Here is a 493,939-nt window from a genome sequence, read left to right on the forward strand (position 1 = left end):
TAGGGTAGGGAGGTCGAGGGTAGGTACCAGGGCTAGAAGAGGCCGTCCGTGGAGGACTTGGTGGGGCTTCTGTGCTCTCCTACCTTTTTGGAATGGTCCTTCCTGCAAATAGCCAGTTTAGACAGTCTCTCTTTTTTTTTTTAGCATCATCCTGGTCCAGGGCACAGTGAATCGATGCAGGATGGAACACCAAATCCAAGAGGACGTGCATGACCTATATGAACTATTGCTAAGGCTTAGGCTCACCCAAGAACTGGACTGAGGGGCTGGATAAACTCTGGGCAGCTGAGCTGCAGGGGGATGATGATTTGAGTCCTGGCTGAGACCATGATGAGGGAAAAGCGTAAGGAAGTCAGAAGGGTTCTGAGAGAAGCCAGAGCTTGGCTGAACAAATTAGAGATGGGGTAGCTCAGCCTGGAGACTGGAGGGAGGGGCCTGGCTCTGGCTGCTGCCCTTTGACCCTGGCTAAAGGTTAGTAGTTCTTTACAGAAGTCTTATTACTCACCCGGCTCCAAAGTGGCACTGGCTAAGTCCCAGGCCCCGTGTACGGGAGGCCCAGCCCCACACACTACACCCAGGATGCCCTGCATGGTGAACAACACAAAAGAAGCGCCTGGCTAGATTTCTGGAGATCCATATAGGGTGTATGTAGCATACTATGGTGGGAACATTCTAGTCCCACTGCACTGTAGCCTCATGAAACTCCTGGGCTGGGACAGTATCAATTTTACAGCGAGGGACAGGGGTTTTGGAAAGGTCAGCCTCTCCCCCATGGGAGGCATCTGCTTCTCCTGCTACACGTACCACATCTTTGGTCCAATCTGATGAGGTAACTGAGTGACCTTGGGGTTGGAAAGGCTAAGTGGAAAGTATCTAGTTCAAGGCCTGGCACGTGTGGGTTGGAGAATCTTAAGACAGAATATTTATTAGTATGTCCGTATTTTTTTTTTTTTCCAGCACAGCTCTGAGTTACCACTCCCCACTCAGAAATCTTCCTTATCCTTTGAATTTACACAATACAGTGAAAGGGTCCAGGTCCAGCGCACAGGCTGTAAATCTAGGATCTAACACACCCCTATTTAGACCTGCTACTTCCTGAATTTCATAAAACTCCAGGCCAGTCTGTACCAAGGGTTCCTTGCCAACTTCGCCTCTGAGCACTGCTCTTCCCCTGGGCTCTTTCTCCCCGTTTGGCTACAGCCTGGAGTTCCCTCCCAGACCGCCTCTGTCCTCCCGGATTAGATACAGGGCTGCTTCTTGTGGCACACCTTTCCCTGTCCCTTAGCTGATAGAAGGGCACCTTCTGTCTTCCCCAGTCTTTGCCAGGCATTGCAATGTGCGTGGAAGCAGGTCCTTCTCCTGCTGGCCCACTGCACCCAGAGTCTATGGCTGAAGCCCAGCAGATGTATGGAGGCCAGTCTTGATGGATGGCCTGGGTATGGGGAGAGGCCTTGGGGCATCCTTTCTCTATCACCTGATCCCTACTTTCCTTCCTGGTCATGGCTAGTGGCCCAGACAGTACTGGGCTGGCAGGGAATTTGGGAGCAGATGCCAGGAGCTGTGAAGGGAGGCTTTTCTTAGGCTCAGCACCCTCCCCAGGGCTCAGGAGCTCAGATGGTAGAGGCTGGCATAGCGCCTGCGAGAAGAGGGACTCTAGGCAACAGGGACTTCGGCCTGCAGCAGCGGCTAGAACCTTCTTTCCCCTGAGCCAGTCTGCAGATGTGGGGGCCTCACCCTCAACATTCACTCATGCATGCCGTGCATGTGCGAGCGCGCACACGCACACACGTACACCCAGGTGCACATATGAACACATGCACATACACCCTGCAGCACATTGCCTGATGCCTCCATGTGACCTCGTAGCACGACTCTATCCACATCCAGGGCAGAGTGCAAGAAGCAGATGAGCTACAGGGTGAACACTCTCAGGAGACACTATGCAGCAATAAGGGGAGGGGTCGTTTTTTTCAGAACCGCTGCTTTCCCCTCCTACCCCCCCCCCCCGTTATCTCTACTTGAAGGCCATGAGGAGTTAGGGCTTCTTCCTCCTCTAAGTCCTCTCTTCCTGTTCAAGGAGATACAGGCTCCACTTAGAGGCTCCACTCTCTGTGGAAACACACTTTGCTCACCCCTTTGCCCCGATGGAAATGCTCCTATGAAGATCGGGATGATGACAGGGCTTTTCTTTCTCCGTCCCTGCTTGGAGACATTGCCTTTCGCAAAGAGCCCAGAGGCAGACATTCATTGCCCAGCCAGTCTCACCCAGGCTTACCATTCTCTCTGACCCCCTGCTTTCCTGGCCTTCCCAATGACCTCTGCCAGCCACCTGTCTTCCTGGCCATCCATCTACATCCTGTTCACAGCCCAGAACAGATGACATGGGCCTAGCCAGCATCTAACAGGAGTGACTTTCTGGCTTCCATGGTCTATTCACACAGCCTAGTTACACCCATGTGTCCCAAGCTTGCTTTTTATGGTGCCAAGAACTCCAACCCATGCAGCCCCGCCAGGACCAGACAGCCTCCCCAGGACCAGGCAGCCTCCCCAGGACCAGGCATCCTCCCCAGGACCAAGCATCCTCCCCAGGACCAGGCATCCTCCCCAGGACCAGGCAGCCTCCCCAGGACCAAGCATCCTCCCCAGAACCAGGCATCCTCCCCAGGACCAAGCATCCTCCCCAGAACCAGGCATCCTCCCCAGGACCAGGCATCCTCCCCAGAACCAGGCATCCTCTCCAGAACCAGGCATCCTCCCCATGACCAAGCATCCTCCCCAGAACCAGGCATCCTCCCCATGACCAGGCATCCTCCCCAGGACCAAGCATCCTCCCCAGGACCAGGCAGCCTCTCCAGAACTAGGCAGTCTTTCCAGGACCAGGCATCCTCCCCAGGACCAGGCAGTCTCCCCAGGACCAGGCATCCTCCCCAGAACCAGGCATCCTCTCCAGACCAGGCATCCTCCCCAGGACCAAGCATCCTCCCCAGGACCAAGCATCCTCTCCAGAACTAGGCATCCTCTCCAGGACCAAGCATCCTCCCCAGGACCAGGCATCCTCCCCAGGACCAGGCATCCTCCCCAGGACCAGGCATCCTCCCCAGGACCAAGCATCCTCCCCAGGACCAGGCATCCTCCCCAGGACCAGGCATCCTCCCCAGGACCAGGCATCCTCTCCAGAACTAGGCATCCTCTCCAGGACCAAGCATCCTCCCCAGGGCCAAGCATCCTCCCCAGGACCAGGCATCCTCCCCAGGACCAAGCATCCTCCCCAGGACCAAGCATCCTCCCCAGGACCAGGCATCCTCCCCAGGACCAGGCATCCTCCCCAGGACCAGGCATCCTCCCCAGGACCAAGCATCCTCCCCAGGACCAGGCATCCTCCCCAGGACCAAGCATCCTCTCCAGGACCAAGCATCCTCTCCAGAACTAGGCATCCTCCCCAGGACCAAGCATCCTCCCCAGGACCAAGCATCCTCCCCAGGACCAGGCATCCTCCCCAGGACCAGGCATCCTCCCCAGGACCAGGCATCCTCCCCAGGACCAAGCATCCTCCCCAGGACCAAGCATCCTCCCCAGGACCAGGCATCCTCCCCAGGACCAAGCATCCTCTCCAGGACCAAGCATCCTCTCCAGAACTAGGCATCCTCCCCAGGACCAGGCATCCTCTCCAGAACTAGGCATCCTCTCCAGAACTAGGCATCCTCTCCAGAACTAGGCATCCTCTCCAGAACTAGGCATCCTCCCCAGGACCAGGCATCCTCCCCAGGACCAGGCATCCTCCCCAGGACCAGGCCTTCTCTAACTGCTGCTTATAGTCTATCTAGCTCCTTCCTTCCCTCTCCTGAGTCCTAGGGTGGAATCCAGGCAAGCTGACTTTCTCTGCACTTGACTTTATTCAAATGATTAAATACATTTGTCACCATTTCTCCTCCCCAGTTCAAAACAATACTAGCTAACATTTATACAGCGCTTACTACGTGCCAGGCACTGCTCTGAGAAAGCTGATATATGTGCTTCATTTAATCTTCGAGCAATCCTATTCAGTAGGGACTATTATTATCCCCATTTAAAGATGTAGCAACTAAGCCACAGAGTGGTCAAATACTCACTCAAGGTCACACAGCAAGTGCATTGTGGAGCTGGACCCTCTCTTTATACTGTCTCCACTGTCTGGCAGTGGGGAATGAGAAGGAAAGTCTCTGAGCAGGTGGATGAGGGGAGTCCTGGAGCATACTCGTCCCGGGGGAAGGTACTGAGAGGGCTCTAATGGAAGTGTGGTGGGCAGCCAGCTCACATGGGAGTCAACCACTGCATCCCTCTTCGTTTGTGGATCACCCTGGAGTGTTTTGACAGCAAGTGAGATACCTGTCACTACCGCTCATCCCACTGAGAACCACGGAGGCTGAGCTCTGACGGCGATGCAGCTTGGTCAAGGTCACACTATGCCTGGCGTGGAAACTTCCCAGGGTCTGGTGCCTGCCTGCCTGCCTGCTTGCCTGCTGCTGCCCTAGGCTGGAGTCTAGGTTTTAATATAACAGAAACCATCCAAGGAGGGGTCAGATAACCCTGGCTCTCCGTGGGAGACTCGAGGGGAAGGGTCTCATCTTGCCTGACTCCATTCCTGGCCCAAATTGGCACAGGCACCTGGGAAGGGCAGCCGGCCAGCCACGTGCCAATGTTACTTTAAAAATAAACCCGGGAAGAACGAGACTTAAAATAACCCTGGGGATGTGTGAGCAGTTAATTACTACTACAGCCCCCTGTCAGGGATGCGGGGAGTGAGCTGGGCCTCTGTGATGTCTGGGTGCTGGGTCCCCCTCTGCTCATATCTTTTGGTTTGTGAATCAGGCCAGGCCTTACTAAAGCAGCCTGGGGCAGATGAGCACAGAATCCTGGAGGGTCAGGCATGGGTCACTTTCGGGATATTGTGGATGATGTCTCTTATTTCAGGGATCAGATCAGCATGTAGGATGTACCCAAACCTGGCACTCAGGGTTAGGGCGAAGGAGGGCACACGGCTCTAGCTGTGGCCAGGATCTCTCCCTTGATCCCACATTGTCTTTGGACGACACCTATGACTTTCAACTGGAAAGAGCTCTGCTGTCCTGAGCCTCTCCCTTCTCTGAGGTGGGTGCGGCAGTGGTGGATGGGCAGCCGGGCTTTACTAGTGACTCCCTATTCAGGACTTCTGATAACCATGTCTCATCTACTTCATTTTCCACCTCAGGGAAGAGTAGAGGGTCCTTCTGGCTGTCCAGTCCTGACCACCCCCAGAGACCACATCCTTGGGTCCCCAGTGCTGGCCTGGGGCTAGACTGAGTCCCAGCCAGGCTCTCTCTGTTGCAGCAGGCAATCCAGGCAGGGCCACACTCCTATCCTGCTGGGCGATATCTCCTAAGGCTCTGCAATCCTCTTCCAGCACCACACCCCTTCCAACTCCTGACAACCTGAGGTATAGGGTACAAGGACACCTTACAATAGCTCTGAGGGAAGGACATGGGGCCCAGTTGAAGATGCAGCTGACCAAAGATGACAGGCATGCAGGGATCAAAGAGGAAAAACAAAACAAAACAACCAGCTTTCTCAGAGGCAGGAGCCAGAGGCCTAGACTGCTGGGAGCTGACAGGAGGGGGTCAGAGGGCAGAAATGATGGAGGAGGCGGAAGAGTACAGAGCTTGCAGGGTTGTAAGGGAGGGAGGGAGCTATACAGGAAAAGCTGAGCTGCTAGCCCGTAAAGTTGTTGGGCGTTGGCATCATTTGCATAATAGATGTCATGGACCTAAAGATCCCTACCCCTGAACCGCGGCGGGAGGCTTTCAAAGCTTTGGCCTGCAAACAGGAGGGTTGCCATGCTGCTTCCTCTGTGCCCACCCTGCTTCTCTTCAGTTATAGCCCCTGTTCCAATTCAGCATCTACAAGCACAGAGGATCACAGTTCCCCCCTCCCCACCCCCCCCCCCAGCCCTTCCCTTCATTTGTGCCTGGAAGGAGCTGTAAAACATGACACTCCATGGCCAGTGTCCCTTTGACCACGATGGTGACAGATCCACTGACTCTTCCTTTCTAGTCTCCTGATTTGACCTTCCGGCAGCTGTGGACAAGATTGACGGCTCTCTCTATCAGAACGCTCCTCCTGGCCTTTGGGAAAACCACTGTACTGGAGTCCATCCTTCCCTTCCCCCAGCTCACAGCCAGGGCCTTGTCCACTCTAGGCAAGCCCTTTATCACCAAGCCACTTCCCTGGCCCGTGTAGTCCAGGCTGGACTCCAGCACTCAATCCTTCTGCCTCCACCTCCCGCTGCTGGAAGATTCCAGGCATGTGCACCACACACCCTCTGCCCTCTGGCCTTTCTTGCTTGATCTTCCACCGTCATAGGAAGGCTGGGGCATTCTGTGGTCCCCAGCTGGTCTCACACGCACTGGCACCTGGCTTTCAGTATTATTCCTATCTCCTGGGTTTCTGTCTTAGCTTTGATTTCTCCCTTTCGTGGCAGCCTTGCCTTCACAGGCTTGTCTCGAGATTAATCAGGATGTCTCCAGCAGGAGCCTTGAATCTCTTTCACAAAACCTGTTATGCTCCAGCTTCATTTTGCATCTGGTAAGTGATCAGCCTCTATCGTCACTCACATCAAAGACCCAGGGCCAGGCTTGCTTATTCCATTTCCCTCTAACTCCCACAGACTGCTCCCTTTCCCCAACACAGACATCCTTCCCATCAGCAAGTCCCATCCACTCTACTTTCCAAACTGCCTCAAAGCTGCCCATGACCACCACCTCACTGGAGGTCACCTGATCCAATCACAGTTCTTCCTTGTAAGTTATGGACTATAGTTGTATAACTCCTTTTTTGTACTGAGTGATTTATTTTTATTTACATTTTATTTTTCACACACACACACACACACACACACACACACACACACACGTGTGTGCGCACGCACATGCGTTTGTGCGAGCACACACTCGCATGTGCACATGAGTGCCTGTGTGCGTGCATTTGCATGCATGCAGCCACACGTTCACAGATGTGTATGGTTCATGTGTGGAGGTCAAAGGGCAACTTGTGGGAGTTGATTCTCTCCTATCATGCAGGTGGGTCATCAGGCTTTGAGGCGGTCACCTTCCCCTGCTGAGCCAGCCCGAGATTACACTTCTTTATTCACATGATTTAGTGTCCAGGCTCTGCTTCCCCTAATGAGTAGACATCAGGAGTCCAGGGGCCACCATTTTCTGTGCTGAGTCTCTGGGGTCCAGGACAGCGCCTGATGCACAGAAGATACATGTAACAGCCAGGCGGATGGGGAAATGACTATGTGGAGTGTGAGATGAGTGAGGGAGAGTCGGGGGGCCTGGCTTTGCACATCCATCCCCTCCTGGTCTCCAGCTCTGCCTTCTGTCGTCTGGAATAGGGAGCACTTGGGTGGTAATACCAGTTCTCAAGGAATCTGAAAGACCCCAGAGGTTTCTAGAATTTGCTATGTCTAATGCTCATCTGAGCCTTTATTCTTCAATAAAGTCAGAGTCAACCACTCCCATCCCTGTCTCAGCATGAGCTGGAGGAAGGTGTTAGGGCCGCTCCACAGGTCCTCAGGATGCTTTACAAGCATCATAAACCACCTGGAGGGCTCAAGGGACTGGGCTCTCTCGGTGGGAATGGCCTTGGAAGCCTTGGAGTCATCCCAGGGTCTGGACGGCAGGGGCAGCCTTTTGTGTACACCCTGGGTTGGCTGGGACTGAGAAGACCTGTCTGCAGCTTTCCTCCAGGCCACCTGGTCAGAAGGCACTAGCTGGGGTCAGCCGACTCCTGGCACCATACTGTCTCTTGAGCTCAGTGTCGGAGCTGACAGCCTAGAGATCCTCCCCTTCCCTTTCCGGTGGGAGGTGCCTGCATTCCAGTAGTCCCGCGGGCTGGAGCAGTGGCCTCACTCTGCTGATAAGCTGGACCTTGGCCACAACCAGAATCACTCTCTTTCCAGAAAGGGGTGACTTGGAGGTCCTGTATAGAACTCTATTCTTGGGACAGACTACAGAGAAAAATCCTTCCAGGGCCTGGGCCTCATGGGGTGAAGTGAGGACAAGGGCTTAATCCTGGAGGATGCTGGGAAGGAAGGCCAGGTACATTCAGCAAGACTGAACTCTTAAGACTCTTGAAGTTCTCCCAGCCCTAGGCTTCACAGACAAAGCTAGGATCACATGGGACTTGCTCCAAGTATGACAGTCAGCAAGAAGCAGAGACACAGGTCCCCCTCTGTCATTTGAGATGACCTTATTGTCCCATGGGTCCCTCCATGCCTTAGTTCTGCTGCCCTAAGCTAAATTCTTCCTCACAGTTCACAGAGGAGACACGCCTGCCTGTGTGCCCACTGAGTAACCCGTGGGGACAGGCAGGAGAGACATTGGGACAATGAGCACTTGGGACTCTGAGGGCATAGAGCCGAGGGAAGGAGGCCCACACCCGAGGTTTAGATATGTTCTCTCTGGCCTGGCCTGAAGGACGACCAGAAGAGGGGCTCCTGTTCCAGAGCCCTGGGTTTCCTCTGACCCTGGCAGTGGAAAGACCATGACTCAGGCTCAGCCATTTGTTCTCTGTTGAGGGGGCCGGTCCTGTGTTGTTTTAGATCAAGCTAAGAGCAATGACCATGAAGGGGTAGACACAGGCTGTCCCCAGGGGTCCTCTGAGACCCACTTAGTCCCCTTCTTCTCTGGGGAGGACGAACATGATATTTTCCACTCACTAACTCCTCCCATTCTGCCATCCAGCTCACCCTAGAAACATTGCCCTAGAGTTCAATGAGCTAAGAGTTACTTAGCTACTCTTCAGTGTTTCTTAGATGCTGAGGGAACCAAGAAAGCTAACTCCTGTGGCTGGTGGAGGTGCCCAGACACCCAGGGATAGAAGCTCGTTCTAAAAAGCTCTCTACTCTCCCCAGATGCAGCCTCTCATTACCTGGGAGTCTTTTTTTTTTTTTTTTTGAGCTGAGGATCGAACCCAGGACCTTGTGCTTGAGCTAAATCCCCAACCCTACCTGGGAATCTTAAAACATGAGCCTCACCCAGTTGGGTCATGCAGGCCTGTAATCCTAGGTACTTAGTGGGGTGAGGCAGGAACATCTTGAATTCAAAGCCTGGCTGGGCTACACAGTGAATCCAAGGCTAGCCTGGGCAATCTATTGAGATCCTGTCTGAAAAATCAAAAGCAGAACATAGGTTCAGCGTAAAACAAAAACAAGGTTGAGGATGGAGTGGAGTGATAGACTACTTGCCTAGCCCGTGTGTGCTTCTCGGTTCAGTCTACAATATGGCAGAATCCTAACAAAGCCACAGGAACAAAATATGAATGAACTCCCAGGATAGGAGCTAAACATCATGGCTCTGGCTCCAAGGACTGGAGCAGCTCTCCTAGCTAGCACAACAGAGTCAATGTCTTCTTCTCACAGAGGAGCAGGCGAGTTGCCCAAGCTGTCCTCAACAAGGCCCTCTTCTTCGGTGGCTCCTTTTAAGAAGTGTCCCCTGTTCAGTGGGCCAGCATCGACAAACGTGTGTCTGAGATAGCTCTCCACATCACAGTCCCTTTGTCCTCCACAGGCCAAAGTGCGTCTATGTGAGGTCCACACATCTGTACTGTGAGAATGACTCACCTCCAGCTATGGCCTGGGGCTGAGGGCACTTGTGTTCTTGGGGAAGGGGTCAGATTAGGGTTGGATTAAGGGTCTGGTCTTGGTGTTGGCCCCACTGTCACTGTGGAGCACATGAAATAGATTTCTCACGTCAAGTCCAGCCTCTCTGCTGGTGAAAGAAGAACAAGGATATCCACACCTTGGGTTGATGCGAACCCAAGAAACACCATACAAGTCCTGTTCATATAAAACATAGCCCCGTCTGCTGCTTGCCAGCCAGGGAGATTTTGGGTGCATCCCCTGCAACCTTCTGCCCCAGACCTCAGGACCCTCAGCTCTAAAGTAAAGTTTAGATAGTGCCCCTTCCTGGGGCAGCTGTGAGGTCTGGATGAGGTAGTATATACAAAGAACCCAATTTAGGCTAACAGCTGGAGGAGCAGCCACATATATAGCTGTGGAAACTGAGGCAGGCTCTGGTAGAGATGTTGAGGCTTGTCAGTTCTTAGATCTCTGTGGAATATCCCATAGCAGAATTATCTCCTGCATTGATAGGATGCTGGCTCTTGCCTGCGACTCTCTGTCCCTTGTCGCCACCTACACCCTAGAGAGCCTCTCTGAAGGGGCAAGAGGACTGGGCTTTGTCCTGAAGGAGGAGGCTGTCCCCATCTGGGGACCTGAAATGTCCCTCTGCAGGCTTTCCCATGGGGCTTGACAGTTCAGAGCCCTGAAGAAAGTACCTCTGGTGAACCTGTGACCTGCAGGCTGGAATGTGACTTTGGAGGTGTGTCTGAGATGGACATTTCAGAACTGGAGTCATGGCTGGGAGAGGCCCTGCCTGTTCATGAAAAAGGTCACTAAGGCCCAGGCCAAGCTTCAGAGCCCACAGCTGAAGTCAAGCAGGGAATACCTGGGGTCCAGAAATGTGGGTGAGGGAGGAGACACACAGGAGAGGAACGAGGAATCTCATAGCAGCCACCCGGGACCCTGCAGAAAATATCCACACCCTATTGGATGACATCAGGCCCTGTGGTTTAGTGCGTTCCCATGGGCTCCTGCACACCTCTGTGAGCCTGAGTCTGATCTCACCTCCAGAGTGGACTTTTGGTTGAGAAAAGGGAGTGTACAGGAGGAAGGGGTACAAGGGCTCTCCAGAGACAGGCTGAGGGCTTCTGGGTAACCAGGCTGAAGGGTTTGAACTCTCACCCACAGGTTTAGCTGGGGTCAATAAGCACCCACTGGTCAAGACCCAGGCAAGAGGTTAGCCATCCCCTCACCTGCGCTGCTTGTCACGTCAAGCCTACCCACCAGCCACTAGAGCAGTGGTTCTCAACCTGTGGGTCACGACCCCTTTGGGGGCACCAACCACCCTTTCACAGGGGTCGCCTAAGACCATTGGAAAACACAGATATTTACATCATGATTCCTAACAGTAGGAAGATTAGAGTTATAATGTAGTAATAAAAATAATTGTATGGTTGGGGGTCAGCACAACATGAGGAACTGTGTTAAAGGGTCTCAGCATTATGAAGGTTGAGAACCACTGTTTTAGGTCCTTGTGTGGCCTGTTCCTGGCCCTTCCATCTTGCTCTGTGAAGATCACTATCAGTCTTCACCCCCAAAGCCCTATTCAACATTTTTTTTTTTTTTTTTGAGACTGGATTTCTCTGTGTAGCTCTGGCTGTCCTGGATCTCACTCTGTGGACCAGGCTGGCCTCGAACTCACAGAGATCCGCCTGGCTCTGCCTTCTGAGTGCTGGGATTAAAAGTGTGCGTGACCGCTGCCACCTGGCCCTACTCAACATTTAATGTCCTGCCACTCCAGAAAACCTCAGACCTGTCTGAGGGGCTTGGTTTGCAGTCAGCATGCCTACCAGTCAACTTGGACTTCCCAGGACTCTACCAGACCCCAGCTCTTTGGGGAAGGTTCTGGGTTTTAGCTGTCTGATCTTGTGGTGCCTCACATGTAGCCTGGCACACAGACAACCTCAGAAGATTTCAATGGCTTTTGATAAACCAAAGAGGGAAAGATAAAGCCAGTTCTACTTGGAAGGGGCCTCTGACTTTGGGTACCCAAACTTCCCAGCCTCCCTCAAGAAGATCAAGGACACTCAAAACATTTCTGGGTAGGGATGAAGCTTAAAAGCTGGCCATTGTATCTACAAGTGCACCACATGCGCAGTGTGATGGTCCTATGGCCGGACTCCCTACTTGTTCTAATGACAATCTAGGGTTGCTAGGATGGCGTTTTGTAAATGGGACTACAGTTCATAGTCAGCTGACTTTGAGTGAAGGAGCGCAAGCTAGCCCTAGGTTATGACGCAGGACAATCTGTTCTCCTAGATAGACTGTCTGGGTCTGACATGATCACCTGAAAGTCCTTATGGATTAGCTGAAGAAGGAATTTGTCTCTGAAGATGAAATTCTACCTATGGACAGGAGCAACCACACAAATTGGGAACAGTTCCAGTCTGCCTTTTGTGATGGAATTTGGCTTTACCAGCCTGCCCTTCCATCCTGTGAGCTAATTCCCTGCAGTCTGCTTCTTTTTTTTTTTTTCCAGAGCTGAGGACTGAACCCAGGGCCTTTTGCTTGCTAGGCAAGCACTCTACCACTGAGCTAAATCCCCAACCCCATGCAGTCTGCCTCTTTAAACTTCATGTGTATCTTCTGTTGGTTCTTCTTCCCTGGCTGAAGCCTGATGGATATATGGTGGTTGGCGGCGGCGGGAGAGGGGGGATGGGGTGGAGTGGGTGGGTAGGGTGGGGGATGGGGCGGGCAGGTGAGTGGGTAGATGGGTAGGTAGGGTGGGGTGAGTAGGTGGGTGAGTGTGTAGGTAGGGTAGGGTGAGGATGGGGTGGGAGGAGAGGGTGAGTGTGTGGGTGGGTAAGTCACGGGGCGGGTGTGGGGGCTTCTACCATTATGCATTGTCTGCTTATCTGCTCCCTGGGATGGGAGCTCACCACTTCTTGATGCAGCACAAGCTGTCTTTGGCCAGCTTCAACTTTAACAAGACCTGCCTTACGTTGGACAGAATTATCTTCCTATGGCCTCTTCCTGTTGGTTCAACCCCCTGGATCTACTCAGAACAAGTCTGGTCCTTTCCTCTCACCATAGGGATCTGAAGGGGGATTTCTTTTCTCCATGACCCTCTGTAGGCTACATCCCTACCCCCCCTTTTTTTTCCATTAAAATGCCAGCTGGTATGCACATTTGGCTTTGGGAGAGGAGGGTTCTGTTCCTTCAGTGTGGGGGCTGCCCTTGGAGCAGACCCTCCTCTTTGGGCCCAGGATCTTCTTCAGTTGTAAATCCCTTCCAACTCGATTCAGTCGCTCTTATGCCTCCTGCTCTAAGACAAAAATGCCATTGGAAGGAGGAGATCTGACTCTGGTATGGGATTCTGATGACCTTCCTCATGATTTCAGAAACATGTTGTATTCAAAACCTTGAGGCTGAAGTGTGTCATTCCATGTCGGTGTGTATTTTTGGAATCTTTGTATGACTTACGATTAATTGAATTTTAAGCAGTGTGGCTCATAGATCTCTAGCATCGGTGTCCCTTGGGGCTTGTTTTGAATGCAGACTCTCAGGCTGTGTCTCACAGCTACTGATTCAGAATCCACATTTAAATCAGGGTACCCAGGGCCCGCCCTTCACGGGAGAAGCACTGAGTTAGGGAAGCCCTAGGTGAAGCCTGACTCAATGGAGATGGGAAGCTAGACAATCACTAACTCCTTAGGGAGACATCTGATCCTCTGTGGGCAGACGAGAAGGTGATGGTGGTGGTTGGGGATAGAGACAGAGACACACACACAGAGATGGATCTCTTGATCTGGGCACCAAGGCTATGTCCCTACTTTCCATTCCCTCTCCCCCCTCCCAGAGCTGAGGATCGAACCCAGGGCCTTGTGCTTGCTAGGCAAGCACTCTACCACTGAGCTAAATCCCCAACCCTAAATTTTTGGGTTTTTTTGTTGGTTTGTTTTTCAAGACAGGGTTTCTCTGTGTAGTTTTGGTGCCTGTCCTGGATCTCACTCTGTAACCCAGGCTGGCCTCGAACTCACAGAGATGCACCTGGCTCTGCCTCCCGAGTGCTGGGATCAAAGGCGTGCGCCACCACCGCCCGGCTCCATTCCCTTTTTAAGGGGCTCTGCTGTGTCACTAGAAGAAACTGAGTCGGATACAGGAGTGGTAAGAAACCTCTTTTGTGCCAGGTGTAGTGGAGCACTCCTTTAATATCTGTGAGTTCAAGGCCAGCCTGGTCTACATAGTGAGTTCCAGGACAGCCAAAGCTGCATAGTGAGACCCCGTGTCAAACAAACAAACAAACAAACAAACAAACAAACAAACAAACAGCAAGCAACCCTTTTGTGAAGAGTAAGAATAGAAGGCTGGCTTTGGCCTGGCTCCACTACCAAGAGGCCACCAGACCAGGAGGCGTTGCCTGCTCTCAGCCACGGCTAAGGCACACTAGCCAACGAGGAAGTGAAGAATTAGCTTTTGGCAGTTGCCAGGGCCTGGGCAGCTCCAGGTGAGGGGCAGGTCCCTTGAGACCCCTGGCAGCTGTCCAAGCACAGGCAGTTTCTGAACAGCCAGAGAGCATGCGTGACCTGGGCGGCAGCGGCGGCGGCGGTGGCAGCTGGGTGCTCAAACTGTTCTCTGTGCTGCCACCACGACGACAGGCATTTGTCATGTGGCTCTCTGAGGACCAGAGGCTATCAGAGGGGTCAGAGAACAGGGCTCCAAGCCCAGCTCTGTGTGACCTTTAGCAAGCCCCTTCTCAAGTCCTGTGGACACAGCGCAAGAGAGGTTTGAGCTCATTCTTCTTTGGGCAAACTGCTCTGTGCAATAGTCCCGCATTCACCCTGGCAACCCATTCTCTATCATACCCAGGGTCACACAGAAGAAACGAAGAGACTCCATGGGAAGACCATGCCCCATACACATACTGGCCTGGGAGGTGGGGAGGGGGAAGGGCGAGTCCTGGGGCTGACATTTATCTCTGTAGTATCTTAGGCAAATTTCCAAACCTCTCTGAGCGGGGCAGTGTGGGAACACTAGTGGTGACCAGCATGTAGGCAGGTGCCTGGCCTGCTGCAGACACATGTCCATTTCCTGAGCCCATGGGCCTGGATACAGGGTGGAAGGGGCGCTGGGTCCACCCGGGTAGTCCCAGCAGAGGTTGGCCTAGACTGGCAAGACCATGGCCTCGGTTAGAGTTTGCTCTCTCCCCTTGGATGTTGGCTGGCCAACAGGGAAATCATTTTTGGTTTTTAAAAATTATTATAAAACCGACTCGCGGACCCATGGTTGGCACTACCAGCTGAAAGCTGTTTATGGTGGGGACGCACGTTACAGTCATCTGTGCTTGTTTGTGTTTGCTTGGAAAATACTTATTGTGTTTGTCCTCTCCTCACTGTGACCAGTTGTGGGTCTAACTATTTCCGTCCTGTTCTCGCCTCAGCTCGCTCCGACACCTCCAGCTCCCCACTGGGATGCGTGGGAACTGGATGGGCAAGCAGGGGGACCTCTGGCCAAATCTACCCACTTCTGGGTAAGGAAACTGAGAGCCAGAGAGGACCAGTAACTGAACTGGGTGGAACTAGATTTTTTTTTGTTTTTTGTCTGCCTTGCTCCAAGACATAGCAAGTTCTTCCCAGCACCAGCACACGGTCTTCACTCTAAATTTTCTAAGGGTCTGCCTGCTCAGAAGAGGTGGTGCAGCCCTTGAACCTGCATGTTAGGTGGGCTCCAGGCATGCAGAAGGAAAAGGGGATACTGGGGTGGGATCTTGGGAGGGTAAGACAAAGGAATGTGGAAGCTTCCTGATCTTGTCCCCCCCTCACTCCCCCTCACCTCACTGGCCCTGTTCCTTAAGAAGGTAGCTCTGCCACCGTAACCCTGAACAGACAGAGTGGGCCCCTCCGTGGGGGACGGCGTACTCCATGAACGGTAACATTATTGATAGTAAACATTACAGATCCCATTAAACATCGACTCTACCAGGCGCGTCCTTTGCATGAAAGTATTATTTCCTGCTGATAATTTCATTCTCGTTTTATAACTGACAGAATGAGATCTGAGAGATTTAAAAGCTTGGGCAGGACATGGTGGGGGGTGGGTAGAAGGTGGGTTGAGATGAAGGCGAGGCCTCTGGTTTCCAAGTTAGGGCTTGGGGAGTCAAGGTAGAGGGGCCGGCCTGTAGGCAAAGAGCGGGATGATGCTGAGGGATGTACAGTGTGAAGGTAACAGCCGATCACGGGTTTCATCAAACGCTCAACTTACCTCGTAGCCTTGGGCAAGTTATTGACCTCTCTGAGTGGTTGGGTGTTCCCTAACATCACCTCTCATTCTCTTTATTACAGGGCTCTGTGATTTGGGAAGTGGCAGGTCACTTCTGGGAAAGATAGAAAAGGCACAGTTTCCCTCTTGGGCCACCTGCTTGAATACAGTCCCCGGGTCACTGCACAGCCAGCCACAGGAGGCTGTGCTCCGCGGGAGGTCGGGGCGAGGAGCCAGAGAGCAGCAGCCCAGGCTTCCTGCCTGGGCTCCATCAACAGATCCATCACCTGGTCTCTCGTTGCCTTAGAGCCGGAAAGATTCCCAGGCCTGCTGTGAGAGAACCAGCACCTGTGAGTCCCACACAGCCTCGGGGACAACCAGGTGCCAGGCAGAGATCTATCTGTTGGGCCATTAGGCGATGGGAGAACAGCAGGCTGGCTACAAGAGACTCCCTTCTTCCGGGCTAGGGATGAACCAGCTTGGTGCCTTGTAACCCAAGGGTCTGGGCTGGGTTTGAGAGGGAGGAAGAACCTGCCAGCGAGAGTCGGATAGGTCAGCTGAGGCTGAACAGGTGCTTTCCTCTCAAGCTCCGAGGCCATGGGTGCGTGGCTGACTTAAAGCCTTCCAATGCTTAGCTGAAAAATGGGGGTAATAAGGTCAGCGTTGGAGGACTGGCAGGTCTTAACAAGGGAATACAAATGAAGTGTCCGGACATAGCCTGCCAGAGCAGAGATAATAAAGGGAGGCTGCTATTACTATTGTGGCTACCGTGACAATCAAAATAGCAAGATGGGGCTCAGTTGGTAGAGCGCTCACCTAGCACCCTGGAGTTCCAGAGTTCCATCCCCAGCATCGCAAAACAAACAAATAAATAGAACTAAACAAGTAATAACAGGTTAAAGAGGCACGGGGTGGGGAGGGGGGGGGGGGGCGCGGCTGGGCTGGCTGCAAGTCAGATTTTGCACCCCCGCTATGTGACTCTTGTCTCTACCCCCACCCCACCCCCACCCGGTGCCTTCTCTGTAGGAGGAGGTGATGGCACCAGCTGATCCCCCAGGCCCCTTCCTCCTCTGACAGCATTAGGCTATGAATAGAGGGGCCTGGAGGAGTTTGAAGGCTCAACAGCGAGGGAGGGCGAGGTTTCCCAAGGAAAGAGTTGCCATTTGTGTCTGGTGAACTTGGGGAGCAGGGAAAGGAAGGGTTCCCTCACAGTGAGGCCAGGGATGAGGGGGTGGGAATGAACAAGGTGACTAACCAGGCGAATGACTAAGTCAGACCCCGCTGACCTTCAACCAATCAGGGCTCCTTGTGAGCATCCTGCAAGTTGGCATCACTGGGCACCTGGTAGTTCTGCCAGGCTGGGCCTGGGCTTCCTAGCATATGGAGGCGAAGGAAGCAGCCAAGAGGCCAGCAGGGACACAGCCCCAGGGTGGGTGTGGAGTCAGAAGCGCCAGCTGAACCCCCTTCTGAATCTGCTGCCCATCAGCCTGGTGGCTCTGGGCAGGAGATCCCTTCCCTTCCCTGACCTGGACCCACTGCTTGGAGTAACAGAGCTAATAATCCCACACTGAGTTGTGAGGGCTGAGAGATCCAACCAAGCGATAACACCGTTGTGGTCACTAGATGATGACTGAATGGGAGGCTCTGTCATTTATCCAGTCTTAGCCAGTGGGATTGGCCACAAGATGTTCCCAAGTAGGCAGATGGGTCGGGAACAGGCTAACGACATTCTCACATACAGCCCTTCCAGGCATCCCATCACTACCCCAAGGACAGCTTCCAGCTAGGTGGCAGAGGCAAAGTGAGAGGCGACAAAGAGTATGGTTGGGTGGGGTAGGGAGTAAGCATTGCCCGTCTAGGATGGTGACTTTTTGACCAGCCCTGTATAAATATCAGCCGTGTTCGGCTGCTAGCCCCAGCTTCTAGCATCTCTCTAGGTAAGAACCACGGGCAATTTGAAAAGCAACAGCAGGGTTGGAGGGGAAGGGTACCGCCTGTCATGTTTGCACACGTTAAACCCATCAATAGCGTTCTCCAGTGCCCATGGCTGTGGGGCCCCTTGCTAGCTCTCAAAATCCACAGAGATGGGCTTTGCCTTCACGGACATTGGACATTAGCAAGACTGTGTAGTCAAAAGACAAACACACTCCTTAGGATGTAAATAAGCATTTAAAAGAGCCCATACTGGGTCACCTAGGTCATCTTGCCAATAAATCCTGTTGCAGTTCTCAAGGACGGTGGCCCTGTGAGGCTTAGCATGGGTGCATGTGTGTGTGTGTGGGGGGGGGGGCTGTGTGTGTTAAACTGGACCTAGAGAGCAAAGGGAAGGCAGAAGAAACATGCTGTTGGCTAGCACATGTTAAGTTTTCTCTGAGGGACGATTTGGAGGCTATGAAGAGAAATCATCTAACTAACAAGTAAGAAGTAAAGTCAGGCATGGAGGTGGAGGCGGGGTAAGGAGCATGGGGCAGTGGGGAGCCAGGTGGGCTTTGGTGAAGCAGGCTAGCTGTGCTTTGGGAGTTTTCTCTGGAAGCATTTGTCCGGGGGATGCTGTTTGCTGTGGGGATGAAGCTGGAAGCAAGGAGGTCAGCTGGGAGGTTTCAGCGAAGCAGGAGGAAAGTTGTACTAATGGGGAACTCATGTGGGAAGAGGGAGAGAGGTGTACACAGGCCACACTGGTTTACAGACAGCTAACCTACTGTGAAACTCCGGGCTAGCATGCTGCAGTGAGATGTGGAGGGAAGGGAGCCTAGAGCAAACCTACTCTTTGGGTAGTGTCTAGGTGTTCCTTTTCCCACTGCTGGAGAGCAACAGAGCCCCAGAATGGAATTCTGCAGTGGGTAGACAGTGTCCAGCTCTGCCTTTAACCTGCTTCCACTCCTGTTGACTCCCAGGAAAACACTGCCATCTTCTTATAGGCTTTGCCAAATGGCAATGAGCCCCTGGGAGTTCAGCCAAGGCAGGGGGTGGGGGTCAGGATGAGAAGGAGTGGGGGAGATGGAGGAATCGGCTCCTGGAGGCATCCCAATGGCTTTGGGGGAAGGTGGGTTCCCAATCTCAGAGTCCAAGCACGTCAGGGCTGGGAAGAGCCCTTGACATCATTTTGGCCAACCTCTACATGTTGGGACATGAGCCCAAGATCCAGGCAAGAGAAGGGACTTGCCCAAGGTCGGTCATGGTTAGTGATGGAGCTGGGTTGCAATCACAGGGTCCTGGGAATGGTTAAGGTGTGTGATCCTGGCTGCACACTGACACTTCAACAGCTTGGTGAAGGGCCTGGCTGGAGATGCCTTTCCTGCCAGACATCTATTTGTCTTCTCTCCCCCCCCCCCCATGTGTGCCATGTTCTCAGAGGATCTGGGTGTGCGTGTGGCCTCCTACAGCGTGATCTGTCCTGGCCTTGGAAAAGAAGTGGAGTCATTCCTGTGAGGTGACTGTTTTGCTGGGACACTGGGAAAGAAGGCTAACAGGACCGAATCTGGCTGCCAGCCCCTGCTCTGCTGCCCTCAGAGAATTACAGGCCCTGTCTGGTGCAGCCCAAACTCATGGAGATGGACACACACTCACACACCCACACCCACACCCACGCGGACACACGCACCCCAACCCCCCCCTCCCCAGCAGCACTCAGTCGCAGTTAGAGAGTGGCCCGTGTGTCGCGCGGAGTGCAGCGTTCCGGCATTCACGGGCCTCCCCACAACCCAGCAGGTGTGGACACCCGGGTGCCCAAGCCCAACGTCAGGGACTCGGAGGAGTGGCACGCTCCCCGGGCAGCTCACTCCCGGGCACCCAGCCCCAGGGCCTAGCCGGGCCACACCCCTCCTCCGGAGCCTCAGCCGGGCTGCTCCTGTCCCTCGCACACACTTGAGTCCCCCTGGGGTCCTCGCACAACCCGGCAAGGCCAAGTTAGGGCTGGCCGGGCTGGAGACACAGATCGGAGTCAGCGGTCCCCCCACCCCACCCCTCCGCAGAACAGACACGCGGGGCTGAGCCCCGGCCGCTGGGAGCGCGCGGGTTCGGCGGCCCGCCCAGCTCCGCAGGGACCCCCGTCAGCGGCGGGCGGCTCCCCAGCATCCCAGGTCCCCGCCCCCGTCCCCTCCGGCGCGGCGAGTGTAGTTACCGATGGTGGTGATGACGGTGATGGCGAAGTAGAAGGAGCCGGCGAAGCGCCACTGCACGCCGGCCTTGTGCGGCTTGAGGCGCAGCACGACGCGCTCCAGCTCCTCGTAGCCGCCCTCGCTGAGGTTGTAGCGCGCCCGCAGCTCCAGCTGCCGCAGCTCCAGCCGCTGCCGCTCGATCATCTCCGGCTCCGACTCCAGCGCGTCGAACACGGCGGCGCCCACCAGCAGGTAGGTGAAGGTGCACACGATGAGCGCCAACGTGCGCACATTCTGCCGCTTCATCGTCCCTCCCCGGTTGTCGCCGGCCCTCCGGCGTCTCCGGCCCGCGCCCCGGCCCCGGCCGCCGCCGCTGCTGCTGCCCCGGAGGCGGCCTGGGGCATGGCTGCGCTCGCGGATCTCCACGCCGGGTACCAGCTCCGCACCCCCGGGGCCGCTGCCGCTGCCGCCGCCGCCGCCGCCGCCGCCGCCGCCGCTGCCGCTGCCGGCCGCCGCGGAGCTGTCCCTTCAGCACCACCCACCGCCCTCCTCCGCCCGCCCCCGCGCCCGCCCCCCGGCCGCCGGCCGCCACCTCCCGCCTGCCCTCCCGCCCAGCCAAATAAGGACTGGGGAGCCGCGCCGAGGGCGGGGAGGGAAGGGGGAGCGAGCGGGAGAACCCGGGCAGGACAGAGGCGGGAGAGAGAGAGAGAGAGAGAGGGAGAGCGAGAGCGGAGGGGGGTGGGGGGGGGAGCAAGATGGGAGAGGGAGGGAGAGAGAGAGAGAGAAGGAGACAGAGATCCAGCCCGCCAGCCCCAGAGAAAACTAGGCAGGGAAACAGATAACTACAGGGAAGGGAGAGAACTCAGGGCCGGCGGAGGAGGGGGGGTTCTCTCTCTGTGTGTGTGTGTGTGTGTGTGTGTGTGTGTGTGTGTGTGTGTGTGTGTGTGTGATGGAGGAGACAAGCCAGAGGTCCACACGGACCCAGGAAAAGGGGGATCTGGCATAAAAACAAATGTGGTGCAAAAGAGGCAGAGAGGGACAGACTGAGCCAGGGAAACTTGGAGAGCTGGAGAAAACACCAATGTCCCGAAAAGAGCAAGACAGAGAAATCCCCCTTCTCCAGCTACCCTTTGCTCTAGTCACGGATGGGGAAACTGAGGCACAGGACACACTCGGAGAGTTGGCGACTGGGCTCAGTCAACCCCTCCCCGCCCAGGTCACACTTCCTTGCCTGTCCTCCAGCCCCTGGCTTATCTTAGAACCTGGCAGGGATTTGCTGTGGCCCCTGGGGTACATTGTGAACCAATACTCCAGGGAAAGCCTTCTCTCCCGACACAGAGTTCCTTCCCAGGCACTGGTGACCGGCTGAGAAAGCCCAGGCTGGTAGCTGAGGCCACCTGCCACATCTTTATATCGATGGCTCTTGTCCCACACCAGCGTGACAAGCAGGACTTGGGCTGCGTAGAAAACACAGGATACTGCCGGGCGGTGGTGGCGCATGCCTGTAATCCCAGCACTCGGGAGGCAGAGGCAGGAGGATCTCTGTGAGTTCGAGGCCAGCCTGGGCTACAGAGTTAGTCCAGGAAAGGCTCCAAAGCTACAGAGAAACCCTGTCTTGAAAAACCAAAACCAACCAAACAAACAAAAAAACAACACAGGATACCACCTTGAGGCACAGACCAGGAATGGGTGGGGATCTAGCTGAAATCTGGGGTGGGGGTAGGAGGAGTCCAGTCCTAATGACTAACTGACAGACGGGAGAAACTGAAACAGGGGTCTCCCTGCCTCAGTTTCTTCATTTGTCAACATGTGGCGATGAAGCGGGAACCGGACGGGCAGTGGGAACTCAGGCAAAGTGTTAGGGCTCCTCTTGGAGCTTCATGTCCTTATCTATTCCGTGAGTTGTCATGGTAGATGATCCCCGGGGCCTTACTCAGCTCCAAACAGCTCTGGACGTGGATGGGCTGAGAGAGCAGAACGATCGGAAGGCAAATCCCAGTGCCAAGGAGGGTCAAACAGCCCTTCACGGGACCCTGGCATAGGCCACATAGAGAGACATGGAAGAGGCCCAAACCCCGTGGCTCGGGAGTTAGCAAGCAAGGGAGGGCACCATCTGCCACATTCTGGGCTGGGATGTCACTGCCAGACACCACTCTGTATCCAAAAGTGCCTCAGAAAGAGCTACCAGCCCATTCACTCCACCAGGACGCATCCACTCCACACTCACGATCTTAACCTTGACCTCGGTCCTCAAAGGTAAGTCTGCTCATACTTAGGACTGTATTATAGGTGGAGAAACTGAGGCTGAAGGAAATATAATCACCTAGGGTCCCTGAGCTGAGAGGAGACTTCTGCCTGTTTGCGTCTCAAGCCCACACTCTTCACCTTGAGCCGCATTTTTTTTCCCTTCTCTAAAATGGGTTTGACCATTATGCACTAGTGTCCTGAGCAGCTGGCTTCAAGGAACCAAAGGAAGCCATAGGTGTGTGAGGAAGGACATGAGACTCTCTGGTGACCATTTTACTCTCTTAAGACTTGGGTGTCTGGACCAAAGCCTGATGAGAGGACCTTGAATTCACGGCACCCGTGTCTCCTCACCCCACAAAGGAAGGTCTTTAACTTTTTGAAGAAACAAACTGTTTTCCCTCGGCCTTGCATGCAGCCTGTGGGTATTTCTGTCCCTGGCATTCTTAGGCTACAGGAAGAAGAGTCATGCCCTTCTGAGCTTCCCGTGGGTGGGGTCCAAGTTGGTCTCAGTGTGCTTCTGATGTGCTGGTTCCTGGTCAAAATCAGTCCAGAAGCCAGTTGTGCCACAGTCTGTCTGAATGCGCAAGTGGATTCCCTAGAGACGGGCTTTGGGGGGATGCTGTCAGGGTTTTCCCACTTCTGGCTGCCAACCCCAGACTGCTATACAAATGAAAGGCGATATTATTAAGTGAACGAGCTTTGGGAACGGGAAAAAGCTGTCTTTGGGGCAGAACATTTATTATTAATTTTGATGGAACTTGTTCTCGAAGCTCTTAAGAACTAGAAGGACTCTCAGAGACCATCTCGCTCAGCCTTCCTGTATTACAGATTCGGAAACTGAGGCTGGACAGTAAGGAGGAGAGTAATGAAGATCCTATACTGAGTATAATGGACACTTACACAGCATCCATTATAGATGGGACCAGAGCACCATTGCGTATTCTGAGTTCCAGAGGACAGCTTGGGTCTCCCCATCCATCCTATCCCCTGTGGTGGGAGGGTGGCAATGGAGGAGCATGCTGGCACAGTCAAGGTTTTTGATCAGCCCCTGGGACAGTGGCCATGATCTCATCCATCTTCTTCCTGGTGACCTGGGTTGGGCTGTGTCAAAAACTTAACAGCATTCCTTGGTTCCTTCTGTACAGGACCCTTGGACCTGTCTGTGCCCACCCAAAGTCAGCCTGTCTTTGTCTGTGTTTGCTGCAGCTTTTGAGGTCAGCCACTCCCTTGCCTGCTCCTTGAGTCCCACATCTCAAAGTGGAGGGCTTGGACCAGAAAACATCAACATGTCTTTTACTTATAACATCCCATGACCTTCCTGGCCTGATTGCATCTGTTTACTCCAGTCCTCTTGAGAACTAGGCAAAAAGGGAATAGCCACTTCTTTGAAGACTAGTTTGTGAGGAAAGACTCAGCAACAAGGTTAGGGTAAATTGTTTGCAATTTATCACTAGCTGCCATGCTTTACTATATACTAAACATTAGATACAGTCATTTCCAGTGCAACACACAGCTCCATCCATCCATCTGTAAGCCCTGGACACCTCTGTGCTCTCTCAAGTTTCACAAGACTCCAAGGGTTCCAGGGCTCCCATCAGTTGGGATGCTGGTACCTCCTTGCTTCTCCCAACTTCTTCTGCCAACCAACTCAGGCTTCAAGATCCAACTCAAAGGCTGCTGTCTCCATGAAACACCTCCCAGTTTCCGCCCCTCTCCCCGCCCTTGTGGCTCTATGGACATCTGAGCTTCAATTATTGCCAAGTAGATCATTTGCCCTTAGGACTACCCCGCTGGCTTGATACCTTTTCTTGGGTAGAGACCCTTTTACAATACTGTTCTCCCCATAATGCTTTGTATATCAAAGTCACACTACACATTTCCTTAGGTCCTTGGGACACAAGCCAAGGCCAGGAATGGTCCTGGTTCTGCTGGATTTTGCAACCAGGTTGAGTGATAAAGGGATTCAGACAGTTGAGCCTGGGGCAGACTCAGCATCCTGCTTCCATGCCTACAGACAATATACTTCTCAAACCGGAGCAGGTTCTGCCAGGGAGGAGAAAGGCAGAGACAGAGTCAAGTGTCTTAAGGGCTAAGAAAGCATGTTGTGCAGCATGAAGGCATTGAACTGATGGTCCAGAGGCTTGGGCTTCGGGGCTGATGCAGCTGGGTGAATTGGGGGAAGCTTTGTGGCCTCTCTGTCTCCGTTTCTATTTCTGAGAAATAAAGGCATCAGTCATGTTCCGATGATCCTCTTGTTCATTTTACAAATGTGTGAGCTTGAAGAATGGAGGCACAGAGATGCTCCATTCTGTTACTTCTGATCTCTGCTGCATGGACAGTTTGGTTGAAGACTAAAGGCAGGCTAGGGCAGGGCCAGTGAAGGAGTAGAGAAGCTGACCTGGAGTCAGACAAACCTGGTTCAAGGCCTGACACATCAGTTATGAGCTAGCACAGAGCCTCGGGGAAGTTGGGCAAGTTCTGGTCCATCTGTCTAGAGTAGACTATAAGTTCCCACAGGACAGAGACAAGCCTTTTTTTTTTTTTTTTTCTTTTTTTTAACCTCACTCATAGGCATGAGCTTTAGCACAACAGTCAAGACAGAGAACATAATTTCTAACCCTTCCTTGAGCCCTTCCTGCTGGTTCCAGCCACCTGGGTGGGTTGGTATGACTTGAGGCTTCAGAGAAGCAATCAGAGGCAGGGGAAGGGGTCCAGAGCCATCTTAGTATCAGCCAGGGAAGGCCTGAGCAGTCTTGGACCAGGGCTCAGGATAAAGGCAGAAAAATAGGGGTCAACGCCGCCGCTACAGGCCTCTGCGCCCAAGTCATAGCCCTGGACAGCAGGTTGTGGGGTGACTGAGGGGTTTCTTGGTGTATCTCTGGAGACAGTGAAGTTGGGGATTAGCTCGGCTTTCCAGAGCCTAACTGGTCCCACAGCAACAGCTTGCCGTTTGTCAAGAGCCGCTGTTTGTTTAACATCTCAAGCCCAAGCCAAACACAAAAGGCAACGGTTAGGAAAGCCAGGCTCTGTGGGCTCTTGGGGGAGAGCTGGGCTGGGAAGCTGGACACCTGGTCCTGCTCCAGTTGGGCTGTGTGGCCTAGGAAGGAAGGCTGTCCCCATCTGGGACAAATGAGGGCTCAGACTCAAAGGGTGCAAAATCCTAGCTCCTAATAAGAAGAGTGAGGACCAATTGGTCTCAGAAACACTGCCGGGGGAGCTCGGGTTTGCTCCTGACTACCATTTGCATAAACATAAAATCCTCACCCTCAACAGCCTGTCCCATGTCTGAATACACCCCCTCCTGCCCTCCACCCCCAACCCTGGCCAGACAGCCTTCCTTTCTCTGGCTGTAAATGCTACTTGCAGTGAGCATCCTCATCCATGGGAGCTTGAGGATGTGCTGGGAGCTGTGGCTAGGACCCATACCCAGAAGTGGCCACAGTGTATCTATTACACACCCCCCCCCACACCCCATGTGTTCCTAAATCCTGCTGCTTGTCCTCAGCAGGCTATCTTGGTTTTTATTCTCCTGGCAGTGTGGGAGAATGCCCACTTCCTCCCCAGCGCTGCTATTACTCACTTTCTGATTTCGATGTCGTTTCCAGGCCTCCCTATTTTCTCCGTAGCCTCCTCCTTCTCTCTCTTCTCCTCTCTTCTTTGGAACCTCTGCATCCTCACACTGGAAGCAGGGACAGAGGGTGGACTCAGCCATGACTGAGATCTCTTACAGACCAACAGGTAAGACCCAGAGAAAACCAGTAACTCTTCTCCAGCCTGTAATATGTGGGCATGAGCATGCTATGTGTGTATGTCTGTGTGTGCAGGAGCTTGTGAGCCTTCCTGTGTCAGCTTTTGTCTTGGTCTCCTCCCTATCCTCTGTCTTCTAAGCCTTCACATTTTCCACTTTACCCTTCTCTTTTCTGTCATTAAATTACATAATTAAAGCCAGAGAAATCCTTAGACCTCTAATACCTATGAAGAACCAGTCTTGACAAGGGGCATGACTACCTCCAGGCCTTGGAGCACACAGGGCCAGAGCTGGAATTCATGCCCAGCTCCCCTGCCTGCCCTATCTATAGCCACAAGATAAGTCCCTGTACTTGCCATTTTCATTGCAAGAATCAAGTTCCCAGATTGTCTTTTGGAGAGATTCTAGAGTGGCCATGGCCAATCTTTCCGGACAAACACACAGCCACTGAAGAAAAGAAAGGCCGGACGTGTCGTCAACAGCTCACAAATCTTGAAATCCTTCTTTGCAGGTTTATGGCTTCTGAGAAGCAGAGGCAGCCTGTTCTCAGCACCAAACACAATAATTATAATAGCACTCGCAATGATTAATCAGCCAGTATGTATTGAGTGGTGCTGGGCAGGCTCGGCAGGGCGTGTGTGTGTGTGTGTGTGTGTGTGTGTGTGTGTGTGTGTGTTTTGGGACAGGGAAACAGGCAAAAGTGGTAACTCCACTCCCACAAGCAGGTTGTGGATGTCTTTCTCCTTAATGGAAGAGGGTAAAGTGGCACCGTAGCCCTTCTTGGAAGTGCCATGTTTAGGGCATCTGGGGCTGTCTAAAACTGCGGACTTTCTGGCTCAGGAAGGATCCAGAGTTTTACAGGGCTAGCTGCCGAGCTCCAGACTGCATCAAAAGCAAAGCATTGACAAACAAGAACAGGTTCCAGGCCTGTCAACCAGATTAATGAGGGGCCTCACCAGGATGATGTTCATGGTACAAGTGAGAGAACTTGGGATGTTCAGCCTGGAGAAAGATACAGGGGTCATGTGAGCTGTCACCCAAGGAGGGATTAGCTTTGTCCTGTGGGGCTAAGCAGGGACCAGTGATCTGTGGAATGATGCAACCAGCATAAGATGGAGTGTTCTCCACGTCTCCCAGGAAGGCACAGACTGCTGGGCATGACAGTGACCTCATGGTTAAGAGGGCATGCAAGCATAGTCTAATTGATCCATTTTAGAAAGATTCTTGGAGCTAATCTCATGCCTGGCACATAGTATGTCTACAAGAAATGAGTGTATTGGGTTCAGGGGCTAGGCTAGATGCCCTCTATGATTCAAGTGGGCTCAGTCTAACATTTCTGGAGCAGTCTGTCTAAGTCAGGCACTTTATCCCTCCAGCCTGGAATGTTGCAACTCCCTGGCTCCCAGCCTCCAGAGGGGCTGCTCTGTGCATCTTGCTGCTGAATCTCCTCAGTGATGTTTTCTCTTGACTACCCCCAAACCAGCCCTAAAGCCCACCCACATCTACCCCACATGCTGCCCCCTGCAGAGGTCCAACATGCAATATGCCCAGTAGCCCTGGGGCTTCAGCAAAGGAAATGGGCCTGTGGCAGGCTAATTACTGGGAGTTGATTCTATTAAGTAGATAGCTCGCTCCCAGCAAAGCAATTACACCTAATCAGCCCCTTGCAGCAGCCCAATGGGACAGCCGTGTGAGCCAGATACACGTGTGAGCAGGGACACCAAAGCAGCCTGGGAACAGGCCTGTCAGGATCTTCTGAGGCCAGGGATGCTCCCAAAGTATTCTCAGGCTACCTTGAGGCCCCAGCACTATGGAAACAGCACCGTGGTGGTGGTGGTGGTGGTGGTGGTGGTGGTGGTGGTGGTGGTGGTGGTGACTCAAATCCCTGAGCCAAGACTGAGCTTTGGTATGGAGGAGCTGAACTTCACTGAAGAGAACATGTCTCAGACTAGAGAGGACCCATTCCAAGCCTGAATCGCTAGTCGGTTAGATTCTCATCTAGATTAAAGTTAGTCAAAAGAAACCCATTTGCTGAGCTAGAGAGACAGTTCAGTCTCTTGCTTTGCAGGTGCAAGGACCTGAGTTCAACCCCACAATCTACATTTACAAAAACCAGATAGGACAGTGCACATTTGCAACCCCAGTGCTGGGAAGGTGGAGACAAATGGATCCTTGGGCTTCCACTGTCCAGCTAATGTAGCCTACTTAGTGAGGTCCAGCCAGTGAGAGACCCTGTCTGAAACAAAAACAAAAAAATAAAATAAAATAAGATGGACAATGTTGTGAAAGTGAATAATAATAAAAGTTGTCTTCTGGCCTCTACATACACACACACACACACACACACACACACACACACACACACACACCTCACATACCCCACACACTTTTTTAAAATATCCAAACATGGGAATGCATATTCAAGATCAAGTTATTTAGGCTGTGTTTTAAGATTTTATTTATTTTTATTCTATGTGTTATGAGTGTTTCTCTACATGTATGTATGTACACCACATGTTTCTGTGCTGGATGCAGAATAAAGTGTTAGGTCCCGTTGAACTGGTGTTTAAATGGTTTTGAGATGCCGTGTGGGTGCTGGGAACCAAACCTGGGTATTCTTTAGGAGCAGTACATACTTTTAACTGAAGAGCCATTTCTCCAACTCCATCAGATCATATTATTTAAAAAGATATGGAATATTATATATTTAGAAGATATAGATATTCTATTTGTATTCATAGTTTTATCTAGAAATTTTAGAAGATGAGTTTTCCCCCCAAACACCCATGACTTTTTTTTTTTTTAAAGCCACAATTTGGTGACATCTGGGTCCCAGATTTATCAAGGAAGTAGGGTCAAGTTCAAGTATGAAGGAGTGTCGAGAGAGGGTTCTAGAAATGAAGGGTAAGCAGGATGGGGGCAGAGGAGATGCTGGCCAGCCAATGGCTATTGGTCCGCTGGCTCATACAATGCTTTCCTTTCCCTAAGGAAAAATTCCCTTTGAGAGAATTTAGATGTTATCAGGATGATGAGGAGGGTGTTTTTGAAACATCTGTCCCTTCTGGCATTGAAGCTCTGGGACTCAGGGCTGGTACCAAGTTATTGGTGTGACCCAAACTCAACAGATGGGCTGACCAGCAGAGACTGGGGGTGGGGCACAGGAGGCAAGCAATCTCTGTGGTGCGTCTATGGTGAAGACACTGTTAGCACTGGGGCCTGGGGCTGCTCTCCTGCATTATTTTCTCTGCCCTGACGGTCATAATTATGGCTTTGGGAGCAGGGTGGCCTTGCAGGAGCAGGCCATGGGGACACCTGGCTTCCTGTTTCTTCTGGCCTTGGTGATCTCAGATGACCGGTGCCCATGCAATTAGACAAGGGCCTTGGTCTGTCCTCTGAGAGGAACTCTCTGGCTTATCAGCAGCCAGTGTCCTTGTGAGGCCACAAGTGGCCCTTGAACATTTACAGCAGGGATAGTGGTGAAAGGCAACCATGGCCGGGGGACGGGCCTGGGGAAAGCTGGTTCTCTTGGGTGGGATTGAGGGGAGAAGGTGGCAGGCTGAATCAGGTTTGGGCTTCCTGCTCCTCAGCAGCTGCTCAGCACTTTCCAAGAGAGTGGCTGTGAAGAGGATCCCACTTTGTTCCCATCTGCTTCCACTGGTGACAGACATGAAGGCCAGCCCGGGAGGCGGGCGGTACCTCAAGTGCAGCTAGAGCATTCCTGACTGTTACCTGGAGGCCAGAGGGACAGAGAGAGGAGTATGCCAGGTACCTGACAGGGGTGTCACACATTGAGATCATGGCCTTCTTCGGCTCTGCCCCTTCCCCAGAGTGATCTCACACCTTACCCCATTCGCCTTACCCCATCTCTCTGAAGGCTATTTGCTCGGCCATGCATATTGTTTGCCGTTTTGCTGAATGTATGGGTCTATTTCTTGTCTTTATACCAGAAACACATGATACTAGGTACATTTATATAGGCATATGCTTAGTGCTCCTGACAATACAGGAATGGGACCACCCCTGCTCTGTAAAGGAGGACACGGAGGCTCCCACTGGAGCAACTTCTTAGTTCTTACAGGGAACCAGGGTTCAGTCCTTGATGAGTCTGGCTCCTGCTTTTCCTTCTCAGCCATGCTTCCTCACTAGAAAATGACTGAGGGCAGAGCCAGGCAACGACAGGGGAGTCAGAACAGAAGGTGCTGTTAACGCTGGGCTGGCATACAGCTAGAGCTCAGAAAAACTGCTGTCACATGAATGAATGAGGAGCTCTGAACGGAAGGCACCGGGCAGGTCCGGGGACTTAGCATCTGGGTTTACCATGGATGGACAGATGCTCAACTCCAGGTGGGAAACAGGTCCGAGATGGGAGCAAGGCCTGGTGACTCTAGCTCACACAGGGCCTTAGAGAGAAGACGATCAGGGAAGAGCCCTAGACCCATTGAAAGTAGAGACAAGAAAGGGAAGCAGAGCTACCCTGGCTCAGCGTTCGGGCACCCAGCCCAGGCAGGGACTCAGAAGGTCTCTGTATCTGTACACAAGCCAAAGGATATTGTTGGGGCTTTGAGCGGGTGCCTAGAGAAAGAGCAATGGATCCAGGGCCCTCGGTGACCTGCAGGAGATGGGATCATGCCACCCATATGGACCAAGGTTGCCACGGGGAGGGAGAGAGGCACGAGGTGGGGGTGGAAGATCCAGGCCATGAGTTGCATAGATCTCTGCTTGTCCGGAGATGGTGTGGTCCAGTGAGCCGTGGAAACCACAGTGTGTCAGGGAGATGGAGGTCAGCTGGGAGGCAGCGCTCAGGCAGAAGGGCACAACACCATCAGGGAGATGGAAAAAATGATGTCGTTAAGGAACAATGTGAGCCAAAGGAATGCGCTGTAACTGGCTGGATCTGAAGGGACAAGTGAGAACACTGCCAGACGCCCATGGGTGTCTGATGACGGCCTGCCACTACCTCAGGGACGGGACTGAGCCTCAGCCCCGAAGAGGCTTAGATGGAAGTTACCCAACAGGCCCCACGGTCCTTCTCTACCCCTAATACCATGCATGCCCTGTGCCTCGTGGTCTGTTAATCAATGCACGGTAAGGCAAGTGCCTTTCTCCTATCCAAAGTGCGTGGCCCTGATTCTCCAGAGAAGATCCAAGGAGGCAGCAGAAGGCTAACGGGTCTGAGTTCTTGGCTCTGCAAGGTGGTCTGAGTGCCTCTGCCTCAGCTTCCAAAAAGGGAATCCTTCCACAGAGAATGAGACAGGAAGCCACTGACTCCAGCCTCTGCTTTGATAAGATGTGCAAAAAACCGATCCAACCCCATAACCCCAAAGGGAAGCTAGCCCGAGGCTGAGGAGATCTGGTTGGGAAAGGGTCTCCTTGGATCTGTCCCGGGGTGGGTGCTGTCAAAGGCCTGAGTGGGAGCTTCATAGCGCTGAGAAGTTCAGACTCAATTATGAGTGATGAATGAAGGTGTGTGGTGAAGCTGATCCAAAGGCTTCCCTACCACATGATGAAGAAACAGGGGCCTAGAGAGGGCCGGGCCCGGGGCTGGGTTAATATGATCTCGGCATGTGGATTTCATTGAACTCAGGTCTCACTGTTGTTTTCTAGTAAGAAAAACCTTTGCATGGCAGAGAAAAGGGTTCCCATGATGGCCAGAATGCCCGGTTAGAGCCGAGACCTGTCTTGACTTCGGCAGTCTGGAGAAGCTAGAGCACACTTCTTTGTTGGAGACACGATTTCTGGGACTATGCTTACCATGGATTGGGGCTCCACCGATTCTCCCGGTGCCCTGCGAAGTTCAACATCTTCATAGGTGGGTTATCACCTGGCATTTGGGGGATAAAGGAGCCTGTAGGTTTGAGGCAGTGGGATTGCAAAAGGTAACTGACCTCCAATGGTTGATTAGGCTAGACAAATGGCTACACCGAGGCACCTGTCCATTTGCCAATGGGATTGATGGAAATGTGCAGACTTCTCCACAGAGGAAAGGCAGCTTACTCAGACAGTAGATGGGAGTGGCTGAGTACTTTGGCATAGGCCCTACAATACTCTGTGGTGTCTCTTCTCTCTGTACACCCCAGGGTCCCCATAAAAGGTTGTGGTTGTCTCTCAGCTGCCGGGACAGGTCCCCCCAAAGATTTCCTTGGTGTTTAAGCCCTTTGTCTCTTGAGTCAAGCCAGTATCTTTCCAACAGCAGGGAGAAGGACAGAAAGGGACATTTCTGGACGGAAGCTGAGACAGAGCAGGGAACTGAGGCATGGAGCTGGCCTGAGCCTAGGCCAGGTTCCAGGCATCCCCATCCTCAGGTCCGCAAGGGAACTAGCTCTAAAGCTGCAGGGGTAGGCAGCGGGCCGAGAATCATTGCTCTGTTTCTTAAGCTCCCAGCTGGAACTAGGAACACCAAATCCTCTTTGAATAAAACAGAAAAGGGATTAATAAAAATCAAGACATTAACCTTGTGAAACCAGACCCCCTCACCCCCACACAGAGATTAACTTCTTCCCCCGAGCTTTTTTTTTTCTTTTTTTCATTTCTATAAACATCTTAATTCATGCCGACATCACAGCCAGCCTGGATTACAGATGGAGGTAGAAGTGAATGAACTTGTCTCAGATACACACACACACACACACACACACACACACACACACACACACACACACACACACCTGGAGCAGGGGAAAAGAACAGTGCACAAGATGCTGAAGAGCCAGGATTTATTTCTGGAGTTCACTTTCCTCTTCTATATCAGGAGTAGTTAGCTGAGACTTCCATCTTGGCCTTTCTGAGAACGCTTGTGTCCTCTAATGGTCCCTTCTCCCAAGGTCCTCTATGCTGTCAGGGAGCTAGCCCCCACCCACACCCATGGGGACACACTACACCAACTAAGAGGTTCACTCCGTCCCCAGCACTGGATGCCACTCTCCTTTCTAGACCACAGGTTCCCGAAAGGTAGGGACAAGCTGCCAGGGTCCCCTGCATCTGCTTATGACAGGTGCTCTACAGGTATTTATGAGCAAAGGGGTGGATAGTTCTGGAGACTGCTCTTTAAGTACACCTGGGATGGGGCTCAGTGTCTTGCATGAAATCTGGGCCCAGATCTTGAAATAGGGTTACCCTCCTCTTGGGGTGAGGAATACCTGGCCTTTCTGGAAAGTTCTCCCCATTCCCTCCTGACTTCTGAGAGACTCTCAAAGCCTCATTTCTTTGGAGATCTTCCTTCAACTTGGCAGCAGTGTCACCCCAATCAAGCGGCAGATTTTCCATGCACGCTTTCAGCTTTCCTTCCCACCTTCATCCGAAAAGTCCAATCGTTCTCATCCCTTGATTATGTTTTGGTTGGAGGCTGCAGGCAGCTGTGGTTGTTCTCAACTCTGGGTGGCAGAGGAGAGGAGGGTCATTATGGGGGAGCCTTGCCTCGGTGGAGACGAGGAGACAGGCGCCGAGTTCCTCCATGGTTCCGGTTGGGTCAAAGGTCAGGGGGAATCCCACTTGGCTTTCCTTTTGGTCAGCATTCCTCAAAACATGCTCAGAGATGCAGAGTCTCTTGAAGTGTTCTGTGGAAGAAAAAAGCCCAGGCTTGGATTCATTTGGGGGAACTCAGATGCTCTCAGCCTTTGATTGCAAGCTGCAGAAGTCAACTCTCCTAATTTGAGCTCAGAAACGATTTTTTTTTCTCTCCAAAGACCATGGATAGTTGAAAGAACTTTCTGTAGGACCAGAAAGCCAAGGTCAGAAGGAAGTAGCTAGCGGCAACACTCAACGTCCCTCGGTAGGACTGATTCCAGGAAGGCCCCATTGCGGTATAGACACTTTAGCTTTGGGCCACCAGCTCTCCCAGTACCAGTACTGCCTCTATACCCTGTCTATACCCACCACTCCCGTCACCATTTCTGAAGATAGGCCATGCCCACTGCTGTACGATGCATTCTGCAGAGAGTCCCTTCTGGATTCTTTTGGGAGAATGCAACTAATTGGTGGAGAGAAGTCATGGACCTGCCCACTCCATGCAAGAGAAGCTGGGGCAATGAATTGATATTTTCAGCTCCCGTACCTGAAGGCAGCCTCTGCCTCCAAACATGGGAGACATCTTCAAGCATGAGTGTGGTGTTTTAAATGAGAATGGTTCACCTGGGCTCCTATGTGTGAATATTTGATTCCCAGCCGGTTGAACTGTTTGGGAGGGACGAGGAGGTGGGACCTGGTTGGAAGAGGTGTGTCACTGGGGTGGGTTTCAAAAGCCATGCGCTTGCTATACCGGTTGAACTCTCTGCTTCCTACTTGCAGATGGAGATGATCTCTCAGCTGTTGTTCCAGCTGCCTCCTTTCCTGCTGCCTCGGCTCTGCTGTCTTGGACTCGAACCCTCTGGAACTGTCTACCCCGAATAAACTCTTCCTTCTATAGTTTGCCTTGGCTGTGGTGTTTTATCATAGGAATAAAAAACCGACTATGTGGGCAATGAGAGCGTGTGCTGGGTGGTCTAAAAGGATGAGGAACAGGACTGGGGAAATGGCTCAGTTGGCAAAGCACTTGCCTTACAAGAATGAGGACCTGAGGTCAACCCCAGTTCCACGTAAGGCACAGTAGTACATGTTTGCAAACATACTCCTGGGGAGGTAGAAGCAGCGGGGGCCCCATGTATTTAAAAAAAAATGGGATGAAATCTGAAGAATGACATTTGAGGTTGTCCCCTTGGCCTCCACACACTCACACACACACAAAGAATACATATTCACTATGCTGGAACCCTAGACATCTTCTTTGGGAACTCACAGTGCTGTGGGACATGGCTTTTTGACCTCAGCACTGTTGCTGTTTCAGACTGGGCATTTCTGGGTTGTAGGCAGTCCTACACATGGTGAGGTTAGCAGTCCTCTACTAGCTAGGTACCAGTATCATAGCATCCCGCCAGTGTGACAGCTAAAATTGTCTAAACCCATCAACCAATTAGATTCCTGAGAGCTGCCATTTATGAAATCTGCAGGGAACTTGCAATGTATTTGAGGAACCAGGGTTGGTTTTCTCTGATTTTTTTTTCCTTTTTTCAACCTTTTTTTCCTCTAACGCTCTGACTTTGTTTCATAGAAGTTACTTTAGGAAACGCTGGCTGGCAGCTGGGGCCTTGGCTCTGGGTTTCATGGGAGTGGGAGGTTGCACATACCAAATGGCACCCCATGTCTTCCTGTCTCCACCTTCCCCACCTGCCCTCTCCCTGCATAGCTTGGAGTCTCCCAGGGAGTCCAGTTTTGTGAACACCCAAGCTCAAGGGAGCTGGTTATGATGGAGAGGCGTACCCAGGGACTGAAGGAGGAGGGCTATAGAATGCCATTCAGCTTGGAGGCTATTCTTTTCCCTTTGGTTGTGAACTTGCCCTGCAGGCACACACATTGCCCTGACTACCAAGAATGCAGCCCTGGAAACAAGCTGCCTTCTCACAGCTGTCCCCTGTGGGGCTACCCCCGGCCACAAAGATCCTACAAGGCTCACACCTCAGCCCCATTGGAAGGCCTGACCTCCTTGTCTATGTTTTACACTGGGCGAGGCTCTTATTACTACTCAAGGAGTACTCTAGTTCCAGGGTCAAGCGCATTTGCTCCAGCATAGAAAACATCCCTTCCACTGTGACGAGGGGTGTGCAGGCCTCGGAAGAGTGGGATACCCCCACAGGCCTTGCCTTTGAGAAGGAGCATTGGAGTTACCACTTTCAGCCCAGCATGGCATGAAGTACGTGTCCCCAAATGTTCTGGAGATTTCCGTGACTTGGACGTTTCCTTACATGGATGACTCAGCCCTTGCTTGTGTCTTTGGATGTCTTTGTGTGTCTCTCAGTCCTTAGCCTTGGAAACGGCCACTGTGAGGGTCGAGTTGCCTAAGAGTTAACCGAAGCTGCATTTGATCGACTTTGGACATGTTACTTTTCTCTCTGAACTTCACTTTCATTGTCTGTAGGTTGTTTTTTTTTTTTTTTTTTTTAAGCACCTCTTCTTTTCTACACTCTGGGATTCTGTATTGTAGGTTCTGGCAGGTGGTCCTTGGGCGGTAGAAAATGGGGGCTCCTGAGGCCTCCCTGAGGACCACAGGTCCTCATGCTCTGGGCCCTGGGGTGTATATCCACGAGGCAACTGGAGTGAAAAGGAAGAGGTGGTGGGGGTGGGGAATATGAAAATGCGTTGGATCCCAACCAGATAGAGGATGCGCCAATGGAAAATTCCTGCTGTGTGTCAGAGGCCCACCTGGCCCGGGTGACAGCCAGCCAGAGGCGCAGGCCCCAGGACGTGTTTAGATAGCACTTTCCTGCCCCAGCTAAAGTTCCCTCTGACCCTCACCAAGGTTTCTCTTGTGGGGTGGGCAAGGCTGGAGTACTTGTCTGGGTTCAGGGAAGTGACCTAAGGCTCAGGTTCTAGAGCTTGATCTGTGTGTGGGAGAGAGAGCGTTGATAGAAAGAGTTGGCAGTGGCAGGCTCAGGCCAGTCCCAGGTCTGCATGGAGCACCTTCTGTGACCCAGGAACGACCATATATAGGGTCCTTACCAGCCCAGTGTCCTGCTGGAATGAAGCTACAGTCTCTTGGGGGATTCTTCATCGGTGTTGGGAAAGGCCACGGTCTTTAACCAATAGGTATCAAGGGCAGTTTCCAGCTGAGATTCTCTGGGACTGGCAGGACTCTTGCATCTCAGGGTATAGTACTTTACCAAAAGCATTCCTAAATTCCATATCTTTGAGTCTACAAATGCTCCAGGGACCGAGCTGCATTCTGTGATGTGGGCTCGGCAAATCGCTGAGCCTGACACCAGGCAGGGTGGAGGGTCCTTTAGATTCTGCACAGTTCTTTTACACTCCTGGCTCTTTCTGTTTGGTGACCAGAGCTAAGCAGAGGTGGCCTAGGGGCAGCTAGGGAATTAGGAGACATCATTAACAGCCTGGGTGAATCAATGTGTTACAGGTTCATGGAGAGACCCCATCTCAAAAAAAAAAGGTAGAGGGTGATAGGAAAAGACATCTTCTGGCCTCCATATGCACACATTCACTTGTATGTATACTACACACACACACACACACACACACACACACACACACACACACACACACACACTGCATTGGGGCTGAACACATTGGTCAAGATGGACATATTTTTACACATGATGTCAATACTCATCTCTTATCAGTTTGACTAACCTGGGATTCTGACAAGGGCCAGTTTGCAACAATAGTTAATTCCCCATGCGTATGCATGTGGGGAGTCTCTTGATGAATCCAGGAACTGTCTGACTAGACTCCCACCCCATACCATTGGATCACCGGTTCTGAGGCCAGGTTTCCCTGTAGGGAGACTCTCAGAGACAATTAGCACCCAGCTTAATAGCAAGAAGACAAATCCCCCAGGCCACCAGGCTCCCAAACCCTTCTCCCTTAGGGGCTGGTACCTGTGTCTTTAGGTTGTTCAGAGCACTTCCCAGGAATATATTTAAGGAAAGCTCTGGACTTTGTCACATACAAAGGGCAAAGACAAACCCTAGCCCTAAGGCTCACTCTTGTTGGGTCTTCTGTGAACCCATTCATAGGGGTTTCCAGACTCTCTCAACCTCCCATACCTTCCTCCTTCAATGGTTAGATCTCTTTCTCACAGTCTCCCGGGCATTTGGAAGGAAAGACCCCCCTGTCAAACCCCAAGTCTGTACTTCCTAGCCCCAGGTCAAACACTCTGGAGATCCCCAGCTGTTCAGTGAGTGAACTCCAGACAAACTGCCCTCCTGAGGCCAGCATTCAACCCATCTCTTCTCTCTAGCTTCCAGTCTGTACTTTTTCTAGTGCCGTGTGCTTACAGGATTCTCCCAGGAGTTAAGACATCTAGACATCTTTCTTACCTCTCCTGAAAAAAACAGTCCATGTCACACTACATATCTTTGAGACCACAGGGTATCCCAGATGAATAAGGTGGAAGTGGAACACAATTGTGAGATTGTGTGTGTGTGTGTGTGTGTGTGTGTGTGTGTGCATGGGGTGGGGATCATGTGACTTAGGGACAGGCCCATCCTAGGAAAGCCCAGCATCTCTGTGATGCTTCACCTTCCTCATCCACTTGACCAGATTTGGAATCACCTAAGAGACACACTTCTGGCTATACCCAAGAGAATGTTTCCACAGAGATTTAGCAGAGGCAGGAGGACCCACCCTAAATATAAATGGCATCCATCCATCCATCCATCCATCCATCCATCCATCCCATTGGCTGGTTTTGAACTGCATGAAAAGGGAAAATGGGAAAGAGCCAGGCAAGCACCCCACGGTCATTTCTTTCTTCTTCCTGACTGTAGATGCAATATGACCATCAGCTTCCCACTCCTGCTGCCATAGTGAGAGCCATCCCCTCTCCCCTCTGTGCCTTCTCCCCGAGGTGATATACTGAACATTCAGACTGTAAGCCAAAAGAACACTTTCCTTTCCTGTGCTGGTTTTTTTGTTTGTTTGTTTTGGGTTTTTGTTTTAGTCAGATATTTTGTCACAGTAATAAGAAAAGGTGACTAAATGCAGTCTTCTTATAGAAGTCCTTAGAGATCCCTGGCCTTCCAGCAAAGCTACCTAGACAGAGTGGGTTAGGGTGCAAGCTATGTTGGAGAATGGGTCATGGCTTCCAGGAACCCTGGGCCGTGTGGGAGGGCCCTTCTCCCCATTGCTTCTTGAATATTAAGAAAGGGATGTTGATAATCCCAGTACTTGGGAGGTAGAGGCAGAAGGGTCAGGAGTTTAAGCCAAGCCTTGGCTACATAGCAAGTGTTAGGCCAGCCTGGGTTGCATGAAACCAGGTCTCTAAAAAGTCCCAAAGCAGTGGTTCTCAACCTGTGGATCTCAGCCCCTTTGAGAGGTTTCATAGTAGATATCCTGCATACCAGATATTTACATTACAATTCATTACAGTAGCAAAATTACAGTTATGAGGAAGCAATGGAATCATTTTATGGTGGGTGGTGGTGGTTACCATAGCATGAAGAACTATATTAAAGGGTCTCAGCATCAGAAAGGTTGAGAACCACTGCCCCAAAAGATAAAGAACCAAAAAGGAGACTGAGCCCTGAGAGTCTTGACTGAAGGCAGAATTGGAAGGCAGCTTAATCTCACAGATAGGCCTGGGCTCGGTGGAATGATGTTTAAAAACAATCATCTAATCATTGACTTTTCCAGGATGTTCCTTTGGTCTCACAGCTCAAGACAGAGTCTGCTTTATAGGGCACAAGACTCCAGCAGCTCCGAGAAGGGGTCTGTTTTTTTTTTTTTTTTCTTCAGTGCTGGAACTCATGGGAAAAGGCAGGAGGAAGGGACTATGCTGGAATGTTGGGAGTCAGGGGACAGGGCAGGGGTGGGGTCTGGTGCGAGAGGATGCTTCCATCTACCTTTGGCTACAGACCCTTCAGCAAAGGGTGGGTGGGATGGGAGTCCTGCTTTTTGTCACGAAGTTCAGCCCTGTTTGTCAGAGTCAGAGAGAGACACGTGTGCTGGTCACTCACTGTTGTTATTGAGCAGGCACACACACCGAGGAATACACCCAAGGGTCTTACAGCTAGAACGTGGTAGAGTCAGGCTTAAGACCCATTTCTTCTGTTGCGAAGTTTGCTCTCCCCAGGTCACAGCAAGCACAGCTCAGTTCCAAGGAGGGCATGGAGCCTGGAAGCAGGCAGGCTTTGTTCCAGGCCCTGTCACTGCTGGTATGAGCTGAGCGCATCTCAGTGTATTCATAAGTACAGTGGACACAGTCCGTGACGCTCTGGGGCTGGCTCCTGAAATCCAGCTCCTCAATCGCAGGAGGTGGCTAGCTCCAAAAGGGTTGGGGCAGCATGGCGGACCTTGGAAGTGGGTAAACCATACCAGCAGGACTTTTATCCCTGACAGGCTGGCTGTTAGGTGTTCACCAGCATAGCCCTGGGTATGGTTCTCACCCACTCTGACTGAGTACTAACAGGCAAAACACATGAAGTTCTCAGCATGTGGCTAGATTGGAGAACCTCACCAGTGGTTGTCATGAAGCCTTATCATGTTCTATCCCTTTATTCGCTGAAGAGATAGCTGGGCAGGGATTGCTTTCTTCCATCATATGGCTGTAAATGTCTAGGTCCTGAGGGGCCGTGTGAATAAGCATAGAGCTGGTCAGGAGGAGTCGGAATCTTTGTCCTCTTCATGGACTCTGCCCACTGCCTTGGAGTCTCAGACATCTGAGGAACCATGGAGAACCTCAGAGACCACAGCAACCATTTGAGCGGCCAGGAGAGGAAGATCCATGACCAAAGTGACTTAACCAGTGACGGCCAAGCTAGACTCAGGTTCCAGATCTCTGTGTTCCACATGGGCGTCTGTCCCCAGTGGACCACACGGCCTTCAGATCCTGAAATGGGGTAGGCTGTCCAACCCTGACAGCACAGCTCCTGCCCAGGGTGTAGGGAAGGGGATGTCTATGGGAGAAACCATGTGTATTTTTCCCAGGAGAAAGCATAAGAGATAAATAACATGACCCACCCTGCCTACATCATCGAATTATGTGCAATTGTCTTTGTCTACATGGAAACCTTTACACATTCAAGTCTCTGGCACCACTTCAGTTAGTAGATGCTGCAGAATGCAGTCTCCCCGGGCAAATCCTTGAGTCTCTGTGAATAATAGAGTTGCGGGGCTGATGGACCAGGGCTGGACCCAGGCTCATAACCACCACTCTGGTCCTGATCCTTTCTTTTTCCTCTCTGTGACTCATTTCCAGATACTCCTTCTTGGGCACTGGAGTCTGCTTTGGTGCAGGTATCAGAAACACCTGGGAATTTCCACCCATGGTGTTCTTTAGCCAGTAACAGGGGATATGGATGCATGGGGACATGTAGAAAGCTGGGTCACCTCCAGCATCCTGCAGGATTTGAAGCCTTCAGCTGTGACTTTATGTAAGAAGACCCTTGTTTGAGCCCCCTGCTCTCACTGCCACCTCTGTGGCTTCTGGGAAGCACTTCATTTACAGGTCCTCATTTCTGGGATGACTCCTAGGGAGCCCAAGCCCACACATGGGCTTTATTATTTTTCAGCCATTTACCATCACTTGAAATGATGGCGATGTCTCTGTTTTCTATGTGTCTCCACTGGAATACAAGCTCTCAAGGCAGCACCTCGATCTGCTTTACTCTCCCCTGCTCTCCCATGTCCAGAGAGGCTTCTGCATCTTCATAGTAGGTACTCAAAAAGGTATTTAATTGAAAGGACTTCCTCAGTCTCACCATGAGGCTGTGAAGAAAAATGGCCACCCCTATTTTATCTACAAAGAAGCCATGACGGTTAATCTCAACTGTCGACTGGGTGAGATCTGGAATCACCTGGGGGCAGGCCTCTAGGATGCCTGTCAGGGGTTATCTTGATTGGGTTAATTGAGGTGGAAAGACTCACCCTCTGTGGGTGGTACCATTCCCTGGGCTAAAGGAGAAGCTGGCTGAGTACAGGCATTCATTGCTCACTTCTTTCTTTCTTTCTTTCTTTCTTTCTTTCTTTCTTTCTTTCTTTCTTTCTTTCTTTCTTCCTTCCTTCCTTCCTTCCTTCCTTCCTTTCTTTCTTCCTCTAAAAAAAAAAACATTTATTATTTATTTATTATATGTATACAGTGTTTTGCCTGCATATATGCCTGCACACCATAAGAGGGCACTAGATCTCATGATAGATGGTTGTGAGCCACCATGTGGGTGCTGGGAATTGAACTCAGGACCTCTGGAAGAGCAGCCAGTGCTCTTAACCTCTGAGCCATGTCTCTGCCCCCCCACCCCCCCCATTGCTCATGTCTTCCTGACTGCAGATGCAGTGTGTCCATCTACCTCAAACTCTTGCTGACTTGACGTCTCCGTCCTGGGAGACTAGACCTCCAATGGGCCAAATAAAGCTCTCGAGCCTCAGTTGCTTTTGTCAGAGGGTTTTTGTCTCAGCAACAGAAAAGTAATTAAGACAGAATCATTTTCAAAGACATTTAACAATGTGTCCAGGGCGCCACAGACTGCATTTACCAGCATCCCTGTGTCTGCAAACCAAGCTCAGGCTTTAAAACCCAACCCCATGTTTCCAGTTTCCAGAACATTCCCCACCTCCTCCGTGCTTCTGAAGCGGCTTCTTTTGTGAAGTAAAACTACCAGTATTGATATAGTTTTGTGCTTAGAACGTTGTAAAGATTGGATGACTTAGTGTAGCACTTAAACTAGCCCCAGGACCCCATATTCTGTCTGTCAAATGAGTTCCCTTCTAGCCAAATCTATCTCCATTTCTGCACCTGCCCTTGTCACTCACGTTCTCTCATGCCTGGTTACCTTTGTCTACACTGTCCCTTCCTGGAATATATTCTCTTCACTGTTTTCTCTGGGAAATTTTAATTTTTATTTCCTTATCTATTTATTAATTTATTTAATTTTTAGACAGGGTTTCTCTGTGTTGTTTTGGTGCCAGTCCTGGATCTCACTCTGTAGACCAAGCTGGCCTCAAACTCACAGAGATCCACCTGGCTCTGCCTCCCGAGTGCTGGGATTAAAGGCGTGCACCACCACTGCTCGGCTTCTCTGGGAAATTTTTAATCATTCTTCAAGTCTCCTCTGAGGGCTGCATCTTTGTCCCTGCAGACTGGCGTTCTCCCAGAGTGCCCCGGGGCCCCTCTCCCACAGCCCCTGGATTGGTTATGGAAACAATCAATTCATACTGTGCTGGAGCTGCCTGCTGATGGGTCTATGTGGCTCCATGCTTCGGGCCTGCTCCCAAGTCATTTAGCTAACTCTCAGCACAAATGGATCCTGGTAAAGATCCAATATTATAGAGACATAAATTTTTCCAAAATTTATCTATAAATTCAGTAAAAAAAAACAATAAAAAACTTAACAAGAGTTCTAAAAATGTAATTTTATAAGCTAATACTAAAAGTCATCTAGAGGGGAAAAAATGGATAAGAATAGCCAAGCAAGTTTTGACACAGAACAATGAGGATGAAATGGCTCTTTTAAAACATTTACTATGAAGTGATTAATACAGATTAGTCTTTCTTTATGTAACAGGTGGTCTACTCAATGGGACCAAGAAAGAGACAGATCCATGGAAATGTGGTGTGTGCTAAAGGGACATTTTCATTTTATCTTGTTATTTTTGAGATAGGGTCTTGCTATGTGGCCCCAAATGACCTTGATCCAGCAAGGATCCAGTGAGGATTCTTCTGCCTCAGTCTCTTGAGTACTGGGATTACAGATGTGCACCACCACATCTGGACTAAGTCAGTAAGAAAACACTGTTCATGAAACATTCAGGGACAACCGAGTTCCCATTCGGGAAGAATCAAGTTATGAAGTTGGTGGTGCCTTTGCTTAATGCTTCTGCAAAGAAAATTCATTCTAGCTATTCCAACCAGCAAGGGATTTGTGGAAGGTATGTGCTATGGTTTGAATATCGTTTGTCCCCCCTGAAAGTCATACTGAAATATGACTGCCATTGTGGCAGAGGTTGAAGGTGAGGTTTTTGAAAGATGATGAGGTCATTAGGAGAGATTGATGGCTTGCTCAAGGGAGTGAGTTCTCACTCTCCAGGAACTGACTCAGCCACCCAGAGAGAGGGCTGTTACAAAGCAAGACTGTCCTGTGTGATTCTCCCAACCCCCCCTCCTACAACCCCCCCCCCACACCTAGGTACCTGCTTCTCTTTTTGAATTCTACTATAGAATGAAGTGTCATGGATGCTCCTCTGGTTGCTGGCACTATGATCTAGGACTTTCCAGTCTCCAGAACCTCAAACTAAAGAAACCTCTTCTTTTTGTACAAATCACCACTGCAGGTATTCTGTGATAGCAACAGGAAATGAAGATGCATGCAAGAATTATAGAGAGTTTTGAAAAGAATGTGTTTAGGTTGAGCTTACAGAACAATTTCCATAGCCATAGTACAGAGCCAAGCCACTACAGAAGACGATGTCTCTGCCATGGTCTGGAAACTTTCAGAAAGTAGGGAGTTTGGGTCATGGACTCTGTTCCATAATTGCACCGTCTCTTTGAGGATCCAGGCTAGGCAAATGGATGTTCTATTGCTTTCATTCCCACATAACTCAAAGTTTCAGGTTATGCATCTGCTGAGGGATGTAGGAAGCAGATATATGTATATGAGAGAGAGAGAGAGAGAGAGAGAGAGAGAGAGAGAGAGAGAGAGAGAGAGAGAGAGAGTGGGGCAAATGATTTTCAGGCTGAGGAGAAAAGGAAGCAGTAGCAACAGGGAACGCTTTCCAAGATTGATCAGGTTCTGACCGTGCAAAAAGAAAAAGGAGAAGGAAGAGAAGTTGCTAGAATAAAGCTGCAAACTGGTGAGGCTATGGAGAGAGTCTGGGCCAATGCGAAGGTTGCTCATAGAGGAACTCCATCCAGGAAGGAGTGGCCAAGCTCTAGCCCCCTCTGCATGCACAGTCATTGGCCCTAAAGCCATCCCAAAGCTGTTCATTTCTAGAAGAGGACATAGAGAAAAATCTAGGTAATCTTGGGTTTGACAATGACATTCTAGATACGACATTTCCAAAGATAATCCAGAAAAGGAAACGTTGCTAAGATGAACTTCATCAAAATCAAAATTGTCTACCCTGTGAAGGACACTGTTGTAAAAATGAAAATACAAGGCATGGGTAGGAGAAAAGGTGAAACTCATGCATGACTATAACAATGAAACACTTCCATCCAAAATACACAACTGAGTCTTGAAATCCAATTTAAAAATCGTCAATAGATCTAAGCAGACCTGTAACGAAAGGAAACACACAGGACAAGGAAGCGTGTGGAAAGTTAGGCAGTGACATCTCCATGGATGAATTACAAACCAGAGCAACTATGGGATGCCACTGCACATGTCATCGGGCAGGGCTGAAACCCTCAGCACTGACAGCATCAACTGCTGGCAAGGAAGTGGAACAAGAGCTCTCCTCCGTAGCCAGGGAGGATGTAAATGGGACAACCGCTTTCTAAGGCAGTTTGGTACTTTTCTTACAAACCTAAACACAGTCCCACCATATGCTCCAACAATTATGCTCTTAGGTATTTGCCAAAATGAGCTGAAAAACATTGTCCACACACACACACACACACACAAACCTGTATGCAAATGTTTGTAGCAACTTTGTTCATAATTGCTAGCAACTGGAAGCAACCAAGACATTCTTCAGTAGCTGAATGGCAAACTTTGAGATCTAAAAACAATGGGATATTTTCATCAATGGAAAAATAAAAGAGCTATCAAACCTCAAGAAGCCACAGAGGGAATTCAAGTGTATATTGTTCAGTTGAAGGAAGTCAATCTGAATGTCTATATTCTGACCATATATGACATTGTGGAAAGGGCAGAATTATAGATACGCTTAAAAAAAAAAAGATTGATGGGTTCTAATGGTTCAGGGGAGAATGGGAGAGATGAATAAAGAAATTCAGGGCATTTTTAAGGTGACAGAATGATTCCACATGATACTACAAGTTGTGGATAAGTATCATTATTTATTTGTCAACAGCCATAGAACTATACAACCCAGAGACAAAACCTTCATGTAATTTATGGATTTTACTTAAAAATGATGTTTCAGTACTTGATGATCAATTTGTAATAAATATACCATACTAATACAAGATATTACTGTAGAAAAAACTGAATGTTCAGGGCTGCGGGCTCAGGAGACATAGGGGAACTTCACTTTCTTTTGCAACTTTCCATATGCCATGTACTCTAATCTTTGATTTAAGATCAAAGTTTTTTGTTTTTGTTTTAGACAAGGTTTCTCTGTATATCCATGGCTGTCCTGGAACTCACTGTGTAGACCAGGCTAGCCTCAAACTCACAGAGATCTATCTGCCTGTGCTTGGAACCACACATATCTCCCAAGTGCTGAGATTAGAGGTGTGTGCTACCATGCTCAGCTGTCTACTGACATTTAAATAATTAATATATTTGAAGAAAGATTGGTAGCAAATGTAATAGGTAGTAGTGGTGTAACTTCCCAACTCTCTTAGGATACTTCTAGATTGGGCTTATTTTCTCAGTGTCCCATCTGGATTAGTATTTGTCACTCTTAAAGTATAGTAAGTGGATAATGATTTACATGGTCACCATAGACAAAGGGCTATCACTGAGAAATGATACCTGTAAAACAGTAGAAGAAATAATTCAGCAGAACAACAGCAGTTTACAGGAATAAGGTGCACTTTTAGACTATTTATAACTATATTTAAAGTGGATTTCTTGTAGGAAGTGTTTAGTTGGACCATGGTTTAAAGAAAATAAATTCCATCTTGACCATCCATACCTTTTAATTGGAGTGTTTAAATAATTCTGTGTTTAATTTTTGATTACAGTATTGGGAATGGTTCTATTACCATCATGTGAAGCAGATTCCAAGCAAGGAGTATTTTGAAGGATAAAGAAATTCATTTCTCAGAATCAGTTCAGGGGGACTGGGTGGCACCCAAGGCATGTGTGTCTAAGGAGGCTTCGAATTACATGAAGCCAAAAGAGAAATAGACAAAACTGGTGATCAGGGTTGAGACTTCAAATCATCTTGTCCTTAGGTCATAATTTTAGGTTCTTATTATGTGGCCTTTTCATTGACTTCTTTAAGTGCCTAATGAACCAATGGTTTCTTTAAGACTAGTCCTTCATCTCTAGTTTCTCTGATGTCTGTGTTGACACTGGACTTCACTTTTGTCTGTGAGCTCATCAGCAGCAGGAGTTTCTTTCCTTGGGAACCAGTAAGTGCCTTGAGTTATCAGGGCCTCCTTAGGTAATTTCACTACTGCCTACCTCGATTCTGTTTTTTTTTGTGGGGGGCCGGGGATTGGCTTTCTGACAGTTCCTGTATTTGCTTCATTTTTGCTACCTAGAAATGTTCTATTCCTTGCCTTTGAGCTTATGTTATATAACATTTTGCTGTTCGGGAACAGTCTGAGAGATTCCCATGTCTGATTTGATTTAGGTTTTGATTAGACATCTCAATAGGTCTCCCACAACACAACCTTGACGTCAACCTTCACCCTTTCTCTCTGCTTGTCCTGGAACTATAACATTATAATAAGTTGTTCTTTTTTTAACTGGGGGAAGAAACGGCGCTGCCTCCCTGGTGCGGTCTAAACTTTGCTTGCTGGAGATACCCTTTTGTTTTGTTTTGTTTTGTTTTGGAATTCACCACTTGACCCTCGTGTTCGTCAATAGGAAACAACCCCCATCCCCCAACCCCCAGTGCCAGTCTTGGTGAGTATGGGAAAACACCGAGGGAGCTCGAAAGAGATTTCTAACTCTGAGATGTGAATACCCTTTAGCAAAAGACGTTTGGAATGACTTAAATTATGCCTCTGGGGATGGTTTACTTAGAACACCACCAATGTCCTAATTTGGAGTCACATTATCTTATGCTTGTGGTTCATGTGTTATAGATAATACTCTGTGAACCAGAGTTGTTTGTACAAGATTGGGGGCTGGGGCGGGTGGGGCAGAATGTAGAAGGAAATAAATGTTCACTGTTTCAGATGAAGCGGAAGCTGCCCAGGGCTAGACTTGGGAGTAGGTGTCTCACCTTGAGGTGATCTTTTAACCTGACTCCGCAGCTTCGGGGGAATGCCCCATGGGTATCTTTTTGATGTGTCTATTATTGGTAATTCAGGGACCAGGCCATTTCTGGGACAGGTCTTGGATCTGAGAGGGGGAAAAACGGTTCTTGAGGCTGCCTCGAGGGTGGGCTCGCTTAGTCCTGGACTCTAGCGACAGGAGGCTGGGACAAGCCCAGTGGTAGGAGGAATAACACCCCTAAGGTAGGATAGGGCTTGGGAAGGACTTCGCAGTCAGCTCTAGGTCACCTCTGGGCGCAGCGGTTAGCGGTGCTGGAGGGGCACTTCCTCTGTTCCCGTGGGCTTTCAGGCAGTTATGTTGTTTCTGGCTGCGTTGCTGAGGATTAGGGGAAATCGGGCCCCTGCTTTGAAAGGAGGAAGTCGGGGACTGATCAGCTCTGGTGGAAAGGACTCGGGAGAGAGTGAGTGAGTAAGAATGGTGGTAAGGCTGAGCAGGGAGCAGGAGAGCACGGACTTCTATGTAGGGCATTGTATGGAACTAGCCCTTATCTCCAGGGCCATCGGCAGCTATGGAAAGATACCAAGAAGGAGGATAGTGTGATTAAACTTGCGCTACCCAGAAAGAAAACAACAGATTCTCTCAAGATTCGTAGATGGCTGTGGGGAGCATCTGCTGGTTTTGTCTGCCTGGCACTGCTTCTGCCCTCCCTGTGTTGACAGAACCTTCTAGAAGGAATCTAATGAATGTGCTATAGGTGGATCTTGACTGCAGTCTCCCCCAAATCAGGGAGTGTGCTCATACCCAATCCGGGCCAATGAGGCACCTGACTTGGCTGTGGGAGCTGCTTGGGAGACAGGACTGGGTTTCAAGTTTGAGTCAACTGATTGGTCCTACAACTCTCCCAACAGACGGGTTAGGGAAGACTATCTTTTTCTGATGGGGTCTCTAAATAGAATATGAATCCAGGGCTACTGATGACTAAGAAGGCTTCCTGCCACGTGAGGAGAAAATATTTGAGAGATGGTGTGAGTCAGAGCCCTGAGGATGTAGTTTGGGGTACAGCTATGGATCACGTAAGTGGAGGCAGGCCACTGGGGAAGGGAACTTTGATGATGTTGGTAAAATGCTGGATGCAGCCACTCTCCAGGCTAATTCAAGCCGCCCTTTAACCTGAGCCAATAACATTTTCCTTGTCTAATCTACTTTGTCTCATTTCCTCCTGTGTCAGCAAAAGTCCTCAGCAACAGTTGTGCTCATGTCTTCCTCTGCCCTTCTCCAGACTTGATAGCCCTGGTTCATCTTATATGTAAAGTGGTTTCTAGAACTTCTCTCTCCAGGCCATCCTCCTCTGGATATTCTGGCTTCCTGGGTAAACACTCCTCAGCATGGAGTATGAGGCAGAACGTGACGCCAAAGACTGTTAGCCCGGCAGTCTGCTGAAGGGCCTCCATCATGGTTTCTGTCCGAGCTAAAGTATTTACACTTCCGTAAGAGAACAAAACACTTTGATTTGGCCACAGGGGGCACTAAGGTCAGCACCTGGACCAGTCTCGGTTTCTAGGTGGGAGAGAAAGGAATGCGTCCTTCTTTATAGTCAAGAAGTTCCCAGGACTGCCCTGAAATACAGATGAAGCCACTCAGTCATCTTAACTGGCAGTTCATGAGCCAATCCATAATTTAAAAGTAGTTTTAAGAAAGAGCAGAGGGAAGTGGGGAACATGGAGCCGGGGCTATTTATATCATATAGGAAGAGGTGTGTGTTCACATATGTGGGCACATGTGCATGCATGCGTGTGTGTGTGTGTGTGTGTGTGTGTGTGTGTGTGTGTGTGTGTGTGTGTGTAACAGAGAAGGACGATCCCACTCCCCTCTCTATCCTTCAAAGGTTCCTATAGTCGTTTTGGGTAACATGACTATAGCAAAGGCCTTCCCAGCAGACCTGAATTTAGACCCCTAAAGGATGGACCTCCTCAAGGCCCCATGACGCCTGCAATGAGATTTTATGAGTTCTGCTTTGTCGGTCTTCTTCCTGGCCAGTCAGCAAGTTACACACAAAATTAAAACCTGAATGCCTGGCAGGACCATCCTGCCTTTCTGTATGTGAGAGAAAACCAGATCAAACCCTCAACCCACAGGAAATCTAGGGCTATCTGTCGTACCTCTGGGGATTTGATTTCAATCCCATCTTCTCTGATATCACACTTCCCCCTCCGTCCCCCCCTCCCTCCCTTCCCTTCTCCTCTCCTTCTCTTTGCTCTCTCCTTCCTGGGACTATTTTCTCTTCTTTGTTTTGTATCAAGACAAATGTAAAGCATAGATCTCTGTCATTGATTTCTTCAAAGTAGCAGCAGAAGGCATATGGAACACATTTTCTCCACACATAACTGCAGAAATTGTGTGGCATCTTAGCAGAAAAAAAAAAATACACCAAATACCAGAGATCCCTTGCATATAGGTCACGACTCCATCTCCTCACTAGCCATCTCACGTCTTGGAGCCCCAGCCTCCATTAGGTTTCTGTCTCCCCATCTACAAACTCCCTCGCCTCTCTGTGAGTCCCCCATGGGGTACTTCAGCCTTGCCCCAGCCTGCCTCTGGGCCGTGTTCAGAAACCCAGATAGGACCAGCTTTGAAATTACTTTTTCCTTGAATGTGATCATTATGATCATTAATCCCAGCTCCTTCCCCTACCAGTGTCTACATGCGTGTTGAGGTCAGTTGTCTCTTTGGTGTGAGTTACTTTCAGATGAGGGACAGAAGCCCAGATCGGGGGAGGGTCGCCCCTCACTTGTAATGAACTTAGAGTGCAGCCAGCTGCAGCTTCTTGGAGGGCAGAATTAACTACAACAGTCCTGACGGTTGCTTAAGTGGTACCTGTTTCTTGCTGCTCCATGTTGACTGTAGCCTAGAGCTACTTCCCCAGCCCCACCTGGCCAGGTGACACATTGTCCCACCCCGCCCCCATCTTCTCTCTTGTCAGCACACCCCTGGTCCCACTCTGCCTCTCCAGTTCCAGAGCCTTCCACAACAGCCATGTTCTCATCGCCCAGTTCCCGCCGCCTCCCAAGCTGAAGGAAGAGCCATGGCCGTTCACACAGCCACTTTTCTCCCTCCTCCAGATCTCAGAGTCCTCGACTCAGCTGGGTCAGTCTCACGTATACCATTCTGTGTGGCCAAGGGTGTCCCAGTCAGCAATCCAGACCCATGGTCATCAGCCTTAGCATCTGATGGAACACCAGCTCTTGGGAAGATCTGGAGAAACGTTCACTTCGTTTTCCCGGAGCTCTGTTATGTCCCGGGAAGGAGTCGGCCTGGAGTTTGGACTGCCAAGTGGTGTAGAGATGGAAGACTTGGTTCCTCTGCTTCTTATGCAGGTCCCTGACCAATGGGTGAGGCACCAGAAGCCCAATCCAGGCCTCTGTCCCTTTCCTGAGAAACAAGATAGTAGACTAGATGAGGGCCAGAGCTAACCCTGGTCCCAGGAATGAGATGATCCTAACCCTGACAGGAATGTACAAGGGGCCTGGAGCGCCAGGGATCCCGTGAGGACAAAGACGATCCTGAGCCACCTTCTTCTCTAACCTCCCAACTACGGAGGGGTCTGTTGCCCCAGGAACTTCAACATGCTGGAATTTGAGGAACTGGAAAGACTAGTGAAGCCAGGATGCAGTGAGTGAGGAAGAATTACTCAGGATGAGGCTGAAGAGATGTGCAGAGAGGCCTCAAAGGCCATTTTGAGACGTCAGTGTTTATTCTAAGTACGACAGAAATCATGAGGAGGTTTTCATGGCTGAGAAAAGCTTCTCGTTCACCCACCAACACTGCTTCAGGAACCTTCTTTCTTAGAAGTATTTCCCCACTCATCTCGACTGCTCCAACTCCCAGAGGCCTTTGGGCCAACTTGTGCTTTCAGGCTCTCCTGGCCAGGCCTGGCAGACAGGTACTTCCTTCAGTTGGCTTGCCTGGCTAGGGATTGGCATTCTTTGGAAAATGAGGCAGAGATGGGGTCATGAGAGACAGAGAAAAGGGTAGATTAACAATAAGAGCTTGGTGCAAGGGGGTTGAGGGGATATTTGCTAAACGAAATGTAAATCCTTGTTCTGGTGGCTGCCAAGAAGAGAGAGGTAGCTGATGAAAACCATATGTCCCTGAGTAAGTGACAAGGAGCTTGGTGCTCGCGCGTTTTGAAGATGTTGCTGTCGGTCTCCCATGCAATGGAAAAATCTCCTGTTTTGAAGAATACAGTGTTAAGAGGCACTCTGAGACAAATCACATTTCGCAATTAATTCGTTTACAAGGTCAGTAAAGGAAGGAGAAAATAAACCAGCCAAAAGGTCTTGCTCAACAAGAAAAAAAATGTTTGAAAGTTCAACATTACGGTTCCAAACCGTAACATGGGCTCTTTCTATAGTTTGTTTTAAAACAACAACAACAGAACCCCCCAAAAACAAATCTTTGCAGGGATGGAGAAAGTGACTGGAGTGGGTGAGGGCTGAAGAGACTGTGAGCTGCTTAAGAAGGCTTGCTGCTCTTGTTGCAGAGGAACCAGGTTTGGTCCCCAGACAAAAACACCTGTTAAAGCCAGTTTCGGGGACCCAGCTCTCTATTCCGGCCTCCATGGGCACCTTCATCCGTGTCCATGTGCATGTGGTCTCGTGTCCGCAAGTGCGTGTGTCTGTGTGTGTGTGCACACTCTCTCACACACAGACACACACATACAGAGACACACACACACAGACACGCACACTTAAAAATGCAAAAATAAATTCTAAAAATCTCTCTCTTAAAACCAAAAGTGACTGACCTACTTGAGAAGCTACTGCAGCTCCTGATATTTTAAAAGAGTTTTGATTTAAAAGAAAAAGAAAAAAAGAAAACTATCCGTTTGTAAAGTGTGCTTTAAGTAGACCTTGAAACAAGCTAAAACAAAGCAGAGAAACATCTCTGCTTTACACCCTTAGTCTGAGGAAGAAAATTCTGATCTCTTCGTCTGACATCCGAGTTCCAGCATGGCAGCGGATCTGCTGGGAGTTTTTGATACAAGATCCTGTCACTGGCCCTGCCTCCCCATCTGCCATCCATTCTGTCTGCAGGCTGGACCTGTTGGGCATCATAGCTACCTACTTTCTCCCTGGGGTACCCTTCCTCCTATCTACAGAGAAAAACTGTTAGCTTTTGTCGGGGTGGGGGGATGGGGTGCTGGGTATCGATCTCAGGACCTCATGCATGCTAGGCAAGCCCTCTGACATGGAGCCATACCCTCCGCCTTTGTTGGCCATTTTAAAAAGATACCAGTTTCCAAATTCTGTGTATTATATCATCATTTCCACCTGCTCCTTTTGATTCCAGTTCCCTGTGAAATTCTGCACCTCGTCATCTATTTTCTTAACTGTATTAATCACAGTTATTTTAAAGTCTAGATCAGAAAAGCCCAAGATCTGGATCCCCTGTGGGGTGTTTCTATTATGGAGATGCTCTGGGCTCTGACTGATGTTACCTCTCATCACAGAGGATTTATTTTTGCCTTCCTGAAGGCCGTCCGTGTCCGTCCGTCAGGAAAAGCGGAAGGTCACCCTAATCCAGCCTGGGATCGGGCTGCTATGATGCTGGCGGTCAGCCTGTGGGGGCTGTTCTATTTCTGGCTCACCCTTCCTCCCACAGCCTAACCTCTCTGGGGTTCTAGGTGCAAGCCTGCTTGTTTGTTAAGGCCCTTCCACTTAGGTGGGTTACCAAGTCCAAGAGTGTCTTCCGAGGCTCACACAGCTGTTAATGATTCTTCTTCCGGGTTCCCCACCTCTCAGTCTCGGGCCACTACATGCTAGGAGGCTGCCCCTGAGCATTGACTTTGGTGTGCTTTTCTCCCAGAGATCCTGGTCCTCAGACCTTTCATCTTGTAGTCTGACCTTCACACTGACTTCCCTATCTTAGGGGATAGCAGAACCCTCCCACCAGCCCCTCGATTTCTGCTTGCTCCGGGGCTCTGTAACTCCTTGATCTCTGGCTGCTCAAGAATGAACATGACTGAGCACCGCCTCTGCATGCTTCCCCTTTGGAAGACTGACCCCCTCCAGTACTGACAACCTTTAAGTAGTTTGGATGGCTTTGGATTTTGCTTGCAGTGGGAATGCTGGCCTTTGATGAGCTATTCTGCAATTCCAGAGAATAGGGTGCTTGACCTGTTCCCTTAGAACTACAGGTGAGCAGGAACCCTGTCTTTTTCTCCCTGGGATCCCTCGCTGGTCTTACCCATAACTTTCAATGTCACCTATGCCCAGACATTCCCTAATGTCTGTCTATAGCCTGGAGCTCCGTAATGACCTAAATCCTAATACCTCTTCTCCTCGCCACATATCCGCCCCATAGACACCTCAAACAATGCATTTAAAATCTCATTTTCCCGCCCAACTCTTCAGCATTTCCCTCCTTGCTGCTATCAGGGTCGGAATCCCGAGGGTCACGCGCAGTTCACTCTCCCATAGTCCATCCCTCTTGAGTTGTCATATGACGTCACCAGGTCCCCTCCGCTGTCGACAACCTTGTCCCAACCATGCTGTGGCTTCCTCAGTAGTCTCCTCACACTTCTCCCCAGCCTCATGGCCTTCTTCCAGCACAGGGGCCAGCCACCCTCTGAGGAAGCAAGCGAGCCCTTGACAACAGAAACAAGATGATGTCATTTCTCCCCGTGACTCCCTACAATGAGTTCCCAGAGCTTTTCACAGAAAGCACCGAGGGCAGCCCTTCCGCCCTTCTCTCCCGGCTCCTCCCTTGACTCATCAACTCCGCTGCCCTTGTTCTGCTAGCACCTGAGCTAGTGGGGGATCTTTCCACGTGCCCCTCTACCATCAGGGAGCTCTTTCCCACATGTCTGCCTCTGCTACTGTTCTCTCAGTTCTAGCTCAGTGTCCCCTCCTCACGACTGTATTTCTGCCATTCTGTTCCCTGCTCTCTGGCCACAGCGCGGTGTGTGACTCCATAGATAACTCAGTGATCGTTGATTCCATTTTCCCTCACCAAAGTCTAATTTCCCAAGGCCAACAACTGGCTCTGTCTTACCACTATCTCCAACACTAGTAAAGTACCTGGGACACCTTGAAAGAGTCGAAAATAACCTTATGAATAAATTTAAAACTAGGCAAGGACACGTACAAATTAATACTAGGCAAGGACTACCCCCTAGTCACTAACCCCAAGCCCGAGCCACCTAGCAGAAGTAGGGTAGTGAACACCCAGTGGAAAGGGTAACTGGGAAGATTTAAGCTAACAAGCATCAGAGTGTGAGCACACAGGGAGCTAGCTCAGTTGGTAATGATTTCTGAGGTTGTCCTCTGGCCTACACAGACACACATCGGTGATGGCAGTGGCGGGGGTGGAGGTGGGGGTGGGCAGGGCGGGGCGGGTGAAGGAGGGCCAGAGGTGAGGAACTCACTAGCTAAGACAGTCCTAATGTTGAGGATGCAGCATGGGACAGGCGTCCACAGCACAGACTCCCAGTCCCAGGCCTGGTACATATCATGACAAACAGCATTTTTTTTTATCGTGCTGCGTGGTTCACAAGGTATTCCCACAGATAGGATCATTTTCAGAACGATGCTGTGACATCATCCAGCAAGCCGCTTTTCAAGTACTATGGAAAAGGAGACACCGGACTTCAGGACCACTTGGGTTGTTTTTCCTGGGTCTTCGGGAAGCCCCACCTTGGGCCGCAGCCCGCTTCTCTGTAAAGCGTAAGTCCTCAAAGGCTGATGGCTAAGGGTTGTCTATGACATTTCCAAATCAAAAGCTCAAACTGTTCCGAAGAGAGAGCAGGTTTTTGGGGCCCCCTTTCTTGCGAAGTCGCTGTTCTCTGCTTTCTGGGCACCGACTAGTGTGGTGTCAAATGAAAGCAAACTCTGCTATAGGACTTTTTGTAGGTCTTTTGAGACTCGATCCCAGAATTGAGAGACAGGCAGGAGAGAGGACACCACTGTCAACCCAGGTATGCCCAGCCTCCCATCCCCACCCGGAAGAGCTTGGCCCTCCACCTAGACCTGCCAAAGCCATAGAACTGTCTCTACGAAGCTCCAGCCCCCACCGGCGGCAGGTCGCCCGGAACCATCAGACTTGAACTGTCAGCTGTGATTCTCTACACGCAGACCAAGGAGCTTAATTAATTAATTAACTAACTAATTAGAATGCATGTACGTGCCTGCATGTGTATCTGTGCTCCACGTGTGTACAGTGGTGTCAGATGCCCTGGAAATGGAGTCACGGACAGTTGTGAGCCGCCCGGTGGGTGCCAGGAATGGAACCCAGGTCCTCCACAAGAGCAGCGGGTGCCGTAACCAGCTGGGCCATCACTCTAAGCTCCTCGAGATTTCTTTTTTCACAGAAGGTTCCGGGGCAGAAATTGAACATTGAAGAGTTTGTGAGGCAACGTTCAGTCACTGGGAGATGGCTTGAGCTCACATGGACCTGTTCACTGTCACATGGACAGTGCCCGAAACCAGAGTGTGACGCGGGGCACCGGGGCATGTGATGCAAGTCGAAAAGGACAAGGTCACCCTTGCCCAGGGCCCAAGAACATGTCCCCCATCCCCTGTGCCCAGCCTTTCATGCGTTTTGAATGCCAAGGATACTCACTTGTTTTTTCTGAGGAGATTTTTCATATCCAGGGCCATGAAGACAGGGGTGTCTGTTATCCAGGCTAAGAAAAACATTGGGAAGCAAAGAGCTGTGGTTCTCTGGGCAGTTCCTGAGTGACAGCAAGCTGGATACTGGGATGGAGTGTCCTGCACCAGGCAAGGCAGTGGAAGTGTCTCTGTGTGGGAGACCCTTGCCAGCCTTTGTGGGGCGATTGGTCCATCTCCTCTGTCTTCATCTGCCCCATGTGTGTATACAATGTGTAGCGGGCTAGAGATTGGTAGATGTCGCGTCCTCTATTGCTATTTTTTCTTTTGAGTCAGAGGTCTCTCAATGAACCCAATGCTCAGAAGGAAACTACATTCTTCATTCATGACCCTCCCTGTGTGCTAGGGGCAGATGCACGCTCGTTACTACCACTAGCCTTTTTCCCCCCTGAACTCCTTAGATCCTGGGGATTAGAACTCAGGTCCTTGTGTCTTCATGGCAGGTACTCTGCTGACTGAGCCATATCCCCTGTCCCCTTCATTTCCCTTAAAAAATGTTTAAGTCTGCTTGCTTATGTGTGTGTGTGTCTCTCTGTGTGTGTGTACGTGTGTGTGTGTGTGTGTGTGTGCACACGCATGCATGCATGCGTGTGTGCATGTGCAATGTGTTGGAAGGCATGGGCTGCTGTACCAATGTGGAGGTCAGAGGACAACTTTGCGGAGTTGGTTCTCTGCTTCTGCCTTTATGTGAGTTCTGAGGATTGAACTCGTGTGCCCAGGCTTACAGAGCAAGTGCCTCTAGTCACCTTTTCATAACCTCTAGCCTCCGCTTCCCTTAGTCATCCCTTCTGATTGTCAAATGTCTGATTTATTTATTTTTTGAAAGGGAGGTGGGGACCCAAACATGGGCCACTTACCCCAGTCCCTGTCCCCTAGCAATTTTCTTTCCCCCAGACAATATGAATGGGAAAGGCTAATGGAAAAATAGTGTCCTAGAGCAATGTAAGTGGGGGAAAAATCCACCAAAGTTTAAATTTCAGATTATTATCTACTGCATTGTCCACGCTTAGCCTTCTGGGTAATGTGCTCAGTGCGCTGAGGCCTTGGGTTCCTCTTGGTTCCGGGAAAGCACGGTATCAGGTGCTAGACTGCTGAGCCCTCTACACTCTGTCTCCGGGGCATCAGGAAACTTCCAGATCCCTGCACAATGCCATCGGACTGCAGAAGCCATGAGCCCTGCTTTGGGCACCAGTCTCGTGGGCTGACCAGTGCTTAAGCAGATGATAGGGCGGGAGTCTAAATGTCTCCACCGTGGGAAAGCAGGGGCTCCAGCTTCAGATTCCCAGGGCTCTGGGGATGTTTCCAAGCATCTTGGTCTCCATCTTTGGGTACGTTTGTCCCCAAGACCAGCCCCTCTCCAGGATGGGTCCCCGCAAGCCTGCTTTTTGCCAGGGTGGCTGTGAGTGAAGCCCCTTGGGTTAGACTACTGGGCTGAGGAAATAGATCTGAATTATCTCACTTACACATTCTTCAATAATATTTACGGTGGCTTACTTACATTCCAGGCATTGAGTTAGCACTTAAACACACCTTGTCATTTTTAAAATAACAGCTTTAAGGTATAATTGACACACTATACAATTCACTCCGGTAAAGTATGTACTTCACAGTTTCCAGGCTATTCTGAGCTGAACCACCATTTAATTTTAGAACATATTCATCTACCCATAAAGAGAACTGGCCCTCATCTGCAGTCAGGCACTCTGATCTCCCTGCCCCTTAGCCTCTGTAAACAACCTGCCTACTTTCCGCCTGTACGGATTTGTCCACCCGAGATACTTTAAGCAGAGGGAGCCTTTGGTGACTGTGTTTAATGCATGCTGTTTCCTGAGACAATAGTTCATCCTTCATAGTGCCAAGTAATATTCTACTTTATAGGGATGCACGGTTAATGGGCTTTGGGCTTACCTTCACTTCCGGCTCTTGTGGATAATGCTGCTGTGAGCACAGTGATTCTTCTGTTTAAAGCAGCCGTCCTGGTGGGTGTGAAGAGGCGTCTCGGTGTAGTTTTGATTTGCAAGACTACCCTGATGGCTAATGATGTGGAGGCACTTTTCATGGATTGCCAAGCCATTCACTTATCTTCTTGGAGAAATGCCTATTCATATCCTTGGCCCATTTTACATTTAATTTAATTTTTTAAGGCTTACTTTATTTTAGAGTGTTTGTGTGTGTGTGTGTGTGTGTATGTGTGTGTGTGTGTGTGTGTGTGTGTGTGTGTGTGTGTGTGTGTACATAAATGCAGGTGCCCATGGCACCCAGAAGAGGACATCAACTCCCCTAAAAGCTGGGGTTACAGGCAGTTCTGAGCCACCTAACGTGGATGCTGGGAACAGAACTCAGTTCCTTTGCGAGAGCAGACAGTTCCCAGGTGCTGGCCAGCTCTCAAATCCCTCTCTTTGTTTCAGTTGGCTTATTTCTTTGTATTGTTAAGTTGTGAGCACCTTTTACGTAGTCTGGACACCAATCATTTTTCAAAAACTGGTGAGTTTGGCAAGGTAAGTAAAAATAAATTAAGTTCGGGCAGGGGTTGGAATTTTAAGAATCTGTGCCAGGTGACAGAAACCTACCTCAGGCAGACCCTAGAAAGGCAGGATGTGGAACTAACTGGCCTTCCTGGAGACTCTTCACCGCTCAATTACACACCTCTTCTGAAATCACTGTGGTACCACGGGCATCCAAGGAGCGCCGTGGATGGGGGAGGAGCGCAGGTTGGCTAACACATCGAAGGTGGAACCTCCTGTGAGGAATTATTTCTTTTTCTTTCTTTCTTTCTTTTCTTTGTAAATGCATGGTCTTTTATTCCTTGGGCAAATGAGATGGTACATATGAAAGCGTTTGGAATTGTAAAGGGATATGCAAATGTAAGGTGACATTCTTATTGCTACTATTGTTATTGGTGAGAACCAATAAAAGGCCTGTCTGGAATGAAGTCCCAGAGCTTTGGGGATGGGGTGGGGGAAGGAGTGGGCTAGGGACAGACGGGGGTGGGGAGGGGAGCAGGGCTGGCATACCCTGGCTTTGTGTGTGTGTGTGTGTGTGTGTGTGTGTGTGTGTGTGTGTGTGTGTGTGTACGAGGGAGGGAGAGGGAGCGCATGAGCACACGGAGCACCTCGTAATTTCTGGTGCATTCCTCTACCACCTGTAAAATGATTCACTTAATATTTTTCTTTAAAAGGGCTCCTATTTCTTTTCATTAAAGAGCTATATTTACAAAGGTAACTTTATACTCCAGTTGTAAATGACAAACCCGCATCGTTTTCACAAGGGAAGGTACCCCATAAAAACAAATTTGAAAATCCCTACAGTGTTATGCAGTTCTGGCTGGATTCCTTTGCCTCCAGGGCCTGGAGCACTGTCCCCAGCCATCTCAACCTGGCTCAGCTCTGTCACTCAGGCTGCTGCTGTTCCAATGGCTCTCCTTTGGAGGCTCCACAGCTCTGGTGTTGGCCTCCGGCCTGGTCCTTGTTATCTGTCTTGTATTGCACTGTAGCTTCCTGAGGGCTGTGGGTTCACATTCCTGGAGTGTGTCTGGGCAGGGTGTCGTCTGTCCGTGTTCTTCACCAGCCTCTCTGCCTAGCTCTATGGTGGCTGCATGAGGAGCCAAGAGCTCCGAGCTGCCTGGTGGTTCTCTCCTTCACGTTTGGCTGCTCTCCTTTAGCAAGGGTCAGCAGAGTGGAAAGGCACAACAGGCTGGTGCCAAGCTGCTGCACCTTGTATAATCAAGGCGTCTGAAAAAAAACAAAAACAAAAAACAAAACAAAAACAAAAAACAACAACAAAACTGGATTGGAGAAAGATACAGCCTGCCAGGGTAGCATCTCTAAGATCCCCAGGCTTCCCTGGGTGTCCCAGACCTACAACCCGCCTACCCCCAGAGCATCCCTTAACCTCACCAACTCTGCAGTCTCCAGAGTAAGGGGGCAAGAGTCCCATGAACAGCTCTGAGCATGGACCAAGCCAGCTTCTGGCAGGTGCACCTGGTAGTTAGAAGCGGTCGAGTCTGGATGGGGTTTAGTGAACTGCCGGCTTGCTGGATGCCTCCGCTTCCTCCCAGGAAGCCTCAACTTTTAAAGCAATATTGTTTCCCCTGTCCCAAGTACCCAGTTTAGACCAGACATCTTGATTATGAAACAGCATCAAAAGAAGCTACACCTTTGTCATGTTTTTTTAGCCTTGTAATTTTAGGACGTAGGAATTTACAAGTCCCAGTTTAGAGATGGGAACTGAGGCTTACAGTACTTTTATGATTTGCTTAAAGTGACAAAATCTAGCTTTTAACATTTCAAAGTCTAGGTTCTTGGTCATCACATGTAATAGCTATTAAACATCACTGTATACAAACAGGCAAGTCTGGCCTACAGCTCAAAGGCTACACGCACTCCAAGGCTCACAAAATTATGAACTTAAAACATGATGGGTGTTCTCTATCCCTCCCTTCCTCCCTTCCTCCCTCCCTCCCTCCCTCTCTCTCTCTCTTTCTCTCTCTCCCTCTCTCTCTCCATCTCTCTTGTAACTTGATTGCACAGTTTTCAAGCCTGAACTTCATGGATGATAAACTATCAAGGGGTTGGATGTGCCTGTCTTCTTGCTTAGCAGTTTTTATATATTCATGACCCTGTCATGGTACCTCTGGTGACATCGGCTTCCAACTCCAGGGATATGTGCTTACATGGTGTGTGTATTTGGGGCCAGGCGTGTGCATAGGGTATGTGCATAGGGTGTGTGCCTGGAGGGCAGATAATTCTTAGAACTTGTTTCTAACTGTAAGAGTTGTTCTTCTCCAGGGTCCTGTGACATGCCTGGTGTTGGTGCCTGTTCAGTAAGTGAAGGGACGAAGCTTAGGCTTCCTGACAGCCTCTACTTCTGTGGAGTAAACTAGGCAACAGCATGCAGTTTCGTTTCCAGAGAACGCACCACATCAGAGTCCCAGGCTCCTCCCAGGACAGTCTGTGGCCGGATGTGTTGCAGGCTGAAGGGACTCTCAGGTGTCCTATGAGGGTGGGTATGCAGAATACCCTGGAGGAAAGCAGGGAGAAGATTTCAGGGGGACCCCAGAACTTCAGCGTCAAGGCCGTTGCTGCTCATTGTCGTTTTTTGTTTGTTTGTTTGTTTTGTTTTGTTTTGCCTTGTTTTTCTGATCCATGGTCTGCCCATTCTACCCAACTTTCTGTCCCCCAGAAAAATCAGAGAGTGATGCTGGAGTGCTGCTCAGTCTGGTTCGTTTGCTCTTCTGTGATAGGAACCCTGACTTCTGCCCCATCTGGGTAGAAGCTTTTGACCTCATCTTTGTGTAGGGTCCCTTCGTGTTGTCCAAATTTGAATGAACCTTCTGTTCCTACGGGGACTCAGTCTGATGGTGTCAAGTACCCATCTGTATATTGTAGGCCATCCCCTGAAGCCAGAGTCTATGTTTCTCCACCTTCATATGTATCCCACACCCTGCACAGTGCTCAGGATCTGGCTCTGACATGTAGGGAGCACTTTCTACGTGTCAATTATCGCTACCTGCATCAACTCAGTGAACCCCCATGACAGTCCTGTATTTATTATCCCCTTGAAGAGGTAAGGGCACAAAGCATCACAGAGGTTGCGTAGCTTGCCCCGGGTCACACAGTCAGCACGTGGCAGGTCTGGGATTCCATCCCAGGCATCGTGACTCCCTGAGTCAACAGTCTTGAGACTGCTTCTTGGCCTGCCTTTCCATGTGTTGTTTTGGAGGTGATGTTTCTTAGCCAGGGCACCAAAAGAACCTGTTTGCCAACTCAGGGGCAGAAGGTGGAATGCTGGTCACCATGGTAACTGAATCAACGGGCCACACCAGCTGCTGATCCCTTGGGGCAGAAGTTTTGCTGCTGGCAGGAGGAGGCTGGGTTGGCATGGGGCAGTGTCTGAGGCACCAGATGCAGTGGGAGGATCTGGAAGAGTACCAGGTGGGTCGTCAGGTCACAGATTTGGGACAGAACTAGGGGCTTCCCGGGGCAAGTGGGACAAAGAGGAGACTCACTTGCCTAAAGCTCTGGAGCGTCCCAGGCTGGCAATGATGTTCCTTGCCTCTGCTGAAATTGTAGCCTTGTGATTCAGACCAGCATTATCAACCTCCTCACCCCCATCCCCTGCCCTAGAGCCTAGGGTTTTGCTTGGTTCTGATTGACTCTCCCAGTCTGGGCTACTTTGTCTTTTTCCCGTGACATGGCAAGGAGGGTATGGTTCCACTTTGCCCTTGGCTACCACCACGGGCCTGCTCCTGTGGCCGGCCTACAGTGCCTTCATTTCCTCAACAGTACGATGAGAGAATGTCTCCTCTCTCCTGAGGCTCCGTGCTCTTCCAGGGGCCAGGGTGGGATCGGATTGAGTGGCAGGTCGTCTCTCTGATTTGTTGCAGGCTCTGACCTTCCTGACAAGAAATGAGATTCTGTGGTGAGTAGAGAGGCCTGGGTCCTCAATCCCCTTTTCTTGAGGGGGTGGGGGTTCTTTTTCTGCTATGGTTTCCCTCTGGCCCTAGGGTGTGACCCCACCCCCCCTTGCTCAGAACCACACAGCCATTAGGCAGCATCTGGGATGGACAGGAAGTTGTGAGATTCCCCTGGAGTAGAAAGGCACACATACCAAATCTGGGCTGCAATGTTCCTGCCACCAAAGGCAGAGATTCTTCATAGCTTCTGGATTCCTTGGGTAGTGAGGAAAACGAAGAAAGGCCTAGACAGTGTAGGGTGGTTCGATGAACTTGGAAGCACCGTGGACACTCATTCTGCTACCTGTCCCCTCCCCCTCTCGCCCTCCACCCCCAAGACTCCTTCCAGGGCCCTCTCTGTGCCAGATACAATGGGAGAAGCAGTGTGTTCTCAAGGAGGACCCTGCCCGTGGGAAAGCTCTTGGCCAAAGACCTCATCATTCAGAATGGAGATGTGACAAATGGTTTCTTCATAGGGCATGGGTGGCGTGACCAGGGTGGTTAGAGCCAGGTGCTCAACAAACCTGTGTGGTGTGCAAACCTGTGTAGTGTGCAAATGAGCTTTCCAGGACACTTTCGGGGGAAGTCAGTGAAGATGGGGATGAGGAGACTGTTTAGACACTGTCCTGGACACACACAGAAACACCCCTTAACCTCATTGGCTCTTCTTGGACTGACCCTCCCTAAGCACCACACCCAGCCTGAAGGCCACAAACATTTAGACTCTCCAGGCACAACAGGGTAACTAAGTGAAGGAGAGCTATGGATGTCAGGAACAATCTTGAGGCTGTGTTACTTTTCCTTTTAAAAATACTATTTATTTACTTTTTTTTTCTATACTGGCAATCAAAGTCAGGGCTTGGTACATGCACGTCAAGGACTCACGACTGAGTCACTCTACGAATTCACTTTTTTACATAGAGAAAAAGAAAATGGCAAAACTCCAGATGAGCTGTATCCGACTACTCACCTAATCCCCATTGATATTTTCTAAGACGCGATGTATGCATAAAGACTAAAACAAGAGGAAATGAAACACCGTTTAAATATGGCTAGAAAATTCAAATAGGACCCAAGTTCTAAATGAGATGCGAATGTCTCCATTCTCTCCTGTGGGCCCTTCCTCTTGACTCAGCTCCTGTTCACTGTCAGTTTATCATCCAGACTCCCAAGAAAACTGTCCACGCACAGACCTTTGCGAATCTCTCAGCCATTCACATCATTGCTTCCTGTACCCGAATCATCCTCACCCCCTTTGCTCTGTACCTTTGTCTTTTTTTTTTTTTTTTTGAAGTTGTCTTCAAGTTGTTTTACAGAAAGCATATAGACCCACCCATCCTTCCTCCATGGCTCTGGGTCTTTCCCTTGCTTTGATGAACTGTAATTCAATACCAGACCCCCGTTATGGAGACTTAGCCTGTGGGGTGGTTGTGATGGTGGTGGTGAGGACTTGGGGAGAGAGAATATGGAGGGCACCTTTGTTTTTCCTCTTGAACATTCTTCCCCCTGTTTTCCTTTGTTCTTTGTTGGCCTCCTGCGAATGAGGTCCTTTGGAAGAAAGCCATCCTTAAGGGTCCCTTCCCATCTGACCTGACCACCCAGATCTTCAGGTGGCCCCTGCTCACATCCTCTTTCCAGCCTGCTCCCATCCCCATCAAAGGCAGCTATTACGGTTTGAATGTAAATGTGCCAGCAGGCTGGTGTGTTTGAACACTTCATCTCCCGCTGGTGGAACTATTTTGGGAGGTTATGGAACCTTTAGGATGCAGGGCCTGGCTGACAAATGTAGGGCTGTAGAAGCCAATCCTGAGGGTTATGGAAACTTCTCCTCCTAGACCATTTGCTTCTTGTTCCACTAGGATTTAATAGGCCAGCCCCAGTCCCTAAGTCCCCAGAGCTACAGACCCGGCATCCCAGCTGCCAGCCCCAGCCACCATACTTTTTCTGTACTCTGAAGGGCTGTATCCCTTTCAACCATGAACCAAATAAACCCCTATAAGTTATTTCTGTTAGGTATTCTATCAGAGCAACCAGAAAAGTATCGTGTCCTTATGTAACAGCCCTGGCAGAAATGAAGATATTCTAAGGAGACACTGTACCTCTCAATCTATCAGATTATTCCAACAATGGATCCCAAAGAAATGGGAATTTCCCCGGAATCTCACACTGGGACAAGAAAAAGGCGCCAGCCATAGGGGGAACTTGTTCCTCTGAAAGAGGTTTCATACGGTTCTACCCACTTGTCAATCCACCTTCCAGAATGAGAGACTGAAGCTCAGATAATGATAGGTCAGTTGTGGATGGGCCCACATCTCGACCTGTACCGAGTAGATGTGTTTATGTGCGCATCCTTGGCTCTCCATCTGAACTTTAACCTTGCTGAAGATGACTTGGAGAATCTCTGGCTCCCTCTGTCCCTCTTCCCAATGTGGCCACGTTGAATAAATCTTTTCTGCTTTCCGGTATTAATTTGGCTCTTTTAATTGGCTTATGAAGGACAGGTGGCCAAACCTAGCTTGGGACCCTCTCCCCCTCCAAGTCTGATAACACTTCTCCTGGAAAAGGAGCAGCTTTAACTGTCCAGATGTTGCTAGGGAAAGCTCTGCATCTGCTCCAACCTGCTCTGCAGACTTCTCCAGAAGCTCTTCCCAGCTCACGCTGGCTGATGGCTTCATTCTGGAGCACAAGGCACCCATGCCTCACTGGGTAGCTCTTGCAAGGAAGCTTCTACCTTTGGGGGCATGGAGCAGAGGCGTGGGTCAGTGTTGGGTAGGGGACATCCTGCCTAATGAAGATACAGTGGAGAATGTGGTGCTCGATTCCTCCTTTACATCTGTCTCCACCTTGCACACCTTCAAGTAAGATGGACAAGCGCAGGGGGACAGAAACTCCAAGATGGCGGGATGCTGCTGCAGAGAGTACTCCTTCCATGAAGGTGACACCCCAGCTCAAGGGTATCACAGCCTGCGGAGCAGTTGAAGATATGGACAAGGGCCTCAGCTGATCGAGGTGCTCAACTGCTGTGGGTCAGATTGAAAGAGAGTGGTATTCACACTTGCATCACCACAGCCCAGGAAACACTGGTGCCCATTCACCCACCAGTGCGATACTGTCTTGAGTGCTGAAACTTTCACGGAGAATCTTAGAAGTATAACGTTCAAGATGATAAGATTAAATTAGGAAAGCAAAGGGCATGGAACTTCCAGTTAATTTGGAAAACGGAGTATCACCCATGTCCGTTCCCTCTACCAAAGGGAGCGTGAAGGCTTGTTTTTAGAAGAGGGAATAAACCTGTAAGCACAAAAAGAAAAAGCATAGATGAGGAAGGCTAACAGAAATATGAGAAGTACCAAGTAGATAGCCCCCCAAACAGACTCAGCTGAAAGAAGCTGATCCGCAGGGCCTGGAGTAAGGGAATCGAATCCCAGAAAGACTGAGGGAGCTCGGAAAGCCATGGTGCAGAGTCAGGTGAAAGCGGGAAGGGAAACTGAAGGTATCAGGCCAGTCTACCTCTTGCTCTGTGATCCACTTTGGTAGTCCTGCCCCGCTGCAGTGGAGGACGGGCTCACCATCTGGATAAGAGCTGTAGCCAGGCTGGGGCCACTCAGAGCCGGGAAGAGCAAGAGGATCTTCCACTCAACCTTCAAAGCTTTGCTGGATGTCTGACTTGAAGGCCAAGGACCTCTACATGTCAAGAGCGAACAAAAGAGCCTACATGTAGCATCCTTCCACCATGACATTTCAGAATGCTGAGGTAACGGGGGAGGAAAAGAAAACGTCCATAACAGCGGGTATGGAATCAGAACAGCCTGGGGCTTGCATTGGAAGACACAAGTCCTTCAAAATTCTTAGGGGAAAACTTTCAATCTGGAATGAAGTTCCTAGATAAACTATCAATCAGAAATGAAAGTGGGATAACAATATTTTTTACATGCAATTAAAAAACTATTTGAGACAGCTTTTTGAGGATTTGCTTCACTAAAATTAGTCATCAAACTCAAAGGAAGATACAGGACGGACCCACGGAAGAAAGGATTTAATTACAAGGATGGAGACAAGGAGAGAAGCTAAGGCAGGATGATGGACACAGGCCTGGGAAGCAATCGGTTCTTTACAGCGCTCTCAGAAGTTTGGCAGATGAGCTCACGATCGGTACACTACGGTCTAAGAAAAAGAAAGCAAAGCCACCGTTAACTCCGGGAAAAACAAAAGGCATTGCAAGAAAGGAAATGTAATCATGCTACACAAGGGAAATCAACTGTGAGCAATGCTTGAATAATAAATAAAATATAATAGTAATACAGTAAATACAGAATATCGATTCAGGCAAATTGTTTTAAATTGGGACATCGGGAAAGGGACTTACATAGAGAAATAAATCCTCTTCTTAATAGGGGCCTGTCGCAAGATAATATCCATAATGAAACAGCACTGACAGCAGTAGTAGCATTAGTATAGAGCTTAGAAGTGTTATATAAATATTAAGAAAAAAAAGCCAAGAGAAACAGTAAGCTTTTTGTAAAATGCCTCTGGAGAACAGGGTAGATAAGTGTGGGGGTACAGAATATAAGTCATCTTGACTGTAGGCTTTATAGTGCTTATACTTTTAACCTCTTGCAGTGTATTGCTTTGGCAAACTAGACTGAGAGAGATGAGACACTACCAGTTTCTGAAGCGAGGAACGTTTCCACACACAAAGGCAGAAGGACACGCTGAAAACAGTCCAGCTCCTCAGAGACAACCAGGGACTTGAGCATGTCTGAGTTAGGGGTGCATCATGGGTAAAGGAAAGAAACAGCTTAGATACGGATGCATGGTGTGGGCTCAGAAAGTTCTTGGCTCACAATGTGCTGGGGAGAAAGGGTCATCACGAGCTGCTAAGGTCAAGTTGGACCAGACCAAGCCCCAGTCACTTTTGAACAGTTCTTCTTAAGTGGCCTCAATGACAGTCCAGTGGAACGGTGGTGATCCACTGATAAAAACCATGAAGACATCAATACCAGGTGGGAAGGCAGTGAGCAAGTCTGTGTAAGACGTCTTACCTTCTTATCCATATGAATAAGCACACGAAGGCCAAGTCACCAGATCCAAATGTACTGTGACTGGATCCGGGTCAGCCTAGCCCAGGCTGAGGCCTTTGGTTGAATCCGTGACACTCTGGAATCTCTGGGTTAAGATTGGATCTACTGAAGCATTTGTTCCTAGACCCTGCTCAGCCTGATCCTCCCTCCCTCCCTCCCTCCCTCCCTCCCTCCCTCCCTCCCTCCCTCTCTCCCTTCCTTCCTTCTTCTTCCTTCCTTCCATGTTGGGGACTGATCATAGAGTATCACACACGCTAAGCAAATGCTCTGCCAAGCCACTTAGGGAACCACTCTTTCTTCTTAGCATCTCAGAGACTCCCCAGATTTTCCAGTCTCCAGCCCATGTTCTACCTCTTAGCCCCCGGAGCTCCCTGGAGCAGCTGAAGCTTCAGTACATGGAATGTTACAAGTTTTCTTCCTGGGAGCCGGGGTTTGAGGTTCAGCTCTGCTGCTCACCAGCTATGTGAGTGGGCCTCAATTTTCATACTGTGAAACAACGTCAGGAGATTCGGCCCCCAACCTTACAAAGCCAGCATATGCCAAGGAGGTGACATGTCATTGTGTGAGCAATGCACACCCAGCTCAGGGCTGAGCACACCCAGCTGTTTGCTACCATGCTATTATTTCCCCTCAGCAAAGCAGGAGACTGGCCCAGAGAAAGACAGTGATTCTCCCAGGGTCACACAGCTTGGAAGTAAAAATCTCCATGTTTGAGCCCCTGAGCCCAGTCAGGGACTAGGGGCTCACATTAAATCTCTGAACTTGGTCTTGCAGTCTGGGAGAGGCACCCAGAAGCTTGTAGAACCTGCACATTGTTCTAGGTTTGAATAAGAACCCCAGGGCCTAGTGGAGTACAGACCCACTTACAATTCCCTACAGGGTTTAACAGAGCCCTGTTTGAGACCCACTGAACTAAAAAGTCTCCGAGGCAGCAATGGTAGGATGGCAGAGAGGGGTACAGACTTTCGGAGTTACAGATGCCTGACTAGGGGGGATCCAAGCAGGGGAGTCACCTTGACATTCATTTCTCATGAGAAACTGAGGCTATGAGAAAGCGGGGGATGGGAGCGGAGGGGAAAGGAGGGGGGAGGGGAGGGGATAGGCAGGTCCAAGGTCACTTGGAGAGGTACCTCCCAGCAAAGTAGATTCTGAGCCTTTCCCTCCTCTGGGAGCCAAGCATGGAAGCAAGCCCCACCCAGGCTGCCTGGCTGTTGGCAGGCTGAACGTGTGAGTTTCTCAAATGGCTTTGACTTTTGAGTCCATTAGTGATTAATTCAGAGCTCCATTTCGAGCTGGCTGATCCATATTTGGAGGAGGAGAACATTCTGTGGCAGCCGAGATGCAGCCGTGATTCATCTGTGGACAGCTGGTCCCTGTGGCCGTCTGGGGAGGCATGGAGTCTGGGCAGGGCTCCGTTCAACTGGGATTAGGCACGCAGGGTCTTTCACCTGGGGGCGGGGGTAGAGTGGAACCTTCAAGGGGAGAGAGAACAACTCAAATAAGTCATTTCAGGGTTCGGTCATCCACTCCTGTTTCTTCCCAGTGGCATGACCCCAAGACATACTAGATAAACTCCTCAAGCCTCAGTTCACCCATCCACAAAAGTGGTCACTTACACCTCTCCCACAGGCACTATTGGGGAGACGCTAGGAGGTGACGTGTCTGAGAATTCCCAGAACACAGTGTGTGGTCAGAAGAGGGGTCATAACAACTGCAGGGCCTTCCCAGCCTCCCCTCTCTGTGCTTCTGGGCAAGAGCCTTGGTGTCTGCGACTCACGCATTAACATCCACACCCACGTGACTTTGGGCAAGTCATCTACCTCCTGTTTTCTCTTCTGTAGAGGAGTGGTCCCTGCCTTGCTCGGTCCTCCCTATGGGGTGGACAGAGGGACAGTCACTCTAGGTACACAGCACAAGCATGTGTTTCCAAGAGGGCTTAAACCTAGTGAAGAGCTGGGAAAATGGCCCGGTTGGTAACATGCTCGCCGCACAAGCATTGCTTTTTGACTCAGAGGTGGGGAAGAGAGAGACAGAATCCCTGCAGCTCCCTGGCCAGTCGGCTAACTGAATTGGTGAGATCCTGCCCCCCGAAATAAGATGAACAGTGGTAGAATACTCGGTAGGCACACGTACATGTGTTCTTAGCGCGTGCACGCACACACACACACACACACACACACACACACACACACACACCAACACACACCTAGTGAAAGTCTGCCTTTGGTCTGGACATGATAGTTGGTGCACATCCTTAATTCCAACACTCTGGAGGCAGAGGCGGGCAGTTCTCTATGAGTTCAAGGCCGGTTTGATCTATGAAGTGAGTTCCAGGTTATCAAGGGCTACAGAGTGGGACCTGTTTGAAAAAAGAAAGAAAGAAGGGAGGGAGGGAGGGAGGAAGAGAGGGAGGGAGGGAGGGAGGGAGGAAGGAGGTTTGCAGCAATTTTGGCAATGACATAATGCTCCTTTTGCCTGTGACCACCCTTACCCCCTTAGAGATCAGCAGGGAACCTCCAAGCAGACCGGCTTTTATTTCTTCTTGCTGACCTGAGATGACCCTTCTCCCATCCCAACACCTTTTAGAATTCTCTCCTAACCCCCCTACACCCTGCTTTTTTCTCTCCGTCTTATACTTAACACAGAGCTTCTGGGGACAGTTCAAGGGCCCCTTGCTAGATTGGCAGGGTAGTGATCCTCTCCATGCATCTCCAAGCCCTGGTCCACCTCCCATTTGCCAGGCCTTCCCAAATCAGCACGGAGCCTGCCTGGAAAGGGTCTGCTTCCTACTGGACAAGCAGAAATCAAACCCACGTCTATGATCTCTGGTCACACATTCAGTAGGGAAGGAAAGGGATTCACATGGGTTTGTCTTCCTCCTTAGTCAGCATCCCAGGAGGACAAAGACAGCATCCTCAGCTGGGAGGTGATGGAGGATGGGGAAACTGCAGAGGCTGTGGGAGATGTCTGAACACTAAGCATCCCTGCCCAGGGCTTGAGGAGTCCAGGTGCCATTTGGAGCTGCTGCAGTTGAAGGACAAACTTGGCTAAGAGCTGTACTGAGGTTGTGAGGTCAGAGGAGAGGGACCCTAACTCTTCTCTCAGGGCTTCCACCTTCCTGCTGGGGCTTCCCCTGGGCCCAAACCATTTGGAAGGTTGAAGGCCAAGGAGCTGGTGGCCATGAGTGGAGACCAGCCTCTCAGAGTGCAGAACTCGGCAGCATGGTGGACGAACAGAATCTGGGTTTATTTTTTCCTCCACTTGTCCATGGCTGAGATGCACAGGATGCTTTCCTAGTCAGTGAGCCGTGACGAGATGAGTGGCTGAAAAGGGAGCCAAAGATGGCTCTACGTTCTCTGTTGTTGGGTACTGCCGCGGCCTCCTCCTCTACCCCCGATTCTCTGGTCCTAGAACCGTCCCTGAATGCCTCACTGGGTCACATGTCCCTAAATCCCCACTGACTCAAATTCATCTGAGTTTACCTGGGGAGGTCAACGGAGGGACTGTGGGTTATTTACTCCAGATTGTGAATTAGGTTGCTAGCTCCTGGCACTCGGCTGAGATGAGGGGTTTGATGCAAGAGAAAAGCAGACTAGCAAAGGAGTGGAGGGGAGAAGGATACGTTTGAAGGATTAAGGGGATCCAAAAAGAGGCTGGAGGGCTGGTAGCAAGAAGTACTTATTACCAAGCCTGGAAACCTGAGTTCGATAACTGGACACACATGGGAGAAGGAAAAATGAGCTTCCGAAAGTTGTCTTCTGACCTCCACATGCATGCAATGGTGTGTGCGAGTGTGTGTGTGTGTGTGTGTGTGTGTGTGTGTGTGTGTGTGCAGGTGTGCATACACAGGTACCTGCACACACACAATAAAGATGCAATAATAAAAATTTAAAAAACGAGGCTGGAAAGAAAGTCTGAGGTGAGAGGGCTTCATGTGCCAGATGCGCCAGAGGAGAACCCAGAGAGGAGATGGGGACTTAGGTCTATCTGGATATAAAAGACATATTTTAAAGCGTATTTACACCTTCACACACACACACACACACACACACACACACACACACACACACAGGCATGCACGCGCGCACACACACGTACACCCTTCCTTTCATTTACTTTGAACTTGCAACCTTGAGAGACCGATGGCTATCCACGGCTCTTTATTCAAACAATGAAACCAAGACTCAGAAGCATTAAGTAAGTTGCCCAAGGCCACACAGCTCTGCCCAGCCTGCTGCCTATCTTCTCTTCCATGGGCCACCACAGTCACTGGCCTTGTGGTCCCAAGAGCCTGCTAGTGGACCGAGCCTGCGGTCCAGGATGGGGAGACAGGAACAGAGGTTGAGAGAGCATCTTCTCTTGGTCTGGGGTAGGATTCCTTATTACTGTCTGCTCAATCACCATACAGCCTCGCCAGGCTCTGTCTGTCATTTACAAAGTTTCCCCGACTGCCTACAGATGGAGAGGGTCATGATAAAGGCGAGAGGTAGACTGTTCAGGTTGTCAGTCTGCGGGGACCGTTTGCTGCCAGCTGTCCAGCTTGGCTGTCAGGTTTACCAGCTGCCAGTACATGGATTTTTTAACCTGGCTCCTGTGTTCACCAAGTGACCTCTTTTTCTACATGCTGAGGGTGAGGGCATCTGGATGTCCAGGAGGGGATCTGGATGTCTCCACCTCTACCTACGGGACTGGACGGAGCCACGACAGAAATTCCTGCCAGCTCTGATAGTCAAGAATGAACACTGTGGAGTGTGGTCCGTGTGACAGAGCATGGCACAGCCCCTCCTCTTTCCTCCTTCCCTGTTCATTGTTATATTCCCACACGGAATGTGGGAGGATCGGGGGATGTTTCCTGTTCTGGGTCAGTCCACACTTAGTCCCCTTTTTTCCACTAAGACATCCCTACACACATGAGCAGGGGACTCCACGGCCCCCTTTCCTTCCCATGTGGCCATTATGCCTCTCTTCTTTCTCCTCAGTATCCACGACACCTTCCTGAAGCTCTGCCCCTCAGGCAAGCACTATAAGGAGGCCACACTGACCATGGAGCAGGTCAGCTCCCTTCCTGCTCTGAGGGTGAGTCCGGGATGGGGAGGGGCTGAAGGTATGGTAAGGGCAGAGCGGGCCTTCCATGTTCATGAGACTCTTCCATGAGTGTTGAAGAGTGTCAGCTGACATCGTCATCCCCAGGGGCTCTGGGATTTCCAGGCAGAGGGGCCTTCAGGACGAGGCCTTCAAGTACTCCTCACACCTATCTATCTTCGCTCCACCCCCCACCAGACCTGGTCAGACAGGTGTACTGACCATAGCCCTCTTGCAGGTGAGGACAACCCAGCCAGGGCCATGAGGGTCACGCCAGGTCTCCCTATTGGAAGGTGGTGGCCCAGCTGGGAGCTCTCACAGGCCCCATTCACAGGCCCCATTCCCAGGCCTCCTGTTCCCAGGCCTGTGGGTCCCTTCTGAGCCTCATCTTGTGATCCACGCTTTGGAGTTCACCGTTTACTCCACCCCTCCCTGACCCCAGAGACCCTTGCACCATCTCATTCCTTCTGTGTCCTTTATACCACAACTCGGGTGAGTAGAAAGGTGGGGGGTTCTCACAGGACCACCAGGGACCTTGAGGAAACCAAGGGCTCCTTCAGACCTCTGCCCAGCCTTCTTCTGCCCTTTCTGTCTTTTGCTCACACCTTCCTTGTCAGGAGACTAGGGCTCTATAGGGGGACTGAGAGTTCCCTCAGGTTCTCCTGTGAGAAGCCAGAGATGCGGGGAGCCTGGAGACTTCCTCTAGCCTGCCTTTGTCCATTCCCCTGTGTTTAATGAGAAGAGTACTCTGATTCCAGCTCTTCCATTAATTCCTCATCCATCCATCCATCCATCCATCCATCCATCCATCCATCCATCCACCCATCCATCCACCCAGCCAGCCAGCAATGTTGCCAACCTCCCCAAGCCTGGAACCCCCTCAGGCATATCCAGCCTGCAGCCTGCTGAGCCATCATGTGCAACCAATGATAGCTTTGAATGAAGTCCCTCACGAAACCCTCCTGAAACAGTATGAGTTTTGTTTTGTTGGTTGGTTTTGTTTGGTTTGTTTCCGTTTCGGTTTTGGAATTCACGCAGTCCTTGAGTACGAAGCTTGTAGATGCCTCTGCCGTTTCACACTATCAAAGGCTGGACACACCCACGGGAGGAACATCCCTCTGGCTTTCTCTACTGTCCCGAGGCTGGAGCCTACACTCCATTTTCCCAGGACAGGCAAACAGACAGACAGACAGGGTGTGCATGTGCATCAGCACACTCCGCTCTTGGGGTGCGTCTTCAGATTCCTCCTATGTAAATTGGGAGGGAGTGGTGAGGTGACTTGGAGGCTCCTGGCTCCCAGAAGTCTGCTGCTCTTAGCACCCCCCCACCCCCACCCCATATCTCTCAATTCCTTAGGGACAGAGGCTTGAGACTTCCTCTGTTAGGAAGAGGCCCTGCCCTTCCCCAGCGCAGCCTGACCAGGCCCAGATGTACACAAGGAAAGGACTCCCCAGTCACTCTGAGGTTTGAATTAAAATTTGTCCATGGTTTGGGGGAGGCGGTGTTGGGCTGACAAGTCACAACACTCAGACATCCTCATATGTCATCTGGGTCTTGGCGGAATAGTGATCTGAGCCGTCATTATGCAGTGAGGGCACATCTTCTCTCTGTCTGGAACAGGATGGGCTCTGAGGGTAAGGCTGCTTCCGAGATGAGGTCCAGGGACCTAGGAGGAGAAGCTGGCTACGGAGTGAGGAGTTTTGTAGTCATTCAACAAATGCTGAGTGATTCCTCCTACGAGGCAGCCGTGGCCCTCCGGTGCAGAGGTGGGTGGGGACCCAGCACCCAGATGGGTTTGAAATACAAGTGTGGAGAGGTCAAAGAATGAGAAAGTGTGAGCAGGAGTATAGCTGTCCATGGACTTTGTACATTTTCGACAGTACAAGGAAATACCTTCTAATAGTCAAGACTGCACAGGGAATGAGCTCCCCACCACCGAAAGGAGCCAAGCAGGGCATGCCAAGAGGCCCTTGGCAGGGGGTATTCTGGAATATACTCGGTATCAAAGGGAGCCTGGGCTAGATGCCTCCTTGGAGTCTGTAGTTCTGTCTCTGGGGTGGTTCTTATTCTCTGTGGGATCATCCTCCACAGTGTATCGCAGACGGTTTTTTTTTCCAAAACTGAAGTTTATTTTCAGCAGGGACTAGAGACACCAACCTCCAATTTTTTCCAAGTAAGGACATTAAAAAAAAATATGTCACCCATTATCACCACCAATTCACTTTTAAAATATGTTCATTTTAGCCAGACCTGATAGTGTATGCTGTAATCCCAGTACTTGGGAGCTAGAAGCAGGGGGATCAGGAGCTCAAGGCCAACCTGGGTTACATGAGACCCTGGCTCCAAACAACAACAGCAATACACCAAAAATCAATTAATTAAACACACACACACACACACACACACACACACACACACACACACACTCATCCCAGAAGCAAGAACTTTGGGGTATTTTTTTTTTTTTTTTTTTTTGCTGCTGCTGCTGCTACCATTGCCTGGCTATTTGTCTTTTGGCCCTTTGTCATAGGTGGTCAACCACTGTGTCACTGGCCTCAGACTGGACTTAAACCCAGACTCCTGTTTGTCACCTTCTGCACCTTCCCAATCTTGGGCAAGCCAAAGAACCATGCAACCCAGGGATGGGAGCCTTGTGACTCACACTACCCAAAATCTTTTCCAGGACAGGCTTGGAGAAGGTGGGAGGCGGGGCGGGGAGGGGGAGGAAATAGGGGGGCAGAGAACTTTAGGGATTGGTATAACTTGACTAGGGGACTTGGATAGTCTGAGAAGAATGAAGTTTTGTGTTCTTAACTGGGATTTCATCATGGAAAAAGCAGGCTGGTGGCTTAGAGAGCAAGTCACGAGAAGGTTCCGGGTAGCAGAGATAACCGGAAAAGCCTGTGGACAAAGACGCCTACTGGTTGGACACTGTGCCCCTTTTCCACGTGGGGTTTTATGTTCTGTTTGTCTGCTGTATTTGATGTCTTTAAAAGTCAATTAGCTCAATGTTTCTCTTCCTGTAAATAATGATCTTGCTTTCTGTAAACACTGTGAGTGTGGCATGGCGTGACTCGGGTTTCTGGTTTCCTGGCCTAGTGTCTTGAGTCCACCTGGCATGATGGTAGCTAGAGTGGTCTTAAGGGAAAGGGGTGGGAGAAAGCTTATATCAGGCCATCTGCAGCCTCTCCTTGCTTCCACAGGCCGGATCTCTAAAGAGAACATTGGATTACTCTTCTGAAATCTCAACCTTCGACTCTCCTGGGGGTAGGTGTTTTGGTCTCTGCCCTCCCCATGACATCCCATGTGTCATCCCGCTTCCCATGACTTCCCAGGATAGTGATCGGATCATTTGAAGTAAAGGGACATTTGGTGTTGCAGAGTCAGGTTTTTTTGTTGTTTGTTATTTTTAATAAAATACTTGCAGCAGGCTACTTCACAGAGAGTTCAAGAAGTTTATTTAGTTCAATTCTGGAAGCTGCAGGCTGCAAAGACAGACCTCCCCTTGGCTGTGACACACCATGCAGGAGCACATGGATGTCTCTGTCTGTGTGGTCTCTCTCCCTCTCCTTTTAAAGCCACTAGAATTCTCTCACAAGGGCCCCACCCAAATGATTTTATCTGACCTAATCACTTCCCCAATGCCTCACTTCTAGGCACTGCCCTAGGATTGGTGTTCTACCTCTCCCTCAATACCATTAACATAAATCTTCAGGGATTAAACTCCTTTGGTGAGCAGAGATGGGGGACAACCGTATCCAAACCATTAGCAGGTGTTTCTGTCACGATGGCCGTTTACCCTATTCGGAGCTGAGCTGAGAAATAAAATGTGCAGAGTTTTCTTTTCTGCATATTTTTGTTCTTCTTTAATTCTGGTTATAATAATTGTTTTTGCTTGGTTTTCTTTGTACATATCATTAACTCATCATCAAGGCTCTACCAATTGTCTAAATCTCCAAGAACATTCAAAAGGGAGGATTTTCTGTACATTTAATTTTCTTAGGGAAGTTGTTCTTGGCGCCTTATAATGGCTTTCGTTGGGAGAGGGTTGCCCTTTGAACACAGAACATGTCAGCATCCTAGACACCAGCCCTTCCCAATCCTTTCAGATCCCACCTCTCACTGGGATCTTGGACTTCTCCCTTTGCTCCTCTTGCTTTGGTGGGAGACATCCTTTATTAGCTTTCTGATGAAGAGTCACCGGGAGCTAAGTATTTTTGTGACCCCTTACACATCTGAAAATGTCCTTGTTTCCCCTTCACACTCGACTGAGCATTTAGATGGAATTGGATTATAGATTGGAAACCATTTTTCTTCAGGATTTGGGAAGTATCACTTGATGACATTTTAGTTTTCACTCTTGTTAATGAGAAATCCAAAGCCTTTCTGTTTCCTGATTGTGTGTGTGTGTGTGTCTCCTCCGTGTCCTGTTTTTTTTGTTTTTTTTTTTGTGTGTGTTTTTTTTTATTTGCTTCTTCGTTCATACTCACTTTTTTTCTGAAAACATGTCGCCCTCATTTGTCGGCCTTATGGTGTTGGGATTACAGGCACAGGCAGCCATGCCTGGCTTTTTAATCACAAGAGCTGGGGGTTCAAACTCAGGCCGACATGCTTGCAGAGCAAAAGACACTTGCCCACTGAGCCATCTCTGTGCTCTCACCGTGTTGTGTGTGATAGAGCTCTTCATTGGTCTGGGGCTCATCCCTAGGTCTAGGCTGCTGGTCCTGCAAGCAAGCTCCAGGAATCTGCCTGTCCCCACCTCCCCAGAGCTGGGATTACAAGCGCAGACCACCATGTCTGGCTTTTTGACAGGGACTCTGAGCTCAAACCGGAAGTCCTCATGCATGCATGACGGACACTTCCTGACCGTGCCGCTCACGATTCTTCCACGTTTGTCTTTCAGCCACAGTGAGTTTTTCACTCTCCCCTTAAGCATTTGGTCTCCAGGAGTCATTGTGTTCTCTGCTTCTCCCTTTCTTGAGTAATGCCCTCCCGTGTTTTCCTGAATGCTCTTATCTTCTCTGATCTTCCCTTGAGGCACTTTTTTTTTTCCATTTGCTGCTGTGAGCCCTTGCCTTTCATGCCAGAGGCCTTCCGTGGATATCTGGTCATCGTTTGCTCATAATGAAGACTGCAGAGGGTTGCCAAAAAAACTGTTTCAAAGCTTGAGCCCGTGGGTGGTGTCTGTCAACTCGAGTGCCAACGGCCAGTGAGCTGAAGGGGCCATGTTTTGAGGATTCCCTAGAAACACTGGAGTGTTCTGTGAGCCAGCATCCTAACGCCAAGTTGAGAAACAGGCTGGATGAGTCTGAGTTTAACATCCTCTTTTTTGTTCAATTCCCAGTCCGCAGTGGTGTCTGGTGTTGTGTGTCCCCCCCCCCCCCAGAAAGGCGCTAATCGGCTCTCACAAGAGACAAGCTTCCCTACCTTTGGTAAGGCTGGAGACAGGGCAAGTCCCTCACCACGCAGTGCAGAAGGTTCCAGAATTCTAGAAGCTCTAAAACCCCTGCCACCAGCCATCAAAACAGTTGCCTCTTTTCCAGCACAACCGGGGTGTGCAAACCCAGAGCCTAGAGACAGCAGGCTGCTGTCACCGTGTCACCGTTCCCGTTGTGGGCCCGGGTCCTGATTTCTTGTCTCTCTCTGCTGGTCACTCACGACTTGTGCATCTGTTCCCCACAGGCACACCTGTTACTGCTGTTCTCCTGTGTTCTGGGTTTGTTTGTAGCTCCAAGGAATAAAGTCCTTTATTCCCATTGCAGTGAGTGCCAGAGGGCGTGAGGTTAGGTGCAAGTGTTCACAGCTCCTGGGTAAAATAAAACGTCACACATGCCAGCCTTACTATCACCCCAGCATCCCCACACGTGGAAGCTGTCTCACCAACGTTTGTCTTCTCCTCCCAACCCCACACCTGCCACAGGCTCCACTAGCTCGGTGCCCTCGGAGCCCCATGCCTGTATGGTCCTCACATTCATCCTCAAACCAGATACCCAGCAGGCCACTAGGACCCTCCCTCACCTCCAGGAGGGCTCTGCCCAAGGACTCCTAGGGAATGTTGCTGCATTCTCTGCGTTCATTATCAGAGAGGAGGAAACATGACAGACTTTGTTTTTTCCTTTGTGGAGAATGCCTGGTGAGGGGGACTCTCCTGCACCCTTCTCACCCACCACAAGCAGGATATTACCGCCAACAGCTGGCCATGCACTGTGTGCAATCTCCAACCTTACAGAGCCTCTCTCTCGTTGGGGTGCTCTGGGCAAAGAGCAAGGGTGTCATCAACCACCTCCTCTTTGCAGAGCTCACTTTCCAGATCGTAAGTGCCCAAACTTGACGCCCTAATAGTCTTATACAGCTCCCCTTGCGGGTGTGGCCCCTCATAGACAGATCTAGCCAGGCACACCTTAGATATTCTCCATCTGTGTCCTTCCATACTTCTTAGGGCCAAAGGAAAGGCTTTCTGGGGGCCAGGCAGGTCTCAGGGCAACACACCCTCCCCTCCAGAGGAGCTTCTTAATATGTCTTACTATGTCCTGGGACTAGGCCAAGGCAATGGCTAGATACTCAGAGAACCTGCACATAGACTTCCCTAGTGCACCCTGCTCGGCTGGATGTCTACCCTGAGACAGGCTAGAATCCCTGGCTTAGTAGTGCAAAGTGGCAGTCTCATCTCATCCTGCTGAGTCCTGAGCTGGAAGGGGATCTTTGGATCTCTGGGCTCCTTTTCCATGGGAGAGGGCACAGGTATGAATGATTCCTTCAGTCCTCTGAGGAAAGGTGGGTGGGAGGGAGCCAGAACCAGGATGCCAAGGGTCTCCTTGAACACTGAGCAATCGGCTTGCTCACAACCATTGCACGGCTGCCACACTGCCCATGCACATCTTAAGGCAGAGGGGCCTTCACAAATAAAGAAGCCGAAGTTGGCAGATGGGAAGGGACACACAGGATGACAGCCGCTCCCACCCCTACCCGCTCCTCCCCAGCCTAGGGGCTGTGTCCACGGTCTGTCTTGCACATCCAGAGGAAACACATTATCAGAGGGTCCCCAGATGAAGAACTGACACAACTCCCCTAACACCCAGGGAGTGTTATTGTCATCCAGTGAACTCAGCAGCAGCAGGAGGGGACAGCTGGACCCGGTAATAATCCTTAGACTGTATTTAGGCCACTGTCCTGAGCCCCCCTCATCCTCGGCTATTTTTCCTGGCATGCTTTAAAAAAAATAAATTTAAAACAGCAACAGATTGGATGGGTGCAACAATCCCAGTGCCTAGCCCCGTATGCCTGCCCGCTGCCCCGGGTCATATGGCTGTGAGCTGTTTCATAGGCTGCCTTGCTTGAGTCTTACACTCTTTGAGGCCCTTGGGGGTCTCCCTAGCCTACAGACAAGGAAACTAAGTGGTCAAAAGCTCCAAATATACTTGAACACAAAAATTCCATTTGCTCTTCTCCATCTTCTAGAGAAAACGGTACCAAAGTGAGTGTGTGTGCACATGTATGTCAGGAGCAGGAAACTGGATGGGAATGAGTTATTATTGGCCTGAGTGGTTGATGGTTGACTATAGGATGCATCCTCAGGCAGAAGGTCACACTTGCGTATGTCTGTGTTGTTGGGGCTTCTTCTCCGTATGATGGCAGTCCCCCCTTCTCTAAGCACCCAGTCTCTCTGGCTCCTGGGGCAGGCCTGGGAATTGTCTGATTCCCAAGTCCCCAGACTGGGCTCCACCCCTAGTACCCAGACTCCTGGGTGGGACAAATGTTCCACTGAGAAAAAGAGAGAGAGAGAGAACAAAGAGCCTGCTGAACTCCCAGGCTCCCACCCTGAAGCGCCACCTCCAGGGGCCTGAGGTCACTTGGAGCTTTTCACCCATCCAAGACAAGCAGCTGGATCTCAGAGAGAAATAAATGCTAGGGGTCGATCAGAGACCCATTGCCTCGCCAAATGGAAGCGGCAATCTCCGTTTCTCTCCTCCCTCAAGGGCTGTAAGGCATCGGTCTACTAGGCAGAGCTCAGGCCAGCTGGCTGTTCCAGCCCAGCCCCTAGCTTGAAACTTGAGCTGTGCCCAGCAGGGTGTAACTCACACATCACCTCATTTCATCTACAAGGTAACTCGGAAGAAGTGGTACCCTCCTCCGCAGCAGAGATGATCAAAGGGGTTAACAGCTCATCAGCCCCTGAAATCAGTCGGCAACTCTTGCTCCCCAAGGCTCCCCAAGGCCCCTCCCGGCCCCAGTGGGAGGGTCCAGGCTCCCTGATGTCAAGTCAGAGCTGGGAGGGCAATTTGGCATCTGGCTCTCTCCCTGCCTTTTCAAGCATCATCAGATCTTTTTTTTTTTTTTTTTTTTTTTTTTTTCTGACAACTTCATCAGTTAGCAGGGCTTGGAATTGGCAAAAATCCTTATTTAGACATTCAGCCAAAGAATTAAGGGGTTTGTTTCAGAAAGAGCTCAGTACTGTGAGAGGCCATCTCTGTTCTGGGCTGAGCAGCGAGCGGCACAGGAACACAGCCTGACATCTAGGCTTGGCCTGCCGCTGGCACCTAGCCGTCTTGGGCACATCACTGGTTTTCTCCAGGTCCCCGTTTCCTCAACTTTCAAGTGGATTCCCCTCCCACCTCCTACCAAAGCTGGAGAAGGTGAAAGAAAGGTCTGGTTCTGGTCTGGGTTTTTCTCTTCTGATTTTCCTCAGCTGGAGAGGGGAGCCCACAAAAATGTCAAGGGCCACTTTTCCCTCATTCCCTCTGGGGGAGTTTTGTAGCCTGTAACCAGTGAGTGGAGTCAAGAGGGGGGTAATGGACAGAATTTCCCACAACCCACCTGGTGCGGCTGCTCTATCCATCTTTCATCCATCTTGGGGTAGGACTGGGGAGGCAAATGTTTTCATTCAGCCGTTTTCTGTCTCCTCACATGTTACATTTTAATGGAGTATCTCATCCACCCAGGGAAATTATCTGCCGTTACTGTGTCCATTGAGTAGGGGATTGGGGCATAAAGTTACTAAGTGTCCTGCCCACAGTCACCCAGCTAGAATCCAGCAAAGACCAGAATTCCAAGCAGGATATACGCCCAGGGTCTAACCATCCTTGCCTCTTACCACTCAGCATTCCCTGGATGTTTCCCGAAGCCAGGCCCTTAACTGATTCTCTAATGATTCATGATTCCTCAGTTCCCAAGGGCAGAACTGATTCTCCTGCCGTGAAGCTCTTAGAGGCATTTGGTGTTAAGGAAAAAAAGCTTCTGGGCAAAGCACTGGACTTCTTGGTGCCCTTGCCTTTAAGACGAGAGTGATGCATCCTCTCTTTCGGTTCATGTAAGGATCCTGTCACACTGCATATACATCGCCGCGCTTGCTGCTTCCCTGTGAGAGGTTCTGGAGTTAGGTTGGGATAAGTACCACGTGGGAAGGCTGATGGAACAGGAGGTCACATGGAGGAAGGGTCGTTCCAAGGGTATGAGGTGGCAGGGGCAGCCTGTGACCAGGTGCAAACAGGTTGTGTGTGTGTGTGTGTGTGTGTGTGTGTGTGTGTGTGTGTGTGTGTTGCCTGTATGTGCATGTGTGTATATGTTGCCTATGTGTATATGTGTGCATGTGCACATGAGTGCACACACATGTGCCTCTGTATGGGTGTCTGCATGCTTTGGTGTGATGTTGCCTGTGTATGTGAACTGTCTATGAACTGAGCAAAGCAGACCCCTCCTTCCCCAGTGCAGATGACACGCCGTTGAAACTCTCTTGACTCTGAGACTTGGGCCCACATTCCCAGCAATACTGAGGGAACAAGGAGTTGAGGGCCTGGGGAGGGGGCCCGTGGGCCTGGAACCTTGCTTGTCCAGCACCCCAGGCCCTGTCCTGCCCTCAGAATACAAGATAAATAAGCTCTCCTCAGCTTTTCAAGAGTGCTGGTCCCTAGGGCCTTCTCAACCCGCTGGCTGGAGGCTCTATTCCCCTTATGTCTTTGCTGATAACTTCATTTGTGCCCCCAGAGACCTTAGACTGGTTTAAAAATAGAAAAAAATAAACAACATTGTTCCTCATGCATCCCCCTTCCCCTTCAGGCTTCCTAACGAGGTGCTGGCTGGGCCCGCCAGGGCTCTGTTCCCAGGGTTTTTGACCCTCTGCCTGCTGCCGCCTCCACGGGGACTAGACACCCTGCAGCTTTGAAGGGCTTCCCAGTGGCCTGAGCATGATGCAAGCAAGGAAGGGCATACCACCTGCCTTGAGCTGTTGGTCACATCACCCTACATAGATGGAGGTGGGGACATCCCCCAGGTGTAGGGGGACAGGCTCGGCTATGAAGGGACCTTCTGGGAGCTTCTCCTACTGTTGGCTCTGGCTTCTGCTCCTTTCAGAAGGACCAGAGCCCTCTTTTGAGTACTGGCACCTCCTTTAGGCATCCTGACTTTTTGTTTGTTTGTTTGTTTTGGTTTTTCGAGACAGGGCTTCTCTGTGTAGCTTTGCGCCTTTTCCTGGAACTCACAGAGATCCGCCTGACTCTGCCTCCCCAGTGCTGGGATTACAGGCGTGCGCCGCCGCCGCCGCCACCACCACCACCGCCGCCACCACCACCACTGCAGCCGCCACCACCGCCCGGCCAGCATCCTGACTTTTAACGGCCAGCCTGTGTCACACCTCAGTTTGCTGCGTCTGAAAAACAGACCAAACGGTAGCACCTCCGCCCACCTCGGAGGGTTTTACTCTGACTGCTGAGAGGTGCTCCCAGGAAGTGAGTGGAACTCGGGGGTCAGTGGGCCTAGAGCAGTGGCAGAGGGGAAGGCATGATTGTGTTCTATGAATGGCAGATCCGCTGGGGGAGTCTCCCATCTCACACAGAAGGACTAGAGAGAAGGTATGTGTTCCCCAAAAAAGTCGAGGAGGGACTCAAGCCCTGCTAGTGGGAAGAGGTGACAGAAACATCATGGTATTCCACCAGAAGAAGGACTCGGGACCATAACCACACAAGCTGGCTGATGTCCTGCAGGCGACCAGGCTCCTGGCGGGCACCTTAAACTCGCCCTGGCAGTTGGTGGTGAGGGCGAAGGTGTTGAATGTCCTTTGATTTCTGAGAGTCCTGCACCCTTAGTCCAGCTAGGTTCTGGGAGAGAGGTCACCCTTTTCCTCACTCTGCCTGAGGCCAAGAGCCAGAAGTAGATGGCCTATCTAGTGTCAAGAGAACTGAACAAAGAGTCTGCGACTATAACACAGCTCCTTAGGTGGCAAAAACAAACAAACAAACAAAGAAAACAAAAACAAAAAAACCCTTCCCCGCTAGGTTACAAATGACTTCTTTCTGGAGATGGCTTAAGGCTTCTGCTTCACATTGTCCCCAACTGCTGTCCACACAAAATCTGTCTTTGCCCTGTCCTCTACCTCCCCTGAACTGCCACCCACAGGGGGTAGCTAGGGGAACAGCTGGCTAGCAACTTTGGGGCGTGGACTGGCTTCCTCTCTACAAAGCAGAGCCCTGCCCTGCCATCTGCCCTGGCCTCTTCCTCCCTGGCAAACTGCCTCTGGGACAGGAAGAGTTGCCCAGGCTCAGGACAGCAGGTGATGTGATCCATACTCTTCCCTTGAAAGTCCTCTTCCTTCAGAGTACCAGGGAGCCTTGGGGAAAATGGAGAGAGACTGCGTTTCCCTGGGTGGGGACCATGAGGAGGGGATCTGCGCAAGGCTCCTGGAACCCTATAGAAAACATCAGAACTACTAACGGGTCCCCTGCCTTTCGCCATTTGGAATGTCTCTGGAAAGGTAGAACACAGTTGCTCCAATACAAATGACAGAAATGGGTCATGTTCCAGTGACCTTCCCTTCTCACCAAGCTCTCTGCTCAGCAGGACCAGTTCCTCCTGCCACCCTGACAAGGCTACTAGAATGTTTAGGGTCAAAGGCTTCAGTTCCAGCAGCTCTCACAACCCAGGCTTCCCCACTCCGCCTCAATATACCAACTAAAGACACAAATCATAGTGGAAAATTGGGGGAAGGAGATTTCTTCAAGGCCGCCGCATTAGGAAGTGGGGACAAACAGGTTCAGTAACTCCTATGATTTAGGATTAAACAGAGCGAGAAGTGTGGATAACCAGGTAGCCTGGTCAAGGTGTGGACCTTGTTTCAGCTCCCGCATCCCTTCTGCAAGATGGTTGGTAAGTTGCCCAGGCTGTAAAACATCTGTCTAAAAGACAAGCTCCCCTCTGTATAGGACCGGGCTTTGGACTGCCCCTCCCCCACCAGCATGAGGTCTCTGGGGGAATTCTAATTTCTTGGGTTCTATTCCTCCAATAGTCTGATAGCCAAAGGGAGGGGAACAAGTGTCTCTCTTCAGAATACCTTTGCTCCCGCCAAGATGGGGGCCACCAACCTCTTACTGGGTCTGGAGGTGGGAAGGCCAGCCCTGCCTGAAACCAGCCTTCGCTTATGAGCAAACGAAGCTGATAAGCAGCCTGTGGGAAAGGTAACAGGTTCCCAACACACCTGTTGTTTTCTGGTTTGGTTTTTTTTTTTTTTTTTTAATTTTTAATTTTTTTATTTATTGTTAAGAGTAGTGTGTCAGTAAAACACAATTAAAAAAAAAAAATCAATTCCTTGGCACCCATTAACCACAACATAAGTTTTCATTTTCTATTTTTCTCTTGCCGTCTTTTTCCCTGGTCACGCTTTATTTTACAACATGGTAGATGTACCTGGACGCAATTTTATTTTGTGTTTTTTCTCCCCATTGGGCATAAATGCTTTTTTCATGTTGCTGAATAGCCCGCGTGATTGTGGTCTGATGGCTGCATAATTGCGTTGGGTTCTAATTGACCAAACAAAGCCTCCCCTCACGGCTGAGCAGTAGCGCTCTTTCAAGGGGTTAGTTATTTTTCTGCTACTATAAATAACATCACAGTAAACATCCTTGTGTATTATTTTCTTCATTTTTTGAAATTATTTTCTGAGTCTAGACATCCAGCTTCTCCTTGGAGGCGGTGAATAGACAGGGCTGTCCACTCCAGGAACCAGAACGAAGCAGCTATTAAAATGAAAATTGCATTGACTATGAAACAACATGGGAAAACATTTACGCCTTGTGGGGGGAGGGAAAAACACAAAATGAAGAACTGGGGTGTTTAAATATCCCCAACTTGAATCAATGTGAAGAGAGAGAGCTCTGCGGCACGTAGCTGGGGACATCTCTTTAAGCGGCCATCATCGCAAAGGGACACGGACAGGCACATGGACTTTTAACCCAGAGCTGTGTATTGATTGCCTCTGACCCACTTTCTCCATCCCTCGTGATGACGTCATGAGCCAGATGTGGCTGTGTTAACAGGGACCCCAGAACTGGGGCTGGGGCCCACAGCTTCAACATCTCTTGCCATGAGCGAGCCTGTGCCACTGTCCTAGAGAAAAGACGCAGGAACTGTATGTCTGTATGCGACTGATTAGTTCAACTGCCCACCGCACTCAACGCTGGCACCCATTGGACACTTGCTACTACTTCTTGCCTGGTGCCCCAGGAGCTGGTGCCAGCACTTGTTTTGGTGAGCTCAGCTTGACACCTCCACGTACCTTCCGGAACATGCTGGGAAAGTATGAGTCACATAGACCTGGGACCAGATTCCCGATTCTTCCTCTTGTCTGGTTCAGTTGCTCATCTCCTTCATGCCTTGATCTTCATAGTCAGTGTAAATTATGCACAGTGACTGACTGGGTTGTAGTAAAAGCAGTGATAAGGACGGGCACAGCAGCAGCACCTGGGAGGCAAACCTACTAAGAGTTAGAGTGTCTTCCTTTCCTCGTCTTCTTGGGCCAGCAGGAGTGTGGAAAAGGCAAGGCGTCTAGAGGTCTGAGTCCACAGCGGGTGCCAATAAATACCCAGGTAGTGATACCTCACGGCTGGCTAGGCCCTTAGTGTGCAGGCTGGTTTTCTGTTAACTGGACACAAGCTAGAGTTATCTGAGAAGGGAAACTCTCACTTAAGAACACGCCTTTGAAAGGTTGGCCCGTGGAACCTTTTATTGATTAGTGATTGATTTGGTAGGTCCACACCCTGGGCAGATGGTCCTGGCGTGTATAGAAAAGCAAACAGGGCAAGCCATGAGGAGCAAGCCAGTGAGCAGCACTCCCTCGTGGCCTCTGCATCAGCTCCAGCCTACAGGTTTCTGATTTCCTAGATGATGGGTAACCCACTGTATAATGACAACTAATCCCCCCACCCCCCATTCCAGTCGCTTTTGGTCATAGTGTTTTATCACAGCAATAGAAAACCAAGACACTAGTGATCAAAACGGCTTGGTGGGAGTGTGATAATGTCCCCAGGACGAGGAGAAAGGGGATAGGAAGTCAGGGCCTTCGAATGTTGGACTGAAAAAGTCCTTTGTTAGGTTCATACTTCACGGTGTTTAGAGAGGCAGGGCAGAGCAAGGACAGGTGTGGTGGCAGACGTCTATGACGCTGGCATTTGGGAGGTGCAGGCAAGATCAGGAAGATATCAAGACCATCTGAGGCGACATGCCTAGGCTCAAGACCAGCAAGGATTCATGAGACCTTGTCTCCAAACACCAAAAGCGGGGAGGCATCTGGAGCGGGTATTTTCCACCAAGGACTAGGGAGCAATTCTGTGGTTTTGATTTAAGTTTTGTTTTGTTTGAGGCAAGATTCACTCTGCAGGCCAGGCTAACCTCCTGTCTTCCTGCCCCCATCTCCCCAGGGGTTGGGATTACAGGTATGAGCAGCCTTGGCTAGCCCACTCCACAGTTATCATTGATTCACAATGAGGTCAAAACAGATCACATGTCTTTTTGCTTAGCTCTACCAACAAGAGGGGTTTATTGAGATACAGGGACCTACATCTTATAGAGCTGACAGGGGTCCCAGGGTGCCCTGGGCCAGGTGACCCCATACAGCCGCAAAGCAATATTGTTGCCATCTAGACTCTAACTGGGAGGTAGCGGGTAACGGCAGACTAGCCCAGACCAGCAACTCCCTGGGCAGCAAAACGCCTGTACTGGAAACTTCCTAAGAGTCCTATGTCCAGGCTGGCCTCGGGCAGCTGGCTTCCTCCCGTACTTTGGCTCCTGATTTGAATGAACTGCCTGTGGACTACAGGTGCAGTGTATCGTAAATGATTTTTATATTGGCCGTCCTGAGCTTGTGTTGTGTTTTCCCAGAAACCCGTAGAAACGGTCATTAAGCTCTCCTGCTGTGCCATAGGAACTGTCCCCATCTGCCTCACCGTGCAGCCGCTAGACCTTGCACCCAGAGTCCCACCTGGGGCACCAGGGGCCACCTGCTCTGTCTGAGTGAGAACTGGAGAGACATGGCCGGGCACCATGCAGTGGCTGTGAACCACCTTCCCACCAGTTCCTCACTTTGTGGGGTACACGGCATCTCTCCAATTAATTCCTCACTTTGGGGGGTGGGGCATGGCCCTCCCTCCTCCTTGCCTCCTGTGCTTCTTTTGAGGGGGGGACACGCATAAGGGACAGAGACCAGGGGCTCCTGCTTCTCCTTCTGTCCTTTCAGCCTCCACTTCACATTGACCCAAATAAACTCTTGGCCTCTCAACAGAAATTCACGGACGTTGCCCCAGACAAGCCCTCTAGTAACGGCCTGAGGGCTGAGGAGAGAGGGTGGGTGGCTGCAGAGAAGTATCCCATCTCAAAGGCTCCCTCTCTTTCCTCCATCAGGCCTTCCCCTCCCCTCCCCCACCTTCCTCTTGGGCAGTAGCTGTTCTTCCCCAGGCCCGTCCTCCAAGCAGAGGGTGGTCCCACCCACAGGACCCACCCTCCCAGGCCCAGTGGCTTCAGAATGTCAACAGCAATTGTTTGCCTACCGTCTTCCTAATGAGATGACATGGCGAAGCTATCACTTTGGACTAGAGGGTCCTTCCCACAATCCCGGCACTTTATGGGGTGTTCTGGCAAACGCGTCTTCGTCAGAAGGCAGCCAACAGAAATACATTTATGTATTTCTTAACTGACTGTCACACACACTGGAAAGCAGGAAGGAACGGTCACAGGGGATGTCTGAAGGAGAGCCAGTCTATCAGAGGCGGAGTGAAATTGCAAGCTAGGGTGCACCACAAGAGAAGCCATGGGGAGCAGGGTACCCGTGTGACAGGGCCAATGTCTTTGTAAGCCCTGATTGTAAAAAGGGGGCTGGGTAGGGTTTTCAGGCTGGATTTCTGCTCTCTGCCCAGAGTCACTCTCCCCTGTCCCCAGCTCTGTCCTTTCTTGTTGCATGCAAGGCTCTGCCCTTGTAGAGATAGGAACCACCAGTGTAGTCAACCCAAGGGTATCCTAGATCTCGCCTGCTATTTCCTGGTATTGTGATGGCCACTGGGGCCTTCTGTGTTGTCTGATCATTGGCCACATGGAGAATACCTGAACTTAAGAACCAGAAATGTGTGCCAATTGATGAAGGCTGACTGGGGAGGGCCACTGTGGTAGGGAATTGGGATTTCCGTTAAAGCTTCCTTTAAACTCAGACCTGTCTGCAGCAAGTGCATGCCTCTGTGGTCCTCTGCAGAGTGAAGCCATGCACAGGCAGGTATGAAACCCATGAGCTGCATCCTGGCATGCTTGGCTCAAGTCACAGGCCTGATTGGAGCTCACACCACATAGTTCTGACTGTGACAGGGTGGCCTTGATCCCGACAGGAGGCAATGTGGGCCGGGCATATAATGCTACAGAACATTTATCGAGGGTCTATCAGTACCAGATGCAAAGATGACCTCATTCAAACTGCACAAAAACCCATGGGCAAAGTTCTGATTCTGCCCCTTTTATAGATGGGGAAGTGGAGAGGCCCTGTGGTCTACTCGAGGTCAATGGCTTGTTGCTATGTTATTACCCAGCATCTTGAATATTGGTTAATATTTTGTGTGATACTGTGAGGTTGACTCATTAGAAATGCTAATAGAAGCCAGGTGTGGTAATGTACACCTATCCTAGGACTCAGGAGGCTGAGGCAAGAAGGCTGCAAGTTCCAGACTAGCCTGGGCTACATAGTGAGACCTGGTCTCTGAAAAAGATAATGTTGTACACAGACACTTAGCTATAGCATGTGGAAGGGCTTACTGGTCTTATTTTTGATAGATGTCGATAGTCAGGCTAGGTAAGGGACACTGGCTGCTTGATTTCTTTCTTTAATCCATTTGCCTGGTCAGGTTGTACAAATAAAACACCAAAACTATATAAGCTGGTCCAAAGCTGCAACATATCAAAATCTCGGAGACATCAAATTAAAAGTTATTATGGGGCTGGCGAGATGGCCCAGTGGGTAAAGGAACTGCTTGTTGCCAAGTCTAATGCCTTGAGTTTGATCTCTGTAATAGAAGAGGAATTGTTCTTTGCCCTTTATATGCGTTCAGTGGCGTGTGTGTGTGTGTGTGTGTGTGTGTGCGCGCGCGCGCGCACGTGCATACACACACACATGCATATAAAAGTAAATATAATAAAAAGTTATACTATGCTGGGCATGGTAGCATACCAACCCTTGGGAGACAAAGGCAAGAGGATCAAGAATTTTAGGTCATCCTTAGCCACACAGCGAGTTCAAGGCGCCTTGGCTACATAAAAAAATATATATCTATTATATCTATTATATATTGTATTACAATATAATCTATTTTAGCATTTTAGAGACTGTCTGCTTGGTTCACTGTGTCCCAAGCCTTCCACAACATAAGGCCCAACTCCTGTGGACAGCCTCTGAAGACTGAGGGTTCTTGACCTCCACCTTAGGGAAGGACAGATCTTCTGGAAGGTTCCTCAGGGAAGCGTGACATATCTATGGGCCTGGAATCTAGGAAGAGACTGGTCTGGTGGCTCTGAGCCAGGCTCCGGCCTCGTGAGCCCGTGGTTGTTTAATAATATTTAATGTTTGTACTGCCTCGCTCTCATATCTGTTCCACCAGGGATCTGCCTCCAGCGGCCGGCAGGACGTAGCCCCAGCATGTCCCTGCCAGCCCATCTGTTACCGAGAGACAGCGCTCACAGGACCTTTAAGAAGGGTGAACTTCTGTGGCAGAGACTAGTGGGAATGAGGCCCGGGGAGCCGGGGGGGGGGGGGGGGGGCAGGCCGTAGAATAAGGGCATCCACCTGCATCAGCTTCATCCTCCGAGTTCCCACCCCCACCCTCCTGGAAGTGCTGTTCCTACTCTCCATGTTCACGAACAGGGTGAAGCTCCCTGTTCCCATTCCCAGCCTCTGAAATGGGCCTGCGAGGTCATGCAGAACACCCAGGACCTCTAGGGGGCTTCCAGGTTCTTCTCTCTGTTCTTCTTTGGAGTTTCACTCATCAGGTGGAAGCTGGGCATCTGGGAGAAGGGGCCGCCCCGAGGGGCCTGAAGCAGGAGAGCACCCTTGGCCTCACTCTGTGTCCTCTTCTCCTTGCCATAGGGTCTCCGGGGACCTGACTGCATCTTCTCCCTGAACCTCCATCCTGTTCTAATCTGTTTCTTCCTGGTTTCCCCTTCCAGGCTGTTTGTCTGTCTGTCCTCCCTCTCAGGACACACGGCTTTGCCCTTGCTCATGCATTGCTGTATGTAGAGGTCCCAGCTCTGCCACCATTTCCCTTTCCACAGTTGCAATTATCCACAGCCAACTGTGGCCTACCAAGGGTGGTATTTCCTTGGTCTGGAAAGAAATAGTTGTTTTTGTTGTTGTTTTCTTTCTTTTTTTTTTAAATTTTGTGCCTGTGTGTGGATATGTGCACATGGGTACTGTTGTCCTCGGCGGCCAGAGTCATTGGATTTACCCCTGTCAATGGAGTTCCTGGCAGTTACAGGGGTTGAGAACCAAACTCAGACCCTCTGCAGAAGCTGTGCATGCTCTTAGCCCTTGAACCGTCTTCTCCAACCCCCCAGAAATAAATGGTTCTTTTCAAAGATTGTGCTGTTTCTGAGTAGCCTGATGGAATCTTGCTTTACAGCTGGAGACATGAACCCTCCCTATGTCCAGTGTGTCCACATGTGTATGCTACCCTCCTGCTGAAGACTCAGTAGCCATCTTGGTTATCTGAGCAACTTAGAGTTATCACAGAGCTGTGGGAGGCTTCAGTTCTATCTTAACTTTGCATGTCCCTTGAAGATGGGGGCGCGGTGCGGTGTTTGGTTTAGACCTTTCCCCCCACATTTCCAGTTTCTGGAGAGATTTCTGTAAGTGCCAGGAGCCTCATAGAAAAGGCAGAGGTAGCTTCCCTGTCGTGCTGGGACCTCCAGGATCTAGTTCCATGACTGATTCACACGTAATGCATTTGCTACAAGGACTTGAGTTCAGATTATGGGCTTTGCTCACACCCACAGATGAAGTGGCGTTTTCACTACCACTGGCCTATCTCTGGAGCCCCTGACAGCTGACCAGGTAATGCCTTGGGCCCACATACCTTGTTCGTAGGAACATGATTTTGAGAAAGTTTCTTGGGGAAGATATAGCTCCATACAAAGCAGCAGTCGAGAGGCTCCTCAGGGCAGCGGCACATAGCCAGGGGCCAGTTCTTCCTGTGAGCCCTGCTTTCTCACTGTCAAACGGAGTGGTAGAGTCTATCCTGCTACCTGTCTGCATACAACAGGTGCTCACTTGTGCTGGTTTTATGAACTGACCCTGTGGTTCTGACCTAACACCGCCACCTTCTGGTAGAACTGCTTTGGTGCTGAAGAGACTGTTCTGGGTTCAGCTCTGCAAGGTTGATGGAAGAGGAACCTCACACAGAAGGGTCACCTAGCTCCTCTGCTCTTGGGGAGCACAGAGCTCCATCAGCCTGTGGTCCCCATGCCACCGCTTCCAATAACAAGCTCTTCCATTCCTCCGGGACAGTTACATCCCAGGAAGCAGATAGCTCAGAAGCAATATGATGATGGGTTACACCATCCACTGGCTGGTAGACTCACCCCCCCACCCCACCCCAGTGACCCTCTCCCCAAACCAACGGGCAAAGGACCTTTCAAATGCTTACCTCAGTTACCCTTTTATTTTTTTACTATCAATGCTAATTTTCACTAAAACCCCACAACTTTGGATATTCATTTAGCTCAAAGTATTTTCTCATTTTTTTTTGAGGGTTTCCAAGATGTTTTCTCTGTTGTTGATTTCTAATTTAATTTAGTTATGGTCAAAGAACATAGTTTGTATGACTTATGTCCTCTTAAATTCAGTGACTTGCTTTTTAACCCAGAATTCGGTCTATTTTGGTCAATGTTCCAAATGCACTTGGGAAAAAAAAATGTCTATTTGCTGTGAGAGGTAGAGCTTTCTAGAAAGCATCCATTACATCCAGTTGTTTGACAGTCTTTTACATTCTTCATGACTTTGGGGACGATCTACTTGTTCTATCAATTATTGGCAGAGAAATGTTGGCATTTCCAATTGCAATTGTGGATTGTTTCTTTTCAAAAGAATTTTCTATTCACTCACATACATCTCATTTCTGGTGTCCTTTACTCCCTTGTGTAGATCCATGGTTCTTTCTGGTATTTTCTTTCTGCTTATTCTGTATTACTTCCTGGAATGCTTTTTCTAGCTCTGGTCTGTTGCTATCAAGATCTCTCAGCTTTGTTTGTTGGGAAGAAACAACTCTGTGTCTTCATGTCTGGAGGACATCTTTGCTAGGTATAGAATATAGCAGGATAGGAATCTTCCCTCTCCCTCCAGAAAATTAAACAATGATTTTGTTGTCATCTGATCTGCTCAGATAAGGAATCTGGTGTCATTTTATCTTTGTTCCTGTCTAGGTCTTCCTTATTGCTGTTTTTTTTTCCAGATCTTATTACTAGTTTCTATGCTTAATATTGCAAATTTTCTATTGTAAGTACCTAATACTGAAGTTATTCATCCATTCTTGAGCTTTATTTCTAAATGTGGTTTGCTTACTGCAACCATTTGCTCCTGGAATTTAGAAGGCAGGGTCTCTTTTCCTTCTATTCAGCCTCTCCGATGTCAGTGTCTCACAGAACCACGGCACACCTACCACAACCAAGAAATTTAGAGCTTGGGAGTTAGTTCAGTCAGCCAAGTGCCTGCTTTACACGAAGCTGAGTTCAATGCCCAGAGCACATATTAAAAAGAAAAACCAGGCACTCACTTGGACAGCACATATACTAAAATTGGAAAAACACAGAGAGGATTAGCATATGGCCCCTGGGCAAAGGGTGACACACAAATTTGTGAAGCATTCCATATTAACTTGTCATCCAGGGCTGGGGCAGTAGAGATTGGCAGACCCCTGGAGAGCCCAGCCTAAAGGCCACACCTGCTTGGCCTGTGAGAGACCCTGTTTCAGACAAACAAGGTTGATAGTATGTGGGAGCAACACCTGAGCTTGTCCTCTGACTTTCTCAGACAGGCACATGCATGTGTGAGCAGTGTGCACCTGCACATGCATGAATGGGTACACACATACACACACCCTGACGTCACCTATTAGCACTCAGCTTTTGTAATTCTCTGTTTACATATAGATGCCATGGAGTTCATGCTGATGTCCTGACAATGGAACCTCGCCCCTCTCCACCCCCAACTCCCTTGCTTATTTGTAACTTATCTGCCTCGTAACTCACCTACCTGTGATTTATCTTTTGAACTCTGGCGGATGATTGACTCACATACCCCTGTGAGAAACAAACTTCCCTGGACCTCAGACTACAGTGTGGATTTATTATTCTCTTTGCTCCTCCAGAACCCAACTGAAACCCTCTTTTCAAACACTTAATCAGTGTTTCTTTCTCTCTACCCTTTCAGTGACGTTTTGGCCACACTGCAATGGTTTCATCTGCTGGAGGCCTGGCTTCCCTCCCGAGCTCACTGCTGTCCTGCTGTTAACTGCTTTTAATTTGCACCCAGTGAGAGCTCGCTCCTGTGGTGGATGGTGCCCAGGCTTTGGGGAAAAAATGCATAGACTGAGCGGGGAGTTGGGAGTCAGCACTGCTCTTGCAGAGGCCCTGAGTTCAGTAGACCCAGCACCTACATTAGCCAGCTTATCTGTAACTGCAGGTTACAGGTAAGTCGTTCCGACCACTCCTACGGCCTGCACGCATATGCACATACCCACACACTGACAGACAAAAATGCATAGAGGCTGAATCCAACCCCTCCATCCTCCATGACCCCATCTGGAGTAGACCCATCACCCTGAAACTTTCCTTGTGAAGACCCTTAAAGTTAGCATCTCCTTCACCATCCAATAGCTACCACTCTTCTGTTTTCCCATCCCTCTAGCCCTGCATTTTCCTGAATAGATTCCTAACAATATCTAGCCTCTCTCCCTCCCTTCTTCCTTCCTCACCCCTTTGTCTGTCTGTCTGTCTGTTTGTTTGTTTGTTTGTTTGTTTTGGAGATAGGGTTTCACTTAGTAGGCGCAGACTAGCCTGGTTGAACACTTAATCCTCCTGCTTCCGCCTCCTGAGCACCAGCGTTACAGGCATTGTGCCAGCCTCAATATGTAGCCTTTTTAGTCTGATTGCCTTCACTCAGCAAAATCCATTGAAGGATCTTTGGCATTGTGGTGTTCATCAATGGCTTTCCCTTTCTCCGAGTCACATTCCATCTCCTAGCTGCGTTGCGGCTTGCTCATCCATTCATCTCTCGAAGCGGCTATTGATTGTTGTTGCCTGCCCTTTTATTCTCGTAATGATGTCTTTTGAACAATATAATTTTTCAATTTTAGTATGCTCAGATTTATGGCAGTGCCCCTATGGTTAGTGCTTTCGTCTATTGTTAAACAATCTTTGCCTCGCGGTTAAGAAGATTTTCTGAGTTAAAAAAAAAAAAGTGTTTCTGAAGTTTGACTACTAGTCCTCTAGATGAGACCATGGCTCAATCTGGGACTGCTTTTGAGTTTTGTGTGAGGTAGGGAACAACATCCATCATTCTCCCATGTCACTGTCCACCAACCCAGCACCAGGGCTTGCTGACTCCCCTTCTGGATGCATTATAGATAGAGCCTTCTACACCGTCAACTGTACACATCTGGTATTGGAGTCTCTATTCTGGCCCTGGATCATTTGTTCTTACATCACATCAATCTCACACAGTCTCAATCCCCAGGGCTCTGGCCACAGTCTTCCTACCTCACAGAATTGCCTTCGCTGTTCTGAACTCTTTTTTTCAAATCTCCACATAGAGAATTGGCTTGTCAGTTTTCACAAAAACAGCAGCTGGAAGACTTCAGCTAGAATTGCGGTGGCATTATGGATCAACTTGGGAAGAACTGGTCTCTTATTATTGAGCCTTTCAATCTGTGACTATGATACATATGAGAAAAAAAGCTTTAAAGGCACTGAGATGAGGTTTAGTTTCATCCTTCTTCGAGGACCTGAGATCCATCCACTCAAATGTCTGTGACCAGATAGGACCTTATAAGCGAAGCGTCCTCTTTTCCAGGTACACTGAGGCCTCTATTCAAAATTGAGGAGTGATGCTCTGTGCCCCTCCTTTCTTCAACAAATCCTTTTACATGTTTCAAATGTTTAAAAATATATTATCTGGACCTGGGAGTGTAGGTGCATAATCACGGTTACCTGAAGACGGAGGCAGGAGGATCTTAAGTTAAGGCCTGCCTGGCCTACAGTAAGTTCAAGGCTAACCTGGACCACTTATTGAAAACACGTCTCAAAATAAAAGTAAAAAAAGGGGGTGTCTCCCCCACTGGGATATGCCCTCAGAGGTAAAAGTACTTTTATGAGACCCTAGGTTCAACCGTCAATACTATGAGAAAAAGTGCTTATGCATTAATAATGCTTTTGTTTTACTTTTAACATTTGGGGTGTGTGTGTGTGTTTGTGTGCACTCAAGTGCTTGTGAAGATGTGCATGCACACGCACATGCCACAGCTTATCAATGGAGCTTAGAGGACACCTTTGGAGTCAGTGCTTTACTTCCACCATGTGGGCCCCAGAGACTGAAATCACATCCCCTGTCTCAGGACTGAACTCAGGTCATCCGGCTCAGCCACACCTCTGCCTGCTGAACCGACATGCAGCCTAATCCTATCATTTTAGTAAGAGTTGACGGCCATGATCAAAAAGAAAATAATATTCAAAACTAGGAGCAGAGGAGATGGCTCAGTTGCTCAAAGTACTCACCACAAAAGCATTGGGACCCGGGTTCGGATCCCAGGACCCGGGTCAAAGCAGGGCACAGTGTCAGGGGCACCTCTGTAACCCCAGCTGGGGCGGGCTGTGCAGAGACAGCAGATACCTAGAGTTCACTGGCGACCCAGTCTACCCGATTAGTGAGCTCCAGTGTCAGGGAGAGACTCTGTCTCAAAAACTAAGGTGGATGAAGAGGCTGGAGGTGGCTCAGCAGCTAAGAGTGTGCTGGCTGCAGTCGCAGGGGACCCAGGTTTGGCTCCCTGCACCCTCCCTGTAGCTCACAACCACCCACAGCTTCAGTCCCAGGGGATCCAATGCTCTCTTCTGGTCTCCCCAGATCATAATGTAGTGCACCCCATCAACAGGGAAGCACATGTGTGAGGCACATACACATTAAACAAATAAATAATACGTAATCTTTTAACAACAAGGTGGAAGGAAATGCCTGGTAAGAGGGCTGAAGAGATGGATTTTTGGTTAAGAGAATGTCTCCTGCAGAGACCATGAGATCCATCGCTAACATCCATGTTGAGCAGCTTATAACTGCTTATAACCCCAGTTCCAGGGGGGATCTGATACCACTGGCCCCAAAAGCTCCTGCACTCATGTGTACTACACACACACACACACACACACACACACACACACACACACACCACAATTCAAAATAAAAATAAATCTCAAATGTGTTTTAAGAAGAGAAAATGCCCACTGTTGACCTCTGACCTCCACATGTGTGTGCACATGTGTATACACCCACATGAACATGTACATGCACCACACATCACATACACACACAAAATAAAAGTAAACAAAATTTAAAGAGAGAATGTTTAACGATAGCCACCAGACATTAAGATTTAAATAGCAATGAGAAAATTTAAGTGAAATAATATTATTTGAGGTCTTTTTAAAAATATGAGGTCTTAAAAATCCAGGCTGTGGTGGCGCATGCCTTTAATCCCAGCACTCGGGAGGCAGAGCCAGGCAGATCTCTGAGTTCGAGGCCAGCCTGGGCTACAGAGTGAGATACAGGACAGTCAGGGCTACACAGAGAAACCCTGTCTTAAAGAAGAAGAAGAAAAAAAGGCCAAGTGTATCCATGATGTCATTATTGAGTCACTGACATATTTTTATGAGCATTTTTTTCCAGCAACTGTAGAAAACCTCTTTCTGACTAGGCATTAGTTGGAGAAATGGCAAGGAGATATTTTTAAGCTAAGTCCAAATATTCCCTCTGACTTTCATCTTAAAATCAAATCTCTCATTTAGCAGCTTTGAGAGGATCTTTTAGAAAACAACAACAAAACATTTAATGTGTGTGGGGTGGGGGGGGCAGGGACTGCAATCTTTTTAATCAACAAGCTGTAGTTTCCGTTTCAAAAAAAAAAAAAAAATCTGCCAGCATTGGGGTTTATCTCCATCTTTGTCGGTCTCATCATGGAAAAAGGGAGATGTCGCTGCTGAGTTACCTGTATAAATTTCTGCGCTGACATGTTTATGTTCCTGTTGCTCAAAACGCCTTCAAGCTCGGGTACACGCTCTTCCTGAAATGGAAGTACTGCTCTGTCAATTGTCACTGCCTTCCTCCCTTAGAGGATTGAGGGTTCTTAAATGGGTGTGAAATTGAACGCAGATGATAACTCTCTGGACGCATCCCAAATTTATGGGTTCAGATCTCAGATTGTTAGCGTTAATAGCATTTTTTAAAAAAATCTGGAACGTGGTAAACTAAACAGGACCTGGGGTGGCGAAAGTAGAAAGTATGGGGACCTGGGGTGGAGAAGATGTGGGGACCTGGGATGGTGAAGGTGTGGGGGCTTGGGGTGGTGAAAAGGAATCCCTTCTGCAATGCCTCTCTGACTGTTCTTCTGTCTCCCCAGAGGACTTGGGCTGGAGGGTCCCCAGCCTTCTGTCTTTCAGCTCACGGTAGAGAGCCAGCTGCATCCCCCGGGGACTTAGAAACCTCTCTGCAGGGCCATTTCCACCAGACTCCATCTGGAGCTGTGTAGATTCTAAGTGATACCTCATCACAGTGTCTGGCCATCCCTCTGGGAAACAGAAAGGCGGGGAGCCTGGGAGACAAGGAAGCTGCCTTGGGTTGGAATAGAAGCTGGCGTGGGACACTGCTGGTGGTCCTGGAGTTATTAGGGTCAGAGCCTGGGCCCTGGCCGCCTTAATGAGCTAGGCTCCACCACCTGTCCTCAGGAGGCCCGTGAAAGAGGCAGGTGACAGCAGAAAAGGGAGATTTATTCAATGTAGTCACATTGAGAAGAGCGACAGAGACATCCAGCACCCCGCCAGCACCCAGCTAATCTATCTTCTGGGTCCTGACCTGGGGTTCAGGTTCATAGCAAGAGGTACATATGCTAAACTGAGTAGTTCTAACAAAGGTGAGTTCCTGCCTGTCACTGACCATTTTGTCTGGACTCCAGGCGCTCCTTAAACGTGGTCTGACAAGTTGTCAGAACCAAAAATCTTAGCGTGGAGATTGCTTCCTCCTCTGGCTGGCATCCACCTTCAGCCTTTACTGTCTCTGGGCATGAGATTCTTGGGGAAATTCCAATGTCACGGGGGTCCGTTGCATCAATAGTCTGATAGCCAAAAGGAGGGGCTCTTGAATGTTTCTTTCCTATATCAGGCTTCAGGGGTGACTGGACTGGCAGCGTGATTCTTACAGGCTGCTCTGATGATATAATCCTACCTTGGCTTTGACTTAACATCTGCCTTGCCGTCCTCTAGAGAGCAGTGTCTCTTGCCCCATGCTCTGGTTCTCCTCCTCACCTGCCTGATGGGTTTATCGCTGCTGCGCTCTCTCCCAGTGTCTTCCTCTGCTGGCAATTCTCACCTTCACAGAGACAGTCCCCGTGGCCAGCCCCCAAGTGTTCACAAGCCACTCCATGTCAGTCCAGCCTCCATGTTTTCACTTCGTTGAGAAAATGATTTTATTAAAAGTAAGAAGTTTTGAGGCTGGAGAGATGGCTCAGCAGTTAAGAGCACTGGCTGCTTTTGCAGAGGACCTGAGTTCGGTTCCCAGCACCCACATGGCAAACTTACAACAGTCCGTAGGTAACTCAGGTTCTGGGTGATCCAGTGCCCTCTTCTGGCCTCTGAGGACAATGCACACATATGGAACACATACATACATGCAAGACTCTCACACACTAAAAATAATTTTAAAAACATTTATCCTGGGCTTGGGGATTTAGCTCAGTGGTAGAGCGCTTGCCTAGCAAGCACAAGGCCCAGGGTTCAGTCCTCAGCTCTGGCAAAAAAAAAACCCCAAAAAACAAAAAAACATTTATCCTGTATGCGTACGTGTGAGGGTGTGCATAAGGAGATCAAAAGACAATTTGTACTTCTCTCCTTCCACATGTGGGGCCTGGGAATCAAATCCAGGTCATGAAGCTTAGCAGCAAGCACTTTTATACACTGAGACATCTTACACACACACACACACACACACACACACACACACACACCAGCTTATTCTTTAAAACCTTATTTTGAAATAGCGCTGTGTATAGTTCGGTTGTTTTATTTTTTAATTGACACATAATGTGCATATTTATGGGGTACAGCTAGTTTGTTTTATTTTTAATAGCTGTCATAACTGATTCAAAGAGGAGAAGTGTATCATGGGATGCATGTATTAAATCACAGCCCTCCGTTTTCATCCCCATCTACCAATTAAAGGCCTTTTATTGAGCTGAGCTAGGAATCATGTCTCTTCCTTTGTGTCAGCCAGTGGTTTTACAAGCTAATTGGAAAGCTTTACCTTGTGATATTTTTTGAACAAGCAGGCTCAATATCTGCCTACATTATTTGGGCAAATTTCAAACAGGTTAGAAAAAAAATGTTTCTAATGTTTACAGGCATGTCCACATAAACACTTTTTATAGGTGATACCACAGTTTTAGCGACAGCAACAACAACAAAAAAGGCCCTTCAAAACAGTCTTTCCAAAATGCCAGCGACAATGGAAAAGCATTCCTGTTACAATGAGTCACCTAAGTTCTCTCGAGTAGTCAAATGAAGTTGCATTTCCTCCCGCTGAGCAATAGCCTCGTATACGTTACAAATAGTATGAAATATTATTAGCAAAATAATGGGTGGAAAATGTCAACCACCACTTGTCATCAAAACAGGCCAGCAAGTGTGAAACACTTGTTTGTGCAGGAAAAAATATGTAACTCATCTACGGGTGTACGGCTCTTTTGAGAGTGCTGTCTCAAGACGGCCAGCAAGCCTCCCTGTGGCTGGAAAGATGCCCAGTCACTTGTCTCTGATCCCAGATCCTTGTATATGTGTTGCTATAAAACTCTAAAAAGTAAACCTAATCAAATCAATGATTCCTGCTGCAATTTTTGAATGTCCAGACTTATTTTCCTGGTCACAGCATCCTGAAGAAAATCTCCAGGGAAATTAACATCAACCCACCTTTTTTTTCCCCCATCATAGACAGACTTTCCATCAGTGATACACTCAATTTCATTTATAAGTAGTGGTGCACTGTGTGTGTGTGTGTGTGTGTGTGTGTGTGTGTGTGTGTGTGGTGGGGTATATGTGTGTACATGTTCATGTGGGGTGGCAGGGGGTGGGTATATGTGTGTATATGTTTGTTTGGGGGTGTGTGTATGGGGGTGGGTATATATGTGTACATGTTTGTGTGTGTGTATGGGTGTGGGTATATGTGTGAACATGTTTGTGTGTATGTGTGTGTGTGTATGCATGGGGGTGGTTATATATGTGTACATGTTCGTGTGTATGTGTGTGCCCAAGTGTGTGTAGGTCAGAGGTCAATGTCAGGAGTCCTCTTCAATTACTCTCCATTCTAATTTTTTTGAGACACGGTCTCTTATTGAACTTGGAGCCCACCAAGTCAGCTAGGCGGGCTGGCTAGTGAGCTCCAGGGACCTTCCTGTCTCCAGCTCCCTAGATTACAAATGTGCTCTGCCATGCCTGACTTCTTATGTGGGATCTAGACTCGGGTTCTTGGAATAGCATGGCAAACACTTTACTAAGCCAGCTCCACACCCCTGCTTTTTTGTCTTTTAAGACTAGGTTTTGCTGTATAGTCTGGGTCAGCCTTGAACTCATGGTCCTCCTGCCTCAACCTCCCAAGTGCTGGAATCACAGGCCGGTACCACCACCTACAACTAGAAATGATGTCTTCATTATTTACTCTGTAACACTTCCTCTTTAGTGGATCCGAGACATATGGCTCTTCATGTAGTTCCTTATTAAATCGAAACCTAAGCATTTAATCCCAGTTAGAAACATCTGTACTTTTAACTACTTCGCAAAGCCTTGGCAGCGTGAGAACCATTTCTCCTCACCTTCAGAAATTCTCTGCGTTTTCCAAGGTTGTATTGTATATGTCATTATTCTTACTGTCATTAACTACTGACTTCTGGGTTTCCAGTCTAAGAAGCGTATGTATATTCCGAGAATTCCTTCTCTGGGAAGATATAAACATATGCATTAGCCTTATAAGGTCCCAACAACAAAAAGTCCACCTAAGGAACCAATGAGTTTAGTGGACATAAGGGTACGGGTGAGGGGATGCTTACAGGACCATGAGTGACCCTGCCATACCAAAAAGTCTTTACCCAGCATGGCTTCCCTATAGTCACGCAGATGGTGGTTCCTTTCATTAACCTCCCCCAACTTTTACATTCGAACACCCCAAGACCCCCCCCAGGGCATTTGCAATTAAGACAGAATTGCAGACAGAGGGCTGGGAAGAGTAGCTGGAGTCTCAGAAGAGGGATCATGCTTTTCCAAATTTCTCCTTCTCTGAGGAAACGTCAGTAGCCAACAGGCCCTATCACGACGGTCGCTTGAAAACAGGCACAGCTGGCCTAACGAAGATGGTGATTATTTTACCTAGACGATGGCACACTGCCACCCCTGCCCATCAACCCCCTCACTCCCAGCCAAGGCCTGCAGTAGAGGCCCCACGGGAAGGAAGACTCCGCGTCATTCCCTAGCTGGAAATGTGCGGTGGTGGAGAGCTCGCTGACCTGCCTTTGGCCTGGTTTAGCACAGGCTCAGAGACTTGAAGCAAGGACACATTGTTTTGTCTGTCTGGGTTCTCAAGCCTTCTTGGTATGGAGCAAAGCTGCATTTCAAACAGGAAGAGACCTCAGCGCTGGCACTTTCTTGCTGCTCCCTTTTATCTGCGTTACAAACGTTATCTTCAACTGTGGTTTCCTAGCGGGAGTCTTGTTAAGCCATATAGCCATTTTTGAGAAGGGTTAATGTAGTTAAAATTTGGTCACAATTGATAAAGCCACTTAGTTAGGTTCTTGGGACATAGGAGTTCAAGCTATCAGCGTCAGTTAGAGATAGGGAAAGAGGTATTTCTGGGCATGTTAAAAGAATGGGGGCTCCAGCCTGAAGTGAGCTTGGTTTTTTGAGTGGGTCATGGTCACTTCTGGGACATGTATATGATATATGTATATATTTCTCCATACTACATTATCTATGTTTGTATATGCCTATGATGCATGTGTCTCTGTATAAAACGGACCCCAGGAGCTCACAAAGCAGTTGCTTGGCGTGTGTATTTACTAAGTACCACATGCTCTGTGACTCCCACAATAGAAACATTGTCTCATAACTGCCAAGGCTAGAAGCCCAAGATCCGGGTGTAGACAGGGTTGGTTCTTTCTGAAGACCGGGCGAAGGGTCCGTTCCAGGCTCTCTCTCCCTTCTGCAGGGTTGCTGGCAATCTCTGCTGTCCTTTGACTTGTAGACGCTTCCTTGTGATTCTGCCTCTGTCTCCATGTGCCGGTCTCTGAGAACACATATCCACGTCCAGTTTCCCTTTCTCTAAGGACAACATCGTATGTTATGAGGATCCCTCCTCCGTGTGATGTCACTAGGGAATTACGCCTACAACTCTATTTCCAAATGAAGTCATATTCTGAGGTGGGGTGGTTGACTTTGACACAGGGATTTTGGAGGGGACACAATTTACCTATAGCACTGGCCCCCACTTTAGACCCCCTGACAGAAGACCTCTGAGGGTGAAAGCTTGTGTGAGATTTATGTAGCGTATACCACGCACACACCATAATGTGACCATCCCACTCTTCACAGTTTTCATTGTTCTTTGTTTTGTTCTGTTTTTGAGACAAGGTCTTGCTCTATATCCCTGGCTGGCCTGGTAACCCCTTATGTAGCCAAGGCTAGCCTCTGCCTCCCAAATTCTCCTCCCTCAGCTTCCCAAGGGCTAGGATTAGAGGTGTGCACCACTGCATTGAGCTTGAATCTTTAGAACACTTAGCATGAGCTCTGCCCGCTTCGATATTCCAGTGAACGGGACAAAACCAGGAACTCAAAGCATCATGTTGTTTAGCTGGTTCTTCATCCTGCATGGATGAAGCTCGTCAACTGTCCAACACGAATTCACGTGTTTAAGAACGACCCCAAGTGACCTGTATGCTGAGTAAAATCTGAGAGCTTCATAGCCACCTGGAGTGACACACAATGTCTCATCTCAACTACAATGATGGACAAAAGAAAAGCACGCATTTCAATGTGTGGCTGAGTTCTAGGAGAACAAAAGAAAAAAATATGTATATCCCAAATGTCAAAACTGGAGACCTGAAGCGAGAGAGCTAAGCATTGGCTGATCCAAGCAGGGCAGCTCTAGAGAGCGTGGGTCTGTATGGAGCAGGGGTTCTCAGCCTTTCTAACGCCTGGACCCTTTAATACAGTTCCTCTAGTTGTGACCCCCTCCCTACCACAAAATTATTTTGTTGCTACTTCGTAACTAATTTTGAATCCTAGCGTAAATGTCTGTGTTTTCCAATGGTTTTGGGCGACTGACTAAGGGTTCATAACCCACAGATTGAGAACCACTGGCGTGGATCCTTAGCAGCGGGCCCATGCCAGGTCATTTGCACAGCTGGAGCAGAGAGGCTGAGCCAAACCCCTCTGCATGAAACACACGCCTCTGAAGAGATGCCTTGTCATAGCAAAGGGAGCTAGAAAAAAAACAGAGATCCACTTCAACTGATTAGAACTTTGGGAACTGGGGCTCCACTGTACACTCACATCTGCTCTGCGGGTTTACAGGGTCAGGCGGCTTAGTCAGGGTACGTATAAGAACAGGGATTTAAGGGAGGTATGAGTTATTAGGATTTGTTTTGAAGTACAGGAGAGAGCTGGAGTGTGATAAGGTCTGCTGGGCGGGGACACTGAGCAGCTGGGGAAGGAAAGGCATCCCAGGGTGTGGGAATGGATCAGAGCCCCAGAGAGTGAGCCGAGGGTGTATCAAAGCTGAACTTGCTACTTTTAAAGGTTGCCAAGCATCCTTGCGTGTGGATCCCTACTGAGCTCTATGCTAATCAGCTGTTACTATAATAAAACACTGGAGGAGATCATGTTCGAAAGAGATTACAGCTTTACAGTTTCAGCCCTTGGTCAACTGTCCCCATCGGTTTGGGGCCTGTTGTGAGGCAAGGAAAGGCATTATGGAAAGAGGGTGTAGAGAAGGAAGGTGCCTACCCCGTGGTACCTGGGAAGCAAAAGTAATAAGAGCTGGAGTCCCATGATCCTCTTTGAGGACACATCTCACCAATGTCCTACGACCTTTCACTGGGACCTACCTTTTATAGCTTTTATTACTTCCTGGGGATGAAGCCTACAACATACAGGCTTTGGGGAAATAATTATAATCCGAACTATAGCACACTCTGATGAGCTCTGCCCCCAAAGCCCTCTCTCCACCTGCCTGTTCCTGGGACCCGGAGGGAGAGTCGCAAGCTGGAGTAGCAAGTTTATCTGAACTGGCAAATGGTGGCCGGGATGTCACAAGCCCACGTGGAGGAATGTCAGCCTAGGAGGGAGCTCACTCACCACGGCCAGGGCCAGTTTGAGGGAACCAGAGTTGCTTAGATATCATCATGGCCCTTGGTAATTTGGGACTCTAATTTGATTGTGTGTGTGTGTGTGTGTGTGTTTGTGTGTGTGTGTGTGTGTGCGTGCGCGTGTGTTTAGGAAGCTGTGTGGGGCTTTGGGAAGGGGTGGGGTGGGGCATCACACATGCTAGGCAAAGGCTCTACTCTACTGCTGAGTTTCATTTCCAGCCTGGGCACCTAATTTGAAAACTGCTCTGTTGATCGTGATATCTGTGGTGGTTAAATAACAACCACCAGCTCTCATTGGCTGAGTTGTCTATCAGGCACTCTCATTGGCTGAGTTACTTATCAGACGGTCTCATTGGCTGAGTTGTCTATCAGGCACTCTCATTGGCTGAGTTACTTATCAGACGGTCTCATTGGCTGAGTTGTCTATCAGGCACTCTCATTGGCTGAGTTACTTATCAGACGCTCTCATTGGCTGAGTTATTTATCTTAGTCTTTGTGGCAGTCCTACATGGTAGACATGATTATTATCTCTCTACTTTATACAAGTCTTTAACTCTGACGGATAGTTAATGAACGTATCTATATGGCAGTGGTTCCCTAACTCACAACACAGCATTAAACCTAGGTCTGCTGACGGCTACATCAACATGTTAATAGTTGTTAACTCTGGGGAGTCGATTATAGACGACTTTTGTTTTATCCTTTATCCATTGTTTTTTAAGTTTCCAAGTTATAAATGTAAAATGGAGGGAAATTTAATAGCCATAAAAACCTCAATAAGACGATGCACAAAAACACCCACAAGGCACTGGAATGTGTGCTCAGGAGGAGATGTGGATGAGCAGAGTGATGTCAAGCAGGGTCCCTTGTCCTGGGTCCCTCCATCACCCCCAGGGTCCTGCTTCACCCTACCTTGTTCTTTTTGTCTCAGCCCAGGACTCAGTGCTGATGGCAGGTGGAAGAGGCTAGGGGAGACAACACCCTGATAGACCTTGTCCCCCTCACCCCCATCACAGGTCAACCCTTTCCGAGACCGCATCTGCAAGGTGTTCTCACACAACAACGTGTTCTCCTTTGAAGATGTCCTGGGCATGGCGTCGGTGTTCAGTGAGCAGGCTTGCCCCAGCCTGAAGATAGAATATGCCTTTCGCATCTATGGTGGGTACCTTGGTTGGGGCAATGGTGCTGAATGGGAAGGAGGAGAGGGCCAAAGAGAACCTGCCACATCTGAAATCCAACAACATTAGCTCATTGATGGGATAGTGTAACTGGGATTTATTAGGTCTTGATGAATATATATATCGTATTTCTTAAGTACTGTGAAATAACAAAGCTGGTTGAGAATCTCAGCTATGATACAGAGGCCCTTCCCTTGATGTTATCTATAGAAGTGGCCTTTATTGTTGCTGTGACCAACATACCTGACAAGGAGTACCTCAGGGGAAGGAGAATTTATGGAGGCTCCGTTTGAAGGCATATAGTCCATCGTGGCAGGGACAGCAGGGTAACAAGCAGGCCACAGAGTGGGAATGTGTGGCTGAGACTTCTCACCTCCTTATATGTTGATGGAACAGAAGTCAGAAGCAACACAGGAGGCTGGGTGGTACTATAAGCCTCCAGTCCTGCTCCTTAAGAAATCAGTTCCCTCTCCAGCTAGGTTCCTCCTCCCAAAGGTCCCACGGACTCCCAAAACAGTTCCAGCAGCTGGGAAACAAATGTTCGAACCCATGATGAACCTGGGAGGGCTATTTCAGGTTCAAACCGTAATGCCACCCAAGGGCACTGGGGTCACCAAGGGCAGAGAGAAAGAGTCGACACATATGGGTATGAAGGACTCAGGCTTGTCTGGCAGGAAGAAGATTGGAGGGGAACTTGGGAGACATGAGGCACTGGAGCCAGCTCTGCGTGGTGACTGCGCAGTCTTGAACAAGTAATTTTCCTGTGAATCTGTTCTATCATCTTGAAAGCGAAGGACTTGAGAGAGATCATCTCTGAGGTCTTTGGTATCTGCCCTTCTCCTTGTATTGTCCCCATAGCATGGTGGGATACTCAGATCTCCCAAAAGCAACCGAAAGGGGAAAAAAATCAAAGAAATCTTGACACACCTTCCAACAGACCATGAACCTCTCTGAGTACTTCATGGTAACTCCTCTGCTTGCAGGGGCAGACTGGCATGGATGAGTGCCATCCTTTCTGTTTGAATAGGCCATCCAGCTCCTCCTGTTCTCAGACGTCAGTGAGCAGAATCCTGCAGGCTGAGGAAAACCTTGCTAGGTGTGGTGGCACACACTGGAAATCCTCATGCTCAGGAGGCTGAGGCAGAAGGCTCATAAATTTGAAGACAAAGTGAGCTACCTTGTGAGACCTTGTCTTAAAAAGTCAAGGGCTAGTGTTAGAGCTAGCTCAATGGTCGAATGCTTGAAGGACGTGCAAGGCTCCAGATTCGATTCTCAAAGTAAACAAACAGAACCCCAGAACCCTCTCTAATCTGGAGAACCTGGACAACAGGATTGCAGTCTGAATTAAACCAAACATGTCAGCACTGTTTTGGAGAACTATAACAGAACCCAACGTCTCGACACCGGAACATCTACAATACCCCAAATGAAATCTAAAAGTGACCTGATATGCAAGAAAATTCTTTTAAATCTTGCTGCCGTCTCCAGAAAGGAGACCGGCTCTGACATGACCCAGATACTGAAATTCACTGATAAAGAGTCCTAAAGCAGATTCTGTCACTGTCATCAGCTCCCCAAAGAAACAGAAGCAACGAGAAGGGGAAGGGGGGCGGGGCACAGGGATGGAGAGGGGAGGGGGAGGGAGAAAGAGGAAGACCAGACTGACCAAGAGAACCATTGACCAATGACAGAGCAGAAAGAGAAAAAGCCCCTCCATCCTCTGTCTTGTGCTCTATTGGGCCTTTGCTGGACCCGATGCTGCCCACCCACAATGATGAATGTGGTCTTGTTTTGCATTTTTATGAGTGTGGCCTTGTTTTAAATTTTCATTTGTTTTTTACATTCTTTAGAAAAATAGTGTGTGTGTGTGTGTGTGTGTGTGTGTGTGTGAGAGAGAGAGAGAGAGGGGGGGGGGGGGAGATCCATTGTATTTGACTGGGGTTGCTGACATGGGAATGGCTGAAGGGTATTGACTGGCCCATGGGCCCAGCGTCTACACTACTGAAGAAAATTACTCCCGCCCCTCACAACTGTCACTCACTCCTGACCCCAGAGTGAGGCCTCCTGTGGCCGCCCTCCCCCAGCCCTGAAGGGACTCTCTCTGGCAGTTCTGAATGTGACCTTCTTCTTTATTCAGTTTTCTGATTCACATGCTAATCTCTTCCAGAAATTCTCTCCCAGACACAGCAGGAAATAACTTTTTTTCCGCCTTTATCTGGGCGTTCCTCAGCCAAGTCAAACTGACACATAGGATTGACCATCACAGCCACCATCTCCAATAAAGTAAAAGGAATTCTGCTCACACACACACAGAAATGAAAGGATATGAAAGCTCATCAGAAAAATACAACCAACCATGAGAAGAAGTTAAATGGGCTGGGCCTCGCAGCGTTGACCTGTAATTCCAGCTGCTCCACAGGCCGAAGCAGGAGGATCACATGGTCAAAGTCTGCCTGGGCTACAGAGTGAGTTCAAGGCTAACCTGGGACACTTAGCAAGTCTATATTATAAAATTAAAAAAAAAGGGTTGGAGATTTAGCTCAGTGGTAGAGCGCTTGCCTAGCAAGAGCAAGGCCCTGGGTTCGATCCTCAGCTCAAAAAAAAAAATTAATTTTAAAAAATGAGAGTGCTGGAGTGTAGCTAAATGACGGAACACTCAAGTAGCATGAAACAGCCCTTAGGTTCAAACACACTGCCAAACAGCCGAGCAAACAGAAAATCCCATAGGAAATCAAAACTCACTGCTGGGCTTAACAGGAGAATTGAGATAATGAAGGAAAAGGTAAATCTGAAGACAGATGCAGGGGAAAATCTGAGTAACAGAGAAAGCAAATATCAAGAGAATTAAAGAACAGGGCCTCTGGGACACACGGAGTTAGAAAGGTTGAATATACAACCAGGTGGTCCAATTGGAGTCTCAAAAGCAAAGGGTAGGAAAGATATTTGAAGAACCAACCGTCCTAAAAGTCTTAAATTTGGTACAAGACACAAATTTATAGTGAATCCCAATCCAAAATGAAATCACACACCCGTATATAGTCAGCTCAGCAGTCCTGCCTGGTGTGTGTGTGTGTGTGTGTGTGTGTGTGTGTGTGTGTGTGTGTGTGTATGCGTGTGTTTCTCCTACAGCTTCCTCCTTTTCCCAAGCAGTCCCAAGCGTCCCCAGGGAGTATATCCTGGATCCCCAGCGTCCTAGCTCGCCAGTCACCGCCACAGTTCTGTCAGATGTGGCAGCCGGGCTGACTGAAGTCCTTGTCACAGTCTCTAGGACAAGACACGCCTCTAGCAGAGCGCTGGCCCAGCTCAGCCCTTTCATCTCAGCCATCAGTACAGAGTTGCAAGTCACAGAAACTTAGCTCATGAAGCAATAGATAGGGACAGTGGTTCTTTGTCTGCCTGGGCTGGGTAAAAAAAAAAAAATCCCCCAAAGTTCAGTGGCTTCAGGTGCCACACTTTATGGTTTCAGGGTGTCTGCCAGTTAAGAGTCCAGGCTTGGCTTAATTGGATCCCCCCCTCTTCCCCTCTCCTCTCCTACCTCTGCCTGCCGCCTCCTCCTCTTCCTCCTCCTCCTCCTCCTCCTCCTCTTCCTCCTCCTCCTCCTCTTCTGCTTTCTTTCTATTCTTTTGTGGCAGCCTCTCACGATGTAGTCCTGGCTGACCTGGAACTCACAGACATCGATCTGCCCCTGCCTCCCCAGTGCTGGAATGAAAATGAGCACCACCACTTCCAGAGATCCCCTCTCTTAAAGTCTCACAAAACTCCAGCCAAAGTTCTGGCCAAGCTGCTTCCCATCTGGAGAATGGCTGGCTGGGGGAGACCCTTCAAGCCGCTGGCAGAACACAGTTCTTGTGTTCATGGACCTTCAGCCCCTGGCTTTGCTCTGGCTAGGAGCTGAAGGCCACCCTCGGCCCCTGGCCACACAACCTTCCCAACATGGCCACTTGTCTTCAAAGATAACAAGGAGGGAATAACCCTCGACCCATCTCCTGTTAGAATGGAGTCTTCCATGGCATAACCTGACCATGAAAGTGACATCCATCCCATCACACTTGCCAAATTATGTTGGCTGGAAGCAGGTTATAGGCCCCACTCACACCAAACAGCACCAAGGTTATACAGAAGCATAAACAGCAAGAGGTATGGATTATTCCAGGGGGTAAAAGGGGAGGCATGAGACAGGTGTTCACATAGCCCAGGCTAGCCCCAAACTCACTGCATAGCTGAGGATACCTTGAACTCCTGATCTTCCTGATTCCTCTATCTCCAGAGTACTGGGATTATAGGCAAATACCACCAAACCCAGCTCCAGACATCTGTCTCTGGGAGGTTTCTCCGTTCACAAGTATGGAGTATGTCTACCAACAGAAGTACGGACCCCAAGAGAGAAGGGAAGGGCTGGGATAGCGTTAGGAAATTGTCAGAAAAGCCAAGCCTCTGCATGGCTGCTGATGAAATCTCTTCTTTCCCAGATCTAAGGTTTATTCATCTGTGCCCATGGACTAAAGATGACTACCCTCGTACCTACCTGCATGGCCTATAGAGCCTACTCTGAGCATCTGGCCACAGGCAGCTGCTTCTCCCTTGCAGTTTCTTAGCAGGTCCTAAATGGCTTCTCAAAGCCAGTGATCTGATACCTTGGTTGTATCATCAGCTTTGCCCAACCACCTACAGTCAAGAAAAACAAGAGTCGCTTGAATAAACATGGTCCCAGAGGTTAAGCACTTGGGAGTGAAGACACTTCTCAGACAGAAAAAGCTGGGTGGTGTGGCACTTGCCTGTAATCTAATCTCTGCTCTAAGTCAAGAAAACTGGAAGAAACAGGAGTTCAAGGTTATTCTCCCATACATAGTGAGTTCAAGGCCAGCCTGAGATACATGAGGCCTTGTCTTGATGGAAAGGAGGGAGGGAGGAAGGGAGAGAGGGAGGAAGGAAGGAAGGAAGGATGGAAGGAAGGAAGGAAGGAAGGAAGGAAGGAAGGAAGGAAGGAAGGAAGCTTTGCTGTCTTCCCATGGTTTCCAGAACCCAATAAACAAAATCCCATCAGGGGAGTAGATGCTCACAGCATCTTCCAGACACAGGGCCAACTTTGCTTAGCTTTAGAAATGGGAATGTTCAGTCCTCAGAGGTCAGACTGAGTGGATGGGGCCAAGCGAGAGACAAGACACTCCATCCCAGCCCAGTGTCCACCCCTCTCCAAGTCCCTAAAGCACAGTCAGTTCCCTTCCCCAAGGACCCCAAGCAAAAGACCTTTCAAAAGCTCAATTAAATCATCATCATAAATAGATGCCTGGGACCCGGTGCCCCAGCCAGCATCCAGGATACCCAAACCAATCAGAATTCTTTTTGGGTTCTGAAGATTTGTGACTGTAGGCAGCTGTGAGCTCATTGTGAGACAGAACTCCAGGATCCTTGAATCTAGTACCTGGTATGCGGAAGCTGCTCCACAAGTCTGAAGGTGATGACCCATAAGGAAGGGAAAAGGAGAATTAAAAAGAAGGGCAAAGAGATGGACAGAGAAGACGAATGTGTAGGTAATGCTCATGGTAGTGAATCTTGCAGAAGTCTGAAGACCTCTAGATGCTCTTGAACTGATGACTCCAAGTGAGGTTCAGGGACCAGATACATCAGCTCCCTGCAAGGGAGGGTACCAAAGATGCGGACCCTCTGGCCTCACTTACACCTCCGAATCAAATCTACACCTTAGCAAGACCCACCCTCCACCCCCCACCAATCTCTGCCCCTGAAAAGTCTAGAAAGCCATGCCTTAGCCCCCTGCCTCCCAAACCTGACTGCATCTTCAAATCACCTGGGAGTTGAAGCAAAACAAAAAACCAACCTGATGGAATGGTGGCTCTGGCTGGCGGGCTTTTGCAAAGCCTCCTGGGTATTTCTAACATGCAGTAGGTTTGGAGGCTCTTGATCCAGCTTGCTGTATCAGTTAGGATTCCATCCAGCTACATGTAGCATTGTCCCTGATTTAAAAAAAAAAAAAAAAAGTCTGGAGTCAGGCAGTCCAGAGCTCCAGAAAGTAAACAAGAGCCCAGAGTCCTTTGTGCTTCCCCTACTGTAAAGTCTTGGTATGAGACTGTTGTCCTACTGTCCTCATGGTCACAAAATGGCTTTTGTACCCACAGACTTCTCATCTTTATTCTAGACAGGGAAAGTGGTTCAGAGGGGGATGGGAGAAGGGACAGAGGTGAAATTCACATCCAGAGACACACAAATAAGTCAGCTCTTCCCAAGCTTTCTTGGAACGTCACCAAGACACTTGAGTTTATATTTTCAGGGGCCAGAATGACGTCATACAGCTACCCATGGCTGCCGCAGAGACAGGAAAGCCATGTATTTTCATCTTGAACAAGAACTGTTTGGAGAATGGCTTCTGGTTAAGAATCCAGCAGGGTTAGATCTCCTTGAGGCCTGGAACTCACCTTCTGGGCACCAGTTTCTGCCTTGAGGGACATTCTGGCCTCCGTGTGATCAATGTAACATCTCTCCATACCTCCAGGAAGATTAATCACTTGTCAGAGACCAACATCTCAGCCACACCTTCCTGGTCCAGTCGGCACCAGCTACGGATTCTCAGGCAGAAAGCAAATAGCAGATCTTGCCACACCTTCCTGAAACCAACCACAGAGATGCCAGTGGCTAGGTGAGGCCATGGAGCAAGCCTAGGGAGACTGTTGAAGGCTTACCCTTGGTCTGTAAGCAATAAGCTTTAGCTTAGAGTGGTGCTTTGTGGGAAGCGTGTTTTGGAGGGACTTGGAGGTTAAACATTAACCAATCCAGTTCTCTAAGTTCACGGGGTTGAGAAACATGTGAGAGCAAGCCCCCACACCCACCCCTGAGTGGTCAGTCACAGGCTGTGAGTTCTAAGACTGCTGGGTCAGCCTAGACTGGAACCCAGCCAACGCGCAGACTGCCTGCCTGGCCCTAGCCCTTTCCCAGACTGCTCTGCCCTTGCATCCCCAAAGGACAGGAACCACCCAGGACTACATTTACTCTAGCAAATTATTCTGTTTTCAGATGGCTTGGGACCAAAGCCATGTCATTTTCTGTAGTCTCCGCATATGGGAGCTAGGCCAGCAGGATGCCTGGAGACACTGCAGGGGCTTGGGGAGAGGCTGGGGAGCTTCTTACCGGCAGTGTGGCCTCACTGCAGCTTCTCTGCTCTGTGCCTCCTCCCATGCCTCCGCCCCTTTCACCTGCTCCTCTGATTCACTTCCTATGGTGCTCAGGGGTTATGCAGGGAGAGCACCCAAGAGCAGCTCGGACTAGGGCTCCAGTCACGGACTGAGAAACACAGTCAGGGATATACTGTACCTTCCATATGCCCAGTCTGCTTCTGGGGACAGATATTTCTTGGCTCTGCCATAAAAAGACTGACTCTGTGGTACTGGCAGACTCTGGGCCTCAGTTTCCCTAATAGTCCATTAGCTCTAGCTGCCATTGTTGAAGGTGGGGTGTTATAGCTGCTCAGATTTTCATTTTTAGTACTTAACAATGAGCACCTGGTGGAGCACTAAGCCCTGGCTACAGCTAACAGGAGTCTTCTGTATTCCAGACTAATGCCAAGGGATGGCTACGTATTTCCTATTTAACCTTCACATTGTAGAGGTACAATTATTATTCCCATTTTACACACAGGGAAACTGAGGCTCAAAGAATGAACTGGGATTAAATATATATATTGTGGAGAAGCCAAAAGCAGTTGTCCACAATGGTTCTAAGGCTCTAACACTGGGGATCCAGGCTCCTCTGACTTGTTGCTTTGCCTTCTGTTCCCATGGTTACCTCATGGTCTCAAAGACCTTCCCATAAGTCACTTGCCCTCTTCTGCTAATACGTCATTGGGCAGAGCATAGCCATTTGGCCACCTCTGGCAGCAAGGGAAGCTGGGAAACATAGTGTTCTGTTTGGATGATCCTCTGCCCAGCTAAACATTGGTGGCTTTCTGTAATGATGACAGTCATGAGTGGTAAAGGGCACAGATTTCCTGTAATGTCTAAATGGCGGAGCTTAGTCACGTCCCATCACTTACCAAGTTGAAGTGGACGTTCAGCCGTCCATTTATTCTCTGAGACTTGGCTTTGTGCTGGGCACAGAATTAGGATTCTGCCAAGCTGTAGAGAGTTTGCTCCAGTCTGACTCTTTGAGGAAACAGCTGGAGTTCTTGAAGCCAACCCATTACTAGAACAAGTGGCAAGAACCACTGTCCCACTTCCCTGAGAAGCTAGAACACATGTCCAGCAGCTACTCTCCAGGGCCAGAAGCATCAGATGATACCCAAGGCTTTTGGTCCCAAACCCAGCCCACCCTTCACTCCTTTAGTCTGTCTGGCTCCCGGCCACCAAACCACAGTCTGGCTTCTGAGTTCTGAAATGGACATCCCTTAGCATGGACTTTGACGTGGGGCCGGGTCAGCCTAGGCGGGCTTGAACTTTGCCCTCCCGGTTCCTGGCCTTTCGGACAAGCTACATCACACCTGAACCTTGGTGTCCTCTTGACAAAAATAAGACGATAAAAAGGTGGATGGTGAGGATTCGATGATTTAAAAGAGGACTCGTCTGAGCACACAGTAGGTGCACAGTCAATGCTTATTGCTATGATTGTTGCCTTACTTAGTATTGTCTACAGCTGGCCCTGATGCTGCATGCTCCGCCAGCTACCCATGTGCCATGCCCCAGATTCTAGACCTACTTGGGGCAAGTGGACCCTATGTGGCCTCCCAGATGAGAGTTGGTCCCATGAGCCAGGGACTCAGCCTCTGTTTCCTCTCTGCAGATTTTAACGAGAATGGCTTCATTGACGAGGAAGACCTTCAGAAAATCGTGCTTAGACTGCTGAACAGTGATGATGTGTCTGAGGACCTGCTGATGGACGTCACGCACCACGTGTGTATCCAGAAGTGGAAGGGTGGGGCCTGAGGGTCCAGGTGGCCAACCAAAGCTCCTGGATATCAGGCCATCTCCTTGGGAAGGGATCCAGAGTCAAGCCTGGAGCAGGTGGCACATATCTCCCCCCCACCCCCGCAGCTGCCATGGGGATGGGCAGCACGTGGTGCCCTGAGCAGTGGGCACAGAGTGGAGAGAACTATATCTCAGCTGTCTGTTCTTCCAATAAGAATCTTCTATTCCCCTCCCTCCTGAGAGCCTCCCATCTACATGGGTCACTGAGGGCAGCTGAGCCTATAACAGCTTAGCATCAGATGAACACATCACAACGTTCCCCTGCCCATGTTATTCACTAGGAGCACAGTGCCCAGATGTTCTGATGACAAGGCATGGACACAGCTCTAAAACCTAAGATGGGGCACAGGCTCATGAGCTCTCAGGCTGTGAGATCCCGAGGATCTCAGGGCTGGATGGTAGCACCTCCCACCTGACTCAGGCTTCTTACAATGCGGGGCTCATGCCTATGTCTGGCTAGTGGGGTGAATGGGGTCTACTGTCCTCGCTGCCAGATTGGTGCTGGGGGCTGCTGGGGAGAATCCTTCCAAAAGAAGGCCAGCCTGTGGCTGGGCAGTGGCAGTGCACGTCTTTAATCCCAACACTTGGGAAGCAGAGGCAGGTAGAGCTCAGTGAGTTTGAGGCCAGACTGGTCTACAAAGTGAGATCCAGGACAGCCAAGACTGTTACACAGACAAACCCTGTCTCAAAAAAAAAAAAAAAAAAAAGAAAGAAAGAAAGAAAGAAAGAAAGAAAAGAAAAAGAAAAAGAAGAAAAGAAAGCCAGCCCGTGATGCCTTCTCCACCCCACCTTAGCGCACACACCTTCGCCTCTCTGGGGCAGGGGCCCTAAGACACCCTGCCATAGTTCCTCTACACTGTCTGTCTCCATCTTGAGACCCATCTCCTGTTGGACCCCAGGTTCCTCTCAGCCTTCTTCCTTCTACCAGGTCCTGAGCGAGTCAGATCTGGACAATGACAACATGCTGTCCTTCTCCGAGTTCGAACACGCAATGGCCAAATCTCCAGACTTCATGAAGTAAGACATCCTTGAAGGTCGGGGCTGTCCAACAAGGTTGGAGGCAGGGAAGGCTCCCGAGTCTCCCCTGGACCGATGACATATCTCAGTCTTACCATGGAGGTCATGAGTTTCCTGGGCTCTGCTGAGTCTTTCAGAAGTCATAAAACTGGAGCATCTGAGAAATCAGCTCCTCGGGGAACCAAGACAGGGGACGGCAGGATTCCAGGCTTTGCAAACCATGTGTGAGGGTGGTGAAACCTCAGAGACATTACCCCTGATGGCCAGGACATCTATGCCATCTCCCAGTACCTCCTGGGCCTCACATCTGACCTGTGTATTGCCCACTGTTACCCAGCTACACTGGGAGCTGGGGTGGGGGCGGCAGGGGACATTTTTCAGCAGTGTAAGGGGAAAGCTGGCAAAAGAAATGTCACAGGAGAAGTGACTAATTCTACCTGAGAGCAGAAGGGGCCTCAGTGATCTCTGCTCCAGACTCCCTCCAGATGACAGCCCTCTGTATTTCCAAGGCCATAATTGCCAGTGTTCTGGTTCCTTCCAATTCAAAGCAAAGGCATCATCCTCTCTGGAGGTGGTCCCTCCCGTGACTGGAGTCCCATGAGAAGAGAGATTTCCTCGTGCTGAGTTGCCATCTGCTGTCTTGCACACTCGCCTCTAATGCTGCCCCTTGATCTCATAGGCAAGATGATTTCGAGGAGGAGGATGACTCTTGAGACGTTTATAAACCAACTCACAAAAGTTCAGGGCAGGGTTTAGCAGGGAACTCGGCAGGAGCCCAGGCAGCTGTGTGTTCTCGTCTCTGCCTCTCCCTTTCCCTAACCCATCTCTACCTTCATTCGCTCTACTTCTCTACTCATCCCACACTTACCTTCCATTGCACACCAGCAACCCCTGGGCAGTGAGACATGGGGTCATTGTGTGTCACACACGGGGTCGTTGCGTGTCACGGCCTCCCAATAGGTTTGATTTCTATTGAGTGTTAGTGACTCTTAAGGGATGTCTCAGCTCAACTCTGAGGGATCAGTCCTATCAGAGGAAATCCCTCTTCCTCCACCACAGCCCCGCACAACATCGGCGCTGGAATCCTGTTTGCCTTGTACCTGTGTCTAAATCACCCATTTCTTCCCCCTGGCTCCAGCACCCCAAAATTCAGAAACCTTTTGTATTCTGGTCAATGCTGAGAGAAGCTTTGAAACGGTTTAGGAACCGGAGAAATAGCTTAGCTGGGAAACAGCTCCCCATGATGCAATCATGAGGACTTGAATTTGATCCCTGGCATCCATGTTCAAAGCTGAGTATGGTGGTACCCGCTTGTCATACCAAGGCTGGGGAGCCTGAGACAGCGTGGTCACTGGTGCCAGCAAGAGACTTTGTCCAAAACCAAAAACAAGGTAGACGGTTCCTGAGGGACCATACTGGAGGTTGCTCTTTGGTCTCCATACATGTGCGTATGTGCACATGCACCCTCACTGACACTCATACACACACACACACACACACACACACACACACACACACACACACACACACGAAAGTTTGAGTTGGCTGGGACCATTACTCACAGAAACGGGCCTGATGGGACAAGGTGGGGACCTCAGTTAGCTCTGGAATTTTTTCTTTCAGTTCCTTCCGGATCCATTTCTGGGGATGTTGATACGGAAGCAGCCTTCCAGTTCTGCAGCCTCAAGGGAGACCCCTGGAGCCCACCTGTGCCCAGGCACAGTGAGAGCTGATTGGAAGTATGATTTGTCTGTCCCTCCTTCACCTCCAGAATACTGTTTACTAAATAAAAATAAATGTGTTTCCCTCAGCCCATCCCTACCCACTGCTTTTTGAAAGCAGGGTTCTACATAGGGCGTTGGAATTGAGAACTGCTCGTTCTAGAAGTCAGGTTTGCCAAAAACTCCAGGCAAGCCGGGATGGCAATCCTTTTGAGGACAGAGTTCAAGCCTCAACCCGTGTCAGAGGAGGGGACCGAGCCAAATGGAACGAAGTTCAGAAGGGAAATATTCGACCTTCCCTCCTCTGGAACCTACCCTTGACCCCTCGTCTCCCAGAGCAGGGTCAGGGATGTGCACATAGCTGTCATTCCAGCTGGCGCCTGGCTTCTCTGTCTTACTCCCACGGAGAAGACATCTCGGCCCTGCTTGCCACCCTTGGGCTCTGGGGATGGGACCATGTGTGGCCAGCATTTAGGGCTTATTTGCTTTGCTCTTCAGCCAAGCCCTGCAATGAATTTGGCCACTCCAGGGACACTTTGGGGTCCAGCTGGCCAGAGACTCTGGGACACGAGAAGCTCATCATGGGAACTTGCGGGAGCTGCCAGATGGCTACCTGCTGGGCACGTGATTTTCCTCAGCTATGTGGGCCTGAGGGAGGCAGCTACTCACTGATGACACAGGAAAGGGTCATTTTGTCATAGTGTGCATTTGAATCTCATCTCTAGGTCCTGGCTCACCTGTTCTAGGGGCCAGAGGCACCCAATGCTCAACAAAGTCCCCTTGATCTAATCCAGGAGGGGCTGGAACGTTGGAGGAGCCCAATGGTGTAGTCCACTCCTGAGCCGAGATCTCCTCCCCAGCACCACCCATGGGGCTGTTCTGTCCTATCCCCTGCCTGTCAAAGTCCCAGGAGGTCGTAAGCAGTCATGTTGTGCGAGCAGACTTTGACCCTCAAAGGTCACCTAGCCTTGTGACCTTGACACCCACTCCCTGTGGCCTTGTTGTCAAGAGTAGTTTAATCCCAGCTCACCACCTCAAGCTCTTCAACAAATAAGCCCCCTGGGCGGTGGTGGCACATGCCTTTAGTTCCAGTACTTTATAGGCAAAGGCAGGTAGATCTCTGAGTTCCAGGCCAGCCTGGTCTACAGAGTGAGTTTCAGGACACTCAGGGCTATGTAGAGAAACTGTGTCTCAAAAAACCTTTTAAAAAAAGAAAAAGAAAAAAGGAAAGAAAAGAAAAAGGAAGGAAGGAAGGAAGGAAGAAAGGAAGGAAGGAAGGAAGGAAGGGAGGAAAGAAGGAAGGAAGGAAGGAAGGGAGGAAGGAAGGGAGGAAGGGAGGAAAAGGAAGACATTCGCTCAAGGGTAGATACTCAGCCAGCTCCTGCCACTCCGTGCTGAATACATGATGTTCAAAATGGCTTCTTCCCTCAAGAGCCGCCCCACCCCACTGCCAGGCCTCTCAGGATCATAAAGACCCCTTCTGTCTCCACATGGGTGTGTGAGAAGCCAGAACTGGGGAGCCCAAAGGATCTGGTTCAAATCTTGTCTGTGCCATTTCCTTACTGTGTGTGCCTGGGCAACTTTCTCAGCATCCTGGAAGTTCCACATCTTCAGTGAAGCGGGAGGGTGATGCGGTCCTCACAAGTTATCGTACGACAAGGCTCCAGGGAGAATTCCTTCCCGTGTGGGAGGGTCAATTTGATTGGACTAAGAAACACCTAGGGAGTTAGTGCCACACACTTTTGCATGCATCCATGAGGGTGTTTGCAGAGACAATTAACTGAGGGTGGAAATCTCACTCCGAATGTGAGCAGCACCATCCCACGGGCTGGGAGTCCCAGACTGAGTCAAGGGAAAAAGAAGAAGTCAGCTGAGCATCGACACCCAGGGCAATTGTTGGGGTGTCATGACACCCACTTCGAGACAAGGGCGGGTGTTCTCAGTTATACTAGTGAAAACAGATGTGAGGTCTCCATACCTGAGTGACCTGCCTGGGTGGACCTGCGAGCTGGACCCTTGTCAGATCCACTGGCCCCACCTGGCTCAACCTGGGAGCAGCTAGGTGGCCCACAGCAGCTGGACTCTGTGTCTTAGTTTGAATCTCTCAGGCTTAGCCCTCCCCAGGCGCTCAGGATACCTTCATGCGTGGCTACAGGACCCAAAAGAGAGGCACATGGGAAGGTTGTGGCTGAAGATTTTATTGCAAGCCAGCCAGCCTGGTCAAGCCAAGGCTCCCTGGCGTCAGCCACCTGGCTTCAGGCTCTGAACTCGAAATAGAGATCCCTCCTCCGCCGCTCCTGTGAGGAGACTCTCTTCCCCGACGGGAAAGTCTGAGAGTGCTTCAGGTAGTCAGGGGACACTCTTAAAAGGTGCCACTTATTCTTCGGGGTGAGAGGAGGCCTGGGGGTGAGGACGGGGCCATTGTCAGGCAGAGTGCCTAGTGGGGAGGGTAAAGAGTGTTCCCCATAGCTGCATGTACCCACAATAGCTTTGGGTCCCTGTAGTCACATCTGCTAAGTCACACGGACTTGGGTATGGTGTCTGGTCCCATCTCCGGCTGGGAAGAAAGCCATGTAACAATGCACGGCTGTTACTATTACCCTTTTGGCTTTGTTCTCAATGAAACTCTGCATCCAGAGCACTTAACGTAATGCAAGGCAAGGAGTAAACCCTCGGCAGTTACAGGAGATGATGGCTGAGGATGATGGAACGGTAAAGATGATGGTGGTGGTGATAGATGGTGAAGGTGATAATGATGAGTGGAAGGTAACAGGGGTAATGATGGTGATGGTAGTGATGGTAGTTATGAAGATAGGTAAGGTGAGGATGGTGATGATAAGGATGATGATGATGGTGGTGAAGGTGATGGTTGTGATGGTGGTGATAGTGGTACTGATAGTGGTGATGATGATATGTTGATGATGGTGGTGAAGGTGATGGTTGTGATATGTTGATGATGGTGGTGAAGGTGATGGTGATAGTGATAATGATAGTGGTGATGATGATATGGTGATGATGATATGGTGATGATGATATGGTGATGATGGTGATGGTAGTGATGGAATTCCAAAAACAAGCTGAGACTCTCCAGGCTACAGAACTGATTGCTGACCTTCCCTAGGCATTTAGGATTAACTGTCTGTGTCAGGCACTGTCAACAGAACAGCCTACCGGGTGATTTGGTGAAGAAAGAGATATAAGGACTCCAAAGATTCAAGAAGAACACATCTGGCAAGATCTCGGGAGACCTGTCCCCAAGGACACTCTGACTGAGAACTGCATCATTAGAGAGCTGCTCAACGCAAAGGCTGAGTTGACTGCAGCAGACATGGATTTCCTCCCCAGATGCGTCTCCAACTACCAGGCCACCTGGCCCACTTACCAACAGACCCATCTATCTTACCGAGACGCTTCTGGAGGCAGTGAGACAATGTCTGCAAACTATGTGGGAACAGTTGCTTTACCTGAATGCTGAGGCCAGGGCTCTTGAGGTGAGCAGGGGTTAGTATGGGTTAGAAACCCCAAAACCTGTCCACTGACCTCCTAAGAGCCCCTCCCCAGACAAGGAGGTGGATTGTAAGAGTGGGGTGAGGAATGGGCTTGGAGTCTTGCTGGTCTCTAGCCCAGGCACAAGTCACCATGGCCCCCCAGCCACAGGCACCAGGAATAAGCTTTCGATCCCTTGGGTGGCAGGAGGGAATGACATTGCCTGACTCACCTTGCAGCAAAGGAGGTCTTCCCTGGAGGTGGGCCAAGGAAGTCTCCCAGATAGCCCCAGGAGTGGGGGCTAGAATGTAACATGCTTTCTTACATTTTTTTTAAACTTGGCTAGTTAGGTTTTTAAGGTATTTTCAAGTCCTTGGTGCGTGACTAGGTTCTTCTAGAACATCACAGACTGGGTTCCACAGGAGGGGACGAGACGGTGGGGGGTGGCAAGCTGGTGGCCCGTCTCTAGTCAATGTAGTGTCCTATTCAACCACCAGAGGGCAGCAGCAGCTCCAGGTTTGAACTGGTGCAGCTTTAAGGAAGGGGGCCATTGCCGAGGAAGCTGTGGGCAGGTTCCCACTAGCAAAAGCTGTGGAGCATGCATCAGGTCAGGAAAATACTTTCTGATTCTGCCCACGCAGGTGCCTGGCATTCTCCCTCCATAAATTGCTGGGCCTGGGACACCCCCCACCCCCCCCCCCCCCCCCCCCGCAGTGCAACTACCTGCCTCTGCAAGTCAGGCACCACAGGTTAGGTTGTTAATTGGTTCCGAGGGTCAGGGCTCTAGGGCTGGATAAGGAATGTGTGTGTGTTCACAGTAGAGAGGGAGACAGGGACACTCACAGGTCGGTGGGTAGTGGGTACCGGTCCCGCTCCTTCACAGGCAGCACGAAGTAGGGAACACGGGGCACTGTGCCAGTCTTGTCTTGGTAGTAGTTCCGCTGCTGCTGGACTGCCTACAGCTCAGCCAAAGAACACACAACAGGTTGTTGCTATGTCACCTGTTCCCAGCGATACCCTGGCAGGAGTGAAAAGAATCCTCCCAGGTTCCTGAGAGAGTCCCCAGGGGTCCTGAGGACTCATCAACTGCTAACCAGTTGTTCTCTATGCCTTAGTTCTTCCTCTGCCCATCAGGTATATGGATACCCACACGGCAGTTTTGCTACGGTGAATAAAAGAGACCAAGTAACTATGAGAAGTGCTGAAATCCCAGCTTAACATGTGCATGCCTAGCCACTGTCCACGCAAGCAAGCATGCCCTCAGCACACCTACTACCCATGTCCACACAGGCATGCCCTCAGCACACCTACTACCCATGTCCACACAGGCATGCCCTCAGCACACCTACTACCCATGTCCACACAGGCATGCCCTCAGCACACCTACTACCCATGTTCACACAGGCATGCCCTCAGCACACCTACTACCCATGTCCACACAGGCATGCCCTCAGCACACCTACTACCCATGTCCACACAGGCATGCCCTCAGCACACCTACCCATGTCCACACAGGCATGCCCTCAGCACACCTACCCATGTCCACACAGGCATGCCCTCAGCACACCTACTACCCATGTCCACACAGGCATGCCCTCAGCACACCTACTACCCATGTCCACACAGGCATGCCCTCAGCACACCTACCCATGTCCACACAGGCATGCCCTCAGCACACCTACCCATGTCCACACAGGCATGCCCTCAGCACACCTACTACCCATGTCCACACAGGCATGCCCTCAGCACACCTACTACCCATGTCCACACAGGCATGCCCTCAGCACACCTACCCATGTCCACACAGGCATGCCCTCAGCACACCTACCCATGTCCACACAGGCATGCCCTCAGCACACCTACCCATGTCCACACAGGCATGCCCTCAGCACACCTACTACCCATGTCCATATAAGCATGTTCTAAGCACACCTACCCATGTCCACACAAGCATGCTCTAAGCACACCACTGTCCACACAATCATTGCCCTAAGCACACCACTGTCCACACAGCGCAGCTTTTCCTTCACTCCTGGAGCAGGTGTGTCTGTGTGAGTCAAAATGGAGAGAAAGGCTGCCACTGTCACACTGAGATGGTCCCGTGGCTTCTCAAAGCCTGCGATTGTCTACTCATCCTGCCCCCCTGGGGAACTTCCCTTCTGGCATCAGACAATGGCTGCATCCTTCCTACCAGGCAGGGGTCTGGGGGGGGGGGGGGGGCTGGGGTGTGGGGTGTGTGAGGGAAGATGCTGTGAAGAGCAGGGCTCCTAGAGCTAGCATGAACCGAACCCTCTTTCCAACCAAGGGAACAGGTCTGTGTAGCACTGGGATCAACACTTGATGAGCCAGAGAAGCGGAAGTACCAGGGGGTGTGGCTAGGTCTCCTTCATCTCCAGCTCTTCACCAGACAATTTGGTACAATCTGGGCTGAGAATGACCTGGGACACACCCTTAAGGGAATGGGTACTATGGAAGGTTGGCAGGTATCGGGAAATTTCAGTGGACCCTTTGATTGTGTATGATGTTCCCTGGGGTTTGTTGGGGGCCTTTTCTTCAGGTAAGAAGTAAGCAAGTACCCTCATGCTGGTCCATTTCATGTCAACTTGATACACACTAGAGTCATTTTGGGAAAGGGGGAACCTCAATTGAGGAAATGCCCCCACCAGTTAGTTTGGTCTGTAGCCAAGCCTTGTGGGGGCATTTTCTTGATTGATGATGGATGTAGGAGGACCCAGGACACTGGGGGGGGGGGGGTTGCTACCTCTGGTAGGTAGTCCTGAGCAGCCATAGGGAGCAAGCCAGTAAGCAACATTTCCCCTGTAGCTTCTTGCTCTGGTTCCTGTCTCTAGGTTCCTGTCCTGACTTCCTTCGATAATGGAGTACAGCATGGAAGTGTAAATGGTGTTTTATAACATCAATAGAAACTAAGAGCCATAGAGTCAAAAAATTAGAGGGAGCAGAAGAAAGGGGCAGGGGCATCCCTGAAGGCTCCCCAACTACACTGGCTGTGGACTGAGCAAGACAGAGCCGTAGACACCTCTCGAATATGGGAGATCTCCCCTGGCCCTGAAACTCTGAAAAGGGCAAACCCGTCTCCCCAGCCACCCAGGCCTTCCCGGGCTGGGGCTGCAACCCCGGCAGGCAGCTCACCTGATAAAAGTTAGTGATCTCGAAGTTGCGGCTGCTGTCCAGGTTGGATCGGGTGTAGGTGGGCAGATGCAGCCAGCGATCCCAGTCCTGGGCCTGGTTGGTCAGCACCAGGGTGGGGTTAGGGGAGAAGATGGTGGGAAAGCGGCCTCCACTGAGGAGTGCGTAGCTCTTCTCTAAGGCTGCGTTGCGGAGGTCCTGGAAGTACTTGAAGGTGGTGTTGCCGTAAGAGGAGCCGAAGGAGGAAGCCACACTGGGGACGTGGCCTTTATACCTGTAGTAATAGCACGGAGGGGCTGGGTGGAGGAAGATACACGACATCCACAGCTAGTTCCCAGGCAGGCCCATGGCAAGTGAGGGTTCCCGCGTCCCTCTGGCTATGAAAGGGTTCCTAAAGAGCACTAGCCTGCTCAGGGCTTTGGGGGAAGATCACGTCAACACTTCCTTGGCACAGAGGGGTTGACTGGGTGGCTGTCCTCCAGACCATAGACCTCTGAACCTCTCGGGGAGCTTACAGGCAAATCACCCACGCACAGATCCCTCAGCTCTTCAGGGGCCAGCCAGAAGATTCTGGGCTCTGCCTAGCCCCGATTTTCCGCAGTCATCTCGTGATAGGGAAGAGAGAAGAAGTTGGTGGAACTCAGCAGTGAAATCCCGTGGGTGTTTGGTTTTCTATAGGACAGGCCCACCCGCCCTGGCCTTGTTCCTCCAAACAGAAGTCCCCTAAAGGAGTTGCACCTTCAACTAAACTTTTTTTTTCCCCCCAAGGCTGAGTAGCTGATGAAAACTTCAATGTTTTAACTGAAGAGGTTGGGATTGGAGAGGTTGGAATGTTGCAGGTCCAGAGTCTATTCACGTTCTGTCTTGAGCTATCTGTGGCCCACGAAACGGCCATTCTTTGCCCACTTTTGTGCCTGACCTAATATCCAGTGACTAATAGGTAAAAACCCTTTGAGTGGATTAACTTAAAACCCTATTTTCTACCAACCAAAAAGCTAAGGCTAAGTAAGAATGCCATCAGATAGCACGTGGGGACTATAACAGGAAACTGCCTGGAGCACCTACTCAGTGGTTCCACTAATGTATTTTTTTTATATAATTTATTTAATTTTATTTTATGTGCATTGGTGTGAGGGTATCAGATCTCCTGGAACTGAAGTTACAGACAGTTGTGAGGTGCCATGTGGGTGCTGGGAATTGAACCAGGGTCCTCTGGAATAGCAGCCAGTGCTCTTAACCACTGAGCCATCTCTCCAGCACCCCACTCCGATGTATTTGTAAAGTGTCTCTTGGTTCTGTTACTATACAAGCTTCATCCAACTGTTACCACGTTGGAATGCAGAATTCATGGTAACTGAACTCTGAGTTCTGGCCTCTGGACACCCCTCTTTGGCTCTAGAATAAACTCTTCTCTCCTTTGAGGTGAGAGTTGTTCTTTTTGAAAATGGCATACACGAGTACTGGATTTCCATCATTTCCATCCTTCCCTCTTCCAACTCCTCACACTCCTTCTCAAGATAATTGTGGTTTTCAGGTTGACATTCCCATGGCTTCTCAAGATGCTTAGTCAAGTGACCTGGGGGCCTTGACCGGGGCTCTGTGGTGCTAAACACCCTTGAACAACTCTTTTGATGCCAAGGAGGCCCAGAAAGAGGAACAGAAGATGTGAAAGACTTAGGGACCCTTCTGAGAGGGGAGAGCCTTGGCTACATGAGGCTCACAGAGCAAGGCTGCCCAGCACATGTCGGATGCGGACCAACGCTTTCCAGTCCCCACAGTCACTGTTGCTCTCCATCCCTCATCCTCCAACATCTGACTCTACTTCATGCTGCTGTTGACAGTGCTGCTGCTGACCTACCTGCTGTTAGTGCGGAGCACACCTCCCCTCCACCTGGAAATGTCGCTATTGCTTACCCTGTTCTTTGTACCCACTTCCCTGATCATTCTTTTGAGTCTCTTCAGCATTTTCCATTCTTCTTCTGAGAGAGAGAGAGAGAGAGAGAGAGAGAGAGAGAACTCCATAGATAGATAGATAGATGATAGATAGATATAGATGATAGATAGATAGATAGATAGATAGATAGATAGATAGATGATAGATAGATGATTGATAGACAGATGGGTGGATGGATAGAAAGACAGATAGATAGATGGGTGGATGGATAGATAGACAGATAGATGGGTGGATGGATGGATAGATAGATGATAGATGATAGATAGATAGATGATAGATGGGTGGATGGATAAATAGATACATGATAGATAGATAGATAGATAGATAGATAGATAGATAGATAGATAGATAGACAGAAGATAGATAGACAGACAGATGGGTGGCTGGATAGATGGGTGGCTGGATAGATAGATAGATAGATAGATAGATAGATAGATAGATAGATGGGTGGATGGATGGATGGATGGATGGATGGATAGATAGATAGATAGATAGATAGATAGATAGATAGATAGATAGATAGATGATAGATAGATAAATGATAGATAGATAGTAGATAGATAGATGGGTGGCTGGATAGATGGGTGGCTGGAGACAGATAGATGATAGATAGATAGATAGATAGATAGATAGATAGATAGATAGATAGATAGACAGGAGATAGATAGATGATAGATAGATGATAGACAGATAGATAGATAGATAGATAGATAGATAGATAGATAGAAGGCATACATAAATGGAGGTCAGAGGTTGATGTTGGGTGGTTCTTCCATTGCTCTCCACCTGAGTTTTTGAGACAGAGTCTCCAACTGAATCCAGAGCTTACCTGGTTGGACTGGCTCACTAGTGAGCACTGTGACCCCTCCAGACTCCCAGTGCTCAAGTTACTGATGTGTTCTGCCACACTTGAATTTTAAACTTTTATGTAGGTGCTAGGCAGCTGGACTCAGGCCCTCAATCCACCCCTGTCTTAGTCTTGTTCTACTGCTGTGAAAAGATGCCATGAACGAGGCATCTCTTATAAAAGGAAACACTTAATTGGGAGCTTGCTTAGAGTTTCAGAGGTTTAGTCCATCATCTTCATGGTGGAAAGCATAGCCCTGGAGCGGTAGCTGCAAGTTGCATCCTGATCCATAGGCGGAGAGGAAGAGAGAAACACTGGGCTTTTGAAACCTCAAAGCCCACCCCCAGTGGTGCACTTCCTTCAACAAGGCCACACCTCCTCTAACAAGGCCACACCTCCTGATCCTTCTAATCTTTTCAAACAGTTCCACTCCCTGGTATCTGAGCATTCAGATAGATGAACCATTCTTTTCCAAGCCACCACATTCCACTGTGGCCACCATAGACTTGTAGCCACACCATAATGTAAAATGCATTTAATCCAGCTTCAAAAGTCCCTATAGACTTCCACAGTCTCCACACCATTTAAAAGTCCAAAGTCCAAATCTCTTCTGAGACTAAGGCAATTGCTTAACTGTAACCTCCTGTAAAATTAAAATCAAAAAGCAGATCACATACTCCCATCATACAATGGCACAGGATAAACATTACCATTCCAAAAGGGAGGAAAGGGGGCACAGTGAGGAAATACTGGATCAAAAAGCAAGACCTAAAACCAGCTAGGCAAACTCCAAATCCCCCATCTCCGTGTCTGATGTCAAAGTGTTCTCCAGATCTCCAACCCCTTTCAGCTTTTTTGACTGCAACACACTTTTTCTTTTGCGCTGGTTCCACACAAGTTGGTGGCTCGGCAGACATCTCACACCTCTGGCATCTCCAACATCTTGAGATCTCCAACAAAATCTAGGCTTTACTTTCACAGCTTCACACAATGGCCTCTCTGGACCTCCATGCACAAACCCTGATGTGTATCTGGCCTCAGCAGCTTTCCTTAGCTGCAGAGGGAGATTCCACAACCCCTTTCCTGTATATTTCCTGGTAAAGCTAGAACCACACAATCAAAGATGCCAAGTTCTTTTGCTTGTAGGCCTGGAACTTGGTCCCTTTGTTCAATTACATATATATCAGCTTTCTGTTGTTGATGGAATCATTGCTTAAACTTTCAGAGTTTGAGGCCAGCTTAGTCTATATAGTAAGACTTCATGTGCTCCACCAGATGGTGAGCTTCTCAGATGCGGGATGGGATTGTGTTCTACATATTTGTGTCTCTGGTTCTTCATACTTGGTCTGACACATGGTATGTGGGGGGAAACCAAACTGTTTATTAAACAGATAGAATGACAAGCAGATAGAGTATCTACAGTAGTAGTGATGGGCACAGTTGAACCTAGATTAACCAACACCAGAAGGTCAGTGACCATGTTCTAGGGACTTCCAATACATGCCCTAAGAAGATGACCACTGTCCATGAGAACTGAGGTCCAGCCACACACCAGGGCAATCCCAGTTAAGCCCTGGTGGTACAAGGAACTGCAGCTTGTCTACTTCTACATTCCAGACACCCATCCTGCCTCAAGGGTTCTGTGTCTCCAGAGGCCCCCCTTGGGCTGCTGCCTCCTTACCAACAGGTGGAGGCCTAGAATGCATGATTTCCTTCCCTGCATCTTCAGAAAAAAATGGCAAGAAAATATGTAGAGTGGCAAGTAGACCTGTTGGCTGCTTTCCATTGTGATCAAAATATTTCAAATCCTTCCAGTTTCTGGTCCTGTTGTTTCCACCAGTGGGCCTGCCTGGGATCTAGTAGCAAGGATGTGCCTGGGTCAGTCAGGGCAGTGTGTAAAGTGAGCCACAGAGGTGGCCAAGCTAGGAGACTCCATTCCTGGCTCCATGGGTCTCTCTCCAGCCCCTTTCTCTATTCTTTTACTTCATATGATCTTGATGCTTTCCCATTCACTTCAGAGCCCTTTCTTCTGATCCTCCTGGACTTCCTGCCAACAGCCTCCTCTGACATAGAAATTGAGGGCTCAGGAGTCTTTGGTGCCCTCTCTGTGAGCCTGTGTGGTCACCTTGGCCACCTCCAGAAGACAGAGTCCTCCTTTCTACCATGGCTCACCTCCTGGGCCTGGAGTCTATCTTGCTCAACTTCCTGGTAGGTCTCTTCTGTTTCTCTCAGCCTCTGCCCTTCCTCCCTGCCATTTTTAATTTCCTCCTTTTCTCCTCACTTTTGCCCTCTGCCTAAGGATGTGCCCTAGTCTTCTCTGGACTGTGAAGCTCTATAGGACTTTGCTGCCTCTCACATCCCACCTTCCTCTTTCTTTATGTCTCTCTCTAAGGAAGGCCACAGAACTTCTGCCTTTGTTCCCTCAACCCTACTCTTTCCTGACCTCTCCTGGCCCCACTTCTGTCCCCACCACTGAACCATAAACCAAGGTTTATCCAATGTCATGAATCCAGGGCCATCCAATGTCTTCAGTTCACATTGCTCCTCTGCTACATTTGTACCAATGATGATCCCTGTTTGGAAGGAAGCAACTCTGAGAAGCAGAAGCAGAGTTCCTGAGAAGTCTCATGCTATAGAGGAAACCTCCTTAAAATATAGCTTCAATAAGCTGCAAAGTCATAAAAAAAAAAAAACCAGGTATGAGAGGGAGGTATTGCTTCACCTTTCCTTAGTCCTAATTGGACTGGAGCTCCATGACTCTCTTGCAGCTATGTTGGGGGGCACCTGAGGGTGAGTTGACTGGGAATGTTGGACTGCTTGTAGTTTTCTCTCCTCCTTTTCTTTGTAAGGAGAGATGCATGTTTTGCCTCTCCATGCCAGAAATCCCTATTAAATGTTTTCCTTATAAGAATTGTCATGGTCATGGTGTCTCTTCACAGCAGTAGAAATCCTAAGATACCACACCAATTTAAAAAAGAAAAGAATGGAGATGGGAAGAAATGTGGGTTGTAGAGAACGTTCTACAGGAAGCATGACCTGAGACTATCACACTAGCCAAGAGGCCAGTCAGTCCTTTCCCAGCATGAAGATGTAGAAAATAAAATCCTCACAGGCTCTCCCTAAAAGAAGTGTTCAGTGACAAAACCCTGCCAAACAAGGGGTGATTCAAAGGAAAAATTAAATTCAGTCAAGCAGAGCCTCTGTGACAATGAAGGCTGGTGATCTTCCAACCTATTCAAGAGCAGGACTAGGAATAGCAGCCAGGTGAGCACTGCTTGCAGAACAGGGGTGAATGTTATAAAACCTGTCAAGGTAAAAATAACCTGAGCAACCAAAATTGAAAGGTGGGTGGAGGGGAGATGGGAGCATACTAAGAATGTCTCCGAACAGTCAACCCATGCCATCGAAAATGGAAATGCCATCACAAGTACACGACATAATGACTCTCTCAGCCTTTGTTGGCTTTTAGCTCTTCTTCCTGCCCACCCCCACCCCCACGCACCCAAGGATCTTGGAGGGATATCTTTTTCTGATGAGTTGACATTTATCTAAAGTCTGCCTAGTCTTCCCTTTTATTTCAGTTTCTTTCTCTTCTATTGTAGTGAGATTAAATTTCACACTTTCATTTTGAAGTAGCAAATAAGGTCTGATTGTATTTTTTTACAAAATCGATTTTATGTGACTTCACATCTGTCCTTCATCTGGCCCTTTTTTTAAACCTAAGGTAGGGTTCACCAAATGGGTGTTGGACTTGGGAAGAACTACTGCTTCCATTTCTTTGTATATGCATCTGAGAGAGACAGACAGACAGAAGATAGACAGACAGAGACAGAGCTAGACAGGCAGAGAGAGGTTAAAAAGTGCCTTTCTGGGAACCCACTGTGTGGTGGCACAATGCTACAGCACGGAGACATAAGCTCCGACTCTCAGGCAGAAGTCATGGTGTCACGAGGTTGTGTCCTGTCTGCCATGCCATGTAGGCAACCAGCAAGGACCAGCTCCAAACCAAGCTGGACCATGGTCAGGGTTTTCATGAAAAGCCAGGAGGGAGGCCCACTCTGTGGGTGGGTACCGGCAGAGTTTCCTTTGGGAGATAGAGAAGTGGGTTGGAGAGGTCTGGTGGAAGGTCAGTTCAAGTCATGAGTCATTTCGGTATTACATCCATTGTTCTCTCTTCAAAGATTGGCTTCCTTGGGGAAACCTCACCATGAAAGACTTCCATCTCCTATGCACTAATGATGCCTGGCTCCATCTCCAGCCCCAGCTATTCTGCTTACAGATGCTCATACTCTGCTCGCTCACTTCCCCTTCTGCCCAGTATTATTGTAGTGGGTAGCCATTCCAGCCTTAGCCTGGAAGTTCCAAACTCCAATGAGGCTTTGGTAATGGTTACACCTACAAGGCAGGGCTGAGAGAGCACGCTGAAGACCCAGGATCCAAATAGGAGGGAGCTCTTGGTGCCCGGACCCTGGATGCTGGAGGTAGATGGAGCAGAGTTCTCCAGAGAACACCGCCGGACTGTGCCAGACTCTACAACCTACCTATCCCTTCATTTGTAAGTTACCCCACAAAATAAACCTCCCTTTTAACTATGTGGAGTGGCCTTAATAATTTCACCAATATATTATAATGCTACCCTTGCTAACACTGCCCCATCCAGCAAACAGTGGTCAGCCATTTCTTCTCCAGTATCCTGCACACAGACCTCCCTCTCTCCTGTTCATATATTCCCCAAATCTCTCTCTGCCTTCCTCTCTCCCACAACTATGCTGACCAGGACAACCTCAATTCTCCTAGAGTCTTTCCTCAACTAAGTCCCACCCCCTTCTCATCCCAACCATCCCTCCCCCCAACATCACTGTACCCTGTGTCTTCCTCACCATTGCCCACTTCCTTCTAGACACCCAGGTCTAGCAGAGGCATACACAGTGTCGTGCCCTAAGCCTCTGATGCCATCAGTAGCTCCTCTGTCTGGAGGGCTGATCTTCTGCCCTCAGGGGACTTGCCTTCTACTCACTTGGGAAGAGCTGGTCCTCTGAGTTGCCTCCCTGACCTCACCCTGGACCTCATTGCCATTTTCACGCTTACATTCAGACCCAAGTCCACACACATCCTGGGTAGTATTTTGTTTTGTCAACTTGACACAGAGTCATCTGGGGAGAGGGAACTTCAGCTGAGAAAACGCCTCCATCAGATTGCCTGCAGGCAAGTCCACGGGGGGGGGGGGGGTGTATTTTTTTTTAATGAGTGATATAGGAGGTGCCACTCAGGACAGGTCATCCTGGGTCATATGAGAAAGCAGGCTGAGCAAACTATAGGGAGCAAACCAGTAAGCAGCACCCCTCCATGGTCCTTGCTTCAGCCCCTGCCTCCAGGCTCCTGCCCTGCTTGAGCTCCCACCTTGGGGTGATTAGATCTGTAAGGCAAATAAACCCTTTTCTCCTCAAGCTGGTTCTGGTCAGTGTCTTACCGCAGCAACGGAAAGTGAGCTAAGACAGCCTTGGCCTACTCTGTGTTCTTCCCAAGCCCCAGAGCCAGCACTTAACACATGCTCACGGGAGGAGCGAGAAGTCCAGATCGCTGGCGGCACAGTCTCTCTGGCCTGTTCTAAAGGGAGTTCAGATTTCTAAAGCGCATGCAGCATCCCACCCACAAGGCATTGGGGCCTCTTCCCAAGAAAAGAGCTGTGGAGATGAGACTTGCCCTTGGGAGTCTTCTCTTCACCACCCCCAAGCTCCCTGCCACGCTCCTCCTCTGCTCCCTGCCTCCTACCCTCTCTGAATGCCAAGGTATTTGCATCCCAATAGAATAGAACCCCCCTCCTCCGCAGCGCTCTTCAGTTCTGCCTGGCTTCCCTTCTGAATCCGCAGCTCTGCCAGGTGTGTGTATGTGTGTGTGTGTGTGTGTGTGCACGCATTCTCATTATTTAGCACTCAGAGGACTCATCAAGAAGCTAGGCGCAGGTCCCTTGGCTGCACCCGGATGTGTGGGCCTTCAGCGGACCCCATAGGGCTCCATATTAGAACCTTCTGCTGCCGTTTTCATTGGCCCTGTGACAGGGGAATGGCAGGTTTTATAACTGAGCGTTGAACGGTGGCACAAGCTCATCCCCTCCCCACCCCTTCTTTCTGTCCTTGCCTGTTCATCTGCCCCCATGTTTCTCCATCTACCTGCACACACAAGCCGGGAGATGCTGAGCCGGGCTCCTGGGCCAAGACCACAAATGGATTCTAAGGCCCATTGTGGATCACTGTGTGTGCAGGGAGCAATCCCATCCCTGCCTCTTAAGAGCACTGGCTGGCCCCATAGCTGACATTAAAATTAATTACCATGAGCATCAGGGATCCCTTGAGCAGCCTTATTAACTAATTAACTTGCTACATTCGCCGTGTTCCCATTCTGTGCACAGACTCTTCTCTGCTCTACCTTCCACCGAGGACAGAGCGAGCTGATGGCATCCTCCTACCCTACCCCAGCCCTTGGCAGACCCTGTGAGGGCTCCCCACTGCCTATGGCGAGCTTTTGGGGAAGGGTGTCCCTACCTGTGGGGCTGTGTGAGGGATCTTACCAACCTTGTTCTTAACTTTCCTATTGAAGCTTCCCCGCTCCAGCCAACTAGACTGCTGCTTTGAAAATACAGATCCTCCAGCCCTTGCTTCTGCTCAAGCCCTTCCCTCCACCCAGAAGGCTCCCTCCCTCCTTTGTGATCCTGCCTGCCATTCCAGGTGTTGTTAAGAGTACTCTTTTTCTTAAACAGTGCTGTGTATTGAACCTAGGGCCTCATGCATGCTAGGCAAGTAAACTAAATTCCTAACCCAAGTACTCTCCTTCACAGGAAGCCTCTACTGATGAATTCCGAGGCCCTGCTCACCCCCTGTTGTCTCTTTGACCTGTTCACATTCTGTTGTATTTGAAATGGTCTGAACCCTTGGAATATTCTTCCTACTGCTTCTATCTGTGCTCCTACCGTACCCACCCAGCAGATGCTCTGTAAGTGTTTATCTCTAGGAAAGGAGGAGAAGAACCTCTGATATGTAGCCCGGGTTTCCAGGCTCCCGACGCTCTGTTCCCAGGGGCTTCTTAATGCCCCAGCTTGTGTGAGAGGCACCGGTTACCTAAGAACCACCCCAACTCAGTTTAGGGCTGAAATCTGAGAGATAGCCCTGGGGCAGAGGTTCGGGAACCACACTGGGAAGAAAGGTAAACAGCTTGCCAGAGGACCCCAGCAAATGAGAACAGGTATCCACTGAGGAGGAGAGCACTACTAGATGGGACTTCCTGAAGGGCAGAGTCTAGAGGAGGAGAGGGGGGCTCTGGAGTCTAATGTCTGCTTGAATGCCCCCTGCTCAGGCAGCTGGGATGAGACTCACGGAAGGTAGCTCCCTGCTGGCCTTCGTCAGACCCTGCAGCCTAAGGCTGAGCTGTCAGAAGTACACACAGGAAGGTTGCACCCTGGGAGAATCCTTTTAAAGGATGCTTAGTCTGGTGCCTGCTCCGTCACAAAGGTCCTCCACACTGGAATCACCTGGGAGGCCTGAAAAACCTCATCCTCATGCTTAGCCCAACCAATAGCATCAGAACCTCTAGGTGTGGCCCACAGAGGGGCACAAACCAAAGCTCTCAGATCGAACAGCCATGTCTACATCAGTAGAGACAGCCTTTGGGTCATACTCCACGATGGACTGGCCCATCTTGGAGGCTGCACCTCGATGTGCTAGGCCTGCCCTGAGCCCTGGCCAACCCCATCCCCTTTGTCCCACCTCCTCAGATGAGGGAATGGTTTGCTGGTGGTACTTGCTTGATCTGGCCTCAAAAGAGTGGTTACTAAAACTTCAGAAATCTGTCTGGTGTTTAAAAGGCTAGTATTAAAAAACAAATGAATAAATAGCTAGTGTAAAAAAATTGAGTTATTTAAAGTTGTAATTAAACAAATGGTATGAAAAACTAAGATAATAAGTGTGCAAATAATCACCAGGTATTCAACTCTGTCTACTCACATTCTTCCTATACATATGTATTTACGATAAAGTTTAACTTATAAATTGTGTACAACTATAGATTAGCAATAACTAATGGTATAATGGGACAATTACAATAATATACTAATAAAATTATTTAAAGCTTATGAATTATTTGCCTCTGGAAGTTTCTATTCTTATTTGCAGACTGAGATTGACTTTGGGTAACTGAATTGCTGAAATTAATAACCTATGTAGTGATGTATCACCACACCTCTTCTTAGCTTTAGGGCCGCCATTCTGACATCTCAAAACTAAGCTACCTCTGGAGGGTTTCTGACACAGATCCAGGTGAATGCTACAACTCCATGCTTTCTCCTCTGGAGTGAGCTTCAAGAAGCAGGCTGGGCATGCATGAATGTAAAGAGAAAGCTAAATGTGAATGGAGGTAGAGAGCCAGGGAAGGCGTCACCCACACCCGATCTGCAGGCAGAGGGCAGACTCTCACAGGAGCTAGTCTTATCCCTTAAAAAGGCTTATGATCCCAGGGCCTTGGGCCCAAGAGTTCTTTCTTTACACAGTAGAGTGTGGCACCTAAGCCAGGTATGTACAGATAGTATCTACAATCTATAGACGTTGTCTGGACAATGTGCCACTTAGGAACAGCAAGAAACAAAACAGGCCATTTTGACAGCCATTTGAACACTGTCATCACCACCATCATTGTAATCATCATCATCATCACGATCACTATCATCCTTCTCATCTGGTGCTACCCTCTGCAGCTTGAGGCTTTGAGCACAGTAGTATTCTAACAGTAATAGATAACATCTACCAAGTGGGTGGCTTTGTGTATATTGGCTGATTTACTTTCTTTCACCTTGCATGCATTGTCTTCATTTAATAGATAAGCTAAGTAGAACAGAGTGGGGCTAAAGAGCTTCCCCAAGGTAATGAAATGATGAGACCCTTATTCAAATCCAGGCAGGCTGACTCCAGCATCTGTCTACTCTGTTCCTCTCCCTGCCCAATAAAATGGGACCTGTGATGGGCTCCATGAAGGTTCAGGGTAGATACTGGGATAAAGCAGAATATTAAAGCCATGAGGGCATGTGGAGTGGGCCTGGGAAAGGTTCTCATTCCTCCTCTTGGTTGGTATGAAGACCTTTGTATTTATTAATTTTGGGGGAGGGGGGACGGTGCCATAATGTGCCATGCCCGGTGTGGGGAGGTCAGAGGACACCTTTCAGAAGTGGGTTCTCTTCTCCTTCCACCATGCGGGTCCAGGTATTGAACTTGGGTCATCAAGTTCCTTTACCTGCTGAGCCATCACACTGGGCCATAGAGACCTTTTTACAGAGGGGGCTTGAAAAGGACATATCACAGTGTGGACATGGCACATACTTGGGGAGTTATGGTGTTACTGCCAGGCACCAGAGACCTGGCTCCATCCCAGCTCTTACAGTCACCAGCAGATCATGCACAGACCCCTGTGGCCTCCATGCCCATATCTGAAACAGCAAGGAGGTGGGCTGTGAGAGCAGTGTGGTCCTAACTAACCCAGTATTCTCTGCCTGTGGATAAAACTACAAAGGAGGTGGTTTGAGTGTCAGGAGAGACTGGCTGTTCTTTAGAATCTGTGATTAACGTTTGAAAAAGAACAGAAAAAAATAATAATTATCCAAGCGAGGTAGGGAATCCTGGATTCTTTCATTAAGTTAGCGGAATTGCCAGGGAGGTGTAGAAACACCAGATGTCTTGATTCATTCCTTGTTGATGGGGACCTTTAAGGAAAGCATCTCTCTCCCAGAAAGATCTCAACAAGGAAGCAGCAGACATGGGCTCAGCTGCCCAGCCGAATCCAGGCCAGTAAAGCCTCCTTTATGGCCCATTCGTCATTACTATTCCTAAAGGCATCATGGGGTAGGATGCGGCATTCAATGGAACTGTAGACAAGTGGTAGGTTTAGAAAGACGCTGGGGGCGCTACCCTGAGATCACAGCTCCCATAGCTTCCAGAGTGAGGGAATTGTGGGATTGGGCTGCAGACACACCAGGCCTTGCTCTGTAGGCAGTAAGGGACCAAGGGTTCTGACAGCAGAAGCTTTTCCAATAAAAGCCTGTGGAGGCTTCAGAAAAATAAAATATCAATGTATCATGACAGACACCCAGACTATGGCAAAAGCACTGCTAGCCGTGGCCACAAAGATGAATATGTAACAAATCTTAAGTATTGACATGAGACCCAAGCCTGGTGCCATAGACTTCTAATGCCAGCACTTGGGGGGGGGGGGAGGCTGAGGCATGAACAGTCCAAGGACAGCTTAGCCTACCACAGAGTTCAAGGTCAGCCTAGGTACCTTAGACCCTGTCTCAAAATCTAAAGAAAAGAACATCTAAATAGAAGGCTGGGGCCCCTCAAGGGCAATCTCCCCCCATTTGTCTCTATTTCCCCAGGGTCCCCTAACACCTGGCAATGCCCCATGAGCACTCAGCATCTTTTCCAAGTGAAGAATGAGTGAATAGACAAGCCCCCAGGCAAGCTGATCCCACACTCCTGGCTTGCTTTTGGGAAGCCTTTGTATAGCCAGCTTTGTCTGGTGGCAACCAAAGCAGCTTCCCAGCTGACTGGACACCAGAGAAAGGTCCTGTCCACAGACAGGCAGGATGGAAACTGAAGCCCCAGACTCGGGTTGCAGCTACTTCAGTGTTTCTGACAAGGATGGCAACACAATGGACCCTCCAAGCCTTGCTGCTTCTGCTGGGGGAAAAAAACCAAACCCTCAAATGTTAGGCAAACTCTACTGTGTTCTGTTGAGGCTGGTGGTTTTCATTTTGCAGTCTGTTCAGTGTGCAGAAGAGAGTATGTGTAAAAATCAGGTGGAAAGTGTACTCTACCAACTGTCAAATACTGCCCTGCCAGATTCTGCCAGCCGTGCCCACCCAGCCCCAGTTCCTCCTTCAATCCATAAATACTCATATTCCTGGAAAATCCGGCGTGCTCCCCCTCACATTGTTGCTCTGTGAGCGAGGCTGCTGCTTCAAACACACACACTTTTCATCTCCTCTTTCTCCCTCACTCTGGCCCCATCCATAGCAAATGGCATCATCCTGGGCTAATTCTCAACCATCAACTTCTCCAGCTCTATCACCTGCCATTGCCTGTTGTTGAAACCCAAGGAGGAAAAACTGGCCGGGTGGGTTTCCTTGAAGTCTCCCCCAAACTGGGAGGGCGGAGCCTCGGCATCCCGGGCCCCGACCCGCAGGTTCAGGTGTGCCAGGGTGCCTGGTAGCTTACCCGGGCATGAGAGCGGGGGGCACAAAGGCGGCATTGAATTCGGTCATTAGTGTGCCCGCGCTACGGGAGGCCATGGTGGGGGCGCTGTGGCTTGGCTCAGCCCTATGGTAAACAGCCAGCTGGTCACCCGGCAACCACATGCCTGGCAACCCGAGTTCGTTCTGGGACAGTGAGTCCACTTTGCAGTGTGCTCCCTAGACCGCCTCCCTTGCGGGCCTGAGAGGATGCCCCCTACCCCTATTCCCACCCCCACCAATGTACCGTGTGGCTCCGCCGAGTCTCCCTGGTATCCAGCCTAGGTGTTCATATTTATGGAGCTCACAGATGGTACGGAAGTAGCTCTCGGTGATCCACTTTGGACCACTAGGACGCCCAGAGCTCCCTTCACCCTTGCAGCTCCGGAACTGGGTCCATGGTGGGCCTCACTTGATGTGTGGTTTCCCAGCCCTGTCGTTTGGGTGTTCCTCCTTCATGTCTTCATTACCCTCTCCTCTCTCACGTTCCTCAGAAAGAGTGAGCTGTGTTTGACGATTTGCACTTGTAAGCCCATCTTCAGAGGCTGAGGCAGGAGGATTGCTAGTTTTGAGGATAGCCTGGGCAACTTGGTGAGAACTTCCAGGAGCAGAGGGGCAGGGGGAGGGTGTGCATGTTATTGTTTGAGTCTAGAATATCCCTCACAGGCTCCTGTTTTGAGCCTTGTTCCCAGGGTGGGTGTGACTTTTGAGACATAGAATCCTGTAGGAGACGGTACCTGGCTGGAGCAAGTGGGTTACTAGGGGCCACCCTTGGAAAGTTATGCCTTGGCCCCTGGTTCTGGCCTCACTCTGTTTTCTGATGGCTGAGATGAACGGGGCTGTTCTTCCATGCCTCTCCACTGCGCTAGATTGAAACCGTTGTCTAAAATAGAGCCTGGCTCCGTTAAGTCGTTTTAGTCCATTATTTTATTAGGGTGATGTGGAAGTAGGTAATGAAGTGTGTGGTTTAGATTTGTCTCAAGTGCCACAGTTCATTCTCTACAGGAGTCTTCAGGAGTGGGTTTTCCCTCCAGCCATCAAAGCCCTAAAGTCTGCATAAGATTTGCTTTACATAAACCGTCTACCCTCCATGAGGCTTTTTCCAGGTCTTATCAAGTAGCCTGTCAATATGAACCACCACGATGTTGGTCTCTTCTTCCATATCAGCCTGGAAGAAGTGTCTCCTGTACAACTGGACTCTGTAAATGGCAGCTGATGAAGACCACAGACACTAATGAACTCATAGGATGTCGCTACAACCAGAAAGCTCCAGAGATACCATCTAATAGATGCCAACAAGTCTGGGAGGTGGGGAGCCCATGCTTGAAGAGGGGTGCGTGTACTCACGCGCACGCACGCACGCACGCACGCACGCACACACAATCAGAACTGAAACCTAGTGTGGCAGAGAAGCCAAAGGTGGGTGAGTGGTTGTTAAGTCAGTGGATGAAATGCCATCCAGTTACATCCAGTTATAGCCACAGTTTACCAAGCCTCCTGGGGAGACATATGCTGCACTAAGGAAAATATTCAGTTAAGTTTCGGTTTTGTTTTTTTAAGACAGAGTTTCTCTGGGTAACAGTCCTGGCTGTCCTGAAACTCGCTCTGTAGACCAGGCTGGTCTCACTGAGATCCACCTGCCTTTTCCTCCCCAGTGCTAGTATTAAAGGCGTGCGCCGCTGCCACCGCCACCACCACCACCACCACCGCCTGGCCAAGAAAGTTGTTTTTAAAAGGCGGCCTGTAGCTCTGATGTGACATCCACCAGGAAGACTTTCCGATGACCCCAGCTCTACAAGGTGACACACTCACTTCCTGCCCATTAATGGCATCCCAGTTGGCCCAGCTCACGGACACATCCCCCTCCTGTGCTGCTCTGGATCACTAAGGCCTGTTTTTTCTCATGGACTCTGACTTGTGTATTGGGGGCAGCTTTTGGAATAGTCAGCTGGTGGAGAAAAAGATATGCTCTTTGGGACTGCTGTCTTCTTACAGACGGGGAAACTGAGGTTCGGTGACGGTGCCTCGGGCTGCTCTGTAGGATTTTCCCTCAACGTACACAGGTCTGCAAAGGCTCCGTAAAATTCACCCTTTACAGCAAAACGCAACCAGGGGGCCCTCAGGAAGGGGACTGCTAAGTACCACCGAGCCTTACCAACAAAGACGAATCTGTATAATTTTAAAGGGCATTAAACTTGGTCTTTTAAATTTTTAGATATTTGCTCGCATTCAATGTATGCATTTTCTAAGAATTTTCTAACTTGGTGTAACTAAATATATGTGGGAAAGGCGAGCAGAAATTGGGGAGGGAGAAGAAAATAAGCATACAGAAAAATAGGGTCAAGAACAAGGAGTGGTTAGAGTGTGGAGGCTGAACCATTGAGGCGGTAACTTTGTTAGTGAGCTGAGAAAGTTTAGCACTTCTCTCCTGAAACCTTCAAACCCTTTTATTACATTTATTTATTTATTTATTTATTTATTTATTTATTTATTTATTATCATCTATGTGGAGAGGGCACATGGTTGCTGTGGACATCGCTCTGTATAAATAAAATGCTGTTTTGTCAGTGGCCAGGCAGGAAGTATAGGCAGGACAAGAGAGAAGAGAATTCTGGGAGGTGGAAGGCTGGGGCAGAAGAGACGCGGCCAGCCACCGCCATGACAAGAAAGAGATAAGCTCCCATCTGGAAGGCAGAAGACCAGCTGATCCTCTCCTACCATACAGGACTCAGGTCATCAGGTTGGGCAGCAAGAGTCCTCACCTGCTGACCCATTCTGCACATTCTGCAGCCCAAAGCCTGTAGACGCCTTTTGACAGGCCACTGAGCTTCCAAGCCCTGTTCATATTAATTGGACATCTGACTCTTACCCTGTGAAGTTTTCAGGTATGGGGATTTCCCTGGGGTCAGCAGGGGAGGTGTGAGGACAGGCAGCAACCCTGTGGCAGCGAGAGATACCCGGATCAGTAGCCACACAAAGGGGGTCCCAAAACCCATCTGAGTGCAGGTGCAGAGTTAGCCCTGGGAATGGGCCTGTGCTAAGCCAGGCCAGGAGGCAGGGACAAGATGGGGGACATCCCACCAAGAGTGAGCAACATGAGCAAGGGTGTACAGGCTCCAGGGTCAGGGGATCCAGTCCCCCTGGGCTCCTTTCTCTACAAGCCCTTCCTGGAAGAGGGGGTGGACAGTCTTCTGATGTCCCTTGGGTTCCTCTATAGATGTCCATCCTGTCACCTCTAGCAGCTGATTAGGAGTCGTGAGGTAGCTCTCTGCCCACTGGAAACCCCCCATCAACTGCATCACCTCCCCCAGTTCGTGGTCCCCAGCCAGGGATGGGGAGGTTGGGGTGTTGTAGAATATTATTTTAAGGTGTGTTACTTTTGTTTATGTTGCATTTGTTTAACTCTGTGAAGCTGTGTCGCTGTGCCTGTCTAACACACCTGATGGTCTAATAAAGAACTGAACGGCCAATGGCGAGGCAGGAGAAAGGATAGTCGGGGCTGGCAGGCAGAGAGAATAAATAGTAGAAGAAATCTGGGAGGAGAGAACTAGCAACCAGAGAAGGAGGAGGACTCCAGGGGCCAGCCACCCAGCTACACAACCAGCAAGCCATGGAGTAAGAGTAAGATTTACAGAAGTAAGAGAATGGAAAAAGCCCAGAGGCAAAAGATAGATGGGATAATTTAAGTTAAGAAAAGATAGCTAGAAACTAAGCCAAGCTAAGGCTGGGCATTCATAAGTGAGAATTCATCTCCGCATGATTTGGGGAGCTGGGTGGTGGGCCCCCAAAAAGAGAAACAACATTGGTGTCCTGAGTCTTACACACTACCCCACACAGAAGAAGCCCTGTGGCTTCCCAGAAGGGTATCTCTGGTGATGATCCCCATTTCAGGTTCAGCTGCCTGAAATTCAAACCCATCCCAGGACAGAGCACCAGAACCTAGCATGCCAGGAGCACAAACATAACGTCCCAGGGGCAGTGCCAGGTGGTCACTACATTGCTACTTCTAATGTTTGTATTTCATAAGGACAAGCCCTTGGGTGTATCCTCTAAGCTGCCCTATAGAAGCTGCTTTCTAGACTCTAGGTGAGTGTGTGGTATGTGTGTCTAGACTCTAGGTGAGTGGTGTGTGTGTGTGTGTGTGTGTGTGTGTGTGTGTGTGTGTGTGTGTTATGTATGTATCCATATAGGTATATTCATGTGTTTATGTGTGGAAGCCTGAGGTCAACCTCCACTGTCTTCCTTAGTCACTATTTATTCAAAAACAGGTCTCTTTCCTGAACCTGGAGCTTATCCATTCAGATAAGGCTGGGTGGTCATTAAACTCCAGGAATTCTGTCTCCACCCTTCCCTCACCCCAGAGCTGGGTTAGAAGCCCATGCCACTGCACCAATCTTTAACACAGATGCAAGAATCCAAACTCAGGTCCTTATGCTTCTGTGGCAGATTCTCTACCCACTGAGACATCTCCATCTGAGTGAGGCTTTCTACGTGACTCAGCACGATCCATCCAGAGCTGTTGGGCCTGGCCTGCCCATGTTCCCCAAGCCCTCTGAGCATCCACAACCCTTGTGATCAGCAAGAGAGAACAGGAGCCATCGTGGATAACCCCTCAAGACACCAGCACTCCAATCCAAACTCAGATCATGAACTTCCTGATCCCCAGGAGAAGAGGTGCCCTGACCCCACACCCACCCCATCCTCACGCCTTCTGCGGTCTGTTGGCCCTCAGTGGAACAGACCTTCTATCTTCCAAGTGGCAGGGGCTTCCATTCAAGGAGCTGAGAGAAGACACCTGAAGCTGGACAGAGCTTTATCTAGGGGCTGGTGCTGCTGAATAATGAATTCAGCGTACATTCCCGACGCTGGGTGAACAACACACACACACACACACACACACACACACACACACACACACCACAACCCAACACACATGCTGGGCTAACAACTCAGAGGGGCGGGGCTGGCAGGGCTGCTCGGCTCTGCTGAGCTGAAGGAGCAGCTCACTTTGGTTGCCTTGGTCTCTGTGGGCAGCATCAGGAGGAGGCGGCAGCAGCCAGAGAAGGAGGAGGTGTGTGAGCCGCGCTCAACCAGCTAGCTCCTTCCTGCTGCTCTGCCTGGCACTGCCCAGGCTCTCCCACCAGCATGGCCCTGATCGTCCACCTCAAGACGGTCTCGGAGCTGCGAGGCAGAAGTGACCGGATCGCCAAAGTGACTTTCCGAGGTAGGGAAGCCCCTGTCTCAGGGGGACCCCAGGAAACTGACCCAGCCCACATTCTGTGAGTTGGTAGAGACGGGAAAGGGCGGGGAGGAGGGCTGGCAAAGTTCTAGCCGGCATCGTGGCTCTAGGCTTTTTAAGAGTGGCCACATGCCCCCAGCCTGACTAGTCTTGAGGTTTCCTATGATTCCCCCCCCCCCGCCCCAGTGTCCTGGCAGGGGCAGTGCCAGGCAGAAGTGGGGGTCCATTGCTGGGACCCCACAGGTCCAGGACAAGGGCTCCAGCAAAGCTTTCCTGGGACCCCTTTCTTCTCTGCCCCTGGTTTCTGTCTGCTGAATAGGAGTCTATGCCTGAAAATCCCAGAGTGGCTGGTAGAAACTGGCAGCCAGGGGCACTCTGCCCTCCAGTGTGATGACAGAACTATTGGCCTTTCTCGGACCTTTGGTGTCCCTAGACATGACTCCAGCCTCTCTTCTGTGGACTCCTCCTAGCCCCCTTCAGCTCATGGATTGTGACCTACTGTGTACCAAATCTGGGGTCTAGAAATGTGACGCTGAGCACGAGGCTGGTCCCGGTCTAAAGAGCTACATCTGGTGGCTCATGGGAAGGAGTTTGCAGGCAGGCATGACAAGTGTGTGATGCAGACAGGTGGGGGATGTAAGTACCATAACCGAGGTGGGGAAGGCTTCCAGGAGGAGGCACCGCTCAACTGAATGAGGGAATGAGATAAGGGGGACGGTGTGCCCCGAGGCCGGGAGCAGAGCTGGAGAAGAGAGAGGGGTGGGGGTGGGGGCTGCATGAACCAAGGAGCAAAAACCGGGCTTCATCCAGGGTGTCTGGCAGCACCCTGAAGAGTCAAGTAGAGAAAGACAGGATCAGGCTTATCTCTGGGCCCACTCACCTCTGCAAAATACAGCTCAACCTGCCTAGCCACAGTAAGACCCTCTGGTCCAGGGGTGTCTCAGCAGCCTTTGGCCAAAGCCAGTGTCCTCTCCAGTGTGGCGTCTTCTCTCCAGAGAGGTCACAGAGGGGCTCAGGATGCACACTGACTCTACAGGTCTTCCAGGAAGGAGATATGAGATGTGGGGAGTCACTTGACTTTCCAGTTGGAGCCTCTGGGCACCATCACCCACATAGGCATTCTTTCCACCTGCTGTTGATAGAGCTGGGCCGAGGCGGAAGTCCAGCCATGTCTACTGGGGTAGAGAGGCAGGCAGAAGGGACCAGAGAGTGGGCTGGACCACCTACTGCTTTGTGGGCCACCCTAGTGGTTGCTTTCTCTGCAGTGACCTGGCTTTCCAGGTGCCACCTGCCGGCTCACACTGGCTTTAGAAAAACAAGTACATCTTTTAGTCTTTGGGACCTGGACTGCACTCCATACACACAGCCCTGCGCTTGGCTTCTTAGCCCTAGGTTTTTTGGTGGTTACAGTTGTGACAGGCTTGTCTTCCTCTCAGAAAAAGAAACCAGGGTCTAGAGAGACTTTTAGGGAATTAGTGGAGAGGTAGGGACAGTGGCCCAAATTGTCAGGTCCTCATCCTGTCTACTCAATCTTGTAATCTTTTAGCTCTTCCAGGCCCCACAAGGAGTGGGCATCCTGTCCATCAGAGACTTTGGGGGCAGGGACAGTGTTGGGAAGTTGAACCCAGGACCTTCCACATGCTAACTAGATAAGCTCTCTACTACTGAACCACACACCCCCTCCCCCTTTTCTAGCATTGAACTCAACTCTACAGCCTAGGCAGGCCTTGAACATACATTTTCCTGCCTCAGCCTCCTCCATAGCTAAGATTACAGGCTTGCCTCCACCAGGCCAGGTTTCCACCTCTTCCTTTTGAGCTGCAAGGCCAAACACCCAGGGATGAGGCTGGCTGTAGCCCACACCTCCTCATTTGCAGGTAGTCAGAGGTAGAGCTCGTGGAGCAAGAGGTGAGGGGTGGGCTGTATGGAAGTATACAGCCAGACAGCCCAATTATGAGCACCCCAAAACACCAGCCTACACTGCCGTTTCTGAGGAAATTGACCAGCACATTCCTCTCCTGACATCTAAAACCAATGTCCAAGCCACACTGTGTAGGGGAGGAATGAGAATATGAAGTAGCTTCAGGGCCGGGCTTATTGGCAGCCCCTCCCCCCAACCTCCACAAACCTCTCAAAGCGGCAGAAGGATGGGCCGGCATGGGGGCCTAAGGGTGAAGGAGAGAAAGGCCCTACCCTGAGGAGTGGCAAGGAAACAGGGGGGCATGGACTCCACGCTGCCTCACCGGCCATGGCTGGCCTGGGCCGCCCAGCCAACAGGATACGGCAGCACCGTTTGCACTGAGAGGCCTCCAGGCTGCTGGAGCCTTCTCCAGTACAGGTCAGCAGGAGGATGCTTGTCAGCTTCCGGTTTCTCTGCTCTTACTTCAACTTGAGTAATCTCCAGAGCCACGAAACACGGGGTGGGAGCTGTCTGTCTGTCTGTCCACCTTTCTGCCTTGTGCTCGGTCCCTGCGATCCCCCAGCTGCCAAGATCCTAGTGGTAGGCTGCCATCTCTACACTTCTCCCCGGAGCCTTCTTGCCAAAACGCAAGGTCGAGAATTTTCCATACTTACACATATTCACCTGGACTGCTTGCTACTACGAAGGTTCTCTGCAGCAAGGCTTCCCATAGGGGTTCATCTTTACACCCTCTCCCCACACCCCCAACTTCTGTCCTACCACATGGAATGTTTGGCGGGTTCCTAAGATGCCAAGGGCTTTCCTGCCTGACATTGCGTACTTCTTTGTCATAGAATGACCCCGTCTTCTGCCTTGCAAGTGTTCATCTTAATGCATACTTTAAGGCCCAGCTCATGTGCCACCTCCTCCAGGAAGTCCTTCTCCTTCCCTTCCACACCCGATACATCCTCCTGTAGCCCCGGTTGGGCCTTGAACTCACTATGTAGCTGAGCCATGACAGGCTTACAAAGACGCAGCACTACGTACCACTCTTTTCACTGTTGGATGGGTTTAAAGTCTCCCACGGTGGCCCTGTCAGTCCCCGGCTCAGCACAGCTGTGAATGTCACCAGAATTTGATGCTACAGGGAACACCAAACTGAAAAGAGGTCTCCAGAGCCAAGAGCCCTGGCTCACCCTCCTTCTATCAGCCTGTAGCTCAGAGAACCCTCAGGATCCCAGAGGAAGGCTGACCTCATCCATCCACCAAACGTCAGGGAGGTCCAGCCTAGGAATCATGTCACTCAGTGTTTCAGCAGTCAAGGAGCACTTCCTGTAAGGGGAGGCAAGGCTGACTGGGAGAAGCAGTTCCTAGCTGGGTCTTGAAATGAATTTATAAGTAGACATCCAGGAGAGCTGAGGATGGGCTGTTGGAGGCAAAGCCATTCTAGATGAGGGGCTCTCTGCACCAGAGGCAGCAGAGTGGACTCCCAGCCAGAAAAACAGCTAGTCCTTTGGTTAGAGGCTCTGTGTGTGTCTGTGTGTGTGTGTGTGTGTCTGTGTGTGTGTGTGTGTGTGTGTGTGTGTGTGTGTGTGTGTGTGAGAGACAGAGAGAGAGAGAGAGAGAGAGAGAGAGAGAGAGAGAGAGAGAGAGACAGAGAGAGAGAGACAGAGAGAGAGAGAGACAGAGAGACAGACAGACAGACAGAGACAGACAGACAGACAGAGACAGAGACAGACACTGTGACCTGAGGACAAGACTGCCCCTAGACTTTTTTCTGGAAACTTCTCTGCCATTCCCAATAAGGAAAGCAGACTATCCAGGGCCCCTATCCTCAGTATTGCCCTGGATGCCTAGGCCATTCTGACACTCTGCTCTTGGATGGGGCAGGTGTTCTTTATGTGGGCAGCAGACAGAGGGGCTCCCCAAGAATAGCAGCTGCAGCCTGTGGCAGGTATGGGCACAGCTCTGTGCTTTGATATGGACACAAGGCATGTGCCCACAGCACCCTCCCACTCCCCCAGCACACAAAGACTCCTTCCTGACCCAGGGGGACTCCTTCTTGCCAGGGTAGTGAGAGTTCGTCTTTCTCCTCTTCCTCCCTTGAGCAAGCCCAAGCAAACACAGCCCTAGCAGGGGGCAGATAGTGCACCCAGAACATTCCCTCAGCCTTCCTGCTTTGACAGGAGAAGGTATTTTCATGCTATGAAAATGACTGTAAAATTGTCTTCTGCTACAAAAGCACTCAGAGAAAGCTGCTGGAAATGTACAGAGGGGGAGAGAGCTGATGACTTGAAAATGATCCCCCAGAGTGTGAAGGCTTGCTTATCATGTCCATCTTTACTGGCTTTAAAAAAAAAAAAGCTTTCTCCCACCTATACCCATTCCTGGGTCAGGAAAAAAAAAGGTATTAATAAAAAGCTTCAAATATAAAGAGGGAGAATAATCCCAGTTTCAACACCCTCAGCTCATGGCCAATCTTGTAATTCTTTCATGCCAATTATGTTGAAAAACACATGTATTATTTCATCTAGAAATATTCAAGTCATAGCTATAAGAGAGGAGGGTTACAAAAAAAAACCCACACATTTTACGGTTCCTTAAAAATGAACAGTTCTCTAATACTGCCAAGTACTCGGTCCGTGTCAATTTCCTTTGTCTCCATGTTGTAAATTGTTTTCCAGCTCACTAAAAGCTTCATTTTAATGTGTCTTGTAAATCAAGTAATTAATCATTTATTCACTCATTCTTTCATTCATCCACAAATGGTATTTGAGAACCCACCCATGTGCCAAGTGCGTTGCTCTAGACCCTGGGAGGGCAGCAAGGGGGCCTTCAGGTGGAAGGGCAGTCCTGGCGTGCCATTGCTGTGGATGTGCAGAGGATTGCAGGAAGGGAGGCAGAGGGGCCAGAGCAGAGCCTGGCCAGGGCAGTGCAGTGGGAGCAGGAGCTAGTCAGCCTGAAAGGGAGACAGAGGCAAGAGTTAGCACCAAACCATCTGCAGGCCACGAGAAGTTCCAAAGTGGGTGGGGTCTGGGAAGGATACGCTGCTAGAGAGCTGTCCTCGAGGGGGATCAGAGAATCTTGGCAGGGACCAGCCTACAAGAATGGACTGGTATGGGACTGGGAAGGTGGCTCAGTGGTTAAGGACTCTGCCACACAATTGTGAGAACAAGTTTGGCGTTCCAGAACCCACATAAATACAAGGTGGGCACAGTGGCTTGCCTGTAATTCCACCCTAGGACAGCAGAGACAGGGATCCCCAGAGCAAGCTAGACAAGGAGAGTAGCCATGTGGGTGAGTGAGCTCTGGGCTTGATGGAGAGCCTGTCTCGATGAGTAAGGTGGGCGAGTGGTACAGGATGAACCCTGACATCCACCTTGGGCCTTCATTCACAAGCAGGCACACATGTGTGCCCACACACATGCAAAATATACATACCCATGTGAAAATGGAATAAAAGATTGGTGCAATGTAGAGATGTGGAGGTGAACCAGGGGTCTAGCAGCTGGGAATGGGGCCGAGAGTCTGGAAAACAAACAGTGGGTGCAGGAGGTCTTGGTAGCACCATGAAGCCTGAGCTCAGTTTGCTAAGTGGATGTGGCGAATGGGAAGCTAAGATCTGGTTCAGGAAAGAACGTTCCATTTGGTTCCAAGACTGGATAGAGGAAGCCAGGGCAGGGTGCAGCGAGGGCTGTGGGGTCCACCGGAAGGGAGGCCTGGCATTCAGAAGACAGTGATCGTGGGGTTGGAAAAGATGCCTCTCAGAAGGGGGCAGATGTGGCTTGTGGACCCAGGGATTTGGATTTGGAGAAGCAGGATCAATAGGCTCCGATAGGTTTTCCTATTTGACTTCCCTGTCCTTGGCCCTCAGATGCCCCAGGAATCCGCAGCAGGATTCCTGGGGAGGATGGGGAAATCACAGGAGGAAAACGGTACTTGAAACAGATTGGCTGCTTCGGGTGGTCCTCCTGTTCTCCTGACTGGTGCGGTCAGCATCCATGTGGGCATCGCCAGAGCTGGAGCCTTGACCACTTCCAAAGACAGCTGGTCTGTCAGCAGCAGGGGTCACTGTGCAGCCTGAGTGCAGGTAATGACCCCACCCCAAGAGACTACAATGCCTCCCCAACACTTTAACTGTTTTCAAGGTGTCCCTATACTCCATTCATCACAAAGGTTCGCCACTCCCTACGGCATAGAGAAAGATAGATGCCTTAGATTCCCGAGGATGGTCCATTCTCAGACAATCACCCTTGGTCGAATGCCAAGTCAATCTCAGGAAGCAGTAACCATCACTATAGCAAGGAGGCGCGTCACATACTCTACAAGGGAAGACAGCCATATTGCCCTCAGGAACATGCAATTCTCACACGGATCTGTGTTTCACAGTTCCAGAAAAGTCTAAGACAGAATACCCTGTGATACTCTCAACCCATTAACTACTTTCTGCCTGACAGATCCCAGGTGCTTTCTTTTTTAGAAGTTTTCATTCATTTGCTTTTTAAAACAAATTTTAATTTTCTTGGTGTGTGTGTGTGTGTGTGTGTGTGTGTGTGTGTGTGTGTGTGTGTGTGTGTATGGGTATTTTGTTTGTGTGTAAGTCTGTGTACCACGTGTGTACATGGTACCCACTGAGGCCAAAAGAGGGTTTCAGATCTCATAGAAGTGGATGATTGTAAGCCACCGTGTGAGTGTTGAACTCCAGTCCTCTGGAAGAGCAGCAGCTGGTGATCTTAACCACTGAGCCATCTCTCCAGCCCCTGCTCTTTTTTTTTTTTTTTTTTTAAATGTGAAAGTTTAGGATAAAAATCAGCATTGTGCTTGTAACAATATTTCTGCTCCACTTGGGAATGTAAAAGCAGCCATTCTCCCATCATGCCTCACTATATTCCCAGCTCCTGCACAGAAGGAGTTCTCTACCCAGCTTGTGGAGGATCACTGGGGTCACAAACTCCTCCATCCATCTCTGGGTTGGGAGAACCTAGCGCCCAGCATCTGCTAGCCCTGTCCCAGGCTCCAAGGCAGCACCTCCTCCTCCTCTGCCTCCATGATCCTGTCTGAAAAGTGGGAACTGGTGATATCAGCACCTGGAAGGAGGATTGAGCTGAGTTAGAGAAACTGGGGTCAATAAGTTCAAATACGGCTTAAGATCCTCGCGCTCTCCCTGCCTCTCAGATGAACCCTGCTCCAGTCTGACTTTCCTAGTGTTAGCAGGGCGAGGAAGGAGAAACAAATGGGTGAGAACAGGATACTTGAGTAAGAGTATAGAGAAGTAAGGAATAGTGCCTGAGGGGCCTTTGCTTAGCGGAGAGCTGGAGAGGCAGGGAGTCTCCAGTCTCTCAGGCCTGGCTCTGAGAGTTTTCAGCCAGTTTTCAGAGAGGACACTATTTAAGGAGATTGAGGAGTAAGCTTGGGCAGGTGGCAGGGGCGGGGGATGGGGGAGCTTATTTTGAGTTGAATTTCTTTATCATACTGTGCCATCACCTGTCAATAAAAAAGCAAAGAGCTCTGTGTAGAAAAAAAAAAAATGATGGGTTGTTTCCAGAGAAAATTACCAATAAGCAGACAAAATCATTAGGGAGATGGAAGGTCTGACAGACACATCCCTCGGCCAATGTCATGCTAACAGGGTTTTCTGAGATATTAAGCCTCAAAACTGAAGACTGCACATTTGTCTGAAGTATTGCTGGCATGTTTGTTATGACAAGCAGTATGCTGAGGAACTCGGGGGTCATCACTACATTTCCGAAGACTGACTTCTGGGTCTGTGAGTTGGCTCAGCAAGTTTGGCAACCTGAGTTTGGTCCACAGAACCCACAACACAGAGGTGGAAGGAGAGAACCAACTCTATAATGTCCTCTGACCTCCACACATGTGCCATGGCATGTGTAACCACACACACATACCATACATTCACACTAATAAGGGGGAAAATGAGAAAGACTGACATCCTGTATACTCCCAGGGAAGTCAAACTTTTTGACAGTGGGATATTGTTATCTACAAATGTGTCGGACTGTATTCATAACTACTGTGGAACACAGATAGCCCAGGGGCCTCAGGTTGGACACATCCACACAAAGTATGTTCTTTGGCCATAATGAAATTAATTATAAAATCAATAGCAATAGGATATCTTTTAAAGCCCCAGATATTTGAGAATTAAATAGTAGCCTTCTTTCTGTGGTCAAGAAAAAAAGAGCACAAATTAGCAATTAGGAAACATGAATGGGTGGGGCTGTCACTCAGTGGAGGAGCACCTGCCCAGCATGCACGTGGCTCCAGGTTTGATCCTTACCTCTTCCCCCACAGGTTCTAATTTTGTGGAGGCAGAGAAGGGGCTGGAGAAGTGACTCACCGAAGGCTACCCAAGTGTGAGGACAGGAGTTCAGATCCCCAGCACCCACAGAAAAGCCAGGCAGCCTTGGATACCACCTGTAATCTCAACACTCAGGAAGCAGAAACCGGGAATCCCCATAGGAAGTAAGCAGGGTAGCCAATTGGGATCAGCAAGCTCAGGTTTAGGAACAGAGCCCAAATCCTTAGTAGAGAGCAACTGAGGAAGCTGCCAATCTCTGGGGTGTGTGTGTGTGTGTGTGTGTGTGTGTGTGTGTGTGTGTGTGTGTGTGTATTCCCATAATGGCTCCCAAAAGCACAGACATAAAACCCCTTAAAATATTAGCCAACAGAACAGTAATATAGAAGGATAGCACATCATGACAAATGAGTTTTACCCTAGGAAAGCAAAGTCCTCTTTAAAATTACAAAATCAAAGCATTTCACCATGTAAGTAGAATAAACAAGAAAAGCTGCCATGGTTCTACCCACCATCACATAAAGTCATTTGGCAACATTCAATAGCCACTCACAATGAGATCTCTCAGCAAAGCAAGAAGAGAGAAACTTCTTCAATCAGATAAAGAACCGCCCCCATAACTATCCGGCTAACACCATACCTACTCCACAAACCCTGAACGTGAAGGTCATGGGCAAGGCAAAGTGGTCTTCCATCACCACGCTGCTCCTTACAAATTGGTGCTCTAGCCAATGCAACAAGACAAGAAAAACAAAACTCCCGTAGGTTAGGAAAGAAGATGTGAAAGTGCCTTGTTTCACAGGAAACCTTACTTGTGTGTGTGTGTGTGTGTGTGTGTGTGTGTGTGTGTGTGTGTGAGGAAAATCCCAAGGAACCTATGTGAAAACTACCACAATGAGTGGAACTAGCAACATTTCAGGGTATAGGATAGATACACAAATATTTCTATAGAAACAACCAGCAGAAATGAATAAATTAAAAAGTTATTACATTTATAATTTCATAAAATGTAATGTAAGATATTCAGAAATGAGTTTAGTCAAAGACCTTGACGTGAAATATAAAACATCAAGAGAAATGGAAAAACACCAAATACAGAAAGAAATGTCTGTGGGAGGAAAGTTCATAATGGTAAAGGCACCTGGTCCCCATAAATTGCTATATAGAGTAAGCACAGTCCTAGCAGGAGCCACAACAGGTGTTTTGTAGACAGGCTGTTAAAATTGTGTGGGCATGCAGAGGATCTAGAGTAGCCAAAACCACCTTGAAAACAGAAAAGTTTGGGAGTCTCACTATTTGAGTAAAAGCCTATAAAGTCACAGGAACCGAGTTGGTGGACCAGCCTGAGAATAGACAGTGGGGTAGAAGACAGTGTCTGCAAGCAGATTTCACGGGCAGACAATTGATTTGAAGTCGGGGTATCAGGTACCTCAAAGAGCTATATCCCTATTTGGGTAAAAATAAACTTCAAGCTTCTACATCATTTTACCCACAAAGATGAATTGAAGATGGGTCACTAAAGCCAAATATTAAAAGGGGCTGGAGAGCTGGGTGTGGTGGTACAGAACCAAGAGGATCTCTGTGTGTTTGAGGCTAGCCTGGTCTACACAGCGAGTGAGACCCTGTTTCAAAAGAGGGGGTAGGGGAACTGGAGGGATGTTCAGAAGTTGAGTGCTGGATGTGTAAACATGGGGACCAGAGTTCAGACCCTCCTCCCCCCAGCTGTGTGATAAGATGAAGGTGGTTGTACAAGCACCTGTAAGCCCAGGACAGGGAGGAACAGAGACAGGAAGATTGTTGGAACTTGCTGTCAATCAAGAGAAAAAGAAAAAGGATTTCCAGGTTCATTGAGAGACCCTGCTTCAAAGGAGTGATGTGAAAAAGTGATGGGGGGCAGGGGGAGACACTATGCTCTTCTCTGGCCTCTGTACATTATCACAGGCATGTGAATATACCACACACATACGTATAAACATTAAAGTTGGAAACAAAGCTAAACAAAAAAACTATAAACTTCTAGAAGAAATTTTAACTTTATAATATTTATATTTTTATGTATAACTTTGTTATATTTTGGATTACACAAAAATTTTTAAAGGAAATAAAAAAATCCACATTGTAAAATATAAACCTCCCCAAACTAATGAATTAAGTTTTCTTTCTTGTTTTTTTCTTTTTCTTTTTTTTTCCTTTTTTTTTTCTTTTTTCTTTGGTTTTTCGAGACAGGGTTTCTCTGTGTAGCCCTGGCTGTCCTGGATCTCACTCTGTAGACCAGGCTGGCCTCAAACTCACAGAGCTCCATCTGCCCCTGCTCCCGCTCCCCCAAGTTTAAAGGCATGTGCCACTACCATGGGCATGAATTAGATTTTCCAATAATTAAAAATTCCTATTTATCACAAAATATATTTAAAAATACAGGAAGGCAAGGTACACGCAAGATGAAAATATTCACATCGATGCAAATCAATAGCAAATAGACAAATGAGCAAACTTTCTAAAGCAATCAGACTTGAGCAGATGTCTCATAGAATAAGGCCCACAACCATAAATGTGATCGGCATCATTAAAGAGACAAACATCAAAGTTACAAGAGATACAATTTCACGGACACTACAATAACTAGGAAAGTGAAAGTCTCACAGTCAGCAGATATTTATGGACTGCGAAACAGCTGCATTTTTTACATTGCTGATTTACATTGAGCCATCACTTTGGAAACTCCTTGGCAGTTTCTGATAAACTTACACAGATATCTGTCCACTGTGCCTGCAAGCCTGCTCTTACGCATTTCCACAAGAAAAGTGAAATTGCATGCCTGCACAAGGAGTTGTTTTGTTTTAATTTACAGCAGATTTACTCATAACAACTGTTCCAGTTTGTCTTCGTGTACACCTTTAATCCCAGCACTCGGGAGGCAGAGGCAGGAGGATCTCTGTGAGTTCAAGGCCAGCCTGGTCTGCAGAGCGAGATCCAGGAAAGGCACAAAGCTACACACAGAAACCCTGTCTCGAAAAACACAAAACAAAAACACGGACCGACAGCAGCAGGTGAAGGGAAAGCTCCTTTGGCTTATCGATTGCAGTCCATCATTGAGGAAGCCAAGGCAGGAACCAGGAGGCAGGAGCTGAAGCAGAGGCCATGGAGGATGCTGCTTTCTAGCTTACTCTTCATGACTTGCTCGGACTGCTTTCTTATACACATCAGGACCACCAGCGGGGGGGGGGGGGAGCGGGGGGGGAGAGGGGGGAGCGGGGGGGGGGAACGGGGGAGAGGGGGAGAGGGGGAGGGGGGGAGCGGGGGGAGAGGGGAGCGGGGGGGGGGGGGCAGGCGCCATCCACAGTGGGCTGGACTCTCCCATAGCAATCGTCCATCAAGAAAATGCCGCCCCACAGCCATTCCCTTGGGCAAATTTGATGGAGGTAATTCTTCAGTTGAGGGTCCCTCTCCCCAGGTAACTTAAGTTGACAAAACAAAGATAACTAGCACAATAACACAATATCAGAAGCAACCAAAAAGACTATGAGCAGAACAGGCTAACACGTTGAGTTCTAGCCATGCACCAGAATACTACAGTGGAAATGAATAGATGTCCCCGCCATATGGGTGAGATCTATGCGTGAGGATTGGAAGCAGTGAGGGGGAAATGCATCTCTATTGAACATGCACTTTTCTCTGGTCAGAATTTTCTAAGTAAAACACTATTTACATTTGTAAGCATTGACATGAGTGGGTATTATATGTAGTCTAGCGATGGTTTGAAGTATATGGGAAGATGTGTGTGGATTCAATGCAAATTTATAGGAGTTTGTACAAGGGCTGTAGCACCCACAGGTTTAGATATCCATGGGGAGTTGGTTCCAGGCCCCTCAGACTCTGAGAACAGCTATACTGATGTACGCAACAATATGAATGAATCAGAAAGACGTGACTAAGAGAACCGTTAACATTGACACACACACACACACAGCACATCTGGGGGCTGCACTGGCTCAGTTGGTAAAGCACTAGCCCTGGGTTTAATTCCTAGAACCCACCAGGCATGTACTTAGAATTCCAGTGCTGGGAGGCAAAGACAGGCGATCCTGGGGTTCTAGGCCAGCCAGAGGAGCCTACTTGTCTAGTCCCAATGAATGGCACTTGAGGAACAACTCCCAAGGATGTCTTCTGACTTCTACATGCATGCATGCATGCGCCTGCACATACATAAACATGTACACACATGCACCTTCACATGAACATGTGCACACATGCACCTGCATGCACACACATGAACATGTGCATACACAGGCACACACACATATACACAAAAGTACCTTCTATAAGGTATCATATAAATGATGTTCAAGATGTGTACCAAGCTCTTTCTTTTAGGCCTCCAACCAGCTCCCAAATCATACACAGAGACTTATTATTAGTTTTGAATGCTCAGCCTAGCTTACGCACATTTCTGGCTAGCTCTTTTAACTTAACTTGTTTCCCTTTATCCACCTTTTTGCCCTGGGGCTTATTACTTTGTGTGTGTGTGTGTGTGTGTGTGTGTGTGTGTGTGTGTGTGTGTAGCTGAGGATCAAACCCAGGGCCTTATGCTTGCTAGGCAAGCGCTCTACCACTGAGCTAAATCCCCAACCTATTACTTTTATTTCCTTCTGTATATCTTTCACTGCTTCTCTGTGTCTAGCTGGCTTCTTGCCCCGGGGTGGGCATGCCCTCCCTTCTCTCATCCTTCTCTCTTTCTTCTTTTTCTTTGTGAGCCTAGATTTCTCCTCCTATTTATTCTCTCTGCCTGGCCAGCCCCATCTATCCTTTCTCTGCCTAGCTATTGGCCGTTCAGCTCTTTATTAGACCAATCAAGTGCCTTAGGCAGGCAAGGGGAAACAGGTGCAACACATCTTTACACAGTTAAACAAATGCAGCATAAACAAAAGTCACAAAGTCATATTCCACAGCGAAAGCAAATGTAACACATCTTTGCCTAGTTAAAATATTCCACAACACAGGTGGGGAAAGACTGGGGCCTGGAGAGATGGTTCAGTGGTTAGGAGTGCTTGTTGCTCTTGCAGAGGACCTGGGTTTGGTTCCCAGCACCCACATGGTGGTTCACACCCATCTCTAACTCCAGTTCCAGAGGATATGGTGTTATCCTTTGATCTCCATGGGCATCGGGCATGCATGTGGCGGGCACACATACATGCAGGCCAAACACTCACCCAAACACTCATAACATGAAATAAAAATAAACTTTAAAAGATTAAGATGGGATAAAAGCAATCTTTGATGATAGAAATTGGAGCAGCCGTTAGGGGCTGTCTGTGGCAGGTAGAAATTAACTGGGAAGGGGTCCGGGGAATATTTTGAAGAACTGAAAATGTTCTGTATCTTGACTGTGTGGTAATTAAACAAGTATGTGCATTTATTAAGACTCATTAAAATATACCCTTAAGATCTGTAAATGTAAATTTTACCTAGTTAAAAAAAAAGAGTCATCATCACACTTAAAATACCTAAAACTTGAATAATATTACAGGTGAGTGAAAAATTGTTTCTAATTATATGCTGCTAAAATTACACTATAAATGTGATTCATAGTAGAGACAACTTTTATATTTAGCCTATAACTTAAAGGCCTAAAGCAAAGGACTGTTCCATGGAATAGTGGCTATATTGTGTGTAGTAATAAAATTTTCACGCATGCTGTTCTAAACACGCCCCCCCCTTTTCCCCATTTCACGGATGAGGAGACTAAGGCAAAGAGAAGGGATTTGGTGGGAAGGCACGAGCTAGCAACCGGTAGAGCTGGCCCAGGAGCCATATCATCTACCAAATTCAGGACCAGAGAGACAGCTCAGCAGGTGAAGGCTTTCTGCTGCAAGCCTGGAGATGTGAGATTGGTTCCCAGTACCCCAGGAGGAGAGAACTCACTCCACCGAGGTGTCTTCTGACCTCCACATATACTCATGGGGCACACCACCCCCCCACATGCTTTCATGCACAGTAATCATAAACAAAAACTTTGAACTATCTCCACAATGGCCCTGTGCTCATGGAGACTTGATTTTATGCCCAGACTTGCTTTAAAGCAATCTCTTGCTGACTGTCCCGAGGTCCTAAGACATTAAACTGGTCCAACATGACCATTCCCAGGTTACAGGTGATGATTTGGAGACCCCATGCGTAGGACCACCAGCTTCAGGCACTAAGGCCTAAGGGGCAGCACCACGCCCACCCCTGCCAAAGTCGGGCCTCTCCCTTGCACTTAGAGCCTGCTTCCTGGTGCTTGTGGGGGTAGCTGGCCTTGCAAGGAAGCAGGCTGGCATGAAGCAGAGAGATCGAGAAAGCAGCAGGTCCTTCTCAGAGAGCTCCTGTGGGGTGACCAAGGAAACACACAGCATCAGGGCACAGGAAGGGCCTGGAGGAACTCACTGGACCCTTCTCAGGAAATGCACAGTGATTTGCTGGCTTTACATAAGCCAAGGAAAGAATTAGGACAGGGCTGAGTGGCCAAGAGTGTTATGTTCTATCTCAGCTTGCGTGGAGCAAACAATGGCTACTCAACATTTCTACTGTCTGAGGACAGACCTCTCCCTCTCCCATCAGCATCAGGATTCAGTGCGCCACACTCCCAGCTCCACCAGGACCCCTTCCTCAGCTCGGGCATTCTTTGAAAATTTGCATACATTCCCACCCAGAATTCCCAGCTCAGTGCCCAAGACCTCTGGAGATCTGGACTCTGTTATTCTTCTGGTGTCTGCATTCATGCCTGGGTGACTCTTGCCTTGACCTGCTAGGCAAAGGCTCATTTCCTCTTCTTCTGTGCTCTCGCTCCAAACCAGCAGTAATTCTACCTTACATAAAAGCTTCTCCTTGGCGGTGGCTGACACATCTCTCCCTGTGGCTTGTAATAAGGCAGCATCCAGATGCTAATTATCTCCGTTCAGCTTCCCTCTGTGAGGGCTGACTGGTAGGATTGACACAGGCCAGGGGAAGCCAAGACCTCTTGCTGCCTTGGAAATGAAGGAACTTATGGGGCAAGCAGCCCTGGGTGCCTGCCTTGTTGCAAAGGTCTGTGTCTCTGGCAGGGCCAACGGGAAAAGAGAACTTAGCCTGTGCAGGTGGCATATTTTATGCTGTGCAATCACGTCCCGTGAGACGCTAGGACACATCACCCAGCACATAATACAAGCACACGGCACACGGCTCACCTGCATATAGGAAGCGGGCTGCCGGGTGGGTGTTTTTAAATGGCAAATGACATAAAGGTTCTCATTCTATTAAGATCCTGAGCCCTCCGAGTCGTGATGGGAATTTCAGATGGTGTGGTACTCACGACTCTCTGAGCTCAGCTCTGCACTGACTGGCTGGGGGGGGGGGTTCATTTCAAACCGAACAGCTCAGCCCTCAGAGGGGAGGGTGCTGCTATTCAATTTTCCATCTAACCTCCTTCTCACCTGACCCCTCTCCACGCAAGGAAGAGGTGATTTTCTTTCCAGCTTTATTCTCAATCATCCCTGTGGCGAGAAAGGGGATTGGGTATTACGACTTTTAATGGTTTTGTCCGAGGCCATTTAAAAGGAAGTTGAAATGTCACTATCTAAGACGGGTGGTAGATGAAGTGGATGGTAAGTGGAAATGAACTTGAGGCTTCCCAGTCCTCAGTGATAAGCTGGAATGGTAAAGGGCCTTTGGGCTCTCCCCAGAGAAGACAGGACTGACTGCTCATTAAAGCCTCCCCAAATGTGGCTCTTCCAAAGTGTTCCAGCATGTTCTGTTTCCTTAAAACATTGCTCTTTCCACTGTTTCTGCATGATCTGTTTGAGCAAATATTTATATTTGTATGAATATATTACTTGTTTATGGAAGGAGAGAGAGAGTTCAGCTCCCCCATTTGGACTGTTCTTCCCAGCTTCCTCTCCAGTGCCCAAGACATGGAGGTTTTTAGTTCATCTCCAGGTAGAGCTGAGCGGTGCTGTGCATAGTCTACGGTAACTAATTTCACTGTAGTTTACCTCCCGTCCCCCAGGGCTGTGGGACACAACAGAGGAGTGCTTTATGCAATTCAAACCCACCACCACCTTCCAGGACCCCACCTGCCCTCCCACAGCTGAGTTCCCCAGCTTTTCATTCCTGGAGACCCCTGAGCCATAGCCAAGGCTCATTAAGACCTTATAGGATGAAAAGGCCTTTGATTATTCAGAGCTGTGGGTCCTTGGGGGAAGCCCAATACACAACAGCGCTCACCTGATTCTCGAGTTATAGTGTGTGTGTGGCCTGAGGGAAAAATTAACAGAGGCACAAAGCTCAGGTGGCATTGCTCACGCATCCTCCGCCTCTGCTGGCTGCCTTCAAATGCATGGAGGAGCTTTTTCTTTCCCATTTTTTCCCCTTTTGTTTTGTCCCTGGCTAGTGCTAAAGACTCTTTCCCATCTCATCTATTTCCCATCCATTTTCTGTGTGTGTATATGACTCCTCTGCTTTATAGCATTATCTCAGATGCAACCAGGCAGCCATTTCTATCATTTCTATGTGTACCTGCCACACACACACACACACACACACACACAGTTGCATGCCCACTTACTTGTTTCTGTGAACCCAACATCAAACCCCTAGCTTCCTGGTCAGGGGCCAGCTCTACCTCCTGTCATAAAAACCATTCAGGCCCCAGAAATCTCTTATTAAACGGAATTGAATGGCTAAGCTGGCCAGGCAGGGTGGCTCACACCTGGAAGACAGCTGCGAGTTCAAAGCCAGGCTGGGCTACAGTGTGAGACTGTTTCAAAAACAACAGATGAGGCTGGGCGGTGGTGTCGCATGCCTTTAGTCCCAGCACTTGGGAGGCAGAGGCAGGCGGATCTCTGTGAGTTCGAGGCCAGCCTGGTCTACCGAGTGAGTTCCAGGAAAGGCACAAAGCTACACAGAGAAACCCTGTCTCGAAAAACAAAACAAAACAAACAAACAACAAAAACAAACAAACAAACAAAACAGATGAGGCCACTGAGGCCCAGAAAATCTGAGTCAGTTCCTAAAGGGAAGAAGCCTGGCCAAGCCTCTATGCTCACCTGCATCATCCCTGACACAGCGGGGAGAGGAAACCAGTGGGGCTCATTCTATCCTCCCTTGGCCCACTGCAAGCCAAGTAGGGTCTTCAGGTCTCCTGGAAGAAGAGCATGTTTGCCTAATACCAAATCACCTGGTCACCCAGCCATGGCCACCAGTGACAACCCACACTAACCCCAGACAGGATTGAGTTCAAGTTGGGAAAAGCCTTCCAAGAGATAGACCCCTGGTTTAAGTTGGTAAGGATTTAGACTTATTTCCCCTTTGATTGCAAAAGTATAATCTGTAAGAAAAAAATCATATACACACACACACACACACACACACACACACACACACACACACACAAACACATCAGGGATACACATCAGACACAGAGTGTCTAGTATATATAAGGCCCTTATTTGAGCTCTAGTAACACACACACACACACACACACAAAACCAAATGAGATGCACCAGCCTAGCATCCCAGTACTTGGAAGACTAAGTCTTGAGAGTTAAAGGCTAGCCTGGGCTACATATCGAAGGCTGTCTCCAAGAAACAGACAAAACGAGCAAATAAAAAGACTAAACACTTTTTAAAAATCATATATAATGTACATAATGTGTAGTAAAAACGTGAAGCATGTATCTGCTTGCGGTATGTGCTCTTTGCTCCACAGGGATGAGCACTTAGTGACTGCAGACTTTCCATGTGGATGTAGAAATACGTGTGTACAACTGGGGAGTTGTTTTGGCTGAAGAAAGAGTCTCCTATCATAATGCAACCTTTTTCTTTTTAGTATGGAACTGACAGAGCATGGTAAGTTGTACATTGTAAATCATGATTTTTAACTTCATCTACTTGGTTTCTTCCTGATAGGAATCCCAGTGCTACCCTCCTCATGGGACTGCATCTCCTTCTCCAACAGACTGCGCTCACCCTTCTCTGTCTCATTTCTAGATCTCACACTCACTTGCATCTCGGGCATGTTTTATATGACACTGAGGGAAGTCTGTTCCAACCCCTGGCTTCCGCTTTTCTGGTCCCCTGAGGTGGGATCCTGTAGAAATCGTTCATCTTTTCATCTAGAATCCCGTGGCCCTGTACATCAAGAGCGAATGTTTCTCAAAGAGGTTTGGACTAGTAGGTGCCTTCTCCCACCCCCATTAGCCTGCCCCACTCTCTAATTTGATTCTTCCAGCAGCTTGGCCCAGACTGGAGAGGTCTGAAAAGATGACTTTACCCTTCCCACTCAACAATCCCCATGTGAGGTGTGTAGATGGCAGGGTCAGATATGGAGGATGGTGTGAGACATTCATGTTCATCCAAACCCTCTATAGCCTGTGCCAGCAGGCAGGGAGAGGCCAGGCACAGGGAAGAATCCAGCTGAGCCTGTACTCTCTTTGAGAGGGAGACACAGAGGTGGGAAGAGAGACAATAGAGAAATGAAAGACCATTGGCCCTGGGTCAGGAGAACCACCACCTAAGGGCTGGCTGGCTGCTGGGTGATGATGGCGCACGCCTTTAATCTCAGCACTTGGGAAGCAGAGGCAGGTGGATCTCTGTGAGTTCGAGGCCAGCCTGGTCTATCTATCTACACAGGAAGTTCCAGGGCTATACAGAGAAACCCTGCCTGGAAAGTAAACAAAACAATGAGCTGGCTGATTGTGTTACTAGTTGGTTGAAGGTTCTTTTGCTCAATTCAGACGGAAGTCATGAGCAGGCAAAGTGATGGCTTCCCTGGTGTTGGCTGCTCTGTGTCTTCAACATGAGCAGTTCCCAGCTCCCAAAGTCAGTTTCTACCCCCCTCTTATTCCACCACCCCCCCCCCACCATATCCCACCTCCCCATTGCTCTCCACTGTGCTGAGGTCCTCCAGCTAGCCAACCGCTAGCCACCCTCAGAGTTACCAGCCCCGGCTACTGGCCACTCTCAGTACCCCTGGTCTTCAGTGCCACCAGCTGTTGATGCCAAGAGCGAGCTCAACATGCCAATAGAAATCACTGACATGCAAAGTAGAGAAACTTCATTAGGCCAGGTGTGGTGGCACATGACTTTCATCGGGAGTTAGGGGCAGGTGGATCTCTGTGAGTTCAAGGCCAGCCTGGAGGTCTACGTATTGAGTTCCAGGCCTGTCAGAACTAAGCAGTGAGACCAAGTCTCAGATTAAAAAAAGAAAGAAAGAAAGAAATTGTATTAGGACTTCCTCAGGGAATAAGGGGAGCAGTACATAGGCCACCCCAATTTAGGGTGAGGGGGTGCTGCTTAGACAAAAGGGCTGACGCGGTTGGGGATTCAGCTCAGTGGTAGAGCACTTGCCTAGCAAGCACAAGGCCCTGGGTTTGGTCCTCAGCTCAAACAAACAAACAAACAAACAAACAAACAAACAAACACAAAAGGGCTGACGCATGCTCAGAGTCCTGTTGGCTAACTGCGGACTTTTACATAATTAGGCCAGTCTGTTCAGGCATAGTGGGCCTACTTGCTCTGGCTGGGCAGCTTTGAGGACCCAAATGAGGACACCAGAGGAGCAGGTCACCTAAGAAGCTGGACGGTCCGTCACCTGGACTCCACAGGGCATTTAAGCAAATTCTCCCAGAGCAGTCCACAGTCATCTCTTGACTTAAGGGAAGTTGGGCCCTAAATCTTGGCCCAGGTTTTATGTGGGCAGGAGGATATCCTGGGCTTGTGGGTGTGGTCACAGAAGGAGGCCAGACTCTTTCTGCAAAGCCCCACTAGTATGCAGATGCTCACTACCCTATCAACCAGGCCTCTGCGGAGGCAGAAGACCAAGGGGGCCACCAGGTACGTGGTAAGACAACCAAAGAGCCTCTGGGGTCCACTCTTCTACTCCGACTAGCCTGGGACTTCCTAGGTTTTAGTGTTCCATTTATAAAATTGAGTTAAGGGTTGGGGATTTAGCTCAGTGGTAGAGCACTTGCTTAGCAAGCGCCAGGCCCTGGGTTCGATCCTCAGCTCAAAAAAAAAAATTGAGTTAACGACATTTGCTGCAAGAAGGTCTGATGAGCGGCCATGCCTGGGGACTCCATTCTGGAGAGACTTGCATAATCATGGAGTCAGAGGCTGTTCTGACACTCTCAAGAGAGGTGTGTCCCCAGCCCTCTGTCTAGACAAGTCTGACTTGAAGTTCTCCTCTGTCCACAGGGCAGTCTTTCTACTCCCGGGTCCTGGAGAACTGTGAGGATGTGGCTGACTTCGATGAGGTAGGACATCTGGGGCCCTGTCCCCAAGCCTTTCCAGCAAGTACTCCTCTCTGCCCTCAGGGTATGAGTGGCCCTAAACCCTGGGTGGCTTGTTTGCAACATGCCTCATCTGAGTGACTTCTTGAGAGGTGGTGGTGGGTGGGTGTGGAGGCCTCCACACAGCTGAAAGCCACGCAGTAAGTAACAGCTGAGCAACCAGATCCAATTTCAGAGCTGCTGCCAGATCTGGGCCCCTTGGCTCCCTGAAGAGAAAATGCCCACCAGAGTTCTAAACTCCGTGCAAGCCTCTCCAGAGGTCAGTGAGGTTGCCATTTGTCACTCCTCGGTGTCTCGGGGTGTCCTTGGAGTAACCAGGCCACAGGGCTTCAAGGATGCCTATCTCACATAGGAGTCACCCTCTCTAAGAGCATCAGGGTACTTACTTCTGCTCCCTAAGTTCTGAGAGCTTCCTGGGTGGGAACCTCAAAGGACATACACACAGTGGTTCCCCCAAAAGTTCATTTTTCTTTAGAACTATGGACTCAGGATCATTGAATGTCTAAATGATTTACTTCAGTTGGTGGTATATCATCTTATTAGCCCCCGTAAGGCCTCACTTAGGTCTTTTGGTGACGTGTGTTTTGGTAGTACATGTGTTTTCTCCCTGGATCCCATTCTTTTTCTCAGACAGCACCATTCTAACGCAGGCAATGAATACCTTTTGGTGTCTTACACCTTCTTGCGAGATTTGGACTGCTGTAAGCATATGTTTGTTTACTTAAATGACAACGTGTTAAATGTTTTCTTTTCTATTTTTTCACTATATACTGTTTCTAAGTTCCATCTGTGTTACAAAGCGCTGCTTGGGACACAGCCAAGGCAGGGTGACCAACCATCTCAGTCAGCCTGGGATGGAGAAGATTCCAGAGAAACAGACTTTCAGCGCTAAAATGGGGAGGTCCTGGGCAAGCCAGGAGGAGTTGGTCACCTGCTCTCTCTACCGGGGAGGGTCTCTATCTCGTGGCACCAGAGACACAGAAAACAGTCTCTGTGTCTCTCCTGCATCTGTGTGAGTGTCTCCCCAAGATGAGCACCAGAATCAGGAACCTGTGGCTCATGGTGCTTTCATATACTTCAAGGGACCCAGTGCAGCCACAGCCTATACAACAGAGAGCGATTCTTCCTGTGGCCACATCCCCATCTACAGTGGGGTTTCCCAGGTCCCTGATTTTCAACAGCCCAACAGGGCTCTCTCATTTACTCTGCCGATCCCTGATTACTCTTGGATCTGAACGTCTCTTGACAACACCTTTAGTTTTTTAGCTCCCTCTTTTGCAAATTGTCATATTCCTTGCCTTTTTGCCAGTTACGACGTCTGGTTTTGTTTCGGTTTTTTTTTTTTTTTTTTTTTTTTTTCCTTACTGATCTTCTCAGTATATTCTGGGTGTCAGTCTCTGGTGGTTTTAGATGTTTAAAATACCTGCTGGGGATGTAACTCAACTGGTAGAGCACTTGCCTAGGATACACAAAGCCCTGGGGTCGGTGCCCGGCCCTGTGTAAACCGGACATGGTGGCACCCAAGACGTAGATGGGGAGGACCAAGAAGTTCAGGTTGTTCTCAGCTACATATGGAGTTCAAGGCCAGCCTCAGCCAGATAGGATCCTGTCTAGAATGAAAGAGACAGTGGGCGGGGAGGGGGAGGAAGAGGGGGAGGGGGAGGGGATGATATCGCTTCCCAGTCTATCAACTCTGTGAACTGGGTCCAAGGTCCAATTGTTGACTTGCTGATTTCTTCCTGCTGCTCTGCTAGCTGTGGCTGACTGTTTTGAAGGTGTGCTATTGGTTACTATATAATGGCTTCTTCTGCTCGTCTCTCTTCTCATTTGCTTGCATAAGGTTTTTCTTCTTGTCCCCCAGGATGTTTTTTGCATTGATGTCTATCGTATTGGATACTAAGGTTGCTACCTAGGTATCTGTGGGACATGACTGTAATCGAGTATTTGAGAGGCTGAGGCAGGAGGATTACAAGTTTGAAGCCAGTATGGACTTCCTTTTCACACACACCACACACTCAACACATACTGCAAATCTCAGGTTATTTTTCTAGACTCTTTTTTCAGTTTCTTTATTTTCAATCTGTCCATTTTTTACATTTAGATGGATCTTCTTAGGATAAAATTTTTTACATCTCATTTTTAACCCATCTGTGTGTTTCTGGTTTTTTAAAGATTTTTTTATATGTGTATAAATGTTGGTCTGTATACAACATTTATATATATATTGCTTACCATATGTGTACAAGTGCCCACAGATACCAGAAGAGGGCATCGGGTCCCCTGGAAGTGCAGTTACAGGTGTTGCAAGCTCCATATGGGTGCTGGGACTAGAACCTGGGTTCTCTGCAAGAGCAACAAGTGCTTCCAATCACTGAACCAGCTCTCCAGTCCTGGTGTTTCTGTTTATAAACCAATGATGTTACCCATTTCCACTTACTGATATGACCATCAGGTTTATATCCATCAGCATCTTGTTTTCTATCTCCCACCCCTGTTGTTTGCTCCTTTTCAGTTCATCGTGACTTGAGAAGGTTTAAGTGAAAGGTCGTATCTATACAGTTACCCTTATAAAATCAAAGTCCCTGCTGATAACTTGTAGAAATCACTTAGAGTAGTTTATCATTGGTGTGAGTACTGGAATAGTTTCTCTGACTTCTCCACCTCACTCCACGTCTCATGCTGATACTGTCTACATCAGCCATTCTTTAACTGTGTCCACTGTAGTTGTGGGGTTTTTTTTTTTTTTTTTGTTGTTGTTGTTGTTGTTGTTGTTGTTGTTGCTTTTTATTCTTTGGGGGCCCACCACCCAGCTCCCGAATAAATACATAAAGACATATTCTTACTTATGAATGCCTGGCCTTAGCTTGGCTTGTTTCTAGCCAGCTTTGCTAACTTAAAATATCCTGTCTACTACTTGCCTCTGGGCTTTTATCTTTCTTTATTCTATATCCCTTTCTTTCCCTTTTACTCCGTGGCTGACCGGGTGGCTGGCCCCTCGTATCCTCCTCTCCTTCTCCTCTTCTTGCTCCTCCTCCTCTCCTATTTCCTCTCTCTGCCTGTCAGCCCTGCCTGTTTGTCTCTCCTTCCTTACTATTGGCTCTCATCTTTATTAGACCATCAGTTGTTTTAGGCAGGCAAAGTAACACAGCTTCACAAAGTTAAATGCAACACAAAAGAATGCAACATATCTTTGCATCATTAAACAAATATTCCACAGCATAAACAAAAGTAACACATCTTCAACTAATATTCCACAACAGTCCACTCTACACCACTTCCACTCAGGAAATTTTTTATGCAACCTCATGCACATACTTACCTAAAACAGGACAGTTGTACAATAAAAAATGCACCAATAATCACAAAGAACTTTATTTTAAAATAAGTCTTTGTTTTCCATATAGTTTTACTATTTATTAAAGCAAGCTTACATACTAACAAGGTGGATGTGTTTGTTGCTCTAACACAGCACCATCTAAAATCATGCTAACTTGATATATCTTGAGGAATGACCTGAGGAAAATACTAAAAGTCTTTGCTTCTATAACTAAAACATTGTTTCTCTAAGAGCAGAAAATCTTGTATCTACAGGAAAAACATTACAATTCATAATGTACAAGAATCTTAGTCTGAAAGACAATGTTTCAGTGTTCCTAGGTGTTGTGCAATGTGATGAATGTGCAGCACAAAGTTTGTGTGGTGTGTTCAGAGCCAGGGCTGCAGTGAAGTTGTGGGGCGCAGCACAGATGAGCACTGCCAGGAATGCCTCACATTCATTTCATGTTTGGTTTTAAAGTGGCTTTTGGTCACAGCATGCTTAGAAATCTTTACTGATGCCAAATTGTTGGCCACTACCACATTCGACTGACTGTGACACCCACATAGGGTCCCAACCCCCACTTTGGGAGTTAGGTTGGATTCTGGGTTCTATCTTTGAGGATGTGAAGTCTCTGTGGCTTTTGTTTGCCTAGACTCTTTTTTTCTTTTAAAAGACAGTTAGAGCCGGGTGGTGGTGGCACAAACCTTTAATCCCAGCGCCGGGAGGCAGAGGCAGGCAGATCTCTGTGAGTTCGAGGCCAGCCTGGTCTCCAAAGCGAGTTCCAGGAAAGGTGCAAAGCTACACAGAGAAACCCTGTCTCAAAAAACAAAACAAAACAAAACAAAAGAAAAAAAAAGACAGTTAGCCTTAATAAAAATCCCTGATTAAGCTGGAGAGATGGCTCAGTGGTTAAGAGCACTGGCTGCTCTTCCAGAGGTCCTGGGTTCAATTCCCAGCACCCACATGGCAGTTCACAACTGTCTGTAACTCTAGCTCCAGGGGATCTGACACCCTCTTTCAGCCTCTGTGGGCATTGTATGCATGTGGTACACAGACATACAGGCAGGCAAAATACCCATATACATAAAATTTTAAAATAACACAATGAAAGTGCCTGGTCATTTTTACTTCTCAGATCTCTTGAAGGACCCCTTGGATCCTCTTCTTTGAGTAATCTGTCCACAGGAGTCACTGGTCTTTTTATAGTCCACCTTGCCAAGCTCTGTACACCAGAGAATACCTTTCTTTTGGGTATTCTGCTAGATAGAAACGTCTAAGTTTAAGATTTTCCCCCCACACTTGAAAAGGTATAAATCTATGCTACAGTTAAAAAGCCTGGCAGCCACAGATTAGAACTCTGAAGGCAATCTTCTCTTCTCTCTTGAAAACACACACACACACACACACACACACACATACACACACATACACACACACACATACACACACATACACACACACACACACACATACACACACACACAAACAAAACAAAAAAAACCCATGAATCTCATCTCTCATATATATGCTGTGTTTTCTTGTCTTTGAGATAAATACATCATATATATTTGATACAATATATATTTGATATATATATGGGGTGTGTGTGTGTGTGTGTGTGTGTGTGTGTGTGTGTGTCCTGGGAATTGAACCTAGAGCCCTGCACACATTACATAAGTGTTCCCTCACTAAGCTACACTCCAGCCTGTACTGGATATTCTTTGTTTATTTCATTTAGTTAGTTAGTTGGTGGGGGCATCACACACCAACACACCAAGAACCATATGTGGAGATCCAGGAATGACGTGTGAGAGCCAGCTCCTCCTTTGTACTGTGTGGGCTTCACCAGTCACCTGTCTCGACTGCAAGCCCCGTTATCCACTGAGCCATCTCACCAGCCCTCTGTCCCAGTCATTCTTCAATTTTATTATGATGGGTCTGGTTGTAGATTTTCCTTAGTGGCTCCCATGTTTCAGGGTTTTGTGAGCCTTTACAAATCTACACCTTTTTCACCTTTGTTTACTATTTTAAAAAAACACTCCCATCCTCTTCCCCAATTCCTTATTAAAAATATTGTTCTCTCTTCTGCAACCTGAAATGTCAGCTGCCGCATCCTGGGCTTTTCCCTTGTTTGAACTGATCCCTTTTCGATGAATCCCAAGGAGACGATGTCTGTTCTTTGTTACGGTTCCTTGTCCTCCCTCCAGATTGCTAATACATTTCTAGATGGTCCATGCGCTGTGCTAACTCTGCTATAGTAGTAACGGAGTCAGTGAACTGCCTTTTTTTCTCAGAAGATGTACTACCCAAGTGCCTTTGCTTCCCTCTGGGCAAGGTCCCTGTATGGGCCACACTGGTTTCGGGCCGGTTGAGAGAGAGATACTTTGGGCTGAAAGAAGTGAGCACAGAAATGTGCAGACCCCTTCCTGGAGTCTGGGCTTCCTCCTGGAACCTCTGAGGAGCAATGCCATTGGCAGTCACTCTGAACATCCAACAAGAGTCATGAGCTGCTGGCCTCTCTGTCAACGCCTACTCACATTATTGCCCACCTCAGCAAGGCTCTTGTCACAGTTTTGTCAGAGATACAGATGGCCACGGCAAGCTTTTCCTCAGCCTTAGGTCTCATTCTTGCCCGGCTCCTCCCCTCCCCTCTGACCCCACACTGGCAGCCTCCTCCGACGGCCACCAGCTTAAACACCTCGAGATATATTCAGGTGTCTGTGTCCTTTTGTCTGTCTGCTTGGAATCCATCTCTCCCTCCTGCCACTGTAGTTCTCCGGAGTTGACTTTGGAGGTGAGAACCAGCAGTCTGAAGTCACCATCTTAGCCTAAACCAAAAGCTCAGTGTGATATCCCTCCTCCATAACAGCATGTCCTTTTTCGTGTGTGGCTCTCATATCTGACTTTGTGCTGAGAAGGACCTTCACGGCAGACTTGAGGTCCAAATGAACCATCAGGCTGAGGGGCCACCCAAACCAGTCACTTTTCCTCCTCCTGGGCCAATGCCTCTGGCCCAGGTATGGTATAGTTGAAAGTTCGGCCCCAGAGCCTCAAGTCCCCTGCCGCCCCGCTGGGCATGTCCCTCTGCCCCTGGGACAGCTGGACTCATCACCATTACTGTGGGGAGGGAGGGATCTGTTCTTGTTTTCTCTGTCTCCTCACCGAGCGGCTTTCGACTCCAGCTAGCCTCAGTTGCCACATTTGTGAAGTCGTGCTGGAGATGGATCTGCCGTCTCTCTGGGAGACAGTGAGCAAAATGAGGGGCAGTTGTGACACAGAGACCCTGAGGCGTACGAAGCTATCATGAGGCTGCAGCCTAGCCCCATTGCCCAGCCTGCTGGCTCCCTTCCCACCTCCTCTCTTAAGTCAGGGGCTCTGGATCATTTCCTCACAGGCCTGCCTTCCCTGGCCTATAGCAAGCATCTAACTACCCCCCTTCCAAGACTCCCAGGGGCCCTATCGGCCCAGGTCCCAGGCAGTGAGCAACCTGATGCCCCTTCCAAGGACAATGCCACCCTTTCCATGCACTGCACCCGGGACACCTGAGCCACAGATAATACACGACATTCAAAGTTAATCACCGTGTCCTTCCTCTTTCCAGAACAGCCCATCACGGATCAGGTAAAGGATGTCCTCGATGCCCCTGGACATCTACAAGGGGCATATTCTGAGTGTCAGAAGGGTGCCTGAGCTAGTAGGAGAGACAAGGATATTGCATACAGGAACTTAACATTGGGCTGCCTCTGGGGCAGTGTCCAGTGACCACAGGGAAGAGACAGAAGCCAGGGAGCTACAGCAGACACTGTGACAGGATCCAAGATGGAGAGAAGCTTGCTTATATGCTCCCTGGCCTTTGGGATTAGGGGTGCTGACCAGAAAATTCCTGGTTATCACAGAATGGAGACCCACTGGTAACTGTGGGTGTGAGGGCAGGGATGGTACAATATTCTCTGAGCCATCCCCTTCCATCTAGTCCCCATATTAACCCATAGATGATGACACGCAGGCCCAGAGAACGTCCCTTACAAAGTAACAGAATAGAAGAGGCCAAGCCAGGATTCTAAGTGGACATCACCAACACAAGATTTGAGGATCTCTCTGGGTGCAACAATTAAAAAGCCATCCTCACATTTTAAGACTCTGGCTGGCTTGTCCACGTGAGCCAGCCTTCCCCTCCTACCTCTGATAACTGGCCCATTAGCCTGGCTACTCCTAGTGCATATACCCCAAGGCAGGAGAGGCAGCTCCCCAACCCTCAAAGAGATCATGGAGATACACTCCTGCCCCAGGTGGACAAGGCCTACATTCCTCTGGCTATCCCTGATCGAACCAACTGGAGGTCCCTGAACAAGCCTGGGAAAGAAACCCTTGTGGATTTGCAAAAGTTCTAGCTCCTCTGTCCTAATATGTTCTGCCTAAGGCCTTCCAGAACTGGGAGAGAGAGAGAGAGAGAGAGAGAGAGAGAGAGAGAGAGAGAGAGAGAGAGAGAGAGATCCATAGCTCGGGGAGCCTGGGAGTCAGGAGACTTGGCCTCTAACCCCTCATGAGACAGTGTTTCTGGGTCTTGGACTCTTCCATAAACAGCAGGGGGGTCTTCCTTGCATGCTGAGACAGTTACAAGGCCAAGAAAATGAAATGACTCCACTGTTTAGGCAAAAAAGGTAAACGTGCTTCTACTAGGGTAAGGAGTCCAAGCAAGGGAGGGGCCCCTGCTTGATTCAGACACACACAAGTAGATGAACTGCTTTGGACTGAGCAACCTGAGTGGACAGGAGGTAGCCGGGAAGAAAAACAATGCTCCTCCAAAGCAATGGAAACAGAGCCTGGAGGTGTCCCCTTTCCTAGGCGCTGGAACCCGAGATCCCTCATTGAGCTGGTAGCTCTGAAGGAGACAGGAGGCAATGGTGGGGAGAGCAGGGTGGGGGTGGGGCACACCGAGTCTGTCTCAATCCCAGCTGGGTTAGGCTTTAACACAGGCACTGTGTGGGCCCTGCCACCCCCAAGTAACCATACTGCTTTAACAATGCTAAGGGGAGAAAGCTTTGCCTGAGCGTCTGCTCAGTGCAACTGGCTGAGCAGCCATCATCCCATGTCACAAGAAGCCATGCCAAGATTTAAACGCTAGTCTGTCTGATTCCAGGGCCCCGGGGTTACTTGCAAGAGAGATAAACAATTCAGTCCTGCCCTTGGCTGCTCAGTACACACAAAGCTAGACTGTGGGCCTTCTGGGCTCAGGTAATGGAACCGTCTTCAGCCTGGGAATGGCTGAGTCAGACAATCTGCCTACTTCTGCTTACATCTGGAAGCCACGGGCTACGTGTTCCAATGTGACTGTCTTTTCTGCATTGGTCTAACACACAGTACTGAAGACATGAAAAAAGTTGGGAAGGGGGGCATCTGCTAGTCCGGCACCTGTAACTGCAGGCAAGCCTGTGTCCAGCTCTGGAGTGCTCAACAGAGCTAGTGGTGTGCACAGGCCCTCAGCTTGGCCTTTAGGATAAGCGTTAGGCAAGGCACAGATAAAACTACTTAAAAGTGCCTTGGAGGTCAGTTAGTCGAGCCTCACTATTTTACAGTTGTAGGAGAGGGTCTGAGGGGGAAGGGGCTCCAGAGAAACACAAGGGTAGAACTAGAACCCAGGTCTTTCAGCTCCCAGAACTGTTTCTATTAGACTCCAAGTATTTACGGAAAATCTCAACTCTCAATCCCCCCCACACACACATACAGCTTGGGGGACTGTGCCTTGAGGATGCTAGCCTGCTGTTAGGACATTCCGCATCCAGTCAGTGGGCAAGCTGGGGCTAATCCAGGTCATCTTCCTATATATAACAGGGAGCTCTGTGGAGTCCCAGATCCCTGAGACTGACAGGTACAGAACACTGCACCCTGGCCACTACTAGCCAGGCTAGCCTAAGCCTGGAGCTAGTGAACTGGGTCACAACTAGACACTCAAGGGGCTCCCAAGACACCTCCAGATGGAGATCATCTTTCCTTCCTCCACCACTAGTACTCACCCAACCCCAGCTCCTGTAAACCCATGCATGCTACTGTTTCAGGTCAGTTTGTTTTCAGAGCTATCTAGGTAAATCCCCAGGACTGGGAAACAGCCCACATCCTGTACCCCTGCACCCCTGCACCTATGCATTCCTGCACCCCTGCACCCCTGCATCCCTACACCTATGCATTCCTGCATCCCTGTATCCCTACACCCCTGCACCCCTGCTTCCTACGTGGAGCCAGCTGCTCACAGATCTGGTACACAGAAGATGCTCAGCAAACTTGTGCCCCTGAATGAGGTGTGATGACTCGTGACATCTGAGGTAGCAATGTTTGGCTCAGCTGCTACCTTAACAGGGTCAGGGTCCTGCGTTTGGGATTGAATGGAGCAGGGTGTTATTAGATGGTGAGTTGGATGTTATTGGCCCAGTCTCCAGGCAACCACTTCTTCTGGGCACTTCCAGAAATAAAGGCCACTGCTCTCAGCCGCAATGGCCACAAGAAGAGACTTATGTTAGTGCTGCCCAGGCTGGAGAAGTGCCCTGCGTCCCCCAGAAGCCTCTGCATCCCTGAAGTGTCTGTCATCATGAAGCCAAGTCTTGCCCAGCTCCTGGAACAAACAGCACCATAATAACACTTATAATAAATGAACTCCATTAACTGAAACACTTCCTGTGTTCTGGCTCTATGCCAAAACCCTGGCCAGCCTCCTAGTTACCCCCCAAGAACACACGCCCACTCCCACCTGATGGGTACCTGTGCTATACATAGTCCCTTCTATTGTTTGAGGATTGTTGGCTGAGCACCTACTGTGTACCAGACCCTGTAAAGGATGCAGGGAAGCCCCAGCAAACCAGACAGACACCCTGACATGCCTCAGCTCTGCTCCTGCTCTGAACGCCCTGAGAAAGGTCATCATGACATTCTGGGAACCAATAGGGAGAGAAAGAGCAAGAGAACTAGTGAATGTGGAGACTGAGGCAGGGGCATGGACCCCAGCCCTGCTGCTGGTGTGATGCGATCTTCATACAGACCTGACAGGGAGAACCCGAGGCAGCATGGGATAATGTCACGGTTGTCTACTGCTGTGTAACAAACCACCCAGGAACTGACAGAATCTGCACTAGGCTTCTGGTTCTGAGGCTGGCCACCTGCTGGGCGGCTGTGATAGCGTCATGACATCATCTGGGTCCTTTCTGTCTCCTCCTCTGGGCCTCACATCCTCCAGGGTCTCTCTCTTCCAGCCCGATGGCCTGGACTTCTTTTGTGCCACTGATGTCTAAGACAGTGAAGAACGGAAGCTTCCAGGTCTAGGTGCCGCTCGGCGTCACATCTGCCACCTTCTATTGTAAAAGGCAGCCATAAGGCAGCCTAAGCACAGGGAGAGGCAGCACAAGTTCCATCTTGTAATGAGAGGAAGTCTCAGAGCAAAAGGAGATGTGGGTACCAGGAGCCACAGAGGTAACAGTCACCCCTAGATAACAGTGAAATCACAGCTTCTCCAGTGTCTACCTTGTACCTGAGCCAAGGTTAGGTGGTATAACCTCCTCTCTACACATAAGAGAACTGGGAAGTGAGGTAACTCCTCCAAGGTCTCATAGTTGTTAAATATCAGCACCAAGGTTCGAATCTGAACAGTCTACCTCTTAGTTAATAAGCTCCATTGCTGGCGAAGCAGGGCAAATCCTGGATCTCAGTTTCCTTCTCTGTGAGGCGGGGTTAAATTGTAGACTGTGGGACAAGTGGTAGCTGGTGCCTGAATGGTGGTCCACGGTCAATAAATAATAAGTGATTTCACAGCTGACAACCTGGACTGATAATCAGAACCACAGCCCTCCCCCGACCCCTGAAACTCAAGAGACAGCCCAGAGCCAGGGAGTCAATCTTGAGCTAAGCTTAGAGACTAGAGTTTCAGTCCCGCCTCAGCCACAAATGAGCGTGTGCCCTCGGACACTTCTCTCTCAACCCCTTCAGCAGATGAGCATCCTGGCCATGTTGCCAGAGCCTTGTCTGTTGCTAGAGAGCAGTTCCCTGGAAATGACTACAGTGATAGAAACGTCTCCTCAGAATTCCCTCCAGGCAGACACTTCAGGAGTTAAGTAGCATCATCTGGTCAGGGAGAGTATGGTGAGCGATTGCACCTTATCTGGCTCTGTTCTTGGTAAATGTGTGTATCGCAGCATCTGGTTTAAAAAAAAAAAATGATGGCCAAAATGGGACAAGGAACAGTGAAATCAGGGTGAGAAGAAGCGAAAAAGAGACGTGAGGCATGGAAAGGCCCAGGCAGATGAAGTGTGAGGGAGGCAGAGGCAGGGCAGAGAAAGGTCAGGGAGACATATTGGCTACAACATGTACAAAGAGCCCCTACAGGAGAAAGAGAAGCAGGAACAAATCATGGCTTTCATTCCTGCAGCTCTATGTTCTCTTTCCATATCGCATCCTGCCACGTGTCACATGATTTCATTTGGTTCCTACAACAGCCCTGTGAGGTAGATATCTGTCTTAGTCTGTCTTCTGTGTCTATAACAAAATAGCCAAGACAAGGTCATTGCTAAAGCATAGAAGTTTGTTTGGCTTGCTGTTCTGAAGGTTGAGAAGTCTGAGAATATGGCACCCACATCTGCTTGGCATCTGCTTAGGCCTTACTGCATCACAATGTGTCAGAGGGTGTCACATGGTAAGGAGAAGCAGGCGCCACACCTGGCTTAGATCTCACCTAAGGTTCTAGCTCCGTCAGTATGGAAGCTGGGGACCAGGGGCTGTAGATGGAAGTTTTTGTCCCACTTGGTCCCACAGCCATTCAGTCCCAAATAAACACACAGAGACTTATATTAATTATAAATTGTGTGGCCTATTGCTCAGACTTGTGTGTTTAGCCACATGGCTGGGTACCTTTTCTCAGTCCAACATACTCATCTTACTTCCTCTGCATCTGGCTGGTGACTCCATCTCTGCCTTTCCTCTTCCCAGCCTTCTCCTCATCTGGTCACCCAGCCTACACTTCCTGCCTGGCTACTGGCCAATCAGCCTTTTATTAAACCAACAGGAGTGACAGATCTTTATAGTGTACAAGAGCATTATCCCACAGCATCCCCCCTTTTCTTTTTAAAACAAAAACCCTGAATCTAATCTCCTTTGTTTAGCTTTTTTAACCAACAAAGAAACATCCATAATCCACTTCTTGAGGAATGTAGGCATAATTTTCTAGGCTACTTCCTGCTGATTGGGGACATTGGTAATCTTTAGGGATCCTGAGAAAATTTAAAATTATAGTTAAATCTTGGTTGTAGTAGTCTGTGAGGCTGGATCGTCTCAGCCAGTTGCCTTGAAGCTGTTCCAGATGTTGAATCATCTGGGTCATGGCTGTCATCAGAGACCTTTCAGGGAGTCTTGGTCAATCAAACTACATTAGCCTGGAAGCAATCCACAGGTTCTCATCTTCTGTGGACACAAAAGCAGAACCTCTTTTCCCAAGCAACATATCCTTAGACCCAAGTCTAAGATATCTTTAAAATATATATGCTGATTTAACTTAGCAGCCCCCACAATCAAATATCTCTCTGCAGTTAAAAAAAAAAATCCCAAAGATGACACAATAATATACAGTATCCAGATTCCCTGTGTATTTTCCATTTTTACATGGTTTATTGTATTTTTATTACTCTATTTCTTTTTTAAAGACTTTATCTCTTTTTTCCCCCAGGCCTCCATATTTTTATACACACTGTAACCTGTTTAGAGTTTTTTTTACCATCTGAACCTGTCTTTATTATGTATCTGTAATCCTTTTCTGACCAGGAGAGTTTTTAAACCGTTAAACTGAGTGACTAGGATAGAAGTGTGGCTTTGGCTGCTAGTTCTGTCCCACTCGGGCTTTCCATCATGGCATAGGTACCAAGGAGTCACGCTTACCTCCCCAATTCTGGGAAGCAGCATTAAGTATCGAGAGCTGTGTTTTTAAGCCCGAGGCTGTGCTCTCAAGCCTGCAGGCAGCGGCTGGGAGAATCCTCTCTGTACTGAGGCCTGTGGGAGAGACTGTAGGAGCCTGCCATGCCCCTCAGCTCGCAGCTGCTGGTGGCCAGCTCCATCTTGTCTCTGTGCGGCTGATGACATGAGACTGTGAGGCTAGGAAACCCAATGTGGCTCTGTTTCTATGTGTTTAGAATCTTTTAAAAGCTTTTTCAGGTCTATGTGGATCAATGCCCAATGGTGGGCACCAAATGTAGACAGAAGTTTCTGTCCTGTCTGGTCCCGCAACTGTTCAGTCCCAAATAAACACACAGAGGCTTATATTAATTATAAACTGTTTGGCCTATTGCTCAGGCTTATAACTAACTGGCTCTTACACTTAACCCATAATTCTTGTCTGTGTTAGCCATGTGGCTGGGTACCTTGTCTCAGTCCAACATTCTCATCTTACTTCCTCTGCATCTGGCTGGCTTCCTCTTCCCAGAATTTTCCTAGCCTGGTCGCCCCACCTATACTTCCTGCCTGGCTGCTGGCCAATCAGTGTTTTTTGTTTGTTTGTTTGTTTTTTGTTAGATTTATGTATTTATTATGGACACAGAAGAGGGCGCCAGATCTCATTACAGGTGGTTGTGAGCCACCACGTGGTTGCTGGGAATTGAACTCAGGACCTCTGGAAGAGCAGTCGGTGCTCTTAACCTCTGAGCCATCTTTCCAGCCCAAATCAGCACTTTATTAAACAAACAGGAGTAACAAATCTTTACAGTGTATAAGAGCATTAACCCACAGCAAGGGGCCTCAAAAAGTTTCCAGAAATCAGGTTAATGGGCAACAAGGAGTGAGAACCAGTGAGGAAGACAGACAAAAACAGAGAAATAGGGAGTCAGAAGCAGAGAAAGACAAAGGAAAGCAGATGGGTGGAGAGCCAGAAACAAGGGAAAGCAAAAACAGAGAGAAGGGCACAGACAGACAGACAGACACGACAAAGAGGCAGAGACAGAGAGGCGGCCCTTTATGTCCCGTCTGCCCTTGTGACCCACTGAGCTACACCCCAGTGGAGGACAAGCAGAAGCCAGCAGTTTCTCTCTGTGGTTCCCCCGTCTCAGCTTATCACTCCCTCCAAGGGACACTGCTGTTACCATTGTGTCCACCTAAAATACTTCCTCTCCAAGGGGGCCACTTCTAGGGTGTTTCTCCTGCTCCTTCTCATGTATCAGTGCCAGGAGCCACCCACAATCCACCCACGGAACCAGTGCCCTTCCTTCTTCATCCCAGGAAACCCAGGCTCAGTGGGCCCTCCATACAATCCCCTCAGCTAGTGAGTCAGGCCTTGTGGAACATCTTTATTTCCCTGTGGTCTCATCTAAGCAACTTCGTTAAGAAAACTACATACTCTGTGGAGCTGAGCCGAGCTAAGCTGAGCTGCTGCAGGCATCAGAGAGCAGGAGCCGAGCCATGGTGAAACATGGCCCATGGGCTACTAGGACCCCCACCAACCTCTGGACTCTCCCCTCTGATGCTCACCTCAGGGTTTCTAAGTCAGAGGTACCATCACTGTGACGAAATGCCATGACTAAAGCAACTTTGAGAGGACAGGGTTGATTTGGCTTACACTTCCATATCTCTGTCCATCACTGAAGGAAGTCAGGGCAGGAACTCAAACACGGCAGGAACCTGGAGGCAGGAGCTGATGCAAAGGCGATGGAGGGGTGCTGCTTACTGTCTTGCTCCTTGTGGCTTGCTCAACCTGCTTTTTTATTGAACCCAGGACTGGGCCCACCCCCCATCAATCACTGATGGAGAAAATGCCTTACAGGCTTGCCTAAAGCCACATTTTCTGGAGGCATTTTCTCAACCGAGGCTCCCTCTTCTCAGATGACTGTAGCTTGTGTCAAGTTGACATAAAACTAGCCAGCACAGTTTCCCTGGGACCTGGCTAGTCCTAAGAAGAGATGACATGAAGGGAAGTAATACTGAGCAGGATAGCCCTGGAAGCCCCAGCCCTTAAAGTCCCCAGTCTGGGAGAAGGAAGTCCAACCATGGAATAGCAGGCTTGCAGGCCCAGCTCTCAGAAGCCTCCATCCAGCAGGGTCCACTCACCCATCAGTAGAACTCTGCCTCATCCCATTGCTCAGAGCTGTGGCTCCCCTATCCATGAAACAGAGCAGCTTCCTGGAATGTTGGAAAGAATAAATGAATTAATATACATATAGACTTTAGCCTCCTGCATACTGTAAAGCTTTCTGCAAACAGCAAAAATTATTACTATCACTGTTATTATTTATTCCTGAACTGTCCACTGGTCTGAAGTTGGTAGGAAAAATAGAGGACATTTAAAGCTAAAGTCACCACTTTCTATCTAGTCTGTCAGAATCCCTGGTTATCATCTCTCAACAACTCTGAGCAGCCCTTAAAGCCTGCTGGTCACTTACTAACCCAAAGTCCAGCCTCACTGGAGGTGTGGCTTAGTAGGTAGGTGCTCACCTAGCATGTACGACAGTGGGTTCAATCCCCAGTCCCAAATAAAACAGACGGGATGGTGCAAGCCTATAGCCCAGCACTTGGAAGGTGGAAGCAAGAGGATGCTCAAGTTCGAGGCCAACCTAGGATACAAAGCAAACATCAAGCCCAGAAGGGTATTGAGCACCTATAAAGAACAGCACCTGATTCAGTCTGCCCCTTTCCTCTGTCCCCATGCTTGACGCACCAGGCCTGGGATGGGCATTGGTCTCACTCAGGTTCTCTTAGCCCCCTCCCACTCTACCAGGGCATGGGGACATAGTCTCTACTATGGGCGTGACTTGTCCTTGTGGTGAGACGGCTTTCCTGAGGAGTTCTGACCTGTTCCAGGTGCCATCGGCATGTGGTGTCTGCAAACATGGGCTGCCTAGCAGGCATTGTACAGTGGGATCTAGGAGGGACCTGAGTGGCCTGTGTCATGGTATACACCTTGAGCCCTGGCTCTAACTCATCCTTTCTCCTGTTACTGAGGGGTCAGCCCAACCCTGGTGGGCAGCCATTGGAGGGTGTCCTCTTGTTGGCTCTGCCCAACTTGGCCCACAAAGGATAAACTCCAGGTCTACCAACAGAGACATGCCAGATCTCTCTCGGCTCAGAGGGCAGGGTCTCTGGGGATCAGGGAGCAGAACAGGCCATCTACTCACTGCCAGGCAGGTGTCCCTAGGAACTTGTGTATTCTTAAAGGTGATGGCTGCAGGCTATTTCTCTAGGGAGTACCACAAATGTTATACACAGGATGGAATTCTATCTTCTTTATTCCCACCCCCACCCCCACCCCACCCCGTTGCCTTTGTTGTCCTTAAAATGAAGAGAGCTAGGTGAGAACAGGAATGACAGAGCCTGGAGGGTGGGGGGAGCCTGGCTCCGTCCACCATTGGCTTTCCCTAAGGATGACTTCTTTTATGAGCTGCATTGGGTCCTAGTTGCCACTTTTAGGGCATTAAAAAAAAAACCCACTGAATTTCTAATTCATCCTTATTATTGATGTAGAGACATCTCCAGGGGTGTGACTGGAGGAACAGTAAGTTGGGCACAGACTATATATAGGTCTAACCCTCATGACATGAAAGAGCTTCAAAATGAGGCCCTGTTGTTCACACTACCACCATGGGAGGATGGCCAGGGCAGAGCCTGGACTGGTCCAAGCGACTTATGAGAGAGCTAGGAAGTCAGGACTCCAATCAGCTCATGCTGAACCCAGCTCCCATCCCACTGGCTGGGTTTGCCCTGGAGTCCACCCACACCCTGGCTGCACCCCCGTTCTCAGCTCTCACAGGAGCTGGGAGGCAGTGGATGCAGCATGCAGTTGAGGGTCAAAAGTCCTTCTTAGACCTGGGGTCCCCCTCCCACTTACCCTGTGACCTTGGCAGCCTGCTAGACATCTCTGAGCTATGGTAACAGAGAGGATGTGTGGATGCTTTGTACCCGGGGAGCCTGGCCCATGTGAGGGGGTCACTCTGGCTGCTAGGAGGCCCCATCTTATCACTTCTCTGCTATTTGCACCCAAGGCCACAGCTGTCCCTCTCTCCCCAGATGTTCCGGTGGCCGGTGGCCAGCAGTATTGACAGAAATGAAATGTTGGAGATTCAGATTTTCAACTACAGCAAAGTCTTCAGCAACAAGTAAGTATGGGGTGGGCTGGGGCCCGGCCTGATTCGTGGACTCCTTCAGGCTTACAAGAGAGCCCTGCCCTTTGAACCCATCTTTAAAGGCCTAAGAGCTGTCTATCTTGCTTCTTGTGGGATCCTCAAAATACCCTGGCTATTGTCAACCATTGTTAACCAAGACCAGCTCACCCTCCTGTCCAGCCCTCAACCCGGCATCTTTAAAGCCACATGCCCCTCTCTTTGAGCTCCTCCTCACTCATCCTGGAGGGTGCAGCCCATCAGAGAAGCTAAAAGCTGAATGGCTCTTGCATCCTGCGGCCTTGAGGGCGGAGCTGTCCACCAGAGACCGTTTGGCACTGTGGCGTAGGAGGCAAACGTGATCTCAGACCCTTGGGCAGTGATTTAAGGTGTGGCCCTGAGTGGACTAAGTAACCCCTCTGAGGTCACTGTCCCTATGTGTGAGAAAGATAAGAACTTGTCTCAAAACAGCTGTGGGAACGAAATGAGATAGATCTGTTCATTCATTCACTCGACAAACATCTATGAAGCGCAAACTGTATGTCGTGAACTAAACTAGATAAGAGAGAGGTCTCTGCCCTCATAGAGCTTCCGTTCTGTAAGTGAAATAAATGCACCTGCCACATGAACATTACCCTACAAGCTGATCAATCGAAGTAGCCCCCTTCCTGCTCTGTGGGTGACACGCAGGTTTTGGAAGGTGCTAGAATGTTAGCTAAACGCAAGGAAACTGAGACACTCTGCCTTGGTGTAAAACATCCGTTGCTCTTGTGTGACCTACAGGAGACCATGGCTGAACTGCCAGGTGTCCAAACAGGTGTGGCAATGCTGGCCCAGTGAAGGCTCTAAGTGTCTCAGCGGTGAGAAGGGGGTGTAGACAAGGAAGCTAACCTAACCCTTTGTTAGAAGGAATAGGATCTCGAAAGGGTGGCCAGAGTCCACTCTCCTGGTATCAGCTGTAAAGAATGTTAATAGGCAGCACCTGTGGTTGTCTGGGGTGGGGATTCTAATGCTTACCTTATGGCAAGTAGATGCAAGCTTCAAGAGGAAGCCCTAGGGTCATTTAGCTTCTCACCAACCTGTCTATTCATCCAACAATCCATTTTTCATTCATCCATTCAAACTACCCCATTCGTGCACCCTACCTATTTATGAACCCTGCCCATCCATTCATCTCATTCATCCATTCAACCCATCCATCCATTCACCTATTTATCCACTCATCCACTCACCTACCCACCTACTCCTCCACTGTGTGAGTCATGACGGTTGCTAAAATGGGGGATCAAGGCACAGTCCCTGTCCTCGGGAAGTTCTCTGTCATGTGAAGAGGAGAGACACATGAGGAACAGGCTGCTTTATTAGGGGAGCAAACAGCTGGAAGAGTACTCTCCAACATCTGTGCTATCTCAGGAAGTAGTGAGTGCCTATTGCTGCAAGAAGTGAGCTGAACAGATCCCTTGTAGAGGGGGGTCTCCAGCCTGCTGGCACGACTGTGGAAAATACGTTTGATGCACAGAGGCCTTCCCTCTGTCTCCAGGGGATCACATCACTCAGTCAACTTCCTCTAGTACCACAATAAAAACTTTTGGAAAAGCATCCCACTAGAGACCCCCAAAGATAGAGCATGACCTTATCTGATGTGAGATACCCCTGTGATTAATAAGGCTGGGAGAAGCAGGAACAAGAGAAAGGCCCAATGCAGACCGAGTGACTATGGAGGAGAGACAGAATCAGAATCCAGGGAGGGTACCAAAGAACTCCACCCAGAGCCTGTCCACAGAAGTCAGAGCCTCCAGGAGCCTTGGCGCTCGGCAGTAAAACCTTTACTGTGCAGAACGGGAAACCGAGGCTCAGAGGCCCATGGAGGTCATATGAGAAGACTCTGGAAGAGCTAGGATAGGACATATGTCTTCTCAACCTCTGTCACTCCCAGCAGCCAGAGCATATTATGTGATGGAGGAAACGGAGGAAGAGGTTGCTGAATCACTTACAATGCAGGGTTCCAGAGCAGACACAGAAATACAGAGGGCCCCCATCACGACTCCTGCTAGAGACAAATCAAAGGATTTAGATATTTTAGGGGGCAATGGATAACCACACAGTGAATCTACCAAACATTAATGCTCATTTCAGGTGTTCTTAAATGCCAAGAAGAGGGAAGACAGAGGAAGTGTGACCCCCTCGCCTAACTGTGCCCTCCTTCTCCCACCAAAGAGAAGACAGGAAAGTCACATGGTGCCCAGGCCTAGCGAAGGAGGACTTAGAGACTGTCCAGGCCACTGTTGACCAAGACCTAGGATGGAAAAAGAGACAAGGGCCATCCCGATACAGGCCAACTTTGGGAGTAAGGTGCCTGGAGTTGAGTGGGACTCGGGGCTTCCCCCCTTTAGAGTTAGGGTCAAAGGAGAGGCCGACCTGGTTCTACCCAGTGGTGTTAGGGGCTGCCAGGAAGTTGAGATGTGGTGGAAAGGAGGAAACTGCCTGGTAGGGACCATAAGGTCCCTAAGTGTGCTTGGCCACTCAGAACCAGGGCTTCCTCCAAGAAACCTGGGGCTTCCATGAAAACAGGACATTAGGATGAGATGTTATGCATCCCACATAGCCTCAACAGGACTTTAAGGGGCAATGGCTCCTTCCACCAAGGATGCCAGAGATCCTGAATAATTCAGAAACCAGGAGTACAGTGGAAGCCGGACTGAGCCCGGGGCATTTGACACCAGCTCCCAGGGGAAGATGGTAAATTATTGACAGGATTCTGGTGCCTGATTGCCGCTCTGATGTGGTCAGTCTCTGGACCCATCAGCACCTGCAGCCTCCTTCCCACTGTCTACCTGAGAGCCCTGGATTCTCCCGGGCTCCTCTGTGGGTCCTTCTTTTTAAAGGGTGAGCTGCTCAGGCCGCATAAAAGATGTGGAGTCAGCCTGGGAAACTGAGGCCCCAATAGTAGGTTCAGAACATTCTTTACAGTCCATTTCAAAAGTTATTATTTCTATGTTGTATTTATGTTTATCATTTGAGGAAAGGGGAGCTGTTAGTTACACACATACACACCACCAGCACCAGCACCACCATCATTCTTTGGGAATGTGTTAATTTCTTTGAGAGTGCAAGCTCCTAGTGTCCTGGCCCCACCTCACTCCACTCACTAACAGGCTCTGGTTCTAGGCAGAACTTTAAGGATCGGGAACAACCTGGATCTGTTCCCAGAGCCCCGCTTACAGAGAGGACCAGCCCTGGCCGAACCCTCCAAAGGCAGGCCACACACACAACAGCAGGGGGACAAGCCAGTGATGCCGAGGACTGCAGCATCATAGAGCTGTATCTCTCTAATGGCATCCCAGGAACTGGGTGGCATCGATACCTTTGGGAGAAGGAAAAAAATCCCAAGACTTACAGAGTTTGCAGAACTAGACAGAATCCTATAGCTGCCGGGTGCTGGAATCCCCGAGGGACTGCTAGGTGAAGTTACATCTGTCTGATTCCGAGAGCCGAGCTCGTCCACTGTCTATACCTCCTCCCTTAGGGAAGGACAGTTTGCCTGTCCACAGAGCTTGGCCCGGGAAGTAAGGAAATGGTGAGGGGTTGCCAGAAGGTCAGTTTGCTATGTGTTGTCAGCAGGGGTGAATGGGCTAGCAGTGGCAACAGATTACAGTACTGACATCACTGGCACCCTTGTGTCTGAAAGAGGCTTGAGAACCAGGTAGAGAGGTCATTTCGGGGATTTGTGAGGGCCAAGCTCTCCTCTCAAGCCTAGGATCTCAGACTGTAATGCACAAGAAATCTAGAAGACATCAGAGGCTCTCTGAACAACTGCGGGGGAATGGCTCCCTCCTGCCCCCTGGGGGGCGTTTTGTCACATTGCAGCACCCAGGTAGATTCTACCAAGGGACCTTTCTTGACTATTCTTGGGCATCTAAGATTGAGAACAAATGTGCTCAAGTCCCAGCACTCGGCAGTTGCCTGGTGAGGCTTAGTGGGGGTGACGGTGGCTTGAAGAGCCTGACAGAAAGGCTCAGAGTAGGGCAGAGATGCTGTCTGCCCAAACCGTAGCAACAGCATCCCTTGGATGCTTAGAAGTGCACATGCCCAGGGGCTCCCACCACCACCTCCAGCCAGCAGGTGCTCTAGGACTCTGCAGATCCCTCTAGGGACTACACCATTAGACTATTGGGACTGGGTGTTCTATGAGCATTTGCACTTTGGAAATTGGTAAATGCTGCACACTGGCAGTGACAGTGGGTCTGTGAGGAGTTAGGGGTTCCAAGATCATGCCACTGATTTAGAACCATAACAGTTGAGGCTTTTACAAAGCCAGAGCATTATTACTTGTCCACTGCTGACTGTTGTGATGTCCCCAAGGTCAGTGCCCTGCCCCTTCTCTTTATAAAGGGAGAACTGAAACTGCCCAGCAATGGCTTGGCATCTCCTGGGTCCCAGCCCAGCATTCGGGCCTTCCATGTGCCTCTGCAAGCTGAGGAGAAGCCGAGATGGAGCTAGGCTCTTCTACAGAGCTTCTCTGGGAAGAAGCTAAAAGTCCAATTCAGCTTTGGCATGGTGGACAGTTTGCCCTCGAGATATGGGAAACTCAACGAGTCTCTGAGCTTAGGAGGCAAACAGTTCATGTTTATCCGTCTTATGGCTGAATCTACCATGTGCTCAACACAGCTGTGTGTGTGTGTGCATACATACATATTTATGTGTATATGTGCACATGGGTATACAAATGTATGCCCTCCCTGCTGTGTGTGTGTGTGTGTGTGTGTGTGTGTGTGTGTGTGTGTGTGTGTATTGTGGGCCAAAAGCTAACATTGATTTCTTGAGACAGGATTTATCACTAAACTTGGGGCTCACTGGTTCCTCAGATTGGTTGGTCAGCAATGAGCTCTGGGGACTCATTTATCTCCACTGTCCTCACTGCTGGAATTAGAGACCCGCACCACAGCTCCTGACTGTCTTTTAAAAGACAGATACTGGGGATCTAAACTCAAGTCCTCATGCATGTGAGGCAAACATTTCACTCACCGAAGCATCTCCCTAGCTCCAGAATTTAAAATTAAAAAAAAATCAATGTGCCACCTCCGCATCCCATAGTATATTATAGGCAGCCAGTCTATGTCAGAGTTCATTTGATAACTCATCTCACTCATATTCGTCATTCATTGGTTATGTCCCTGTTCCCTTTCTTGCCCACCTCCCTCCTCTGCAAACTCCCAGCAGCACGTGTCCCCCAGATCCCTTCCAGGCTTCACATACTGTGTGTGCCTAGAAGCCTTTTTCACTTCTGTAGAAATGGTGTATGTTTCTCCGTGGGTCCAGGTCAGTACTGTGAGAGGCATCTTTCTGACGCCCTGCTCTCCACCAGCAACAGCCTTCCAGGCTGAGATGGGATCCAACTCAGCATTTATCAGACACCCGCTGCTGCTCACTCATAAATGCAATAGACGCGGGGGGACTCTGGTGTACAGGAAACACCAAATGGAGGCTAGACATAGAACGTGCAGACTGCTCTGAGGCTCCACAAGCAATGATGGGAACATAAGGTGGAGCCATTGTGTGTTCGGGATGAGCGTGGCACTCGTGAAGCTGAAATCATTAGCTTAGCTTAGAACAAAACCAAGACCGAGAAAGCTTAGGTGAGTTTCCCAGGGCAGATAGCACCCATGTAAGCATCAGAGCTGCGTTTCTGAGGCCAAGACTGTGCCTCTCACCCAATTCTGTATGCTTGTCCCTACTGTGCAGCCAAATTAAGGGGATTCAGAGGTCACAAGGAGCTTACCAGTTGCAAATGTGGGATGGATGGAGGATTGGTGTTGATCAGAGTAGAGGCCTCTACCTCAGTCAGGAAATGGAGGGAAGGGGTGCTTATGTAGCCAGGAGGCTGGGCTATATAGTTCAGAGGCTGTAGCTCACTTAACTAGCATGACCCAGGGTGCAGTCTCCAAAACACACACACACACACACACACACACACACACACACGCACGCACGCACGCACGCACGCACGCACGCACGCACGCACGCACTGCCATCATCATCAGGAGTCTGGGTGTCTCCCTACCACCATTATGGGTTCTGGAAGCCTCCATACTGCAGGGGACCAGCTGCAATCCCAATGCTAAATTCCCTGTCTCTATCTGTGGACATCATTTAGAGTTCTTTCTTCTTCCAAGTTTTCTAGGGGGAGCCAACCACATATATCCAACCATCCACACTTGTAAGGGGTCAGGGACCCTCACAGACATGCTGGCCTGGCCAGGCCAGCCATGGTTTCCGGGCTACTCCAATCCCAGCCCAGGGTCCTCACAATTGCCCGTGTCTCCTTGCCAGCCAGACACTGACATCAGCCTTGCTCCTCATTCTGGCAACATCCTGTCCCCTCTACAATTCACAGACTAGTCGGGACCTTCCGCATGGTGCTGCAGAAGGTGGTGGAGGAGAATCGTGTCGAAGTGACTGATACACTGATTGATGACAATAACGCTATCATCAAGGTAGGGATGCCAAGGAGTCCTTGGAGTCTCCCGTCACCCAGGCACCCGAGGGCCTGCTGCATATCTAGACCACAGAAGATGGCCTAGAGCATCCTTTCCCATCCTTCCTCATGCTGCGACCCTTTAATACAGTTCCTCATGCTGTGCTGACCCCCAACTATAAAATTGTATTGCTACTCCATAACTGTAGTTTTGCTAGTGACGAATCATAATGCAAATAGCTGTGTTTTCCGATGGTCTTAGTTAGGCCAGCCCTGTGAGTCATTCAACAGCTGCCCCCCCCCAAGGGGTCACAACCCACAGGTTGAGAACCACTGGTCTAGAGACTGCTCCATGATTGACAAGGCAGCAGGAGGACATCAGGGAGATTCTGCCAGAGCCGTTTGGTAGGATGGCTGGTGATAGAGTTCCTGTAGTATGGCTGGGTCTCTCCCACATGGATACCCAGTCTTTCCCACGGGGATAGTGCTAGGTAAGGTAAGGAGGATGCCATCTCCTCCCCACTGATACGTTTTTTCTATTCAGGAATGAATTCGGGGTGCCTCTTATCATCGAATGGCCGGATTGATCCTTGCTAGCCCTCCCAAGGCGGTAGCCTCCATTGTACATATGATGTGGCTCCTCCCTGGCCAGTGGTCCAGCTAGGATCAGTATCTCATTTTTCTGCTCTGTTTGTCCATTTCTGCTCAAGTCAGTGAGGGCATGCATGAACTACTCAGTCCACCCTTCAATATCTGTCCCAACAAAAGGAGATGGGGAGAGCCCTTGTTGCCCAGCCCCCAGGCTCTGCTCTGTCTCCTGCCTCCAGCTCCTCTGGAGCCACTCACAGGCAGCTGGCATGGGGGTAAGGAGCCTGACCCTTGGGTATGACTCTTGGTTAGGCCTACATAACATCTGCAAAGTGCACAAAAGCATATTGGCCTCACTGGATTGCTCTAAGGGGTCAAAGGGCATAGAAAGTAAGTGCTTAGACTGCTGAATGGTGTATAAATAGCTTTTATCTCCTACCTCAGTTTTACGCCACACAAATTAGGGCTGTACCTTCCAGACATGGTCCCTCCACCCAGGTTCTGTGTAGCATCTGGACCCAGATGGGGCACTCCACTTTCTCCAGAAGAAAAGCCCAAGGCAATTCCCCCAGACCCCCTTCTTCTCTAGCTGGCAGGGGAGGAGTCAGAGGAGTTGGAAGAAATGCTGTCTGTGCCAGGCTGAGGGAAACCCAGGACTGGGTCTTCTTCTCTGAGAAGACAGGCTCACCTGGTTTCGTCACTTTGCCAAGAAGAGCCCCCCCTCCTTGTGCCTATACACAGCCCACGTTCAGAGGATGAGGAAGTGACCTATTTTGGGGGGAGACACTGAATGATTCTGTACTGAGGACGCAAAGACCTCACACCCAGGCTTAGGCCTAGAGATCAAGGACAGCCACTTGACATGGGACACCTGGGAAGAGGAGGGCCAAGGACAAGAGGACCTCGTGTATCAGTCTTACTTAGCTTTTTTTTCCTCATCTACAAACTGAGGCAGGAAGGTCCTCACCTAGTCTTCCTTGAGGGGGAGCGTGCCTCCCAGACGCCACAGGTACCAGGGGACTGCTAACCATCAACCTGGCTGTTCACGGTCCCTCTCCCTTCAGACCAGCCTCAGCATGGAGGTCCGGTATCAGGCCGCAGATGGCTCAGTGGGCTCCTGGGATGATGGAGACTTCCTGGGAGACGAATCTCTTCAGGAGGAGAAGGACAGCCAGGAGACCGATGGACTGCTACCTAGCTCCCGGCCCAGCCCCAGAACACCCGGCGAGAAGAGTTTTCGCAGGTAAGCGGTGGACCCCTCTGGCTGCTCACTGTCCCCAAAAGGCCTGGGAAGCGGGCACCAGGAGCTGGTGCTCTGGAAGGCCCTCCAGGCCTGGCTGGGCTCAGAGCGTGGGGCTGAGTAGTTATAGAGATATTTAAGGGTTGGGAAGATGTCCACACCATCTCTCACCCAGCTCCCCACCCAAGAGCATGCAGGAGGCTCTAGTCAGGATGAGAGAGGTCAGGCCTGCTTCAGCCTGAGGGAAGCAAAGGTCTGAGATACCGAGTTCCTTCCTTCATCGGAGAAATGGGAAAAGGAGGCAGGGGAAGCCTTGGTTTCTCTGGTCTAAGACCCAACAGTGCCAACCAGACCCAGGCAGCCTGACCCCTTCCTTGGCCCAGTGAAAAGGTCACAAAGAGAGAGGCCTTCTGTTGCCAGAGTGAGGCTAACAGTCCTGGTCAGGATCTAGCCACCCTCTGTTGAGAAAAATTTGTCTAAAGCGAGAAATCCACGGGAGTCTGCTTACGGAATATTAGGGAATTTGTTAGGATATAAATTGAGGAAATACACTCAAGAATACAGAACGGAGTAGACAGCTGAAGTCATCCTCTGATCTGACCAGGAGCAAATTCACCTGGCAGTTCGATCACGCCAGGAAGCAGGCAACATGGAGAAGGAGCCTTGTGACGCCTCTCCTTTTCCTTTTAAGATGTCAGATAACGGCAAGACGCATTGTCTCCTTCAGGCCCTATAGCCCAAGGTCATAGGCAGAGCAAATACTACATTTGCTGGACACTACATTTGTCCAGGTTTTTCTGTGTCTAAGATTCATGTCTCAAAAATGCCCTGCCACTTACAAATGACGGAGGGCTTTGACCAGGCCTCACCTCCCCACACATAGTACTTTTACCAAATAGAAAATGCAATTATGTTACTCAAATCTCAGGGGGCAAAATTGAAGCTAGCAAAATATCCCTAGACACCTAGGATGCTGAGAGCACCATGTAAGATGCTTGAGACCTGTGCCTAGAGGTCTGGGGTGTGTTTTGAGAAAAAGGGTCCCCCATGTCACTACAAGCTTCTCCCCCGACTCTCCTTCCCAGGTGAGGTATATCAGCCTGTGATGGAAACCACACAGGCTCCCAGTTAGTGAAATGGAATTAAAGGGCTTCTGTCCGACCGCCTCCCATCACCAGCTCACAAACACAAGTTTAAATAAACACCCAGGACTACGTGCTTCAGGCCAGCCACATCCCCCGCCACACAAATATCAGGTCCTTTAGCATAAATAAGCCCAAGACTGAGTGCCAGAAAGTCATGTAACTTCCCTCATCTTATCTACACATCTGTAAAATGGGAGCCGTAGCCACAAGCCCTGCTCCAACCACCATCCTGATGATGATCCACAGGGCTATCAGAGGTTATCAATGAAGAGGCATTGCATGTGGAAGGGCTGATGACAAGTTCTTCACCCGGGACAGGGCCAAATGTCAGGGATAGGTTTAGAAATGTAAGAGGAAAATCAGAGACTGGATAGTACACGAGGGACCTGACACAATGGCCACCACCTGTCACCAATACTACATGAAGAAGCCAGTGGTGGTGGCACACGCCTTTAATCCCAGCACTTGGGAGGCAGAGGCAGGCGGATCTTTGTGAGTTCGAGGCCAGCCTGGTCTACCGAGTGAGTTCCAGGAAAGGCGCAAAGCTACACAGAGAAACCCTGTCTCGAAAAACAAAAACAAATAAACAAACAAAAAAATACTACATGAAGAAGACTTGTGGAGGGCTGGTTCAGGGAGAGTTCTGAGAAGCAGGGCCACCCACTGTAGAGAAAGGAATGGTAATCTGAGTCAGGAAAGCTAGCTCCTTCGGGTTGACCCCGACTGCCCTCATCAGCTGGGTGACTCTGACCTGTCACCCACCTTCTCTGGGTCAGCAACAAATAAATGAGTTCAGAAAGTAGACATGCTGACTCCCCTCCTTTCTGGCCTCCAGCGGGGCTCAGGAGACTCAGGGGCAGCCATGAAAACATCTCCCCCTGGAGTCCTTGGTGGCTGAGGGGCCGCCTGCCCCAAAGAGGCAGCAGAGGATGGATAGCATGATGTGACTCTGATAAAACAAGATGTGAAGGGCATTTCTCAGACCCTCAGAGAGTCCTGTATTGGTGAAATTATTAAGGCCACTCCACGTAGTTAAAAGGGAGGTTTATTTTGTGGGGTAACTTACAAATGAAGGGATAGGTTGCAGGGTCTGGCAAAGGTATGGCGCAGTCCGGCAGTGTTCTCTGGAGAACTCTGCTTGGTCTACCTCTAGCGTCCAGGGTCCCGGAACCAAGTGAGACCTCTCCTCTGGATCCTGGGTCTTCAGCGTCCTCCCTCAGCCCCGCCTTGTGGGAGTGACCATTACCGAAGCCTCAGTGGGGTAGGAACTTCCAGGCCAAGGCTGGGATGGCTACCTACTACAGTCCTGGTCCAGGAAGGTGGAGCTGAAAGAACTCCCCGAAGCCTCACTGCACAGCATCCTGGGGTTCTCTCCTCTCCCCACCTTTCCCAGGCCAGGAGAGTTGGGAGGAAGGGTTTCATCTTAGGGACTGGGAATTGGGCAAGAGCACCAGAGCTCCTAGCTTTCAGTGGGTGCCACCACCCTGGTTGAAGGAACATGTGAGGGCACACGATTTCCCCCGCTGCCACCTGGAGCTGCCAGCCTAGGCATGACATCACCTTTGAGATGGATGTTACCACCTTCCCCTCTCCTCTGGACCTAGCCTTGGAGCTGGCAGGACTCCTTCTGTTCATGTCGTAAGCTCTCCTGGGCCCCGATCCATCACACGCTGCCCTCTGAGTTTCTCCTCCCGCCAGGCTCTCAGCCAGAGTTGTCTCTTCAGACTCCATGCTACCTTGACTCCACCTGTTTCTCTTCTAAGCACTACCTGACCTGGTCCGGGCTTTGTTACCAGTCTGGTTCTCGTCCCACCCTGTACTAAGGGCTCTCTCTCCCAGTGCTGCCCACTGGAGGTTCAGCTTTCCTGAGCAAGAACAGAAATATCCATCCGCCCACCCACCCAAGCCACGCCCCCACATTTGCATACATTTGCATGCACACATTCTCTGCCTGGTACCAGGGAGTTCCGAGCCACCAGACATCAGCCTCTGCAGCTGAACTGTCTCTAGGAGTCACATCTTACCAAGGAGCATCAACTTCAATTGTGTGGCTATATAACACAGCCTTTTGCTTTCTCCAAGATCTTCCGTGCTCTGAGGCTATCTCATCTTCTCTGTCTTCTAGCCTCACCAGCTTCCACACACACCCCACCCTCTGCTCCCCAGGCCCCTCTGGTGTCCCTGGGGATGTCTAGGTAATTATTATGTCATTTCTTTAGGGCTAGTTTGTGATGGACATCATTATTCTTGTCCCGCCTATGGGCATCCTTCCACTCCAGTGGAAACCTGTAGAACCAGGAAGCCGCTTCCTGTGTCTGGAGCAGAGAGGAGCTGGCCAGGTGTGCACAGTAGGGGCTCTGAGAAAGAGGGACATGTGTGCGCTAAGGGGTGTGCAGAAGTGTGTGCATGGTGCAGTACACACTGCCTCATCCTCAGATGCTACTTCATTGGTTCTCATGGGCCCCAAAGAGCTAGGCAACCCTTCCCTGCCTCCCTTCACCAGGCTGGGATTCAGTGCTACCATGACTGCCAAAGAGCGGGAAGACCAGTCACAGCCATGCTGAGATTTAAGAGTGAATCGATCCTTAGGATACTCCTGTCCTATCCAGACCCTCTACCTGAAGTTAGGGCTCCCCCACCCCATCAGCCCAAGGCGGAGTAACCAAGTGAGGCCTAGTGCCTAGATCTCCACAGGCCTTCGTGATCCCAAGAGGGCACTATTGTTTTTCCTCCTGTCTGTGGATGCTTTTATCAGCTCAGGGAGCAGTGGGGACGCAGCTAAGGATGAGGAATGGTTCAATGAGGCTGGAAGCACCCACAGAAGAGAATGCTGGCTAAGGAGCGGGGCTTCTGTAACCGACAGGAAGAACCAAAAGTATCACGTGGGCACTAGGAGGAAACCCAGACTTATCTAGGACTTCCCGGGAGGTGCTGTGGTAATGCAGGTGAGGTCGCTGCTTGCCAGCTGAGTGACAGAGGGCAGCCTGAGCCTTCACAGCTTCCCATAAGAAGCAGTTGACGGTGAGGATGGCCACTGTCGTGGGATGACACCTCGATCCCATGGGTGCCTGCTGAAGGGCTAAGCTCTGGCTTTGCAGCGATTGTTTCTAAGGATGGGCCCAGCAGTAGCAGTGGATATAGTAAAATCACGATGGAATTCTTTCTCCATCTAAACAGTCTTTTCCTCACTCTGTTTCCACTCAGAGAGTGCAGGCCTGTGATAGCCTTGAGGTCTGGAGTATGGAAGGAGGGGAGAAAGCAGAAGTGTCCCTATATCCTAGTAGACAGGACACCCCTTGACTTCAGAACAAAGTTCAGGGGAGGAGGGAAAGAGCACACACATCCCAGTTCCCAGTTACTGTTCAGTACACCAGTTACACACACCTGTTGACCCTTGCCCAACCCCAGGCCACACACACCTCTCTTTTGCAGTCCATAGCAGTGACTGACATATTTCTCAGGGTCACAGAATGAAAACAGAAAGAAAACGCTTCCCTCATAACCTGGATTGTCCAGTCGGGAGTTGGGGAGAAACAACTCTCCTAAGACAAACGTGAGAATGGAAACCAGAAACCTTGAATGGAGTCATAGTTCCCAAATAGCCCGCAGGAACCCTTGCTCCATGGGAGCAGCCCCCAGTAGCCCTTGGGGGTTCCTAACAGTGGCCCTAAGATCAACTGAGCTGGCCTGGAGCAGGGCAAATGAAAGATTCTCTCCACCTCTTTCCCTTCCTGCTCAGCGGTCCTGGCTGATCTGGGCAGCCAGAAACCTGGCAATTGTGGGTCTCTTAGAATTCTAAACTAAATACTTGCCTAACACAAAAGCTAGCCAGCTGAATCTGGATTTCAGCTGTGAGTATGTATGGAGGCTTCCAGGCCTGAGTATCAGGGTATGGCCTCACCTGGGCAAGGTCTGAGCCAGGAGTGTGTGTGAGCAGCGGGGAGACGGGGAGAATCATAATGCTTAGTCTCTTCCTTTTCTTCATTCTCATTCACTCAGCACTGGAGAGGTTTTGAGGGAACATTCCAGTTTCTGGAAACCTCTCTAAAGGAAGGCGGGAATACGTCTCTCCTGCTCTGAGCCCTTTAGTGGTGGCTAGGTTACAGCACATTCCCCCACTTCCCCGGATGTCTTCTCAGTGGCTGGATGCCTCATCTTGTTGCCGTACGGCCCCTCCTCTCAAACAGGCTCTGCCCACTGTGTCCCTGGACCACCCCACAGCATGGCCACTACACAGTCCTTGGAGGGGACCAAGGGAGGAAGTGGGGGAGGAAGAGATGTTGGGGACCCTCCAACTCTGGAATCACCAGACCTCACTCCTGGGATAGAGGAGATCGGTCAAGCCTGGGGCCTGGCACTCCTATACGATGACTTATAGGGGTCCTCGGGATAGGGAAACCCCTGGGGAGGAAGACGGGGGTCAGCAGGACCAGGGGCAAAGGCTGTGAGTATCTCTGGTCCACACCCTCTCATTCGAATCCCCTTGTCTCCTCATTTCTCCCCTCAACTCAGCAAAGGCAGAGAGAAGACCAAGGGAGGCAGAGATGGCGAGCTCAAGTAGGTGTCCCAGGCCAGGGCAAAACCAGTGGTGCTGTCACTGTGCCAGGGGACTTTGGGGGGCGGGGATGGGCTGAGAGGACCTAGGAGGAGCTGTCCTGGTGGAGCGGCAGGGGACATGTAGGGGGAGGGAGGTCTTTCCACCAGACTACTCGGGAGAGAAGGGGAGAGGGTGGTCAGAGCCAGGGAAGTGGCCGGACCTTTTCTTTCCACTCTGGGTTCTTGGAGGTGTCGCTCCCTCCTTTTAGTGCCTTGTTCCTCCTCTACTTCACTGACCAGTTCTCTGTACCTATAGATCAGGCCCTTAAGCATCCTGACGAGGGAAGATATAGCTAAAGTGTGGGGAACACGAGAAGCCACCCTCCAGCCTAGGCAGGACTGGGCAGTTGGAGGTCCCAGGAAGACAATCTCTAGGCACCATGTGGTTGCAGGGTGTAGGCAAAGCACAAAAATCACAGAGAGCCAAAGAGAGATTGCCATTCTCTATGACCCTCGAAATCTTAGGCATTCCACAGCAGAAAGGCATAGGGCTGTTTGATGGGCTGACCACAAGGGCCTACAAAGATCGGCAGCCTAAGGCGACAGGCTCATAGGTACCCCAAAAGCCACAATGTCACCTGGAAACTCAAGTGTCACAGAAATTACAGTAGTTTAGGTCTCCAGGGCAGTACAAGGAGCCTCTGACCTTTCTGTATAGTGACAAGTGTCAGTTCCAGAGAACAAGGCAGAGCTGGGCAAAAACATGAAATCTAACTTCCTACCCAGAGTTCACAGCGGCCCCAGGAAGTTGGAAGACCCTGATTGTACTCAAAGCCAGTTAATTCTTCAAATGCGCCTGTGAATCTGCAAACCCAGAGATGTAGTCTTTGTTCCCACATATAGAAACTGAACTCGAGATGCCAAGAGATTTGCTCAAAACTGTGGTCCCAATCGATACTTTAAACATCAGTTTACAGTTGCATCTATAACAGTCTGAGCTGCTCCTCATGGACATGTCTGCGTATGTAAAGATCCTGGGGACCTTGGAGCCTCATCCACTCTCTTGACGAAGTCATACTGAGTTCTAGTCATGCTTGTAATAATTGCGTGAGTAATAACCGTGACGTCAGAGCAACAGACGCAAGATGCTGTAGGGGGAGAGTGCCACACAGAGAGATGGGGAGCTTCTAAGAAGGGTAGGGCACATTGCAGGGCTGAGAGAGAGAGAGAGAGAGAGAGACAGAGAGAGAGAGAGAGAGAGACAGAGAGACAGAGAGAGAGACAGAGACAGAGAGAGACAGAGACAGAGACAGAGACAGAGACAGAGAGACAGAGAGAGACAGAGAGCATGCCAGGGATCCAAATCCTTGTGTGGGTAACAGGTGATGGGGGCATTGAGCTGGGAACCTTTCTTAGTGAGAAGGCTCATGGCTCTAGGTTTCTCTGTGGCCACTGAAATGTTTCTCTGTGGCTTCCCTAGGAGGCACAAGCCACCTACATGCTCTCCCTCAGGCACTCTTTCTGAGATCGCCAGGCTCCAGACCCCCTCCAGCTCTCCACCCAGTCACACTGACTAGATCCCTGTGACTATAGCTGGGGCAGCCGGGCCTCACAATGCAGGCATGGGGCAGATCCCTAGGACACGCTGCCTCCCTTGCCCTACTCCATCTTGTTTCTCGATGAAATTAAGTAAGCCAGGATGCAGTATTATTTTAATGTGTACTGGAATTGGGGAATCTCTAGGATGCGATTAAGCAAATTGAAACTCTTTAGCTCGAGAAAAGAACACCGTGAGAAGAACTTGCAGACTGACAAGTGTGCTGCCAAGACGGCTGGTTTATCCTTGTGCTGGAGGGAGATCAGAGGAAATACATGGAAGATGTGAGAGGAAATGTAAGGTCTGACCCGGGAAAGAACGAAGGTGCTCTCCAGGAGCATGTGGGACTGGGGTATAGCTGCCATGGGGAGATGGTAAATCTACTCTCAAGATACTGTTTGCTGGGGCTTTGCAACAGAATTGGCAACCAGAAAGAAAGGAGGAGCCAGATTCCAGGCATTCCTATGGTCAGGAGGAACAGTGGAGGATTTGACATTCCCTCTGGGTCGGTCTGGGCCAGCCATGTAACTTAGTAGTAGAGTGCTTGCCCAGCCTGTGTGAGGTCTGGGATTGATTCTCAGCTCTAAAAGAAATAAATTAATTAAGGACTGGAGAACAGCTCAAAGGTTAAGAGCACTGGCTGCTCTTCCAGAGGGCCTAGGTTCAATTCCCAGCACCCACATGGCGGCTCACAACTATTGCAACTCCAGTTCACAGGGATCCAACACCCTCACACAGACATACGTGCAGGCAAAACACCAATGCACACAAAATAATTTTAAAAGAATAAATAATAAGTTAATAAATGCACACATGCATACACACAAAAAAAATTTAAATCAGCCTGTCTTCACCCATACAGGAAGCTATTCAAGACAAACTGAAAGTCAAAACAGTTGAAAGCAGGAAGATTAGGAGTTCAAGGCCAGCTTGATATTGAGTTAGAGGCTGTCCAAGCAAGGACTGATGAGAAAATCTGTCTGTGTAAACAGTGCAAAGAAACAGTATAGACCCTGCCTCTCATGGATAGTTCATGTATCCTGACTGCCTGAGACATGAGTGGATGAACCTTGACATTTCCAGATGAAGGTGCTTGTGGAGTAGAAGCCCTGGATGGACCGTGAGAGCTATGGTCTGTAGTTCATTTGTAGCCACACCCTTCTAAGTCACAGCTTCCAGAATAATCCATAGAGCAAACCAATGGAGCACTCAGGCCGCTCGACTTCCCTCATTGAATGTCCCCAGGTCATAATGACTACGTAGCTTCCACCCTTGGGTCCTGTGTACGCGGCACAGTCATAGTGACAGACTTCTGAGTTGAACCATGGAACAAGATGAGGGAATTGCTAGATACATAAAGGAAGGGGTTATAATGAACACACCGATTTAAAAATCTTCTCTCTAGAGACCTGTCAGTCCAGATATAACATTCTGACCGCGGTGAACCCAGCCACTGATTCTCTACCTCTCCCACGCTCCTAATTATCAAGCTTTTCTGTCTGTATTTTTGTATATTCTGGTTTTTGTTGCTGATATTTTTGTTTCATTACATTTGTTGGTTGGTTGGTTGTTTTATGTGTGCATGTGCACCTGCTACAGCATGCATCTGGAAGTCAGAGGACAGTCTGTGGTCCTCAGTTCTCTCCCTCCACCATGAGGGTCCCAGGGATTGAACTCGGGTCATCAGGCTTGGTGGCAAGCTCTCTTACCCACTGTGCCAGCTCACCAGCTCTTTTTTTGCTATTGTTTGTTCATTTTTTTTGTTAATAGGTCTCACTCAGCCCAGGCAATTGCAGGCATGGATGGATATGGTCCAGGTGCCAGGGTCATTTGTAGAATGGGGTGTCATTTAGGAAGAGTCCCTTGGAAAAGGCGCTCATTCTCATATTTCTCTAGTACACTGTGTCCATGAGTACAGACTCGCTTGGTTGAAGGTTTCTCCTCACAGACCTGACTACTGGCTTGCTTCAGGTCTGGCTTCTGACTCCATCCCATCTTCTCTGGTTGCAGAACCCCATTAGAAGAGATGCAGAATTTTAACTTCTAAAAGAGAAACTGAGACCACAAGTTAAAAATCTGTCTCCAGTATAAGTTGATAATCTTTAACGTGCCCTGATGAAACTACCTTTATTTTTTAATTCGTCCTTTTGCCTGGAGAAGTCGTGTGCTGCTTTCCACGGACCAGCACAGTAGAAAAGGCCTTTTTTTGTTTGTTTGTTTTTCGAGACAGGGTTTCTCTGTGTAGCTTTGCGCCTTTCCTGGAACTCACTCTGTAGACCAGGCTGGCCTTGAACTCACAGAGATCCGCCTGCCTCTGCCTCCCGAGTGCTGGGATTAAAGACGTGCACCACCACTGCACCCAGCAAAAAGGCCTTTTCTAGTGACCTCCTGATGTGTCAATTGGGGAATCACAAAGTACAGTGGTCGTGGCAATGACCACACTGTAGACCGACCAAAGATCAGTGTAGAAGGTACCAGAGGTGTGGAGCCTGGGCCGAGAACAGCGGGGACGGTGCCCATCATTGTGTACATCTGTGCTTTCCATCAAGAAACAAACATGCCATTTTGAGACAGCCCCAGGCATGTGGTGCTGCCAGCGAGCCTGCTTGCCTCAGTGGTCACATGATGCAAGTCTTAGGAGGGGGGGTAAAGTAGAGGTGACTGGGTTTAAGTATAGTATGGTCATTAAAAGTCTCAATTTTTACTCCCCAAAATGTGCATCCTAAAGAATAAAGTGGCCCTTTAATTAAAAGGATCACAACTGTCTAAGAGTACCCCCAGGTCTTGAACTTAAGTGGCTATCCGGGACAAGCTTTAGAAAGTCATGCAGTCCCTTCTGGGCTTCTGGCAGCCGCCCAGATTCCAGCCCCAGATGCAGAGCAGCTGGCCTCTCTAAGCAGGACCTCTTCTGACCCACATAGCACTCGGCTCTGCCATCTCAGAACCCTCCTCCCCCCGGGGGGTGGGGAGAGTCTAGCTAGAGCAGGCTGCCATGGTGATGGCATCATGTAGGTCACACGGCACAAGATTCGAACTCTAGGAATAGCCACTCTGCCCTTTAAGCCATTTGTTGGGGAGAAAGCCCCCCCCCCCAGGGTGTTTCAGGCTAAGCCAGGCAGGATGACCCCTTTCCCACCTCCAAACAACCGATTCTAATGAACTCACTGATCTGCTCGATGGCATGTCACCAGCAATTTAACACTCATCACAGTCTCTTGCAAAATATGGTGAGGCTTGGGCCATTTTTGAATGAAGGACTTTTTCTCAATGACATCCCATTCTGCAAATGACGCCGGTACCTAAGCCACAGCTGCAATGGCCCTGCTGCCTTTCCCTGGTGTTCCTTTTGGTCCCAGTGGATTCATGCTCAGAGAGGTCCTGATCACAGAGGCAGAGCAGCCAGGACAGTGGAACTCCCGCAGGCCTGGGAGCCATGAACTTCATTCAGGCATCAGCCTCTACTGCTCCACTTACTGCGAGACACTGAGATGATTTTCTCCTCTCTGAGCTGCAGCTCTGCACTGGCGGAGTGAAGAGATACATATGCACGCCCTTCACAGTTGCTAACCGGGTACAATGAGGAAACATGAGGAAAGCCACTGGCCCACAATTCTTGTTCAAGAATTAGATCTCTTTATGGCCATTTCATAGTGTGTGTGTGTGTGTGTGTGTGTGTGTGTGTGTGTGTGTGTGTGTATACGTGTACACACACGTACATGTGACAGAGAGAGAGAGAGAGAGAGAGAGAGAGAGAGAGAGAGAGAGATTGATTTCCCTTTAATGTAGCTCAGTGATAGAGTCCTTGACCATCATGCAAGGCCCAGGTTTAATTCCTACCAGTGGAGTATGATGGTGCACGCCTTTAATCCCAGCATTGGGAGGCCATGGCAGAAAGATCAGGAGTTCAAGGCCAGCCTAGGCTATACAGCAAGTTTCAAGCCAGCCTGGTTTATATGAGACCCTGTCTCAAATTTTTAAAAAAAAGGGGGGTGAGGGGTTGGGGTACATATAAGGAGGAAAAGAAGCCACCAGAGCTGACAACCTTGGTTCCATCTCTAGGCCCCACACAGTAGAAGAGAGTCAATGCCCGAAGGCTGTCCTCTGACCTCCATCCATGAGCCATGGAACATGCATGTCTCCACACACTCTCTCTAAATACATTAATAAGTAAATAAATGTAATTTTAAAATTTTCTTAAATACTTTTAACAAAAACATAATCTAAAAAGGAAACAAATAAAAAGCAGACAGGCTAAGCCTGGATCATCTTCATATCTATTTTGTGCTTAGAGTCCATAGTTAAGACTACAGAAATGGTGCTGGAAGTTGAGAGGCATAGGGATATAACTCAGTGGACAATATGTCATGCCTGGCAACCTACCTGCTGGGACACTCTGGAGAAGACAGCAGGTAGTACTGAGCAAGCTGGCCAACTAGACTAGCCTGGTCATTGAGCTCTAGGTTCAGCGAGAGACCCTGTCTTGGTAAAGTGGACAGCAATTGAGAAGACAGCCAGTATCGACCTCTGGCCGCGTGTGGATGTGCACACCTGTGATTCATACAGAGGTGAACGTGTGTACCACACGTGACCAAGAGATTGCTGGTTGAGAGAATAGGGAACAAAGAAGAGAACTTTGAGCCAAATGATAAGTCCAGAGACAGCAGCTTTTCTTCACAGGGTCCCTTCCTTCATTTTAAAACCCACAATACCAGGGGAAATGGACAAATCCCGGTTGCCCACCTCTTTCTTTCATCTGTTTTTAGCCTATCAGTGAACATATCCATGAGCTGACAACACATGAGAGGTCCCTGTCCACCCATCCACCACAGGACACAGACCTGGCTCACTCTGTGTCTGGGTTTAAGATAGGGCCGGATTTGGGGGATGAGACTGATCCCCCCAATCCCAGGTGGAGGGGTTCAAGGTGTCTAGGCCATTGTAGAGACAGAAAGGTTTTCTCCAACCTCACACTGTACAAGCCTGTGGAGCAAAAATCTGGGGATCTTAGATACCGTTCCCAGGCCTGTCAGCCAAGGCTGACTCAATGTCAGGGGGCTTTGCTGGAAGCAGGTTAGGAATGGGACTGTGCCTACCCCCGTGGGAGCCTGCAGCGTGGCAGCCACACCCAGGAGGAGGAGAATGGGAAATGCAGGGAGTCAGGTGTCCCTCTTATACAATATGGATGGGGTAATGGAATACTACACTTACCCCCCACGGATCCTACTCCTGGTCTTTCCTGGCTCGGGGGACCTCAGGCTCGGCTGCAGGGACATCACTGAAGGGCTGTGGGGACCCCTAACCCCTTCCCTCAGCCCCACTGACGGCAAGGCCTCAGCACACGGGCATACCACACCAGAGGAAGAGGTAGGAACTGTGGGGTCTGCCATGGTTTCTAGGGGTTAGGTAAGAGGTGGTGGTCGGCAGTAGAAAGGCATAGGCAGGGGGCAACCGGGATCAGAGAAAGGCCCTTTTCCCTGGGAACTAAGGAAACTCTAGAGCGAATAGAATAAGACAAAGCAGTCTGCTGTCCCAAAGCCCCCTGAGACCTGAATAGCTGGCTTCCATGGCTCCCACCTTATCTTCAGCCTCAGTCTGTCCCTCCGAGTCACCCAGACCTCTCTCTATATCTGTTCTGATGCTGTCTCTGGGCACCTGGCCTCTTTCCCGGTTAGCTCTAGTTGGGGTGCATGGACAGGAAGAACGCTTAGGGACCTTGCGGATCTTCAGAGCTCTGAGGAGACTGGGCCGAGGTCAGGCTGGGAAGCTTAAGACCCAGCCACAGTCCAGGCCACTTCCCTGGTCAGCTGGGATTCCCACCTGCTCCTCATTAACCTGAAGAAGGTGCCAGGGAGAAGTGTCCTGTGTTCCATGTCCTCCAGGGCTCCTGGCCCCTAATTTGGAAGGTTAACTCGGGAAAAGTTAGGCCCGGGGCTTCTACCTCCTTTTTCTCCGAGTTCCCCGGGGACTGTCTCTTGTGTGTTTGTGCTTTTCCTGCATGCATGATCTCTCCCCACCCCACCCCCACCTCACTCTGGGGTCCCCCTTTTACAGAGCGGGAAGGAGTGTGTTCTCGGCCATGAAACTTGGCAAGACTCGGTCCCACAAAGAGGAGCCCCAAAGACAAGGTAGGCATCGGGCTCCTGCCCACCGTCCACACAACTCCATCAGCCACTGTAATCATCTTTTAAAGCCGCCCTAGGCTGGTCCCAAAGGGCCCTCCTTCCCCACCTCCCATTGGCCACTCCCACAGCCATTTGGGCAGGACTTGGATTCCCATTGGCTGGCCTGGAAAAAGGAAGCATAGGCTGTGGAACTTCTGCCGGGGGATCGGCTCCTCCCTACATTGAGTGTTGAACTTCACAGGAGCCCAGAGACTTTAATTAGAAGAGAGAGTGGCGAGGACGCATGCACCTGGCAGCTGCCACCAGGCTTGTCCCTAGAGAGAGGGCGCTGGGTCTATAGAGCTATAGTAGTGAGCCTCGGTGCTTGGTCTCTCCTAAGAAAGGAGGCTGGAAGGGTCTCAGACAACTGTTTGGGAGGGGACAAGGACAGGTGGAAGATAAGGGGTACATGGGGCGGAGAGGGAGCTCTGTGTAGCCAATATCGAGGCTTTTCTGTGTGGCCCATTGGCCCTAGAATGCTCTTTCCTAGCAGAGGGTACAGCTGCCTGCCGAAGCCCAAACCTGCCATCTCTGGATGGCTTTTCCAAATCGTTACTTCATCCCACTGGATTCATACCCAGGAGGGCAGGCCTCTGTATTAACGGTTAGCCCTTTGTCCTGAGATGGATGTAGTAAGCTCAGGGTAATTTTCTACTTTCTTCCACAAAGGATATTCAGAGCTTTGGAAAATGGACGTGAATAAGAGAATTACATTCGGATAAGACTAGACGTAATGACAATGAAAACATCTTAAGAAATAATGTTAGATAGAGCCTGGCATGGCCGTGCACATCTTCAATTCCCAGACTCGGGAGGCAAGGGCAGCTGGGTCTCTGTGAGTTTGAAGCTAGCCTGGTCTACACAGAGGTCCAGCCTGGGCTACAGAGTGAGACTCTGCTGTAAATAAATAAATAAGTAAACAAACAAACCGAGAACAAGAATTGTATGGGCAGCAGCATTCCAAGCAAGTGCCATCAAATAAACCTGGAATTTGGTTCTCCTTCCTAGGAGACCGTCCTTCCCTAACCCTTCCCTAGCCCTGCATCCACCCACTTACCCTTCTTCTTCCCCAGATGAGCCAGCCGTGCTGGAGATGGAGGACCTGGACCACTTGGCCATTCGGCTGGGGGATGGGCTGGATCCCGACTCAGTGTCTCTAGCCTCGGTCACCGCTCTCACCAGCAATGTCTCCAACAAGCGGTGAGTGGACCACAGCCCTGCCAGGCAGGACCGACTTGTCAGGCTTGAGATTTGGGGGCAGAGACATCAGGGCCCATGAGCAGCTTCTCCCAAGCCTTGCCCTTTCCTGCTGTCCTTGGATGGCCTCTCACCTGTCATCCAGCCTGTGGGGGAAGAATCCTCGACCCCCTGTGGGTGGAGGGAAAACATAGAGCCGACGAGTCCACATGTGGCTCTGTTCACCCAATGGCCATCTCTCTGTCACACCTGCCTCTGCTTAGTTCTCTTGTTAGCGCCAATGAGGACATCCACCCCCACCCCCAATTCTGTTGGCAGAATTGAGTGTATGAAGACCACGATCTTGTCCCTCTGGCTTTTCCATCTCTCACATAGACCCTGACAGTACATTCTCCTCCTCAGGTCTAAGCCAGACATTAAGATGGAGCCAAGTGCTGGGAGGCCCATGGATTACCAGGTAGGTGACACCCGGATGTCTGGGTCTCACGGATTCTGCTGGGGTGGGGTGTTCCTGCCAGGTGTGAATGGTAGACTCAGAGGTAAGAACCAGGGGGTCAGAGAGCATCACAAGCCGACTCTCAAAGTCGGCTCCTGCCTGGCTTTCTTAGACGCATCAAGGCAGGTGCAAACGTGGGGAACAGTTTGAGTTCTCTGGACTGCTCCAAGCTTCTTGAAGATTCTAAGGAAAGGGGAGCCTGGGAAGAACAAAAAGAAATACACACTCACTCAGATAGTTCAGGGATGAGCTGTTGAAGAATGGTGGGTATATTTTTAAGTTGTTCCAGTTTATTTTAATGCTGGAAGTAATTATCTCCAGACAGTAAGAATAGGAGTGATTTCCCCACTTCTTCTGTGTCTTTATACTTAGGTTAGTAGTTACTTGTTTCTAATTCTAACTTTTAAAAGGTCTGACCGGGAGGGCTGTGGGTGTAGCCACAGCACAGGCAGAACATGGGCTAAGCGTCACTGGGGTGGGGGGTAGGAAGCTGCCAACAGAGGCCTCAGTGGCCTCCACTTTGCAGGCCCGGACCCTCAGTCCTGGCTCTTCTCCCAGCCTGAGATACAGAGTTTAATAGAATGGCTCACAATAGACAGGTGTACAAGCCGGAAACACCTAGACCTTATGTACAAAATGAGGAGAAAGGCACAAGGAAGCGTCTCTCAAGACAGGCCCAGGGACCCACCATGACCATTTCCCAAGCCCCGTGCACACTACCCTTATGCATAGACAACCCCCCCTCACCTCCCTCAAGTAATGAGACAAGGGGATAAATGGCACTGCCTACTTCTCATATGCCCAGTCATGTTTCCCAAGAATTTGCCTTGACTCCCTTAATGCCCTGCTTTGGTTTATTTCTATCCAGTAACCATTTTCTCTGGTGTTTAAAAAATAGCTCCACATGGCATGTCACATGGTGCCACCCTGAGAGTATAGACAACCTCAAGCCTTTAGAGTCCCTTGGAGGCTTGGGAACGTGGTCCCCTGACCTATCAAAACCCAAACACAATGTCCTGAGGCATTAGTGGATTTCTCCAGGAGACTGAAACCTGGGGGATTGCTTCTGTGTGCTGAGGTCAGGAAAATCCACGTAGATACCATGCTGCTGGCCTGCTGTGCAAAAGCATGTGAACTCATTGTTCATACAATTTATTATTGTAAAGGCTTATTCTAAACCAGGCACTGTGGTAGGGGCTGAACGTGGGTTTCCATGGAGATGATGCCCTTCTTACAACCATCCGAATGTAATTTTTTTACTGCATTTTTACAGTAAGAACTGGAACTAAGAAAGTTGGGGGGCCATGGGTCCCAGGTAAATCAAGGCTGGAGCCAGGGTTCAGACTGACAGCAGCCGGAGTCTCTTGTTCTCTGGAGTGGGGCTTCTGGAGAGTGCTCCCTTCTGGTCTCTCTTAGCTCAACACTTACTATTTCTTCCCAAGCTGCTTCTTGCCAGGGACTTTTATGTCCAAAGTCTTTTAGACCTGAATTGAACCAGTTACCCCATTTCACCCGGCAGCACCGTGTCTCCCGACAGGTCCATTCACAGCTCACCTGTGCGTATTTATCCACTGTGCAAGAGGGAGCGAGCAGGATTCAAATGCAAAATATTTTTACTCCCGATAAATACCATGTACAAACCAAATCAACCTGACAGCGACTTGTCTCCTCTGGGGAACTTGGCTGCCATTAATCAGTAAGACCTCAAAGAGCTCAGGGTGCTGGAGAGATGAGAGGGGAACCTGGCAGAACTCAGTCCAGGTGGGATCTTGAGAGTCAGAACCATTGTGAAGGATAAATACCAATAGAAGGAGGCTTGTGGGAAGAAATGCCAGTGTGCTGTGTATACTGTGGATAATTTAGACAGGTGAAACATTCAAATCCTTTCCTAATTATTAGTGTCTAAAAAGACACAAACTATTGGTGAAATTATTAAGGCCACTGCACGTAGTTCAAAGGGAGGTTTATTTTGTGGGGTAACTTACAAGTGAAGGGATAGGTTACAGGGTCTGGGAAAGGTGTGGCGCAGTCCGGCGGTGTTCTCTGGAGAACTCTGCTCGGTCCACCTCCAGCATCCAGGGTCCAGGAACCAATAGAGCTGGCACATCCGAATCTCCAGTCTTAAGGGCTCCCATCTCGGTCCCACCTCGTAGGCGTGACAGTTACCAGAAGCCTCAATGGGGGTAGTACTTCCAGGTCAAAGCTGGAACAGCTACCCACTACAACGAACCATTGTCACCTCCCAGGGAATGTGCACTTTGCCCAGTAAAGAGGGCAGCTGTCCTCATAGCATAGATGCTCATGAGCCCAGAGTCTGTCCCCTGGTCTCTCTTCCTGACACTCAGGCTTCTGTTTCCGGCGTCTTTCCATCTCCCAGGCCAGACCCAAGCCCCCAGCCTCTGCTGTACTTCTCCCTTCCCCTTCCCCTTCCCCTTCCCCTTGGGCTCCATGTCTTCATATTACCCCTCCACTCTAGCATCCCGGCCACCACAGCATGACCTGCCTACCTGGTCATGGCATACCTCTCTGGCCATGGAAACCAGGGGACACAAAGAATGCTGGGTGGGTATCCCTGTCACCTCTTCCCTCTAACCTCCCCTGACATTCTTGATGCATGCATGAACAGAAGTCCCCAAAGCAGGTCATTATTCTTGGGGTCCTGCAGGACATTTGAGTAGACTTTTTTTTTTTAAACTCAACCCAGCCTTGTTCCTTGTGATCACTTGGAGAAGGCTCTTGGGAACTCTAGCCCTTACCTCAACAGAAGATGGTGGGGCAGCCAAAGGCACCAGCTGGTCATGTGGTCCCCCAGTGGTTCCCTTTGCTCCCTGGTTTTTCCTGGAAAGGCTATATGTGAAATAGAAGTTTCTGTGTTTCCCTCCATCTTCTTCTTTTTTTCCCATTGGCATCCTGGTTTTGGTTTTCTTAACATTCTGATGAGTGGGTGGCCCATCCCCTCCTGACAAATTCAGAAGATGGCCGCATTGTTGCTTTTCATTGCAAGTGTTAGACACACACACACACACACACACACACACACACACACACACACACACACACACACACAAACTGAAGCAGAGATTGGGGAGGCTATGGGAGTGGGCTTCCCTTCTGCCCCAGTACCGGGCCCCTCACCTCTAGCTCACACTCCCAGGCTTCCCCTGGGACCATCCTCATCCAGTAACATCCCTTCCCCCATCTCTTCATCCCTTTCAACCATCTGCTCTCCTCCAAACTTTACCCGCCATGTCGACTGTCAGCTTCTGACCTGGGTCACTGTTGCTGGCTAAGCTCTGCTGCAGAATATAGAAAAATGAATCCCAAAACGGGGAAAGGGTCCAAACAGAGGAGGGGACAAAAGATGGAATACACACATGAAAACCAACCACCCTCTTGGAATGGGACAGTTAATCTCAGCTGGCACATCTGGCCAAAACCCCATACTTGTCTGTTTCCCGGTCCTCAATTACAGAAAACCTTTTCCTTTGGTGGCGGGGGGAAGGGGAGGTGCTAGCTGTAGATTAATAGAATTTCTAAACCTTTTGCATAAAAAGGTTTCTGGAAGTTAAAACTCCATGCACCACTGTGCAAAGAATATTCCAGAAGGACTCTGAGTGTCACTTCATAGTCAACTTCTTGGAGCTAAGTTAATTAGCCTTGTTTCCTTTTTGGTTCCCTGAAGAAATGGTAACTGTTGCGACTCTTTCAAGCGTGGATTCTAAAGCCTTCAAACCTCAGCCCCTCCGGCCTCTCAAGCCCCAGAATAGAAGCGGCTCACACAGTTCAAATATTCCTTCAGCGCACATCGCTTCTGCATTTCTGTACTTTCCTGGCAGTGGTCTTATTGGTGTTAGGGTTTCTATTTCCCTAGCATCGTTTCTGATGTGTGGATTTTTCTCGGTCTTGGAGCTATTTATAAGACCTTGAAGAGCACAGTGGATGGTAATTTTAGTAAGGATTCTTTTTATCTAAAAACGGAAAATAATCCTCCTGAGTAAAATCGTATTTAGAAGTTGCAGCAAAAGCATAACAACTAAAGTGCCAGGGACCCAGATGAGCGACCCAAGCAGCTGTTCTTACAGTCGAAAAGGCTAGCGGGGAGATGCTGACAACGACCCGAGGCTTTGAGTTGAAATGCAAGTTCAAGTCTCCTGTGCAGCAATCTGAAGCATCCCACCAATGCTACCAGACATACCTTCTGTCTGAGAGGCCACTTATGCTGCTGGCTCTCTATTCATGGAGTGTTCGGTACTGTGATGCTTCCAGGTGTGCGTCCTCTTATTTAACCCTCTCCAGCTAGGGTCTCTGCTCGGAGCTGAGAATATGCAGCTCAGTGAGCTCACGGGGGTCCTCTGCATCCATTCCTGGCCGTATGTCAGGTTGAGGCTCAGCGCCAAGACCAGCCACCCAAAATCTGTACCTGTTTCTATTTTGCCATAGCAACCCTAATGGTAACTGGCCCCCGCCAAATCCAAGGCCGGAGCTAATGGCTTGAAATGAAGACTCAGAAAAAATAGCAGTTGCCATCAAAAATCACATTCCTTCCTCTCCCTTCCTCCCTTCTCCCCTCCCTTCCTTCCTTCTCCCCTCCCTTCCCCTTCCCTTTCTATCTCTCTCTATATATGTCTCATTTTTTCAGTTTTATATATGTACATATAAATGCATCTTTTCACATACATGTATCTTTATATGCATCCTTTAGCTATGAATATCTTTATACGTATGAGCACATAAAGATATAAGGGATCTCTTATGTATATTCTAAACTAAAATATGTATGTGCTAGTTTAAAATTTATAAGCCAGTATTCCTTTATAGTAAGATCCCTGAGGAGTAGGAGTTTATTCCAGCCTCACCGGAGCCTGGCCCCAGCAGGTGTCCCCTAAATAGTTATTGACAGAACAGACAGAAGCACCAGGGTTTCCCAGGACAAAAGATTCCCAGGGAGTTAGAGGCTGCAGAAGGGCACAATCGAATGCTCACCACATACTCTAACCAAGCCAGAAAGTGAGGGTCCAGCCACTCAAGGAAATTCCACCAAGGGGAGGGGGCTGGGACATTGGGAAGGGGCCAGCTTTCAGAAAGCCAAGGGTATGTCAGAGGTCTGCAGTGTAAACAAGAAATCCTGGACAGGACCCAAAGCAAGTTTGGGGAGACTCAAGCAGCAGTGTGGCCTGTCTCTGAGGGTGGGAAACTGGTGAGGCAGGCTTGGCAGCCCTCCTCCAGCAGAGCCAGGGCACTAGGGAGAACTTGGAGCCCAGGAATCAACGGGAACTTTTAGTGGGTACAACTTTTTAACTTTGAGACACCATGTTGTCAACTCCTAAGTTTATAAAGAAACAATCATGTTACAAAAAAAGTTCATAATGTTTCAGTAGAATTTACTGTTTGCATCCATGGCTTCCTGGGGTGGGCTGGGCATGCCTGACCGGCTTTAGGAAAACCGATGCCTGACCTTTCTTCTACATGGGTAGACTGATTGATTGGCCTGGAACCAGAATTTGGTAATGCTTCTCCCTTACACTGACCTAGAGGCTACCAGTCCCCACACCTCTCTCAGTACAGACATCCCAGGATCACCCAGCGAATCAGGGGCCATAGTCAACCCAGAGCCCGGGGTCTGACTGCAAAATTCCTCACCCTGCTGCTTGATCCCATGCTCTGGTGAGACTCAACCCTAATAAGATGCCTACAGTACTTCATGTAGCCCTCTCTCTTCCTTCTGCAGGTCAGCATCACAGTGATCGAGGCTCGGCAGCTGGTGGGCTTGAACATGGACCCTGTGGTGTGTGTGGAAGTGGGTGATGAGAAAAAATACACATCGATGAAGGAGTCCACAAACTGCCCTTACTACAATGAGGTCAGTGACCCCAATGGCCTCCAGGTGGGAAAGCTACTGACATGGGAACAGGAGCAGCTGGGAGTTGGAAGCACAGAGCCACCAGCCCCAAGGTCTTGGCCCACCCTCTTATAACCCAGCACACTGGCATGCAATGCCACACCCTCTGTACCACACACACACACACACACACACACACACACACACACACACACACACACCGTCTAGCCCTGCTGTGGCTACAAGCCAACCATGCCCACCTTAGGGTAGGGCAGCTCACACCAGCCTAGCCGGGGTACCACTGACACCATGAATGAGTCCTTCCAGGTACCATGTCTCTCCTACATCCATAGGTACATCAATACCCATCATACATGGATACTGTTGCCCACTGCACATGCAGGGACACTCATGAGTCTCAGAGCCTTAACAGTTTGATTTCCCCATCTTACAGAGGAGATACGTGAGGCCTCAGGTCAGGAAGAGCCTTCCCAACACCCCTAGGGAGCTATTGATTGGATAAAGCCCACATTGACTCCAGATAGGACCCCATCATGATTGGGTTTGGAGAAGGTGGCCAGGGCCTTCTTCTAATGCCTGAGCACATTTCAAGTGTCTAGAAGTCTGGGTGTCCCAGACTCCCTGTCTTGGAGGGAATACTGGGTCTGTCTACCCCAGTGACTTTAGTTAGCAAGGGGTGCCAGGCTAGCTCAAATGACGTATCCATGTCCCAGACGTGTGTGGGGAGAGCTGAGGGTATCCTTGGGTAGCTGTGGGGTCTCCAGCAACAGAGTGCAGGACCCAGGAACATTTCTGCATTTCAGCTCAAGCTTGACCAAACTCATGTGTGTCCATGGGTTGCAATGTTCCAAGCTGGTGTCCCACTGCTCCCCACCCCCGACCTCCCCAACCAGGGCAGGCCATCATTGCTCAAGGGCCCTCCAGCCCTGGGTGGAATCAGGATATCCAAGCTGGACATCTCTGATCTGACACCAAGAGACATTTCTGACTGGAAAGCTTCCGCTCTAGATAAGGGTCCACTTTCCTGTGACGCCTATGGAGAGGAGTCCCAGTGGCTCTCGGGTTATTTGATAGTAGTGAAGCCACATGTGGCCGACTTGGAGGCTCACCTTGCATCAGACCCACGTACCTCATGTTTCAGTCAACTTGCTTGCTCCTCCCAACGTGGCTTCCCAGCTCTACGGGCCCCTAGCAAACTCGTATTGTCTCTGCAGGGACCTAGCTCCAATGACCTTGCCATTGAGCAGCCCACCCTGCCTTCTGAGTCAGAGGTCAGCACTTCTCTGTGAGCACTAATGTGCCTCAGCTGTGGTGGCTCTTTGGCGTTTTTATCCCCTTGTGGATGAGGGGCTGCAGGTCTCCTGCATTGCCCTCCCAGCTCAGAACCTGCAGGTTCATGGAAGGCTCATAACACTGCTGAGTGGACCCTCACTGAAATGAGGGAGCATTTGCTAAGTGCCAGACCATGGTGCATGGGGCAGCATGGGAACTTCCAGGTTGGCCAGGGCACGGCTTCTACCTTCACGTGTCACTTCCTGGCCACAGCTAGAACCCATCCCATCCCCTCCCCTCGGCTCATCTCTGACCATCTTCGGCCTCATCCTGGTCACGGGTGTGCTCTTCTGCACAAAGCCAAGTAGCTCTGGTTTTGTTCCCATCTCCTCTAAACTAGGGTTTCTTAAACTCAGCCATTTGGATATTTTGGAGTGGAAAATTCTGGATTGAAAGTTCTGGGTACTGAGGCTACAAAATGCCAATAGCAAGCCTCGTAGCCGTAGCAACTAAATATTTGCAGGTGTTGGCAAATGCCCATGGGAATTACACTCACCCTCTCTACACTATGTTGCTGAGACTCTTTGCAGCCCCAGGAATGGTCTCTTGCCTTTCTTTTCCCATTCAGTGAAAAGCACTATCATAGGGTTTCTATTGCTGTGAAGACACCATGAACAAGATAGAGCACCTCTTATGAAGGAAAACATTTCATTGAGGATGGCTTACAGTTCAGAGGTTTGGGCCATTATCATCATGGCGGGAAGCATGGCAGAGTGCAGGCAGGCGTGGTGCTGGAGAAGGAGCTGAGAGTTCTACATCTGAATCAACAGAAGGGAGGAGGGAGGGAGGGAGGGAGGGAGAGAGAGAGAGAGAGAGAGAGAGAGAGAGAGAGAGAGAGACTGAGCCTGGCTGAGGCTTTTGAAACCCCAAAGCCCACACACTTCCTCCAAGACCACACCCTACTCCAATAAGATCACATGCCCTAATTCTTTCAAACGATGCCACTCCCTATGAACCTATGAGAATCATTCCATTCAGACCACCACAAACACCCTTCTAGCCATAGGGATGCATTGCTTCTAGAAAGTTCTCTAGGAAATAGGAATCTTCCTTTGGCTCCACCAGAACAGCAGAGGCTGGTAGGAACCCTCAACTGACTTAGCAGATCACTAAGCAATCCCAGGAAAGAATCATGCTGAGAAAATACGAGGATTATGATTCCAGCCAGCTCAGAGCACAAGGAGTCTGGTTCCAGCTTAGCCAGCTCCTTCCATGGGCCTGGTCCAGTTCTTATGGCCTGGCAGCTCATCAGCATAGCTTTAAGCCTGCCTGGGAAGGGAGGCTGGTGACTTTTGTCCTCCCATACTAGCCTGGCCACACGTGGACCAACACAAAGCCTCTTCCCTATGTGCACATGTGGTCTACCTGGCCAGCCTGTGGCCACTGTTCCTCCTGTCTCCCAACACCCACCTATCTATCACCTTTGCCCTGGACCCTCCCATTTCTTCAACCCAAAGGACCCAGCATTGTACCAAGACCTCAACCCCGTCTTTGCCTTTCTTCTGGCTCTTTTCTTCTCTCTTGCCCACGTGACACTCTACAGCAGGATGTTGTAAGCACAGCCAGGACACCTCATGGATACCCAAGGACAGGAACCTGGAGTCTGTCACCCACCACCTAAATGTGGCTTTTCTCCACTTCCAGCTGGACCTCCAGCCATCTGCTATGAGCTCCTCCATTTACAGTAGATGCGGAAGCTGTCCCCACCCTCTCACTCGGTCACATTCTTCATCTCGTTCCTCCTTCCCAGGAGTTCTCATCACACCCTCCTGCTCCGTGGTCTCTCCAGAACCTTCTCCCCAGCTTCCTAACTTGCCATGGCATTCTCAACTCACCGAGAAAGTCTGTCGCCTCCTAGAGCCCTGAGCCCTCTTCTGGGCAGGATTCTCTGGTGATTCTCTCAGGTGTCCCCTCCATTCCCACAGCTCTGTCACCATCCTTACGCTGACGGTTCATTCCCAAATCCGACTCCAGAGCTGCAGACCCTCACCCCAGCCAGCACCCCAAGACTTACCAGCCATGCACACCAGTTAACGTTTATTGTGCCGTTACCAAGAGCACAACTGAGTGGAATGGTATTTGCTCTGCCCATGACCTTGGGCTATAGGGCCCGAAAGAGATGGTGCTTCCTGCTTCCTTTTTTTTCTTTTTTAATTTCTTTTTTAAATATTTATTTATTTATTATGTATCAGTGTTCTGCCTGCACACCAGAAGAGGGCGCCAGATCTCATTGTAGATGGTTGTGAACCACCATATTGCTGGGAATTGAACTCAGGACCTCAGGAAGAGCAGCCAGTGCTCTTAACCACTGAGCCATCGCTCCAACCCCTTAAGTTTATTTTTATCCTGGTATGACCAATCCATGTGAGTCTATTTAATGGGTAATAGGGATTTATTAAGATATAACTTGAGGAAATATACTCACGAATACAGAACTGAGTAAATAGCTGAAGTCACCCTCTGTTCTGACTTGTGACCCCTCTCCCTTACCTTTTGAGAGGTCACAAACAACAGCAGGAAGCACCTCCTCCTTCGGACTCCATAGCCCAAGGTCATGGGCAGAGCAAATGGCACTACCACTAAGACCTGTCATTTTGATTTTATAACCACACCTGTCTCTGTGTGATCATGCGCCTGGACAGCATGGTCATTGTCCCCACAGCACAAGGGTAAACACAAGGAAGCGATGGGTCCAGCAGAAACAGCTGTTGTCACTGCCTTTATAGACAGCCCTTCTGTCCACAGTGCTTAAGTTAGCTGTCAGATCGGGGTATCATCAGCAGGCTATTGACCAGGACCATTGACTACAGCGAAAAATACCTGCTCTTAGGACATTTGCTCTAACCAAAGCCCTCTGGTAATATTGCCTTCTTTGCCCCGCCCACAAGTCCATCAAAGCAGTAGTCACTGTGCTCACTGCCTATACTCTTACCTCATCCCAATGCACCCAAGGTCAAGGATGGGGACTGTGAGCCTGGAGGCTCACAGCCGAAGAGAACAGTTGACAGTGTTTCTCTCTTTTTTTTTTTTGAGCTGAGGATCAAACCCAGGACTTTGCACTTGCTAGGCAAGCACTCTACCACTGAGCTAAATCCCCAACCCCTAAATTTTTAAATTTTTTCTGGTTTTTTTTCTTTTCTTTTCTTTGAGCTGAGGATCGAACCCAGGGCGTTGTGCTTAACCCGAGTGCATCGTTCTGAAACTCCCTGTTTTTTACCTTTTAACACTTCTTAGGTTGGGGTGCATCTCCCAGGCAGCGCTGAGGTTTTCTGGTTATTCATACGGCCTTCACCTCATAGTGTACCTCATGGTTAATAACCTGCTTGATTCTGTGGCATGGCAGTCGATGTCCATACCCCTATTTTACAGCTCTCTGGGGAACAAGCCAAAGCACACGTGTGTAAGTCTATACAACTAGAAGGGGCAACATGGCTGAGAGCCCAGGTTTCCTGGCCCCTCAGTCAGGACTCTTCCGCACACAGCACATAATCAGGGCTCAGGTTTTTTGTTGTTGTTGTTGTTGTTGTTGTTTACTTTGGAGCGTGATATCATCTACAAATGCAGGCAGCCTGCAGCATGAACATGGGTAGAGAGTGAGTACTCCCAGTACATCCCCTGGGAGTAAGGGGCCCAACCTAGGAGATGGGGCTCTACTTCCCACCCATTCAGACCCTCAGAACCCAGTGGGTCCGCACTACTGCTCATGCGAGCTTTGAGACTCATGGAGGAAATGGTGGGACATAGGCAGGCACTGCTCGGAGGGAGGGGCCGGCAGTGACATCACTCTGGGTCCTTCCTCCCTCTAGTATTTCGTCTTCGACTTCCATGTCTCTCCTGACGTCATGTTTGACAAGATCATCAAGATCTCGGTGAGTGGAGAACAGCTGCCGCCCGCAGGACTTACGCTGGATCTCTGCTCAGCCCCGTAACATGCTGTTCATAACACAGCAGTCCTGTGCCTGGGCGCACAGCTGGACGCACAGCTGGACGCACACCTGGACAAAGGGTAGCAGGGAATGGATATTGGCCTCCTCTTGCCAGAGCATAAAACCTACTCACCCATACATGACAGCAGTTAGGAGAGGGGCTGATGCTGTTATGAACAAACCAGCCTGGCCCCTGCCAAATACCTTCCCACTTTACTATGAAACGTGGGTCCTGAGAAAGACAGCGTTAACATTATCACTAGTGGGCCCCACCCCTACCCCTACCCCCGCCCCTACCCCTACCCCTACCCCTACCCCCGCCCCCGCCCCCACAAAGACTTCTCACCCAGCCTGACTGGCTGCTGGTGGTTCTGCCCGGAAGGTGATCCATTCTAAGAACCTGCTTCGAAGCGGCACCCTGGTGGGCTCCTTCAAAATGGATGTGGGGACCGTGTACTCCCAGCCTGGTGAGTAACCCCCCTAAGAATGGACTGGTGCATGCATTTCCAGAAGCAACATATGAAGTCCTTTCCGCTATATTGGCTCCTCGCTCATCCATCAAGGAGCATAGAGCACTGGCCATTAGTATGCAGCCATGGGGGTGGCAGGGAAGTGGTGTCTCTCCTGTACCATGTACACATGTACCATGTACACATGTACCATGTCTGATAGTTGCTTGGTCATCACGGGGACAAGGGATCTGGGAATAGTAGTACGAGAGCATCACTTCTGTGTCATATGAGAACAGTTATCCCGAGGATAATGAGAGGCCTAGGAGGGACCATGGCCACCCACTGCCTCTGGCTGGTACCTGTGGAGCAGAAAAACAAAACAAAACAAAACAACCCTGCCATCCTTACAAAATCCCTGGCACCCCTCTGGTAGTCAAGAAGCCTGAAGTTCACAGATGTGCCAGGGTTTGACCCAGCCAATCAGCTAGTTAGAGGGTACCAGGGCACCCATAAAGTCACACCATCCAATCTAAATATGGCAGTCGATGGCAAGGGTAATACAGCAACTTTGGGGGACTCTGGGCTCTGAAAACACTTTTCACAAGGGACCCAGGCCCCCTGAGGAGGGAGGGGGGCTGTGTCTGACGTATCACTCCACAGGTACCTATGGCCAGCACTGTGTGGAGTTGGCAAGGGCACCTGAAGTGGTGGTCTAAGAGACTTGTCACTACACGGCCAAGTTGGGGATATCCATGTCCCTGAAACGAAACCGCTCAGAAGAAACCCTCTGATTGTGACAATACCATCTCACTCTACCACGTCACATTTGACCACACTAGTAGATGGACACACACTAACATCCCTTCCCACTTTACAGACGCCAATGAGCAAGAAGAAATGGGGGAGGGGGCGCCTTGGGAGGTGATGCTAACAAGTAGGTGAAAGAATCAGCTCTTTCTTATAGCCTAATAACACTCAGCTGGTACCCAATGTGACAGTGGCTTCCATCAGGAAATGTGAATCTAGTATCTGAGACTGTGCACGTGAACTCACAGATCAAAACATTCCAGATGTGTGAGGTCGTCAAGCATCTGTTAAGGCAGACAGGTAGACTGGGGGTGTAAGTCAGTCAATGGAGTACTTGCCTGACATGCCCAAAGGAGTGAGTTAAGTCCTCAGCACTATATAAACCAGGTGTGGTGGCGCACAACTATAATTCCAGCCTTTGGGAGGTAGAGGCCGGAGAATCAGAAGTTCAAGGTCATCCTTAGCTATATGGCAAGTTCTCTAACTGGGATTCATGGGAAGAAAGGTATGTTGACAGGCCCAAAGTGCTGATGGAACTTACCCCATGTAAGAGGGAGTGCTTGGTCCCCTGGTACCCAGGCTCTCCACTGCCCCACACAGGCTTAGGGCCTCCAGGTAAGGACTACATTGCTTCCCAGGAAACATGCCCAGCCATGGTTCCTAGGTTTGAGTGCTGATGCCAGCATCTCTGGAGATGAGCTCTTCTCGAGGCTGAGCATCAGCAGGCCCTCAGGCAAGATAAAGGGGGAGGGTGGAAAGCTGGTGGAGATCTTAATATGCACCCCTGGTGACTGAGTTCTGGTTGAGAAAATGCTGCTGTTACAGAGGAGGTTGGTAGGTTCAGACACCGGGCCAGACACATTCCAGTGGGTCTAACTTCCCCATCCATATAGACACCGTTATTCCCATCTAACAATAAAGAAACAGACTCTCCAAGCTTAAATTGCTGGTTCAAAACTACCAGGGGTGGCAGATAGAACTTGAGCTCAGGCCTTCATGGGCCTTCAGCACAGCCTTTCCGTCAGGATAACCCATTCCCAGACTTGCTGCTCCTGCGGAGTCTGCCTCTGAGCCTGGTGCCCTCACAGAGGCATGGCTTGTCTTGTAAAAGGCTCTCCAAAGTTGCAGGAACTTGCTCGCTGCTGCCCTCTGCCGGAGATGGGTTGTGGTCACAGAGGCTGGCCTTTTTATAGCCTTTCTCCTCAACCACAGACGTGAGAGCCAGGCAGATGCAAAGCCTGGAGCTGGGTCTACTGGTTTTCTTACATCTCCAGCTGGAGATTGCAACATCCAATCTGAGAAGAACCTCAGAGGCCATAAATCCAGTGTGTACCCCAACATGCCCCTCAGCTGCTCCCCTGATGGTCATCAGGCCAGAAGTGGAATCCTCGCCACCTGTATTTTAGACAACTGTTCTATGTATGTCAGACCCAAACCTGTCATCTGTATTTATCGCCTATAATCTTCACCCATGTTTTCAAGTTCGTTTTCCAATCTCTATTAAAGAATAAGAATCTTATTCTTTCCGTATTAAATCGCCCCTTCCCCATTGCACTCAACTTCATACATGCCCGCCAATTTACCCATCCATGCAAACATCCACTCCTTCGTCCACAGCATAGCAGCTCCTGCTACTCATGTTTCCACATACCATCTACCCAGACATCCCCAAGGCCAGCAGGCACCCACACTCAGCTCTGTCCATCTCACCAGCCATAGGGTTACCCTTCCTACCTATATCTGCTCAGAACCAGGAGTTTCTGGGGATATACGGCACCCTCTTCCTGAGGCCACCAGCTGGAAGTCCCCAGCAGAAGGACTCCAGAGACTCCAAGCACGAAGGCTTCCTGGCCTCTCATCAACCTTGAACCTCACCCGACACTACCATGGCTGTAGCTCTCTTGGCAGCCGGGCCAGCTGACACACACAGCCTGGATTCTGCTCCCTGCCTCAACCTCACCTCAAGGGTCCTACTGGGGTCAGAACCTTGGAGGATGCAAGTGACAAAGGAAGGAAGTGGGGTGACAGTTCCGAGCCCTTGGAGGTTTCATTATCTGCAGGAAACTATTAAGAAGGTACCCCCTTGGGGTTGGGGATTTAGCTCAGTGGTAGAGCGCTTGCCTAGCAAGCACAAGGCCCTGGGTTCAATCCTCAGCTCTGAAAAAAAGAAAAAAGAAAAAAAAAAAGAAGGTACCCCCACCTGGTACCTGTTCACTAGGTTGAAAATGAACCCAGTGGTGCAGATCTTTCTAAATGCCTCCTTTGTTGACACTTGTCCTGTGTCCTGGGGACACTGGGGAGGCACACTACTAATCTCTGTTTCCGTCTAAACATGGAGACAGGCAGTGTATAGATAGATGTACAGTGAGGTGGGGGGCATGGACATGGGGCCTTGAGAGCACCAAGAGGTCAGAGCCCATCCTCTGAAGTAGCCCGAGGAGGCTACATGGAAGAGGAGACCCTTGGACAAAATGAGTAGTTTTCCAGCTAAACGAGGAGAAAGAAGGTGAGGACATTTGGAACAGACACAGCGACCTAGAGTCTGGCTGGATTTGAGCTCAAGAGCTCAAAGGGCTGGGAGCCCTTTGCCTAGACAGCCCTGGGGTGGTGGAGCCTAGAGGGAGGAGAGTATCAGGACTCCCTTGCCAAACCTCTGCGCTTCACCTCAAGACACGGCAGAACTCAGAAGGGCCGGAACGGGGGGACATGATAAGGAGCCTCTGTTTTAATAAAACCTGTCTGGCAGCTATGTGAGACCAACTGTAGCTGGGAGCATGGGGGAGGCCCCAAAGGCAGAAACGACTCGGAAGCAATCTGGAGTCCTGAACTATGCTCCTGGGTGGGGGTGTTGCCCAGCCCTCTAGCTGCAGAGGCCCCCTGTCTCCATCGGGTGGATGCAAGGAGAGCTGAGGCCCCACGTCTCCTGGGCCCGCAGCCTTGAACTTGCAAGATCTAGCAAGCATGTCCCATGGCCTGGCTTGGGATGGGGATGACAGGTGTGACGCCCCCTCCTCACCACTGCAGAACACCAGTTCCATCACAAGTGGGCAATCCTGTCGGACCCCGATGACATCTCTGCTGGGCTGAAGGGCTATGTAAAGTGTGATGTTGCTGTGGTGGGCAAGGGAGACAACATCAAGACACCCCACAAGGCCAACGAGACAGACGAGGATGACATTGAGGGGTGAGGCCCCCATCTCCCCTACAGAACCTTTCTCCCCCCCCAAAAAAAAAAACTCCTGAAGTGGCCCGATGGCCCCTTTATTTCCATGATCTCCCCTGTCCCGCCAGTCTCCCCTCCAGGGCCCAGGGCGGTGTGGCCACTGGGGTTAATAGAGGGCAGTGCGTTGACATCCAGACTCCCAGTAGAAAAAGCTGCTGCTGGAAGCAGGCGATGCTGGCAACTAGGAGGTTCTTCCACTGCCAGGGCCCAAGGGTTCCAGTACCATGGACACGGGACAGCAGTGAGATGGCATGTAGTGTGCCAATCTCAGGCAGCAGATGGTGGCTAAGACACACTCCAGGACATTGTCTGGACTCTCAAAATGTGCTGGGAGCCCGTGAGCCTGGTCTCCCATGGGCAGGGGGAGGAGAACATCTCCAGGGAGGTGTTTTTGGCTCGGGGAGAAAGGCAGCACAAAGATTTGAAAGTTGATGCCATGATGAGCATCCTCTACAACAGTTTACAAAGCGCTCACACACTGTAGCCTATGTGTTGCTTTTCTGAGAAGTGGCTATTAATAGTATTGCCACCTTAATGCGGAAGAAACCGAATCTGGATGAGATGGGAAGGCTTCCCCAGAATCCTAAAAGTGGATAGGCACCATGAATTAGTGTCTTTAACCTGAGTCTGGGTCCTCTAAAGCTGTCCTTCACAGATTATGCCCCAGGGGGATATCACTGCTAAGATGGGGTGTGTGCGCATGCATGTGTGTGTGTGTGTGTGTGTGTGTGTGTGTGTGTGTGTGTGAGAGAGAGAGAGAGAGAGAGAGAGAGAGAGATGTGCAAGCATGCCCTTGCTTTGTCTCATCTCCCTGACCCCCATCCTTTCCACCTCTCCACCTGTCATACCCCTTGCATAACTCTCGGGCTAAGGACCTAAGATGCAAAGAGGCTTCTCTAAGCCTGGTCCCAAGGTGGATATGATGTGCTGCCTATGCTCACAGGAACTTGCTGCTCCCTGAAGGCGTGCCCGCAGAACGTCAGTGGGCCCGGTTCTATGTGAAAATTTACCGAGCAGAGGGACTGCCCCGGATGAACACAAGCCTCATGGCCAACGTGAAGAAGGCTTTCATTGGTGAGAACAAGGATCTGGTAGACCCCTACGTGCAAGTCTTCTTTGCTGGCCAGAAGGTACTGAGGATGGAAATGCTGAAGGATGGGATGATGGGCCTCAGGTACAGGTGGTGGGTGGGAAGAAGGGGCAAAGCAGGAGCAATCTGGAACCTCCAGCCGGGACCACATACACCAACTAGCCATGACTTCATCTCACCAGGGCAAAACATCGGTGCAGAAGAGCAGCTATGAGCCGCTGTGGAACGAGCAGGTTGTCTTTACAGACCTGTTCCCCCCACTCTGCAAACGCATGAAGGTGCAGATCCGAGACTCGGACAAGGTCAATGATGTGGCCATCGGCACCCACTTCATTGACCTGCGCAAGATTTCCAACGATGGAGACAAAGGTCAGCAGCAGAGCATGGATGTATGGGGGGGGGGGTGAGAATGGACCTCAGCCAGACAGGGCTTTTAGGGGTCTTCTCTATAGACCCTCCCTCAAGGAAAGAGAGGACACACTACTAACTCAAGACTGTTCGGAGCTGACTGGATTTAGCAATTAGCTGTGTTGCCTTTCCACCTGTTTTCCCACTGGCCAAATAAAATTAAGAACCATCACACGTTACAGTGCCCACGTGCTGCATATGTAATCTCCGAGTTTTCACTAGTAACTGGTGAGAACACTGATGCCTGTGGGAACAAACCGTACCCCAGGATCCAGGAACACTGCCAGGCACAAGGACACAGTGAGACAAGATGCCATTCTGTATCTTCTCATGTCCCCAGGGGAATTAGAGAGACAGACATGATAGCAAATGACCAGAACACCAGGCAGAGGAAACAGAAGGACACAGTGCAGTTCCACATGCAGGGCATACCCAGAAGGGTGGCCAGGAACACCTGCTCAGAGATGTGAGGCTTCTTCAGGATGGGCAGGAGTATAATAGACCATGACCAAGGGTGAACCACCTACTGAACATACACTATAGCCACCCAAACGTGCACTTTAAATGGCAAATTTTATACATGAATTGTATCTCAATTCTTTAATGCCGTGTTTACAAAACAAAGAAAAATTAAATACAAGAGCTGTGGAGATGGTTCATGAGGATCTGAGTTCAATCCTCAGAATCTATTGTTAAGAGGGAAAAAGAAAGGCAGGGCATGAGGCGTGTGCTTGTAATCCCAGCACTGAGGAGGCAGACACGGGTGGATCTCTGGAGCTCCCTGAATCCCAGCCAGCCTAGCCAGCTTGCCAAGTTCCAGGTCACTGAGAAACCCTGTCTCAAAAACAAGAAAGAAAAAAAAACAGTGCTTGAGGAATGGCATCAGAGACTGGCCTCCATGTGCACACCCATACACACACACACACACACACACACACACACACACACAAGTTTTGTTTGTTCGTTTGTCTTATATAGACCAGGCTGACCTTGAACTTAACAGATATCTGCCTGCTAGGATAAAGGTGTGTGTCCACATTCAGATTCTGGGGAGAGAGAGAGAGAGAGAGAGAGAGAGAGAGAGAGAGAGAGAGAAAGAGGGGGGGAGAGGGAGAGGAGAGGGAGAGGAGAGAGGAGAGAAAGGGAGGGAAGGAAGGAAGGAAGGAAGGAAGGAAGGAAGGAAGGAAGGAAGGAAGGAAGGAAGGAAGGAAGGAAGGCAGACAGGCAAGACAAGACAAGACAAGACAAGACAAAACATAAGGATGAATTAGAGTCACATAAGGCAAGATTTGTCGGATGAAGCCAAACAAATCCTAAGCCTCAGAGAAGTAGCTGGTGATAGAGAAGGAGGCTGCCCTCCAGCCCCGGGTCCTGCTCAACCCACCATGATCACAGCCCAGATGCTTCTCCCTGAAGGAGCTGAGGGTCCGTGAATAACCAGGAGAACACAGAGAGGAGGGAAGGTCTCCTAAGCAGGAGGGGCAGGATAGATGTACATCCTACATCCAGAAACGAAACAAGAACAGAGGATCCGTGCCATGGAGTGCAGAAGTGGTGCCTGTCCAAAGGTGGTGCCTACAGCCGTGGGAAAAGGAGTCTGGCTTTCTCTCCCACACACCTCGCCAAGGCCCCTGCACAGAATAAGACACCAGAAGGCACACTGTATAGGCAAGAAAGAGAAAGCTGCCCCATACCTGCCTGGGACCCAATAGCCTTAAGCTCAGTACCCAGCAGTCCACAAAGATCCCTGCATCCTGAGTGAGCCTTGGATGCAACAAGGTCTTTCTACCTCCCCTCACGTCCACAGGCTTCCTGCCCACACTCGGCCCAGCCTGGGTGAACATGTATGGCTCCACACGCAACTACACACTGCTGGACGAACACCAGGACCTGAACGAGGGCCTGGGGGAGGGTGTGTCCTTCCGCGCCCGCCTCATGCTGGGACTGGCTGTGGAGATCCTGGACACCTCCAACCCAGAGCTCACCAGCTCCACGGAAGTGCAGGTGGAACAGGCCACGCCTGTCTCGGAGGTAAGGGCAAGGCTGTGCTGTGACACGATCCCCGTCTACTCAGAGGCCCTCATCTGGCCCTTTTGCAACACCTCAGTCCTCACCTACTGTTGACCTGTGCTCTACCCAGAGATCTTGTTATAGCCACCAGCAACCAAGATGGTGCCCCCATGGCCATCCTTGTGTCTATAGAGCTATCCATCCTCTCAAGGACAACTAGGCTGGGGGCTTGAGTCCAGACTTCCTACCCCCAAAGCTGAATAGGACCCCAACTGTCAGCCAAGAGCCTTTCTGTGACATTAGGAGCCTGACCCAGGCCTTTTGCCCCACTAAAGCTCAATGTAGGTTTTAACTGCCCCACCCCTACCCCCCACCCCTGACGCAGAGCTGCACAGGAAGAATGGAAGAATTTTTTCTATTTGGAGCCTTCCTGGAAGCCTCGATGATTGACCGGAAAAATGGGGACAAACCAATTACCTTTGAAGTGACCATTGGTAAGTGCTGCTGGGATCACACGGAGGATTTCAGGTTCTGGGTTGTCACTGTTGACCCTGTGCCCAGGCTACAAAGAGTGGGTGTCTTAGGGTTTCTTTTGCTGTGACAAAATACCATGACCATAATAAAGCAGGCCGGTGAGGAAAGGGTTTATTAGGCTTATACTTCCACATTGCTGTTCATATTGAAGGAAGTCAGGACAGGAACTCAGACAGGACAGGAACCTGGAGGCAGGAGCTGAGGCAGAGGCCATGGAGGGATGCTGCTTACTGGCTTGTTCCTCTTGGCTTGCTCAGTCTGCTTTCTTATAGAACCCAGGACCACCATCCCAGGAATGGCACCACCCACCATGGGCTGGGCCCTCCCCCATTGATCACTAAATGAGAAAATGCCTTACAGCTGCATCTCAAGGTAGCATTTTGTCAGCTGCGGCTCCTTCCTCTGATGACTCTACCTTCTGTCAAGTTGACACATAAAACGAACCACCCAGTACAGTGGACAACACTGATGTGTTTCTCCGACTGTCCTCAAATGCCCATGAAGCATATCTGGTTCTTGAAAGTGTACTTGACTATAAGAGAGGTCAACCATCACTCCACCAAAGAGCCAGACTGGGACTAGAACATTAAAAGAAAGAAGGGGGAGCCCCCCACCCCCATAGTAGAGGAGAAGAGAAATCCAGTCTATGTTCTGAGTTAGGCACAGTTATCATCAGATGTCTCCCTTAGGGGTGACATGAGATCTTTACCTCTCCAAGAGACATACGTGGACTGGATGGAGCGTGGGATGTAGGCCTCTTACAAGCCACTCTTTGTCTAGGAAACTATGGCAACGAAGTCGATGGCATGTCACGGCCCCAGCGGCCTCGGCCCAGGAAGGAGCCTGGGGATGAAGAAGAAGTAGATCTGATTCAGAACTCCAGTGACGATGAGGGTGATGAAGGCGGGGACCTGGCCTCAGTGTCTTCCACCCCACCTATGCGGCCCCAGATCACAGACAGGTGGGCTGGTCACTCACTCAGCCTCTAGCGGCCTTGGCCCTCACCTCCCAGGGCCCTAGACTTCAACATTCCTGAACTTCCCTCTGCATCCCACACCAGGAACTACTTTCACCTGCCCTACCTGGAACGCAAACCCTGCATCTACATCAAGAGCTGGTGGCCTGACCAGCGTCGACGCCTCTACAATTCGAACATCATGGACCACATAGCTGATAAGCTGGTCAGGGCCAGGCGGGAAGTGGTGGGATCTGGAAGTATGGGCATGTGTGTGAGGGCCTCACCTGTAAAACACAGGCTGTCTATCCAGAGGCTGTCTTGAAACAGAGAAAGGGGACCCCCAACAGGGTCCCAGAGCTCTGAAGTAGAGTCTAAGGGTCTGCCCCTCTAGATCTGGGCTCTCAGAGGCAGCTGGGCAGGCTTCAGGTCTGCACAAGGCCTCTCTCCAGCCCGGAGTCCTGCTCAGCCCACCATGGTCACAGCCCAGGGTACTTCTTCCTGGAGGAGCTGAGGACCCATGAGTAACCAAGAGTGCCTGATGTCTAAAACAGGCCCTGGGAACTTGGTTCCTTCATAATATATATGGAACGGCCCCCATTACTAGGTTCCTCTTTCCTGGGGTGAATGGGACAGACATCTGGGATGAGGAGGGCTGAGGCCCAGAGTGCACTTGAAACCCCCGTTCACAGGAAGAAGGCCTGAATGACGTGCAGGAGATGATCAAAACAGAGAAGTCCTACCCAGAGCGCCGCCTGAGGGGCGTTCTAGAGGAACTGAGCTGTGGCTGCCAGTGAGAGAATGGGTGGGGAGGACAGGGTGGGACCGTGGACACCCTAGCCACGTCAGGGCAGAGGAGACTAAGCCCTGGGTCTTCCCTACCCGGTCCCTCTACAGCCGCTTCCTCTCCCTCTCGGACAAGGACCAGGGCCACTTGTCCCGCACCAAGCTGGACCGGGAGCGCCTCAAGTCCTGTATGAGGGAGCTGGTGAGTGACCGCTGGACCCCGGGATCAAGAAAGCCAATGAACAGGGACATCTGTTCCTGATGTCGTGGCTCAAGCCGTCACTGAAAGCTGAGTGCGCCTCCTACACTCTTCCCACCAGGAAAGCATGGGACAACAGGCCAAGAACCTGAGGGCTCAGGTTAAGCGACACACTGTCCGGGACAAGCTGAGGCTATGCCAGAACTTCCTACAGAAGCTACGCTTCCTGGCAGATGAGGTGGGTGGCCCAGAGGGCAGGGATGGCCTAGAAAAGGGCTGGCCGGAAAGTCCAGCCCTGGGTGGATACTGATGCTCAGAGAGCCACTCTGGACAAGATAGAGCAAGTTCAGTGGGAGAAAACCCAAGAATGACAGTCTTTCCCCTGCAAGCCCCAGTGTCTCCTCAGCCAGGCTCCAGCTCTCCGGAGTGTGGGGCATCAGGCTCAGGGTACCACTATACTGAGGCTGGGTCCCCCTGGCGCATGCCCTTGGCTTTCGACTGCAGCCCCAGCACAGTATTCCAGATGTGTTCATCTGGATGATGAGCAACAACAAACGCATCGCCTATGCCCGGGTGCCCTCCAAAGACCTGCTCTTCTCCATTGTGGAAGAAGAACTGGGGAAGGACTGTGCCAAAGTCAAGACCCTCTTCCTCAAGGTGCTGCAGGGGATGGGACTGGGGTGGGGGTGGGGTGGGTTCCTGTAGAGGCTCCACCCAGTCTGGCAAGCCTACGAGAAGGAGGTAGAACCCTTCATTAGCAGGTGTTCAGAGGTCTGGAGCCCAGCCGGCCCCATCTGTCCATTCCTCTTAGTCTTTCACCCCCGTATCACCCCCATACAGTGAAGGGGTAAGCCCGACGTGGCCTCACTCTGCCTGAGGCTTTACCCTGGGCCTCCCGCCCCTTAGCCTGTGAGCCCAGGAAGTTATCAGGCTCTTGGTGACCCCAAGCCTGCCCCTAGCTGCCAGGGAAGAGGGGCTTCGGCTCAGCAGGCTGGACGGTACAGGCCAAGCTGGAGCTCTACCTGTGGCTGGGCCTCAGTAAGCAACGAAAGGACTTCCTGTGTGGCCTGCCCTGTGGCTTCGAGGAGGTCAAGGCTGCCCAAGGCCTGGGGCTGCACTCCTTTCCACCCATCAGCCTGGTCTACACCAGTGAGTGAGGGCTCCTCATCCTGGGTGGGCCACTCTCCCAGTGTGAACCCCCGGAGGACCATGGGGGGGGGGGGGGAGTGGGCATATGGCGTGGCTCAACCTGCTCTTCCCCACAGAGAAGCAGGCCTTCCAGCTCCGAGCCCACATGTATCAGGCCCGAAGCCTCTTCGCTGCTGACAGCAGTGGGCTCTCTGATCCCTTTGCCCGTGTCTTCTTCATCAACCAGAGCCAGTGCACGGAGGTAAGGACCTGAGCGGGAGGGGGCGCTGGCTGTGGCAGTACCAGGAAGCAGTACAACTGGTCTGCTGCTTCCCCGGATCCTCAGAGGGAAGCCCTTTAAATAACTGGCTAGGCTAGTCAAAGCCGCCGCCGGCTTAGACTAGGGCAACGCCCACAAGGCAAGATGACTTTGGTAGGGTACTAGGAACAGACTTCCTAGGAACCTTGACTTTCAGATTGCTGGGAAAGTAGGGGAGTCCAACACTCCTGCCTGCAGGGCGCCCTGCCGCCCACAACAACGATGATGATGATGATGATGATGACGACGACAACGATGATGATGATGATGATGACGACAACGATGACTATGATGATGATGATGATGATGATGATGATGATGATGATGATGACAACAATGAATAGCGTTTACCATTTGTCCTCCATCTTCTCTCCACGACGCAGGTTCTGAATGAGACATTGTGTCCCACGTGGGACCAAATGCTGGTATTCGACAGCCTGGAGCTGTACGGTGAAGCTCATGAGTTGCGTGACGATCCCCCCATCATTGTCATTGAGATCTACGACCAGGACACCATGGTAAGGTGGACACTGGCACCAGTGACCTCTAGCAGCCCCACCCCCCCCCCACACCCCCCTGTTGCATGCACGAAAGCCCTGTGCTGCCCCTGCTCCTTAGCTGGATTTGTTGGGAAGCAGGGCTGGTGACCCAGCTTTCCAGGTGTCTCCTGCCCATCCACAACCTGATCCTTTTCCAGTACCATGAGCCTCTCAGAGCCTGGGAGCAAACCATGGTGTTTCCCACTTTCTGGATAAACACACTGAGGCCAGTGTCTTCCAGAGATGTACCAGGGAGTCCTGTAGTCACAGTCCCACCCCCCACTCCAGGGCTCTGATCCCTACCTAGATTTATCACAATCTGTAGCAGCCTCGCGTGGACGTTCTAGGGTGGGGAGGAAAGATCCATCAGGATAATACCCTTTCCAAGAGGGGCTAACTCTGTCTACAAGCCAACTTAACTGGTGGGGTGCCCAATAGAGCTTTGTTGTGCTAGGGCAAAGCTGACTTCATGGGCCGGACCTTCGCCAAGCCCCTGGTGAAGATGGCAGATGAGGCATACTGCCCGCCCCGCTTCCCACCTCAGCTTGAGTACTACCAGATCTACCGAGGTAATGCCACCGCCGGAGACCTACTGGCTGCCTTTGAGCTGCTGCAGGTAGGTGGCAGGCAAGGGGTGGGGCTTGAAAGCCAGGGCTGGGAGAAAGGTCTCGGGGCCCCTGGGCTCTCTGGCCTGCCTGTCCCTTCTGATCTCATGACACCAACTCAGTGGGGAAATGGCCCCTCTCCCTGGCCGGCCATTGTGATTTATGACCGCATTCCTCAGATTGGGCCATCAGGGAAGGCTGACCTGCCACCCATCAACGGCCCGGTGGACATGGACAGAGGACCCATCATGCCTGTGCCTGTGGGAATCCGGCCAGTGCTCAGCAAGTATCGAGTGGAGGTGTGTACCAGGCTTTTTCTTTTGGGCCACCAACCAGCTCCCAAATCATGACGGGAAGACTTCTTAGTTATGGATGCCTGGCCTAGCTTAGGCATGTTTCTGGCTAGCTCTTTTAACTTAAATTAAGCTGTTTCTCTTCATCTACCTTTGGCCTTGAGGCTTTTTACTTTTCCTGGCTTCTATCCCCCAGGCATGTCTCCCCCCCCATTTCCCTCCCCCGTCCCTCCCTCTTCTCTCTCCTCATTCTTCTGTAGCCTAGATATCTCCTATTTTATTCTCTCTGCCCATCAGCCCCACCTATCCCTCTCCTGCCTAGCTATTGGCCGTTCAGCTCTTTATTAGACCAATCAGATGCCTTAGGCAGGCAAGGTGGAAACAGATGCAACACAGCTTTACACAATTAAACACACATCCTTACATCATTAAACAAATGCAGCATAAACAACTGTAACACACCTTCACACAGTTAAAGTAATTTCCACAGCAGAGGTGTGTGAGGGCACTGCACACCTCCCTGCCCTGCCTGTGACCTTGGTCCAAAGCCCCTTGAGACTCTGGCTGCATGAAGCAGCTTGAGTGCACAGTCCATGCTTGCTGTCAAACTCTAAGTTCTCTGGCCACACTTCTCCGTTTCAGAAAGGGCAGTGCACACTCAAGAGTGGAGGGGACCTGTCCAAGATCACTCCCTGGAGCCGCCATCGAGGCACAGGCCCCCGGCCCAGGCTCTGATCCACACCTCTGTGCCCAGAGCCATTCTCAGCCTGTTTTCTATAGTGACCCCAAAGGCCCTTACCTCAGTCCTCTGAGGACACTCGCCACGTGCAGCCTCCTGCTTTTCACCTCCCACCCTGTTACTGATTCTCTCAGGTGGCCTTTCCCAGCCACCCCTGGCTCCCTTTACAAAGCCACCCCCCCCCCTGCTCCCAGGTGCTGTTCTGGGGCCTGAGGGACTTGAAGAGGGTGAACCTGGCCCAGGTAGACCGGCCACGGGTGGACATCGAGTGTGCAGGGAAGGGGGTACAATCATCCCTGATCCACAATTATAAGAAGAACCCCAATTTCAACACCCTGGTCAAGTGGTTTGAAGTGGTGAGTGTGAAGCGGGCAGAGCCGGGCAGGGCTAGGTCTGACCGGTGTGGCTTGCCTTAGCCAGCCTCCTCGGCCCCTTTTTCTGAGGCAGAGGTTGTAACACGTTACCATCATCTCTCAGGACCTCCCAGAGAATGAGCTACTGCACCCACCTTTGAACATCCGCGTGGTAGACTGCCGGGCTTTTGGACGATACACCCTGGTGGGCTCCCATGCTGTCAGCTCACTGCGGCGCTTCATCTACCGACCCCCGGACCGCTCAGCCCCCAACTGGAACACCACAGGTATACCACCTAAAGACTAGGCCTGGCTTTAGTCAGCTCCTAGAAGGACCCCATCTCACAGTGCAGTTCACGTATCCATCAGGGTTGACTCTAGGCCATCTCTATGGGGCAGCATGGCAGTGTAGTGGGCGGGGGCAGGGTGGGTAGACATCCTTGGGGCCAGAGAAGGCTGCACACAGGCCTGCCCTTCACTCTGAGGCCCACAGCCAGTACTGGACAGGCCCTCAAAAGGCTGAGAGCAGATGACCTCTTCTACCAAGTGATAGAGGAGACCCGGGCCCTCCCTTGGGCATAGCCTCCAGGCCTCACCTCAGTTCTGCTGTCTGGATGCACAATGATCCATCCTTCTCTCCAGATCATTTCCCTTCCTCATGCCCATCTTGTTCTTAAATCTGCCCTGTCACCTCCTCTGCCCTGAGAAAGCTCCAGAATCTGCTGTACTCCGTTCTTCCTACTTTCCTGCTCACTGTGACTCTACTCCTTCTCTGTCGTCTGTCTGTCTCTCTGTCCAGTCAGGCTTCTCCGGGGCTACCACATGCTGTGCAATGGGGGCCCCACTTCTCGCCCCACAGGGGAGGTTGTAGTGAGCATGGAGCCCGAGGTGCCAGTCAAGAAGCTGGAGACCATGGTGAAGCTGGATGCGGTAAGGCGAGCGGCCACCACCACCACCACCACCACCACCACCACCGCCACTGGCCGGGGACACACAAGCACAGGTGGCACATTGGAGAGCCAGGCAGACCTGCCCAGAGCACGCAACCCTGACTTAACTAAGTGTAGTTGTCAAGAGCCAACCTCGATTCACAGGGCACTGTCTGGAAGGGAGCATTGCACACATGTGCATGAACAGATAGCATGTACAGGAGAAATAGTAACAGAGGTGATGACCTGCAGCATTTCATACTTCAGACATGACCCCCTAGGCACTGGACTGTTTATGAGAGAGGTGTGTCTGTCCTGTACGGGGCCATTTTCCATGCCAAGTGATTGCCCTGGAGCCTGGGCTAGGGAAGGATTTCCACAGGGAAGGGCCTATTCCTCTGGCTTTAGGACCAGGAGGGGGTGTCTACCTAGCAGAGGAAGGCCTGTAGGAGAGGGAAGGGTGGGTCAGCCTGCAACCAGCCTCCCTGAGGCCTGGTCTCTGCTCCGAGCCATGAAGGAGCTCCCTCGCAGCCCATTTTCAGCCTCCTGTTCTCTACCTCACTCGATTCACACAGCCTGGGGTATTCCCTCGCTTCTGAGGCCTGGTCTAAAATGCTCTTGCCCTGACCTGGCCAGTGAGTAGAGTCAGGGCTGCCAATGGTCTCTAGAAAGGACAGTGGAAGGCAGCGGGGTCCTGCAGCTCTGGGTGATGCTGCCTGAAGAGCTTGCTGCCCAGGTGCTCAGTTTTGAATATTCTGCTGCCCAGCTCCCCAGCCCTTCCCCATACAGACTCATCATTATTCATAAAAAGCCCCCAGGTGATTCCAAGGTACAGGGATCTAGCAAGCCAGAGGAAATGGCAGAAGCAGCCTCAAGTAGGCCCTTAGTCACCTTAGCAGGCAGCCTGCTCTTGGGAATGGGAAGCGTGCCTTGTGCTCAAAGCAGGGGGCTCCCAGCAGAGAGTAAGCATTGGTCATTGTGTGCACCCACCCTTGTGGCTCCCGGCTTTTCTCACTTCCTGGGCTGGCCTTCTGCCTGCCCCTTCAGTTCTTGGTGGCCAATCCTGTCCTGTCTCCTTGGTTCCTTCCCCCTACAGACTTCTGATGCTGTGGTCAAGGTGGATGTGGTAAGTGTGGGAGCTGTGTGAGGGCCCTAGGGCAAGAGAACCATTCACTGACCCCAGTGCCAGGTCAGAAGGCCAACTTCATGGACCTAGCCATCCTTCCCTGAGTGCCACCCTGCCTTGACCTGCGGCTCACAATGGCAGGCTGTGGTTCTTGTGGGGCTACGGTATCCTCCTCACCACAGCCTTGCCTCCATGGCATTGGTAGCCCCACAGTACTGTGGCTTTCTAGGATCAGATGGCCAGAGTGGGAAGAGATCAGTCAGGGTGCTGGGAAAGGGTGGAAAGCAGGAGAGCCTATGGGATGGTCGCCCTGGCCAACCCCCAGGCTGAAGAGGAGAAGGAGAGGAAGAAGAAGAAAAAGAAAGGCACATCGGACGAGGCAGAGGAAGAGGAACCGGATGAGAGCATGCTGGATTGGTGGTCCAAGTACTTTGCCTCCATCGACACAATGAAGGAGGTGAGGCCTGGGCATGGGCTGGGAGGAGGAACGGGGCAGCAGGTGCCCCAGCTAGAAATCACATCCACCTCTCCAGCTCCTACCCTAACCCAAAGAACCAGCTCCTTCAAGTCTCCCTTCAGAACCCTCCCCTCCTTGGGCTGGGAGACGGTTCATCTTCCTGGCTTTGTCCCCTCTCGTCAGCCGTGTGTCCCACAGAGATCTCTGGCATCTGCATGATGAGCCAGACATCATACTAGATGCTGTGGGGAGTCAAAGATAGGGTGCCATGAACGCCCTGAGCAGCCCCAGGCCTGGGGACCGAATGCACAAGTCAACAGAAGGTGAAGATGCCATTGGCTACGGGGACAATAAATGGAGAGTCAGAGATGCCCCTTCATGTTTTGGCAGCAACATCGACAACATGAGGGCTCTGGAAATGATTTGGAAGAGAAGGAAGAAATGGATACCACTGAGGGTGAGCCCTGGACCCCTGGCATCCAGAACTCTGGATCCCTGCATCCACAACAATGTCTGCTGCTTCCCAGTCCTGGCCTGGGCTCCAAGGATCAAGCCAAGGACCTCTTGTACTGTGGTTTCCACTCTGGTCCATTCAGCAACCATAGCAGCAGGCAGACACATAGAACCATAGAGTATCTGAGCTGGAAGGGACCTCCTCACTGGTTCCACCCATGGTTTTCAATAATCTTTTCCATGGAACAACAGTAGTGCTATTCTGGAGGAGAAAGGGGTTTCTGTGATCAGGTCTGTTTAGGAAATGCTGGTTTAAGCAGGTTCCTTTGTGTGCAAGACGTCTCAGAGCCTTTATGTTAGTATTGATTACATGGGTGTGCGTGCAAGTGTGTATGAGTGTGTGTGTATTGCATGTGAACATAAGAGCCCATGTACCACAACATGCATGTGGAGCTCTGAGGATAACCTCATATGTAACTCCTCACCTCCTATCTTGTTTGAAACAGGCTTTCCCTGCCTCTGTGTATGCCAGGCTAGCTTCCAGGAATTCTCCAGTCTCTACCTCCCATTTCCCCACAGAAGCTCTGGGTTGATAGACACTTGTGCTGTGCATCCAGTCTTTACATGAATTCCTGGGGTTCAAACTTAGGTCCTCACACTTGCAAAGCTTTTTTTTTTTTTTTTTTTTTTTTTTTTTTTTTTTTTTTTTTACCCTCTGATCCATCCCCTTAAGCACTGGTATCATCAATTTTTCAAAGGAAGATACTATCTAAATGATTTCCTCTTCTTCTAAGCATGCCAATGGCACTTATGCCTGGAACCCCACTGGATGCAGCTTGGGAAATGCTAATAGGAAACAATCTTGTTAATATATACCTAGAAAATGATGCCAGATGTGGTGGTGAATATCATTAATCCCAGCACTCAGGAGGCAGAGGCAGGTGGATTTCTGTGAGTTCAAGGCCAGCCTGGTCTACAAAGTGAGTTCCAGGACATATGTACACACACACACACACACACACACACACACACACACACACACACACACAAAGGGAGCAGGCACAGGACCGCACACAAGCCCCTGACTCCAGATCCAACTCCTTCCCCACTCACCGTGCCAAGAGCAGGCAACAGTCTGTGTCCCTATCCCAGGTATGACCTGCTATCTGCATCTCCTCATGGAATGCATTGAGACTGTAACGTTGTCAGGCAGTGGTGGTGCACACTTTTAATCCCAGCACTCAGGAGGCAGAGGCAGGGGGATCTCTGAGTTCAAGGCTAGCCTGGTCTACAGAGTGAGTTCCAGGACATCCAGGGACACACAGAGAAACCCTGTCTCAAACCAAGAGAGGAGAGAGAGAGAGAGACTCCAAAGTTAAATGAAGAAGTAGTGAAGCCGGGTCAGGCTGCCTGCCCTGGCCTGTTCCACACCACACTCCGCTAACTAGAGCCCTCCTTTCTACTTTGGGCCAGGCCTAAAGGGGCCAATGAAGGGCAAGGAGAAGTCCAGGGCTGCAAAGGAGGAGAAAAAGAAGAAAAACCAGAGCCCTGGCCAGGGATCTGAGGCTCCCGAGAAGAAGAAAGCCAAGATTGACGAGCTTAAGGTGAATGTCTGGGAGCAGATCCTGCCCGGGGGAGGAACAGCAGATGGGGCAGGCTGCTGGCATGAGGCCTGACCCCCTGGCCTGTCCAGGTGTACCCTAAGGAGCTAGAGTCAGAGTTTGACAACTTTGAAGACTGGCTGCACACCTTCAACCTACTGCGCGGCAAGACGGGGGATGATGAAGACGGCTCCACAGAGGAGGAACGCATCGTGGGTCGGTTCAAGGTCAGGCGAGGAGCATGGCCCAGCTGTTGATCCCCCCCACACACACAACCCCATTTCTCTACATCTCTACCACTGCCCTCTAAACTGGGCGTTAAGGCCTTGCCATGGTGTGGACCTATACTACTGGCTAGTTGGCCCTGTCCAGGGCAACCTGCAGCCAGCCTTATACCCCCGCCCTATGCCTTGCTCCAGGGTTCCCTCTGTGTGTACAAAGTGCCACTTCCAGAGGATGTATCTCGAGAAGCTGGCTATGACCCCACCTATGGAATGTTTCAGGGCATCCCAAGCAATGACCCCATTAATGTGCTGGTTCGAGTCTATGTGGTCCGGGTAAGACTCCCTTCACATCCCCTCCCTATGAGCGCGCGCACACACACACACACACACACACACACACACACACACACACACACACCCCGGGCCTCCTGCTGGAGGGACTGAGGTAGCTTCGAGACATCAGAAGGACCCCACCGGTCTAGTCCTCATCTTTCTAGAGAGGAAGTGCAGTCCCAGGGACCAGAAGCAGCAACTTCCCTACAACCACACAGTGAGACTTCTGTCTCTAACCCGATGCCTCTGTCCCCACTTTTCAACATCATGGGACCCTCAGGAACAGGGCGAGGGTACCCAAGATTCCACTTAGGCAACACTTACCCTGCCCAGGCCACAGACCTGCATCCGGCTGACATCAATGGCAAAGCAGACCCCTATATCGCCATCAAGCTAGGCAAGACTGACATCCGAGACAAGGAGAACTACATCTCCAAGCAGCTCAACCCCGTCTTTGGGAAGTAAGGCCTTGTGGTAACCTCTCTGCCCACCGTAACCCTCAGTCCTGTCCCCACCCTTTACCAATCTCAGCCTGCAACCCCCTTCCTCACCCCCGCCTGGCAGGTCCTTTGACATCGAGGCCTCCTTCCCAATGGAGTCCATGCTGACAGTGGCCGTGTATGACTGGGATCTGGTGGGCACCGATGATCTCATCGGAGAAACCAAGATTGACTTGGAAAACCGCTTCTACAGCAAGCACCGGGCCACCTGTGGCATTGCGCAGACCTATTCCATGTGCGTGGACAGAGAGGGACCGGTCGCTGGGAGGGGCTGGGGACCAGGCTGAAGGCAGGGAGTGGGGAAGGGGCAGGATGTCCACTGCTTGGGAGTGTTAATTTGGGAAGGTGAACATTCGAGGATTTCTGTTCTGGGTTATGCCTTCACCCCACATACTCTGAGCACAGCCTTAGGGACTGGGTCTGAATATTCCAAGACAGGGTAGGAAGGGGATTCCAAGACAAAGGAGACAGAATGGGGAAAGCAGAAGGGAAGACAGAACAATGTCTCCTGAGCATCTGGGAAGGCCTCTGTTACTTACAGAGCGACCTGGTCAAGTCCCTTCCCTCTCTGGTTATCTGATGCCTCACAAGAGTCCTTGAGGGATGATGGGGTGGTGGATGTCAGGGCCAAAGACAACCAGAAGAGTCAGCCTCCAGCAGCACCGGTGTCCTGGAGCCTCAGGAGGGCCATTGCTGATGGAGGCCATGGCCAGCTGCAGAGAACTGGCCAGAAAGAGCTGCCGCCTGAGATGACCCAGCGTCACATCTGTGTGTCTCCTCCCACAGACATGGCTACAATATCTGGAGGGACCCCATGAAGCCCAGCCAGATCCTAACTCGTCTCTGCAAAGAAGGCAAAGTGGACGGCCCCCACTTTGGTCCCCATGGGAGAGTGAAGGTCTCCAATCGTGTCTTCACGGGGCCTTCAGAGATAGAGGATGAGAACGGTAAGCGGCGTCGAAAGCAGCTGGCAGGCCCCCACTCCAGGGGCTTCAGAGGTCACCAGTGAGCCACACTTCTCTATGGACGACTTCCAGACCTAGTGCACATGTCCCTAAGTGACCCTCTGCTCCATACAGAGCTCCCTCTATTCAGCCTAGCCACTGCCCTGACACCCTCTTCTATACCACTTACCCACACAATGCCGTCTGTCTGTCTGTCTGTCTGTCTCTCTCTCTCTCTCTCATTCATCTCCACGAGCCAGGAAAATATCCCATTCTCCAAATAAGCAAACTGAGACCCAACAAGTTCCAGTTTGGTGACTTGCCCAAGGTCATGCATCTCTCCTGAGGCTGAGTAATGGTGTGGGCCTAGGTCTCCTTGGCTCAAAGCCCCACCCCCTGCTCGCCCCCACTCCTTTCCCAAAGCCTAGTAAACCCAATTCATTAGGTCTCTCTGGGCCCTGTGATGCAACTGAGCCCTTGGCCTTTCTCTCCTGTACCTGTCTCCCTAGCAATAAGATGTAGGTGAGGTAGACAGGTCAAGACTCAAGACTTAGGGTTTTGTGCTCCTAAGCTCCTGGCCCCAGCATAGGTCCCCCGGTTCTGAAGAGGCCCTGTGGATGCACCGACCCATTGCATCCACAGGTCAGAAGAAGCCCACAGATGAGCACGTGGCACTGTCTGCTCTGAGACACTGGGAGGACATCCCCCGAGTGGGCTGCCGCCTTGTACCGGAACACGTGGAGACTAGGCCGCTGCTCAACCCTGACAAGCCAGGCATCGAGCAGGTGATGCGCACATGGCTGGGATCTGGGGTTAGAGATCCTCAACCCGGGATCGTAAGGGTAGAAACAGGGCCCGTGATATTCCCTGTGTCCCCACTGTATTCCCACATGCCTCCCCACCAAGGCCAACTTGAATGGCAAGTGTGTGTTCTGAGAATCACATCAGGGAGCTGGCTCCCCCAGAAGCTGTCACTGGCTATGGGTGACATTATAAGACATCCTTGCATCCGATGGATGGCATGCAGCTTTGGATAGGCCTGGAGAGTGGAGCTCCTTGCGCAGAGGGAATAAGTCACTCAGACATCTGCCACACCCCTCTCTTCCTCAGGGTCGCCTGGAGCTGTGGGTGGATATGTTCCCCATGGACATGCCAGCCCCTGGGACGCCTCTAGACATCTCCCCCAGGAAACCCAAGAAGTGAGATGTCTGGGATGGGCACTACCCCCTTACCCCACCTCGTCTACTTCCCTAGACTCCCCCGAGGATGGAAAGTAGGCCTCACTCCGTCAGTCACTGTCTCTAGGGCCTCAGGTGTGGCCAGTCCCGTCTAGGAGAGACACAAACCAACCTATGAGTTTTGGGGCCTGTTCTAGGTGGGGCAACACCTGCTCTGACCACAGTGAATGAGATGACCCACACCCCAGCACCCTCCTGCACTTGCTGACCCCTCACAAAGACATGTCCTCTCCCCACACCTGCCTGCGCTCACAGCCCTTGGCCATATGTGTTCCTAGAGGCACACATCAGAGCCTGTTCCGTACCGCCATCACTACATTTTACCAGCCTTTCTTCCGGGCGACTGTGTCAGTGTAAGCGGAGTGAATGCCTGGAAAAGGCCAGAGGTGGTGGGTGGAAGGGGGTCCCATCTGGAGCTAAGCCACCTGCCTCCCCTAGGTGGTCTTGGTCCTGGAACTCAGTGTCCCCCAATAAGGTGGCAGGACGGTCACTGTAGCTTGGACATCGTCAGCTCTTAGATTTGGGGTCAACTGTCTGGGCATACAAAGCTGTCTGTTTTCTTGTTTTCAAGCCCTGATGGGGCCATCTTTAATTTCTTCATTGATTTTTCTTTTCTGGCAATCCTGGGGATTGAACCCAGGGCCTCTACCACTGAGCCACAGCCCTAGCCCTTGTTTCTTGACGATCTTTAACCGGGGGTGGGGCTTGTATTTCCATCTTGGTCCGGCCACAGCAAATAGTGCAGCCAGCTCCACCTGAAAACAACCTTCCAGACCTGTGCCTGGTAGCCTGCTATTCCAGGCTTTACCACAAGGGGGTAACCCAACCCAACACAGAGACACTCTGGTGTCCCGCTGTTCCAGAGAGCCACATTCCCACCCATGTTTAAGTGGGTGACTCAGCCTCACTCCTACAGTTGAAATGTAACGACCTCATTTGTAATTACAAGCAAAACGCACAGGGGACGTCCTCTTTGAGGACAAGGATGGAAAGGAACCCAGAGTCCATGGGCTTCCACCTCAGGCCACTGCGCTTAACTAGGGACTTCTTAGAAATAGGGCAAAACCCTGGCCCCCCAGAGATGCACAGACAGCATATGTTACCTGCTCCACTGCAGCCGCCCCAGGAGCCCACATGCCTCTCCCTACTCCCCATCCCTAGCTTTACTTCCCAACAGTGTGCTTGAGTGTCTGCTCCGGACTGACTGCTGCTCCCGTCTCAGCCTGTGTTGAGATCTAGCCCACCAGGGCCCTACTGGACAGAAACTCCTTCTAGTCTCCTCCACCGCTCTCCCAGCCTACTCAAGTCCCCAGGGCTTCTCATACCAACATATCAAGAGCCCCCCACCCTGACCCTGACCCGGCCCCGGGACCTGGGACAAGCCCTACCCCAGGTTGCTGATGGGCCTCCCTTTTCCTGTCCAGGTACGAGCTGCGGGTCATCGTGTGGAACACAGATGAGGTGGTCTTAGAGGATGACGATTTCTTCACGGGAGAGAAGTCCAGTGACATTTTCGTGCGGGGGTGGGTGACTGTCACGGCCCTGGGAGAGGCTGAGTTGGGCATACCCACTTTCCCTGGAGAATGGATAAGGGGGTTCTGGGGTGGGGTGAGGCCCCAGGGGTGTGGCCACAGAGCTGGAGCAGGTGACTCCCAGCAGGTGGCTGAAGGGCCAGCAGGAGGACAAGCAGGACACAGATGTCCACTACCACTCCCTCACTGGTGAGGGCAACTTCAACTGGAGATACCTGTTCCCCTTCGACTATCTGGCAGCTGAAGAGAAGATTGTTATGTCTAAGAAGGAGTCAATGTTCTCCTGGGATGAGACGGAATATAAGATCCCTGCACGGCTCACCCTACAGATCTGGGATGCTGACCACTTCTCTGCTGATGACTTCCTGGGTACCAAGCCGAGCAAGGCCTAGGGCCCAGACCATAGCGGCAGGGGTGGGCAGGCTGAGTCCATGGGAGAGGGAGTCCACCTAGTCCCCAGAGTGAGAGATAGCACACGGGGAATCTTGCCTCTTCAAGAATCTGCCCAGTTACTTCTTTTCGGTTTTTGTTTTGTTTTTTTGGAGACAGGGTTTCTCTGTGTAGTTTTGGTGACTGTCCTGGATTTTGCTCTGTAGACCAGGCTGGCCTCGAACTCACAGAGATCCGCCTGGCTCTGCCTCCCAAATGCTGGGATTAAAGGCATGCACCACCACCACCCAGCCCCAGTTACTTCTCAGGGTCATAACTGGAGCAACCAGGAACTCTGGGTATACTAGGGAGGCAGGATAAATACTGGTGGAAGCCAGCAAGGATCCCTAAGGAGGCAGATTTCCCTGAGCCTCAGGGTACCAAACTCTACCTGCATCTGCAAGCCTGGATTTGGTACAGTGTGGTCAGTAGATGGACAACAGCCGGGATGAAGGTGGCAGATGCTTAGAGACACTCTTACGCTAAGAGCCCCAGCAATGGAGTAGGGGTAGAAAGGAAGGAGGCAGGGTAGTCCCCGCCCACCTAAAACTGACTCTGATGTTGCCACAGGGGCCATTGAGCTGGACCTGAACCGGTTCCCGAGGGGCGCTAAGACAGCCAAGCAGTGCACCATGGAGATGGCCACTGGGGAGGTGGATGTACCCCTGGTTTCCATCTTTAAACAGAAGCGTGTCAAAGGCTGGTGGCCCCTCCTTGCCCGAAATGAGAATGATGAGTTTGAGCTCACGGTGGGTACTGCTTCCTGCTAGGGTGTAGACCTATGTGGGCCAGGCTGGGATACTGAGGGTCTAGCACCATGGCCTAGACACTGGAACTCTTCTGTCCTTTCCTTCAGGGCAAAGTGGAGGCGGAGCTACACTTACTAACAGCAGAGGAGGCTGAGAAGAATCCGGTGGGCCTGGCCCGCAATGAACCTGACCCCCTAGAAAAACCCAAGTGAGTGTCCTGCCTGCCTAGACTCCCAGACACACTACGTCATGGGGGGAGGGGGCAGAAAAGAGGGCCCAGACCCTTCTGTCTTCTTGCCCCGACTCCACGGGGCCCACTTTGCCCCTTCCCTCAACCCTGAAGTCTACCTCCCCTCTCTGAACCAAAGGAAGAGCTGACCGCAAAAGAAAGCTGTTCCTTTCCGGGGAAGCCTCCCCTGACCACGTGGTCCCGAACCCCCAGTCCCGTGATATCGGTTCTTCCTAGTTTTTGACAAGGACGAGCACTCCAATGGTGGCCAGATTCGGTGGCCCAAAACTCAGCTTGGTGCTGGTGGGGCGTCCTCAGCGGAGGCCCCTTGTCAAGCCCGTTCCCACCCCTGACTTTTCTCTATGCTCATCTGCTCTTCCCAATGCCCCAGTCGGCCCGACACGAGCTTCATCTGGTTCTTGAACCCTCTCAAGTCTGCCCGCTACTTCCTGTGGCACACCTATCGCTGGCTGCTCCTCAAGCTCCTGCTCCTGCTCCTCCTCTTGCTGCTGCTCGCTCTGTTCCTCTACTCTCTGCCTGGCTACCTAGCCAAGAAGATCCTCGGGGCCTGAGCCCCGCAGCCTCCTACACCCGGTACTTCCTCCTTCCGCCTCTGGACAAGGGCTGGGTCAACATGCGGGACACACTCAAAACACACACAGACACGCGTTTAAGTTCGGATGTGTGCACACAGTGCACACACATACAGAAGCACACTCGTGCACATAAGCATACACGGATGATCACAAGCACATATGGGCATCCACGTAAACATGCACTGCGACTTTCAAACCTTCGAAACCTAATACTCTCAGAACCAGAAATATATCCTGTGTTTCTGGGGCCAAACACAGGAGGATTTCTTCGGCTTGTTAGCTGCCAAGTTCAGAGGGACCCTTGCTTAAGGAGAGAGATACAGCACTAGGGTCCCCTCTGGCCTCCATGCACGTACAGAGGTGTGCCCAATGGTGCACACACATGTATATCCAACACGTTGATTTTATACTGTGACATTTTATGGAGCCTGCTGATCTTGTGGCACACGTGGCAGACAGTAGAGGTTGACAAGGGGACCTTGGCAAGGAAACTGCAGAAGGCAGGGCCTGTTAGCACCCTGATGGTGGGCAGGCCAGAAAGGCTTAGGCACAGCACTCAAGCTGCTTGAATGCTTGCTATAGACATTCTCTGTTGGCTTATCAGAGAGGGAGAGTTTGAGAGCTAGGGATGGGATGTAGCTCAGCTGGTGGAATGTTTGCCCAGCACTGCAGAAAGCCTTGGGTTCAATGCCCAGCAATACATAAACCACAGGTAGCGATGCAGGCCTGTTATCCCAGCCCTCAGTTAGTAGAGGCAGGCAGATAAGTCAAAAGTCATCTGTGGCTACATAGTACAAGGCCAGCCTAGGATAATTGAGACCTTGTCCCAAAAGGAAGGAAGGAAGGAAGGCAGGCAGGCTGAGCAATTCTGAGTTCCTGAGACTCTGGGGAGACAGGCGCCGGCATGATGGAATGAATGCTAAGTACAAGAGCTTAAGAACACCATGCATGGCCTGCAATACCCATTACTCGGCATCAGTTCATGACTGCAAGCAATCAGGTTGAGGCTGGGTGGGCTGTCCCTGACAAAACTGCCTCCTAGGCTCAGGGCAGAGCTGGGGCAGCAGAGGCCTCACAGAGAGGACATAGCTTAAAAGCTGGCAAGCTGATACTAGCTATGGGCTCCGCCCTGGCTCCAGCCCTCACTCTGCCTGCAGAAGAACAGAGAGAGGAGCCCTGCGTGGGTGGCTCATGCCTGCTGTCTGACAGGCCCCTCCCACCTTCTCCCCACCCTAGCCGGCCTGACACAGCCTTCGTCTGGTTCCTGAACCCACTCAAGTCTATCAAGTACCTCATCTGCACCCGGTACAAGTGGCTGATCATCAAGATTGTGCTGGCGTTGCTGGGGCTGCTGATGCTGGGCCTCTTCCTCTACAGCCTCCCAGGCTACATGGTCAAGAAGCTCCTAGGAGCATGAAGCATCCCCTGCCCCCCCCCCATCCCTCTAGGGGATGCTTCATTTGCCTTCCCCTGGCCTGGACTCTCTCCCAACTCCCTGAGGAGCCCTACCACCCCTGCCAGCCTTGAACAAGACACCTGCTTGCTGGGCTTGCCGTCCCCACCCCACACCCAAACTGCCGCTTGCCTGGTCTTGCCCCAGTCCTGCCTGGGGTTTGGAGCAGCTGGAATTGGTGGCGTCCAAAAAGCAGATACCCTCTTGCCCCACCTTCTAAGGCGTCATGCTCCCTCTGCCCAACTCCAAGAGTGGCAGGGGCCCAACCCTCCCTTGGGCGTTTCAAATCTTGGGTTAAGGCTCCAGGGAAATTAACCAAGGAACATGGGGCAGTGCTCAAAGCTTTGAAATGTAGGAACAAGTGGGAAGCACCAGAAACGCCAGCAGAAGCGATGATGTCGACGCACCTCTCTTCAAAGAAGCCAGCTAGCTGCTCCTGCGCATGCTCTCCCCTTGGCTCCTCCACCTTCCCACAGGCTGCAGCCTAGCCTGAGGCTTCCCATTCCTCGGGGCCAGTGTGTGCTAGCCAGTATGCAAGCTCCAAGAGTGAACCCGGTGCCCTAGGCAGCCCTGTGAAGCTTGATGGCAGCCACAGCCAGGAATCTACACTACGAATGCTACCCCTCTGCCTCTGCCAGTCTGCTGCTTGCTTTTCCTTTCTTGAGTGTGATTTTTTTTCTCTTAATAAAATAAACCCTGAGGCCGAAGTGGAGGATGGGTTTGGGAGGGGATGGTAGAACTGGGGGAGCAGCATTTCAGGTAGGCTTCAGGCCCAGCTGCCGATAGAAGAGCCTCCCTCCACAGCCCATAGGGCACACACCATGGTGGACCCAGAGGCCCCCAAAGGATGGAGAACATTCTTCAGCTAGGAGATAATCTGAAGGCATACAACTCCAAAGCCCCAGAGAAGCCAGCAATTTCCCCAAGAGCAGAAAGGCAGCCGAGTGCTAGTCTCGTCTCCTTAAAGGCATTAGGCCTAAGCTTTCAAAGATTTTATTAGAACTGTGGGGACTGTTGCTGCCTTATTTTGGCAGGCAGATACAGCTCTGGAAAACCCAGGGTGGGCCCAGGCTCTCGGGTGACAGGTGGGAACTCTAGACACCAGGCGTGCAGACACATCTTTATTTTGCGGGCATCCGGAAGCTTTGGGTTGGAGGAATCTGCAGTTCAGTATTTACCTGGAAATTAGAGGATGGAGGTCGTTCTCTCGCTTTCTGGGACGGCTCAGGTGCGGATGCTGGCTCTCCCATCGTCCCACCCCTGCAAGCATTGCTTCTCCAAAGCAGAGAGGCCTCAGGTCCCGGAGGGTGCCAGGGCTTCCTGTTTGACTTCAGGGAGCGACTTCCAGGAGCGTCCTTTCTCCACCCATCCCCTTAAACTTCTCCTCTCCCCTCTCTATTGTTTCCTCAGTCTATCCGTGCCCCCCCCATCTCCATCCTCTTGTACACAGAAACAGCCATGGAAACAGGGCCATTTGTCTCCAAACATCTTGAGTCCTGGCATGGGCCAAGAAGCCGCCATGATGCCAAGATTCACCCCACCTACCTTCCAGGTGTGGCCTGGGACCTGAGACCAGGTTGGAGCCATATATCCCCTACACTTGGACAAGGGACTGGAGATTGTCATGGCCCTCTTGGCCTGGGACTCAGCACCACCCTGAAAGTATCCCTCCACAGCCACAGAGTATGTGCAGCCAGGCCACAGGACTTCCCCTTCCTCCCCTGGCCAGTCCATGGGAACGAGTTACAGTTATCACTGGAGGGGGACACCCTAACAGCACAGAATCTGCTCCCCCACTCACCGAGAACCTCAGTCATAGCCTAGGGAGCTGGTCTGGCAGAGGGGGAGAAACTCAATGCTCCTGGGAGCTTCACCAAATCTCCAGGCTGGCTTTTCTTTTTGAACCGGGGAGGACAGTTTCTACCTAGCTCCCTGGCAGGTTGTTAGGACTTTACAACCCCTGGGGGGTTCTGGAACCTGGAAGCTACTTCTGGACTTGGTATGGTTCTTTAAGGAGTAATTATGGCCGGGCATGGTGGAACACGCCTTTGGTCCCAGCACTTGGGAAGCAGAGGTAGATGGATCTCTGAGTTTGAGGCCAGCCTGGTCTACAGAGCGAGTTCCAGGACAGCCGGGGCTATTTAGAGAGATGATCCTGAGTCAGTGAGATGGCTCAGCAGGAAAGGCACTTCCTGCCAAGCCTGACTTCCTAGTCCTATCCCTGGGACCCACATGGTGGAAGGAGAAAATTGATTCCCCAATGCTGTCCTCTGATCTCCACATGTGTGCCATGGTATGCAGACAGACAGACAGAGAGAGACAGAGAGAGAGAGACAGAGAGAGATTAAGAATGAGTCTATGATTGGGAGGCTGAGACAGACAAATTGCCATGAGTTCAAGGCAAGCCTGAACTACAACATGCAAGCTAAGAGAAGGGGAGGGAGCAGACGTAGCTCAGTTTGTAGAGCGCCAGCCTAACATTCACGAGAGGCCTAGGCTTGATCTGTACTGCACACACAGGGTGCAGTGCCTCATGCCTGTAACCCCAGCTCCCCAAGATGAAAGCAGGATATTGGAACTTCAGGGTCATCCTTGGCTACATATGGAGTTTGAGGGCAGCCTAGGCTACCTGACACATGGCATCAAAAAATTAAGACAAAATTAAAAATCGAAAGAGCAGTCACAACAGAGTGGTACCATGACATCAAAGGGACAGAGTTACAGGCTTTCTGGCCTTAGACAGCACTTGCTGGCAACTGTCCCCTCCTGGGGTATGGTTCCTGATCTTGCTCCAGCCCCCCACATCCTGCCACTCACCTTGGCCTGGAGATACTGCTGCAGCAGAGACTGCATCTCGGCGTTCTGCTGCTCCAGAGACTCATTCTCCATCAGCATCTTGGCCCTGTCGGTCAGCACAAGGCTGTGGGGGGTGGGGATGGGGCAGAAGCAGCAGGTCAGACAGAGGCCAGCTCGGTCTTCCGTCCTCTACGGATTCGAAGCCAGGCCCTGGGTGTTTCTGCTCTGGCTGCAAGTAGAGGGAGAACTGGACACTTCCCTTTCTCCCGGGCTAGCAGGGACAGACGAGGAGATGGGGACTAGAGATGCTGCCACCTGCCACCACCTACCACCTCAAACTGTACGAGCCTGGGAGACACAGCCGTGGCTCCGGACAGAATCGTCCCCATAGACCACCCCGGCTCCCAGCCCTTCCAAGCTCTGATACTGACTGATATTTCTCCAAGGCCTTGTAGAGCGCATCCCAGAGGCTCTGCTTGGAGAAAGGGATGACAGTGGCCAGGGATCCCCAGTACTCGGTGTCCTTGGAGTTATTTTGGATCTCTTTCTTCATTCTCAGTACTGGCCGGGTGTCCCTGAAAGTCAAAACCAGGTGGTGGGTGCCACAGTCGCCATCTGACACCCTAGTCTCCCAAGCAATGCCAGTCATGGTACCGAAGTCAGTCACGTAATTGCTGATGTTTAAAAAAGTGTGTGTGTGTGTGTGTGTGTGTGTGTGTGTGCGCACACAAGTGTGCATGCACATATTCACCACCCATTTTCCACTAACTCGCCACTGATTGCCTCCCAGTCTCCTAGCCCCTGGGTCTCAGGCAAGTCCTCCATCACTACCGTGCTGCTGCATACTTGGGCTTCTTCAGCCCCATGACGAAGGCCTCCAGAATCTTGAGAACATCATTGGGGTGGATGAGCCTGGGGGAAGATAGGTCTTCCTTCTCTTTCAACATCCTGTCCACAAGGCTCTCATTGTCGCCTCCATGGACCCCCTGCTCTGTGAACTCCAGCTCCGATTTGGACACCATGCTCTTCCTGTCTGCCTGGGACATCATGCTCAAACGCTCCAGCTGGGACATCAGGCTTGTGCGCGCTGTGTTAGTTTGAATGGAGGTGCTGTACTGGAAGAGAGGGACATGGTTGGCTGAGTGGAGGTGCTGTACTGGAGAGAGAGAGACATGGTTGGCTGAGTGGAGGTGCTGTACTGGAGAGAGAGAGACATGGTTGGCTGTGCGCTGGTGATTCCCAAACACGGCGTGACAAGAAACAGGAGAAGAAACCAAAGCAAGCTTCCAGAAAACTTGAGATGGACACACTTACATAAAGACAGAAGGCAGGCAGGTGAGTAAAGGGGTACACAGGGCCCTGAAATGAGCGCTGCATTCTGTCTCTGAATCCAGGTCACCGGTGTTCACTGTATTGATAGTCATGTGATCCAATGCTATAAATACCCTTTGACTCATAATACAGAATCAACTCTGGTATAACTTTTAAATTTAAATAGTCTTTCTTTTACAGTCTCCCAATCCCATTGCATTCAGTTTACCTTTGCACAGGCACACTGATGATAGCAAGCTTCTTATGCAGCAAGTGTGTCCCCTGGGGGCGGGGAATAAAAGCTATTTTTGAGACACGATCTTGTTACACAGAGGTCAGGCTGGTCTCAAACTCATGACCCCCCTGCCTCAGCTGGGGATTCCAAGTGCACACCACTGTACTCGCCAAAAAAAAAAAAAAAAAAAAAAAGCATGTCTCTGACCAAACCCATACATACCTTCCCTTCTTGCTTTTAATTATATTTATTTGTGAGGGAGGGGCACATGTGTGGAGATCAGAGGACAACATGTGGGAATCTGCTGTCTTCATTCACCACGCAGGTCCCAGAAACTCAGTCCAGGCTGTTGGGCGTGGTGACATGTGCCTCTACCTACCCAGCCATAGTTCTGGCTTCCTTGCTGTCTTTATATAGATCTTTGTACATGTTCTGTACTTTGCTTTTTTCACAGGCCAACCAACCTTATGGATTTTTCATATAATCATAAAAGAACTTCCTTGGTCTTTGTTTTGTAGTTGAGTACTGTCCCATTGTGTGAGCACACCGTGAGTTATTAAATACATTCCTTAAGCATGAAACTCAAATAATGCTGCAATTTAAAAAAAAAAAACACTATAATATATGGGCTGGAGAGATGGCTCAGTGATTAAGAACACTGGCTGCCCTTCCAGAGAACTGGGATTCAGTTCCCACAGGGCAGCTCATAACTGCCTGTAAATCCAGTTTCAGGAGATCTGACACCTTCACAGAGACATACATATAAGCAAAACACAAAAGCACATGAAATAAATTATTTTTAGAAAACTAGAATCTACATATAGTTCCAACTGCATTAAGCAGTGTATCCAGGAGTATGCCTTTATCTCACACCACTTGAAAGGTAGAGGTAGGAGAGTTTTAAATTCAAGGTCATCCTCTGATACACAGAGACCAGCCTGGGCTACATAAGACTTTGTCTTAAAAAAAAAAAAAAAAAAAAAAGAATGAAAAGAAAAAGTCAAGATTATTTCTATATTAAGATATAAGATACATATTCTGTATTAAGATCTATCTATAGAACAAAATCCTAGGAGATTTGTGAAGTATATAGTTTGATGCCGTCAAGCCGTCCTCAGGAAGGTGAGAGCCCTCACACTCCCACCAGGTTTTAAGTGTGCCAGCATGCAGAGCATCGGTTATATGTTCGCAGAGGTCAAGCTCTGCTGTTAATCCGACAGGCAGAAAGAAGCTGGGCAGTTCTCGCTTGTGCGGCCCTTCTTACAAGGAAAGCCGATCGCGTGTTAGAAGCTGCGGGTCCTGGTCCAGGGGTGGTAATAATTCACACCTGTCATCCCAGACTTCAGATGGTGATGGAGGACAGCCTGAGCTAGATGATGAGACTGTCCCACTCCCGCCGCCTCCTCCTCCATGTACTGAGAAAATAGGCCTGCATCGCCATGCATGGTTGATGTAGTGCTATGGAGCAAACCCAGGGCTCCATGCATGCTAGGCAAGTACCTTCCAAATAAGCTACATTCCCCAGCCCTTGGGCACTCTCTTTCTGAAGGCTGTCAGGAAACTCACCCTGGTGCTAACACCACTAAAAACATTTTTAAATTAAAAGCTTGTAACTTTTAATAATTTATTTACTTGTACTTTATTTGCATTGGTGCATTACCTGCACATATGTCTATATGAGGGTGTTAGATGTATGTCTATGTGAGGGTGTCAGATCTTGGGAGTTATAAACAGTTGTGAGCTGCTATGTGGGTGCTGGGAATTGAACTCAGGTCCTCTGGAAGAGCCCTTAACCGCTGAGCCATCTCTCCAGCCCCTAAAAGCTTGTAACTTTTAACATGACTCTCCAGAATAGTTGCTCTTTGCATCTCATACTGAAATTATTTACAGCGTAATATTCACAGTGCTACACATGAGCCCTGCTTCATAGGAGAGTGTGATAGATCAAATATGTAGAGTGTGACGCATTCAGATTTCACAGTGGTTAAAGTCTGGTTTTGAAGAAAGCCCTTGGGCCTCAATATAGAGCAACATCCCATCCCTCCCCCAGGCACTCTGCCCTTTGTAAATAGGAAAAGCAGTAGTTAAACTAATGCTATTAGCCATTCCTGGCACAGACACCCCCAATGCCCCCCAGACCCAGTGCCAGTGCTCACTCTACCATATTCCCTCAAATAGCTACCAGAGAAGACGACACAGTGGAGGGATGTGCCTTGTCAAAACACAGGGCACACGTCACAGACAGAGGCTGAGTGAAAAGACAGCCAGGAGCCCGTGGGGAAGCAAAACCTCTGGAGAAATGAAGCGCTTCCCTCAGCTGCACCCTGTCCAACCTGAGCAGAGGATAATCGATGGGCTCGGTATTGAAGGAAGAAGTTCACCAGCTTGTACAGGTCATCCTCACTTTCAATTCCCAGGGCCTGAGGAGAAAAAGAAAAAAAAAAAAAGATGGCCGCTCAGAGGCCTCACCAAACAGGCCTTGAACTCGGGGTGCTCATAGACCCTCTGCTCCTCTGAACCAGAGTCAGTGGCTCTCCTCAGCATCCCTGGAGCCCAAATAGAGGTCCAGGGTGAGAACTGGAAGATGGAGTGAACTGGAACCATCGGAACACTGGAGCAAAGCCCAGAGTCAGGAGGGGGCTCCATACGTCATGACCCCAAGAGGGGAGGGGGCTCCACACATCATGACCCCAAGAGGGGAGGGGAGTCTACACATCATGACCCCAAGAGGGGAGGGGGCTCCACACATCATGACCCCAAGAGGGGAGGGGGGTCCACACATCATGACCCCAAGAGGGGAGGGGGCTCCACATGTCATGACCCCAAGAGGGGAGGGGGGTCCACACATCATGATTCCAAGGAGGCCAGGGAAGGGAGGCTCCACACATCATAACACCAAGGGAGAGAGGGAGGACTCAACATATCATAACACACCAAGGTGGCGGGGGGGGGGGGGGGGGGGGGGGGCTCCACACATCATGACACCAACGCCAAACTGAAGTTGAAGGAAGGCAGTGATAGTGAGCCCAGAAAGGCCTGGGGGACTCTGGTGTAATCTTGGGGTTGCAGCAATACTGAGAAATCAGGTTCTGACCCCCACCTCATGTCCTCTCCACCCAGTGGGACTCACAGAGAAGATGGCATCCAACCTCAGCAGATAGCATTCACTCTTCTCCAGGGGGAGGAGCAGGCTCAGCAGTTTGCTCTCTATGAGGAAACCCTGAGGAGAAAACGTCCCCTCATTAGAGCTAGGTTTCAGGAACAAGGCATCTGCAATGTGACTCTCCAGGGACAATGCCACAGAGCAGAACCTCTAACCGTGAGTCTTGGGGCAGTGGGGTCCTCAGTGAAGGCCCTCTGGGGATGCCTAAGCCAGTCTCAGGAGGCAAGGACAAAGTCAGTTCCCATCTTGGGTTTAGACTGCCTTCCACCTCACCCACAAGCCACTGGACAAACACCCGAGTCTCCACAGCACTTTAAACAAGACTAATCCTCAGTGCCCGTGCCTCACCCATTTTCCTCCAAATCACTACAGAACCCAGAAGCAAGCATTAAAAAGAGGAGAACATGGGGTTGGGGATTTAGCTCAGTGGTAGACAAGCGCAAGGCCCTGGGTTTGGTCCTCAGCTCCAGTTTAAAAAAAAAAAAAAAAAAGAAGAGAACAGGGTGTGGAGAAGGAGTGAGCCACATTGGAACACACAGCATCTAACACAGATGGGGTGGGGTAAGGAGAAGCCAAGTGCCACACTGAGCTGAAGAGGTCATGCTATCCGGCTGCATATGACAGAGGGGACCTGCCAGCTGACTCCTTCAGCAGGAGTGGCTTCAGTGGCACCAAAGAAAACTGCCCTGACTGCCCTGGGACCACTGAGGCTGAGCTACCACCTCATCTAAGAAACACCCAGGAGATGTTGCAACAACTTAGCTCCAGCTGAGCCAGCTCCAACATGCCCTTCCTCCAAGTCCAATCTTCATTGCCAACTCAGTGCAAATATTTTAGACCTGACAGAGTTGGAGAAAGGCCACCGTCGGAGCAGCCGCAGGAGTGGCAGACCTGGCAGGCGGATTAGTGGAAGGGAAAACGTTATTGTCAAACAGCCGTTGGCCCGCTGCGGGAGCAGTTGTTGCCTCTCACTAGACCTCTCAAAGCACCACCTTTCAAGTTCACTGCCCGGGTCCCTCTCTGGGCAAGACTGCCACTCTTGGCTCCAGGCCGCAGGGGCTCGGAGGCCTTACCGACTCGTCACACAGGAGCATCAAGATCCTTTTGGTAGTTTTTGGTGAAACTTGCTGGGGCAGGTCCATGTAAGACTCATCTTCTGACATGTCGTCATCTACAAGTGGGTCAAAGAAAGGAATGGGGGGGTGGGGGGGCTTCTTGGCCTTGTGGACTTTGAGAAGCAGACAGGAGGCTTTCCCTGATCAAATGGGCCTCTTACTGCTTTTCTGTGGCCAATCACATCTGAGTGCTGGAAAAACCCTACAAGGTGAGGACGGGAATTAGAGATGGCTCAGGGCCTGACTAGAGAATCGGGGCTGTCCCAGCCAGCCCGGAACGATGCATTTCCCCAAACTGCACCTGCCTGGGGGCTTCATGCTTAGAGTCCAGTCAGGAGCCAAGAAGTGAGATGAGAGTTTGAACTTTTTGGAGACAGTCCCGGAAGCAAGTTACATGATTTCAAAACCCACAGAGATCGGGAGCAGTCGATTCAAAGAACAAAATGGCGACCTCACAGAGAAACCCTGTCAACTGAGGACTGACAGCCGACAGCAGGAGCCAAAACTTCTCTTAAAATGAGAAGAAAGGGGCTGGAGAGACGGTCCGGAGGTTAGGAGCGCTTAGTGCTCTTGTACAGGACCCGAGTTCAGATCCCAGCACCCACAACATCGGTCTACAACCACCTGGAACTCCAGCTCTAAGAGATCCAATGCCACCGTCTGGCTTCCTAAGGCATACACATGTAGCATACACTCACACGTCATTTTTTTTTTGTAACTCAAGGAGGAAAAAACACAGAGAAAAACACACCAAAAATAGAGATAGAGAAACTACAATTTAAAAAATAAAAAATGCTTTACCCCACTTTTACCCTATTAATTCTTCATCAGAAAATTGGAGATAAAATCCTGGTATAATGGCTGGTGGGGTGGTTCAGTGAGTACAGGTGTTTGCCCCAAGTCTGACAACCTAAGATTGATTCCTGGGACCCCACATGATGGATGGAGAGAACCAGTTCCTGCAAGTTGTCCTATGATCCACATATGTGCTGTGGATCTCACACACACACACACACACACACACACACACACACACACACACACAATTATGCTTTTTCAAGATAGGGTATAACAGCCCTGGCTGTCCTGGAACTCATTTTGTAGACCAAGCTGTGTGGTGATATTTATAATCTAAAAAAAATAAAGCTTGCCTGAAGATCAGAGGATTTTTTTTTTTTTTTTTTTTTTTTACATAGAGGTCAGGCAGTGATGGCACACACACCTTTAATCCTAACACTCAGGAGGCAGAGATCTGTCTGGATCTCTGTGAGTTCAAGGCCACCCTGGGCTACATGAGATTGATCCAGTCTAGGAGAGAAACAGAGCCAGGCAGTGGTGGCACACGCCTTCAGTCCCAGTATTTGGGAAGCACACATGCTATTAATCCCAGCAGTGGGAAGGTTGAGATAGGAAGTGAAATGGCTGGGCAGAGAAAGGCATATAAGGTGTGAGGAGACAGGAACTAGAGCACTTTCGGCTGAGGACTCGGGGGCATTCAGATTGAGGCTCTGTGGAGACAGGCTCAGCTCAGGAGTTGGCGAGGTGAGAAGTGGCTGTGTGGCTTGTTTCCTCTGATCTTTCAGCATTTACCCCAATATCTGGCTCCGGATTTTTATTATAAGACCATTTAGAATTCGTGCAACAAGGCTGGCCTCGAACTCACAGAGATCTACCTGCCTTTGCCTCCCGAGCGTTGGGATTCAAGGCATGTGCCACCATGCCTGGCTATAAATTAGTATTTTTTTGAAAATGACCAATCACCTAAGACTTACTGGTTATTCAAGAACTGGTAATCCTAGAACTTGGAAGGGAGAGGCAAGAGCATCAGGAGTTCAAGGCCAGCCTTGGCTACACAGAGTTTGAGGCCAGCTTGGGCCACATGACTCTCTCTCAAAAGGAAAAAACAATGCACGATTCTGAGTCTCAGAGAGCATACATGTTGAGACTATGGACTTGAAAACATCTCCGTAGTGATTTCCAACAAGACAACAAAGGCATTTGCCCACTAACCCAGCGAACGCAGTTGTGGGGATCTGTCCCAACTGTTTTCCAACAAAGAAAACAAAAAGGCAAATGAACGGGGCCATTCACTCAGCAACAGGTGTAGTCCCCAAAGCCAGCAGGCCTGTGATGATCAGAGGGCTATTTGAGTGAATTCAGGCACAGTCAACACGGTTCCTACCATGTGGAGAAAGAAGGGAGTTTTTACTACAACCAGATCATCTCCAGTGGTATAGAAAATAAACAGTGACTTTGGAGCATGCCTAACATGTGTGAGGTGCTGGGCACCACAAATGAAAAATGAAAGGAAGTATGTGTTTTTATTTATTGTATGTGGGGGCACACATGTGTGGAGGTCAGAGGTCAACTCTGGGAGTCGGTCCTCTCCTTCTATGATGTGGGTTCTAGGGTTTGAACTCAAGATGTCAAGCTTGAGCCGGGCGTGGTGGTGCACGCCTTTTATCCCAGCACTCAGGAGGCAGAGGCAGGTGGATCTCTGTGAGTTCGAGGCCAGCCTGGTCTACAGAGTGAGATCCAGGACAGGCTCCAAAGCTACAGAGAGAAACCCCGTCTCGAAAAACAAAACAAAAAAATGCCTAGCTTGGCGGCAAGCTCCTTTACTCTGGGGACCCTCTCCCTAGCTCCCTGCTGAGCATCCCTCTTGCTTTCCCCATGTCAGATGGGTGCACTAGCCTATGCCCCTCAGGCGCAGTGGCTGTTTCCAGTCACCTGTCTGCAGCAGCAGTTCTTCCAGTATTTGTGTGACCGACTTCCGCTGCTGCAGGGAAATCGGCCCCACGTTCTTCAGGAACCAGTAGTCGGGCATCTTCCAGGGCAGCCCCAGGTGCTGGGCACTGATGATGCGGTCCACATTGAAGGCTCTCTGAGCCAACGCCTTCGCCTCTTCTTCATTCATCAGCCAAATCTCCCGGAACTTCTCCGCATCGATGACGGCGAAGTGTCTGTGAAGCAGGGTCACTGAGCACAGCCACAGCTGTCCTCAAGGCCTGGGCCCTGGGCCCCTCCCCACAACTGTCCATAGGACAAGAACCTGAGGAAGAATTTCAAATCCCCAACACCAGGACCCTGCGTGGCATAAAATGCAGCTGTCCCAACAAGAAATGCAAGGCACAGAGGAACCCGCAGCATGAGGGAGTCTGCAGAACCCCGGGCTGGCTGCAGAAGAACTGGTGATCTCAAGTCTAATGGAATCTCTGCTCCTGCGCCCCTGCCAACTCTTCCCGCACCCCGCCATCGCCCCCACTCCAGGACAGGTCCCCCAGGACACCTCATGGCTCTCTGTAGCTCCTTGAACTGCCCCACAAGCCGTTTGTAGTCGGAGGCCAGGGTCTGGTTCTCCTCCTGGAACTGCTTTATCTGCTTGGCATATTTTGCTCTCAGGTTGTTAAGGACGTCGTGCAGGCTGATTGAGAGGAGGGGGTAGCTAAGTGGGTGGGACGAAGGTGGCCCCCTCTCACCCACCTGACTTTGTCTACCCCTTCAGGAGAAAGAAGTACTTACTCATCCCTGGGGACAGCAGAGAAGCCGAGCTCCCTCCTGCCAAAGCAAGCTGTTCTACCCACTGGCACGCTGGCACGCTGGCACGCTGGCACACTCACCGGTTCAGCTTCCTCTTCTGCTGGGATTTGATCACGGTACTTTCTTCATCCCTCTTCTTCAGCACTTGGAAGTTGTACTCTAGCTTCTCTTGGTTTAGCTGGTAAGTTGCTTTCATCTGCTGAAGCTGTTGCTCGAGAATCTGGTGTACATTTTAAAAGTAAATACGCACGTGCGTACCGAGTTGGAATCTTAATGGTTTGTCCAAGTCACTCTCTAGAGGGACCTCAGGGGCAGGGGCATGCACCTCAGCCTAAACTAGAAATTCTACCTATCAACATAGGGCTGGATTGCCGATGGCTCAGTGGTTAGGAGCACGTGTTGCCATTACTGAGGACCGGAGTCTGGCTTCCAGCACATATGTTGGGGGATCCAGTGCACTCTTCTGGCTTCTGCAGGCACCTGCACACACATGTGCATACACACAGAGACACACAAACAAACAAGAATAAAAACAAACTATTTCTAGAAAAATAAGAAAGTGTCGATAGAGGTGAAATAAAGGATGAATGGATAAAATATAAATCAATCATCCTGCAGCTAACCCTTCATGCTCAAAGAGGAAAGAGTGCATCGAGAATTTCCCAGTGCAGCTAACCTTGGTGCTTTGCTCCAGACCCTTCAATGGTACGAAAAAGCTGCCTTTAAAAACACTAGAAAATAATTAGCACAAAATTTGAATTTCCCTCAGTTTTGTTTTCCAGAGTAGCGGTATCAGTGGAAAGCATCCTAGGTTCATGTAAGCGGACAGACATCGTTATTTTTCTCAAGGGAGAAAGGATACAGCCCTTCGTGATGGAAGGCATGTTGGTGGGTAGCTCCCTGGTGGTGGTCATATGGGCAGAGATCAGGGCAGAGATCAGTGTTAGCATTCAGGCATCTACACCGGTCTGCCCTTAGGGTCAGGATAGCATAGACCTCAGCTGCAGCCACTAAGAGCATCCCCACCTGTGCACATTAGCTGTGTTTCCTTATAAAAGGTAGGCCTTGTACACCCCATGTCTCTCTCTCTTCCTTTGCTCTCGACCCCAGGGACTGGTTTCTGCCCCCTTCTCTCCCCTCCCCTCAATAAACCGCCCACGTGGGCCCTTTCATATGGTATGGCTCCTTCCCGCTGCTTTTAAGATACCACAATCAGGGAGCAGAGGAAGGGGACAGGCATCTGACAGGTCAGTTTCTATCTACTGTGTGACTAATATACGTCACACGTTTTTCTAGATGCTTCTGGGAAACCACTGCTGAAAAGTCATAGTTCCCATCTAGGTCTGAAACAGTAAGTACACACCCATGTTAAGACATTCAAGCCAGGTGGTGGCGGCACATGCCTTTTAATCCCAGCGTTTGGGAGGCAGAGACAGGTGGATCTCTGTGAGTTCGAGGCCAGCCTGGTCTACAGAGCAAGTTCCAGGACAGCTAGAACTGTTACACAAAGAAACCCATCTCAAAAAAATAAAAAAATAAAAAAATTTTTTAAAAAAAAGGCATTCAAAGTACGCAGAGGGGAATACTTTCCTTCCTCAGTCAGAAGCCCTTGACCTCAAGAGACCAGGAAACAGCCCTGAGGAGATGGCACCCTCATGTCTGCTGAGACCTGGATGGGTAGGGCTCAGTGAGGTGACACAGTGAACCCCAGGCTCTGGGGAGAGGAAATGGCGCCCAAGACACAGAAGCAAGGAAGAGAGGTGAGATGCCGGAAGAGACCATGAGCACTTTAGGATGCAAGGCACCAGGCAAAGCCGATGAGAGAGGAAGAGGGCTGTGCAGCTGAGCCGCGCCAAGCTAAGGATTCAGAATATCATCAAGTCAAGGAGGGGTCGCTCAGGCTGCTGAGCAGCAGAGTCCCAACCATGCAGGAAGGTCACTGTCAGCTTGTAGAAACCTGAGTAGGGAGGCTGGAATACTCGGAGCCAGCCAGAGGCCAAGGCAGAGGGACTGTGAGTTCCAGGCCAGCCTGGTCTACATGCTGAAATCTTCAATTCATTACTTTGTTTGCAAGTATGTGGTATCTATGTGTGCTCACATGTGTATGTGTGTGTGCAGGAGTGCATGACCGTGTGGAGCACAGAGGTTGACATCAAGTTTTTTCCTCAATCACTCTCCACCTTTTTTTTTTTTTTTTAAGACACTGAACTTGGAACTCGGTGATTCTGATTTTTCAAGGCAAGGTTTCTCTGTGTAGCCCTGGCTGTCTTCATGGTTTTTGTAAATAACTTATTTTTATTTTATGTGCATTGGTGTTTTGCCTGCATGTACATCTGTATGAGGGTGTCCGAGTTAGAGACAGTTGTGAACTGCCATGTGGGTGCTGGGAATTGCACCCAGGTTCTCTAGAAGAACAGCCAGTGCTCTTAACCACTGAGTCATCTCTCTAGCCCCAAAAGTGTCTTTTTTGTTTGGTTGGTTTTTTGGTTTTTTGAGACAGGGTTTCTCTGTGTAGTTTTGGTGCCTGTCCTGGAACTCGCTCTGTAGACCAGGCTGGCCTCGAACTCACAGAGATCCACCTGGCTCTGCCTCCCAAGTGCTGGGATTAAGGGCATGCACCACCATCACCCAGCAAAAATGTCATTCTTAAAGGAAGATTATATCAGAAAAATGTATTTTCCTACATACATTTTAAAATATTTTTGCCTTTTTTTAGAAAATGGTACTGGGGATCAAATCCAGGGCCTTGTACATACTAGGTGATCATTCCAACAGTAAGTCATACTTTAAAATATATTTAAGGCTTTGGGGGACAGGGGCAAGAGAGTATTTCTGGAAGTCATTTCTGATCCTACAAGTCCTCTGACTTCTATGTCTATCCCATGGTATATGCACACGAGTGCATGTGCATGCATGCATGCATGCATACACACACACACACACACACACACACACACACACACACACACACACAAGGGAACATCTCTAGCACCATCTTTTTTTTAATGTGTATGTGTGAGCACCTGCATATATATGTGTGTGTGTGTGTGTGTGTGTGTGTGTGTGTGTGTGTGTGTGTGTTCTATGTGCAGGTGAAGGCCAGAGACTGAGTTCCAGGCAGTTGAGAGTCACCCCGTGGATGCTGGGAACCGAGCCCAATCCTCTACAAGAGCAAGTACATTTAACCCCTGAGCCATCTCTGCAGCCCTTGGTAGCACATTGCTAGCTTTGTGAACCACTGTCACTGGACACCACAAAGAAATCTTAGAGCGGAAGGACAAGTCAGTTTTCCCCTTTGTAATCTGGAAGAATTTAACTATGCTGATTTTATAAGCAAAACTCCAAAGCAACCAGACCCAGGCGACCAAACCGCAGCAACCGTAGTCCGATTGTTTCGATTTGCATCTCTGCTTGCACACATTTGACTATTTGTTGGCCATTTTTGCTTCCTCATGCTTCTTCCAAACATGTGCTCCTGGTTTTGCTGGAGAGCAATTCCAGGGACCAACATCTTGGGCACCGCCAGTGTGCTGAGTGCCCAGCACCAGCCCCGAGCCCTTCAGGCTCCACCACGTTGCAAGGCAGCTCCCAGTGGGGTCCCAGAGGCGATGGCACACGGGGGTTGTTGGTAGTGTAGCCAAGGAACCCTCACAATTCACAGAAACCTTTGTCTCCCACAGTCCACCTCTGCAGGGCACAGTGACGTAATTGGCATAGCTGGTCATTAGTGTTCTCTCTCTGTGTTTAACATAGTTTCCACACCAATGCCCTACTGTCAATCATGTCCAGTTTTGGTCTCAACACAGCCATCCTTGGTTGCTATATATTAAGCATAGGTTATTGGTGCTTGTTTGCTGGGTTTTTGATAAGGTTCTCATGTAGCCTAGGCTGCCCTCCACCTCACTATGCAGCCAAAGATAACCTGCTGATCCTTCCGGATGGATGGATGGATGGATGGATGGATGGATGGATGGATGGATGGATAGATAGATAGATAGATAGATAGATAGATAGATGATATAGATAGATGAAAGATATGATAGAAGGTGGATAGATAGATGATAGAGATGGATGGATGGATGGATGGATGGATAGATAGATGGATGATATAGATAGATGAAAGATATGATAGAAGGTGGATAGATAGATGATAGAGATGGATGGATGATGGATGAATGGATAGATAGATAGATAGATAGATAGGTGGGTAGATGGGTGGGTAGATGATGGGTAGATGGGTAGATGGGTAGATAGGTAGATAAGTAGATAGAGATGGATGGATAGATGGATGGATAGATGATAGAGCATGAAGGGCCTAAAATAAAAGCATTTGCTTCCTTCATTAAGAGTTAAACTAAGGGGCTGTTAGGAACACTGTCTGCTCTTGCAGAGGACTTGTGTCCTATTCCTAACCCTCACACAGTGGCTCACAACCATCTGTAACTCCCAACACTTAGAAGATAGAAATAAGAAGATCTGGGGGTTGGGGATTTAGCTCAGTGGTGGAGTGCTTGCCTAGCAAGCACAAGGCCCTGGGTTCGGGCCTCAGCTGGGGAGGGGGTGGAGGAAGACCAGGAGTTCAAGACTAGCCTAGGCTACATTAGACCCTATCCAGAAGAAGAAAGAAAAAGAAGAATGAGGAGGAGGAAAAATAAATACTACACAGTAAGTCGATGCCTCTGAGACAACATGGGTAGCAGCTGAGACACTCAGAGGTGACGATTCCGAGCTGGGAGGTGCCTCTCACCTGCACATCCCGCTCTAGCTTGATCTTGATGGTGTTGTACTCCTCACAGTCCCAGGCCCGCTGCTTGTTGAGCTGCTTCTCATAGTCCTCCACCTTCTTCATGCGGTTGATGAGGTACTCCAGCTAAGGGAGGGCGGACGGTCAGATCAAGGAGCCTCCCTCCTGCCTCAACCCTGCAGAGAGCCCAACAGACGGGGCACAGTGCCAGGCCTGGGAGTCTCACGGACCGGGATGTCCGCTGGCGCTCCAAGGCCCAAGTTCCAAGGCTCTGAGTTCTCAGAGTCCTGGCTGGGTTTTTATTGTAGTAACTATAGAAAGGCACCCCGGGAAGATGTCGAATGGGCCAGAGTGACGGCTCAGCTGTTGAGAGAGTAATGTTCCTGCCTAGGACCCGAGTTCGGTTCCCAGCACCCACATGACTCCACATTACTGTAGCTCCAGGAGATCTAATGACCTCTTCTGGCTCTGAGGTCCTACACACAGTCACATACGCTCACACACCTACTCATTTAAAAACAAAAGCAAAAGATCCTTTTAAAAAATAATTTTTGAAAAGAAGTTAAATACACCCTATAACCTATAACCTAGTCTTTACAGTGCAATATGATAATAATGCACCTTACTCCTGTTGTTTATTTGTTCTGTGTACCTATGAAATAAAGTGATACAATATTCCTACACTATTTTTTAAATGTGTCTTAAAATTGGATTGTACAGACAGGTGGTAGTGGCTCATGCCTTTAATCCCAGTACTCGGGAGGCAGAGGCAGGCAAATCTCTGAGTTCGAGGCCAGCCTGGTCTACAGAGTGAGATCCAGGAAAGGCACAAAGCAACACAGAGAAACCCTGTCCCGAAAAACAAAAAACAAACAAAAAAATTGAATTGTACACACCTGCAATCCCAACAATCAGACTTAAGCATGTTCACAAATTCAAGGCCAGCCTGTTCTATATATTGAGTTCCAGGCAACCCAGGACTACAGAGACAACTTGAGATTGTCTCAAAAAAATTAATAACAAAAATTAAGTAAAGTACGTCTTCAAGTTTCCTGAGCTGGGGAGATAACTCAGTTGAAAGGGTGCTTGCTTAGCATGCACAAAGGAAAGCCTGGGTTGGACTCCTCTACTTCACAGACTGGACATAACATTGCATACATATGATCCCAGCACTCGGGGGATGGAGGCAGAGGATCAAGGCCACTGGCCATATAGAGAGTTTGTGGCCATCCTGAGCTACATGAGACCCTCTCTTAAAAAAATTAAAAAATTTTTAAAAAAGCCAGGCGGTGGTGGCGGCACACACCTTTAATCCCAGCACTCAGGAGGCAGAGGCAGGCGGATCTCTGTGAGTTCAAGGCCAGCCTGGTCTCCAAACAGAGTTCTAGGAAAGGCCAAAGCTACACAGAGAAACCCTGTCTCAAAAAAATAAAAAAAGGGTTGGGGATTTAGCTCAGTGGTAGAGCGCTTGCCTCGCAAGTGCAAGGCCCTGGGTTGGATCCTCAGCTAAAAAAAAATAAAAATAAAAATAAAGGAAAAATAAAACCACTTTCTTGGGCCACAACTACTACGCCCGGAGTGGCTCCCTGAGAAGCCAGTGACGAGATGGTAGACACCCACCGGACACACTCAGCCCTAAGCCACACTGACTAATGATAAAGCAGGGAGACACTTGAGCCACACAAGTCCTACCCCAGGGTCTTGAGGCTGGAGGCTCGGCCCTACCCGGTACTGCCCACGGGTCAACAGGTCCCCTGGACGCCCCCTCCACTCCCCAACCCCTTTACCTCCTTGGCGTTGTGAGCCTGTAGCGCTCGCTCCCATTTCTTCTTGTTATTGGACAGTAGCTCTTGCCGTTCTTGCTCGAAGGCTTTCTACAGCCAAGACGGGAAAAGACCCTGGTGTCTGTGCCCGCTGCAGGGGAGGGGGCGCCCCACCAGTGCCAAGCAACTTTCGGGGCACCACGCAAGTGCCTGCCTCGTCATACGGATGCAGTCACATACAAACGTGGACTTGACCAATTTCATGGGGCCAAAATGGCTGCTGGAAGAGCTGAATGGGAGCCAGCACATGTGTACTTCTCATAAATTCTGAAAGGAAGCTTGCCCAGAATCCCACAGCCTGGTCTACCAGAGGCCTCCTGGTACTAGAGGCAAAAGAGGTGCTCTGGTTGACTAGCATTGCCATGGCTACAAAGACCTGCCCACTGCGGAAGTGACGATCGATCGGGGAGGGACCCAGCCCTCCTGTCTCTCTTCCATTTTTGGAGGACCTAAAACCCCACCTCAGTCTTGGACGTGTCATTCAAATCCAAGGATAATGACCTGGAGTGGGTAGCCATCCCAGCCTTGGCCTGGAAGTTCCAACCCCCATTGAGGCTTCGGTAATGGTCACGCCCACAAGGCGGGGCTGAGGGAGGACGCTGAAGACCCAGGATCCAGAGGAGAGGTCTTGCTTTGTTCTGGGACCCTGGACGCTAGAGGTAGACCAAGCAGAGTTCTCCAGAGAACACTGCCGGACTGTGCCATACCTTTGCCAGACCCTGCAACCTACCCCTTCATTTGTAAGTTACCCCACAAAATAAACCTCCCTTTGAACTACGTGGAGTGGCCTTAATAATTTCACCAATAATGACCTTTGGTTCCTACTTGTCACTTCCTGTCCCTATCCCCTCACCTCACCGGCCAGACATCCCTCACTCCCTGTGGTTCATCTCTACTGTCAGCTTGAACTGAGAGGCTCCTGGGAGACAGCTTCCAGCACACCTCTTGGAGAATCTGAGACGGACTTAGGAAAAGAGCCGTCCAGCATATGGGCGGTAAGTTAGCTTAGGACCCTGAGTAAATAGGCTGGGGGGGGTGGTCTGGGGGGGAGAAAGGGAGCCGAGGCTACTCTTCAGCCCAGGCTTACTCCTCTCTGCTTCCCACCTTCATGGGAACTGATCAGTGCCACGCCCTCTCCAGCAGGACAAACTGAGTCCTCTGAACCCACCAGCCAAAGCAAGACCTTCCCCCTTAAGTTGTTCGGGTACTGGTCACAGTGATGGAAAACTGACCGCCACACATGCTCCAACCCTGTCACAGTACTTATTAGCACCAGCCCAATGAAATGCCTAGGAATTGGCATGTTTAGCAGGAGCCGTCTCCCGTGAGAACACGGGCTCCAGTGGGGCCTCTGTTTGGTTCAGGGCTGTCTCGTCTGCCCCTAGAATACTGCCTGCCATACAGGAAACGCTTGACTATTACTTGTTGAATAAATGAATGAGTGAGCAAACAAACCCTAACATCAGAGGTCAGAGCTATTGGGGCCCCGCCTTGGACTGCCAGGACAAGTGTGGCTGTCCTCCAGGTGTCCCCACAAGCCCTCACCTCGATTTGAAAGAGCTCCTGACGGAAGTTCTTCATCATATTCTTCACCTGCTCCTCCATCCTCTCCAAAAGCAGGCTGATGTCGTCCGACTGTCTCTTCAAGTCCTTCACATACTGGTCATCCTTTATTTTTAACTCCTTGAGAAGGCACAGGCAGAAGCTGGTCAGAAACGGAAGCAAGAGCTTCCAGGCATACCCACCCACCGCCTCCCATTCGAATCTGTAAACGGTAGGAATGAAGGCAAGCATGATCACATGGCCTAGAGACGGGAGGGTTGTGAGTGTGACTCAGCCTTGGCTACTATAAGTGAGTTTGAAGCCACACTTAGTTTCATAGTGGGCTCAAGGCTGGCCCAGCCTAAATAGAAAGACTTGGTTAAAAAAAACAACAACAACAAAAATCCAGGTGTGGTGGCCTGTTGTGGAATATTATTTTAACTAGGCAAAGATGTGTTACATTTGTTGATGCTGCAGAATATGACTTTAACTGTGTAAAGATGTGTTTCTTTTGTTTATGCTGCATTTGTTTAAGGATGTGTGTTGAATTATGTGAAGCTGTGTTGCACCTGTTTCGCCTTGCCTGCCTAAGGCATCTGATTGGTCTAATAAAGAGCTGAACGGCCAATAGCAAGGCAGGAGAGAGGATGGGCGGAGCTGCCGAGCAGAGAGAATAAACAGGAGGAAAACTCTTAGGCGCTAGGAAGGGGAAGAGGGGGAAGAGGGAAGAGGCAGGAGAGAGGAGGGGGAAGTGGGAGGGGGAGGGGAAATAGAACGAGAGGCCAGGAGAGAATGGGGGAGACAAATGGTGCCGGAAGTCAGGAAGCCACCACCACCAGCCAGCAGACACAAGAAGTGGTAAAAGTAAGATACACAGAAAGAGGGGCTGGAGAGACGGCTCAGTGGTTAAGAGCGCTGGTTGCTCTTCCAGAGGACCCGGGTTCAGTTCCCAGCACCCACATGGCAGTTCACTGCTGTCTTTAACTATAGTACCATTGGGGATCCAATGCACTCTTCTGGTGTGCAGACACAGAGGCCGATACATCACCCATACACATTAAATAAAATAAATAAATAAGGGCTGGAGGGATAGCTCAGCCGTCAAAGGCTAGGCTCACAACCAAAAGAGAAAATAAATCTTTTTTTTTCTCCCCCCCCACCCCACAGCAGCCTCCCACGTGCCGGGATTACAGGTGCACATCACCACTCCGGGCTTGAATTAGTTCCCAGGCTAGACGATAAAGCAAGGCAGGAAAAGCCAAGGACCCCCCAGGCCACGCCCCTCTCAGCCAGGATGGAGGCCCAGCCCCTTGCCTGCTGCAGCTCGCTGATCAGCTTGTTCTTGTCTTCCACCAGGCCAGCACAGTGCACCTGCTGGGTGTTGAGCATCTCCCACAGTTCCTGGGGGATCCGCTTCCGTCTGCCCTCCTCCCACTTCGCCGTAATTTCGTCAAATTTGTCCTGGCTGGTCTTAAGTTCATTCTCCAGCTTCTCGAGTCTGCAAACAGAAGCATGCTGGGAGCCCTAGGTCCTGCCTTCCAGAGGAGCAGGCAGCTTCTCCTGAGAGCATTAGACAGGCTCCATGGTCCAGGCCCTTCCCGCAGACGCTCACCCACCCAAAGAAAAACCAAAGTCTGGGGGAACTACTTTCAGCTTAATTTTGTACTGCATGTTTATTTATGTATTGTGTTTTTGTATGTGTGTGTACATGCACATATGTGTGTGGGCAGACATGTGTGCAGAGGACACAGGACAACTTGAAGAAGTCAGTTTTCTACTTTCGCCATGTGGGTCCCAGAGATGAACTCAACCCTTACCCCACCTTAACCCACCGGGCCATCTCCACACCCTTTCTCTTAGTTTTTAATGCTTCACCCCAAGTAACTTATATCAAGCCCCTGTCAAGACAGACATCCACGACAACCCATCCACGAAAGCACGGACCCTTCCATGTCTCTGTCCCTGTCTCTTCACGCCCATGCTCAAATCGCTATTGAAATCTGTGGTGGTTAATATTGTTTGTCAGCATGATGGGGTTTAGAATCACCATAGACACAAACCTTGGGGCGTGTCTGTGAGGGCATGTCACGATTAGGTTAACCGAGGTGGGGAACCAGCTCTAAATATGGGCAGCACCCATGCATAGGCTAAAGGGTTGACGTCCGGGGCTGAGTCAGAAGGAGAAGCTGAGCTGAGCCCCAGCATTCATGTCCCTCAAGCTGCAGTGTGAGAGGCTGCTGCCTGGGGCGCCTGCTGACATGACACCCTTGTGAAGATGGACTGTGACCCCCAAACTGTGAGCCCAAAGAAGCCCTCCCTTCTCTGAGCTGATCCTGTCGGGCATCCTGTCAAAGCATCAGGACAAGTGACCCAGAGAAAACCGCTTCTTCATAAACGCCAACCCTGATTTTAAAAACAAGGCAATGTTCAAGCACCTCCACGCATTTGCATGAAGCCAGCTGGGCTGGGCAAGGTGGTGACATATTTAGGATCATTACATCTTAGCTTCAAACCCTGACCTTACTGTGAGTAGACTCAAGACAAATCACGGAACCTCCACACGCCTCCCTTTCCTCCTCTGTACCATGCAGAGGATGAAACACCTACCCTGGCAACCTTGTGGACCTGTTGTTAGGACACTGTTTGGGGGCTCAGTGTCTGGCAACCGCTTCACAAGCTTTACCTAGATTCTTTTTGTTGGGAGTCCAGGCTGGCCTGCAACTCAGTAGGTACCCCTGAGTGGCTTCAAAAATTGAGGTTATTCTCGGACCTCAACTTTCCAGTACTGAGATGAATACAACCATGACTTCCACACCCAGCTCTTAAATTCTTATATATGCTGTCATTAACAGCATAGCCTCGGGTGTCCCCTTCCAACATCAGTAACAAAGTCAGGAGTGCCTCTTGGAGATTCCAAAGAGACCCACGCTAAGGATGAGGTAGAGGGGTTGGGGATTTAGCTCAGTGTTAGAGCACTCGCCTAGCAAGTACAAGGCCCTGGGTTCGGTCCTCAGCTCCAAAGAAAAAAGAAAAAAGAAAAGGATGAGGTAGAGAAGACACCATCAGAGCTGAGGCCGGAGCACTTCTGAAAATGGGAGCTAGGACCACATCAATGAATGCCTATAACTCTATAAAACTGTCACCAAAAAAGGGCACAAATCTCTTTAATGACAGGAGCCACAACATAAATATCCTATGATCACATCCCCTACCTCCAACTGTCCAAGGTAGGTCAGGGTACCCATTACAATTTTTCTTTTCTTTTCTAAAACACGCTGCCATATATGTACATAACACCGGGCTACCTGTGGGTCTGGTCATTTAATTGATTCAAATATAGAGCTTCTTGGTTGATTTTTCCCCTCTCCTCCGCCCTCCAAATCTTCACAGAGCTCTAAATGCCAGCCACAGTGACGTCTTCTTTCAGCATGACTTCAGGTAACAACAGTCCTGTATGCCAGACTGCAGGAAGCAAGCCACACTGTTTTCCAAGGTGTTTAGCAGGATCAGAGAAGCCTGGATAAGAAGAAGGAACCCCAGTGCACAAGAACACTTCGTATCTATGCCATGCCTCCTCTGATCCCGTCGTCGCTTCTGCAGATGCAACACTAGGGGGCACTCCAAGCCCAGGTTTCTATCAATTCTGCGGCAGCTCCAGCGCCATAAAAAAAGAAGTTTGCTGGCAGAGGCGGGTGTTGACTTCAGGTGAATGAATGTACACCCCCGTGGTCACCCCGGGCTTCGTCAGCAACTCCTACTCAACAAGCTGCACCTGCAAGAGTCATTCTCTACCGCTGGCTGCATCTGGGCCACGCCTGCCACTCCCGGGCCCGTGCTGAGATTGCAAACCTCTGCCTGAAACGCCTTCTCAACAGCCAGAAACCCTACTTGGCCTTTGCAGCCCAACCTAAAAGCCTGCTGAGTTTCCTCTGACCGCCGCAGAGAAACCCTATACGCCTCCTTGCGTGACTTCCTACGGTTCTTTACACGCATCTCAATTCCAGAACAAAATCCGTGTTGCTCAAGGGAGTGAGTGGTGTGCCCCTTTCAGCACCCCCACACAGCTTGAGCCACTTGAGGAAGGAAGAAGACAGCGAGGTGGGGAAAGAAGGAAGGTGGAGTCGTGGGAAGCGGGTAGGAGATTTCATGAGAGACTAAGTTGGACAGATTTTCCTTCCGAGGACTCAAAAGAACCTCAGGGCCGGCACGTCGGCAGTGCGCAAGCGCGGTCGATGCCTCACCTCTGACGCTTAATCTCCTCTTCTTCCACCCTCCTGTGGATCTCTCGGATGTCCGTAGCCACCTGGATATTTGTCACCAACTCAGTACCACAGAGCAGCAGTTTCGTCAGTTTCTGAAAAACGAAGAGATGAGAATCTGTAAAGCAAGAACATTCTGTAAAGAATTTAAGAGGGCCGATGGCATGGCTCACTGGGCTAAGGGGCCTTGCTGCCAAAAACCAGATTAACCTGAGTTCAACCCACAAGACCTGCACTGTAGAACCGACTCCCACAAACTGTCCTCTGACTGCACATACACCCCAGGCACATAAAATAAGTAAAATGTAATTATATGTTTAAAAAAATTAAAAGCCGGGCGGTGGTGGCATATGCCTTTAATCCCAGCACTCGGGAGGCAGAGGCAGGTGGATCTTTGTGAGTTCGAGGCCAGCCTGGTCTACAGAGTGAGTTTCAGGAAAGGCACAAAGCTACACAGAGAAGCCCTGTCTCGAAAAACCAAAAATTAATTAATTAAGGCTGGGTGTGGTAGTGCACGCCTTTATTCCTAGAACTCAGGAGGTTGAGACAGGTATCTTTTTTTTTTTAAGGCCAACCAGTTCTACACAGCAAATTCCAAGCCAGCTTGCTTTGGGGTCGCTTGTCTCTGCTGCCCCACCCACTCAGTATTTACACGGGTTCTGGAGATCTGAAGCTTTCTCTGTTTTTGAGACAGGCTCACACTGTATTCTAGGCCAGTCTTTAACACATAGCAATCTCCTGCCCCAGTGTCCTGGATGCTGGTGGTACTACAGACATGTGCCACCTTTCCTGACAAGAACCCACAATCTGAAAGCTCACTCCTAGGGGGTGGGGACCAACCCTCCCCACAGGGCAGACTCCAGATCTGCCCCGGCAGCAACACAGAAGGTGTAGTTGCCTCCTGCCAAGGGACTCGGCTGTCGCCAGCTCTTACCAGTCTGCTCTCTTCTTTCTGCTTGTAGCTCTTGCTCTGCTCCTCCTCACTCTCCTTCTTCCCATCTAGATACTCTCCCAAGGCTTCCCTGCAGACAAAGACACCAAAGCAGGAGGGTGCTGTTACCGTGAGTGTTCGCTCTGTCTTTAAACGCTTCATAGAACCCAAGACAGCCCACTTGGATTTTTTTTTTCGTTTCTTTTTCTTTTCTTTCTTTTCTTTCTTTTCTTTTCTTTTTTTTGGACACCGGGTCTCATTTTGTAACCCCTAGCTGGCCTGAAACTCCATATGTAAACCAGGCTGGCCTTGAACTTTAAGAGATCCACCTGTCTCTGATCCCAAATGCTGGGGTTGCAGACATGAGTTATCACACCAGACTTAGATATATTTTTAAATAATAAGACTAGAGATGTGGCTCAGTGGTAAAAGCTTGCCTAACAAGAGCAGAGCCCTGGGTTCGATCACTAGCCCCAGAATCTCAGAAAAAAATAAGTCACCATACATACAATGATAATAAAAACAGTGGGAGCATTTACATACTGAGTTCTAAGACAGCCAGGGTTATGTAGAGAGACTGTCTCAAAACAACAGGCGGTGGTGACGAAGGCCTTTGATCCCAGCACTTGGGAGGCAGAGGCAGGCAGATCTCTTAAGTTCGAGGCCAGCCTGGTCTACACAGTGAAACCCTGTCTCAAAAAACAAAAAGCAAAAACAACAAAAAACCCCACACTAGAAGCAAATGTAAGAGAGTGGAGAACCTTAGTATACCAAGCCCATCTTTGAATAAACCCAGTCAGATGAAAAAGACTTGAGGGCTATCAATGGCCTTGATGGGGGGAGCTGTCAGTTTATGGAATCTGGAATCACCTGGGAGATGGGAGTCTGGACTGTACATGGAGTTTGTCTTGACAGAATAGTTGAAATGGGAAGACTCACCACCCATCAACCCTGACCAGGCCCCTTCCCTGCTGTGAACCATGAGCTGAAATAAACTCCCCGGAGAGTTGCCTTTGACACAGCAGCAGGAAAAGTGACCAAGACGGTGCCTGGTGGCTGGCACATCTCTGTACCATTTGTCTACATGATGACCGGCAGGTGTGGATTTCAGCTAATGCCACTTTTCACCGTTCTGACCTTCCTGTTCTCTGAATCGGTCCCTAAAGCTTTGCCTTGGAAGGGGTTGGGGATTTAGCTCAGTGGTAGAGTGCTTGCCTAGCAAGTGCTGGGGGAGAGGGAGGCCGCTTACTTTGGGTTCCAGGAGGGAACAGATCTGCATGGTAAACAGCCTTTGACGAGAATTAAAACCAGCCCAGGGCAGCGAAGACTTCCTTATCTCTGGCAAGCTCTGCCTCACAGGTCCTGAGATATGGTCAACCAGGAAAACCATAGCCTGAGAGCTAGGCCAGGGACAGATTTCTCATTGGCATTCACTCTCCAGTGCGGCCACATTAAGAGTGAATTCCTTTCCTGCCTTTAGTTGGCCTTTCCAATGGGTAGCTGGACCTGGACCTTTGGGACCCCTCAGCCTAGACCCCTAGGAATCCAGTTACATCCTGTCTTAGTTGGGTTTTCTATTGCTGGGATGAAACACTGTAACCAAAAAGCAAATTGGGGGAGGAAAGGGTTTACATGGCTTGAACTTCTGTGTCACTGTCCATCATCAAAGGGAGTCAGGACAGGAACTCATGCAGAGCAGGAACCTGGAGGCAGGAGCTGATGCAGAGGTCCTGGAGAAATGCTGCTTACTGACTTGCTCTTCATATTCAGCCTGCTTCCTTATAGAACCCAGGACCACCAGTCCAGGGGTGGCCCCACCCACAATGGAATCCTTAATTAAGAAAATGCCCTACAGGTTTGCCTACAGCCCAATCTTAAGGAGATATTTTTTTCCCTTTTCCTTTTCTTTTTCTTTTCTTTTTTTTTTTTTTTTTTTTTTTTTTTTTTTTTTTTTTTTTTTTTTTTTTTGGTTTTTCGAGACAGGTTTTCTCTGTGTATAGTTTTGGTGCCTGTCCTGGATCTCACTCTGTAGCCCAGGCTGGCCTTGAACTCACAGAGATACACCTGCCTCTGCCTCCGGAGTTCTGGGATTAAAGGGGTGTGCCACCACCGCCCGGCTTATTTTTATTTTTTAATGATGTATATGTGTATGTGTTGGGGGAGGGGGTATGTGCAGGTGCAGATGTAGGTGCCCATGGCGTCCAGAAGAGGGCGGTGAATCCCCTGGAGCTGGCATTTCAGGCCATCAGGAGACACCCAATGTGGATGAGGGATGCTGGGAGCCAACCGCTGGTCCTGTGCAAGGGCAGTATGCGTGCACTCTCAGCCACTGGGCTGTCTCTCCAGTCCCAACAGCTTACTTAAGTAACTCACACAACAGTGATCTAAGGAGCTGCGCAGCCCTCGAGTGTATGAGAGCAGAGCATGGTGGCTCTGGCCTGTAATCCAGTGCTCTACAGGCCAAGGCAGAGAGGGTTGTGAGTTTAAGGCCAGCCACCTGGGCTACATAGTGGGGCTCCATCTCAAAAAAGGAAGAAAAAAATTTAAAACGCCAGCTGAGGTAGGCACTGTGACCAACACCTATGATTCCTGCTATCTGGAAGATGCAGAATGGGGGGGGGGGGGGGGGAAGCCGGAAGGGCCTCCCTCACTCCCAAGTCACAAGTAATCATAAGGGCTCCTGAGTGGCTTTAGGAAGGAAGCTGTCAGGGTTCCAGCATTCATTAGGAAACAAGGAGATCCCTTCACTGGCCTCAGCTCCACCCACTCTGTTCAAAGTCTGCTGCAGCCCATTTTTGAGATCAGAGAGCTGAGAGCCCCCCCCCTCCCAGAGTCTTACCCAAATCCTTCTCATCCTCTCGCTCAGTTTCCTGATCTGAATTTACCCTTTGCTAATTGTTCCCTTCTGCTAGGACGCTGCCAGGCTAACTTACCTGTCTGTATCCCCAGCCCCATCTCAAACTTCCTACACTGGCCATCAATCAATTAATTAATAACCAACTCTGTCTAAATACTTCCAGCTCATCCCTGGAACAAAGATCAGGGGTTCAGAAAGGAAAGTGACCGATATAAAGTGTCACCACGTTTCTGTTTCAATCCTTTTCGGCTTTAATCCATCCGTTTTGACCTCTGGGGCATTGTGCTGGCCAATACGGTGGTCACTGGCCACACACCACTAATAGGCCCTTGAAATGAGGTGAGACTAAAATGTGCCCTGAGTTTAACACACTACAGGGCTGGAGAGATGGCTCAGTGGCTAAGAACACTTGTTCTGGCTGAGGGCTTGGGTTCAGATCTCAGTACCCACAGGCCTCGAAATCAGTCACGAGTCTAGTCCCAGGGATCTGATGCCCTGATCTTACCAGGCACAAGGCATGCACGTGGTACACATGCATTCATGCAGGCAAAACCATCGTGCTGTGGAGTAATCCTCTTGCACACTGTAAAGATTTGTCACTCGAATTGGTTTAATAAAACACAGCTGCAGGAAGTATAGGCTGGCGACCAAACTAAGGATGATGGTAAGGAGAAGGGCAGAGTCAGGAGTTGCCAGCCAGATGCAGAGGGAGCGGGAGATGAATGTGCCATGCTAATAAAGGTACTGCCACGTGGCAGAGCGTAAATAAGGAACATGGGTTAACTTAAAACATAAGAGTTAGTTCGTAATAAGCCTGAACTATTGGCCGAGCATTTATAATTTGTACTAAGCCTGAGTCAATTATTTGGGGAGCAGCAGGTATATGGGAACAGGCAAGGGGAGGGGAATGGACCAGGAAACATCCATTTACACCATCATATAACATAACATAAAATAAAGAAATCTGAAAACAAAAACCATCCACCAGAGGCTGGGAAAATAGAAACTTTGAACCTCCGGCCTCCAGCCCCCACAGGAAGCTGGGCATGGCCATCCTCTGATGTCCCATTTTGTTGTGTTGTTTTCTTTGGGATAGGCCCTCCTTATGTAGCTCAGGATGGCCTGGAACTCTTGATCCATCTGCTTCAGTTTCCTGAGTCATGGAGTTACTGGCATGGACCACAGCACCTGGCTCATCTTCTTCACCCTGGGAGCTTGTGGGCACTTCTCTCCTTTGGAATGCCCTTCCCTCCCTCCGTCTCTCCGTCCCTCCCTTCTTCTTCTTCTTTTCTTTCCCTTCCCCTCCTCTCCCCTCCACTCCGGTTCTTCCTTTCTGTGCTGGGAATTGGCACATGATTGGTCACTAAGCTACACCCTCTCCTTACCTGGAGTAGACCTATTTCCTCCATCGTGCTGAACGGTTTCTTTATGATCATGGTTTTATTTTATGTTAAAGGGTGTTTTGCCTGCATGTATGTCTGTGTACCAGGGGCCTGCACAGTACCCACAGAATCCAGAAGAGGGCATTGGATGCCCTGGACCTGGAGTTAGAGACAGTTGTGACCCGCCATGGGGGTTAAAAATCAAACCCAGGTCCTCGGAAAGAACAGTCACTGCTCTTAACTGCTGAGCCATTTCTCTAGGCTTCTGTAGTGTTTTGTTTTGTCTTGTTTTGACACAGGATCTCACTATGTAGCCCTGGCTGGCCTAGAACTCCCTGATTTGACAGAACTGGCCCTGAACTCAGAGATACCCGCCTGTCTCTGCCTCCTGAGTGCTGGGGTTGTAGGCATGCGCCACCACACTGCTGACAACTATTTTTGTTTGTTTGTTTTTTATGTTTTTTGAGACAGGGTTTCTCTGTGTAGCCCTGATTGTCCTGGAACTCGCTTTGTAGCCCAGGCTGGCCTTGAACTCACAGAGATCCACCTGCCTCTGCCTCCTGAGTGCTGAGATTAAAGGCGTGCGCCACCACATGGGGCTGACAACTATCTTTTTAATAAAATCTTATTTATCTATTCATTTGTGTGTGTGTGTGTGTGTGTGTGTGTGTGTGTGCTCAAACTATGGCACACTTCTGGAGGTCAGAGGACAACTCTCAAAAGTTGGCTCCTGCCTTCTACTTTAATTGAGACAAGGGAAAATAAAGCTAGATTCTCCAAAGGGGTGTGTGGAGGGTCATGTTAGTTATACACACATACAAGGATGTGATTATACAAATTCTCCCAATTCAGGGACAATAAAGAGCATTTAGAATTATTTCACTCTGAATACCCATCACTCAGAAACTTGAAATATGCTGCTACCATAAAGTAGAAAAAAATTAATTTTAATATTATGACAAATATGCCAGATGTGCTAGCATCCAGTGTCTGCAGCACTTGGGAGGCTGAGACAGGAGAATTTCAGGGACTTCATTATCATTACCTAGAACAGACTCCCCTACCTCAAAGGTATTACCAATGCATTATGTATCCACTAACAAAGAGAACTGGGACAAGGGTGGGCCTTGACCATGAACCTCTGCCTAATGGTCCACATGGGCCACTTCTGTGGGCTGATTCTTTGGCTACTCAAGATTACTAAAAGATTCCGGGCGGTGATGGCGCACACCTTTAATCCCAGCACTCGGGAGGCAGAGCCAGGCGGATCTCTGTGAGTTGGAGGCCAGCCTGGGATACCAAGCGGGTTCCAGGAAAGGTGCAAAGCTACACAGAGAAACCCTGTCTCAAAAAACCAAAAAAAAAAAAAAAAAAAAAAAATTACTAAAAGACAATTCTCTCCTCAACCTGAGACCCACTTCCAAATGCCTACAGGACTTCTCAGTGTTAATATCTTACAATGTTCAACTTCACCTAACTTCAAAACCCAGTCTCTGATGTCTGGCCTGGCTGTCCCACCAGCGTCTCGCCATCACCCTAGGAACAGACGCCGCCACGGGCTGCCCCCTACGCTTCACCATCTTCCTCTCAAACAGCCAATCCGGAACGTCCATCAGTCTCAGCTCTGTCCTGAGTCCAGTGCTCCTCTCTAAACCACCACCATGAAGAGTCCAGGTCGATCCAGAGCCTCCCCAGAACCAGAGCCCCTGCCTCCTGCCCTGTCTCCTCAGTGATACCTTTGACCCCTCACCCCAGTCCCCAAGAAGCAAGTAGAGCCATTAGGAGGCAAAAGTACCACTCTTCCCATGGAGAAAGCAGCCTTTATTTTGTTGAGACACTATCGTACACCGTTACCATAGCCAATAAATGTCTTCATATATCCTAGCTAGTTCTTTCTGGGGCTTCAGGCCGCCCTGTCTAGCGGCCTGTCTTTAGGTCCCACACCCATTACTCGTATCCTCTCCTCCTCACTGTCCTTGTCACAGCTCCCAAAGTGGCACTCACTCCCTTTGTTCACTCTACGTGTCCTCTCTCCCCCATTAGGGCCTAAACTTCCTGTGGGAATTTTGTCTTGTATGTCACCGAATCCCCAGTATCAATGTCAAGGCCAGAGTGACAGCCAAAAGCATGATCCACAGACAGCTTTGGAGACGGTTAAATTCAGCACTATTTGGAGCCCAACCGAAGGGCAGACGAGAGTCCAGTTCATCTGTTGGCCAAAAAAAGCAGCCACAGACACACTGGGAATGCTCCTGCCTTGCCCCGTTCCTGAACCAATACCAGTTCTCACCCCAGAACCTATTAACTAATGAGGTGGCCGGGTTCCCAGGAGGAAGAACCTGGAAGACAGTGGTAAACACACACTGTACTGATGCCTGTACCCCCCCCCCCACCCCCCACCCAGGACTGGTGGATCTCAGGGAACTGACAGGAAGCAAAGAGGTCTACCCAGACAGTTTTAGGACAATTAAAACAAGATCTGAGTTATCACCGATACCTAGCGACCCAAACCCTCATCATGGCCTTACCCAGCTAGGATGAAGGCACACGGGCACCAACATCGTATGCTTCTGCCGGATCTGTACACTCAGCCAATGGTCATTTTTCTGCTCACCCAAAGTAAAAATGGAATGGACTACTTAGCAGTTGAACAGCTGCCACATTAAGTCTAGGTAAGAGTTGTCACAGCGTGGGAGCCAAACGGTTGTCCCTTCTGATAAAGACTTCGGAGCCAAGGGGGCTCCCCTCACACCTCCTAACTCACGGGTCTGGCCCTCGAAATACCGGGATGGATTCTAGAAAATGATGATCAATTTCTGCAAGCACAAACAAGTAGCTATCCTGATCTTTGCTACACTACATCAGCATGATGTAGGGGCCCGCCAGTGTGGCCACTAATCGAAATGAAAACGTTTACTTTCTTTTGAGGTGACAAGGCCTTACTATGTAGACCAGGCCTCCAAAAAGGTCTGCCTGTCTCTGCCTCCTTAATCCTCTGGGATTAAAGGCATGAGCCACTACACCTAGCTGGCCCAAAACTCACTGCTTGAATGTTCTGGAAGAAAAAGGTTCCTGCTCACACTTAGAGCACACCCACCCTTCACTGCAGGGCCTCCATCCAGCCCGCACTGTGGTCAAGGTTCCCCGCCACCCCTGCTCACCGCCACCCTGCTCACCGCCTCCCCTGCTCACCGCCACCCTGCTCACCGCCTCCGGGCTTCCTGGCGAGCAGCGATGCGCAGGCGCCTGGCCTGGATGCGCTCCTGCGGGTTATCCGAATGCACCGAGGGCCCGTGAATCGGGGCAGCTAAGTTTTCTTCCCCATTCTGCTCTATGACCCCAAGGTTTCCTGACGGATTCATGGCAGCGGCCTCCCGCCCACTGGCAGCTCCGCCTGGACCCGCAGCCGCTCGGTTGCTAGGAACAAGCCGTTGCCAGGGGAAGGCAGTCACCTGACCCCACAGCTGGAGTTAACAGTGCGTGCGCTGCTGGCGCAGCCCTTCCGGTCCTCACCAAGTTTTGTACGTTTGTATCCCAGCTATTCAACCCTTGCCTGAAATTAGTTTGCATCAGGCTGGCTTGTCTTGTCCCCACGATGGCAGCTGGCACCTCATCACTTCCTGACTCGAATGACCAAAAGTCATCATCCACTGACTAAATGAATATTTCTAAAATGCACATTCCTCCAATGTAACTGAGTACCTGCTGCATGAAAAGCATTGTGCTCTAGCTAAGGATAGTGCGTCCTTTCCTCCAGCAGAGTGTAGAGGCCCCTGCGTTTTTTCGGAAGTGTGAACCCAGTGCGAACATCCGTCACCTGCCGTCAGGAGCAGGAGAATGGTTTGACAGAGAAAAAAAAAAAAACCAAGACACCACAGCTCTCCCAAAGCAGCAGTCTGCAGAAAAACATTATTGCTTAGTCACAGCGTGTCCCCTTGCCAACAAAAATAATGTTCCCGGGCCGCAGAGATGGCTCAGCAGGTGATGTCTCTTGCCAAGGAGACTGACCACCTGAGTTCAATCCTTCGGACCCACACTGTGGAAAAAGAACCAGTTCTGACAAGCTGTCCTGTGACCTTCCTTCACAGGCTGCACTGGCACTGGAGCACGCAAACATACGTGTAAAATTTTTCTTTAAATGTTCTCATTAAGAATTAAAACCATGCATGTGGGCTTGTGATCCAGAACAGTGGTAAAGGGCTTGTCCACTTTACCAGCAAGTGAGTAGATAGGTTGGAGCCCCGGGGATAGGACGCACAAAACAAAATAAAACCGCCACCCCTGTAATTGCAGCACTCAGAAGACTACATACTGAGTTCCGAGCCATCCTGGGCTACAGAATGAGACCCTATCTCTAAATTTTTATTAAGCCCCCCCCAGAGAGAGAGAGAGAGAGAGAGAGAGAGAGAGAGAGAGAGAGAGAATGAATGAATGAATTAAAACTCCTTTTACCTAGACATGGTGGTTCACAATCAGCCCTCTGGGAGGCTGAGGCAGGTCAGCCAGGGCTACATTGCAAGACACTACCCCAAAAGCAAACCAGCCAAAGAAAGTTTTATTTTTATAGCGGTGGAGATTGAACCGAGGGGCTCACACACGCTACACGAGGGCTGTGGCTGCAATGATGTCCCCACTCCTTACAGCCTCTTATGCTAAACTACCAGTGTCGTTTTGACTGGGCCTCTCACCCCATCAGCCCACGGACAGCAAAAGAAAGTTAGTAGAACGCAGACGTTAATCCTGGACCTGCCCTGCCGCCTTGGATGAATCGCAATTCTTTGAAGGCTATTTCCTCAGCTACCAAGGAAGTATGTAGGGTCTTGTCTACATTACGTAAAGGTCAAGCCATGGAGATAGGTCCTCGGTGAACAAGCCCCGCCGAGAGGCAAGCTGGGACATTTTTTTTTCTATTAATGCATTTTAAGTATCAGTTTTTCCAAATCTGGAAGTGGTGAGAACAGGGGCAGCTGCTTCTGTGATTTAGGGCCATCTACTAAAGCTTTCTCCTTTGTTGTAAGCTCAGGCATTAAACTCTCCTAGGGGCCGAGGCTCCATCGGGTTCTGGTTCGTGCTTCCGACATTCATGATGTAATGTGTCTGTGTGTGTTTGTACATGTATTTGGTTAGCTGGGGCTGTGAGTAGAACACCACGAGACAGTCAATGGGAATGAGCTGCTAGCCAAGAGGCAATCGAGGACAAAGGCACCATAAAATTCCAAGACGTGGGAGACAGAGGGAGGACAATCAGAAGTTCAAGGTCATTCTCAGCAATATAGTATAGGGGACCAGCCTGGGCTACAAGAGACCCTGTCTCAAAACAAAAACAAACAAACAAAAAACAGGTGTAGTGGTGCATGTCTTTAATCTGTATAGTGGGGAAAAAAGAAAAAAAAAAGCCCATGACAGGTAAGCATGATGGGTGATGGACAGCCCTGATGACGTCCAGGTATCAGACTAGTTTCTTGTGTGGGAAAGCACTGACTCCATTTTTCTGTTGTGTGGCTACTGTCCGCTCTTAGAGCTCACTCCTTTCTTCTTCATAGCTGGGACAACTGTTTAAAAAGGGAAGTTGAACGTAGTTTAGTGATATTACACTTGCCTAGTATGGGCGAGGCTCTGGGCTCGACCCCAGCATCTCAAACAAGCAAAACGCCACCATGCAGCCCGAGAGACTGCTCAGCTATGGAGAACACTCGCTCTTCCAGAGGACCCGAGTTTAGTTACACCCAACTGCCTGTAACTCTAGCTCCACAGGTCCTGACACCTCCTTCTGGCTTCCTCTGGCATCCTCCCTCTTACACACACACACACACACACACACACACACACACACACACAGACACACACGCACGCACGCACGCACGCACGCGCATACGCACACATCTTCAAAACAAAAACAAGCAAATGCCTAAACGTTCTTTGCAGGCAGGTGATTCCCAGCATCTGCTAGAGACTCCCATCTAGAGGGACCCATAACCACAGCAAAGGCTACGGGGCTAGTCTTTCTTGGCTCAGTCCACTCCCTGACCAGCTGTTCTTGGCTAATCTCAATTATGTAATAAGCCTTGTTGTTTGTTTGGGGTGGTTTTGTTGCCTTCAGACACATATCACTTTGCAGCCCAGGCTAGCCTGGAGCTCACTGTGTGGCAACCTCCCCAAGTACTAGGATTACAGAGTAAAAGCCACGATGTCTGTGCTGCTTTTCATGGGTGTGAGGAACAAATGTCACAAATGACACTGGGAAGGCCTGTTACAGGACAGTCTGCCAGGTTTATCAACATCTCAAATTAACATATACGGTGCCAAGGTCTTCTTAAAATACCTATCCTAGGGAATAAGGGGTTCTTTGAGGAGACTGATCAGTTTTATTCAGCATTGTACACTAAAGCATCTACCATACCTGCTACATGGTAAGAGTTTAGTGTTCACATGTAGAGTGAAAAATGCAGATGGATCTGTATGCTTATTCTGATTACTTATCTTTTAAAAGCTGGTATGGCACAAGAGGCATCAAAAAACAGCTAAAGCTGGGGCTGGAGAGATGGCTCAGTGGTTGAGAGCACTCGCTGCCCTTCCAGAGGACCTGGGTGTTGGGGTTTCTTAGTGAGATCTGAGCTTACTCTACCCAGCAGGGCTGCATAAGGGCATGGATTGACCACATGTGTGGTTACCAGGTGTTTGGAGGGTCTGCACTTGGCTGTGCTGGGGGGAGGCCTTTTGCTCCACCCCTTGGCATCTCTATAAATAGCCCTTTAGAAGAGACAGAAGGGGCTGGTGGGATTTGACCCAGGCCCTCCCGAGGCTATCCTGTGTTCCTATCTGTCTCTCCTCTATATTTTTATCTAAATATTTCCCACTTCTCCCTGCTCAAGAGTACCCTGGGGGAAAAAGTGGGGGCAGGTCCCCCACACCTGGGTCCAATTCCCAGCACCCACATGGCAGCTCAAAACCGTAACTCCACTTCTGGGGAACTTCACATCAATGCACATAAAGTAGAATTAAATAAACATTTTCTTTTAATTCCCAAAGCATTTAAGTGGAGTGATACAGATTTAAGAATTTATGTGACCTAGAACGACACTCAAGATTTATTAAAGGTAAAAATAAATAAAAAGAAGCAAACAAGTCTCTTAGAGAAGTCCACCATACCCATGCTTTCAGGTGTCTTTTCTGAGTGCTTTTTCTCTTAACCTCTAAGCTTGTGTGTGTGTGTGTGTGTGTGTGTGTGTGTGTGTGTGTGTGTGTGTGTGTGATTAAACCCCAACTCTACTTCATACAAAAAGGAAGATACGGTTCCTAGAAAGCATCACCCAATTTGACTTAAAAACCCATCATGGTACAGAGGACCATGTACCTACCTGCACGTGGGCCCAGTGCCTTAGCCTGGGTGGGCAGCCGGCTACCAGAAGTATCTGAGCCCCTAAGTCCACAGCTGCAGACCCCACTACAGAGAGAAGGGTGGCTTTGCATTTTGTCTGTTGATACAGGCAGTGTCTTACAGTGTAGCTCTGCCTATACTGGTGCCTACTCACATTGTACCAGGCTAACCTTGAAACTCCAGGCAATTTTCCTCAGTCCCCCAGCCCTGGGGTTATAGGTATGCATCACCACACCCAGCTGCTTAGTTTTCTGGGGGAGGGGGGCATGGGGACACACAACACATTGATCATATTTCACAAGTCAAGTCACAATTCTACATCTGTGTGTTCATACTAAATTACCTTACCTGGACTGTAGAGATGGCAGAAAGCCCATCACACCCTTTAGAAATGTCTTGGTTAATTTGTATATCCCAATCTGTGTAAAATTCACCAATTCAGTTGCCAGAAGGAAATCTTTATCCAATTTTAATACATTTTAAAAACCTTTTTAGTATCTAGTGTTTGAAGGTAGAGGCTGGGATGATGGCTGCTTGCTTCCCACCAAGCCCAACCACTCCATGGGACCCCCATAGTGGAGAGAAACAAACCCCACAAATTGTCCTGACATCCAGGCGTGGGCAGTGGCATACCCTTCCGCCAATATGTACATCCTTAAAATGTACGTATGAGGAAAGGAACAGAGGAAGCAGAGGAGCCAGGAGCTGTGTTAGAGCTTGGACAACAGCTGAAAGGTTTTTAAAACTTAACCTAGAGGGTACAGATACAAGATCAGTTGGTGGAGAGCTTGCCTAGCATACATGAAATCCTGGGTTCAATTCCCAGCACAGAAATTAAATGGGCTATGGCGGCCCATGACTGTAACCTCAGCACTCAGGAGGTAAGGCAAGAGAGTCAAAAGTTCAAAGTCATCTTCAGCTACACAATATCTGAGGCCACCCTGGGCTACATGAGACCCCATCTTTTAAAAGTTCATAAAGAGTGTAAAATAGTTAGAAACAAAAATCAAGTTTGTGTTTATACTTCCACTCTCCTGGAGGAATCAAGGAGGAACGTTGCTGTCACTGGTCATACCCAGGATGGCCTTTGAAAGCAAGCTGGTCTTCTTATACCCCAAACAAGCAATAACCAGAAGGAGAGCAACAATCCCCTTTCCAGGGCTAGCAATGTAGTTCAGCTGGAACCCCAGCACAAGGTAAACCAGGCCAGATGGTACACACGCCTGTAATCCCAGTAATGAGTGAACAAGATCAGAAATCCAAGGTCATCTTGGGTACATTCTTGACTACATATCAAGTTTGGGGCCAATGAAGGCTAAGTAAGACTCATCTACCTACCTATCTATCTATCTATCTATCTATCTATCTATCTATCTATCTGATGTATGTATGTGTGTATACACACATACACACACAAAATCAAACCTTTACTATTGTGCTTTACATTGACCAATGGTTCTGAATCAAGCAGTTGGGACTGCTTCCCATTACAGAGCCTTCCCTTTTACACCTACCAAAGAAGGACCCCCCACCCCAAAAAAAGAGAGACAACCTGAAACCAATTAAAAGGATTTAAAAATTATTTTTATTACAATAAATATTTATCAATAAAAGAATTAAACAGTTTAAAACTAAACCCTACTGCTTTACTTTTGGAGTTCACAGCAGCAGACATGACCATAAATCCAGTTGAGAGGTCAAGGCTTCTAGAATCAGGTGACAAGAAACAGGTCTTGATTATCTGGACTAGCAGCAGGGAACAGTAACACAGATAATGAAAAAAAAAAAAAATCACATTCAAACACCTCAGGGTATTCTACTACACATCACATCACAAGACTTGGAACATTCCAGTAAAGTTAAGCAAGCTGCAGAGCTCTGCTTTGGCAAGGGCAAGTATTTCCCTGAAGGAGTTCACAGGCACACTGCTCCCAAAGCTGCCTCCTAGTCAAAAAGGGCCCAGCAGACCCAGAAACTTCAACCCAGCAGCCAGTACTCTCAAAACCAGTCTTTCTGGATCACCAGTTCCCTGATGAAAAGGAAGTGGAAAGTGATATACCTAGAGGGCTTTCTCAAGGCCTGAGATGGCTCCAAGTGGGTAAGTGGCTTTCCATGTGGACCATGGGCACACCGAGTCCACACAAAGCAACAGTCTAGTGAGGGTTACCACCTGGCTGATAATCAAGAGTAAACACCATGTAGATACCATATCATATGTACAGACAGAGAATAGGTGTACATATTAAACGTGTATATACACAGAGCACATGGAAGCAGATTAAAGACATGCTACAGATTTCCTATTAGCACAGCAAGTCCTATTAGGCCAGCTACAATGAAAAGTATTTGAAAGTGGGAAGATGTTATGTCCTTGTTATCTTTATCACTGATACAATTTCCATTCTTTGCAGGGAACACATCCTGCGTGCTCCAGTGTGGTTTGTAGGTGCGGAGGGAAGGGATGGGATTGTACTCTTGCTTGCGAAGACAACAGAAAACCTACTGGTAATGGCACCAAATTAAACTCCCAGCCATGATTCCTGCCACACATTCCTAGCATAGGACATGAAACCTTACTCAAAACAGTAACCACATCTCTTTTTTACCCACCATCATTTAGCTCACTGCTGGGTGGGAAAGGAAAGCGCAGGTGGCCTGCTTTGGTCACTGGTCACTGTGGTCTTCCACTCTGCCCCCAAAGAATTCGGAGTTCAATACTGACATCTGCTTTCTTGGGACATTCTGAAACGAGCTAATCATTAGCTCATGATGAATAACAGTAATTGCAATAGATCAGTGATGCAGCCAAGTTAAAACAGGCCACTTCCAGAACCTGCTTAGTTACCTCAAGTAGAAACTACACAAGTTCCAGGCCATGAGTTTTTTCTCTAGATATGAAAAAAAGTGCTTACCAGGTATATACCACAATCAAGACTGCATCAAGAATTATTTTTGTTTATGAAAAATCCAAGTGTACACTTACTTTGATTGTTAACCAAAGAAACTGCTTTAAGAGATCTTGTAGCCAATGTGATAGAAAACGCCCACAGTGCTGGTCCCTTCCTGGATAGTCAAAGCACTCTTTGATTTCTGTTTTAGAGCTGAAGTAGGCACTGGCCTCGCTTTCTATTGGAGACTTTCAATGGCCACGATCCAACTGCCATAAACATAGCCAGACTGACCTAGTCCGGCTTTCGAAGAATGATTCTCTGAAAGGGAGACAAGAGGAACAGCCCAACAGCCCAGAACAGCCTTCCTTGTTCTGCCCAAAGGTATTTTCCTAGAGAGACAAGCAATACTCTCAAATCAGTCCGTGTGGCACTTCCAATCCTGGGAACCCAGCCTTCCTCACTAAATGAACAAGACCTTGTTCAGGCTGCCTGTGGGAGATCTCCAAATGGCAAACTCCTCCTGCTACCCTAAATGTGAGCTTGTTCCATGTCTATAAAAAGAACAGATCCCCGCTGAAAAGACAGAGACAATAGCCAGCTGCTGTACTATCTCTTGAGGGTCTGTTTATTAATAGAGCAAAGCACACTACTAACATGCAGGCTGGAGAGTAAGTTACATTTAGTTTGTACTGTAAAAACCCTGGAAATGAATCAGCCAGCAAAGCCAATTCCCGAGGCTCCATGCAAGAAAAACAAAAAACAGAAAACAAAACATCACCACTTTCTCTGGGAAAGTTGGATCAGCATGATTTACCACGGACCCTGAAGCCACTGTCTGCTCTGACGTCAGTCACTTGTACCACTGTTGAAGAGGATTATAAAACAAAAAATCCAAAATATACACATCACACGGGTTACATAATAATAAAAGAAAAGCAGAAATGTATGCTAGCTTTTAAAAATTCCTAGAGCCTCACACATTCAAGTTTCAGTGATTAATTCAATACCACTTTCCTGCTAGGAATGTCCCTTTCAATGCAGTACACTAGTTACTGTTCTTTCTGAAAGGCTGGAGCAGGGGCAGCTAACTATAATAAGATTACTCACCCACGGGATGCTCAAGACAGGGCATGCTGCCTTCAAATGACACTTCACAGGACAAAAATAAAAATTCTGGTCTGATGTCACAAATTTCTGACAGACAGAGGGCTTGACCAGAAGTGAGTCAAGATAAGGCCACTCTGAACAGAGGCATCACCACAAACAATACTTCTCTGCTTCTGGCTTTGGGAGACTCAAAACTCAAAAGCTGCAACCCACAGGTTTTACTTCCTCTCTGGGGTAGTTCCCAGTCCTTCACCAGCCAAGAGATAAAATGCCTTCACCATCTGAATGTGGCAAGGTCTGGAGGCAACCAAGCCTGGGCTCAATGAGCTGTTTCTGCCCTATGTGGTGGCTACAAATAGGTTTCAAGTTCTAATAAAAAGGGGGAAAGTAGTCCGGCGGTGGTGGCACACGCCTTTAATCACAGCACACAAGAGGGCAGGCGGATCTCTGAGTTCAGGGCCAGCCTGGTCTACAGAGTGAGTTCTACGACAGCTAGGGTGTCCTTTCTGGAAACCTACCTCCAAAAAGGGGGGGGGGGGGGGCAGGGAGCAGTACTGGACTTAAATACCTCCAATTTTAAAAAATTATCTTCATGGAGTTGAAGTCTGCTTCGGGAAGCAAGGTGCCGCCCACACATCTTCTGACTACAACATATTCCTTTAATGTTCAGGTTCCAAGTCACAAGCAACATTCTTGGCATGTACTTAGCATGTGCTAACCGCAGACATACATCTCCCTCCCCAGTGCCTGAGCCAAGAACAAATGGCAGTATTAGAGGCAGTTTGTAACATCCTAAATCATGTTCAACGTTTTCTTCTTAAAAGTGGAATTAAAAGTATGTCATTCGTAATAGTGAAATGCCAAGGAAGAATGGTTATATTTTTACTTCAAAGTTACTCTACAGCATTAAAACCTATCAACTATTACTATTTCTCAAGACAGTGATTGTGGCAATTTCAAGATCATAAGTATTATCGAAAGATCAGAGGTGGTAGCCTCTATCCAAGTATTGTTAACATCGTTCTATCCCACACCCTCTCAGATACAGGGAGATTATTTTCTGACAAGCTTGAAAGGGCTTTTTCATCCCAAACCCAAAGAGAAGGCTCTGAAGGTGTCTGTGGTATGCAAAGCCCTAGACTGGCTAAGGCACTCTATTCCCCACGCACAGAAAGCATGAGCACTCCCCCAAACACTGGGAAAAGCTGAGGGGTCAACTCACCCAAATAGTGTGCATAAGCGTTCAGTACATTTTACATCTGGGAAGTGCAGAGGAAGGGGCGTGACGGAGACGCACAGAGCTCGTGAGGACCCAGTCCCTCATCCCCTCTTGTACCGCTACAACAAATGGGTCTTTTAAGATGCACCATCAAGACAGAGGACATGAGCAGGCTAGGAAGGAGTCCCAAGTCCACAGGATTCTGAACCACTGACTGCCAGTTCCGCTTCCTTGTCAGTAGCCTTCCACTCAACAGTGTCAACAAAATTATCTAAACTAGAATTCTTTACCATCACAGAGACATGTTAAACACAAAACAAAAGGCACAAATGTATTTTCAAATCCACTTGATGCAATAAAGAGGACAGATACATTTAAAGGGAAAAAAAGGGCATTAAATTATAGGACAGGATTCTTCAGTATACTGCATAAGGTGAAGAAAGTCTGTGGTCCAAATTCATTATTTTATAAATATTTATGTTATTTTCTTTTATACAAATGATTATTCTTGTGTACAAGGCCAAGAAAAGAGTGAAATCATCAACCAAAAACCTTATCACAAAGCTCTTTCCCGACTCCGAGTTGCCCAATTCAGTTCTACAGAGCTTGAGTACACAGGACCGTTATCTTCATGTAACTGGCTTGTTTTCTGACCTCCATGACGGCAATTTATTAACGAACACAGAATCACTACCCACTTTCCACATCAATTTCTGCTTTCATATTTTTGTCTCAGAGAAAGTCCCCAGACACACATAAGCCTTACAAACAATTAACACTGAGCCCAGAACTGTGGGGTAGCTCCTGGATCACTCAACAGCCTACACAACAATGATTAGGATTTAAAAAACGTTCAGGCGGAGTATCAAGCAGTTACTTTTACAAAGCAGCAGACAGAACCTCAACAAAGGAATGAGCTACAATATTTAAAGATGGTCACATTAGAGGTGATAACAGTTATGAACTTAATTACATATCAACACAATGGTGCCTATCTTATCCAAGTGCAACCTACCCAAAAAAAAAGGGGTTTAAGACACACTCTTCATTTAAGCACAAACCTCATTCAGTGGAAATTAAAACCAGCAAGAAATTTCACCACCAAACTAAATAAAGACAAAGCCCAAAGAAAGAAAGCATCCACATTCATAAAAAGGTGAGATTTATAACAGTACAGCCAAAGGGGTCTTTGTGTTGTCAGTAAACCTCAAAAATTAGTGAGTCGAATTAAGGGAGGAAATACTCAGAAAGGCAGACATATCCAAAGTTTTCTTTAAATAGGGAGGTGGGAGAGTTAGGGGAGAGAGAGTCTCTCTGCCTTATTGGTGTGAGATTAAAAACCACAGCACCTCACCCCCAGGAGAGAAAATGAAAGCAAGCCAAGACAGGTGGACAGGCAGTGCCAGGGTCTGATCTGGTCACCAGGCAGTTCTGAGATTCCTGACTCCAGTTTAACTCCTCTCTCACAAGGTACTGTGTCTGCAGCCTGGTGAGGATGGGACTGCCACGCACAACCTTAAGAATCAGAGCTCACAGGCACCTACCCAATCCTGACAGGAAGAGGTACCACAGGTAAACAATGAACTGCACCACAGTGGTCAGCTGCACTTAGAATCCCTTCTCTACAGAGTAACCACACTTCTCTCTAAAAGAAAATGAAACCATTTATTGGCATCTAGCCACAGTAAGAGCCAGGACCCCAGACACCTTCTAGAAGTTTCCTGGGAGAGCCACAATGATTTGGCAAATAAGCACTGTTGTGCAGTTTGGTATCTCTGCCCAAAGAGATTTTTCTGACGCTTTTCTACATTAGATTTGGGCTGTCTACCATTTCCGTAGCTAAAGACCTTCTATAAAGCATCAAATATTAAGACATGTTGTGGCTATCTGAACATTATTAGTGTTCCGGAATCAATCTGGGGGCTTTAGACATAAAAGTAAAGCATCCTTAACTCTGTATGAGTCGAAACATTATGGACTCATGAAGCTAGGAACATTTAGCTGGTTTAATGTACACTGTGCTTAACCAAAATGTTTCATGGTTTTATAAAAAAAATAAAGTTGGAAGTTAGAAAATCCAAAATTCCACAGCTCAGATCATGTTCATTCCTGCTGTCCACATGCCTGCCACACACTGCGATCCCACATCAGTCAAGCAGACCAGTTTAGTCCAATGGTGATGGAGGAGATATTTACAAGCATCTATTTACAGGACTTCCTGAAGACTACAGGCCGACGTTCTTTTCTTCCATTCCTAGTCAATCGGAGTTTGGTTTCCTCAGTGAAAAAGGGTAGATCTGAAAATGGCCGCTCAGCTGCTTCACCTACAGAAAACCAAACACAAGACGGTTACAACCCGGACCGGATTCTTCTGGGAGCATACTCAGAACTCACCCTCTCGGACAGGGCCTTACTGACACAGGAAAACTACCAGGAACAAAACAGTTCTGCTGAACCAAGTTCTAGTCACTCTAGTGGAGCCTTCTAGAGCAGACAAATACACACGCAAACCTATTGAGGAACTACATGATTATCAGCCCTCCAACAGCCTGCAAAGAAAACAATTACCTTGATAAGTTAGACTCGGTAGTTAGCTTCTTATAAAACTCTGCTAGGAAATGCTTCCTAGCCTGGATAAAACAGTGAAAAATCAGTCTGTGAATCTGAAGGCCGTGCTGGCTGGGGTATCCCCGGCAAGAGACAATTCTTCGATACTTTTCATTTATGTGTAAGTCAAGACTTTGTGGTTTCTGGTTAGAAGCAGTAAATTGCACAAAGATGGACAGGAAGGATGTTCTTCCTGTTAGCATGTTTATTCTCTAGATTACTTAAAATTATCCTTTATTTTTTAAGTTTGATTATTTTTGTCTGTGGGTATTGCTTACATGTATGTTTGCTCACCATTTGTGTTCAGTGCCCAAGAAGTCCGGAAGAAGGCATATATATGGTCCCCTGGAACCGGAGTTATAGATGGCTGAGCCTTCACGTGGATGCTGGGAACTGACCCCAGGTCATCTGGTCCACTGAGCCATCTCTCCGGCTCCCCATTTTCTTTTTAGATTTACGTGGGGAGAGGGGCACATGTGTGTCACCGTGTGCATGTGAGGTCAGATGACCGGGTGCAGGGACCGGCTCTCTCCTTCCACCAGGAGGTTTGGAGGCTTGGGAACAAGCAGCCACTTTACTGACTCCATGAGAATTTCGTTTTTATTTATTAGTACTGGATATGTGCATAGTACATGTGTGCTATGTCACACATGTGGACATGTAGAGGTCAGACGACAACCCTGTGGAGTCAGTTCTCTCCATCCATCTTTATGGGGGTTCCAGGATCAAATGCATGTTACCAGGCTTGCAGGCCTCACCTGCTGAGCATCTCACAGGCCCTAGTGTCCAGATTTTACTAATAAATGTGCACTACTTTTTTTTTTTTTTTTTTTTTTTTGAGCTGAGGAGCGAACCCAGGGGCGTTCTACCACTGAGCTAAATCCCCAACCCAGGATACCACTTTTATAATGTAAAAAGACTGAAGGCTGCAGTGGGATCAGTGAGTAAAATGCTCACGTAGCACGTGTAAGACACTTGGTTCAATCCTCAGCACTGGAAAAAATATTGGTACTGGGGCTGGAGAGAGGGCACAGTGGTTAAGAACGTGTACTATGCTTACAGAAGACCAGAGTTCAGTTCCCAGACCCACACTGGCAGCTCATAACTGCCGGTAACTCAACCCCACAGACCCACAGCACCTGATTCCCTCCTCTGGCTTCCACAGGCCCTACACTCACATTACAACTCCACACACACAAAAGGGATGTGTTTTGGTGGAAATGCAGTTTCTAAAGAGACGATTCTAGCCAGGTGTGGTGGCACACCTTCACGCCAGCTCTCAGGAGACAGAGGCACGTGAGGCAGAGCTCCGTGCCTCCCGGCCTGTCTGGTCTCCAGCCAGTTCTAGACCAACTAAGACCACACTACATAGCGAGACTTTGTTTTGAAATAACAAGACACTGGCAATAGCATTCTATCACCCATATGATCAATGAAAGAGCAAGCTAATGGCCAAGAAAATTGGCCGAAAGCATATAATGAATCTTTAAAAATAAATATAAACAATTATCTGACACCAGTTCATCAGGTTTCTTTCTCACAACACTAATCCAGAAATGAGGATGTTTTGTCGTCAAACTGACCCTCAGCAGGGCTCCTTTCAGACCAAACTCAGGGAGCAGGCGCTAGAGCAGCAGTGTGGATGCCCAGGACACACCCATCCCTGCGGTTATCCAATCACAGACAAGTGTCTCCACTCCTTCACACTAAGGGTGTAAAAACTCAGTCACTAGGGAAACAAGATCAACCCATGAGGACTAGTAAACTGGGTACTACTGGTGCGCTCCCTGGTCGACTACTATGCAGCAATGACGGAAATATGTAAAAATAACTAGAAAACTAAAAAGCTGTTGGGGTGCGAGGGAGAGAGGCACACGGTCTGACATCGTCGTCCACTCATCCTGACGAGACTCTTACTCGGGAGGAGAGCAGTGGGCATACAAAGTACTTGTTTATGCTTGTGGTTTCTGGAGACGGGGTTCTGCCACGAAGCCCAGGTTAGCCTCAGCTATCTCCCGGCTTCTTCGTCCTTAGTACTGACAGTGGTGCTCTGCCACTCCTGAAAATACTAATACATTATACAAATACATTATTCGCTGATAAATGTAAAGGCTCCTGAGATAAAAACTGAAATATTGCAAATGACTTCCTCCAGTCTAAAATTCTAGTCTGCCCGAGCTGGCCAGCGGCTGTTTTGTTTTCGAAAGCTGACACAAGGGAGAGTCATCTGGGAAGAGGAACCTCAACCGAGAAAACGCCCCCATCAGACTGGCCTGTGGGCAAGCCCGCGGTTCCCTTTCTTGATTAATGACGTGGGAGGTTCCAGCCTATAGAGGGTGGTGCCACCCACGGACAGATAGGCAGTCCTGGGTGCTATAAGAAAGCAGACTGAGCAAACCACGGGGAACGAACCAGTGACCAGTGTTCCTCCATGGCCTCTGCTTCGGCTCTTGCTCCAGGCTCCTGCCCTGACTTCCTTTGATGATGGACTGTGATATAAAACTGTAGGCGGAAATAAACCCTTTCTTTCCTGCTTTTGGTGATAGTGTTTATCACGGCCACAGAAACCCTACTCCATTTCTCACAGGATTAGGAACAGACCGGAGAGGACTATAAACCAATGTTTTCCCCAAATTAAATTAGTAAGCAATAAAAATGTCCTAGGACTAAAGAAACAGAAACTAACCGGATTACCTGGTCTCATATAGTGAAAAGCACAGACAGTGTTTCCTCAACAAGAAAATGGCTTATATAACGATTTAAAATAAGATATACCAATCTGCAGTTGGTATAATCATTAGAAAAGCGTCTGAAATTACACACTTACATGTCACCCAAACCTGTCTCCGCCACATTCCTAGCTGTCACACTAAGCCAGCCTCCTCTGCAGCTGCCCCCCAGTCTATATTCCTGTTCCGCTCTCCAGTACTCACCACTTGTATTCCGTAGTGGATGTGAGCCAGAGTGAAGGCTGCCGTGAGCCCGTGAAGGAGAAGACTCTCCAGGTGGGAGGCTGCCGCACCCATGCTCACTGTGCTCACAACCAGGAAGAGAGGAAGCAGCAACCAGTTCAAAGTCGGGCACCGTGTGCTGCTCATTTGGCAAACGATTAGCTTACACTTGGGAGAAGCAAAGAGGGGAAGGAAAGAGGGGCATTGGTTAGAAAGCACTTCCCAAACTGGCCACACTTACAAAGCTTTCAAGACTGTTGTCAATAGCTCTCAATGGCTCAGGGCCCCAGCTGGCCCGACCCCACCCTTGAAGCACTGATCTGGGGACGTGTAAGGCTGTCATGCTGGTTAATCTCCACTAGGAGCTGGACTAGATTTAGAATGGTCTCGGAAACACACCTCTGGGCATGTCTGTGGAGGAGTTTCCAGAGAGGTTTAAAGGAGGAGGGAGGACCCACTCTCTATGTGGGCAGCACTATCCATGCGCTGGAGTCCTGGACTGAATAGAAAGAAAGAGGTGAGCCGAGCACAGTCCCTAGCTGCTTCCTCACGGCAGCTGCAACTGACCCACACTGTGACCTGACGCCATTCTCTCCCTTCTGACAGCAAACGGACCCTTCCTTAAGTGGCCGTCAGGTTCCCTGCTACGGGCTGAGAAAGGAACGGACCTAGATGCCACGGAAGGTATTTCCTCACAGTGACAGCTGAGAAAAGAGAAGGCGCTCCCAATTTTAAAACTATGCCATGTGAAGAACAAATTTCCAAACAGCCTCCTAAGCCTTGACACAGGAGAACTTCTTCATGGAATGACAACCTCTGACCTCCGACTTCCAATCAGCAATAAGCACCTTTCAAAGCTGCTTTGATTCTTTTTTTGTTCTGTTATTTTGGTTTTGTGAGTTGTGGTCTCATGTAGCCCAGGCTGGACTTGAATTATAGGCATAAGCTACCACATCAGGCTTATCTGATTTTTTAAAAAGAAAAAGTCTTACTGTAATATTGGCAAAAGCTGTTCCAACCATGAAGTAGAATATTCTAGGATGGATTTCTAAAATATCTGAAGGAGAGCGGAGGATCCACACTGTAGACAAAATGAAGAGCAAACCCGGGGAGAAGAGAGGGACCATGGCTTCGTAGACGGAACTGTGCTTCAGGGTGTTGCTTTTATAACTTCTGCAAGATCAATACAGACACCATTACATCTAAGACACACACCTAGCACTTACCGTCTCCAAACTCCTTTCACATGTATCCCTAATGTACACCTACAGTCCTACAGCACACAGAACCAACACCATTAGCCCCACTTTAAAGACAGCCTGAGTTAAGATGAAATGCTCTAAATTTACTCATTGCTACCAGGGCCAGGATTACAACTGAGGTTCTGCTTGATCAATCCCGCTCTGTCCTCCGTTTCTCTATTTTAGACAGGGTCTCACTAGGTAGCCCTGGCTGGCCTAGGACTCACTATGTAGATCCACCTGCCGCCGTCTCCAGGGTGCTGGGATTAAAGTAATGTACTACCATGCCTGGCCCCTTTCTTACTTTTTAAACCAAACAGTCAACAGCTAAAGTAAGAATGGAAAGAACGGGGTTAGAGAGATGGCTTAGAGCAGTGGTTCTCAACTTGTAGGTCACGACCCCTTTGTGGGGGGTGACCCCTTCACAGAGGTCACCTACCAGATATTTACATGATGATTCCTAACAGCAGCAAAATTACAGATATGAAGTAGCAAAGAAAACAATTTTATGTTTGGGGGTCACCAAAACATGAGGAACTGTACTAAAGGGTCTCGGCATTAGAAAGGTTGAGAAACTACTGGCTTGGAGATTAAAAGTCCTGACTATTCATCCAGGGGACTGAGTTTGGTTCCCAGTACCTACATGGAGGCTCACAACCATCTGTAACTCCAGTTCCAGGGGATCTAATACCCTCGTCTGGTCTCCCTGGGCAACAGGAATGCATGTGGTACAAAGTCATACATGCAAGCAAAATCCATACATATAAAAAAAAATTTAAAGGGATACGGACAGGGCAGATATATTTCACACAAAAGACCCTGAAGAGAGGGGCTGGAGAGATGGCTCAGAGGTTAAGAGCACTGGCTGCTCTCCCAAAGGTCCTGAGTTCAATTCCCAGCAACCACATGGTGGCTCACAACCACCTGTAATGAGATCTGGTGCCCTCTTCTGGCCTGCAGACATACATGCAGACAGAACACTGTATGCACAATAAACAAACAAACAAATAAATAAAATGAATGAATAAAACAAATAGAATACACAAATGAATCTTAAAAAAAAAAAATAAAAAGACCCTGAAGAGAGACAGCCAGCACCTCTTGAAGTCTCTAAGTACACTGGGAGTAATCCAGCATGCTTGCTCATGTGAACAGGGTTCCTGTTCTAGTCTTGGTTTAGTTATTGATCACATTACCTTGGACAGTGTATGGCCAATCAAAGCCTCATCTATAAGAGGAGGAAATGACTCCAATGATCAGTATGGCTTGCCAATTGTAAATGCTATCACTTTTTATTTTTATTCATTCATTCATTCATCTATTTATTTTGGTTTTTTGAGACAGGGTTTCTCTGTAGCTTAGGAGGCTGTCCTGGAACTCGCTTTGTAGACCAGGCTGTCATTGAACTCACAGAGATCCACCTGCCTCTGCCTCCCGAGTTTTTTTTTTTTTTTAAAGATGGGGTCTTATTGTGTACTGTTGGCAGACCTGGTACTCAGTACATAGCCCAGGCTGGCTAGCCTCAGCCTCCGAAGTGCTTCGACTATGAGTGTGGCCCACATCTGACTTAAAATGTACCAGTTCTATAGATGACATCATCACGACAGAAGCTATACAGAGCTTGTCTGGACATGGAGAAGAAGCCGTAGACAGACCTGAGCACTAAGGGACTAAGTAGGAAGAACAAGGTAAAATAACAGGAGCAGAGGAAACAGCCAGTCACAATTACTAAGATGTGAAAGAACAAGGGCAAAACAAGGCAAGGCAGGCCAGCCAGCAAAGATGGGGTATGGACAAATCGGAATAGGAAGTCCACCTCCATCCTACCTCAGAAACAATTCCCCAAAGGCAGGAACAGCTGCCCAACCTCTTATGTGAGGACGGCAGCATGAAGTTCGTTCCTAACCCAGACACACTCAGAAGTGTTACCTCATTATCTACCCTGTGATTCTCCGTAACAAGAATGTGAACAAGTCAATACTTCACAAGAAAATACCCACTCCTTATAGGGCGATTCACTCACAAAAGTGACAAGCTTGAAGACGGCCGAGCCCAAAACCTTCACAAAAGACCTGACCGTTTTATAGTACAGCTGAGCTGACTACATTAGCCAACAGAGACAACCTCAATTATCCCTTGCCCACTCTAGATCTGAAAGAGGCTTTTAAACCTTTTCAAATAGTCCAAATCACAAAAGTAAACACTTAGCCGGGACTGATGGTGCACCTTTAATCCCAGAACTCAGGAGGCAGAGGCAGGTAGATCTCTGTGAGTTCAAAGCCAGCCTGGTCCACAGAGTGAGTTCCAGGACAGCCAGGGCTACACAGAGAAACCCTGTCCAAAAAAACAAAACAAACAACAAAAAAATTAAACAGTTCCTTAAATTCTATCAATACGACTGTTAAAGATTGCCTTTTTCCCCCCGTAACTTAAAAAGAAAAAAAAATACTTACCTAAAAAAGTTTAATAAACTCATTGGAAGAGTCACACATAATGCACAGCCTAAAAAGAAGAATATTAAATTATTATGAATTTCAAGAATGATTATTTTACAGTAACTGTGTCCATGAAAAAGTCTGGTATTTTAGGGCCAGTAGTCTTCATGTTCAAGCTTATTACTAAAGCAAAACTCCTTGTCTAAAGAGCAGTTACAGGTGAGAGAGGGGCAGTACAGTCTGTGACAGTCTGAGTGACCAGCCTGGTCTTCACTTCGGTTTGCCATCAACTGCTCACAGAAACAGGACACTCTGGGCAACTCGGCCTTCATTTTTGGAAAATAGTAGTACCAACCGCACAGAGCTTGAAAACTGCATGGACTGTTACATACAGACACCGGAGCAGCGCCCCAGCAGAGCAGACTGGAAATCTATGTGAGCTACTCCAAGGGGGGAGGGGGGCAGACACCACTCGGGATCTGCTGCTTCCTGTTTATCTTTATTCTTCCTAGAATCTTCCGTTTCTCTCTTCCCCACCCTATCCATGCAACGTTTATTTACCTCAAACCTAAAGACAATGTGTGGAATGCTGAGAAAGCCCACCGACTGGGGCCCTACGGCACAGCCACCCTGTCACACCCCATCATTTGCTAAGTTCTAGAGCTGCTTTTCAGAGCTTAACATTCTCTGCCCCCAGGAACTAGTCTCTTGAAATCTAAGCACATCAAGCATGTAGACAGTCTGTGTTCTACGTAAGTTACCAAAGGAAAAAAAACCACCTTTATTTATTCTCAAAGTGGAATTGATTCTGTGTTCTCTAAAGAACACTTAACTGGCCAGGCGGTGGTGGCACACACCTTTAATCCCAGCACTCCAGAGGCAGGTGGATCTCTGAGTTCGAGGCCAGCCTGGTCTACAGAGTGAGATTCAGGAAAGATGCAAAGCTACACAGAGAAACCCTGACTCAAAACAAACAAACAAAAAAAAAAAACCCCAAACAAACAAACAAACAAAAAAACCACTTAACTGTCAAAGACTTATCTCTTAAACTGTAAATTTCAAGTACACAATGGAGGTGGAACCCATATATGCAAACCTGCTTTTCATATTGCCATAATTTAAGGCCAGACTTAAGGCCAGATAATGCAACTGCTACAGAAAAATCAGATAACTCATTTTTTTTAAAGATTTATTTATTTATTATGTATCAGCCTGTATGACTGCAAGCCAGAAGAGGGCACCAGATCTTGTTACAGATGGTTGTGAGCCACCATGTGGGTGCTGGGAATTGAACTCAGGACCTCTGGAAGAGAGCAGCCAGTGCTCTTAACCTCTGAGCCATCTCTCCAGTCCCAGATAACTCATTTTAAAAAAGTGAAATGAGATATAATTTTGTGGCCACAAAAAGTATCCTTTATTTTTGGAGGGGGTGGTGTTTCGAGACAGGGTTTCTCTGTGTAGCTTTGCGCATTTCCTGGAACTCGCTTTGTAGACCAGGCTGGGCTCGAACTCAGAGATCCTCCTGCCTCTACCTCCCAAGTGCTAGGATTAAAGGCATGCGCCACTGCTGCCGCCGCCGCCGCTGCCACCACCATCACCCAGCAACACAAAAAATATCAGGAATCTCTATCACACTAGCCTGGCCAAAAATATGAAAAGGCACATGCATAAAACTATTCACTACAGCAATGTGTGCAAGATCAAAATCCTGGAGACGATCCACACACTGACTGAAACACGCCAGTCTATCTATACACTAAAGAATCAGGAAGCTGGAAGAAGAAATGAGGAAACCCCTTAGACACTATCATGGATGTACTAACAAGTGTGAATGTGTGTGTGTGTGGTGGGGGAGACAGGACACCCACAGAGGGGGAGCTACAAACAAGGTGATAAAATGATGCATGCTTTTCTAAGCCATAAATTAAAGCTAAGAATAAGGCTGGAGAGATGGCTTAGTGGGTAAAGATATTTGCCAAGCCCCACAACCAGAGTTCTATCATGGTGAAGGAGAGTTGTCCTCTCTCTCTCTCACACACACACACACACACACATAAATATATAACAAACAAAAACTAACAATGGCTAAGGGAAAAGGAGAATATCTAGAATAAAAGTTATACTTCTGAGCTGGAGAGATGGCTCAGAGGTTAAGGGCACTGGCTGCTCTTCCAGAGGTCCTGAGTTCAATTCCCAGCACCCACATGATGGCTCAGAACCATCTACAGTGAGATCTGGCGCCCTCTTCTGGCCTGCAGGCAGAACACTGTATACGTATTAAATAAATAATTTGTAAACCTATTCTTCTTTATTATCAGACCCCATCTGCAGTCATCATTTTGACTTCACATGGTATTTTCATCGTCACCTTTGACCCTCTACCTGCCTGCTGAACGAACGGCTAAACAAAGATCAGCAATGTCTGAGCACACTAGGTGGAGAGCAAACACTGACTGACATACAATACGTGAACCCTTTCGGCATCACTGTAGCAGGGACAGCCGGACGCTGTACGCTTCCTGACGGGCTCGCATTCCCTCTTGACTTAGCCCGGGGAGGTGTGGGAGGGCAGTGGACTGTGCACAGGACCTCACTAGCAGTTTGGAAAGCAGAAAAAGGCAAGGGTGCTAGGAAAGACACTCACGGTCTATGAACATACAATGCACACACAGGCTATTGAGCTGTGGCGCTATCTAAACACAGTCCTGCCTGTTCTTGCTGGTGAACCTCGGTAAAGGATAGCAACTACATAAGGCTTAGGAACTGCTGATAGGCACAGACCTTTCCGTGGTCTGGGCCACACTCAGAAAGCACTACTTTGCCTACCAAATGTTTATCTGTATAAAGTGGCTTATTTGAAAGTCACTTTTCCTCTCCTACCATTTAGTGACTCTCAGCCAAGCAGCTTGTCCCATGGAGGTTTGCTACATTTTATATTTAAATGTTAAATTTAAAGAATACAGAAACATCTACCGTCTGAGGTATTTTTAAACGTTAACCTTGTGCTTTAATGGACACTTAAGCCAGGCGTGGGAACACACATCTCTAATCCCAGCACTTGGGAGGCGGAGGCAGGAGGATCAGGAGTTCAAGGCCTTGGTTACATAAAATCCTGCCTCAAAGAAACAGAAAGAAAAAAAAAATGGGGCTGAAGTGATGGGGTGGACAGGAGCCCCTGCGAACAGAGGGACGGGACAGGGTGGAGTAGGTAGGTGTGGTGGCTTCTGTTTACCGTGAAGATTGCCTTCTTAGGAGTAACAGACAGGGCGCAAGAGTGGTAACCATACCCCAAACTCCCAGTGTTCAGGGCACCAAGGTACCCACGGGGAAGAGAGGCTTCATTTGTCATGAAAGTCTCCATATTTCATCTACTCTTTCAAATGAACAATTTTCAACTTGAAATCCACTAAATGTAGGTCCTCCGATACAGTCCAGACTACACGGGAGAGCAACTTTACAAAGCTCGTGTGCTGATCTACTCTGGCATTTCTGTCCGATTAGGAAAAGCCTTCTGCTCAACAACAAACCCCCCTTGTTTTGGTGGAAACCCTGTAGGGCTGTAGGGCTGGTCTGCCTGCTGGAGAACAAGGAAAGAGTGTTATCACTTGCTATGGTCAAACACTGGCTTTTGGTAGGTAACAAAGTGATGGTTAAAACAGGCTTCGACATGGAGCTCCTTACCAATAATCATTGCAGTGAATAGGTCTCTATATAAGAAATTAAACAGGAAAGGTTCATACCAGGCCTCAACTCCCACCACTGCAGTCACTATGTAGACAAAAGAAATAGTCTGGAAGGAAACACAGACAGAACAAGGCGGCATCAACAGCTGAACAATAAGGAAGCCAGCAGCGCGTTACGCATCATTAAGTCTAATCAAAATGATTACAAAAAAGTGCTTCAATCTGCTCTGCGGAAAATCTTCTCCCCCTCTAATACTGCCATTAAACAGCTGCCATGTAGGCAGTGCAGGCAAGTGGTCACCCTCTGGAGCCCTGTAAAGGCAGCTCACAAACTGGTGACATCATAGGAGGACTCGGTTTGCCCACCTAACCAACTCCATCAGCAAACACACGCAGCTTCCGGTTTCTTTACTGGCTTCTTATGGCAGACGGAGAAAGGGCAGCACAAGAGGCTGAGAGGTCAAGGCAGAGAATTAACACAGGTCTATGCAACGAGACAAAGCTCTCTGCTCAATGAAGTCAGCAAGGAGGACAAAGGGCCAACAATCCAGTCCTATGTGCACTTTCTCCAGAACATAAAATAAAAATCAACATGTCTAACTAAGCCATATTTAAGAACATTAAGTTATTGAATTTGAACATAAATAATGGCATTGTAATTATAACATTTTTAAAGAATTTATCATTTAGAGATACACTACAAAATACTTAACCACATTTCCTGTAAAAGAAGGCCATGTGTGGATAACTTCTAAAGCTAAGGACTGACTAAGTCCATTAAAGGTTCACTGTCACGTTTTACTTTGTATGTTTGAAACCAATGATGTCCGGGGTGGTGGCGGCCCAGTCTTTTGTCCCAGCCTTCAGGAGGCAGAGGCAGACAGATCTCTGTGAGATCAAGGCCAGTCTGGTCTACAGAGTGAGTTCCATAACAGCCAGGACTACACAGAGAAACACTATCTCAAAAAACAAAAACACAAACAAAAAACAAGAAAAAAAAAAGAATCCAATGGTGCTAGGAACAGATCTTACGGACTTTTACATGTTGGGCAATTACTCCAGCACATGTCACATCTCCATCCCAGGAAAAGAAAATGTTAGAACATCAATTCTCTTTCTTTTTTAATCTTTATTTTTTAAAAAAAAATTTTTAATTTTATGTGTGATTTGCCTATCTGTATGTCTCTATACCACGACTGCCTGGTGCCCAGGGAGGCCAAAAGAGGGCATCAGAGCCCCTAGAACTGGAATTACAGACAGTTGTAAGCTGCCATGTAGGTGCTGGCATTGAACCTGGGGCCTCTGAAAAAAGAGCCAATGATTTTAACTCTCCCAAGCCACCTCTCCCACATCAGTTCTGACTTGCTAATGCCTAACAGAGTGAGAGATTAAGTAAACACTCCAAAACATGCAGAGCATTCAGGGCAGAACGTGTACTTACCACTTGGCTAATGTCATAGCCCCATGGCAGGAAAAGAATGCCTGTGTTATACTTTTCCCAGTGAGACAGGATGAAAGAAAACAGAACTACCCAGAGCAGGAGGTAAAGGACGAAAACACTGACGCCGGTCGGTCCGCGTCCGAAGATGGAGTACACAGTCACAACAAAGTAAACACATGACCAACTATCCAGGCCATGGTCAAAAAGCTCCCCTAAAGGGGTGCTGGAATTGGTTCTGCGTGCCTGTTTTCCATCCACTCCATCTGCAACGGAACACAGAGCACAGACAGGTCAACAGCTGGCCAGCACGGAGAAAGTCAGCTTCAGGAAACTGCTGGAAAGACACAAAACCTGTCATCGAATGCTGTGCTGCTCCAAAGTACTCCAGAGTCTACTCTAGAGTTCCTGCAATCCAAACACCTCAGTTCCTTCTTAAAAGATTGTTTGTTTGCGCTCTCACGCACACAGTTGAGCCACAGATGTGTAAAAGGTGCCGAAGGCCGGAAGAGGGCACTGAATCCCCAGGGGCTGCGATTACAGGCTGCTGTGAGCCACCTGCTCCGGGGGCTGGGAACAGCGCTCTTACCCACGGAGCCATCTCTCCTCCAGCCCTACAATTTCTCAAGGTAGGGTCTAAAACTCACATCGTATGACACTGACTGGCGTCATTTTAGATGTAAGAAGGAAGCGTTCTAGCTGGACTCCAGACTCCTCCACACAGGGCACAAACTCTCAAGTTCTCACAGCTGCTCCTTACCGCTCTCTAACCACTCCCTGCTCCAGGAGTCAAAGGACCTTAGTCAGCACACTCTTCTCATCTGTGAGCTAAGGGCCGTTCTTCACAGCTCTGCTCTTTCCCTCACTTAAAGCGCTTTCAGAATGCGCCTATAATAAGGCAGTCAGCAAATATTATGACTCAACTGGTTGAACCTGTATATCGCACTCACTATTCTTGGTGCTATAAAAATGACAAGAAGGGGCAGGAGAGACAGACAGCTCCGCAGTTAGGAACACGGGTTCATCTTCCAGAGGACTCAGGTTTGAGTCCCAGCCCCCACGTGGTGACTCACAACCATCTGTAATTCTAGCTCCAGGGGATCTGACAGCCTCTTCTGGTCTCGGCAGGCACCAGGCACACATGGAATACAGTCATATGCACAAGCGAAACACCCCACATATGTAAAATTAAAATAAATACATAAAAATGATGAGACTCTTACAGTTGAGTTTGCCCTTTGAGTGTTTACAACTGAGGAAGGGACAGAAGACAATCACTAAAGGCATAGTGTGTCACAAACCATGAAAGAGGCCGAAAAAGGCAAAGGTTCCCTTCAGATAATCTACACTGGCCTTTAGAACAAGGTGAAATGTGAGTGGGGACATGAGGACTGAATTGGATTTCAGCAGGTAAGGGATACAGGAGTATGCCCTTTCAAGAGGAGAGACGTGCTATCAGCAACATGCGCTGGGGTGGAAAACCACAGTGCAGATTCAGAAGCCCTGAGATGTCAGCACATCTCATACTCGGAAAGTGCGAGCAGTGGAGTCTGATTAGGAGCCAGTAGGTGGAGGCAGTATCAGAAGGCTAGAAGAGGGCTGGAGAGCTGGCTGAGCATCTGCTGCTCTTGAGAGGACCCAGGTGCGGTTCCTAGCACCCACATGGCAGCTCACGACCACCCTTAACTCCTGTTCTAGGAGATCTGATGCCTTCATCTGGCCTCCTCAGACACTTGACATGCACGTGGTGCACATATGTACATGCAGGTAAAACATTCATACACTAAAAAATGGGGGAAAAAGTAACCCACCACACTTGGTTCTCTATTAAAGACAAACAAAACAGAACAAAACCTCTAACAAGAGACTTGAGCCACTCCAAACACTTTAGGGGTTAGAGGGAGCTACTAAGAGGTGTGACTAGAGAGGGACAAGAGACACGTTTTAGCTCGGTTCCCTCAAACAGTGTGACTGATAACAGGCTGGAAACGGGGGCCTAGTCGGTTAGCCCAGCCAGAGGGGGAGCACAGGAACGGTAACAAAGAAGTGTAGCACGAATCTTAACAGGTCTGATTAATAAAATCAAACCTGGGGCCAGGTATTGGGGTGAACGCTGGAAGATCAGAGAGGCAGAACAAGCCTTCACGCCTTATATATCTTTCTCGTTTTGCCATCACTTCCTGGGATTAAAGGCATGAGTCACCATGCCTGGCTGTTTCCAATGTGGCCTTGAACTCACAGAGATCTAGGGGGATCTCTGCCTCTGGAATGCTAGGATTAAAGGCGTGAGTGCCACCATTTTCTAGCCTCTGTATCTAGTGGCTGTTCTGTTCTCTGACCCCAGATAAGTTTATTAGGGTGCACAATATTTTGGAGAACACAATACCACCACAAAGGACTAAAACTGGGGTGTAGGGGTGCAGACTTCCACTCAGATGACAGAGAAAGGAGGGTCTCAACTGGGCCAGGCTGAGCCACAAGCGAAACTCTCAGAGAAGACCAAGCAAGTAAAACTGAGAGACTACGCAAAGGTGAGATGCACAAGAGACCCGGGAAGACAAGCGCACGAGTTTCCAGCCTGGGTACCAGGAGAGCAGCAGTGTTCTCACAGAGAGGGAAGTGGGAGAGGAAGGGGGTGGGGGACACACGGGGTTGGGATTCTTTTCTGATCCTATGTAGCTGAAACAGCTTTTAAAAAAAATCTTTCTCTTATTCACTGGCTTAACAATTTTCTAATTTCTGTGCAACTCATATGGTTAAACCATCAAAACACAAAATACATATTAATTAGATGTTGTGCATTTTTTTCAGCAATTTCAGCTCCCTACGTTAGGTCTGAGTATATTTCAGAATGTAATTTTTGCTCAGAATGGTGGTGATTTGTAAGATCCATTATATATTCCATCATTATAATATTCCATTATTATAAAGACATGCTCAACCCTAACAAAACTACTACAGTGCCAAATACTTGATGTAATACTCGCACAGTCATACTTAATAAAGACTATAAACTGCCCCATGTTAGTTCAGGACTAGTTCTGCATGCAACAAATTGCTTGTGTCAAGTGAGGTTCTTTGCAGAACTGCGGACCTGAAATAACCGGAACATGGAGCCTTAGCAGGCTCGTATGAAATGCTGTGGATGGCAAGAGCTCGCGGGTCACCCCATCTTTCCCTAGTCCTCAGGCAGCCCTTGGCAACGAACTGCAATAGCAGCACTTCAAAGCCTGCTCACCTTCTCTAACAAGTGTATAAAGCCTCTATTCAAGCATGTGACCTTCAGCTAAGGTTTCCCTGGCTCTTAGAGACCTCACTGATCTCTTCTCTCTTACGGCTCTCAACCCCAACCACATCAACACTAACGCGCCACATTATACTGACTCTGCGAGAACAAATTGTTTTTATTTGAAAAGACGTAAACAACTTGAACTTCAGGTCTGCTATTTTACATGTATTTGAAAGCCAAATATTGACCTGCTTCTGTGTGCCAGGCAATGTTCTAGAAACTTAGGATGTAATAGTAAGCAAGAATAAACTCAGTCTTAATATCCGTGTCAGGATTCCTTGACAAACTTAAGGCAAAAATAGTGTCTTACTCCAGGAGCTGGTAAAGCTGTGGTAAAGACTCAATAACGGGTACTCTCACGGTCATACTTCATGGTGAGACTCGGCTGCAACTCCTCAACAGACCTTGACTGCAGGGAGGCAGCCACAGAGAACACATAAGGAAAGGCACACCCCTGTGCTCCAGTAAAGCTGTGCTAAGGGAAGAGTCCACTCTCGTCAGGGGTGTGCTCCTTGGGAGGCCGCCCGGATGGCGCTGACTCCACCCAGGCACAGATGGCAGCACTAACTGGGCTCAGTGGGTTAAAGAAGCAAAGAAAACATGAAGTTGGGAAGAGGATGCGGAAGGGACTCCAAGAAAGTTGAGGAGTGGGGGTTGATACAACCTAAACATACAATATGTATGTAAGAAATTACTAAAGAGCTCTTGAAAACTTCCTGAACAACAAAAATAAACCACACAACAAAAAACATCAACAAAAGCCTTACTTCCAAAAATAGAAGTTATCCAGATTTGGCGTGCAAGCAGTCGCCTGCCAATTCCTATTTTATTCTGAATCCCTAGCAATGACGCTGCTTTTCATAGATTCAAAAATAGAAATGATCAATTTGAACAAGACATTAACAGACCCTAGTTAAAATGAGTAAAGCATAGAATGATATTTTAATGAGTGTAGTCTTGCTGATGAGCATTTGCCAGTGTCTTACCTAGAGTGTAGGCTACAAAGTTGAGGACGCCCACGACAATCCAAACCCAATCAGGTACATGCTTGTGACCTGGTGCTGTAAAGGGAAGCAACCAAGATTTTAATAGTCTAACTACAATAGCTCTCCCCACCCCACCTGCCGCCAGTGAGAAATGGGGCTACTTGGTAATGAGAGCTTAAGTTACTTCACAACATATTCTGATGCAGAACTTAAATAGTCAAAAAGTTAGCAGGTCCCAGGTTAGTAGGACTCAGGACTATAGTTCCAGCTACTCAAGAGGCTAAGGTAGAGGGACTGAAAGTTGGAAGCCAGCCTGGGCAACTTAGTAAGACCCTGTCTCATAATAAAATTTGAAAAATTCGGCTGGATTTAAAGCTTAGTGGTACAGTACATGCCTGGCATGTGTAAGGCCCTGAGTTTAATCCCTATTACACACACAAAAAAAAGACAACAAAAAACCTAGGAAGGCCCAACTGAGGACCATTTTCAGAGGAAACCAGGAGTCATGTAAAGAAAAGAAATGAACAGATGGAAGGCGACACTGTGTTCCCTCAAGAAGAGAGGCGATTTTTCTTCTAGGACTGGAGATAGGAGAGGGTCATGGGGCATTGTAGGCATGGTGGGCCCTACTTAGTACTGATTCTTAGACAGTCTGACAGCCCTAACTAAAGTCCTGTCTACGTGTGAATCTTTTTCTAATATCTGTGAACTTACGCTACATGCTAAAGCTCGCCCCGAAATCCTGACTCTCTTGCCCCCACATACAAAGTGCTGGGATTACAAGCATGCACCACGACACCCAGCTTCTAATTATTCATTATTTGCCAGAGCCTCGCTGCTCTTTAGACGGTACATCTAAATGTAATGGGTAAGTTGCTACTGTATTTCTTCTCTTTCTTTCTTTCCTTTTTTTGTTTGTTTGTTTTGTTTTCAAGACAGGATTCCACTGTGTAGCTGACCTGGAACTCACTGTGTAGATCAGGCTGGCCTCGAACTCACAGAGATCCACTTGCCTCTGCCTCCCAAGTGCTGGGATTATAGGTGTGCACCACTACGGCCTAGCACTACTATATCTCTAAACTTTAACGGAATATACATAATATAAAAACAACTTAGTTTTATATACAATTCTAGCATCTTAATATAACATTTTAACACCCAAAACTTTCAGAAACATAAGCATCTTAGATTCAGAAATTAACTAACCACACCTTATTTTTTGCTACTCAAAACATTTAAAATTATGTATTAAGATAATACAATTCTTACCTGAAGCATAAAAGTCAGGATCGAAGTATGTCAGAAGTAAGAAATTGAATACAACCAGCAGAAAGCCAGAGAAGGTTATAAGATTGGGAGCCAGCCAAGTAGGAAATACCTGTTGTTGTTTTCAAAATAGTTGTAAAATAAGTAAAGAAAGCTCTGCTCAATAAACATCACAACATACAAAATTAGGTCACAAAAAGCTATCAGTTTGAAAGATCACATGCAGGTGTTATATATATATTAAAATATAAACAATAACTCCAGCTGGTAGATGAACATTTCTTTCTTCTCCTGTCCCTATCTTTAAATGATTCTTTAATGCACAAACTTCTATAATGATAGCATTCAGCTAATTTTAGAAGGTTTCAAAGTCCTTTTATAAAAATGATTGAGGGCTGGGGGTTTAGCTCAGTGGTAGAGAGAACACCTGCCTAGCAAGTGCAGGGCCCTGGATTCGATCCTCAGCTCAAAAAGGAAAAATAAATAAATAAATAAAAATGATCAATTACAGTGTATTTATTTAGATTTCAACAGGGAGATATCCCAAAAGGGAGAGTTGACTGGGGAGGGGTGAGAGGGTGGTACCTCTGTTACAGCTTACTAAGAACACTGTTGGCTGGGCCTGCAAGCACAGTCTGTAATCTAAGCTACTCAAGACAGTGAAGCAGGAGGATGCCAAGTCCAAATCAACTCAGCAAGTCCCTGTTTTAAAAGTAAAAAGGGGCTGGAGAGATGGCTCAGTGGTTAAGAGCACTTGTTCTTCCAGAGGACCTGAGTTCAATTCCCAGGACCCACATGGTGGCTCACAACCATCTCTAACTCCAGGTCCAGGGCATCTGATGCCCTCTTCTTACCTGCAAGGGCACTAGGCATGCACATGGTACAGAAATGCATGTAGGTAAAACACTCACATATAAAATAATAAATAAATTTAAAAGCAAAATTTTCCAAAAGTAAAAAGAAGGCTGAGGATACAGTTCTGTGTGGTCCACCGGGACAGCATGGATTAGACCCTAGTTCAATAACTAGAACTGCAAAGAATAAACTGAGGGTGGCAGCGATAAGATTCTGTGAGATGGGTTAAAACACTCAAAACTTGTTCAAACAAGAAAGGACGCCATTAATAATCTTACCTTCACTATAGCGTTCCAAAATGGATGCATGACATACAGAGAGAGCGGGTTGGTGTCCAGAGCACTGTACTGTTAAGAAATGAAACATTTCAGAGTTAACCCTTTTACTAAAACATACACTAGTATTTATTAAATGAAAACAATAGTGCAAAACAGTCCCGGAGAGCACACCTATTGGTTTCCTATCCCCTCTGGACACCACCACTAGAGTAGAAATACCAATAGAACAAAACTGTTAAGCAGTCGGGTATCACTTTATGGCAAGAGGGAAGGTCACAGAGGAAGTATACAGACCAGCCCAAAGCATGGAGTTAATCCTACTGTGGCTGTTTCAGTCACATACACCAAGTCCAAACTGCCAGGATCATCACTAACTCATCCTTGCCTCTCAATCAACTTTATATAATGCTTCGGTGTTTCAGTAAAGACATTCACACCACTGACCAGGGACAGAGCTGAGTGGTGGAGCTTAGGCACTGGTACTGAGGGAACACTTTGAAGAGAAGAAAAGAAAAGGATGTGTGTGTGTGTGTGTGTGTGTGTGTGTGTGTGTGTGTGTGTATACACGTTTTCAGTTGTTACAGTTATTATACTGGATACGTATGTAATATGCATACAGGGTACATTAAACACAGACCAGGCACTTTCTCAATCTCCTACATACCTCTTAATCTACAGGGGTCCAGCTGTTCCCCCTCACACACACCATTATTAAGACTCTTAGTGGACAACTCTGAGTGACCTTTCTTTTCTTTTTGGTTTTTTGAGACAGGGTCTCTCTGTGTAGCTTTGCACCTTTCCTGGATCTCACTCTGTAGCCCAGGCTGGACTCGAACTCATAGAGATCCACCTGGCTCTGCCTCCTGAGTGCTGGGATTAAAGGCGTGCGCCACCACTGCCTGGCTCTGAGTGACCTTTCTATCCTATTCACCTGTGAACTGAATGTGACAGCCCTTATCTCAGAGGGCTATCACAGGATGTGGTAAGTTAATAATACATGCCAAAAACCTAGAATAGTACATAGTAAGTGCAATGTAAGAATTAGCTATTGGGGTTGAGGATTTAGCTCAGTGGTTGAGCGCTTGCCTAGCAAGTACAAGGCCCTGAGTTCGATCCTCAGCTCCACATTAAAAAAAAAAAAGGAAGAGTTAGCTATTATTACTATAGGTGCTGGGCACCAAAGGGGTGACAAACCTTTCCCGGTAGAAAAGCAGAATGTATAAATGAATGAACGAACACAAGAGTTAGGGCTGTATGGCAAGTGAGTTATATTATACCCCAAGTACAACTGAAATATTTAGTAAGAAATGGGGCAGGGAGAATTACAAAGAAATTTTAGCAGATAAATTATATGTAAATATGTACAAGTTATACTAATAATTTATACATATACACACACAATGCAAGATGACATTTCCTAGGAAGAGGGAAGAAGAGATATAAAACTAGAAATTATGAGCCAGATGGAGTGATGCAAGCTTTAATCCCATCACTGATACTGAAGCAGGATGATGAGCTTCAGGTCAGCCTGGGCTACATAGTGATACCATGCATCAAAAGAACCCAAAAATGGCAACAAGATGGCTCCGCAGGAAAAGGCATTTGCAGCCAAGACTGATAAGCCAAGGTCATCCAAGGGACCACACGGCGGAAGGAGGGAACCAGCTCCAGAGGTTGTCCTCCTCCTCCACACATTCCATGACAAGCACATGCACACACAGACGCACACAGTGCATCACGGTCGTCACCACATGGGAGCTCCACAGAAAGGAGGCACCCGCACTGACAGCTCTCCTGACCCTCCAGACCTGGGTACCTGGACTCCACAGCACAGATGACTCAGTGGGAGTGCCCTGGCCTCCACTTACACAGTGTGCCCAGACCATGGGATGGAGTCACGGGGCAGGAAAACTGGAAAAACACCCATTTCAAGCCCATCTGCTGCAAAGGACCAGAGCTGGAAGAAGTTCAAGTGAGGAGGAAACAGCGTAAGGCACAGTGTGAGTATCTAATGAGCACCATGTCCAAAGCTCCATTTACTCAAAGAGCCTCGTTCATCAAGTCTCCATAATTTTGAATTAAATAAAAAAGTTTTTGTTGTGTTTTGTTTGTTTGTTGTTGTTGTTATTTTGAGACAGGGTTTCACTATGTAGCCCTGGCCGTCCTGGAACTCAGTCTACAGGCCAGGCTGGCCTCAAACTCAAAGATCTGCCTGCCTCTGCCACCAGAGTGCTGGGATTAAGACATGCACCACCACTGCCATGCCAAAAGAAAATCTTTAATAGATGGCATTTCAGTGTGAAAAAAATCTTTCTTTATGTCTGACACTTTAAACCTCTACTTCAGAAGCCCAGAATAAGTTAAGAGTAATGTAAAATAAATACAAAAGGGCCATTTTACCCTCTGGGATCCTAATCCTACATTCAACAGTAGTCAGTGAGCTCAAGTACACTACAGCAAGATCAGTGCGCTTCAGCAAACGAAAGCCATAACCAACAGGGAGGCTCTCGACCTTCAGCCATGCTTTATGAGGGCCACACACCCTGTAAACCCATCTTCACCGTCCCGTGAGTCTCGAGGAGTGACAAGGACAACTTCACTATGCGGAGAAAGCCAGTCCACACGACCAAAGGTGGTAACTAAACCCGACAGAGGTGTCCGCTCACGTCTGTTAAGTACACTTGGACTTTGCACCGGGATGTTTTGGTCCGCCCCAGAGAATGTGGCCCTGGCAGCTCATCCAGGTAAGGTCTAGCACGGCTCGCTTTGGCTTCACAGTCTACGGGGCATGTCTGATCTACAACTGAGCAGTCTGAATGCCCTGGCTCCTTAAGTACTTCCGGTTACCAAGAACAAAAACCCTCGCCCTTCCCGAAAGAAGACAGTCTGAGGCTAAGCAACTTTCCCATACACTAAAAAATCCTCCACCCCAGTATTTCAACCCTGTGTTTCAATTTGCTCTGCGAAGTTGAGCAGAGGAGGGACTAACCAGCAAGCAGACCTTTCAACACCTGGCAATAAACAGCCTTCCTTATCACAGCAACTTGTCCCTACATCTGTTCCCACCCATATGGCTTTTGTGGCTCCTCAGTGGTTGACCAGGGCAAAAGGAAACTCAAGTGGTGCTGAGAAGAAGGGAACAGGACCAGAAGCCTCCGGTCCTCAACAAGGAAGGCAGGCTCCTCAGACAGTTGACGGCCAGTTGACACCACAGGCTTCAGACACCTTCAGTCACCTCGCCCCTCAGGACCATCCCACACAGGCCACTGGGCCACCCTGCTCTCTCCTGGTAAGAGGCTAGCTGTCACAGGCAAAGCATAAGACTACACTGGCCATTAGCACTTGATCTTGCTAGAGTCAACTCACTGGCTACACTTCCCAGATAGCTTTATTTTTAAAATCTAGATGAAATTGCCCTAGAAGGTTAAGGGTGCCTCCAAAACTCTCAGCATGTAATTCCAGTCATGCTAATAACACCATTATTCCACAGGTCTTATAAAAATGCCAATTGAGGTAAAATTTCTAGGCCACTTCCTCAGGATGGCTACTGCATTACATCTTATCATTTTTATTTGGATACAGAACTCTGTAATGTCATCTAAAGCAATTATGTCAGAGACTTTCATAGTCTGGGTGAAATCCACAGTTACTCTAAGCAATATCTGGCCAAATAACCTAAGCCAAAAGCCGTTTTAGTCTTTCGATTTGAGTCGGAAAACAAAACAGAATACACTCTTCCCCATCCATAGGCTACAATGTTTACAAATACCTGGGCTCTCTGATAGAGGCCATGCTACCTCACTGGCAGGAGAATGGCAAATAAACCAGTGTTTGGTGAGCTCATTGAGTCTGTAGTCTAACGTGAGCTAGGTCCTAAGGGAGAGCACAGTACACATCACAAGGCAAGATGAGACAAGCTATGAGTGACGTAAACTGTGCTGTGGGAGAGAGCAGGCAGGCAGACAGAAGGGAGGCACAATGGGGAGAAGAGCCAAGCCTGGAAAGGCTGCCACACACCAAAAATACCACGAGCCACCGGAGACTAAGGCAGAGGGATTTTCCCCTAGCATTTTTAGAGGAGAGAGTGTGGCCCTACCAGGACTTGATTTTTCTAGCCTCTAGAACTATGAGAAAATACATTTATGTTAAGGCCACCTACTGCATAACAATTCCTATGGCATCTCTGGGAAACCAAAGAAGATGTGACCTACCCCCCCATTACCTAGTCAGAGTGGACAGACCAACTGTGCCCCTGAAGGTGAGAAGGTAGTCAATGTACACAATGTATCAAGCAAAAGAAGCTAGACCTAAAAGAGTGTTTCTACAGGGTCCACAACATGTATGAGGCTCAAAAGAGAAGCCATGGGCTAGAGAGATGACTCACTGGTTAAGAGCATGTACTGCTCTTGCAGAGGACAAGAGTCTGGGTCCCAACACCCAGGTCAGGTGCTTCAGGGTGTGTGTGTGTGTGTGTGTGTGTGTGTGTGTGTGTGTGTGTGTGTGTGCGCGCACACCACATGGTGCAGGTGCTGGCAGAGGCGAATGAGGGCAAGGGACCCCCTGGAACTGGAGTTACATGTGGGTGCTGGGAACTGAACCTGGGTCCTCTGCCCTTAACCACTGAGCCATCTTTCCAGTCCCCCTCCACAGCAATGTTTTAACATCATCACGGGAGGCTGCCCTAACCGGTCTCCTGTTAATAGTACCATATTGTACCTGTCTTACGATTTGTGTTCAAAGGACAATTTTATCCGTTCCCTCACTTAATAGTATAAAGTCTATATGAGAGTATTAATTGCCATTTGACAGACACTAGAATCACCTGGGAGATAGGTCTCTCGAGCATGTGCAGGATTATGCTAACTAAGGTGGGAAAGAGCATCCCTGGCCCCCTGGGCAGGGGACCCTGGACCCCAGAACGGAGAGCAGCAGCTGAGCAGCAACAGCATCCACCCCTCTTCTCCTGGCGGTGGATCCGATGTGAGCAGCTGCTGCCAACCCCAGCTGCCTTGGCTTCCCTGACATCAGCTGTGAGGGAAAATAAATCCTTTGTCCTGTAAGTTGCTTTGGTCAAGAGTGTTTTATCCTAGCAACAGGAAAAGAGACTAAGGTAATGACTATCTGTCCCCATCGTACAGATAAAGAGGCTATAAAATCCGACTAGCACAGCTAATAAATGGGAAGGTCTAAGGTATACATCCTGAGTCCAGTAAGATGAAGTCATCTTAGAACACTCCAGTGAAACTGATTGCTTTGTTGTGAGCCAGACTATCTTGTCTTGACACAACCATAAACTCCTAAATCAGTAGTTCTCAACCTGTAGTTACAATCCCTTTGGAGCGGACAATCCTTTCACTAGGGTCGCACATCAGACATCTTGCATATCAGAGACTTACATTATAATTCATAACAGTAGAAAAATCACCGTTATGAAGTGGTAATTTTATGGTTGGGGGTCACCACATGAGGAACTGTATTAAAAGGTCACAGCATTAGGGAGGTTGAGAACCACTGTCCTAGATTCACTACACTATAATTACAAGCTCTCCCAGAGATTTTTCTCTCCCAGTGTATGGTACATGCATCTCACGGTGATTCCCAGTGAGTCACACCCTTGTATCTCCTTGATGGCTCATTCTGCTTCCCTGAAGGTAGGTAGAACCTGTGGCTTGCTTCTAACCAACAGAACACAGCCAAGGATGATGGATGTCACTCTTTTCTAAGATGTACTATAAAGCAGAAATGTGAAGGCCAGAGGTCACCCTCTGGCACTCTGTCTTTGTTTTGAGAGAGAATGGTGTTCTCTTACAGGAACCTGGCTCACTGACTAGGCCAAGATGGCTAGCTAGTGAGCCCCAGGGACCCATCTATCTCTGCCTCTTCAATACTGGGTTTACAAGCATGTGCCAGCATGCCTAGCCTTCTTAGATGAGAGCTAGGACTCCGAACTCAGGTCTTCATGCATTTATCAACTATCTTCCCAGCCTGAGAACAGACATGCTGGAGCATGGCAGCACATTCTCAGTACTTGGGAAGAAAGAAGAGGAAGAAACATCTCTAGTAAACGGCCAGCCAGGACTACACAGCAAAAAAAAAAAAAAGACTTAGGGATATAGCTCAGCAGCAGAGCACTTGCCTAGTGTGGACAAATCTCTGGATTTGACCTTCAGTACCACAAAAGAAAAAGAAAAAAGAAAAACCACAGCTACTTGATGTTTGAGAGCTAATATATACATATTACAGTAAGATAACTTCTTCACATCCTTTTCTTGTGATACAATTAATATTTCTTTGATGCAGGGCAGTTCTCAAAGTGTGGGTCTCAAACTGAACACAAATTATTGGCCCTAACCAGATCCACAGCATCAAGGCCCCCAAGAGTGGGGCCATGCAATCTGCCCTTTTTATTTAGTTGTTTGTTTGTCTGTTTACTTGTTTTTGAAGAAAGGATTCCTCTGTGTATCCATGGCTGTCTGGAACTCTGTAGACCAGGCTGGCCTTGAACTCAAGAGATCGGCCTGCCTTTGCCCCTGGAGTATGTGGGGAGGGGGGGGGGGGGTGGGGGCTGGGCTAAAGGTGTGCACTAGAATCTGCCTTTTTAACAAACCTTTTTGAAGGGAAACTAAGCACATACTTGACTCCTCAAAGAAGGAAAAACTACTAGTAAGAGCTTAGTGGCGAACACAGACACTTCCTGGGGGTGATGCCAAACATCACATTGCAAGCAAAAGGCAAACACAGTTTTAATAAACATCAAATATCCATTTAAAGCCTGCTAAATGCAACAAAGCACTGTGCCACAACAAACATTCGAAAATACTAAGTCTAAACTTCAAATGCATTTGAGGGGAAGGGTATGAACCCTGAATAGAAACCAAGTTTCTTACAGTGTCTTCATGACTATGAGGCTCTGAGAAGGACACCCACAGACAACATGACTCCAAGAGTATTGAGATCTCATTTCAATGAGCACTGCCATTTATATCTGCTAACAAGTCAGAGCAGACTGGAGAATTACAGCCAGGAGAGTGATGGACAAGCCATGATGACAAGCAGGTCCATCTCAGTAAGGGAACGGAAATAATTGTTGAGAATCTGGACATCAGGCATATGATAGATGCATACGGTCCCTGCAGATTCTTACATAGGAGAGTTGTATTTGAGGAAAAATACTTATTCTGCCTGTTGTGTTATGTATAGAAAAACAGGAAGAAATGTGAGAAAGACTACCCAACCAGAGGATGCTTTGACACATGCCTATAATTCTAGCACTTAGAGGAGATGGGCTGGGCCCTTGCATATCTATCATTAATCAAGAAACTGCCCCAGAGATTTTTGCCTACAGGCCAATCAGATGGCGCCATTTTCCCAACTGAGGCTCCCTCTTCATAGATGACTCTAGTTTTGGGTCAAGTTGACCCAAAAAAAAAAAAAAAAAAAAAAACCAAGGTTTGTGTGTAGCTTGGTACTTGGGACCCTGGGTTTTTGAGAAAAGGTGGCATGAACCCCAAGCTGGGCTCTTAACTGAGACCCTCATGCTTCAATATATCTGTCCTGGTGTGGGGAAGATACTTCCATTTATAAAGCACACAAGGACCTGAGTTAGATTCCCAGCACCCATATAAGAAAGCTAGGCATGGTAGTACATACATGTTACTTGGTATAACCTCAGGGTGAGATTAGTGGGATGTGTGTGTATGTTATATACTACTTAATGTTACAAGCAGGGAAACGTGAACAGCAGGTTTCAGTTCGCATACACTTCACACTAAGCACTCTATGCCAGGCACTTGGCAAATATTAACTCATTCAACTTTGAAAATGGTCCTGTGAAGTAAGAACTATCAAATTTCACAGATGACACTGTATGTCATGTGAGCACAGGAAGTGTGATCTAGAGTGAGCATTTGGACAGAGATCAAGAGAAACCATGGTAATGGAATTTTTATTAAGAGTATACTGTTACTGTTATTAACCTCTTGCTGTGCCTAAATTTGGCCATAGGTTTGCATGTCTCTGTAGCAAAATTACATGACAAAGTTCTGTGTTACCTCAGGGCTCAGGCATCCATTGAATGTCCTGGAATACAGCCTCGCAGGTAAGAGGACTACATGAGTCAACTAAATGCACACTAGCACTATAAGCCCACCTACGGCACTTTTGGTTCCACTCTACATTTTCTCATCTGCAGACCACTAGACACGTGTCCGATTATGCATTATTACTAAAGGTTAGTATTCCTACCTTATATAGCTTGTACCAACAAGGAATAGCTTACACTTCACTCCCAGCTTGAAGAGGCAGCATGAACACAAACTCTAGATCCAGCTGCCTGGCGTCAGATCTCAGTCCACTGCACTGTAAGTGGAAGGGCGGGCCTTGGGTGTTTCCTCCACAGCACCTGCAGGAGGGTGGCTTTCACCCTGTCCTATTGAACCTCTCCCTGAACCAGGCAGAACTCCCCCATCCACCTGCCTTTTGTCCTTCAGGATACAATTCTTCAGGAGATGTAGAAAGGGAAAGAAGGAAGGAGAAGCAGAGGAAGGAAGAAAAGGAAGCAGTGAATTTGAGATATGGTCTTGCTTTGTTGCCCGGGTGGCTCTGAATTCCAGCCTCAGGCTCCCCAGTGTTGGAATTACATGTATGCACCGTCACACCTGGCAACTGTCTACCTTTACCTAAAATCCCTAGAGTATTTCCAAGGCTTATTAATGTACGTGCTAGGAATAATCTCATCAAGGCAACTAAGGTACCACTGATGATGGGCTGTTCTTGAGTAACAGTTGACATCTAGGCATTGCCATATTTACATGTAAGATAACACCCACAGGCAGTTTGCAGTTCGATTGAAATACAATCAAAACATCAATAATTCCTCATACTATTTCTACGAGACTTGGGAAGCATCCTCGTCTTTGAAATTACAGAAACTGTCTCTAACAGAGGACAACTCAGTCACAAACGATTGTTGGTGCTTTGTTTCCTTTTGATCTTTTGAGACAAGGTCTTGCTATGTAGCCTAGGCTGGCCTCAAATTCTTGGTATTCCACCTGTTTCAGCCTCAGAGTGCTGAGATTATAGCCATGTGCTACGATGCCCATCTTGAGAGTTCTTTAGAACAATTAGTTTTAATTCTAAACCCACAGACTATACTGTGGTGATATATTGTGCACCCCAAAGCTTACCTGGGGATCAGAGGACAGAGCCAGTCACTAAACTAGACATAGAGGTCAGGCAGTGGTGGCACATACCTTTAATCTTATCATTCAGGAGGCAGAGATCCATCTGGATCTCTGTGAGTTCAAGGCCACACTGGGCAACATGAGAGAAACAGAACCAGGCAGTGGTGGTGCATGCCTTTAAGCCCAGGAAGTAATATGGCAGGACCCAGAAAGGTATATAAGGCGTCAGGAAACAGGGACTCGCTCTCTTGAGGCTGAGGATTTCATAGAGGTAAGCTAGTGGCTGGCTGTTCTGCTTCTCTGACATCTCAGCTTTCACCCCGATATCTGGCTCTGAGTTTTCTCTTAATAAGACCATTTAGCAATTCGCGTTAAACTATACTTATTCATGTGTCCCCATCCAACAAAGTATGCCCCACCTTAAAGTTTACTATAAAGTCATAGAGCCTGTCATCACAGCACTTGGGAGGGACAGGGAGGAAGACCCGGTGTTCTGGGGCATCCACAGCTACATAAGACTTTGAAACCAGATTGGTCTACAAGAGACCCCATTACACACAAAAATAATAACAAGGGCATTTTTAAAAAGAATCTGAAAGCATTACAATACAGTGCTTCACAAAGCCCTGCCTCACATGACAGCGACCCCCCTCCACCATCCACCTACCCCCCAGATCCTGAATCATCCCCGGCTCCTCCTTACCTTTTATCTGCCCCCTCCCCTCCCCCCAAGACCACCCCCAGCTACCCGCTGGGTTACCATGTTCTGTCAGTCTTGAAGCAGGGATGGGAAGGTCAAATGAAAAGGAAGACCTACATGAGCTAGGTGGACCAGTGGGGAAACGGCAAACGGGAGAGCGCGTGCTCTATTACTCATTCATGATTTCTGGAGGGTTTTCCATTGTGTTGTTGGAAATCTGCCTCACAGTGCCCAGGATGGCCTGGAACTTGCTGTGCGTCTGAAGCTGCCCTTGATATTCTGTCAGAGATGCCAGGCTCACAGAAGCATGTACCTCCTCACCCAGTCATATTTCCCCTCCACCCCCGGTTTCGAGATAGAGTCTCACTGTGTATCCTTGGCTGGCCTCTAACTCTCCTGCCTCTGCCTCGCTGGTGCTGGGATTACAGGCGTGCGCAATCACGCCCAGCCATATACCTTTTTAAAAGAAGTTAGGCACGAGGTCTGAGCCAAAAGAGGAAGTTCAAGGGCAGTGTTGCCCAAGATTCTGATTTTTCAAGAGCATCTGGAAATCTCAACTTTTATGGGAAAGATTAATTTTTTAAAACAAAGTAAGGGCCAAATTAAATGTATCTGCTGGATAAATTCAGTATGGGCTTACCAGTTGTGAGCTCTATTTTTAGAATTTCCTTGCCCTTACTAGGTGTGGTAGCTCATGCCCGCAATCCCAGAACTAGGCAGGCTGAGGCAGGGAGATCAGCTGTTGGAGGTCAGCTGGGCTACAGATCAAGAGAACAAAAAAGGGAAGGAAGGAAGGCGGGGTTCTGCTCTCTTGGGGAACATGGTGATGCAGGCCTGTCATCTCAGCACTCTAGATACTGAGGCAAGAGATCAGGAGCTTAAGGCACACTGGGACACTGACACACACAGACAATCTCTAATCCCTCTTTTCGGTCCCCACTGCCGTAATATTCAGGCCTTCAACATTTCTTAGGTAGGGATGTATTTATTTATTGGCATCAGAGTCACCCCCACACCAAGTGATTCTGATACCAATAAATGTGGGCCACAGGCACTAACCAACAGAACAATATTACTCCCACACTGCCAGGAGCCTGCCTTCCTCTCCAGGTTCACCTGCCACGCCGCCATTAGACTCAAACACCTTATTTTGTGGTTCTCAGAAAATCTCTCAGGCCCATCTCCCATCGCCTGGCTCTCATCCGATAGGATGCCTTTTCCCTTCTGCGTTTTCTCCACCCAGTTTTCATCTTTCTAGACCGGCCTTGCCTCCACCTCCATCACCTCTGAAGTCTTCCTCAGGTCTAACATCGGCTCTCATCCCTACTGGTGTGTGGTGCCCCCTGTCCTTTTCCACCTAGAACGCACGATCCCTACTCACTGTGTATAAAGGCTTGTTTACCCATCCCTGTGCCACCCAACTGGGCTCTTTGAAGTCAGGAATTTCAACTTAGCTTAATTTTGCAACCCCAGTGCTGTGCCTGATAAGCAGATCTCCCATAAACGCTTGCCAAATAAATAAAATTACACTGTAGGGCCCACTGTAAGACCTAAGGCCAGTTTGGATTCTGGTTCTCTGGCTTTGCTATCAAGATGTAAACACCGTTTCTCTTGAGAACTTCTCAATTGTGATAGTAACAGATTCACAGCAACTACGGTCCCTGTACCAGGTAGCTGCCATCAGTCATATAAATTAACTACCCCACAGCAGAAACCAATTCCTGAAATTCTACTCTGGAAACTAAATGGTACTTAGCCCATTTCCCCTGGAAAGCAAAAGGATACAATGTGACACTAGGGGCAGCACGATCCATTAAAACTGTGCCGTCCCAGGGGTCTGACTAAGCAAACCACAGCAGTTCAACCCAGGAAAGCACAGTGTCCCTCAACAGTAAGTATCTGTGTGATAGGAACAAGAGGAAAAGGGGGAAACAGTGAGTAGAGGAAAGGAATGAAACATCTCCTGAAGGTGGACTACTTCAACACAACTGTCTGAGGTCGCTAGGAAGCAAGGGAACAGAACAGCACTTCTACGCTGGTACCCTCATATTCAAAGCGAAAATTCAAAAGAAGCCTTCCAGTACCCACATGTACATGTACCGCTCCGTTTACCATACTTAAAATACCCTCTATTCTTTCCATTTTCTTCATTCCTTCAGTATTTACTGGGCATCTCTTTGGCTCAGGATGCTGTGCAGACACCGATCGTGTTGAACCTGACAGGTACCAGCTCTGCCTACCTAGAGCTCCCGTCCTAACACAGAAGGCACACATTCAGCTAATTCTCAAACTAAGTACTGAACAGGGCTGTGTTAAACACTCCACCAGGGGACACGAGTATTAAGAGAGCATATAAAACAGAATCCAGCCCCGGCTTTCTTCTGTACTGACAACCATCCCTCTCTTACTACAGAAACCTAACTACCGTTCTCGGCGGCTATGCTGTGCACATGCCAGGTTTCCACAAGTCGCTCTCAGATGTACCTCCGGAGACAACAAAGAAATTAAACTGGTTCAAAAGTAATTTTTTCCACCAGCTGTTCTGGGAGTATCCTTTTTTTCCCTCTGTATCTTTTTGCTGTGTTATAAAAGGTCACACTGGAGAATAAAAACCTCTTTAAGTGTGTTGACTGCACATTTGGGGGTGGTGTTTCAATTCATGAAGCCATAAAGCACTCGCTCTCTGAAGACCACACAATGAGAAAGAAAAGATCTCTGTGTATAATTCACAAGCCAACAAAACTGACCACACAGATTCTTTTCCTTTGGACACCTCTTTCTTTAGATAGGAATGTGGTATAGTACTGAGCAAAGAACCTTCTTCTACTACAAGAATGTTAAGGTAATAAATTTGTATTTGATTTTGGGTGTGTTTCCCCCCACCCTAAAAAAAAAGCCTCATTGTAATTAAAATAACATAAACAAGCTATTTTAGTGAATTAACACTGGGGCACTAGCTAAACTGACCTTTGTTTTCCAGGATGATAGGAAACCTGCTGTCAGACACAGGAACTGAATCAGATAAGGGCGGAGAGAGATCACCACAGAAAACCACACTGAAATGTCTGATAAAAAGTAGGACTCTGGGTTGGGGATTTAGCTCAGTGGTAGAGCGCTTGCCTGGCAAGCACAAGGCCCTGGGTTCGATCATCAGCGCTAAAAAAAAAAAAAAAAAAAAAGTAGGACTCCTGTCTAGTGACATATAAACCTAGAGAAGGCTGTAAGGAAAACAAGGTTCACTAAATACAACTGCTCTTTTATAAAAACTTGCTCTAAATGTCAGGCTCTAGGAAAAAGAAAATATTCTAGCTGTCAATCTTTATAGAGTGCAGCATATATATGGGGGGGGGGGGGGGCTGACGACACAACAAAGGTATTAATAGCCTCCTCGAACACAAGTTATAAGGCCCTGACCCACGTTAGGCTCTGGAACTTCTTCCCAGTTACAGTGTTAAGACAAGTCACCACCTCAATTCAGAACGGTCTGGTCCAAATCTGCTTCAAAGAGGGATATCCTAAGGCCTTCTAGAGGCCCTCGGGGGGTTTTTTATATCCTAGTTAAACAAAAATAAGACACCCTCCCCTAGATATTCATTCATTGCACAAATGTTTGCTGGATGCCAACTGTGCAGTATAGCACTATGCTTCAGTCATGCCTCATTCGGACATTCTATTATATTCGACAGGCACATTAATTTCATAAAGGAACAGACTGCTCTCAGGAAAGGCTTACCAAAGATAAAACACTAAAGGCCCATTATTTCAGGCTAAGATGACTAGACGGCCAGTAGCTCCCTGGTGGGAGTACTAAATCTGGGTGAAAACCATCATTTCCTGGGGGATCGCTACGTGCCAGACTCTTCCCAACCCTTAACAACCCACTAAGCATGACAGAAACTCACACTTGAGCTAAGAACCTAATAGAGAGGCTGAGTGGGGGTTTTCAACGACTCGCCCAAAGCCAAACAGAAACTTGACTTTGGCATCGGGTTTCGATATACTCGAAAGCCCGCGCGCTCCTTGCACACTACACAGTTCCTTCTCGTGCACAATGTGTCTCAACCAGCAGCGCCAGCGCCACTGAGCCACAGGGGAAGCCTCATTCCAGAGGCAGGGTGGAGCGCATCTGCAGGAAGGCCTGGAGAAGTCACTTAGCATCCACCCCAGGACCACCCGCCCTCCCGAAGTTGTTAAGCCCTGACAGGCAGATGGGAAGTTCATTCAAACGAAGACCCATGGAAAGGACACAGAAGGGAGCGACACCGTCTCTGGAGGAGGCTGAAGCCGCACAGCAGTGACAAGTAATAGGGAAAAGGGGAGAAAGGAATCCTCTCCTTCTCTTCTTCGGGTGCTCCAAGGAAAAGGCATTCTCCCGCGGGGTGCGGAGACCCGGCGGCGGGCCTAGGATGATCCCACGCTCCCCGACCGCGAGCCCCTCTAGGATCCCCGCAACAACGCCCGCCGGGCGCGCCACGCGGCAGGCACAAGGTGACACGGACCGCGCCGGCCCCTCAGCCGCCAGGGCGCGGCCAGGGTGAGGGAGAGGGGCGGCCGCCCGCACGCCCGCCCGCCCGCACGCCGGCCCGCTCGCTCTACCTTGTACTTGTCAAAGCCGGCCAGCTGCTCCGGGCTCACGTATTCGTAGCCAGCCATGACGGCCCGAAAACCGAACGCCCACTCCGCAGCGGCAGCGACCCTCTGCGACCGGGCGATGAAATACGAGCAGCGCACGGCACTGTGCAGGGACGGGGAAAGCCTGGGCTGGTAAAGAAGGCAGAGGCGCGCTCCGCCCAGCGCGCACGCGTAGCCGGCCCAGCGCGCAAGCGCAGACCCCCGCGGCTCCCGCCCACTCGGGTAGGGACACCACCCTTCGCACGGCCCGCCCCCAGCGCCGCCGCCATCCAATCGGCACGGGCTGGCCAACGCCAAGTCCCGCCCTCCCGCTGTCTGCGTCGATTCATTTGCTAGAGTCAAACTAGGTGAACTGAAGTCAGAGGAGAGGTGAAAGGTCAACTTCCCAGCAGCCTCTGCTCCTGTCTCTGGTCTAGGACCCGCGGGGGTACGGTGTGAGGTTCCCTTATAATCTTGTGGTCCCGGTGAGTGTGTACGCGGGAGTTCGGGAGCAAGGGCGGAGCCAGGTTCCTGCCGCGGCGGGCTTCGAGTTCCTGGAGCCTCGGGAGCCTGAATTGATGACGCCGGGAAAACGGGAGACTGGGAGCGGTCCAATAAAGGGACTTGAAAAGCCATCGGAGTCCGTCCCCCTCAGATCGGTGTGGCTTACGAACCTTGGACTGCGTCGTCAGATTCCACTAGTTCAATCCGGTGCAAATTCCAATTGCTTAAATCTCCTCGATCTCCCATAAAACCATTGATCGCTCAATCTCGACGAGGCCTTAACTGTTTGCAAGGAGTGTTTTCACACAACTAGATCCCAGTGCATTGTAGAAAGGACGGGTCATCAGTGGTTACTATGTATCTAATAGTAGGGAATGTTTAATCATAATTGCTACTTTTTATTAAGTGCCTTACCTGCCGACAACGTGCATATATTATCGCCAACCCATTAACATTGAGATGAGAGGTGTTTTCCCCACTTCCCCTAGCACAAAGCCAGGAGTTGTGTATCCCCAGTACGAGCAAAAAGAAATTCAGATTACTTTACCTCTCCAGAGACACTTCTTTGGTTGGAAATGGTCAACCCAATTAGAAATATCGTCCTATTGCTGGGCGGTGGTGGCACACATCTTTTAATCCCAGCCCTTGAGAGGCAGAAGCAGGCAAATCTCTGTGAGTTGGAGGCCAGCCTGGTCTTCCAGAACAGCCATGACTGTTTCACAGAGAAACCCTGTCTTAGGGGGAAAAAAAAGAAGAAGTATAGTCCTATTAAAATCACTACCTCAGTGAGTTTGCCTGCCTCCCTAGTTCCTGGAATAAGGGCAATTAATTTGAAGTTTCCTTTTATATACCTTAGAGTCATTCACTTAACAAATACTTATTAGCACCTAAGATATGCCAAGCCCAATATTTGGTTGCATCCTCCTTTCTAAAGTCTAGGGGGGTGTGAATGGGTGGGGTTGTTGTTTTTGAGACAGCATCTCATAAAGTAGTCCCAGCTAGCTGGGAACTCACATACAGCCCAGACTAACCTCAAATATTATCAGTCTCTTAAGTGCTAGGATTGTAGGTGTGAGCCGCCACACCCAGCTCTAAAGTGTACAATTCTTAATGAGCTGATGCATATAAAGTTGTTAAGCCAAGATAAAATCTTTTCTATATATTTTTTCTAGTAAATATAAATAAGACAAAAAGAAAAGGATCTTGCCATCAAATGGTTTTTAAATATAAGCCTTGTACTATTCCACCAGAAATACAAACTTCATACTTAACATCTTTCAATTACTTGTGGAAACCATTGAAAAGTGACATGATAGGGCTGGAGAGATGGCTCGGCATTTAAAAGCATTGGCTATTCTTCCAGAGGAGCTGGTTGAATTCCCAGCACCCACATGGTGACTCCAATTCCAGAGAATCTGATGCCCTCTTCAGGCCTCCAAGAGCACTGCATGCACATGGTACACAGGCATGCATACAGGCAAACACCCACTAGTACACATAAAATAAAAATTAACTTTTTGTTGGGGATTTAGCTCAGTGGTAGAGCGCTTGCCTAGCAAGCACAAGGCCCTGGGTTCGGTCCTCAGCTCTGGGGAAAAAAAGACAAAAAAAAAGGAGGGTAAAAAATTAATTTTTAAAAAAGTAGCATGGGTGCAAGCTAATATTACTACATAAACTGCATTTGTTACTTACTTCATAAGGAAACAAATTCAATGTGGCTTGGGGGGGGGGGGTTGTTTTTGAGACAGGGTTTCTCTGTGTTGTCCTGGCTGTCCTGGATCTCGCTCTGTAGACCAGGCTGGCCTTGAACTCACAGAGCTCCACCTGCCTCTGCCTCCTGAGTGCTGGGATTAAAGTGTGCCACCATGGCCCTTATTTTCCCCCAGAGCTGAATGTGGTGATACACACATACAGTTCCAGCTTGCTGGAAAGCTGAGGCAGGAGAATCACTTTAGCCAAGGTTGACCTTAAACTCATGATCCTCCTGCCTCAAAAGCAATTTAGTAACTATGGTTTAAAGAGCAACTTTGAATTTTTTTTTTTTTTTTTTTTAGCTGAGGATTGAACCAACAACAACAGCTTGGTCTGCACTTTGACATCTTGTCGTCTGTTCCATTTTACTTGGCCCCAGTTTTCTGCTTTTTTGTCTTTTGTTTTTGTGGAGCTGAGGCTCAAACCCATGGTTTTGGTTTTTGGTTTTTGGTTTTAATAATGTTTTGTTGGGAGCAGTGGGCCTGGGGAAGTCAGAGGACAACTTTCCACAGTTGGGTTCCTCTTCCCACCATGTGAGTCCCAAGGAATCTAACTTAGGTTGGCAGCCTTGGCAGCAAGTGCCTTTCCCCTTTGAACCATCTTGCTAGACCTTCCGTTCGCCATTTATAAAAGAAGGCGTTAGACTGATGCTAAAATCCTATTCACCTCTGAAATCCAATAAACTACGTCATTTAACGTCTCCAATGAGACCAACTCATCTGGGAAAAGTCTCTCTTTGGTTATTACACCAGTCATGTGAAATGATGTGGCTTAAGGTGGTTACATTAAAACCAGGCACACGTAAGATAGGACTTCCTGAGTCCTGTGAATCATAGGGTTGGGTCAGCTTCCTACGCACATAGACAATGCCTAGAAAGAGAAAAGTGTTCAACAAAATTGCCTTTGGAAGTAGCCACTCTCCTGTCTCCTCTTTTCTGAATCTCACTCAAGGAGGCTTTTATGATCAAATCTCACTCTCCTGTCTTCTGGCCTGGCTGTTCCTCTTCCCAGGGTGCCACAGCAGTGAGTGTGGTTTATTATTGCTTCCTGTGCCTGCCACCTGGGCCATTGAACTTTACCTCTTCGACCTTCCTGCCCCTGTCTCTCTCTTCTCCCCCATCCCCCTCTACCAGGATGGAGACTGAGCCTAGAGCCTCACTCCCACCAGGCAAACATCTGCATCTCGAGCCCTCAGAATCAAACATATTACCCTCAAGAATGGTAATCTTAGAAAATATCAATTCATGCTTTAAAAAAAAATGTTATCTTTGTAATATCACCTGAAAAGAACTTAATTCTTGGAGTTTCTCTTTTATTTAGTCAGAAGGAAGAATGTGTCATTAATCAAAGTAAAAATAGTTAGGGAGTTAAAGAACTTAGATAATTAATAACATCAATAAAAGTTATCGAAGTCATAAAAATGAACAGACTCTTTCCATGGAAGTTTGTAATGGCTTTATTCTGTTTTTAAATAAAAATAAGGCCAGATGTTGTGGCTCCTACTTGCAATCCCAGCATTTGGGAAACCAACACAGAAGAATTGCTGTAAGTTTGGGGTCAGCCTGAGCTACAGTGTGAGCCCTTATTTAAAAAAAATTTAAAAAGTTCATTTAAATAAACGAACTAAAATTAGGGCCTAAGGTCTAAGCCAGTGGTGAAGCATGAGTGTTTCATATGCTTGAAGCCCTGGGTTTAACATTAACCCCAGCACCAAAATAATAATACAGTAATAAAAAATAATGACTCATAAGTTTTATAGTGGTTGACTGGACTATAGCATTTGCTTCAAATGCAAGAGGCTCTGGGTTCAGTCCTGGTACCTACCCTGCCACCACCAATTCTCTCTCTCTCTTTTTTTTTTTTTTTGGTTTTTTCAAGACAGGGTTTTTCTGTGTAGCTTTGCGCCTTTTCCTGGATCTTGCTTTGTAGCCCAGGCTGGCCTCGAACTCACAGAGATCTACCTGCCTCTGCCTCCCAAGTGCTGGGATTACAGGCATGTGCTACCACCGCCCGGCCACCAATTCTCAAAACAATTGGGCATCACTAGTTCCCCCAACAACTCTGAACCGGGGCCACAGTGTCGTTCCCATCGTACAGAACAGAACAAAAGAAAAGTCATATATTTTGCCTCCAAATTACTCAATTTGTAGTAAACCTTCCGCTTTGAGTTGAATAATTTTTCCATACAAGTTACTATGATAAGGTGTTAGAAAAAAGAATAGGTCTAATTGTTTTACACCCAGGGCCTCTCACAGATTAGGCAAGCACTCTATCACCAAATACCATTGCCAAACCCTGTAAACCAGCTCCTAATCAAGGCTAAGGCATGTAGAAGAGATTAGGAAAGCGTGGAACAGACATTAAGCTTTTTTTTTTTTTTTTTTTTTTTTAAGCTGAGGACCGAACCCAGGGCCTTGCACTTGCTAGGCAAGTGCTCTACCACTGAGCTAAATCCCCAACCCTTGTTCCTTAAAAATGAAATTTGGGCCAGGTGGTGGTGGTGCACACCTTTTATCCCAGCACTCGGGAGGCAGAGTCAGGCGGATCTCTGAGTTTGAGGCCAGCCTGGTCTACCAAGTGAGTTCCAGGACAGGCACAAAGCTACACAGAGAAACCCTGTCTCAAAAACCAAAAAAAAAAGAAAGAAAGAAAGAAATCTGGTGGCTCACGCCTTTAATTCTAGCACTCAGGAAGCAGAGGTATGTGAATCTGAGTTCAAGGCCAGCCTACTCTACATAGCAAGTTCCAGAACAGCCAGGGCTACACAGAGAAACACTGTTTTGGGGGAGGAAAAAAAGTGAAAGTCCTTGGCTATACGAAACCTCAAGTAGGATTTTGCCTATTTGTTTTTCCCACTTTGCTTTTAGTTTTCAATAGTCCTCCTACATAAGAGGCAGAGCCAGGCGGATCTCTGTGAGTTCGAGGCCAGCCTGCGCTACCAAGTGAGTTCCAGGAAAAGGTGAAAAGCTACACGGAGAAACCCTGTCTCGAAAAACAAAAAACAAAACAAAAAGAATGTCTAGGGCAGCTGGAGAGATGGCGCAGAGGTTAAGAGCACTGACTGCTCTTCCAAAGGTCCTGAGTTCAATTCCCAGCAACTACATGGTGGCTCACAACTATCTGTAATGAGATCTGGTGCCCTCTTCTGGCCTGCAGTCATACATGCTGTATACATAATAAATAAATAAATCTTTAAAAAAAAAATAAAAAAAAAAAAAAGAATGTCTAGGAACCCCTGAGTGGGTGGTTACACCCGCTGTTCCATAGTGTGTTCATACCAAGAGTCGACATCGACTAGCACCTGCTACTTTTCATGTTGATGGAGGAGATGGGAACTGTGTTCTCCATGGCCTTGTCCACTGGCTTCCCAATGATGTTAGGACCAGCTTTGTTTTCCCAGACATTGAACAGTACTGTGAGTAATTATTTGAATCAAAGCCAGGCAATGTGACAGTTCAGAGGGCGGCAGAGGCCCAGGTTGATATTGTTAGCAATCAACTGGTTGAGGCCCCTTCACCCAGGTGAGATTCCCAGGCAAGTGAGGAGAAGCCTGTGCAGAGGTCACACTCGGCGCATGCTCAGCAGCAGTGAGCCCTAGTAGATGTCTGTGAGCAACAGAAGGTGATCATCTTTGTTACTGCTTTCATGAAGGGAACCCTAGGTACTGTGACCTTTTAGCCTTACAATAACAGATGTTGAGCCTTGGTGCAGGTCTAAGAAGTTGGGGTTCCTAGCTATTAATACCCTCCCTTTTTAAAATAGTTTTCAGGTTTAAGGTATTGAGATTTCCCCAGCCCTGAACAAGGTTGGGCATTTTAGCTTTTGGAGCCCATAATATCTGAGTCCTTTGGCCTTTAATCTCTGATAGCTCTCTGGAACTTTCCCGGGGACCAGGGCCGGCAGTTTGTCCTCTGTGGCTATTTATAGCTGTGTGTGTGTGTGTGTGTGTGTGTGTGTGTGTGTGTGTGTGTGTGGTGGTTTCACCATGTAGCTTAGGCCAGCCTGGGGTCTTATTATGTGGCCTCACACTCACAGTACTGCCCCAGATTCCTGAGTGCTGGGATTGTAAGTGTGCACACACGCCCAGCGAGGCTTCCCATCTCCCTCAGCTCTCGCCTTTCAAGCCTGCTTACTTCAGCTATTGCTGCCTGTTTCCAACCTAACTGTCCTCTGACACTCTTCAGCTCCCTTTTCTCTCCATTACCACTACCTCAGCTACCACCAGTGTGGCTGTCTCCACAGCCAGAGGTAGGCCAGAAAAGACAGCATGGGAGGACCTCATGTTGGAACAGCAGTGTGGTAGCACAGAACTGACTACTCCCAGCAGACTCCCAAAGGGAACTGGACAGCTAGAAGAGTGAGTGGTATTTGTACCAGTGAAATAGACCTTCGTGTCAATGGAGGACTGGGATCACACTAGCCACGGCATTGTCCTGGCACCAGTCACAGAGGTCCCTCTGCTAGGCCACAAGGGGAGATGCTCCTCCCGTCCTGGGTGGTGGTTAAAGGATCATCTAGATTTCACCAACACTTGAGAGGACAGAAAAACCCAACAGGAACTGTTTGAAACAGTTGTGCCTGGGTTCTGCCTTCAGGAGGGAAAAGCTGTACTTAACAGCAAGCAGCTAGGTTGCCATGTGGCTTCTTCAAGGGCTAGTCTGAGGGCAGTCAGCTGGCCACCCAGCTGTCTGTCCTTCCCTGAAGCATCTAGGGTACCAGGCAGGCATCTAATAGTTCTCAGTCAGGAGGTCAAGCTGCCCTATCCTGTAAAATTCTAGCTTATTAAACACCAGGAACACTTGTAATAAGGGCATTTTAGGGGTTGGGGATTTAGCTCAGTGGTAGAGCGCTTACCTAGCAAGCACAATGCCCTGGGTTTGATCCTCAGCTCCACATACAAAAAAAAGAGGGGGGCCGTTTTAACATTGATAATGGTTCTTTATGGTTTATAATGATCTTAACACCTGCCCAGAGCCCCAAATCAGTCTCAGTGTGAAAGCCACAGATACAGGAACTTATTTAGACCCACATACTCACCATTTTGTTTCAAAGGGGAGCGATTGTTTCTGAGAAGCATTACTGATGAGGCTGGCCGTTAAATAAAAGGAGTGTTCAAAGTGATATCAGGCAGACAGAGGGCTCAGCTGGTACATTTACCATACAAGCCTGATGACCTGAACCCACATGGGAGAAGGAGAGAATCCACTCCCAAAAGTTATCCTGACCTCATACATGCACGTACCCGCCCACCCGCGCCATACATATACACAATAATAAGCAGATGGAATTTTAACAACGATCTCAAAGTTGTTACAGTTTGGTTTTCAGCTTTTTTTGAAGCGCTGAGAGCAACTGAGCAGCTGCATGTTATGAACAAAGAAGTAATTGATGCCCATCCTCCCACGCCTTCCTCCCCATTTTAGCTGCACCCAAATGGAGTCCAAGCCACAGATCTTCCAGAGGATGAGCCATCAGCCCTGGGGTGACTTTTCTTATTGCCGACTCCAAGCCCTAATCTCATCTGTAGCCACTACCATTCACCTTACTTTTCTGTGTTCATTTTAAACCTCATGAACCCTTGAGATGGTTGGCTCAGTGGTCCTTTGGTTTGGATGGAAGTCAATGGTGCCAGTAAAGACAAAAGTCAGTGGAGCAGGAGGGCAGGACACTTTGCTACTTTCCTCTGGGATTCCTGGAAAAGCCAGGGCGGTCATTGAAGCCCCGAGATTACCAACACAAATGGCTACAAAGTAAAGCTCTGAAATGTTCTTGCTGGGACCAAGGCTATTTAGCTTGCTTAATCAGAATGCAAGTTTGGACTGACTTTACTCTTAGAAAATAAGACTGAAACAATGTGTAAAGGTAAAGATTTCATAATTGGTTTGCGTATCCTCGAGTAGTAACCTTGTGCCAGCTACAAACAGCACCAAGACTGTAGAGAGAAAGTACTTGGTCCCAGCAGTGAGTTACTACCCGGTCCTGTGAAGAGCCAGCACAGTCTCTCCATCCTCATCCTCGCTCCACTCCCAGTAAGTGTGAGACACACTTTCTACGTCAGAGAACCGCCTTAAAGACAGGAATTGGGACCATAATTGGAAAAGACTTCGAATTACTACTCTGACATCCTCCAGGTGTTAACTTTAGCATTTTGATGAGGGATCTAGAATATGGGATACAAAGATAACTTTTTAAATTATGAATGAGGGTTGGAGAGATTGCTCAGTGGTTAAGAGCATGTACTGCTCTTGCAGAGGACCTAAGTTCAATTACCAGCACCTACTTCAGAAGGCTCACAACCTTCTAGAGCCCCAGTTTCAGGGGATCTGTACTTCTAGCCTCTGCAGGTACCTACACTCATGTATACACACACACACACACACACACACACACACACACACACTCAATTAAAAATAAAATCTTAAATTTTTTATAAATTTATTAATGATCCTTTGCCCTTCATACTGCCATATCAGTAGATACAAATGCAAGAAAATACACTGTAAGTCTGGTGCAGTAGTACATACCTATAATTCCAACAGTCAGTAGGCTGAAACAGAAAGATTACATATACAAGGGCAGCTGGGGCTACATAGAGAGACCCTGTCTCAATAAAACACGGTGAACACACACACACACACACACACACACACACACACACACACACCAAAACAAAACACCTCACTTTAAAAGGTAAGCAAATGACAGCTGAGCGTGGTGGCTTATTCCTGTACTAAGAAAAGCTACAACAGGAGGATCACCATAAGTTAAAGACCATCCTGAGCTACGTAGCTCCAGGCTACCCAGGCCACAGCATTAGACTCGAAGAAGAAGAAGAAGAAGAAGAAGAAGAAGAAGAAGAAGAAGAAGAAGAAGAAGAAGAAGAAGGAGGAGGAAAAGGAGAAAAAGAAAGAAAAGGAAGAGAGAAAGAAAGGAAGGAAGGAAGGAAGAGAAAGGAATGAAAGGGTTTTATAACGATAAAATGAATCCCTCAAAACTTAATAACCTAAAATCCCTCCCTGGCACCTGTTTCATTTGCTTGTAAGCCTGTGGGTCAGCCATTTGAACTGGACTAAATGGAACAGCTCTTCCGGTCTTATTTGATAAATCATAATCATTTCACGAGGATGCATCATGTTACACACTTTAAATGTACACATTGTTATCTGTCAGTCACATCGCAATGGGTATGACTTTGAAAACTTCCACTTGGAAGTCAGGGCCGGGCATTAGCTCAGCACCAAGCACCTCCGTGGCGAGTCCAAGGTCCTGGGTTGACTCCCCAGCACTGAAATAATTAATTATGAGAAAAGGACTATACAACATTGCCTCTGTGTCATTTCTAGGGCAAAACAGACCACAAAGCCAGCCCTGGGGAGGAGGAAGAGATCCCAGAACCCTTTTCCTTTATAATCTTGGTTTGTTTGTTTGGTTTTTAATGTTTACTTTTTTTCCTTTCTTTTTTTTGGGGGGGGGTTTCAAGACAGGGTTTCTCTGTGTAGCTTTGCGCCTTTCCTGGAACTCACTCTGTGGCCCAGGCTGGCCTCAGATTCACAGAGATCCGCCTGGCTCTGCCTCCCAAGTGCTGGGATTAAAGGTGTGTGCCACCACCACCCAGCTCATCTTTTTATTATATGTCTGTGTGTCTGTCTGCAGAGGCCAGAGGGGACAGCTCTACCTGGAGCTGAACATACCCTTAACCACTGAGACATCTCTCTGGCTCCTGATCTTGATTTTTCTTATAGACAGGGTCTCACTCTGTAGCCCAGGATGGCCTGGAACTCTTAGAATTGAGTGCTGGGATTACAGCCATGAGCCCCAATGCCTGGCTAGAATCTACCTCTGAGGGGAGGGAATAGTGGAATCACGTGGCAGTGGGCGTTGTAAACGATCTATCACTTTATTTGTAAAGCTAAAAAAACAAGAGAGTGCCGGGCAATGGTGGCACACGCCTTTAGTCCCAGCACTTAGGAGGCAGAGCCAGGCGGATCTCTGTGAGTTCGAGGCCAGGCTGGTCTACAGAACGAGATCCAGGACAGGCACCAAAACTACACAGAGAAACCCTGTCTCAAAAAACAAAAACAAACAAACAAACAAAAGAAGAAGAAAAAACAAGAGAGCAAGCTCACTTCGTTAAGAAGAGATTTGGAAAGCCAGAGATGTTGGTTTGTTCCTGTAATCCTAATGCCCATGAGGTTGAGACAGGAGGATTGCCATGAGCTTGAGGCCAGTCTAGGCTACACAGTAAGATTGCTGGGAGGAATGAGGGTGGAGAGAAACCTGACTTGTTCCTGAATTGTTAGATGGTTGCTGTTCTGAGACAGGGTCTTGGTCTGTGGCTCCAGCTGGTTTGGAAAGGGCCATCCTCCTGCTTCGCCACCCCACAGCCCTAGCTGGGATTATTTTTAAATTGTTATCAGACGTGTAGGAAAAGGATGACAAAGCCAAACTAAAGTGCTCATGGCTCTTGTCGAGGCGCCTCCCGCCCGCTTTTCAGTCCCCCATCCGGTTACCAACCCAGAACTCCAGGGAAAGCTGCTCCCCGGTTCCTCAGTTGTCCCAAAATCTGACTGTCACTTTCCGATGCAGCTGGCTCCGCCCACTCCTGCTGGCTTCCTCCGCTACCTGCAGTTCCCCCTGCTCTTAGGAGGTTTTCCTTCTCACACACACACACACACACACACACGCACACGCACACGTACACGCACACGCACACGCACACGCACACACACACTCCCAGTCTCCCTGGAATACAGGGTTATTCGCTGTTCCCAGACGGCACTGCCTATATGTCCAATGCATTCATTTGTTTATGCTCGGTTACCTCTGTCTGAGCCTTCCAAATTACAAGACCTATCTTGTTCCTTTTCCTCCACAGAACTTTGTCGTTCTTTGAAATAAGGTTTCTCTGTGTAGTTCTGACTGTCCTGGTACTCTCTTTATTCTCTCTGTAGCCCAGGCTGGCCTTGAACTCAGAGATCCACCTGCCTCTGCCTCCCGAGGGCTGAGATTAAAGGCATGGGTCACCACACGTAGCCCAAATTTGAAGAAAAATAAATAAAATCAACATGGTTCGCTATATATCCCTGACTAACCTGAAACTTAACCGTCCCATCTCAGCTTCTCAAGAACTCCAAGAAAACATGTGTGTCTCAGTTCCCACTGCACATCACCTAGATCTGTCCCACTGTGCTCCCACATGCCTCTTATGCATGCCTCATTTGCCCTTCTTATCTGTGGGAGAGCCACATCTGGATACACCTGGACCTTGCACAGTGTCTGGTATTCAAGAGGCCCTCGGCAAGCGTTCATTAAGACGAATCACAAGAGAATAAAGAAACACATATTGCCGACAATCAGCAAGCCTAAAGCAGTATTCATACTCATTCACACTCACTTTGGAATGATATGGTATTAGGAAATAACCCGGGGAGTCAGGGGAACATGTTGCAAAAGTGAAAGGGACCTGTGACATTGTGAGATGTTTCTCTGATATGCAGATGGGAAATCTGGTAGCTGAGGAACCCCAGATAGCATCAGGATAAGGGCTGGTCACCAGAAGGATGAAGACATGGTAGAGAGGTGGGCCTTTTAGCTTCTGCCCTCAACCTCCAGGAAAGGGAGGCAGTACAGCTTCATCACTGATGGCCAAAGATTCAATCAATTATGTCTACTTCATGAAATTGCCTTTAAAGCCCCAAAGGGCTGGGTTTGGGGAGCTTCTAGATTGCCCTGAAGTTGGTATGGTCAAGGGAAGAGGGGAGCCCCGAACGCCTTCCCCATTGCTTGCCTCCAGTGTCTCTTTATTGTACAAACCGCTAACACATGGATAAAAGGAGATCAAATGCTTCTCTGAGCTGTTTGAACATCTCCAGCAAATTAATTGAATCCAAGGAAGATATCATGGGAATCTTGGATAGCTCGTTGGTCAAAGACATGAGCAAAACAACCTTGGGCCTGAGATTGGCACCAGGAGTGGGCAGCAGCCTTGTAGGGTGAGCCCTGGGGGTCCAAAGGTATCTTCAGGCGGATAGGGTCAGAAGTGAATGGATTTAGAAAACACTCCACCAGTGTCTGCTACAGAATCTGTTGCAGAAATGAATGCCTGTTGATGTGGGGGCGGGGAAGAGGGGAGAACATCCTGTCCTTCTGATGTCAGAAGTGGTGACTGTTGAGAGGGTAGGAAAAACAGGTTTTTTTTCTACAGCATAGCAGCGAACCACTTTTATAACTACGGAAGACAGAAGCAATCAAATGCCCAGTTAAACGAAAACTCAAAACTATAATGTAAGAAAGTATACAGTCCCTTTAAAAAGGTAAATAAATTAGGGGCAGGGGCAGGTAATAAACAGTTTTGTGTATTACCTGGGGAAATGTCTGCCTCCAAATTGGGGTGATGCCAGCAACCCAAAGAATGGCATATGCAAGCCTGACGTGATGAGAATGAGTTCATTCAGGGTTGCCGACAGAGTGGCAGACAACTACCCATTTTCCTGGAGTCCACACCTACCACCCATCACATTTTTTTTTCTTTTTTGGTTTTTTGAGACAGGGTTTCTCTGTGTAACAGTCCTGGCTGTCCTGGAGCTCACTTTGTAGACCAGGCTGGCTTCGAACTCACAGAGATCTGCCTGCCTCTGCCTCTTGAGTGCTGGGTTTAAAGACATGCACTACCACCACCACCTGGCAAATTTCCTTCTTTTTCTTTCTTTCTTTCTTGTTTTTTTAACTTTAAAATTTTTGTTTCCTTTCTAGAACTTTATTGGGAGAGAAAGGGAGAGAGGGGGGGGAGAGGGAGAAGGAGAGAGAGACTCCTTCCTTCCTTCTTTCCTTCCTTTCTTCCTTCCTTCCTTCCTTCCTTCCTCCCTCCCTCCCTCCCTCCCTCCCTTCCTCCCTTCCTTCCTTCCTTCCTTTTCTCTTCCTCCCTCCCTCCCTCCCTCCCTCCCTCCCTCCCTCCCTCCCTTCCTTCCTTCCTTCCTTCCTTCCTTCCTTCCTTTTCTCTCCCTCCCTCCCTCTCTCCCTCCTTCCTTCTTTCTGGATCCAAGGATACAGCAAAATTGGTACAAACCTGGGTTTGGAGCGCCACCTAGTGTTAGAACAGCATACATGACTACGTGCTCAGATAAGCATAGAACAAAACCACATAGATCAGGCTGGCCTGGAACTCACAGAGATCCCCTGCCTTTGCCTCCCGAGTGCTGGGATAAAAGAGGTGCACCACCATCTCCCAATAGATGATAAATCTGAATGCCTTGTCTCCTGTATAATCTGCCAGTTTGTCGTGGGGAGCCTTCAGAAGGTAGAGGGAAGCCAGACATGGTGGTGCATTCCTGTAACCCCAGAATTTGGGAAGATGAAACAGGAGGCTCAGTCACAAGTTCAAGGTCAGCCTGGGCTACGGAGTGAGCTCCTGCCTCAAAAACAAATGAACAAAATAGCAAGCAAAGGAATCAACACAAAAAGCTACTGGGAAATCAAGTCCAGTCAAGCACTGATTGGAAAAGTTGATTTCTAAGTTCTCTCGAACTTTAAAATGTGTGGCCTGGCAGTCAAGACTTTCCCTTTAGAAAATCAAGCCTGGTTAGGAATAATCTTTTTTTTAAAAAAAGGCATTTGAAGTCAGTGCCTCATAGCTAGCTCTAACTACCACTACTTCCCTGTCTCTGGGATGCCCTTGGCCTAGAAATATTGCTCCCTGTAACATCACACACACACACACACACACACACACACACACACACACACACACACACATGCTCTTTATTGGTATCTACCTAGTTCTCTGGTATATAGCCCCTAAAACCCTAGCATCCCCATAGTGGTGCACGTCCTTTTATATAGCTCCTGCCCTCAATGTGATGAGCAGGTCACGGGGGAATGAGCCCTATAATTAGAAGCTTGGAAATGTCAACCCTCCTCTCCACCCAACTGGGAGAGCAGAGAAGAGTTGGAGATTCATGAATAATAATCAACCCTACCTGGCCAGAAGGTGGTGGCTCATGCCTTTAATCCCAGCACTCAGGGGGCAGAAGCAGGCGGATCTCTGTGTTCAAGGCCAACGTGGTCTACAGAGTGAGTTCCAGGACAGCCAGAGATACACAGAGGAAACCCTCTCTCAAACAAACAAAAATAGTCAATCGTGTATATACGGTGGAGCTTCCATAGACATTTCAAAGCTGAGAAGTCCAGAGTGCTTCTGGATTGGTGTCCATGTGGAGGCAGAGGGAGCGTGGCATGCCCAGACAAGGCACTGAAACAAGCCCATTTTCACATGCCTTTTGCTATACATAAAACATACATGTCTTCCATCTGGATGGCCTTCAGTTATATGTAACATTTCATAATAGACCAGAAATCCAGGGAGCTGGTCTCATCCTCATGGTAATCCTCTATCCTCTTCCTCCCAAGTGCTGAGATTACAAGCACATACCACTGGGCCCAGCTGGAATTCTTTATAGATTCTAGGGGTTGATCTCCAGTCTAGTGTACAACTGACCAAGATATCCCCCCACGCTCCACTGTCTCGTTACTCTGATCGTCTCTTTTCAAGTGCCTGCAGTGAGTCAGTTCTCAACCTGTGGGGTGCCACCACTTGGGGTTGACTGACCCTTTCTCAAGGGTCACCTAAGGCCATCTGAAAACACAGATATTTACATTACGATTCATAACAGTGGCAAAAATTACAGTTATGAAGTAGTGACAAAAATAATGTTATGGTTGGGGGGGTCACCGCAATATGAGGAATTGTATTAAAGGGTTGCAGCATTAGGAAGGTTGAGAACCACTGCTTTAGATCATCTGCCATCTTGAATACTCATACCTGAAAGATTCTGTGTCAGCATACCATAGGGAAACTTGCATGCCTCTGTTTATTGCTGCATTATTTACTGTAGCTTAAAAAACAGAACCAGCTTACAAGACCATCTAGGACAAATAAAATGTGATACACATACAGAATGAAATCATGGCACATGAAAAGTAGATGGAGCTGCGGGGCCACACTGCAACATCAGCCAGACTTGGAATGACAAATAGTGTATGTTTTTCTCTCGTGTGCAGAATCTAGATGTGTGTGTGTGTGTGTGTGTGTAGGACATGAAATTAAAAAGAGGATATGAAAGAAGAAGAAGGGAGCTTTAGAGAGGATAAAAAACCCCACATGCATCATGTCATACTGTGCATGGTGGAGTAATCCCTTTACTCAGGAGGCAGAGACAGGCTATCTCCATGAGTTCAAAGACAGCCTGATCCATGTAGGTAATTCTAGGCTAGTCAGGCTATCCAGTAGGACCCTGTCTCAAAAAAAAAAAAAAAATCAGGATATATGTGACATGAAATAAGAAGGGGGACTACTTGTGAGGAAGGGGGTTACTAGCAAGGAGGTGAGGGGTGGGACAGTGGAGGGTAGGGATGAACAGGAACAAAATGTCAGGATAAATATGTATGAAAACACCATCATGAAACAAACCCATCACATCACTCTGTCTGTGTCCTAAATATATATATATATATATATATATATATATATATATATATATACCACTTACCTTTTAGGGGGAAAAAAATCAAAGGATGATTCAGATCTGTGAATTCGAACTGTAAATAGAGAGGCTCCTCACCTCTCTTTATCATCCTCCATATTAGCTATAGCCTATAGCGTGCGGTCAGATACTCAACATCCAGATATCCAGCACCAGGAGTTAATGGTGTCATCCATCTGCCATATGTCGTTCAGCAAAGCTTGTAGCCTGTTCACTACAGCTGTTTGCCGTCTCTTCTTCCCCTTCCGTGCCCAGGGCTGTTCTCCACTGCAGTCACTAGTGAGTCAATTGGTATTTCTTATGTTGTTGGGTGTATGGGAATACAGCTTCAGCACTTGCAGAGTACAGACTTGGGTGCATACCATAACCAGAAGGAACTAGAAGTACTTTCAGTCTCTAAACCACACATTGCTCAAATGTTTTAATTTTTTAAAGATTTCTTCATTTTTCATCGTATGTGTGTATGTGTGGTTTGACTGTACACCACATGCTTGTAGTGCCTGAAAAGGCCAGAAGAGGGCATCAGACCTTCTGGGACAAGAGTTAAGGATGATTGTGAGCTGCCATGTGGGATACTGGGCACACACCCCAGAGCCTCCTGAAGAGCCCCACCCCCCCCCCCCCCCCACCCCACCCCCACCCCACCCCCACCCCCACCCCGGTGATCCTCACCACTGAGCCGTCTCCCCAGCCCCAAATGTTTTAATTTTTTTGTCAACAGCCTTTAATTGCAGCACCAGGAGGCAGATGCACGTAGATATCTGTGAGTCGGAAACCGGTATGGTCTGTGAGTTCAAGGACAGCCTGGTCCATATAGTGAGGTCCAGGACAGCCAGAGCTAGCTACATAGTAAGACTGTATCTCAAAAAGATTTTGGCCTTCTGGCTCTCCGGCCTCTCAGGATGCCCTCTTATAACACCCCATGCCCTGCCATATTCGAAAGCCGGTCCAAAGATGCACTCCCTCAGTCTTGGACTTCCCAGGACCCAGAACAGTGGGCTGTATAGATTTCTGTTTGCTACGAATTACCCAGCCTGAAGTATTCTGACGCACCAGCACAGGGGACCGAGGCAGGGTCTTTGATGGAACAGGAGTTGGTTCTCTCTTTCTATCATGTGGGTTCCAGGGACCAATTCAGGGTGTTGAGCTTGGCAGCAAGCACCTTTACCCTGAGCCATCTCACTGTGCTCCCCTCTCCCCCATTTTCCAGACAGGGTTTCTCCGTGTAGCCCTGGCTGTCTTGGTACTCATTCTGTAGACCAGGCTGGCCTCAAACTCACAGAGATCCACCTGCCTCTGCCTTCCAACTGCTGGAATTAAAGGCATGCGCCACCACTGCCCATCACTGCCCCCTTTTATCTTCTTTTCTAACCTTGGCTTTTGGATCAATGATCCAGCTTCCAGGAGGAATTCCAAAACGATCTAAGTGTCCTAGCCCCCATGGACCAATGCCTGAACCTGGCTCCATGACCCACTGTTTCTTGTGACCTGGCATCTGTATTCCCTCCTCCTTGGTCTAGAGCCCAGGGGAATCCAGGCACGCTCCTCTCACAGAGCCATGTGGGGTCCAGGGGGCCCCAGTGACTGGAAACATATTTGACTGAATCGCAGGCTGTGGCAATTGCTCTGTCAATTCAGCCTGGATCTTTCTACCCTTTCCTCTCCTTCCTTCTGTGCCAGCCCTGCCAGCTCTGGGGGGGGGGGGGGAATTTGCATCATGGGACAGCTGGAGGGTTTTTAGGGACTGCTCCATCAAGCCATGGCCTCTCTAGCTCTCTCCCAGCTGCTCCTGGCCATGACTCTTCTCCGGCTGGAGTTGGAGTCAACATTTGTCCCCACAGTCCAGTCAGTAAGTACTTGGATGAGGACCCCAGGGACATCTGCAGAGGCCACAACCAGAGCCTCAGATTGGGAGGGCCCTCAAGGTGTGGGATGAGAGGACAGGTGGAGGGAAGGAACCAGCTTGCAAGACCCCCTGAGAAGCCAGTCTTCCTGCCCAGGGTGAGGGACACTCCCATGTCTTCATCTGAGACCCTCCAAAGTCCCGTGGCACCTGTTGCACTTTGGACAAAGGCTCTTCTGGCCAGACTGGCAATTTATAATGAAGAGAAAAGAAAACCTTTGCAGGCTGGAAGCTTATTGGCATAGAGGACGGGAGAAAGTCTGGGAGGCAGTGGTAGAGCCTGGGCTTGTATTCTATAATCTGTTTCCCCCCAGGAAGGTATGGATATCATTCTTTACTTACCTACATCAATTCTCAGATCTAAATTCCTATCTGTAGCTTTCTGAGTCTTATCTATACCTGATCCTTATTTACATCTGTTTATGTTATATCCATATCTATGGATCTACCAAGTTTTCTTTACTTTCTTGGTTTTTTTTTTTTTGTATGTGTGTGTGTGTGTGTGTGTGTGTGTGTGTGTGTGTGTGTGTGTGTGTGTGTTTTGTTGCCTAGGCTGGTCTTGAACTCTTAAGCTTAGGGGATGCCTCATTATCTTAAGTACTGGGATTTCAGGCATGAGCCACCATACCTGGTCTCCTTCTGGTTTTATTATTTATATTTTGGGAGTGGTTGTTGTTGGTTTTTTTTTTTTTTTTGAGATAAAAGTTCACTCTGTAGCCCAAGCTGGTCTGGAACACACTATGTAGCCCAGGCTGATCTTGAACTTGCTACAAGTCCTGCTTCAGCCTCCTGGGTGCTGGGATTGCAAATGTGTGCTGCCATCTGGTTTAGAGACGCATTGGGCACATGAGATTTTGAGAGGAAAGAGTGGGTTAATTCACAGGCCCCTTGCCTCCCTGTCGGAGCTCTGGACCCAGCCATTTCAATTAGCCTAGAGGCCCAGGGACAGGTAAATTCAGGAAGGAGCTAAGCAAAGCATGTTGACTCCCAGGGTGTGCCTGGTTCCTGGTTTCAGATGGGACTGCTGGTCTTGTCAGGGTCCCTGGGATTGTGTCTTTGCCCCCATCTTCTGAAGGCCTTTTCTCCCTCCAGACGTTTACAGTTGGCCTCTAGCCTAAAAAAGCTTCTAAGAGACTAAGTCATAGCAGCAGAGCCAGGCTGTCCCTGGGGGGCCCTCGGGACCAGCCTGTCCCCAGATCTCTCTCCTCTTGTCTCTTTCCAGGAACTCAAACCGTCAGCAGGGAATTCTGGGCAGCAACTGAACCAGAACAATGGAGTAGGGGGTGAGTGGAGGGACTGGTGGGGAGTGCGGGTAAGGAAGAGGAAAGGAAGAAACAGGAGGGGGCACAGCGAGGTGGGCAGAGAGGGGGCAGGCTCTGGTGGGGGGAAGACAGGTCCTACACCAGCTCTTTAGGTGGGAGGCCTGGGGACACATGTGCACCTTTGCGATGATGACATAGACCAGAATGCACCTCTGCTAAAGCAGGAGTTACAGCTGTCCTGCATCCTGTGTGTACCTAGGCAGGCTCTGGGAAACGACATCTGCTTGTGTCCCCAGAAACGTCCAGCTGAGTATGTAAAGGCAAAAGGGGGCCTCACTTGGGGCCTCACTGCCTCTTCCCTGCTGCCCCTTTGTGTCTATAGAATTAGCACTGGTCTCCAGCTACGTCCAGCTGGAATTTCCAAACAGGACCCTACCACAGCAACTCCCTGAGAACTTGACTCTTCCAGCTGCCTGGACATCCCTTCGCCCAAGAATGCTTATTGCTCTTGGCCTTACAACAGGTAACAGTTAGATGGTAGAGGGGCTCCGTGGGAACAGTACACAGACTCCCAGCTCGCTAGCTAACCAGCCTGCCTAAGATGCAGCCAGCTCTCCCTATTTCCCCGAGGGTTGCAGCTGGATTAATTCTTCTCCCTGGCCCAGTTCCTTCCTCATCTCCTTTCCTGACAGACCCCTCCCCGCTTCCTGTTCATGCCTCAGTGTTCTAACTTGAGCAGAGGGTACAAGGGGCAGGCAGAGTGTGGGGGAACTTCGCCGGGGTGTCCTTGTCCAGCATGGTCTGCTGCTCTGAGTCCTGGTTGCAAAGGAAGTCCCCTTGGATGGATGGCTGGGTGGGACTGATCTCTAGGGACTTGGAGACCTCCCAGGAGTCAGTCACTGGCTGGTCCCACGGCCTCACTTTCTCAGCCTGTCTGCCTCCGTCACAGAGTGTCGAGACAAACATGATGGGATTCAGTTCTGCTTTTGCCGCCCTGGCTACCTGTGGAACGCTGCGCTTTGCTCCCTATATCCGACCTGCCACAGCGACGTCAGATCGGAGAGCGATCTCTGTAGATGCCTCAGTTTCCACGGTCCTGTTTCTGGCTACTGCCAGTTGCTGCCACCTGGTAAGGAGAGTTGGGAACTTGGGAACTAGTATCTCCAAGTTGTTCTGGGTTGTTGGGGTTTTTTGTTTGTGCTTTTTCTTTGGACCTATGTTTCTGGCAGCTGGTCCAAGCCCAGCTACTCCTCTGACTGGGCAAAAAAAGAAAGGAAGGAAGGGAGGGAGGGAGGGAGGAAGGAAGGAAGGAAGGAAGGAAGGAAGGAAGGCAGGCAGGCAGGCCAGTTGTTACACCAAGACACTAGACCTGAGCTTGGGACTTGAAAAATGAGACTAAAGAAAGTAGCTCTGGGCTGGGCAGCAGTGGCGCACGCCTTTAATCCCAGCACTCAGGAGGTAGAGCCAGGTGGATCTCTGTGAGTTCGAGGCCAGCCTGGTCTACAGAGTGAGTTCCAGGACAGCCAGGGCTGTTACACAGAGAAACCCTATCTTGGGGGGGAAAAGTGTGGTGATATATTGTGTACCCCAATAAAGTTTACCTGGGGATCAGAGGACAGAGCCAGCCACTAAATTAGATATACAGGCCAGGCAGTGGTGACACATAACTTTAATCCTATCACTCGGGAGGCAGAGATTCATATAGATTTCTGTGAGTTCAAGGCCACACTGGGCTACATGAGAGAAACAGAACCAGGCAGTGGTGGTGCACACCTTTAATCCAGGAAGTAATATGGCAGGACACAGAAAGGTATATAAAGCATGAGGAAACAGGAACTCGCTCTCTTGAGGTTGAGGATTTCGTAGAGGTAAGCTAGTGGCTGGCTGTTCTGCTTCTCTGGCATTTCAGCTTTCACCCTGATATCTGGCTCTGGGTTTTTTTTTCTTTTTTTATTATAAGACCTTTTTAAATTCATATTACAAGAAGGAAAAGAAAAAGAAAGCAGCTCTGAAGACATATGGTGGGTGGGGCTTGCCCGAAGCAGCTTCAGCAGCCCCAAATCTCTGGAAAATGAAAAGTTATGAGCCAGAGAGCTTGGCATTTTAGTTCTCAGCGGGAGGGTCCGCTAGGCCGAGGTGGAGCAGTCACCCTGGCATGGCCAGGAAGGAAGATGTACAGGGAGGGATGTGGAGAGGCAGGCTTCAGGAGATGAAGAAGAGGAATTGCTAGCCAAGACCCTGTCTCTTACTTCCCCGCAGTTCCTGCAAACCTAACCCTGGACTCCCAGCTGCCTAGCGACACCCTGAACCTCATTCTCAAGACAGCGGAGGCCACCAACCTGAAGTGGTACTTGCAGCATCCAGACAACCACAAACGCATCTACCTACGGCCAGGGACAAATGTGTTCCAGATGTCCACTCAGGGCCAGTCTGGCCTTCACATCGCCAGCTTATCCCGTTACTGGACAGGTAGCCCTCAACTGTCTCTCCTCTCCTTTCTGCCCACAGGTTTTTTGAGACAGAGTCTCACTCTGTAGCCCAGACTGTAACCTCAACCTCACAGCAACCCTCCTGCCTCGGCCTCCTGAGAGCTGAGGTTACAGGCATGTGCCACCCACTTCTTTCTCTGCTTCTCTTCACCTCTCCCTTGAGCACCTCCTTCCTCTTTCTTCCTCTTCTTCCCGCTCACCTCTTCTGAACCTTTTTTCCATCTTTCCATTTGCTGAGGAAGCAAAGGCAGAGAGACTCTCATAGTGCGGAAACATTCTGTACAACAGCTAACTGTTTGCATTGTAGTCTGGGGTTTCTAAGACCTTTTCTCAGCTTTACATACACCCAGTGTTGTCCTGATATACAAAGAGATAAAAACATAAACAAAAAAAGGGGGTGATGGGATAATGATGTCACTTGCTTCTTGGAAATGCTGTGCTGCAGGCACTGTACTCTGTGGGGGCTGGCCACCCAGCTCCCAAATAAATACATAGAGACTTATTACTTATGAATGCCCGGCCTTAGCTTGGCTTGTTTCTAGCCAGCTTTTCTAACTTAAATTATCCCATTTCTCTTTAACTTTGTTTTGCCTCTGGGCTTTTTACCTTTCTTCATTCTGTCTGTCTTTCTTCCCTTCTTACTCGTGGCTGGGTGGCTGGGTGGCTGGGTGGCTGGGTGGCTGGGTGGCTGGGTGGCTGGCCCCTGGCATCCTCCTCTCCTTTTTCTTTTTCTTGCTTGCTCCTCCTCTTCTCTCAAGCCTAGATTTCTCCTCCTATGTATTCTCTCTGCCTGCCAGGCCTACCTCGTTCTCTCTCCTGCCTCACTATTGACTGTTCAGCCCTTTATTAATAAGACCAATCACGTGTTTTGGACAGGCACAGTAACACAGCTTCACAGAGTTAAACAAATGCAACATAAGGGCCGAAGAGATGGCTCAGGGGTTAGGAGCACTGGCGGCTCTTCCAGAGGACCGGACTTCAATTCCCAGTATCCACATGGTGGCTCACAACCATCTACAGTGGGATCTGATGCCCTCTTCTGGCATAAAGGTGTATATGCAGAAAGGCATACATGCAGACAGAGCACTCATACATTAAATAAATAAATAAATTTTTAAAATCTTGCTAAAGATTCATAATCTGAGGGGAAGTTAAAAACTGAGACCACTCAGTTCCAGCTGAGAAAAGACTGGTGCTTGTCTAGAGCAGCGGTTCTCTGCCTTCCTAACGCTGCGACCCTCTAATATGGTTCCTCATGTTATGGTGACCCCTCCAACCATAAAATTATTTTCGGCGCTACTTCATCACTGAAATTTTGTCACGAATCATAATGTAAATCTCTGTGTTTTCTGATGGTCTTAGGTGACCCCTGTGAAAAGAGTCATTCAATTCCCAGAGGGGTCGTGACCCATAGGTTGAGAATCACTGCTGTAGATACTAACTGACAGGGTAGCAGTGTGGGGACTCACCTGGGAGTTCATCAGCGCTGGCCAAGATGGACAGGCCAAGAGCCTTGTCTTGTAGATCTCTTTCTCCTCGGGAAGGGAATATTCTCCCAAAGGGCTGTCCCAGGACCTTCTGGCTGGGAGTAAGCTCCCGGTGCTGAGCAGAGGAGGGAGAGATGGAGCTCCTGGGCTGTGACTTAGGAAGAAGAGGTGGAGAGCTGGCTTGCAGGCAGACCTGGGCGAGCCACCAGGTAGAGTGGGTATATCTCTGCAGGTACGTATATGAGCATCTTTGAGGCCCAGGGATTCAGGTGGAGGCTGCATCGGGTGGTGCAGGTGCCCTTGAAGAAGGAAGAAGTGGTTCAACTCCCAGACAAGCTGTCCGTCTCCTGCGCTGCCTCCACTGGCTTCCAGCTGAGCTGCTGCATACCGCACACAAAATTGAACTACACTGCTCTCTGGAGTCCCAGGGAGGGCAGCCAAGGTAGGAGACCGTCTAAGATGAACGACATGACCGGTCCCTCTGGGCAGCACAGGGTAAAGTTTAGGATAGGAGTTGGTGTCCACAGTATTTTCTCTCCATCAGAGCAATCACTGTTCTGTGGATAAGAACCCTTCCATCACACGCTCCCATTTCACTCTTGCAGTAAACTCCGTGAGGTTAGTTTAATAGTATCCTGTTTTTGAAAAAAGGAGGAAACTGGGGTGCTAGAGAGATGGCTCAGTGGGTAAAAGCACACCACTGCTTTTTCAGAGGTCCCGAGTTCGATTCCCAGCAACCACATGGTGGTTCACAATGATCTGTAATGGGATCTGGTGCCCTCTGCTGGTGTGCATGAAGACAGAGCACTCATATACATAAGATACATGAATAAATAAATCTTTTTAAAAGGGGGGGGGCACACTGGGGCTAGAGAGATGGCTTAGCAGCTAAAAGCACTTGCGGCTCTTCCAGAGGACCCGAGATCAGTTCCCAGTGCCCGTACCAGGTGGCTCACCACAAGTAACCCCAGCTCCAGCAGATTTTAAGCCCCACTTCTGGACTCTGTGGGCACTGATGCTCATGCACATATCCACACAAAGATATATATATATATATATATATATATATATATATATATATATATATATATATATATATATATATATATGTATGTATGTATTATTCAAACTAAAATGAATCTTTTTAGCAAGAGTAACTATTTTAAACTATGTTGAAACCGAGTCCCAGCGCTAGAGACCCAATAGGGCACACCTCAGCGAAACCCAAATTCTGTACAGAGTAGTTGGATGCTGGCATAACACCATTCAGCTCTTTCTCACAGCTTTGTCCTCCAAGACCACTCTGAAGTGGCGTTTCAGGACCTGCTTCCACCAGTGATGGTTCATTCTTCCCGTCTTCCCTTCCCTCAGCCTCCTTGTATAACACATCAGATTCCCAGTGCCTGGTGCTGACTGTTCAGCGCTGCCCAGCAGCTGATACCACATATACGTGTACCCTCCACAGTCCGAACCTGCTTCCTCTCGTGGCTCCTGTCTCCATCACCATCATCCAGGGTATGTGGGCCTTGGGTCCCGTCGGCTGACCTCTAAGTGGCTTGTCCTTGGAACACAGGGTCTCTTCTTTGTTGTTCCTTGTCTTGGGCCACTAAGTCAGGTATAGAGGCCTGTGTAGGTTCTGGTCAAAACCAAGGCTCTGGCTACACTGTGGCTGCTGAGGCCTCACTGATTGATCCTTGTTCAGATGGAGACACTACCTGCCCTGAGGACTTCTCAGTGGTTGCCTGGAATGTCACCAAGGCTGGCTTCGTGGCACAGGCCCCGTGTCCTGTGAATAAGAGGGGCGTGGTGAAGAGGCTCTGTGGGTCTGATGGCATCTGGGGGCCCATCCAGAACAGCTGCACAGAGGCAAAGATTCTAAGCTTGTGTCTTGAAGCCCAGGTAAAGCTGCTACCTCCATGACTGTCCCAATAAACCACACCTACCTGCCCACCCTGGCCCACCTAACTGCCTGCCTGCCTGCCCACCTACGTGCCTACCTGCCTTCCCTCCCTCCCTCCCTCCCTCCATGCCTCTCCTTCTCCTTCTCTTAGAATTCAGTTTCAGGAAACTTGGCTGATGTCGGCTTACCTGTTATTCAGCCTCTCTCTTATCTGGACCCCTTGCAGACCTAGGAAGAAGGAGTGGGTCCTCCAGGGACTGGGGTGGGTGGGTGATTGTCTCAAACAGTCCCACCAATTAATGTCTGTCCTCTTCACGTCTGCATCACCGGCTCCTTCTACCTGCCCATTCCTTCTTCTCCGAGGGCTCTGGAGCAGAGGGATGAGGAGCTGACTGAGTTGGGGGAAGATGTGGCTCCTCCCTGGAAAGGATTTCCCACTGTCTTTTCTGTCAGCTGCTGCTGGAAGGCCAGGGAACACCGGATGAGGAGGTGCCACGTATCCTGAAAGAGCTGCAAGAGCAGGTGGGGGTGGCCAGCACCCCCTCTGACTTACGAGAAATGCTGCACACTGTGACCTTCCTGGCCAATGTGGTAGCAGAGACAAGAACAGAGCTTACAGACAGTGCCCTGAAGGTGAGGTGGTTGTTGTTTGTTTCTGCTCTTTTGGGGGCCCATCACTCAGCTCCCATATAAATCACACACGGAAGTTTATTCTTAGTTATGAATGCTCAGCCTTAGCTTGGCTTGTTTCTAGCCAGCTTTTCTTAACTTAAAATGATCCCATCTATCTTTGGCTTCAGGGCTTTTGCCTTTCTCTATTCCTGTATACCTTTTCTTTCCTTACTCTGTGTCTGGCTGTGAGGCTATGAGGCTGTGTGGCTGTGTGGCTGTGTGGCTGTGAGGCTTGGTGGCTGTGTGGCTGTGAGGCTGTGTGGCTGTGTGGCTGTGTGGCTGTGAGGCTGTGTGGCTGTGAGGCTGGGTGGCTGTGTGGCTGTGAGGCTGGGTGGCTGTGTGGCTGTGAGGCTGGGTGGCTGTGAGGCTTGGTGGCTGTGTGGCTGTGTGGCTGTGAGGCTTGGTGGCTGTGTGGCTGTGAGGCTGTGTGGCTGTGTGGCTGTGAGGCTGTGTGGCTGTGAGGCTGTGTGGCTGTGTGGCTGTGAGGCTGTGTGGCTGTGAGGCTGTGTGGCTGTGAGGCTGTGTGGCTGTGAGGCTGGGTGGCTGTGTGGCTGTGAGGCTGTGTGGCTGTGAGGCTGTGAGGCTGTGTGGCTGTGAGGCTGTGTGGCTGTGAGGCTGTGAGGCTGTGTGGCTGTGTGGCTGTGTGGCTGTGAGGCTGTGTGGCTGTGAGGCTGTGTGGCTGTGAGGCTGTGTGGCTGTGAGGCTGGGTGGCTGTGAGGCTGTGTGGCTGTGAGGCTGTGTGGCTGTGAGGCTGGGTGGCTGTGAGGCTGTGTGGCTGTGAGGCTGTGTGGCTATGAGGCTGGGTGGCTGTGTGGCTGTGAGGCTGTGAGGCTGTGTGGCTGTGTGGCTGTGAGGCTGTGAGACTGTGAGGCTATGTGGCTGTGAGGCTGGGTGGCTGGAGCCTGAAACCCTCCTTCTTCCCTCATTCCTTCTCCCGCCTCTTCCAGATTTTTCCTTCTATGTATTCTCTCTGCCTGCCAGCCCCATCTATCCTTTCTTCTACCTCGCCATTGGCCATTCAGCTCTTTATTAGACCATCAGGTGTTTAGACAGGCTCAGTAACACAGCTTCACAGAGTTAAGCAAATGCAACATAAACAAAAGTAACACACCTTAAAATAATATTCTACAACACAAGATCTCGGAGTCACACTGGGAGCCGACTGGGGGCTGGGGGCGGCTCCTTTATCCCTTGCTCTTCTGGTATCATGTAGGTAGCCTAACAGGGAACTTTTTGGAGTCCAGGTGTTGGCTCTTGCTTCTGTTCTTAAAGACCTGGACTCCAAAGCCGTGGAGAGTAAAGAAAGCCTGATATTGGAAGGCAGGGAAGGATGGGGAGGCATGAGTTTCAGAGACATGCACGGGCACACAGCATGGGAACATCACATACACACGCCATACATGATAACCCAGTAGCCACAAAGACACTCAGGCACCTTTGGTATTGCCAGACAACCAGGTGGCGGTAGCACACGCCTTTAATCCCAGCACTTGGGAGGCAGAGGCAAGCAGATCTCTGGGAGATGGAGACCAACTTGGTGTACAGAGTGAGTTCCAGGACAGTCAAGGCTACACAGAGAAACCCAGTCTCAAGATACCACGCACCCTTCCTGCCGCCCACTAAACTGCAGGGATGGCCACATAGACCTCCTGTGGCTCTCAGCTTCAAATTAGTATCCTCCCTTGCCACTGGCCACCATTCCTAGCTTTACACAACTGAACAGGTTATGGAGTTGAAGGAGGGATCTTTGTAGGACTTGGGAGGTTCCAAGGGATGCAAGTGGGAGAAGATGCATTAGGCAAAGGATCTGGGTGTGATTTGGAGACCGTGAACCCGAGAGGCCCCAGTAGCTGCTGACAGTGACCCCTTCCTCTGCTCTAGATGGTCTCCTCACAGACCCGTCTTCCTGTAACCTTCTTCTCTCCAGCCTGGGGTCTTGCCATGGAGGGACGGGGTGGGGTCTATAGGTGCGAGGGCCCCTGGAGACTGGCAAATCACATGCCTCTTACTGTTGGTCACTCCAGGATCTCCTGACAACCACAGACAAGATCCTAGATGGGAACATCAGCTCTCTGTGGACTCTGGCCCAGGCCCAGGAGCCCTCGATGGGCTCAGATTTCCTGGCGGCTGTGGAGACCCTGGTCCACAGCTTGGACCCACAGCAGCATCCTTTTTTCTTCAGCTCATCTAATGTGTTCCTGCAGAGCCAGCTCCTCCGACACACCTCTCCTTCTGGCTACCAAATGTCCTTCTCTGCCTGGCCCCTCCTGCAGGCACGGATTCCATGGCATTCACTGGCCCCACTGGTCCATAACGGAACTAATGTCAGCATTACTAGCCTAGTACTGCAGAAACTGGACCACCGTCTGCCCTCAAACTATATACAAGGGCTGTGGAACACGCCGTATACCACTCCTGGGCTGATCCTGGTGGTCTCCATCACAGCAGACGGCCAGGCCTTCACAAAGGCAGAGCTTCTCATAGACTTTGAAGACATGAATGGAACCCGGCACTGTGTCTTCTGGAACCACAGTCTCCACCAGGGTCAGGGGGCGTGGTCAGATAAAGGGTGCCAGGTACACGAGGCCAACGCGAGCACCGCCACTCAATGCCTTTGCCGGCATCTCACTGCCTTTTCCATCCTCATGTCCCAACACACCGTCCCGGAAAACCCTACCCTGGACCTGCTGAGCCAAGTGGGTGTTGGGGCTTCCATCTTGGCACTGCTCGTGTGCCTGGTCATTTACAGGCTGGTGTGGGGAGTGGTGGTTCGGAACAAAGTCGCCTTCTTCCGCCACGTGGCCCTGTACAACATGGTGATCTGCCTGCTGGTGGCAGACACATGCTTCCTGGGAAGCCCGTTGGTTCCTTCAGGGCACCACAGCCTTTTCTGCCTAGTCACCGCTTTCCTGTGTCACTTTTTCTACCTGGCCACTTTTTTCTGGATGCTGGCACAGGCCCTGGTGCTGGCTCACCAGCTGCTCTTTGTTTTCCATCAGCTGTCCAAGTACTTGGTCCTCTCCCTGATGGTGATCCTGGGCTACCTGTGCCCACTGGGGCTTGCAGGTGTCACCCTGGGCCTCTACTTGCCCCCGAGGAAATACCTGTGGGAGGGGAAATGCTTGCTGAGTGGAGACGGAGTCATGCTGCACACCTTCAGCGAGCCAGTGCTGGCCATCGTCACTGTAAATGCACTGGTCCTGGTCATAGTTGTGCTGAAGCTCCTGAGACGGTCCCCGTCAGAGGGACCCCCCTCGGAGAAGCGCCACGCTCTTGTGGGGGTGTTTAAGGCCCTGCTTATTCTCACGCCCATCTTCGGCCTCACCTGGGGCCTGGGTGTGGCCGTTATATTTGATCCAGACTCTCTCGTCTCTCAGTACGCCTTCACCATTCTCAACAGCTTCCAGGTAAGCGGCAAGGGTGGGTGGGTGCCATATGATGGTCTAAGTCGCTGCCAATCACCGGGCCCCAAGAATTTTAGAAGGGGATTGAATCTAGATCGCATTCCTTCACTGCCTTGCTGGATAACTCTGGGCAAACTATATAACCTCTCTGCACTCTGGTTTTCTTATGGTTGTGTCAAAGCCGAGAATCTTAACCCGATCTTAAGAAAGGCCAGCCAGATGGCTCAGCAGGTAAAGGTGCCTGCTGCCAAGCCTGACAATCTGAGTTTGATCCCTGGGCCCTAGATGGTGGAAGGAGAGAACCGAACCCCTCACATTGCCCTCCGACCTCCACGTACACACTGTAGCATGCAGACAGCACATGCATGCACACGTGCACACACAATACCACAGGATGCCGACGGGGGGCAGAAGCTGAGGAGGTGACTTGGGATATGGATCAGAAAAAGGGGCTGAGAATAGCAGGTGGGGAGAGGAAGCAAGAAGTGAGCCTCCCCCACCCACCCCCACACTAACCAGCTTCCCAACCCCCCTCTCCTCAGGGTGTCTTCATCTTAGTGTTTGGCTGCCTCACAGACAAGAAGGTGAGTACCCAGTCAGCTCCCCGCACTCCTGACCCAGAGGCCTAAATTCCATCAACACAAGTGGTGTTTACCATCCCTTCAGGTACTGGAGGCCTTGCGCAAACGCTTCCGCTTCCGGGGCACCCAGTCCTCCAGCTGTGCCCTCTCCCTGGTGAGTTGCTCCGAGCCTCAGCTGTCTGCAGGAATTGGCCAGCCATTCTCCAGCCCTCCCCGGGGAGAGATGGGCCCAGCTAGGAGAGGAGAGTTAGCACGTCTTTCTACAGCAAGCCGCTTTCAGGCTTAATTTCTCCAGCTATGGAAGGGAGTGAGGAGGGGGGGGGGGTGGGGGTGGGCAGACCAGCCTGCATAGTCAGAATGGTATTTTGGCGTTCCGATGACCACCTCAATGCCTGGTGACACTCCTTTCCACAGTCTCCCACATCTAATACTCTGCTCCATGTTAACCATGGAGGGAAAAGAGAGCGGGGGCACACGGGATCTATGTAGCTGATACCAAAGTTCCCGGAAGGGCTGTTGAGAATGTCAGAATGGTTACACCCTCTTCACAGGTGGGTAGGCTCTAATAAAGATCACCCCAACTGGGCCTCTCTACTTCTCCCTAGGCCACAAATGAAACCCACACCTCCGGACACAGCAAAGAAAGAAGTGAGCATGCCAGGTGAGGGGCAGCTTTCTCGCGAGCAGAGTGTGTAATGGAGGTGAAAGAGGCTGTAGAGGGGGGCCTCCAGGCCAAGTCTCCCCCACCCCCCCCTGATGCTGTAGGGTTAGATCCAGAACCTGGACACCTGAGCCTGATGCCCCAGATCTTAAGTTTTCATTTTGAGAAAGGGTCTGGCTAAGTTACCAAGGCTGGCCTTGAACTCACTCTAATCCATAGGATGTGAACTTGTGATCTCCCTGCCTCAGCCTCCCAGGTGCTTGGATAACAGGCATGTGAAATCATACCTAGCTCTGGCCACTTTCTTGGCAAGCAACTCCCCAGCCAAGCCTTACCCCAGCGGGTGTGGCCATCCCTGAGTGAGCGGCCATGCAGAGACAAAGCATCAATAAACTAGGATCATCCCAGAGATTCCTCTTTCCAGGATACCAACTTTTAAATTATCTGGAAAAAGCCTCGTCTCAGCCAGGTGTGGCGTGTATGGCTGTAAGCAGGAGAAGGGAGAGTTCAAGTCCAACCTAGGCTACATAGTGAGAGTCTGTCCAAACAACGAAACTCTATCTAGACCTGTATCTATATCACATTGTGTGTGTGTGTGTGTGTGTGAGTGTGTGTGTGTGTGAGTGTGTGTGTGTGTGTGTGTGTGTGTGTGTTAAACTAACCAACCGATCCTGCCTTAAATGACTTGCCCTTGTGGGTCTGGAGAAGAGAGCCATTTGCACAAGTAAGGGAAAGTATCCTGTCCCCTAGCCCCAAGCTTCAGGGTGACCCTTTCTAACAGGAAAGGAGCCATTCCAGGGTGAACCACATGTGAGCTCATGTTCCTGTTGAGGGAGGTGAGGGTGTGTGCTGGAATCCACCGCATGAGTCCCAAGCCATATTCTGAGCACTCTCTCTGCTCTTTGCTCAGGAAAGGCAGATTTCCGTTTCCATCCATTGTAGGCATTCCTCCTGCAGCTCAGCTGTCCAGAGCCCCTGAAGCATGCAAGCAGGATGCATGAAAAGAAGTAGCTAAGGCTACCTAGGGACCCGAGGAAAAGGCCTGCCTTTGCTGGAAAAACAAAACAAAAACAAAAACAAACAAAAAAACAAAAAAAAAAAAAAGAAAAAACACAAACAGATGCCAATGTTCTAAAGAACTACAAGAAAAACAGTTTTCATCAATGGTGTATATGGTACTCAATCAACAGCACATGTTACAAAGCAAGGAAAATGTCTTTAATGTCACTACTGACTGATTTCTTTGCTGTTTCTTCTTGGTAGTTATGAAGAAAGGATGGCTGATTGACAGGAGGAACCTGCGATCTTCTGGACATTGAAGATGAAGGGCAGAATTCAGTTTCTTTGGGGACAGTATTTAGTTACAAAGTCCTTACTAATATAACTGCTTTAAAAATACATCAAAAGAGGTCATTTACTAACCTATGAAATGGCACATACATGAAAAAAAATCTGGAGTGATTGTGAATTTACCTGTTAAAGCAGATGATTGAAAATTAAGCAACAATGAACCTTTTGACAGTGCTCTCTTAACAGAGAGGAAATAAAAATACATTTGTTTAGGCTGACAAGGAAGGAATCTGACTATTTTGTATTACTAACTATAAAAAGTTTTACTATTGTAAAAGGTAATGTCAGACTTTGGGAAGTGCTTTACAATAAATTTCTAAGTTTACATTTACTTATATAACCATAATAAAAAGCTAACAACACATGGACCTGTGTGTTTCATAGAGAATATGAGCAGTCAGTTTCCTCAAGATCAGGTCCTAAAATGTCTCTGAAGTAGCCATAAGTTTTACCGATCTTTACATCTTGCTTTCGCAACATATACAATGTTCTGTAACAGCCAGGTGTGGTAGTGCAAATTCTTAATCCCAGTACTGGAAAGGCAGAGGCAGGCAGATCTCTGAATTCAAGGCTAGCCTGGTCTACAGAGTGAGTTCCAGGAGAGCCAGGGTTACACGAGAGAACCTGTCTCAAAAAAGCCAAACCAACCAAACCAACCAAACAAAAACCAATGTCCTGCAATCTTTCTTTCCTTGTTCTTTTCTCATTTTTCTATGTTTCTGGGTGCTTTGCCTGCATGTCTGTCTACGCACCACAGTCATGAAGTGCCGAAGAGGCCAGAAGAAGGTGTCAGCTCCTCTGGAGTTACCCACGGTTGTGAGCCATCAAGAGAGGGCTGGGAATCAAACCCAGGTTCCTGGAAGAGCAGCCAGAGCTCTTAAGCAATGAGCACTCTCCGGCCCTTGTTTGCTTCTTTTTAAGGGTTAGGAAAAGGTGAAGTCCTTCTGTCTTTAACTTTATAAAATATCTGTATCAGGGAAATCTGTATAGAAACAAGGAGGCACATTTGAGTGACACCTGAAAGTGACAGGATTAAGGGAAGACAGAAGAGTAAGATGCAAGAAGACAGGACAAGACATCTGGCCAAATGAATGGAGTCTGAAGGGGAGTGACAGGCTTTTGAGAAAATGCCTAAGAGTGGTGAGAAGTTCTGCTGAGTCCATCTCTCTTGTACCTGGAAGTTTTCCTGTGTCCTGCCCAGTCTGCAGCTGCAGTAAACACACAGAGGCTTATATTATTTTTAAACGGTGGCATGGCAGGCTTCCTGCTAGCTAGCTCTTTTATTTTAAATTAACCCACTTCTATTAGTCTACGTTTTGCCACGTTTTCTGTGGCTTTCCCTGCATCCCATTACATGTTGCCCCTTGGGCAGCTGGTTGGCTGGCATCTCTCTCTGCCTTCTTCCTGTTTCTCTAGTTAGAATGTCCCACCTAACCTTATTCTGCCTCACCATTGGCCAAACAGCTTTATTTATCAACCAATCAGAGCAACACATCCCCATCACTTTCTAGTTTACATCATCTATGGATATTTTTATAAAACGAGGTGGAAAACCTTACTGTTAAAATAAAACAGGAGGGTCAGTGAGATGGTTCAACAAATTCAAATACTTGCCAGGTGAGCCTGACAACCCGAGCTTGACCATCAGAACCCACAAATAGTGGAAGGGGAAAACTGACTCCCAAAAGTTGTCCTCTGACCTCCACTTGGGTGTCCTGGAATGCACATGCCCACTCCCACCCCACCCCACCCACATACACACAAATAAATAAATGTAACAAAAAGTTCAGAGAGAGAAATTCCACGAATACACTTTCCCTTTAGAAGCAGAGGAGACTCCCTTCCTGAGTGTGCTTTGGAGGGCAGGGATTTCTCTGTCCTTTCCAAGTGATCACACACTCTCAATGCACATTCAACCAAGCACACAAAATATTAAGCCTTCATTAGGCTCTCAACATTAAGAAGACAAAAAAAAAGTCCATAAAAGAAGTCTCTAGAGACAAAGAAAAGAAAACACATTTCGAAGCAATTCCATTTCTAAGATGACTTAAAAAGTAAATGGACAAGTGAGCAGATAAATATCCAAAGGCTGCACTCCAGCCTCAGTAATCATGTCTGGCTCCTCAAAGAGGCAGCTGTGAAGAGCAGTTAGGGTAAATCCATATGCAGGGGGCTGTGTGGTCAGTAAGGTGGGGAAGTGGTCAGGCTACAGAGTTAGGCAAAGAGCTTCCAGGCAGCATCACACTATGGGATTTTGGATTGTACAAATATGCCCTAAAGTGGAGAGAGATCTGGTTTGTGAGCCTAGTCTTAATAAAAACCCAGAGTCAGATATCGAGGGTGAAAGCTGAAAGATCAGAGAAGCAGAGCAGCTAGCCACCAGACATTTTTTTTTTTTTAAGCTGAGGACCGAACCCAGGGCCTTGTGCTTGCTAGGCAAGCACTCTACCACTGAGCTAAATCCCCAACCCACAAAGTTGTTTGTTTGTTTGTTTGTTTTTGAGACAGGGTTTCTCTGTGTAGTTTTGGTGCCTGTACTGGAAATCGCTCTGTAGCCCAGGGTGGCCTTGAACTCACAGAGATCCACCTGCCTCTGCCTCCCAAGTGCTGAGATTAAAGGTGTGCACCACCACCACCCAGCTGAGACTTCTTACCTCTACAAAATCTCAGACCAAATGGGTGAGATCCTGTCTCTACCAATCCTCAGACTGAATGGAGGATTGAGATCCTATCTCCACTGGCCTTATATTCCTATCTCCACATCCTGATGCTGGGATTAAAGACATGATCCTCCAAGTGCTGGGATTAAAGGCATGATCTTCTCATGTGCTGGGATTAAAGGCGTGATCTTCCCATGTGCTGGGATCAAAGGCATGATCTTCCCATGTGCTGGGATCAAAGGCATGAGCTATCACTGCCCAGCTCTGTTTCTCTTTTAGACCAGTTCAATCTCATGTAGCTCAGGGTGTCCTTGAACTCCTGATCTTCCTGCTTCCTTCTCCCAAGTGCTAGAGTTAAAGGTGTGAGCCACCACTGCCTGGCCTCTATGGTTAACTAATGGCTAGCTCTGCACTCTGATCTCCAGGCAAGCTTTATTTGTCAGAACACAAACAAAATATCATACAACAGAGATCAGTGTTAACAACGGCTCCAAGGCACAGTTTTATTTTTATTTTTGTTGTTGTTCAATCTGTCACTAGTTTATTTGGGACTTTTTTCTTTTCTTTCTTCCCCTTCCCCCCAGGGTTTCTCTGTGTAGCTTTGGCTGGAACTCACTCTGTAAACCAGGCTGGCCTTGAACTCAGAGATCCACCTGCCTCTGCCTCCTGAGTGCTGGGATTAAAGGCGTGTGCCACCACTGCCCAGCCTTATTTGGGACTCTTTCTCTCTCTTTCATTTTTTGTTTGTTTTTGGACAGGGTTTCTCGGTGTAGCCCTGGCTATTCTGGAACTTGCTCTGTAGACCAGGCTGGTCTTGAACTCAGAGATCCTCCTGCCCATCTTAGGACTTTTCAATGAAGAAGAACCACTGGCTGGAGGGCCTGGGAGGATGTTGGAATGGGGTGATGCCAATGCTGGCAGTGGCGCTGTCCTTACAGGGAATGCATTATGAAAGGGAAGAGGCTCCTGGACTTGTCGTTGGCAATATCTGGAGCTGTACTGGATTCTGCTAAATTCTCTTCCTTTTGTACAGAGGACTGTCAGCTCAAACAGCTGATTACCAAAGCAGAACACCACATGACAATTAAAACTTCCTTAGCTGCAGGAAGAGTACAAGTTTCAGGCCAGCCTGGGCTACACACAGAGCCCCACCCAAGCCACTCTGGTCTACACAGTAGTTAGACTTCCTCAGAAGCCAAGCTTTCCTAGTTGTCCAGTTTATGTGTTTAAATATGTAAAAGATTCTGTACGTTGCCAAAGTAATCATTTCTAGTATAAAAAGACACATTTCAGTTCTGTAGGAGGAGTAAGTCCAGAGAGCTGATGTGAAAATTGTAGTTGATAATATAATGTATCCTGTGCGCGTGCACATACATGCACATACACACACATACATGAGCCATGTGAGATGATGAATTGGCTTGATTAGTAATCATTTACACACACACACATACACACACCTATCAAAACATGTTGTAAACTATAAATATAGGGCTGGAGAGATGGCTCAGAGGATAAGAACACAGGCTGCTCTTTGAGAGGTCCTGAGTTCAATTCCCAGCAACCACATGTTGGCTCACAACCATCTGTAATGAGATCTGGCGCCCTCTTCTGGTGCATAGGGACATAGGCAGATGGAACACTGTATAAATAATAAATCTTTAAAAAACTATAAATATATGTAACAAAAATATTAACTATAACAAATTCAGGGGTTGGAGAGATGGCTCAGAGGCAAGAGCACTGTCTGCTCTTCCAGAGGTCCTGAGTTCAATTCTCAGGAACCACATGGTGGCTCACAGCCATCTATAGTGGGATCTGATGCCCTCTTCTGGCATGCAAGTAGAACACTGTATACATAATAAGTAAAGAAAAAAGAAAACGTTCAAACAGTAAAGAGAAGAAAATCAAAAATCAAGTACAAACACCCATTATTAATACTGTGATGTTTGAAGTTTTCAGGGAGACACTGAGAACCCAGCGACTGCAGAAGTTGAGGATGGGCAAGTGTTGAAGTGTGTCCCTATAAAATCAGCACTCAAGAATCTGAGGCAGGAGGATTAGGCATTTGAGGACAGCCCGGGCTACATAACGAAACTGTCTCAGAGGAAGAAAATGTACCAACTGAGAAAAGGTTAGGAGCAGAAGGGCTGAGAATTAGGATTTTCTTTGGGGACAAGACAGGAATTTTCACCTGTTTTAGTGGGTACTGCAGCCTAGAGTGCCTGACATAGTGAGCAGTTATTGATGGATGAACTATGTAGATCACTGGAGAAGCGTGAGCTTCTCCATATGGTCAGATGGTAACAGCTGGAGAGACGGGGTCAGGATTTTTAAAGTCTGAATGAGAAGTCAGGGCCAATGAAGGGTTGCACCCCCAAATGGCTATTTGGTAGGACATAGAGAAGCAGAGTTTTTTGTACAGCATCCTAGTGTGTGTGGTGTTATTGTGGCTGTGATTTGTATTTCCGGTGGTATTTGGTCCTTTTTTTTTGTTTTGTTTTGAGTCTGGGTCTATGTAGCCTTGACTGATCTGGAACTCACTTTGTAGACCAGGCTAGCCTCGAATTCTCTGAGATTACCCCTGTGTCTGCCTCCCAAGTGCTGAGATTAAAGATACGTGGGTCATACTGAGTATGTTTTGGGACATTTGAATAACTTCTTTGGAGAGATATTTATTTTTATGATTTGGCGATTCTCACCTAGACTGTTTTCTCTGGTTTTGAACTATGGGAATCTTTATTCTACACATCCTTAGGCAGTGGTTCTCAACCTTCCTAACTCTGTGACCTTCTCATACAGTTCCTACTCATGCTGTGGTGACCCTCAACCATAAAATTATTTTTGTTGCTTCTGTTATGAATAGTAAATGTCTGTGTTTTCGGATGGTCACTGGGGGTCACGACCCACAGGTTGAGACCTGCTGCCGTAGAGGCTGTGATTTGCAGATATTCTCCCCACCCCAATCTTCCTTTCACTCTCGATGCAGAGAAATCCAATCGAATGTTTCTCGTCGCTCCTGCTTTGGTGTCGTACCTAAGAAATCATGACCACGGCCACTGCCATCTGCCCCTATGTATGCAGGTTTCATTTCTGGTTGCCCCTTCCTTGCCTAGCTGAGGTTCCTTCCCGGACCTCAGACATAGGAGGCGAGCACTCTCCTGATGAATTGTACCCTGTATTTTTTTTTTTTAATTTTTTCTTTCTTTTCTTTTTTTTTTTTTTTTTTTTGGTTTTGTTTTGTTTTGTTTTTTGTTTTTCGAGACAAGGTTTCTCTGTGTAGCTTTGCGCCTTTCCTGGAACTCACTTGGTAGCCCAGGCTGGCCTTGAACTCACAGAGATGCGTCTGCCTCTGCCTCCCGAGTGCTGGGATTACAGGCGTGCGCCACCACCGCCTGGCCTTTTTTTTTTTTTTTTTTTTTTTTTTACTTTTTAAAGACAGAATCTCACTACATAGCCCTGGCTAGCCTAGAACTCTACAGAGACCAGGCTGGCCTTGAACTCACAGAGCTCTAATTATCTCTGCCTCCTCAGCACTGTGATTAAAGGGTGTGCCACCAGGCCCAGTTTTTGTTTTTGTTTTTTTTTAAACTGTTAACTCCAGACTTCATTCAGATTTCACCAGTTTTTCCACTAATGCCCCCATCCCATTTTCTGTCCCAGAATCCAATCCTGTTGTTACTGACTCTTCAGTCTCTTCTCTGTGGCTGTTTCTCATGACCTTGGCAGTTCTTAAGGACTGGTCAAGTTCCTTGTAGACCTTCCCTTAATTTTAGTTTGCCTGATGTTGTCTTGTGCTTCCACTAATTATGGGTGTCTGAGGTTAATCTTGCATCAAGCTGGTATAAGGCTGCCTTTGGGGAAAGACAAACTTCCATGCACTACTCACTGGGGTCACAAAGACCAGCCCAGCCAAGGGGGAGGGGCTTGTTCCAACTTCTGGACTGATACACTTACATGTATTGTTATTTTTCTGTAAAAACAAAATCCTGTCTTCCCCTTATTTTATAAGTTATCTTTTAACTCTCCTGTAGGCATATTAGAAATCAGTTCTATTTCTAAACTTTTCCATCAGTTAACGGGAGCTCTTTACTGTCTCTTCATCTGAAGAGCAATGCTGCTGTGAGCGACCTGGTGCCTGATTCCTGGAATCATGAGCACATTTCTTCAGGGCAGACTCCTAATAGAATGTGGAATTACAGACTTTGTGCCATGTTCAAATGCACAAGACAACACCAGGCTCTATTTCAAAAGTGACTGTCAATCTGTACTCTCACAATTCGTGCTGAGCTTACGGAGGACTGAAGTTCAGTTGCAGTATTCACACGATGGCTCACAACCCTCCAACTCCAGCTCTGCTGTGATTCTCCATCTCTGGCCCCCAGGGGCAAGTGCACTCCCATGTACATACCCACAGGCTAAAACATATACACACAGGTAAAAATAAATCTTAAAAAGTAAGCTCTTGCGGGCTGGCGGTGGTCCACGTCTTTACTTGGGAGGCCTAGACAGTGGGCTCACTGTGAGTTCCTGGCCAGCCTGGTCTATGTAATGAGTTCTAGGTTAGCCAGACCTACAGAGTGAGACCATGCCTTAAAAAGGAACAAAAGACGGGAGGGAGGGAGGGAGGGAGGGAGGGAGGAAGGAAGGAAGGAAGGAAGGAAGGAAGGAAGGAAGGAAAAAGAGAAAGAAAGGTTAGTTCTGTTTTACATTTTCACCAATACTTAGTATTCTCAGTCTGGTTGATCTTTGTCAGTCTGGTAGGTAGACAGTAAGTTCTCATTATGGTTTTAGGTTTTTCTCTGAATCTTAGTTTCCCGTTTACTTATCATTTGAAAAAAGTCTGTGACTCTTTGTCAATTTTTCTACACATTTTCTATCTTCTGGCTCTATAGCAATTCTTTATATGGCTTGGAATCATTGATAAATGTGTCCACTATATTTCTGCTTACTTGTGGCTTATCTCCTTAAAGCATTCTAAGCACATGGAAAACAAAAGTTCTTATTTCAACACAGGAAAAACTGAATTTGTAATTAGATTTTGTGTGGGTAGATGGGTGCACATGTCATGGCACACATGTGGAGGGCGGAGATTATGTGGGAATTGGTTCTCTCAGTTTACAATGTGAATTCCAGGTCAGCCGGCTTAGTGAGCTTTACCTAATGAGCTATCTTGCCAGCCCAATATTGGCAAATTTATAGAACCTTAATGGCTAGTATTGTAGATGTCTTCTCCGACAAATTCCCCTCTACCTTCAATCTAAGAACACACTGGAATTATTTTCCTAAATTTTAAGAAAAAAAATTACTCCACATATTTAACTTCATTTGGACTTTTTGTTTTTTTGGTGGTGTGTGTACATAACAGGTTGAGGGGTACATGTGCCAAGAACATGCCTGTAATCCCAGTGTTGGGGAGACTGAGGAAAGAGGATCTGAGTTTGAGCCCAGCTCATGCTACATTGTAAGAAGACCTGGTCAGTCGTAAACCTCAGCAAAGTATATAGCTTTTAAACAAATGGTTACTGTGGTGGTCTGAATAGGTTCCACAGGCTCATGTTTGAATACTTGGTCCCCAGTTAGTGGAACTGTCTGGGAAGGATCAGGGGGTGTGGCCTTGTTGGAGGTGTGTCATTGGGGGTGGGCTCTGAAACCCAGGCCTCCTGCCCATCACAGATCAGCTCTCAGCTACCACTTCAGCTTCATGCCTGCCTGCCCGCTGACATACACTTTGCCCTGAAACTGTAAACAAGTCCCCAATGAAATGCTTTTTTTCCTATAAGTTGCCCTGATCATAATGTTTTTTCACAGCAATAGAACAATGACTAAGGCAATTACCTCATATTTTAAAACAGAGTCAGTGGAAGCATAACATTAGTGCTTACATATTTGTTCTGATTACTGTAAAACTTACCTCATTTGTTAGGCTGGCCATTAGGAAATATATTAGACAGTTAGCCTTTTTACATATGACACACCTGTAAAAATTCCTTGTTTTATCTCTATTGATGGGTTTTTGATTTTCTTATTATAAAAATTTACTTATTTATTCTGTGTGTGGTGTCCACATACATGCACACATTTCATGGCACAGGTGTAGTGGTCAAAGGACAACTTATATTTTCTCCTTCCACCATGTGGGTCTGCTGTGAAATAACCCTTCTGTACACTGTGAAGACTTGTCACTTGGATTGGTTTAATAAAAAGCTGATTGGCCAGTGGTGTGGCAAGAAGCAGAGGTGGGGGCAACCAAACTAAGGATGCTGGGATGAAGAAGGGCAGAGTCAGAGGAGCTGCCAGCCAGATGCACAACTAGTAGGACACACAAAGTGGGATAGAAGTAAAAGCCACGTGGCAGAATGTAGATTAACAGAAATTTTGGGTTGATTTAAGTTGTAAGAGCTAGCTAGTAATAAGCCTGAGCTATTGGCCAAGCATTTATACTTCATATTAAGTCTCTGTGTCAGTTATGTGGGACTCATGCGTCCCAGAGATCAAGCTCAGGTTTTCAGGCTTGGTGGCAAGCACCTTCACCTGCTGAGCCATGTGGCCAGCCCAAGGAAGTGCTTTTGATTAATGCCATTTTCCCCAACCCAAGAGCTTTTCTAACACACAAAGTCAACTTTCGCTTGCTAACTATTGTATTTAAATAACTGGGAAAATTAAAGCATTTCTGAAGTGTGATTAGTGGCACTGATGTAATGGCTGATTTTGTGTCAACTTGACACAAGCTAGAGTCATCAGAAAGGGAGGAGCCTCAGTTGAGGAAACACCTCCATGAGATTCATCTGTAAGGCATTTTCTTAATTAGTGATTGATGGGGGAGGCCCCAGCCCATTGTGGGTGGGGTCATCCCTGGGCTGGTGGTCCTGAGTTCTATAAGAAAGCAGACTGAGCAAGCCATGGGGAGCAAGCCAGTAAGCAGCACCTCTCCATGACCTCTGCATCAGCTCCTGCTTCCAGGTTCCTGCCTTGTTTGAGTTCCTGCCCTGACTTCCTTCAATATGAACAAGAATATGGAAGTGTAAGCCAAATAAATAAACCCTTTCCTCCTCAACTTGCTTTTGGTCATGGTGTTTCATCACAGCAATAGAGACCCTAACTAAGACAACTGCCATTGGTCCCTTGAGTCTAGGACTCCCCAAAGCATTCCTGGAGACTACAGGGATACTGAGAAGTCCTTTTCACTCGGATGGGCTGGTTATCTTCAAAGCCTGTTTCTCCAGCATAATATGTGGTAACTACAAACAAAATAGATCAGCGCAACATTACACCAGCTAGCCTCTTGTGAAAAACTACTTATTGCTATTTCTAGCAATGTTTTCTTTTTCCTTTTTTTCTTTCTGTTTTTCTGAGACAGGGTTTCTCTGTGCAGCCTTGGCTGTCCTAAAACTCACTCTGTAGACCACCAGGCTGGCCTCAAACTCAGAGATCCGCCTGCTCTGCCTCCCTGAGATCTGGGACCAAAGGTGTGCATATGCTCAACCCTAGGTTTTGTTTTCTTTTCTTTCTTTTTTTTTTTTTTAAAGATTTATTTATTAATTATGTATACAGTACTTTGTCTGCATGTATCCCTGCAGGCCAAAGAGGGCACCAGATCTCATGATAGATGGTTGTGAGCCACCATGTGGGTGCTGGGTATTGAACTCAGGACCTTTGGAAGAGCAGCCAGTGCTCTTAACCTCTGAGCCATCGCTCCAGCCCAAGGTTTTCATTTTCTAAGTGATGAGGATTCTGTCATTCTTGCAAATGAACTTAAAACAACACCTTTTGGGGAAAATTTCATTAAATATCAAAACACAAAATGTAACTAAGAAAATTTAGATCAAACATCTAAAAATAAAAGTTTGGGGGGTTGGGGATTTAGCTCAGTGGTAGAGCGCTTGCCTAGCAAGCCCAAGGCCCTGGGTTCGGTACTCAGCTCTGGCAAAAAAATAAAAAAATAAGTTTGGACTCAAAAGAAACTTAAAAAAACAAATACATATCACTCACATTATGGGCTCAAGCTCAGTGGCAGAATACTTGCCTAGTATTCATTCATGAGGCCCTGACTTAAATTCCAGCACCACACAAAATCCCATACATACATACATACACACACACACACACATACATACATACATACACACATACACACATACACACATAGATACATACATACACACACACATACATACATACATACATACCTTTTAATTTACCAAGAAAACTCTCAAGTATTTTTCAGAGGTCAACACTTTGTTCCTTGCCCAAAAGCCCCCACACTGCCCAGGGTGAGTCTGATAGCAACTTCCACACATTTGAGCATCATTCAAACAAACGTCCACAACTGAAGCCAGGAGTTTTCACAACAGCATAAATGTGATTTGTGCAGCACAGCTGTCAAGATTGTGAGAGGGTTGATAATAGTCAAAGTAAGTTTTTACAGGTGACATCAACCCTGACAAACAGGATCGTCTCCGGTGAAATCAATTTGCTTCAATTAAGCAATGGGAAGCGTATTATTATAAGACGGGGTATCACTTACATTCCTGAAATAGTTATAGTTCCAATGAGTAACTAAAGGTAAAACTGCCCTTAAGTCAGAAAGGCCACCTTCTCTCACTAACAAAGAGATGACAAACACTCCTCTCATACATTCCTACTTTATTAAGGTCAACCAACATGGCATTTATATATCTAAGCATTTCAGTTTTCAGAGATGTTTAGGTTTATTTTTTCCATAGTAAGTTAATTTAGGCACATCGGTTTGTATTTTAGAAAAAAATAATTATCTCTATAACACAGACAGGAACAAGGGGAATCTGCAAATGTTACAAGATGATTCTAAACCTCAGCTAATGTCTCTCTATGTGACAAGAGATAACAAGAACTGTGTACACATCTGTGATAGTCTGGAACTTGGAGAGCAGCAGCTGTGATTACTGGAAAGCTCGGAACACTGGCAAGGCTTGATCGCAAAGTATTTAAGAGAAGGCCACGAATGTTGTTTTCCTAAGAAGAGCTAGGAACTACAGGTGTCACTTGGTAGTGCATTGAAATGGCATTGCCCAGTGAGTGCTGCCCAGAAACCAGTCACCTCCTCTAGAGCGATCACTTTGGATAAGCTTCCACTATCATAGCATGACCCTGCAAAAGACAAAAAGTCCAGTCAGAGTAACGAAAGCAATGGAAGGTAGCAATCAGCCAGTATGGAGGCAAGCAAACAGTGTCAACACCTTTCAACGACTGTGTGATCATCATTCTGAGCCCCAATTTCCTCTATACAGTGGAGCTCGTGGTGTCTACTTTAGATTTTTATAAAGGTTAAATCAGACAGAACACCTTATATAGACACACATGTATTTATATAATCGCAACTGACTATACGTATATACACACACACACAGCTATACATCCCAGACGCATTCTAATATAGAGTGTGAGTCCTGGTAAATGTAACAAATGGTTGCTTTTTAGTTTCTGTATTCTGGGGATTGATCCCAGGGCATCAGGCATGCTAGGCAAGCACTCGACCACTAGGCCACATCTTCAACCCAATAGGATTTGAAAGTTTAAGTGACTTAGTCAGACCACAAAGCTACTGTTAAGTAAGACCAGATCTAAGAACAGGTGTGAGGATTCTGAAGCCTGGGCTCTGCTCTTCACTATTCTCTGGCTAAGATGATGAAATGAGCATAGGAAGGAACAATGTCCCTTCTCCAACTCTCTGCACAGCTCTGAGTACTAGTTAGGACCCAAGTTTAAGCCTTACATAAACAGTTAGGACTTCCTATCTGATAAACACAGGCATCCTAACTCCTGGACTCCCATCAAACCAGTAAACAGCCTAATGAAATGCCCAGCTTCCAGGTTCAATTCAATTCCCATTAGTATGCATTATTATTTATAGGGGATTTAGCTCAATGGTAGCGCACTTGCCTAGCAAGTGCAAGGCCCTGGGTTCGATCCTCAGCCCTGGCCAAAAAAAAAAAAAAAGAAACTTTATAAAGTACCAAGCTCAATACTATGTAAGGTTAAAGTTCTGATACAAGATCTTCATCTGGAATTTAGCTTATACATTAGTTCAAAACTTTGACAATGCATAAGCAAGCAAACACAAAAAGAGCAGAGATCGGAAGGTTTGACTAACCCGAGAGTTCTCCAGAGGTCTTAGGAGGCTGAACACTTCCAGTTTACTTATAATGCACTGTTTTCATGTTCCAACAGGATCAGTGGTTATCAACTAGGAGAAGTGTCTCCCACTCTCTCCAGAGGGCATGTAGCAATGTCTGGAGGTATTGCTACTTGTTTCAACTATGTGCCTGCATAAGGGCCAGGGTAGGACTGGCAAAAATGTGTTGCTATTGGAATCTCATGGGTGGAGGCTATGTTAAAACACCCCAGAGTACACAGCCCACAGAATAACTGGTCCAGAACATTGACTATGCCAAAGATGAAAACCACGGCTCTAGGGCTGGAGAGATGGCTCAGTGATAAGAACACTGGCTGTTCTTCCAGAGGACCCGGGTTCAATTCCCAGCAACCACATGGCAGCTCACACCTGTCTGTAACTCCAGTTCCAGGGTTTCTGACACCTCACACAGATGTACATGTAAGCAAAAAAATAAATAAACTATTTAAAAAAGAAAGAGTATGGCGATTTTTCAGAAAATAGGGAATTGATCTACCTCAAGACCCAGCCATACCATTCTTGGGCATATTCCTAAGGAATGCTCAATCACACCACACAGATACATGCTCAACTATGTTCAAAGCAGCATTATTTGTGATAGCCAGAACCTGGAAACAACCTAGATGCCCATCAACTGAAGAATGGGTTAAGAAAATGTGGTACATATACACAATGGAGTACTACTCAGCAGAGAAAAACAATGACAGCATGAAACTTGCAGGGAAATAGATGGAACTAGAAAATATCATCCTGAGTGAAGTAGCTCAGACTCAGAAGGACAAACATGGTATGTACTCACTCATAAGTGGATACTAGATATAAAGCAAAGGACAATCAGACTGCAAGCCACAGATCCAGGAAGGCTACCTAGCAGGGGGGACCCTAGGATGACTGTGGCTTATAATAAGTTTTGGTTTTGCCCAATCACTGGGCAAGCTTCAGTGAAACATTTCACTATTAGGATAAGAATTTGTACCGTATCAAGCTGATGAAAGAATATGCTGGCTGTACTTTCAGGAGGGGAGGCTAAAATCTTTTTAGATTATGGATTAGCCTATAGAAAAATGTTGGCTGGGCGGTGGTGGTGCACGCCTTTGATCCCAGCACTCTGGAGGCAGAGGCAGGTGGATCTCTGTGAGTTCAAGGCCAACTTGGTCTACAGAGCGAGATCCAGGAAAGGCACCAAAGCTACAGAGAAACCCTGTCTTGAAAAACCAAAAAAAAAAAAAAAGGACAAATACTATAGAATTGTATCACATGAAATATATAGAATATACAAATTCATAGAGACAGAGAGATTAGATGTTATCTCAAGATGGAGAAGAAAGGAATATAGAACAATGATTATTTCCTAAGTACAGACTCTCTGTTTTGTGTGATGGAAAAGCCCCCAAAACAGACAGTAGTATCAGGGCATAATGTCATGACTGTAATAAATCAATACAATTGGTGTAATTAATGAATATCATAAATATAGTTATTGAATGAATACTGCAAATGTAATCAATGAATAACACAAATGTAATTAATATTCTGAGTGTAATTAATATCTGCTGTGGGATGTTCTGTACGTCAAATGTATTGCTCTGATTGGTTAAAATAAATAAAGTGCTGATTGGCCAGTAGCCAGGCAGGAAGGATAGGGTAGGTGGGACAAGGAGGAGAATTCTGGGAAGTGAAGGCTGGGGCAGAGAGACACTGCCAGCCGCTGCCATGACAAGAAAGATGTAAGGTACTGGTAAGGCAGGACAAGGAGGAGGAGAATTCTGGGAAGTGAAGGCTGGGGCAGAGAGACACTGCCAGCCGCTGCCATGACAAGAAAGATGAAAGGTACTGGTAAGCCACGAGCCACATGACAAAATATAGATTTATAAAAATGGGCTAAATATAAGACTAAGAGCTAGACAATGGTAGGCCTGAGCTAATGGCCAAGCAGTTTAAGCAATATAAGTTTCTGTGTGTTTACTTGGTTGGGTCTGAGTGTCTATGGGCCTGGTGGGTGAGAGAGATTTGTCCTGACTGTGGGCCAGGCAGGAAAACTCTAACTACAAATATCTTTAATGTAACTCATGCCACTGAACTGTGAACTTAAAAATGGTTATAATTGCAAATGTCCATTTAAAAAAATAAGGTGGAATATAATCACCATACATTATATGTATATATGAAATTGAAGACAGTGATGTTCTAGAATAAAAAAATAAATAAGTAAAGAAAGAAAGAAAGGAAGGAAGGAAGAAAGAAAAAAAAAACCCACTGCTCTAGAGCCACAAAGGTGAATTTTTGCTCTAATTTCCTAACCATGTCGGTACCACTCTATTGGCTCAATGAAACAAATCAATCAATCAAACAAACAAATTTGGCAAGTTTAAAACTTCCAAAAGAAAGACATTGAACATTCTTCTTCAATCATCCACAAAATCATCTAATGTTATTTATATTCTGTGCAATAGAGATAAAGTTGCACCTGAAAGGAAGGGAATCTGTGTGGACATGTGACACACAGTCTCTCAGACCTCAAGGGAGCAGGCAGAGATAAGAAGCAGGCTCTTGCCTAAATCTGCAATTAGGGGAGTCCCAAGGATTATAAAACATTTCTGAGTTAGGGGACTATCTCCAGCAGAGCACTGTCCAATACACGTGGAGCCCTGGGTCTAATATCTAGACCAAAAAGTTTCAGGCCACGAAGCAACAATGTTTCAACGTCTTGTTGTTGTTTCCAGACAGGGTTTCTCTGTGGAGTCCTGGCTGTCCTTGAACTCACAGAGATCCACCTGCCTCTGCCTCTCAGTGCTGGGATTAAAGGTGTATGCTGCCACACTTGGCTCAATTTATAAATAAAATAAATTAACTTACTTTCTTCAAAGTCTCTAGGGAAAAGCTATCTATAAAGTCTTTGAAATGATTTTATACTTTGAGAGATCAGGTATATTCAGGGTGGTATGCTATGGACAGAATTTTATGCTCTTCTATAGCTTATTTGTCTTGATTAGTAACAGTGTCTAAAATATGCAAGAAAACAAAAATCTGTTCATAACAGAATAGAAAAAAAAAAAAAAAAAAAAGACTACATGGTGGTGCCGGTGGTGGCCTTTAATCACAGTACCCAGGAGGTAGCAGAGGCAGGTAATCTCTGAGTTTGAGTCCAGCCTGGTCAACAAAACAAGTTCCAGAACAGCCAGGACTACACAGAGTAACCAACCCTCCCTTGAAAAACCAATAAAAGGCTATAGTTAATCTTCTTTTTGGATTTTATTCCCAGTGGAATATTGGAGTACGTAGAACGCTGACTATAATGGAGCGAGGGAGACAGGAAAACGTCTCTCAAAGCAATATACTCCCTGGCTGAATGGCAGCCAAACGTCTAGGACAGTTAACTCCCTACAGAATAATCTCGTTCTTGAGGAGGACGGTTTTGTTGTTGTGGCGCTGAGGACTGAACCCAGGACTTCGTCACTGCGTTAACAGCCACAGAGACTGTTCCCCCTTGGAGTTCCCACATAAGGTGTCATGATCAGTAGGTAAATGAATAGAAGTGCATCATTAAAGAAGAAAATACACTGAGATGCTTCTAATGCTAGTGCCTGGCAAAGAAGATTATAAATGATTTTTTCTATATATTTTTATATTTTACAGTTCCCATAAATGGTCCTATATTAATTTTGTAAACAAGAGAAGTAAACATTTTAAAAAAGAAAAACAGCTTGGACTTAAAGAGCACTTTCCTTTCAATGAAATATTAGAATCAAAATCAATAGTCTCCCCATTTCCCAGAAATAGAGCGTCATGAACACGTCAAACAAAGCGTCCTTGGGACCCTGCTGTGACAACGTACCTGTCCTCCAGCTGCACAGGCAGCCACTAAAGCATACTGGCCTCCATCCTTGCTCAGTCTGTTGGCAGCTGCCATGACCAACCGACAGCCTGTGGCTCCAAAAGGGTGTCCCAGAGACAGTGATCCGCCCCAGATATTAAACTTCTCCAGCGGAGGTGATCCAACCTGGCTCCCACAAAAACAAAGACCAATTGAAAGGCGAGTTTACAAGACAATCAAATCAGGCTCTTCCTAAGTGGAAGCAAGCAACCTGAGGGAAGTAACTAATGCTGACTACCTTACGAATTACACGCACGCACGCACGCACGCACGCACGCACGCACGCACGCGACAGAGACAGGCAGAAGACAACATAAAGGCTTACTCTTTTCACCAGGAAATTCAAGCATATTCTTTACTAGAAACTTACCTTGCTTTTCCTGCCCATGTAGTTTTGTGCAAACCAGTCAGAATCCATGGCTTTAAAGTTAGCCAAAATCTGGCCCTAGGAGGGAAAATAATTCAAGTCTTTTTATCAATGCTCTTCTGGGCTTTATCTAAGACACAGACTTGTGTAACTTGAAGCAAATCTTTACATCAGTTCTCAGTGAGTGTCCTAAAGAAATAATTGAACCTTTCTTAATGAGCCTCTAAGAAACAGCCTCCAAAGGGAAATTTTCAAAACCTTAAGTGTAACCCAATCCTCTGACCTAGCCCTCCCTTCAAAGTAGTAAAGTTTGACATACAAAGCCCCGTTCCCTACAAGCATGGGCTTCATTTTTCAGTTATACTCATTTCAGGTGTGTCTTCTAAACGACTTACTGAGAAGGCTTCATGAAATTCAAAAGCATCAATATCGTTCATGGTTAATCCTGCTTTTTCTAGAACTTTTGGAGTAGCATATGTTGGTCTGAAAAAGAAAACAAACAAAAGGTAGAAACCTAAAACTTTCCATTTTAACTTAAGCATTTCTTTGTATACTCCAGATTGATTCTATACGTATTCACTGGTTCTACTACAAATCCTAATTCTATACAAATCCTAATCAAATGTTAAGGATACAAAAAGACATGCCCTTCATCTTTACTATACTGTAGGACTGGAGAAACGGATAATCGACAGGCAAACAGTAAAGGATAAGTTAAAACTAAAGAAAAAGGAACAGAATTCAAAGAGGCAAAGCAGGGGAAAGAGCTTGGCTAGTCTCAGGGTTATAAAGAAGCCAATGGAGAAGGGAGAGACAACCAGAGGCTTTTATGAAGGATCCTGTGGGCTAGGGATGAAGCTCAGTGTTGGGAGTGCTTGTCTATATAAGTAGACCTTTGGTTTCAATACTCCCAAACACATAAACACACATGCACCACAGAGCGGAGGTGTTGGCAAATTATATAGCACAGTGGATAGTAATATGAAAGAAAATGCTTGCCGGGCGGTGGTGGCGCACGCCTTTAATCCCAGCACTTGGGAGGCAGAGGCAGGCGGATCTTTGTGAGTTCGAGGCCAGCCTGGTCTACAAAGCGAGTTCCAGGAAAGGCACAAAGCTACACAGAGAAACCCTGTCTCGAAAAACCAAAAAAAAAAAAAAAAAAAAAGAAAAGAAAATAAAATGCTTATTATGCCAATTTAGAGCTTAGCATACTTTCAAACCTGTATAAACATGTGAGCAATTGATCCCTGGGCCCCATATGGTAGAAGGGAGAAAATCAACTACTGTAAACTATACTCCAGCCCCTCCATACACACTAAATAAATGTAATAAAAATTCAAATACTTTTTATTGAGATCCAGAGAGATACACGCTGCTACTTACCCAAGTAAAAGCTGGTCTTTTGGATCCTGGGACACATAAATAAAATCCCTAGACAAAAAACAGAGAGGTTAACTCCAGTAATAAAGAAGTCACAGGCAATGCGCCAGAACATTTACTTACCTCAAATATGCCTTTGGCTTATAACCCATGGCAAGAGCTTTTTCCTCTGACATGATTAGCATTGCAGAAGCGCCATCAGTCTGAAATGGTAACAGAACAATAACATCATCTGGAGGTCTCCTGGCAGCAACAGGGACTGTTCATAAGGCATCATAATTTATCAAATTACATTGGGAGGGGCAACTTTAGAAATAAGGACCAGTTTTTGCTTCTGGCACAGAAAATAATTTTTTTTATGAATTAGAACAGTATTTTATTTACTTTAATTATTTATTTTTACATTTTCTATGCTGTTTCTTAGCTGCACTTGCCTACAGCTTTGAGATTTTATTCTAAAGGGAAAACACTGAGAGAAGATACAGGTGGGTAGGTGACAACATTAAAGCCATGGTTTTAGAACACTCTAACACATCTCGTAGGTTTTTATTCCAAATAATAATCAAGATGTTACAGGACAAAGAGGTGCAGCTGGGGTTTTGTTTCTTGTTTTTAAAAAGCCCTTTGCCATTACTTCAGAAAGGAAAGAATGGCCAGGTGGTGGTATATTCCTTTAAACCAGCTTTCAGGAGGCAGAGAGAGGCAGGTGGATCTCTGAGTTCAAGGCCAACCTGGTCTACACAGTGAGTTTCAGGACAGCCAGGCCAGGGATACACAGAGAAACCCTGCCTCAAACAAACAAACCAAGAAACAAAAAAAAAAAAATGAAAGAATGTCCTCCACAATTCCAAAGAAAATGAAACCCAAATAGTATGCAAAAATCAAAACAAGTTGTCATATTTAATTATACATCTTTTTTTAAAAACTCTGAATCGTAAAAAGAGCATTTAGCCACTAGTAGGGTGGCCATAAAGTCTGGGAACACAGATGTCTATACATAAAAAAGTTGGGCTGGAGAGATGGCTCAGAGGTTAAGAGCACCTACTGCTCTTCCAGAGGTCGTGTGTTCAATTCTCAGCACCCACATGGCAGCTCACAACCATCTGTAATGAGATCTGGCGCCCTCTTCTGTGTACATAATAAATAAATAAATGAATGAATGAATGAATGAATGAATGAATAAATAAATCTTTTTAAAAAATGGTTTATGGATACTACATTAATAGTTTGTTCACTGCTGGGTACTGTGGTAGAAGCTGATCAGTTATACTGTCAAAGAAACACTTAGGGCTGGAGAGAAAGCTCAGTGGTTCAGAGAATTTGTTCTTCCAGAGGACCCAGGTTCGGTTCCCAGCACCCGCATGGTAGCTAAGAACTACCTGTAACTCTAGTTCCAGAATAGCAACGTCTCTCTGGCCTCTATGGGCACTGCACATACATGGTGCACAGACACACATCAGATTCACTTGCTACCTCTCTTGAGCAGTCTCTCTGGTATCCTCAGTGGCTAATCTACAGCCACCATAGTGCTTCTCACTACATCACAACTGTCCTTTCCGTCTCCAGTGCCTAGCATAAATAAGCAGTACAAGTTTGGTGAATGGCCAAGTGCACACAAAGAACAGCTTCTGTATCAGTATAGTGAGAGACCTGAGACCTTAAAACTATTAGTTTAAACTTGGTGTTTAAACATGATGCATGCCTCTAATTCCAGCACTAGGGAGGCCGAGGCAGAAGGATTGTAACTTGGAGGGCAACCTAGGCTACATAAGGAAATCCTATCTCAAAGCAAAGCTCTATTTGTTGGATTTTTAGACAGGTCTTGCATTCCTAGGCTGGCTGCACACTCTTGATCCTCCAGCTTCTACATCCTGAATGCTGGGGTTTTGGGTTTGTATCACCAATACCCAGTTTGTGTTTGTTTTTTGAAATGATTTTCCTTTAACATTTTCTTTACAGTGAATAGCTTTACTTTAAGCCTCCAAACACACACAAGCAAATTTGTTGCAGGCTCTTCTATTGAGAATACAGAAAAGCCACTATTAAACACAAATAGCATTGACAATTACCAGGAAAGAAGAATTTGCAGCTGTCACGGTGCCATAGGGTTTGATGAACGCGGGTTTTAGTTTGGCCATTTGCTCCAGTGAGGAAGGACGGATCCCATTATCTTTGGTAACTGTGTCCTTTCCTATAACAACATGAATGTTTTAACTCTAAGGAACTGCAAGCATTATATATCTTCTCTATAGCAATATGCTTTTAAAATGATAAGGGGGGTTGCTAGAAAGATGCCTCAGTCATTAACACTTGCTGTTCTTCCTGAGGATCCAAGTTCAGCACCTAGAACATATGTTGGGCAACTCGAAACTGCCTGTAACTCCAGCTCCAAGGGAACCAATGCCCTCTTCTAGCCTCTAAAGAACCCCATGCATGTGCATATATCCCCGCACATACACGTAACTACAAGCTTAAGAGCAAATGCAATGTGAATATTATTTGTCAACTATGAAGAAAGCCTTTTTATTACTAGGGATCAACCCTCCCCCCACTCAGGGCCTTGACTGCCCTGAGCAAGCACTATACTACTGAGCTGTATACACCCTCATCTTTAAAAGAAAGCCTTTTATGGTTACTAAGACGTGATCAAATTTTATTTTGTTTCCACTTATTCAGTTTGACACACACACAAAGAGACCATGCCAAGCATATCTAGTACTTTGGAGGCTGAGACAGGAAGACCATCGTGAGTTTGAGGATACCATAGGCTACATAGCATGTATCAGGCCAGCCAGGATTACACAGTAAAATCCTTTCTCAAAAACAAACAAACAATCATCCACCATCTTGTTTTCTTAAAACATCCACTCAAATTTAGCTGTTTTATACAGAAATCAAATGAATCAGGAATTTTAAACAGGCTTGAAGGAGGCATGGCGACTCATACCTGTAGTTCAAGCACCTGGGAGGTTGAGGCCAGAGGATTGCTACAAACAAGGGGTCAGTTAGAGCTACATGGTAACACCCTATAAAAAGACAAGGCCGGTGAGCTGGCTCAGCAGGTAAAGGCACTGATCCCCCAAATCCACAGGGCTGAAGGAGAAAACTGACTCCTGTTAAACTGTCCTCCGGCCCCCATGCATGGAATATGAACAGGCAGGCAGGCACACAGAGAAAGAGAGAGAGTTGCCCCTGGAGTATCTGAAAGGAGGCACTTACAAAAACTTTAAAAAGTTGGGCAAGGAAGCACACACACACACAATTCTACCACTTAGGTAGCAGCAGAAGATCAGGAGTTCAAGGTCAGCCTCAGCAACAGAATATGAGGCTAACCAGGTTTATTATTAGACCTTGTTTTAAAAAACAACAAAACCTTTTTTTAAGTGTACCTGTGTTACAACAACATAAGCCTAAAGTTGAGTCCATGTTTAAGAATAAAAGCTGAGTATTTTGGAAACAATCATTCTACTTATTAAAAAGTAAATTAATCATAACACTAGGGAGGCAAAAAGCAGGCCTTTCTGTGAGCTCAAGCCTAGCCAGGGCCACACAGTAAGATCCTGTCTTTAAGAAATTATCACTCAAGGTTTTTAAGTTTAGGGTTGAAGAGATGGCTCAGTCATTAAGAGCACTTGCTGCCCTTGTGGAGGATCCAGATTCAGTTCCCAGCCCCCACATCAGTGGGCTCACAATCACCTCTAACCTTGGTTCCAGGAGCTCCAATGCTTCTTATGGCCTGTGTGGACACCTACATGCACATGATGCACATACATACACTAACATATACACATAAAAACATAAAATAAAAATAAATAAATCCTTTTTAAAAAACAGATTTTGATGTTTTTTGAGCAACTAAAACAATTAGGAACACCTCAATAAGTATCACTATTTACCTGGTACTTTGAAGGGTACAATATCAGAAAGATGTCCTTCATCCTGTGCCTTCTTGGCCAAACTATGAGAACGCAGTGCATATTCATCCTGTTCCATTCTAGAAACAGCAAAGGCAGCGGCCAGGCGGTCTGCAGAGTGGCCCATGGTCTCATTAGTGGAGAACTCAGCCACTGCAGGGAGCTAGCAAAGGAGACATTGAGAACAGTTACATTCTTCAGAGGTGTTAGAGCATGCATAGGACTGGTCAGTGCTATTTAGAAAAGTTGAAATCTATTCACTGGCTGGATCTAGGGACACATGCCTCTAATCCAGGAGGTTGAGGAAGGGGGATTTTGAATTTGAGGCCACTTCAGCAAGACTCTAGTTCAAAAAAACAAAAACAAAACAAAACACCAAAGAAGTAATGAAAGAAATCCAGAAATCTCTTTGTGAGCAAACATATTTCTAAAGAGGACTAAGAGATACATTTTTGGAGATGATCTCATTATGTAAATCAGGCTGGCCTTGAACTCATACAGATTCACTTGTCTCTGCTTCTGGAGTACTAGGATTAAAGGTATGTGCTATCATGCCCAGATTACAAATACAATTTTATAACTACTCCCCACCCCCATCTTGACCAAATACACTGCCCTGTAATCATGAGAATATATAACAATTAGAATAGGCATTCTATCTAACTGTAATCTAGCTCAGGATGCTCCGGAAACTCATCTTTATTTACACTAAACTCATAAGTCTTACCTCAGGAGATAGGAAATTCAATCTGAATTTAGAGAGCAAGGACAGGCGCTGGCCCAGAGTCTTGGCTTTGTTGAGGTCAAGCATCATTTTCCTCATTTTTCTTGAATGACGAATAGGGACATCAGACATTAACTCAACACCACCAGCCACGACGACGTCACACTGGCCAGAAGCTATCAGACCAACAGCTACCGCGTACAAAGGATATGTGCATGAATTACTTTGCAGGAATAACAAACCACTGAAATGTAAGCTTCTTGATTAAAAAGCGCTATAAAAATGGGCAAGTGAGATGGCTCAGCAGGTGAAGGCTCCTGCAGCCAAGCCAGAGGACCTCAGTTCCATCCCTAGAGCCGATATGGCCGAAGGAGAGGATCAACTTCCACAAGTCACCCTTTGACCTCTACACATGCAGCATGACTTGCATGCATGCAAAATAAACACATGACAGAATCTTTGTAACAGTTATCAGTTTTGTATAACAGTAATTGGTTTTAACTTTTCTTTCTTTCTTTCTTTCTTTCTTTCTTTCTTTCTTTCTTTCTCCTTCTCCTTTTCTCCTTCTCCTTCTCCTTCTCCTTCTCCTCCTCCTTCTTCTTTTCTGGATACAGGATCTCATTGTGTAGCTTTGGTTGTCCTGGAACTCACTATCTAAACCAAGCTGGCTTCAAACTCACAGATATCCACTTGCCTCCTTACTGCTGCCACTATGCCTGGCTAGTTTTTAACTTTTCTTCTTTCTTTGTATTTTTTTTTAAAGACAGGGTTTCTCTGTGCAATCTTGGCTGTCCTAGAGCCCACTCCATAGGCCAGGCTGGCCTCGAACTTAGAGATCTGACTGCCTCCGCCTCCCAAGTGCTGAGATTACAGGTGTGCAACACCACTGTTTGGCCTGACATCAACTTCTAAATTAATTGATATTCTTTTAATTTATTTATTTTATTCTGTGTGCATGTGTGTTTTGCCTGTATATATGTATGTACACCACATTTGTGCCTAGTGCCTACAGAGGCCACAAGGGCATTAGATCTGGAATGGAGTTAATAGTTGTGAATTGCCATGTTGGTGCTGGGAGTCATGCCCGCATCCTCTGGAAGAACAACCAGTACTGAGCCATCTCTCCAGCCCCACTCAAACAATGTTCTAAACCTAAACATCTTTCATAGTTTATATGCTCCCAGCCTAAGTTTTTAGAAAGGCTTTTTCCCACCCCTGCCCACACAGAGAATATGAATTTCCACTACATGAGGTATCTGACTTCTCAGATCTAGATTTTCCTGTATGGCAACTGGCAGCAATATTCTGTTGCTTTAACTGGGAGTCAGTCACATGCTGCTCAGTAGAGAAGTCTCCAACCACTGCCTCTGGCATCAATCCCTGACATCCATGAACTGACCTACCCAATCTGGCCTTGATATTATAATAATAACATTAAGTACTGAGCCTGTCAAGTTTCATTAAATAGAAGTAGTTATTTAATGCCCCACAATTTTAGAAAGATTGTTAGAAGCTGAAATACCATACAGATTGCCAAGGACGTGGGTACGAAGTGAAGAAAAAATTGAAAGCATTTTTGCGTGTATGAGTGTGTGCTCTCATGTTGGGGCACAGATGGGGAGATGTGTGTGCATGTGATGTGTATGTGTGTACAGGCCAGAGGCTGGTATCTGATGTCTTCAACTGTTCCCCTCTCACTTGAACAGACCTCACCAATTCAGACTGTCCAGCAGCCAGCCAGTTTGCTTTGGGACCCTATCTCTGCTTTCTGAATCCTGGGATCACAGCAGGCTGCCACACCTACACACTCGTGTAGGGCTAGGGATGTATCTGCTCCTGTCCTCATGCTTACTCAACAAGTGCTCCCAGCGAAGCCATCTTCCCACCCCATGACTTGGACCATCTAGGCAGGACTGACACCTATGCTGATGCTTGAGGCTGCGGGACTCTGTCCTGGCGGGAAAATGTCCAATCAGAATACACTATGCCCCTCCTCCCACGACAGTCCCAGCCGCAGCCAGCCCAGGACTAGGAAGAATGCAACTGTCCCCACAGGGCAGGGGAGCTGCTCGGAAAACCCCAACTTTCAAAAACACAACACTTTTATAAAACACAAATGAAGAGCTCCGTGCTAACTGCTTACTTCTGTTAAGATTAATTAAAAGGATTCCATTTACACATACCTGTAGTCATAGCTTGGTTTGAAGAGATACAAGCCATGGTGACAGTGTGAGCAGGAGTCTTGTCAGAGAAGCCAGCTCCAAGGGCAGCCTCGAGGGAACAGTGAAGGAAAGAAAATACACACGAGTGAGGCTCTGAGCCCTACTCTGTCTGGTGAATTATGAAAAAGGTTTATTTTAATAGTCTACAAAGCAAGGTTTAAAATAAGATTAAGCCCATCCCAAAATGGCTTATTAGTTTTTTCTTCTAGACACTGAAACATACTGTCTTAAATTCCTGGTAACAAGTTTCTTTTTTCTTTTAAAATTTTTATTACATTATGTATACATGTGTAGGTACATGCGTATCAGGGCATGCATGTGAAGGACATTGTGGGAATTGGTCCTCTCCTTCCATCATGTGAGTTCAAGGGACTAAACTCGGGTCAGCAAGCTTGACAGCACATCCCCTGCCAGCTAAGTCATCCTACCATCCTCTTTGATTTCTTTTCTTTCTGTAGCACTGGGGGTTAAACCTGAAGCCTTGCACACACTCAACAAGCTCTCACCGTGAAGATAGACCCCTAGCCCTCCTTACTTTTTACTTTGAAACAGGATTTCGGAAGATGGCCTTGAATTCACTCTGTAGCCCAGGCAGGCCATGAAGTTGTATTTCTCCTGCCTCAGCCTCCCCAGTATTCAGGCATGCAGTCTGGGGGCTACTAAGTCCAATGGCCTGGAAGCTATTGTTGAGTGTGGTACAAAAGGCTACAGTATTATTCAACCTCACCTAATAATTAACAATGCTTTCCTTCAAGCCTTCAAGGATATCCTGTAACTTTATCTTACTTAAAATTTAATATACAGTGAAGAGAGTGATGAAACCACATCCTCGGGTGGGATTTTCACATATCTGTTGCTGTGGAATAATCTTCTTGTACACTGTAAAGACCTGTCACTCAAATTGGTTTAATAAAATGTTGATTGGCCAGTAGCCAGGCAGGATGTATAGGTGGGGTGACCAAACTAAGGACGATGGGAAGGAGAAGTTCAGAGTTAGAGAATCACTGACAAACGCAGAGAAGCAAGATGAGAATGTCATACTGAGAAGTCACATGGCTAAACATAGATAAGAATTATGGGTTAATTTAAGTGTAAGAGCTAACTAGTAACAAGCCTGAGCTATTGACCGAGCGTTTATAATTCATATTCAGCCTCTGAGTCTGTTATTTGGGACTGGGTGGTTGGGACAGGAAATGTCCATTTACACTCTGAAGCTAGAAGCTTAACAGCAGAGCAAAAGCATGAAATGTTTCTACAGAACTGACCATTAAAACCACAACAAAACCCTAATCATTCATAAAGATCCTATTCAGGTCCCCACCTGCTTTACACTCAGCTCTCTCGGACAGACATACAACTGACATAAAGGCAAAGTAAAACTGGAAAAGTTGCCAAATATAAAGATGTTCAACTCAATAAAAGAAACTCTGGAGAACTGCCTGACTCATAAGCAGAGCTCTGATGAATAAGGTTCAGGCCAGTCCATGACTACAAAAGAAACTGTCCAGAACAATGACATAGAAATCAGTGTAGCTTTAGGGCCCTGAGAAAATTTGAGGGCCTCCTAATTAATCTAATGAAAAGTGGCCTCTAATTTCATGACTCAGCCAAAGTCAAACATAAAACATGGACATCTATAATTGTTTTACACTGTTTGTTGGGAAAATTTATGTTGCCAAAACATCTCATTTTTGCTAATGTAAGGAATTTAGTAAGTACACTTAGAAAAAAACCTTTTTAATACTAAAGTTTTACTTTAGTGAAAAATGTTCCCAACTCCTCCCACCCTTATTATGAAATTACAAGGAATTATTCTTAGTAGTCTTTTTTAGAAAGTATTTAATTATCATCAGAATACAAACTGTATTCCAATATGGATGTTGCAAATTCTAGGTTAAAAAGGCTCTGTGTCTCTTAGCTGATCTCTGCCTTTATATTTACACTGTGATTGATACTACTTGCCATCTGTAGGAGCAGAAAGCTGCTACTTCTGTGTAACCAGTATGACCTTATTCTGCTGTCTCCAGGCAGGCCTGGTACTAAGTGCCTAAATGACTGTGCTAAGAACTACTTCCTGGTAACTACAGGTCAACTTCTCAACCTAAACCAGTTGGAAAGGAAATCAGAAGCAGGTGTCAGGGCAAAAGAAAAGACTCCACAGTGGGACAAGGGTAAGGGCACTCAGGTTGGAACAGCATGATCCTCACAAGAGCCATTGTAGCACATTACCCTTGGCCCCAGCTGACCCAAAAGACTGATGGAGCTTTAAATAGAACTGGTAGCTGGTGACCCTTGTCCACATACTTCTATTTAAAGATGGGCTCACTTTCAACACACCAAGGAGAAAGGAAGAAGTTGAAGGAGAAATACATTGAGGTCTTTCAGCAAAGTGAGGTTTGATAGGGGTACAAGGCCTTTTAGGATTTCATATTAATATTAGCACAGGTCCTAATGAAACTCTTTAGCTGGGTTTAGTTGGATTTTAAGTTCTACTATTTATTTTCACAACTGTCCCATCAACTCTGTCTTTCTCCTTTGCCACAAAAGTTACCTGGAGAGTCAGGCATGGTGGCTCACAATTTCAATCCCAGCACTCTGGAGGCAGAAGCAGGTAGATCTCTGTAAGCTTAAGGCCAGCCTGGTCTACATTGTAGTTTCAGGCTAGCCAGGACTTCATAAGTGAGACACTGTCTCAAAAAAGGAAATTATGTGGAGTACAACATGACTGATATTAATATGAGGTTGAGGGAGAAACTTCCTCATGTCAACCAACAGGTGGGATATGCATACACATGCAACACTTTCAGGAGAATTCATCATGGTTTCGGTTTGAGAAAAGAATATAAATATAGAAAAAATTCAAACAGATTTAACATTTACTTTTTCAGTCTTATGAAAGTCACTTCATAGTTGTGATACAGAAGTTGAAAACATATGGTGAGCAGCTTGATGGCTTTACGCACCCATGAAATTCTTTTTTATAAATTTTATAACATGGTTTTTAATGGACTAATAATACTTCATCATTCTGTTGAGTTATAATTTATTCAATCATTCTACAGTTGAACAAGGTAAGTGGTTCTTCCCAGATTCACCCCTGTATTTCTATCCCACAAACTCGTCTTTTCTTAACCCACTGGAACTCTCATGAGGTCTGGAAAACAATGTGAAGGTGCAGAGGGAAGCAAGTCCTCCAGGAGGACAGGAGCCTCTCCTGCACTCGGTTCTCCTCTGCCCCACAACAGCACAGCTGCTCACTTCGTGAGCTTGTGCACAGCTGGGACTTGAGCTCTTGTAATATTTGTACAAGTGTGACGGAAACAAATGATTTTGATCTGCACATCCGCCCTCCTATGTTGGCTGACAACAGAAGTTATTATCCTCACAACTATGATGGACACAGAAGCACAGACAAGGAATAAGACAAATATGCTTGGAAGCCAACTTTATCCAAATAATTGAAACAGAGCCCAGAAGACCAGTTTAAACTGTTCATTGTCAAATGCCTGTGGGATACTCAGACTAGTTCCAAGGCTGTCATTATCTCCATTGCCCAATAAACACTAGATGGGTGTGTGCCAACTAGGGTAAAGGGAAACTTGTATGAAATAGCTACATAAAAAAAAAAAAAAAAAAAAAACCTGCCTACGTGTCATCTAGTCAAAGGTAATAAGTCATAGGCAAGGCTGCCTCTAACTACAAAAACCAAATTATGAAATTGGCTACAAGACGTTAAAGTTTAATTAAAAGCCATGATGGCTAACAGTACAAAGAGGAACATCAGCCACACACTGCTATATTATTTCTCTAACACAAGACGCAGATAAATTAACATTTTCTAAACCCACTCATAATTTATCTGACTTATATCAAAATGTGAATACATAATAATAGTACACATCATCTGATTTTTAGTTAAATACACATTTAGTGGATTTTAAGAGTTTAATGACTTTAAAATGGTAGATTCTAGGTTGGGGACAGAACACTTGTCTATCAAGTGCAAAGCCTTGGGTCTGATCTCTAGTGCCACACTTGTGCACACACACACACACAAAGAAATAAATTAAAAAAATATTACTTCAAATTTAAATTGATTTTTTTGGCCTCTTTTTTGGGGGGGGGATAGGGGAGGAGACGGGGTCTCACTATATAGCTCTGGATGGCCTGAAACTCACAGATCTACTTGTTCTGCCTTCTGAGTGCTGATATTAAAGGTGTATGCCACCAAGCCTGGATCTGTTGCTATTGTTTTGGAGACAAGGTCCTACTACAGCCAGACTGATCTGGAACTTACTATGTAGTTCAGTAGGTCTTAGACTCCATGGCAATCCTCCTGCCTCAGCCTCCCAAGAATAAATTACAAGCGTCAGCTGCTATGTCCAGCTTTATCAATCTCTTTAAACAATATAAATTTTGCTTTACTTACCTCTCTAGCCACATTGCTTGTTTTCACTTCCTGAATAACTGTACCAAAGATGATATAATCAACAACATCCCTTGGAACATTAGACCGGTGCAACAGACCCCTAAAAGCAGAAATCCAAAGAAAAGAAACAGGTCATACATGAAGACAGTGCCAGAGAACATCACATAAAACACTGCACATTTTTAAACAGGAAAGCCCTGGGTTGGAGTAGAGGTCAGAGGGAGAGTGTTCGCCTAGTACCTACAAGGCCCCAGGTTTGATCCTAATCACCACAAAAATACAAAGATAATCCCCTTTCTTTAAAAAGGCCAGACACAAACATCTGGCAGCCTATCAAAGAGGAAATGAGTGGCGAGTGATGTAAAGTCAGTATTTGATGGTCACTTGGTGGTGAGACATTAGAAGGTGCAATCAGAAGTAACTTTGGGGAGTTCAGAATTAGCTCAGTGATAGAATACTTGCCTAGGAAGCACAAGACCCTGGGTTCAGTCCTCAGCTATGGTGGGGTTGGGGAGTAGTGGTGGGATAATTCAGGAAGCTAGGCATGGTAATGCATGTCTTTAATCCCAGAACTCAGGAGAAAGAAGAAGGCAGAGCTCTGCAAGTCTAAGTCCATTCTGGTCTACAAATGGAGTTATAGGCCAGCCAGGGATACATATCAAGGTCTGGCCTCAATAAACAAACAAACAAACATATAAATAAATAACTTGGGCCCCGAAAGTAGGCTTAGTAGGTAAAGCACTTGGTGCATAATCTGGGATGATCCTAACTTGATAAAGGTAGCAAGGAGAGAAGTGACTGCTAAAAAGTTACCCTCTGACCTCTATGTGCACACTGTGGCAACGTGCCTGTCTGAGCAAGCGAAACATATACACAAACAATAAACTAAAAATTAAAAAAGATTTTTAATAACAATAATTTTAGCTAATATCACCAGAAATCAGTACAAGAAGAGAAATAGATATAAAAGATCAAGTATAATTGTGGAAATGCTAGATTTTAAATATTAATATAACAGCATAATTGAAATAATCTACATACATTTACTTCTGACCAGGATAACAACAAGCACAGTAGCAATGAGTATATCATAAATGCAGACTTGGTAGTTAATTGCCCTTGCCTTGGAACAGGCATACTGACAACAGGCCTATAATCCCAGCACTCAAGATGCTGAGGCAAAAGGACTGCCATAAGTTTGAGGATAACTGGTGATATACAGCAAAAGCCTGTCTGAAAACACACAAAAAATAAATACCATTTCCCATTATAAAGATGAGAATTTACAGAGCCACATCAAAAATAGGAACGCAAGCACACATTTGCCAAAACTCAAAAGGGAGTTATATAAAATCTGTATGGAGTTAAAGGTGTAGTTCACTGGTAGAACATTTGCCTAGTATTTGAAAATCCTTTGGATTAACATCCCATCACTGAAATAAAGAAAATAGGGGAGGGCAGGGGAGGGGAGGGGGAGGGGAGAAGAGGGGAGCAGAATAAAGAAGCAGGAGATGGAAGAAAATCATAAAGCTGCACTACAAGAACTCATAGGAAAGGGTTGGGGATTTAGCTCAGTGGTAGAGCACTTGCCTAGCAAGCACAAGGCCCTGGGTTCGATCCTCAGCTTTGGTAAACCAAAAAAAAAAAAAAAAAAAAAAGAACTCATAGGAAGACAGGTCCAAGTACAGTTCACGGTGTCAAATGCAGAACACAGAAAGGCCAAGAAAAGAATGCTGTATTTATGATCATCAAGTCCCCAAAGAGAAACTTCCAAAGTCACCACACGGAGATTTGGGAATGGAAATGATTATTACGTAATCAGGGAGAGTAAACAGTAAACAGAGAACAATGCTGTGGCAGGAAGACAAGAAAACTGAATGAGTGACAATGAGCACAAATGAACTAGGAAAAGACCTTGGGCTGTGTGGAGACACTAAAGCAAAACACCATTGGACATTTAGACAGAGAGTGTCTCACATAGACACAGCCACACATTTTATGACCACACCAAAGTATTCATCCATCTCAATTCCATTTCATTACATCTAATTTAAAATTTTTACTTAGTTTACACATAAACCTTCAAGTTTGGGGGCTTTTTAAAAAAAATTCATCTTATGTATATGAGTATTATTTGTGTATGAGTATTATTTGCCTCCATGTATGTAGATGAAGCAGGAGGATTGCCATGAATTTGAAGCCAGCTTGGCCTACATAATGAGTTCCAGGCCAGCCTGAGAATACTATAATAAACACCATCCACATCACCACCAAAACCTTGTCTTGAAAAACCAAAAGAGGAAAAAAAAATTGCTTCTTGCCATATAAGGTTAAGATATCCTAGACATGAAAGTTCTACAGAACATGCTACTTCAAATGCAAAAACCAGAAAAACATTTTCAATGAAAGAAGAGGAAACTTCATTTACTTACGAAAGTGCAGCTCTAGCCAAGTCATGTGGCATTAGGTCTTTATAGCTGGGAAAAGCAAACAAATAATTCAAACCAAAAGCCTAGAGTTTCAATAAATTTTAAGTTATTTTTGAAATACATACAGATTATCTACTATACACTACTGAAAATGCAACTAATTTTACTATCCAAGTCAGTCCATCTGTTCCAGTGAAGAAATAGTGTGATTGTCCTCTTAAAACCTGACAAGCCCTAGCTCCTACAGAGCTTGCTGAGTCGCTGCCAAATACATGTTGTAGCTAATGCATGGTGCTCCAGCCTACAACCCCAGCACCTGGGAGGCCAAGGCTGGAGGAGGAACGCTCACAAATTCCAGGCCAGCTACAGCAGGAGACCCTGTCTCAAAACACCAAACAGCTGGCATGTGTTAAAACTCCTTAAAACTAACCTCCTTTTGAGAGCTTTGGGGGAGGGGGGGGAGGTAGGGAATGACTACATCTTTTTTTCCCCCCCCCCTCGAGACAGAGTTTCTTCTCTGTGTGTAGTCCTGGCTGTCCTGGAACTCACTCTGTAGCCCAGGCTGGCCTCGAACTCACAGAGATCCGCCTGCCTCTGCCTCCCGAGTGCTGGGATTAAAGGTGTGTGCCACCACTGCCCGGCTTCTCACCAGTTTTCTATGAACGTCCTTTTCCTGCTCCAGGGTCTAACCCACAGTGCCACATAGCGTCTGGTTGTTACGTTGGCTCAGCCGCCTCTGAACTGTGATAGTTTCCCACTCTCTCATTGATGCTGATGACTTTGACACTTTTGACACCTGAGATTGGAGGCAAGGTGCTCTTCTCATTGTTTCCTATTGGGGTGACTCATTACTGGTGATGTCAACTTGAACATTTGGTCCAGATGATACCTGTCAGTTTTCTCCACTACAGAGCTACTACTTTCTGTTGGCGTCACGAAGCCCAGCCTTCCTGCTCTTCTCCTCCTCTTCCTTCCACATTACACATGATGCTCTGCTTAAGCCTTTTTTTTTTTTTACATTTGGTGTTGTGAGCTCATACATTTGAAGAAGTCACAGGACAGCTTGTAGCAGTCAGTTCTCCTGCTTTCCAGGGATTGTACCTGTGTACAGGGTTTGGAAGCAAGCACCTTTAACCACTGAGCAGCTCACTAGCTCCTTTATGCCTTGCATTTTTTAAATTTACTTTTATTTTACATGCATTTGGTATTTGGGTTGCATGTATGGCTGTTTTGGACCCCATGGAATTGGAGTTACAGAGAGTTGTAAGCTGCCATGATGGTGCTGGGAATTGAACCTGGGTCCTCTCAAAGGGCAGCCAGTGCTCTTAACTACTAAGCCATCTCTCCAGCCTATGCCTTGCCTGTTAAAGGTAATATATCTTCAAGATGTCAAATCTTCTATGTGAATATATAAGATAGGCCTCATTGTTTTTAAACTGGAGCCTAATATTCCTAAGTTTTTAATGTTAGAGACTGCCTGTCCAAACTAGAAATATTAACAAACTAACACAATCTAAACAGAAGAGAACTAAGTGCTGGAACTTAACTAGTAGAGTTCATTCTCAGCTTTTGTATAGACTGAATCTCACTTAGAGGATAGAAAAGCCTAAGAAAAGCAGCTGTTTGATTCTGAGAGATTATCAGGCTAGTCCACAACACTCGGGGTTGAGCTACCAGAGGCATTTGGACCAGCTGTGTCAAGTCCAAGTCTCATCATTTTCGGGACCGAAGCCGTAGGTTCTCAGCATTTCAGAATTTTCACAGGCCATCCTTAGCACAAACTGTGCCTACAGAAATAACGTTCCAAAAAAAAAAAAGACAGCCTTATTGGAAAAGATGCTATCTGGATCTACACTGGACTTCCAATCAGGGCTATTTCAGGCTAATACCATGGCAAGCTCCTTTATGAGAAGGGATAAAATATCTTGCTCCTATTTACCACACTGATTTGACTTGTTCTATATGGACTTTATACAAGTACTCTCCCTATGGTCTCCCACTAATGGTGTTATTACCTACAAAGACTACTTCAAACAGTACCTTAAAGAGAAATGACCAACATGACCATTTCATACTTACGAAGTGCCCGACAGCAGAAACGGAATGCGGACGCCTTCCACCACCACGATATTCTTCATATTGGGTTTTGCTAAGGTCTTCTTTGACTTGGTCTGGACAGCTTTGAGATAAAGTTCAAAGAACTCTTAATTAAAATATATGAAATCAGGGACAGGGAGGTAGCTCTAGTGGAGCACTTGCCCAGACACATTTTGCTATGCTTGCTCTCTCTTAGTCTCCTTTAAAAAGAGCTGTCCTGTTTATAGTCCCTGCCGATGGCACAGTCATACATGGTCATAACTCTAAATCCAAGGCACAAACTGATCAGATTCAGAGGGGGTATGCCAGGCCCACCAACAAATCAACAAAGTAGTTGGCTAGGATATATTAGCACCTTTTTTTTTTCTACAACAAAATACTGGAGGCCAGACACTAAGGAATCTCAACTAACAACATGGTGTATGCTGAGGTCCGGGTGAAGGTCTACTTGGCTATGTTATTACAAAGCTAAACATAACACAGCAAAGCAGCAGGGGGAAAATGTCTATGTGCAGAAGAGGACAGGCACACGGGGTGGTCTCATTTTCAAACAATCACTCTCAAAGAGTGATGCCTCATACCAATGACCAAATTACTTTCCTTTCGAGGTCACCTTTAAAAAAACAAAACAAAAACAGAGGGCACTGCTACCTATCAAATTCGCAATGGAGCACAGGCTGGCCTCAAACTCTCAACACTATACTACTTAAGCCTCCCCAGTGCTGGGGTCACAGGCGTGCACCACCATATCCAGCTTAGGTACCATTTCTTAAAGGTTCTACTACCTCTCAGTATTACCACAAGGCCCAAATGTCCAGCTCATGACCTTTTGGGGTGTACACTCAGACTCCATAAACCATAGCAATTAGTTATTCCTGTCATCTGCAAACAAGTGATAAACTGTGCCAGGCCAGATCCTCTTTGGTAAGAATCCAAGTAAAGAAATGTGGTAAGAAATACCCATTAGCAGAGGCTGAAAAGATGCCATAAGAAGAACCAAGACAACGGTAAACTGAAGTCACCTGCGAGCTAGCTATGGGATAGCACAAATCCTGAGAGCAAAGAGAAGAACGGGTAAAAAAAGACATCAGAGATGAGATGAAAAGCCAGGGACAGGGCACAGAGAAACAAAGTATAATCATCAAATCAGCCAAAATTTCCACCAGACACAGTTCATGAGATGACAGAACACCAGTAAATCCTGTAATCATTTGCTCCAGTTTCTTCAAACAGCCTGTCGAGCAGCAATACTCAACGACTGCTTGGCACAGGCACATGCCCCTTCCCTACCCTAAAACTGCTGGTCACATTCCTTTGCTTATCTGGTGTCTTTTTGTGCCATTATCAACATCAGTGTTACCACAAATCACTTATGAGATACTCTTTGACACTGGGGACACAAAAAGGCTTACGTCTCACGACTTTCTGAGCCTACCACATAGTTAGGAAGACAAATAACACACCCAAAATGGCTATGGGACAATAGAGAATAGTCTAAATGCCTGAAAAATGACTTCTCTGTTGCCACTAGAATGACCTTCTACTACTTGGCAAGGGTCAGGTCTACGTGGGTGACTGTGCAAAGCAAAAGCCCGAGTGAACATTTGAATTAGGGGAAAGGTGAGATAAGTCAGGAAGGAATTATCCTTTATTATTCTTTGTGGAGATAACAGAAATTTATATTCTGGTTAGAATTTAGAGGCTCTAGAAAATGCACTTCTCTAGTTGAGATTAGGCAACAAATGTCTAAGAATACTGTGGAAAAAATAATACCACCACGAACACACTGACTTTAGTTTACAAAGAGCTTTTTTTGTTTGTTTGCTGTTGTTGCTGCTGTGGTGGTTGTGGGTTGGATACAGTGTGCTAGGCAAGTGCTCCACCATTGACCTGTATCTCCAGCCCCAAATTTGTTGTGATTTTGATCTTTTCCCCCTACTACAGGGTGGGGATTGACTCAGGGCCTTGAACATGCTAGGTAGGAGCTCTACCACTGAGCTATATTCCCAGTGCTTTAAGAACTTAGAGATATGTTCACATCTATGTAAGGCTGGCAATTATATTTTTCTTTTTAGAGAAGGAAACTAAAACATAGAGATGTCATTTCAAGGCCACACTGGCCAAAAAGATGCCAAACTGGAACAGAGTACACGTCCTGATCCTAGATGGCACTTTTTTAATGAAACCATTGCACAAGTTATATATATAATAAATCTAAAATCAGAAACAAGTCAATAGAAAGCCCAGATAAGGAGGAAAAATTGTTGACAATCTGTCAGGGAATTTTTGCACCTATCAGTGATTTTCAACAGTGAAGAAGCCTAATTCATTGGAGGACCTACATAACCCCATCAAATCAATGCATTTCCCTACTCTTTCATTTCATGATAGCTAAACATCTTCCTTTATTTACTAATTTCCCCAGATACCTCTATTTCAGAAACAGGTCCTCTTGAGATGAGATAATAAGATATTTAACAGAGAAGCCTACCATTTACTACAAATTGCAAAAGTTAACATGGGGCTCACAATGGTTTCAAGACTGAGTGTAAACTAATCTTTTGCAGGACTGACAGCCAGAGGCTACAGAACCTGACCCAGCAAAGTTTGTGGAACCTCCAGGACTCTGTAAGCGCCAAGGCCCAGGAAGCAGCCTTCTCTTTTCATCTTAAGCACAAGGTAATGTTATTGATTGACTAGACATATTTCACTTGAAGGTAATAATTATACTCATGTTGATCATAAAAGGGGAAGAATTAACAAATGAGCTTGAGTTTCACTCAGAATTCACAATTACAGAATTCTAACATTTAATGGAGAAATATTTGTTTTAGAATTATTGTACCTGGGGCAGGTCGTAGCTGGGAACAGCTCAGAGGTCTTACAGCTGGAAAACAAAGTGTGTATCATTTAATAATTATGCACAATGTTTATAAATCTAAACTTAAAGAAGGAAAAGTTGAACTTACAAAATCTGAGGGCCCATTTTGATGTAGTAGAAAGGTTTTTAAAAGTGGAAGTCAAGATGGTAGTCATTCTGAAATCTACAAAGAAAAGAACAAAGTATGTCTTAGGTTACTTCAGCAATCTGAAGTGTACACAGTCTAAAACTCCAATGAGTTCATCCACAGCCACCATAAAATACCATTATCAACTATTCTTTCCTAGTACTATTATAACTATATTGACATAGCTTTGCCATTGTACAAACAACTATTCTAAGCATTAATCATCTATTCCTCACAATGAACAGTATATCCTTACTAAGAGATCAAACAGAGATTGAGTGACTTGCCTAAAGACCGACTGCCAGTAAGTGGCAAAGCTTGAACCTGAACCCAGGCAGTCTAGCCCTGGAGTTTGTACCTTCCTTATTCAATCCAAAGCAGCAGAGACGCTGCATAGCATGCCAGGAACTCACCAGAGTTACCCTCCTGATTTTGAAGGTTGTGTTCTGAAGATGTAGAAGGCTTTATGGAATGTTGGTATTTGAATGGGATACATACTAAAGTATTCAGATAGCGAAATACTATCAAATCAGCAATTTATTTTCAACTGCTAATAGAAACACTTTAAATTTTTATTTTATGTGTATGAGTGTTTTGCCTGTTTGTCTGTGCACTACATGTGTCAGGGCCTCTGGAACAGTGTTTATAGGTTGTTGGTCACCATACTGTGTTGGGAGTCGAATCTGGGACTTCTTGAATAGCCAGTGTTCTCAACACTGGGCCATTTCTCTCGCCTCCTAGAAAAATTACTGTAGTACTATACTTCCAACTTTATTTTAAATATATTGACAATGCCAACTTAGGGGGAAAGGCTAAAGTCCTAACAGTGAGTTCTTACAAATCAATATGAAGAAAACAACAAATAAATGGGCACAAGATATGAACAGATTGCTCATAAGAAAGGAAATACAAAAGAGCTCTTAAATGTATGAAAAAGGAGGCTGGGGTGATGGTTCAGTCAGTAAAGTGCCTGCCATACAAGTACAAGGAACTTGGTTCAGCTCCCCAGAACCCACATAAAAACCCACAAAAAAAGCACAGGCCTATTACCCCAGTCTTGGAGCAGGGCAGAGACTGGAGGTTCCCTAAAGCTTGCTGGCCTGATCAATAAAGTAAAGGTGGAAAGAGATAAAGACACCCAACATCAACCTGCATGCACACAAGGCCACAAACAGAGACACACCACAAAACACACACACACACACACACACACACACACACACACACACTCACACACGGCGGGAAGAGGGGCCTTTCTCTGCTCTAGTCATAAGAGGATTCAGATTAAAACCACAGAGATATAATTATCTGTTAAACTAGCAAAAGCTCAAAGGTTTGGTCTATACCATGTGGGCAGACATGTACAAACACTCATTGCACCAAGGCAATAATCCCAAGCTCTATGCTGGGCAATTTGGAATTATCTTCCAACACTGTATGTTCACTTGACTTTTGCTCTAACAATTCCACTTCCATATGACAGATATTATGCACATGACCTGTACTGATTGTCACTGTAATAAAAAAGATCAGAATACCAACAAATAGGGAATTGGTTAAGTAAGCCATACCATAGCAACCAGCGCAATGCTGTAATAAGAAAATAAGAAGAGCTGGAGAGATGGCTCAAAGGTTAAGAGCACTTGCTGTTCTTCCAGAGGATCTGGAAGCTCACAACAGTCTGTAACTCCAGTCCCAGGACACCCAACACTCTCTTCTGTCCTCTGCAAACATCAGGCGCATAGTCTTATATAGACACACATGCAGGCAAAATACCCATATATATAAAAATAAGTTTTTGTTTGTGTGTACTGCATGCTATCACCTATTAAAAGAGGAAAAAATACTTATATTTCCTTGAATAACAATAATATACACCTATGTTGGGTGTCTTTATCTCTTTCCACCTTTACTTTATTGATCAGGCCAGCAAGCTTCAGGGAACCTCCAGTTTCTGCTCTGCTCCATTTTTTTGGGGGGGTGGGGAGGAACTCACTCTGTAGACCAGGCTGGCCTCGAACTCACAGAGATCCGCCTGGCTCTGCCTCGAAAGTGCTGGGGTTACAGGCGTGGGCCACCACTGCCCGGCCAGAGTACAATGTTAAAAACAACTGTTAGGCAGGGCATGGTGGCACATGTCTTTAATCCTGGCAGAGGTAGATTTCTGTAAGTTTAAGGGCAGTCTGGTCTACATATTGAGTTCCTAGTCAGCCAGGGCGACATAGTGAGATGCTATCACAAAAACAAATAAACGAACAAAGAAATAATTGTTAGGATGGGGCTAGAGAGATGACTTATCTGTTAAGAGCGCTTGTTGCTTTTACAGAGGACCTGCGTTTGGTTACTAAAACCTATATCATGGCTCACAATCATTTACATCTCCAGTTCTAAGAGATCTGACCCCCTCTTCTGACCTCCATGGGCACCAGGCACACATGCAGGCAAAACACACAAAAACTAAAAAGAATTTTAAAAAAATAATTGTTAGGAGCTGGTGAGACAGCTTATCAGGTAAAAAGGTACTTGCCATCAAGCATGAGGACCTGGGTTTGATCCTCAGGACTGGTATGATGGAAGGAGAGAACCAATTCCTCCAGGGAGCAGAGGAAGCCCTGAGTGCGTAGTGTCCTAAAATGAATGTGTTGACATCAACACAGCCATGCCGAAGGCTCTAATGCCTTAGCCCCATAAGAATGGTAGGCTCAGAGGGATGGCAAAGCTTTTCTTGGGGCAGGTGGTGTCGAGGAATCCAAGTGAAATGAAGTGACCAGAGTGTACTGCAGCTTCCTCTCCTGGATGTTTACAGCCTGAGACAATTTTACCAACAGACACCTCCCACAGATACCTCCTACACAGACAAGCTAACCTCTCCCCCTGTGCTGTACATACTAGACATGATGAAGTTCCAAGTTCTAATGGTAGATGTCACTCAGAGGTGTGCACACCCGTGACCCCAGCTTTTCTGTACACGCCTGTCATTTCTTCAGTGTCTGCCCTTTCTTTATTCCCTCACTGCCCCTAGACAGGGTTCCAGGTCCCAAGCTGCACACAGGCTCCAGGACCACAGCAAACTCCTAGAAGATGTCTTCTGACTTCCACGTGAGTGCCATGGGCCTCCCCCCAAATAAATGTTAATGAAAAATAGTAATTGTTAGCTGGGGTATGGTGAGCATGTACTACAGCACACATGTAGAGGTCACTGGACGACCTGTGGGAGTTAGAGCTGTCCTTCTACCAAGAGCTTCCATGATTCAAGTCAGGTCCTCTGGCTTGGTGGCAGGAGCTTTTCCCATTGAGCCCCCTCACTGACCCACCTCACTGTCTTACTTTTTAAACATGTTTTTACTTAAAAAGTAAAGAAGAAACTTACGTTACAAGGATGGCTATAGTGGCCAGCCCCCAGCCTCTAAGCTGATCTCAGTATCCTCCTCCTGGCTTTTATACTCTGTGTGACTGCCTCCCCCACTGTACTGCTCTACGTCAGAGGGATGCATGGCTTCTGAAATCCAGCTAGGAGAAATAGTGCAGTTTCTGTCTTCATCTCTCAGATCACTCCCAGGGAAGCCAGCTGGAAAGTCACTGGCTTCTGGAAAGGCCTGTAGAGTGATGCTTCCTGCCAATGGCCATGTGAGTGAGCTTGGAAGCTGATCCTCTGACACAGGAAAGCCTTCAGATGACTACCACCCATCCAATGTGCTGACGACAACCTCCTTAGAAACTCCAAAGTCATAACAACCTTGCCAAGTAGCCCAGATTCTTGACCCTCAGAAATCATATGACAATATCTTCTGACAAACATACCTAAAGATGTAAGATTTCATAATATAATATATCAACAGTGTTTAAAGTAAATGGAGGAAAAGATGGCTTGATCAATGTATTTGCTGGGAAATGATTAATCACTTGGAAAAATAAGGTCCATCCATAGTTCACACCATAAATTTTTAAAAAATGTCATGTAGATAAAAGATCTGAAAACATTTAAAAATATAAAAATGCCAGACTTTGGCAAGATGGCACACATCTTTTATCCCAGCACTTTGAGTAGAGGCAGGCAGATCTCTATGATTTTGAAGTCAGCCTGGTCTACACAGTAAGTTCTAGGCCAGCCAGAGCTACATAGTGAGACTGTCTCAAAACAAAAAGATCAGAGAATATGTGTGTGCATGTGTGTGTGCACGGAAGTGGAGGTTAGGGGTCAATCACTTCTTCACCTTACTTTTTGAGATCTGGTCTCTCATTAAAGCTTGCGTTTGTCAATTAATTGGTTGGTCTGGCTGGACAGCAATCCCTGGATTCTCTTCTCTCCACTAATGTTATGATCACAGATCCACAAAGCTACACATCCAGCTTCTAACCCCAGCTTATGGGGACTCAGTTTCCATGCTTGCACAGCAGACACTTCACCTGTTAGATGAAGCCACCTCCCGTTAGAGGAGGAAGATCCAGAAGCCATAAATCAAGAGCTAACATATCTCATTACTAAAGTATTTTAAACCTACATGCAATTAAAAAAAATACTAAAATTGAGTTAAAAAGCAAAGAACACATTTAGAGAAAAATCTGTAACATAAAAAGCAAAAAAGGGTTAGTACAATCCATAAAGAGCTTGTTTCAAGTTTAAAGGGAAAAAATCTGTAATTTTTTTAATCTACATTTTGCTCTAGCATGCCTTTCTATACTATGTAGTTGTTGGTGAGGTTTACATGGGATTGAACCAATCAGAGTAATCTTATTTGCTACAGGGAATTAAAGGTTCAGGTGATCAAGGCCTACACAGCACCGCGCTTTGACTATGGGTACCAATGTAGGGCTGGTTAGCTCAGTCTAATCCTCAAGTTCTCTGCCTGCAGTTCTAAAACACGTCCTTCCTTCTGCTAGGGCTGTAGCTTTGCAAGTATTAACAATGCTACCTAAGGACAAAGCTAACACCAGAAGAAGACAGAACTGAAAAGTTTATGAAAAAACAAAACAGTAGCCCTGGTCAGATTCTATCTGAAACCTACTCACTGATGGTCCAGGACCTAATAAATCCCCAAATTTAATTGAATTTTCTATTATTTGTAACCAAACAGGTTCCTGTCTGCTATGGAGACCACAGCAAAAATGAACAAATAAGCAGTTCACATAAGAAATTAAATGCCAGGGCCTTAGAGTACAGCTCAAAGGCAGAGCTTTATCTATTAGGTACCCTGTGTTTGATCCCCAGCATCAATCAATCAATAGAATTAAAGAGTCACACTAACAAAAAAGAAATCTTTAAAGATGTTTTTTACTTATGTGTTTGCAACTTTGTGCGTGTATGCCACATATGTATGAGTGCCCATGGAAGCTAGAAGAAGGTACTCAAGACCATGGAACCAAAGCTACAGGTGGTTGTGAGCTGCCCATCATGGGTTCTGGGACTCAAACTTGGATCCTCTGCCAAGTGCAGCAAGTGCTCTTAACTGCTGAGCCTCCTCTCCAACTCCAAAAAATACCTTTTAAAAAGTGTGTTTTAAAGCAAGCCAGTGGCTAAATTCCATCTCCAGCAGGGGGGATATATTAAAAACCAGCCAGACATAGTGCATGGAACTGAAGTACATAGTGAGCCCATCTCAAAGAAATAAATAAAATATAAAGCAAGACACAATTCTGAGATTATCAGACAAATGAAAACTAAATATATGGTTGTGATAAGAACTGATCTAACTAGATTGGCTTTCCAATACACTAGCTGATACAAGTATAAATTGCTAAGACCTTTTTCTAGTTATCAAAATGCAAACAGTAATTTTAAATTTTATTTTGAGATAAGGTATGACTTTGTTATCTTAGGCTGGCCAAAAACTCATAATCTTCATGAATTAATTAATCAGCCTTCTAGGTGCTAGGATTACAGGCATATGTTACCAGTCAAAAAGCAAATTTTGAATTTTTTGTTCCTACTTTTAGTTTTTTTTAGACAGGGTCTAAGTGTGCGGCCTTGGCTGGACTGGTATTTACTATATAACCCAGGGTGGCCTTGAACCTACTGTCTACTAAGTACTAGGGTAACAGACATATTCTACCATTGAATTCCTGAGTCCAATAATTCCTCTAATTAATCTCTATAGGAATACTCAAAATGCTCATTATAGTATTACTTATAGTTGGAACTAACCTAAATGGGAATTGAGAGAAATAGTTATATCATAAATCTATCATGAATATTCAGCAGTTTGGGAGAAAATGAAGCAAGATATACAAGTATGTACTGACATGAAAAGATGTTCATAATATGTATTAAATGAAAATGCAACTAAAGACTTACTATAAGATTATACAGCCAGGCACAGTGGTATACACCTTTAATCCCAGCACTCAAGAGGTAGAGAGAGACAGATCTCTATAAGTTTGAGGCCAGTCTACTCTAAATAGTGAGTTCCAGGACAGCCAGAACTACGTAATAGACTGTCCAAAAAAAAAAAAAAAAAAAAACTATACCATCTTATGGGACAGTAGGTAAAGCATAAAAAAACAGGATGAGGTGGGCAGTGGTGGTGCCTTTAGTCCCAGCACTCGGGAGGCAGAGCCAGGAGGATCTCTGTAAGTTTGAGGCCAGCCTGGGCTACAGAGCGAGACCCAGGACAGGCACCAAAACTACACAGAGAAATCCTGTCTCGAAAAACAGACAAACAAACAAACAAAAAGCAAGATGGGGTGACTTAACAGTTACAATAACATCAAAGTTAAGAACAGACCCCAAGGTCTAAGTCCAAATCCTAGCTGCGCCCTAGCTGTAGGACCTTCAACAAGTTGCTCAATGTTTCTGTTTCTGGACCTTCAGTAAAATGTAGACAATTTTAGAGTTGTTGAGAGAATTGAATACACACCTACAGGTACACGTTGCCTGATCTCTAGGAAGGCTCATTTATGTGTTTGCTATTAGTGGGTGATGACATAAACATACATAGCTCTCCTCTAAGCCTTTGAGCTAAAGTGCAGAGAATCAAAAAACACTATTGATGGAACTTAAAATTTCATTGATGATACAGGGGACAAAAAAAAAGTGCTTTAAATCAGACATTAGCAAAATACAACCCAAAAGCCTCAATAAAGGGATTTTTCATTTTTCTTTACATTTTTTTAAGTACCAACAGTGAAGCTAGGAAACATATTAAGCAAGCTCTCTACCATCGAGACACATTCTTAGCCCGTGTTTACATTTTTCAAAGAGCTGCAAAAGGGTGTGTGTGTGTGTGTGCGTGTGTGTGAATATGAGTGAGTGAGTGTGTGTGTGTGTGTCTCGGCAGTTGAGTTTGTGTTTAATATGCGAAAGGTCTGGGTTCCATCCCCAGCACAGCAAAAAACAAAACAAAACAAAACAAAAAAAAAACAAAACAAAAAACAAACAAACAAAAAATCAAAGAGCTGCAAGCAACACAGAAGAAAGACTATGACCGAGCACAAAGTGGGCTCGCAAAACTGCAACTACTTCCTGGGTGGCCCTTTCCAAAAACTTTCCCACCACTGACCTAAATAAATGTTATATGAAGTTAGGTGCAGTAGAGAGAATTATATGAGCAGGAGGACTCCTTTTTGCAATATACTCCCAAGTGGTCCTCTAGTTTGCGGCTACAAGTATTCTCGCTGGTGCAGGACTTGGTCTGACATGAGCTTTAAAACAGAAAGCTCCCTCCTTTCTTCCCATAGCCATTTCATGTCTCCTCTCTTGCAGAATAATCGGTTAACTAGCGAGTACCATTTCCGTTTGAATCCCGGGCTTGCCACAAAGAAGGAAATGTATATAATCTCTCTGAGCCTGTCAAATCACCCAAAGCGCAAATGATCGAGACGTGGGTATTAAACAAAACAAACAAAAATGGTGCCGTGCACGGGGAGCTGACTTTACTTTCTTTCGAACCCAATCCGTTTACTTCAGCACCATCTTTCCGGCACCAAAACAAACAACACAACCCACAGGCAGGCGACGCGAAGAGCTTTTCAGTGCTCAAACAGAAGGCTCTAAATAAGTCTAAGTTCTACCACCTGCGGCTACCAGTGCACACACTCTGATTCAACGACTACGGCTCCTCGGCTACTTCGGCGGGGAGGCCCAGCAGATGTCCGCCCGGGGTCCCCTTCTGGGTTAGAAAATGCCCGTGGATCCTGATCCACACCAAGCAGGCTGCAGGACCGCCTCGCCTCCTTCCACACCCGACACCCGCACTTTAATGACGCGTTCTCAGGCTCCACAGCCGCGGGGCCGCCCAGACGGGTAAGGCAGGGGAGACGACGACGCTCTGCCACAGCCCAGCGTTTCACACGCGCGCAAACAGTTCGGGGACAGGCGACACCGCGGCGGCCGGCTACGCCGCAAGGCGACCCGCCCGCCGCCCGTCTGGAGTCGGTTGGCACTGGAGGCCTGCACTCCGCAGCCTGTGTCCGGCTCCCGGGCCTTCGACCCTCCCAGGGAAGGGAAGCGGCCGCGGGTACCGGCGACAGGAGTCGCGGGGGAAGCGGGACCTGTCTGCGGGGAAAGTCAGAAGCAAGCCGGATCGCGCGCCGCCGCCGCCGCCGCACCTCCGAGACCGCCACAGCCGCCGCTCCCAACGAGGTCAAGTCCAGAATGACAAGCGCCCGCCCAGGCCGAGAGGCGGTTCCCGTCCCGCAAGGACCCCTCTCCGCCTGCCCGCGAGCGCCGCGGCCTTGCGGGCTGCCCGCTGAGCGCCTGACTAGAAAGTCAGACACTCCGCCCCCTCCTCGGAGGTCCTCGGTCTCCCTTCAGAGGAAATCATCCTTTCGGCCCGATTAGTTGGAAGCGAGAGGGAAGGGGGAAGGACCGGCGACAACTCAAGAGTCTACGTTTTAGTAAGGCAGTGCATCGGGCGCCCCGCCGGACGGGCTGCGAAAAGAAAAGTCCTCGTCTCCGTTGCCCCCCGCTAGAAGAGGTTTCTACTTTCGTCCTCCTCTGCTCAAGATGGTGGCGTCCCGGGCCATTGGCAGTCTCAGTCGCTTCCCTGCCTTCAGGATCCTCCGCTGCAGAGGTGAGCCTGGCTGAGGGCTCGGGAGAGTCTCGGAGTGGCTGCAGGAACTGGGGCGGCGGGTAGCAGCGTCTGCCCCTCAGTGTCTCCTCCCCACCCCTTTCCCGGGACCCCTGGAAACAGTGGTTCCTGTCCCGGGACCCCATTTCCTGTGTCCTTACGGAGGGATTGGCACTTGCTCTCGCCCTACTCCGGCGGTGTCAGGCTCTCCCTAACTTTGCTGAGTCCTTTCCACTCGCTCTGGCACTTGGCGCAGGTCTCTCTGCCGCAGCCCTGCGCTCACGCCCCTCTAGTCTGCCTCCACGATCGTCTTGGTCCTGCCAGATCCCGAGGGCTGAGACCCATTCTGTCGCGTCTTTGAGGCTCCGCCGCACCCTGGTCGCCTTTAGAGATACCTGTCAAGCTTCTCGGTGGCATTGACTAGCCTTACAGATCGCTGCCACTACCTGATCGCTACGGTCAAAGCCATTTTTGCCGAGAGCTCAGCTCTCGCCCTTTTCAATATAATCCTGGTGTGAATGTGTAGAAGATTGAAACGGGAGGTTCTCCAACTTAGAGGAAGAAATATTTTCAAAATACTAGAAAAACTCGATTTTTTTTTTTTGAGGAATGAAATGACAGTTTATTTTAAGAATTATTTCTAATCTTGTTTCTGCCGATGCCGAGTCAGGCTCTGTGAACTTGCATTCTTCTTCAGACTGGTCGTGAAAGGGTTAAAGGGGTGTTGGTAGAAAACGGTCTTTCCCCAGCGGTCCCAAACCTGTAAGGGCTCATGGAACTTTAACTTATTGCGTATCAAACTTGATACCAGCTACCTTGAGACTTTAATTTGTAATATGAATTCACTTTAAATTTCCTCACAAAAGTGTACAGGTATAATTTAGTTTTCCTTACTTCTCAAGACATTTAATTAAGTGAATTAATTGAATTTTTTTCTAATTTTTTTAACAGCTAAAACTACCACCACACTACCCCCCCCCCAAAAAAAAAGTGAAATGGGCCGGGACATAGTGGTTCTCACCTTTAATCTTAGGTGGATCTTGGAGTGTATGGTCTGTCTGGTCTACATGGTGAGTTCCAGGCCAGTCAGAGCTACATAGTGAGACCCTGTCTTTAAAAAAGAAAAAAAGAAAAAAGAAAGAAGGGAGGGAGGGAGGGAGGGAAAGAGGGAGGGAGGGAAGGAGGGAGGGAGAAAGGAAGGAAGGAAGGAAGGAAGGAAAAAATGATGTTCCGGTTGGGAAGGAATTAAGAAAAAAAGCATTGTTATCTTTATGTCTTCTGTTTGCACGTTGCATTTCCTTGCAGTTTATATTTTTTCCTTAACACATTTTTAACAGTTTTAGAGGGAAAAATCATATATGCTCCTCCATTTGTTGTAAGGTATTTTTATGGATTGGCAGCTGGTCCAACACTGGAGTGATGATCAGGTCACATGTTTTCTAGTCAGTAGCTAGCTGTGTGACTTTGGCCAAGTGCTTTAATCTAAACGGGCTTTCTCGTCTGTAAAACGAACGAGAGATGTTTTCTTTGGCAGGAGAAGGATGGAGCAATTAAAGGCATTAAATATGGACTCTGACTTCTGGGTTGAATCTGTCTCTTACCTTCTGGTAACCTTGGGAATTAATTTCAACATCTTTTTCTCATTGGTAAAATGGAGTCAATTACATGTTAAGTCTAAAGAAGTTACATTAGGTATAAAACAGCTTATCATGAGAATAAGTTCTCAATAAATGTTAATTGATTTTTCAATCCTTGGAAGTAATGGTTGTATATAGATGAGAATTTTTAAAGTAATTTATCCATTTTACATAGGTGATGAAAAGCTAACAGCCAGATTTTCCTGTCTTTCTTACATAGAAACGTATATGTTAATATATAAATTGTATTTATTTTCATGAAGAAAGTGTAGTCAGTTATAACTGCAGTTTATTTTAATAGCAGCTTATACACTTTGGAAAAATATGTAAAAAGTCAGTTTTAAGTGGCACACCAGATTTGCCATTTAGAGTCTAGACTCAACAGGTCTGTCCTTGACCCTGCGAGTGTGTGCAGGCATTGCCAAATGCCCAGTGAACTATGGCATCTCCTGGGAAAAGAGTAAACCTTCTACTTATTGAACTTTTAGAACATTCTAGTATGGCTATCAACTAAAAACTCACAATTGACCTTCATGTCCGTGTAATTCCTACTTTTCTAGTTCCCAAGTATCTAAGTGGTAGAGGGATTTGACAGGAAATGAAAGTCAGTTAGTAGATGTTGTGGTGTTTTGAATCTGACTCTCACTTCTTTAATCCATCCCATCCCTTGTCCCAGGGTTGGATTTTGAAAAAGCTGTAAATTGCTATGAACTAAAGTAACATTTTCATAGTTATGTCAACATAATCCAATTTTTCCACTGATTATAGTTTTATGTGATCTTGTGGCTATTTTCTTGAGTTACATATGAAGGTGACTGAAAAGTAGGACAAAGGTTTCACTTCTGCTGGCACTGAAAAATGTAGGCTAAAGTTCACCGGCGGCTGTAGCGTAAGCTTTGCTGTTGGGTGTGGGATGAGGCTGGATTCCAGAAGCAAAGTTAGCGTGGACTTCAGCTCCACTCAGTTGACTGTGGTTAGGAATTTTTTTCCTACATATTTGTGCATTTACTGTTCTTTCTCTTTGCTTTTTGTCTCTGTTGATTTAGAAGAGGATTTTGTGTAAGTGTGTGGGAGTGTGTTTACCCCAAAGAGAGGTTAGTTGGCAAGAATTAAAATGGCTTAACCAATAGGCTAATGAGCACCAACTCTTTTTTATAATAATGTGTATGTGTGTGTGTGTGTGTGTGTGTATTTATATATTTAATTTTTAAATTTTTTTAGAGACAAGCTCTCACTCAGTAGAGCTGGCTGGTCTGGAACTCTTAGTGATCTGCCTACCTCTGCCCCCCTGAGGTGTGCTACCACACCCAGCTTGCAACATCAACCTTTAAAGCACAAATATTTGGTTTTTAAGATAGTGAGTGACCCTGCCCTGAGTGATGACAGGTACCTGTGGTCCCAGCATCCCACGGAGGCAGAAGGACCACCAGTTCTAGCTAGGCTGGCTACCCAGCAGTGTCTCACTGAGAATGAAGGACCACAGTTCTAGCCAGGCTGGCCACCCAGCAGTGTCTCACTGAGAATGAAGTAGGTGTTGTGGGTGTTGTTGGGGGCTGGTTGGTTCAGCTGGTTAGGTCTCTTCATTGGTTTGGGTTTGCTTCAGCGTCTGTATCCGGTCACTCCTGTCCTTAGTTTCCTCCCCCTCCCTCCCTGCCTGTACTCCGTCAGTCCATTCTTATGCCAGTGTCCTTCATTCCTGGTTAGATTACCCATCATCCCATGCTCCTTTCCCATAGAATGTTTGCTTTACGCTTTGTTTCTCAGAACCAGGTCTTGAACCTAGGTCCTTGTGCATGCTAGGCAAACACTCTACCATTGAGCTATTTTCAACTCTTCATTTAAGTCCCCTGAAGCTGACTCAATACCATATCCTCTGCTGCCCTGGAAGGCAAGCTCCACCAAGAAAGACTTGTCACTTTTTTTTTTTTTAAAGATTTATTTATTACGTATACAGTGTTCTGTTTGCATGTATCCCTGCAGGCCAGAAGAGGCCAGATCTCATTACAGATGGTTCTGAGCCACCACGTGGGTGCTGGGAACTGAACTCAGGACCTCTGGAAGAGCAGCCAGTGCTCTTAACCCCTGAGCCATCCCTCCAGCCCCAAGACCTTTTACTTTTACTTGTTACCCAGTGTCCTAGAAAGCTGCATGACAGGTCGGGTTACTGTAAAAACTTTTGTTGAGTAATGACTGAAATTATATTAGAAGAGATTTGTTATAACTTCGTTTGCAAATGCAGCAATGAGACCACTAAATCATAATTAAAGACCAAAATGCAGGCAGGGGAGAGGAGGACCATACAGTTGAAATCTGAAGGTGAAGTTCTGTGGGGAAGCTTAGAGCCATGTACAGTTTGTTGAAGATCAGAACTAATATTAAGAAAGAAGTAACTAACAGTTGATACTACTTTCGGGCAGTGGTTCTCAACCTTCCTAACACTGCGACCCTTTAATACAGTTCCTCATGTTGTGCTGACCCCCAACTATAAAATGATTTTCATTGCTACTTCAGAACTGTCATTTTGCTACTGTTATGAACTATAATGTAAATATCTGCTATGCCCCAATGAGGTCTCGAGCCACAGGTTGAGAACCACTGCTTTAAGGTGGCTGAATGCAGGTGTTTAGGTGTGTAACACCTGATCAAGTAAGTGATGGTTGGTTTTTATTTTTTGAACTATGGAAAAAGACAGCTTTCCTAGGATAGTTGGGCAAGTCTGGGATGATGTGGAGAAAAGAGGGAAGGATTAAAGAGGTGTGTCGAAGAGATGTTTTGAACCGTGGTGAAGGAGAAAGGAGGGGTATTTTGAAGAAGCCCATAAGCTGCATTTAGGGGCTGTTGCCTCCGAGCCAGTCTAGAACAACCTGCTTGCCGCCTAGAGCTTGCTTGGAGCAGGGTAGAATCGAGCCTTTATGATGGGGGTCATAGAACAATTCCTCAGACAAGTTTAGTGTGTGTCCAGAACTTCTCCTATATTCCTTATGTTCTACCTAGAGTCTGATTGAAAGACCCTCCACTGGCCTCTCTTGTGTGCTTGTACTCAAAAGATCCGATCATAGTCATCGTTACAGAAAACTTAGTCCTGGAGTGTGAGGACCGACTGCTACAGGTGGGAGAGACCATGAGGCTGACGGAAGGCAGGGCTAGGATTGCCCAAAGTGCAGTTTAATAGGGACTCTGGACAGAAGAGTCCTTAGCAGCAAGACAAGTGGACCTCCCACACTAAGGCAGGAGGCTAGGAATTATATACTAAGCTAGACAGAGTTGATCATAGCCAACCAAAATGCAGCTAGCCTCATTCAAAAACTATCAGAATGTCTAGTGTCAGTTAAGAGATAGTCTTGGGGACTAGATGTAACTCAGTGGTGGGGTACTTCTCTAGCAGGTGTCCCTGGGTTCGATAAACCTCAGCACTAAGCATGGTGAGGCACACCCTTCATTGCTGGCAGATGAATGTCTGTGAGTTCAAGGCCAGCCTTATCTATATAACAAGTTCTTCTAGACTAGCCAGGACTACTTACTAAATCGGGTGTGGTGGAATACGCCTATAATCTCAGTGCTTGGGATCATAAATTCAAGAATTCTAGGTCATACTGGACTACACAGTATGACCTAGCCTGGGCTACACAGTGAAACCTTACCTCAAATAAAATGAAGATAAAAGAGGAGAAAACAACAACAGAAACCCATGTTGTCCCTGGCCCTGAACCCATGATCTTCTAAGTCTCAGTGCCTCCCAAATGCTAGTCTTACAGGTGTGGACCACCACCAGTTCTGCTGACAACCTTAATGGCTGTTTTTCCTGTAGGGTTGAGGCTGCTTGCCAAAGACAGCCAGTGAGCAAAATGGTAATTAGAAGCAAAGGGGCTAGGGGGTATGATTTGATCTCTCTGTGGTATTGATGAAGAACCTAAACCAGTTAGATGATGAGCGCCAACTGATGAGCCACAGAGGACAGTGTCTGGATTTGGTTATCCAAAGATTGGGAATATTATTTGTGGAATGCAGTGTAGATTTTTCAGTTAGTAATGCTTAAACCAGCAAAGTATAATGTGGAATGTTTGCTTTGTAGCAGCCAGTGGTTGCCCCTTGATTTGATGTTTTGTTTAAGACAAGGCTTCATCATATAACCCTGGATGGCCTGGAACTCACTATGTAGACCAGGCTGGCATCAAATTCAGAGAGATCCTTCTGCCTCTGCCTCTGCCTCTGCCTCCTGAGTGCTGGGATTCAGTGTATGCACCACCACACCCAGTGGCCTTTTTTGTTTCTTTGTTTTCTTAAGGTTTATATTTATTTATGTGTTAGTGTGCAGGTGAGTGTATGCCACATGTGTGTGAGTACCCATGGTGACCCAAACAGAGGATCAGATCCTCTGGAGCTGGAGCCTTTTAGCTAGCTGGGAACCAAACTCAGGTTCTTTAGGAAAACAAGAAGCACTCTTTTTTTTTTTTTTTTAATTTTTAAAGCATGCTTTTACTAGCTGGCCTGGAGATCAGAGTGATCCACCTGCCTCTGCCTCCCCAGGGTACAGTTATAGTGGTCAGAGGTCCTTAGTGGGTCTTGGGCCAAGGACACAAAGCTCTGTGGTGGAGTGTTTGCCTAGCGTACAGTAGGCCTGGGTTTGATTCCGAGTGGGGAACTGACAAGGGAACCACCAAAATGATGTCACTAGGCTCAAGTAGGTGTTGACAGGACCCTCTGTTCTTTCCAAGGAAAAGCCGTTACCTTACTTTTCTGGTTTCTAGAGACAACCTGTGCTGTCTGCTCTTGCTGTCTCCTTCCTGTAGCAACCTGGATCAGGTCATGGTCACATGTCTCTGACTTTCTTTGTGGCTATACTAAGCCCATTTAGGTAATCCACGATGCTGTCCCATATTAATGTTGATCTTAATTCCTTTGCAGTCTTAGCCCTTTGCCTGTAACACATTACACATTCCTGAGATGTGATGTGTGTTTCTTTGTTTTTCTGGGGGAGGGCTCCTCTCCCTACCCTACTTACTTTCTGGATCATCATTTGCCCTGATCATTAAAATGAGAAAGGTGAGGGAGTAGCCACAATAATGCCTAGAATGCATTGTTCTGATTTGGGTTTTATTGCTATAAATTCTAGTTTTGCTGGTCTGACAGTTATTACAGAAATTCCATTTCACAAAATAATTTTGAAACACTCTTTCCTTACAGGCTGTGTCTGCCGCAGCTTCACAACATCTTCTGCTTTGCTGAGTAAGTTGACTTTCTTGTTTACATACTTAACATTGCTTTTTATACTTTGATCTTTTGAAATTACAATATAGTGACATCATATCCCCCATTCACTTCCCTCCTCCGACTTCTCTACATACCCCTCTTGCTCTCCTTCAAATTCACTTTGTCTTTATTGTTGTATATGTGCATGTGCACATATGTACATACATATGCATCACTAAATATGTGTATATGTTTGTGTCCCTAAATATGTGTGTACATACATATATGCACATATATATCCCAATATGTATGTATGTGTATATATTCCTAAATGTGTGTGTGTGTCTCTAAATACATATGTGCGTATATATAACAACAAAGAAAAAGAGGCCGAGGCAATGTATTTGAGAGAACAAGGAGAGTGTATGGGAGAGGTTGGAGGTAGGAAAGTGAATGGGGGATGTGTGTGTGTGTCTTAAATACAACCTGCTCAGTCCATGTAATGATACTTGTATGTATCTATATGACCTTAACATCACTTTGTAGACCTATTTTATAAACATGATTAGAAACAAATTTGTCTTCTCTTTTTTAGCCAGAAGCCATATTAATTATGGAGTCAAAGGAGATGTGGCAGTTATTCGGATTAATTCACCCAATTCAAAGGTACCTAAACTTTTTTAATTAATTTCTACCAACTACATTTATGAGTCCTATTCTAAATATAAATGAAATTTACCTGTCTGGAAGTAGACCTATCACATGGCTTTAAAGTTTTGTTAGTTATAGGCAGATGTTCTTGTATCAGAATTCCTTCTGGTCAGGGGTGGTGGTGTACACCTTTAATCCCAGCACTTGGAGACAATGGCAGGCAGATCTCTGTGAGTTCTAGGCCAGCCTGATCTATATAGTGTGTTTCAGGTCAGTAGAATTACACAGTGAGACCCTGTCTCAATAAAAAAGAAAGAAAGAAAGAAAAAAATTCCTTCTTGGTGGTACACACCTTTAACACCAACACTGGGGAAGCAGAGGCAGATGGATCTCTGTGAGTTCCAGACTAACCAGAGCTACTTAGTGAGACCCTATTTCAAAAGCAGAAGGGAAACCAAAAGCAGTTCTTCTCACTGACTCTAGGTATCAGACTAATATCAAAGATGAATAAAGCCAGCCTGTGATTGTATAGACTGAGAATGATAGAATAAGTGTGTTGATAGGACTTAATCCGCCTGTTTCCAACATGAGGTGATTAAATCTACCTTCAGCACCTGCCTGGCATAGTCATCATTCACAGTAAGTTGGCTGGGATAATGTGGACACATGGCTCTCGAGCTTCCTGCAGGATCTGAATGACTCATATGGTCTGCATGCTAGAAATCAGGTTATGTGAGAACCGGGATCTTGGCAAGTTCAACAGTACAGCAGCGGAACCTGTCATTTTCCAGGAATGCTTTGTTGCAGGAGATCATTCTTTTCCCCATCTCAAATTGGTATAAAGGTGTCATACAGTCTAAAAAACTCTTGCAGCTAGAAGCCTGTATGAAATAGAAGAAATTAAGCCAATCATGGTGGCTCACAGCACCTGAGAGGCCCAAACAGGAAATTATCTAGGTCATCCTCGGCTGCAGAGTTCAAGGCTTGCCTGGGCTCTATAAAGCCCTGTAAGAAGTAGAAGGACCTAGATGAAGCAGTTGGCAACTATCACAAATTAATGATAATAGGAGCTGGTCCCTTCACTGGCGTTGGCCTATACTGACTAACCAATGATTCAAGTCTAAGAATTTTTTTCCTGATTTTCTAAAGTTGAATATATCTACAAAGTGAAGACCATACTGTTTAATTTTGATTCTTTTTTTTAATGTTATAGATTTCCCCCCCACCTCCCCTATCCACCCACCCCCCCAGCCCCGCCACCAGCCAATAAATATTTGTAGACTTAATTGTACCCTGCATATGATCCGAACTCTTAGGAATATGACTGCATATTCGCTTTTTTACTTTTTGAGACAAGGGCTCACTGTGTACCCTGGATAGCCTGGGACTTTCTGTGTACACTAGGCCAGCCTCAGAGTCACAGCAGTCTGCCTTGCTCTGCCTCTTGAGTTCTAGGATTTAGAAGGAAGCACCACCATGCCTGGCCATCAGAGTCCCCTTCCGAGGCCACCCCTACTGTTTTTGTATTGTGTGCACATGATGTCTTTTGGGGTGATGGTGAAGTTGAGTCTCTCCTCCCACCTCCCCTAGGGTTGTAAGGACCGAACTGAGTTGTTGGGCTCCTATGGCAAACACGTTTACCCACTGGGTGTCTTTCCAGCTCTTGAGGCCTATTTTTAAAGGGAGGGGGACTAATAGTTGGCTAGAGCCACCTGAACAGAACACGGTTGGGTTTCAGAGTTTTGGTCTGGCTGTGTTTGGATTTTGTTTTCTTCCTTACAATGTATGTCTGCTGCATAAACATACTTGACCGTGATTGTGTATATGTGATACTTGCAGTTAAACCCTTAGACGTAGCTGTTTCTCTTGTAGGTAAACACGTTGAATAAAGAAGTTCAGACAGAGTTTGTAGAAGTTATGAATGAAATCTGGGCCAATGACCAAATCAAAAGTGCTGTTCTTATCTCATCAAAGCCCGGCTGCTTCGTTGCAGGTGCCGATATCAAGTAAGTTTATCTTGATTAATTCCATATTTTTAAATAAACCTTTTTTTTTTTTTTTCCTAGTTTCTCAAGACAGGGTTTCTCTGTGTACCCGCCATGGCTGTCCTGGAACTCGCTTTGTAGACCAGACTGACCTCGAACTCACAGAGATCTGCCTGCCCCTGTCTCCCCAGAGCTGGAATTACAAGTGTGTACCACCACCACTCAGCTAAATAAACCTTCTTTAAAAGAAGATAGAAATTAATTCTCCCAAAATTTGTGTTTGAAGTTATTTTCCAGAGTGTAATAAAGTTGATAAAATAGAGGGACTTAAATCATAAATGACTAAATACAGCTTTTCCTTACGTTAGCCAAGAATGAGTGCCCAGTTTTCATCTATCAGACCAGCAAACATTTAAACATTTGGGGGTTGGGGATTTAGCTCAGTGGTAGAGCGCTAGGCCCTGGGTTCAATCCTCAGCTAAAAAAAAAAAAAAAATTGGTGGAAATCCCAACTGGTATAGCTACTTTGGAGTACAATTTGTCAGTATTTAGTAAAATCAAAAATCCAAAGGCTGGGGAGATGGCTTAGGGGTGAAATGCCTGCTGCTAGGCCAAGGGCCTGAGTTTGAATCCAAGCATCCACATCAAAGCAGGGCATGGTGAGTTTGATAGGTCACTTTGTCTCAAAAATAAGAAGTGAAGAAGCCACCTGATGGTCATTGACCTCCACATGTGCCTGTACAGGTGAGCAAACATGCAGATACACACACACACACACACACACACACACACACACACACACACACACGGAGCAGGGAGCCACACATGTTCCAGCCACATACTCTGGTCTAGGTGTGTATACTAAAGAAATCTTACTCTCTGTTCAAAAGATGTGTGTGGAAGAATAGCTGGTCCTGTGTAGGGAGCAATAATGAAGCCTTTGAAACAAGCTGCGAGTCAGTGGGAAAACAGATAGGTAAAGACTACAGAATAGCTTAAAGAGAATAACTAGATCCAGAACATAACCTTAGAACTGTCTGATCTGATAGTGAAAATATTTACCAGGTGATGTTCTTGTTAGAGCTTTGTGGTCAATGGTTTGTTACGGAAGCAAAAGAAATTGTGTAACATGTTCCATTTTATGTTTGAAGACTCGTTGCCAAATATTGATGTATGCTGAGATAAGTATATAGTGGATGAAGTCTTATACAAAGTGGGATACGGCTTCATCTCTCCTTTTGTGTTGTTCTTTCTGTTCTACTACAGCATGCTAGCCTCTTGCACAACCCCCCAGGAAGCAACACGGATATCACAGGAAGGACAGAGAATGTTTGAGAAACTTGAAAAGTCCCCAAAGCCCGTTGTAGCCGCCATCAGTGGGTCCTGCTTGGGAGGAGGACTTGAGGTATGGCTGTATTCCAGAGCTGTGCAGACTCTGTCCCACTGGTGCCATGTGCCTTTAGGCCACTGTTTGTCCTGCAGAGAAGTCTTCCGAGTAGACTCAGCTTTATTTTAGCTGTCACACCATCTGAGTGGGTCAACTCCTGATTCATGTCAAGCATCAAGTGACGCAGAGCAGTGAGCCAAGGACTGCTGTCTCCATTTACAGCTGAGGTTTGGACTGCTCCTGTGACGTCTTTCTCACGCCTGAATTCCTGCTTTGGGTTCACAAGACAGAGATTCAGAAGTGTGCCCTGTGTTCATGTTCTAACATCTGATTGAGACCCTCAAAGCCCAAGACATGTTTAAGTCTCATGGGAGAGGGTTTCTTGTGAATAGTAAAGATGAGAAGATTGAAGAGAAGAGATTTCTTTTTGTTTTTTGAGACAGGATCTCACTATGTAGAACAAGGTTAACCTTCAGAAGATTTTTAAGAACAGCAGCCTGGGCCTGGAGAGATGGCTCAGAGGTTAAGAGCACTGGCTGCTCTTCCAGAGGTCCTGAGTTCAGTTCCTGCAACCTTACAGTAACTCACAACCAACTGTAATGAGATCTGGCGCCCTCTTCTGGTGGGCAGGGGTACATGCAGGCAAAACACTGAATACATAATAAATAAATAAATCTTTAAAAAAAAAAAAAGAAAGAACAGCAGCCTAGAACAGGGTTAGTAAATTATGAAAATGGGTAGAAACAGTAAATGGTAACATGCCAGATTTCAGCCTAACAAATCATGATTTATTTTGTGGTATATTCCTGCTTTATAGTTTTGTTGTTGTTTTGTTTTGTTTTTTGAGACAAGGTTTCTCTGTGTGGTTTTGGTGCCTGTTCTGGAGTCCTGGATCTCACTTTGTAGCCCAGGCTGGCCTCGAACTCATAGAGATCCGCCTGGCTCTGCCTCCCAAGTGCTGGGATTACAGGCGTGCGCCACCACTGCCGGGCCATTCCTGCTTTAAAATAATCTTTAGACCTGCCAGCCTAGGTGCTAAAATGGCACAGTTGCATTTTCTAACACTCTAATTTTCCTTTGGTTTCTTTGAAGCTCGCCATAGCATGCCAATACAGAATAGCAACAAAGGACAGGAAAACAGTATTGGGTGTCCCTGAAGTGTTGCTGGGGATCTTACCAGGAGCCGGAGGTACCCAAAGACTGCCCAAAATGGTGAGTTTAAGATCCTCCAACACCATAAACTTGAGCTGTACATAAATACTCCTTTAGATCTACTCCATCTACAAAGTACATCATATAGACACTCACTGTAGAATTCAGGACCTAAGTAAGTTAGGAATATAGAGGATCGTTGAGATTTCTTTTTTTTTATTCCTGATGCTTATTTTTCTCAGTTCTACAGAATTGTTGATGAGAGGGTAAAGATGATAAGCCTTGCTTTTCCAGAACATTAATTTGTTCCTCTTCTCGCGGTATCTCTTTAATAGTTTTTCAAAGCCATGAGTCATAGTTCATGATAAGGATGAGACAGAGCTTTCCCATCTTTCTCTGATTTAGACCATGTCCTTGCTGTATTCAGAGGACCAAAAAAAAGATGTAGCAAGCTTTTGAGTTTCTAAGGAAAGAAGGAGGAGAGTCGTCTCTGGAGGCTGCAGAGAAATTTCCTGTCCAACCAGAGGGCAGAGCCTCATAGCGTCTAGCACTATAGATTCCTCAGTGAAGGAGCAAGTGTGCCGAGAAGTTCATACAGTGCAGGTGGGGAAAGAAGATTTGGTTTTACAAGTTTCATCCTGTGGCCTACACTGGCTTCAAAATGCTTGTCCATCCCCCTGCCTCACCCTCCCAAGTACTGGAATAACACATACCAAGCTAGTAATCAAAATTAGTCATACACATTTCTTTATAAGAATTGTCTGGAAGATGTCTTGACACAAAAATTTTGTTAAATTCCATTTACTTATGTTGCTGGTTCTTTCATTTTTGTTTTGATTGGTTGGGTTTGGGGTGTTTGTTTGTTTGTTTGTTTTTAAGCCAGGGTTTCTCTATGTAGTCCTGACTGTCCTGGAACTCACTACATAGACCAGGCTGGCCTGGATCTCACAGAGATCCTCCTGCCTCCACCTCCTGAGTGCTGGGATCAAAGGCATGTGCCTCCACACCTAGCTGGTTTTATTTTGGGTGTTTGGTTGTTTTATTCTGAGTCGGGGTCTTCTCTGCAGCTCAGACAGGCCTTGAGTCTACCATTCTCCTGCCTCAGACTTCCAAGATTTGGGATTCTAGAACAAACCATGCCCCTGGCTAGAAGTCAGTTTTGTAGACTGGTATCAGTTGAGCTGCGTTGTTAAACTCAAACTTCTTTCTAAAGTCTTCGTAAAAATATCAGGTTTCCCATCTCAGAGTCTGCGCTCTAGTTCCAGTATTGGAATTCTCAGAGGCAGGGATGCTAAGAATTGAACCCATGGTCTTACGCATGCCGAGCAAGCACTCTGCCGCCGCCGAGCTGCATCCTCGGCTCCAGAGGTTTAAACACTGTCAGTGATGGGAACAGATTGAGAGTGGCATGGTCTGCAGTGTAGTTCACACGAAATGAGTTCTCCACCTCATCAATTCCTTATGCTGTTGAATAAAAAAGATATCAAAAGGCAATTTTTTTCTTCAGCAGGACTTCTAATCTCAAAACTTAAAAGTGTATTAGTGTATAAAAATTAACTTACTGATAAAAGAACATAAAACTGGTCTGACTTTTCTCTTTTTTTAGAAAAAAATGACTGTGTTTATTTGTTTATGTTGTTGATATATTTATTTGTTCCTGTACCCGTGAGCCATGGTGCACATGTGGAGGTCAGAGGACATCTTTCAGGAGTCAGCTCTCTCCTGCCATGAGAGCCCCAGGAACTAAAGTCAGGCTGTCAGCCTTGACAGCCAGCCCCACCTGTCTTCTATAGTGTGCTCACTGGATGATTTGTGAACTAACTCGCATTTCCCCCTGTACTCTGGCTCTCTCGTGCATGTTAGGTGGGCGTGCCTGCTGCATTTGACATGATGCTGACTGGTAGAAACATTCGTGCAGACAGAGCAAAGAAAATGGGATTGGTTGACCAGCTGGTGGAACCCCTGGGTAAGTGTTAGCATGACTCGGAATTGGGTCTTATGGACTTGCTTATTTCCTGAAGGATTTGATCTCTTGAATATTAGTCAAGATGAAGCTCAAAACTCTTAAGAAGGAAGTAACAGCATTTGAAGAGTGACATTTCCTAAGAGCTATTACTAAATCATTTTCAACCCCACCCTGGTTTCTATTTATTTTATGGATTATTTGGATACCAAGAATATAGGGTCAGATCAGTCATTAGTGTTTAGTTATAAATTATCTGTGTTACTATCCATGTGTAAGCCTCCTTCAGTCCCTGGTGGGCAGTTCTTTGTTTTGTTATTTTCATTTTTGTTTGGAGTGTGTGGGATCAAACTAGGGTCTTCTGCACTCTGGGCCAATACTCTACCACTGAGCTACATCCCTGCCCTGTGTTTTAATAATACAGTAAACACAGGAACTGGCCGACCTCAAATGTTAACATATGATATCTACTTATGTGCTACTTTCATGCAATTTCTGCTGGCAGTAGAAACCTCTGAAATGTCCATTCATTGCCGCCTGGTATTTCTTTAATGTCAGTGTTAAGCTATTACTTAAGGCTCAGTGTGGTGGCTTATGCCTGTAATCCAGCATTTAGAAGATTGTGACAAATGAACCATGATTAGTGTAGAAAGTTCTAAGCCAGAGCTCCATAGTGAGACCCTCCCTCAGAAAAGCAAACAGGAGCTATGGAGATGGCTCAGTAGGTAAAGGCACCTGCCCCAAGCCCGTAGACCTGCGTTTGATTTCTAGGATCCACGTGGTGGAAGAAAAGAACCGATTCCTCCTAGTTATCCTGTGGCCTCGTCACACTCATTGTGGCGTGCATGTGCCCCTGATACACACATACACAAAAAAATGTAAGAGATGGCAGGAAGGTTTGTACATCCAGTTTCAAGATAGCTTTTTACTTGCTTTAAAGTTACTTATGTAACAGTTTGTTTACCAAATATGCATAGTTATACAAATACCACCATAGTCAAAACATTTCTAATATGTAGCCTTTTATTCTTTCATTTATTACAATGCTTTTGAACTACATTATTGTTGTTACATATATCTATAATTTGCTCCTTCCTTCTAAAAAATTATTATGTTTACTTATTGTATGTGTTACCTGTGTACCTGTATCACATACCACAGCATGCCTGTCAGAGGATAGCATGTAGGAGATGGTTCTCTTGAATCCTCTATCTTGTGGATTCTGGGGATTGAATGCAAGTCATCAGGCTTGGTGGCAATGTACCTTTATCTGCTGAGCCATCTCCCTGCCCCAGGTTAATCTTTCTTGTTGAATGCTGTTTTTCTTGTATATTCACCATTGTTTGTTCATCCATTCACCAAATGATGAGCTTTGGGGTTGTTTCTGGTTTGAGCCTGTTCTGTGTGAAGCTGCTATGAACATTGAAACATAAGCCTATCTGTGGACGTAGTTTTCCTTTCTGTTGAGTAAACACTGAAGAGTGGATGCTGGCCCATGTGCTGTGGATGTGTTCATCTCCTAAGGGACCATCCAGCTGTTACCTAGAGTAGTTAGTTACCAGTTCCCATTCTACCAGCAGTGTAAGACTTACAACACGTTACATGGTTTGGGTCTTAGGTTTTGGTGTCTTTCATGTTAATTTGCTTTCTCTGTATTTTCTTTGGTAAAATGGCTGTTCAAATCATCAGAGTTTTCAGAGTTCTTACTATTTGGGGATACAAGTCTAATGTCAAATATGGGACTTGAGAATATTTTCTCCCAGTCGTGACTTTTCATTTTCTAAGGTTAATTTTTTTTAATTTGATGAAGTCCAGTGTATCAATTTGCTCATTATTGTTATTCTCATCATTAGTTTGTGTGTGTGTGTGTGTGTGTGTGTGTGTGTGTGTGTGTGTCTGTTTGTGTACACATGTGTACGAATGTGCTCACATGCCGTGGCACACATGTGAAGGTCAAAAGATAATTTGATGGAGTTCATTCTTTCTGTCAGACTTCACATGGTTTCTGAGGGTCAAATTCAGGTCACCAAATTTGTGTGGCAAATGTCTCTCTCTGCCTCTCGAGGTTTTTTTGTTGTTTTTTAATTTCGGAATTTTGGGGTCTTTTGTGGATTGTGCTGCTGGCTTGGTATCTAACTCCTTTCTGTTTTAAAAGCACAAAGATTTCCCCCTGTGCTTTCTTCTGAAAGTATTCTGGTTTTGTCTTCTGAATATTGGTCTGTGATCCATTTTAAGTTACCATTTACACATGGTGTCTTTTTCCTTTTGCCTACCAATATTCAGTGTTCTGGCACCATTTGTTAAGAAAATTATTCTAGCTGGGCACGGTGGTGTATGCCATTAATCCCAGCAGAAGCAGAAGGATCTCTGTAAGTTCAAGGCCAGCCTGGTTTACATAGTAAGTTCCAGGCTAGCCAGGACTACATAGAGAGACCCTGGTGAAGGGTGGGGGGAGAATTACTCTTCTCCAGTAAACTACAATGACGTCTTGGTCAAAAGTCAACTGTATATTCTATTTCCAGTTATCCTGGTTTTTGTTGAACCAGTGTGGTCTTCACTACTGATATAGCAGACATTATATTCCTCCAACTATGATCTAATCATTCAGAATTATTTTTCCTATACTAATTGCTTTGCATTTGAATATAGATTTTATAGTCAAGGTGATCATACCTACAAAGCTTATAGATGCAAAAGTACTTGCTAGAATTTTGATGGGAATAGCACTGAATTGGAATACCAGTTTGAAAAGATTCAACATCTTTAAAATAGCACACCATTGGAGTCATTTCCCTCGGCTGAGGTGCTTAATTTCTCAGCTCTGTTTTATGCCTCTCGGTGAACATTCACACTTATTCCTAGGTATTTCATAGTTTTAAGCCAATATGCTTTATTTTTAATTAAATATTTGTTTATAAAAAATTAATTGACTTTGGGGCATGGACCTTATGTCTTGTGATTTTAAAGATTTATTTATGATGTATACAGCATTTTGCCTGCAGGCCAGAAGAGGGCACCAGGTCTCATTACAGATGGTTGTGAGCCACCATGTGGGTGCTGGGAACTGAACTCAGGATCTCTGGGAGAGCAGCCAGTGCTCTTAAGCTCTGAGCCATCTCTCCAGCCCTGTCTTGTGATTTTAATAAGCTCATTTATTAAGCTGAGAGTCTTTTTTGTGGATTCTTAACTTACATGCCAGAAGAGGGCACCAGATCTCATTACAGATGGTTGTGAGCCACCATGTGGTTGCTGGGAATTGAGCTCAGGACCTCCAGCAGCCAGGGCTCTTAACCTCTGAGCCATCCTTCAGTGTCTGTCTCTGTCTCTGTCTCTGTCTCTCTCTCTGTCTCTCTCTCTCTCTCTTTTGATTTTTAAGGCTTTTCTACTCAGATGGCCATGTTCTCTATAGGGAGTCAATGTGGCTTTTTCCTTTCCTAGCTGAGTCCCATTGGACTGACTGCTGTGGCCGAGACCTCTGTGCAAAGTTGGATAGAAATGGTGGAGTAGATAGAAGTTCATCCCCATCCCAGAGGGAAAGGATTTATTTATCGTGTGTTCCGAGTACTCTGTGAGCATAGCTGTAGTGTGTTCCGAGTGCTCAGTGTGAGCATAGCTGTAGTTTGTCCTGAGTGACCATTATCAAGTTGAAGATGTGCCTTTTTCTGTTTGCTAAGAGCAAGTGTAATTTTGTCAAATGCCTTGATTTTAATTAAGGTAATTGTGTGATTTTTCTTTTTTAGTCTTTTTGTAATGTCAGGCACACTGGATTTTTTCTTCTATTGAGCCAGCCTTTGCCCCTGAAATAAACTCCACTTAGATATAACACATTATCATCCTTTTTTACAAATTGCTGACTTGATCATCTAAACTTTTATAAGTGAGTTTTATGCCTGGCAAAGAGAATTAATGAATAATTATGTTTTCTTACAGTATTTGCATGGTGTTAGTATCAGGTCAATGGTGCCCTCATAAAATGAGTTGTATTCCTTTCTCTTGTTTTCTGGAAATTTTTGTGTAAAATTGATATTTCTTCTAACTGAAATACCTAATACACTTAACTATAAAGTCATATAGATAATTAGAGGTTTGTTGCCTTTTATTTTGCTTTGTTTTTTGTTCTGACTAAAATGATTTTAGAGTTTGTTTGGGGTTGTTTGTTTGTTATGTTTTTATTATTTTAGATTTATTTATTTTATGAGTGTTTTGCTTGCATGTATTTCTGTGCATGTGTGTGAGTGGTGCTCACAGGGGTCAGAAGAGCAACTGGTGTTGTGAAGTACCATGTGGGCACTGGGAATCGAACCCCATTCCTCTGCGAGAACAAGTGTTCTTAATAACTGAGCCAACTTTTCCAGCCCCTTGTTTTTGTTTTTTAAGGTTTTATTTATGTGCATGTGTGTATCTGTATATGAGTATGCCCATCATGTGTGTGCAGGTGCCTTTGGAGGCCAAAAGAGGGCATTGGCTCCCATGAAGCCAGAGTTAGGGGGGCTGTGAGGGGCACCTACCTGCTGAGGAAGCCTTGAACAAACAGGCTTTGTGGAGCCTGGCAGAAGAGATGGCATGGAAGTAGGGGAAAGTGTCTAAGATTCTGTTTTTCTTAGTACAGCTAATGCCTGAGGTAAAGAGACCTAGGAGGGAAAGTATCTGGGCAGGATGGAGATGTGAGTGAGAACAAAGCCAGCCCAGGAGACCTGTGCCCTTGTCTGTACCCGGTTGAGGACTGTGGTGTATGGCCACACTCCAAGTGTGGTATAAGGAAGGCAGAATTTCCCATGCCATATTCCTGGTGTCATATCTGTCCCCTCAGGGAGTACCTCAGCTGGTCATAGTTCTCTGACTAAAAGGTATAGGCCACCAGCCGTCCTGTGCTGTGTTCTTTTGCGCTTCTGTAGTGGCCTTTCCTGGCCTTAGGTGCTTCTCTTCAGGGATGTGCTGAACAGTGCTAGCCAAAGTTAAGGAGCCCTCTGGGTAGACTACTGGGTGTCACATGCTCAGCAGTATTCTGCTTACAGAGTCTGGTGGCCTTGAGCGCTGCCAGATAATAATGCTGTTGACTTTTCTGGACTCCCGAGTTTAGGCCATTTTGAAGTTAAAGGTTTAGTTCTGATTCTGCCTCCTCTGTTCGGGTGCAGACAGAACAGACATCTTACTAGGGAGTAGCTAGACTTGTAGTCAGTTCTTCCACCTAAGTCTTTTTACACTCCAGTGTAACTGGTGCAGACTTTCAGTAGAGAGCCTGGATGGTGGCAGTTTTCATGGCCCTAGAAATTCTGTTCTTTGGATTCCTCGGCTTTGCCATTTTTTGTTTGTTTTTGGTGTGCTAAGGATGGAACTAAGTCTCATACACCACTGAGCTGTGCACATAATCTAATTCCTGCTTCTAACAGGCTCACAAACTGGCAGATGCCATAAATGGGAAGTTAGTTGATGTCTTAGTTAGGGCCACTATTACTGTGATGAAATACTATGACCAAAAACAACTTGGGAGGAAAGAGTTTATTTCACCCACAGTTCCATATCACTGTTCATCATCAGAAGCAGTGAGGACAGGAACTATGCAGGTCAGGAACATGGAAGTGGGAGCTGATGCAGAGGCCATGGAGGAGTGCTGCTTACTGGCTTGCTCCTCATGGCTTACTCAGCTTCCTTTCTTTTTTTTTTCATTATTATTATTATTATTATTATTATTATTATTATTATTATTATGTGTTTTAATTTTACACATCAGCCATGGGTTTCCTTGTCCTCCCCCTCCCACCCCTACCCCCACCTTCCCCCCCAGCCCCTCCCCTCCATTCCCATGTCCTCCAGGACCAAGACACCCCTGGGGATTCATTTAAACCTGGTGGATTCAGTACAGGCAGGTCCTGTCCCCTCCTTCCAGGCTGAGCATGTGTCCCTGTATAAGCCCAAGGTTCCAAACAGCCAGCTCATGCACTAAGGACAGGTCCTGGTCCCACAGCCTGGATGGCTCCCAAATAGATCAAGCTATTCAATTGTCTCACTTATTCAGAGGGCCTGATCTAGCTGGGGGCTCCACAGCCATTGGTTCATAATTCATGTGCTTTCTTTCGATTGGCTATTTGTCCCTGTGCTTTTTGCAATCTTGGATTCAACAATTCACGCTCTTGCAGTCCCTCCTCTCTCTCAACAGTTGGACACTTGGGGCCTGGCTGAGGATCTCTACATCCACTTCCATCAGTTATTGGATGAGAGTTCCAAGACGACTGTTAGGGTGTTTAGTCATCTGATCACCAGACTAGGTCAGATCAGGCTTTCTCTCGACCATTGCCAGCAGTCTACAGAGGATATATCATTGTGGATTTCTGGGGATCTCTCGAGCACTCTGCCTATTCCTGTTCTCATGTGGTCTTCATTTATCATGGTCTGTTACTCCTCATTCTCCCTTTCTGTTCTTGATCCAGCTGGGATCTCCTGCTCCCCTAAGCTTTCTTTCCCTCAAACCTTGCCCTTCATTACTCCCACTGTCACCCAGGTTGTTCATGTAGATCTCATCCATTTCTCTGTCATTGGGTGATCCCTGGGTCTGTCCTAGGGTCCTGTTTTCTAGGTAGCCTCCCTGGAGTTGTGTAGCAGTCTAGTCATCTTTGTTTTACATCTAATATCCTCCTATGAGTGAGTACATACCATGTTTGTCCTTCTGAGTCTGGGTTACCTCACTCAGGATGATTTTTCCTAGATCCATCCATTTGCCTGCAAACCTCATGATGTCATTGTTTTTCTCTGCTGAGTAGTACTCCATTGTGTATATGTTCCATATTTTCTTTATCCATTCTTCAGTTGAAGGGCATCTAGGTTGTTTCCAGGTTCTGGCTATTACAAATAATGATGATATGAACATAGCTGAGCAAATGCCCTTGTGGTATGATTGAGCGAGCATTCCTTGGGTATATGCCCAAGAGTGGTATAACTGGGTCTTGGGGGAGATAGATTCCCAATTTTCTAAGGAAGCGCCATATTGATTTCCAAAGTGGCTGTACAAGCTTGCATTCCCACCAGCAGTGGAGGAGAGTTCCCCTTGCTCTACATCCTCTCCAGCATAAGCTGTCTTCTGTGTTTTTTATCTTAGCCATTCTGACAGGTGTAAGGTGGTATCTCAGAGTCGTTTTGATTTGCATTTCCCAGATAATTAGGGATGTTGAGCAATTCCTTAAATGTCTTTCAGCCATTTGAACTTCCTCTGTGGAGAATTCTCTGTTTAGTTCTATAGCCCATTTCTTAATTGGACTGTTGGGCATTTTGATGTCTAATTTCTTGAGTTCTTTATATATTCTGGATATCAGCCCTCTGTCAGATGTGGGGTTGGTGAAGACCTTTTCCCATTCTGTAGGCTGTTGCTTTGTCTTGTTGACTGTGTCCTTTGCTCTACAAAAGCTTCTCAGTTTCAACAGGTCCCATTGATTGATTGTTTCTCTCAGTGTCTGTACTACTGGTGTTATATTTAGAAAGTGATCTCCAGTGCCAATGCGTTCAAGAGTACTTCCTACTTTCTCTTCTATCAGGTTCAGAGTAACTGGATTTATGTTGAGGTCTTTGATCCACTTGGACTTAAGTTTTGTGCATGGTGACAGATATGGATCTATTTGCAGCCTTCTACACATTGACATCCAGTTATGCCAGCACCATTTGTTGAAGATGCTTTCTTTTTTCCATTGTACCTTTTTGGCTTCTTTGTCAAAAATTGTATGTTCATAGGTGTGTGGGTTAATGTCAGGGTCTTCAATTCGATTCCATTGGTCCACATGTCGGTTTTTATGCCTCCAGAAGTTGTTTTATTGTACAGGATTCTTTTGGCTATGAAGTTGAGTATTATTCTTTCCAGATCTGTGAAGAATTGTGTTGGTAATTTGATGGGGATTGCGTTGAATCTGTAGATTGCTTTTGGTAAGATCGCCATTTTTACTATGTTAATCCTGCCTATCCATAAGCATGGGAGATCTTTCCATTTTCTGAGATCTTCTTCAATTTCTTTTTTCAGGGACTTAAAGTTCTTGTCATATAGGTCCTTCACATGCTTCCTTTCTTAGAGATCCCAGGACTACCAGCCCTGGGATGGCACCATCCACCATGGGCTGGGCCTTCCCCCGTCCATCACTAATTAAGACAATGTCCTATAGGCTTGCCTACACCCCATCTTATGGAGGCATTTTCCTGAGGTTCCCTCCTGTCAGATGACTTTCACTCGTGCCGAGTTGACATAAAACTAGCCAGCACGGCTGCATGTTGTTGCAGGCTCCTCCTGTATACAGGTACTCTGTGTACTAACTGTTGGGTCATGGAGACCCCACCTCCTTTCTGAACCAGCCCTGGGAGCCTCTGCACTGCTGTTCCGTTAGGGACACTGGCTTTGTATGCCTCGCCCTTCTAATCTGTCCTGTGTGGCCCTGAAGGTCTAATGGTAGCAGTCTTTGGCTCAAGCCAAGTCCAGTAGTCAACCAGTCCACACCCCAGAGCTGTGATACACCAAAGAACAAAGCGACCAGCCATCCCCTAAGGCAGGCTGTTCCCTCTAGAACTCTAGTCCTCAGGGTTCTGCAGCACCTTACACATGATTTTACAGCTTGCTTGTTTTTTTGTTTCTTTGTTTTCTTCTAGTTTTATCTAGGAGTACAGGCCACACAAGACCTACTGCATCCTGCAGAAGTAGATGCAGGCTGACAGTGTTTGAGACCTTTCCTCCACTCAGAGCCCACTGTTGCACCTATGTTCAATTGTTTCCAGAGCTCCCACACCACTTAAGCACCCCAGTGTGAAAGGAGGCTGAGTGGGAGGGTCCCTCTGCCTAGGACTAGTCTAAGCTTGATTGGCATCCCAGTGCGTGGGATCATCCTGTTGTTTTGTTTCTACAGGACCAGGAGTAAAGCCTTCAGAGGAAAGGACAATTGAATACCTGGAGGAAGTTGCAATTACTTTTGCCAAAGGCCTGGCTGATAGGAAGGTCTCTGCAAAGCAAAGCAAAGGCCTGATGGACAGTAAGTGTCTTTGTTAGCAGCACACAGCAGGGCTGCTTCTTGCCTGAGCTTTCCCTGGATTCGGAATGAGCCTGAGCTGGGCTGTGAGAGAACCTGCCTCAAAAAGAAAAGAGAGCGAGGTAAATGTGCTGTGTGAAGTCAGCCTTAAAGAGCACAACTCTGCCTCATGGTCAGATCCTCAACCTTATACCTACTGCTAAGGCCGTTGTTTAAAGGCTTGTTATTTTGGAAAACTTGAAACATTAGTGCAAAAGTAGATTATAACTGTAATAAAGCTGCAAGTCCCCAGACCAGGCCTTAAGGCGGGTCAAGTCACTAAAGCGCGTTAAGACAGGGCGGTGCAGAGGTTGACGCTTAGGTTGTGTGCCTTCACATGCTAGAGTTACTCTGTTGCTATGGAGTCTGCAGCACAAATGGGCAGGGAGCCCTGGTTCATGCCAGTGAAATGTAACTGCATTTTACCTTCCAGAGCTGACGTCATATGCCATGACTATTCCATTTGTCAGACAACAGATTTACAAAACAGTGGAAGAGAAGGTGAAAAAGCAGACCAAAGGCCTTTATCCCGCACCTCTGAAAATAATCGATGTGAGTCTGCCTGCTGTGCCTGCCTTTTCCATATTCCTTCCTCTTTGATGAAGTAGTGCTCTTTATTGTGATTCTTAGCAATGCATGTCAGGACTTTTGTTTGTGTGTTTGCGTCTTGAGGAAGAGTCTCACTGTGTAGCTCTGTAGACCAGATTGGCCTGAAACTCAGAGGATATGCCTCTGTCTCCCAAGTGCTAGCATTAAAGGCATACGCCACCATGGACCCAGCCAGTACTTAATTCTTTTTTGTTTGTTTGTTTCATTTTATTTTGTCTTGTTTTTTGAGACAGAGTTTCCCTGTGTAGTGCTGGCTGTCCTGGAACTCGCCCTATACACCAGGCTGGCCTTGAACTCACAAAGATGCACCTGCTAATGATGATTTTTTAAAAAGACATTCCCATTTCTATAATTACTAGGAAGACCTGATGATATAAAGGCAGCATGAAAAGATGAAGGAAGATAATTAAAAGGTCTTTAATTTAAAGATACAACACTTTAATTTAATTTAAAAGACTTTAAAACTTAGAACTGCCTGGAGAGATGGCTTAGGAGTTAAGAGCACTGACTGCTCTTCTAGAGGACTCAGGTTCAATTCCCAGCATCCACATGGCAGCTCACAACTGTCTGTAACTCCAGTTCTAGGGTATCTGACACCTTCATACCAACACACATAAATAAGTTTAAAAAAGAAAAAGAGAGAGAGAGAAGGTTAGCAACAATGAATTAATCAATTTTACCTTGTCCTGTACTGTTAGTCATTTTCATGGTAATGGGTTAAAGAGGATTAGGAGAGACAAAATGGAGCTACCAGTGAGCCCGCTGTCTTGATAAGTTTGAGTAAGACTCTGCAGTACAATTGACTACAAATAGGATGGCATAACAAACAGAGAGATGACGAGTTTACATATGACAGGAAATTGGAGTTTAATGGATTTGGGGATTGTTTTGTTTCATGTCATATATATAAATTATGGTGGTTGGGTTTGGCATCATTTCTGGTTTTTGTTGTTTTTGTTTCTCAAGACAGGGTTTCTTTGTGTAGTCCTGGCTGTCCTGGAACTTGCTTCATAGATCAGGCTGGCCTCAAACTCACAGAGATCCACCTACATCTGCCTCCAAGTGCTGGGATTAAAGGGGTGTGCCACCACCGCCCGGCCTGTACAGTTAACTAGTGACTATCTCTGCCCTCTGATCTCCAGACAAGCTTTATTTGTCAGAACACAAACAAGTTGATGCAGGTTAGAGCAGCCAGGCATTCAGTTCCTGCCCTCACAAAGCTGCATCTGTGATCTACTCTTTGAAGTTTAATCACACTGGCTGTTTTATCCAGCGTTATTTTACATTTAGCCATTCTGTTCCAACACTGAATAATGGCATTTGTGGTTTTTTTAGGCTGTGAAGGCTGGACTCGAGCAAGGAAATGATGCTGGTTATCTTGCTGAATCACAGGTAAAATTATCTCCCATGTAACTGTAGAAAGCTAAAGACCAAAAGCTCTGTTTACAGCTGAAAATGCATGCGCATAAACTGTATGTAAAAAGGTGCTGTATATGAAGCGGGTACTTGTTTTCTCCCGGGGATCGAGTAGACCTGAGGATGACGGTTGAACCCGCTCAGTAATGAGGGCGTAATGAGGGCAAGAGCAGCAGCCCCTCAGAGCCTGTCCCCTGAATGACTTTAGTCTGCACCTGGGCTGATTTTGTTGTGACAGAGTGGATACATTGAGGGCTGGGGATGTAGGTCAGTGTAGAGCACCTTTGGCATGTGCAAGGCCCTAGGTCCAACCCAAGTACCACAGAGGAAAAGGAAAAAGCAAACACTGATTTACATATATATATATATATATATATATATATATATATATATATATATGTATATATTGCTCACTGAGGCTTAAAGATGCACCACTTTTGATGAACTAGGAAAGAAAAGGTATTTTGCACTCAGAAACAAAGAAGCGCGTGCCGACTAGACTCACCCTTCACTTTTCTCGAAAGTTAGTGGTATGCCAGATTTAAGGGAGTGGTGGGCAGTTTAAGTTTTATGCAATCATTGAAGAATTTGATGACAGGACAGAAAGTAATCTGAAGCGCTCAGGGAATGCTCTAGAAAACCATTTCTCGTGCACCGTTCATGCATTCCTCATATTTTCAACATCATAACCAGGTCTACACACACACACACACACACACACACACACACACACACACACACACGTACATATGCACAAACAGAAGCAGCGTATGTTTCAGAATTCAGTAACTGTCCTCACTGCGTGCAGTTGCCCCTCCCGTGTCCTGCTGAACAAAAGCTTCCAGGAAAGAGGATTGCTGGGGTCAAGAGAGAGTGGTGGAGAGGGTGGATATGATCAGTGTATCATATACATATAAAAACTTTGAAATTACACTTGTACTGAACATGTAGAGACTTGTTAGCAACTAAGTATATATAATCTTTGTCTCATATTAGGTGCTGTAGGTAATCTAGAGTCAACTTGAAATGCAGAGGAGGATGTGTACATACTGTATCATTTTATGTAAAGAATTTGAGGATTTGTGGATTATGGCTCTCCTAAGGTCCTGAAACCAATGTTTGCATGAATTCCAAGGAGCAGCTATACTTGATATTTTATGTATATATATGAAAACACTTTTTATATAAAACCACCTATCAAGCCTATTGAATTTATGACCTGATGGATGTTTACTCATAATTTGGAATCCACTGGTTTACTGAGTAGAACGTGCTATATCAGGATCGAGTACAGCATTATTATTATTATTACTCTGTGGACCGTTATTTCATGTTGTTAGGGTGTGAAGCAATATTAGTAGAGGGTTTCTTTCTTGGCTCTTTGTAACCCTGTAATTTTACCAGTGTGTGTTAGCAGTGTTGATGAAAGCTGGCATTGAACGTCTGGTCATTTTACTGGTATTCTCATGAATCCCCGTGACAGTGCTGTGAGCTAGGCATCCGTTTTCCCACTGAAGAGTAAAGAGAGCTTGACAGTAGGGAATGTCAAGATCAGGATGCCAACCCACTGTATCAACCCGGGTTCCAGCCTCTATGCTGGGAACCACTGAACATCCTGGATATGAAAAGGGACTCATCCTTGGTGTCAGGACTTTCCAGAACAGCAGTGGGGAGGAGCCAGGCCGTGCTCCAGTGGGCAGAGAACTGGAGTGGGGAGCACTCTGCGCTCAAGTTCTGCCTTGAGGCAGTATGGCCTTAACATCTGGCCCTCTTCTCAGGCTTCCACCGAGGCAGGTTGTTAGAGCAACGGTGAAGATGCATTCGGGTCTGAGACCAGTGGTTCTCAGCCTGTGGGTTGTGCATCTCAGATGTTTACATTACAGTTCATAACAGTAACAAAAGTATAGTCAGGAAGTAGCAGTGAAAATAATTTTATGGTTGGGGGTCACCACACATGAGCAGCTGTATTAAAGGGTCTCAGCATTAGGAAGGTTGAGAACTGCTGCTTTAGACCATTGGCAAAGGGTACCACTCCTCTGCTGTAAAAAAATCTGAGAACTCAGTTACATCAAAACCTCTTTCAAAGTGGCCCTAGTGGCGCATACCTTTTTTTTTTGTTTTGGTTTGTTTTTTTGTTTGTTTGTTTGTTTGTTTTTTGGTCCCAACATTTGAGAGGCAGAGGCAGGAGGATCTCTGAGTTCAAGGCCAGCCTGGTCTACAGAGAGAGATCCAGGAAAGGCACCAAAACTACACGGAGAAACTCTGTCTTGAAAAACCAAAGATAGATAGATAGATAGATAGATAGATAGATAGATAGATAGATAGATAGAAGATCCATAGATACATAGATAGGCGAACCTCCTTCAAAGTGAGGAGTGTTCCCCAGGGGAGGGATAGACAGTAACGAGAACCCCAGAAGTGGTGGAGGCTGAGCCACACCTGGGTTCACTGAGACACTTGTGGGACTGAGCCCTGGGGTGTTGTCCCTGCTCGCAGAGGAGAATGAGTGGAAGGAGTCCCCATCCCCAGACCCTGAAGTTCCACCTTTCCTTGTCCCCTTTACCTTTCAGAAATTTGGAGAGCTTGCACTGACCAAAGAATCGAAGGCTCTGATGGGACTTTATAACGGCCAGGTCCTGTGCAAGAAAAATAAATTCGGAGCACCACAGAAGACCGTTCAGTAAGCTGCCCTGCCTAGAAAACCTGTGAATTTGCTTTGCACCGAGTGTGTAGGTGTCTGAGGATCCACAGAACTAGATTTGTCCTCAGCCTCTTCTGCCCTGCTCACAGTAGAGCCTTTATTTCAAGTACACTCTTGTTCTCAGATGCTCTGAGTTCTCTAGCAGCTTTATAGAGCTCTTTTCTTTTCCTTTCTTTAAATGTTGTGTTCATTAGTGTTTTGTCTGTATTCGTGTCTGTGGGAGGGTGTTGGATCCCGTAGAACTAGAGTTACAGACAGTTGTGAGCTGCCATGTGGGTGCTGGGAATTGAACCCAGGTCCTCAGGAAGAGCAGCCAGTGCTCTTAATCACTGAGCCATTTCTCCAGCCCCTATAGAGCTTTCTTATCTCATAATGATTCCCTAGTGGCCTGTTTAAGTCTCACTTCCCAGACCAAAGGTATCCTGCTGGAGCTGTAACTCAGCTTGGTTGGTAAATACTTTCAGGGCACACAGGAGTCCCGAGTTCAGTTGCCAGTACCACATAAACCAGGTATGGTGATGTGCAACTGTTAGCCCTGCACTCGGAAGGTGAAGGCAGGAAGATCCAAAGTTCAAGGTCATCCTCTGTGTGCTGAGTTCAAGACCAGCCTAGGCTACATAAGATTCTGTCTCAAAAAAACAAAACAAAACAAAACAAAACAAAAAAACCAGAAAACAAAACCTAAAAGCTACTAATAAGGAGACTGAAGTACTCTGGCTAGGGCCATAGATTTGGGGGAAAAAGGAGAATGATGTCACCAGATTAGTCGTCAGCAGATGTCTGCAAGGTTAGACTTGGTTTCCATGGGCTGCAGGCACAGCTGAAAGATGGCAGAGTTCTTCCTTTACAGGAAGACCAGTTCTTTACACTCAGGGAGTTTTACAGTTATCTCTAAAAATCAAACATTTACTGTAGATAGAAATTATCAAAAGCTCTTACACTTGTGGCCAGTGTGTTGGTTTACTGGGTGACAGCATGGCTAATGTTTCCCAGCTACTAAAATGCCTGAGATGGTCACCAGAATCGTGTGGTCTTGTCCTTCTAGGCATCTGGCCATCCTTGGCGCAGGGCTGATGGGAGCTGGCATTGCCCAGGTCTCTGTGGATAAGGGACTGAAAACTATACTGAAAGACACCACGGTGACTGGGCTGGGCCGAGGACAGCAGCAGGTGTTCAAAGGGTAAGTTTGCTCCGTTTCTGCCCCAAGTTAAACTGTTTCTAGGGCAGGGGTGGTTGGTTTCTTGTTGGTTTTGTTTGTTTGTTTTCTTTTTCCCATCACAGATTCCTTTTTCCTGAACATAATGAGCCCCATACTCTATAGCTTTACCCAAGTTTTCTTTGTTGTTTAGAAATACTAATTATTCTTTCAACTCTTTGATAGGCCTTTGAGTGGTGTTTCCTTATAGTACATAAATGTCTGTTTCTTTCTATCCTTTGGTATGAAACTAGTAGTTCTCGGGTGTCTGATCTGGCTGAGGCTTGCATGTAGTCACCCCAGTGGAGTGGCTTCCAGAACCTGCACAGCTCTCCCAAGAGGGCTGCAGGGAGGCTTGGGTGAATGTGTGCTGACTGCAGTAGATGAAGGAGGGGCCACCACAGGGCTCTCAGCCCTCTTTCCTGACCAGAGTGGCACAGCAGCACCCTTGCCTGGTCAGCCCATGATGCCTGAGGCCTGCGTATCTGCAGGCAAAACACCCATGTAAATAAAGCATGAATAAGGATTAAACAAAGGGTTACTGTCCTTCCATCCCACCCAGGCCCTTCTCATATACATGCCACCAGTTTTGCTGAGAGGAAATGGCATCAGCTTGGCCAAACTGAAGTTGGTTTTAGCCCAGTGTTCTGCATAAATGTGATGGATGAGCTGGCTGCCTTAGACCACCCTGCTTGGGACTTTGCTGAGTAAGGGCATTGTGTTTCCTAAGTGGGCTATATAGAGATATTTTGTGGCAGAAAGACTGTGTGCCTGGGGTCCAACTTGTCTTCAAATGCTAATCACCTCCATCACTAGCCATTTAACCCCCAGAACCTCTAAGCAACTCAACACCCTCAAAACGGGAGTAAGGATGTGACCTCACAGAGTTGTGGAGCCATATAGCAACTGTGTGGCCTCTAGTCTCCTGTTTTTCTACTCTCAGAATGTGTTCTTTCTAGATTGAATGACAAAGTGAAGAAGAAAGCTCTAACATCATTCGAAAGGGATTCCATCTTCAGCAACTTGATTGGGCAGCTTGATTACAAGGGTTTTGAGAAGGCTGACATGGTGATTGAAGCTGTTTTTGAGGATCTCGCTGTTAAACACAAAGTGTTAAAGGAAGTAGAAGGCGTAAGTAAGGGACTTGTACTTGACTGTGGAGGACACTGAGATGGGTCTTATTGGGAACAGAGACACATGTCATAGAGCATGTTTGGAGGTCAGAGGGTAACTTGCAGGAATTGTTTCTCTCTTTCCACCATGTGGGTCCCAGGGATCAAGTTCAGGTTGTTTGACTTGGTGGCAAGTGCCTTTACCATCACGATCTCACTGGTGTAGATGGAGGTTTTGCTGAGACCACTGGCTCCAAAATAAATGCACAGAAACTTCATAATTATAAATGCTCAGCCAATAGCTTGGGCTTGTTACTAGCTAACCCTTACATCTTTGAATTAACCATATTTCTTATCTACCCTCTGCCACATGATGATGGTACCTTCTTTCAACTCAGCACATTTATCCTGTTTCTCTTTGACTTTCCTTGCAACTCACAAGATTCCTTCCTTCTTTCCAGCATTCTCTCTGTCCTGAAAATCCTGCCTAACTACTGGCCAATCATCTTTTTATTAACAATGAGAGCAACACATTTTCTTGGTGTACAGAAAGATTATTCCACAGCATTTCTCTCTTTATGTCTAAAAAAGGAAAGTTTTAACTTTAACATAGTAAAATTATATATAACAAAAACAGTTATCAAGTAAGAATTAAGTTACAATATCCAGTCCATTTGTATTTGGCAAATTTAAAGAAAATATTTTATTATCTATCTTTAACCTGTAATTCTTAATTATACATTACATTTTTAAATGAGCTGCTTAAGCACAAACAAGAGTAGAAACATACATATAGTATAACAAAATTAACTTTAAATTTGTGTCAGTAAACCAAAATCCATGCCAATGTAAAATATTTTGAGATTAATAACTATTTTTGGATTAAAGTAGATTCAATAATCTACCCTTATCTCTCATCATTTTATCCCCCTTTTTTCCTTTAGAAAGACATCTTTGAATTTAACTCTTTAGTTTAGCTTTTTTCCTGACTATGAGCAATAACAACTTGTAACCAACATCCCTTTAAATTATGGCAAACATCCATAACCAATCTTTTGGGAATGTAAGCATTGTTTTTTTCTAGACTGCTTCCTGTTGTCTAAGGGCACTAGAATCGTTGGGGGACCCTGAAAAAAATCAGGATAATGGTTAAGTCTTGGCTAGAGTGGTCTGTGAGGTTGGATCATCTCAGCCAGCAGTCTTGAAAATGTTCTAGATGCAGAACTCACAAACTGCAACAAAGGCATTCTGAGATGTTGATCACCCGGGCCATCTGTTTTCATTGGTGTTTGGTCCCCTTGTTCTGAAAATACATAAACTTTTAATACAAGTATAGACTGTGCATTGTACAAAAGTCAGCCAAAGATGATTTTTTGTTTTATGTTTGAGTAGGAAAAATACACATTACATGTCTTGTAGTTTTTCTAGGTTTATTTCTGTAGCCAGGATTTTCAGTCGGTGTTCCTTGATCAAACCTGATCCATATCAACTTGGAATGAATCCACAGCCTCTCATTTCCTGTGGAAATAAAAGCATAACCTCTTCCCCAAAGTAACACATCTTTTGTCTTCCATTTTGAAGTCAGACATTTTTTAAATAAATAGGTTGGTTTAATCCAACAGTTCCCATAATCCAATGTGTCTTGTCAGCTATTGTTCCTTCCTAAGCCATCAGAAAATCTAAAGACAACACAACAACATAAAGGATCCAGACACCCCATGTATTTCCCATCTTGACATGGCTTTTTATTTTTAATTTTTGTTTTACTTTACTCCTTTTTGAAGGACTTTATTATTTTTAAACTTTTTTTTTTTTTTCCGAGACAGGGTTTCTCTGTAGCTTTGGAGCCTGTCCTAGAACTCACTTTGTAGACCAGGCTGGCCTCGAACTCACAGAGATCCACCTGCCTCTGCCTCCTGAGTGCTAGGATTACAGGCGTGTGCCACCACTGCCCAGCAAACTATTTTTTAATCTATGTCTATATACTCCTTTTCTCTTCTCTCTCCCAAGTCTATGTATATTTTTAAACACATTGTAACCTGTTTAGAGGTTTTTCCCATCTGGATCTGTCTTTACATCTGTATTGTTCTTAGATTTCATGAGATGAATCTTAAACTGCTATTTTAGTTCCAGCTTAGTGCATGCATTGGCACATGGCATTGTTGGCTGATACCTTCCCACTTGGTTCCCTGAGAGCTTAGCCTCATGGTGGGAGCCATGTTTATCACCCTAGCCTTGGGAAGTTGTTGGGTCCACTCTGTCAGGAGTAATGCTGCTTGATGCTCATAAACCTTATTTAAGTGTTCAGTAGTGTTCAGTAGCAGGGCCTCTTTAAGAGCCAGGCCTGTGTTCACCACGAACACCAAGCCAAGGAAGCCGCCTCTTACGGAGCCCTGCCTCTGTTTGTTGCTAGTATTGAGCCTACCCAAGAAAAGGCGGTTATCAGGAAGCCACATTTGGCTCCGTTTTTGTGTCTTTAGATTTTTTTTTTTTTAAGCTTTCTCAGGTCCTATGTGGATCTATGTTGCCCAATGGTGGACACCATTTGTAGGTGGACTTTTCTGTCCCACCAGCCAGTTCCCAAATGACCACACACAGACTTAATATTAATTATAAATGCTCGGCTGATAGTTTATGCTTGTTATTAACTAGCTCTTACAAGTTAACCCATATTTCTTATCCACCCTCTGTGATGTGGTGATACCGTCTTTCAACATAGCATGTTCATCTTGCTTCCTTCTGCATCTGCCTGGTGACTCTGAGACTCCTCCCCCTTCTGCTTCCCAACATTCTCTTAGTCTGGTTCTCCTGCCTAACCTTATCCTACATAGCTATAGGCCAGTCACCTTCTTTATTAAATAAATCATAGTGACATATATTCACACAATATAAAGGAATATTCCACATGCCAGCCCCAAATACAAGGTTTGTTTTGTTTTGTTTTGTTTAAGATTTATTTATTTATTTATTATGTATACAGAAGAGGGTGCCAGATCTCATTACAGATGGTTGTGAGCCACCACGTGGTTGCTGGGAATTGAATCCAGGTCCTCTGGAAGAACAGTCGATGCTCTTAACCTCTGAGCCATCTCTCCAGCCCCAAATACAAGTTTTTATGTTAGTGCATACACACAGTGTATATCATAAAGTTCAAGTCTAAATCCTATGGGAAGATAATTAAGTACCCTATTCTCCTAAGCACAGAGCTTGCTAGCCTTTTTCAAGTGGGAGGGGGGAGGTTACCAGTCATCTAAATAGCCTCATGGAGTACAGCCAGGTGTCTTGGGATTTGGGGTGGCGGTGCAGGGGAGCTATAAGCCATATCTTTACTTGCAAGTGCTCATTGCAAAGAGTTATTGGTCTGGTTCAAGACTTCTGGTTTCTGCTACACCATTGATACTTGGCCCTCACTAGGACTCCTCTTGGATATCCTGTTGTTGCCCTGTGTCATGGAGATCCTGCAGCAGTTGGGTCTGCAGGACTGGTCCCTTCACATGCTCCAGCAGATCACAGATGGGGTGAATGTTGGGGTGGGCTGACTCATAACCTGGTTCTGGGCCTGGGTAGTTGCAGGGTTGGTCAACCCACCAGCTCTCCTTTGTCCTCACCAGCAGGGTGAGCTCCCCAGCATTGCCCTGGCTAGTTCACCCCTTACAGCGATGAGCAAGGCATGGGGTCAGTTCTCCTTTCATGACCTCGGGGTCAGTTCTCTGACACCTACATCATTAGAGGCAGCTCTGCTGTGTTGCCCAGGTGAGGTGCAGGGGTCACTCTCCTGAGTGCTGCTGCTGGTGAGGGGCAGGGCTCTCGCCCTCTTAAGACCTCAGGGCCAGCTCTCCCACCTGCCACAGGCAGCAAGGGTGTGTGTGTGTGGAGGGGGGGGCTAATAGCACATTAAGGTGGGTGACATGGACAAAATGCGTATTTACTGTGGGTAGTAGAAGGAAAGGTCTAGGAAAGGAGAAATGGCTGTAATCCAGGCATGAGAAAGACCACGGCTAGACTAGACTAGAAGTGGATGGTTGAGAGCTGGCAATGCTGGTGGCTGAGGCTGTGACCTGTGGTGAAGCAGGCAGTTTCTCCTCCATGGTGGCTCAATGGTCTGTAGTGGGACCCAGCGCCCTCTTCTGGTGTGCTGGTGTACAGGCAGATAGCACTCATACATAAATAAATCCATCTTAAAAAAGGAAGTCCGCAGCACACCCGGCCTTTGCTGTTTTTTTTAGAAAATTTCAAGCTGAGTCTTTAGGGGTTCAGTTTCAATTCGTCATCTCTTACCCGCCATAGAACTAAACAGACTGGTTCCTGACGTTCTTCTTGAGACAGTTTCTAGGTGCTTCCCTGTCCTGCTGTCTCCATCATTAGTGTAGACATTGTTGAGGAACATCTCTTGAACAACTCCTGTCTTCACAGCTCTGCAGTGTGGGTTTCAGGGCTGGTGTCACTCGTGGTCACGCAGTCAGGTGGCGGGAGTGCAGTCAGCTGGAAACCTGGTTGGGAGCCCAGTGCCTACCCCATGGCCTCCCTCCTCCCATGGCTAGAACTTCTCCACAGCAAGGTCCTCCAAGAGCCAAAGTGGTAGCTGCAGAGAGGCCTGAGACCAGCAGCCATGCTTCTGTTGGTAAAAAGCAAATCAGAGCCAGCCCTGATTGAGAGCATGGGAAACAGACTCCCTCTGTATGGGAAGAAAGGCATGCAGGGCCAAGGAGCGAGGAGATTGTTGTCAGCCATCTTTGGAGATAATGATTTGCTCTTCCTAGAGTAGAAGATACATATATCCTAGGCTGGCCATGACCTTGCTATGTAGCTGTGGATGGCCTTGAATTTCAGATCCCTCTGCCTCTACTTTCCAAGTGCTAGGATTATGGGCATACAGCACTGTGTCCATTTTATGTGGTGCTGGGGACCCAGCCCAGGTCTTCATGCGTGCTAGGCGAGCACTCTTACCTACCATCTACTATCCTCTAGCCCTCAGCCTTGATGGCTCAAAGACCATGTTCCCTCTCATGGTCATGACACACTGTCCACTCACATTCTGCTCTAGTTGGTTAAAACCATAGGATCAGCCTGGCGATGGTGCACATCTTTAATCTCAGCACTCGGGAGGCAGAGGCAGGTGGGTCTATGAGTTCAAGGCCAGCCTGAGCTACAGAGTGAGATCCAGGACAGCCACAGCTACACAGAGAAACCCTGTCTCAAAAAAAACAAACAAACAACAACAACAACCAACATAGGGTCTTCCTCACAAGCCAGGCTTTGTCTGTCTAACGCCTGTACACTTCATGGTTTGTTTTGTTGTTGTTTTTAACCTTACTGATTCACCTTTTCTCGTCATAATTATCATTTTGTACTCCACTTTTCAGTGTATTAATCGTATCTTCAGCCTTGATTCTCATCTAGTGTTTGCTTCTGTCTATGCCAGATTTGTGCACATTTTTCCTCCAAGACAGGCTTCCACTATGCAGCCCTGGCTGTCCTGGACTTCACTCTGCAGATCAGACTGGTCTCAAATTCAGAGATCTGCCTGCCTCTGCCTCCTGAGAGCTGGGATTAAAGGTGTGTGCCACCACTGCCTGGCTTTTTTCTTTCAGATTTGTGCAAATTTTTTTTTTTTTTATTGGTTTTTCAAGACAAGGTTTCTCTGTGTAGCTTTGATGCCTTTCCTAGAACTCACTTTGTAGACCAGGCTGGCCTCGAACTCACAGAGATCTGCCTGGCTCTGCCCCCCCCCCCCCACCCCAGTACTGGGATTAAAGGCATGCGCCAACACCGCCCAGCTAGATTTGTGCAAATTTAACAGAGATGCCTTCCATATCTTTCATCCAAGTGTCAGACAACTTGAGTAAGTTGAGATCATAGACAGAATGCTGAGCATTCTGTGTTAGGGACAATGCAGAGACAGGCCAGTGAAGCTAACAGTGATAGTGTTTGTGTGCTGCAGGCACAATCACAGTGCACACTGCTCTTCAGTGGCACTATTAGAATCAAGTAAGTACACTTTCTGGCTTATTCAAGGTGAGCAGGGCTAGGGAATGTAATCTTGCATACTCGAGAACACATCCTGATAACAAGCGGGGTGGACACCCATGCCCACCTTTAAGAAAACATAATTCTAGTCATCCTTTTGGCATCACCGAAGGCATCATGTTTACCCAAGTGCTGAGATGTCGTCTCTAGAGCAGGGCAGGCCATCTCTAGAGAAGAAGAGAACAAGGTCAACTTGAAAGCTTTTAGGTAACTCACAATGTCTGGGTGAGTTAGGTCTGTGCTGTGAGCACGGGCGGAAGAGAGTAGTCGGGGCCGAGTGTCACTCAGCTGTGCTGTGGACTCTGTCATCTCCAGGCCTACCTGACCGATTCTCAAATGCTTTCCTCTTGCAGGTGACTCCAGAGCACTGTATCTTTGCCAGCAACACATCTGCTCTCCCGATCAATCAGATTGCTTCTGTCAGCAAAAGACCTGAGAAGGTAACCTGGACAGAAAGTCCTCATGTTTGACTGCCTCCGACTCCCTGGTGGGAATTTCAGAATACAACCAGGGAGAGGGCCAGGATAGATTGTGAGATGGTTGGGGGCAGGGCACCAAAAAATGGGCACCAAAAACTGAATGCCATGATCTGGGGATCACAACTAAATACACTCAGTAGCTGCTGTCTGACCCCCTGGTGGCTATTTTTCAAGTTTAAACTATTAAACTTACTTTAACTTAGAATTAGGCATTAAAGGATAGGCCCTAAACCAAGAAGCAATGTTCAGTTTGGCCATAGTGCAGTGTGGTAACTGCTTAGGCTGGGTAAGGCTCCAGATCCAGGAATGGACGGTCAGGGCTGGGGGCCCCATAGCCTTACCCTAGACCTCCTACCCAGGACAGGAAAGTTCTAGATTTGGAAGGACTTTCACTGAGTATTTGGAGTGCTGCCTAGAAAGTTATCTTCGCTTAAGTGGATTAATTAAGGAAGAAGGTAGCCATTCAAAGAGAAATAAAATGCCTCATTTCTCAGGAGGATACCAGTGGCTTCAACTGACCAGCCAGAGAGACCAGAAATACCAAAAAAGAAAAAAAAAAAAAAAATCCCTAAACAGCTTGAGTTGCTAATACTAAGTCCGTGTCTCCACACCACACAGGCCTGTTTCTTCCTCCTTGTGCAGTGTGTGTGTGAACAACAGTCTACTTTCCTAGCACACAGCAGGGTCAGGGGGATGTGATGGACCTGATAGAGGCGGGCTCAGGGACGGCAGGAGAAGGAAGGATCAGGGACGGGTAGCAGGGATTATGAGACCACAGACTCAAGCCTCTGGACTAGACCAGCAGTGTCCCCCTAGCAAACAAGGCGCGGTCGGGTTCTCCCGTCAGCACTGGTAATCTGAGGTTGTGGCTCCCCTCACCAGGTGATTGGCATGCACTACTTCTCTCCTGTGGACAAGATGCAGCTTCTGGAAATCATCACCACCGACAGAACCTCCAAGGACACAACAGCCTCTGCCGTGGCCGTGGGTCTCAAGCAGGGCAAGGTCATCATTGTGGTGAAGGTGAGGAGGGGCAGATTTGGGACGTTCTAAGATTTCCTTGGCTCCAGAATTGTGTCTGACTGTTCTGGGGGGAATGCCAGCTCTAGAACACGGCCCCCTGGGCTGTCTCAGAAATGATAGTAGTAGTGACTGCCCCACTGAGGTGGGGTAGGTGCGGTAGTGTCTAGGCTCTGGCAGGGCTCCACCAGTAATTCCAGACCTCAGACTGTTCAGGGTGGCTTCCTCTCCAGCTTAACACTGAACATTCTGATGAGAGTTTAAGTCAACTGAAACTGGGAAACGAAGTCTGGGAAGGGAGACTGGGTGTGGACATGAGTAATTCAACCAAAGCAGGACCGGCCATGCTCTCCATTCCTCTCTCTTGGCAGGATGGCCCTGGCTTCTACACCACCAGGTGTCTTGCTCCCATGATGTCTGAAGTCATGCGAATCCTCCAGGTGGGTATTGTGTGGAATGTATGAAACCTTGTCAGATCTTTCACTCTATCCTCCAAGCTCAAGATGTCCAGATGAGGGACAGTCTCCCCTAGAATATACTCCTACTTTTCCCTGGAGGCCCTTTTGTGCCTCCCTCCCACACTGGAACAGGTATCTTGGGGCTGAGACTGCCCAGTAGGTAGAGTGTTAACTTTGCTCTGCTAGCCTCCTGAGCATTGCAGGAGCCAGAGGCCTCCCAGAATACTCAGACACACTGCTTCTGCATCCCTGGGTGAGGACCTTTAGACCAGACCCTGCTTGGCCTGACTACCACTGTATCTGCTTCTGCTGCACACACACACACACACACACACACACACACACACACACACACACCTCCATGGCCATCCAGATCATTCTGTGGCAAAGAGGATCCTCTTCACTGGGCACTTCCCTAGCCTCAGAATGCCAGCATTCTCAGTCCTGGTAGCCATGGCATCTCTAGTCCCAGAATCACAAGCAAGAACTGAGGAATGTGGTCATCGCTACGCTTTCTTCAAGTGCTGTGGGAAGGCTTCAGGGTTTCCACTGTTCTCGGGGGAAGTGCTGGTTCGGGACCTGGCCAGGCAATGTCCAAGAAAAGAAGTGGGTCTTGCACAAGACCATGTCTATGGGTCATTACGGGCAGCCCTTCTGTTGGGGGACGAGCTGGCTGTGCTCTGAGGCTCCTGCTTTCCTTCCTGTTCAGGAAGGAGTTGACCCTAAGAAGCTGGACACCTTGACCACAGGCTTCGGCTTTCCTGTGGGTGCTGCCACCCTCGCAGATGAAGTTGGCGTGGATGTGGCTCAGCACGTAGCAGAAGACCTAGGCAAGGCCTTTGGGGAGCGGTTTGGAGGAGGCAGTGTAGAGCTGCTGAAGCAGATGGTCTCCAAGGGCTTCTTGGGTGAGTGGCTGCAGGAGACATGAGTAAGGCTGTGTGGAGTAGTGAGCAGCTTCCTGAGAGCAGAGAGTAGGGGAAAGGTTCCTAGACACAGAGCCCTGGACAGAGGGAAGCTCTTGGGCTGGTGTGGATTAGGGGAAAGGCAGCGTCTAGGCTTATAGGACTCGGCCATGTATGCCTGATAGATCAGCATCTTCCTCCTGCCAAGGTCTGACCACAGGAGCAAATTCTGTGTCCAGGCTTGAGCCTGTGGCCTGGCCGCCTGTGGGGAGTTCAGTCTTTGCATTCAGAACTTACAAGGAAGGCTGCAGGAAAATCACCGCTGAGGCCTGGGCCTCCTGTTCAGACACTAGTGGTGGGGGATGGGGGAGTGTGGACTCAGTCTTCCATGCACCGAGGGCTTCCTCTCTTCTCTGCCAGTCATTGAGGACTAAATGGCTCAGGCGTCTGGACACAGGCATTTAGGAGTGCACAGAATGCTGGAAACTCACTGCATCCAGCAGACAGTTCTCAGCTAGGGTGAAGGGCAGCGACGGATGCAGTCTCTTTCTCCTCTCAGGTCGCAAGTCTGGGAAGGGCTTTTACATCTACCAGGAGGGGTCAAAGAACAAGAGCCTGAATTCTGAAATGGATAAGATCCTGGAGAACCTGAGGCTGCCTGCCAAGCCGGAGGTGTAAGTGGATTTGAGTGACTATTTGCATAGAGATGGTAGCTTAAAGTTCCTCGGCCCCTTTTCTGTTCTCTTCATGACCCAAAGCTGGCAAAACACTACAGCTAAAACCCCTGCATGTGCCCTCCGCCACAGGTACCTAGGTGAGGGTGGGCCAGGTCAGGGCAAGCCTTGCCTGTGTTTTGTTGTTGGTGGTTTTTTGAGACAGGGTTTCTCTATAGCTTTGGAGCCTGTCCTGAATCTCGCTGTGTAGACCAAGCTGGCCTCGAACTCACAGAGATCCGCCTGTTTCTGCCTCCCAAGTGCTGGGATTAGAGGTGTGCACCACCACCACCTGGCTGCAGGCCTTGCCTGTGAAGTTGGGAGATGGATTGTGTAGGCCCTGCACCCCACTTGCTCTGTTACCTTTGGGAACACACTGTTGTTACTGATCTGTCAGGAACAGTGTTTGAGCCTCCTCTGTGCCAGGCTGCCTTGAGTGCTCAGGTTCACATCAGTTAGGGAAAGTCCCACCCCTTTTTCCAAGAGAAAGGCTGGGTCATCTTTCAGGCAGCTGTGATCCATCCTGGCTGCTGGGCTCCCTAGGACCCCCACCCCCACACTGCACTCCAGCTCCTCCGTTTTCTCTAGCTAAATGTTCCTTCCTGCTCCTTCTCCTCCTCAGCTCCTCTGACGAAGACATCCAGTACCGTGTGATAACAAGGTTCGTGAATGAGGCCGTCCTGTGCCTGCAGGAAGGGATCCTGGCCACACCTGCAGAAGGAGACATCGGAGCCGTGTTTGGGCTTGGCTTTCCCCCTTGTCTGGGAGGTCAGTGTGCAGGTCGGGAAGCCGCCTTCCTTTGCCCTTGCGCTTGCTGCTGTCCCTCTCACTGAAGTCCTGTCTCCGCTCAGGGCCCTTCCGCTTTGTGGACCTGTATGGTGCTCAGAAGGTGGTGGACCGGCTCCGGAAGTACGAATCTGCCTACGGAATACAGTTTACCCCATGCCAGCTGCTCCTGGACCACGCTAAGAGCTCCAGCAAGAAGTTCTACCAGTGATCAGCCCCATCCTGCCCCGCCGAGCACTAACCCAGACCTGGTGCCGCTTCTTACCTGTGCCGTCTAGATTTTCAGGAAGCAGGGGAAAGACCAGGTCTGGCCTGGGGTCTGCCTCTCCCCCACAGTGCCTTCAGCCCTGACCAGCCCTTCCTCCGGCTGAAGTCTGACTGTGAATTCAGTTTGTGCTTCATGTTGGAGGGTGAGCCCCACTGTGTCCCTTTTACAGCCCTGCCTGAGGCCCAGAGCAGCAGTTAGGAGTGACCCAGACTGTCTGCTGCTTGTGCCCCCAGGAGGCCAGTGGGGACTGGCAGTGGGGAGGGCATTTCTGTACCCAGCCAAACACAGGGTAATAATAAAATCCAGACTGTTGGCCTCTGCCTGCTTGCTCTGTTTTCTTGTCTGCCCTTCTGTGTGAGCACCCCCTTCAGTGATGAAGCGCTGCGCTGTGGAGCAGAAACGTGTGGGGAGATGTGGAGACAGCTGCCTGAGGGGCGGATTGTGATGCCAGAAAACGGACTTTCTGTGCCCATGCCTTAAGCTGACTGCCCAAGTGCCTTGGCTGGGCTGCCTATGGCACAGTTGCAGCCCTGGTCGGCAGGAGCGGTGGGAACACTGGGGCATGGTGTATCAGGATGCAAAAGATACTTCTTTCCCCAAACTCATCTCCTCACTGCACCATTGAAGGCAGTTTGTTTGCTTGGCGTGCCTCATCCCCGGCTTCTCGGGGTTTGTGGGAGAGAGTTATGCAGAGGATGTACCAGTTGCCGGAGCTTTGGACTCCTGCAAAGCTGAGGAAGATGGGTGCCTGCAGATCAGCCCCACCTCACTTGTGTGGTCTCAGTTCGTCCCATCCCACCCCTTGGTGGCAAAGTTGTCACTCTAATTTTGGGGACAGGGCCTAGTTGTATAAGCAGTGCTGGGCTCCTGACTGAGTCCCGCTGAGTCACTGGGTTTATGGAATCCTGATTCAGGTCCCACCACACTGCCTTCTAAACCCAGATGGTGCTGTGCCCCCAGCCTATGCCCTGCTAAGGAGAGCTCATCTCGGGCTCCACAGGACAGTGCAGTTCACTAGAAAGACCAACTCTAAAGTTGAATCATCTCAACTGGACTTGCAGATGGCCAGAAGGTAAAGAACTGATCCTGTGCACAAAGGCCAAGACGAGGTGTCTACTGTGGGGCTCGGGGTGTCTCAGGGGAGCTGGCGGTAGTCACGCCAGGACCCTGAGTGGCACTGAGCTCTGACTTCTGGTTCTTCCCTCTAAGCAGGAAGGTGTAGATTCTGATAAAAACTACTTAAGACTCCAGGCAGAGGCAGGCGGATCTCTGAATTGGAGGCCAGCCTGGTCTACAGAGTGAGTCCCAGGCCAGCCAGGGCTACACCCTGTCTTGAAAAAAAGGGGAGGAGGGTTGCTGGAGAGATGGCTCAGTGGTTAAGAGCACTGACTGCTCTTCCAGAGGACCCGGGTTCAATTCCCAGCACCCACATGGCAGCACACAACGGTCTGTAACTCCAAGATCTGACACCCTCACACGGACATACATGCAGGCAAAACACCAATGCACATAAAATTTAAAAAGAAATTACTAGAGGTTAAAGATTCTTGCGGAAGGGTCAGTTTTACAGACTTGAAGACGCTGTTGTGTGTATCTAGGGGTTTAAGGAGCTGCACATACCATTCCAAAGTCCTCCCCTGCTCAGAGGCACACATACTATATACCCTTGATCTTCATGGCCCTCCACAAAAAAAAAAAAAAAACGCCAACACCCAGGGGCCCGCACTTTTTAGTCTGCGGTCTAGGCTTTATTTCCTAATCCTTGAGGATTCACTGTAAGAAGACAAACAGCAAAGCATCAGTTCCTGTGTTCCCCTCCCACAGGCACGGGTGTGGGCAGGCCTCAACTCTTCATAAGGAAAACCCAAGAAATAAATATCTAGGTAGGTCAGGGAAGGCAGAGGAGAAAAGGGCCACCTCTGCCCCACCCCCACCGCCCAACACCAGAGGAGGGATGTAGTTCTTGTTAGAGGTGCTGGAGAAGGAGGGGGGTGGGGGTTGTACTTTAGCCAGGCCTCTAGACGGCACACAGATCAGCACACTTGAGACTGAAGGGCCCAGAGATCGTCTCCAAACCACGTAAGTACAGGGCTGGGGTCAGGAGCAAGCAACTTAGCCAAGCCACCTGCCTCCCTTTACCAGTCCCACTGTCCTGTACCAGTGACATGCCAAGAAGGAACCCGAGTGTCCATCAGAGCGAAATGCTCGCAGTGGGAGACCGGCAGGGTGGCGAGTACCTGACCACTACTTGTTTCTAGAACCAAAGAGTAGCTGGCCTACGTCTAGACACTCCCCCAGGAACTGTCCTCGACTGCTCTATGGAAACCCATACAAAAGCCCAAAGCAGGTGCTGGGCACAGCCTGTGACTGGTTCATCAGGGCCCACGGTCAAGTGCCTAATCATGGGAGCAGACAGAAGTCACACCCCTAACTCTGGAGCAGCTGCAGGCCAAAGCCCACAGAGAGTGAAGGAGAGGGCACTTTGGGGAAACAGAGCTTAGGTTCTGAGCCATCCTCCCTTGCTCTCTAACCTGAACATAAAGGGCTGAGAAGTGTGTGGTGTCTGAAAGGCTACATACAGCGGGGCACAGGAAGGCATTCCGCCACCATAAAGCCACCGGTTGACATACACACCACCTTTCCCCTGCTCTGGGAATGGCAGCAAAAATGGTGAGCAAAGCCTCACCAAGCGCAGAGCAGCGCCTCCTCCCCAAGTATCCTTCACAAAGTCAAGACATGCTCCTGCAGGGGCTGGCCCCGGAACACTCCCCTGGAACACTCAGAGCTACAGAGCAGCCTCAGTTGGCCCAGACTCTCCCTGAAGGAAGGACCTCTGGGAGGTGCTGCTTCTGGCAGACCTCATGGCCTCTGCTCCCAACCAACATTTAGGCTGTGCAGCCGCTGGGCCGACAGTTCAGATCTTGGGTCTCCAGCCTTTGATGAACTGCATGATCTTCTTGACCTGAAGCTTGGTGAGATGGAAGTCGTCAGCCAAGATGTCTTCACTGAGCTGCACGAAGATGCTCCCATCGATGCGTTCTCGGGCAAAGAAGCTCACCACGTCCTCCGAGAGCCCAATGAAGCGCAGACTGCGCGAGACCTCTTCCAGGGAGAGTGCGGACAGGTCTGCTGGTGGTTGCCAAGAGACCGCATCCCGGACTCCAGCACCACAGGTGGCTCCCTCCCGGGGACTGCCAGGAGGCCCCTCCAGGCCCCCTTGGGTGAGAAAGAGTAGGGGTCCTCCTGCCTCGGGCCCCTGCAAGGCAGCTGGTGACAAGGAGGCGGGGACCTGCCTCAGCACCAAACCTTCAGGCTCAAAGGCCTTGGGAGGACCAATCGGTGAAAGGCAGGGTCCAGATCCAGGTGCCCCCACAGCTCTGGGCTCCTGACAGCGTAGCAGCTCCAACTCAGGAGGACTGGCCTGCCCCAGCTCAAAAGGGTCCAAAGGCTCCAGCGCTGGCTCCTGCCACTCAGAGGATGACAAGGAGGAGGAGAGAGCAGCCGAGTAACCTTGGCCCTGAGGGCCTGGGCCTGGGGAATGCGTGGGGCTGGAGGTAGCCAGGGCACCCAAACTGGATGTGGACCCAGATGAGGAGGCCGCTGGAGCACCTGAAGGATGGGCAGGCCCAGAGAAGGGGTTGAGCGCACCAAACGGAGCAAAGCGCTTCTGGGAATGGGAGGGCTTGAACAGAGGTGGGCAGCCATGGTAGTTCTTAACCACTGGGCTGTCGGCCCCTAAGAGGGAGGTGGTTCGACCACTCAGGGGCTCTGCTAGGGCTCTTGAGGCCTGGCTGGGCTGAGTGGTGGTAGAAGGCATGGGTCCTGGGGGCGGGCGGCTAGAGGATTCGCTGGCTTTGCAATCTCCCCAGGTGCAAGGATAGCAATAGAGGGAGTAGGCATCCGGTGACGGGGAACCGCTACCACTGCGGGATCCTGCCCTATAAACGGAGACAGACATGGGGTGGACACATAGGCAGAGAGACAGGTAAGTGACAGTCACAGGACCGACCGCACAGCCCTCGGCAGGAGACTACCCCTCTGCTCTCCTCCCCAAAGCTGGCCAGCCTGCTAACCCCAAAGCCTGAGACCCTCTTGAATCCCCGAGTTATGTCAGAACACGCCGGAGAAATTAAACTGAGAAGCACAGATTGGAAAACAGATGATCTCAAGGCTGAAGACCGGGGCTCAGTGGTTAAGAGCACTTGTTGCTCTTGCTGGGGACCCAGGTTCAATGCCCAGCACCCACAAGGTGGCTCATAACCATTCATAACTCCAGTTCCAGGGGTTCTGATGCCCTCTTCTGACCTCTATACATACATGCAGACAAAACACTCATACACATAAAATAAAATCAATAAATCTAAAAAGGAAGAAAGAGAAAGAATGAATGAATGAATGAATCAGGCAGCAGAATCCCAGCACAGAATGACCACCCACCACCACGCTGTGCATTTGAGCAAAGCCAGGGACCAAAGCCGTCACTCACCCATCCTGCAGGCCAGAGGAATAAAAGGAGGGGCTGGAGCTGGCCGAGTGGACCGGCTGCAGCTTGGGGAATCGGGGCGGCACTGGGGGGCTGCCTGTGGGCCTGCTGCAGCTGCTGCCACCCCGAGGAGGTACAGGAGGGGCGTGGAGGAGGCGACACTCTTCCTTTACCTGCAGACAGAAGGCGACTGCCTCACTAGGCAGCTGGCCCTCTTTACCTCACTTCCCAAGCAGGTCGGCCTGGGGGTCTGGCCCTGACACCGGTATGGCACCCAGCAGGGAGACTGCACTGCCTATAAATCAGCTATCTGCCTGGCCCATCTCCAGCCTATTTTGTCCCTCACACTCGGTCCACAGCAGTCCCCCCCCAGTCCACCGTAAATTCACTGTGAATGTTAGCAGATGGTGGAGGAGCAGATAGAGATTTTCCTTCTGGGGCGGGGGGGGGGGGGGGGGGGGTGGAGGGAGGGCGTGACAAGAGGGACCAACGGGAGGAACGAGATCTGCCACCTGGACCCCGTCCTTTCCAATTAAGTTCCCTGAAAAGTGTGCTAATCGGTGTGACTGATGAGGGAAATGTCCTGAAGACAAATAAATGGGAACCGTTAAAAGCTCTTCCTCAGCGCAGAACATCTCAGATGCTATAATGTGGTTCTAACTCTCAAGGAGTTTAGGGGTTGCTGGAAGTCACTTCCCATTTCCTACATTTCTGCACGTGGGAACTTTCCCTTCACGAAGGACTTTGTGGAGTCTGTGGGTAATCCTGTTTCCAGTTCACCCTCGATTCTCCATGCCTGGCCTTTCCCCTCTCCCTTGCCCCCTTCATTCTGCTCATCCTGTCACACCCCAGGGGCCCGGGTGTCCACACCTTTGTGGCCCTCTAAAACCTGCCCAAGTTCCCTCGAGGGCAAAGCAGAGCTGACTCACCGCCTCGGATTTGGGGGGGACAGGAGGCGGTGGTGCCTCGGGCTCATGACGTGGGGGTCCCACGGTCCCGAAGGAGATGAGGTCGGGCCCTGGCAGCGGCCGGGCACGGGCATCGGCGAGGTTCTCGGGGGCCTGGTGCACCCACAGCTCCTCGTAGGGGATCTCGGTGCACGCTGCCCCGGGCTCGGGCGCCCCTGCCCAATCGGGGCTCACGTACTCCTGGTCGCCGTCGCCGGACGCTGGCAAAGCCGGCCCGAGGCGACCCGGGGGTCCAGGCACGCGGGCGGGCCCGGGGGCGCGCGGTGCGGGCAAGCAGAGGCGCACGCGGCGGGGGCTGGCGCAGTCGTCGGCGAGCTCCGCGGGCGCCTCGCGCACCGCCGTGGAGTACTCGTCCGGATCGAAGCGCTCGCGACAGTAGGAGGCGCTGTCGCGCACCAGGCGCTCGACGCGCGGGTCCCCGGCCAGCAGGCCCTGCGGCAGAGCGAAGCGCGGCGTGTCGGTGAGCAGCAGGAAGTGCAGCGGCGCCGGGCCCTCGCGGCGCAGCGCCAGCCCCAGCACCACCGTCTTGGAGATGATGCTGACCAGCTTGTAGCAATGGCCCTCCCGCACCGGGTGGAGGTCGTAGGGGTTGCGCGGCGGCCGGCTGGGTACCAGCACGTTCACCGGCAGCCGCACGCGCTCGATGATGGCGCGCACCGTGTGCTCGCCCTCCTGCATCTGCAGCTCCAGCGGGCTGCGCGTGCTGAAGCGGCCCTGGCACTGGAAGGGCAGGCTCAGGCTTTCGTTGGTGCGGTGGTTCATGCAGATGAGACAGGGCATCTTGCCTTTGACCGGCCTGGCGGCCCCGCCGCCACCCGCCGCCGTCCCCACGTTCCCGGGGCCGCCCATTCCGGCCAGGGCCCCAGCGCGGCCCAGCTTGCGCAGGAGCGTGGTGAAGCGCGAGCGCTCCTTGGTGGTCTTGGCGCACAGAATCTCTGCCTGGCCCATGAGAGTGAGCTCGTCGCCCGCGTGCAGTGTGAAGTTGTACACCTCGCTGTCCTCGCTGAACTCACCGGACACCACCTGGGGAAGCCCAGAGACAAGGTGAGGCCCGAACCAGGGTCCCATGGAAAGTCACAGGCTGCTGCGCTGAGCTCCAAGCTCCGCGGGGACTCCAGGCCTTTCCTCTTCAGTTGTCGCTGACATAAGAGCAAGAGCACTGGACTGGGACTGGGGAGAAGCCGTGCGACTTTAACGTCTTTCCTGAGGTCCTTAGTTACCTCATACGAACCATTAGGATAGAGGTGTGTTTTGGAAGCACTCAATCATGGCAGATTTTATTAAGCCCTCTTGACCCCTTGGGGTGAGAACAATGCCTCACCCACCCATGACTACTGTAAAGAGAAAGGGACTGATGGACAAGAAAGCCACCCTGAATGTTCTCATCAGGTCGTGACCCCCTCCAACACCGTTCCTGCTCCACCATCTTCCGTTTTCGGTCCTCTGAGTCAAACAGACTGCTTTTTTTCTGGCATAGCCTGACCGTACCAAAGGGTGCACACACGGAAGCCACTCTCCCTCTCCTTCCCTCCCTCCCTCCCTCTCCTTCCCTCCCTCCCTCTCCTTCCCTCCCTCACACTCTAACCTGGGGGAAGGAGAGCTTGGGACGGTCCTACCCTGTGCCAGGACTGACCTTGACACTGAAGGTGATGGCTTCCATCACAAAGATGCGGTCAGGAAAAACACTGGCCACCTCCTCCACACTGCTGAAGTATCTCACCGGCTCCCGAACATCCCGAGCCTGCTCCAGGAGCTTGAACTTGCCTGCATAGGAGAGGGTCACGGGCTGCTGGGGGAGGCCAGGTCTGCACCCTGGGGACACTCAGGTCCCTGACTAACTGCTATCCTAAACTCATTAGTCCCTCTGAGAATTCAGGAATTCAGGCCGAAGGCGGAAGGCAGGTATACAGATATCTCATGTGAAGTGTCCCCCCTGCCTCACCAGCCACGCCCATTTTTGTGCCTACCGACTGAAGCTAAAAGAGAAGCTGAGAACAGCTCTGGCTTCACACCGAAGGAAGAGGCCGGAATGGGTGAGGGACTAACAGGGAGAGCCTGATGGAGAAAGGACAGTTTCCCGAGTTCTGCTGCATTCCCTCACTGGAGTTCACTCACATTTATGACACACACCCCTGTCCTGTCAGTCACTCCCACAGGCCCTCCAGAATGCACAGTTCTGTAAACAGTCTGCTCCCTTAAGGAATTCAGAGGGGCTGGAGAGATGGCTCAGAGGTTAAGAGCACTGGATTCTCTTCCAGAGGTCCTGAGTTTCAATTCTCAACAACCATATGGTGGCTTACAACCATCCATAATGAGATCTGGCGCCCTCTTCTGGTCTGCAGGCATTCATGCAGGCAGAACACTATACATAATAAATAAATAATTTTTAGGGAGGGAGGGATTAGGGAGGGAGGGAGGGAGGGAGAGAGAGAGAGAGAGAGAGAGAGAGAGAGAGAGAGAGAGAGAAATTCATGCATAGTAGGAGAGACAGTGAGTACCCAGTGATGACCATAGGTGACAAGTCCTGAGGCACACCTGTGAGAAAAAAGCTCCAAGAGAGAGACCTTCAGGGGAATCGCCCAGCTGCACCTTTCAAATGGACATTTTATTCTGTAAGAAGTGAGGGGGTTGGTGACATGGCCCAGCAGGGATAGTGTCTTGCAAATCTGAGGATCAGGGTTCAGATCCCCAGCACCCACATGGAAAGCTAGGTGGGCATGGCCGAAGGTCTGTAATCCCAGCTCGAAGGAGGTGGAGATGGGAAATGCTCAGAGCAAACCGACAGGCCAACAAGCAGAAGGGAGGAGCTGGGGGTTCAGGAAGAGATGCTCCCTCGGTATATAAAGTGAACAGCAACACCTGACGAAGACACCTGATGTCAATCTTGGGCCTCTGCACAAGTGTGCATGTGCACACACGTGCCCACACACTATTCTGACATACAGACTTGCAGGAACATCACATCCACATGGGTGTGTACACACACACACACACACACACACACACACACCACACTCTAAAACCAGGAAAGAAAATGAACGAGACCCCCTGGATGAGTTTGAACAAGGAAATACAGTGATCCAAGATGAGCTCTGGCAAGAATCGGACAAGCAATCCAGTAACAAGTCCTGGAGAAGAGCCAGGGAACAGCACACAGTGAGCACACCCATGGGTGACCCAGAAGGAAGACTCCTCGGTCCCCGGTGACTCAGGAGGGAAGTAAAGAAGGAAGGGACTGAGGATCATACACATGGTCCACTGGTCACTGTGGGGCTGGCCAAACCATTCCATGCGGGGAACCAAGGGGAAGATGGTGGAGGCAGATTCTGGCCTCAGGGGAATGCCACTTGCATGTGTGGGACACCACTTAGAGCCAGTGCAGCTGTGTGGGACAGGTATATTAGAGAAGTGGGAAAGAGGATCTTAACCCTTTGGGGACCCATGACCCAAAGAAATGCCCACACTGCTCCTGGTATAAACACACAGTGAAGAGGGTTCCCACCCTCCCCCACAAAGCCCAACCAGAGGGAGACCCCTGGTGTCTGAAGAGGCACTGGCCAAGGGCCAGGCCGAACCGCCAACATCCAGCACCCTGGAGCAAGCAGGTGTGAGGGTCCTGATCCAGCCTCAACCTCTCAGTCACCAGAGGGAAGAGGTGCCACAGCCCAAGCCATCCGGGATAAAATGAGGAGGGGCCAGCATCAAGGAGCAGGCACTCTAACGAGCTTGCTGTCTCCCCCTCTCCATATCCACACGAACCCCCCATACCTCAACCATAAGCATCCAGGCATGAAGAAAATGCCTGCTGCCCCTTGTGGCCAGATTTGGAGCCCAGTCTGGGTTGGATTATGGGAGGATGTGGCAGGGAAGATCGATGTAACCATGGTATCCAGCACCGCCCCCCTCAGCACACACACACACACACACACACACACACACCCCCGCCCTGCGCAGCAGGGCCACTTCTGCAGGGAGGGAGGGAGGAAGGAAGAGAGACCTCAGGGGAGTCGTGCTTTGGCTTCTAGAAACCTCTGCCCTACAGCTTCCTCTCCTGCCTCCCGCAACGGTGTCAGTGGCAAGCAAGGTCCACTCACTACAGGATCTGGGGACCATCGCACCCTGCAGTCTCAAGACACATCTGCACTATGCTGATGATCCTTTCCAGACAGAAGCATCCTACAGCTGCTCCCCAAACCCGACCCACAGCGAGCACTCGGTGAAGAAGAGGGGCAGTGACTCGTTCGCTGCTGCCTGGTTAGCACGAGGCCCGGTTCGGTACCCGACGCTGTTACATGGGACAGACCGAGCATAGACTTCAGAGTCGGATGCGGCGGAGTCTCGGCTGTGCCACCAACGGCCGTGTGAAATCACTTAGATCTGGACTTTGCTTTCTAGTATGTAAAGTGGATGCATTCTATGCGGCCGGTGTTGGAGTTGAGAGGAGAGGCTCACCTGACTCTACAAATAGCCGGTGCTTGGGGAAGGTGTCTGGACGGCACTGGCCTGGATGTCTCTAGACACCAAGTCACCCTGACTCCCGGCAGCCTGGAGACAGAGGGCAGCCACAGTGGCAGCGCCCCCAGTCCCACCCCTCCCCCGCTGGCCGCGCCTGGCCACAGCCGGCCTGGACAGTGCCATTATTAATTCATTGGGAGGGCTCAGCGTGGAGCCTGCACTCTGAGCCTCTTCGGAGGCCCAGCCCCCTCTTTTCACTCCTATGAAGTGAGTGAGACGCCCAGCGGAAGAGGGAGCTGGGGCCCCCCGCAGGCCCTGCAGGCCAGCTGTCACCCCACTGTCCTGTTCCCACCTCTCATGCTCACTAAGAAGGCATCAAAATGGACGGGGAAAAGGATTGGGGGTCTGGGGGCTTCCTTCCCTTCACTCACTGTTTGCTGGGAAGTCTGTGACTTGGGCTTTAAAAATACAACGGGAATGGTACCAGTGTCTGTGAAGGCTTTCCCAAACTGTTTCCCATCTCCGTGAAGGCTTTCCCAAATTGCTGGATTTTTTAGTCCACGAAGGCAGGATCTCCACCTGAGTCAATACCAGATTCTCAGTGAGGGGTGTTTCTAGCTTGAGCAGGCACCAAATTCTACAGCCAGGGCAGAACCCCAAGTCAGCCAGACTGTTGGGGCGGCTTCCTCCCTGGGGTGTTGGAAGTACAGAGGCCATCTCTGCACATATGTGGTAAAGAGCTCAAAGCTGGAGCAAGGTTTAAGCCTTGGTCCACTGACTCAAGGGAGGCTCAGGCCAAAGAGAGCAGGGGTAAGACTGTGAGCCTTCCTGGCTGCAAAGGCTGCAGCCCTTGTTGGGGGTAGGGGCAGAGCTGCTGTGCAGGAGAGAAAAACACAGAACTGGAGCCTCACTCTCCAGTTGTTAAAAGGAGCCAAGCTGTGAGAACAATTGATTGATCAGCCCCCAACCCAGGATCTGGAATGCACACTAGCTGTAGCTGCCCTGGGCTTGCATGGAGACATTTCTGGGACAGCTCTGGTACCTTGGGGACAACAGCCCTGTGGTGCAGGCATGGTGCAACCAGCAGAGCGCAGTGGTTAGGACACCTGGTTCTCGCCTTGACTTCTCTGAGTGGCGCGGTGACCCACGGCAGGTCACCGCCCTCCTGGGGCCCTTGGATTCATTAGCTGCAAAATGGAAGCGCTGCAATTTCCTGTGGCAGCAGATCCTTTCTTCAAACCAAACCTTTCATAAAACACAAACAGCCAGGCCTGGTGGCATGATGCAGGCCTGTGACCCGAACCACTCAAGAGCTTGGGGCATGAGTTCAAGACCTGCCTGGACTACAGAGCAAACTTAGGCAACGTATCGAGACCATGCCTCAAAATAAAAAGATCACTGAGATGGCTCACTGGTAAAGGGGCATGCAGCCAAGCCTACGGACCTGTTTTGTTCCGTGCCCCACATGGTAGAAGGCAAGAGTCTGCAAGGTGATCTCTGATTTCCACACATGCTGTCACACACGTGTGCAAAAGTGCACACACACATACACACACACAATGAATGAATAAAAATCTAACAAAAATTAAAACGAAAAGGTAGAAAGGAGGCTGGGGATGTACCTCAGTGAGGTATCTAGAGCACTTGCCTAGCATGCATGAGGTCTTAGTTTTAACCCCAGTACTGCAAACAAATAAAAAAATAAATATAAAACACATTTTTTTTTAAAAAGGTAGTTTGCAAATTCTTTAGGAATCTACTTCAGCACTGTTTAAAAAGCCAGTCCAGGAAGACCATAGTTTAACACAAAAGTGGGGAAAAGTGTAGCCAAGCTGAATGGCAGCCACAAATGGGCCTCAGCACTCCTCGGTACTAAGAAAACTCTAGCATTCATTTGAAAAAGTAAAAAGCAGCTCAGGGCACAGACTTGGTGCTCCCCAATTAGGGGTAAAGTTTGATGTGTAGGGCTTCGGGATGTGGGTATACATTGAGAGCTGTGGTGATGCACACCTCTAGTCCCCAGCACTTGAGAGGCAGAGGCAGACAGACCTCTGTGAGTTCGAGTCAGTCTGATCTATAGAGGGAGACCCCGTCTTTAAAAAAAAGAAAAAAGAAAAAAAAAGATGTGTATATCTTTAATCATTACTTTAAAAAATATTTAAAAATAAAAATAAAACGTGACCTAGTACCATGGCTCATGCTTATAATCAGTACTCAGGAAGCTGAGGCAAGAGGCTAGACGTGAGTTCAAGGCCAGCCTGAGCTAGATGGTAAAAACCTGTCTCCAAAATATAAAACAAGACCCCAAAGTCTATAAACCTGAGTACCACCTCTTCAGAAGCAGGTCTCCACAAACAATACTGATACTCCTAAGCCCTAACGCTAACCGTGACCCCCTAGCCACCACCCCCCTGGCATGTCCTAGCTCATCCCTGAAGCTCCACGGAAAGGTGGTCACCAATGGCCTCTCCTTACATTCCCCCTGCACCCTTGGTCCCCAGTCTCTCCTGCCTCCCCATGCTCAAAGACCCCCAGCCCTCTGGTCCTAGCTGGGCACACCTGGGTACTGCAGAGGGATGTCAATCTTGGGCCCAATGACGTAGTGGCCCTCCTCCAGGGTGTGGGCTGTCACTGTGGTCCACTGGCGGCAAGAGTGAATCAGCAGGATGTCACGCTCACTGACGCCCTCAGCATACTCCCCTGGGAGAGAGAGGAAAAGAAGAGGAAGGAAAGATGACAGAAGGTTAGGAGAGGAAGAAAGAAAAGACTGGGTGACCCCCACACACACCTCTTCCCCAGCAAGCCCCTGCCTGGGGATTTCACCCTGTGATCCCTGCACTGGTCAGCAACACGGGAGGAGCCAGGAGTGGGGCTGTCAGCTGTGGCCTCTGGGCTCCCCACGGGGCCTCCGCAGCTTCACATTCTCATTCCGCTGGGGTGTGGGCTGTCCCAGCCCAAGCTGGGGCTAGGGACTCCCAGCGGATGAGTCTGGGCCAGCCAGCTTCTGCCCTGCAGGCATGTTCAGGCCTCAGGAGGCACGGAGGAAGCAAGTTTAAGACACTGAGCTGAGGGCATGTGGGGACATGGGGGAGGGGGAACATCAGGCCAGGGCGGAGTAAAAAAGTCGGGTCTTAGAACCAGGCAAATTCACATCAGCAGGATCCTGCCTCGTCAGTGCCCAGGTTAGGCCCTGGTGGGGCATTGGAAAGACCGAGAAGGGATCTGTCCCTGTGGGTCCTGGCTATGAGACCTCATAAAGTCACTGTCCACTCAGAATGGCAAGGCTTACAGGAGCCCACTCCTGGATCTTTCAGAGAGACACTGTCTCTCCACCCACTGCCACAGAGTCTCATAGTCATGGGACCTCAAAGGATGGGGGAGTTAATCCCAGACACCCAAATCTCATCTCAAGAGAAAGTTGGGGTAGGATATATGGAGGGTTTAGGAAGCAGAACTGGGAAGGAGGAAGGAGTCTAGGCTGAGGAAATCAGCACTGGGGCAGAGGTGCTGGAGTTGGGGAGGGGGGGTCTGGGCCCAAGAGGCTCCATCCCCAGCAACCGTTTCCAGGGGAGCAGGACGAGCAGCCCAGCTTCCAGGAGACTGATGGGGGCGTATCCTGGATGCAGCTGGTGGGCACAGTGGGGGTGGGGATGTCTCCTTCCCAGCCCCCTCACACACACACACACACACACACACACACACACAATTTCCTACCAGCCAAACAAATGGGAAATGGTTTCACAGTGGGGGTTTCATAAAGCATGTCCGTATGGTGTGTTTGAATGGGTGTGGTATCCGGGGCCTCCAGGGGAGGATCTTCCACTCTGTGTGTGAGAGCATGCCAGGGGAGGTTTGCCTGGGACTTCCTCCTCAGCTCTCTAGCTCCAGGAAGAGATGAAGGTCTGCTCTCTCTAACTCTACAAGCTCTTTCTAGGCCCTAACCAAGTAGGTCCGACCCACTCTTCCATAGAGACACAGGCCAAAGCCACACAGGTATACACATCAATATCCAGGGGTCACCATCACCAACAAACAGCTCAAATGCTTATCACCCAAACAGCACAACTCAGTCGCAATATCCCACCAAGGGACCTTGCAAGGACACACCATTTCAAGTACACATTCACACTCTCATGGTGACCACCGTCATGACCACGCTGTCCCCGACAGCTAGCCTACCACACGCCATTCCTCATTCCCTCATTCAATGAATGAGTGTCCACGATCTTTGTCTGCCCTCCGCCAAAAGCCAGGAGCCCAGTGGAAGACAGGAAACTGACGATTATAATGGGACGCACAGGTGTCAGGGGACCGCAGGGGAGGCCTAGCCTCTACAGAAGAGCTCAGAAAAGAACCCAAAGAAAAGGGGTGTCAAAGAGATGCGTGGGAAGTGAGCAGGAAGAACCTAGGGCAGAATTTCCTATTCACAAGCACACACAGCGCAGCTGCAGACACAGTCTTGGGCTCACACGCTGAGTGGTGAGCGGGGGGTCCGACAAGAGCTGGACCGCCAGGTATTCCTGCCTAGTGGACCCGGACACCGATGTCCCACAGAGCCTGCTCCAGCCTGCCTGGTGCCCACCGTGCCCAGTTCGTGCTGTTGCTGGTCAGAGCAGGGGCTGCCAGTCCAAGAAGAAGACAGCAGAGTCCCATTAGCATTCAGGGAAGCGAGCGTGCCAACGCGGGCCAAACCCCTATTCTTCTCCCACACAAAACCCCCCGGCCTGGCTGCCAGCTCCGGGCTCCCGCCCCTCCCCCCAGCCAAACAGCTCCCCTTTCCCGCAACACGACAGTCCTCTCACTTTGCAGCCTGCAGGCTCTCCCAAATAAGGTCCCGGTCCCATCATCGGAACACCGGGGGACCTGCTGGAGAAATGGGAGAGGTGGGGGAGGGCCGAGGGTCCTGTGCTGGCGGGTGGAGGGGGGATGGACGCCTGGTGGGACCCGCTCACTCAGGCCTCCCCTGAGGGTAGCCTGCCCTTTACCAGAGGACCTTAGGATGATGCCAAAGAACGGTACAAGAAAGGTCCCAAAAAAGGGACTAGCGGGTGGTGGTAGGGAAAAGACTTATAGAGGTCCAAGGGATGCAGGGGGAGGAAGGCGAGAGGCTGGAGACAAAGAGAGCAAGGGGGTGCGGCTGGGGTAGGGTCTGACAAGCGCCGGGAAAGCGGGGCGCACCGACGGAGCGGCCCCGAGACTCAGCAGCGCTACTGGCTCCAAAGGGGACGGAAAACTTTTGTCCTAGCCCTGGCACCAGTTTCTAACCCTGTGCCCGGATGGGGCCCAGAAAGTGGTCCCCGGGTTCGGGGTCTCCGGTTGTCCCGGGAGCCGCCCCAGAAGGCAAGCGAGGCTCCGATCGCTGGAGACAGGGAGGGCAGGGGCTGCGTGCATCTCACAGCCCCCCCCCCCAGCTCCAGCCGAGCGAGGAGGCCCCGACTGTCCGCGATCCCCACCCCATCCCCACCCCCGTGCCCCCTTCCCCGGACTCCCCGTACCTGGCCCGAGGCAGGCGAGCGTGGGCAGGCGGCAGCGGCTGACGATGAGGTCGAGCGGGAAAGCGCCCATGCTCCAGCGCAGCCCGGCCAGCCCGGCCGCCAGCTTCTCCATGGCATGGGAGCTCTCCCCGGGGGGCCGCCGTCCCCGGGGCCTCGACGGCCAGTCCCGTCCCGCGCGGCTCGGGCTCCGCGCCCGCCACCACCTCCCCGGGCCTTAGCGGCGCTCCCCGCCTGGCAGCCCGGCCGGGCCGGGGGAGTCACGTGGCCGGCCTCCTCCCACGGGGCGCCGGCCCCCGCCCCTATCCCCGCCCCGCGCCCCGCCTGCCGGGCCTGCTCCCCCCCACCCCCCACCCCCGGAGTGCCCAGGTGACCGCGGGCCACCCGGCGCTCGGGGTGGAGAGGTGTGGAGGGGAGAGAGGGGGAGAAGAATGGGTCGGATGGGGCTCTGGCCCGGTGTCCCCTCGCGCCCTGCGGATCCAGCCCTGCTGCGGTACCCACATCGGCTCCTCCGAGCTGGTGGATGGATGCTCGGCGGCTGGGGATGCTTAGACTGGGGAGGAGCAGAGAGGGCAGGTGGCACTTGGGATCTAGGTTGTCTCCGAACCCTTGTAAGGGCACTTTCCGAATACACCCCACCCACCCTCACCCCACATATACACACCATCCAACTCTGTAGATGGGGAAACAGGTTCAGGCACCTGGGCCATTGGGGTCAGCGGCAGAACTCGTTTTTTAGTATGCACGTTCTCTTCTGCTTTCCCCATCGACTTTCATCCCCTCCTGGCTGCAGCTCAGGAGTTCCTTTTTCGGGGAGAAGCCTTTCCCAGAAGCTGTGCTGGCCTGTGGCCTCGCACCCAGCCTGAGGCTCACTCCGCCTCGGTGTGTCTGCGGCGCCCTCTGCAGGTGCGGGCGGGTCGTAGCTGAGTGGCCTCCACAAGAGGACCTTGGTCCTGAGGCTGGTTCTTAAAAGGCACCATAGGCTGGGCGGTGGTGGCGCACGCCATTAGTCCCAGCACTCGGGAGGCAGAGGCAGGCGGATCTCTGTGAGTTCGAGGCCAGCCTGGTCTACAGAGGGAGTTCCAGGAAAGCAGCAAAGCTACACAGAGAAACCCTGCTTTAAAAGAAAGAAAGAAAGAAAGGAAGGAAGGAAGGAAGGAAGAAAGAAAGAAAGAAAGAAAGAAAGAAAGAAAAGAAAAGACATCATGGACTCTAGCCTTGGCCTCCGCGCCCTCAGGAGGCTTCCATGTGTGTAGACACAAGCCCTTTCGTCTGATGCATCTGACATTGGGCCCAAATCCCAAAGGAAATAGCAGCAGATAACACCTTTAATTGTTTTTGTTTTGTTCCTTTGAGACAAGGGTCTCTCTCCGTCTGGGACACTCTCTCTCTCTCTCTCTCTCTCTCTCTCTCTGTGTGTGTGTGTGTCTGTGTGTGTGTGTGTGTGTGTGTGTCTGTGTGTGTCTGTGTGTGTGTGTGAGCTCGCGGGGGTAGTCTAGGTCGGCTCATTCTCTTCTTCTCCTGCCTTAACCTCCCTGAGTGTAATGGGCATTATAGCCCCGAGCCAGTGTCAAGAGCAGAACTCCCCGCCCCTTCCTTTTCCTTTTATTTTTTTTATACCCAGGGCCTGGCACATGCCAAACAGTGCTCTACCACCAAGATATATCCCCAACCCTTCTTTCACTTTTGGTCTTCAGACAAGGCTCAATAAGTTGCCCAGGCGGGCCTTGAACTTCCTCTCTAGCACAGCCAGCCCTTGAACTTTCAAGTCTTCTGCCTCAGTCCCCCAAGCAGCTGGGATCATAGGCTTGTGAGATCACACTGTAAAGGAACAAAGTCTGTCAACAGCTTCCTGTGCCCAGCTGACTGGTACCATTACCCACCTGGACCCACTTCGCCAGTTCACCCGGTTCAAAGCACTCTCCCAGCCTCCACTTCCCCCCAAATGGGCACTGGGAACCCATCCAGATCATCTTCAAGAGCAACCAGTGCTCTTAACTGCCAAGCCATCCCTCCAGACCCAATTAACTTAATTTAAAAAACTAAAGCATTTGTTGAATACTCTTTTCTAAAAATATCTTAAAGGGGGCAGGGCAGATGAAGGGTGGAGCTATAAAAAGTTCTTGGGAAATGAAGAGTTCACTTTTCCACCTGGTAGAGGATCTCTCTTGAATAGTGTGACCATATGTTGAGTAACAAACTCCTCCGAGATTGAAACATTCTATCCTGTAGAGAAGCTCCTTAAGAAAGAAGGCAAACAACTCAAAAGAACTTCAGGAAGTCCCTGAAACTGACCAGATTCATTAAGCCCCTCCCTGAAGCCAAGCTGAAAAGACTCAGACCCAGACTAGCTATTGGGAAGAAACAAAAACCCACTGAGGTTTAGACAAACTGAGGCACCAGGGGGGACACTCTCCAACCTGTTGAGCTGCCTGCAGGCTGTGCAGTGTGCTCCAGGTTCCCAGCTTAGTGAGCTGTCACCTGTGCTGGGGTGGGCAACCGTCTTTGAGTCATTTCTGCTCATAGAAGTAATTCCTCATCATATCCCTGTAAGTTACCCCAATAAAACTCATGGATCACCAAGCTAAACTTTGGTGGTATCTGTAGTTAGGTCTGTCCTGGGCTCCCTCAGTAGATGTGTGTGCTGTGTCTCCCCAAAAAAAGTTGTCACCCGACACCATAGGAGAGTTTATAAAGTAAAGGCCAGACCAACAGGCATAACCTAGACTCCAGACAGCATGTGTGAAGGGCCATATGGTCGCCTGACTGCCCACCCCTGGATGTAGGTGTCACATCTGTGGTAGCATCCTCATGTGTGTTCCTCACTGTGCAGAATGTTCAGATAGACCAAGTGCACATTGCATTTTCCAGCCTGGATTCTGGCATCAGCCATTTCTCCAGTGACACCTGGTCCTTTTAAGTAGGAAAAGTCATTCTGAATTCACACTCCGGGTGCTGGGATGCTCACTCTTTGGGACTGGGTATTGCTTCTAAGCTTTTTCAGTGAGCAGAGCCAAGGACATAGGAGTGTGTGTGTGTGTGTGTGTGTGTGTGTGTGTGTGTGTGTGTTATTTGAATTCAGGGTCTTGCGCAGGCTAGATGAGTGATATACCACTCAGCTACATCGATATGTTGCCCAGGCTGACCAGGAACTTGCTGTGTAGCTGAGGATTACCTTGACTTTCTGAGAAAGGGTCTCACATAGCCCAGGATGTATGAATTGCCTTAAATTCCTGATCCTCTCCTCTATCTCCTCAGTGCTAGAGTTATAAGTGTACAACACCATGCTCAGTTTTTTGTGGGGTTAGGCATTAAACACAAGCCTTTGCAGTTTCTAGGCAAGCACTCTACTATCTAAACTCCATCCTCAGCCCTAATATCAGGCTTTAAGAAAGAAATGTAAACTGGGTGTTGTAGCATAGGCCTTTCATCCCAGCACTTAGAAGGCATGGGCAATCAGATCTCTGTGAGTTCCCCGGTTTACATAGTTCCAAAACAGCCAGAAAAACCTTGTCTCAAGAAAAAAAAAAAAAAAAGCCAGGTGGTGGTACAGTCCTTTAATCCCAGCACTCAGGAAGCAGAGGCAGTCAGATCTCTGTAAACTCAAGGCCAGCCTAGTCTAGTCTACAAATCGAGTTTCAGGACAGCCAGACTATACAGAGAAACCCTGTCTCAAAAGAGTGAGTGAGAGAGAGAGAGAGAGAGAGAGAGAGAGAGAGAGAGAGAGAGGTAGCTAGGAGCCTGTTTAGAGGAGTTTTTGTCATATTTTAATTTCTTGTAATGAAGGGAATGTTAGAGTCACAAGGAGGAATAAAGATCCGATTCTAAAGATAACTAAACAATTCATGAAATCCTCAAGAGTTTTTGTCACTAGAGCTGAACAAATCAGTTGCCTGGATGTCTGATATAAGCTGGTCATTTGTTTTTTGGGGACTTTGTGGGGGAGGAGTATTGAGATAGGACCTTGCTGTGTATTCCAGACTGATCTTGAACTCATGATCTTCCTGCCTCACTATCCTGGGATTAAAGGCAAGTACCACTATGCCATCCAAGCTACTATTTTATTCAATATTATCTGGTATAGGTTTTTTTTTTATGTTTTTAAGGATTTATCTTTATTTTCAATTATGTGCATGTAGGTTCCCATTGGAGGCCAGAAGAGGGTCTCAGATGCTCCTGGAGATGCAGTCATAAGCAGTTAGAAGCCACCCAGCACAGGGCACTGGAAACTGAATTCATATCCTCTTGAGAAGAAGCACCCTGGCTCTCCAACTCTAAATAAAATGTTTTCATTTCAAAATAGTATTTAAACTTAAGAACAGTCATATGATTAATATGTTCCATAATAATATGTTTGTAACTTCCTCCTCCTCCTCCTCCTCCTCCTCCTCCTCCTCCTCCTCCTCCTCGATAGGGACTTTGTAACCCAGGCTAGCCTCAAACTCACTGTGTAGCTAAGCATAACCTTGAACTCCAGATCTTTCAACCCCCACTTCTTAAGCACTGTAATGTGGGGATTAAAGTGTGGTTATGTTTGGTGGTGGTGGCTGTGCCTTTAATCCCAGCACTCGGGAGACAGAGGCCAGCCTGGACTACAGAGTGAGCTCCAGGACAACGGGAAGTATGTAGTAAAGCCATATTTGACTATAAAGGTTATTTTAATTAAGTCCTGAGATCTTTTTAAAGACAGTGTCACCCTGCGTAGCTCCACACTCAAAAGTAGCCTCCCGACCTATGCTGCCTCAACTTCCCAAATGCTGGAATTACAAACACGCATCATCGTGCCCAGCTTTATTTATTCACACGCGCCCGCATTTGTGCATGCTTCTGTCTGTCTGTGTGTGCATGCATGCCCAGCAAGCATGTAGAGGTCAGAGGACAACTCTTAGGGAGTTGGTTCTCTCCTTCTACCATTGGTTTCAGGGTTGGCTTGAGGCTTAACAAAAGAATTAGACTACTAGAGCCATGCTGAGGCCAGAAGATGAAGCTTTTATTTAAAGCAGGAACTGCCAGTCTGCGAGAGAACAGCAGAGCCAAAGGGGGAACTGGGGTTTTCTAGGGTGATTTTAGTTGGGCAGGGTGGTATTCAAGAAGCTGTCACAGGTCACAGGAACTGCAGTAAACAAACGTTGCAGTGGGGAAGGGACTCTGGCCCTTAGGATAGGAGGAGGCTGTGTTCAAGCTGTTCTGCTGAAGTGAGGGGTCAGCAGGCTCCTGAGAAGTACAGGCCATTCGGCTTCCCTTTCCCTGAAGGAGCCGGGTCCCCCACCGGTTGTTCATCACAGAGTCTTAGGCGACTCCATCTCGGGACAGCGTACCAGATGGAAGCCATGTCATCAGGCTTAAGCATGGTCACATGTGGAGCCGTCTCCCGGGCTGCTGAGATACCTGTAAACCGAGACTTTGTTATCTTCTCATGGCTTGCTTTTAAATTGAGTTGCTCTTTTCAAAAGTTTCATGATCTTCAAATTATGAAATTCAAATTACTTCCCGATGAAGTGCTTCCTGCCGGGGTGTTCCAGAGTGTCTCAGAACGACACTTGCCTGGATAGCTGCTCAGGTGACTTGGAGTCATCTGGGCCCCCATGACAGCAAAGGATGAGGCAAAATCACCAAGATTCTTGGCTATCTGACGTGAACCACGCCGATGAACTGGTGAAGGACCCAACAGATTGCCTTTGTTGACGCAGACAGAGGCCCAATGAGTGCACCAAGGTAACCAGTCTTTGACAAAGGAGCAGAGGAAACTCAATGGGGACAGGCTACTCTACAGCACCTGTGGAAACGTGTATATAAAACCCAAATGCCAGGCAGTGGCAGCACACAACTTTGATCCCAGCACTGGGGAGGCAGAGGCAGGCAGATCTCTGTGAGTTTGAGGCCAGAATGGTCTACAGATCGAGTTCCAGAACAAACAGGACTTACATAGAGAAATCCTGTCGCAAAAACAAAACAAAAACAAACAAACAAACAAACAACAACAACAGCAACAGACATGGATGCAGAACTCAGGCCCTGGAACCCAATTCAAAATGGACCACACACCACAATGTAAAATGTGAAACCATCAGACAAGAAGAAAACATGAATGAGGATCTAAACGGCCTTGTGCTGGGTGATGACTCCTTATAATAACGTGATGCCAAAAGTTTAGTTCAGAAAAGGAAAAATTGTGAAGGTAGGGGGCTAGGGAGTTGACTCGATGGTTAAGAGCATTGGATATATATATATATATATATTTGGTTTTTCGAAACAGGGTTTCTCTGTGTAGCTTTGTGCCTTTCCTGGAACTTGCTCTGTAGACCAGGCTGGCCTCAAACTCACAGATTTACACCTGCCTCTGCCTCCCAAGTGCTGGGATTAAAGGCGTGAGCCACCACCGCCTGGAAAGGATTAGATTGAAAACTGTCAATCTATAGGGACTGGAGAGATGGCTCAATGGTTAGGAGCACTGGCTGCTCTTTCAGAGGACTCTGGTTTGGTTCCCAGCACCCACCTGGCAGCTCACATCCTGACTTGACACGGTGCAGACCAACAAACTCTACATGCTGACATCCTGGTGAATCACTTAAATCAGGAGAGGAAGTAGAAAGGGGGGAATGGAGCTGTTCTCACCCCAAAACAAACCAACCAAAAAACCCACAACAGAGACAATTACAATCAGACAAAAACAATCATCCGTTCTGCCTGGTGTACAGGGGACCCTGGCAGCAGGGGCAGAGGCCAGCAGCTACCAACCCTGACTGTCCTGCTCTAGTCTAGAAGGTTCCAGAACTAGAGAAGCCCTCCTTCCTAGTCACCTTCATAGTGACTGAACAGCTGTAGGGATGTCTTTTTGGTACATTGGCCTAGCCTTTTACGTCACAGTCTTAGCCTCACAAGCACACGGGAACACAGCTCGGAACCACTGTGAAATCACGGGCTATTGCCTGCCATCCTTGTAAGCCATGTGGTAGTGGTGCACACCTTTAGCCCCAGGATGTCTTTGTGTCTGTCTTCCTCTCTCTATTTACCCAGGCTGTGGTGCTATACACATGGAATCATGTAATGCCAGCGGAGGTAGAGGCAGGACAATCAGGAGCTCAGGGCCAGTCTGGGCAACGTTGAGACCTTGTTTCAAACTATCTGGTCAAAAGCCCAGGGCTATGGCTGCGGAGGTTATGACCCCAGGGGAACCTTTCCATCCTTCCAGCTGACACTAGTTTGTGTTAAGTTGACAAAACTACCCAGTATACCTTTCTTCCTTCAGTGTTTTCTGTATAGACTGGGTGTACACGCACATCTGGAAGGCAGAGGTCAACACTGTGTCTTCTTTGATTGCTCTCCGGAGGCTTTGTTTTTAAATTTTTATTTTAGTTAATTCATTAGTTAAAATTTTTTTTTCAAGACTGGGGGTTGATTATAGAGCCACATGCATGCCAGACAAACACTCTACCACTGAGCCATATCCTCAGCTCAGTTCCACCTTAGTATTTGATAGGGCCTGTCATTGAACCTGACCACGGCATGACTTACAGGTGTACTAGCGACTGAACTCGGGCCATTATGCTTGAATAGCGAGCCCTTGACTGAGTCATGTTCCCAGCCCCTCTCCCCTCTTCCTGGATACCATATCCTTCTGTCCCACTCTGATAGGTCACTCCTGAGGGGAGCCAGCTGCAGCGCCTCCCTGGTTTCCAAATCTTAAGGTTTCCTTTTTCTTGCCCAGGATTTCGTTCTGCTGGACTAGATTCCTAAGAAGAAGTACAGGGGAGAATAAAAATGTCCCTCTCTCCATATGTCTTTTTATTTTATTTTTTCACATCCGACACGGTCACTTGAAGGAGCGTTGACCTCGGGGGAAACACAGCCATTCAAATTCTCCTTCTCGTACGCAGCTTGCATGTCCCCCTTGGTTGGCATGTGCTCACAGAGCTGGAGGCTGAGTCTGTGAAGCATGGGGCTCCAGCATGGATAGCTACAGCCCAAGACTGTAGATATGGAAGACAACGGGCCAGCGAGAGGGCTCCACAGGCAGGGGACTTGCCGCAGAGCCTGACCTAGTTCAATCCCAGGAATCATGCGGTGGAAGGAGAGACCCAATCCTCACAAGTTGTCCTCCAACTTTGACTCGTATCCACAGTGAAATGGGTACAGACTAAATAACATCAAATGTAAAAAAGTTCCAACAAAACAATAGTATAACTCTTTTTCTTGCAGTTCTGAAATGCCATAAAGATAGTTCTTGGTGTAGGCAATCTTCTAGGTTGGTGTATGTGTGCGTGCATGTGTACCATGTCTTTCTAATCTTGAGACTAATGTCCCTCAACTCTTTTTGTCTTACCTTGCTGTCGTGGAATACCACAGACTGGGTAATTTACGTAGACCAGAAACGTACTTTCACTTTTGGAGGCTGGGAACTCAAGGTCACGAAGAAGCTGTCCCACTATGTCTTTAAGTGGTGGAAAGCCGAAGGGCAAGAGGAAGTTCTCTTCAGCCTTGTTCCCTCTTGTGGGGTCCCTGATCGACCTATGGGGGCCTGCTCCCACAACCTAATACCCTCTCCTAAAGGGCCGGCCTCTTAATCTCAGGCCATAGCACACCGTCTGCTTTCCTCTCTGTTTCCAGCTACTCATTTGTCTATGTTCTGAGACAGGGTCTCTCTGTGCAGCCCTGACTGTCCTGGAACTTGCTCTGTAGACCAGGCTGGCCTCAAACTCAAGAGATCCACCCGCCTCTGCCTCCTGAGTGCTGGGATTAAAGGTGTGTGCCACCATGGCCGGCCCTGGGTACTCAAATTTTACTCTCCAAATTCATCTTTGCCTTTTGCTTTCTCATTTAAAATTACATCTATGTACTTATGGTATATCTACATGTGTGAGCACACATGCCAAGGCTTTCGTGGAGAGGCTCTCTTCTTCCGCCAGGGATCAAATTCAGGTTGTCAAGCCTGGAGCAGATGTCTTTACCTGTGTAGCACCTTACCTGCTTTTCTTTGGGTTTTTCTGCTCTCTGTGTCCTTGTGTCCTTCCTGTTGGTTTTTCTTCCTCTTTTGCACTAGCATGAAGACCTGAGTAGGATGGGGTAGTGGTGCATGCCTGTAATCCCAGAGTTTGGGAGGTAGAGCAGGTGTGGTTCAGTTGGTTGAGTGCTTGTCGTGATACACATACCCTAAATCCTCAATGTGGTTTTTAAAATATAATTTATTTAACTTGATTTTATGTGCATTGGTGTAAAGGTGTCAGATACCCTGGAACTGGAGTTTCAGACACTTGTGAGCTACCACGTGGGTGCTGGGAAATTGAACCTGATCCTCTGGAAGAGCAGCCAGTGCTCTTAACTGCTGAGCCATCTCTCCACCTCCCCCACCTCTCTCTAGCCCCTTCTTCAATGTGTTTAAGGCAGCATTTCTCAACTTGGGGGTCAAATGACCCTTTCACAGAGGTCGCCAAAGGCCATCAGAAAACATAGGTATCTACATTGCGATTCATAACTAGCAAAATTATAGTTACGAAGAAGCAATGAAGATAATTTTATAGTTGGGGTCACCACAACATGGAGAACTGTATTAAAGGGTCACAACATTAGGAACGCTGAGAACCACTGGTTTAAGGTGAGTGTTTCACTGGGAATTGGACATTGGGAGTTCAGTTCCCAAAATGATCACCAGATGGCACAGTGACTCTACGGTTAATTTTATAGTCTCCACCCCTCCACCTAGCCTACACAACAGTGACAAGCCCCTGCGAATTCAGAAAAGTTGGAATGCTGTGAGTTATGTTTGTCAAGCAAGGAGCCCCCAGAGCTGGAGAGTATTTCTATTAGAATCTGGGGGGACTTTCTAGCCCACCCTTTATTCTACATTTGTCTTGGGTGCATGCATGCACATGCCTAATTCAGAGGACAAACTTCAGGCGTCGGTTTTCTCCCTCCAGTGTTTGAGTCGGGGATCGAACTCGGGTCATAAGGCTCGGCAGCAAGAGTCCTGACCCTCGGAGCTGTCTCGCTGGCCCCTTTAGAGATAAGGAATTGAACCGCTAGAAGAGTCCACTAATTTATCCAGCCACTGGCGGTAGTTAAGTTTGACCAGACAGTGGCTTGGATTTGAAAGTTCTTCTAGAGTTCTAACTGAAGCTGCCATTAAAAAGAAATACAAGCTGGGTGCAGTGACTCGGGCGTACAGTCTCAGCTATTTGGGAGGCTGAGGTGAAAGGATTGTTTGAGTTTTTAAGAGTCCAAGGCTGACCTGGGCAGGACAGCAATGTTCATCTCAAAGTAAAAAATTAAAAATAGGGTTGGGGATTTGGCTCAGTGGTAGAGCGCTTGCCTAGCAAGCGCAAGGCCCTGGGTTCAACCCTCAGCTCAAAAATAAATAAATAAATAAATAAATAAATAAATAAAAATAAAGCCAGGCAAGGTAGTGCACACCTGTAATTTCACATCTGAGTTGGAAGAGGGAGGATCAGGAATTCAAGGTCATTCTTGACGACATATGACACTATCTCAAAGGAAAGAAACAAACAAATAAGCTGTGCTGGTTTTTATTGTCAATTTGATACAACCTAGAGTCACCTGGAAGGGACATCTTAATGTTAGGTGGGTCCAAGGGAATGTTTGTGGGAGTTGTCTTGATTATTGATGAATGTAGGTGGACAAAGTCCATTGTGGGTGACACCATTCCCTAGTCAAGGGATCCTGAGCCACATAAACAGAGGCTAGCTGAGAATAAAAAAGTAGCCAGCGGGCAAATAGATATACTCATTTTTCTTTTACCTTGGCTGTGGACACATGACTAGCTGCTGGCGTTTCTGCCCTGACCTCCCGTCAGTGATGGACTGCAATCGGGACTTGTAAGCAATCAGGAATTGTAAGCACACAAATCTTTCAAAGGGCAATTAACTTAAAACCAAGAAAGTATGCAGGACCTGCCAGATGACATGGAGGCCAAACATGCTTTCCTCAGTGAGAGGTAGGAGGGAGGGCCAGACGCCCTGTTCTCTGATGGTGGGGTGTGGGCTGCTCTGTTTCTCTGCACAGCCCAGCCCTTCCCAAACTGCAATACAGGTCACATTCACTTGTCTGTTGTTTAGACGTGGGTTCTAGTTGTGCTGAGACTCTGTGTTTCACCACCACCCTTTTGGGGGGTTGGGGGGAGATGCTAAGATCAAGCCTGGGACCTTCAAGCGCTCACCACTGTACTGCATCCCTAGCCCTACAGTTGTGTTTTTCTTCTTTCTCTTCCTTCTTTGCTTTTGTGATGGAGAAGGACGGCTTATTGAAGAAGAAACTGTATTCTCCGGCATGGGAGTGAGCTCTAGAGAGCTGGGACAGGGCAGAGACTCAAAAGCAAGGGTACATTTCTAACAAGCTCCCTGGAGGTCCCAAGGCAGGTAATGTGAAGGGTGTAGCCGCCAGCTCCTGAACTTGGCAGCCTAGAGGGATCACAAAGGATGTTAAATCAAACAACACTCCCCTCCCCCTCCAACTACTAGCACCTGAGTCTCAGCCGAGCATTCTGCTTCAGATGGGCTAGGTACAACCATGCAGTCTGTGTTTTGTTGTTAGGCTGGTTTTGAGACAGTGTCTCGCCTAGCCCAGGCTGTCCTTGAGTTGGCTCTGTAGCCAAGGATGATCTTGAACAGGGATCACAGGTATTCACCATCACACTTGGTTTACGGGGTTCTGGGGATTGAGTCCAGGGCCTTGCACATGGTAGGCAAGCATCTCTACCTAGCTGCATCACAGTCAGGGTGATGAAAATGTTTCATTTGGGACTTGCATTTTCAGAGGGTTCTAGAACCTATAACCATCGTGGTGGGGAGCATGGCAGCATGCAAGCAGGCGTGGCCCCGGAGCAGTAGCTGAGGTCCCACATTTGATCCACGAGCATGAGGTAGAGAGCTAACTGGGAATGGTGTGAGCTTTGGAAATCTCAAGGGATACCCCAATAACACACCTCCTTCTCTAAGGCCACACCTCATAGTCCTTCCCCCAAAGTTCTACCAACTGGGGACCAGATATTCAGCTATGCAAACCTGTGAGCCATTCATTTTACATGTGTGTGTGTGTGATTTTATTTATTTATTATGCATGCAGTGTTCTGCTTGCATCCCTGCAGGCCGGAAAAGGGCACCAGATCTCATTACAGATGGTTGTGAGCCACCATGTGGGTGCTGGGAATTGAACTCAGGACCTCTGGAAGAACAGTCAGTGCTCTTAACCTCTGAGCCGTCTCTCCAGCTCCCTGTGAGCCGTTCTTATTCAAGCCACCACAGGAGAATGATACACATTCCCGCCAGTGTGTGTGGAGGTCTGAGGTTAGCTTTCAGGAGTCGGCTCTCTTCCACCACGGCGTCAAAGGATCACATGAAAGTCACCAGGCTTGTGCAACCAGGTAAGCCACCTCACTGTTGCCCAGGGGTGGATTTTTAAAGACATTGTCCTGTTGACATGTTCCATTACTGGGAAGTTAAGACACACACCCTTTCCTACTTTCCTGGCACCCTGGCTCATTATTTGGATCTCATCAACCAATATAACCACGAGACTCTGAACCAGAACCCATGGTAAGAAAGAAATGTAGGCCAACCAGTCCCCATCCCCAGAGAGCTCAGGCTCTGGTGGCAGCCACATAGGTCTCAGGGGAAGTAGCCTTCCTTGAGACTTGGTATCTGAGGCCATCAACAGTGTCTAAGGCCCAAAGTAGTCCAATTTCTGTGTTCCTACAGATGAAGTGTCTCAGTGTAACCATACACATATACATAGAGCCCCTTAGGATTACTTTGGGCATTTTTGTTTTGTTTAAAATGAGGTTCCTGTTGAACCCACTGTGGATCAGGTTGGCCCCCAACCTGTGCCCATCCTCCTGACTCATGGGACACTATTGCTAGGTATGATTACCTTTATAACCCACAAAAAACAAATGTGTAAACTAGATGGGGTAGCACATGTCTGTAATCCCAACACTTGAGAGGCTGAACTAGCCTGGGATACATATCAAAACCCTGTCTCCAAAAAATTTAAGAATAGACAATGAAGTTACAAGGCTAACAGCCCAGGAGCAATGTCTATTCTAATCAGAAGACAGAATGTCCTGGGGATCCACACTCACCTGCTAATCATACCTCTCCCTCTCTGCTAACAGCCCCACCCTCACTTTTGGGGTAATTGTTTCCTGAATTTTCTTTTCTGAACATAAACATCAGTTTTTTTGTTTGTTTGTTTGTTTGTTTTTGAGACAGGGTTTCTCTGTGTAGCTTTGCACCTTTCCTGGAACTCGCTTTGTAGACCAAGCTGGCCTCGAACTCGGAGATCCACCTGACTCTGCCTCCCGAGTGCTGGGATTAAAGGCGTGCGCCACCACCGCCCGGCATAAACATCAGTTTCCTAAGCACATTTCTATTCCACTTGCTTACCTTTCTCTTCTCACTGCAATGCAATCATTGGAGAGGCTGGGTCAAAAGTCCTGTGAACTCTTGCCAACTTGGATTTGGATTGATGTGGTTTAATCTGTTCCTCTGTCCTCATATTTCCTGCAATGTGGCATTTGGAATCAGACTACACATTTGATCTTCTTGGCATGGCCTTGTAAGAAGCATCTATTGGGCCAGTGAGGTGGCTCAGTGGGTAAAGGAGCTTTCTATCCAGCCTGATGACCTGAGTGCGATCCCAGGACCCACAAGGAGAGAACTGACTTCTCAAAGTTGTCCTCTGACCTCCACATCATTCTGTGGCACACTGGAATGAGTGTGCGCGCGCGCGCGCACACACACACACACACACACAAATGTAATAACAATTTTTTAAAGAGCATTTATTGGCATGTACACATGCAAATAAGTATAATGGCATTTTTAAAAAAAATATTTATTGTACTGCCCAAGAGGAGGAGGAAGGGTTGGAGGAGACGGAGGAGTCGAGGATATCACAGGAAAACCCACAGAATCAACTAGCCAGGGCTCCCAGACTGAAGCAACAATCAAGAACCTGTATGGGTTTGACCTAGATCCTCTGCATATATACTATGCTTGATGTTCTTGTGGGACTCCAACAGTGGGGACGGGCCCCCACTTCGACACTTTTGCCGGCTTTTGGGACCCTTTTCCTCCTTCTGGGCTGCCTTGAGCAGCCTTAATATGAGGGGAGGCACCTAGACTTATTGTAACTTGATATGGCATGTTTGGTTGATATCTCTGGGAGGCTTGCCCTTTTCAGAAGGGAAGGATTGTATCTGGGGGAGAAGGGAGGTGAAACTGAGGTCAGGATGTAATACACGAAAGAAGAACTTTAAAAGATTATTTATTGTAGGGGCTGGGGATATAGTTGTTGGTAAAGTGCTTGTCTATCTTGCATGAAATGAGTTTGGTCCCAGTACTGCATTACAAAAACAAACAAAAAGGAGCCTAGAGAGATGGCTTGGGAGTTAAGGGTGCTTGCTGCTCCCACAGAAGACCCTAGTTCAGTTCCCAGCACGCGCGCACGCACGCGCACACACACACACACACACACAGAGGACAGCTCACAGCCCCCTGTAACTGCAGCTCCAGATGTGACATTCTCTTGTGGCTTCTCCAGGCACTCGCATGCATGCGTGCACAGACCCACACAAATTAACAAAATAAAATGAAAACAAGAAACAGGTGTTGTGGCTTTTATGGATAATCTCAGGGTAGGCACAGGAGGGGGATGTCTGAGGCAGTTTCCTGCCCATGTGGAGTTCTGTGACAGCTGTCAATGCAGCAGCAAAGGGACTAGCACACACACACCCCCCCCCCCCCCCCCCCGCTAGCGGGAAGTCTGGTTTGATGGTCTTTTCCCTGACCCCCCCCCCCATCTTATTTGTGTGCCTACATTCATCCCATCAGAAGCCAGCTGGTCTCAATAAATGAGACCCTCTCCAGGGTCTTCCAGCAAAATGCAGTGAGGAGCCCCAGGCTGGCTTGTACCCCGACAGGAAGCTCCCTCCATCCGCCTCCACAACTATAACTACAAGCTGCAGGCGGAACCCATTCCTGCCTAAGCTGTGAGAGACCCGAGACTCCAGCCCAAGACCCAGACTCCCTCTGCAAGGGCCTTTCTCAGCTGGCTCCCCGGCAATCCGCTGAGAGCCTCTGCGCAGTAACCGACCTCTTGACTGGCACCCCGAAGTGTGAGAGCAGAGAGGGCTGTGGCACTTGCAGCTTCTCAGTTAGGCACCCTCTCGCTGCTGAGCTCTTCCAGCTCACCAGTTACCTTGGTTTCCCTTTGCTGTCCAACCAATCCATTCTTGGAGGAAGGGCAGCCAAGAATCCAATCGGAGGTAGGAGCCGGTCACCGCTCACTTCATTTGGTAGGTTTCATTACACTGTGCCATGCCCTGTGTTCAGGCCTCTGCTCTGCACTGAGCTTAGGAGCTTGCAGGCCTTCAGGCAGCTGTGGAACTCCTACAACTGGGGGGCAGGGGACATTGCTTCCTTTGGCTTCCCCCTGCACACATGCAACTCTGAGCTAGCAACTTGGCTCTGCTTTTATTTGGGACTTTGTGGGAACCTGGTTTCATTTAACACCACACCCGGCCACTCCAAGAGTCGCTAGGGGGCTGGGATGCAGCTCAGCTTGCATGCATAAATGACAACACCCTGGGTGTATCTCCAACACTGGAGAAACAGAGTGTTGCACACCTGTAATTGCTCTTCTTAGGAGGCAGAAGAAATCACAATCATCCGTGGCTGCCTAGTGAGTTCAAGACTGTAGCAGGCTATGTAAAAACCTCACTGGACTTTTCAGATCTAATGAAAATACCAAGCCCCCATGAAGTAAAAATTCTATCTATGGCAAGTCAAATCATCGTAACTCTGTAAACGTCACCATTTGGGGGTCTTGAAGAAATGTTGCTGGCTGCTTTAGTCATTCCTGTCTCACTGGCATCCAGTGAGGCAGGTAAACAATGGGACTGTGACGGGGGCACTGTCACACAGCAGCTCAATGGTGCGAGTTCCTCAGTCTTGCACTACTTCCCTTCCTTAGCTAACTGCTCCGATTTTAAATGACTACAACAGGCAGACATGGCCTCCTTTGGACTTGGGCTAGAAACCTCGCCCCTTACCCCAGCAAAGCACTCTTGCATCTTACTCCCCACAAGTCACACCGGACTACTAGTCAGTTACAAATCCCCTTAGTCCACCGAGGAAGCCGGCATGCGGCATGAACGTCATCCCTTCACCTTTTGGGCCATTTTTTTTTTTTTAAAAACTAGTACTAGTGTCCTGGCCACTACCAACTTTCTGTTGGTGGCTTCAGAAACCCATTAAGACTCTTGAAGGCCGGGCATGGTGGCGCACGTCTTTAATCCCTGCACTCAGCAGACAGAGGCAGGCAGGTCTCTGAGTTCAAGGCCAGGCTGGACTATACAGAGCGAGTTCCAGGACAGTCAGAACTTTACAGGAAAACCCTTTCTGTGACAGCTTTCCTTTCTGTCACAAAATGACTTTGACAAAACAACAGACCCCAATAAAACAGGGTGACAGGCACTGGAGGTTCCCACACCCAAGTAGGTTCACGAGACCCTCTTCACTAATCCAACTTTCTCTGACCTGCAACAATCCATTTTCCTTATCCAAAGCTCATGGATAGGTTTGTTGTTGTGGGGGGTCTTTTGGGAGTAGGGTGGAGAGGTCCTTTCTCTGCCCCCCAAGACAGGGCTTCTCTGAGTAAGAGTCCTGGCACTCACTTTTGTAGACCAGGCTGGCCTCAAACTCAAGAGATCCGCCTGCCTGTGCTTCCCAAGCGCTGGCATCAAAGGCCTGCAGCCATCACCCAGCAGCAATTACTTTTTGACACCGAGTCAAAACTTGCCCTAAACTTGCTATAAAAATGAGGCTAGCCTTGAACTCCTGATCCTTTTCCTGCACCTCCCATGTGGCAGCTATCAGACTACTTTTGCTTTCTCAGACAGTGAGTTTATGGACAGAGACCATACCCTTTCTTCCCCCACACCAATTTCAAAGGGACAACCAGAGGCTTCACCCTCAACATCAACAGGAGTACGTTGGGGTCTGGAAGAGGGGAGCACTAAGGACAGTCAGACGACTCTTAGAAACTACATTCTTCAGCAGAGACAAGCAGCCACACTCTTTTACTGACCAGGCCTTAACATGGGGGTGAACACGGCTTTCGCCAATACTTGGCCAGGCCACGCCCTGGGTCATCGTCTAAACACGGCCGCACCATCCTTCAGGACAGAGAGCCTACCGGGGTACCCTTGGTCATCCTCGGGTTCACTTGGCTCTTGGCACAGTGAATAGTGTGAGCTGGAGAGGACCAGGGAGGTCATCCTGTTATCAGGGTGATTCTGATTAATGTCCCAGAGCTCCTTGTGGGATTAAAATACAGCTCGCTACACAGTTCTTCCAAGCGCCTTCTGTTTTCCATACACAACAAAATGACTTCCCTTCTATCTTTACCATGTTTAACAGGATGCCCTCATGTACTGTTTTCAGAAGCAACCCTCCAATCCAGAAATAAATGAAAACCAAACCACACAGTTGGAAATCAAGTTTTGTTTTTATATGAACAGAAGTAGACCATCTAGAAATATTTCAGTTTATTTAAATTGTTAAGTAGAGTATGAAACCGAATTTGTAGCTAGTACCAGAGAACGGACTGAACTGTTGGTGTCTGGTGAGAAGAGACTTACAGAAAGGGACAGAGCCCTAAGAGTGAGCAAATGAAACTCAGGTTTCAAACAGATTACACAAAAGTTGATTTATACTCTGTTTCCCTTTTTGTTGTTGTTGATATTCAGAAAGTGCAGATTTAACAAAAGGTAGCCATTTCCTTTCTCTGTACAATGCCAATTATAATTATGCAAACAACAAAACTGTCAGTCTGTTAGCCAAAATCCCAGTGTGGAGCTGCAAACCTTAAGTCACTGAATCAAGGATTAAAGAGGTTTAAAGTAAAGCGGCGACTGCCACATTCCAGAGAGAGGGAAGAACACAAACAGCGAGGACCCGAAGACGGCAGGTTTAACCTACACTTCAAAAGCTTAGACACTGCATTCTTCAGAGTGGAAACTCCGGGATTATTTGGCAATGCTGCTTTTTACTAGTAAACAATGATAAAGTCAAGTGAGGGAGGAAAAAAAAAAAAACTAAGAGCCACCAGTGAGGCATATAGAATTGTCTTTAGGGCACTATCTGAAAAATGCATGGGTTCTCTTAGCAGATATGTCCCTATACTGTTTGTGTGAGCCAAGAGGTCATTAAAATGCGTGTCACAGAAATCTTTTCAATGGAAGCTGCTGTCCTAAACTCAGCCTCTGCTCGAAATGAATCATGCTATTCACAATTATTTCCACAAAGGTATCATCTTAGGATGCCAGCAGCATAGGGGACTTAGCTTACCCTGTCCTAATGAGAAGCGATGAAGCCAGACTAGAAAGAAGAAGAGAGGCAAGGGTCAGAAAGCCAGAGATCTCAGCTTTACATGAGAAGCCTTTCGCTGTCCTTTGTATTCTTTAAAAATCCATGGTAATACAAGTTTTCCAAGAGGATGTAAAGATGGGACAGTAATAATATTATAATGTATTTCTAAATCTTACAGTAAAGACAACTTAACACTGAAGTGTTCTTCAGAGGCCAAATCTCAATACATTTGGCAAACGTCACTAAGATCCACTCCTCCTTCGTGCTCCTTACATTTATTTCAGAACCAGTGTTTCCTGGCTACCCAACTGCCAGAGGAGTTGCCAGAGTGGAGACTACTCAAATTCAGGTTAAGAAGTTTATTCTAGGAAAGTGAATAGGATATATACCTAATTAGAAAGACAAACCACAACACCCTCCAAACACTAGTGCATGCAATTAACTCTTCCATTTCATAAACTCAATGGACAGACAGGGAGAGCAAGGGGGAGGGGAGGAACAGAAGGCAGACAGCGGGACAGGTCTTAGGAGAGTAAATGAGGGCCGACACAGATGAACTGACATCTGATAGTAGGCAGTTAGAATTTATCTTTCCGTTTACTTAGCAAGGTAAATCAGTGCTGTATGGTCAACTCGACAAACCTTTCATCTTTAAATAACTCAGACCAGGAGCAGTGGGCAAACAAAGCAGCATGCAGAAAGATGAGACGCAGGGACAGAGTGGCCGAGGGACCTGGTGGCAGGAATCGGTTTCGATATCAAGGCCACTGGAAACGAGACTGGAAACCAAGTGTCCCTTCTGTATCACCCTTTGTCCTCAGTAACTACTGTGAAAGTTACCGCCAGCAAACCCCAGCATCTGAGCGGGCTGATGCTGGATGAAATGTCTCCTGCACATGCTTCCAAACAAAAAAAGAAGAACCAAAGAAGTTCCTTTCCACATAAGGCACAGGACAAAATTAACCCCACGTACAGATTCAAGGCGAAAATGAGTGGTTCCTGGCTTTTGTTTCTTTGCTATCACGTCTATAGATTATAGGGACTCAAGCACATTATTCATGACAGAAAATCCCACTGTTGTACAAAATAAAATTGTTAATTCTAACTTTTATTCTTATACAATTTTGCAGAATAGAGTTGAAATGATTGCTATAGTTTAATGTTGATAAGAACTGGACTATAATACAACAGAAGTGCAGTGGTGAGCTGAGCAAGTACATCTGAAAATGAAGTCACAGACATGATTTTCTATACATTTTTGTTTGTTTGAAGAAAATTATAATAGTCCGCAAGCAGTCACAGATGAAAGAACAAATAAAATAGGTGGACTGAATAGTTAAGATGAGGAACAAAAAGGTCTGTTTAGAGTTAAAAATGGACAGAGGGCTTTATTTTGCAGCAAGAGGAGAAACGGATGGTGGATGGCGACAGATGGACAGGAGAGCTCAGCAGCATTTGCTCTTCCAGCCCGTCACGCCTCCTCCACTGCTGATGTCTACGTTTTCACTGTTGGGCTCTTTTACAGGGGTCTGCAACAACACAAGGAGGCAAGCATGAGGAAGGAGCCACTGGCACGGACAACAGACTCCACGTGGAGAGCCATCAACATCAGCTATACAACAAAAGGCGGTCACGGTCACAGGAGCTCGCCGCCCTCCCCCACCACACGAAGTCTCCACTTGGAAACTGTCTCTGGTTGACCTTTAGGTGGCCTCCTCCGTGGAGGGTGACAGACGTCTCTTGGTAACACTAAAGCATCTCAAACCATCCCTGCCTAACTCTTCTGGGCAGGTGTGTCAATAGAGTACTTAGTACTTAGCATCATTAAGCCAGGCACATGCTGGTAATCTCCAAACTCAGAAGACAGAAAATGAAGAACTCTAGGTCAGCCTGGACTACACAGCAAGACCTGTGTTTTGTCTTGAAAGGAAGGTGTTGCTAAGCCTGATGACTGAGTTTAGTCTTTGGGACCACACAATAGGATGGAGCTGACTCCTACACGCTGTCTCTGAGCTCCACAATGCGCTGTAGAACTTGTGCAAATCCTGTCCCTCCAAATAAAAACTATTTACAACTCACAAAAATCATTGTTAGGTCATGTCTAACTTTAGAGACACCAAGAGCCTTTCTCTGTTCAGTTATTTGCCTTTTCAAACAGGCTGCATGTACTGGTGGTGGTGGTGGTGGTGGTGGTGGTGCAGCAGCACACCTTTAATCCCAGCACTCAGGAGGCAGAGGCAGGTGGTCTTTGTGAGTTCAAGGCCAGACCGGTCTACAGAGCTAGTTCCAGGAAAGCCAGAGCTACACAGAGAAACCAAACAAAAAGACAATCTCAATCATGGGTCAGTGGAAGAGGAGGGGACGAAATGCAGTTACATAGTTGGGTGGGCAAGACTTAGAAGAAGCTCCAAGGACACACCAACATGTTAACTGCCTAACTCTTAGGGGTGGGCTTTCTCCTTTCTATCATTCTGCATTTCTCCAACATCCTGCACATGTTTCTTAAGAGTATCACAACAGAATTTTAAAGGCCAAGGAGTTGCAGGGGAGCAGTGTGAACCAGAGAGCAGACAGTGAACACCAGCGGCTACCACTGACTACCTCCTTAAGGTTCCACAGGTTTTCTAGACATCTAGTTCCAAGTCCCTTCATTCTGGAGGAGGAGATACTGATAATGGGTGATCGTCTAGGAATTACAGCACCCAAACCTTCTATGTGAACACAGTATGTAAGAGACAAAGAACACAAGGTAGTGGGGTGATGCCAGCATCCAGAAGGCTAAGACAGGAGAAACCAGAGCCACAGGACAGCCTGAGGTACATGTAAGACCCTGGCACAAATAAACAAAAATGACCCCTACCACCACCACCAGGACAAAATAATTCAAAAGTGTCACTGCATAAAAAAAAAACTTACCTTTCGGAGGATGTCTTCAGCTAATGTGAGGAACGCCTTTTCGATGTTTATATTTGCTTTTGCACTAGTCTCAAAAAACCTAATACCATGCTCCCTTGCGATCTAAAATAGAAGCAAAATAATGTTATGCAACTGCCAAATACAGGCTGCCAACTGTGGCAGTAACATGTTAGAGGAAATAATAATTTTACTCTGACGGTAGTGGTATCAGTTAGAATACATAACACAGATCATTTTAATGGGTCAAGACCTTAAGAAGAGAGGTAGATAATAAAACAACTCTCTCCACCTCAAGAGTTCATTTCAGATACTCTGAATCGGGTATTATGTCCTTACATTAAGAGTTCGGTATGATATATCTAATTTCCACCTGCCATGGTCTTTTAGTGATCAAACTTCAGAATCTTAATAATTGACACATTTCATTAAGTTCTAAGATGAAAGCAAAACCAATCACTGACATGCTCTTCTGTGCAGCTTACAGACACACACGAGGCAGGGGTGTGGCTCTGCCCCCATGTTAGCTATGCAGTGGAAAGGATTCCTACAGGGTAAGCCACTGCTTCCAAAGAGCCCTTTCTGGAAGACCCGGCAGAGCCGCCCAGTGCACCGCACCCACTGCAGTAGGAGCTCCGTCACCTCCACAGTCGACTCTTACCTGTTCTCCTTTGCCTTTAGGTACAACCCTCTTATCGTCCATGTCACACTTGTTTCCTAGTAACATTCTTTCCACATCTTCATTGGCATGCTGAAACGGGATAAAACTGTATTTTTGCACACTGACATGAATTATGACTTAGTATTCTCTGAACATGACTGTATGTTTCTTAAACTCACGTCCTTTTCCCTGTATCTGTGAGTGTGGCATGCATGGAAGTGCAGGGACACAGATCCACACATGGGAAAGAAAGAGCTTGTGCCTGGACGGGCTCCCTGCTGTGCACTTATATGCTTTAAAGTGCCACAGAAAGGACCAACAGTGGCAACACCGAGCAGGGACACACTGCTTAGTTAGTAAACATGTTCCTATTGGTGTGGGAAACCTTTGCAGTTATGACCTCAGCTCAGGCTTCCTTTCTTCCTAACTACCATCCCTCTTAGAAGAATTATCTATAGCAAAGCTAAGAAGAAAAGTACCTAAAAAATTGCTGACACTCACTTCTCAGCAACACCTCCATTTTTACAAGTCAAAATGGTATTAAAAATTCTTCATTCAGGCTGGAGAGATGGCTCAGAGGTTAAGAACACTGGTTGTTCTTCCAGAGGTCCTGAGTTCAATTCTCATCACCCACATGGCGGCTCATGATCACCTATAATGAGATCTGGTGCTCTCTCCTGGCATGCAGGCAGGACACTGCATACATAATAAAATTTTTTAAAGTTCTTCATTCATTAAATTAAATCTAAGCCAGGGTAGGAGAGATGCTCAGCAGTCAAGAGCACTGCTGCTCTTGCAGAGGAGCCAGGTTGATTCCCAGCATCCACACAGTGGCTCACACACACCTGTAACTCTAGGGCCAGGATACCTGAGGGCCTCCTTTGACTTCCATGGCACCAGACATGCAAACAGCAAACATACAAATGTGTAGGCAAAACAGTCACATACCTAAGTCTAAAAAAAAAAGGAATGGTGGAGTATGCCTGTAGTCCTAGCAGTTGGGAGGCGGAGATAAAAGAATCAAGGATTAAGGTCACAGAGTCGAGGCTAGCCTAGGCTATGTGAGACCTTGACTTAAAAGACCCAAACCCAAACCAAACAACCAAAACCTAAACCAAACTTTTGTGCAGCCAAGTGGCAGCATTAATTTCACTGTAGAAAAGAATTTCAGCATAACCTGGCAAAATAGCTTCTCTCCTCTTTGGGCTGGAGAGACAGTTCAGCAGCTAAGAGCACTCGATGCTCTTCCTGAGAACGCAAGTTCAGTTCCCAGCACCCACACCAGGTAATCACAACAACCACTTGTAACTCTAGCTTCAGGGTATCTGATAATCTCTTCTGGAGTCAGTGGGTACCCACACATGGTATTTACTCATACAGGTACACTCCTATAAGTAAAAACCATTGTTTAAAAAGAGAGAATCCCAGGACAAGTCAGCGTGAAACAGCTGAAGTTACTGAGATTGTGAACATACACTTAGGCACAGACGTTAGTAGAAAATGAGGCACTTGGGGAAGGAACTGTGCATAGCCAACTGTGGACATGAGTTCAAGAGTCACATTTAAGATGTTAACAACCATTAGACATTTGAGTTGTGTTTCTTTTTTTGTTTTGTTTTGTTTTTTAAGTGAAGTTTCACTGTGTAGCTTTGGGAGCCTCGAACTCATAGAGATCTGCCTGCTTCTGCTTCCCAAGTGCTGGGATTAAAGGCGTGCATCACCATGCCTGGGATTTTTTGATGGTTTTTAAATTACTTTGTTCTAAGGGACCTTCCACCTGTTTCCACCCCCTCTTTTTCTGTAAATGGCATCACAGGGTGATTTCTGAGACACACTGGATAGGATTACAGACTGGTAAGGTAAAACCACAGATCACAAGAACTAACAGGGAGCTAAGACACATTTTCATTGTAAAAGAAGTTTAAGTCATAAAATTTCCAGAAAATTACAAGCTAATATCTAGGAAAGGAGGAAGGCCACACATGGCTGCCTCACATTGCCTTAAGCACAGGTTGCTCTCATTTAAACCCTTACTGGGCTGTGGGTGTCTCTATACAGAAGAGTCTCTCTCTGTAGGGAACCCACATGTAAGCTATGTTGGCAGTCCCTTGGCAGAACTTCAACCAGACTGGGAGTTGGGGCAGCTTTCTCAACTCATGTCCCAGCAGGTGACCCCACTTTTCTCTCCTGCCTTCCAGTATGCGAAAGAGTGAAAAGGACTGGGGATAGCTCAGTTGGCAGACTGCTTGCCTGCTACGCAGGAAGCTGCAAGAGGCAGGAGGATTAGAAGTTCGAGACCAGTCTGAGATGAGTCAAAAGACGCCGACAAGACCATCCACAAAACAGACAATACTCGTAAATCACACAAAGAGCTTCAAGCCAATGAGACAATTCAGTGGATCAAGATGCTTGCTGTGAGCTGGGCACTGGTGGCCAAGCCTTTAATCCCAGTACTTGGCAAGTAGAGGCAGGTGGATCTTTGAGTTCCAGGCCAGCCTGGTTTACAGAGCGAGTTCCAGGACAGCCAAGGTTACACAGAGAAAGCCAGTCTCGAAAAACTAAAAAAAGAAAAAAGAAAAGAAGCCAAGCTTGCTGTGCCAGCCTGTTACCATGAATCAGGTCCCTGAAAGCCATGTAAAGGTGAAGGAGGTTGTCTTCTGACCCTACATGTGTGCCCTGACAAGCATAGCCCCATCTATACCAAACATGCATCTACACACCTCACACAAATATCTCTGTGTTTTAGGGAAGTAACATGAGATCAAGCCTCCCAAGAACTGGGTTAAGGGCAACTAACATCTTTGGTCTAAAACGCCCTTCCCTGAGTATTTCTACAGCCACGTAGTTACCCTGCTTCATGTAACCCTCCAAAGTCCTAGTGAAATGTCCATGTTAGAGGACAGCAATATGGCATGAGTAACAATTCCAACGGGAAGTCTCAAAGCTGTAGCCATGAAATAAATAACGCTTTGATATGTAACTTCAGCTTACAAAAAAACTGTTAACTTCACATGCATTTGGTACTACTTCCTTTTGGTTAGATTTACTGTGTTTATATCTAAACATGTCAAAATGTCAAGAACCAATATAACCTTTCTATAACTTAATCATTAAAAAATTTTAACTTATTCAATTCAGTGAAAAACAATCACCGCCAGTAGTTCTTATTATCTCGTACATACAGAACTCGTGAATGAAGTTTGAAGATCACTACTCAGCTGGCGAAGGAGGGAGGGTTAGGCACCTCCCAGTCTTACCTCATCTATGTTTCTAAGCCACTTGCTGATGTTCTCGAAACTTTTGCCATTGGTGATGTCATACACTAGCATGATGCCCATCGCTCCTCTGTAGTAGGAAGTTGTGATGGTGTGAAATCGCTCCTGGCCTGCTGTGTCCCTGAAACAAACAGTCAAGAATTGATTGAAGCATCTTACTATCACCACACTCCAAATAAAGGACAAAACTGAATAGTAGCAAAAGTACAGATTGAAATCCACTATTTACCACAAAGGGGAAACAGAACAAGCACCCATTGAACTCTTTGAGACAGACTGGCCTCAGCCTCCTAAGTGCTGGCGGCCCAGGAATGCCCAGCTCCATACTTAATAGTTGGAGGAAATTAATGACCTACTCACACTGAGCTGAAGGGAAGAAAACAGTAGCAAGTGACAAAAAATGTTTTGAAATTATTTCCATACCCACAAGCCATATAAGAACTCCTGGGTCCATTTTACTCAGTATCTTACCCCACAATAAAACACGAAAGCATGTGAAATTCTTAGACCATTAAAGACTGCTGTTTGTTAGTTTACTCACTCACTCACTGCAGCCTGGCCTGGGTCTTGCACATGCTAGTCAGGTAGTCCGCCACTGTACTACATCCCCACCTCCACGCTTTTCCATCTCATTCATTGTATTGAATTTTTAAAATTATTTTTATTTTTCTGTGTGTGAGTGTTTTGCCTGCATGTATGTCTGTGTACCACATGTATGCCTTGTGCCCATGGAAGCCAGAAGAGGGCATCAGATCTCCTTGGCCTTGAGTTAGTTAGTTATGAGCTGCCATGAGGATGCTGGGACTTGAACCTAGGTCCTCCAAAGAGCAGCCAGTGCTCTCTGTCACTGAGCCATCTCTCCAGCCCCTCTCTCACCTCTCTTTAACTTTTTATCTTATGTAAATGTGTAAGGGTTTTGCTTGCCTGGTACCTTTCAGAGACCAGAAGAGGGCATCAGTTTTTTTGTTTTTTGTTTTTTCCGAGACAGGGTTTCTCTGTGTAGCTTTGAGCCTGTCCTGGAACTCACTATGTAGCCCAGGTTGGCCTCGAACTCACAGAGATCTACCTGGCTCTGCCTCCCGAGTGCTGGGATTACAGGCTTGAGCCACCACTGCCTGGCTAAAAATTATTTTTAACTTACGTGTCTGAATGTTTTGTTGGCCTGCATGTATACGCAACGTGCGCATGCCTGGCGCCTGTAGAAGCCAGAAGAGGGAACCAGAACCCTTGGAACTGGAATTGAGGACAGTTGTAAGCCATGTGGATGGGTGCTAAGAACTGAACCTGGGTCGTCCTCTGGAAGAGCACTCAGTGCTCATAACACAGCAGAGCTGTCTGCCTGCTCTAACCACATCCCTTTCTAAAACAAGGCTTCACTACTTAGCCCTGGTTGGCCTCAAACTCAAGAGATTCTCTTGCCTCTGCCTTCCAACTACTGGGATTAAAGGTGTGCACCACTATGCCTTGCCCATAAAGTAACACAAAGGTATCTGTAGCACAGTAGCAAAACTATAACTTGACATTAGCATTATCTAAGACAGAATTCAGATTTCATTCTTGCCTTTTACTTACTTGTATATGTATAAATACTTCTTTGCACACTTACTACATGTTGGGGCTGGCGATATGGGTCAGCAGTTAAGAGGACTTGTTCCTCTTGCAGAGGACCCAGGCTCTGTTCCCAGCCCACATCAGATGGCTCACAACCACTTGTAACTCCAGTTCTAGGAGATCCGACACCTTCTTCTAACCCCCACAGGCACCAGCATGCACATGGTGTACATATACACATGCAGGCAAAAAAAAAATTATATTTACTTATTGGGGGTATATATATGTAGAAGGGCATGTGTACACCATGGTATATATGTGGAGGTCACAGGACAACTTTCAGGGCAGAATACTCTTTTTCCACCTTGTGGGTCACCGGATCAAACTCAGTTGTAATTGATGGCAAGTACCTTTATTCACTGAACCAGCTTCTTGGCTCCCTTTATTCTGTTTTAATATTCTATGTGTCTATGTCTTCCTCTTTACCATACAGTCTTGCTCTACTGCTGTTGAATAAAATACTTTAAAATCATTGGGCAAGCCAGGTGTGGTGACCCATGCTTTTAATCCTAGTACTTGGGAGACAGGGACAGGCTAGCCTGGTCTACAGAGTAAGAAGTAGTTCCAGGACAGCCAGAGCTGCTACACAGAGAAACCCTGTGTGTGTGTGTGTGTGGGGGGGGGTGGTGTGGTGAGACTTTAAACTCCTATGACTGATTCTTCTTAGTGCACTTTGTTAAAACTGTTTCGCTATACTAGTCTACATAATTTTAGAAGATGCTGTCTATGTTTAAAACAACAAAACCTCCTAGCAACCTTTGTCTTTTTGCAGTGTTGAAAACTGAACTCATGGCTTAAGTATGACTAACAAGAGATCTACCATTGAGATACATCCCACCCACTCCTTCCCTCAGCAAACAGCTATACAGACTATCTGCAGTTGCTGTTTTTCCATATACTTTTGTCAGTTAATTCATGGGAGCGGGCAGGGGTATGTTTGCTGGTGTGACATGCATGCAGACAAAGCACCCATATACATAAAATACATAAATAAATTTTTAAAATAAGCAAAATATATAAATGCATTTTTACAAAAATCTATGCTTACATAGTCAATAAATACTTAAGAGGTCCAACATCATCATCAAGCAGAAATGAAAAGTAAACCAAACTACAATGATAGCACTTCAACTTCTCTAGGATGATTATAATAAGAAAGGCATGTTGGCAAGGACCTACAGAAATTGGAACCCTCACCTGTTACTGGAAGCAACGTAGAATTATTCAGATATTTTAGCTAAGTCTGGCCTTTGCTCCAAGCATTAGACATGGGACTGGAGAACTGCTTCAGCAGTTAAAGTTTTTGCTGCTCTCTCTTTCAAAGGACTCAAGTTCAGTTCCCAGCACTTACATCAGGTGACTCACAAGTGATTGTCTATAACTCCACCTCCAGAGGATCTGATGCCTTCTTCTCCCTCCTTGGACAACACAGACACACACAGACTGATAGACAGACAGACAAACATACCCTCATACACTTCATACTAGCCCAGACGTGGAAAGGCAATGGTGCCTGTACGCATGTATAAACCAGATGAATCTTGATTGACATGCTAAGAGCAACAGCAGCTAGTCAAACTATCAGATATTACATAATACTAGACATAAGAAATGTCTAGACAGGGAAGCTAAGAGACAGACTGAGAACTAAAAGGTTTGGGAGAACAGGGTGTCAAAGTGCGGAGTTCCTTTTGAGAGTAAGTATTCTAAATCTGCAATGATGACTATACAATCTTGTGACTAAACTAAAAACCACTGAATTGGGCACTTTCACTGGTAAAATGGCATGTGAATTATGTCTTAATAAACCTACTACGAAACAAACCAAAAGTGCAGGCTTAAAAACTGATATTGAAAACCTTTAAAACAGGGCATGGCGGGAGAACAGAAACAGCTCAGCGTTAAGAGCGTGTACACAGTCACAAACCAGGGTCAGCTCCTGTTGTGTGGCTCAAAACCACCTGTAACTCCAGGTCCAGGGGACTGATGCCTGTCGCCTCTGCCGGCACAGCACATACCCACACATAGACATACTTACACATATTTTAAAATTTAAACCACAAGGAATGCTAGAGAATGACTGGGGGGAAAAAGAGAAGCCAGGCAGACTGGGGCTCTTCCAAGGGAGGAGCCAGCCACAATGACTGGCTACAGAACTTGCGGAGATTAGACCAAGACCAAGGCTACCAAGGTCCTGGAGGAGATGGATCCTTCTCCTTACCCCTCAAGAAGCCCCTTCAGTTTTTCCGGAGGGATGGGTGTCTTCAAGAGTGAGAGGTTGTTGGTTTCTTTCTTTTCCCATTTCCGTGTGTCTGTGGTGTGTGTGTGTGTGTGTGTGTGTGTGTGTGTGTGTGTAGGCCCAGGGTTGATACTGCTCTTCCATATGATTCATCAAGACAGGGTCACTCAAGCAAACTCAGAACTTGCCAATATGGCTAGTCTCCAGAGCCAGCTTGCTGAAGACCTCTTCTCTATCTTTCCATACTGGAAAGGCAGGCCAATGCTGCCACCCACTCAGTAGTTAAGTGGATTCTGGGGATCTGAACTCTGGTCCTCCTATTTGTACAGTAAAATCTTAACCATTGAGCTAGCTCCTCAGTTCCTAGGTTTGCCAGTGCAGAAACAGACTCATGATGGCAAGCAGACCAGGTTCAAGGCTGTTTTTCCACGAGGGACTGCAACAATTATGTTGTTCAGGGTGTGAATGCTCCATCAGCCACTGTCAACCATACAAATATTGTCCTGATCAACATTTCCATCATCCTGAGGACTCTAGAGTCCTTTGCAAGGCATTTGGTCACTGCAACTCTACTCTGGCACAGCCTCATCTCAGCCTGTGTATAAGAAACTTCCAATTTCCTATATTTAGTGATAAAGCCCTTCTAATCATGTCTAACACAGTAGGAAAAAAGCAGTGCTAAAATAAGGCCACTGTCTCTGGGTAAAGGATAAAGTCACCAGCACAGAGTATACAGAAGACTTTAGGATCCTCAGGATGATAGAATTGCTGGCCAGGAAAATGACTCTGTGGCTAACAGTTGTCTTTGTTTGAGACAGGGTTTCTCTGGGTAGCCCTAGCTGTCCTGGAGCTTGATCTGTAGACCAGATTGGCCTCGGACTTACAGAGATCTAGCTGCTTCTGCCTTCTGAGTGAGTGATGGGATTAAGGGCATATGCCACCATGCCTGGCTGACTTATTTAACATTTATTTTCCTATTTTTTGAGGAGAGGCAAATCTATGCCAAGACATACATGTGGAGATGAGAGGATAATTTGGGGGGGGGGGGGCAGGTACTGCCTTCCGCCATGTGGGCTCTGAGGGTCAAATGCAGGTTTTTAGGTTTGATGGCGCCTCCTTTCCCTATTGAGCCATCTCACTGAGCCTGTTTGATTTTTTTAAATTTATTTTATGTACATTGGTGTTTCATCTGCAGGTATATCTGGGCGAGGGTGTCAGGTCCTCTGGAACTGGAGTTACAGATAGCTGTGAGCTGTCATGTGGGTGCTGGGAATTGAACCTGGGTCCTCTGGAAGGTTAGTCAATGCTCTTAAGCACTCAGCCATCTGCTCCAGCCCCCACTGTGCCTGTCTTTAAAAACTTGTCTTCATTTTTCAGAAACACAACACTTAATTATTGCCTCCCATTTCTGTTAGAATAACCCAAGTTATTAATCTTTTAAAGTTTTCTGTGTCCCATTTTTGCATACTTCATACATTTACACTTTTCAATACGATTGTACCTTACCCAAATGACCTTGTGTGTTTTTAAATATGGTAGCATGTAGCCAGGGCTCTCCTGGAACCTAGTGTGTAGCCTTGAGTTCCTGATCATCTTGTCTCCACTTCTCCCAAACTGGGATTACAGATACCATGCTGGGCTCAATCTGGTTTCCTCCACCTATCCTTCCCTGAGTTCCACACATGGATTCTCATTACAATACCCAGCCTCTGCAGACTGGCAAGGAGCAGTGTATTTTTTTATTTTATTTTATTTTTATTAGTGTGTGCGTGCGTGCACGCAGGTACCTGCAGAAGCCAAAGGTATCAAAATTCCCCAGAGCAGGAGTTACAAGTAGTTTGTGAGCTGCCTGATGTAGGTGGGGGCAATTGAACTTGGGTCCTCTGCAGAAGTTCATGTTTTAAACACTGAGCCATCTCTCAAACAACTTACTTCAAACCAAGAGAAAAGGCTCCTTGCCTCACTACCTCTGGACTAACTGGCAACTAACAGCCCCTCTGCTCAGGGCTAGGGCTGACTATTTGCTGAATTTATTTTTAGAACTTCTCACACAAGTCCAAGTCTAACCCAGTGCTCTAGGATAACAACATATCGTTCCTGAAACGTTGTAAGACAGCACTTCCCAAAGATCCTGTGTACAGAGTGGCTATAGTCAGCAGAACCGGCTCCATCAACACACTTAAAACCAATAAGCCAAGCTGATGTTAAATATCTGACACTGTTGTCTTTACCAGTCTAGTTAGTGTGGTCGGGTTTCTAAAATTATGAGTCAGAGGCAGAACTTTCCCGAATAAAATAAAAGATGCACAGAGGAGAGAATGCTGTAAACACTATTATTCCCAGTGACATGCTGTAAAAGGAGTGCTACAGTCCTGAGGATCAAGGCAGCTCCTTCCCTCTCGACCCCCACTCGGGTTGGCGGAGCTGTGTGCTGGGGCACTCTCAGAGTTAATTCTATAGTCTAGGCACAGGGCACTCTCGGAGTTAGTTATACAGTCTAGGCACAGGGCACTATGGAGTCATACAGTCTAGGCACAGGGCACTATGGAGTTACACAGTCTAGGCACTGGGCACTATGGAGTTACACAGTCTAGGCACAGTGCACTATGGAGTTACACAGTCTAGGCACAGGGCACTATGGAGTCATACAGTCTAGGCACAGGGCACTATGGAGTTACACAGTCTAGGCACAGTGCACTATGGAGTTACATAGTCTAGGCACAGTGCACTATGGAGTTACACAGTCTAGGCACTGGGCACTATGGAGTCATACAGTCTAGGCACAGGGCACTATGGAGTTCTACAGTCTAGGCACAGGGCACTATGGAGTTCTACAGTCTAGGCACAGGGCACTATGGAGTTCTACAGTCTAGGCACAGGGCACTATGGAGTTCTACAGTCTAGGCACAGGGCACTATGGAGTTACACAGTCTAGGCACTGGGCACTATGGAGTTACATAGTCTAGGCACAGTGCACTATGGAATTATACAGTCTAGGCGCCGGGCACTATGGAGTAATACAGTCTAGGCACAGGGCACTATGGAGTTCTACAGTCTAGGCACAGGGCACTCTCAGAGTCATACAGTCTAGGCACAGACAGTGCGTAGGCTCTCAAGTCAATGGCTGTGTATTCCTTCCTGGAAGCCGCTGGCTGCTTGCTTCCGGAGGGCAGTCTAGAACGCTAAACAAATGGCAAAGGGGAGTCTCACCACAAACCGTAAGTAAACCTGCCACTTACCATATCTGTAGCTTGATCTTCTTGCCTTGCAGTTCAACTGTTTTGATCTTAAAGTCTATTCCTGTAACGCAGAGAGGGTAAATTACAATTGTTGCTTCATTCTTGGCAATTATAAAATTTTCTGAAGTCAAATGCTTATACCTTTGAAACCTGCTTGCTTATACATATACACTAACAGTAAATGCCACACAGGAATATACGTGTCCACAAGCTGAATTGAGTAATAAAAGACCCAGCCTGATAGGAACAATATCTATATAGAAAGAGCTTCTGCAAGTGAGGAAATAAGAAAAAAATTTAAATACTTAATATTTTAGTTGGGAAATTTAATGCCTATTTATTTAAAAATTATTTTTAATATATAGATAGGAAAATCCCTACTCACCTGCACCCCCACGTACTTTTTTTTTTTTGAGACAGAGTCTGACTCTGTAGCCTTCACTGGCGTGGGACTCACGATATAGACCAGGCTAGCCTCCAACTCAGAGAGCTCTGCCTGCCTCTGCCTTCCAAGTGCTGGGATCCCACACTCTTACTTACAGCACACAATGAACATGTACCACAATAAAATATGTTTACATGTATTGAAATCATACAATGTATGCATTCTGATCCCAAAGATTAAACTGGAAATCACTAACAAAAAGGCATCTGGGAAGATGATAAAACATTCAGAAATTCATGAGTCAAATTGGTCAGGATAAAAACATCACCCTAGGGGCTGAAGAGAAGGCACAGCAGTTAAGAGTATGGCTGTTATACAGAAGACCCAGTTCAATTCCAAGCACCCATATGGTGGCTCACAACTGCCTCTAACTCCAGTTACAGGGGACCTGGTGCCCTCTGCTGGCCTCCTCAGGTATTGCATAGATATGGGAGGTACAAAAAGTGGGTAAAAAAAAAAAAAAAACCCATACACACAAAATAAAAATAAATTTTAAAAAAATTAAAAAGAAACCTCATCCTAAGCGCTTTGAATTTCTTCCAGGACCACATTCAGTCAATGTTCACCACCCGCTCTAAAAAGCTTAAAACCAGAGAGATTGACTTCTGAACTGAAAGACGCATCAAGACATCATCCTGAATGAAGGATGCCTTACACCAAGATGCAGGAAACACCGGGGAAAGCTTACAAGGGCTTGCAGAGAAACAGAACAAGTCATATTACATCCAAAGCACCTGAGAATCAGGCCACTTGGTGCGCCGACCAACAGAGAAAGGCTTCCTTTAGCCACAGTTTTGGTTGAGTCGCCAGAGGAGCAGTCCCAGTGGTAGGAGCCTAAAGCAGCTGTCACATCACACCCCAAGCGGAGAGACATGGATGGACACGCCCCTTGCTCGCTTGTGCTAGCTCCACTCCTCCAGTTTGACAGTCCAGAATCCTCTGCCTGGAGAATGGTGCTTCCCACTGGGGTAGTCCGCCCATGTCAATAAACCTAACGACATGCCAACAGGACAGTCCAATGCGGACAATCCCTCATTAAAACTCTCTCCCCAGCTGACTCTAGGTTTGTCAAGTTGACGATTAAAGCTCACCATCACATTGTGCAAGCATGAGGTCCTGACTCCAGTACTCAAAAAGCCAAGTGTGGCCGGCAGCACGTTTGTAGCTCCAGCACTAGGGGGTTAGGGACACAGGTGAAGATAGAGGAGGATCCCAAGGTTAGTAAAAGATGCTGTCTCAGAAAATTAGACGCCTGGACACCACATTTACACATATGAACACAGACACACCAAGTATTTTCAGTGTGTGTCTAGCCAATACTAAATGAACGCTACTCTCAGACCTGAAGGATAACAAACAGTTCAGCTCCCGTGTGTTAGCTAGCACAGAGGTGCCTCAGAGAATGGCGCCACAACAGGGTGAGCTGCACAGTCTCCTAACCTTTTTCCACACCAATGACAGCAAACAATCATGGGAGCTGTTCAAGTGCAGGTAGGAGAAACATCAAGGGAACATTGAGCTCCACTCTCCTGGCACACGGCAGAAGGTGATCACACCCAAGGGTTTACCTGCACAGAAGACAGCCTGCTTGGAATACAGCTGACTCTTCACTTTCCCTGACCTATTGGCACCACCAGGCAGGAACCTTCTGAAAACTGACTAACTCTATTCAAGAGCAGCCTAAAAGTCATTTTCTAACCCTAAATTCCTGATGCCTATCTTCCTCTCCCTTTCTCAAAAGGACTGTTAAGCTTCAACCATCTGATTCTTCTTTGAATTTCATGCTTCTGTGTGGTTCTGGCATTCATGTGCACATTAATCTTTATACCCTTTCTCCTATTTCTCTTTGGGTTTCCTTCTACCAAGTGAAAGCATTCTGAGGCACAGTGTGAATTTCTCTACACATACATCCTGTAGACAGCCACAAGGAGACAGTTTTACCAAACCATGAGAGAGGGACATAGGAAAAAAGACAGGTCAAATTGGCCTGGAGAGCAATAGAAGTAAGTTATTTTCAAGAGTGGTGCTTCACACTATCAACCCTGCACTCAGGGGGCAGTTGAGCCTCAGCTACATAGCAAGTTCAAGGTCAGTCTGAGCTACAAGAGACTTGGTCTTTAAAAAAAAAAAAAAAGAGGAGGAAAAAGAGGAGGAGGGGTAGATTATGGAAGAGGAAATAGCAATACAATAAACAAGGTCTACTGATTCTGTTTGAGTTGAAGGAGAGTACCTGAAAATCTGGGTGACTGAAAAGAAGGGACTAAATTAAAGAAGAAAAAGAAGGAAACCCCAACTACAGTGCACTACTTGGTTAAGCCATGACCAAGTCTGTTGTTATTTGAGAAGAGAACAACAGGGTACCAGAAACGTCCTATGGCACTCAATTCCTATGTTCCACAAGAGTAAGAATGGGAACCTAAAAATTGTTGGGCTTTGTTTTTTGTTTTTTTTAAAGGTTACAGAAATACAGCCTACTAACAGAAAGAGCCAAAAACTGTCTGAGAAAGGCAAAACAAGGTGGGCACAGGGTAAGAACTTGTTGTACCTACTACATCAACAGAAATAAAAATTAGGCCAACCAAGGAGCCATATTTGCAAGTACACCCTCTCTCCCACATGGAAAATGTTGACTGGATCATCACTGTGTAAAAACAAAGATACTCATGTTTCTTAGCATGGCCACTCCAATTTTCCCCTGCAGTCACAATCTATTTGTTTTGAGATAGAGTCTGGCTATGTAAAGCTCACAATGGTCTCAAACTCTCTATCCTCTTGCAAGTGGCTAGAATTATAGGCGTGTACCACCAGCACAGCTTACAAAGACAACTTTACAGCTCCTAACTTTTTCCTAAGTAAATACTTTTGCTATACCAGCATGTAGTTTTTATACTCCCATATATGTCCAGTATATAGCTAAATGTGGAAAATTAACCGGAAAGGCTTAGGATAAAATTTAGGAATCAAGACTACAGAATTGGCTCAGCAGTTAAGAGCACTTGCTCTTGTAGAAGACAGGGGTTCAATTCCCAGCCACTCACATGGCGGCTCATGACAGTCTGTAAGTCCAGTTCCAGAGGACCCAATGCCCTCTTCTGACCTCTGTGGACACTAGGCACACATGTGATGACATATAAGCATGCAGGAAAACACCCATGCATATAAAATAATAAATCATCTTTTTTAAATTTAGGGACCAGTGTGGTGGTATTGTGTTCTCCAAAATACTGTGTGTTCCCTGAAATAAACTTATCTGGGGTCAGAGAACAGGACGGCCACAATATTAAACATGAGGATAGGCAGTGGTAGAACACCATGCCTTTAATCCTAGCATTCCAGAGACAGAAATACCTCTGGATCTCTGAGTTCAAGGCCACATTAGAAACTGCCAGGCATGGTGACACATGCCTTTAATCCCAGAAATCCAGCCTTTAATCTCAGGGAGTGACGGCAGAAAGTAGAAAGATATATAAGGCGTGAAGACCAGAAACTAGAAGCATTTGCCTGGTTAAGCATTTGGCTGGTTAAGCATTCAGGCTTTGGAGCAGCACAGTTCAGCTGAGATTCATTCTGGATGAGGACTTAGAAGTTTGCAGTCTGAGCAGCTGAGGAACTGTCGAGGAGAGGTAGCTGTGGCTTGTTCTGTCTCTCTGATCTTCCAGCATTCACCCCAATAACTGGCCTCGGGTTTATTTTATTAACAAGATTCTTTAAGATTCATGCTACAGACCAGAGCAAAAATAACTAACTAGCTCAGCTGCCTGAGAAGACAGGAAAGCACAATAACCCTCTAAGATGCTGCCAAGGGGAATAATCAGATTCTACTGCAATCCTGTCATCTGCTGAAAGAGACAAATACAGGATTTGATCCAATGAGCAATGTCTCCCAAATAGGTTATGCTTATGTAAAAACACACTCACAGAATTTTCTTTCTATTGATTCCTGAGATTCAGCTTACAAGAGTACTTCATTTACTACAGTAAACATGTGTATCAACAGTCAGCTGCTCAAGAGAGAAACCACATCAGAAAACGCACCTGAGCCACATATGGTGGCACATGCCCATGAGAGCATTGCTGGGGAGTCAGAGGCATGAGGAGCACCGAACATTCAAGGCCAGCCAACCTACCCGACTTCAGTGTTACACAAGCCCCATCCAGTGGCAAGAAGACTAAGCGCACCCTCCAGCCACTGTGCTGTACAATGATCAGCATAGGCAGCTAACAGTCAACACTTAAGGTTTTTATCAAGTAAAACCAAGTGTCTCTGAGAGGGATTAAAAATCAAATACAGTCACCTTTGAATGTCTCCTGGTCTAGAATTTAAGAAACCAGGTTCCAACCTCAGTTCTTTCACTAATAGCACACTAACAGTATTTCAAAACGGCCATTTTCTAATATGGACTTTTTTTTTTATCCTGTATGTGCATGCAAACGAGTGTCTTGAGAGTATATCAAAGGATAAGGATCCTTTCATACAGTAATAATAGCTTAATCAACATTGCACAGTGTGCTTAGCACTGCTCCAAGATGCTCTTTGCCTGGATTACCACTCAATGCTCTCAACAACCCTACTCCACATTATTATTCCCACACAATAAATGAGGTCAGAGTTGGGGGACATAATTCAGTTGTAGAGTACATGTGCAATGTACAACCCTTGTTTCAATTAAAGAAGGGGGGAGGAAATGTCAGGGAGCAGAGGCACGCACGCCTTTAATCCAGCACTTGGGAGGCAGAGGCAGGTGGAGCTCTGTGAGTTCGAGGCCAGCCTGGTCTACAGAGCTAGTTTTAGGACAGCAAAGGCCACACAAAGAAACCCTGTCTACAAACAAGCAAAAAGCTGCTCAAGCTTGATTCTCCTTACTGCTATCCTTGCCCAGACTCCCCGCTACTTCTGTCTTTATGGGTCGATCACAGCAGTGACTAGGAACTTCCAAGCCTTCAAGCCTCAAACTAGGATGGCATCATTGATCCTTTTGGCTTTGACACGCCCAAGCTTTCGGAACCAAGTAGCCCCTGGCTTCTCAAGATCTCCAGACAGCAACTGTGATATTATGCAGCCTCTAATCTAAACTAATCTAATAACCCATTTTATAATTATATACACATTCTACTGGTGCTGTTTTTCTAAATCCTACAACTGTTTTGTTATTCTTTGTTACTC

General features: G+C 48.1%; 11 protein-coding genes, 1 long non-coding RNA gene and 1 other non-coding gene across 25 annotated transcripts in view; 6 read left to right on the forward strand and 7 right to left on the reverse strand.

Moving 5' to 3' along the window:
* Kcnk3 (potassium two pore domain channel subfamily K member 3) overlaps nucleotides 1-20,352 on the reverse strand; it is a 35,618-nt gene extending 15,266 nt beyond the window's left edge. Inside the window, exon 1 of the mRNA XM_036171350.1 lies at nucleotides 20,016-20,352. Coding sequence (XP_036027243.1) covers nucleotides 20,016-20,298 — 283 coding nt within the window. The 5' untranslated portion in view covers nucleotides 20,299-20,352. The remainder of the gene's footprint in view (nucleotides 1-20,015) is intronic.
* Nucleotides 19,565-34,392, forward strand: LOC118571972. The gene is made up of 4 exons (XR_004943416.1): nucleotides 19,565-20,244; nucleotides 25,845-25,977; nucleotides 31,592-31,796; nucleotides 34,271-34,392. It is a non-coding gene; the product is annotated as an uncharacterized LOC118571972 (long non-coding RNA).
* Nucleotides 34,393-62,032: 27,640 nt separating this feature from the next.
* Cib4 (calcium and integrin binding family member 4) lies at nucleotides 62,033-118,590 on the forward strand. The gene is made up of 7 exons (XM_036170254.1): nucleotides 62,033-62,143; nucleotides 62,596-62,630; nucleotides 72,725-72,821; nucleotides 106,789-106,930; nucleotides 115,735-115,844; nucleotides 116,848-116,936; nucleotides 118,560-118,590. The coding sequence occupies exons 1-7, from the start codon at nucleotides 62,090-62,092 to the stop codon at nucleotides 118,588-118,590; spliced, it is 558 nt and encodes a 185-aa protein (XP_036026147.1). The 5' UTR covers nucleotides 62,033-62,089.
* Nucleotides 93,876-93,985, forward strand: LOC118572076. Its single transcript, XR_004943450.1, has one exon. It is a non-coding gene; the product is annotated as a U6 spliceosomal RNA (small nuclear RNA).
* A 2,247-nt stretch (nucleotides 118,591-120,837) lies between the features above and the next one.
* On the reverse strand, nucleotides 120,838-139,420 carry Fam166c (family with sequence similarity 166 member C). The gene is made up of 4 exons (XM_036170335.1): nucleotides 139,347-139,420; nucleotides 125,294-125,564; nucleotides 122,987-123,099; nucleotides 120,838-121,057 (listed from the first exon to the last, which is right to left on the reverse strand). Exons 1-4 carry the CDS (start codon nucleotides 139,418-139,420, stop codon nucleotides 120,913-120,915), a joined length of 603 nt encoding a protein of 200 aa, XP_036026228.1. The 3' UTR covers nucleotides 120,838-120,912.
* Nucleotides 139,421-144,368: 4,948 nt separating this feature from the next.
* Otof (otoferlin) lies at nucleotides 144,369-245,021 on the forward strand. 6 transcript variants are annotated; one of them, XM_036170934.1, is made up of 47 exons: nucleotides 144,369-144,584; nucleotides 165,020-165,078; nucleotides 182,450-182,538; nucleotides 188,936-189,035; nucleotides 190,669-190,847; nucleotides 196,502-196,546; nucleotides 204,174-204,247; nucleotides 205,357-205,483; nucleotides 205,883-205,937; nucleotides 211,705-211,836; nucleotides 216,975-217,037; nucleotides 217,477-217,561; nucleotides 221,378-221,537; nucleotides 222,520-222,706; nucleotides 222,849-223,035; nucleotides 224,882-225,105; nucleotides 225,470-225,578; nucleotides 226,399-226,579; nucleotides 226,679-226,799; nucleotides 227,266-227,366; nucleotides 227,471-227,561; nucleotides 227,680-227,796; nucleotides 228,063-228,215; nucleotides 228,518-228,707; nucleotides 228,824-228,948; nucleotides 229,389-229,523; nucleotides 229,999-230,160; nucleotides 230,329-230,448; nucleotides 231,376-231,537; nucleotides 231,659-231,821; nucleotides 232,394-232,464; nucleotides 233,560-233,589; nucleotides 233,915-234,046; nucleotides 234,437-234,503; nucleotides 235,973-236,103; nucleotides 236,193-236,327; nucleotides 236,520-236,657; nucleotides 236,991-237,118; nucleotides 237,222-237,392; nucleotides 237,944-238,104; nucleotides 238,744-238,886; nucleotides 239,212-239,300; nucleotides 240,764-240,862; nucleotides 240,999-241,240; nucleotides 241,871-242,049; nucleotides 242,157-242,257; nucleotides 244,111-245,021. In XM_036170934.1, exons 1-47 carry the CDS (start codon nucleotides 144,506-144,508, stop codon nucleotides 244,289-244,291), a joined length of 5,973 nt encoding a protein of 1,990 aa, XP_036026827.1. In that variant the 5' UTR covers nucleotides 144,369-144,505; the 3' UTR covers nucleotides 244,292-245,021. The 6 variants fall into 6 exon arrangements, with proteins under 6 accessions (XP_036026827.1, XP_036026825.1, XP_036026828.1 ...); XM_036170932.1 differs by lacking the exon at nucleotides 196,502-196,546 and adding an exon at nucleotides 242,670-242,872 and having other exon boundaries at nucleotides 232,334-232,464; XM_036170935.1 differs by lacking the exon at nucleotides 196,502-196,546 and adding an exon at nucleotides 242,670-242,872.
* A 414-nt stretch (nucleotides 245,022-245,435) lies between these two features.
* Drc1 (dynein regulatory complex subunit 1) lies at nucleotides 245,436-277,529 on the reverse strand. Of its 5 annotated transcripts, none has more exons than XM_036171139.1 (17): nucleotides 277,233-277,527; nucleotides 269,790-269,877; nucleotides 268,838-268,950; nucleotides 265,911-266,094; nucleotides 264,600-264,737; nucleotides 263,019-263,105; nucleotides 261,235-261,357; nucleotides 256,568-256,707; nucleotides 256,237-256,371; nucleotides 255,678-255,910; nucleotides 252,906-253,003; nucleotides 251,800-251,889; nucleotides 251,003-251,089; nucleotides 247,955-248,238; nucleotides 247,555-247,698; nucleotides 247,145-247,247; nucleotides 245,436-245,505 (listed from the first exon to the last, which is right to left on the reverse strand). In XM_036171139.1, exons 1-17 carry the CDS (start codon nucleotides 277,385-277,387, stop codon nucleotides 245,449-245,451), a joined length of 2,259 nt encoding a protein of 752 aa, XP_036027032.1. In that variant the 5' UTR covers nucleotides 277,388-277,527; the 3' UTR covers nucleotides 245,436-245,448. The 5 variants fall into 5 exon arrangements, with proteins under 5 accessions (XP_036027032.1, XP_036027033.1, XP_036027030.1 ...); XM_036171140.1 differs by having other exon boundaries at nucleotides 247,970-248,238; nucleotides 277,233-277,525; XM_036171137.1 differs by lacking the exon at nucleotides 245,436-245,505 and having other exon boundaries at nucleotides 246,745-247,247; nucleotides 277,233-277,528.
* Nucleotides 277,530-286,925: 9,396 nt separating this feature from the next.
* Selenoi (selenoprotein I) lies at nucleotides 286,926-322,335 on the reverse strand. Its single transcript, XM_036170694.1, has 10 exons — nucleotides 322,128-322,335; nucleotides 307,650-307,718; nucleotides 306,520-306,628; nucleotides 305,251-305,325; nucleotides 300,979-301,241; nucleotides 299,536-299,644; nucleotides 295,873-295,921; nucleotides 293,171-293,351; nucleotides 292,161-292,346; nucleotides 286,926-288,944 (listed from the first exon to the last, which is right to left on the reverse strand). Exons 1-10 carry the CDS (start codon nucleotides 322,182-322,184, stop codon nucleotides 288,846-288,848), a joined length of 1,197 nt encoding a protein of 398 aa, XP_036026587.1. The 5' UTR covers nucleotides 322,185-322,335; the 3' UTR covers nucleotides 286,926-288,845.
* A 17,360-nt stretch (nucleotides 322,336-339,695) lies between these two features.
* Nucleotides 339,696-353,634, forward strand: Adgrf3 (adhesion G protein-coupled receptor F3). Its single transcript, XM_036171330.1, has 14 exons — nucleotides 339,696-339,785; nucleotides 341,062-341,122; nucleotides 341,484-341,624; nucleotides 342,051-342,230; nucleotides 343,361-343,570; nucleotides 345,310-345,519; nucleotides 346,449-346,592; nucleotides 346,780-346,976; nucleotides 347,431-347,610; nucleotides 349,674-351,056; nucleotides 351,596-351,637; nucleotides 351,720-351,788; nucleotides 352,240-352,295; nucleotides 353,559-353,634. Exons 1-14 carry the CDS (start codon nucleotides 339,696-339,698, stop codon nucleotides 353,581-353,583), a joined length of 2,988 nt encoding a protein of 995 aa, XP_036027223.1. The 3' UTR covers nucleotides 353,584-353,634.
* An 11,300-nt stretch (nucleotides 353,635-364,934) lies between these two features.
* Hadhb (hydroxyacyl-CoA dehydrogenase trifunctional multienzyme complex subunit beta) lies at nucleotides 364,935-399,559 on the reverse strand. Of its 3 annotated transcripts, none has more exons than XM_036170591.1 (16): nucleotides 399,468-399,559; nucleotides 390,885-390,959; nucleotides 390,761-390,802; nucleotides 387,898-387,997; nucleotides 385,822-385,866; nucleotides 383,390-383,489; nucleotides 378,922-379,009; nucleotides 376,742-376,929; nucleotides 375,997-376,177; nucleotides 374,170-374,291; nucleotides 372,224-372,303; nucleotides 372,104-372,151; nucleotides 371,116-371,203; nucleotides 370,724-370,798; nucleotides 370,315-370,479; nucleotides 364,935-365,434 (listed from the first exon to the last, which is right to left on the reverse strand). In XM_036170591.1, exons 2-16 carry the CDS (start codon nucleotides 390,949-390,951, stop codon nucleotides 365,399-365,401), a joined length of 1,425 nt encoding a protein of 474 aa, XP_036026484.1. In that variant the 5' UTR covers nucleotides 390,952-390,959; nucleotides 399,468-399,559; the 3' UTR covers nucleotides 364,935-365,398. The 3 variants fall into 3 exon arrangements, with proteins under 3 accessions (XP_036026484.1, XP_036026483.1, XP_036026485.1); XM_036170590.1 differs by having other exon boundaries at nucleotides 399,411-399,559; XM_036170592.1 differs by having other exon boundaries at nucleotides 399,381-399,559.
* Nucleotides 399,560-399,648: 89 nt separating this feature from the next.
* Hadha (hydroxyacyl-CoA dehydrogenase trifunctional multienzyme complex subunit alpha) lies at nucleotides 399,649-440,931 on the forward strand. The gene is made up of 20 exons (XM_036170588.1): nucleotides 399,649-399,931; nucleotides 406,750-406,791; nucleotides 407,351-407,421; nucleotides 409,279-409,412; nucleotides 410,658-410,796; nucleotides 411,871-411,990; nucleotides 413,794-413,896; nucleotides 422,767-422,889; nucleotides 423,359-423,477; nucleotides 424,870-424,926; nucleotides 427,521-427,630; nucleotides 428,697-428,831; nucleotides 429,806-429,977; nucleotides 436,339-436,425; nucleotides 437,347-437,487; nucleotides 437,856-437,924; nucleotides 438,652-438,847; nucleotides 439,404-439,518; nucleotides 440,180-440,325; nucleotides 440,409-440,931. The coding sequence occupies exons 1-20, from the start codon at nucleotides 399,865-399,867 to the stop codon at nucleotides 440,552-440,554; spliced, it is 2,292 nt and encodes a 763-aa protein (XP_036026481.1). The 5' UTR covers nucleotides 399,649-399,864; the 3' UTR covers nucleotides 440,555-440,931.
* A 1,393-nt stretch (nucleotides 440,932-442,324) lies between these two features.
* Nucleotides 442,325-456,296, reverse strand: Garem2 (GRB2 associated regulator of MAPK1 subtype 2). 2 transcript variants are annotated; one of them, XM_036170971.1, is made up of 6 exons: nucleotides 456,013-456,296; nucleotides 453,077-453,217; nucleotides 447,696-447,826; nucleotides 446,024-447,085; nucleotides 445,098-445,267; nucleotides 442,325-444,549 (listed from the first exon to the last, which is right to left on the reverse strand). In XM_036170971.1, exons 1-6 carry the CDS (start codon nucleotides 456,122-456,124, stop codon nucleotides 443,526-443,528), a joined length of 2,640 nt encoding a protein of 879 aa, XP_036026864.1. In that variant the 5' UTR covers nucleotides 456,125-456,296; the 3' UTR covers nucleotides 442,325-443,525. The 2 variants fall into 2 exon arrangements, with proteins under 2 accessions (XP_036026864.1, XP_036026865.1); XM_036170972.1 differs by lacking the exon at nucleotides 453,077-453,217.
* Nucleotides 456,297-473,510: 17,214 nt separating this feature from the next.
* The window catches only part of Rab10 (RAB10, member RAS oncogene family), a 48,762-nt gene continuing 28,333 nt past the window's right edge, over nucleotides 473,511-493,939 (reverse strand). Inside the window, exons 2-6 of the mRNA XM_036171017.1 lie at nucleotides 488,331-488,391; nucleotides 481,224-481,362; nucleotides 477,967-478,056; nucleotides 477,309-477,410; nucleotides 473,511-475,921 (exon numbers count right to left, since the gene is read on the reverse strand). Of these exons, the coding sequence (XP_036026910.1) occupies nucleotides 475,838-475,921; nucleotides 477,309-477,410; nucleotides 477,967-478,056; nucleotides 481,224-481,362; nucleotides 488,331-488,391 (476 nt within the window). The 3' untranslated portion in view covers nucleotides 473,511-475,837. The remainder of the gene's footprint in view (nucleotides 475,922-477,308; nucleotides 477,411-477,966; nucleotides 478,057-481,223; nucleotides 481,363-488,330; nucleotides 488,392-493,939) is intronic.

The sequence above is a fragment of the Onychomys torridus genome, chromosome 21 (assembly GCF_903995425.1).
Source record: "Onychomys torridus chromosome 21, mOncTor1.1, whole genome shotgun sequence".
In the NCBI taxonomy this organism is placed as follows: Eukaryota; Metazoa; Chordata; class Mammalia; order Rodentia; family Cricetidae; genus Onychomys; species Onychomys torridus.

Coding starts and splice junctions, on each gene's coding strand:
- Cib4 (XM_036170254.1), top strand. CDS start 62,090: ATGGGGCAGTGTCTGAGGCACCAGATGCAGTGGGAGGATCTGGAAGAG. Junction 62,631..72,724: donor ACAAGAAATGAGATTCTGTG/GTGAGTAGAGAG, acceptor CTTTCTCCTCAG/TATCCACGACACCTTCCTGA. Junction 115,845..116,847: donor TGATGGACGTCACGCACCAC/GTGTGTATCCAG, acceptor TCCTTCTACCAG/GTCCTGAGCGAGTCAGATCT.
- Fam166c (XM_036170335.1), bottom strand. CDS start 139,420: ATGGCCTCCCGTAGCGCGGGCACACTAATGACCGAATTCAATGCCGCC. Junction 125,565..139,346: donor CCCCCCGCTCTCATGCCCGG/GTAAGCTACCAG, acceptor CTATTACTACAG/GTATAAAGGCCACGTCCCCA. Junction 123,100..125,293: donor AGATCACTAACTTTTATCAG/GTGAGCTGCCTG, acceptor GCTGAGCTGTAG/GCAGTCCAGCAGCAGCGGAA.
- Otof (XM_036170932.1), top strand. CDS start 144,506: ATGGCCCTGATCGTCCACCTCAAGACGGTCTCGGAGCTGCGAGGCAGA. Junction 230,161..230,328: donor CTGCCTTTGAGCTGCTGCAG/GTAGGTGGCAGG, acceptor CGCATTCCTCAG/ATTGGGCCATCAGGGAAGGC. Junction 231,822..232,333: donor CCCCAACTGGAACACCACAG/GTATACCACCTA, acceptor CTCTCTGTCCAG/TCAGGCTTCTCCGGGGCTAC.
- Drc1 (XM_036171137.1), bottom strand. CDS start 277,387: ATGAATCCGTCAGGAAACCTTGGGGTCATAGAGCAGAATGGGGAAGAA. Junction 264,738..265,910: donor TGATCAGCGAGCTGCAGCAG/GCAAGGGGCTGG, acceptor TGCCTTCTCAAG/GAGTTAAAAATAAAGGATGA. Junction 248,239..251,002: donor ATCGATTATCCTCTGCTCAG/GTTGGACAGGGT, acceptor CCTCTCTTCCAG/TACAGCACCTCCATTCAAAC.
- Adgrf3 (XM_036171330.1), top strand. CDS start 339,696: ATGGCCTCTCTAGCTCTCTCCCAGCTGCTCCTGGCCATGACTCTTCTC. Junction 351,638..351,719: donor GCTGCCTCACAGACAAGAAG/GTGAGTACCCAG, acceptor CCATCCCTTCAG/GTACTGGAGGCCTTGCGCAA. Junction 352,296..353,558: donor GAAAGAAGTGAGCATGCCAG/GTGAGGGGCAGC, acceptor TCTTCTTGGTAG/TTATGAAGAAAGGATGGCTG.
- Hadhb (XM_036170591.1), bottom strand. CDS start 390,951: ATGACTACCATCTTGACTTCCACTTTTAAAAACCTTTCTACTACATCA. Junction 379,010..383,389: donor CAAGCAATGTGGCTAGAGAG/GTAAGTAAAGCA, acceptor TGTTCCCTCGAG/GCTGCCCTTGGAGCTGGCTT. Junction 376,178..376,741: donor TGAATTTCCTATCTCCTGAG/GTAAGACTTATG, acceptor CTCCTTTGCTAG/CTCCCTGCAGTGGCTGAGTT.
- Hadha (XM_036170588.1), top strand. CDS start 399,865: ATGGTGGCGTCCCGGGCCATTGGCAGTCTCAGTCGCTTCCCTGCCTTC. Junction 407,422..409,278: donor TTAATTCACCCAATTCAAAG/GTACCTAAACTT, acceptor TTTCTCTTGTAG/GTAAACACGTTGAATAAAGA. Junction 427,631..428,696: donor GCACCACAGAAGACCGTTCA/GTAAGCTGCCCT, acceptor TTGTCCTTCTAG/GCATCTGGCCATCCTTGGCG.
- Garem2 (XM_036170971.1), bottom strand. CDS start 456,124: ATGGAGAAGCTGGCGGCCGGGCTGGCCGGGCTGCGCTGGAGCATGGGC. Junction 453,218..456,012: donor GCTCGCCTGCCTCGGGCCAG/GTACGGGGAGTC, acceptor TCTCTCTCCCAG/GGGAGTATGCTGAGGGCGTC. Junction 447,086..447,695: donor CCATCACCTTCAGTGTCAAG/GTCAGTCCTGGC, acceptor GGGCTTCCCCAG/GTGGTGTCCGGTGAGTTCAG.